The sequence below is a fragment of the Plasmodium berghei genome (assembly GCF_900002375.2).
Source record: "Plasmodium berghei ANKA genome assembly, chromosome: 5".
Taxonomy (NCBI): domain Eukaryota; phylum Apicomplexa; class Aconoidasida; order Haemosporida; family Plasmodiidae; genus Plasmodium; species Plasmodium berghei.
In genome coordinates, this window is record NC_036163.2 from 1 (window position 1) to 576,716 (window position 576,716).

A 576,716-nucleotide genomic window follows, 5' to 3' on the forward strand; every position below is an offset into this window, starting at 1 on the left:
CTGAACCCTGAACCCTGAAACCCTAAACCCTGAACCCTAAACCCTAAACCCTGAACCCTAAACCCTGAACCCTAAAACCCTGAACCCTGAACCCTAAACCCTAAACCCTGAACCCTGAATTAAATTGCAAACATTTTATTTAGTAAATTTGAAATTAAAAATAATAAAAAATATCACATAAAACAGGATTTATTATAAATTTTATGATGAATTTGTAATATTATTATTGTAGTTGTGCAATTGCAACCATAATAAGCAATTTAACCTCAAATTAGTCTCTTTTAATGCTTAAAATGTAAAGACATGCTTTATACCAAAACTAATGAAAAAAACACCAAAACTATTACTTTTATATAATCTTATTATAATGTATTTCTCCCATAATCGCTTATTCATTGGCATATGTATCCACAAATATCATCATATTCAAATCATATATATCAAATTTTATATTAAAGTTAATATATTTTTTATAATCATTCCTATTTGCATTTTAAATGGTAGTTTTGCTATCAGTTACACACAATTGGTAGTGTATAATATTGCTTTTGTTCGATGTCTTGCAAATATAAGGTATATTAACCCCATATGTATGAATATCTTACAAATTTTAGTTTTTATTTTAGCTTAACGAACCATGATAAAAAGTTTGTGTATTCATAATGCAATATATATAATATTTATATTATTTATTTTTTGATATTCAGTATTGGGGAGACCATTGGTTTTTATTGTTTTCTTATAAAGAACAATTTAAATAAAAAATATATTGAATTTATAAATTCAATTAAGTATGCGCATTAATAATTAAATAGTCGTATTAATCTTTATTTTTTTAAATAAATATTAATTTTTAACGTTTTATTTATCATGTCCAAAATGAATAAAGGATATATTAAAATTTGGGTTTCTCTTTTAACCGTATTCATATATATGAGCCGTAAAACCCTTGCAGCTGAACTTTCTCTAGAAAAAGTTACTCTAGGCAAATTTGTGTAATCAAATAGGACAATATATGTGTTTCATATAAGAGAATATTATATACATATTTATGTAAATACACACCTGTATAACTTTGGATAGTTAGTATACCATTTTACAAATTATTTTTTTTACAAATTATTTTTTTACAAATTATTTTTTTTACAATTAAAAATGTAAATATTAATTAAAAATATATCCATTTTGGCCAATGATGAATCGGATAAAGGACATGAACAAAACACCCCACTATTATGCACAGATCCTGAAGAAATTGAACAAGCAACAAAACGTATGAATATACCTGAGTCACTTTTACAACACCATGGTACAAATACAGATAATTACGATTTAATTACTGATATTGATTTTGATACAAATATATATTTTAAGAAACATGAAAATGCATACATTGAAAAACTTAATTTTAAAATTCGAACCCCCGATAAAATATGAATTAAAGAGAAAAATATTACAATCTATAAAGTTAACCCCAAATAAAAAAATTATTATATATTTTTTCCCATTAGTATAATGATATAGTAAACAAACTATGGAATCCACATGGTGATCAATGTTATGATGAAAACTTTATTAATGGTATACAAAAAAAATAATCATTCTATTTAATGCATGGTTGTTACTCCTTATGTGTCGTTTCTTGCCTTATTATTTCCAATTTTATATGATCCAAAATTGGGGTTTTTATTGTGCTAATTCCATAGTATTTTATTTTTATGTATCCAATTTTATAATTTTTTTAGGAATAATTACTCATGTATATAATCCAAATTTAATAATCATACAACAACGTTACCGAAATCCTACGCAATCATCTCCAAAATATCCTTATCCTTTAGCCACAAAAGTTGAAGTAAAAATTATTTCTGTTCATATTAAATGATTGCACCATAATTTATACAAATGATGTATTTTTATATCCATTTTGTAGATATCAAAAGACACAACTATAATGGTCTGTGGTTCAACAAATATAAATGACCACAACAATGCCAATCAAAAAACATATATAAACACAATCTCCGAATTTTCAAATTCATTAAAAATTGATATTGATTCGGAAGAGGATATTAAAAAGGAAAAATTAGAAAAATATATTTTAACTTATCTGGATTTATAATTAAAAAAAAGACGAATTAATTGATATTACCTATGTTACCTCTGTAAAGCAATATAAACAATTTAATAGCATAATAATCTTATTTCATCATTTATTTTACATTTTTATTGCGTTATTCTCATTTTAACATTTATCAAAAAATATACTCTGAATAAATACACATATTTATAATATATGATATCCATCTTCCAAAAAATTGAAACATTTCTTATATACATTTATCCATTTTTTTCGTAGATGAATGTGAATGCCCCTTTTGTCCCAATGTTTATTAATATACTAAATAAAGCATCAAAATTGATAGTTATTATGCACTTAAAAAATATTTTTTATAATGTATAAACATATATTTCCCATTGTATCTTTTAAACAATTTAATATTCTGATACATATATTAAAAAATTCATTTGTTTTCATGGATGACACCTATTTTAAATTACCATCACAAAACCTCTTTTTTCCGTTTTATGAATTCTTACTTTGTATATAATTTGCTCATATATTCTTTATATAAAGATTCATATGCAGGTATTTAATTTTGTCAACAGACAAATATAAGTGTTATAATTTGTGCAAATATTTTATTTACGCCCATTCTTTCATTTAATGTTCATCATACCTTTTTCTAATATAATGCAAATTTTGGTCAAATCATAGTATTTGAAAATTAAATTACATTGTCCTATTTTCTAAGTGTATATGCATAACTTTTAAATTATTATTAATATATATAATTTTTTTTTTAATTCTCTTCAATAACTTTATTTACATCCAAAATTTTCTCTACACATAAATTTTATTTATATATTTATTTTTTAACTGTTTTAAAATATAATTTATTTATAACTCAAAATTATAATGTTTAAAAATTAATAATGATCAATCTAATATTATACCTTCATAATAAATAATATAAAACTATTTCTATAATTTTAATTTAAAACCTTACCATAAAATTATACTATATATAATCGAAAGTTAAAAGGATACTATCCCTATATCTATAATGTAATTTTTTATTAATATGTATATTTTTATTGTATTATTTAAAATGATTGATGCATAAAACATCTTTTATAGACATCGTTGTGTTGCCAAACCTCGATTGATGTTTTATGAATCTATATTTTATGACTACCTATTCTATATTGGTAATATGTTTAATTAATCTTAAAAACACATTTTAACCTGAATGTATTTATAATGTAGATGAATACTCAAAATGAATTTTATTATAATTAATACCCAACTTCATACATAATAATAATATTGTACTGTTCGATTATCAAAATACAATTTAAATTAAAACAAATAATAAGTTTTACTAAATAAAATGTTTTATTAAATAAAGAAACATATTCTGTTATGCACATTTCAATATAGTTATGATTAACAAGCTCTATATAATAAATAATTATCATGTATCATAATATGAATTAATATAGACATTTTATTTTAATCTTATTAAATCCATATGAACACTCAATTATATATAACTTATGAAAAAAATGGAATGTGGCCCTTTTCATATTAATGGTTATATCCACTTATGGGTTCCATATTTGGTCTTTTGAACTTCTCGAAATTAAACATACGCGTATAGTACATATATTAAATTAGTGTTCAAATTATAAAAAATAAATAAGGATATAAGATTTAACCCTAACCCAATTATGGGGTCCACGACCTGAACCCTGACCCACAATATAAAAACTATATAAAAATTATGCAAAAATTATGACCAAAAATTACTTCTTAATAGACAGTTTCCTAAAATATATAAATAATTATTATTATTCTTAAATTGTCACTCTCTTCGAATCATATACTAATTATCCATTTTCTTCTTAATGATTTTAGCTTTTTTCTTAAATTTTTTTGAACTTTTCTCCGAAATCCAAATAACGAATGCTAATATAAAATGTTAAGAAGCGTACGGTTGTTTGTTAATGTTTACATATATATAGTATTTTTTTTTAATTCCTTATTATTTACCTTATATCCAATTCCTAAAAATAATGCTATTGCACCAAATACCGATAAAACTGTAAATAAGTTGTTTCCTATCGACGACCTTGATGATGCAACTTCAGATGTTTGTGCAGAAGTTTGTTCAGAACTTTTTACAGAAATTTGTGTTGTTTTTATCTCTGGAAGGAGTGGAAACTTGCTATTTTGAACATTTTTACATTTATTTTTTAAATTATTATAATCAGTTGATAAAGTAGACAACATTTTATTATAGGAACTGCTATTAGTGTTATTATAATCTTTGTTAAGGTCTTTATATTTTTCAACAAATTCTTTAGCTTTTCCCGAACAGTTTGTGCAATTTTTATTGTCGTCATCAAATTCAGTATACATTTCACATAATTTTTTAAATGCATCATAAAATTTAGATATATCTTTAATATTCATATTCATCAATTTTATTTTATTTTCTATAACACTCTTATTAATATTAAAATCATTAGTTATATGCTCATTATATTTACTATTTGTGTTTATATGTTCAGTATAAAAATCGTATAATTTGGTGTTTCCATTTTGTGTTTTTTGATTTAGTTTATAACTTAACCATAAAATAGCATATTCAGCAATTTTATCACTCTCTAATTTTTCATTATGATTAATACCATTAAATAAAGTTACTAATGCTATAAAAGTAGAAATAACTTTTTTGACATCAGTATCACAGTTATTATCAGGGCAATAATACTTAAAATAACCAATAGAATTATGTCCTCCCTGGTTTTTCGGATCATTAGCAAAATTATCAATCTCACTAATTATATAACACTACGAATATATTTTACGAATTAAACAAAAAATGTATTAATATAAATGTTACTAAAATTAAAATTAATATAATTTGTAGGAATGCAACATACGAATAATATAAGAAAAAATGTATATACCACTCTAAAAGACATTATAATGAAATTCTGTTATAATTTGGAGATTATGCGGGGTGATGTTGTTTATATATATTGCATAGAATATATGGTATATTTACTCAAGATCTTTACATATAAATTATCTTTCGTTAGACATATTATTCTTAATTTTAACTTCATGTAAAATAATAATACATTAGTATTACTAAAATTATATTATACTTATTTTATGGCAGTTAGCTAAATTACCTTAAATAGAAGGTTGCTTATACACTTTTGCCATATGTATATATGATGAATTTTATACAAAAAATACTATTCTTACTAACACTTGGTATAACTTTATTATAAAAATAGATATACTTTTATAATGAATTTAACAAATATATACTTATACATATGCTTTAATATAGAACACAAACAACGTCATAAAACTCAAATACTACACAAATACAAAAAATTAAGAAAGTTATTATTATTAGAATTCTTAAAATATATAAATAGTGATTTTTTAAATATATTAAATTTGTGTATACTTGTTTCTTATAATATATATTATAGTTTTTTCTAAAATAATAGCATTTTCAAATTTAGTTACATGCCTCATTTTCTATACAAATTATTTAAATTTATATTATTTGTATTTAATATAGATAAATTAAAAAATAATTTTAATGCGTTAAATAACTTTATTTTTATTCCTGCATATCCCAATTTAGAAGTATTCTCTGTTGGATAATTTTATTATATATTTTCCCATCTTTTACATTATTTAAAATAACAATTAGCACTGGACCAGTATTTATAAGCTTAAACAAGTATTTGAATGCATATTATTTTTAAAAAAATGCTTAGTAAATATTAACACATAAATAAGTATTGATGCAAATTTTAAAGTATAATATAAAGTTATGTTTAATTAGGTTGTTATATTGCATTTTAAGAGAAGAGAGATAAGATATATTTTCTCTTTTACTATATAAATTTAGATAAATATTCGCTAAATGTTTTGCACAGTTCATTTTTATTTTATATATTCTATTGTTATAGTTATTAATGCATATACGTTAAACTAATTTATTAAAAATTCTATATGTTATTAATTCTATGGTAAAATAATGTTGTTTTAGATTAAAAAATTATTATTCAATAAAAACTAATAATATAATACAAGTTAATATGGAATAATAAAATGGCAATTAACATGAATTGAGTCTTCATCATTTTCTCCATGGATCCAAATTTTTATAATATAAAACCACATATCTCCAAATTGAATCTTTAACAAAAATATATAACATTGATACCTTTATAATGCATTATTATGTGTTTTTTCGATAATATTAATGTTTAATTATATGAAGGTTTCACAATAAAATAATATTTCAATATTAGTTATTGGTAGAGTATTTTATTAGTTTATATGTATAAGCATATAATAATAACGCATTTTGTCTATCATATTATTTATAATTACTAGAACTATAACATTAAATTTTATTAATATACTTATATTTTTTCAATTTACTATTTATAATATATTTCCAATTTATATATACATCATATCATTAAAACTTACAAATTAATAGTGATTAACATGTTAGTATACCTTATGATAAATAAATTATGGCGTATAAATCAATTTCTATTAATACAAATATAAAGGAATCATAAAAAAGGAATAGTGCACAATTAAAACTTATAAAAATATTGTATATGTAGTGCGATTTTTATTGTATTATTAAACATGTTAGATGCATAAAACATATTTTATAGATATCGTTGTACTGCCGAATCCCAATCGATATTTGATGATTATCTATATTTGATGATTATCTATTATATATTGGTAATATGTTTAATTAATATTAAAAACACACATATTAATATGAATATATATTGTAGTATAGACAATTGTTCCAAATGAATCTAATTATAATTTATACCCTCATATATAAAACTATTATACTATTCGGTTATCAAAATAAGACTTAAATTAAAACAAATGATACAAATAAGTTTTACTAAATAAAATGTTTTTTCAAATAAAGAAGCATATTATGATATCCATAATTCAATATAGCTCTGGGTTATCAAGGATTATATAATAGGCAATTATCATATAGAATAATATGAATTCATATATAGTCAACATCTATATTAATATATTCAATATGCTATTTTAATCATATTAAATCAATATTACACTTTATGGAAAAAATGTTATGCAACCCCTTTCGTATTAATGACTATGCTCCTTTGGGGGTGTATACTTGGACTTAATTTCGAGATTAAACATACGAGTATAGTATATATATATTTAATCATCATTTATAGACAAATAAATATGATCAAATTATAAACAAATTAATAAAAATATAACCCTAACTCAAAGAATAGATTCCGTAGAGCAAAACTATAACCCACAGTACAGGACCATGACCCAAAATACAAGTTTTCCAAAACGCAACTCTAAACATAAATCTGAACCATAAACATTTAACAAATGCCAAATAAATATAAATTTATTATATATTAAATTAAAATTTACATAATAATAAAATTAATAATAAAATATGCAATTAAATAAAATTCCATTATTATATAAAATGTAAAAGTATAACTTTTATACCATAAAATATTAAATATGTTATTTTTAATCATTTAAACAAATATAATAAAACATAATAATAAAAATTGGTTATTTAAATTTAAATTTAATGATTTTCTTCAGTTTAGTAGCTATGTCAGCTGAAATTAGTGTAACTATAACCAAAAATGGTATTGATAACGTCCCTGACAATATTCCCATCATAGAAATTCCAATCAACAACAGTCCTCTCTTCAATATTTTTTTGGCCGCTTTATCTGCCCTTCGATGATTTTCTAATTCATTATTACTACTTAAATCGATCTTATTATTTTCTGTCCCCAAGACATGTTCACAATTTTCCAATTGTCTAAAATTTTCATGCTCTGATACAGAATTATTTTCATCTTTTTTTGTTATTTTTTTATTCTCTATTGATTGTATTGCTAATTCATCATTTCTTTTATTATCAAACTCTTTTTTTACTTCTTCTAATTCTTTTCGAAACTCATTAATTATTTTTTTTGTCTTATTATCTACATTTTTGAAATCAAGTAATGTGTTATTTTCTTTATGCTTCTTTATATGTGAATCTATAAGATTTCGAAGTTGTACTATTTCTTCGTCATCGCCATTGCAGTCATTAACTTGATTTGCAAGATTCAAAGTTGATTGATAAAAATCATACAAATCAAATTCGTTATCTGCATATGCTAATATCCTATTATTTCTAAAGTTTATTACATTCCTTTCAAGGCATATCCCTCTATCGTTTACAAAGTATAGTTCCTGAAAAAAAAATGAGATATTTATTAACATATATATAACTAGTTTTAACTGTTTCTTTAACTAAGTGTTTTACCAATACATGAAACAATAATATAAAATTAATGTAAAACAAATGATACAAAAACTATAATGAAATATTATTAATAATAAAATAATGTGTAACTTACATTTTTGCCATATTCAAAAGAACAAATAACAATTGAAAAAAGAACATATTTTAAAATACTGACTCTCATTTTTAGATTTATTTATGTATTAAATAAATGAAATAATGTTGATAACTTGATATTTATTCCCAAAATATTAATGTTTACTATAGTTTTTTGTTCTAAAATTTATAAATAAATTATATATCTATAAATAACAAATTTTATTTCATTTATTAATTTTTTCTATTTTCTTAGAATTCATTAATTCAATGTTGTAATAAATTTCGTTATATTCATTAAAATTGTTTATGGATATAAATACTATATTTTTTTCAAATCAATATTAACTTTTATCTAAAAAATACACCGTTTTTAATATAATTTATAATACATTGGTGCTTTTAGTGGTACGGTTTTAATATTTTATAAACTTATATTTTTCTATTAATGTTTAATACGAAAAAATTAATAAATATCAATTAAAATAATAAAATATTAGATACATATCTTTTTTTTATATGAATAAATACAAACATATAATGAAAACATTAACAAATCACCATTGATATTTACATTTAAATCGTTTCTAATTTATTATAATATTTCTCCAATTTTAAATATTAATAATTTTCTCCACTTTACCGATTTTGTGGAAAAACATATTTTTTTATTATTTTCTTACTTTTATATTTTTATTTTAAATGATTGATCTTCTATTAGGTAATAACAACATTGTTTTTTTCTATTATATATATGTAATTCCATAGATAATGAAATGCTTTATAAATTTTAGATTTAATTTAGTTAATTATAAAAATATAAAACTTGTGCATTAATAATGCTATATATTAAAAATGTTACTTATATAATTAAAGTTATTTATTTTTATCACAACATTTGATGAACCAAAACCCATAATAGTATGTACATTCGTTATTTATGAAATTTTTGGTTATCCGCTGCTTGCAATCAAACTAATTAAATATAAAATATCTTGAATTTATAAATATAATAAAGTTATACAAAATTGAAATTTAAATATATGTTTTTTAAATAAATCTTATTTTTATTGTTTTTTCGAATATTTGTTGCTTCGATTCCAATTTTATTTATATAGTTTTTCTAATTCCTAATTTATAGTTTTTAATCTAAAAAAAATATAATTAAATTTATTAATATTTTGTTTATTAAAATCGAAAATGAGTAAAGGATATATTAAAATCATTTTTTCTCTTTTAATTTCATCCGTATATATGAGCAATAAAACTTTTGCAGCTGAGGCTAATTCAGATATTGAAGCTTTACGAAAATTTGCTCGACCACCTAACATGTAAGAAAATATGACAGTATATATATTCACATCGAATATAATTCGTATTTATGGAAATGTATATCTACATAAGATTGAATAGTAAAAACATCAGTCTATAAATTCATTTATATTTTTTCTTTGCAAATTAAAAGAAGATCGATTTTTCCCAATGATTATTCAGAAGGAGCGATTGAAGAACAATCCTTTAACTCATGTGTATACCCTCAAGAAATTGAAATAGCAGAAAAGGTTATGAATGAAGCTGAACGGTTATTACAATACCATGCTGAAAGTACGGATGATTACAAATTATATCATAAATTCAGTAAGGATTCAATTGCATATTATAAGAAACATGGAAATACATTAATTTTTAAATTTAATCATAAAATCAAATACCCAGACAAGGCATGAATTAACAAGGAAGCATTTTTAAGCCATAATATTAAGTTAAAATTAAAAAATAATTATTACATATATATATGCGTTTTCCCTGTTCATTAGTATAATTATATAATAAGCATTTTATGGAATTCAAATGCCAAATATGTTGGTGGTCAAATTGTTAAAGGTATTAACCAAATAATCAATCAATTTAATATACGATTCCCAATATCCAATATTTCATCTTTTATTATTTCCAATATTCTATAATACTGTTTTTTGTCTCTTACTCGTTAATTTTCGTAATATCCTAATTTATATTTATGTAAACATATAATTTTTTTTAGAAAAAGTTGCACGTGCATACTCTCCAAATTTAATGATGATCCAACAGCGTTACAAAAATGATGCTATATCGTTCCATGGATATTACTATGCTTTAGCAAAAAAAGTTCAAGTAAGGAAACATTTGTTTTCGTTCATCCCTCTAAAAATGAAAATTTACACATTATATAGTGTAATTTATGCAAAACATATATATATTTTTGATTCATTTTTAGGTATCAGACGACACAACTATAATTGTCTATGCATCATCTGATGTAAATGACTATAACAGTGTCAATAAAAAAAAATATACAAACACTATTTTAGAAAGTGCAAACTCATTCAAACCAAAAATTTATTCAGAAAAGGATATTAGAAATGGAGAATTGACAAGAATGTTTGTTAACTTATCTGGATTTATAATTCAAAAAAAAGGAATTGCGTTGATATTACCTATCTCAACTCTGTAAGCAATCTAAAAATTTTAATAACTTAATAATTTTATTCCACGATTTATTTTGTTATTTCGTTATCCTATTTTATCACTTATAAAAAATACATACCATTTATATAAATGTAAATATTTATAATATATGATGTTCATCCGCATAAAACTATAATATTTGCTTTTATATATTTATCCGTTTTTGTTTTTTGTTTGCAGATTAATATTAATACCCCTATTTTTGAAGATTTATTAATTATAATAGTTAATTCATCACAAATACTAAATATTATGAGATCAACCACCACAACTTCCAAGAAATTGTGTGCATTCCTCATAATATTTTTGATCATTTTAATGTTGTAATACATTATTAATAAAATAAATATGCTTTCATATATGATGCCTATTTTAATTTATTTCCATAACTACATTTTTTAATACAGTTTGCTTTCTATATAATTTCTTTACATCGTTTTAACATAAAGCTGTATATATTTATTTTGGTGGACATCGTAAATATAACCATTATAATTTGGGAAAAATATTTCTTTATTCTCCCTTTTCATATTAATATTGATAATCCTTTTATATGTAGAAATATATAAATTAGTATTTTTCTGGTACTATTCCCCTTATTTTCATTATGCATATACAACTCCCCATTGTTATTATCAAGCTTAGAAACCATTAAATATATCAATAATCATCCTCTAAATCACCTATTAATGATTTATTTTCTCTTTATTTTTTTCTCATTGGAACTGTTTTCGAAATCCAAATAACGAATACTAATATAAAATGTTAAGAAGCGTATTATTTTTTGTTAACGTTTACATATATATAATTAAAATAATTTTTAAATGTAATATTTTTTAATTCCTTATTATTCACCTTATAAGAAACTCACAAAAAAATGATATTGCACCAAATATCGATACTGGAATTAATTTGTTATCGACGAACTTGATGATGTAACTTCAAAATTTTTTGCAGAATTAGTTGCAGAATCTTGTTCAGAACTTTTTACAGAAATTTGTGTTGTTTATATAGGTGGAAAAAATTGAATATTGCTACATTTATTTTTTAAATTATTATAATCAGTTGATAATGTAGACAATATTTTATTATATGAACTGCCTTTATTATTAAGTTCTTTATATTTATCCGAACATTTTTTGCAATCTTGTTTGTTTGCATTAAATTCATAATACATTTCACATAATGATATAAACGCACCATAAAATTTAGATGTATTTTCAATATTAATATTCAACAAATCCTTTTTTTTATCTATGATTTCCTTATAATTTGCACATCCTGCTTTATTTTTTAATGAATTACTACAATCTTTGTCAGATTTATTACAATTAGTATAATGAATGTTATTCTTTATATGCGCTTCATAAAATCGGTTTAAGTTATTGATGTTATTAACATTCTTTAAGTTTAACATATAACTTAACCATATCATAATGTATTCAACAATATTGATATTACTTTTTTTATATACCACAAAAATGCAGCATTTATTTTATCTAAATCCGTCTTACATTCTTTAGTGTTTTCTGAATCTCCATTAGGGCAATAATTCCTAATACTTCCATTATTATGAAAATCATAATTTGGAGATTTGTCTAATTCATCAGGTAAATACAATCTCAAATGACGAAACCTTCCACACTAACAAAGCATTTAAAAAAGTATAATAAAAATATATGTTAATGAAACTCTTGTAAAATAAAATTTAATGATATTTATAGGTAATATAATATCAACAAATATAAAGAAAAGCAAATTTTCTTAAAAAAATTATATACCAGGCGATAATCCATTGTAATTTTATTTTGTTTATAATATGTAGATTATGTAGCATCATATTATTTTATATATTTTACGCTTAATAAATGATAAAGTTATTGAAATTTAATATAAAATTGTCTGTGGTTAAGCATGTTATTATTTTTAATATTAATTTAAAGATAATATGGAACAAGATAATACTTTTGTGGTAGTTAGATAAATTGCCTTATTTTGAGTGTTGTTTAACACCTTTTTTATCATATGCATATATAATACAATTTTACATAAATAGTTATCCTTAATAACATTCATATGAAAATTATTATAAAAATTAAAGTGACATTAAAATTAATTTAGAATATATCTTCTTATATATGCTTTAATATAGAAAATAAAAAACGTCATATCTTTTGTTTTAATAAATAGTACCCCAAAACTAATATACTGCAAAAATCGAAACAGTTAAGAAATCCATTATTACTATAATCTTAAAAGTATATAAATATATTTAAATATTTATATACTTGTTTCTTATAATATATAATATAGACTTTTCTAAAATTATAACATTTATAAAATAAGTTGCATTGTTCCCTTTTTTAATTGATATACATAATTTTAATATTATTTTTATTCCTATATAATTCAATTTATAAATATATCTTATTATATAATTTTATAATATATTTGCACATCTTTTCTATTCTTTAAAACAATTAGCATTGAGTCCGTATTTATTAAGCTATTTATAAGTTTAAATAACCCTTTAAATGTATATTGTTTTAAAAATAATATATAGTAAATATTAACACATGAATAACTATTGATGTAAATTTTAAAGTATAATAGAAAATTATGTTTGATTAGATTGTTATGCTGCACTTTAAGAGGAGATAGATCAGATATCTTTGCTCTTTTAATATATAAATTTAGATAAATATTCATTAAATGCTCTGAATTGTTCAGTTTTATCTTATATATTCTACTTCTATAGTTATCAATATATATACAATCAAATAATTTATTAAAAATTATATATTTTATTAACTCAGGGTAAAACAATGATAATATAATACGCGTTAATATGGAATAATAAAATGGCATTTAACATTAATTGAGTCTTTAGCCTTTTCTCTATTTATCCAGTTTTTTAGAATATAAAACCACATATCCCAAATTGGATATTTAACAAATATATAAAAATGATACCTTTATAATGTATTATTATGTGTCTTTTCGAAAAAAACATATTTAATTATATGAAATTTTCCCAATAAAACAATATTTCAATATTAATTATTGATAGAATATTTTACTAGTTTATATGTATAGGTATATAATAATAATACATTGTACCTACCATATTATTTATAATTGTTAGAACAAAATATAATATTAAATATTAATATTCTTATATTTTAACTATTTTAAAATATAATTTATTTATACCTCAAAACTATCAAATTTATAAATGAATATCGATTAATCTATTATTATACCTTATGATAAATTAAGGCATATAAAGCAACTTCTATTAATACTAATTAATTTTAATACATATGTAAAATACAAAAAGAGAATAGTAACCACAATTAAAACTTAAAAAAATGTTAGAAGCATAATAATAATTTACAGACTATGTTATATTGTCGATTCTTGATCAATATCTATGAATCTATATTTTATGAATATCTATTATTACAGTTCAGTTGGATAACACGATTTAAATCAAAATAAATATGATATAAATAATGTGTTTTATTAAATAAAATTTTCATCAAATAAAGAAACATATTATGATATCCATAATTCAATATAACTCTGGGTTATCAGGGCTTATATAATAGGCAATTATCATATAGAATAATATGGATTCATATATAATCAATATATATATTAATATATTCAATATGCTATTTTAATCATATTAAATCAATATTACACTTTATGGAAAAAATGTTATGCAACCCCTTTCGTATTAATAGATATGCTCCTTTGGGTGGTACATATTTGGACTTAATTTCAAGATAAAACATATGGGTATAGTATATATATATTTAATCACAATTTATAAACAAATAAATATGATCAAATTATAAACAAATTAATAAAAATATAACCCTAACCCAAAACATAGATTCCATAGACCAAAACTATAACCCACAGTACAGGACCATGACCCAAAATACAAGTTCTCCAAAACGCAACTCTAAACCTAAATCTGAATCATTAATATAGCTTATAATTTTATTAATAGTGTGCTTAAATTTGTTTATTTAAAATAATTATAAATACTGGCTAAAAATTAGTACATTCAAAATCCATTAATATATAACATATGTGCATGGAAATAGACAAATGAGTTTTTAACAAATTGTAATCACAGATAAATTAATTATATAACGTGATTATATATCAAATTAAAATATATAATAATATAACAAACAATTAAATTATATTCAATTATTATATAAAATGTAAAAAGCATAAATTTTATGACATAAAATATTAAGTATATTATTTCTAGTCATTTAAACATGCATAATAAAGCATAATAATAAAAAGTGGTTATTTTTATATTTTTCTTAATTTAATGGAATATTTAATAAGTCTCCAAAGGAAATAGCATATGAAAAATCCAGGCAATATGGGTATTATAATTAAGCACGCAAACAATATTAGTGGTATCGAAGAAACAACTGCTAAAAATGCCAACGCCGACAGGATGAATTTTGTTGCTACTTTTTTAATTGTTTTATTCAATTTTGATTTCATATAACAATTACTTGATACAATTTTATTATTTTCATTTTTTTCCAATTGTTTAAAGTCTTCATGTTCTGATACAGAACTATTTTCATCTTTTTTTATTATTATTTTATCATCTATCGGTTGTATTGCTAATTCACCATTCGTTTTATCAGAAATCTGTTTTTTTAATTCTTCTAATTTTTTTCGAAGTTCATTAATTATTTTTTTTGTCTTACTATCTACATTTTTTAAATCAAGTGATGTGTTACTTCCTTTATGCTCCTTTATATGTGAATCTATAATATTTCGAAGGTGTTCTATTTCTTTTTTACCTTCAACACAATCACCAAGTTGATTTGCAAGATTCAAAGTTGATTGATAAAATCCATTTAAATCAAATTCGTTATCTGCATATGATAATATCCTATTATTTCTAAAGTTTATTACATTCCTTTCAAGCCATATCCCTCTATCGTTTACAAAGTATAATTCCTGCAAAGAAATCAAATATTTATTAACATATATGTAATTAATTTTAATTGTTGGTTTAATTTAACATAAGTGTTTTGCCAATACATGAAACAATAATATAAGGTTAATGTAAAACGATAGATACAAAAACTATAATGAAATATTATTAATAATAAAATAATATGTAACTTACATTTTTGGAATATTCAAAAGAACAAATAACAATTGAAAAAAGAACATATTTTAAAATACTGACTCTCATTTTTAGATTTATTTATGTATTAAATAAATGAAATAATGTTGATAACTTGATATTTATTCCCAAAATATTAATGTTTACTATAGTTTTTTGTTCTAAAATTTATAAATAAATTATATATCTATAAATAACAAATTTTATTTCATTTATTAATTTTTTCTATTTTCTTAGAATTCATTAATTCAATGTTGTAATAAATTTCGTTATATTCATTAAAATTGTTTATGGATATATATATTATGTTTTTTTTCAAAGAAATATTAACTTTTATCTAAAAAATACATAATTTTTAATATTTTAATTATAACAAAATATATGTATATAATAATTTTCCCTAAAATTTATTTTTAGAAAATTTGTTATAAAATAAACTTTTAATTAATTTTTAATACTTTGGTATATTTAGTGATGGGGTTTTAATATTTTGTAAATTTATATATTTTCTATTATCATTTACACACGACCAAATAATAAATATCAATTAAATAATATGATATTAGGTGCATATATATATGTTCTATATGAATAAATACAACCATATAATGAGCACTTTAGTAAAATATCTTTGTTATTTACATTTAAATGATTTTTAATTTATTATATTTTATTGTTATATTTCTCCAATTTTAAATATTAATTAATAATATTTCACATTTTATTTACCATTTTTTTGTAAAAATATTTTTTTCATAGATTGATGTGCACTAATTTTATTTATAAATATATCTATGAATATAAACATCAATTGTACTATTCCTATTAAAGTCATATAAAATATTCAAATTTTCAAGTATACCTTGTATAAATCACAACGAATAATACATGTGAAACCAGAAAATGAAATACAGTTAATAAGAAATGCTTTATTTCTCGATTCATTAAACATATAGTACATTTACTCATATAGAAAATGCATTATTGTATAAGCTTTATATATATAAACATATATTTTATATATATTTTTCAGACCGTAATATTAGAAAATTTATTTTCATGAATGGGATTTATTTATTGTTTTCATTTTTCTTATAAACCAAATAATGTTCATTAAAAATTAATTATCTCCAAATAGGACATATCTTAATTATATCAATTCATGTCATCTGAATAATTTATTAATGATTTATTTCCTCTTTTATTTTTTTTCGATAATAAATAATTTTATAAACTAATATATTTTTAGAGTTATAGAAAAGGAAGTTATAATTGAAATCACATGAATCGATCATAAGACACTGTTTTATATAGATTAATAAAATACACATATTATAATATTACACAAAATGCACTTTTTAATTGTTTATATAAGCCAAATTACTTATATTAATATGCAGTTATTATTTTTAATACTTATATTGAATTTTTAAGTCAGATCCAAAGAATCTGAACACAAAACAAAAACTATTAATTATATTTATTATTCTAAAGAATCTCATTTTCTTCTATAAACATAAAAAATAAACACCAAATACAAAATAATAAATGGTACAGGATCGGTCTCCATAAGTTTATACATATTTAATAATGGATATTTTCCCCAGTAAATGGAATTTATAAACTGTTTAGTTTGTTTTTTTTGAGTAGATGAACTTGTAACCTTTTCATCCTGCTTTTTTTGAGTAGATGGATTTGTAAGCTTTTTATCCTGTTTTTTTTTAGATAAATTTATAATTATTTGTACTTGTTTTTTTCGATCAGTTGGGTTTATAACTCTTTTTGTCTTTTCATTTGCACCAAACATATTTATAACCTTTTTCATGTTTTTTTTTTTCTTCAATTCCTTTCTCCATCCAAATGAAAAATACTAACATAAAATTATGAAAAATATATAGTTATTTGTTTTTTATGCATGCACAAAATATGTAGTAATATGTATTTTTTAATTTTCTATTTAATAATTTTCTTTCTATTTACCTTATACATAAGTGCTAAAATAATGGGTATGCCAATAATTATAACTAAATATACAAATAATTTGTATCCTTTAAATACATCTCCTGGAAATCCTATTTCAAATATTCCTTTTTCTACCTTGATTTCAGGAGGAAGTTGTTTAATTCCTTGATCATGTATTTTATTGATAGAATCCTTTGATGGCTCTTCAGGAGCTGGTGTTGGTATTGGTACTTCATCTTTACTTCCAGTTTCACTTATTTGGTCTTTACCTTCAGTTTTATTTTCTTGGTTTCCAACTTCAGGTTCACTTATTGTATCTTCACTTCCACCTCCATCTTTAGCATTTTCTTGGCTTTTACCTTCAGATTCTTTTTTTGGACTCCCATCTTCAGCTTTTTTGTCACTAGATTGTGTCGGTGAAGGCGAGGGTATTTCTGATGAACTATCAGATGGAGGTAAATTACTTCCTGAATCTTTTGGTTGAATTTTATTATCAGCTGACGATAAATTATCATTTGCTTTATTTGGTTGAGTAATTATATCATTAGCAAAATTATTAAATGCAGAATAACCTTTTGTTAAGCTAGTTGATACACTTTCATATAAACGATGCCCATAATCTGTAAGGTTTTTATAAAAAGATGAAAGATACAGTTTATAGAAATCGTGTAAAAATCCCTTTTCTGTGATTTTTTTTATAGTTTCATGGTTCGTTGATGATTTTTCTTGTGTAGATGCAGGTTGTGTCTCATGTTTTTCATCTTGTGCTTCTGGCGATGGTGGTGTTGGTGATGTTGTTGGTTCTGGCTGTGGTTCTGACTGTAATTCTGGATGTGATTCTGCCTGTGATTCTATCTTTTGTTGTTCTTGTCGTGGTTGCGGTTGTGGTTGTGGTTGCGGCTGTGGTTGTGATTCTGGTTGTGGTTTTGAATCTGTAACAGATTGTTCTTGAACTACTGTTTGATTGTTCGGTTCCGTTGGTAAATTGGTATTTTTTTGTTCTTCAGAGTCTTCTTTTGGGATTTCACTTTTTTCTAGTTCATTTCCTGAAGGTGATGATGCACCTTCTGAATCTGATGGGTTATCACATTGGTTTGATGCTTGATCCATTGTATTTTGTTGTTCGTTGTTTTGATCATTATTCTTCGGTTCGGTTTGTTCACTATCTTCTTCTTCACCTTCTAAATCTGCTTCATCTTCTGAATCTGCTTCATCTTCTGAATCTGCTTCATCTTCTGAATCTGCTTCATCTTCTGAAATTTGTGATGGTTCTTCTGTAACTGGTTGTTTTCCTCCTTGGATTGATCTTTGATGGTTGTTACTCTGTTTTTTATTCTTCGGCGCTTTGACAATTACTTTTTTTATTTTCTTTTTTTTCACTATTCCTCTCTTCTTCATCGCCATTTTTTTTATAATTTTCACAAATTTCTTCAGTATCTGATATTTCTTTTTATTTTTAGAGGAATGTGTTTTTACAATTTCACTAAATTTTCGATCTATTTCATTCGGTAAATTTTGGGAACTCACATCTATAATTCTCCACGAGGTAGTTGCTTTTTTACATGATTGAGCACAATAATTTATTTCATCATTAATTTCTTGAAGATTATCTTTGTTTTTATTACCATTTTTAAATTTCTCATAAGCTTTTTTTAAAGTCAACAACACGTCACAATAATACTTATCTTCAATATACTTAGTTGTTTTATCATCAAATTTATTGTATAGATTATTCCATTTAATAGCAAATTTTGTAAAATAGGAGCATTCTGAAGAATCTTCGGAACAATTAGTAATTACATTACAAAGATCTTTAAGTAACTCATAAAGTTCATACATTTCTTCAATTTTAATTTCCATTATTTCTTTTTTTTCAGCGATTTTATCAAGATATTCATAATAATTGTCATCATCAACATCAGCATCAACATCACCATTTTTTATAAACGTAATATAAAAATCTGACACGCTTCCGTAAGTTCCATCTGTAATTAGTTTCATTTTATTACTTAACCATAGCATAATATACGTGATATATTCGTTATTTTTATTATCAGATTCTATATTATCATCTCCGCTGAATAAATTATTAAATAATAATACATTACCAGCATTAACTCTTTGACTGACAGTTTTACATTCTCTTTTCCCCGTTTCATTGTTAATAGGACAATAAATAGTGTGTATTTCATTAGTGATATCAATGCCCTCAAGAGAAAAATTATTATCCCAGTAATCATCAATTTCTTTAAATGCTTTACACTAAGAACATATTATAAAAATTAATAAAAAATATATTAATGAAATCTTGTTGAAATTTAAGTTAATTTATAAACAATGCAAAACAATAAAATAAAATTCATTTTATTAAAAAATGTGTATACCACATTGAGAGTCATTATTCTGGATTTTATTTTTAATCTGTAAATAATTTGTCATATTTCTATTTTGTACATAAGGAATGTATTGAGACAAAGTAAGTTATTAATTAATTGAGATTTCTATATAATTAATATATGTAGTTAAAGACATTCTTATTAGTTTAATGCTTGAATTAGCATGGAATAATAATAGTATTGAACAGGTATTCGATTTTTGTTTATAACAATTGCTAAATTGTCTTAAGTGGTTATTTGTTTAATATTTTTATCATATCTATATATAATATATTTTATGCATAATACAATTTTTTAAAATAATATTTTAAATAAACCGATTACACAAATTCATGGAATGCCATAACAAAAATAGATGGAATTTATTTTATATAATAATACATTTATGTTATAGGCTTACACATGAAAATAAAATTATATTCACTACTTTTTTAATAAATGAGCTTCAAAACTTATGTTACTATAAATACATAAAGAATAAGAAATATGTTATTACTATGGTTGTTAAAAATGGATTTGGATCTCACTATGTAATCCCATATATTGATATACGCTATTATTCAATAAGGAATATTACACCTTTTTATATTATTTCCAATAAATGAAAGAAAAATTGTTTAAATTATAACATTTAATAAATGAATTAATATTATTTTTTCGAATTAAGTTATATATTGTGTGCATTTACATTTAATCAATATGTAAATTAATGATCCATTTTAAAATGTTTAATAACTTTGTTTATATATTAACACTTCTTTATATATAAATGAAATTAATGAATAGTTTTGAGTGAATATCTCATTTTATTTTTAAAATTAAAAAACATAATGTGCAAATTAGGTTAATTGATCTATTACAATTAAAATAGCTCATGAGCATAAATTAGTTTTGGGGTAATAGTTAGTGTATTTTCTTTTCATTCTTATTATTTAGTATATAAATGATTAAATAATATATTTTAACCATTAAATCATATAAATATGTTAACTTTAATTTTAATATTTTATTTATACTTTGGTTGGAATAATGAATTAATCTGAGAACCAATAGAACATGAATTACCATTTTAACCACATATTTATACTTATAACCTAAACATATTTATGTATTGTATATTTTATAATAAAACGTATTTATTTTTAGATATAAAAACAATATTTTTAAGGGGATTTGTATAATTATTAATAAAATTTATATTCTCTTGCTTGATAATGTTAATACTAATATCACATTAAAAGTGTAATTACCTAGATACCATAATATCCATTTTTCATTTTATCCATTGTCAGTATTATTACAAGTTTAATAATATATATAACTATCGTATATCCATATAATCCAATTAAATAAGCCTAATATATTTATTACTATTTAGTACCATATCAATATTATTCTTACTCCTAAGCATTGTATGTTACAAAAAACTTATTATTGCACTCAATAGAAATACTTTAAATATATGTAAAAAGTTTCCTTATTTCATCGTTTTAGAATAAAATATTTTAAAACATATATATTCTCCTTAGTAAAACGAAATATTTATAATACATATTTATTAATTTATATATGTATAATAGCAAAAAATACTATTAGAGCATATAAGCTCAATAAATATACTTTTATATAATATCTATATTATGTTGACATCATCTAAAAATATTTCAGTGCCTAGTTATTAATACATCGTTTTGTTCATTTATATCTATATCTTTTGTAATAATAACATAATTATATATATAACTTTTGGGAGTTACTAGGAAATTTGCTAACGAAATATATTATAAAACGTATCTATATATATATGTTCATTTTAACTATTATAAAATGTATTATGTCTTATATAAATTATATATTTCGTAATTTATATATATATATATATATATATATATATATATCAATTATGAAAGAATTATTTATTATATGAAGAATATAAAATTAAACCCAAATCGAAACAAAACATTAACTAATAAAATATAAGTTAATATTAAATGTTTAACTTCGAAAAAAAAAGTTAACTAAATTTATAATTATAAATAATTGTTCTTTTTTATAAAAAAAAAAAAATAAATAAATGGCACAGGATCGACTTGCATAACTTTCTATATCTTTAATAATCCCATTTTCTCATCAACTCAATTTACGACTTTACAATTTCTTCAATTTATAACCCTTTTCACGTGTTCCTATCTCTCTTCATTCTCCCCCAGTTTCTCATATTATGCATTGTAATTATTTAAATTAGCTTTCTCTTATATAACCAAATCTATACTGGGGAGTCATCTTTCTATATCGATCCCAATATTCGATCAATTTCACCATAAACCATTAACCAAAAATTAGCAATAAAGTAAAAAAAATGCATATTTCAACACATTTAACATTAAATTATATTAACACGAAATGAAATTCTTATAATTTATAAAAATATATTTCTTTATTGCTCCTTTTCAGAGTAATATTCATCCTAACTTTTTCTTACATATTTACACTTAATATAAATATTAAAAACTACAACTTATCCTTTACATATTTTAATAATTTATTTCCTATATATATTTAAAACAATTCTTTAAACTAATAAATGTTATCAAATTATAAAAAATTATAAAAAATTAAATGCATTATAATACTTAACCCTAACTTGGGTCCATAACATAAAAACTATATAAAAATTATGGTAAAAAATTACTTCAAAATAGACAATTTCTTAACATATATAAATCATTATTACTATTCCTGAAATAGTCATTACTCTTCGAATCACATATTAATGATCCATTTTCTTCTTTATTTTTTTTAATTTTTTTCGAAATCCAAATAACGAATACTAATATAAAATGTTAAGAAACGTACGATTTGTTTGTTAATGTTTGCATATATATAATGAAAAAAAATTTTTAATTCCTTATTATTCACATTATAAGAAATTCCAAAAATAAATTTATTGCACCAAATATCGATAAAACTGGAATTAATTTGCTTACTATCGACGAAATTGGTGATGTAACTTTAGAACTCGATTCAGAACTTTGTGCAGAATTTTGTGATGTGCTTGTCTCTAGAATGGATGAAATATTGCTACAATTAATTTTTAAATTTTGATAATCAGTAAATAAAGTAGAAAATACTTTACTATATGAACTATTTTTAGTAATACTATAATCTTACTTATGTTCATTACATTTATCAACAAATTTTTGATCTTTTTCTGAAAAAATTGTGCAATCATTCTTGTTTTTATCATATGCAGAATACGTTTCACATAATAATTTTAATACATCATATAATTTAGATATAATATTACTATCTATATCCATATTCAACAAATCCTTTTTTTTATCTATGATTTCCTTATAACTACTATACTCCGTAACACCTTTTATAGAATTTGTATTCTTTTCATTACTATTTATATATGTTTTATTAAAATATTCTAGATTCGTCGTCGATCTTAATTGTTCCTTTAGGTTTAACATATAACTTAACCATATAATAATTTATTCAACAATATCGATGTTATTTTTTGCAACAGACTCAAACAAAGAAGAATTCTTAAAGAACGCATCAAACAAATATAAACATCCAGCACTAATTTTTTCGAAATCACTCCCACAATTTTCGTTATCACAATGCTTTTTCAAATGATCTTCATTAATAATTTGATAGTTTTTATTACTCGAATCATATTTTAAATCCATCGTTAGATAAAGGAAGTTACTACACTAAATAAACATTTTAAAAAAATTATTATAAATATGCATTGTTGAAAATTTTATTAAAATAAAGTTTAATGATATATATAATACAATATCAAAAAATGTAAAGGAAATTATTATTATTAAAAAATTCATATATCACATAGTCATCCATTGTAATTGAATTTTATTTGCGATTTGTAAATTGAGTAAGATCATACTGTTTTTATATACAGTGCACCAAATATGTGACGCAAACACTTCGACCCTATATATAACAACTGTTTGTAGTTAAATATATTATAAATTTTTAATAATTAAATTATTATACTTAATAAAACAATATTATTACTAAAAAGACGTTATATTCCTCTTTATGATAATTATCTAAATTACCTTAAATAAAGGGTTTTTTAATAAAATTGTGATTAAATATAGGTTTGATGCATTTTATACAAAAAATACTATTATTAATAAAATATGGTATAACTTTATTATAAAAATTAATATACTTTTATAAAGAATTTAATGTATATTTCCTTATATTTATGCTTGAACATAGAAAAGGAATATATTTATATATTATTTTTTAATGATTGCCTTTCTAAAACTTAAATACTGTATAAATTTAAAAAATATAAAATACTATTATTATTATAATCCTTAAAAGTATATAAATAATCGTTTTTGAAATATATTAAATATTTATATAGTTGTTTCTAATACTATATACCAATATTTTATTAAAACTATAGCATTTACAAAATAAGCTCCATTGTTACCTTTTTTAATTACATATACATAATTTTAATATTATTTTTATTTAATATATATCCATTTCAATAACTTTATTTTTATTCATACGTACTTCAATTTAAAAATATACCTTATTTGGTAATTTTATAATATATTTTGCACATCTTTTCCACGGTTTAAAACGACAATTAGCACTGAACCGCATTTATTAAGCTATAAGTTTAAATAAGCCTTTGAATGGAACTAGTTTTTAAAATAATATATAGTAAATATTAACACATGAATAACTATTGATGTAAATTTTAAAGTATAATAGAAAACACTCTTTAATTAGGTTGTTATATTACCATTTAGTAGGAGAGAGATAATATGTATTTTCATTTTTAATATATAAATTTAGATAAATATTTGTTAAATGCTATGCATTGTTCATTTTTACCTTATATATTCTATTGTTATAGTTATCAATGTATATACATTCAAATCATTTAATAAAAATTTTATATTTTATTAATTCTATGGTAATATAATAGTGTTTTATATTAAAAAAATGATTATTCATTAAGCACTGATAATATAATGCGTATTAATATGGAATAATAAAAAGAAATTTAACGTTGAGTCTTTAACATTTCTTTATTTATCCAGTTTTTTATAATATTAAACCACATATCCCAAAATGGATATTTAACAAAATAAATAAATTGATACCTTTATAATGGGTCATTATGTGTCTTTTCGATAAAATTAATATTTAATTATATGAAGGTTTCACAATATAACAATATTTCAATATTAATTATTAGTAGAGTATTTTATTAGATTATATGTATAGTCATATAATAATAACGCATTTTATCTATCATATTATTTATAATTATTAGAACAAAATATGATATGATCTTTTATTAATATACTTATATTTTATTTTTTAAATCTTTTAAAATATAATTTATTTATTCTTCAAAATATAAAGTTTAAAAATTAATAGTGATTAATATAATGTTACACCTTTATGATAAATTAAACCTTATAAAGAAACTCTATTAATACTAATTAATTATAATACAAATGTAAAATACAAAATAGAATAGTAACTACAATTAAAACTTAAAAAAATATTGTATATATAGTTCAATTTTATGTATTGCTAAAAATGTTAGAAGAATAATAATATTTTATAGATTATGTTACATTTTCGATTCTCGATCGATATACCATGCATCTATATTTTATGAATATCCATTATTACAGTTCAGTTGGATAACATAATTTAAATTAAAATAAATATGATACAAATATTAAGTTTTACTAAATAAAATTTTTATCAAATAAAGAAACATATTATGACATGCGTAAATCAATATAGCTCTGAGCTATCAAGGCTTATATAATAGGCAATTATTATATTCCATAATACGGATTCATATATAGTTAATATCTATATTCATATATACAATATAGACATTTTATTTTAATCATATAAAATCGACATTAGCACTCAATTATATATAATTTATAAAATATGTTACGAAATTCATTGCATATTAGCTTATGCCCCTTTTTGGTTGCATATTTGGGCTTTCGAACTTTATCTCGTGATAAGCATATGGAATTATATATATATTAAATTAGTGGTCAAATTATAAAAAATTAAATAAAGATATAATATTTAACCATAACTCGAATATGGGCTCCACAACATAAAAACTATATAAAAATTATGAAAAAATTACATATTTCCAAATAGACAGTTTCTTAAAATATATAAATCATTATTACGATTCCTGAACTAGTCGCTAATTTTCGAATCAATTAATGATTTATTTTCCTCTTTATTTTTTTGATTCTTAGATTGAGTTTTTGAAGCATTTTCCGAAAGTCAAATGATAAACGCTAATATAAAAATAGTAAAAAATAAACGTTATTTTTGTAGTATGATATAAATTTTAAATATTATATTTTCATTTGATATGTTATTTACCTTATACACAATTCCTAAATATACAAGTAATGCAAAAAAAATAAATGTCATTGGGATTAATGAAATTTTTATTGATGAATTTCGTAAAAATGATTTTGTTGCTCTTCCTGTTGGAAGATTTGGTAATTCTTTAGAATTATTAATTTTGCTAGAATGTTGAGCTTTAAAATTATTGTAATCAGTTAATAAAGTAAACAATATTTGACTATGTGTGGTACCTTCAACATTATAATAATCGTTGATATCTGTATACTTGTTAACAAAATGAATAGCATTATCTACAATTTTGTCATATTCATTTCTTTCAACATTATCATACATACTACATAAAAATTTGAATGCATCATAAAATTTAGCCATATCTTCAATATTAATTTCCAAAAAATCCTTTCTTTTATCTATGATTTCCTTAAGTTTTGTACAAGTATTGTCATTTGTTATAAGACTAGTATACTTTTGATTATCATTTACATGTTTAGTATAAAAATCGTTTATTGTGGTGAAATTGTACTCTGATTTTTGATTTAATTTGTAACTTAACCATGAAATAATATATAGAAAAAATGGTTTAATAACATTTACATTATTGTCATTATTTGGGTATTTAGTAAAATATTGTTCAAACAACCATAAAAATCCAGCCGTAATTTTATCAAGATCGGTATTGCAGTATTTATTAGGGCAGTACTTATTGGCATTATTAAAATCATTAAAAAATTTTGGTGCTTCTCCCAAATTATCAAGTAAATAATTCCTCAAAACAACAAAATTTGAACACTAAGAAATCATTTAAAAAAAATTGATAAAAATATGTATTAAGAACATTTTATTAAAACAAAAATTAATGAAGTTTATAGGAAATATAATATAAAAAAGTGTATATACTATATCATCATCCATTATGATGAATATAATTTATAATCTCTAGGTTAAGGGGGTATCATGTTATATATATACTAAAATAGGTAACACAATTATTTAACTCTATATACAACAATTATTTGTAGATAAAAATATTTTTATTATTCTTAATTTCAATTTAAAATTAATATGGAATAATAATATAATATTATTACTATAAGAATATTATATTTTTGGTTATGGTAATTAGGTAAACTACCTTATTTTGGGGGATGTTTAAACATTTATTATCATATGTATATATAATACAATTATGCATAAATTGTTATCCTTAATAAATTCATATGAGAATTATTATAAAACTTAAAGTAACATTGTAATGGAATTAAGATATATCTTCTTATACATATGCTTTAATATAGAAAATATACGTTATATCTTTTGTTTTAATAAATGATGCTCCAAAACTAATATATTGAAGAAATCGAAACAATTAAGAAATATATTATTACTATAATCCTTAAAAGTATATAAATGGTTATTTTTTAAAATATATTAAATACTTATATACTTGTTTCTAATACTATATACCACTTTTTTATTAAAATTATAGTATTTTCAAATTAAGTTGCATTGCTTCCTTTTCTAATTGCATATACATAATTCTAATATTGTTTTTAATGAATATAGATAAATTATTATCCATTTTAATGCGCTAAATAAATTTATATTTATTCCAATATACTTCAATTTAGAAATATACCTTATTGAGTGATTTTATAATATATTTTGCACATCTTTTCCACGGTTTAAAACGCCAATTAGCACTGAACCGCATTTATTATGCCATTTATAAGCTTAAATAAGTCTTTGAATGTAAATAGTTTTTAAAATAATATATAGTAAATATTAACATATAAATAAGTATTGATGCAAATTTTAAAGTATAATAGAAAACTATGTGTATTAGATTGGTATATTGCACTTTGAGAGGAGAGATAAGGGAAGTATGTTTTTTAAGACAATGATGTAGTCATATAAGATTTACCTATTCTACATAGTTTAATTATACCTTATATTTTTTACCATTCAAACTTTCAATTAATGTATACATTAAAAATAACTTAGAATTATTACTTTCCTAAATATATAGTTTGCTTTAATATTTTATAATAAACTATATTTAGTTTTATGATGAAAAACAATATTTTTAAGAAGACTATAGAATTATTAATATTATTTTGCTTGGCAGTGTTAACTCTAATATTGTCGCATTAAAGCTTGCTTAAATAAATATTATAATATTTCATTTGATCTTGCATGTATACAATTTTAGTCTTATTACAAGTTTAATAATGTGTATAATGAATTTATACCCATACAATGTACCAAATGAACATAACATATTAATCTAATATTACTATTGTTGTTTTGGTTATATCACTGTATAGTACAATGCGATAATTAATGCACTCAAGAGGGATGCTTTAAACCAATTAGTAATTTCTTTGTTTCATTGTTTTAAAGTATAACATTTTAGAACATATTATTTCGTAATAACAATATATTTAAATTATAAATTTAGAGTTTTTATATATTAATAACCTAATAAAAATATTATTAGTTCAAATTAAATTAATTATTACATATTTTTTCTATAAACTTTGCATTAATATATAATCTATATGTTTCCCAAATTTAACATATTCCAGTTTTAATCATTGATACAATATTATATATATTAGAACAATAACGCTATTCAATCTACCATATTATTTATAATTATCAGATCAAATTATAACATTAAATTTTATTATATACTTATATTTTATTTTTTAACTATTTTAAAATATAATTTATTTATACCTCAAAATTATAAAATTTAAAAATTAATAGTGATTAATATAATATTAGATCTTTATAATAAATAAATTAATGTGTATAGAACAATTTCTATCAATATAAATTAGGACTTTAACATAAATGCAAAGTATTGAAATGGAAAAAGTGGATATTATATATATTTTTAATTTATAAATTTATTATACATATATCTATAGTCTATTTTTATTGTATTACTAAAAATGTTAGATGCATAAAACATCTTTTATAGATAATGTTGTATTGTCGAGTCTCGATCGATATTTCACGCATCTATATTTTATGAATATCTATTATTACAGTTCAGTTGGCGTAATATAATTTAAATAAAAACAAATGTGATACAAATCATAAGTTTTACTAAATAAAATGTTTCATCAAATAAAGAAACATATGGTGTTATGTATAATTCGATGTAACCACATATTAACAAATTTTATATAATAGGTAATTATGATATAACATAATATGAATTCATATATATTATAATTTATGAAAAAATGTTATGCGACCCCTTTCAAATTAATAGCAGAACTCCTTTTTTAGTTGCATATTTGGGTTTTATATCAAGATAAAACATACGAGGATAGCACATATATTTAATAAACATTTATAGACCAATAAATATTATCAAATTATAAAAAATTAAATAAAGATACGATTAATAGTCATAATCCAAAACTATAACTCATGGTGCAGAGTCCTGAAACCTTATATATAATAATAAAACACATGTTTAAAAATACCATACAAAATATATAATGTTGCATTTAATTAATCATTTAATTGAGCTTATAATTTTAGGAAAATTGTCGCTAAACTATTAATGTCACATTTTTATAATAAAAAAATATATTATTTCATATTATATAATTATAAAAATAGCATTGAAAAAGGTTGTCCCAAAAATATTAACTTGTTTATTTACTTGGTCTCCCTTTATTATTACTTTACTACTATCTTTTTTTCAATTGCACGAATATAAAAAATTTCAAAACAAAAAGGGATATTTAACTTATTAATTTGTTTAAATTCTTAGAATGATTCATATTAAAACATTTTTACCAAGTAAACTAAATTTAAATAGTAAGAAGTAGACATTACATATTTTCATATAATATGTTGCGTCAATTGTAAACTTTAGTTTCTCTAGGAAATTAAAAAATATAGCTATACTAGCTTCTAAGATTGTTCGACATTGCTAATATTACCTTTCTATTAATAATACCAAATATTGTTTATACTAATTTATTGAATTCTTATTCTAATTATTCAATTTTTTATATTCTTTAATTACTAGTTATAATATTTTTGTTGCGTGTATTTTCATATCGTTTTCTCTTTTTTCCTTTTTATTATTCTCTTTCAGTGGAATTAAAACTTTTAATTAGTGTACCTTTATATATTATAAAAGTTTCATCGCCACTCGTTCTTATACTATTATTTTTCATACTTCCTAAGCAGTGTTTTTTATATTACAATTTCACTATTTAGATCATGATTTCCCAACAATATAATCCTTAAAGAACCAAAATAAAACATTCTACAATATATCTTTCATTTTTAAACTTTATTTGAAGAATTCAAAAAATTAATACTCGTATCGAATTTATGCTAATTCAATCAATTTAAAATGGTTCAACCTAATGTTATTTGGGGTATTAAATTAAAAAAGTAAAATCCTAAAGAAAATACATTTATGATATTTGTATATTTTTGTAATATGCTGAAATATTATTTTAGTTATAAAAACTGTTTTAAAATATAACTTAATTATTTAGGCTGATACTTTGAAGTAACAGGAACATACAGAAAGAGGTAATATAACAGTAATATCGAAAACAACCGCAATATATTTATTGCTTGATATGTGTAATGTGCATAAAAATTTGATAACTTAATATTAATTTTAAATTATATTTTATCTTTATTAATTACATTCTACATTCTTTTTACAATATGACTTTCTAAATATTTTCATAATAAAAATCAAATAAATATAAAACTAATAAAATCCTAAGCAGAAATAATCACAAATTACTAATGAAATAATATCAAACGAAGGTGTGTATTTTTCAAACATTATCCACTTTTAAATTCGTGTGTATTCGAATGTCTTTAACACAAAAATAAATACATATATAAAATATTATACACAACGATCATATATTGATTTACGCATAAGTTATCCTTACATGAGAAATATGATTATTTATTATTATTACTACTATTATTTTCCTTGTTGCTTCATTGTATACCGCAATGACATAATTAATGCACTCAATATAATTTTTAAAAATTATCTATAACATTTACTTTTTTAAGTGCTTAAAATGCGCTATTTATAGTAATATGCATTTCTCCTTATAGAAATGCCATGTTTAAAATATAGATTTATGAGTTTGCATATCTATAATAACAATAAATTATAATTTAAAAAAATTAATTATTATATAATTTCCCTACAAAATTTACATCACACATAAATATGGTATTCAATGAATTAAACATATTCCAGTATTTAACCATTAATATAAATGTTAAACAAAATATAAAGAATATATGACGTCTATTTTATGTCCCTATTTTTTATTAATCATTATAAAATAGTTGCAACCAAAATATATTATTAATTTTTTTTTTCATTTTAGAAATTTTAAAATGCATTTATTTTATATATATTAAACTCCCCAATTAATACATATAAAAACTATTATTAAAGCAAATTAATGTTGATAATATGATGTTATACCTTATGGAAATAAATTAAATTGTGTAAAATATTCCTATTTCATGAATTTCAATTTTAACAGAAATTTAAAGTAATGAAATTCCAAAATTGAATTAATATAATTAGCATTTACCTTATTTATTATGTAGATATTTATATTGTAATTTTTTTATTAATATATATAGTTGAATGTAATTTCAAATATAATGATTACAACTTATGATATAATTTATATTAAATCGTTAAAAGTAAGTTTAAATCTATAAAAATTTTTTTATTTACGGTTTTCTTTTAAATTAGTGTTTGTAATTTTTTTGTGTGTTCCAAGTTTAGATTTAATCTAAAAATTAACAAATTTTCGTTATTGCGCATTTTTTTTTTATCATTTTTACTTATATATTTAAGCAGTTAGTTATTTTTGTGTAATGATTGATAAACATGATTCGAGGAATATTATAAAAATTAAATTAAAACAAAACTCTATACGCGGGCCATGTACATTATCTTAAATTATATTTACATACACAACACTAATTATTTATTACAAACGAAGCATTTATTATTATTATTATTATTTAAAATATGAATCTTATTTTAAATTTAAAACGGCATAGCATTTACTCATGCATAAAAAAAAATAAAAAAATGCTGTTAGAAATTTCCATCTTCCTTAATTTATCTAGCTATCATTATATTTTGTGTAAATTAATTATGTGTCCACTAAAGAGAGTATTATCTTATTATTTATTTCCCTTTTTCTTAATTAATTCTTATAATTTTTTTTTATTATTTGAGTTGCAGTATAATTTAATTTTAAACAAATTAGTTGTAATTATAACTTTTTTTATTTGTAGAAGTTTCTTCAAGATGTATGAAATAATAATTAATTTATATTCTTTATTTACACACCATCAATTAATAATTTGTGCATTAGAAATTATCTATTATGGCTATAATTTTTTTACTTAATAATTATTAATTATTAATTATTTGGTCTCTATACACACATTTTTTTAGTTTTACAAAACAAAACGATGTAACTATATATAAGAAATAATATTAAAAGAGGTAATTATAAATAAAAAAAATTAAAATAAAAAACATTGTCATTAAATAGAGAAATAAACATATCTAATACAAATCATTTTATATTCTAAAATATATATTATATTTTAAAGATGAAAAAAATTATTTATATTACAACTACTTATACTGCTCTGTTTGCTTCATTGGGTAATAATAGAGATATTTAACTAATAGTTACAATTCTTATAATACACAAACTTATTTAATATATATTCATATAAATTTGTGCACTTATATATTAACATACTTAATCTTTTTCAACTTTTATATCTAGGGGTAATTTATGGGAAAAAAATTGGGACTGAAAAAAAGAACCATGACGCTCAGTTAAACAATTTTTATTTATACAATAATTTAAAAGGAATAAATTTTAATAATTCAAACTCTTCAAATGAAGAACAATATAATAATAAAAGTAGTGTCATTAATGATAAATTTATACAACCACATTCAATTACCTACTTTGAAAAACAAAAAGACACTGCGAATGATAAAGTCATATTATACAATGACTACACAAATAAAAACGACTTAGATACTTTTAAAAGTTTTAATAATGACAATGAAAAAACAAATAGAAAAGCAACTTTAGTTAAAAATTCTTTTATCCAAAACCCCAATCCAACAACATTCGATGCCTCTGTGTATAATACAATAGACATTATGTATACTGCATCAGGTACCAACGAAAATTTAAAAAATTTTTATGTGAAACTATATTTTTATCAAGAACTTCGAACCTTCCTCAATAATATTTATTCTAATTCAAAAAAGGCAATAAATATCCGACGGAGTACCCCCCTTAAAATAGATAATGATATAAATCGAATAATAAAAGAATGTGAACCTCACAAAACCAAAATAATAAATGAAATGTCAAAATTATATAATCCTTTTTATGAATTTTATAAGAAGTCCACGAAAGATGATTATAATTCATATTCAAATTTCCGAAAAAGCTATGTAAATTGCATGCTTCCAAGATTCAAAAAACTAGAGTCCAACATAGATTCTGCTATTTCATCGATGAAATCTGAATATGATTATTTATGTTATTATGAATATTGGAATGTAGATGCTCTTTATAAAAAGTATGCTGCTAATACAAAAGAATATATATGCCCTAAATTGAACATTATAAACAAATATCCAGTGGCCATTGATGTAGGAATTCGTTCACATGGAAAACCACTAAGTCAAATTTTAGAGTCTGAGGGGGAACAAGGAAGTCTTATAAGTAAACTAAAATTTTTATCAAATCAAATTGAATATAATAAAGACAAATATGATAATTACTACAACGAGGGTGCGAACCTTTGTCAATTCATGCTCAATTATGTATTAAATGATACATATACGCAATATTACTACAATTACTTGAGGGAAATTAAAAAAATAGCACAAAAAAAAGCTAATTTCGTTTATAATTTAAATAAAATAAAACATTTGGATTTATTATATATACATCAAACAAAAATATTAACAAATTTTTATAAAGCGATAGAAAAAATATTATTAGAGAAACTTGATCCAGATAAAAATAAAGAATCTAAAGATTATATTGGTATTTTTGATTATTCGATACCACAATCGAAATTAACAGCATTAGAAACAAAATTTTTTGAAATATTTAAAGAGAAATGGGATTCTTATGATAATAAAAAAACTATTGACGAAAATAGTAACGAATATAATATTGTGAAATTAATTTTACAACACATGAAGGAATTAAAAGACATAATTGATTTTATGGTAGATTACAAAAAAAAGGACATTAATACAAGATTCGAAATTGGTCATAATATCAAATGGTATATAAAACAAGTAAATTATTCAGACATAGAAGATGGAGTGAAGAAATCTTATAAATCAGTAAAAGATTGGAGAAAATTAAGACTCGAAGAAAAAAAAAAATTAGAGGAAGAAAATGAAAATGTTATTAAATTGGAAACAAAAATTAACGATTTATTTGAAAAATATATGAAAATAAATGCTGAAAACATATATCTAAACACGTTAAGATTAGAATTAAAAGAAAAAATTAAAAATATATCTGACAAAAATGAATATGTTAAAAAAGCAGTTGACTTAAAGAAGGAAATAGACAATAACAATATATACATTGATGAATTAGCTAAAACCTCACCATATCAAGTTACGGAATATGTAAAGAACAAAGATGCAATATATAGTACAATAAAATCAGAGTTATCCAAAATTTATGTAGGTAATATTGACCAACTTTATAATGAATTGTATTATGTAGTTCAAGAAAATGACATTGATAATGCAAAAGACAAAACGAAACTTGAAGATTTAAAATCGAAAATAAATAATGAATATAATAAAATCCAAAACATGGAAATTGGAACAGTTGAATCACATCTAACGAATATAGAAGCTAACAAAAATAAACTATCAGAAACAATTTTGGAGATAAAAAAATATATATATGGAGAGATTAGCAAAGATCTAAATAAAACGTTAGAAGACTTTAAAAATAAAGAACAAGAACTATCAAATAAAATAAATGACTACGCTAAGGAAAATGACCAATTAAATGCATATAAATCTAAAATATTAGAAATCAGAAATCATTATAATGATCAAATTAATATCGAAAATACAAAGGAAGAAGAAGCAAAACAAAACTATGATAAATCCAAAGAATATATCAAGACAATATCTATCAAAGAAGACGAAACATCAAAAGCCATCAATGAAGTAAAAAATTTGAAAGACGAATTCTTAAGTAACGTAGATAAATATATTAATTTTGACAATATTTATAATGGAAATGTTGATTCAGAACACAATAAATTTACTGATTTAACAAATAAAATAAAAGCAGAACTTTCGGATGAAAAATTAACCATATATGAAAAAAAATTTAATGATAGTAAATCTTTAATTAATGAAACAAAAAAATCCATTGAAGAAGAATACCAAAACATTAATACCCTTAAAAAGGTAGATGGGTATATAAAAGTATGTGAAAGGACTAACAAGTCAATAACAAATTTTCGTAGTAAACAAACTACATTAAAAGATAAATTAAATCAAAATATTAATACAATAAAAGAAACTGATTCAATAGAAAAATCTTATAAAGATAAGTTTGAAAATACGTTGATCAATAAAATTAATGAGTTAGATAAAACGTTTAAAGATGCCTCTTTAAATGATCACGAATCAAATAACAATGGATTAATGGAATATTTCAATAATTTAAAGGCAAATTTAGGAAAAAATAAAGAAAACATGTTATATCATGAGTTTGATGAAAAAGAAAACGCCATTAATAATATTATACAAAAAATCGAAGACATAAATAAAAATATTTCAAATATCGAAGCAGCAATTTATACATCCATTTATAATATTAGTGAAGAAATAGAAGATGAAATTGGAAAAAATATAGAATTGCTAAATACTCAAGTACTTAAAAAGGTAAATGAAAACGTAACAAATTTGAATGAAATAAAGGGAAAATTAAAACATTATAATTTTCGAGATTTTGGTGAAGAAGAAAATATAAAATATACTAATGAAATTAACAAAATTAAAGATGATATTAAGACTGTAAACCAACAAATCGATAACCACATAAATAAATTAGAGGATATAAAAAAAAAATCAGAAAGTTATGTTGGTGAAATGAAATCACAAATAAATACATTAGAAAAAGTAAAAGGCACTGCAATATCTAACGATAATGTAGAAGGAATAGAAAATAAACAAAAAATCATAGTAACCAAAATAGACAAAAAAAAAAATATATATAAGGAAATAAATAAATTGTTAAATGAAATATCAGAAATAGAAAAAGATAAAACTTCATTAGAAGAATTAAAAAGTATAAATTTATCATATGGAAGAAGTTTAGGCAATATATTTTTGGAACAAATTGATGAAGAAAAGAAAAAAGCTGACCATACGATAAAAGCAATGGAAGCATATATGGAAGACCTTGATAATATAAAAAAAAAATCAGAAGAAATAGAAAAGGACATGAAGATAAAAATGGACATAAATAAGGAAATGGAAGTGCTTAAAATGACACATGATGACGACAAAAATTATCACACTATTAGTAAGAATCATGAAAAAAGTATTTCTGATATCCGTGATAAGTCTTCAAAAATAATACAAGATTTTTCTAAGGAATCAGATATAAATAATATTAAAAACGAGTTACAGAAAAATATTTCAGAATCTCAAAAGCATAATAGTGATATTAATCAATATTTAAGCAAAATTGAGAACATATATAATATCTTAAAATTAAATAAAATCCAAAAGATTATTGATAAAGTAAAAGAATATAATGATGAAATTGAAAAGAATAATAAAAAAATAAATGATGAATTAAGTAATTCAAAAACACTAATTAAAAAACTCGAAGAAGATTTAAATTTAAAAGAATGTCAATCAAAAATAAAATCAACTATAGATGATAATTATGTTGGTGAATGTATAAAGAATATTACAGGTTTAAAAACTTATATTTTAAACGAAGAAAATAACATCAACACTTATTTTAAAAATGCCGAAGAGTATAATAAAATTGTATTATTAAACTTTAATAATATAGAAATGGCGGATACTAAATCGCAATACATATTAAACATTAAAACAAATAATGGCACAAATAGCCATGATTATAATATCAATGAATTGAAAGGACACAAACATAAGTCTAATGGTTATAAAGATGAGGCTGATAAAAATACAAAAGCAATCAAAAAAAATAAGGAATTATTTGAAAAATATAAACAAGATGTAACTGTACTTTTAAATAAATATTTTGCATTAGCATTAAAAAATAAATTTGATAAAACAAAAACAGATTCAGAACAAATCATAAAGGAAATAAAAGAGACACACAAAAATTGTATATCGCAATCAGACAAATCTGAACAAAAAATGAATGAAATAAAAAATGAACAAATTCATATTGAAGATGAAATCGCTAACAATGATAAATCTAATAAAGCAATACTAAATATTCAACTATCCGTAGAGCCATTCGAAACAAAATTTTTAAAAATAAAGGATATAAGAAAAAAATCAGATGGTTGTTTAAAAGAGACCGAAAATATAGAGAAACAAATATCAAATTTATCTATAGATAGTCAAGAAACAAAACTAAAAGAGAACGGGGATAAATTAAATACCCTTGAGAAACTTTTCGAATCTCTCAAAAACCAAAAAAAAAATATTGAAGACCAAAAAAAAGAATTAGATGAAGTTAATTCCAAAATTGAAAAAATAGAAAGCGATGTAAACCAGCATAAAAAAAATTACGAGATTGGAATTGTAGAAAAAATAAATGAAATCACCAAAGAAAATAAAAACCAAATTGAATCAACAAAAGAATTAATAAAACCAACAATAGAGAATCTAATATCTTCTTTTAACACTAATGATTTAGAAGGTATTGACACTAATGAAAACTTGGAAAAATATAATAAAGAAATGAATAATATATATGAAGAATTTATTAAATCATACAATCTAATAACAAATTATTTAGAAACGGTATCAAAAGAACCCATAACATATGATCAAATTAAAAATACGCGAATCACCGCGCAAAGTGAACTCTTAAAAAATATAGAAAATGTAAATGAAGCCAAATCCTATTTAGATGATATAAAATCAAATGAATTTGATAGAATAGTCACACATTTTAAAAACAAATTAAATACTGTGAACGATAAGTTTAAAAACGAATATTCAAAAGTTAACGAAGGATTTGATAATATTTCAAACTCTATTAATAATGTTAAAAATTCAACGGATGAAAATTTATTATTAAATATACTAAACCAAACAAAAGAAATATATGATAATATTGTCAGTAAAAAATATTATAGTTATAAATATGAGGCAGAAAACATATTTAAAAATATTTCTAAATTAGCAAGTTCTTTAAATATTCAAATACAAAACAGCTCAGGGATAGATTTACATAAAAACATTAATATAGCTATATTATCTTATTTGGACTCACAGACAGAAGATATGTTAACCTTTATTCCATCTCCACAAAAAACATCAGAAACATATACAAAAATAAGCGATTCTTACAATACTCTTCTTGATATATTTAAAAAAAGTCAAGAATTGCAGAAAAAAGAACAACGAACATTAAATCTTATACTCGAAAATCGACGTTTATATGAAAAAATCCAGGCAACCAATGAATTAAAAGGCACATTAAGTGATTTAAAATATAAAAAAGAAAAAATACTAAATGAAGTTAAACTACTTTTGCATAAATCTAACGAATTAAACAAATTATCATGTAACTCTCAAAATTATGATACCATTTTAGAATCGTCAAAGTACAATCAAATCAAAGAAAAAAGCAACAATTATGAACAAGAAAAAAAAAAACTTGGGATCGATTTTGATGTAATAGCTATGGAAAAAAAAATTGATAATGATATTAAAGTTATAGAAGAATTAGAAAATAATTACAATTCTTTAGAGGAAAATAATAATATTTTACAATCTAAAAAAAAACTAAAAGAACTAACTAACGCATTTGATACTGAAATAAAAAAAATTGAGGATAAAATAACAGAAAAAAATGATTTAATTAATAAATTAATAGAAATTAGAAAGAAATGTCTACTTTTTACATATACATCGTTAGTCGAGGCTTTTAAAAGCAAAGTAACTAGTTACTCGGAATTCATAACGGCTGCGACTAAATTTTCAAAAGAATTTTTAAAATACATTGATGATACTTCCAATTCTTTAAATGATGATATCGACACATTGCAAATAAAATATAATTTAAATAAAACAAACAAACATGTACCAAGTATATTTGCAGATGCAACTAATGATAATAATAATTTAATAGAAACAGAAAAGAATGCTACTCAGGCAATTAGTAATTTGACCAAGCTATTTTCAATAGATTTACAAAATGTTGATGCCAATACATTATATAATAATAAGCTACAAATGATTTATTTCGATTCTGAACTTCATAAATCAATCGAATCCATAAAACAACTTTATAAAAAAATGCATGTCTTTAAATTATTAAATATAGGCCACATTAATGAAAAATATTTTGATATATCCAAACAATTTGATAATATTTTACAGTTGCAGAAACATAAATTAACAGAAAATTTAAATAATTTAAAGCAAATTGATCAATATATTTCTGATAAAAAAAATAAATTCCTTCACGCACTAAGTGAAACTCCAATTACCAACTTAAATTCGCTTAAAGAGATATATAATGATATTATTAATCTTGAAACACAGATACATGAAATAGAAAATATTAATAACAATGAAAACGACAATATAACCTTATATATGGATACAATTACTAAATTAATGGAAAAAATAAAAAACATCTTAAATTATGTTACAACTCATGAAAATGATCATAATATAATCAAACAACATATCCAAGACAATGATGAAAATAATGTATCAAAAATTAAAGAAACTTTAAAAACCACAATTCAATCATTTCAGGAAATTCTAAATAAAATAGATGAAATCAAAGCTCAATTTTATGGTAATAACAATATAAATAATATTATAACTACCATATTACAAAATGTAAATGATGTTAAAAAACATTTTTCTAGGGATTTAACTATAGAAAATGAGCTCATCCAAATACATAAAAGTTTAGAAGATATTCAAAATTATACTTATGAAATAAGAAGCGAACAAATAACAAAATATGTCAATACTATACACAATTATGTTGAACAGAAAACTAAACAAATTCAAAATAATTCAGATCAAGATGAAATAGACGATATAATACAAAAAATCATCAATTATAATAAAGAATTAGAAATAAAATTACACGCCATTAAAGATAATCAAAATCACGTTATACCAATAATAGCTCGTATTAAACAACTCATTAATTTAATCGAATCAGAATATAGTAACAATAATAATGTATCATATAATGTTGCCATAAAACATGCAGAAAATGCCAATAACATAATTCTTGATTTAAATGCGAGTCAAAATATGCTTAATCAATTAATACACAAAAATTTAAACATTATAAACGATTTAAAAAATAGAAAACAGCAGATACAAAGTCGTAATAATTTACATACTATTAATAGTCAACAAGAAATATCGAAAATAAAATATCCTAGTAATACAAATTATAAGAATCAACACTCAAATTCAGGTAAAAAAGGTTCCTCCAAACCAAAAAATGCAGGAGATTCTATTAAATATGCGGGAGCAATTGTATTTGGTTTAGTAGCGTGCTATGCAATTTCAATTTCCAAAAAACAAGATGATACAAATGAAATGCATTTAGATAATTATGAAAAAAATTATGATGAATCGGAAAATATATATTTTGAAAGAGAAGATGAAATTATAGAAATAGATATAAATGAAGATTTATGATTTAATTAAAAACCATTTGTTTGTAAAATTTAATATTATAGAGAATTTACAACTATAAATAACAAAAAGTATTTTATATGGATATATACCATATTAATGTAACAATTTGTATATTAAAAGTAATTTTTTTATTTACATATATAAATGCTAGTTGTCGAATTTTATATGTGGACACACATTTATAAATTGTAATTTTATAATGATAAATTAACACTTTAATAGCCATTATATACATACAAAATAAAAACATTAAAAAGAATTGTCTCATGTTTATTAAAATATTTGCAATTGTTTTTTTTAATTTTTATAGCTTTTTAGATGTTTTTATTATTATTATTTTTATATATAACTTGGTATATATAAAAAACAACTTTATAGATTGCATTAATATGCAAAAAAATGTTTATCAATATTACTAACGATATACACTTTCTATCATCTTATGATTTATACAAATTTCGATTAAAAATACTAAAAAAATCAAACAAGAAATTTACCATAATCCAAAATTCTTATTTTATATAAATTTGATCATGCTATTGTTATTATGAGTAGAATTATTATAGTTATAGCTTCAACCATGTATAAACATAATATAATTCTTAGCTTAAATTATTTTTTTTAATATTAAAAAATATAAAAACATGCTTTATACTCAAAGTAAAAGAAAATCTAAAAAACAACAAAAATAAATGGAAATAAATATGAAAACTATTATTTTTATATAATTATTAATATATTATCCAATCGACCATAACGGTTATTAATTGATATATTTTTACCTATAATTATATTAAAATTGTATATGCAACTTGTATCAATTTAAAAACCGTTGTATTTTTTATAATATTTCTCTAACTTTATATTATATAAAATATTGGGAAAATATGGTAAAACATATATAGTTTTTTTCATGCTTATTCAAATATAATATGACATATACATTTAATTCCATACATTATATATTTTATTTTTAGTTTAATAATATAAAAACAACAAACTTATATATCCATAATAGAAAAAATAATTAAAGTTGTATATTTTTAGATACTATAATATTCGAAAATTTATAAATCATTATTCTTTTATATATTCATTATTTATAAAGATTTTATTATTGGCGTTTCTTTGTATTCAAATTGTTTAAATAAAAAGTATATTAAATTTATAAATCTAATAAAAATACACAATTTTATCGTTTAAATAATTATTTTATGTCTATTTAAATATATACTAGTTTTATAAGTTTCAAAAATTTTTTTTTCTTTGATTATAATTACATTTAAACAACATTTTTGGGATTTTATTATTGTTTTTTAAAATAATACTCATATTTTATTTATCAAACCCAAAATGAATACAGGTTACATCCAGGTTGTCCTTTTTCTTTTAAGCTTCTTCGTATATATGAATAACAATGCCATTGCAAGCGAGCTTTCTCTAAAAAAATCTAAGAATATTTCTTCATCCAAAGATTCTCTGCTTAGTTATATGTAAGAAAATTGTAAAACATATGTATATATGCATTATTTGTTTCATTATGAAAATAATATATACATTCTCATGCAATATGCATATATATAAGTATATGATAATAAAAATACAGTTTTTACAATTAAAAACATAAATACAATTTATTGACTTCATTTCGGTCGATAACAGCCCGGATAAAATTTTTAAACCATCCAACTCCTTAATATGTACCAATCCTGATGAAATTGAAAAAGCAGAAAAAATTATGGGTGAGGCTATAGAACGATTGAAAGAACATGCTATACATTCAAATGATTACAGGTTGTACCACCATTATGATGAAGATGTAAATGTATATCGTAAGAGACATAAATATCTAATCGTTGATAAAATTGATGTTAAAATCCACAATACCGATAAGGTATGTATTAACAAATAAAAATTTTTAAGCCATAAAATTAAGCCCAAATAAAAATTAATATTTATTAATTATGTGCATATATTTTTTTTGTTATATTAGTATGAAGAAATAATAGATACACTATTCAACTTTAATAATGATATATATAGTGGTGGTATCGTGGTTGAAGGTATGTAAAAATATTTAATTAATCAATTTAACATATGATTATCAAATTTATCCATATTTCTTGCTTTATTATTATCTATGTACTTTCTACTATTATATATATAATTATGTTAATTTTCATAATATTTTAATTTATATTTATGCAAAATTATAATTTTCTTTAGGAAAAGTTGTCCGTGAATACAATCCAAATTTAGTAATGATACAAAAACGCTACATAGATGTCCCTAATAAACCTTTTGAAGGATATTTTTATTCTATAGCTACAAAACATCAAGTAAGGAAATATTTTTTCTCTATTTATCTAAAAATCGTATTCTTCATATTATTACTCCATAATTCATCCCAATACATACAATTTTTTATTCATTTTGTAGGTATCTGAAGATACTACTGTAATTGCTTTAACATCGGCAAATATAAATGATTACAACCATATAGACAAAAATTTATTTAGAAACATTATTGTAGAAAGTGCAAATTCATTCGAAACCGACATATGTTCTGAAAATTATATTAGAAGAAGATACTTAAACAAAATGTTTGTTCACTTATCCGGATATATCATTAAAAAAAAAAGTAAATATATTCAAATTACCTGTATTAACGCTGTAAGCAATATAAAAATTTTAATAACATAATACTTTTATTCCACCATTTATTTTATTGTTGCCTTATACTCATTTGCCCATTTATCAAAAATAGGCCCTCTCTCTATAAATCCCATATTTATAATATATGATATTCATTCATCCAATATTTTGAATATTTTATTTTATATATTTATTCATTTCGTTTTTTCGTAGCTTGAAGTAGATAATCGCAATGCTCCAAAATTCGTTGAAGAAAGATTTAAATCAGACAAATTAACGATTCTAGTTAGTACAAGAAACAAATATTCTATGAAATAAGAAAATATTTTGTATGCTAATCTTTTAAAAATTTAATATTTTGGTAAATATATTAATAAATCAATTTATTTAATACATATGTCTATTTTTAATTATCATCATTAAGCGTATTTTTCATTTTATGAAAGTTTGATATGCATATAGTCTGTTCATGAATTTTTAGTGTAATGATGCATATATTTAATTTTGTGAATACTACAAATATAACTGTTATAACTTATGAAGATCTTTTATTTATGATATTCATTTCATATTAATGGCAGTGCCTCCTTTTTCGGTTGCATATTTATATTTCATTTCGAGATTAAACATATGGGCATATTATATATATTTAATCACCATTTATAAACAAATAACTATGATCAAACTATTAACAAATTATTAAAAACATATTCCTAACCCAAAACATCGATTTCATAGAACAAAACTATAACACATAGTATAGAACCATGACCCAAAATACGGGTTCCCCAAAACGCAATTATAAACATATCCTATATATTATCATTGCTTTTTCGTTTCACACCAATCAACATTATAGTTTTTTGCAAACTAAATAAGGTGTATGCAAAACAATATATCGTTAAAAATAATTTTATTGTCTAATAAATTACAAGCAATTATTCACTATTTTCAAATATTCATTATTTAATGTGAAAACTTAATAATACCATATTTATAAAAATAAAAATAATTTATGGGTGCGCAGCGAAAATAATAATTATATTGCCAGCAGCTTTTATATTTTTGATGTAAGTAATCAATATTTATCGATATTAAATGAGTTTGTAAAAAAAAAAAACAGCCCTTTATAATTATTTTATTACTATGTATATAATAATATTGCATATATAATCAAATTATTAAATACTAAAAAATTAGCCAAAACAAAATCAGGGTGCATACTCAAACAAAAAACCCTGAATCATAAACCCAAAATTACAAATATGCGCATAGCTTATAATTCATTCATATTTATTTAATCTAGTAATGGCAATAAATTGCTAAAAATATTGTATTTATTTATATATTAATTGTGTATGTGTTTACTTATTTGTTCGTTTACTAGTATTTTTTTTTTATATTATTTATGCAGGATTAACGTATTTTTACATATTATTATAAAATATTTCCCCATATTAATCTTATAAAACTATTACATATACAATATATACGTATATATACAAACGATAATAATTAGTATTATTTAAAAAGAACCACAAACTTTTAATTATTATAATTCATTTATTTTATTTTATTTGTTTAATGCCTTATACACACAATATCATTATAATAATGTTATGTTATTATATTAGTCATTTATTATCACTATAAATTCTATTAGAGACATTTATGAATTAAATGTTTTCAAAAAAAATGATAATAAATTGAAATGTTTACAAAATTCTTAATATTATGTATATTAATTATATGTACATATATATAAATATTTAGTTAGCTAGATATTAATTAATTTTTCAATAACAAGTGTAAATGTAGTATTTTAAAAAAGTGCCTTATTAAATTTATATTTTCTTATAGTGCAGGAAATTTTCTAATAACAAAAATTTATATAGAATATTTAATTATTACTATTATATTAATAAAATATATTATATGCTTTTTTTATATACATTATTTTTCTTAATTATTTCTATTTTTAAATTTTTATATTGTTATCAAAAAAACCCAATATTCGCTATTATAATTTTGGTACTTTATTAGCTTTAAAATAGTATAAAATTGTCTTGATAAAAATTATTAAAAAAAACGTATAAAAGTTAGCAAATAATATACACTATAATATCATTTAGCGTGTAATTCAAAGAATGCGTGAAAATACCAATAATATGCAATCAAATTCAATCAATATAATAAAATACAAAGCAATTAAGAAAACAAATAATAAAAAAGCTAAAAAACTAACAAATGTTATATTATAGATGTATTTTGATATCACAGCTTCACAAAAAAAAATATTAGATTTTTATTTAAGTTTATAATTAAAAAAATTGATTAGTATAAATACCATAATTTTTTATTATCCTTTAAAAAGCATTTTTTAATTACTAAAAACGCTAATATTCATATCTTAATATTATTTATTGTATTTTATTTTTTATCCTATTGTTATAATAAGCTCTTATAATTACATTAATTCGCTTTATATCTTTATTATATTTTTTTGCTATTATTAATATTATCATATTATAATTTTTTTACTTAATTATACGAAAATGAAATTAGCAAAAGCATTATATTTTGCTGCCTTTTTATTGGCCATAAATGTGTTAACCCCAGGATCTAATAATTATGTTGAAGCTAAACCCGCAAATTCAAAAAAAGTAACCAAAGGTGGTGATAATGCATTTATTAGAAAAATTAAAAATAACAAAGTTGCATTTATATCTACATTAGCCGCAACAATAGCATTAGCAGTTGGTACTACGCTTGGTGTAATGCATTTTCAAAAGGAAGAAAGTGATAACAATCCATCATCTGCGAATAAAATACCTTCAATTGTTGCACGAAAAAACACAAACTTAATATCGAATAACAAACATACACCATTAAATATAAAAACTAGTACAAAACCATCAATAATAGAAACTAATACAAAATCAACAATAAAAACTAATACAAAAACATCAACAATAGATAATGCTCCAAGCACATATCGCTATCAATTACGTTATTTGTAGATTCTGGTGGATATTATCTATTTTCATATCATATTATGATAGCAGGCCAAACATTCAAGTATATTTCATACGTTGTAAAAATTAATTAATATAATTAAACAAATCAATAATATGGCAATAGGTCGAGGAATTTAAATATCTCAATGTTATAAACTTGCCTTTTTTATAACATTTTATTTTAATTTGTATATGCCATATATATAAAGTAATATATTGAGTATATTAAAAAGTGTCAATATTTGATATTGCAATTCCAGAGTTTATATATATTTGCATTTTTCCTTTAGAATGATTTAATTCCGATACTACTTTGAAACAGCTTTTTGTTTTCCGATTTTTTCCCATTTATTAGTAAATTTTTTTTTTTTTTTAATTTTATGAGTAATTTCATATTATTAATATTAAAAAATATATTGTGCATATAATACATATATATGATATTGCTCGTGTCCTTTGTAGTAAAAATAAACCGTGATTTATTGTTTATTGCAAATAGTACCGTGATACACATTTTTATCGGTAAATTATATTTTATCGTAATACCATTTATAGCAATGAAATTAATAAGATGATTAAAATGATTCAATACAAATGCTACATTATATATAATAATTTTTTTATATTGTTATTTAAAGCAGCTAATGTCAATATATTTTATGCACATATATATGTAACTTTATAATAAACTATCTAAAACTATATAACTATAAAAAAAAATTTTGCATTAATAGAAAAATTACATAAAATACAACATAAATATAAATGATATAGAAATAGTAATTTATTTAATATATTTTGCTATTAATACTGTTTGATTATGGTAAATTGAATAATTATACTTTAAAAATATTTGAAATATCAATAAAAACCTTTGTTAAATAAATTATTCATTAAATAAGCTAAACATAAATGTATTGTGATATATATATAACTTTGAATCATTACCATTTATTATACAATAAACACGTATACTATAACATATTAAGAGTTCATATATACGGTTAGACAATATTTAACATTAAAATATAAAACATCGACATTATATTTTAACCATATTTAATTTATATTTACACTAAAATTATATGCATATCATTTATGAAAAATATTTATAAATATCTTTCGCTTTAATGCTTGTCATCATTTTTGTGTTTTTCATATTTAAGGTTAATGCAGAATCTATAAAGCCATGAATTATGATACATATAATTTATTATTTTAATAAGTTACTACTTATATATACTTAATGGTCCAAAGTAAAACAATAAATATTATAAAGTTATAAAAAATTCAATTAGGACAAACTTTTGAACTCTAAGACAATATAACAACTTGATATATTGACTTTTAAAAATAATATATCTGGAACACCAACAATTTTTATGAAAAAGTCTTTAGGAAATAAATATAAAATTTATACAATACTATATCCATTACAATAAAAACAAATTATATAAAGTTATATTTTAAAGGGAATTATGTATACTTCGTAAAAAATAAAAACGCATGTTATGCATACAACATATGTAAAAAAGTTTGCATATACGGCTGCTTCCATTCATATTTATATTTCACTGTTTAAAAAAAATATTTTTTAATCGTTCAAATAATACGTTATGAAGTATAATTCTCTCTACATTGACAAAACTTACAAATTATTAAAAAAAAACAAATAAAACACTAAAAATCACTCTCAAAAACCCATAAAATTATCTTTCAAACAAAAATAATACACACTCTCACAAATATAATTTTCAAATATATTATATATAATTTTTGCCTTATATTTCTTTTCGAAGCCAGACTTGTTTATTTGCTAGAATCCATTTTCATTTCTTTTCGAGACAATATATTTATATTTAAAAAAATTATTTTTATAAATTATTTGCACACTACAAATTAAAGGAAATATTTTTATATACGTTCAAAATAAAAAAATATATTGTAAAAGTTTTATACACACATAAAGTAAAATAATAATAGTTAAGATGCTATTTTTTTATAACGTTTTCCCTTTTTTTCTCTATAACATTATTTTTCCTTTTCTCTTACTTTTTATTTTATAAATATATTTATCATAAAACAATTTGTTCTCTTTCTGAATTACACTACTCATAATGAATTATATTATATGTATGGGCCGAATGATTTATTTTCCATGTTATAAACGTTATTTCCTTCACCCACTAAATCGCTTAATTCATCGTGATAAACTATATTATCATTTATTTCGTCCTTATGTTCATCTGTAAATAGTTTGCCATAATCTTCATGAGTATCTGATGCCATATAATGTGTGTTATATGCTTCTTCAGTGGGGCTATAACTGTATGTATGATCGCTTGGTTTGGGCTCTGTATATTGTTCTAGAAACCGTTTTGTGTAGTGCTTATGAGATTCTTCTATATATTTTTCTGGTGAATTTTCTGGTGAATTTTCTGGTGAATTTTCTGGGTATGGATTTTCGACTGGATTTATTAATGATATATCTTGAGGGGTGTTTACATCATCAAATTCTTTAATACGCTTTCCAATTCTAAATTTTTCTCGAACTTCAGGGTTCATACAAGCAAGCGTTAACGCAAGGGCGATTGCTGATCCTGCAATAGAAGCAGCTATAGCTGCTATCTTTGTGTTTCGTTTATTCTTAAATAAGCTATTTATTTTTTCTATTAATTTAACCTTATTAGGTTTTGAATCGTTTGTCTCATCAATGGGTGATGCCTTATATTCAAAACCCCCGAAAATTAGTAATATGATAAAAAATAGAGAAACGTATGTGGTTTTCATTTTATTCAGACGTAATAATTATGTGCTGAAAGGTATATATGTATGCTAATATCGATCTATAATATTTATTATTTTTTGTCTAAGTATTTTATTTTTTTTATGTATAAATATGTAATAATAATAAAATTTTAAGGTTGCTGTCGTTTTATTTTTTGTTCTTTTCTTTTTTATATATTTATTTAATTTCTTCAGTTAAAATTAAAATAACTGGTTTTCCTTATAATTATTTATGGTGGTGTATGTAGTGTATATCTCTATATATATAACTAATTATATATATTGGACTCTAAAAAAAAATTTCTGTGTAAAGATAAAAATTATATATAATATAACATTATTTAAAAATTATATTTATTTTATTATAAAAATAGTTTAATATATTTCAAAATTCAATTGCCTTTTTTTATTGGATTGTATATAGCTCAATAAAATTTTTATGAAACACCATAAAAGGAAAGGATCAACCATAAAATATAGCTATAAAAAAATAAAACATCCTATTTTTTGAGGACTATAAAATATGAATATTTATAATTTAAAAATAACAAAAAATAAATCATCTGACAATGATAATATCCGCATGTATCCAAAATAATATTAAGAACCACTAATTTGTTCAGTGTCTATTTATGGCATATTTCGTGGATTATTCACAACAAAACTTATTTTATAAGATTTATAATACATTTTATTTATTTATTATTATTTTTTAACATATTATATATGTATATATCCATATAATTTAAATTTTTTCATTACTTTCATGATATAATAATTAATCTGCTGTTCCCATTTTTATTCACCCTATAATGAGCCATATGTGGATATATGCATTTTGTATATGTTTTTTTTGATACCCTCGAATAAATTACAAATTATTTAATGTGGTTTATATAATAATACTGGTATTATAAATCCAATATAATAAGGAAAATAAATAAATGAGTAAAGTTTTTCAAAATTGTCACACTAATTAATACATTAAAAGAAAAAATTGCATGCATCAAAAAATGAATCCATTATATTTAATAGTAAATATAAGAAAAATCGCAGAATATTATTAAATTTAGTGGGATCCATATGCTTATTTCCCAAACATTTGGTACATGCAAAATATATGTTTAATACGAATTACTAGTACCATAATTGTATTAATAAAATGGAAAGGACATAAATTAAACAAAATGCAATAAATTCGCTTCCTTTTTATTGTAATTTTGTACCATTAATTCATTTATTTTATTTACGACAAAAATGTATCAGCCAATTCAATGCTTTTGTATAACAGCTGTTAAAGATATTTTTATGGACAAAAAATTATTTTATTACGTACATATACATCCACGGATGCATAGAAGCATTCCTTATTGTTCAGTATTTGCTCAAAGAAGCTATATTGAAAAAATATTATGATATTTAAAAAAATATATATAACATAATAAAATCGATGAATAAAAGACAATGATGCAATGGTCAAACAAAAAAATCTACACTATCACAAAAACTATTTTTTCATTTAAATTTTTATCAAAAATTTAAATGATTAACAACCAAACAAAAAGGTTAAATCTTTCAAAAAACATAAAGGCGATTTTATGAACTTTTAATTAAACAAATCATCATAAATATTCGTTAAATTTTAAATTATCAATAAATTCCATTCTACACTTAAATATTACATACACAATTATTTGTATGAGCCATTTTTTAATGTTTTTATTTCTTTTTTGTGTAATATAAAAATCGAATGAATTGTTACTTTTAGGAAAATAAACAAGGAGCCAAATGTACTGATTTTTTGTGTATATTATAAAATCCCTTTAAAATTATTTTTTATAAAATTAATTTGTATTCACTTTTAGCTTTGTATAATACTATATAAATGTGTGTATTATTATTTCAATATATTTACAATTTACATTCATAAAAAAATATAATATAGGTCTCAAAATTATATATTCCTTTTAGTGTGATGTATCTATTATTAAGGCCTTATACATTGACAGTTATATATATAATAGCAATAATAATAGTAATCATAAATTGCATGTTAATAATAGTTTATTATGCTATTTTGAGAATTTAATTAAATTACATAAAAAGGAAAAAACTCAAAATATATTTATGTCTCGCAATTTTAATATCGTGTATTTTATTTATTTTTTTTATATGGGATTTTATTATCTGTGAATAAACTTGTGAGAAAACACAAACATTTTTTATATATTCCTTTTCCTCTTTTTTGGCATATAAAGAAAAACAAAACTTGTAAGAACTGTTCATAAATTTATAAAATATTTACATATGAGGAGAGAAAAAAAGAAACATATATTATTTATTTATATATATGCCCGGTGCTCTCTCGAATTTACACATAACATAGTTAAAACAACAATAGCGCCTTATTCATTCCTTTCTTTTATTTAATTGAATAAATTCATTAAAACCTTCAAATGTAAGATATGCATTTACAAATAAAATTATAAAAGATAAAAATAAAAAAATAGTAAAAAATATATTTAAACATTTTGCGCCATTTTCCTCACATTATTTTTTCACATTCCCCTTTTTTACTAATTCGAAAACAATGCGCTTCACTTTTTCCAATTAATAAAAGACGAATTTTAAGTAATTTTTTAAGGAATAACAAAATGACGCATTTTATTACATATATAGCGTATTTATTATATGAACTATTTTTTTTCGAATTTTTTTTTTCCACATATATTAATCTTGCTCTCCAAATTAGTTAATGAATGAATAAAAAAAACTACACATTCATTGAATAGCATTATAAATAAGCAATTTTTCTAATTCAATTTTTTAGCGTCCCTTCTTATTTCATGCTATATCATCACTTATTTGTTTATTATTATTTTTTTTTCGCTTTTTTTTGGTTAGCTATTGCCATTGCTAGCATATATTTTATAATAAAAATTATATTTTAAATATTTTAAAATGTTTTGTAAAATAATTTGTCCTGGCAATTAAATTATACATATTTCTCATATGAATGACGCATATCTATTACACATAAATAATACATGTGCATATTGCATGTGTACACAGAATACACATTTTTTATAGCTTAATAAAGTAGCGAATTTTTTTTATATTTGTTTCTCATACACATTGATACATTCCATATATTAATGAACTAATTAGGACCACAAAAAATGGAAAAAAATATATTCTCGGCCACAAATGTAATTCCTTACGGCCCTCTTTACGATAAAGCAAAAAATGTGAAAAATAATGATCAAGATGAAAATTATCACATTGTAGAAGAATACGAAAAGTTGCTAAAAATATATGAGAGACCAAATCCGTATGATTCAAATGGCTCTTTAAAATTCAGCAGCAATGATGATTTGCTGTTATTTCAGATCGATTTAGATTACACCGTGGAAAATATATTTCGAAACGTGATTTATAGTAATGAAGGTTCTACAAATAATAGAGATTCTAAATGTGATAGTATCTATGAGTCATATAAAATAATCCTAGGCAAAGAAAAAAATTTCATATCAGTTCCAATTATTCGAATATATAGTATCACAAATTGCGGATATAGTGTTGTAGTGAATGTTCACAATTTTTTCCCATATTTTTATGTAGAGAAACCAAACGGTTTTAATAATGATGATATGATAAAACTCGAATCCATGCTAAATGAAACCCTGAGTCTAAATAATCAATTTAAGATGTATGAAAATAAAATATTAAAAATTGAAGCTGTTAAAACAGAAAGTATTATGTATTTTAAAAAATCAGGAAAAACAGACTTTTTAAAAATAACTGTCTTATTACCTAAGATGGTTCCATCATTAAAAAAATATTTTGAAAGTGGTATAAATGTTAACAGTAAGCATTTCGGTGGTATCGTATATGAAGCCAATTTACCATTTATTTTAAGATATATTATTGATAAAAAAATAACAGGGTCATCGTGGATTAAATGTGAAAAGAATAGTTATATTATACGAAGTAAAAATAAACAATCGTCTAATTGCACATTTGAAATAGATATACATTATGAAAATATAGAACCTATGGCGTTAGAAAATGAATACCAAAAAATTCCCAAATTAAGAATCCTTTCCTTTGATATTGAGTGTATAAAATTAGATGGAAAAGGTTTTCCAGAAGCAAAAACAGATCCTATTATACAAATATCGTCAATTTTATATTTACAAGGTGACCCAATTGAAAATTGTGCAAAATTTATTTTTACACTTTTAGAATGTGCTAGTATACCAGGCTCAAATGTTATATGGTTTAATGATGAAAAGACAATGTTAGAAGCATGGAATGAATTTGTTATAAGAATAGACCCAGATTTTTTAACAGGTTATAATATCATAAATTTTGATATACCATATATATTAAACAGAGGTACTGCTTTAAACTTAAAAAAATTAAAATATATAGGTAGAATAAAAAATATTCCAAGTCTTGTTAAAGACGCTAATTTTTCTTCAAAACAATTTGGGTCACATGAAACAAAAGAAATTAATATTAATGGAAGAATACAATTCGATGTTTACGATCTAATTAAAAGAGATTATAGATTAAAATCGTATACCTTAAACTATGTGTCATTTGAATTCTTAAAAGAACAAAAAGAAGATGTCCATTATAGCATAATGAACGATTTGCAAAATGAAAATTCGGAATCGCGTAAACGAATTGCCACTTATTGCATTAAGGATGGTTTATTACCCTTACGATTAATTGATAAACTATTATTTATTTATAATTATGTAGAAATGGCTAGAGTTACTGGTACACCATTTGTTTATCTATTAACTAGAGGCCAACAAATTAAAGTTACTTCACAATTATATAGAAAATGTAAAGAATTAAATTATATTATTCCTAGCACATATATTAAAGTTAGTAATAATGATAAATTTGAAGGTGCTACGGTTTTAGAGCCAATAAAAGGTTATTATATAGAGCCTATTTCTACTCTCGACTTTGCATCTTTATATCCATCTATTATGATCGCCCACAATTTATGTTATTCTACACTCATAAAAAATAATGATGAAATTTCTGATCTAAATAAAAATGATATAACAACTGTACCAGGAAAAAATAATTTTAAATTTGTTAAAGGTAATGTAAAACGTGGTGTATTACCATTAATTGTCGAAGAATTAATAAGAGCTCGAAAAAACGTAAAAGCTATGATGAAAAATGAGCAAAATCCAATTACAAAAATGGTACTTAATGGCAGACAATTAGCGCTTAAAATATCAGCAAATTCAGTTTATGGATATACTGGTGCAGCGGCTGGAGGTCAGTTGCCTTGCTTAGAAATAGCTACCTCAATTACTACATTCGGTAGATCTATGATAGAAAAAACAAAAGAAACAGTTGAAGCATATTATTGTAAAAATAATGGGTTTGAACACAATGCAACTGTTGTATATGGTGATACAGATTCTGTAATGGTTAAATTTGGTACAAATGATGTTGGAGAAGCAATGCGATTAGGTAAAGATGCAGCAGAAAGAATAAGTAAAGAATTTTTACATCCTATTAAATTAGAATTTGAAAAAGTATATTGTCCATATTTATTACTTAATAAAAAAAGATATGCAGGCTTATTATACACTAATCCAAATAAACATGATAAAATGGATTGTAAAGGTATCGAAACTGTTAGAAGAGATTTTTGCATACTTATACAACAAATGATGGAAACTGTTTTAAATAAATTATTAATAGAAAAAGATTTAAATAGTGCCATCGAGTATACCAAAAGTAAAATTAAAGATTTATTAACAAATAATATAGATATGAGCCTGCTAGTTGTAACTAAATCATTAGGAAAAGCTGAATATGAAACTAGATTGCCACATGTAGAATTAGCAAAAAAATTGAAACAACGAGATAGTGCTACGGCTCCCAATGTTGGCGATAGAGTTAGTTATATTATTATAAAAGGCACAAAAGGACAAGCACAATATGAAAGAGCCGAAGATCCATTATATGTATTAGATAATAATTTGTCAATAGATCATAATCATTATCTAGATGCTATCAAAAACCCACTATCTAGAATATTTGAGGTTATTATGCAAAATTCAGACTCTTTATTTTGTGGAGAGCATACAAGGCATAAAACTATTTTAACGTCAAGTCAAACAGCTTTATCAAAATTTCTTAAAAAAACAATTAGATGCATAGGTTGTAACAGTTCAATTAAAAAGCCACCATTATGTAACCATTGTAAAGCGAACAAAGAATTCTCTATTTATATGCAAAAAATTAAAGATTTAAAACTCAAACAAAACGAGTTCTTTCAGCTATGGACTGAATGCCAAAGATGTCAGGGGAATTTACACATAGACGTCATTTGCATGAATAGGGATTGTCCCATATTTTACAGGAGAGCAAAAATTAAGAAGGATGTAGCAAACCTTCAAGAACAAGTTACATCCCTCAAAATTGAATGGTAAAAAAAATAAAAATAACAAGAGGGAAGAAAAGCAAAAAAATAAATTATTTTTTAAATATTTATTTTATCCACCGTTCCAATATTTATGTAAATTATGCAACAAACTTTTGATGTGACCCAGAAAAATTAATAAAAACATCGAATATTTTGTGTTTTTATTTTTTTTTCCTAAAATGTAAAAGAATTATAATATAATTGAATATAATTATTCGTACCTAATTAGAACGATCATCTAACCTCACATGCTACTAACGTCGCCCCCATTAAAAAATATGCATAAAACGACTACTTTATGTCCTATACAAATTTTTAATCGTTTGCATAGTTTTATCAATTTAAAAAAGGGGAATATATACCTCATATAATAAATGCATTGTCTCTTTTTTATTTTTAAGCTTTTAGAGGGGCATAGGCATAAATTATTTTTTCTAATTTTTTTCTATATAATGCGTTAAAAAAATCTTCGTGATAATGCTTTTTTAAATCTCTTACAATAATATATTTATTTCTTTTAATATATGGATAATTTACCGCAGAAAGAAAATATATTTTTTTTTCCTTTTATTGCTCAATGCAACTATTGTATTAAATGTATCAACATATTCCTTTTCTTTTAAGACAACGTATATCTATACATATGATTTATTCCAATTTTTTGTAAAATTAATTTTTAATTTATATTTGTAACTCTTTAAGGTTTTATGTTTATTTCCCAATTTTAAAACAAAATCACAATATGCGCTTAAATATACATATTATCACATAAATTAACATACACAGATACACCCCTAAAAACGATGTAACTAACAGCAATCCAAATAAACAAAAGGAAATAACACATGAAAAAAACTACGTATTGATATTCGATTTTTTTAACATGCATTATTTGTATTTTATTTAAAATCTAAAAATTATAAAAAAAAAGAAAAAACAAATTATAATATCAAAAATAAATCGAAAAAAATGAAATGAGAAAACATGCATTACTATTTATTATTCCTCTGTGTCAAAACGCCCTATAATTTCTCAAAGGAAATTCATTTTCTTTACACAGTTTCATTATTTCAACAATTTTCTTAAATATTCCTTATTAGCAATTAGGTACTTTATTCGGTCAAATCTGAGACATTTTCTACAAATGTATTTTTCGAATCTTCTGAATTAATTAAATCATTTTCTATATTAATATCATTTAATTCTTTGTCATTTATTTCGTTACCATATTGATTGATATCAAAAACATTATCTACTTTTAATATATTAGCACAAGCTAATGGAATACCACCAACGCATAATTTTTCAAACATATATAATATGGAAATTTTAGGATTATGAGCATCATTTTCAATAACAATTTTTTTATCTCCATCACTTTTTAAAACTTTGGATTCAGATATTTCTCCATTTTCATATGAAATATTTGTAACATCGTCATATAATTTACTGCTTGTATTTTTTAATTTTAGTATATCTTTGTATAAATGTGTCATTGCACAAAAGCTTTTAAAGTAATTATTTTTCATAACAACAAATTCACAAACTTCCTTAGAACTATCAAGAGTGCTTTCGGATATCAATATGTTGTTTAAAATGCCTTTTTCATTGTTTCCATTCTTCAAATCTGGTAAATTATTTTCATTAATTGGGGATTGTTCCTTACCTATATTTTCATGTTTTAATTCATTATTACATATATTGTCACCATTATTACATGTATTTTTATTTAAATTATAATTTGCTTTGTTAATATTTTTATTTTCATGCTCCTTAACAGTATATTCAACTGTCTTATGCATTCTCAAACTTTCTACATATTTATATACAACCAATATGCATACCAAAACCAAAAAGGAATATCTATTAAAATTTGCCATTTTTACTTGAGTATAATTTTTTATTTAGATATACAAAACATCGATTTTTTCAAAGAATCTATATGTATGTATATTATGCATATACATATAATTATTTGTATTCACATGAATATAAAACTCAGATACATAAAAAATAACTTTGTATATTTCCCTATCCTAAACAAAGTACTATTCAAAACGTTTTAATCTCGATTAAAAAATTGCAATGATATAAAAAAAATAATTTTTAGAAAAAAAACAAATGATGAAGATAAACTTAGAATTTTAAAAATTAAACGCTAAAATTTAGCATAAATTCGAAAGACAATGTTTACATATTTTTTAACTTGCCACCATAAGAAAATCATACACAAAAAATAAACAAAAGGCGTATATAAAGGTATGCATATTGGTGCTTCGTATTTTTTGTGGCCTTACATAATCATACTAATTTGTATTTTTTTAAAAATAACATATACATGCATATATATTTATTTCGAACCATTTTCACAAATTAAAAAAAAATTATATATATAATGCATACCATGTGCTGCACATTTCTACTGATTGTATATACTGACCAAATAGTTGGTAACACGACTTCACAAAAATGTGTGCTTTTCGTTAATCTATAAATATAACCAAATGCATTTCAAAAATTATTAAAATGTATTTATAATATTCTTAAAAAATATTATTTAATAAGAAAATGAAAGAATTATAAAAATAATAGACAGTTCCTTTATCATATATACAAACCAACACTCTATGAAGGCTCATAAAATTGGGGTATTAAATGGAAAGGGATAATAATTAATAATATAAAAATTAATAAAATAATTAAAAAGCAGTAATTAACAAAATTGTAATTGTAAAATAATAATGATATTAATACATGTGAATATAAAAAACGAACCAATGTCTAGGCAATGCGATTAATAAATAAATAGATATATATACATAAAATACGCAACTCAATTATCCAAACAACACTTTAATGCGCATCTTTACTAAATCAATTTCTCACTAATATTATGGTGCCCCACATATGTTTATCCATATCATTTCTTATAAAAATTTTATTACGCCCTTAAAATTTATATTAAAACCACAGCAAAATGTTAACCCTGAATTTTACAATATTCCTCGATCTTAACAATATACATATACTATAGTTCCTCTAAAATATATAGTTTCACAATGTTTGGTCACACAATTTTTATAATTTCTACAGATGCTAATATACATATTTCCAGTAAAAAAACAAAAAAAAATCCCAATATAAAAGTATATCTGCTCCTAAATTTTTATAAGAATAAAAAAATTGTAATTCATTTGGCTTATACAAAATTGCACTGTGCAATATTGTTTTTTTTTAATTTCCTAAGGAATACTGAAACCACGATATGCATTTATATACATCCATTAAATGTAAATATACCAATAATAACTGAAATATAACTTGAGAATGTAAACAAAATTTTAATTTAAAATTTATACATAAATGAAAAATATTGGAGGTACACAAAAAAATACATAAATGCGTAAAATTTTAAAAACATACTTATAATCCATCATGATATACCTATTCCACATTTGCCAAAAATGAATTAGCATAAAAAAATAAATAAGCTTCAAATTAAGTAATAAGAAAAAATAAATAGGGGCGAAGAGGAAGCATTTAAACGGTGTAGTAAAAAAACCGCAATATATACTATCATCTAAGAAATATCTTTAAAATTATGCTTAATAATTTGAATTATATTATAAGAAAGAAAAAAATAAGCAGCGTACTGTTGCTACCCAAAAAGTTTCACTTTATTCACAAAAATTATATCAAAACTAGTATATTTAAAGATGATGACATATATATAGATCCCCTTGAAATACACAATGAGCAAACAAACAAAACAAATTATCTTAACTGTGGAAATTCAGACGAGTGTGTATACAACAGAAGTAATGTAGGAATGAGTGCAATTATAATAAATAATAAATATATTAATATAGAACTTATAAATAAATTATATAAAATCCTTAGAAATAGTGAAGTTAATTATACTAAGAGGTTCGTATTCTTAACTTCGTTATATAATGATACATTTAATTATAGTTATAATTTATATGATATATTAAAAATATTAGAAATATATCAAAAAACGAAAAATAACCATTATTTAAACATTTTAAAAAAAATATTAATAAATATTAATGAATTAGCATATTTAATATTTTCATATAAAAAGCCATTTATATCTTATTGTAATGGAAAAATACAAGGCTCTGGTGGATTTTTAACATTTCTTGCTAATAATAGTTCATCTTATTTTCATTCTTCTTATTCATATAATAATTTAAGTTACTCATTCTTACCATATGGTGGCATTTCTTATATACTAACACAATTAAGAGGATCGTTAGGTTTATATTTAGCATTAACTGGTCTAGAAATAGAATCGTCTGATTTAATTTGGTCTGGTTTATGTAAAAGATGGATATCAGATGATAGTTTAGAATTAATGGAAATAACATCAGAAAGCCAATTAGAAGTATCTGAACAAAATGCAAATATATTATTAGAAGAACATTTTTTAACAGTCCCAGAAATATATACATTAAAAAATTATGAAGAAATTATACATGACCACTTTAAATATAACAATTTATTATATATATTAAAGAAATTAAATATTTCGAGAAAAAGTGAAAATAAAAAAATTAAAAATTGGGCTGATCAAACATATCAAAAAATTACTTCTTTACCTCCATTAGCAACTCATATCACATTTGAAATATTAAATATATTAAGAAATTATAAAATAGAATTATTAAAAAGGGCACAAATAACAAATAAATTATGGAATGATCTTATAAAAAACAGTTATAAAATAGCATATATAACAAAAGAGGAAATAAGCATGGCTGAATTAAAAAAAACAATAGACAATGAACTTTTTATTAAAGCTTTAAATCTAGAAACAAATGCTCTTTTAAATTTTGTTTCTTGTCCCGATATATTAAATGGTATAACATCATACTTAGTTAAAAATACCGATCGTTCATTTAATTCAAATTATATTAATAACAATATATTCGAAGTCAAAAAAGATATTATTCAATATTTTATTTTTTACAAAAATAATTATGAATATTCCTCATATGATAGACCTGATATAAGCTTATCCAGCTTGAGTGTTCTTGATAAATATAATCAAAACTATAATAGTAAGCACGGAAATTCCCATGATAAGATGTTTTACCAAAATGAGGTAATTCCATTATTATTATTTATTTTATTTTTTTTTGTTTGATAAAATAATTTATACAACATTTATGCATGAATATGTGCATTATTTTTTCCTATTTCTATTATTATGCTATATATAGCTATTTATTCTCTCTATTACATAATCTTGAATAACTTCACATAATTATATAGTTAGCTAATATTACTCTTTCGAACGAATAGAATATATATTATTACATTTTTTCACACTTTATCAGACCATAAAGTGGAGCGACGATTATTTAAAAGACGAATTAAACAAGATTAACGACCAACTTTTATAGTTATTCTCTATTTAATTGTAATTTAGTATAAAAAACATATATATATATATATATATATATATATCCATTTTTCCTCTTCACAAAAGTAATTACCAGTACCTATAATCTTTACTATATATACATACATCGATGGTTAGTTTACTCATAAATTGAAAATACTTCATTATTCATATTATGTTGTTTTATATATAATTTTTATATTTTTTTTTCAGATTCCTCATAAACAAAGGATGCAAATTACACGGAATAATGTTATTAAAAAAAAAAAAAGTTACAATACATACAATGAATTTTATTATTAATTGAAAATGTACACATGTATTTTTAAAACTTTTAATATAATATTTAAATTCATAGCGTTTAGACAAATCAATAAATGCTCCAATATATTGTTACTATTTTTTTGTGTTTTTTTCTATATTTCATTATATACTAAATTTTTTTTTTCGATAATTTACTGTTATATTCTCCATTGTGTACCATAAAAATAATAAATTAAAAAAAAACAAAATAAAATACACAATAAAAATATAATTTAAAATAATATTTTAATATCCATTAAACGCTATTTTTAATACTATAATCTTTTTATTTTTTTGCTGAATACACAAAAATACACCTTTTTTGTATATATAAATTTGGTTGTATTTGCAACTATTTGAATTGTTTTCCATTTAATGTAGATATCACTTTTCATTCCTTATTCTGTTCATACCCTTATTGTTAGTATTATTGGAAAAAGTATTGTTCAAGGTGTTATTGAATGTATAAATTATTTCATTAACATTTTAAGGTATTATATTTTTACTATTACTTATATATGCATACCAGGTTTTATTGTTTAGCTTGTAAAAACATATATAATTAGTATCTTAAAAAACAATATGTTACATAATATACTTCACTTTTATTTTACGTAGTTTTATTTATCCCCAATCAATTCATTATAGCCATCTAAAGAAGTTTCCATTTTTTTCATTTGTTTTATATTATTGAGTATTTCATTATTTCTTCTCATACTTTCATATATTTCCGTCATTTCATCAGTATATATTTTCATGTTTTTGACATATTCTGAATAAGTATTCTTTCGTTTGTCGCTACACTCGCTACTATCACTGGTATTATTAAAATCTTCTTCACTATTCACAATTCCACACTTTTTAATTTCATCTTTTTCAATATCAATCGTTGAATTTTCGTCATAGCTGTTATTATTATCATTTTTTACATTCACATGGATGTTAATTTGTTGATTTGTATAGCACAAGTTATCTAATTCGCTAACTCCATTCGTATTTTGTGGGAGCAAACTATTCTTTGTATTATTATCTTTACTACATACATACTCATTATTCATTTTTTCGGGTTTATTGAAATTTATAATGCAATTATCATTATTATATTCTGAATTTATTGAGACCGCAGACACATTCTCACTACTGAAATAATTTAGTTGGTCTTCCTTTTTGTTTTTCAACATTCCTTCATCATATTCTGCCGAGCATTCATCATTAACATGCTCATGTTTCTCTAATTCAATTTTCTGAGGAAAATATATTTCTTTGAAATTATTTTCTTCCGTTATATTATTTAAATTTTCTTTATTACAAATAGGAATTGCTTGTAAATGCTTTGATTTAACGTTACCCTCCAAAAATTCTATATTTTTCCATATTTCATGAAGATTTATTCTAATTTTCCGTACCCTTTCAGTGTTACTATTATATATATACATATGTGATTTACATAAATCGTCTTTTCTTTTTATATTTATAGTATGATCAAGATACTCTGTTAATTCTTTTTTATTTCTAATTATATTATTATCGTGGCCTATTATATAATCACTATGCTCCATTAAATTGCATTCGAAATCTGAAGAGTTATTAAACGGCTTTAAAATTCGAACCCCTTCATATAATGCATTAAAACGTTCATAGTTTATATTTATTCCTAATAATCCATTCCCACTCCATTTCATTGGTACAATTTTTATTTCCTTCATTTTTGCATATCGACAATTATAAACATATAAAATTAATTCCATATTTTCATAATTTTTAACCTTTTCTATAAAATTCTTATATGTATTAATAGACTCATCTAGTAATATTACATCATCTACTTTAACTATGTAATCAAAAAATATTTCCAAATTGCATTTACTCGCTGGCCCTTTTTCGCTTATTTTTATTATTCTATATCCTTAAAAGGAAAATAAATATACGGTGTTATGTTTCTAAATGCATCAAATCTTAAAAAAAATACGCAAATATTATGACGAATATTATTATTATTCAGTTATGTAACACATAAAAACTCATTAATAGAATCAGTTAATATATGCATATATATGAAGAGTAAGACAATATGTTGTTTTATATTAAAATACTCATTCTTTAGTATTTCCTCTTAATGTTGTCCGATTTTTTCTTTTCATAAAACTTACCCCCATTGTTTTCCTTCGTTTGTCCTGCTCCCATTATATTTATTTTATTGCTTCTTTATATTGCTGCTTTATTTGATTTTTTATTTATTTTAATTTTTTTGCAAACAAAGATGACCAAACATTTTCTCGACATTCAGCAATTTTTAAAACAAATACAAATTGCTAAATGAATATTACAACACTATTATGTAATATAATAGAACAAGCAAAATACGTAAATTAAAAATATATAATCGTTAAAACTTTATATAATTATTCAAATGCACACAAATAAAGAAACAATTTTAAAACTTATATATTTTTTTTAACAACAAATCCCTTATAATTTCGATTTTAAGTTAATTCATATAATTTAATGCACAATAATAATAAATCTATGTATTTAATTATTTATTTTTTTGGCTTATGTTATTTCTTTTTATATTTTTAATTTGTCCCCATAACATCACAATCAATATCCCCAGACATATTTTTATTTTTTTTTTTCTATATATGCATATATGTGGCTATTTTCTTTCTTTTTTTATATCTTTATTTCCACAAATTAAAAAAATATATTATAACACCTGTAAATTATTTAACATTCTTTTTATATTTTTTTATTCTGTTTTTTTTGATGTGTTGTAAAACCGTGAAACTGTTGGCACATATCCTAATGTTCTAATAGGGTTAAATATAATTTATAAATATAAAAAAAAAAAATTTAAACGATTAAAAAATAAATATATGGCTTAAATAAATTTATATAATTTTCAAACAAAATAATCATCATATTAATTTTAATCGGTAAAAAAGAAAATAGTATTATAAAAAAATATAATTTTATTTTTATATCACTAATTTTAATTGGAATAAATCCATATACACACATGTAATATACCATGTTGAATTATACATATTTTATATCCTTATTGTTTTGTTAAATTTTACAAATTTAACTTTATAGCAACAATATAAGGTTATATATATTCCCAGATATGTAAATGTAAAATTTACCATATAAACACTTATAAAATAAATTAAAAAAAATAAAATAACACCATGAAGTTATTAAACTCCAGTTACTAAAAAAATATAACTTTCCCTTTTTTCTATCATTTTTTTTAATTGTCTAAAAACGTCCTTAGAACTTTAACAGTCTCATTTGGGCATGTAACTGAATAACCACGCACTCTTTTGTCATGAAATATTTCATAATCATTTCCCCCCTAATTAAAAATGCAAGGTGGAAAGAGGTTACAATATATGTATATAAATAATATATGATAATTATAAGGAAATGTATATATTCATCGATTTTGTACTCTTACTATATCTGTTTTATCTCCAAAAAAATATATTTCACTGGATATCCCTTCTATGTGCTTCAAACAAAATGTTTTATCCCATCCCTGAAAACGACAATTTATTTTATAAGTCAACGCATCGAAATTATATAAATATATACAATATAAAATGATATGCATTCATTTTTATTGGCTAATACACATTAAACATAACGAAACATAATAAGTAAGAATATATATGGGCATGCACATATATATTCCTTATATTCATAAATTGTGAATTTATTTGCTTCTTTTCTTAGTACTATTGGAAAGCAATCTATTGATATTTGCCCTCCTATTGAAAATGCGAGGTTATATTTCTCGAACCTTTCAATATAAAAGATAAAAACCGATATAATGAAATCAGGAAAAACATAGCGAATCAAAATATAAAAATTGAATATTTTAAAAAAGAGACAACACAATTTCACCACAGATTAAGATTACTCGTTAATTAAATTCGATCGAAACGTTTTAAGAATGTCATGCTTGGAATTATATGCACAAAACTCCTCTCTATCTATATATGAACAGTTTCGTCCAATGGGACTAATGTTTATTATTCCATTTCGTAGTTCAATGAATGTTCCTCTAAAATGTTAAAGTTTAAAAAACGAAAAAACAATAAAAAATTATGATAATTAGACATTTTGTAATCACTTTCGATTATCTATTATATTTTATTTTTTTATTTATAATTTTACCTCTTTTTTGGAATATCTAAATTGGCAATATACAAAAGACAATAATTTATGAGATCTTTTAATTTGTTTTCTCCCAAAAAATTTATAATATTCTGTCAAAAGAAACATAATAAAACAAAATTAAATAAGATTAAATGAAATAACATCTTAATATATTATTGCTGTGTATTTTGATGTGTACCTCTGAAAAATATTGTTCATTATTTTTATGCGCTATTACTCCATTTTCTGAAAATATATAATCAAACATTTCAGGATCTAGGTTAAAAAATAAAAAAAATTAGAACAAATCGTAAATTTATACAAATAGAGGATTACATATTTATTAATATTTTATTTAAACACAAAAACTGCAAGTAATTATATAAATGATAAGAAATAATAACCATAATTTATTTTTATTACTTACATTGTATTTGCTCTACAATTTTTTTATAATCAGATCCTCCAACTAATGCCAATAAACATTCTTCTTTAGATTTTAGTTCCAATAATGTATCAACCATATCTGTTTCGATCGTCTAATTTGTATAAAAGTTAAAAATATGGATTCATACAAATATATTTACATATATTCAGTCTTTATTATCATTTTTTTGAAATATATAAATTACTATATTTATATGTATTAAAAAAACATAGATTTGCGAAACAAATATATACAAATTGAATATTGCTTTCTAATGTATTCAAAAATAATGCACACACTTTTCGAGATTTTGTTAAGGTCCCATCTACATCGAACAGAAAAATTTTGCTCTTTTTTGCCATATTCATCATATAAATTAAATCCAAAAAAAACAAGTATTCAGACTAATTTTGTATTAGGCTTAATATACATTATTTCTAATCAAACAAAGCAAATTTGTGTAAAAATTCGAAGCCCATATACTTTAAATAGAAAACCGAAAGACATAAAAATTAAATAAAATGGCAATTACAGTTTAAAATAAAAAATGTAGTCAATAATTGTAATGTGATATATTAAAGCTTATGTTTATATTTCTTGTAATTTGTACGTATATAAATATGATATTTTCACATTAACTTTTTTTTTGTTTTCTTGTTATCCAAATCCAAGGATATTTTTTAGTAACAATTTTTATGAAAAACATGTTTATCAAACATTTTAAAAAAATTAACATATATTCATTTATAAAAATATGTCAAAAAAAGATAAATATTTATTTCCTTAATAGTAAACATAATAAAATTATATTAATATATATCTGCACATGAAAATAAACCTTATTATTTTTTTCATTACACACTTTTTGTGTATAACCTATTAAAAATTATTTTCACGATTCCCCAATTATAAATCTACAAAAATGATAATTAATGGATTGACCAAATGCACTTAAAGAACAACACCATAATATATAAAAAAATTTGTGTGTAAACATTTTATTTTTTGGTGTACATTTTTGACTACGCAGTTTTATACATATAACTATTAACAGGTGTGTTTATGATATATACATTTACTTGCATGCTAAGGTAAACTATATCACACAAAAAAAATTATCAGGAAATAATAACATATATATATTACTAGAAATGTTGCATTTCAAGAAATACAATACTTTCATAAATAATATGTTTAATGAAATATTATTTCTTTGGCTATGCTTACATAATGAAACATGTGTGTGGGGGTTTTAATTAATTCGTGAATTTTCTCATTATATACAATAGACCATACATAATTATACAAGTATAGAAATACATTAATATTCTGACAATTTCATTCTACAATGCCTTAAAAATATCGAAAATTCCAAAAGTTATTTTATATTTAGGAAGAGACAATGATAATATGGGAATAATATTGATTTATATCCGTTTTTTTTCACAACTCAATTTTCTTTCTTTATATGGTTATTCATTTTGAAAAATTAAATATAATAATAAAAAATATATATACATGTTATATAATATAAATTGTTTAAATAGTTAATACGTAATTAATTATATACTATTTTTCTCCTTTATAAAAATAATATATACACAAAAAAAATAAAAAGGATTGTACTGACGTCAAAATATATGCTTAAGTGTACGTGCAGATATGTACGCCCTTTAGAAATATAAAAATTAGCATATTATTTAATAATAAAAAATAGGGGAAAAGAAAATTTATAATAAGCCATAAAAATACTATCTCTAAGGGTAAAATCAAAAAAACAACCAAACAAATTAAAATTTAAGTCGAATTTGTTCTGTTAAAATTTATGCATAACATAATAAGCTTCATACCCATATTGTTAAAACAATATAAGCATCTATATATTAAAATAATTAAGAAAAAAAAACACCTTTTTAATTGCACACGATTATATGACCTTCTAGCTATTAATATTTTTTTTGCAACTGTTATACGCAACTTATATAGAATAAAAATTTAAAACAACACCAACAAAAAAAGAAAATTATAAGAAAATTAAATAAATTAATTAAAATAAAAAATAAAAACAAAATATAAAAAAACATTAAATAAAGAATAAATCTTGAACAAAAAAATATATTTATATCTATTTTTTTTTTAATTTATACAACCACCTCACGAAAAAAATAATTTTTTGTTTCCATTTACCTTTATTATATCTTTTACTTTTTTTATTTTATCATTTTTTTTATTTTTCCTTTCACAAAAATTACCATATTATTTCCAATTTAGTGCAAAAATGGAAGATAAATTTAGAGAAGCTTTTATCCTTTTCAGTTCATGTAATGATACTCTTGAATTATACCAATTTTACGAGTTGGCACATTCTTTTGGAATAGTACTAACAGAAGAAGAGAAACACGAATTACCAATCGTAAGAAAAAAACATAAAAATTATATGTTTTATTATCTATACAGACACACTTGTAAATGATTTTATATTTTCTTCGCTTACTTATTTTTATTTATACTATGTTGCATTTTATATTAAAATGTTCTGTTATTTATGTCATTTCTATCGAATAACATGAAATATATATTTTTTTTTTTTGAAGACCGTTGACCTGAATTATTGGCTAGATTTTGCAAACAAACACTACAACATAGATGATCCACTTAAGCATATTAAAAGTGTAAATGAAAAAAACTCTAACGTCAAAATAAAAATCGATAACTTTGTTGGAGTAAGTTATATTACATTATTTTTTGTATTCTTCATACAGTTCTGCGTTTATTACATCTTCCACATTATTATACAAATATTCTATAAAGAAATTAACGACTATTTCGCATTTATTTCTTTCATATAATTTTTTAATTACTTCATGCAACATTTTTACACATATTTTTATTCATTTATTATTTTATCCATTCAATAATAAAGGTTATGAGTGCATTGGATACAAGATTGACTGATAAAGACATCGATTTATTATTAAAAATTACTAATCCAAATAATGAAGATAGCATAGACCTTAATTCCATTTCACAAAGATTGGAAGAAGTTATGTAAATTACCTCATTATTATTACTTTTTTTATTTTCTCGAGGCCTCAAAAATATCATTTTTTGTACAAAATTCACACAATATATTATGTGTGTATAATATTTTTATTTTTTGGATACCGAAATATATTTATTATATTCAAATTAAAATATAATTTTACTGAACTTTTCATGTTTTAATTTCTTAGTGCTTTTTTCCGTAACCGAGTTATTGCAAAACATGCATACATAAGTGTGTATAATAATATTTATACATGCTTATTAATTCTACAAAACTAATTTTATTTTCCTTACGTCTAATATGCACATGGTTTTATTAAAAATGTAATTTATTTTGTAGGAATTTTTTTAAACAAAATATATTGCCCTGTTTCTTTAAAACTTTCCGTTTATTGCGTAATATGTAATATTAGTAGAATGATTGAAATAGTTGTCAGTAACTAAATAACATGCATATTATAAATATATGACGTGTAATTATAAATTGAAACTAGCAAATTTCTCCCTTAAAATCCAGTAGTTGTTAATTCATATAAATATATATATAATACCTATATTTTTGAAATCTTGCTCTTTATAACCGTAATGGACGGAAATATATATATATATATATATATATATATATATATATATATGCAATTCACCATTTCATCTTTCCATGCATATAAAAAATTTATTGTAAAGAAGTAAGTTTGTCTGAGTTATTTCAATATATATATGTATATTTGTAAACAAATATAGCAAACACTTCAATTTCCCAACATACAAATTATTATATTTTCTTAAAAATTGGAGATAAAATAAAAATAAGTGTAAATATAAATAAATAAGTATAATAAAAAAATATAACTTGTAAAAATACAATAGACCTGTATATTTATGTATACATTTTTTCCTCTTTAAAATTAATATTATGGAAAATATTTCTCGTTTTTAATTATTGTTCCTCTCCCATTTTATTTATTTTTTTATTCATTAATTTTTAAACATATATTAACAAATATAAATATGAATAAATGTATATTACCGTTAACTCTCTTAACTTTCGGTATCATATATATGACCTTATTTTTTACGTAATTTATTATGGATATATACAAATTAATTTTATTATCAAAAGCTTGAATTTGTAAAAACCAAAGAAAGGTTAATACATATATCAATCACAAAGCATATTATTGTCATAAAATTATATACGTAAAAGCGCATATTTGATATAATACATACATAACAATATATGCAATAAAATGAATATTCACTACTAATTTCATTGGAGCAAGTGTATTTCCCCTTAATCACAATTACAGCATATAATTACCAAAACTAATATGGCTTTTCTTACCTTCATAAATTCGTAATATATATATATATATATATATATATATATAAATTAATGTAATAAGCATGTGAATTATAAAATTTTGGGATTTTTTGACCAAAGGAACATTATATATATATAATATTTTTTCCAGTTCCTTTATCCCCCCCTTGTTTATGTAAATTAATCATTTAGAACAAACATAGGGTTGATTTTATTTATGATTATGTATTTATTCATTCGTTACATATTTGGATGGAGATTTAATTTTCATTTTTTTTACTGATGCCAAGATTCTGTGCTTCCCAGTAATTTTATTCCATTCAAAAAGTTGCAGCAACGTCTTTTATTTTTGATGCAAAAGGTTTATCATTTCTGTTCCTTTTTTTGTCAAACAGAAAAAAACGATGATATAGGAATACCACTCGTATGCCCATAATCAAACACATATTAACAAAAAAAACGAAAAAAAAAAGAAAAAGAGAAGATATAGGTCGAAAAATATTAAGTACATAATATTGGATGGAATATATATAGTGGAGTATATGCAAATGTTATGTTCTTCCATAGTATAATAATTCAATCATGCTTTTGCAGCAATTTACATATTCCCATAAAATAAAAATTTTAAAAGGTGTGAAAATTTAATGCAGTATATATATGTATGCATATGTTTAGAGAGATTGAAAGAAAAATGAAATATTAATACTTTCATGTAAAAAATTGTGATTATTTTCTTGCACATACATGTGTATATCGAGATGATAAATCTCAATCAGTGTATTATTAATATACTTTTTGTGTTTAAGTTATTTTTCTTCACTGTTTTATGTTTCTAGAGGAAGGAAAGAAAACATAGTTACCGGTATTATTGGCGTCATATTAAAAATAATTTCAATTCAGAATAATATGCAAAAATATATAATGAAAATAAAGTAAAGGAATCAAATTAAATATATAGAATAAATAAAAAAAGCAAATAAAAATGCCAGATTCCGCACATGTATTTATGGAAAATGTTTTTCATTTAACGGGATATTTGCATCGATTACTTTTTCTTATGAAAGAACTTGATATAAAAGAACATGAAATTAGCAAAACTATTGAAGAAAAAGAAGAAATTTATTTAGAAAATTTAAATTATATTCATAAACAAAATATAAAAAATCAGTCTACATATAACCAAAATTATGCCTCCAATGAACATTTAAATAAAAATTATTATTCAATCAATCAGCAATTAGCAAACGAAAATAATCACGAAACTCATAATAATAATAAAAACTCTCTAAATTCTAATATCATAGATTCTGAAAAAAATAATGAATATAAAAGTGATAATAAGAACATCCATACAGATAAACTTTCGAAGAGAGAAGAGAATCTGAAATTAGAAATTCAACATGATTATAATAAAATAAATGACGATTTTGAAACAGAATATATGGATAATGAAATTTTAAAAAAAAATATAAAAACAGAAAAGCATGCAAAGCATATCAAAGAAACTGGAGAAACATCCTTTAGTAGTGAACAATTAAAAGAAAAAAATATTCTATCACAATCAGATAACCCTAATCATGAAATAAAAAATATAAAAAAAATATTCACCAATGATCAAACGGAAACGAATGTAACGATACACAATATTGATGATAATTTGGATAAATATGATTATATAAAAAATGAAAATGCTAAAGAAGAAGATGAATGCAGTGATGATAAAAAACCTGAACTCTTATTTAACGAAGACGAATTAAATGAATATTTAAATATAATAACGAGTGATAGAGAAAATTGTATGGCTCTATTAAGGGAAAAGATATGTATAAATAACCAAATATCTTATATGATAAAAAATTATTATGAAAAATTAAAAAAACAATATGATAAACTATATATTGAAATGGAAATGAATGGAGAAACACCTCCTAGTATATATAATACAAATAAAAATAAAAACTATTATCCTGATTTTGATGATAATTTAAACATAAATAGCAATATAATCATTATGAATAATAACACAAGTAGTGGAAGAAACAAAGGTAATTATACCAACTCGGCCGTAGGTACATCATCTGTTGTTAACTATACAAATGAAAATTATCAATATGATGCTTACGACTTTGAATGTACTAAAGAAGAAGATGATAATGAAATTATTTTTAATAAAATGAATAGCCGAAAACATGGTGTTAAATATGATGAGGATTATAACCCATATAATAGTGAGAAAAATAAAAAAAGTAAAAAAGCAAAAAGAAACAAAACCGATAATGCACAATCAAATAAATTGACAAAAAATAATAGTACAAAATGTAATCAAAATATTGGGCCAAATAAAAATTTCAATCCCACAGAAAATAAAACTAATAAAATGAGAATAACAATTGGATCTTTGGCAGATTATCATTTGAAAAATAATGAAACTCTAAAAATAAATAAAGAAAATAAAACTGACAAAACTGAAAACAACGATTCAGAAGACTTGCTATTTAATGCTGGAATTACTGCTGATGATCATATTTCCGAACAGGGCGATAAAAATGATGAAAATAAAAATGAAGAAAATGCCTATAAAAAGACGAAAAAGTAGCGAATAACAAACATATCGTTTATCTTTAATTTTTTTCCTGCTTTTTGTACCTTGTTGAAAATATTATCTCTGAATTTAATTTTCCAAAAGTGATATATACAAATTAATATGAGAATATTAGATATATGGTATATATGTATATCATCCCGTTTTTTTTCAAATTCATTGTATTGTACATATATGTATGTGCAAAATTTTGCAAAAAATACATTAGTGGATAATTGTGAGCTTTCTAAAACACACCTAGAAAATAGGACAGTAAATATTTTTGTGTTATTTATTCTTTGCCAAAGTCATTTGTAACATTTTTAAGGAAAATATGTATATAGATGGATATATACGATATTATTCTAACACATATGAGAATATACCCAGAGCACAGAAATAGTTGGAAATTGCTTCCCGATAATGAAATTCTCAATAATAAAACCTACCATATGAAATATGGCAATTTGTGGGAACCTTTAAAAATTTACAAAAATTATTTTTTCTTTTTTAAACGAGAAAAAGCATAAAAAATGACAATAAAATGAATGAGCAAATGGAATAATGAGCACACATATTAAAGATATTTTTTGTAAAGCTTATAATAATTTTTTTTTTCTTTTTTTTACACATTTTTTAATTAATTTTTTGGTTAATTTTGTAATTAAAAAAGTTTATTTTTTTTTTAATTCCCCTTCATATGAAGATTGATATATAATAGTGTTTTATTCTAATATGAGAGGTAATTCTATATATGTATATACGTGCATATGTGCATAAAAAATGTATACACTGTGTAAACCATTTTGAAACTATGTCTTTTTTATTTTCTTTCTACATTATTTACCCTTTTTTTTAATAAATTTCTACAACTATGTAAATATAATTAATACTTTTTAATTTCAAAAAATATTTTTTACCTTTTCCATGCATTTATGGAATAACTATTTAAATTGTAGCCTTTAATGCAATTCTTGTAATTTTTAATGCTCGTTTTATCCTATTTATATAACATATTTTTTTGAAAAAAACTTTGTTTAATTCACACATATTAATACTTCGTACTAAATGTGTGCCCAAACATAAAAAATTGTTCTCAAATATATACACCAAAAATTCATTTATTTTATTTACATAATAACTAAATTTGTGATATACAATTTGTATAGATTGTCATAAAAAATACGCAATAGTTTTTTAAAATATATCTACTGTTTTATATAAATTTTGTGAGCTTCTCTTACTGTCACTATTTATTATATATATGTATGACCTCAATGCAATTTTAATACAAAGTCCATATATATACATTAAAAAAACGAATAAATAAATTTGTATACACAAATACATATACTCACATTCCCCGGGAACCACAAATCATGAACTTCCACATTTATCCCAACGAAAAATACTTTAAATTAATAGACTTAGCAAAACAATATGACCAATGTCAGAATGATTTACTGTATTATAATAAGATAGACAAAAAAGGAATCGGAAATAATATATCCTCTTACCCCCAAAATGAGGAAAAGACAAGGAATATAAATATAGATCCAATCGAATTAGTTCAAGGGGAAACAACTTTTAGATCATTTAATATTCATCATGAAGAAAAAAATGAAGAGGATAATAAAAGAGTTTCTATATCCACTAATCATACAAAACATAACTTTAAAATGCCGAGAAAACGTCAAAAAATGCCAACGTGTGTTAGTTCTCTCATAGATGAAAAAAAAAACAAAAATAAATATAATCCTATAAAATCATTTAAATATGATTCAACTCATCCATTTAAAAAAATAAAAAGGGAAAAAAAATATAATATTTCAAAAATACATGAAAAGCGTTTATTAAAGCGTCATTTGCAATTTCCCCATTATTGTAGAATGCCAAAAAATGGAGGCCTTAAATTAAAATTTTCAAAACAAATGCATGATGGAAAAAATAATAGACAAAAAAAACAATGTACAAATATTAAAAAAAAAAAGAAAAAAAATAGTGTAAACAACTATCAACAAATTGATGGTAATGATGATAAGGTAAATAAAGAAGATACACATTTACAAAAAAAAAAATTTACTCAAAATGGTATATTTAAAAGTAAAAAAAATGAATATATGGATGAAAAAATAAAGAATAGTAATGATAACAGAACTGATCAAGTTAATGAAAAATCGAATGTAACTTCACATATAAAATTAAATCACTCTTTTAAAAAATATACAAAAAACAAAACCAATAAAAATAGCGATTCTTCTATTCCACGTATATATTATGATCCAAAAAGAAAGTCTGCTAAATTAAATACTAAAAATATTCTTGAAAAATGCGAAGATAAGTTGGATGGACCTGACAATAGTCAAATAAATGGCTCAGATAAATCACCCGAAAATGATAACATAACAAAAAATGATATTATTTCATATAACGAATTAAATCTGAATCCTGATATTTTAGGATCTACTAATAAAAAAAAAAAATATATAAATATAAGAAAAAGTATGAATGAAAAATGTACGATTTATAAGAAAGAAAACCTTCAATTAATGCCTTCCAAACACATTGTTAAAAAAAAAAAATGTTTGTCTAAAAGTTTGAAATACATAAAGAACAATTATGCGGCTTCTCAAAAGGTTCATGCACTCATTAACAGCAATAAAAAAAAAAAAAAAAATAGCACCCAAGATAAATGTTATAAAAAGGGAAATAAAAAAATAAATCATATAATTGCTGGGAAGTTCAATGTAGATAAATATAACAAAACAGCTAAATCTAAAAAAAAAAATTTAATAAAAGAAAATGTAAACAAAGAATTAAAAAATGCAAATGCTAATACTTATAGAGGGCTTTTAAAGGCTCTAAATAGAATAAGTGTTATTGTTTCTACTAAATGTCGAAAAAAAAAGTCAAGGAAAAAAATAAAAAATGGAATGTGTAATAATATAAATTGACCTTTTTATAAAAGTATAAATTACACCACTATAATGTCATTATATCAAGGATGAATATAATATTCTCAATACAACATCATCAATTTTATTAGATTAATTTTATTGCTTTATTTTTATCTAGTTTTGTATACAAACTATGTGGCCACTCGTTTTTGTTATAAATAATATATACATGCTGAATTACAAAATTGAAAACATAAATTATTATTTTTTTATCTCTTTTGTTGAATTCTTCAAATGAATTTTCAATATTATAATAAATAAAAAATACAACTATATATTATTATATCGTAATATGTTTATATAAATATGATAATCAAACAAATAAAAATATAATTCTTAATTAAAAAAATAATATTTTTTGCACATACAATTGCGCATTTAAAAACATTTAATTTAATATATTTTTAAAATCGTCATGCAAATATACAGGTATGTACATATAGATGAGTGTAAACATTTCACCTATCAAATAAAAAAAAATACAAAAATATAGAATCAAGTTCTAAAAAAGGAAAACTGAATCTCCCATTTATTCTAAAATACAATCCTGAAAAGGTTAAAAATAAAATAATATATATATATAAGAACATATGAAAATGAAAAAAATTATATTATATTATATTTATCCTGAGTTTTTTTTCTTTTTTCATCTTTCTAACTAAGACAAATGGCCCCACTACAATCTCATTCCTTTGCTTTATCTTTTTATCGCGTTTCTCATTCATATTACTGATGAATATCCGTAAAAAATTCGATATGTCATTGTGCATTTCTATAGAAAAATTATTTAAAAAACAAATTCAAATAAAATATGAATATATAAGCCAGTATAAGTAGGCAAATACTCAATGATATAGTTATAAAAAAACAAATTTACAACATACTTGAAGTTATGGATATTTCATTTTGTTGATAATTCTTTTCCATTGCTTTATCCAAAAATAGGGCAATTTTTTTAAGAATATTTAATGAAATAAAATGAAAAATTGTGAAATTAGGCATTTTATTTGTGTTCATTAAAATGCTATTTATATTTTTCTTATAAAAATTTAAATATTTCAAATCGCTTTTGCATTCCTCTTGTAAAATTACATTACCAAGTAATAACAAATATTTTTTTTTGTCATTTTTTAATTTTATTTTTGCTAAATCCCACATATTAATTATGTTCAAATATAAGCATAAAATGCATGTATATATTTGTCTAAGTGCAACTTCACTTACTGTCTCACATTTCATTTCGTTTAAAACGTGAAACAACATTCTTGAACTAAAGGATCTACACAAACGCGATACTTCGAAGTATGATACATTCGCCTTGTAAAAATGATTCATTTTGACATTTTTGTTTATATAATAATTAGAATCTTTTTTTTTTTGAGTATTTTCACTTTCATAAAACAAAATATGGTCATTTAATTTTTTTTCATCACCTTCGTAATTTACCAGATAAAAATAATCTGAAATATTTATTGAAAAATAGGAAATTAAACATTTATACTCAAATGGAAAATTGTCCAAATGCTGAAAAAGAGAAAGACACAATGTTCTAAATGTTAGCCTTTTAACTGCCTCATATTTTTTATCAAAGTTGTTAAGTAAGGGAATAGATGAATTGCTTGTTGATTCTAACTCTCTCCAAAAATATTCCCCTTTATTATTTCTAGTATTATCACCATCATTCATATTAAATTTTTTTTCAATGAAAGCCGACCCTTTTAATTGTCTTTCTTTTTCCTTATTTTTATATAACATAAACACATATTCAAGACAGTATAAATAATCATAGAAACTTTTGAAATACTGATTATTCAATAAACTATTTTTTGTATCACCTTTGGAAAAAGATTGAAATATTCTAACTATTAGTAAGGAATCTCTAGCATTTAATATTTTTATTTTTTTATTATTTTTTTGAAAAAAATATATACCTTCTTTACTTTGTTTTATACTATTAATATGATTGTCATGTTTGGAATATATTTTTTCAAACTCTTCCATATATTTATGAAAAATTATTTGAACAAATTTATAAAATAATAAAAAAAGAACATAATCATTACTCAAATTTATTTCATAGTTTGAATATAAATAATCAGCAATGCATCTTAAAGAAAATTCTTTCCACATTTCAATAACTTTATAATTAAAACTATGAAAAATATTTAACGAATTTATTTTTAATTTTATAAGTGATAATGCTATTGATGATATTTGGATACAGCTAAATTTATTCAAGACTTTTTCTTTTTGTATATGTTTTAATATTTTTGTCAAAAGTGAAGAATAATATATTTCTCCTTTTTCATATATCTTGTTAATAGAACATAATGAATTTCCAATATCTATCTTTTCATTATTGAAATATAATTTTTCAATATGACATAAATTTCCACTCCCATCTTTTTTATTACTATTATAAAACTGTTCATATTCTTTAATACCTTCTACAACATTTCTAATATATGATACATATTGTTTATCGGTTATTCGTTTAAAAAAAATATATTTTCGATATTTTTTTCTTAACAACCAATCACTATTTTTCCCAAAGCTATATAATATATTGCATATATCAATATTATTTAAATATTCAAAATTTTTATTAAAATAATAACAACAAATATATAGAAATTCTACATGTGTAACATGAGAATTAACCAACGAATGTAAAATAATTATTAACTTTGATATATCATATTTTTCTACAAAACATATATTTGGGTTTTTTTCTACATCTTTTCGATTTATTTCACCATAACATAAGTTGGTATATTTTTCAAAATTTACCTTATTTTTTAAAAAAGTCATAACAAAATAATCCGAAAAATAATATGATAACAAATTATATTCACTCAAATTTAATTTGGAAAATAAATTCAAGATACAACTTATTTCATCTATATTCATTCGTTTTACATCGTATAAAAATCGTATTGATATTTCTTCATATATTTTATGATACTTCTTTATATTACTATTACTTTTTTTATCCAAATTTGTTATGTCTTCCCTCCTATTTAATTTCACTGTTCCGTCGAAGTTTATGCGACAAAATTTTGGGTTTTCAATTATATTCTTTATTTTTCTTTCCTTTTTCACTTTTACATTTTCAATTTCTTCAAATTTACTGACATCATCCCCAATACTCATATCATTATCATATAACACAGTTCCTTTACTTAATGCGTTAGAAATAATATAATAGCTTTGTGTATTTATTCTATGTATCATGAATCCTTTAGTTAATCTGTTTGCACACTTTATCCAAAAAATGTGCTCTTTAAAATAGTTTATTTTTGATAATATATTCATACAATAAGATAAATCCCTACCCATCATTTTACTAAAATTTATTTTTTTTATTACACTTTCATATTGTTTGTATATATCTTTTATATCATTTATGACAACCTTATCGCATTTTTCATATTCAATCGATTTATTATTTTTTTTTTTTAATTTATCATTTATGTTATTAAATATACGACTAACATTTGATGAATATTCTCCTGTGTTATAATATCGGCACCATTTTTGATATTTTATTTCTGATTTGACACCCAAACATTTCTTAAAATATATATTAAGAGAAAACATACTTATTCTATCATTTTCTGCTGAATTTTTTTTTATTCATATTATTTTTACAGTGTTTCGAAAAAGAGTTTATCAGTAAAACTATGTCTTTTATGAATAAACTGTAAAAATAAAAAATACACATTAATACTAAATATTAATATATATATATATATATATATATATATATATATATATATATATATATTATTGAATAAATGAAAATATAGGCTTATATTTCATATATACTGATATATATATAATATCACATATCTTATCCTAAGCTTAACCCCCATTTCAAATAAACATAAAATTGGAAATATGTTATCTTCTACTCTTTTACCATTTTTGAATATTATCATTTAATAAAATATATATTTTCTATATGTATATATACCTTAAGGGTAAACTCCTAATGATTCCTACATATATTCCCATAAGAAAGTATAATATTTATATAATTCATGTTGTAAACTCATATTGTATTATTTTATATATTTTTTATTTTTATACATATATCAATTATCACATAACTATTCTACATATATACTTTACATTATTAATTATGTACCTTCTAACAACATATTTTTAATTTGTAGTGCATTTTATATTTATACCAAAAAATTGTATACGTCAAACTATGTATACATGTATAAAATGCAACATTATAAATATTTTTTTATATAATATTTTATATAAAAAAACATTCCTAAATTGAAATAGGGAAACACAAACCTTTTATATTTATATGTGAAATATCCTATTATTTATTTTTTTTTATTACTCCATAAATAAAGGATAATAACAAATCGCATATATATATATATATATACCAGCAATCTTCATATTTTATTATGCATACATAATATGTGTATACATTCCTTTATCGATTTGAAGTGCTAATTGAGATATTTTATAAGCAATTTTTAAAACACTGCTTGCTGAAAAAACTTCATATTCTTATTTTTTCTTTTTTCAAACTTTTTTTATATGGTAAAAGTTATAGTAATATTTATTTTTTTTTTTTTATATTTTTTTTGAAGCTTCACAAAATTTACATAGTATTATTCCCATTTTCATATGTGTACCGATATTCTTTATATACCCAGTTATAATTCTTTATATATCCAGTTACAATACTTTAGATACCTTAACAATTTTGCAGTTATTTTTTTAATTTGCTTACTTACTCCCAATAATCCTCATTGTTACATGATTATGGAATATCATGTATATATGTTCTGTATGAATATAGATATTATCAAGATAGAAAAAATAAAAAAAGAAATAACAAAATATTCAAGTATAAAAATATAAAAAAATAAATAAAAGGGGCTAGCCAAAAAACGCGAAAAAAATACACAGTTTGTACAGAATGGAAGATACAGCAGCTAAAATTATCGGATCCCACGATAGTCTCTTAACTGACCCAAGAATAGCTCAGGACTTCAGCGCAGAAACAGATGAACTATTAGCTAAGGCGGAAAATTATTTCAAGGTATAAAACTAAATAAACAAATATTTTATAACAACTAAAGTAATATATATGCATGAGTTGTGGTGGTATATATACAACTTTTAACATCAATGACATTCCTTCATCTCATTTTCGTTTTTTTCACACAAAATAATACACTTAAAATACACACTTGTATACATATTCGATTTTGTGATCCCATTTTATAGGTAGGAGATTTCGAACTAATTATAGAAGAACTCATATTACTCGAAAAAAAATGTAGGCAATCATACGATGGAATATCAACAAGTAAAATTTGCTGCTTTATTTTAAACAAATACAAATTAATGGAAAACTACAAAAAAGTAAATGAATATTTAATATTTTTTAATAAAAAAAGAGGACAATTAAAAAGGACTATAATTGATATAATAAATTTATGTAAATCGTGGATTGTTGATATACAAAATAAGGAAGAAAAACTAAATTTAATAAACACTTTATGTACAATTAGCGAAGGAAAAATATTTGTTGAAGTAGAAAGATCAGAAATTATAAGAATTTTATCAAAAATAAAAGAAGATGATGGTAATATTGAAGAAGCTGCAAATATATTACAAGATGTTCATGTTGAAACGTTTATATCTATGGACAAAAGAGATAAAACAGAATACATTTTAGAACAAATGAGGTTAGTACTTTTACGCAAAGATTTTATTAGATGCCATGTAATTAGCAGAAAAATTAATCCTACATTGTTAAATACAGATGAATTTGCTGATCTTAAATTGAAATATTTTCTTTATATGATTCAGTACTACATTAATGAAGAATCTTATTCAGATGTTGCTAACTGTTATGAACAAAGATTTAATACAGATTCTGTTCAAAATGATCCTAATTTGTGGATTGATGAATTAAAATGTTATATTATTTTTTTAATACTATCTCCTTTTCAAGAACAACAAACCAAATTTTTAAATTTAATAAAATTACAAAAAAAAAAATTAAAAGAAATACCAACATATGAACAAATGGTTAACGATTTTATTAAACAAGATTTAATAGAATGGCCATTATTATATGAACAGGAATTACAATCTTTTTACATTTTTAACGACTCTGTTTTTGTCGGAGGGGAAAATAGATGGCATCTTTTTAAAAAAAAGGTTATGCATCATAATATACATGTTATTTCAACATGCTATAGTAAAATATCATTACAAAGATTAGCTCAATTAATAAATTCAACAAATGAAGAATCAGAAAATTTATTATTAGAGTTGGTTTCAAATAAAATGTTAGATGCAAAAATTGATCGTTTATATGGGGTAATCAAATTTGGACAAAAAAATAATCCACAAACTTTGTTAAACAACTGGTCATCTCAAATACATCAAATCGTTGATATACTTGAGGAATCATCACATTTAATACAAAAAGAAAGAATGGTACATGAAGCAAAACTTAAACGAATGCAATTGGAAAATAAAAAAATGGCTCTCTAGTTTTTGTATTAACCAACTACAAATTATTCCCACCTCATTATCGTTCTATATTAATTTAATAAATAAAAAGCTGCTCATATGATGAAGTGACAAAAATTAAATTATTTATTATTTGTATGGGACTATCCCTTTTCTTTTCATTTTTTTTTTAAATTCTGTATACTATGAAATAAATAATATATTATTTCCATCAATATATTTTAGTCAAATATATGACACGGATATTGCACACGAATGTGTATATATTCATAGTATCTCAATATTAATTTTCTATGGATAGTGAAAAAATTATATTCCTTTTTTTTTCTCTGTGTTGTTTTGTAAATCATATTTTACATTACTTTTGTACCGAACCAAAGGGTGTACGGAATATATCGTGGGAACATCCTACTTGCAATAAACTGATCATTTACATAATTCTAAAAATAATATAATAAATATTGTAAAAATTATAAAAAATTCCTAAATAAATAAACATTTTGTAATCATATTTTTTCTCAATACATAAAAAATAACTATTCGTCATTTTTTTTTTAAATTACTTCACCATAATACCATGTTTGGTGAATAAACAAAATAACCGGAATAAACCAACAAATGACCCATACAATTTCCAGGTATCCATTTTTATATCCCTTTCTATCACCATACATAATATATGCAATTAAAAGTCACCATTTTATATATTTTCCTTCGAATAAATTATTTTAAAATATTTTATATATCACAAAATATATAAGTGGCATTTTTTAAAGGCAAATGTAAATTATGATATAAATTTTGCTGTAAAAAAGAAGCAAGCTGAAATCACAAAAGAGCAATAATACAATGACTACAAAGGAAAAATTATAAAAAAAAGAACAAAAAGGAATAAAAGAAGAGGCATAAATAGCTATTTTACAAACGCACAGACTTATAATAATACAAAGATGCCTGAAACATGCAAAAGCAGAAATTTAAAACATTACGAAAATATCCCATACTATTGTTCATACTCCACATGTTAGTCAATATATGTATGTGTAATAATAAAAAAAATAAAAACATATTTTATCTAAACCCAAATAAAAATCATAAAAAATCTATAAATAACATAAATAAATATTCAAAAAGCCACATTGACAAGCATGATCACATATTGAGGTATTATTTTCCATATCCACATTATGATGGGCATTGTAATAACAAAAGAAATATTAAATGTGATAATTTGTTTAACTCAAAAAAAATAAAAAATGGTTGTATTGGCGATTGTAGAAATAGTAAAATATATTACGACTGGCGTATTACAAAAATAAAGGATATCTCTAAAAATAAAAAAATTAAAAATGTAAACCCCCATCTTGATTCTTTCAAAGACAAAGATAAAAACGTTACTGAAAAAATAGAGAAAAATAATCTCAAACACAAACAAATTCTAGAAAACATACAAAATAACTTAAATACAAATGTAGAAAAACAAAAAACAGAAAATATCAAATCCAACAAATTGGATGTAGATTTAAAAAGTGAAACAAATACTTCCAATAATAATATCTCGAAAAATGAAGTAGATATATATATAACAAAATATGAAAAAAAAATTTTAAATAACAACAGTAGAATAATGAACTTAACGCCAAGTGTTGTACAAAATAATACAAAAAAGGAAGCAACAATTGATGATATATTATATGGAGGTTTTTTAAATATTTATAAACCTGTCAAATTATATTCTATGAAAGTATGTGAAAAAATTAAAAAAATCTTAAAAAACTATTTTATTAATATAAATAAAAATAACATTAAAATAAAAGTAGGACATGGAGGAACATTGGATCCATTTGCAGAAGGGGTTTTAATGATAGGAATACAAAGGGGTACAAATGAATTGTCAAACTTTTTAAAATGTTATAAACAATATTTAGCAGTTTCTGTATTAGGGATAGAAACCGATACGTTGGATAGAGAGGGAAGAATAATTAAAATGAAAGACATGAAAGGAATCAAAAAAGGAGATGATAGTATAACTGAATTGTTACAAAGTGATAAGGAATATGCAGAAAATTTAAAAAGCGAACTATCTAAGAGTATAAACAAATTCATTGGCTGGATTGATCAAATACCACCTATTTATTCGTCCAAAAGAGTTAAAGGATTAAGATTATATGAATATGCACGAAAAAATATACCTGTTAAAATCAAATCGAATAAAGTTCATTTAAAAAATATAAAATATTTAAAAGAATTAGAACTTCCATTTTTTGATTTGCACATACATTGTTCAGGCGGAACATATATAAGAAGTCTAATACGAGACATTGCACATTCCATAAATCAATATGCTACTCTAATTAAATTAATTAGGATAAAACAAAAGGAGCATTCCTACAAAAATTCTTTGCATTATGATGACATAAATATCGAAAATATTAAGAAATATTTTATTAAGTTATAAAGCTCTTTATTATGTATTTTCCGCATTTTTTTACCTTTAAAATTTTTACACAAAAATTTACACAATTTTCACCAGATAAGCGATTTTTCGCGAATCCCTTCTCCTCATGTATACTTCGAAAGCATCATTTTATTTATTCTATTCATAATATTAATAAAAATAATAATTATTAATATTATTATTTTATTTTGACATATTACCTATACAAATAGTGATGCACATTTCCCAGCCTTAATTATTAATTTTTTTTTTAACCTTTAAAATTATTTAAATAATTGATGGACCTTTTCGTCGCAAAAAAAAATTTCTATGATTCCAATATCAAGATATACCTAATAGTTATATGTGTATAAATATAATTTTACATATACATATATGTATATAGATATATACTTTACTAACTGTGTAAACGGTATAGTTTGGATGGTTCGCTACCCCTAATATATTCTATATGCAAAATTTGCATGTGATAATACAATAGAAAGGAGAAAAACATGGTGAAAATCCAGAAAAAGTTGAAAGGGTTTACAGATGGAATAAAAATATTGGGGACTTTTCAAAATGATAAATATGTAAATGATGGAAATGAAAATGATGATATAATAAATAATCCTTTATATAAAAACATTAACGATCAAAGACAAACAAATATTAATCTCGATTTTAATATTAAAGAAGAAGTTATACAAAAAAAAATAAATTACAAAGATCTTAATTTGTACTTAGATCAAAATGATACGTCCATTCTTTTAGTTATACTTTTATACAAAATTTTAATGAAAAAACCGCAAAATATTGTTGAGTATATTATTAACGAATTAAATGTTATACTTAAACAACATATATTGGTAAAGGATGAAAATATAAATTCTCAAATTAGTGATAATAATACTTATATGAAATTACCAAATTGTGACGATATTAATAAAAATGAAAAAGATTCCTTAGACAAACAATACACAATTATAAATCCAAAACCAATGGAATTAATAAATAATAAAACATTTTTAGGAGATGATACATTGAGCTTAGAAAATTTATTAAATATTGTAAATTTTACTAAAATTCAAAATTCTGATCAAATTTACTTTAATAATTTATTAAAAATATTAAAACAATTTAAAAATTTTAAAAATGATTGTATACTTTTAAATGAAAAAATTAATCCTAGTGATACTATACCCATGGATAAAGCTTTTCACTTAACTACTCTTTTTTACACTAATCATTTTTCGAACTCTTTCATTAACTAGTTATCTTTGCACACATATATAAATCAACATCATTTTATAATTTATTTTTGTTTATTTCAAAATGTAGGAAACATAAAACTAGTTTTATTAACTTCCCAAATCCGTGTTTTAGTATAACTTTTCTAAATGTCTATATCTCGAAATATCATTCTTATCTCATTATTTTATTATATGTTTACATTATATATATATATTTTTTTTTCCTGTAATTAATTAAATATCGCTATTTGACCTGACCGGCAAGGTTTGTAAAACAATTTATAAAAATAATACAGTTAAATATTTATAAATAAACGATAAATGAAAAAAAATGAAAAATTGACAAAATAACAATAAAACACAAAAAGTTATAAAAAATAAAAATAACAATGTACTTAAAAACAGTTTTCGAAAAATGCACACATTCTAAAATGGCACATTTATACAAATTTTGCGAATAACAAAAAAAAATAAACCCCAAATCATGAATGAGGATAAAGTTAAAAAAATAAATTAATCAATTGAATTATTCAGGATTAGGAGTCGTGTAAATCATCTAACTTTTTTGAAATTATACTTTTGTTTGTGGTTGAGGGTCTGGAGGCAAATGTTGCATTTCAAGCCTAAAAAATTAAAATAAAATACTCAAATCATAATTACATAAAATTATAAAACTGAGAAAATACACAACGAAGCTATTCTGATGAATATAAAAAATTAATAACTTGTTCGTAACTTACTTATTTAGAGAATCCACAGTGTTGCTTTCACTTCTTATGTTTCTCATTGTTGTTGAATTATGTTTTCTAGCGTAACTTCCTTTCTTCATTTGGGTTTTGTTTGTTAGGGTCAAATTTGGAGGCATCATGTAATTTATTCTTTTATACATCAATTCATCGTCAATTTCATACATGGAATTTATACCTCCAATGTTATAGCATTTTCCAATATTTTCATATGATAATGAACTTATTTTTGAACAATTTCCATTTTTTAAATTGTCTTCATGCTCCTTTGAGTTATTAACTTGATCATAATTAAGAAATATATTTGAGCAATTTTTTTCGATTGTTTTTTCATTTTTGAAAAAATTATTTATAATAGAATTGGTATTATTTCTGCTGTTATTATTGTTTCTACTTTTGTATAATTCATTATTTTTTTCATCAAAATTTTCTTCAATTATTCCATTTGCATATTTAATTAACTCAATTTTATAATCGCATTCTTGTAACATTTCTTCTTTCATCATTTCTATATTTTCCAAGCATTTTTTTTCGTCTAAAAATATATCGTTATGCTCATTTTTTTCTATTCCCAAATCATCTAACCTTATTAGATCTTTATTTATATCATCCATACTTTTACCATTACAACAATTTTCAAGATCATTAAAAATTTCATTTTCTTTACTATTACAAAATTTGTTATGTTTATAATTTTCTACAGAATCATTTTTTTCATTATTGTCGTCTTTAGCTTTATATCCGTCCCCATTCTCATCATGTATCATAGTTTCTTTACTTTCATCCTTTTCCTCATTTTTTTCTTTTTTTTCTTTTTTTTCTTTATCAGCATTTTCTTCGTTTTCTATGTGTTCGTTGCAAGGGTTTTCGAAAAGGAGGTTGTCACTATTTTTGTCTGTATTAGATTTCAATAAATTAACTTGCTCCATATCATTTTGTAATACATTATTATTTTCATCTTCTTCATCCTTGTTATCATTACAATTATCTAAATTTTTTTCGTAACTCAAATTTTTTAACATTTCATTCATTACTTCACTATTATCTAAATCATCAATTTTTTTTTCACATACATCTGTATCATATAAATTATTTTTATCAGATGAATCATCTCCCAATATATTTTCAATATTATCATCATTGCTCATTTTTATAGAATCTTTATTAACATAAAATTGCGGTGTTTTTAAATTTATTAAATCATTATTATTTTCAATTTCTTTATATTTATTTCCATATTTTTTAGAAGGTTTATCTTTATGTTTGACATGATCAAAATAGAATCCGATTTTAGTTTCATTTTTAACATTTTCCAATTTATCTGATTTATTTAGTTTGTTTTCTTCACCATTTGTACATACTATATTAGCTTTTTCTTTGTTTTTACTTTCATTAAGTTTCATATTTTCACATTCTGATTTCAAAATTTGATTAAATATTGTAATATTTTTATTTTTTTTAATAATTAGTGCACTTGATGCATTGTTTTTATATTTATTACAATAATTTGTAGCTGAAAATAGAGTCAATATCTTTTTGTTAAAATCATATTTATATCCTTCAGGGACACACTCATTTCCTCTTATTATCATTTTTATTTTATTATTTTTTATAAATTTAGTTAATCTATGTTTACCAAATTTTACTGTTATTTTTCCTCGACTTGATGGAATTATATCATATTTTGTACAACTTTTCAATAGTAGCATATCATTACCATCTAAATAGTTTATAGGATCAGACCATAATGTATCTATGATTATTTTTTTTAATATTTCACTTTTATTATTACTATTTCTATCAACATATTCTGGTATTATAATTGGCTTTTCAATGTTTAAATAATCTTTTACATTCTGAATACTATCTCCAATACCACTATGTATACATAAAATTTCATTGTCTAATAAAACAGATAAAGGCAAAAATTCTAAAACATCATTAATTCTATTAAATATTTCATAGGAATATGCACATATAACATCATCTTTATAATTTATTTTTCCTAAACAATTAAAATTACTTTTTATTTTTCTTTCAATATCTTTATAAAAACCATATACATAATTAAATACTCGATTTTCATGATTTCCTCTTATTAAATATATATGTTTAGGAAATAATATTTTCAAACTGAATAAGAAACATATAACTTCTAAAGACAATTCCCCTCGATTTAAATAATTACCCAAAAACACAAATTTCAAATCCCTGTGATTGGTTACACATTTATTATTCATATTATTTTCAATGTTTTCGAAATCTTTCTCAATTTTTAATAAAGAAATTATTCTATTATTATTATCATGCATTGGCCAATTGTACATGTTAAAAAAATCAACAATATCAAATAAATTTCCATGTATGTCTCCAAATATTTTACATGGCAAATTAGCAACTTCTAGTGAATTTTCTAATTTAAATAATTTTACAACTTCATCACATAAAAGAAGAACATCATTATAATTACACACTCTAAATATATCAAAATAATTTTTATAATCTTCTCTTTTCTTTTTATAACAAATATTATAAAAAGTAGTAAACACTTTAAAAGCAATATCCTGATTTAATGTTAATAATTTATGATCTGTTATATATTTTTCTCTATATTCTTTTACAACTTCCTTAATACTATTCTCCATTTTTTCTTTATCGTTACCAATCAAATCATAACCACTTATTTCTTTTATTCTTAAATTTGATTCACAATTTTCTTCTTTTCCAAAACGGGGTAAAACTTCGCTATTTTTTGTTTTTTCACTATTTACTAACAATGTATTATCATCTTTATTTATATTATTACAACATTCCACTAATACATTACCATTCATTATTTCATACTCCACATAATCTTTATCGATTATACTTTTCTCTGTTTTCATATTCTCATCATTTGAATAAAGTAATCGTTCTTTATCCAATTGCCCACTTGCTTTTTTTAGATTATCATGACACTTCGTATTATTTTCGTTTTTATTTTCTAAAATATGATCACATTTTTCATCAAAACCAGAAATGTTTAAACGTATTGGATTCAAATTTATACTATCAGAATAGTTTATATCATTCTTATCATTTACCCCCAATTTTTCATTAACACATGAATCATCATTTTCCATTTTTTTAGAAATATTATCATTTATTTTTGTTTCTTCATTTGATTTTTCAAAAACATTTGACTTATTGTTTATATTTACAATGTTTGATTCTGTTTTTAAATCATAATACATTGCATCTAACTCGTTTATCTTACCAATAGATTCTTCCATTACATATTCCAGTGAACCCAAATTACTATTTTTAATATTAGCTTTATTTTTTATTATTTCATTTTTATCCTTCTCATCAACATATATATTATTATAACCAGTTTCACAACTAGATGTTTGATAACTTTTGATGTTCATATTATGCTTTTGAAAATTCACTGATTGATTATCCATAAAAGTATTTCTTCCTTTGTCAATAAAATTAATATCATTTATTTTTGATTTTTTAAAATTCTGACCAATATTAACTAAAAATTCATCTTTATTCATTTTTCTTGCATTATTATAAGTTTCAATTGAACAATTTTCCATTGATGTTTCTGTTTCTTTTAATTCATCGAATATATTTCCAGTCCAAACTTTTGAAAATGTATCTCTATCAACTAGCTCTGATGATATATTTTCTGTTACATCTGTATATATTCCTGAACCCTCATATGCATTCATTCTTCTAAGCATATAAGAATTGCTATAATCATCATCTAAAATATTATTCGAAGATGTGTTAAAAGGAATAGTATCATGGGAATATTCAGAGACATTTTTCAATTTTTTATTTATTTCTTTATTTATTTCTTTATTTGTTTCATTATTTTTTTTATTATTTTTTTTATTTTTAGAATATATAAAAAAGAAATCATCCCCATCTATATAATTTTCTGGTATTAAATTTTTAGCATATGTATAAAGAAAATATTTTTTTACAACATTAGCAACATCGCAATTAGATCGCAACAAATTTGTTGTTCCTTCAATTTGTTTGTTTACTATTAAATTGTAAAAATAATCATAACTAATTTTTTCATGATTTTTCATAAGTTTATTCCTTTCATTAATAACAAAATTTTTTAATTTATTTTTATCTGTTTTTAATTCTAAATGTTTTAAATTATTTGATAATTCATATATATGATACAAAAATACTAACATTTCCTTACCATTTAAATATCCATCTCTATCTAAATCGTAAGCTCTAAAAATTAACTGATGTCGTAATTTTCCTGAATCATCAAATATATCATTACCCATTTGTGGACTACATGCTAACATCCCTATAATAAAATCACTTTCCGTTATATAACATTTTCTTCCTCTGTCTAAACAATTAAATATAAATAATACAATTTTTTTTGATGAGAAAATGTTTTTATAATTTCGAAAAATTTGTTTAAAATTTTTTAATGATATTAAATTTGGATATTCTGTATGCCCGTATTCATTAAATAAATATTTTAAAAATATGAATTTTTCTAAAATTTTATTATTTTTTTTTTCAAATAATTCATATATTATATCTTTCATAACATGTTTTATCTCATTTTCATCGTTATTTGATAAATAATTTTTAAAAATTGTTTTATTATATCCATATATATCAAAAAGCAAATTAAATAAACCATGTTTTTTTATATTCGTATTTTCATTATAAGATGCTATAATATTTTTCAACAATCTATTGTGAGATTTCCATTCTAAAAATTCACTTTTATTTTTTTTATTTATTTTTATACTTTCATTACTCATTGAAATGTTATTATCCTCATTTATATTCTCATTTTTTACAATATCTTTTTCATTTGCATCAATTCTTTTCATATTATTATAATCATTAATATATTCTAACGATCCATATTCTTTTAAAAAATTGTTAATATTATTATATGAAAGAATTTCACTGCTTAATTCTATAGGATCATGAAGTATTCTTCTTTTTGGGGATTCAATTCTATTTACATTGCATATGTCATGAATGTTTTCTTCTTTTTCGTTATAAATATTCTTATATTTATTTCCCGATATTCCTCTATATAAAATAGGTAATTTTTTATTCTTAACTATTATTCCTTTGTTATCATTACATTCTAAACAATTAGTTTTCAAAATTGAAGCATACTGATTATTCATAGAATTAATCTGAGTTTCATGATTTTCATTATCATATATTTTATAACCATTTAAATTTTTATTATTCGTTATGAAATCATATTTTTCCGAATTATTTTTATATTGAATATGTTTTGAATCTTTTTTATTATCTAAATGGTAAATATTACAAATATTATTAATGCCAATTGAGCTATCATTTTTATTTGGGGTGTTGTAATGATATTCTGATGTTTTATACAAACGAGTATTCCTCAAATTCATATTTTTATCTGGATTTATATTTAAATTGTTTATATTATTTTTGTAATCTGTATATGTATTATTTATTTTATCCTTATAAGAAAAAAATATATCATTCTTATATTCTACTACATTTGGAAGGTTATAATTTCCCGTAATATTTATTCTATTTATATTACTTGTTATATTTGTACTTGGCTTTAAATCCATACACATCTCTTTATTCATATTCAAATTTAAAGGATTTTCATAAATATTTTTTTCCATATTAATAGCATGACCTTGTTCATAAATATTATCATGATTCTTATTATTACTATTCAAAATGTATGTATTATTTTTATCATTTATTCCTTGTTTGAACAAAGAAATTTCATTATTATTTTTTATATTAATATGAGGATAATATCTTTTAATATGTGTGCCTGAACTTCTACTTCTATAATAATTAGGATACACAGAATTTTTATTAATTTCATCGTTTATTTTTACAAATCTTTTATTTACACTCATATTGTTTATTGTATAATTTTTATCTATTATATTATTATATCCTGAATTATTTATATTATAAGGTATATCCAAATTATTATATTTTACATTTATCATGTTTCTATCACTATAATTAATATTGTTATTCATATTATTCATTCCATATTTCCCTAAGCTCCCTAATTCAACTGTGTTATATGTGTATATATTTTCTGATATTCCATTTTTTTTAATTATCTCATTATTCTTCAAAACTAAATCACTATTTAAGTTATTCTGATAGTGTGCATATCCATTCCCATATATATTATTTCCCTTCATTTCAATATCACTGTTCATTTTTTTTTTTATTTAATCTCTTTATGAATGCACATATATACATATACATATCAAACGTTGGTATTTCTGTTCAGATATTAAAATTTATATTTATTACAAAAAGTTAAAATAATAATTTGTAAAAAAAATATATGATTTATTAAAGTAATAAGCGATACAAGCTCGAAAATTTTGACAGACAGGAAAATGCGCCAAATGAACGCAAAAACAAAAACTAAAAAAAGTAAAAATAAAACATATAATTAATAAAATACAACGAAACAAAATACGTGAAAATATCTATGCCGTCTAGCGGTTACAAATATTTCATTTGCTCGTTAAAGTAACAAAATAATCTTCTCGTATTCTCCTTTTTTTTATATATTTTTTTTTTTCACACACAAATATCGTTAAATTTTTCGCTTCACTACAAAATTTAAAAATTTATATAATTCCCTCCATAATAATAAAGTGAATAAATATTCGGATCGTGGAAACGCAATAAAAGAAATTAAATGCTTTTATTCGAACAAACATATTTTTTCCTACAAAACATGCATGGAAAAAATTATACATGGAATGGAAAACTATTCATACACTATGTTTACATAATACATTTTATGCAATTATACAATGGTCTTATTTATACAACCATATGCACATATTGTCTAGCCGCGTATACGTATATAAATTAATGAAAAAACTATAAAGCAAAATAAACAAATAATAAATGAAAATTAATAAAATTGTTATATTTATCTATTATTCGTTTTTTATTGTTCCCATATATAATGTATTTACATATAGTTTTTTTCATTACACTTTACAAAATTGCTTATTATTTTTCAAAATGCATTAATGTGCACTTGCCATTTTTTCATATACTTAATTTTTTTTTATTTTTTTTTTTTACTTGTATTTATATTTATATTTTCATTTTTATTGAGGCATATTCTAGCTTATTATTATTTTTTATCACACCCATTTCCTACATGTATTCATATTAATTCGTTATTGCTTAATAAGATATATCAATTAAAATAAATATTATTATACTTTCAGTTTATACAACACCCACTAATATTATCAACATTTGTTTCATTCAAATAGTATCCAAATTTCGAATATTATTCATATCAAAAGTGTGCAATACATAAAAAAACATTCGTAATTATTTTTTTAGCTTTTATTATTTTGTATACCCCCCCTCATTCTCATTTTAGATGATTTATGCATAAAATACAAAATAATTTCACAGAATATTCAATTTATTCATTTTGCTTATTATTTTTTCCCCTTAAATGAAAAATCTCCCTTTTCAGGAGCTCTCTTATTTTAAAGCCAAAAAAGTTGAGCTATATATATATTAAAAAAAAAAACTATAATAAAAATATTTATAAAATAATATACATGACAGAAATGGATATATAGGGTCATATAAAAATTTACATTTAATTTGGCATGAAAATAATAAAATAAGACATAGGTTGAACATAATTATGTTATTTTAAAAATTGCATAAAACTGAAGAATTTATATGATTATTTATGCCAAAATATAAAAACATCAAAAAAAATAATAAAATATATAGACATATGAAATAATATTATATGTATATTTTTTTATAAAATATTAAAGACCTTACGCTTTTAAATATTGAAAAATTATAAACATTAAATTCAAGAAAATATATAACATTTTCTATTTAATACAATATATTCATTTTATGTTTCTCAAAAAATTCACACATTTACAACAAAGATATATGTAACTAACAAATCGGAAACTTTATTTCATTTTTTTTAAACATATTATTGGGGCATATCATATCTTTTAAAATCCACACAAAATATAATACATTTTTAAAAAAAATATCATGCCTTAAAAATCCTACTTTATTTTTTTTTTATACCCAAAAATAAATTAGCGAGATGATATTTTTGCAGTACGAACAGATCTTCTGTATAAATAATAAGATTGTATATCCAGTATTAGTAAAATAATAAGTATTATTATAAAAATGTAAAATCGTGATGAAACTGATTCACATGTTTTTGTCTCAGGGTTTAATGTATAAAAATACCATATAGAACAATCTGGATCAATACAAATATTCAATGCAGGTTCATATATTTGATCACCTATGCATTCTACTTTTTGTGTACATTTATCATTGGAATAATAAAAACTTTTTTTATTTGAAAATCCAACTCTATAATTTTCTTGATCCACTACAACATAAAAATTATTTAATACATAGGTCCCCAATTTTATTAACGGTTTAGTTGTTCTCCCACTGTTTCCATTAGATGTACCTTCCCTTACATCTGGAATTATACATAAATAATTATTATTTGGACCATTTTCTTTTATTATTAAATTGTCTAAAGGAATATGAATTTTTTTTTTTTCTCCATGCTCATGATCACTATTATTTATATTATTATTAGATACTATATCGTTATCTGAAAATGAAAATTTCAAAACAGGTAATGGTCTATATTTATCATCAATTGAACACATCCTAGGTATTGTATCCTCATTAAATTCGATTTCTTTATTGGTTGGTATACATCTTTCATCATTTTTATTAACAGGTAAATATTGCATTAAACTTAGCCAAAACATTTTAGGAAGAACTAAACATTTACTACTTAAATCTATAACACCTTGCCAGTTACTACTATTTTTACCAAATATATTATTATCACATACTTCTAAATTATATATTGTAAATTGTATAAAAGAATCTGAAAATATTCCACCTCTTTCTCGTGGCTCAGACCATAATATAGGTTCATATTCTTTTTTATAATCACCAATATGTATTTCTGATGATAACATTTCTTTGTTTAACATAATTGGATTAACATTCTTTTGATTCCCTTCTGTAGTTATATTTCTTCTTTTTGATGAAAATAGCTTAACTACTGATTCTTGTAAATTTGTCACATACCCTGTATTATTTAGTTTGTTATTCATATCATTATTTTCAAACATTACATTATAAAAATTTATATTTCTTTTATTCTTCTCTGATAAATTATTAACATATTTTTTTGTTGAATTTTCAGATAAATTAATATCAATTCCAAACAAAAAATTATTTTTTTCAAGTATTTTATTCCAAATACTTGTATTTCTACAACTTAATGCATTACCTGCAAGCCCCATAATACCATCTGTGTCTTTAAATAAATCCCAATTATTATAAATAGATAAATCGACTATAAGTTTAATATCTGCATTTTCAAATACGTTTAAATTATTTGATTTATTTTCACCATTATTATTTTCATCATTTTTTGCTCCCTCTTTCTTATTTACATATTTTAAGTCCATAAGTTCAATTGTGTCGAATCCCTCTAAATGACTTTCGCTATATTTTAATGCATCATAATATATGTTTGGATATACAACTTTATTATTTATGTTTAATTTTTTATCAGCATAGCATTCATAAGGTATTGACAATATAGCAGGTAAGCATATCATATTATTGTTGCACCATGATGCAGTCTCTGAAAAACTGGGATCATAACATTTTCTTTTATTATTCTCATCTTTTTGATAACATGAAATTGAATCATTCATGAAAACATACATTCCTTCTAATCTGCTATTCAATGAAAGTTTTAAAATTTGATTTCCAATCTTAACATTAGTATATATATTGTTATTTTCAGTAAAATATATATCTAATGTTAATCCTTCAAATCCATCTCCATTTTTATAATTATTTTTATTTTCTGTAAGCTTTTCTTTGATATATATTTCTTCATTTTTTTCTTCAACATTTTCAATATTATTTTCCATTGGCTTAACATCTCCATCAAATTCGTGATTAGAATCTGTAACATTTAAATCGTCATTTTCTTGTATTTCATTTTGAATTGGAACTAAAGATCCATGGAGGGTACTCGCCCCTATATCATTATTTAAAATTCTGAAACTAATATATTCATTTTTATATACTATAACATCATGTTTAAATCCAAATGTACATATTAGCACCACAATTAATATAAGAAAGAATTTAAAACGATTGCATATTGTGTTTTTTATATCCATGAATACAATACACATATATTATATACTAGGATTGTTGGCCTTATCCTGTTTATAAAATATTTGTCTCTATTCTTAAGCTTTTGGTATACTTACTTATATAATATATATTATGTATATATTTTTATTCTTTTTTCTTATTCAATTAATTTATAAATTGAAATACAATGGCAAAAATCCACATTACAAGTATATAGTAGTAGCCCCAAAATGAAAAACAAATAAAAATATTTTTTATAATCTTTAATAAATAAATATATTTATGAATATGTTATATGTATTTTATTTATAATTCCTTCTCTTTGTTTCTTTTAATATATTCTTTTTAATTTTTTATTGAACTTTGATATTTTTTTTTCCAGTATAATTAATTTCCCTTATTTTGTTTTTCGATCTTTATTCACCATTATTATGCATTATTCTTATGCACATATTTATATATCACTCAAGCCATATAAACATATGATGTGTTTTATTTTTTTGGAATTTTTCAATTATATACGATTACGCTAATTAACAATTTTTCCTTTTAATATTTATCGTTACATTTTTATATTTTTTTTCACCTTTGTATAGTATGGAGATTTATGCTTACATTTATATTATACATACATATATACACGAGAAAATAAAAATTATTATTTTTTTCACAATATTTTGTTATGTTAAAAAAAACAAAAAAATACAGTAATCAAATCCCATAACATTTTCATCAATTTCTTTTATTTTCCATTACACTATTTGTATTATTAACATATGTATATAGGTATACTTATTTATATATTTTTTTACCACTTGGTTAAAAGGAAAAATACAAGACATAAAAATAATTATTTTTTTTGATAAATTTAACTTATTCTGTATATAAATACAAATTAAACATTTTCTTGTTTGCACTCCAAATAAGTATTTAATATCCTTCTCATGTGTATGTAATTAATATATACACCCTTTTAGGTATTTAATTTAGAAAATGTTTTATAGATCTTTGGGTAATGCTATTTCACATGTACATACATGTAAAAATATGTCTATCATATATTCACACGAATCATCTCCACTCTAAATATATATATTATGCATATTCTATAATACAGGATATTATATTCTACCCCTATTTTACAATCAATAAAAAAAGTAACATTACATAGTAATTATTTTGTATCATTAAAATATTTAAAAATATTTTTTAGTCAACAAAAAATAAATGGTTTTAGCTATTTTAATTTTTTTAACTTAAATTATTTTAATAAAAGTTTCATTTTGTAATTATCCATTTTGTCTCTGTTCTTTCATTTTATTGATATTATATTTCGAATTTTTTGTTTATCCTCCATTTTCATGTTGTGAATTTTATTGTGTCGTTTATTTTCATTGTAATTCCATCTCTATATTTTTGTGTTTTTTTTGCTTAATATAATTTTCATTTCTTATAAAACATAACTATTATAAACATAATGAATATAAATATGAATTTGATGGCAACAAATATCAAGAAAAACTATAATTGGAGATTAATAAAATGTAAAACTATGTAAATACAGTTTAACACTATATATTTGAAAATCTTAAGACAATCATATATCATTTTTTTTTCAATTCTTCTTACATATATTTTTCCATTTATCATTTATTGGAAGCCATTCGGAAAAACATGATTATCGAATCTATTTTATTTAAAAAAAACGGGTTATACAACTATATATGTACATTTGTTTTTTTTATTCATTATTAAAAATTATAAAAAAAATGTCTTAAAATATTTCTGCACAACAGCATTATACATGTTTTTCTATGTATTCAATTTTTTCTGCAATAAATTTATTTGCAGATTTAAGGATAAGCTTAAAGAAATAGAATTAGAATTAATTGTTATAAAAATACAAAAAATGAAATTTTACCCTCCAAAACAAATATATAAATAAATACATATATACATGCATATATATCCTATTTTTCCTTTTTAGTGCAAACTGATAATGGTTAAATGTCCCAGTATAATGTACCCCACATTAAATCGTTATAAATTGCTCAAAAAAAATAATTTACATCATACAAAATGTTTTAATTCCAAAAATACTGTGTTACCCATATTATTAAAGTCAGTAAACCCGATTTTATATAAAGATATCCTCAATTGTTTACAACATGAAAACTGTAACAATCAAATCGAAAGCGAATGCAAAGAAGATGTTGTTGCATATAGTGATGAAGATATTTTGAAAATCTATAAGAAATTCGTAAAGTCTATTTTAACCCCAATTGGGACAAAACATATAGAGCTAGTATTTACAGAAATCTACAATTTTACAGATTTATCCTCCTACTTTTCATATATGAATAAGTATCCCCCTCAATCTATTATTTCAAATGACTATATTGAATTATTCAATTAATAATAATAATAATAAAATGAGGCATTGAAAATCGTATATGCATTATACACCCATTTGTGTATACTAAGTCAAAATGTAAAAAAAATGTAAAAATATAAAAAAAGGAATGCAAGAATTTTCACAAAGTTATGTACCAATAAAAATAATGTTATTCAAAATTTATTAATATGTATTCTTTTCGCTATGTCATTTTATTAATTTTTGGAAAATTATAAAATTGTCATGTATATTTTTTTTATTTTCAATTGTCCTCCATATTACAAAAAATAAAGCATATTTACTGTTTTTTAAATTCATATTTTTTGTTTTCATAAAACAGATCTGTCTTTGCGCTACCTAAGTTAACAATTTTTGGACATCCATCTCTCTGCGAAAAAATATAATATAACGTAGTGATTTATATTTTACATAAAGCATGCGTATATAAGTATCTATATGTGCTAATATTATAATTTCCTTACATCCTTTTCACAAAGGCAGCATTCCTTGCAATAGTAGGCATCCGATATACCTATTTCTCCACAAATGATGCATCTTCCCTTTAAAAAAAAATAATAATATGATTTTAATTTGTTATATTTAAGCTTAGACACATATATGACATTGTAACTATAATATATTCAATAAAATATTGAAAAAAAAAATGAAAAATTTTTATCTATATTGTTGTTTGAATAATATCCTACTTGATAACTTCCATAATTACATTCGTCACATATTCGTACCAAAGTGTATGGCCTTACATATGAATCACAAATTGGACATTTTCCATCACATTTTTCACACAACCTTCCAATAGCTTTATAAAATAGGTAAATATATAAACACATGTTAAAAGCATATGCATTTTTATGAATGTAATATTATATTTTTTATTCACAAACATAATTTTATTGCCTTTTTATTGGCTTTATTTAATTTTTTTTTCTTATTATATTAATATAGTATTCAATTTTCGAAACCATATATAAACTATAAATGTATTTTATATTTATATAAACATTTTTCCAATGCTACCTATTCCTGGTTGTTTTCTACACATGATCAGATCCGGATCTAAAGAAATATAATACATTCAAATATATTAAGATATTGAGTTAACATGCTCACATTTATTTTCTAATACGAAGAATATAAAATGCCACCATATTATATTCACATTCCAATACCATCCATAAACAATGCGTGCTAACATTTGAAATATATCAAATTAACTAAATGAAGTTTAGTATCATTTTTTTCACTTACGATGTTTTGCCGCCATCTTCACTGTATATTATATGATTAATATCTTTATTACTCGATTAAATTTTTGTTATATTTTATTTTTTATTTATAATAATAGTTATTATTTTTTTTTTTTCTATCTTTTGTTGTTTTTATAATTCTATATTTCCCCTTAAATCAAATATCAGCATAATAATACCCTATTTTTGTGGGTACATAATCATTCTTACAAATATTCCAAGGTTATATATTTTAAAGAACTATTTTTTTATATTCAAGTAATTTTTATATTTTTAGAGCAACGGAAATATAATCTCAAATTATGAATAAAGTTTTTTTTTTTTTTTTTTCTGCGACGAAATTAAAACTCCAATTTCATACGAAAAACAAATTTTAAATGTTTAAAAAAATATATATTGCAAGTTTAGCAAATTATATTTAAAAAGTTCGAATATGTATACATTCCTTTTTGAAAAATTGTCATTTTATTATTAATAATGACGCTATACAAAAATGGGGAAAAATCCACTATTACAATAAAAAAGCTAAAGGACTGCATTATATAAAAATATAGCAAATAAATAAACTAGAAAAAATTGTTAAAAATAAATAACTATACCCAATTCACTGTATATGATCAAATATTATAAACAAAAGATAAAGAAAAATATATCTACAACACAAAAACAACAATTAAAAAAAATAACATAATTAAAATGGGACAAGGTTTATTTATATATAATATATATGCAACATAAATAAAATATGTCCAATTTCTAAACATATTGTAGAACAAACAAGCAAATTAATGGAAACATATTAATCTATATTTATATACTTCATAAAAAAATATTCAAAATTTTTTAAATATTTTATTTTAATTGAGGAATGCATTCAATATCAACTACATAGTGATAAATATAAGGAGCATATGATTTAACTTTTTCAACATGTGAAATACTAACTTCCCAATGTGTTTTATATATTTTATAGTCTTCCATAGCTATTTTAAAAATTTCTATCAAAACATATTGAGCAAAATTTAATCGAGGTGATATATTACTTCCTGAATATTTATGATTAATTTCTTTATTTATTACTTCATGTTTGTTAACATTGTTATCTTTTTCATCACGATTCCGTTTACCAATTTTCAAAAATTCTAACACATTTGTTTCCTTTGTATTATCAATTCCCATTGTTTTATTATATCTTTCATATTCATAAGTATTTAATATTTCAAAAAATAAATTATCCTTATAACATTCTTCTGCAACTCCATGTATATGCAATGTACCTCCTATTTTATCATCTATTAAATTAAAACCCTTTTTCCATGCATTTTTACTATTTGGTAATAACCCCAATAAAATTCGATGGCACTTTTTAATTATGTTATCATTTTTTGACATATGAAAAGAATTTTCTTTTAATATATATAAGTTTTTTTTTTTTATATTATTTAATTTTATTGATTTTTTTAAAAAACTCAATGAATGGTGGTTAATATCAAATGCATAATAATTATTTATTTTTCTATCTCCTATAAATTTTAACAAAGGAAGTGTAAAATATCCTGCCCCACAAAATAAATCCACAACATTTTCTCGAAAGTCTTCAGCCATATAATGGTTATTATTATCATATATATTTATTTTTTTTTTTAAAAAAATATTTTTCATTCGTTCTTTTTCGGTACCATTACCAGAACAAAACATACATTTGCTTAAATCTAATTTGTACATAACATTATTTTCTGTATGTATTGTTTTTAAATTTTGCCCATTCATTAAATATATTTTGTTTTTTCTTAATTTTCCAGTTATTTTTTCATATATAGCAATAGATTTTATCTTTTCTCTACAAATTTCATCATGCTTAAACATTCTAATTTTTACATTCCCGTATTTATGAATCTTTAAAAATTTATTTCTGCATATTATTCCTTCTTCTATGTACATTCTAAAACTTTTAATAACTTTCTTTCGTTTATTTTGTTTGGCTGCTAAATATTTGAAAAGACTTTTGTTGTATCTTCTTATTCCTCCAAATAAATTAGTTTTTAAATTATTTCTGCTTTTTTTGTGTGTATAATAATTAAAATTTTTTTTTATAGATACAAAAAAAATGTAGATAAGTTTCATAAGATTGTTATATTTATACTTCATTTTCATCATAGTATAAATATCAATATATTTCTTTTTTTTTTCATATTTTTCTTTTTTTTTCCATTTTTCTTTTCTTCTTCGCAACAGCAATAAGCCTATACCTTCTTTATTTTGTTCACTTTCCTTCAAATATGGAATGCACAAATCTATCAACGGTTTTAAATGCATATAATGAAATATTAGGATATTTCCTATTATTTCATATTTATTACAAGCTCGTAAAATTAAGCTTTTACCCGACTCATTTAAATAATTTTTTATTTTATTATTTACAAAATTTTCAAATAATTCTTTTAATTTTTTTTTTAAATTTGTTTTTTCATTTTTTACCTTGCCGTTCATATAAAATATTCCCTTATTGTCACACAAAAATATTTTTTCTAAAAAATTTGTTGACATATCCATTTTTCTCTTAATTGGTACATAAAACCCTTCTTTTTTAATATTGTTTATACTAAATTGAGAGAAAACAATTTTTCTGCTTTTATCAAAATTGTTTACATTTTCTAAATAATTTTTTATTTCCTTAACAAATATTTTATCCTTTGCTATAATATATAGATCTGAGTTATATGAGGTGTCTCCATTTTTTTTGCACTTTTCTATTTTTTTAATTTTGATATCTTTTACATATAGAGATGATTTTTTATTTTCTTCTATATCATTGTTCTTATATATATTTGTTTTTTTTTCATATATATATTTTTTTATTCCCTTGTTCATATCATTTGAATTACACTTTTTTATATCCACAATAGCTTCCCTAAAACTTGCATGTACAGGTAAATCGAAAAAACTTCCAAATGTGAAAATAATACAGCCACCACCAATAATATATATATTATAATTTTCGCACACAACTTTTGATCTTACATACATACTATTGAAATCAAATTTATCTAAATAATACCATTTATTTTGTTTCATATTAAATATCCATATATCGTTTAATGTTCTATGATAATTTAACCCTCCTATTAATACAAAATAATTCGTGTCAATTAAACAACATGTATGAGAAAATCGACATAAAGGAAAATTGTATTTATCATCGCCTTCACATTTTATAAAATGAAATAAATTTGTTTTAATACTATATATATATATATAATTTATATTTTCAATATTGTATAATATTTGTTTATTATTATTTTCCTCTATTTCTTCAAATGCTGAGCTGTTGATAATACAATTTTCTTTATCCATTTCCCAAACTTTTCCATAATTACCTCCAATAATATAAATTATATTTTTTTTATTATTATAAATCATAGAGTGATTTTTAATTGGAATTATATTTTTTTGAATATTATAATTCCCTTTTTTATTCCATACAATATAGGCTTCATCATTTTTTTCATTTATCGTTATTTTTCCTTTCCAAATATCATTTAAAATTAAGCTTGAATTATTCACACCTCCATATGTATAAAATATATAAACACTTGAATTATTTCCTTTTTTTTTATATCTTTTTACAACTACACATGCATGCCTGTATCTTGGAGCTGGTACTTCATTATATTGACAATTTTCACATTTTTCAGAATCTTTGCTATTTTTTTCAATATGCTCACTACTCATATTATATCTAATTTTTGCCAAATTCCAAGTATTTTTTCTAATATTATAAATCCATACATTGTTAGAACATATTTGGGGATTTTTTCTTCCCCCAAATATAAATGCATAATTGTCATCTAATTTTAAAAAAACGTGAAATGCCAAAGATGGTAATTCAGTTTCATTTATTATGATTTCTTTATTTAATATGTCATAAATTTTTAATTTATTATTTCTAACTCCTTTCGTAAACCCTCCAAATAAATAAATTTTATTTTTATCCATAAACATATCATGCCCCCAAACAAAAAAATTATGAACATCATTTTTCTTTGGAAAAACCGACCAATTTACTGCATTACTTTCGGTATTTATATTTATGATTTCCCCTTTTTCTAATATTTCTACATTATATTTTTTTAAGTTTATTTGTTTTATATTTGTATCCCTTTTTTTCATATTTATTGTTTTTTTATTTTTTGTATTCTCCATTTTTCTAAAACACCTATTTTCCATCTCACCAATTTCGATCGGTTTATTATTATTTGTTTTTTTTTCTCCAATATTATTTGCATGGTCATTTATCTGGTTTTTATCGCACACAAATTTGTAATTAATATCAAAAAATTCATTATTGGTTGTATACATTTGTTCTTTATAACATTTATAAAAGTGTATAAGTTGCATAATATTTTTAGACATTTTATTATTGCATATATCAATTAATTCTGTCATTTTATTTATATCTATATCTAACAGATTTCCCAAATAATGCTCTAATCTCATTGACCCTCTAATTGCAACAGTTACATGTTTATTAAAATTAAGAATACCACTTTGTTTCAATCCAGCAATTTGAGTTATTTTTAGTAACTTTAATGCAGTAAATAAATCAATACATTTTACATGAATAATAAAAGGTTCGAATTTTATGTATACATTTTTTTTTTTTTTTATTTCAATTTTTTTTTTATTTAATCCGAAATAATTATCTATATTTTCATTATCACTAAAACTATGAATCAAATTTTTATTTTTAATATCTCGAAATTCTTCCTTATTAGGTGTATCCAAATTTTCATCATTTTTAGATAAATATTTTTTTTGATTTAATATATAACAAAAGTCTTGTTTCCAATTTTCTAACAATTTTTTTTTTATATTTTTTGTATCGATTTCCAAGTTGTGATGCGAATGACTACAATAAAATAATTTAACGTTTTTTCTGTGAATGGGTTCCTTTTCTGAGATCGAAAAATATTTATAATTATTTATATCGATATATTTTTTTTTTTCATCTTCATTTTCATTAGTTAACATAAACTTTTTTAATATATATTTTTTTTTTAAATACGAAAGAAATTGTTTATCTTTACAATTAACCTCTAATCCATTAACACTATTGGGTGTGTCTAAATTATTATTGGAAATCGTTTTTTTTTTATTTTCTTTTTTCGATTTATCAGCTTCACAAAATATGATTGTTCTACCTGAACAACACGAACTTGTAAAATAATTTTCGTTCATATTAATTTCGTATATACATGGATAAATTAATAAATCGATACTTTTTTTTATTGATTTATCATTTTCTTTTTCAATTATTTCTTTTTTCTCTATTATTTCTTTAACTTTTTTTTCAATAAATTTATTATTATCATGAGGTATTTCCTTACAGCATTGCGAATATTTAAAGGTATTATTTATTTCATCATTTCCGATCCCATTCTTTTGTGCTTTATATATATTCAAATATATATTATATACATCATTTTCACAATTTTTATAAATATCTACATACCTAAATAAACTGCTTTCATTATTTATTATTTTTAAAACGTTTTTTTTCTGTTCCAAGAAATGATACATGGTAAACACTTTTTTCTATTTTAAATTTAGTACTTGACTTTTCATCTATTGGGTAGATTATATATAAGTTTGTGCATGTGAATATATTAATTATTTCCGTTATTTTTATACAATCATTATTATTTATTTCTTATTTTTGTAAATGTTAAATTGTTGTTATATACTATACTATATTATATAGTTACTTTGTACAACCCGTTAAGTTTCTTTAAGGTTTTTTTATATTTAAATTTATTTATAATTTAAAATACACAACTAAGCAATAAATTTTTTATTAACTTAAAATTGACATTATTTAAAAAATATATATATATATCCATACTGATATTGCATGATATATAGTTTAAAGAAATTGCAAATTAGCTAGCTATTATTTTTTTTTTTTCTTTAATTTTCCATTTATTCAATATTAATATTTTTTTAATTTACAGAATAGTAAGCATATACAAACTTAAGTATAAACCCAAAAGACTATTTTATATTTAGTCAAATATTTATAGATTTATAAATTTTAATGTATATAAATGTATAAATATATGTATATATAATATATACGCGAGCAATTTTATATGGAAATCTTTAAATTCAAATTAAATACAACAATAATTTCCTACAAATGAAGCATAACTAATATTATTATTATTTTGATTTGTTTTATCATCTTATTTTCAATTATTTATAAGAAACATCCTGAATATATTTTGTTAAGAAAAATATTCGTTACATTTTATACACAACTATTTTATTTATAATATGCTACGTGTCATTATATTTATCCTATTAAAACCGGAAACATTTTGTATATTAATTGTTTAAAAAAATATATGTTAATAATAATATTTAACAAAATAACATTTTAAATAATTATTTGTTCATTTAAATAAATATTTCATTTTAAATAATTATTTGTTCATTTAAATAAATATTTCATTTTAAATAATTATTTGTTCATTTAAATAAATATTTCATTTTAAATAATTATTTATTCGTTTTAATAAAAATAAAGTAATATGTCATAATTTTAATCGTATGTCGCACGCGAATGAGTATTAATAATTTAACAAAATACTAACATATAAATATGTATTACTAATTTTATATTTTGAATTGCATAAATACAGTTTCGTCAAAATTGTATGTTTAAAAAATTTCCAAACATTATTATTAAATGCATACTTTATGTATTTATAACTATAATATAAACATTTATTTCAAATAAATATCATAATCATGGATAAAATGAATATAAGCATAGAATATTAACAATATTTTTATATTGAGGAAAATTACAAACTCCCCTCATATTTATTCGTTTAATATTACACGAATAAATGCAACAATGTTAAATTTTATTGATTTATTTTTTGATATCATTATTTAATGCAAACAAATATACAAAAATGAAAGGAAAATTTCTTGAAATATAAAACACTATTGCATTTTTTTTTATCCTTTAAAACATATATCCTTGTGTTTATACGTAGCCCCCATTTATTTTTAATAAGTTTTCCATTTATTTTTATATAAGTTTTTCATTTATTTTATGTTTTGTGGACATAAATTATCATTAAACAGTTTAAAACAATAAAAATGGAAAGGCTTCCATGAATAATGCATATTTGCATATAATTTTTTTTACTATTATATATACATTTATATGTATTCATATTTAACTTTTTTGTATATCGCTATTTTAGCATATAATTTCATGAATCTATTGAGAGCTTATATTTTCACATTTTATATTCTAGACATGTATATAACTTCATTTAAACAATTCTACTATTTTTCTGCACAACACAATATTCTAGACATTTAATATGCATATATATATATATGATTATAATCCGCTTATTTTTGTCTTTCTTATTGTCTTATAATAAGTATATATGAAAATCATATTTTCAATTTATGTACTTTTTTTGATATATTATACAAGTAAAAATTTAGTAAAAAATTTATATTGTATTTTTTTATTTTTTTTATTTTTTAAAAAAGAGACAAGATGAGGCATGAGCAAGAGCAAATCTAAGAGTGCAAAGCGGGTGTTTGATAATAATTTTTTATTACGAGTTGATAAGTTTATTCGTTTAGTTATTTTATATTTATTTATATTTATTTTTATTCATTTTTATTCATTTTTATTTATTTCCTTAATTGTGGCACTTGTATATGCAATAATACTCTACACACCATTTAAAAAAAAAAAATATATAAAATAAGAACACATATTTTATACATATATTTATGTGCCATATAATCACATTTGTGTGCCATGTGTTAAAAGCATAAGTATACATTTTTTTAAACACGATAATGATGAATATATGCATATTTTTATTTTATGTATTTTAATTTTGAAAAAATAGACCAAATACTTTGCATGCTCTTAAATATATAGTCTATCAAATTTTTTAATATTTGCACACACATTTATTGATCTTTTTTTCAATACATTTTATTATTATACATCTGTGTTTTTTTTTAATATTCGAAAAATAGCACGTTAGTATCGTCATTATTCACATTAATAATAGTGAATATGGAATTATTTTCCTAAATGTTCAACTACGTGCTTAGTATTTATTTATTTTATTTATTTGTTAACATTTGCTCGCAATATATGGAAGAAAAGAATATTAACCAAAATAAGGAAATTATTGTTGGAAAAAACATAATCCACAACAATTTTGAAAGCACAAATTTTATGAGCAATTTCCGAGAACTTTTAAAAAATGTAAAAAATGAAAATGATTCCGGTGATTATCCCAATTATTATATATTAAATAATGAAGCCGGAGTGAAGGAATCTATAGACAGTTTTAATTTTATAAACAATAATAAAGAAGATATAAATAAAGATAAACAAACAAAAGCCGATAAAAAATATATTATTCATTTAGTACCATCTAAAAACTCAAATTTTTATAATTTTATTAAAAAAAAAAAAAAAGAAGTTTTAAATATGTATGGAGCGGATGATACATATAAATATGATACACACATAAGTTTGACTGGATTTTTTTTTTGTGATAATATAAATACTTTTATAAAAACACTTTATATATATTTTTTTTATTATGCAAAATTATATTATATATATAGAAAATTATTATTAATTAATTTATTCTTTCATATACACCTTAAAAAAAATAATGACACAAGCCATACTATCTATACTCCCAATAAATATAATGATAATAATTATATAAATAATACTATTATTTATGAAAGTGAAAATGCGAAGAAAAAAAAACAAAAATATTGTGAAACCAAAAATGAAGAAATAAAACACACAAAATATTGTACATACTTACAAAAATATGAAATAAAAAATTCAGTTTTATTATATAAAAATTCAAATATGTGCAATAATGATAAAAAACAAATATGTGAAACACATGTTCTCAAAACTAATGATGGATATGTTATTATTCCTATATTATGTGATTGGATAAAAAAATTAATCGAAAATTTCCAATTTTTATTGAAAAATAATAGTTTTAAATCTGTTAATAAAAGAAAATTAAATAATCGAGACGATGATATATTTCGTAACAATCTTTTTAAAAATGAATTTTTTTATAAATTATCAAAAAAAAATAATATTTATAATTTCAACAATTTACAAATTAGATCTAAAACCACATTAACAAAACAATTTTCTCAAAATAATAAAAAATACAACAACGTATCATCTTCCCCTAAATCCATAATAAAAAAAAATAATTATACGCTAGCTTATCCTTCCCCACACATATTTCTAGACAATAATTGTAAGTTCACAACAAATGAATATCAAACTAAGAGGGTACACAGTTCATATACAACTGTTTTATTAATTGAAAAAAATATCAATAGTTCTGAAAATGAAAATGGTCATAATTTTAATAAAAATCATCAAAATAAATCAAAGATAACTTTACTAAAATCTGAAAATGATAATAATGAAAAACACAACAAAATTGTAAAAAAACTACCACAAGAAACAAATATAATAAAATATAAATATAGTAATACTAATGTGAATTTAACAAATTTTCGAATAAAACGATGTAGTCATATATCTTTAGCATCCAATCGAGATGATAAAGAAATAAAAAATAATATTGCAAATATGTATAATGATATTAAATATCATTTTCGTAATTGTCCATGGGATTTAGTTATGTTTGAATGTGATGAAAATAATGTTAATCAAGATAAAAATATAAATAATTTTTTAAAAGAAATATTTCGATTTAAAAATTTTGCAATTTCATAGTTTTTCAAAATACTACATTAATATTGAATTGGCTCAAATTTGTATAACACACAAATAATATATATATATATATATATATATATATTGTATACCATTTAATCCATCTTAATATTCATGTATACATAAATGTAAATAAGTATGCATGTGCGTATATATTCATGTGTGAGTTGGCAAAGTAATTCAATCCTTTTTCAAACACTTTTATCAATGTTGAGCATTAATCGAGAAGAAATATATAACTTTCTTTATTACATAAAAATAATATATTTTTTTTTTCCTTTTTAATTTTGAAATTTTTTTATTCATTTGTAGAAAATGTAATTATGAATTTAATATATTTTTTTATAAATAAAAGTGCCAATATTGTTGTTATATGCTTAACGGCTACGAACTTGGCATTGCGTATATAATAATGTATCAATGCTTATATTTATATATCTTTTTATAATATATCATATTTTAGATTTATATTTTTATTTATGCTAATTCATTATTATAATTAATTTATTTTATTAATTGTATATTAATTCATATATCTATATTTATGTTTATTCCTTTCGTTCTTTTTTTCTGTTCGTACCATTTTGATAATATTTTTAAAACACTATATCATACCCCTTTATGTTTTTATTCCTTTAATTAAAATTTTTTTTTATTTTTCTTTTCACGTTTTTTTATTTTTTACTAGTTTGTCCTACCCTCATATCTGCGCACTAAACACATTCAAACTATAATACCTTATTAATTCACAAAGATCGTTTCCTTAAATTTATTTGCAATATCTTTAAGTCGAATGTTCGCTATTATATGTATATTGAATAAATTGTGTGCATATATTTTATGGAGATGTTTCATATATATTTCCAAATTGAGTATTGTCCTTGAAAAATAAAAGAAAAGTTATTTTCCATTCTGATCGTCTTTACATTTCTACCCATCATTTATATTAAAAATAAAAAAATAAATTATAGTCAAATAAATGCAGAAATGTAACCACAATTGTTTTATATTTAGTCATATTCATGTTGTACATTACCTTAATAAAAAAAAAAATTACATTATATAATAAGCAACATCATATTTATTTTTATCCATAGAATATGTTTCTTTTTGCTTTTCATTACATGCCCTTTTTTTTTTTTTTAACAAATATTTATTTTTCTATAAAATATTATTTAAAATTTTATTTCCTTCCAAATAAGGAAAAAATATTTAAAGAAAAAATTACATAAATCTAACGATTAACGAAAAGTACATCATTTTCCAATATTATACCAATGAGCTGTATATAAAAATGTATCATAAACAAAATCGAAAAATATTATAATAAGTACAAAATATTCGTATAATAACAGCTAGCCAAATGGCTATGTTATAGAAATCACTTAGATGGTTTACACACACAATATATATAAATACATGTATAGACATATTTGTTAAAAAAAATATAAAAAGAAATATGAAACGATCAATGTCTTAGGATTATGTTGATATGCATATAAAAAGGAATGTATCCCCTTTGTACTTAAAAAATATATTTTTTTTTCAAAATACAATAAAATTTGCAAAAATTGTAATGAAATAAAACAAAATACAAAGAAAAAAAACTTTGTAATAAATTTATTAATTCACATTCAGACGATAAGTTAAATGAAAATGTGAATAAACCATTTTTAAAAGGATACGAACAAATACATAAGCAGAAACTAAAAAAATATATATCAAATTGGAGAAAACGATTCGAAAAAAAATGAAAAAAATAAATAAATCGAACAAAAATGATAACCATGTAGAAAACGAACAAATTAATGATTATAACATTTATTTCGAAAGAAAAAATCCATTTTCCAAAAATAAATATGACGAACATAATTCATACAACATGTTACACACAAATAAAAATACCCTTAAAAAAAAGAAAATAATAAAAATAGAAAAAAATAAAACAAAATACAAAACTCAAGATCATCACATTTCACCAAATACACACAACAACATGAAACCATTACAAGTAAAATTTTTATGTCATGTCAAAAGTTACGATTTAAAAAAATTAAGTATTATTCTTTTTTATAAAAAACTAAAATATTGTTTTTTTGATAATAATAATATTTTATGTGTATTTTTAACTCCAGATAAGGTTACAAAAAGTTTCTATAGTATTGAAAAAATATATAATATTGACAACCTCTCATTTAAAAACAATGTTACTGAGAAAAATGCTCAATACATAATTTTTATATTCAAAAATGGCTCAATAGTTATATGGGAAAATTTTTATAATTCGGAAAAATATGATTATTTTATAAATAATCTTATTTTATTTTTTAACCTATATTCTAATGAGCCTTTACTCACATTTGCTATTCAGAATGATAAAATATATTATTCTCTAAAACAGCAAAAACAAACTAGTAAAATTACAAAACGCCCATATATCGAATTAAACGCATATAATATAGAAAGTGAAGATAATAATGGGAATAAAATAAATGAGCATATCAATCAAGGCCTTACTACAAATCCATTAGAATCAGACATTTTCAATTATGATAATAGCGAAAATTATAATTTTTTTTTTCAGGACATAAATAAAGAGGAAAATCATGAAAAAAAAAAAAAAATTGCAAGTACCAGAGTAATACACTTAACAAATAATTCTATAGAACAAAAACTAACAATATCATTCGCCTTGTCTCAGTCTATTAGATTAGATGTACATGAATTTCTTATGGACAATGCTATCAACATATTATTTACCATATCAAAAGAAATTGCTTCAAATGGGAAATGCTCTGTTTCTAAAAAACAGTTATCAAATATGATAGACGTTTATTCTAGCATTATCAATGTTAATGCTGTACAAGATTTTTTAGACATTCCTGAATATTTTTGGAACAAAGTTCAGTATGAGCACATGTGGTTTGAGGTATAATTTTTTTTTTTTTTATGTATAGAATTAAAGCTACCCAAAAAATGTGTTAGCTAATTTTAGCTCGAAATTCGATAAGTTCCTGAACAAGCAAGAAAGATTATGAACGTTCAGAATTTTTTGGAGTTTTATTACCATTAATAATTTTTTTTTATTTTATATACCATATTCATTTACATATTTATAAATCTTTTATCCCACAGATGCACAAATACATGGAAATTCCCGAACGGATAAAGATACTAAACAAAAGATATACATATTATAAAGACTTTTTAAATGTCATAAAATCTGAGGTATACAACAAGAAAACTTTTAACACATATCGAATTGTTGTTTTGTTATTATTCATACACGTGTTAGCTTTAATTTTCAATGATATGTTTTTTGAAAATTGAGCAAATAAAACAGGAAAATATAAAGCACCAAAAAAAATTAGCATAAAGCAGTATAATTAAATGTACAAATAGACACGAAAAATGCGAAAAAAATGAACAAATGTGACAAAATTTAAAAAATTGAAACAGTTTCGTTTATACTTCTCTGTGTATACACACCTAAAGTATAACAATCTATTTTTTTTCATTTATTAAGTTAAAATATAAATATTGTGATATATTTTTACTGATATCATTCTTATTTTTTGGAGAGTTATCGTCAGAAGGATTGTTGGTGGAAATTTCCTTTTCTTGGCTCACTAATGATTTAGTATGATCAACAATATTTACTGTATTTTCATTAAAACGTTTTTCAATTTTATTATATTTATATGTTATTACTTTTTGTATTTCATTGTTTATTGGCAAGGATGGTATATTTGAATTTATATTATTTTCTTCTTCAATTTTATTTGTATTTTTTTTTTCTTCAACTATCGAGTTTAAAAATTTAATCATTTCTTCCCATTCTTGGTAATTTTTATTATAAAATTGCAAAAATAATTGTAGGTCATTTAAATTAGTATAATTTTCAAATTTTTTTTTATTTTTAAATACTAACAAATCTATCTTTGACAATATGTTATCACTATGGATTTGTAAATGTTTACAACACACCAATAGACGGCATAAATAAAAATAATCAAATACAAGAATATTTTCAATGTTGTCAATAACTAAATTTATAATTTCTTCCATATTATTATCGACATATGGAAGAACAATAAAAAATTCCAAAATTAATATACGTTCTTTTAAATTTATTTTACTTGTTTTTACTTTTGATAATAAAAAATGCAACAATCTTTTATAAATATATAAATAATTAAAATAATTTAATTCTTTATATGCACATAATAATTTTATTAATTGATTTAATGATAAAAAGGCTAAACAACTATTTACTTTATAAAATAAAAGAGGAACAACGTTATTTAATATTTTTTTATTATAATCTTCACAATTATTATTTTTTTTTTCTTCTTCCCCTTTTTTTGTTTCAGTGTTTATATAACAAAAATCATCAATTTTTTCTTCCTTTTTTTTTTTATTATCTTCTTTGGATAAAACATTATTCGAATATTCAATATCGTTTGTGTGTGTATCGATTTTATTATTCAACTTTTCCAACTCTGATATGTCTCCTTTTATTTCTATGTCTTTTATTCTATCTATTTTTGAAGGAATATTTTTATCAAAATCATATACATAATTATCATTAACGAAATATGACTGATAAATTTTATCACGTTTTAAAACAGCCAAAATGTTTTTTATTTGTATCAATGTATTATATATAGAAATAGAGTCCATCAATTTTATATTTTCATAAACATGTTTTATTAACTTATAATATAATTCTGAATATGCTATACTTGTTTTTTTTGAATAAGCAGAAAATATATGATTAATATAATTATATTTCATTTCATCAAAATGTTCTAAAATATAAAAATTACATAAATCTAATAATTCATCATCGATTATTTTTAATTTTACTAATGCATGTAATATATTACTAATTTTTTTCATACCAAATATATTTAAATTATTTTTTATTATTTTTAAAAATATTGTCATTAGTTCATAATCTGTATAATTTAAATTATTACTAGCCAAAATGTATCTATAAATATTATCATAAGTTAATTTATTATATTCTATTTTATTTTCTTTAAATATATATAATGTTCTATTTGACAAAATAGAATATACTTGGAAATTTCTTTCCTTACATAAAGCATAAGCTTGTAAAATGAGGACAACATCTTGGAATTCAAAATTGTTTGAATGTTTTTTTACTAAATCTGTGTATATATTAAACATTTTTTTATTAATAAAACAATTTTTTACACATTTTTTAATCCCATAACTTATATTTTTACTATCCATGTTAACTAGTTTTTTTATTATATTATTTTCTATATCTGTCGTTATTTTTGTTGAATATCTTTTGTTTGTTATGCATCCTATTAGTTTAATCTTTCCAATTCCAAAACCCATCACCTCTTTTCTTATTTGTCCTATAAAACCTATCATTTTCCTAAAAATTGTCCGTTGCTCATATATACATGCATTTGATGTTGTTCTTTTTTTGAAAAATTGAATTTTACAATACTATTTATTTTACCATGTTACTATGATTGATATTTTTTTATTTTTTTTCTAAAGAATATACACAAAAAAATAACTTAAGTCTTAACCTTTATTATTGCCAGGAAATATTTTTAAAGTTAATTTTAAAATATAATTTTACCAGTTAATATTTTGTTTATTTTCCTTTTTTTTTTGTCACAATTATATACGTACATTATGTTAGTAATATAAAATGTAAAAAAAAAAACACATAAAATATATGCATAAACAAACTATATATTAATGTACAATTTTTTTAAATAATATATTTTTTCAAATAATGTAGGGGAAAAAAATTATAATTATTTTTTCACAACACAGCCTACAAATTGATACATTATATTTTTTTGAATTTCTTTTTTATTAAATGGTATATATAAATTTATAAATATCAAAAAAATAAAATTAACTATTAGGAAATTATTACACAAAACTTAAGAAAAATCAATTGCATGTTTTTATTTTAACTATATGCATAATAATTGGTCTACAAAAAATATATAATAATATTTGTTTCTATAAAAGTAGTTAAGCCATTTTTTCTTTCTAGGGTTATGTTTAATGTAAATTTCAATATAAAAATAGAGAAAATAAAGAAAGTAAAGAAAAATTTACCACTATTATTTTGTTATGTTACATTGTTATTCCTCTTTTTATACCACAATATTTAATTCAAATGAAAGCGAATATATAAAAATATATTTTATATGTTCCTATTAAAATGCATATATGTCTATTCCATTTGGTTATTTTTCCCTTATCATTTAAAATAACTAATATAAACCTTTGTTTTGTATGCTTTAAAATCTAAAGCATACAAAATAATATATTTAATAGTACAAACATTCATATATCCATAAAATCGATACACTTATTTATGGTAAAATATATACATTCAAGCATCCTCCACTTTTTTTAAAAAACATTTCCTATCTCGTTATATATACACAACTATATGTATATTAATACAAATAATATATTACAATTATTTATAGATCGTAATAAAACCGTGTATATAAACTAAATTCACTATAATTAAAAAAAATAAAAATAACATATTAATGTAACGTATATAAAAAAAAACATATTCTTTATCTTTAAAAACAACTAATAAAAAAAATGTATAGTTATCATGTGTAGGAATAATATACAATAAAAATAAAAAATTAAACCAAAAAATACAAGCCTTGTTATTTTATTTGCGCTGATTTTTAATAAAATAATTGGAAAATAGTATTAATTTTAACATATGGATGATTATTTATTGTTTACATTTTTATTTATATTTATGCAAAACATATTATATACAAGCTTACATAGTAAAATAAACGCAAGTTCTTTTATGTGTTTCATAGGCGATTAAATTCGGAAAATTATTTTTACAAAACAAAACATATGTTTTTCTTACTTTTTTCTTGCTTTTTTTATTGCTTATTTTTATTTTGTGTGAATTGGAATGAAATTTTTAATTATCAATACATCCCCATTTTGAAATGTATAAATAAATACAACAAAATACGCTTAAATATTTGTACATATATCACACGTAGGCAAGTATATTATATATAGTATTTTCTTTGGCTAAAAAAATATTATATTAAAAACAATTTAGTGAAATATAAATAAAAAAATAAAAATAATGATAAATGGATTTATTTCCTCATATAACTACATATATTTATACATGTTCATTTTATACACTGCAAATATAGTTAGCAAAATATGAATTATACAATATACTCGCATAAAATTACATAAAAAAAAACGACTAATGTAAGAATGCATAAATAAGTAATAAAATATATAAATTACATTTTTTATTTATTTGCTTAATCCAGTTATTACTTTCTTAAAAAATTTTATTCATATTTTTTTTTTTTAAAGTGTATAATTTTTATATACAATATTGTATTCCCTTTTTATATAATGATTTACAAAAAAGCAGAAATGCTTAACTTATTCATTCGTTCTTATCTTATATTTTCAGTTTCATGTTCCTAATAAATTTTATACTTTTTATCAAGTATTATTACTTTTTATACTTTTTATTAATATTTATTATTTTATACTTTTTATTAATATTTACTATTTTTATTATTTTCCCTTTTATTAAAAGTTATATTTTTTTAGTATTTTTTTCATCCTATTTAATACATAAAAAAAAAATATATATATATATATATTTAGTGTAAAAAAAAAAAAATAGCAAGATATTACCAATAAGAAAAGAAAACTTATCAAAAAAATTATAAAAAAAGTACACACATTTCAGTAAAAGTTAGTGAACAAAATATTATGTTTAAATCTTTATTAAAATTTACAAAAGTTGCAAATAAAGAATTCTATATACATATATATGCGTGTATATGTATGATTCGAATATATTGCCAATTTTAAGGAAAAAAAAAAATGAGCGAATTGCTTATTAGATATAAAAGTGGAATAAAGTTATATAAGTTTGAAAAAAATGAAAATAAATATGACAGTGAAATAATATTTGAATATGATGGATATATACATGATGTTATTTGGTCAGAGGATGGCAAAACTTTCTTAATTTTTCATTCCACAGATGGTGTATTATTAGTATTAAATTGCTCTACTAATATTCAAATAAATCAAATAAAATGCCAAAATAAATACAAAAATTTGTTTACAAAAGATAATTTAACATTAATTAAACATGTACAATGGTCGCCAAATAATAAATATATAGTAATGTTTTACCCTTATGACGAAAATAAACACAAAGAAATTGGTAATCTGTTATTGTGGAATATAGAAAAAAATAAAGTTATATCATCTTTTAAAATAAAAAAAAATATATGTACTAATTGGCCAATAATCCATTTTTCTAGTGATGATAGATATTTTTTTTTACAAAAAAAATCAGACATATATATATATGACACATTAATATTAGAGCGTGATGAAAATACAAATTCAAATGATGTTTCAAATAAAGATATTCCAAATAATTATATTTATTCATGGAATCATCTTAATGTTATTGCTATTTATTTTTCGAAATATATTGATGGTCATGATTCTAGATATTTTATATTACATACTAAACATAATTTTTTAGGTGACATATATGTATATAAAATAGAAGGGTTAAATAATGATCAAACATCTTCTTTATCAATTTTAAATCGAAATACCGATGAAAATAATAACAAAATTAATATAATTTTATTAACAAAACGAAGCTTTCAACATCTAGATAATTTATTGTGCTTATATTCCATTTCTGGAAAATATATCATATTTCTTGTATCAACAAATGATACAACAAATAGATCTTATGGATATGTGAGTAATTGTTATTATTGTTCATTAGTATCAACACCTGTAAATATAAAAAAAATCAATACCCAAGTTGCCCAAGATGCAAAATGGAGTAATCTATATGATGAATTTTTAATTATTGAAGGAAAATCAGATAATATAGTTTATTTATATGATTCTAATTTAAATGTTAAATCAAAAATATCTGCTCAATATAAAAATACAATAAAATGGTGTTTATTTGGGAATATGATAGCATTAGGGGGATTTGGAAACCTTGCCGGGGATATAGATTTTTATTATAAAGAAAAAAATTATAATGTTACATTAATTAAACAATATAGAGAACCATGTACTGTCTTATGTGATTGGTCTGCAGATGGAACATTATTTATGACTGCATCTACTTTTCCTAGAATGAAAGTTGAAAATACTTTTAAAATATATACATATGAAGGTGATTTAGTTAATAATTATAGTTTTAATGAATTATATGATGTTAAATGGAAAAATTGCACCCCAGGTATTTTAAATGAGCCGCCTAAGCCCAATCCCAAACTTATAGATAATAAAAAAAATGTTTATAAAATTAAATATATAAATCATGATAATTTATCTACAACTACTAATACTATATCATCTATACGAAATACATCTATTGCTTTTCCCGCTACTAGAACAAATCGAAACATTTCAAACAATAATAATAGTAACACTATTATGGATATTCCGGATTATCATCAAATTTCTAATGACACACATATTCCCAAATCCGCTGATTTAACAAATGGAAATAATATTTCTCCAAATTTTGATACTAATAATACCGAATCAATTGATAAAGAAAAAGTTGCATTATCTGCATCTAACCAAAACAATACAAATAAATTCGCACATCTACCAAGGAATCAAATACAGAACCCACAAAATAATACATCTAATAATAATACAAATAATATTATTAAACAACCAAAAAAAAAAGAAAAAGGAACCGGAGGAAATCTTTATGATTGGGACATTGATTGGAGAAAAAAAAATTCGGATTTAAATTTACATTCAAAAAATAAACCTTCTATTTCAACACCCACTGGGCCCACAAACACAAATCAAAATATTCCCGATTCTAATTCTATTCAAAATGGAATTAATAATATAAATAATTATAAAAAACCTTCTGAATTTGTAATTCAAAACGATATATATAATAACTCTGATCAAATAGAAAAGTCAGAATTATTATCTTCTTTACAAAAACAATATTATAATTTACTTAATTCTGTTAAAAATCATAACAATATTGATAAAAATATAATTGACAATGTTATGGAAAAAGAAGTTAGAAACAATTACGAAAATAAAGAAATAACAACTACTGCATTAATAACCAATATATCGGAAACAGATCGACCAGAACGAAACAGTTATTTAAAATCAGAAGATTCAAAAAAAATAAAAAATGAAAACAACATAGATGATAAAAAAAAGAAAAAGAAAAAAGATAAAGACAATTCTAATGTTTCTATCCTTAATAATCATGGAGATTCTATTCAAACACCAGAAAATGATTCAGTTACATCTATCAAAGGTCTTAGTACCGTTATAGATACCCAAGGGTGCAATAACAAACTTCTTATGCATTTAAAAAATGATGGAAATAAAAAAAAAAAAGGAAATGAAAAAATTGGTGAAACAGAAAATATTCCTGAAAGTACCGAAAAGGATCAAAAAAAAAAAAAAGAAAAAAATAAAAATAAAAAATCAAAAAAAAAAAAAAACGAAGTATTAGGTGAAGCAAATGATAATTCTCCAAACAATGACACAGATCAATTAGGAAAACGCCTTATTAATTCTGAGGATTTGAATTTTCAAAATCAAAATAGCCAAACTACCAATGATAATAATATGTATTCAACCATTTTCCAAGAAATAATAAAAAACAACACAACAGAAAGTAATAATATAAATGAAATCCAAATTATAAACGAAAGTTCACATAATAAAAATATACATCATGAATTAAATCGATTTGGAAAATTAAAACCAACTGTTATGAATGATATATATAATAATGGAACAATAAATCGAAAAAATATAATTAATGATTACCAAATGAATTTAAACAATTCTAATTTACCTCAGGATAAAAATAACAAAGAAAGCAATTTTAATGAATATTCAAATAAAGAAAAATTTATAAAACATATTTTATTTTTAAAAAAACACAGAGAAAATAATATTACTGAAGATAAAAATTTAATAAATTTTCAACAAAATGATATTCCTTATAATGATAAAATGGATATACATAATTACATAGATCATAATGAATATCTTAAAATAAATAAAAATATTCAAGATTCTAAAACAATAGAACAAGAAATACAAACAAATTATTTAACTAATATTCATAACAATTCGAAATTTTTACAAAATATAAATGAATTAAAATCAGGGCGTCCAAATTCTTTTTTTTATAATTTCAATAATAAACAAAAATTATCAGAAAATGATTATCAAATATTTCAATCGCAGACAGCATATAATGATCCTCCTAATTTTGATTCAAATCAACCCAAACAGACTAATTCTAATTCTCAAAATATCGAAAACATATGGATTAATGAAATAAATAATCAAACATTTAATAATAAAAATATACAAAATAATGATGATCTTTTAAAATTGTTTAAAACTGTTCTTCCCTATGCAAAAGTTAATATTTTAGGAAAAAAAAAAGATGAACACGATTTTGATATTACTCGACAAAACAGAGATAAAATGAATATGCAATATTATCATGAAAAAAATAATATATATGACACATCACCAGATAGTAATAAAAGGGAAGATTTTGAATATGATATTCAATCAGAAGTAAAAAATAATTATATAAAACAAAATTATACTAATATTCATCAAATGTCTAAAAATCCTTTGAAAGAAAATATTATTAACAGAAATAAAAATGAAAATTCTAATATTCCACATTTTAATATTTCTGGAAATATGAAATTACAAATAAATAATTTAGATTTTTGTGAACTTTTAAAATTATATCACTCATTAAATGTTCAACAAATTCAATTAAAATTATATTGGATATTTTTCAAAATAAAAAATTATGATAATAATACTCCAGAAACTTTAGGAAAAGAAAATATTATATTATTAAAGCTTAAAGAAACAAAGGATATTTCAACTTATGCTAATTATATAATTAAAATAAATTATGAAAAAAATGCAAAAAAGTATCAATCCTTGTTACATCAATTTATAATTATATTGAAACATCATGATAATTTATATCAACAAAAAAAAGATAAAATTAAATTAGAACATTATGATAATAATTTTATTATTAATTTTATTAACAACATTGATCAAATTGTAGAAAAAACATCACCTTTATCTTCATCTCAATTTCCTCAAGATTTTAATAACACATATAATTATCAAAATCAATTTTCGCATCAAAAAAATAAATTAAATTTACAAATTTACGCACCTGGTTCAGTTTCTAATTCAATGCATTTCAATAAGTTATCTTCACCAACTCCCTATGAAAACAATTCTCATAAAAATCAGACATTAACATCTCATAATATGAATAATTACAATTCTGGAATAAAATCTGGAAATAATAATTTGAATGAATCTGAACAAACTATAGATAATAACAAAAATATGTTAATTCAAAAAATGATTGAATATTTTAAACAAATAAATGCCACAACTGAGCAAAAAATAAATCTTTTAAACAGAATCAATTTAACAGATGCACAAAAAAAATATATTATAAATAAAATTCATTTTAATAATAATGAGCAAAATAATAATTACAATAACAATTTTAATATCAACTCAGAAAACGATAATCATAAATTATTTAACATGCCTATCAACCCAAATAATAAAAATACAATAAGAATAACACCTAACCATTTTAACATCTCAGAACAAGGTATGCACACTAATGATTTACCTGTTTCTACTAATGATTCTATGATGTATTCACAATTTGATGATAATAGTAATAATAATGATGGAAACATAAATGTAACCTCTCCTATTTTGAACATTATTCATAAATATATTGCTAATAAAAATAATCAAAAAGAGTTTAAAAACAATCAGAGCGAGTTTAAAAATAATGCAGATGCAGAAAATAATCAAAATTTATTACAAAAATATCAAATTCTTAATATGCTAAAACAAAAAAAAAAAATGGAAATGGAAATGGAAAATGTAAATGCATATAAAGATATCAATAATTCCACATCATTAAAAATAGATGAACTAAATAATTATAAATATGAAGATATTTCACATTCATTCAAACAGCCAATATCTCAGAATCATTTGCATCGCCAAGATGTTAACACTTTTCCTGATCAAATAAATTTCAGAACTTCAAACAATACTTCATCAGAGCGCATTGATTATCCAATTCAAGAAAATTCTGATCCTAAAACAACAAATTTTTTGCAATATAATTCTAAAGCTCATACTAATAATACAATTATGAAAAATAAATTAAATACCTTAGATAACCAAAAACAAGATAATACACACAACTCAGTGAATAGAATTTATTTCAATTTTCCTCATCAAAAAGATCATAATAATATTACTGGTTTAACATCTCCATATGATTCTACTTCCAAAATATCGATGAATAATAGAAACAATAAAAATGAATATGGTAAAACTGAAGGGGATCAAACGGTTAGAATCACAAATGATATGACTAATACTGAACTTGATTCAAATGAACATTATATAAAAATAAATAAAAATTGTGAAGAAGTAACAAATAACAGAGATAATAATAAAGAAGAAAGAAATCCAGATAATAATAATTCAAAAAATAGAAATGTTAGTAAAAATGGAAATAAAATTGATCGTAATCCTGAAAGAAAGGAACATGAACAGATTACAACTAATGATGGAAAAAATGAAAAAAATAAAAAAAAACAAAAAAATCAAAAAAACACCACAAATCAAAACTCATTAAATGTAAAAAATGTGACTGGATCGAGAAATGGAACAGAAACTCAAGTTCCTAAAACATTATCTGAAATAAATTTACCAGAATCGAATTTGAATGAAGAAAATAAAACCGATAATAAAACAATAAATCTTTTACAAGAACAAACAAATACAACTAATCAAAATAATATTTATGATATTGAAGATACTAAACGTCCAGATGCATTAAGAGATAAATGCTGGCAATATATTGATCCAAAAGGTGTTGTTCAGGTAAATCAAACTATTATTTATTAACATTTTTCTCAATACCAATTATAAATTTATATATATCCACGTATTTATCATCATATTTTTCTCATTTCTTTTTTATCACTATTTTTTCTTCTTTTTTTATATAGGGACCCTTTTTTCTGGAAGAAATGAGAATGTGGAGCGAATTAGGGTATTTCGAACCCATGCTTCCAGTTAGATGTTGCGATTCTGATCGTTTTATTGCTTTAAACAAACTGTTTCCCCCTCCACATAAGCCATTTACTATTGTTCCAAAACCACAACCAATATTACAATGGGAAGAAGAACTACTATGACCCTTTATTTATTTTATATATTTTTAAACTTTATTTGGCTATATGCATTTATATTATTCTCATTTCTGTCTAAATAAACTCTCGTCATTTATTTTTTCTCCCTTCCCGTGCATATATACATGTACACTTATATACGTATAATATGTGTATAAACTTGTTAATTGTATTTTTATTATTTATCACTGCTTTTGCCAGTGTTTTTTTTTGTCATTGTTTTTTGTGTACATAATTAAATAAAATGAAGAAAAAAAATTGCATACATATAATTTTGTATGTTCATATTTTTAACATAAACATAATATTGTCATTTTTATTATTGTTATCCTATTTTTAGTGAAACCTGTTATATATCTACATATGCTTGTTTATGCATGGTTATAAAAACATATTATCACTACCTCGCCGAGGATTTTAAATTAGCCAAATTGGAGTTTTAGCTCAATTATTTTTTTTAATACTCGTATGTAAGTACACATATTGACAATATTAAATTTAATACATTTTCAATGTGGTATATGTTTTTTCAAATATGTGTGCATGTCTCCGCACGGTGAGTTAATAAAGCTTTTTGAAATTTCTCCCAAATAAAACAAAAAAAACATTAACATGTCAGAAAAAAAATAAACAACATTAACGTGCAGGAAAAAATATATTATTATTCTCACAATTTTAGGCGAAGCGTAACTCCTTTTTGCTTACTCATTTGCATCGCAATTTTTCATACTTATTTACAAGCGCAGACGTTCTTAAAAGTGTAGTTTTTTTTAAGGAAATCCCTGATTTTTTTGTTAAATAAACTTTAGAAGGTTTATTCAAATTTTTCCCTTCACAAATTATTTCAGGTGATGAAAATTTATAAATTTCATTTTCTCTTTTTATTATATTGTTATTAATAGTATTGTTTAGAATTTTGACATTTGTTCGATTATTATTTATATGTTCATTATCAACACTAAAATAAGGTTGTGCGTTACTACCTTTCGGCACTGTTTCTCCCATATTCAAATCATAATTGTTAATATTTTTTTTATCGTTTATATAACCATTGGTGTAGTCACCATCAATTTTATAGCTATCCTTTAAATGTTTTTTTTTTATACAATTTGTTAAATTATTTTCTCTTTTTTCTTGTGTGCAAAAATATTTGGTACCATTCCCTTTCGTAATTTCCTTTACATTTACATCATGTTCAATGTGTGCATTAATTGGGGATTTCTTGTATTCGAATTTTTTTACAATAGATAAAACAGTTTGATCCATATTGCTGTCATTTCCCCTTATATTAGCACTCATATTTTGTACATAATTTTTAAATAAATTATTATCTTCACAAAATAATTTAGCTAGTTTAAAATATTCAATGTTATATTTTAAGAAATATTTTTTACATTTTTCATTTGTTTGGTTTTCTTTGTCTTTTTTTTTTTTATCCTTTAAGTATGCTTTCATAAGTAAACTTTTATCTTCTTTACTTATTGGCTCCTCAGAATTTGGATATACATCATTGTTATTAACATTTTTTAAATGACAATAAAAAGATTCGTTAAAATATACTACACCAATTTTATTACTATTTATTTCGCTACCTAAATTATCACTAGAAATTATTTTTTCTTCACTATTATTTCTACACATACTAATATTATTCTTTTTATAATTATTTATCCATTTAATAGGAACATTTTCGGCATATATATTACTACTTTTTTTTTCATTACAACAATTATCTAGATTTTGTTTACAGTATATATCACAGTTGTTTGAATTTGGAAATTCTTTCCTGTCATTATTTCCATCTTTTCCCTTTTCATTTATTATTCGACTTTCTAAACTTTGTTTATTATCATCACTTAAATGTGCACTAAAGGAAACATTTCTCGATTTAATTGAACAAGCCTGTCCATCATCAACTTTTTCTTCTACACTATTTAATAGTGTTGGTTCTTTTTTTATAAAATCCTTTTTCATAGCTTCGATTTTCATTTTTAAAATTTTTTTCAAAACAGCACTTTTTATGCTAGAATTATTATTTTTTGTTTTTTTATCAACCAGTATATTATTATTTATGCCTAAATTTTTCATTTTAAATGATTGTTCTACTTTTTCTTCTGGAAAAATGTTATCTTTATCTAAATCAAACAAATTCGAATTTTTTTTATTTCCTAAATTTGGTTCCTTTTCATTTTTTTCTAATACCCCCCAAAATTCTTCATTTCTATTACTTTCATTATAATATGAACTATTATAATTTTTATGATTTTTTTTATCAAAATAATTATTTTCTTGTTTTAAAACATCTTTACATTCATTAATATGCCGAGATAAAATTTTTATATCTTTTAATTTATCACTAACTATACTAGTAGCTTGTTTAAATTCTTTTCTTTTATTTGATAATTCTTTTAGCATTTTTCTCGGAGTTAGTTTATTTTTATCATTATAAAACCAGGGACTTATATTTTCTTTGTTTGGATATTTATATGAACATACATTCACACTATCATTTCCTTTATCTATAACATCAAGTATACATATATCTTTACTAAAACATCTATTGTCTTCATTTTTTATTTTGAACACACAAGGTTCATCTTGTACATATTCATTCCCACTTATATTATTCAATTCGTTTTCTTTTTTTTCATTTTTTATATCAATTATTTTGTGATAATTTAATGGATATTCCATTTTTTTATAGTCTGGGTAAGAGCGTGAATACTGTTCGTTCATGCATATATTTTTTTTATCTGAAAATATCTCAGAATTATAAATATTCATATTACAATTTTTGAATAAACTTTCTTCTTTCTTTCTATGAATATTAATCGGAGGCATATATTCCTCATTTTTTTCTTCATTTTTTTCCTCATTTTCTTTTTCGTCACTAAAATGGGCATTAGAAATGTTTTGTGTATCATTTTTATCATTTAGATTTTTTATATTATTGCCCAATATATTTTCTGCAGACATCTTTTTCCATTTATTTTGATTCACAGATTCTATCATTCCATGCATTTCTTTGTTCATATTATATTTATCGTGATTATTTTCAAAGGTACTTCTATTTTCATTTTCTGCAATATAATAGTATTTTTTTATTTTATCAAATGTTTTATGTGGATAACTAGTTAACAATTTAAAGTTTTTGTTATAATTTTGGGGGCATATATATTCAGAAGAGGTTAAATTAGAGGATTCAAGTTCATTTTTTTTTGATATAAATAATAAATTATTATTTATTTTATCATAATCTTTATGAATATTGAATTCTGATCCTTTATTATTTTCATCTTTGGGATTTTTTTTATGAGTTACATCATGCCTTACTTTATTTTTATTGCAATATAAACAATCATATTTATTAATGCATTCATATTCTACATCTTTATGAACACTATCATTGGAAATATATCTCTTATTTTTTTTCTGACTAAAACAGTTATTACATATTTCACAAGGATATATCACATTATTATATTCATTGGATCTGTTATGTTCATAAAAATTTATTTTATTCAATTTTTGAAGCATTCCACTGCTACTATTGCTACTGTTAGCGGTTCGATCAGTCCTTACACTTCGCAATCTTAATTTAGTTTCAGTTTGTAAAGTTCTTAATTTGTTTGATAATATGTTTTCATCTTGTCCATATATTTCATCATTTATTTTGTTCATTTTTATCGTTTGTTTTTTTCTTTTATCTATAAAATTATTTTTTTGGGAATTATTATAAATATAAACATTTTTTTGTGTAGTAAATAATTCTATACTTCTTGATCCCAAGGATTTTTCATAATCTAAAAAACTTTCTTTGTTTGAATATTCATATTCTGAAATGTAGTCAGGATTGCAACCAGAGCAACATAAAGATTCAGTAAAATTAGATGTATTTGTTGAAAAAACAGTTTGTATAGACACTCTTTTTAATAATTCTTTATTATGTGAAATCGATTTTTCAGAATTTACAGACATACTTTTTATAGATGTGCAATTTGAAAAAATCGAAGAACATTTTTCATTTGACATTCTTCTAAATTCTTTTCTTTTTTTTTCAAAACTTTTTATTTTTTTTTTCATTTTTTTTTCAATTTCCATTAATTTTATAAAATCACTTCCATATGTTCTTTTATTAATCATGTATCTATTCATATTTTTAAGTTTTTCAAATTTATCATTTTTTTCAAACTTTTCACCTTTTTCAAATTTATCACCTTTTTCAAACTTATCACTTTTTTCAAATTCTGCATTATGATTTACTGTATTCATTTCACTGATATTATATTGACACGTTCCATATAAATTAACCATTGAAATATTACACTTTTCCGAATCTTGATGTTTGTCTATGGATTCTACAAAACTACAATTTCCATACCATTCATTTTGTGGATCATTTTGGAAATCACCATTATCGGGTTCTTCTTTATGGGGTTTATTTTTTTCACCATTTATCACATATAAATTATTAATTTTACAATTAACAAAGTTTCGAAATAAATCACTTAAATTATCTTGAGTTTCTTTTGATATATATCGAAAGTTTTCCCCATCCCCACATCCATACAAATTAATCTTATTCTTTTCTTTTAATGCATAACCGTTAAATATATCATCATTATTTTTATTTATAATTACTTCATTTTTTATTTCGTCGCTTTTAGAATCGAATGTATATCTTTTTTCCTTTATATTACAATTACCAAGTTTTGAAATTGTTTTATTTTGATATTCTTTCACATTTTTTAATTTGTTTATTGTATCTTTCCCTTTCAAAGGATTGATATTTTCAATTAATTTTTTTTTTTGTTTTATTTCGTTATATATTATTTCATTATGTAATTGCTTTTCTTTTCTATTTTTTAATATAATCATTTTACGATTTTTTAAATTATCAATTAATTTATTTTCAGAAATACTTTTCTTTCTATTTAAGTTTGTATCATCATTAATATTTATACTTTTATTAATATTTATATTTTTATTATTATTTCCATTTTTTATTTCATTCCATTTTTTTACATTTCCACTTCTTGTTTTTAATAACCTAATTCTATGTTTTTCTAAAGATTCTTTTAATCTAAATTTTATTCTTTCCAAACTTACCATTGTTATTATTATATTTTTTTAAATAAAAAAATTGAACAAATTGAACAAATCGAAATATATATTTCCTAATTAATTATAAATTTTAATCATATTCTTTATTTTGTCTATTTTTTTCCGCTTTGACTTATCATCAAAAAAATATAAAATAATTTTTAAAAAAATGTATAATTATTAATATATACAAATTTATTCATTGTATCTTTTCTATATTACAAAAAAAATTGCATATTATTATGAAACACGTGTATATCTATACACAATCGTGAATGGCAAACAAAGAATGAACAAATACAAACACAAAGTGAACAAATACAAAATGGAAATAAACAAATAACGATAAAACGCCTCGAATAAGACACAAGAATAATGACAAAATAGCTCCTAAATTTTTGTTACTATTTTTCAACTATTGCATTAAGATATTTGTAATTTTATATAAACAAATTCTACAAAATTTATCATATATAATATACATATAAAATGTATGACAATCTTATATTTCTGTCCTTATATATATTAATTACAAACGTAAATATAACAATTTTTTAAAAAAATTATATAGTTCAATATATTTACATAAAAACACAATACATAGAAAACCATACTTACAAAATTGTATTATTTCCAATATGTTAAAAACGAAATAATTAGACAATATATTTTATTTTTAATTATGAAAAAAATATATAAATAAAAATACACATAACAATTTATAAAAATATTGTGTAGAGTTAAATGTTTATTCCATTTATTTTATTATCCCACATTTTTATTTTTTATTTCACATTTAATTATTTATTCGCTAAAAACGCTACTTATTTATTATGTTTATTTTGTTTATTTTATTTATTTTGTTTATTCTGTTTATTTTTTCCCACATATTGTAAGGCGTATACATATATATGTCTATATATGAAAAAGTGGAATATAAAATAAAATCAAATCACATTGTTTTCCTACTCTATATGTTTATACACATAACAAATAAGGAGTAAAATATCTCAAATAATTCAAAATTTATATTTTATTAAACTATGCACAAATATATGTGGTATTATATTTTCTTTGAATTTCATAATTATTTATAAACAACTTATATATACACTTTATCTTTTTCTTTATTTAGGTTCCTTTTGTATATCTCTATTTTTCTTTTTTAAAAAATGTGTTTTATTTTATTTATTTGCACCTAATTGCATTTACATGTTTTACAGTTTATTTCATTCCTTTATCATAAATATAATTAATTTTAAACAACTAAAGAAAACTTACACAAATTTTTAGTCGAAATTTCTCAAATATTTTCAATAAATTCATGAAAAAATAGGCACCCCCTTGTTAAATACAAAGAAAAAGATAAGCCTGCTTAAATGAACCTCTAAATGATATTTCAATTAATTGGAAAAATGTAATTCTTTATTTTTTCCTAACAATTTCATCAATTCTTCATGGGTACATAACGATATTTATATTTGTATTAAGTCTTTTAAATTTTATATACTTTTAATAAAAATAAATTTAATTTTCCATACACATTTGTATAATTATAAAATCAAACATATACTATATTATGACAATATCTATATTCTAACAATATTCTTATTTTTTTTTACAGAAAATGAAATATTACATTAAATTGTTCAAAAACAAATTGTGGCCCAAAGGGAAAAAAAGACAAACTCACACGATAGTATCTACAAATAACAAAATAAAAAATGAAAAAAGTGCAAACCAAAAAAGTACGAACATTTCTAATGCCAGTATAGTTACTCAAGAAAATGAAAATAGAAAAAAAAATTTTAAAAAAATTCAATTAGGAAATAAAAGTAATTTAGACCATTTTAGTAACATTAAATTCGAAATGAATAATATAAAATATAATGAAATAAGAAGATACTACCTAAACAATTCTAACAATTTTATTAATCCAGATGGATTAAAATGTAATATATTATCCGCCATCAATTGTGACGATAATATCTTATTTTATTTATTTGTTTTTTCTTTTACAAATATAAAAAATTATTTGTTAGAACTTATACAAATACATATTAAAAATTCGAAAACAAATGAAACAGTATCTAAAAATGTTCCATTTTTTATCATAAATCCCAACAATTCTATAAGCCCTGATGCAAATTTTGATCAATCTAACTTTCAATATACTTCAAATAATTACAAGCTTTTTAGTAATGTTAAAATAGCAATAAAAATACAAGAAAATATTAAAATAAGTAAATATGCAAATGAAAATACATATATTCAAGATATATCTATGGATAATATATTTTATGTTATAGAATACAGAATGTGGAATAATTATTATGAACTAGTTCAAATTTAACATTTCAATTTTGTCCTATTTTCTAAATTAAATTTATTTTACCAAATTAGTTACCAAAAATACAAATTTAATAAGAAATCTGTAGATCCATATGCCTAAGGCATATCTACTTCTTCAACTTAGATGCACAAATCGCATCTTCAATTTTTTACAAATATTTTTCAATTCTAAATAATATACAACATCATAACCTATTCCTTCAAATATATTTATATAAATTTTTTTTTCATTTAAAAATTTTTTTATGAATAAAAATGGGAATATACATATTATTATAAAACTAATAAATATTATATTTTACCTAAAATACGCAAATAATGTTACACATATTAACATATATCTAGATGCATGTTTCGTGCATTTTTAGAAGGAAATAAAAAAAAATAATAAATAAATAAATAAATAAATAAATAAATAAAATAAAATATATAAAGATAAAATCCAAATTTGAGCCATTCTTTATTTTAATTAGTTATCACATTTTCTATTCGGCATTCTTTGCAAAATTAAAAACCATGTCTCCACAAAAATTTATGGGATATTCCTCATTATCCAAAGGAAAATCATTATTTTCAAAAAAAAAATTATTATCAAAATGAATGTCTTTGGTATTATTCGTTTCATTTATGTTTCCATCATTTGTATTTCCATAATTAAAAAGATGCGACTGTTCCCAGAAATCGCTACCATTATGAATATTATTCTGATAAGCATTACTCAAATTATTCAAACAATTTGTATTTATCATTATATTTTCAACATCATTGTCATTTTCTAATAACATATTATATTCCTGATTCATATAACCATAAAATATTTCATCATTTTTATTAACATTATCCCTAAAACTACTATTATTTTCTTGTTTATTTGTCTTATTTTTGTAATTATACTGTTTATAATCCATGTAAAGGTCATATTTACTATTACTATTGTGAATATCATTATCGTGAGTAATCATATTTTCTATTTCGTTTTGTTTATAAATACATGGCAAATCAAAATATCTTTGCGCTTCGAAAAGACAATTAGTCGAAAATATTTCATTATCATATATCCCTTCTCCAGAATTATAAATAAAATCAGAACATTCATTATCTTTTTCATATATATTTGGAGTTAAAGTTGTGGAAATATTTTTTATTTCTATATTATTTAATTGGTTTACATTTTTATTTTTATTATCTATGAATATGTCTTTTCCTGAATTTAAAACCTCATTACCGGTTCCCTTGAAATTTGATAAAATCCCTTTTATAATACTTCCATTCATTTTTTCTTTTCTATTATTTACAATTTCGAATTTTTTATCCAATTTATTATATTCTTCATTTTGAATTAGAAAACAACCTGTTTTTATTCCAAGCGATTTCGATCCAATATTATTATTGTTATTATTACTATTATTATCATTATTATTATCATAAAAACTGTTATAATCATTTGTTGTCATTACACCTTTATTTATTTCATTTTGCTTATTTTCAAAATTTACATTTTCTCTAAAATAATTAAATGTTGAAACATAATTTGGATTTTCCAAGGAATATTTTTTGATATTTTTATTAAATGCCAAATAATCAAAATTTTGGACTTTACTATTTGTTGTTAATTTTTTAATATTATTCAAATTATTATTTTCATCATAATTCAAATCAAATATATTATTTTCAATTTCATTATTTATTTTATCTATAGAACAATTCTCATATTTATCTGAATGTTCATATATATTTTCTTTTTTTAAATATGAATATTCATTTTCATATATTTCTTCATTTTTTTTTTTTTTTTTTTTGTCTTCTCTATAATTATCAGAAAAATTATGTATCATATAATCCCAATTATTTTCATTTTCTTTTCCTATTTTTTTCTCAAAATTGTTCAATTTATTGGTTGATTTGACTGGATTAGTTGCATCCCTAAAACAACTCATAATATTTCTATTATTATTATTATCATTATTATTATTATCATTATTGTTATCATTATTGTTATCATTATTATTATCATTATTGTTATTATTATTATTATTATTATCATTATTGTTATTATTATTATTATTATCATTATTGTTATCATTATTATTATCATTATTATTATTATTATTATTATTATTATCATTATTATTATTATCATTATTGTTATTATCATTATTATCATTATTGTTATTATTATTATTATCATTATTGTTAAATGTTTTCATCTTATTCTTATTATATGGGATAATATGTGGGCTCATTGATGTCTTAACTAATTTAGAGACAATTGTGTTATTGTTTTTTGTTTTAGGAATTTTGTTCATATAATTTGTATTCATATATATTTCAAAACCATCATAATAATTCATATTATTATTTTCATTTATTATTTTTCTTTCTTCATATTTCAATCTATATTTTTTTAAAGTGTCTTTTTGTTCCACTTTTAAATACATATCATTTTCAAAATATTCTTTTCCATTATTTTCAGGATTTATATTATTAATCATTTTATCTTTTTCAAAATAATAATTTCTATTATTTCTATTTTCTTTATCATCTTCTCTATAAATCAAATTGTTTTTAATTTTATTTATTCCCAAATTATTTTTTCCTATTATAATTTCGTCTATTCCAATCATTTTAATATTATCTAAATATTCATTTGTATTTTCCCCAAATTTATAAATCACATTTTCTTTAAAACATTCATTGCTTATCATTCCTTTTTCTATCTTATTTATTTTATCTATTTTCAAATATGATATATTTCCAATATTTTCTATTCCATTGTTTTCCTCTTGTTCAGGCTTGACAAAACCATCAACTCCTGTTAACTTAAAACTTGAATTAATATTATTTTCTGAAATATTACTGTTGGAATTTTCTAATTCTGTGTTATTTATCTGCTCATCTTTTGCATATTCAAATCGGCCTTTAACAAAATTAGATGTTGAAACTCCCGATACATTTTGTATAGCCCTGTTTAAATATTTATCATTACTATTTAAAAATTCATTTCCATTTATTTTATCACTCATATTCCCATCACCAAAAAATTCATTTGTTTTATTCACTTCATTATCTTTAGATATTTTTTCTGTTTTTTCATTTTGATATTCTTTATACATTATAAAATCTATTTCCATTTTACTATTTTTATTATCCTTGTTTGGGTCCACATTTTTATATTTATTTTCAAATTCATATTGTTCTTTTTCTTTATCAATATCTTCATAATTCGCATTTTTTAGATGTACTTCGAACTCATTTCCTATGCTCATTGAACCCACTACTGCATCTATACAATTTGTATTGCTACCTTCATTGTTACTCCCCAAATTAAATTCACACATTTCTCTAAATCCTGAATAAAATAAATTATTATTTTTTAAATCTTTTTTTTCAAAATAATTTATATTTCTATTATTTGATAAATATGTTTTTTTATTTTTTGAATCTAAACATATACTATTCTCATATTTATTATCTATGCTACTACTAGACATATATCCATCAAGATCATATATAACATTTTCTCGGTTATTTAACAAATAATCATTTCTACAAGATTTGTTTAATTTGTAATTATATGTTTTATCTTTTTTCTTATTCGCAAATTGAAAGTACGATGCCTCATCTTTAGTTAAATTTCTTTTTTCTTTTCTAAAAAAATTGGTATTTATTTTATGATCATTTTTTATTTCATCAAATTCAATAGGATTTGTTTCTACAAACATATCTGGGCCACGATTATAACATATATTCATATAATTCAAATTATTTTTTTTACCATAATCATTCCCATCTATCAAATTATTCACATTCTTCACATGTTCATAGCTTTCTAATATATTACCATTTGATATATTTTGCATATTATTATATTTAAATCCAACATTATCATTTATTATATTTTCTTCCCCATAATTAAATTGTAATTTTTTGGGAAAATTGAGAGATGGTCTTAAAACAGAAATATTATTTGCTAATTTTGAATCACTCTCATCATTTAATAGATTTTTTTCATTTCTATTATTCATAAAATTTATATTTTCAGTTTTATCGACACAAATAGGAACTAAATTATTTTTTCGTCGATTATTTTTCCCGTTATGATTACTATTTTCACAATTACTTTGCAAAACACATTTTAAATTCTCTGCAAAACATCCATTTTTTACATTATCATTAATATTTATTATTGATAGTTTTGTATCTTTTATTATTCCATTTCGATTGTTAAAATCGTTTTTTTTCTCATTTATATATATATCAGATCCTAAATTATTTGATCCTGTTTTTATTAAATTTGTTCGATATACGTTATGTCCATTATTCTGTCCATTTTTTGTCACAATGTTTCTAATAACAAGATTGTTTGATAAAACTGATGAATTAGAATTGTTTTCCATTAGCATAACATCCAATAATTCATTTTTTTTATTAATTATATTACATTCTATTTCAAAGTTTGAATTACTATTTCTCATATTTGTATATCCTTTCATATTATTAACCATTATTTGCTTTTCTTTACTTATATTATTTAAAGAGTTATCACAATTTGATATACTATTCATTTCACTAACTATATTATTTTCACAATCATAAAATTGAACAAGTTTTGTGTTTATATCATTTATCGAATGTGCAAACCTACATTGGTTTCCCTTTATACATCTCCCTGAAAAAAATGAAAAAAACGAAAAAAATGAAAAAAATGAAAAAAACGAAAAAAATGAGAAAAATAAAAAAAACAAAAAAAACGAACAGAGTGGAAAATCCTTGCGCGAGCTTACCTTCTCGATGGAGCTGACAAATTGCTGGTTTTCCTACTTCCCTCAATTCGTTCACAGAATGAGCATATATACAACTATGATCTGTACATTTTCCTATTAAAATGAAATAAAAATATATATTATATCAAATGTTAATAGTTTGTATAAATTGTAGATATCTATAACATCAACTATAATGACTTTTAAATATACCTAAAATATAACTTTTGCATAATTTTGTTTTTCTCATATCTGGTTTTATTCTCAATTCATTTATATCATGAGCAAATGTACAGTTTTCGCCTCTATCGCATTTATTTATTAGTGCATATTTGCACATTTGAATTTTGTATATTCTGAAAAAAAAAAAAAAATAAAAAAAAAAATAAAAAATATTCATAGATACTCTATTTAAATATACACACAAAAATGAAGGAAAATATCAATGTCTATATAATTGTTGTTATTTATAATTTTATACTTAAATCGATGCATCTTTACTCCCTGGAAGTTTTACTTTATTTAAATAGAAAAACTGTTGCCCACAAACAACGACAAAGAATAATAATCAAATAACAAATAAAACAAACTAATAAAATATAAAGACAATTACAATATTATGGATATATACACATACAACTATTCCACTCTATTATTTCGAAAATTATTAAATATGTTATGTTAAAAGGTGGAAAAAATATAAAAAAAAATTAAACATAATTATGTAAAAAGATAGCAATTATTATATATTATTCTTTTATTATTGTTCATATTTTTTTTAAAATACAACAAAACAAAAAAGAAACAAACGATTATAATAATACACAAATAATAGAAAAAAAATTGTCTATTTTATGACGAACAAAATAAACATAAATAAAATGAAAGCAAATGAAATCAAAATGTTATAAAAAAACAAAAAAAATATATTTTGTAAAAATAGAAAATCTAATAATAAATATAGCTTATGGTGTGTTAATAATATTACAAAAATAAAAGACAAGAAATATAAATCTATATGAAAATTACAATAGAAATCTATAAGAAAAAACTGATTATATAGACTCAAAGAATATATAATTTAAATATATGAAAATACAACATTCTATATTATAAATAACTATATGTTATCCATGCATATATATATGAATAAATGTAAGCATGTACACACACATATATATAAGCAATCGTAAAGCCAAAAAATATTTTATTTTTTGTATTATATATATATATATTTTTTATGCCTAATTAATTTAGCACTTAACATTTGTGTGTTCTCTTTACATTTGTTTTTTATTGTCATTTTTTTGTATTATTTATCATTTAATATATATTGTAAACAAAATATAATTAGTGCATATGCATATCTATGTGCATATAGCATACAAATATTATTTATTTACGATCAATTTTATTTTATTTTCACTACATATATACAAAAGGGCATGTCAATAAATCAAGCAAATTATGAAACGCAAAATGTACAATATAATTTTTAATACATATTATATATTCTTTATTTTGTTCTTATATATTTGAGCTATTCATTTTGGAAATATTTTCTGCATATTCATAACAACTATGTGTAGATAATAACGTGCAATAAAACATAAAAATGAACAAGCATAATATTTTTCGAATTAATATTATTCATATAACAAATCAATAAGGGTTATGAAAAAAAAAAAAAAAAAACAATGATAAAATATAAGCTCATACATATATATATATATATGTAGACATGGATATACAAAAAAATACAAATTTATTAAGCACAAATTGTATCAATTATTATATGATACCATAACTAAATATACACAAAAGCGCAAAAAACGAAATCAAATAAAATATGTAATAATATGAAAAATTAATTATTATATTAATTTATAATAAACATATAAGACTACTGAAATATGCATAATGTAAATGCACATTGTAAAAAAATAAAAATAGCAAATTAGCTAAATAATATCGTATATAGAAATTAATTTTCAACAAACTATAATAAGTATAAGTATGAAAAACAAATGAGCATAAGAGTCAATGAAAAGTATCGAAGTAAATATGCAAAAATAAAATCGAGTTACAAACTGGATGCATAAAGCCTTATAGTTTACCGAAAAAATATATAACAGAAAAAAATTTTTTTTTTAATATTTTCTATTTTATTAATTTTTAACCAATTGACTTACTCAGATTCTATGCGTAAATGTATGCACACATATATATTAATAAATCAGAAATGAAAATATAAAGTATTATTTTATTCTTAATTAAACAATGTAATGTAAAACAAATGTATTTTTTTTTGAGCTCTAATGGGTGAATTGATGTATCAATATAGAATTCTACATATAAATATTATGTACAAAGTAAAAGGGACTCATATATTTATTTATTTATTTATTTATTTATTTATTTAATTTGTTTATTTCATTTACTAATTAACATATTATTTACACACACAATCTGTCTATATTATATATGTTCATACAAGATGCTTCAAATATTTCATATATAAGCATGTATAGATATAGAAAAAATTACATATAAATATATCCATATAATAAAAATGTAAAAATCATTATAAAAATACACACATATGTTTAACAAATTAAAAATAAATATAATGAATCTGATTTAAAGAAAAAATCATTCATGTTCATATATTCAGCATGTAAAACCATAAAAAAATATATATAGATATATGTGTAAATGTATATTTATATATTTGAAATTTAATGTCTCTATTTGTTCTATATCCATATACAATTTTTTAGTTGTTTTTTTCTTTTTACATTAAATAAAATATATAACTTCATAAAAACATATGTAATTTTTTGTTCTTTTTTTATATACTTTACTACTGATACGCAATATATGTTGTAAATGAAAAATATGAATTAAAAAATATAAACAGAATCATAATATCTTCATAAATAATATATATTTTTTTCCTTTTGTTATTTATAAAACATAGAACATGTTTTTATTTAAATATAACCAATTTAACAAATAACCATACTATTTTTTTAAAATATAAAATGTACATAAATTTATGAACAGTTAATAATTATATATATACTTATTCTTATAGAGAATATATACATACACCAACTATATATGTTTATATATTATTGTTTGGCGCTATAAAAATATATATAATAAAATAAATCCAACACACACACATATATATATGCCCATGATGGCTTCACAAGTTTAAGATGAAATAAATTTTTTTAATTTATTTTTGAAACTCTACGATATATATTGTTCATCCATACAATTTTAAATTCAATTGAAAAATTTCTTAAATTGTTTATAGACGCATTAATAATATGTGTATATGCAATATGCCTTCAATGTTTGTATATGCTCAATGTATATCTCTATATATGAATATACGATATTTTCTATGCAGATATACTCAATGTGTATACAACATGTTATATATATATATATATCGATTATTAACATGCATGTAGATATGTATATAACATATATACGCAATTATATATTTTTCTTTTTTTTAATTTAAAGAAATGTATCAATACACTAAAATCAAAGTTTCATAAAAAAAATAAATTAAATAATAAAATAAATAGTAATAAAATATTTAACTTCTTATAACCAGTAAAAGAAAATTATAATAAAATAACTTAAAATGTTACCATAATTAAAAAATACACACATACACATATTGATATATATATATATATAACATAGATATAAGAAAAGATTCCAATTGTTTTATAGGTTTACAAAGAAATGTTTCTATTTATAGATTTATGTAATTAAAAATATTATATCATATTATTAAAAAGTTGTAAAAATTTTCCAGGATACATATATTATTAAATAAGGTAATAAAAACTGTTAAATAATAAAAAATAGGGTAAAAAAATTAAATATATAAATAGCTTTAAATTTATGAATGTATCGCTATTCATTTTTTTGTATAAATAAAATATATGGGTATGTATGCAAAATATAAATTTATAAAACGCGCTACATTAAAAGGTTGTTAAAATAATAACAATGTCTATATTTTTTATTAATAACAATAATAATCTATTCTATTCAGAAATAAATTCATTAAATTCTTTTATTTTTAAGGAATGCATTATTTCATGTCTCCAAAAAAAAGGAAAATATTTGTTTAATAAGAACAACTATGATTAATACAACATATAATATGTAGAATGATACAATGTGTATAAAAATATTAAACATGTAAAATTTTATATAAAATAAAAATTAAAACATATATACACACACACAAAAAGGTATTTCTCTTTAATTATGAAACACATAGCAGGCATATCGCGTAATAAATGTGAAAACATATTTATTCTAAGCATCAAGTCATGTATATAGTATGCATATATATATATATATATACACATATATCTATTTGGGTCTTATGTGTATTTGTATGTCATTAAAAATAATATTCCATATAGTATGTATTTGTACGAAATGTATCACTATACTTTTTACAAAAATAAAAAATTTATAATGAAGGACACCAAAATTAATTTATCATTAAATGTAAAAAATTTAATGTGTGCAATCAGTTTATCTATACATTCCTATTTAAGATATCATTCCTTAATTAAAATAAAAAATTAGGAAGAGAATCATGTAACAAACAAAATGCTTAAATAAAAGAGAATAAAAAACACATAAGCAATAAATAAAAAAGAGAAATTTTTAAATGTAAAGATTTCTTCTTAAAATAAGTTTATCACTCTTATGATGAAAATTTTTTATTACTTATTTTTATTTTTTTCATTATATGCATATATATAATATATATAGTAAATGTTAAATAGAAACTCTTTATAATGGACAAAGGACATATAAAAATAAATATCTCGATAATATGCAAATCAACTGTGAAATACAAAATAATATATTTTTTTTTTTATATAGCATTATTTATTTTTTTTTTTAACGAAATATTATTAACTGTTCATACAATAAACAACTTTAGGTACTTATACACAATGGTACACAATCTTTATATTTAAGTTTGGGGGCTTATTTTATATGTTCTCAATTTTATTAACGTTACAAATAATTATGTGTTATGCATAACATAAAAAACGTATTTTAAAACTTTATAACAAATAAACTATTAATATCTTGAAAAAAAATTGTATTATTAATTATATACATGAGCATACATGTGGAAAATAAAAAAAAGGTGATAGTGCATTATATGTACATATCTAACAATCGTAATATTCTTAATGCAACTTACTGTTGTAACTTAAAAATATACACATAGACCTTAATATTTTTTTTTAATAGCACATAATAATTCTAGTATTTTTAATATAATATTTTTATATAAAAATGGTAATTTTGCAAAATACATTTTTTTTTCTTTTTTTTGTGAGATTTGTTCATTACTTAACTGTATCCCTATATTACATATTTTTTTCTTGGGTTTATAAAAAAAACGCATGCACACTAATAATTATATTTTTCAATATAAACTTAAAATATGCTTTAATTTTTAATAAAAAAAATTCCGTATTTTAACTAAAATTAATATGCTATTTACCCATATACGTTCTTTAAGTCACATTATTAGCAAATAATTTATAACACAACGTTTTTACATGTTACATGTACAAAAAAAAAATATATGTACATGTCATAAAAAATATTAAATTTTTAAGAATAAATATTTATTTTAATAGCTATTTTCACATTTTTGACATGCACCTATGCTAATAAATATAAATTACTAAAGTTTAAATATACAATAGTTAGGTATATATATATATGTGCCTTTCCTTTGTTTTAGGTGTAAACTTTTAAGTTTTCCTTTTATAAATCATACACCAATAAATAAAAAGAATATTATTTCTACAAAAAAAAATATATCTTAACTTTCTCCTTTAATTACACCAATAATAAAATAAATGCGTATATGAATAATAACTATTAAGTTATGCATCCTACAATGGGTTATTTGTAAATTTTGAATAGTAACTTTCGATTTTTTATTTTATAATATTTTATAAATTAATTGTCCATTATAATAAAAAGTATAATGTAACTCATTCCAAAAAAATTATCCAATAGAATATGTATCATAATAAGCAACCATACAATTTTTATAAAATTTCTAAAAAATGTCCAGGAAATTAACTCCAAAATAACCAAAGCAAATATATTTATATATAGATACTATTTTACTTCCACAACTTCGTTTCCTCTACAAAATATTATACATAAAATGCTCATATATGCACTTCTCATTTTTGTAATATTCTAAAATCATTTAACAAATTTCAAAACATAGTAAATAAATATTTGAAAAAAAAATATATGCAACACCTTTATCAAACTTAAAGACTTTATAAAATAATACTATTTCAAAAACAATATTATTTCGAATGTTTTAACTGTTAAAAATACAGGGAATATTATATAGTATGTTTAAAATACTTTGTTGAAAAATATGCTTAAAAATGTTTTATTATCTTATGGTTTTTTTATAAAATTAAAAATGCATATCCCCATATACACATATATACCAATAGTTGCAGAACAAATATTCCTTACTTTATATACATAATATTAATCATAATATATACAAACATTTTATTTATTATATTATTTTATATATTTTATATTATTTTGTATTATTTTATATTATTATTATTATTATTATTATATTATCATCATTATTAATAGTAACAGTAGTGATATTATAAAAAAAAATTATTATAGTTATTTTTATAAATTAAAAACTAACATATTTTCCATTTTAAAAGTTATTAATACGAATTATTATTTACAGAACAAAATATATAAATATACTATAACAACTTATTTTTTATGGGATATTTTATGCGAGTATTTAATTTGGCCTTAAAAAAAAAGGAAAAACCCAAAGAGCCTTATAAGGGGTGAATACAAATTATGACGTTATTTTATATTCATTAGTAGTACTACCCCTTTAAAGTTTGATATTTTACGTTCATATTTTTAAATATTATTATAAAAATTTAAGTTTTTTTTAATTAAATATAAATTAAGAAAAATATTCATAGTTTATTTCCCATATAAAGCATTTTTTAGAGGAATATTTTTTAATTTAATCAAATTAATATTCAAACCAAATAAAAGCTCTTGTACTAAGAGCAGTCAGCATATTCCATATAATATTAAATAAGGTTGGGATGAAAAAATATAAAATAAAATAAAAAGGTGTTAATTATATATAATAAGTATATATATGATAAGCCATTGCAAGGTATATTTTTATATAAAATATGCGCATTCCTTTAAATAAAAAAACAATTAAAAGTGTATTTTAATACATATATATTATATGTATACACGACACAAATGCTATAATTTTTATCATATACAAAAAATTACCTTTTTTTTAATTAATTTTTTTTTTCTACGTAATGTTATTATTACATAAAATACAGTAATATTATATATAAATATGTATGTATAGGATAAATGCTTATTTCCTTTTTTCTTATCCATATTTCGAACTCTTATTTTTTTTTAAATATCTTAATTTTTTTTTTATTGGATTATAAAAAAAAAAAATTATATTTTAGGAAAAACATTTTTTCATACTAAGAAAAAAAAATATACTGTATGCTTGAAAGCACAATTTTTGTATATATAAAGTTTTATGAATAAAGCATTTTATTAATAATTTAATTCTTTTAAATTTATTGTTATACTAATAATTATCCAAAAATGGCAAAAAAAGCAAAGAAAAGTGTAGGAGATAATATCAACTCAAAACTTCAACTTGTTATGAAATCAGGAAAATACCAATTTGGAAGAAAATCATGTTTAAAAGCTTTAAGAACAGGAAAAGGTACATTCATTATTTTTTTAACCTCTCTAATTTGTTATATATATATGTACATAAAATACTATATGTATTTCTCAAAAAAGAAATTATTTTATATTAAAAAAATAATAACCTTAATTATTATAAAAAACTCAATATTTCCTATATCCATTTTATTTCCCCTTTAAAATTATTACTATAATGACAATATATATATTATTTTTTTTACTACGATTTTTAGGAAAACTAGTAATTGTTAGCAGCAACTGCCCACCTATCCAAAGAAGTGTAATCGAATATTATGCAATGCTTTCAAAGTGCGGCGTTCATGATTATCATGGCGATAATAATGATTTAGGAACAGCATGTGGTAAATTATTTCGAATAAGTTGTTTAGTCATAACTGATGTTGGAGATTCTGATATAATTAAAACAAACGAATAAATATAAAAACGTTTTAGAATAAATATAAAAACATTTTAGAATAGATATAAAATCATTTTAGAATAAATACAAAAATTGACAATAGAAATAATAACAAGACCATATGATATAATTAACGAAAATATATATATATATATTATATGTAAATGTGAAATATATTTTTGAAACTTTTTTTCTTCGTTTTTTTTTTTAATATGCATGCGTACATATATATGCCTTCATTTTAATTGTAAACACATATATTTCAATAATAATAATTGTAACGAAAATATGAGATAATATAAATTTTTGAAAAATATAATGTTATATACGTTAAAAAAAATTATATAACACGAAACGGGAAACTATATACCCATTCGCTTTATTGGCCTCGAAATATGCACAAATGCTTAGGAAAGAATATTCATTAAAATTGACAAAAATATCGTAAATTTAAATAAATGTTGTTTATATGTGCAAAGTTTAGTACCCATACTAACTTCCCATATCAATAGTCAGTTTTATTTGTGTTTGCGTAATGTATATAATAAAAAATGAATTAAAAAATTAACGTATACATACATAATAAAAAATTCCTAGTTGTTATATATATTAACTAGTAAATAGCTAGCTTCCATGTTTTGCGATATTTTTTTCGCGTAAACACTCTCTTATTTTGGACTCCACATTCCTAAACGCGTTCCAAATAAAACCTTCAAATATTTTTGCCTATTTATTTTTATTTTTTCTTCTATTCGCTTTAACGTTTCGTTAATTACTAATAAACTTATGCTAAATATTACCAGTAATAGAATTAGGGTTGTATCCGGATACTGTAAAAAGGGAAACATAAAAAAGAATGATATTAAACAAATTGAAAAATAAAACAATATACACATTTCTATATTTACCTGTTTTATATAATAAATTGGAAGCATATATATGCGAAAAGCCACATATAGAAAACTTAAAATAAGATAGACAATCAAACATGAAAAGTAGGATTTTGAGTTTTGAATGCAACTTAATTTAAACAATGCTTCATACCTAAGAAAAAGTAAAAATGAACAAAATTTCCTAACACCTTTCTTCTATTATTTTTTTATTTTATTTCATATTAATCGATTTATAATTTTCCCCATATTTTTTATAACTTACTTGTCGCTATATGATAAAGAAGATACAAAAAAAAATAGCGAAAATGAAAAAAAAAAAAATATTTGATATTGTTTTATCATTGAAACCCCAATATTATCTGTGTTCATATTTTGATTTTGGGAAAATCGGTGCATAAATATGTGACATTTATACAACGATTCTGTAAAAAAAAAAAAAACAGAAAACATGTTTCCATATATATATAGAGGGACTATTGGCTAACCATATAAATATTGCGAATATATAAACAACATTTCCAAACGTTTGCAAACTTTTGCCTACTTATGTTAATATTTTTTGAGCAATAATATATAACATCCTTAACAAAATTCTGACCCAAACTTGCCAATTTATCGGATTTTAATGTTCCATTTACAACATATTTATCCACAAACGTATCATTTAATATGTGTATATAATATACGGATACAGTTATTGAAAATGTTAAAAAGGAAATCCAACGAATTAAGAAAAAAAACTGTCCAAAAAAAAAAACGAGGAAATATAAAAACCCAACTATTTTATACACATACGTTTACAAAAATGTAAAAAAAAATAAAACATTACATATAAATAATAATGGGTCCATCATTAAACCTACCAGTTTCTTTACCAAAAAATCGATACTTATTACTTTATCAGGAATATCGTTCATAATTGTTGAGTTGTTATTATTATTTAAAAGTGATATCGAAAGTATAGGAATTATGAACAAAATGAGTAATAGGTAATCCACTAGCTGTATTTGGAAAATAAATAAATGAAAAAATATGATAAAGTATTTATATTTACATACATATAAACATTTTATGGAGAAAAACACTTATTCAAACATATCAACACGATCATATAAAGCAACAAAAATCCCTTTATGCAATTTTTCATTTTTTTCGCTTTTTTTTTTTTACCGATATAAGTGGGGGAAGAAAAAATATATTAATAACAAATACTAAAAAAGACAGATAACAATAATAAAAATAAAAATAAAACATCGATATCGACAAATTTTTTTTGTAAATCCTCGAGCTTTTCAACAACTTGTAAACTAATTCCATTATATTTTCGGACAAATCTACAAAATGGTGAAGGGAATAAAATAAAAAAAATAAACATAATAAATATGAATGTACCAAATGATTGACATACACACATTCTAATTTTTCCTTTTTCATATTACCCAATATATTTTTTTCAATTGTTAAATTACAGGGAAAACTATTTACAAAGGATGAGTATGCTATTAGTGGGTTTTTATTTATAGCAGGTTTTCCAAAAGGATTACTTCTTTCCTTTTTCCCATAACAATCGGTACATATGTTATTGTAAGGTAATAATACAGATATAGAATAATTACATAATTTGTATAATTCAAAATTGCAACAATTCAAGCTATTACCAACGCATGCTATTATTTCATTATTTTCCTGTTAAAATCACAATTAAAAATGTACAAAAAAAAAATTAATATGCATGTACAGTACATATAAAAAGGGCGATGGGCTAGCCATTTATATCAATAATACCTTGCATGTAATGTAAAAATGTACATTTAAGAAATAAAAGGTACTATACCTCGTTAAAACTACACACATACATAAATATTAAAAAAGTACTATAATATACTTATATATATACCAGTAAAATTTTTATCATTTCAGCTGTGTTAAATTGGTTACATCCTGAATATGATGAAACTCGAAGGGGAATATCATCAATCTGGATATCAAAAAAATTAAAATAAATAAATAAATATATGCATACTATACCAACTCCTCAAGGGAAAATATGCATATATAGCTATGTAATTTTTTCTCTTTTTTTTACTTCTTGTATATGTGTTTTAATATTATTTATTCCACTTGGAATAACCACTTTCCCATCCCTGTTTCTAAAACTCGATCTAAAATGTTGAAAAAATTATAAACCATAATGACCAGCTTAATTCGTTAAAATTATTGTCCATCATTAATATTTGTAAATGAAAAAAATAAACGTTAATGATGTTTATTAATTAATTAATTAATTTATTTTTATTACTAACTTGTCAATAAGACTTAACGAAATGGAGGTATTCCAGTTTGTTTCCATTCCCAATGTGTTGGAAATATTTCTTGTGTTTATTTGATCTTTGTTACTGAAATATACAAATCGTATTCCGGCCTAAACAAAACACCATCGAAATTTTTATTCCTTTTTATATTTCTATAACATTTCCATATACAATTAAGCAGGCTTATTTACATAGTTTGTATTCACATGTATAGTATATGTTTCCATTATTTTATAAAATTACATCATAAAAGTCATTTATTCGGGCTTGAATATCATTGCTAGTTAATATTTTCACTGCCGAATTTCCTGAAAATGAAGAAAAACAAATACATATTTTTGACAAGTTTTCTTATTTTTTCATTTCTTTGATGATTATATCGATTTGGAAAAAGCCAGATACATGTACATAGACTTTAGACATAAATAAATTTTATTACCAATAAAAATGCTCGTAGAAATCAAATGAGAAAGAAATCTTTCATTTTCTTTGCAAGGGAAATTTGGCTCATTATAAAAATTCTTGATGTTGTAAACTTTCCGCTTGTTTATCGTTAATATATATATATTTTTTGTAAAATTTGTTTTTAAATAATTTATTTCATCGGTACTTAGAGGCCTATATGCAAAGCAAATGCTTTCTAGTCCTGCAAAAAAAAATTAACAAATATGCACATATACGTACGAACTTGAATTTAATCAAAATTTTATTTTTTTATCACAAAATACGAAATGGAGAAATTGCAACACCAACCTGACGAAATCCATTGCATATTTAAAATTTTTAAAACTTTTTTTTTTCGTCTTTTCAACTTCTTTATCATTTTCCCATCGTAATAAAACATACATTTGCTAACAAGGGCATCCAATTGCCCCTATGAATAAAATAAAACCAAAAGAAATCCATAAACAAAAATAAAAATATTCCCATAAATGTAAAAAAATAATTCACTCATATATTATGTGCGCATATTCTACTTATAAATTAGACAATGATAAATGTGTGTAGATATAGAGTAAAATATTATTACCTTAAAAAACATATGATATTTATTTTTCTTCTTTTCATATAAAATAAAAATAAAAACAAAATTATCTCTCGTTATTAAATTGTCATATATATTTATTCCTAGTTCATTTCCTTTTTCGTTCTTGTCAACATAATAAGGTATTTCCCCATCTATTTTTCCCTTCTTATTTCTTTTTAATTCTAAATTTTTTTTTTTGTATAATTCATAGTCACTTTTGTTTTCAATACAAAAAAATAACCTACACAGATAAAAAATATTGCATGATATTTCTAAAATCAAAGAACATACAAATTAAAACTTTTCTTTAAACATGGAGTATATATATATATTTTCAATATTTCTTACATTCGAAACGAAAATTTGTTGTATGGATATGATATATTTCCAATGTCACACATACAAGTATATAAATGATTATAATCCTGATGGTTCATATAATTTAATATATTATTTTGAAAATCATCAAAATTTCTGTTAAAAGGAAAAAAAAAATAATCCTAATTAAACTGAAAACACAAAAATGAGGAGAGAAAAAAGACAAAAATACTTTTATCCATTTTATATACATATACGATTAGACATACATTATAATGAAGTAACCTACTTTATATATTTAAGTAATTGTGTAAAATAAGATATTAAAAATAAAGAATGTAAAATTTTGATATTCTGTATTCGTTGATAGGCATACATACTTTTATTATCCATAAATATATCAATTATTGTAAGTATGTTATTATAATAGTTATGAATTTTTTTCATATTATTATTCTCATTTACATTTTTCTTATTATTTAACTGATTATATATACATATTTCTTTAACATTATGATTGATATTTACTAAAATTCCATTACTGTCAAGAAAACATAATACTGAACAGTCACTTAAAATATTCAAATAACACTTATTTATTTTTATTCCCTACAAAAAAAAAAAATGTGTTTATATATTTTATAGGACATATTACACACATTGCAATTGTATCTCCATTATTATAAGCATTTAAAATATTTCCAGAAAAAAAAAAAAAGACATACCTTGAAAATTAAAAGAAAAATACTTTTGAGGGTATAAAATAATGCTAGTTTTTTTTCTATAACAAAGGAACTATTTTCAGTTGCGGATGATAAATCAAACGAGGAAGTAAAACTCTTCTTTTCATAATTTATTATATCTTTAAAATAGTTTTCATATGACATGCTCAATGATGAACAGTATCCATAAATCAATTCTGAGAATATTCTATAAAAGTTGTGAACGAAATAAAAATGCAAATATTTTTTTACATAAATATGACGAAAGGGGCACAAAAGAATAACAATCAAACATATGCATATTATTTATTTATCTATCATTTCCCCGTGGATAATTTTGTTTGATAGCAAGTCACAACCCAAAGAATAATTTCTCTTTACCTGTGAATAAATGGGAGTATAGACATGGACATTAAAACGGTGTAAGCCAGCCAATAAATTAAAAGATATTGAGGAATATCATGAATTTTTCGAAGGTTAGAAATGCTATTCAAAGATAAAAAAAATTATAATGATCAGTATGCTTCGAATTATTAGAATTTATACGTGTTTATATATCTCGAAAAAACATAAAGGATGCTTTTTTAATTTTATTATTTTATATTTTTTTATTTTTATTTTTTTTTATTATTTTATTTTGGCTAGTTACTATATAAACATCAAGGTTGTGGATATCGAAAAAATAAACATCCATATATAAATAAATATTGCATGGACTTTTTCCTCTAATACAACATTCCTTAAATTTTCTTTACTTTTTGAATTCTTATTTTTATCGAATTTCTCATTAATACATTTTCTAATTATATAGATTGATGCGTTATCATAAGATACGAAAGCATAAAGGTGAAATGATGGAAGGTACTCTCTTTTTTCATCTTTTGAATATTTTGTCATTATATTAATACTTTCTCGATATTTGTCCATAGCCATAAATACCTCATTATGTTGGTATTCTTTTCCATAAACTGCAAAGAAAACATAAAAATAGGAATAGATAAATAGGTAGTTATAAGTTTACATAAGCCATAGTCAGTTCTGTGCAACTGTAGTTCATCATAAGCATTTTAAAAAAAACCTAAAAAATAATTGAATTAGTATTAATCATACCATTTTCATATATGTTATATTCTACACATCGGCATGGTATTAAATCTCCATCATGTAATAAAAAAACGTCATTTTTTATTAGCTAATAGTAAAGGTGAAAAAAAATATGAATATACAGGTAAGGGGATTAATAATTTGATATGATCAAATGGTAATATACATTAACATACATTTTATATTCCAATTTATTGGTACAAATATATGAAAATTTTATTTCCTACCAAATTTTTCGGTAAAAGTTCCCACTTATTGTTTCTCAAAATAAATATAAAATTAGACGTTGTTAAATAATTAAAATGAGATTCATCTTTTTTGTTTTTTAAAATATTTCGAACTGACAAAATGTTTTGTGCTTTCTCTATTTTTTTCACAAATTCTCTGTTCTGAACATAATAAAAAATAAAATCTATATGTTACGGAATAAACAAAATCTACACCCACACAAGGGAACCAAACATATCCATTTTTTTAAAGGAATTAATTAGATAAATAATAATTTATATTGACATATAAACAAATATATGTAAATATACGCCCATATTTATTTAATACATACACAATAATGCCAATTTTTTGAAATTTATTAAAAATAATATGATTATTTCCATTCTACTATTATTATATTTTTTTATTACCTGGGATTCATTTATTTCGAAATATAATAGCAAAAAAATAACCAACAAAAACGCTATTAATAAAAACAGGGCAGTTAAGAAATGTGGACTTATGATGTTGTTATCTGGTAAAAAATAATATGATTTAAAAAAATTTTAATTTAAAAATAAATACCAATGACAATGACTTAGGACTAAATCTGCATCAAACATATATCATCCATAAGGGTATTCAAACTATCGGCATTTAAACGCAAATATTATTATCTAGTCATTTTCTTTTCATTTTAAAATACCTTGTAAAACTATCATTCCAGCTACTAGGGGAATGAAAAAAAATGATATACAAAAAACTTCGGTCTTAAATATATAATCAGATAGGAAATTATTTTTGACCTTTTTCAGGTATTCATCTGCTAATTTCTATAAAAAAGAACAAGGATGTGTAAATGTGAACATATATGTCTACATAAAAAATATTGCGCATATTTTCATCGAATTCTTTCCAATTTTTGGAAGTGTAAAAAAACAAAATTTATTTTGTTATTGTTTTCATGAAAATATATAATTAACATGATGGTAATCATGATTAATGAGTATCAATATATAAAGCAAATAAATTAATATATATACATGGGTAATGCGTGCTTTTATACTTTTAATTCCGTTTTAATGGTTTTGCAAAAATATGCGTCATTTATCATTCCTACAGGTCTGTTTATCCCATTTTTCTCCATTTTTCACAAAAATATTATTAAAAATTTTCGGAAACACAAAAGCCAAATATTTCTTAGGGAATGCACAATCTACAGTACCTACGTCTGAATTCCCTTTCTGTTTGAAACATTAAATTGATTTTTTCATAAAGCATATAATACTTTGAAAATATTAAGAATGTTTTCTCTTTTTTCTCATTCCTTAAGTTTGAAATGGTTTTTCATATTCTAAAATATGCATTGACATAAATTATGTATGAAAGTAAAAAGTACATGCACATGTTATTAAGAATATAAATTGTAAATGCAACGAACATATCATCACATTTTAATTTATACAAATGTGTAAACATTCAAATAACATTTAATTGTGCCATTTTTTTCATAGATTCAAATTTATCTATAAAAAATGTAATCATTTTATAAACCCATTAGTATTATTAGAAATTATTTGATTTTAAATTATATCTTCACTTCAAATATTTGTATCAATATCTTCTAATTTTTATTATGTGCCTTTATCGCATATATTATCTTTTACTACGAACCTAAAAGGTGTTTATTTTCTGGTTATTTATTTACTTATTTTTTTACTCGTTTATTTAATTTTTTCCCTTTCTCTTTTTTTATAGCACACAATATTATATATTGTGGCATTTACCAAAATATACATAGGTTCCTTGGCGCATTATGAATATACTTTAATTTTTATATTCTTCCACCATTTTTTCCCATTTATATAATTGTTAAAATAAGCACAAAAATTGGAATATATTTTTATGACACCGAAATTCAGTAACCCAATGCATGCTCTCATAGGCCATTATTTTTTTTACATTAGTTCTTCATTTCTTTTTTCACACTTTTTTTTTTATTATTTATTTTTTCTTTCTTTCATTCTCATCTTTTCGTTTTTTATTCTATATTTATTTCTCTTTTTTGTTTGATGATTTATATTTTAAAATCATCCTTTCTTTAGATATTCTTTTTTATTTCTTTAATTCCGTCGTTGTCTTTATCATTTAAATATATTTTTTTTAATGGCAAAAAAAAGTAATTTCTCCAACATTCTAACATTTTTATACATAAAACATTTGTTAATATTTTTTAAAAAATAATTAATATACGCTTTTTGATACCTTTAAATAATTTGCACATTTTTTACCTGATTTGTACATATTTTTTTAATCCCTTTTCCCTTTTTTTTCGTGTTTTTAATTCTACTTCATCCATTCCTTAACACCCATAAATGTGTAAATAAACAATAGGAATGCATACTTTGTGTGTGTGTTTTTTTTTACTTGTAAATATTTATTCGAAAATATGTAACTATTAAAACAATGTCAACTTAAAATAGCCTTAATTGTACAGGAAATAAATGCGTTTGTTTTTTTTTCTCAACAATTTCTGTTTTTAGCTAGATTTGTAAGCAATTTGTTATGCCATAAATACATTACTCATATGTTAAATATCCCTATATATATTATTTATTTACACACATTTAATTAAATTATTCCATCGTTTCGAAAATAATATTTTGTTTTATTTTCGTTTGTCAATTTATAGAAAAGGCACAACTTTGCGTCTTATGCCTAATATGCAATGTTTTTCATTATTTTTTGGTATGTTTAATATAATTTTTTTTCACGATTTTTCTTATTCCTTTTTTTTTGTCTGTTAACAACCCCATTTTAAAAAATGGATGAAAAACACCAGTGTAAAAATAGAAAAATACAAATTCATAACTTTTATGATAAAATAAACAATAATAATGAAAGTGATTTAAATTTGTCTTCTATAAAATTTCCAGATTTTGAAAAAGAATTTGAAACATTTTATAAAAACACATCGAATGAAACGTTGACAAGACCTAAAGCCGAAGAAAGCGAAAATATCCAGCATTTAAAAAAAATAAATAAAATGGAGCACCAACAAATAAATAACTTACAAAATTTTAAGCAATCGAAAAAGGGTTATAAAAATAAATTAAAAGAAGTTGAAGGAATTACTAAACCTTTTAGTGTAAATACAAGAAATATTCAAAATGAAAATAATTTAGGACGAAATAAATCTATAGAACAAATTTTAATGGACATTCAAGATGGACCCAATTTAAGAAATACCAATGATCACCAACAATTTATTAGTGAGAAAGAATATTATCTTTTTAACACTTCAAACAAAATATATTTAAATAATGTAATAAATTCAAGTGATTTCAACACAATATATGAACAGAATGTGCAATATCGAGAATCAGAATCATCTAACATCATTCATATTTGGTATGAAGATAACAAATTAACTTATACTTGGAATAGTACAATGAAACAAGAATATATAAAAAAAGGTATATACGATCTTTGCATGAATATTATTAATGACGATTTCTATTTAGTTCGAATAAAAAGACTGATAAAAGAAAATATAACTAATGCAAAAGAAAGTGAAAACATAAATGGCGTTTACTACAAATTATTTGAGGAATATTATTACAAAGATTTTGGAAATATACGAAATTGTGAAGAATATCTAATAAAAAAAATAAATTTTAATAAATCAATCAAATTCAAAGAAATGGAAGCAATAGAAGAAGTAGAAAACTTGGACATGGACAATGAAAAAGCATATGAAGATAATTTCGAAGAACTTATTAATCCTCTTAATTTTCCAGAAGTTTTAAGAGCTATTGAATATGCAAAAGAAGGAAGCAATTTATTAAAGCATACATTTTTTAATATTCCTCATTTAAGATATTTTATTTTAAGTAAAAATTTAAAATACATAAGATGGTTTTCATCGAGAAAATATGAAGAAGACTGTAAAATATATTTTAAAAATATCAACAGTTTAGAAATAAATAATATGAATGATAATATTTTTTCAAATTATCAAATCAATTTATTAAAAAATTTTACTTTTTGTATAATATATAATAACCAAAAAAAAAAAATAACTTTAACATGTAAATGCCTTTACGAGTTTAATACTTGGGTTACTGTTATTCGTTCCCTTATGTTTAAATCAAAAAATTTAAAAACAACAAAAAGAATACTATTGTCTCACATTTATCAAAATAAGTATGAAAATAAAACTGATGGGGATACTAGCCATTTGCTCCAAACAAATATTCATAGTAAAAGTAGAAGCGAAAATGACGAGGAAAATAAACTAAAGACATTTCACTTGTTCAATCTGATAAAATTCCCGAATTATAACATCTACCAAGCTAAAATAAAATTTTTACTACTAAAAGAAAAATTCTATAAATATAAAATTTGGATAGAAGAAGAAATAAATGAATATAATTCGAGCAAAGAAAATGAGATCGATAAAGTTAATCTAACATCATTTCAGAACGAAAAAAATAATTCAAAAAATTTACAAATTAATGTAAATAGTAGAATAAATATGGAGACATATGATTGTAATATTTTTGAAATAAGTGAAAATGGATCCAATGTTATTGAAGAAAAATATGATTTGTCTAATCCTGACTTAATCATAGACGCATACTCATATATGGATGAAGATTCGAATGAATTCAAACTTCGATTGATGATAAAATTTTATAACCAAATAGATGAAAAAATCAAAATTATTCAAAAAAATATTTTAGATGTTGGAAGGTTACTAAAACGAAACGAATCATTATATATTCATCAAAATCAGCAAAATGGATTTAACATAGAACATATATTTAAACATGCATTTGAATTATACAAAACTGTAGAAAATAAATTGTTTAAAAATAAATTATCCAATCCTAATACAAAAAATTATAACAATTATGATATAAAAGAAAATACAAAAGTTGAAAAATTGGGAAATGGCCAAAATCCTTTTAAAATAGAAAATATTATACCTGATTATCAATATTATAAAAATATTTTTAATAACTCTTTTCTTAATATTAATACAAATAAAACTAAAATAAAAACTGAAATATACAACATAAATGCGCCTGATAAATGCTATGAATATGAGCATCTCACAAATATAGACAACTATCCTTATTCGGATGAACAATATCAAATTAGAGAAAATATGAAAACACCAAATAATCTCGAAAATCCGATTGAAGAAATAAATAACATAATACAAAAAATAATGTTCAACTTGTGGATGAGTGAAATCAAACTAGCAAATGTAGAAGATATATATAATATATATGTTTATAATTTAAAAACAAAAAATCGAAAACAATCTTCACATATGGCTGATATTGATACACAAAATATTTGGAAATATATTTCTAACTTATTCTCAGAAACTATTTTGAAGTCCAACTGTGTATGATAAAATCCTGCACATATATATATACGTACCTATTATAATTACATTACTTATTTATTTTTTTTTTTAACGAATTTTGTATATTGAAAAACTTATCCCCTAAAAGAGTATATTTATACATTTGTGGTGAATCCATTCAATTGGACAAATAATAAAATAAAAAAAATATATTTTTTATGGTATTTTAATATTATAAATTTATTCAATGTGAAATAATATACAAGTAGTGAAATAACTTTCATTTTCCCCATATTCACATATCACTGTGTATCTATATACACACATACAGAACTGCTATAAAATGTAAAACATACAAAAATGGACGTAAAAATAAAACTTAAAACATCAAATTACGGCATTTTGGTGATGCTTATTGTTAATACATAAACATTTGATGAATTTAGTTCTCCAAATGAATTGAATATGCATGTAAAATGAACATAAACATAAAACAAAAAAAATAAGATATGCACATTTTTAACAATTCACAAGCATGCAATTATATACATGTGTTTCACAAAAATGAGCATGCGGAAATGTTTGACCTTTTTAATAAGGCGCTTTTAACTGGGTATATATAATTTATATGTTTTATCAAATTCTAAAATACAAGAATTTATTTCTTTATGTAAATAATTTATTATATTTCCTTTATGATTAAATATAAAAAAAAATAGCGAATTTAATTTCTCCAATTTTTTCAAAATATATTCTCTTTTATTTACCATCCTTTTAAGTTTGTTATGTATCTTGGATTTATTTAGGATACTATCTTTAATTATAATATTTTCGATTCCAATTTGATCGATATTATCACTGTCTTTATAACTTGACATAGTTGTAGACTTTGAATTAATACTCGAAAATATTTTTAAATCATTACATTTGTTTTTTTCCAATTTATCTATTTTTTCAACACTATTGTTAATTATTTGATTCTTTCTATCTCTATTCTCTTTACTTAAAATAGAGATTCCATCAATATTTTCGAAACTTAATTCATTTTTTACATCAGAATTATGTTTATCTTCACTTGTATGTTCTAACTTATTTGTATCCATCATAAAATCACTAAAACTATTTTCATTTTTTAAGATATTTGGATTCAATGTCTTATTCTCAATATTAATACAATTATCTATAAATGAATTAATTGATGGATTAGTAATATCTGAACTATACATTGTTGAATTAAATATATTAATTTGTTGATATTCATTTTTTATTTTTTTATTTACATGGTTAATATCTATTTCTTTAATTTTTTTATCATTTAAAATTTCCAATACTTTTGAGTTTCTTTTTTTATATAATGCTTCATATATGTTGTTTTCTATATTTTTATAATTCTTATATAACACATTTATTTTATTAACTGTTAAGGTTAAACTCGAATCACATTTTATTATTATGTTATAATAAGATTTCATAAGTATATTTAAATCCTGTACAATCTCGATCATCTTTATTTTATTTATATCATTACTTTTATCGATTGTCATAATTTTTTCTAACGTTTCAGAAATGCCAAATATAATAATAGGAAGTGAAGAACTGTTAGAGCAAACGTGGTTATCATTTTTAATTATGTTCACACAATTTTCTTTCATATTATTTATTTTTACACAATTTTTTAATCCATTAACACTTAATTTAATGGTATTTTTTTTATTAAGAGTTACATTATCTGTTCCTATATATTTTTCACTATTTTTCAAAATATTTTCCACATTTTTTATTACTTTTTCTTTCCTTGTATAACTACAATTTTCATTTTCTTTATCATCAATATTATTTATACATTTTCTTATTTTTTTTTCAGGTTTAACTATATCATATTTATTTGTATTATTTAAAATATTTTCGGGAATTTCACAATCTTTATTTTTTTCACTTTCATCATTTTTATTATGTTTATTTATATTACCTTTTTTATCTGTCTTATTTATAGTTATATCGTTAAAAATGATGTTTCCTCCTTTTTCTATTTCTCCTTGCCAATTTTCATAAACACTTTCATTTTCAATATGTTTTTTGTCTGTTTCGGTATTTTGGCTAGTAAAATATTCATGGCTATATTCTTCATCCTCAATATTTCCATAACTTTCTAAATGTTTTAATTCATTTGTTGAATTTGTTTCTATTTCATCATTTATTTCTTTTGAAGTTAATTTTTGTAACCCCTTTTTTTCACATTGATTAAGAAAATCATTATCCATTATGTTTTTTTCTCTGTACCTTTTATTTCGTATTTTATTCATATTATTTCCCCTTTATTTTTCCCACTATAATAGTTTATTCATACTATATACATTCACACCTTATATAATGCTATTTTGCTATTTTTTTGTTTTTATTTTTTTTTATTTTTTGATATATCCACACACTTATTTGTAACAGCTCATATCAACAAGTAGTTCCTATTTTAGTATTATTTCTTAATAGTTATTTTTTTGAAAATTTTCCAATAAATTAATTTATTTACATAATAGTTGAAAACTATTTTTTAAGAAAATTAACACATATTTTTATATCATATATCAATACACTCTTAAATAACATATGCAACGTATCCTTTGTCAAATACACAGTAAAATATATGATATAAATTGGATTAATTTCCAAGAAAATTTATATTATTTTTTATAATTTTTTTTTAATCAGGTTTTCACAATTTATCAACAAAATATTAAAAAAATCGAAAAAAAACATAAACATTCAAAGGCAAATAATTATATAATATCCAAACACAACGAAATATAATTATATAAGCTTAAAATAAGTACAACCCTATTTGCCCATATTTGCACAGATTTATTATATACTTTTAAATATTTTCATAATAGTAAACAAAAAAAATTAAAAATAAAACCTTTATTGAATATGCATGAAAATTAAAATAACAAACCAGTTTATTCCCCATTAAATGTGCACATAAAAAGGAAGAAAAAAATACATGAAAAATAAAAAATCCTAAAGAGGGGGGGAGGTCTAATTCCATATATTGAAAATTATCTTTAACGAATTCATATGTTACACATATTTTTTTTCAATTAAGTTTAAAAGGATGTGAGATTATTTTTTTTATGAATTTCCATTATCCTTTTATATATCCCAATGTTAAGATATTGATTTGTTATTTTTGCATTTCCAATACAATGATAATATATAGGAAATTGTAAATACTTATCAATGTTATAAATATATTGAGTTTGACTTTTTTTTTTTACAATAAATGGCAAATAAAAAGTAATAATTTGGCCTGGAGATAAGCCTATGTCTGTATTTTCTAATTCTAAATACCCTTCATTATTATTTTTATTAAATATCAAGTTTGCTTTTTTTATTTTTTCATTGTTTCGTATTTTCACAAATATTATTACACTATTTTTTATCTTTCCATCTTTATTTTTTTTTTTTTTTAAATAAATTGGAATATCATCATTATCACATTTTTCAATCCATTTTATGTTTTTTAATTTACATTTTTTTTTTAAAATAGCAAATTTATTGTCAGAATAATTTTTTGTAACATAAATAAAATTCTCTATAATTTTTTTTTCTCCATTTTTATGTGCCTCTTTTGGCAATATTTTTTTATAAACTACTGTCCATTGACATGAAGAAAATATGTTTTTTTCATTTTTTTTATTTTGAAACCTCTTTATATATAGATCATGTATATATGTTGTTATATGTTTGTTTTGCCCTATAGTGTACAAATGAATATCTGAGTTTTTTTCCATAACTATTTCATCGTCTATATCTATAATATAATTTACATAATTTAAATTAAAATTTTTTATATCATTTTTTTTAAATCTATATAAATCCACACTCAAAACTTCCATATTCAATTTCCCACTTCCCTTCTTTGCTCCATTTCCATGATCCACCCGTTTGCTGTTTGATAAGTTCCCCAAATTATTATATACATTTTTTTCATCACTTTTTTTTCCATCATTTTGGGGCGCTTCATTTTTCTCGATCCCATCTATTTCAGCACCATCATACTCTTTAGTTTTAAAATATAATTTCAACAAAGAATGCATATCTACATTTCCATACAAACATAATCCTTTAGTTTCATTAGGATTGTAATTGGTAATATTATTTTTTTTCATGAACATTCTAATATAATTTTTATTATATAAACTTAGCGGAAATAAAAATTTTGATAATTGTTTTTCTGAAAAAGACGATAAAAAAAATGTTTGATCTTTTTTCAAATCACTACTAACAATTAATTTACATCTCTCTTTTTTTTTTTTATCTTTATTTTCCATTTTTCCTTTAATATACGGAAAATTATTATTAAAAATGTTATTGCAATTTTGTGGATTATTTGTAGATATCATTGCGTAATGCCCAGTTGAAATGTACGAATAATTATATTTTTTTCCTTTTAATTTAGACATTGATTTAATTGTTTTTAAAAAAAAATTATATTTTATTTTTTTATTACAAACAATATCTGGGTTTGGAACTTGCCCTTTTGAATAACTTCGAAGCATTGGCAAAAAAACATTTTCATAATATTCCTTATTTATATTAATAATATGCAAATTATTTCGATTTTTGCATATATTTTTTACATATTTTAAATCATTTTTACTACAATTATAATATGTGAAATTAAAATAAAAATTATCAATATAAAACTTTTTTTTTTCTAACAAAATTAGAGCCATTAATGAATCTATTCCCCCACTAAGCATATGTGCTACTTTTGGATAACAATATATTTTCATATCTTTATTAAAATATAATTTTTTTTTATATTTATTTATATCAAAATTTGATGGTATATTTTTTTTTTTTAATTTGTTCATAGTATGACTATATCTAGTAGTTTGGTTAATATTTGTATTTTCTTCTTTTTTCAAATTTTCTGTCTTATTTATTTTTAAAAAAAATTTACAAATCCGTTTGTAAATATGATTTACAATATGCTCTGTATTGAAATGTATTTCAAACATATTTTTAAAATCATTAGCTATTTTTTTAAAATCTATATTCAAAAAAAAATGCAAATCTAATTTATTTATTCCTTTTAATAATATATAAATAAAACTATTCAATACTATATTATCACTACACCCATCAATTGTAATATAATATTTTATTTTTTCATCTTTTACCAAACTTTCTTTTTTCATAATTTTTTTTATTCCACTAATATCGTTCATTTTTAATAATTCTAAAATTTTTGTTTTTTCATTTATTTCTTCACTATTAGACAATAATATTTCCGAACATTTCAGTTTGCATATTTTGTTTGGTATGCCTTGACATATTGATTCTATTTCTTCATTTTTAAAACAACACCGCTCTATATTTACACCCAAATAAACATTCGAATTACATTTATTTATATACACATATTTAGAATTGTCTCCAAGTTCATTAATATAAAATTTTTGTTTTTTTGTATAATTGAATATATTTTTACTAGTAAATTTTGTTTTATCTATGGGTATATAATAATCTTTACAATTTTTATTTCCTACATTAATAATATAATTAATTATATCATTTTTTGTATCCAAATTATTTAAATCGTTATATATCTTTTCTATATAACCTTTATAATATTCATTTCTACATACATTACTATTATTATGGGAATTAGGATGTGTATCATAAATTTTATTCTCAAATTCTTTTTCCCTATTATGTTTTAATATTTTTTTTCTAATTTTATTTTTATCATCAAACCCATTTTTCCATATATAATTTTTTATATAATACTGACAATTTATTTTTTTTGCATTTTGGTAAAATGTTATTTTTTTATTTATAACAAATGATATCCACCAAATGGCGTATAATAGTGTTAAGGAGAAAAACATTAACTGAAATAAGTTTTTATATATCTACATTTTTTTTATATTTATTTCTTATTTTTTCATTATTTTATACTTTCAATCTTTCCTCAAGGTTTTTTATTCATCATATATATTATTTGTGTTAATTTATTCTATACTTCGATTAACGAAGCATTTTCAACAAATATCATTCCCTTTCTTTTATTCCCTTTATATTTACATGACGGTTCTTAAATTTCTATTTATAATAAAAAATTTTTGATAACTATACAGCTTCAGTTCGGAATATGCATAAGGGTCGCTACAAATTTTACTTAAATATATAACGGTGAAATAAAGCTACGAAAAACAGCCAAACAGCCAAACAGCCAAATAGCCAAACAGCGAAAATAACTAAAGAGATAAAATATATAAAACAACAATATAATAAAACAATAAAATAACAAAATTAAAATAATGTTGTAACATATTTATATTAGCGGATTAAACATAAATAAAATTTCACAGTTTGTATTTCCATTTATGTTTTCCTCATTCTTTATATCCTTTGCAATATGATGAATATATTAATTTACCATATGTTTTCTGTAAACCTTTAAAATGTTAATAATAATTTTTATTTTTATAAAAATAAATAATTTAAAAAAAAAAATAATAATATTAGTAGTAGTAATCCCAGACCATTGTATAATACTATGATTTGGTATTTATAGGAAAGGGAATTTACAAGTATCTGTGTTTTTATGAAACAAAATATAGACATATTAAATGCATAAAAGCATATCAATGGTGATTTAAATGAAATTCACTATCCCCAAATTGCTAAAAATTGAACATTCCAAATCATTCACTTCCTTAACATGTTTTCACAAACTTTAGTTTTTCTTTCAATATTATTAACGAGTCATAAAAAATATTAAATGAGAATAAACAAAATGGTATTAATATTTTGGGAAATTATCAAAATACCATTTTTTCCCAACTTGATAAAAAAAGCAACATTTTCGTTGCTTTAGTTTTATAGTAAAATAACAATTTTAAAAGTTAATTCAAACTTCAAAAAAAAACAAAAAATATAAAACATATATTCACACACAAACATACATATATATATGTGCATATGTGTATATATTTACAATGCGGTGAAGACAAAAAATAAACATAAGCGATCATGAAAATATCCACATAAAAGAAAATACAATAAAAATTTTGCATATTCATAAAAAGAAAGGAATAGAAATATGCGATATAATTCACGCATCACATATATAGACATAATATTAAATAAGTTTTAATAAAAATAAAATATAAGCATTATTAAAAAGTATAAGCATATGCATGCGCATATATATACGCCAAAATATAAGTTAATTCACTCTCGATTCTTTAATAATAAATAACTATATATGTGCGTGAAAAGAGTCACACCTTTTACACATCAAAAAGTATATAAGTATTGTTTGTAACTAAAAGTTTAAAAATAAATAAAATACATATACACATATATTTGTGTGCATACATAAAATGGAAAATAATAAAACCTACAAATGTCCTATAATTCTATATATTCATTTTCTATCCCTTAATGATATAAAAATATAGTATGAATAATAATTCCTTGATTAAATATATATTCTAGTCAAACCCATAGCACTATGAATCAAATATATGACTGTTTTATTATATCGGTATACAAAATTTTATCTACAATAAATATAATTTAACTTAATATATTTACAATTTTTTTTTTGAATATCTCTCTTTATATAGCATATACTTGTATTTAATTTTATTCTATCATCTACATATAGAGTTATATAAAAATGTTTATTAAACAAAATTTTTTAAATGGTATTAATATTTGTATACAATTTTTTATCTGTATAAAAAAAGTTACCACTTTTTATTTTTATCCAAAACAACTTTCACAACTGTACTCAAGATACAAATATCCATCCTCATCTTTATACATTTCATATAATTCTTGCATTAATAATCCTGTTTTTGGAATAATATTATTGACAAATAAATATATAGTTTTTTCTCTAAATAATTTCATATTGTTTCCATATGCACTTTGATTTATATGTTGATGCAAAACAAATTTAAATTCACCCACTAACATATTCATAGGGACAAGAAATTTTTTTTTTTCAATTTCGGGTAAATTTGATCTATGCGCTTTTTCACACACCACTGGAATTCTATTTGGATATTTTGCTCGAATTTTATGAGTTTCTGCAACTCTACTTTCAAAGGGGATTTCTTCTTTTAATGATGGCATTTTCAAAAAAAAAATAAATTAGCAAAAAAATAAATAGTAAACAAATTAACAAGACAAATGCAAATAATTAAAAGATTGTTTAAGATTAGCTATGCACAAGCATTAGGATAAATGCGTGTGTGTGCAAATATGCAAGTAAATAATTGGAAGAAAATTGAAAATATTTCAAAAAATTGAGGTATATAATATAGCCATAAAATTACAAAGAATAAATCATTTTTTTCGAAATTTTCCAAACAATATCAAGTTAATTATCAAAAATATGGATAATATTTTTCTATACGCACACATACTATCCTTTAAGAAAATAAAACATATTAATTGTAATATACTCTTTGAAATTTTATTTGATTCTTCACTTTATGTCTCATTTATTTGCTCATATTTGTTCATATTTTATGTCTTAATAAAAATGGCTATATAGCTAACTTATTATGAAAAAAAAAAAAAATAATTTTGAATCTTCTATGACTTTTCTATATGATATTTAACTGTATTAATAAATTAAGTCAATGATATTTTTTGCGATTCTTAAGATTTATGTGTGTAATAGTTGCATAAAAATATATATGCCCACTTTTGCGTATTCAAATTTTTTATTTTTCTAAAATTTTGTCGATTTTATTCTTGTTCTATTTTGTTCATACGACTTATTATACACTTTCAAATATTTAGTATTCTTCTGAAAATAGCAATTTAAATAAATACGGCACCATACTATTATAGCACCTTTTTTATATAGAATTATAATTTATGTGCCAAATAATGTTACACTAAATGATATTAATACAGTAATTAAATTTATGGTTTTATTTTTACTGTTATTTGTTTAATTCTTATTACACGTATGCATATATGCACATCCACCCAGTTATCGCTTAAAACATACAAAAAATTAATATAAAATTTTAAATACAAATAAGTTAAGAAAAGAAAACAATAGTTTTCATTATGAATAAAATACTATAATACAACAAAAAAAATAATAAAATAAAAAATAAAATCTACATATATTTATATAATCCCCCTATATACATTTATATATACAAATCCTGGGTCAAGTACTGGGAAAAATATTGTTTATATATTTTTTTTACAAATATGTGTATTTAAATAATACATATAAAAATGCAGGTATTTCATTCATAAAATATGCAATATATTAATTTATGAAATATTCAATTTATAAAATATACACATTATATTATATTTGGCATGTGCTAATAAAATATCAACATTATTTAAAAAATAAAATAAAAAATTCGCATGCTATATATTTGCAACATGTTTTTTTACTTATAAATCAGGGTAAATCTGTAAATATTGAAGAAAAAAAAAAATTTAATTAAAAAGAAAATATAATACACTATTAATAAATATAATTAACAATATAATAATGCATATTTCCGATGTGTTTATATTATTACCCATATATTTCATAGGGGGTACGGAAGTTGTTTCTTTTTAGTGTAAATAAATGGTATACTAATATATATTTTTTTTATTTTAGAATTATTTATTAAATTTATATATTCGAATAACTTAATATATTTTTGAAACATTAGGTTTTATTTATATGTAAATATTCTTTGGAAAAATAGTAATGATAGTATTATTACTATTTCAAAGTTTTTTTATGATTGTCTGCATATATTATATATATATGCAATATGCATATATTTATGCTTTATCATATATTTAATTCGAATATGTTTTGGGAACAAATTAAAAAAGAAAATTTTAACTTTAAAAAAAAAATTTAATTATGTTTATTCCTTCCAATATATTATGTAAATAAGCGATAAGAAGATATAAATTAAAAATTTTTAAAATAAAAAAATTAAACAACAACAAGTTTGAATAAAGTGTGTAACTATATAAAATGAAAACATAAGAATAGAAAAAAATAATTTTAATATTTCCTCTTCACATTATATGCAATTTTAACACTTCCATTATTTTGGGGGCTGTTTAAAACGGTTTTGATTTTTTTGTTTAAAATTTTTAAAATTTTTTGCCTCGCTTTTTTTAAAATCATTCTTTGATTTGTCTAAAATAAGTCAAAAATTAATAAAAAGAAAAAGAAATGAAATATGAATATACTTTATATATGTGCATATTTTTACAAACATGTACCATCACACTCATTGGCTAATTCAATGAAGAAAAATATGCATGTATATTTTAATTTTTTTTTTTTACTAACAATTTTTATCATTTTCTTTTTCCTTTAATAGTTTTTCAACAGTAATAACTCTATCCTAAGAAAAAAAAAAAAAAGTTAAACTTGTGAAATATGCATAATAAGATAAAATGAACTTTATATACAATTTACATAATTGTATTTTAAATAAAGCAGACACTTACTTTTATTTCTTTTCCATTAAACATTTTTATAGCCGTTTTAACAGAAGCTCTGTTCTTAAATAATATGAAAGCAACACCCTATAAATAGTGAATAATCAAAATATAAAAATGAGTTTGTTTTTCTATATCTTGTATAGCTATTTTTTTAAGAAAAATTCAAACATAAAAATTATTTTATATTTCACTTTTTTTCATTCTTACCCTTGATTGACTATTTTCTACATCTCTTAATATACGAACACCTAAATGAGTAACCGAAAAATGTTAGAAGCACTTCTTATCAGTGTACATGATATATGAAATATGTAAAAATGCACAAAGCGAGCTTTCGTACGCATGCTTCGCATATCTACCTTTTATTTCATCAATGTCCTTAAATAATTCATACAAATCCTTTTCGCTTAAACTCCTATCTAAATTTTTAAGACATACTGATTTTTTTCTACTAAAATAGTTTTGATCACCACATTTATTTATTCGTAAAACATGTCCATTATATACAGTTCCCTAAAAAAAAAAAAAATAAATAAATAGTATGAATTTGGTGCAATTAATATATAACAAACTTTTCATTACCCTTTTTGTTTTAAATTAAAAAATTACATTTTTATCCAAAAGTAAGGAAATATCCTCTTTCCTTTTCATTCGTATTAATGCATTTTTGTTGTCCTTTACATCCTAATTTGTAAAAAATATATAAATTATTATTTAGTCAAATATATTCTATATATAAATATGTAAATCCATTTTTCTTATTATTATACCGTAAATTTTTTTAACATTATTCCAAGTTTCTTTTTATTTGCATATTTTTCTTCCAAAGGCAATGATCTAAATCTTATCTAAAATAAAAAATAAAAAAAAAAAATTAGACATTTATATACTTATGAAAGGAAATATTCACAAAACAAAAAGATTGAAAATTAATATGTGTAAAATATATTATACCGATTCAACTAATGATTTGTTAATTCCTAATATTTTTAGCAACTTCAAATTGCTTACATCATTTAAAGGTATGTTGCCCACGAATACTGTTCGATCATTTTGCTCTAAAAAAATATATGTATAATATTGTTTTGCCATATTTATAAGAAAAAATGTAAAAATAAAATAAACAATTTTTTACCTTCAATGTCTGTATTATCATTCTTTTTTGCTTTCGCTTTTTCTTTTTTTTGTGGATTAGTTTCCAAAGATGAATTTTTTTTTTTTTCCCCCACTTCTTTAATGTCTACATGTTTATAAAAATAAAAGTATGAATATTTAACACTTTATTGTGTTATTCATTTTCCAAGTTATATATATTTTTTTTTAATACCCTCTTTTTGAACACGCTCTGCTTCGTTTTTTTTCAAAAAATTAACTATGGAATTAATTTGTTCGCCTTTTCCATTTCCCTTGTTTTTTCCTACATTTTTGCTTTCATGATTTTTACTTTCATTATTTTTACTTTCATTATTTTTACTTTCATTATTTTTACTTTTCTTATTTTTATTTTTCTTATTTTTCCTTTTTTTGATACGTTTTAAATCGTTTATTTTTTTTCCATGAATTTCAATGGCATCCTTTAAATTGTCCTGTTTTATAACATCCTCGCCATTATTACTGTCTTTATTTTTATCACAGTTTTCATCTTTTTTCGGATTCTCATAAATTATATTTTTCTCCATATCTATATTTATATGTTGTTTATGTTTCTATTGTTGATATTGCGTCTACTTTTCTATATGTTTTTATCCACTTTCTCGTTTTTTACATTAATCGGTTTAAATAATAAAGATGGATAAATAGTTTTAATAAATTCTATACTTTGATAAATTTAAATTCACTATTAATTAACCATATATTCATTTTATACATGCATACATACTATTTTGATACCAATAAAAAATGTCAGGTCATATATTTTCGTTCTGTTTTATAAATTATTATTTTTATATTTATATTTACTATTTTTGGGAGTATTATATGTATATAAAATATAGAGATATTTGTTTTATATTCTATATTTTTATTTATGTAGTAAATAGTTTTTTTTTAATTTCCCTTTGATCATTTCATATATAGTTCATATCAAATTGTAATTTTTTTTTTTTCACATTAACAGAATAAATATTTTTGAAACGAAATAAATTATTTGATTTTTTTTTATATGTACATAACAATTTTATCACAAAGTTAGAAATATATTAAAAATAAAAAATAAAGAAAGAAAATATATATAAATAAATAAATAAATAAATAAAGAAAGAAAGAAAGAAAGAAAGAAAGAAAAGATAAATAAAGAACGAAAAGATAAATAAGCAAGGAAATAAAATAATTGGGGCATATTGGGGCATAGCAGTTGTTATCTTTTTCTTATTTTTATTTTAAAGTCTGTAATTGAAAATAATGAATAAATATAACTATCCAATTATAAGTATAGCATTAAAATATAAAACTTGTGGATAATCAAACATATTAAATAATTTTTTTTATTTATTATTTTCTGTACAATATAGTAAATAGTAAACTTTCTATCATCTTCATTATTTATGAATCCTAAGTCTGTCTATGTTTATAGATTCATTTATTTTAAAACTTTATATTTTGTTTTTACAAACATTCCAATACATTTCCCCAATATTGTCTACAACTCAAGTATTCTACATAAAAAATATAATAAATTTTAAAAGGTGAATATGTATGAAGGAAATATACAAATACATATATGTACATGTTTAAAAACCTATTGAGTTCAGCAAACAAATATAAAACCATTTTAAAAAAAATATAGTTGTAAATAAATTCAAATTTATGAATACTCGTATTTAATTTTTATCCCTATCAGCATATGGATTCTGAACAACAATTAAGGTGTAATCCTTGTCTGGTGCTATCATTATTTCATGCTTCTTTGATCGAAGCCTCAAAAAGCTTATATCGTTCTGAATAAATACAAAAATGAAACGAAATAAAATAAGGGACATATATATCTATTTTCCATTTAAATACTTTAATTTTTTTTTTTTTTTTGAGGGGGGGAAGTCAAACCTGAGGGTCGAGTTCCCTTATAATATCTTTTGCTTTTGTTGATAACTGAGTAAGTAAAGATGCATGTAAATCAGATTGTTGCTGATCAAAAGTGCTTTTTATTATTAATCCTTCATTATTAACTACTAGAACTCCTAAAACCCCTCTATAGCTTTTAATTCTATTTAATATTTCTTCAGATTCACTCTAAAATAAAATAAATGAATGTATATATGAAAAAAACATGTACATGGATATTCCTTATTTTATAGAATATAAAACTCATTTTGTATAAAACAGTTATTATTGTTACATAAAAAAAAAACTAGAAATATGCATATATTTAAATAAGCTATATCGTATTTACTTTCCCATTAATTTTAACTTGAAAACTCAATTTTCGTTTTCCTAATTTTAAAAAAATGCAATTTTTCGCATATTAATGGAAAATATCATGACCTTTTATTATTATTATTTTTTTTTTTACCATTTTGTTTTTGTCTTATCAATTAATTGTGCCAATTCTCCTTTTTTACGAAAATTTTAAATATTTCCTTTTCTTATTTATTCAACTTGCAAAATTATACAAAACATAACAAGCTCTAATTTTAACTAAACTTATGTAACGCCGAAAAAGGTAAAACAAAATACCTTCCTATACGTACCATATATATAATATATACACGTACAGAGGTAATTATTTTTATACAAAATTATACATTTTTTATGTATTCATTTTATCCATTTCCTAAAGTATCATTAAACGAAGTTCTTCCCTATATAATATGGCTTGTGTGTGCAAAAAAAAAAAAAAATATTTCTATTTTTTCAATTTTTTATGAACAAGCAATAGTTTTTTATGCATTTTTTTGTAGGTAATTTATACGCAAAAATGGCATAATAAAAATAAATAGAGTATTGACATAATATATTCTACGTAAAGGTGAAAATGCACGCGATGCGTCTTTTCATGTTTTATAATACTAGAACATTTGTATTGTTTCAAAACTCGAAATTTACTTTTCTAGCCATGCTTTATTGCAAGATTTCGTATCCATCTTGTAATTATTTTCAACTTATCATTTATTTAATTAAATCGCGCTATGCGTATTATTGATGTAGAATTGAAATTTATTTGTTATGTAAAGTACATGAATATATAAAAATATACATAGTATACGAAAATATATGTACTTATAATATGCATATACATGCTAGGGGAAAATAATTAATCCAAAATGCGCATTTAGTATACATATTTTTATACTTAGTCGCATATTAACAAAAAAAAAGACATAAATTGGAATAAAAAATTAAATAATATCAAAATATTGAATAGAAAATATAGATAGACACGAAAGGCTAACAAAATTGTACACATACTAAAAAATATAATAATTGAAAATATTTTTATTTTTTACAGATTTGGATTTATCCATTTAATCGAATTTTACATAAATATTCAGTTATTACAAATGTTGAAACAAATCAAACGAGTTACTATTACTATTTCTATTTCCACTGCTCGCTCTATTACGCCCATTAGTATTTCCATTCCTTTGAACTTCCAAATTCGAAATGTTTGTATTGTTGCTTACTTTTTTATTGTTCGAATTTCCAATACTACTTCTACTTCTTCTATATGCATTACTAGTGACCTGATTAATCGGAGCTTTTTTCGTTCCAACTAGCGTTTGACATTCTTTTCGACTTTTTATTTTTTCTAATAATCTAGCTATATGAGGGGATTTTACTGAACGGGTAGGAAGTTTCATACTTTTTCTGACAACATTAGGTGATGTTGCATCAAAATAACCAAATTTATATTGATCAGGCATATTGTACAATTTATACTTATTTATATAAGCATCATTTTTTTGATGCATATTTCTATTATCTATTATTTTAGAATTATTACCATGTTTTGTCATTATATTATTTACACCATCACTTCCTTTTATTTGGTCATATTTTTCAATTTCAATACTAGTATTTTCTAAAGCTTTATATTCTTGTTTTTCTAACAATTCTTTATAATAATTTAATAAATTTTCCTCTTTTTTTAATTCAATATCCAATTCTTTATATTGATCAGCATATTTTATTCTTTCATTTTTTTCAAATTCTACTTTTTTTAATTCATATTCAGATATTATATTTTTTGAATACATGTCTACATCTTCTTTCATTTTTTTTTTTTCAGTAGAATTAATATCAATTTGATTATTTTTAGAATTATATAAATTTTTTGTTTTTTCATCATATTCTTTATTCAATTCCGCAATCTTTATTTCCATGTTTTTTTCTTTTTCTTTTAATTTATTTTTTATATTAATTGTATTATTATATTGTTTATTATAATTTTCTTCTAATTCTTTAGTTCCTTTGCTTATAACTAATAAATTGTGTTCATATTCCTTTTTTTTATCTTGAATACTTATTAATTCATTATTTTTTAATTGAATTATATTATCCATTTCATCTTTCTCCTTTTCTTTGTCATTTATTTTCCCTTGTAATTCGTTTATTTGCATAGTTGTATGTTGAACTGTTCGTTCTATTTTCCATATAGATTCTTGTTCATTTATAATATTTTTTCTTAAATTTTCAAGAATCAATCCTAATTTATTTACAATAATTTCATTCGTATCATAAACTCCGTTTATTTTAATTGAACATTTTTCTTGATCGTCAATTTTAGAGATGTCTACATCATCTATACAATGTATTTCGTTTAATATATTTCCTTTCATTTTTCTTTTTTCATTTAATACTAATTTATTAATTTCATTTTTATAATTATTTATTTCTTCATCTAGGAAATCTTTTTCCTTTATAAAATCGTTCACAATATTTTGATTAATTTTTTTTTTTTCATCTTCTATTTTACCCTTTAAAATATTTTCTTCACTTATGGTCTTTAGAACCTCTTCTTCTTTTAATAAATATTTTTTTTCTAATTCTATTAAATTATTTTCTAAATCTATTAATTTTTTTTCTTCTTCTTCTTTATCATCTTTTGTTTTTTCTATTATTTGTGTTACATTTTCGATTTTTTTTTTTGAATCAACTAATGAATCCTCTAGTTCTGTTCTTCTCTTTATTGTCCCCTGTAATCCAAAATTTATCACATTTAAATAATATTCCTGTGAAGATATTTGATTTTCTAAAAATTTATTTTGAGATTCCAATCTGAAATTTTCTGAAAACATATCATTTTTCTTGACCATCAAATTCTCCAATTGACACTTCAATTCCTTTTCGGTTCGTAAAAGTCCCTTTTTATTACTTTCCTAAAGAAAAAGTATAAAATTGGAAAAAATATGTCAGAAATCAGACAGAAATTAAACAGCGGCAACTTGTTTGCCCTGTATGCATATGCGCATTGTATAAATAGACAACGTCATATAAATATCACACAAGCAACGACACACAAACTAACCATCTCGTTTGTTTGATTGGATAAATTTTCCCGAGAAGCGGAAATGCTCAATGTAGCTTCGCTTATCTCATTTATTATTCTTTCCTTTTCATTACACAACATTTTGTAATCGTTTTGTAAAATTATAATTTTTTCAGAATTTAAATGGGTCAAAATCTGAAATGATTCCAATGCTTCTTTATGCTGATTAATTTGATAATCTATTTCTTTTATTTTATTAGATATGCTAACAGATTCATTGTTCATAAAATGGATATTATTTTCGATTGTTTTCAATTCTCCTTTTAGTTCTACATTTTTTTCTTCATTTTCCTTCATTTCTGAATATTCTTTTTCTTCTATGCTTTTTAAAACCTTCCCAATTTCATCTGCTTCCTCATTTTTATTTTTTATATTTACTAGAGAATTATGAAATAATTTAAAAAGAACATTAAAATTTTCACATGACTCATGAAAATTCACATTTGTATCAAAATAATAGTCACAACTCTTTTTACAAACATCTCCCACTTTTTTTAAAAAAAGGTACTCGTTTTCGACTTCCTTATTTTTTGTCTTGTTCTGCGATTGTATAAAGCAAACTTATGAAAAAAAAAATATATATATATATGTGCAACGTTTCTATGTGTGTATGCATAAATATAAAAAATTTAATGGTACTTGTATTTTTTGCGTTATCGGCAAATTCTATGAGGGTATCCATTTTGCAATTAAACTCTTTGTTCACGTCAATATTACATTTTTCATAAGATTTGCTAATAATATTCATTTTATTTGGATTCTCCAAATTTAAATCATTGACCAAATAACTATCTTTTAATGACATTTTAAAAAATTATATATGTATAACCACTTGGTGTTCATATAAATTATGACAATGCAAGGTAAAAACAAGTAAAATGTAACAAAAAAAAAGTTAGCTAGCTAATTTTTTTTTTCTAAACAAAAGATAAAAGCTGTAGATATCTCGATTAACACACACAAAAATAAACAGATATAAAAAATATATAGAATATATAAAATAAATAATGACAAACCTACAAATAATACATCGAAAATATCAAAAAGACAAATGACTATAATATACACTAATGCATACGTGATAAAATTATTAAGAAAATCCCTAAAAGAAGATTAAATATTTTTAACGAAATACCTGAACAATAAATTGTTGGTATATATATGTTTCTAACAATTTAAGTGTATGTACATGTCAGGATAAATAACATAATGCTGTATTCTTTATTTTTGTTCATAAAAGTTTATAAAAAATGTAGCACCCCTTGTAGAAATTTTATCAATTAGACTATCATCATATTTAAAAAAGAGAATAAATAGCACATTGACATGTATAAGCATGCTATTATAAATATTATTTTGAAAAATGAACAAAAATTATTTAAAAAACTTCATTATAATTACCAAATGTTTTGAAAAATAATTTACACACTTCATAAATTGTATATCCATCTAATAGTCTTACAGTTTGTAATAAACATAAAAATAAACTCTCCTAAATACACAATTTTAAAGAAATAAAAATTCTTTGATTAAAAAAATAAAATGATATATTTCAACTAGTTCATATATTTCTATATTTACAGGAAAAATATTTGTGAATTTTCCTAATTATTCTCGTATACAGCTATTTTTAATTTTTTACATATATAGTAAATTACTTTTTCATTTAAAAAATTTATTATTTTTATTAAAAATATCCCTCAAAAAATAAAAAGACTATTATTATTTTTTAAGGGAAGATAAATATATATTTTTTGTTTTTTTTATTGTAGCATTAGACTTATGTAAAATTTTCACGAATAATTCTACACATTCAAATCTGAGAACAAAATGTTATTTTTCATGGATAATGAAAAAAAAAATTTTTAAAACAAATAAACATACCAAAATAGATAAAATAAATAGAATAAATGGATGGATAAACCTAGGATGTACGAAAACATTTTTTTTGTTTCCTTTTAAACATAAATGTGTACATGTATGTATCTATGTATATATGTATACATGTATATACAACTTTCCCTTGTGTGCAATTAACTACATTTACAAAAAGTAGCTTCAATTTATGAGAATAACTGTACACATAGAAAAAAATCAAAAAAATTAACCTTAAATATATTTGCATAGAAAAAATCAGAAAAGGAGCTCATGTCTCTCTATATGTTCATTATTACATGTTATATAATTGAAAGAATAAAATAATAAGGAGTTAAAAAAACGAAAATATCTGCTGAAATATATTCCAAATATACATACATATAAATAGACAATTAGTGCATCCAATTTAGACAAAATCAAAATGGATAGTGATGTGGAGTATGATATACTGAAACCAATTGATGAAGAAGAAAGAATAAGATTACAAAACAAGCTAAATGAGCAAAGGATAGAATTAGAAAAAAAAAAAATATATTTAGAAGAATTAAAAAAGTTTAATGAAAATGGAATATTAAATGATAATAAAATGACAAATGTTGAAGAAATTCCAGACCCTGATGAAATGGTAAAAAAATTTATTGATGAATTAGAAAAAGAACAAGATGACGATGAAATAAATTTGAAGGATCAAATAAAAGATAATAGTAACATTAAATATATCGAAACTCATAGAATTAATCGAAATGCCAAATCAGATATGTTTCATGTAAAACCAAGGTCTATTGAAGAATATGTAGATAAATCTTTTCTTTTTAAAAAAAAAGCATCTGTAAAAAATTTTAATTTTAAAATTAATAAAATGAACGAAGAAAAATGTATACACATTGAAAAAAAAATGATAAAAAATTTTGATAAATCAGTTCAAGTCGATATAATATTTGAGAAAGATGAAAATAATTTAGATACAAAAAATAATATGAAAAGAAATATAAAAAGTTTATATGAAAAAACAAGAGGATGTCAAATTAAACTAACAGAAAAAGAAAAAATAAGTGATAATAAAATTGAAAATGAAAAAAATAAAGAAGAAAAAAAAAGTAAAAAAATAGAACAAAACATACAAAATAATATAATAAAAAGTAAAAGTTTTAATCAATTTATTGAAAAGTGTTCAAAAATAATAGAAAGATATATAGGTGAACAAGAAATGTTTAATGCTACACTTAATTTTGATACAAATAAATTTAAAAATCAATCTAAAGATTCAGAAAATTGGGAAAAATTAAAACTTATAAATAATTATTATTGTAAAACATATACTAATAATAGACCAATAACAGATATAAAAACATGTAATATATACAGTGAATTATTTTTAGCTTCTTATGGTGCATCTGAAACAAGTACATATAACGATCCTGATGGATATGTATTAGTCTGGAATAGTTTAATGACTAATCGACCAGAATATACACTTATATCTCAATCCCCTGTATGTACATGCTTATTTAATAAGTTTAATCCATATATAGTTATTGGTGGTACATATACAGGTAATATATTATTATGGGATATAAGAATAAATCAAAAAAAATCTATACATAAAACAATTTTATCTTCACAAGGGCATTTGCATCCTATATATTGTGCAGAAATTATAGGAACACAAAATTCTCATAATTTAATAAGTGTTGATACAGATGGAAGGTTGTGTAATTGGTCATTGAATATGCTTACATATCCATCCGATATAGTTGATTTAAAAAAAATAAATAAAGAAATATCATGTTCATGTTTTTCATTTCAAGAAGGAGAAATAAATACATTATATGGTGGAACAGAAGATGGTTCGATATTTCAAGCACAAATACATGGAAATAAAACTGGAATTACAGAATCATATAATATACATAATGGACCATTAACTTCAATCCAATTTCATCCATTTATTGAAGGTATGGAAGACAATAATGATCTTATATTAACTTCATCAGTTGATTGGAGTTGTAAATTGCTCAGTATAAAAAATCCAGAAAATATTTTATTTACATTTGATGGATTTGATGATTACATAATGGATGTTAAATGGAATCCTGCCCATCCAGGTATATTTGCAACATGTACTAGTAATTCTAAAATACAATTATGGAATATTTCGAACGATATTGAAAATTATTATTTTGAAACAATTCTTAATGTAAATGCAGTTAATAAAATTGCGTGGTCACATGATGGGAAAAAACTAATTGCTGCAGATTCAAATGGGTACTTAACATTATGGAATGCATCTAATGATATATATCAACCAAGATCTGATGAAATTGCAAAATTTGATAAACAAATTGAAAAACTCAAATCGAACTATACTGAATTTGATATTCCCGAATTGGAACCCATCTAACCACTAATAATTTTTTTTTTTTTTTTTCATAATTATATTTCGCTTTTATATTATTTATTTCAACTTGCTACCTATAAAATATTTATATACACCAAAATAGTAACAAAAAATTGAATGATATATTGTATTTATTAGTTTGTCATTTTATTTGACATTATTCACCTCCATCGATATATACAATCTTTTCATATATATATTTAAAACAGTGAAAAATTTTAAAAAGTTGACAAAAATAAGTGAAATTTTTTATTCCTCTTTTCTACATAATTTACATATGAATATGCCACGACATTTATCTCGATTAGGGAATGTTCTGACACATTTATCAGAAAATTCATATTTACCGTTTTTAAAAAGAAATTTATCTATTCCAGCATTTTCTACATAAAACCCCATATTTTTTTCGAGCACACTTTTTATGACTTGTTCATTTTCTTCTTCAAAAAAAGAGCAAGTAGAATAAACAAATGTTTTAGCTGTCTTTATAGTTATCAATGCATGATTTAATATATCTTTTTGAAAGTTTGATAAATTATTTATTTTATCTATAAGTGTGTTTGGAACTTTTGGAATTCTTTCCTCTGATATATCAGAATAGATATCATAATTACTATATGTTTCATCATCTCCATTTTTTTTATTTTTATCATCTATACTTGTCTCCTTTTTATTATTTTCAATCTCTTTAGTTTGCAAAAATACATTGCGCATATTTTCCTTGTGAACAAAATCGGGCATTCCACTCGATGAACATGAAGGATCTATGAACACAACATCTACAATGCCAATTTCTTGAAAATTTTTATAAGTTAATTTTAAAAAATCACAATTATATATTTTTATAATTAATTCATTGTTTTTATGTTTAATATAATATATATTATATTCACTATTTATAAATAAATCCTTTTTATCGATATTTATTTTATCTGTCTCGTTCATATTTTCATTAGTATAGTAACCAGTATATTCATTATTTTTTAGGATTTCTTTAATTAATGTATAACATCGTGTTTTACTTTTTTCTATACATATTAAATATCCTTTTTTTTTTAAATTGAATAAACTAAGAATTGCTTTACTTCCAGGAGATGAACATATATCAACAACTGTCATTCCCTTTTTTATATTCCCCGATTTAACAACTAAACCTGATGATTTATCTAATATTCTTATTTTATTATTTTTATAATATGTACTATCTATTAATTTTTTTACCTTGCTTGTACATATTTTATACAAATTTTCAATATCCTCATCATTTTCTATAGGTAGCAATGTTTTTATTTCATTTACTATATTTGGATTATCATTCAAGTATATTATAAAATATTTTGTCAATATATTTATTTTAACATTATTATCATTATTTTTTAAGTTATTATAAAGTTGGAATATATCTTTTTCTTTTTTTAAAATCTCTCTTTTTAATTCCCCTCCTCCGTCGATTTTTTTTCTTTGTATTAACACACATAATAGAATAATTCCAAGATATTTGTTTTTGCAGATTTTTGACAAATGAGTATTGTAAATTTTGTTAAATATATCCAAATCTTCTAGCGATTTATGCACAATAAAATATATCTGAAAACGCATAAAGGTGATATGTATATATAAACATATAAGAATATTGTAAAATAGATTGATATATTTGGATACATGTTCATATAATGTAGTATAAAAATAACTTAGTAATACACATAATCATCAATATTTACTTTTTTTATGGATTTATCTTCTTTCTTAAACAGAACATCCTTTATTCCATCTCCTTTTGAGCATTGCATCAACATTTGTGCAGCTTTCCTATAAATAAACGACATTGTGCTTTAGCTAATCCTTCTCTTTTTTCTTTTTTTTTATTATTTTAGTTACCTTTTGTAACCTTTAATTTGTTTCTTTTATTTTTTCTGATTTATTTTATTCCCTTTCCCCAACCTTAAAAGTACATAATATTTATGACTTAAAAAATATCCCTTGTTAATATAGTATGCGCTACTTACAAACAGCTAGCTGTATGGCGCAAGTTAGTTCGTTTAATACGAACATAAATATATAATATATTTTAGGGCTAAGCAAAGTTGCGCATTTTTCGTTTAAATGGCAAATGGCGAAATAAACGAACACCACAAAAAATATACAAATAATTAAATGAATAATGAATGGGATAGTAAAACAACAATTAGTATGCACAAAATAACACAAATAAAAATTATTGCCCAGTAAGGTATTTAAAAAAAAAAAAAAAAAATATGGCTAGCACGAAACTGTGTCGGGAGCCTCTGTATAATTTTTTTTCAATCATATTTTTATTAGGTTTTCCCATTTCATTCCTTCTTATATTCGATTTATATCCTATTTTTTTTCTCCACTTTCTCAATTTCATCTTCTATGAATGCATTGTACCGTCCCAATGTAATCTGGAGGAAAGCCACCCTCCATTTTCTTACGAAAAGATACATGAACAGCAATAAAATTTTTGACACACTAAAAAAAAAAAATGAGCAAAACAATGATAATAGGAATGGAGAAGAGTTAAATGAAAATACAGGAGAAAAAATAGAGATAATAAATATCGATGAAAAGGTTTTTGAACAAACAAATGTTTTAAAAACAAATATAATACAAGAACAAGATGATGAGCATGCTGAAATTAAAGAAGAAATGATGTATGAAAATATAAAATCATTTAAAAATATAGATATTAAAACATTTATTCAGCAAACTTTAGATTATTATAGTTCAAATCAACTTAAAAAAAATGACAATTTTTTAGAACAAAATGAATATAATAATATAAATAACAAAGGTGATGATATCGCTAATGAAGTAAATAATTGTTACACAAATGAAATAGAAAATATATATTGCTCTGACTTTTATAAAAATAACAAACAAAACTATTATAAGGATGAAACATATAATAATACATTTAGAGAAATGACACCCGCACAAAGGTTTTATGAAGAAAACAAAGAAAAACTAATGAAAGAATGTATGAAATATTATAACGAAAGAAATGAAAAAATAAATCAAAATAAAAATGATGAAAATAAAGAAAATTCAAATATTTATTATGATGATACATATGAAAATGATTATTATAATTCTATAAATGATCCTATAGTAAGGCCAAGAGATAATTATTTATTTGATTATGAAAATGAAGAAGAAAATGAAGAAGAAAATCAAGATTTAGAATTGGAAAAAGGAATAATGCCAACAATAGAACAAGTTGTGTGTATTTTAAAACATGAAAAAGTTAAAAATATTAAAGTTATAGATTTAAATAAATGTGGAAGAAGGGATATAGGTATGTTTTTAATTTTATGTACAGGAAATACACCCAAACATAATAAAAAAGTAGGCAAATTAATTAGTAAAATTTTTATAGATTTAGAAATACCATATATTTCAAATATAATATATTGTTACTGTAATAAATCAGATGATTGGATTATTTCACATTGTGGCCCTTTAAAAATACATGTAGTAACAAAAGAATTAAGAGAAAAATATGATATTGAAAATTTATTTCTTTATCCTCATGAACATTTTGACAATAAAAACTTTCCATCCTTTTTCGATTATACTCCTGGAATTCCCCCTCCATATATTATCAGAAGTAACAGTACATTAGATTCTTATCATAATGACAATCTTTATCAAAAATTCATTTCTGATGTTTGAAAAAATGGTGCAAAAAATAAAAAATTGCTAATTTAAATCTTTCAAATAAATTGAAAAAAATATTTATCTATATTTTATCAGGAAATAAACATCTGCATATAAGAATAATTTTATACATGATAGGTATTTAATTATACTCCATTTTTGCAAATATATATAAGACACACACAAAGATAAAAAAAAAAAATAAATAAAAAAAACGATGTTGAAAATAACGGGATTATTAGAAAATTTTCATTTTTTTACTAAAATAAATACAGATAAAATTATGAAAATAGATTTGAATCCGAATTAAAAATAATCGCAAACAAGGAATCGGCCCCATCTTGAAACATAAAGAAAGTAAAATAAAGAAAATAAAAATAAAATATATGTCTTATGCTAATGGGAAAACAATCTATTTATTTATATTAACTTGAAAAAAGAATGAATAATAGAATGTCAAAAAAAAAAAATAACATATCTGAAAGTGTAAAAGAGACAAAGGAGGAGAGGGTAAACAAAAAAAAGAAAAAAAAGAAAAAAAAGAAAAAAAAGTTTATGTAGCCCTTATCAACATTGCGACTTTTGAATCAATCAGGTTTTAAAAAGGTTTGAAGAAAATAAAATAAAATGGGAAAATAATAGCAAAATACTTATGAAAAAAACGAACAAAAAAGATACTTTAGCAGATCAGGGGGAAAAATACAGAGAAAAAAATGAGGTAATTTTACAAAAAAAAATACTAATATGTATTACATGAATTTTTTTATTTGTCTATATATATTTATATTTTTCCCATTCGATTTGTTCATTATACTTTTATGATTCCTTAACCAATATAGCTAAATACATTATTGGAATATTTAAAAAAAGAAGATGAAACAAAAGTTCAATGGATAAAGAATTTAAGAATGGAACCTAAAAAAATAAAATTCAAAAAAACAACGAAAAAGCTAAATATATACAATAATACATCAAAAGAAAACAAACAAAATATATTTGATAAAATTCTTGAAAAAAAACATCAATGTGAAGGTAAAGAAACAAATAATGAAAATTATGTTTATGTAACAAATAGAGATGTAAAGAAAGAAGAATATCAAAACATTGTTGTTAATAAAATAAAAAATAATTTAGAATTTTTTTTATCAAATTTTGCTATTCCATTATTTGATAATTTATATGTCCAAGGAAAACCAATTGAACATGAAAATGAATCAAATTGTGAAGATTTTGAAACAAATAAACTTTCAAGCAAAGAAATAAAATGTTTAAATGTATTAGAAAAAGAAACGAGCCCATTGGATCAAGATAAATCACAACAAGCTTATTCAATAAAACACGAAAATATAAATAAAACAACATCGCATGATGAAATAATAAAAGTAAATTGCTCATATATAAATATAGAAAATAACGGAAAAGATATAGTAAACAAATTTATATTTCTACAAAATATAACATCATCAATAATTATATATATAATATATTTAAAAAATAAAATGAAAATAAAAAATGATGTATTATATTTTGATAAAAAAAAAAATTATAATCTTTTTATTTATCCAAAAACTGGATATATAAAACCTGGAGAAACAATAAAAATTAATTTGAATTTTATTTTTGATTATTTTGCTTATTCTTTTGGTTTTATTCAAATTAAATATTTTTATAAAAATAAAATCTTTAAAAAAAAAATTTTTATATCTATAAATCCATTATTTGATATATTAGACACCTTTACAAAAAATGGAAAAATAACAGATAATGATAAAATAAAAACAAAAAAATTAATAAAAAAATATAATAATTTTAAAATATCAAATATAGATTCTGTTACACAAAATAAGACATATTTTCCAAATAAGCAGAAATTAGAAAATATGATAAAGTGTATATATTCTGATTATAATATAAATATAAACAATTTTGAAAATCTTTTGAAAAAAAAAAATGAAGGCTTAAAGCATATATTCAAAATAATAACAAAAACTCAAGTTCATACAAATAAATCAAATATTATACATGATAAAATAATTAGCAGCAATATTTGTCAATCAGATTTAAAAAATATTATGAATGTTTTTTTTTATTATATAAAAAATAAAATATTACAATATACCAAAGAATCGTGTAGTAATAATCAGATTCCATTTCTTAATTTTAATACAAATGATTATGTTAATTTAGAATCAAAAATATTTAATTATAAGTTAGAAACAATTTTAAAAGAAGTAAATGAAATGGAAAAAGTTGAAATACCATTTAATTTGTATAAAAATGGTATTTACAAAAATAGTGAAATATTTTATGAAACCCTTTATAATTATATTTATCATCTAATTTATTTTCACCAAACTGAAGAATGTATAAATAAAAATACAGATTTTGGCATTCTTTTTACAAATAAATATGACAAAGCAAATTTGGAGTATTTTACTAAAACATCAAAACTTCAAGATGTACACTTCCCAAGCAATGTCAATGCACGTGTTTTCAAAAAATGGGGAAAGGAAATAAAGGAAAGCGAAAAGAACGCGATTAATAAGACATTTGAATCCATGTTATTACATGCTCGTATAGAAAACTATTTTAAATGTTTTATGAATCATATATATTTTCAAAACAAGTTAAACAATTCACACATTTATTATTTTTACAATTATTTTAAAATAATTAAACTTATTAATCAGTATTTTATACTAGATAAAAATTCATTTTATTCTAAATCGCCAAAACAAAATGTTTTTATATATATGAATCCAAGCTTATATAATATAATTTTTTTATATGTTTTAGAAAAATTGGGTTCAGATTTTTTCTCTGAAAATGATTCTAATATTTTAAATAATTTTAATTTGTTTTATGAATCTAAAATAAAAGATATTATAAACAAATTGACAGAATTATTTTGGGAATATTTTTTATCGATTATATTAAGTATAAAAGATGGAGCCGAAAACATCTACGCATATTTTGGAGAAGTAAAAAAAATTGAAGGAAAAAATAATTTTTTCAATTTGTTTCTAATATTATATTTAAAAGGATTTATTTCTAAAATATCAAAAAAACAATATAATATTCAAATTTTAGAAAATAAAAATGATGTTATCGAATATGTTAATAATAAGTTTAGAGAAACAGATACATGTCAATATAAATTTAAAAACAGAGAAGAAGATGTTTCAAAAAAAGATGATCAAACTGGGGTAGACAAAAATGAAAATGATAAAAAATTGAATAATGAAATTGCTTATAAAAATTTGGATTTATTATTTGAATACAATGAAATATATAATGAAATTTGTAATTCTATTTGTGAATATAAAAATAATGTTAATTCAAACGATTTAGAAAATAACCAAAGTATTATGTTTAAAGGAAGCATACTTTTTCTAAAAGATAAAATAATGTTTTCACAAATTGTTTATGAAACTAATAGAAATAAAATACAAATAAGTATAGAAAATAATTTAGAAAAATTGAAAGAAGTTAAAGAAAATGAGCAAACTAAAATTGATATAAATAATAATTTTAATGATAAAAAAAGTGAGCATGATAAAACAAAAAAAAGTAAAAAAAATAAAAGTCCTGAAAAAAAAAAAACACATATCCAACCTAATGAAAACAAACCAAACCATATTGAGTTCAATTTTACAAATTTCCATTTTTTTAAAATGTTTGAAATTTTGAATATTGACACGTGCATAATAGATGATAAAAAAATATTAAAAAAATCAGAAATGCAATGTAACCACTTTTATTCAAATGTCTTTACATGGTTAAAAAAACAAATTCCCAAAAATGTCGAAATAAATTTGGGATCGATAATGAAAAAAGAAATGTATATTCTTCTTTATATATTAAATATAATATCTATTGACCACATAAATTTTTTATTTAACCATTTTAAAAATTCAAACATACTATTGTACATTGAATATTTAAAAAGCAATGCAAATTATTTCTTAGACATATTTAGAAATATTTTACAATTTTTTTCTATGAAAAATTATTTATCCAAATTTATTTTTGAAAAAAATATTCCATTATCTATACATTATGATCATTTTTTAATAAATAACATGGAATTAGAAACAGACAAAAAAAATGAGACTTTAAATTTTTCAAAAGAAATTTATAAAAAAATAAGAGAAAATTGGGAAATAAACAGAATCAAAAATAAAACAAATATAGATGCAAAATATATATGTATTATATCACCGAATATTAAAAATAAAATTTTAAATTTTACAAATATAAATGAAATATTAGAATGGATAAAACTGTTAAACATAATTATTTTCTTAAACATTTCAGATGTGTATATTTCTGGAGATTTATTTCTACTTTTTTTATTTTTTATATATGATTCAGATATTTTAAAGGGATACATTCCCAAACCTAATGATGAAACTTCAACTCTTTTTATATATCCAAACAAAGTTATTCAAACAAACACAAATAAAAATGAAGAAATAGAAAATGTTTATTTCAAAATAATTGATACATATAATATTCCTGAAAATATTTTATTTTTATTCAAATTTTGTATATTTAACATAATAAAACAATATGAAAAATATAAGATAAATATACATTTTCCTTATGATATTTATGTAAATTTTAATTTTGATATTTTTCAAAATAAAAAATCTACACTTTATTGTCTACTTCCATATACTAACTATAGTATAATGATAAAATATGCAAAAAAAAATTTTATAAAAAAATATAGTGAAGACATTAACAAAACGATGCAAAACATACTAAAAGACAATTTGAAAAATACTTTAATTAATTCTAATTCTAATACTAATAAAAATTTATTAAATGGCATTTTTAATGATCCAAACATATTAAAATATCAAAAATTTTTAAATCAACAAAATTGTCAAAATTCTAAAGGCACTAAAAATGATAAACCAGAAAAATTAGCTACATCTATTTTAAACATAGGTATCATTTCAATTAATAATATTTTAAAAAATATAAATAAACAAAATAAAATATTATGGTTATGTGGATCATTTGAAAAATACATAAATGATGATAATAAAAATAGTATGCAAATATTTAACCATATCTTAAACATATCAAAAGATGAGCAAAATAACTTTATCAATATTCATAAAGGCATTCCTTTTGAGTTGTATGCTAATAATTTATTAATTTTAAACAAACAAATATACTACTTATATATATATCATGCCCCAAAGGAATTGCGTCTAAATTTCGTTTTTAATAATTATCATATTTTAACAAATATTTTTGATCATTATTGTTATTTCACTTTTCAAAAATGTGAATAAAATAGTATGAGCTTTATAAAAAAAAGAGAGAAATGGAATTACAAATTTTAGTAAGTGGCTTATATCGATATATTTAACAGATTATGCAATCCTGAATTGGTAATAAAATATAGGAGGTGATATTCTTTATAAACATACAAACTTGATATTTCTTATATGCACATTCAAAATAAAGAAAATTGTGAAATCATATTTTTTTTTTTAATTTGCCAACACAAGAGGTATACATAAAATATGTTCATTTTGATATTTATGTTGAAGTTAATGTTTTGTCGTTTTATGCATTTTTTACATTTTCTACATTTTCATTTTGTTTCGTAATAGTAATTATAAAACTTGGTCATAAATTCAGTTACCAAACTGGTTAAAATACTTTTTTTTTTTTTTATCAAATTGGGGAAAAATAAACTTTAATGAATTATCCTATATAATACAACAATACTACATGTGGTATTACAATATTATCATGCATAAAAAATTGCATTTTTCCATATTTTACTATTTCATTTTTCCATATAAGCTATCCATTTTTTCATATAAGTTATCTATTTTTTATTTTTTCAAGTTTTGCCAATATGGGTTTTATTTTTATTCGCAATGTTGGTTCTACTTGACGTTATTTTTATAATTTTTTTTTAATTTATTTGTTCATATTTTTTAAATAAAAAAATACGTTAATTTTATTTTAAAAAAAATAAACTAATTTATTTAAAAAAAAAAAAAAAATTTATAAACATGAATATTATCCATTTTTAATTTTATTTACTTCTGGTAATCCTAGAAGTTTTAACGAGAAAATGTAATGGCTTCATATAAAAAAAAATTAAAAAATTGTATTTTATCTATGCAATATTAAATATGCAACTGTTTGTTTAAAACTCTACACTTTATATTGCCACCTTTATAGTATACTTACAAATTCAAAGGTTATACATAAAGTTTATTTATTAGTAAGAAAAAAAAGAGTTAAAAGTAAATTTCGATTCTGTTTATTTTGTTTATTGTATCCTATATACACAAATTGATTAATTTAAATTTTATACAGAATTTTCAAAAGCTAAATTAGTTTATATAGCATATAATATCCAACTTTATATGCATTTCTAAACATATATTTTAAGAAAAATAACCATATTTTTATATACTTACAAATAATGAAGAAAAAGGTAGATAATCGAATAAAAACGCTTGTTGAAAATAATATTGCCATAGGGCAACGAAGTATGTTTATAGTTATAGGGGATGAAGGAAAAAATGTTGTTATGAATTTTTATTTTTTATTAAATCGATTAATTACAAATAATAGATCACTTAATATTTTATGGTGTTATAGAAAAAAACTCGATTTCTGTACAAGCAAAAAAAAAAGATTTCGTGAAATGAAAAAGAAAATAAAAAAAGGAACATTCGACACACAAATAGATAACAACTTTGATTCCTTTTTAAATAATGCAAATATACGATATTGTTTTTATAAAGAAACACAAAATATTTTAGGAAAAACATATTCTATGTGTATACTTCAAGACTTTTCATATATAACTCCAAATATATTATGTAGATGTATTGAAACTGTGATTGGTGGTGGAATTATAATATTTTTAATAAATAAATTAGAAGAATTAAAAGATATATATAATTTAACATTAAACTATCATAAAAAATATAATATGAATGGAAAATGTAATGTTTATAATAATTATATTTATCGTTTTTTTCGATCTTTAAATACTTGTAAAAATGCTATGTTCATTGATGATGAAATGAATATATTACCACTTAATGATAACCATTTAAATATTACAAAAATATTAAATGAAAATTCTCAAAATATGGGAATATATTCTGGAAAAAAAAATAATAATGAAACTCTATTTGAAAAATCAGCAACCCTAGGGGGGTTTTTATCCCCTGACAAAAAAATGCTTGCAAAAAAATTAGAATTTTTAGAGGAAAAATGTGAAGTACTTGAAAAAAAAAGAGAAGAAAAAAAAATATCTTTATATTCATCAAAATTTTATAATAATAAAGTAAATATAACAAATGAAAAAGTCGAAATAAATGAAACACAAAATATGCAAAATAATTTAAATGAAATAGACAATGATGCGCAATATGCATTTCTTGACAAAAATATAATAAAACTTTTTAAAATATGCTTAAGTATCGATCAACTCGAAATTTTGATAAATATATGTAAAATATTACGAAATGACAATGAAAAAAAAAAAAATATAAAAGAAATATTATTTAATTTATTAGCAAATAGAGGTCGAGGAAAATCTGCTACTTTAGGATTAATTTTATCTTTAAGTATATATTTTAATTACAGTAATATTATTACTTGTTCAGGTAATAATGATAGTGTTCATACGATTTTTGAATTTTTAGATAAAGGGTTAAATATATTAGGATATAACGAATTTAAAGATTATGAAAAAATATATGTTAATGGAAAAATAAAAGAAATAATTATATTTAAAAATATAAAATATTTAAAACAAAAAATCAGATACTTAGATATAATTGAAAATGATAATATTCCAAATTGTGAACTTATGATTATAGACGAAGCTGCATGTATACCTATAGATATTTTAAAAAATAAAATAAAAGGTGAAATTACTATTTTGTCTACTACATTAAATGGATATGAAGGAACAGGAAAAACGTTTACTTTTAAATTGTTAAAACAATTAAAAAAAAAATTCGTAACACAATTAACATATGATGATTTTAAACAAATCAAATATTTATATTTTGATAAAGCTTTTATAGATATAACTTTAAAAAGTCCAATTAGATATAGTTATGATGATCAAGTTGAAAATTGGTTAAATAATTTTTTATGTTTAAATTGTAATGAAACATTTAGTATTAAAAATAATTTATTATCCTCTCCATCCAAATGTCAGTTATTTTTTGTTAATAAAAATGTATTTAAAAATTATAACCAAACTAGCGAAAATCTTTTAAAAAAAATTATGACCCTGTTCATAACTTCTCATTATAAAAATACACCAAACGATTTAATTATGATATTAGATTCACAACAACATCATTTATTTGTCCTCATAAGTTCATCAATCGATACAAATACAATATCTGTTAATAATATTGATCAAATAGATATTTATGGTGTTATTCATTGCTCTATTGATGGAATAATAGATCAATCAAAAATAAAAAAGATAGTTAAAGTTGAAGATATTTCTCAAATTGTGAAAGAAAAAAAAAATATGACTGTTCAGGATGGCAATAACGAAAATGCCAAACAAAATGATGGTGATGATGAACAGGAGGTAACGGGAAATGATGAAAATAGCAATGTAATAAGTAATCATATGCTAAAAAATGAAATTGAAGGAAATTTAATACCATATATAATTAGCGATTATTTTAATTACTATTTTTACAACTATATAGGAATCAGAATAGTTAGAATATCTATTCATCCATCCATGCAAAACTTAAATTACGGTTCAGAACTTTTAAAGAAAGTTTATGAATATTATAGTTTGTACAACGACCCAAAGCGAAATATTATTAACAGTACAGAAAACGAAAAAGAAAATGTCATATTTTGTCAATGTTCAGGCGAAACAATATATTTTGATAATAAATTAAAAAGAATAGATTATATTGGTACATGCTTTGGCCTAACTAAAAATCTTTTAATTTTTTGGAAAAAAAATAATTATATTCCTGTATATTTAAAACAACAAAAAAATGAAATAACTGGAGAATTTAGTGCATTAATGTTAAGACATATAAATCCTAAACTCAAAAATATATTTATAACTTTTTATTATGACTTTGTCAGAACTTTTTGTAATTTATTACCTTATTCCTTTAAAAGATTAGAATCTTTCATAATATATAATTTGTTAAATGATAATTACAATTTATTATCTAACCCCCCTCGTGTTAGTCGAATAAATGATTTGAAACAAGTTATTCAAAAAGAAGATGAAAATATTAGCATAAATGAAAAAACTCAGAAAACGAGAGATGATGATTCTGAAGAAAATATAGACCTCGAAAATAATGACATAATAACTTCATTTTATAACAAAAAAGAAAAATTAAATGAAGAAAATATTTTTTATTTTTTCCATGCAAATGATATATGTAGGTTAAAAAGATATGTATTAGAAAGTAGAAGTTCACAAGAATTGTTATATTTGATGGATACAATAGCTAAACTTATATTATTTAAAAAAGTGAAAATTGATTTAAGCATATTAGAGTATACGATTCTATATGCTGTTTCTTTTCAAAAAAAAACATTTGCTGAAATATCGGACGAAATCCAAATTAATATCAATCAAACAAATGCTATTTTTAGGAAAATAATTCATCGTTTCTACAATTACATAAATGTAGGTCTTCGCCATTTTTCTCGTTTTTTCTACATTTTTATTCATTTTTTCTCCTTTTTCTTCATTTTTTCTTTCATTTTTTACCGCGCTCCCCTTTTAGGCCATAATGGAAAAGCAAATCGAAAAAGAGGTCAATGAAGAATTTGAGCAAAAATTAAAAAAAAAAAAAAAACGGCTCGCAAATTCTGAACTCCCATCAAATGAATATGCAGAAGAATTAGAACAAAATTCTAATAATATAAAAAAGAAACAAAAAAAAGAAAAAATGGCACTCATTCAACAATTTAACTTATCAGGTATTAACTAAATTTACTAAAATTATATCTACAATGTTTTACTTCATTTTCTATTTCTTTCTCTATATATAAAATTTTTTTTTCTTAAACTTTTTCAGGGAGTATTAAAAGAAAGCACATAAATTTAAAAGACAATGCATAATATAAAAATAGGATTAATAAATATTCCTTTAAAACATTTATCATTTATTACATTCCCTTTTTTCCTTATTTCTGTTTATAATATTTACATGTTTATTTTTTTTGCTTATTTCTTCACACTTATTTATTATATTAATTTATTTTTTTTGTGCCATTCTAAAAATAAATAAAAACAATACAAATAAAACTCACTATTATATTTCATAGAAATATTTAACAAACGATCTTTTTATCTCTATATCCCCGATTCTTATTCCTCTTTTTTTTTTTCATCACGACACATTTTTTCCACGATTGTTTATTTTCTCTTTTAAAGAATTGTTCTTGTATATTTTTAATTCTCATATTAATTAGCTATTCAAAAAAAAAAAAAAAAAAAAAAAAAAAAAGCTTGTTGGTTTTTCTTTTTATTATATATAAGAATATGTATTAACATTTTTATGTAGAGAAAATAAAAGAATACTCAAACAAATTAATGTTGTTTTATATATTTACAACATAATAAAAATATATACATACATAGTGCATTTAAGATATAATAATAATTGAAGTTTGTGTGTAAAATTTTTTATAGTACACACAAAAAAAAAGTATTTAAGTTGTATATAGAAATATTTAAAAATATATAACTATATATATAACATTATAAAAAAAATGATGCGATATTTTATTTTTTTTCTTACATTTTGGTTAAATATTTATAAATGTATTAACATTAAAATTAGAAATAATTATGGATTTATAAACTTAAATAATAATTTGAGAATACTTCACAAAAATAAACATGTCCTTTATTCGAAAGTTGAAATAAAAATGCCTGCCCTATCTAGTACTATGACGAGTGGCAAAATTGTTCGCTGGAATAAAACTGTTGGAGAATTTATCAATGTAAAAAATGAAAAATATAAAATATAAAATGAAAAATATAAAATATAAAATGAAAAACATAAAATAATAACCAAGCAAACACGCAAACAAGATGGCATACGGATTATCCACGTTTTCTTTTTTAATTTTTTTTTTTTTCAATTTTAAGGTTGGAGATATAATTATGACAGTAGAAAGTGATAAAGCAGACATGGATGTTGAATCGTTTGATGAAGGTTTGCATCTGTGCATACAAGTTTCTATTCTAAGTTCTATTCATACATTTTTGCAATATAAAGAAAATGTAGACAATTTACCGTTTTGTACATATTTTTTTTTCTCAGGATATTTAAGAAGGAAAATAATCGAAGAAGGGTCTGAGGCAAATGTTGGAGATGTACTAGGAATTCTAACGACTGAAGAAAATGAAGAAGTGGAAAATGTAGATTCGGTAAAAGAAGGAACAATAAATGACGAAACTATAAAAGAAGGAACAATAAATGAAAAAGCTACACAAGAAGGAACAATAGATGAAGAAGCGATAAAAGAAGAAGGCGTGGAAAAAGATATATACATTCCATCAGTGCAAAGTAAAAGAAATAAAGTAAGAATTTCCAAATGGTTATGTAAAGAAAACGAGTTTGTGAATAAATATGATGTTATATTTCACATTGAGGACGACAAAAGTACAGTTGAAGTGGATAGCCCTTATACAGGTTAAAAATTTTGGATAATGACAAAAATATTGTTTGTTTTTGTAATGTATATAATATAATTGCATATAAATATATGTAACTTGGTAATAAAAATATAAAATTAAAATTTCTTAAATTATTATTCCTTGTACAGGTACAATAAAAACAATTTTAGTGAAAGAAGGAGAACTTGCAGATTTGGAAAAAGAAGTTGCCATAATTTTAGTTAAAAAGGTGAAATAATTTCTAGATCTTTATATTTTTCAGAATATTATTTTTATTGATTTTATATTATCTATGCATATAAAAAATTAAAATTATTTCATCCTTTTTTTTATTAGGAACCAAATGAACTGGACACCCCCCCTATAAATTTGTATATATAAAAAGTGAAATATATTTTTTATTTTTCAAAATAAATATAGAAATATATTTATAATTAATTTTGTCTTTTTCTTTTATTTAGAAATAGCAAAATAAAAGAGCGTGATGTAATAACACATTTTAAAAAAAAAATAAAAGACACTAAAGAAGGGAAACAATTTTTAAAAACATTAAAGTAAGTTAAAAAAGAAATAGGAAATTAAAATAAACCACATTTCAATTACTAAGTTAATAATAATATTTTATTATTTTTTTTTTTATAAAAGTTATGATACTGAAAAGATACTTGAGGAGAGGCTCAAATTAAATAGCGATAAATATTATCAAGATATTCACAACAATTTTAGGTACCGAAAAAATGAGCGGAATAAAAACAAATGCACCCATTTGAGATAACAATATTAAATATATATTTTATTTATTTACTTAATAGATCTTCTGAATTGGACCCAAAAAGCATCAAGGGGGGTATACAGAACAACCAAGAACATGGACAAGTAAAATACCCACATCTGCTTTGTTATTCTTTACATATAAAATTGTATCATATATATTTTTTTTTTTTTTTTTTTACAAAGTTGCATGAAAAAATAGTATTGCCATCTGCCATTGAACTTATGAAGAAGCATAAACTAACTCCCGAAGATATCACGTAATAAAAATTGAAAGCGTGTGTTCTATATTTACTTTGTTCACTTTATTTACTTTATTTTTTTTTCACCTGTTGCCTTGAAATTCTCGCGTGCAGATACACGAGCATACCGAACAGAATCACTTACGAAGATGTCGACATATTTCTCGAAAAAAAAAAAAAAATTCCAAAAATAGAAACTGGTCCAACAGTAGAAACCGATACAAGAGTGGTAAAACTAACGAATATACAAAAGTCTATAAAAAATAATATGATGCTAACATTAAACGTTCCAGTATTTCGAATAACACATTTAATGAAAACTTCTCAATTAATAAAAATATATGAACAAGTAAAAGATAAAATAAGTATGTCAGTCATATTAAATAAATGTGTATCTTTGGCTTTACTTAAAAATCCATTAATATATTCAACATATATAGATAATGAAAATGGAGAAATTCGATATAATAAAAGTGTAAATATAGGAAACGCATTAGGGCTCATTGACTGTTTATTAACGCCTGTTTTAAAAAATGTCGATCAAAAAGATATATATACATTGTCAACAGAATGGAAAGTAATAATAACTTATTGTTTCATTGATATATGATTTCTATTATTTCATTTTTTTTTTCAACTTTTTAATTTAATTTAATTTAATTCAATTTAATTTCTTAGGATCTGATAAAAAAAGGAAAAAGTGGAACCCTTTCAGCAAATGAAATGTCTGGAGGTAATTTTTTTATTTCGAATTTAGGAATGTTTAACACATATCAGTTTGATGCTATTTTGCCAAAAAACGTATCATGTATTTTATCAATTGGTACAAATATAGTTAGTATAAATCAGTTTGACGATTTAAAAATAAATAAAGGAATAATGATGACTTTAACATGTGATCATAGACATATATATGGTTCCCATGCTGCTACATTTATGAATGATTTAGCAAATATCATTGAAAATAATATCATGGATATATTTTTATAAAGCATGTTTTTATAGAGATACTTTTGAAAAGTACAAATTTAATACCTTTTTCAAAAAAAATTATTTATCAAAATATTCAACTTGTAAAAAAAAGGAAATAACAATAAATATTTCTATATTTCTTCAAAACGAAAAAAATATATAAGTACCTATTTTTAAAAGAGAGTTGTGCCAAGTTTTACACTTGTATACACATAAAATATAGTATAGCCCCGAAGCGTTTTTTAAAAGAAATAATGTAATCCAGAAAAATGAAAAACAAATATATGAAGGATGTATAATTGCTTTGAAAACTAAAATGGGGAAATCTATATCATTTTGTTTCTTATAAACTTTTATAATTTATATATTTGTGTTATATTAATAAAAAAAAACACACACATACAAAAAAAATATATAGATAAATATATATACACACATACATATATATGCATGGTTCTACACTTGTCAACTCAAGTTTAATATATGTATAGGGAATCATTACAAGCATGTAGAATTCAATAAAAATAAATATGCATATATATAATATATATATATATATATATATATATAACAGTGTATAACATATTTATATAAATACTCAATAACAAAGTAATAAAATTTTAAGAATATGTATATATAAAAAAATATGCAGAAATATTTACATAGTATATATATATATATATATATATTTTTTCTGCATTTTTCAATGCGTAATAGTTTTATCCATATTTTCTCATTACGTATTGTTTCATTGCAAAAATAAAATTATGAATTTTTTATAAAAAGTTAAAAATTCCAATGTAAAAAATTTCTATAATATTCCTGTACTTGACAAGTATATTGTAGCAAACTCGTCATATATTTATTTATTTCGCTGTATATTTTTCTGGTACTTTTTGAGTATTTTCTTTGATATTAATTTTTACACACTTTATTCAGTCAAAATAACTTTTTAATTTAAAATAAATAGGATAATAAATATTTGTTTAACACCAAAAATAATGAAGCAATCTCTAATCACTACTCTGTGCATTCATATAATATATATATATATATATATATCCATGCAAATTATAAGCTCATATAAACTTTATTTCTTCGTCTTTTAGTGTTATTCTGAAACAATGTATAGTCATAATATTTTTATTTGGCATTATTTAAATGAGTGGTTAGCCAATCGAATCCTTCATATAACCCATCTCCTCTTGTAGCACAGGTTGATTGAATGAACCTACAAAAAAAAAATAACAATAATAAAATATATAAAAAAAAATTAATGGCTAGCTGTGTAGATTGATATTCCTTTTTCCTATTTTTCAAAAATATGGATAACTCACCAATTTCGTTCCCTAATCGTGTTAAGGTGTAATTTTTCAGTAACTTCAGCCGCAGACATAGCATTGGGCAAGTCTTGTTTGTTTGCAAATACTAAAATTATTGCATCCTTTAATTCTTCTTCATTTATCATTCTATGAAGCTCTTCACGTGCTGTAATATAAGGGAAAGCATAAATTTAGTAAATTAGCAAAAAATAAAAAAAAAAATAAAAAAAAAATAAAATTAATAGCTAGCTGAATAGCCAAATTTTACTATTTGATTTATTTTACTAACCATCGTCAATTCTTTCTCTATCATTACTATCTACAACAAATATTAGCCCATCGGTGTTAGAGTAGTAGTGCCTCCATAATGGTCGTATCTGGGAGAAAAAGCATGTACATATGTTTTTCAAAGTATTGGAAAAATTCAACATACAAATTAACAAGTTAACAAATATATGAAATGCACACACACGTATGTAAGCATATGTACCTTGTCTTGTCCTCCAACATCCCATACAGTAAAAGAAATATTTCTGAATTCAACTGTTTCAACATTGAAACCTGAAGAATAAGGAATTCCGTGTTATAAATGTGCCACATTGTTAGTACATGGGTGTGCAACATTGTAATGAATATGAAAAGTAATTTATTATATCGTGTTAATATACATATATGCATGCCAATATGTTTTTATCTGTTTTATCAGTTTTTATCTGATGTTTTTTTAATTTTATTTAGTAACGCACCTATAGTAGGAATTGTTGTAACAACTTCTCCTAATTTAACTTTGTATAATATTGTTGTTTTTCCAGCAGCATCTAAGCCCACCATTAAAATTCTAACATCTTTTTTTTGAAACAATCGATTGAATAATCTACTTACTAATAACCCCATTTTAACTAAAAAGTGAAGAAATGAAAAAATAGAAATAAATTAATATATATTGGAAGGAAAAGAAATATCGAGATAGAGTTCACACATTCTTGTATATGATAATATTATAAAATACACAATTTACATGTACAATATAATGGATATATATATAACACACATATATACAGAAGCTTTTAATATACACATAATATGGATGGATATAAATGAAAAGTATAAAGAATTTATTTTACCTTATTTATATATATAATAAATATCTTAAGAAAAATTATTATTTATTTTTCTTTAAATAAAATAGTAAAACAAAATTATATACTACTTAAAATTTTGGTAATGTATATACTTTTTAAATGAAAATGTATGTGCAATGTTATTACAAAAAATAACACAAATTATTTATTATTTTGTTTTGTTTTTTATTCACTTAGTATGGATATTAAATAGTTGTATATTATATTAAGCATATAATGTATTTATTAACATTTAAACTATATTTATTATATGCATACATAAAACGTATATGATTACACGTTAGTTTCATGTTATTTGACTTTCATATTTTTTTTAAGAAAAATAATTCATATATATATATTTTATATTAAGAGTAAAAATATACTTTTCCTTTTTTATTCGTTTTCTTTTTCTCTTTTTCTCATTTAATGACTAATAATGTATATTATTGTATATTTTTATTATTATATTTTTTACAATATATTTTTTTTATTTTATTAGTTTTTCAAAACAATCTAAATTCCACAAATTCTTTGTAAACATATGCAAAACTAAAATTTAGCAAATATGTAATAATAACATATCATAAAGGGAAATTTTAAAGAAAAACGATAAAATACATTTTTTTTTATATATACAATAATAATTATTATGTATATGGAATTTTATTATGTATAAATATATTTATAATTATACGCATATTTTTTCTATAAGTTTAACACTATATTTTTTATTTATTTTGTTTATTGCCTTATATATTTTATTTATATATATGCTTTTAATTATTTAGAGAAAAAGAGAATATTGATTGCAAAAGGGTAATAATAATAATAAAACGAAAATAAAATAATGATAAAATAAAAAAATATATAGTGAAATAATACTATCAAATATTGTAAAATACTAATATGAAAATAAATTGAAAGAATATCATTTTTAAAACTCGCAAAATTATGAATGGGGAAAAAACATAAGTTGTAAAATTAGGAAGTTTTTTTATATTAAAAACGCTTTCAGTGCACAACTAAACTCTTTTTTATATAATAATACAAATAAAACAAAATTGTGTATATATATTAACTATTAAAAAAATGTATAAACAAACGAGTTCATTTTCTTAACGATTTATTTACATAAAATAATCTTTGCATAATATTAAGGAAGCAGCATATATATGCTTATACCTTTTATATGAATGTATAACGATATACATATATCTATATATTTATATACTAATGCAAGGCTGTTTTACTATTTTTGTTTTTCAAGCAAAATTCTTAAAAATAACCAAACTTCGAAATACTCTATAAAAACATGCTAAATAAAAATATATAAAAAAATAATAATAATAATAAATTAAAAATACATTAAGTACACAAATGCAATACCAGTTTATTAGGTTTTTACTGGGAATAAAAATTGTACATACATTATACACATAAATGTGTATCAAAATGTGTGCGTATTATAAACACACAAATTAATGAGCTCTTAATATCATCTATATATAATTATATTGTTTAAGTGCACATTTTTTTCTTTTTTTTTAACTTTTCTATACTTATAAAATAATACAACAATCTTATTGGTAGGGATTAAAGCAATTTATCATTTTTTAAATTCTTAAAAATAATAAATAATCAAATTCATATCTTTAAAATGAAAAATACACATTCTTTTTTTGTTTTAAAAAGTTGTAAAAAATAAGCACAACCCTTTCTTTAATTTTTATTCCCTTTTAATTATGTACAATTCATATTTTATTCATTAATAATTATGAATAGTCAGGTATAATCACATTATTTTGGCTGTTTATATTTTAATTAAAATAAAATCATATTTTATTACATAATATTTGTGCAAATTCCAGTGTCTCTATATTGTATACTTTATTTAAACATTATGCTTACACACAACGATCAATAAGCATATGCATATTTTTTTTTCAAAAAATATGTAAATTAAAAAAAAATAAAAACAAAAAAAAATACTATAAAATATATGCATTTATCGTTCCTTTTGCATTAATTTAGGTTGAAGGAAAAAGAAATAAACTATGATACATTATCTGTATATACTTCTATATTGTATACTTACAAAACAGCATCGGCAATTAACAAAGTATCGAATGTGCTCATGTCTTTATTTTAAAGTCTTTTTTGGGGAATATACAACTTCCCCATGTACACGAATTATATATAAGCGTTTCTAAAATTTATATCTTTTATTTTCTTTTAATTTCCTTTGTTCGCGAAGCATAATGAGGTATTCTTCTTTAATGACTTCTCTAAAGTCTTCTATCCCTATAGACGGTAAGGGCCAGAAAAATAAAGCAAAGAATGAAGCAAAGAATAAAGGAATACGCATAACCGATATACATAAAACGCATGTGCATATGAAAGCATGCCATATTTCTCACCTTCTTCGAAAGCCTTAATAACAGCTAGCCGAGTAGGTACATGCACATTTTGGTGAACAAGTTTTCGAAATTCTTTATTTTCAGGTGTTAAGGCACATAAATTTTCCCATTCTAAATTAACATCATACACATAATAATTATACTTATCATTGTATACACATTCTGTCATTATCTGCATCATTTGATATTCATCATATCGGGGAAATAGACCGGGAGCACATTCACCTCCATATTTTTCTTGTAATATTTTATTTTCTTTTAATATTTTACACTTTGTCCAAAATGGGGGTGGTAATCTATATTGTAAGGTTCGACCTCTTGCATAAAAAATTTTTATTTGAGTATGTATATTTGCTTGCAAAAATATTTCAAATAATGGCATTTTAACATCCAGTTTTAAATTTACTATTTTAACTTTTCTTCCAAATTTTTCCTTCACCTTGTTAATCAAACTTTCCATTTTTTCTTTATCATTTTCCATGAGTTTACAATATGCACCTAAATTGGATTTAGGAAAATAAAGAAATTTTTTACATGTTATATCTTCGCATATATATATATATATGAAATGAAATATATGATACACATACAAACATTCAAAAGTACGCAATCACTCAATCATATCTAACCCATTTTGGGGGTAACGAAATATAAAATATTTTTTTGCTTATTTTTTTGAATTTCATAGTTGCAATGATTTATTAAACGAGTTTGTCGCATTATATCCAATACTTTTTCTCGACTTTCATGAGTCAGTTTATAATCATCAATATCCCTTTTTTCATCTTCGTTTTTATTTCGTATTTCTTCTTTTATAATTAAATCTTCCCAAGTTTCAACTGGTGGAAGAGGGGGAATATATCTAAGAAAGTTTAAAAAATATATATAATAAATAAATATATAAAAAAAAAAAAATACCCATATATAAATAATGTGAGCTCGAAAGTACTTAAACACAACTTCATATGAGAAGGTCTTATTGTTTCTCTGGTTGGTGTCACTTATTCCGTTTCATATACCTTTCATTTTATTATTTTTATTTTATTGTTTTTATTTTATTATTTTTATTTTATTATTTTTATTTTATTATTTTTATTTTATTGTTTTTATCTGATGTTTTGCCTACTCGTCATCCGTGAAATATTTGTAGTCATCCAACTCCTCTGCTGCTTTTAGAAAAAACGAAAACTTTTTAAAATTATTGATAGGGTGATTAAGACTGTGTATTTTCCTAATGATGGGCTTGAACGGATATTTCACATTCTTATATGAGATAAATTTTTTAACATAATTTTCACAGAATGGCGTAAAACATATAAATACCAGTAACAACTTTTTTATATATACATATTTCGAATAATTTAGCATTATAAATATGTATATATATGTGTATGTGCATACAAATGGCATATAACCCCTGTTTATAAATATAATTTCATTATAATTCTATTATTATAGAAAAATTAAAGGCTAAAGGTTTATTTTTTCATTTTAATATGGGCCCAATATTTATTATGTAAATGGAAAGTTAATTTCCTCCAAGTGCTCAAGCATACATATGCATAATACTTGTTAGCTACTTCAACAAATTTGATAAAAAATATATATACCAAAACAAGGAGAAAAAAAATGATATTCATCAATTTGTGGTAAAATATGTATCAATTAATTTTTCTTATTCCTTTAATTATATCGTTTTAAAATTATATATTATTCTTATTAGTTCGTTTATATAATTGAAATATTTACATCCATGGCTAGAAAAAAAAAACAGCCAAAATGCACTATTAACATGAACAGTTCATATTTTTTTTAATCATTAACTGCATAAAATCACAAGTATTGTGTAGATATAAAAGTATTTGTATATATAGTAATACAGATATATATGAACACAAAACTATATGCCACCTGATAGCAAAAGTTAAATGAGTTTTTGAAAGAAGTAATATAAATAAGAATAAATTATTCTTAGAAAAATAAAAAAAGTCACCAATAACTAATAAAATGTGTGCAAAAACTAGCCAAAAATATAAATAAATACAAATTATTTCACACAAAAGAATAAATATGAAAAAAGAAAAAAAAAGTATTATAATTTCTGTGTTCTATGCAATCTCAAATTGATCAACAAGTTTTTAAAATAGTCCGAGGAATTTTGCTTGATTAAATCTGAAACAATAGTTTGAAAATCGAACATGTTTGAGTTATCCTGATTTTGTAATAACAATATAAACTGTTTAATTGACTCGATATTTACTAGCTCATTAAAACTCGTATTTTCGTTTATATTATTAAAAATATTTTTTTGTAAAAGGAAATAATTTTTGCATATTTTAATAAATGTGGATGTAAAAATATTTAAAAAGGAATTAACTTCTTGTGGATCATTTTTAGTAAATATACTCATTTCTCCAATATAAACATCTATATTATTTTCGTCATATTGGCTAAATAAAATATTGTTCATATTTTTTTTTTCATTCATATTTTGTTGTAATGTTAGCATTGGAGGGTTATATAATAAAAATCCATGTAAAATTATTTTCATGATTTGTAATAAAATAAAAAAGCTAGTTGAAGAATTAAATGTTGGTAATACACATATTGAATCGGATAAATCAATAAGGCATGATAAACATTGTTTGGTAATATTGCAATCATAGCTATTTAAAAGGAATTCAAATGTTGGTAATAAATAATTGAATAAACCTATTTTATCACTATTAAATAAATAATAATAAAAATAAATTTTATTTTTATCTCCAGAATATTCTCCAATTATATTGGAATTATGACTAGAATTTGTAGACACAATTAACTCATTAGGTATTATAAATAAATTTTTGCATATTTTGAAAAAATTAAAAATGTATTTTTTATTTCTATATAGCATATCACAATACATCGAATAATCTTCTTCCCTAATATCCGTTTCATTACTCAAATGTGAATTAACTTTTTTAATAAATTCATTTTCTTGTTTAAAATAATTAAATTTTTTTTCAAAAAAAACAGAAAATATTTTAGTAAACCAATCAATTATTAACTCATTCATATTTTTATTCATAATTAAATGTTTTATTTTTTGACTCAAAAATAAATAAATTGATAATATATTATGATTAACATATGTATATGGATTATGTTGTAAACCCAAAGATAAGACATCATTAAATATATTCAATATATTATTATTAATAAATATAAATTCTTCCTCTATATATATTTTTATTACATTACATGCATTTTCATGTAACGATACAAAATTTATTTTTCCAAATTTTTTCAAACTATCATAATTATTATTAGTTGGTCTATTCTTTATTTGTATATTTTCAATATTTGAAAACGATTCCGTTTTTTTTAAGTTTTTATATTTTCTATTATACATAATGGCTATTCCTCTTTCTTTTTTTCCCAAATAAAAATAATTAATATCTGAATATAATATAGGGCATGCTTCAAAAATTAAACTATTTATATCGTTATGTATAAAACCATTATATATAGATAGTATAGATATTGAGTTAGCAAATAAGTTCATAGAAATTTGTAAAAATTGATTTTCATTTATTAGTAATATATTATTATTTGCTAATTTATAAATGATATCACTACTTAGTTCTAGATTTCCATAATTTGGAAAATTTGATAATTTTATCATATTTTGTTTGTTAATTATTCTTTTAATTTTATTATATGAAAATTTGGAAAAAAAATTTTGTACTATTTTATATGTGTCAAATAAATAGTTTGCTGTAATTAGTGAATTATCATTTGTATATAAAAAATTATAGAGATTTTGAAAGTTTGTAACTTGTTTATTAAAATTGTTTAGAAATTCTATTGGTTCATTCATTATAATTTGAATATATTCGATGTTGTCATTTATATTGTCAACATTAAGTGAAGATATTAAAACAAGAATAAAAAGAGAAAATTCTTTGTTATGTTTAAATGACGAAGTAGAAAAAACAGATTCATTTCCTGATCCCATAGATGTAGATTTCTTATACTCAAGAAATGTTTTCAAAATGTTATGAATCATATCATTTGTTAAATGGTTTTTTAAATTTTCAACAATTGATGAAAATATAGAAAAATAATTTTTTTTTAATTCTAAACTAAAATTATGATTATTTTGTAAAATATTTTTAAATAAATTTTCCATCATAAAAAACGCATATTCTTTTTTATAATTTAATATATATGAATTTTCTGAAATAAATTCTAATCTTTTTATTTCAAATAAAATCAAATTTTTTGATATATTTATAAAATTAATAAAATCGTTTTCGGATATTTGTTTATAACATGTTAATAAATTATTTATACAATTATTGTCTATTTCATAATATGGAGAAGATTTATATTTATTTATACATTTAATAATATGCAATACTAAATTAATACGATTCTTTTCTTCTCTCAAAATTTTTACATTTTCATTTTCATCAAAATTCATTTTATTTCCATTTTGTTTTCCACACATCTGAATCGATTCCATTTTTTCTTTTTCTTTCTCAAAAGCTAACAATTTATCGATTTCTTGATCAATACAAATTAACATGTTTTTTTTGTTTTGAATAAACTGATCCTTTGACCAACTTTCGTTATTAGAATCTGTTGTACATGTAGAAAGTTGATATGAAATTATATCTTCATTTATTTTATGGTTTTTTTCCATTATTATATTTTTACAATCTTTTAATACATTAATTAAAAATGTTAACATTTCATAATACATTTCCAACAAAGAATAAACAAAACAATCCTTATATTTAATCATTTCGTTGAATAAGTTATCAACATTTATACTATTATAAAATTTAAAGAAATCACAAAACACATTAACTGCTATATTATATACCTCATGATTCATACCCATTATCGTTTTTATAAGTAAACATATCCGTTGCCTCATTATATTATTATTAATTGAAGCATTGTCTTTTGTTATCATATTCGTATACATTTCAAATTGGAAATTGTTATCATTATTATCTATTTCGTGAATAGTGTATTTATTATATGCGTCAAACCATTTTTCGTTATATTCATTTATATAACTTGTAAAAAATTGTAACATAAATTTTTTATTTAAAGAATTTGAATCCTTATATATTGGTATTCTTATATACCGTATAAATATGAGAGTAAATAATTTCTTTAAATCGTCAATAGTTATTATAAATAAATCTTGATTATATTTCTTTGCATTATCATCATTTAATAATGCATTTTTTTCTAACTTGTAAATATTATTTTGTTCATTTTGAATTTGATCAAGTTGGTGATTTTTTATAAAAATTAAGTCTCGATTTTTTTCAAAAATATTTTTACAAATAGTTAAAATATAAATTAAGATATTAACATTTGGATGATGTATATTTTTAAATATATTAATTATATACATATTTATACATTTTATTTTATTTTCTTTTTTGTGTAAATAGTTTGATACTGGAATAGCTGATATGTTCATAATCATTTTAATATACACATTTTCAAAATCGTAATGTTTTATATCATAATAATTTAAATCTATGTTAAAAAATTTTTCTAAAAAATTCATAAGTTCATTTTCATTAATTTGTAAAAAAGTTTTACTATTTATTTTAGATACACCTTCTATTATGTTTGAAAATATTGTTAATATTATTTCTTGTATGTTTGAATTATTAACAAAATTATTAATGCATTCATTAAAATGTGGAAATTCTATTAGTTCCATATTCTGACTTTTACTATATATATAACGTGTATATAAATAATTAAATTCTTCGGGAGTTATGATAATCAAAGGTTCATTGTTTTGTGTATTTGATAAACTATTGTTAAATGATTTTTGATATATATTTTCATTTTTTTTCATATTATTACGAAGCGGCAAAACTAAAACATTTAGTAAAAAATTAATAGGTGACATATATGAGCTACTAAAAAATAAATGGATTGGAGAAAAAAAAGATAGCTCCTTAATACATTGCATTAATAAAATAAATTCATTTTTTTTTTTTAATAAAATAAAATAATAAAAACATGTATAAATAAAATTAAAAAGCTCATTTATGTCATTTATTATGATTGTTCTAAACATGTTAAACTGTTGTCTTGTTAGTATATTTGTAAAACTATCATTAGTTATTGTATAAAATATTTCTTTTAAAAAATTTATACTAATGTGTAATAATGCGCTAAAATATTCATTTTTTTTTTCTTCTTCAATTCCTTCATTTCCTTGTTTAAAAAATATTTCATGAATTTTTCGTTTCAATTGTATTGGATCTTGAGTTCCCCCTGGCAATGCAATATATTCCATTTTTTTTTTCAAAAACACAACCATAAAATATAAAATAAAATTATATAAATATCGAAAATATGTATAATCATTATACATGCATATTATGCTTAATATTTGTGAATATTTATTTTTTGCCGAATTTGAATATGAACGAATAAAATAACAATCTGAACAGTTCATAAAATTTGACATCAAATAATTATTATTTTCATTTATAAATACTTCCATTAAATTTTTTTTAAATAAGTCTAAAGATTTCTCTTTTATATTTAGCATATCCATATTTATAGAATGATTAAACTCTAGTGACAATCCAAATAAAACATTAATGAAATTATTTCGAATATTTATTTTGTCAGCATAATTGTAATTATTGTAATATTTTTCTATTAACTTGTTCATATAACAAAATGATAAAAATGTTATATTTTCAAAAAAATCTGATTCTGGACGTTTATCTCCACCCCTATTCCAAATTGAGTCCGAATGAACAAGATAAAAACATCCATAAAGTTCTAAAGATTCACCATTTTTACAATCATTTATATATTTAATACTTAAAGCATCATTATTAAAATAATTCATAAATATTTCACCCAACTCCTTACTTTTATTCATAACATGAAGCATATCACTAGCCATCTTTTCTCCATATATACATATATATGTAATGTCACAGAAAAATCTGCAACACTTTAAAACTGAAACTAAAAAACTTGGTCCCAAATTCGACTAATTATAAATGTTTTCCTAAAAAATTATGTGAAATATTATGAACAGTTCATAAAAAAAAAAAAAAAAACGCTATCTGTGTGGTACTTACAATATCTTAAATAAAACAGTAAAAAATAATAAAATAGAAAGCTTGAAAAAAAAAAATAATATTTGTATAAATTATTACATTCAACCATCCAGATTAATTAAATACTATTACTATTATTATTTTAACGGTTCCCCCAAAAAAATCATAAATATATAAAATGAAGCATAAATTTCCCTTAATTATAGTGTGGCAATATATGGCAAGCTAAAAATAATACGTTTTATTTCACGTTAATGCAACTAATTTAAAAAATTAATTAAAAAAGCTTTTTGAAATGACACAAAAGGTGGGGAATAAAACGCGTATTTATAACATGTACAAATATGAATAATTTATTTTGAAAAGCTGGCTATACCCATGCATATTGTGTAAATGTTATATACATATGTAAATATTGCCTGTGCATATTGTTGGCAATATTACATGTACAAGCAAGGTATTTTTGGCTACAAAATTACATAAATGTGAATACAGTTTATTATATTATACACGTTGTTATATACTATTTGTGTGCCCACGCATTATGCATATTGTGCCAATATATGTGGGACTAATTCAACACTTTTCGCATACTCTCAAAAATATAATTGACATTATTATTATTTTTTTAAATTTTTTATTCAAGTTTTTTAATTAAAAAAAATAAATGTACATAAAATATATATGTTTTACATGCATCGTGCATACAATATATTATATGTCCAATGGATGCATTAACTGTTCATTTTTAAAACTTGCATATAAACCATATATCAATTTTTATAGCTTTGATAAAAATAGACGAACATAAGAAATGTATTTTAACGAAAAGTACACAAATATATACACACAATGCAAGCAAAATGATTTCATATTTCTCCTGTTTATTCTTTTTTTTTTTTTTTTAGCATTTCATAGGACTAGCGAATAAAAAAACGTTGTGCTAAAATGTTGCATTGTTTTGTGATTAAAATAAAAATTATAAATAATAATTGATAATGTTGAATTATAATCGGATATAATGATAAATGTAAAGGAACACATATTATGCAAGTTTTACATAAACAAAAAAAAAAAAAAAAAATTTACACAAATATAGTATGTCGAGTTTCCGATTACTACCTAGTTACGGGATTAAAAAATAAAAAAAATTATTTGAATAAGGAAAATGTGGTAATAACTGCATTTATTTTCCTAAATCAGCTAGCTACACTTCTTATATTATTTTAGCTTTATTCTCCATTAATTTTTTTTTTTTTTCCCTAGCTATTCTTTTAGCACGTTCTAAAGGAGTTTCTTCAATTATTGTTGGTACATCTGTATTGTCAGGTTTATTTTGTGCATCTTGTTTATCTGAAATAAATCTATTTGCATTATGATTAATTTCATTATTTTTATCACAAGCTTCCCAATTATCTGTTTTAATATCATTAGTCTTATCAGCAATATTATCACTTTCTTTATTTTGTGTATCTATATTGAAAAAATCTTCTTCATAAACATCCTGATAAAATATATTTTCTTCGGAATGTTTTTTATTCTTGTTCATATTATTATTTGCATCAACATTTATTTTATTCTCTGACATTGAGTTTTCTGTTTTGTTAAAATATTCATGGCCTAAATCATTTTCATCTTGTATTAATGAAAAATTATTTATAAATTTAGTATTATAAACTTTTTTAAAATTAAAAATATTAATATTTTCTTCCATTTTATGATTTTTAAAAGTGCTATTACATATAGGATATGTTGACTTATATTTATAAATAAGATATGAACGATAATGTTCATAAACTTCTTTTTTTTGTGTTAAATTTTGTATTTTATTTAAAACATCATGTATATTATATTTTCTTCTAATTGTTTTATAAATGTCAGCTAAATTATTTGCTCCATCATTTATTAACAAAACGTTATGTATAGAAAAATACAATTTTGATGTTACTTCATTTATTAAATTCATAAACAAATTAAAATTTGTTCTTAAATGTTTTCTTTTATATTGTTTAACGGTTTGTATTAGTTTGATATATTTATGTTCTAACCTGCTTATTTTCAGATTTAATTTTTCACGTTCAATTATAAAATTTGTATCCATTTCACCTATTTTGTTATTATCGTTAAACATATATTCATTTTTATCATCATTTGTTGATTCATTATTATCAAATCCATACTCATCCTCTTCTGATCCATTCAATCTAGACATATTATCTACACTAACTTCTTTTAAATAATTAAAACAATTACCCTTGTTATAGATGTTAACTAGCTTTTTTTTTATATCCAATAAGCTGTTTTTTTTATTAATTACTGGTATAGTTGTATTTTTATGTACATTTTCAAGATTATTATTTTTGAAAAATATGTCTATATCAGGCACAATTAGACATTTTTCAAATTTTTTATTTTTAAATAAATTTTCAATAATCAAATTTTTATATTCACTACAAAAAGAATCTAAAACTTTTTTAATAGCATTAGTGTAACGTTCTTCAGTATAGTCTATTTTTCTTTTCTTTTTTTTTAAATTCAAATAAATATAAATATCCCATAATTCATCTTTTTCATCTACAAGTTGTTTAATTTTATTTTTTTCATCTTGTACATATTTTTTTAGTTCGCCATCATCATCATCGCTATATTTTTCTTCGAATTCATCTTGGCCCATCATATTAGAATTATCATCATTATAACTATTTCTTTTTTCACTTTTTCTTTTTTTATTAATATCGTTATTAATTTGTTTTAGTGCGGCTTCATTGAATATATTTTTTAATTGGAAAGTTATTGTTTTTTTTTTTTTTTTTTCATTTTGTTCATTTTTTTCAAGCTCATCCGCATATTCATCTCCATAATTTTCTTCGTTAAAGTTCACTTCATTGTTTCCAATATCTTCATTTAAATTATTCTCATATGGAATTTCTTCACCTTTATTTTCATATATATCATCATCACTAAAATTTAAACTCATTCTATTATTCTGATATGTTTTTTTTTTTTTTTTTTAGCTAGCTATTACTACTATTATTGTTACTGTTTGGCTTGTCGTGCTTTTCTCTCTTTTATTTTTTCACAAAAATTCAAACTTTTTTTAATAAAATAATGTGTAGATAAAATAGAGTCATAAAGAGGAAGAATGCCGCAATTAAATCAAAGGGAAACATAATATAAGAAAAAAGATAAAATACAGGAGCAATAAATGAATGAAATATTTTTTCCAAAATAAAATATTTATATGCAATGAAAATTAGTGTGCATTCAATATAAAAATGGGCGGAAAAAATACAAATTAAAAATACTATTTTAAAAATTAAAAAAAAATGTAAACCTATAAATATATACATGAGACGTGGAAAAACTTCAAAAAAATATATATTATATATCCATATTCTTTTACAAAAGGTTTTGGAAAAAAAAATATATTACATGTATGCATACACACATATGTCATAACTCTCGTAATTTTCCCGCCATATAAAATTTTTGTTAACACAAAGAAATATCACATAATACCGAACATAATAATAATTAAGATCAATTTTACTAATATGAAATTTATAAAATGCAAAAAAATGCAATATTCTTTAAATGCTTAAATTAAATCATATCGCCTTTATTTTTTTCATCTTTTTTTTTATAATTTTTTCTAAAAAATATTCACATATTTATACGGATGTTATGCCATTGGTTTGTATGCTGAACAGACATAAAGAAAAAATAAAAAATAAAAATAAAAATAGAAGAAAGCCAAGTATTTGGTAATACTCATCGTTTAACTTTTCTCACTATCCTAAACAAATATAGGGTAACACAAATAGCGACTTGCTCATAAGCATTTAAGATTTTTTTTAACGTTAAAAGGTTTTGTTGACAAAAAAATGCAATATTAAAAAACAAAAAGAAATATAACAAAAAACGTACATGTATTATTCAATGCACACACCAGTTTTCACGTATATGCGCTTAAAACTTGTAGAAAAAAAAATAAAACATATATATGGATTAAAAAAAAAATTATTCATGTATATATTATTTACAAATTTTAAAAAAATATGCATATACCTTTTGAAAAGGCATATCTTTATGTTAAATAAAAAATTTGGAAACAAATTAAAAATATATATATCGCTCTGTGTGCATGGAAATGCGAGCATTTTCAAAATGTGGAAATAAATAGTGAATATATAAATGAATAGATAAATGAATAAATAATTGAATAAATAAATGAATAGACGCTCCTTGTATCTCCTAAAATAGCTACTACTCATAAAAATTTGCAATTGTCATGCAATGCGAACTCGATCCAATTTTAGAATTTTCTCAAAAAGTACAAATCAATTTTATTGGACACAATTTTTAGCATTAAAAGAGCAAATGAAAAGGAAGATACATATATGCCAGCAAATGATAGATTGTTTAAATAAAAATAAATTGAATGAACTATATATATATAAAACAATGAATTAATTGGTGAAATAATATCCAATAAATATTTATATCTATGTAAGTATAATGCAACTTCATATATTTTATTATTTCCCAAATATAATTTTTTCAAAAAACTATATTGATTTAATAAGTTGACATAAAAATCCATCTTTTTCCTTTCCTTTATTTCTTTAAGTATTTCATCTTTATTAAAAAATTGTTCATCTGTCCATTTTTTCAGAAAAGATAAATTGCTTTGAAAAATCAATCGGGTATAAATAAAAAATAGCTGAGTAAGGGCAGCCCAACCGAGGATTTTACCTGAACAATTAAGGTAAAAAATGATAAAATAAGAAAAATGCATGACCATGTTAAGGTGAAAACTATATGATAACTGAAAAAAAAAAAAAAAACCAAACACTAAGCTACAAAAATTGAAATATTTTTTTATTACTTTTTTTTGATCCAAGCAAATGGAAACTACCCCAATTAGCTTGCACAAGGAGATAAGGGAAAAGAGAAATATAAGAGAAAAAAAGAACATGAACTAAATTATTTACAAGGTAAAATTTTTTTGAAAAGAAATCATATGAATTAAGAATAAATATAAGTCTAAGAATACAAAATTTGTAGAAAAAAAAAAATAGGGTAGATAAAGTGTGTATTTTAACGAGTTTTTCTGTTTTCGTATTTTGAAATTCTCCAATAAATGCGTATCTTTTTTTAAAAAAGGCATATAAATAATTGGCTTTAAAACAAAATAAAGTAAAAAATAAAAATAATATATTAACTGAATTATAGCTTATCATTTTAGAAAAATGTGTTGGCTTGTTAAAAAAGGGAATTTTATTAATATACTCTTGTATATAGCTATTAGAATATTTATATTTTAAATAATTAAATGATATATTATAATAATTTTTAAATTGATTATAGTAAACTACTGAATCGTCTTTTAATTTGTTAGATAATATTGTGTAATATTTTTTTGCATCATTATATTTATATAAAAGTAATTCTTTTGTTTTGGCTTTAACCCGTTCAATATCTTCTTTATTTATATTTAATTTATATTTACTGATAAGATTTTTTATTTTTTTTAGCTTACTTAAATCATATTTATTTGAATCATTTTCATTCATATATTTATTTCTTAGCATATCATTGCTCATATTATTTTCAAAGTTATGCATATTTATATGCATATACATCTTCTTCCTCATATGTTTATTACCATCATTATAATATATTGGTAAATCAGAAACAATTTCAAAATTTCTATTTTTTATAACATTTAAACATATTACATTTTTAATTAATCCTACAATAATTAAATACCTCACCAATTTTATTTTCTTCATATTTTTTTTTCTATATATTCAAAAAAATTATTATTAACCTTGAATAAATTTTTTAAAAAATCTTCAAAATATTTCCACCACGTTGTTAAACAAATTTCCCCGTTTTCCACACTTCGATATGTAAAAAAAAAAAGACACATTAATGTGAATATATAATTGTAGCTAGCTAATTTAATATCCTATCATACAAACTTTGTTAATAAAAAATAATAGCATATCAATTCGATCTGAGTTTTATAGTTCAATGGAACTTCTTTTCTTTATTTTGTCACAGCATTTCATAAACAATATTTCGTTTATTATGTTTTCTCAAAAGAAACTAATACGCATAATTAAGCGAAATAACGAAAAACTATTTCATCATAAAAAAAAAAAAAATTAATAAATTTTATGAACATGTTAATAAAAGTTTTCTTACGCTTTTGTATGTACTTTTTTATATTTATTCGTATATTTGTCTATCATTAGTAGCATTCTTTTTCTTGTTTTTTTATTATATTATTTTATAGAATGTGTGAGATTGCTTGTTTATTCTTGTCATCCTAATATATTTATATGTATTTTTATTTTAGATAGCCAATTATATATTGTGCATATATATTTTACTAATTTATATAATTATATCTTTGTGTGTGTTATATATCAAATAAAGGCAATTGGCTTCATTCTTATATTCTTTTTTTAACTATTCGTTGTAAGGTTGCATATTTTTAATAAACAGAGAGTTTAAATTGTAAAATAGCCAGAAATAAAAAATAAAATAATAAATAACAAAATATTATAATTCTAAAAAACTTTGAATAAATCAAAGAAATGTGTAAACCTTTGAATATATGCTTGTTATTCATTTGTGCTAATTCCTTTCCCTTTGGGGTTTTCCAATTAGTATAATATACATAACAATGCATATATTAATTGGAAATAAAATATATTTATAACATTCAAATTGATAAACAATCTAAATAGTTAATATTATATATAAATAGGAAAGGCTTAAAAAATGAAAAAGTATTTGGCAAGGGAAAAAGGGGGAAATTAAAATAAAAAGAATAACCAAATAAAAAATGTATACATAAACTTAAATAAATAAGTAAATGGATAAATGAATATTATATAAATATACATATGAGAATGCTTAAAAAAACACGAACAAATAATGAAATTCATAATTAAAATATATAAATAAAAATATATATATTTAACTATGTATATTAACCTTATGGTAATAGTTTTTTTTTTTTACTGGAAATGTATATATTATTTATTGCCCATATAATATCCCTAATATTTTTGCTTATTATTATTTATTATTATTATTTTTCTATAATTTTTATATATTATATTTAGTTTATTTTTCATAATTACCATTGTCACTTTTTTATAATTGGAATTTTATTCAAATAAATTGTATATATTTATTGTTTTTTCATTCATTTTACTTATTTACGATTATTTTATTTATCATACCTTTCCCTACTTGTTTATATATAACTACCTTTACTATGTGTTTGTATTCCTTTTATTTTGGTTACACCGCAAATTGATGTAAAATTTTATAATACTGAACTTGTGCATAAATAAATAATATTATATGTACACATAGTATGTGTACATGTTAAAATAAACAGAGGTTGTACTTTTACAAATTTTTCCAACAATAATGTTCTTATTTATTCCTCTATTCCTATAAAATGCTGTATCGATTTTTTTGGATCCAAACATTTTTTTGGCTTTCAACTTATTTTGTGAAAAATGTCAACTCCTATCTTCCTGGAATGAGCCCTACTGTAAGCAAAAGCTAAAGATACTATCTATATATGTTGAAAATAAATTAAAAAAAAAAAAAACTAACAAAAAAAACTAGCAAAATGAAATGCATATCAGTAGAATGATAAATGCATGCTTATGTGAATAATATGTAAGGTATAAATAAGCAAGCCGTATATACATAACTTGTTTACTTACCTGATTTAACAGGCCTATAAAGAAGGTGACAAAGTTGTTATTAATATAAAAAACTTATATAGTAGACGAGCAGTTACGAGCTTAAACTATTTTTCATTCCATTTATGTTCCTCAAATGATAATAACAAAAAAGAGGAAAGAGCGCCAAATATTTTTAAAATAATATCAGGAGACATATTATATAATTCATTTATCGAAACTAATTTTAAACAAAATAAAACATGTGCAAATTATTGTGAAATATTAATAAACGATGATGTTTATAATAAATATAAATATCTAATTCTATATAATTACAATATTATATATACTACTGATAATATGGATATATTTCGAGAGGATCCAAAACGGAAGGGTTTATACTACTCTGGAATACCCATTGGTTTCATAAAAGATGTACGAAAAATGAAAAAATGAAAAAATGAAAAATGAAAAAATGAAAAATGAAAAAATGAAAAAATGAAAAAATGAAAAATGAAAAAATGAAAAAATGAAAAATGAAAAAAACAACCTTTATATTTCATGCCGATATATACACCTTCTTTAATTTCATTTACAGGGACAATACCATCTCTACAATTATTACAAAATAAAAATTTTATATAATAGTGCAAAACCAAACTCGGATTTGCATTATATAGTTGGGTTTGAAGTAAACCCAGAAAGGTAAGGAAAAAAATGCCAAAAATAACAAGAAAAATTACAAAGTTTACAAAATGCCAAATACAACTCTAAAAATTTATGCCCATTTCACTTTTCTTCGCACAGCCATGACTTCACAAATGATAATGCATGTAGTAATAACGAAAAAAGTTTTATAATGGAAAAAAATAAAAAAGTTATATTTAAATATGATATAATATATGAAAAAAGTGATAACTCTTATCAGCACAGATCTGAACATTATTATCGAAATTTAAACGACCAAAGTATTATACATTGGTTTTCAATTATCAATAGTATAATTTTAATTATATTATTGTCAGGATTTATAAGTACAATTTTAATAAAAACATTACATAAAGATATAAATAAATATAATAGAATTAATACAAACATATTTGAAACAGATGATTTAGATGATCGAGGTTGGAAATTAGTTCATGGCGATGTTTTTAGAAAACCACGAAATTCAACATTTTTTTCAGCTTTTATTGGGGTTGGTATACAATTAATATTTATGATTATTGTTTGTGCTATTATATCATTTATAGGGATATATAAATATAAACAAAGATATAGATATATTCAGATCATGTTTTTTATATGGGTATTTATTAGTAGTATATCTGGATATGCATCATCAAGATTGTATAAATTATTCAAAAGTAAACATGTTAAACTAACTGTTTTAAGAACATCAATGATATATCCATTTATATTATTTCTTATTTTTTTCCTTATCAATATTGTGTTAAAATATGAAAATTCAAATACTGCAATATCTTTTAGTTCTTTGATATTTGTTTGCATATTATGGTTTGGTATATCTATTCCTTTAATATGTCTTGGCTCATATATTGGGAATAAAAAAAAACCGACTGAATTGCCTGTTCGTGTTAATAATATTCCAAGGCATATTCCAAAGCAGCCCTTTTTTAATTCATTTTTTGTTTCGTCAATTCTCGTTGGACTCGTTCTATTCGCGTAAGCCACAAGAAAATCAAAGGAAAATGAAAAAAGAAAAAAAAAACGAGCCAAATACATTCACATTTATTCCACTTTTTCAGGGCGATGTACACCGAGTTATTCTTTCTGTTTACTTCCTTGTGGAAAAGAAATATGTATTATTTAGTTGGTATGAAATAAAAATGAAAAAAAAAAAAAATAAATAAATAAATAATAGCAAAATTATGAAATGCTGCAACTTTTTATCTTTTATAGGCTTCTTATTTTTAGTAATATTTCTGTTGGGGTTATTAAGCGCACAATTGTCAATAGCAATAACATACTATACATTATCATGGTAAGTTAGCATAGTTACTTTTCGTATATTAAAATTTTATACCCTCAGTTTTACATAATATATATATATATGCATATTATATATATATTTTTTTTTTTCAATTCAGTGAGGATTACAATTGGTGGTGGAAATCGTTTTTTGCTCCAGGTTTTTCCGGAATATTTTTATTTTTATATTCAATTTATTATTTTTTTTCGAAATTAAGTATATACACTTTTTCAGAAACCTTTATTTATTTTGCATATTCATTTATTATGTCTTATACTTGTTTTATATATACTGGCACAGCAGGATTTTTAGCTTCTTTTATTTTTCTAAAAAAAATATATTCATCTATTAAAATTGATTAATATTGTTCATATAATGTTTATGTTTCACAAAAAAAAAAAATTACAATATTCTTTATTTTCCATTTATCAAAAACAACCATTCATTCCATATGCATATAACTACTAGTATATATATTTTGTTGTATATATATAATATTATTTTTTATTTTTTCGACATATTTGATATAAATTTTCTCAAATTATAAATCACATTTTTATAAAACATTATGGAAAATTCAGGATATTTCCAATACCTATGAATATATACATTTGCATTTCGTATATATTTATGTTTATATTTCACATAACATTTCTTTAATTTTTTCAACTCCATATTATAATTTTTACTTTTTAATTTCTTTGGTTCTAACTTTCATTTTTACAAACTCGTTTTAATATTGTTGACAAAGATTTAATTGAGTAACAAAAGGTTTAGGCATTTAAAAAAAGAAGAAATATAAGTTATGAAAAGTGTGCAAACAAATGTGAAAAAAATGGGAACTAGTTCGATACACAAACCTTTCAAACTAGGCTTTCAGTTTCGACTATTACAGTGAAGAAATTTTTCAACTATTGTGTTTTTTTTTTTTCTTTCTTTTTTTTGCTTATTTTTCTGCTTATTTTTTTTTTTTTTTTGTCAAGCTTTTCTTTATTTTTGCCTTTTCCTTTCTGGTGAGCCATAGCAAAGTTATTAAATTTCGGTGTTGGGGCAAATCTAAAATTTTCTAAATATTCTGGAATTTGGGTTCCACTATTTTTAACAAATCGTATAATATCATTCATATATTTAATATTATTTTTAGTAAAAAATGTAATTGCTTTACCTTCTTTTTTATTATCTGATCTACAAACTCTGCCAATTCTATGAATATAATTATATTTATCATAACATACATCATAATTTATAACTGTTTCAATCCCATTTATATCTATACCTCTACTCATAACATCAGTACAAATGAGATACCATATATTTCCAGATTTAAGTTTCTGAAATATTTTATTTCTTTCCTCTTTTGATTTATCAGAAGTTAATGTTTCAATATAAGAAGTATAATTTATATTATTTGTATTAATACTTGTCATAGATTTTATCAAATTTTTATAAACATATTTACATTTTTCTATACTATCTGTAAAAATTAAAACTGGTATATGTATTTCTTTATTTTTTATCAAATTATTTAAAACAATAAATTTATCATCTTCACTATTTATATATATTAACTCCTGTTTAATATTATTATTTATTGTATTTATATTTTTACCAAAATAAACAATAGTATAATTTACACATAATGTATTTATAAATGATTTGACTTTTCCTGGCAATGTAGCTGTTGTGAATATTTTTTGAATTTTTATATTTTTTATTTTATTTAGCAAACAGTTAACATGCTCTAAAAATTTTATTTCAAAAAGTTTATCTACTTCATCAAAAACGATATAAAAACATTTTTGTAAACTTATTTTTTTTTCTTTTTCCAATAACTGTAAAAGTACTAAGGGTGTACAAATACATACATCAACGTTTTTGTTAATTTCAATTTCTTTATTTTGAAGATTAATTATATTAAATTTTCTGAACGACTCAAATAAAATTATTGCATGTTCATAAATTTGGATAGCCAATTCGACAGTTGGGACTATTACAAGGCTTCGAAAGTAAACCAAATCGTGGCTTTTGTCATTATTATCATCATTATTGTTTACATTGTCATAACTAATTAATTTTAGAAGAAGTGGAATCAAAAAGGCACATGTTTTACCACTTCCAGTTTGCGAAATACAAATTGTATTAAATCCATTTAAAATTGAAGGTATACATATTTTTTGAATAGATGTTGGATATTCAAAATATAATGTATTTTTTATTGTATTCATAAGTTTTTTTATTTCTTCACTTTTTATTTTTTTATTTCTTATTTCTATATTTTCATTAATATTATTCATCTCAACTTTTAAAAGGCTTTCATCATTTTCTGAAATAATATTATCACAAATGTTTTCTTTATTCACTTTTGGACAAGAACTATTGTCAGATTTATCCACATTTTGAAAAAGTTTGTTATTATCATAATTTGTACTTTCAATACAATCAGCTATGTCATTAAAAAAACGAATAGGAATCACAACTCTGTTCAAATTAAAATACTCGATGTTTATGTCATTTTCCTTCATATATTTATTCACTAACTTTTCATTTTTTTTAAATTTTGAAAAATTTATAGATTCGCAATCTTTTATTATCCCTTTTTTTTTACTATTATTTATATTTAATACTGAAGCAGTATTTATATTTATTATATTTTTTAATGGCTTTAAATTTTCTTCTTTTAAACTCATCAAATCGTTATTTTTTAAATTCAGCCCATACGTCAATTTCTTTATTACATCCATTTTGTTTTTTTCATACCTATATAATGCTTAAGTTTGAAAAAAGGCATTTCAGATTTTCGCTAATTCACTCATTTGTTTGCAATGATCAAGTACAAAAAAAAAATAGCATACCAAATTTGCAAAAGGTGAATTAATAAATAAAAAATTATGACTAATAAATAAAAATATTTTTTATTTTATTTTTGTCGCCCCTGATTAATTCTCTACATATATATTCCATTTATCATTTTCAAAAAAATTTTCATCCAATAAATATACATTAATTAAAGAGGAATTATTATTATCATATGCATATAACATATTATTCTAATTATGTTAAATTTGATAATATTATAATGTTTAATTCAAAAAAAATATAACATCCAATACAATCAAGCATACAAATATTTACATATGTTATCGTATGTACATGTTAATATTTATTTAACTATTTGATTGTTATCAATTCGCACATTAATTCATTTATTCTATTTTGAATGTACGTACATTACCCAATAAATTTCAATTGAATCATTTCATATAATAAACTATCACACAATTATACAATCTCCGTTTTCTTACCAACAGCTATAGTGAAAATATTATAAACTATTCAATTTTATTATTTTTTTTATTGCAACAATTCCGCATATTTTATAACTAGCTAAAATATTTAAAATAAAAATACCTGAACTGTTAATAATATTTTTTTTGTTTTTTCTTAATATATTTTTTTTTTTTTCACAAAAAATGGCTAACTATACAGAAAAATTCGCAGCGTGGTCAATTATTTGCTTAACTGATCATACATTTTTGGACGAAAATGGTACTGAAGATGATATAAGAGAATTGTGTAAAGAGTCAGTTAGGACATGCCCATTCGCAGCAGCAGTTTGTGTATATCCTAAATTTGTAAAATTTATTAATGAAAAAATAAAACAAGAAATAAATCCATTCAAACCTAAAATCGCATGTGTAATAAATTTCCCACATGGAACAGATAGTATAGAAAAAATTCTGAACGACACAAAAAAAGCTGTGGATGATGGAGTTGATGAAATTGACTTGGTCATAAATTATAAAAAAATTATAGAAAATATTGATGAGGGATTAAAAGAAGCTACTAATCTAACACAAAGTGTTAAAAATTTATTAAAAAATAAAATTTTAAAAGTTATTATTGAAGTTGGTGAGCTTAAAAATGAAGATTTAATTATAAAAACAACTTTAGCAGTACTTGAGGGGAATGCAGATTTTATAAAAACCTCAACGGGAAAAGTTCAAGTCCATGCAACCCCTTCTTCAGTTGAATATATTATAAAAGCAATAAAAGAATATATAAAAAATAATCCTGACAAGAATAATAAAGTTGGATTAAAAGTATCAGGGGGGATATCCGATTTAAATACAGCTAGCCATTATATTTTATTAGCAAGAAAATTTTTAAGTAGTTTTGCATGCCATCCAGACAATTTTAGGATTGGATCATCATCATTAGTGTTAAAATTGAGAAAAGTTATTGCCCAGTGTCCAATGTAATATATTTAAATAAAATTACAATTTTATCTTTTACAATCATATCAAATGAATTAAAAAATGGCACTATTATTTGCAAAGTTTGTAAGTGTGTTATAGTTTGAGTTTATTTTCCGCATCTACACTTTTTTTTTAACACTTTGGAATTTACTCTTATTTTTATGTATTTTTTTATCATTTATTAACTAACGAAATACTAGCATAGATTTAGTGTTATTATTTTATTTTTATATTAGTATTCATGTAATGTAACAACATTAAAAATATAAATAATAATAAAGCTTAAAAAAAATGAACATGCTTGCGGATAATAACCTTCGTTTTTTTCAAAAATAAAATTAGTAAATAAGTTTATCATACTCATTAAAGTGTTCGTTTCATATGTTTAATTATTTTAAACATTGAAATAAATCATGTACAAATGAGAAAATTGAATCAAAGAATTACAAAAAAAATAGAAAAAATCAAAAAGAAAAAAGCAAAATAACAAATTTAAAATAAGTTATAGAAAATAAAAAAGCGGGAAATTGCTTAAAAGGGTAAACAAAAAACAATGAATATTTAAAAATTATTTTCCACTACATATAGCAAAAATAAAAATTGTGATTCTCCTTAATTTTAATAAACCTTTGTAAAATGAACTAATCGTTATTAACAAATCTGCATAAACATTCGAAAATGTTCAAACATGATTGGAAATCCTCAAAATTTAATTTAAAGACAATATATTTTGGTACATTTTTTTTAAAATTTTTTTTTTTTCCTTTTTTAAGTTCATCATTTATTCCTTTATATTCTTCTTCATTCGATTTAGATTTATATTTTAGGGCTTCATTTTGGTTTGTTTTATTTCTTTTGAATAATAAATAAATAGGATAGAACACAATCGTGCTGTGTAATAAAAAATAAAATAAACATTTAATATGTGCAATATGTTTAATACAAACAAATTATATGCAAACACGTTCTATATATATGCTTACCATTTTAAAAGAAAAATAATAAAGGTGATAAAACCGTGACTTTTCGATCCAGTATATCGATTTTCTATGTTAGTTTTATTTTTATTATATTTTTCTTTATTATTTTTTCCATCATTACTTGGGCTTTTAAATAATGGAGAATAAATATTATTATAATTTTTTTCAATTTTAAAAAGGGATTTAAAAAACTTATTCGGATTATAATATACACTTTCCATTATATTCATATTATTTCTAACAGTAATATTAATTGTTATAATATAATTTTGGTCATTATTATTTAAATTTATTATTTCATTTTTTTTTGTAAGCGCTAATTCGGAATTTAAAAAATAAATTATATTTTTATTTTCCTTTAAATCATTTGAAGTTAAACTTTTATTGTAAAAAGAGGAAGTGACACTGTTGTTTTCTTCACATATTGTATTCCCAACTGCAAAAATATTATCAAAAATAAATGAAAGTATATAAGTGGGAAATAAATGAAAGTATATAAGCGGAAAATAAATGAGAGTAGCAAAACAAACTTACCTATATCGGGTACATTTCTAGAAATGTTCTTTCGGAATAAGACGCTTTCTTTTCGATTATAAAAACGATTAATAGTAAAACTATTTGTAACGGTGTGTATAATTACATCAATTTTTTTTAAATCATTTTTTCTGAACAGGAATAATACATTGTTTTCTTGTATATAAAAAAATAGTTCTTTAGTATAAACAAAATAGTTAATTTTATTTTGAGTTTTGATGTCAATGAAATCTTGATAAGTTAAAAAAAATTTAAAAGGCTCATTTAAAGGTATATATTTATTTAAGATTTGATTTATTTTAATGTAACTAATGGTACATATATGATTAATATTATTTGTATTTAAAAAATCAAAACAATTTTTGCTGCTTTGGTAATATACTAACTTAATACATGATCGAAGTATTGTTTGTAAAATATTATTAACAGCTAATAGACATAATAATGAAAATACAATATGCCCAAGCATAAAAATTTTGAATATAGTAAATATAATTAAAAAGAAATTAAATAAAAATGCAAATTTCCGTTTTTTTTTTGTATTTAATTTTAAACTAGCTTTTATCATATTAGTTTCCCTTAATATATCTTTTTTATTTTTTTTTATTTTATATAATATATTATGATAAATCAATCTGAATATATTTATATATAAACTTATATAATAATAAAATAGTTTTGTCAAATTAAAATTATGATATTCTTCAATATTACTAAATACTAGTGGTTTATTTTTTTCATACTTTTTATTTCTTAAAAATATTTTATTTGAATTATTTGTATTTATTTTATCAATTATATTAATTAATGATTGTAATATTAGTGTTACTGAAAATAAAAGTGATAAAATTAGTTTTATAATTAATACATATATTCCTAAACAAAGACGTCGCATTTTTCGAATTAAATAAATAATTTGTTTCCAAAATCCTATTATAAATGATATAAATATTATAAATACATTTTCTTTTTTCTTAGTTTCTGTCTCTTTTTTTTCTTTACTTTTTTTTTTCATTTGGCTAGCTGGAACTTTATTATCAAGTATATATATATTTTTTTTTTTTTTTTCAAAATTTAAATAACTTAAAGATATACTATCACTTTCCATTATTAAATTTTCCAATTCTTTTTTATTCCATTCATTTTTTCTAATATCATTTACTGCAGATTCGATTGAATCATCATCATAATCAGAATATATCATTTTTTTAGTTTCATTTTCTTGTTCAATTTCTAAACTAATACTATTTTTAATACTATTCAAATGTGTATCTTCATATATTGTGTTATTTTCACAAGACTGATTATAATCATTTAGTAAATGCATAATATATTTTTCATTCACCATTATATCTTCATTTTCATCTATTAATGAGCTTTCGTTTGATTTATCAAATATATTAAATATATTTTCATTATTTTGTATTTTTGAAAATAAATTTATATTTCCAGAATTATTACCATAATTGTAATCAGGAAATGAAATATTTCCAATCTCTCCATGAATTTTATAAGACAAAGTATTTCTTTGTGTTAAATTTGATGTTCTTGTTTTTGTTTTTATTTCATTTTGATCAATTTCATATTCTTTATCGTCAATGGAATAACTATCTTTTAATATTGTAAAAAATTCAATAAAAGATTTCTTAACATGTGCAATAAAAGATGTTGGGCTCCCAATTATATTAAAAGAAATTAACAAATTTGATAAATTTACAATAGTTTGATTATAATAAAAATTTAATAAAAAATTAAATAAATTATTTGAACTTGTAAATATATGAATATTTGATAAACTTTTTAAAATAATATTACAATTTGATATATCCCCTAATTTATTATATGCACTTATATATTCTTCATAAAATATATCATTAATATTACTATTATTAAATTCTTTTTTATATTCTGATTTAAAATTTAATAATATATTTATTTTATCTATATATACATATTGTAAATAAACATGTTTGTTTGCTTTTCCTTTTTCACAAGTATAAGATGTGACATTGTTATTTTTTCCAGATTCTTCGTTTTTAATATATGTATTACTATTTCTATATATTTTGTCTTTTATTAATTTATCTTTTCCTTTTTCATTATTTAAATCATTTTTTTTTTTATTATCATCATCTAAAATTAAACAATTCTTTACTTCCCTACATGTTAAATGCATATTATTTATACCATCTTTTTTACCGTCATTTCCATTTATCAAATTAGATGAATAATAATTATCTCGATTTTCATTATTTTTTTTTTTTCCAATATTAACATCATTTTTATCATCATTTAATGTATATGTATACATAGTTGATTCTTCAATTTCATCTTTTTGTATTTTATTTATATTTTTTCCATCATTTTCAAAATTTTTATCATTATAAAAAGTTTTATAAAAATAAAATAAAACTGTAATTGAATTTATATCTGCATTAATTACAACTGGTTTTATGCTTAATAAAAAATATTTAAAGAAAAGTGTTTCAAATTTTTTTATATATTGAAAATTACAAATTATAAATCCTGAATTATCATTAAAATTGTTTGTATTATCAAATCTATAATCATGAAATATAGAATCTTTATCTTTTAAATTTATAATCGAATCTAAAGAAGATGTAATTGAATCTTTGGCTTCATTTTTTCTATATTTGTTTTTTTTTAAAAATAAATTTCTTTTTTTTTCTAATTTGTTCATAAAAATACGAATATTATTTTTTTTTAAATTAATTTCATCATTTGTATATAGTAATGCATAAATGTTAAGATATTTATAAATAGCATAAGATATAATATTTTTTATTTTAACATCAACATTATAATATCCTATATTTTCTATATATTCTTTTTTTACAAATAAATTATTAAGCTCAAAAGATATTAAATAATTTGACGATTCTTGTAATAAGTTTACTCTTATTCCTTTAAATAATAATTGAATATTTGTAAAAAAATTTATTTGAAAATTATTTTTTTTTTTTAAAACATTTCCAACATTGTTATTATCATAATGTGTACGCGAATAAGTTGCATTTTTATTTTGACTTTTTATATTACTATTATGGATATTTTCATATTTATTTAATTCATTTTTTTCGTTGTAATTACTTGTAAATATATTTTCATTTATATTTTGTTCATTATTAATAACATTTTCTTCTTTATCTGAAAAGCATTTTTGCATTATTTCATTAAATTCTATACTTTTACTATTTCTTAAAAATGATGGATAAATTTTTTTTAATCCTTTTAATTTTTTTTCATTATTTTTTAATTTTTTAAATATATAATCACTTAATTTTCTTTTTATTTCCACATTTTTATTTATTACATAATAGCTATTTGGTTCATAACCTTCTACCTGTTCACTAACTTTATCATTATTTTCTATATCTTTATTATTTATAGAATTATATTTCTTAGAATCCTCTAAAGCATCTGTATATATTAAGTTTGCGAATGTTTGATGTGAATTTTTTTTTTTATCACTATAATTATCATATAAAAATTTGTTAATATTTTTTTTTTTTTTTTTCTTTCCTTTTATTGTTTTTTTCATAAATAATGCTTTGAATTTTTTTTCATCAAACTTTTTTGTTTGAATAGAATTGCCATTTTTATTTGTATCATATTCTATAATTGATGTATTAGACATGATTTTTGTATTTTTCATTTTCCTTTCAGTTTGTTTTATTTTTTGCTTCTTCTTTTTGGCTTTCATATAAATAGCATTAAATGGGTTTTTATTAATAATATTAAACTCTTTTAAAAAGTTTTTTTTTTTTTTTTTTAATTTTCTATACCTCACAAATTTTTGTTTAGTTCTTATATCATCATCTCTATTTTTTTTTAATTTAAATTTTCTATAAAAATTTATTTTTACAATTTTTTTATTTTTTTTTTTATTTGATGTGTTAAGTTTTTTTTCCTCGTTTAATTTAATAAAACTTTTATTATTTGAAAAATAATTCAATTGTTTTGTTTCTTTAGTATTTATTTCTTCAAGGCAGAAAACTCTTTTTCCATTTTCAATTTTGGTGAACACATTGATTTTTCTATTATTATTTAAGAAAATACAATTATGTTCTTTAACAATATCTACATTACAGTAAAAAACATAAACACCAGCTTTTTTCAAAATTAAAAAGAATTTAACAACTTTAGGTTTAGATAGGTCGGTCCATCCAAAGATATCTTTATTATGTGGTTTTAACAAATTTATTATTTTTTTTTTTGTTTTTTTTTGATAATATACTAAGCAGTAGTTTGTATTATTATGAATTATTGTATCTGGATTATTATCAATGGAAATATTTATTTCTATACTTGTGTTACTATTTAATGTAATGTTAACTTCTGATATAATATTTTCTTCTTTATAATAATATTTTGTTTTTTTTTCCATATTTTCCATGTATTTCATGACAGATTCATTTGTATTTTGAACAAGTTCATCATTCATATTTATAATAAAATTCTTAACAGATTCAATACTATTTTTTACTGATAATGCAACATCTTTTGTTTCATTTTCTTCATCTACTAAAAGTATTGTTTCATTTTGAGTTTTTATATTTTCAGAATATGGTATTTCATCTACAAGTTTAGTTCTATTATATAAGTCAAATTGTTTAGTATCTACATTTTCAGTTTCATTAATTTCGGAAATTTCATATGAATTACATACTTTTATAAGGGCTTTATGAAATATTTTGGCATTTCCAATTTTCTCTATATCTATAAGACTTGTATAAAACTGATTAAATGATTCTTCTTTTTTTTTAATTGTTTTATCATTTTTATCTATATTTACTAAATATGTTGGATTTTTTGTTTTTTTTGCAATTTTTTTTTTTAAATAATATGCTAAATTTGTAGTATCAGTATATTTATCCATAAATTCATAACTTTCATTTTTAGACAATATATTATATTTATTATTAATATAATCATTTATGTTTGTATATGAAAATTTAAGATAATATTTATTAGCATGTAATGGATGGTAATAATAAGATTCATGTGGTTTTATTTCAAATACATTAAATATTTTATTTGTTATTGAAATGTTTGATTTTTCTGTTATGTCTGTGTCAATTTTAGTTTGTTTTATTTCTTTGGCATTATTTTTTTCAATTTTAGATAAAGTTTTATTATCTTTTTTTATAATTTTAAATTCTTTACATATTTCATGAACATATAATGTGTGATTTGTATTATTTATAATGGTATATCTATTATTTATTGTAATTATTTTTGTATTATATATATTACCATATATAGTAATATTTAAAGATAAAAATAAATATTCTTTTTTTTTATTATTTTTACATGCTAATATAATTTTTTTATTTAAACAAACTTCGTTTATTTTTAACTTTTTCGAAACAAACAATTTATTATTATGCAATATTTTTAAAACAACTTTTGTAGTTTCTAATTCTCCAAATAGCATACATGAATTATTTTTTACTTTTTGAAAATTACTATTTGATTGTATAATAATATCATTATCTAAATTATTTTGAAAATAAAAATAGGAATATAATAATAATTGTAAAACATTGCTGTCTATTATTTTTTTAAAACTATTTACATTATTTGTGCAAATAAAATCTGTTTTTTTACGAAGTATAATATTAAGAAAAAAGAAACGAGGTATATTCATACATAATTTTTCATAATTTTTTGGCGACAAATATACACATTTTTTTGAACAACTTGAATAATATGCTGGTATAGTGTTACTTATAGTTGTTTTTCTTCGAAATAAATTAAATTTAAATTTTTTTTTTTTATATATTATATCATTTTTTTTATCATAAATACATCCTATATGCATTTTAATTTGAATATATTTACTGTTTGTATTATTTAATTGATGAATTGATATTTTTTTTGAAAAAAAATGAAAAATATAATTTATTTCGTTATTTTCTACATTACTAGTTGAATTTCCATTTATTTGATAAAAAAATTTAATATAATTTGGTATATTATCTAAATATTTTATACTTTTTGATAAAATTGTTTCTTTTTTTATTTTTTTTATTTTTTTCTGTATATTATTTACACTATATTTTTGATAATATCCAATTGAAATATCATTAAACATAAGATTGTGAATTTCAAAAATGTAATCAATTAATATTCCAAATGTGTAAATTTTATTTATTTCTAAATTTTTTTGTTCACAAATTAATGTATTACTAAAATGACTTTGTTTTTTGGCAGAAAATTTTATTTTTTTTAAATTATCATTTTGTTTATTTCCACTTTCGTATAATACATCTTTGTTATTTGAAATTTTCTTTTCTTTTTTTTCTTCTATAATATTGTTTTGAATTTCAACAAAACTACTGCTTTCGTTACTTTCAACATTTATTATATGATCACTTTGTGGATTATCTACAACTGTACTATTTTTATTTCCATTGCTTTGTTCATTTATTTTGTCATTATCATTGTCATTATCGTTATCGTTATAATCTTTAGATGAACTTTCATAGTAATATTTAATCATTCGGTGCAAATTTGATCCTTTTCTATTTCTATGAATATTACCTAAATATCGTTCATTTGTTTTTATAGTATCTATATTTAGCAATATATTATTTTTTGCACTATTAAACTGATTTTTATTTTTTTTTTCATATAATGTCATAAATTTCATTAAATAATTTGAATCTTGAATTTGTTTTAATTCACTACTATGTTTTTTTTCATAGCAATCTATTTGTTTATTATAATTTACACATTCTTCACGATTTTCATTATTAATAATAGGACTATTGTTTATAGAATTATTTAATATGCTTTTATGTTTATATTTAAAAATATCACTTTCATTTTTATATTTTCCATTGCCATATTTGGTATCTGGATCATAACAAATAACTTTTATTGTCTTTAATTTTAATGTTTGTGAAAATAAATTATATTTTTGAAAATCATAAGAATGTCTATATATGATTTCCCTTATACTTGAATTGCTAAATAATTTTTTTGCTCCATTTTTTTTTAAAAAATTAAAGATATCTAAATAGCATTTGCTGTTACTATAATATTTATTTATATAATAATTATAAACATCTTTTTTTACAATATATATATTATTTATATTTTTTATACTATTATTAATATTTTTGTCATTAATATATATTTTAAGTTTTTTCAAAATTTTATTTAATTTATATTTACAAGATTCTTTAATTTGATGTAAATTTATTTTATCCTCTATTTCGAGCACTTGTGTATTTTTTAATAAACTATTCTTTTTTTTATTTTGATAAAATATTTCTGTATTTAGAAAATTATAATTAGAATTTATAGGAATAATATTATGTACATGCTCTCCTGAAAAGTTATCAACAAATAGACAACTATTATATGTTTCGCTATTATTTAAGCTGTTTTTTTTATTATTTTTCAAATTATCATATCCCTTTTCATAACATATAAAACTGTTAGTATACCCATCATTATCTATTTCATTTTGTTTGAATAAACCATGTTCACAATCGATATAATGGTTTTTATTATACTTACTTAAAGTAGCGTTAATATCTGAATAGGTTCCATTATATTTTTTTGAATAATTTGTCTTAATTAAATTAGTATTTATAAAATCTGCATCTACTTTTTCTATAAAATCGTTTTTTTTTTTCATATAATCATATATTACTAAAAGTGGTATAAAAGATATAATTGGGAAATAATATTTTTCGTTTGATTTCAAAACAGTTTTTGCACCTTTTAAAGAATGCTTTTTTTTGTTTAAATTATTATTTGAGTTATATATAAATATTTCATTGAAAAGTAAAAAATAATAAATAATAGGATGGTATAATATAACAAAATTTGTATTTGTAATATTGTGAATAAATAAATTTGAAGAAAAATAAATAGTAACAACTCCTTTATCATCAATATTAGTTTGAATATATAATTTTATAAATGTTTTAAAAACTTTATTTTTAACACTATATTCATTATACATATCATAATTGTTATCATATTTTTTTATAATAATTTTTTCTTTTTCATCATTTTTTTTTAAATCATATATAATTGGCAAAAATCGAATATCACATGCATTTTTATTTCTTTCAATATCTACTATTTCATATATATAATTAAATAATTTAATAATAATAGCAAGTTCACAAACTTTTCCATTTTCATCTTTTAATAACCCCCCATGACCATTATTAGGTAATTCATAAAAAATAAATTTATTTTTATTTCCATAATTTTTTGTATTATCATTTCCATTTTTTTTTTCATTACGATTTTGAACTTTACTTCTAAGGGATTGTTTAAATCTTAAATTTATTGTTAATCCAGTAAAATTATAAATTTTGGAAATTATATTATTATCATATAGGATATCTTTAAATTCGATAACACTTTTAGGATTATTTTGATTTTTTATAATAAAAAAATTATTATAAAAATTTAATAATTTCGAATTCATTTGTTGTTCTTTTCTTCTTATTTCTGCATCTATATCATCATATCCTGCTTCAATATAAGTTTTATATTTTTCTAATAATAATGTAGTATAATTTATAATTAAATCTTTTATTTTGTTTGTATATAATATATTAATATATGATGTTTCGATGTTAAAATTAAGCATATTCATTTTATTTTTACTGTTTTCAAAAGATAAAAGTATTTCAAACTTTTCTATTAAATTGTCATATAAAATTTTATAGTTATCATATGCATCTATGTTAAGATGAAAATTTATAAAACCCCTTATATTGTGTTTTTTTTGAAAAAATATTTTAATATCAAACATGTTAATATTTATAAGCGCCATGTTTAAGTTGCTATTTCCTTCATATAAGCTTAAATGAAAATCATCTAAAAAATATTCGAACAATATATCATTTGCTTCATTATATAAATAGTTAAGTATATCTTTAATTACATTGCTATTTTCACAATGTTCTTTCAAATTGTTATAATTATTTTGACAATATTTTTCATCTTTGGAACAGTTATTAATATTATTTTGTATTTTATTTATGCAATTTATAAAATAATTAAAATTATTGTAGCAAATTATCAAATTTTTTATTATTTCAATTGAAAATTTTATTATTATAGGATCATTATAAAATCGGACTATTCTTTTTATAGAATTTTTTATATTAGAATCTTTTTCTTCATCAAATATATTACTAGACATTGCACTTAAGTATGTATTTAACGAATTCATTTTTTGACAATTATTAGTATCCATATTTATATCTCCATAGTTACTACTGTCTTCATCGATTTCTAAACTTTCAATGTTTTCTTTTCTTTTTGCATTCAATTGAAATCTAAAATCGTTTAAAATTGTTTCACTGTTTTTATCTTTACAATTAAAATTCAGTATACAAATTTTCCACCTTCGACTTTTTTTATGTTTGTACATTTGAATTGATGGCATAACTAGCTTGCTCCCGAAATTTCGAACCTGTGCATTCTTGAGGTTTTCGTCGTTTTCTGTGTTGAAACGCACAAAAAAATAAAAATAAAATAAACAAACATGCGAAAAGATAAAAAACATGAACAAGACATGTGAAAAGATAAAAAAACATGAAAAAAACATGCGAACAAGGTGAGAAAAACCTGCACAGGTAGCGTGTGCGTGCAGATAAATAGGCGAAAACTTACCATTGATAGATTTGTATGAACAGGAGAAATGAAATTGCATAATAGGTAAAAAAGAGGTGTATAAATTATTTTTTGCATTTTCATAATAAGTGTATTCATATATAGATAGTTTGTAAATTGGAATATATATTTTATTATTTTGTAAAAAGAGTGTGTAATTATATTTAGGAGTGTTTGTATCTGATTTTTCATTAATACTATTGTGTGAATATGCAGCAAAATCTGAAATTTTTTTTATTTTTTCATATTTTAAATTTAATTTAGTAAACCATTTATATAAATTTATAAAATAAGTATAATCAATAATAACTTCAAAATTAACTAAATGAAATGCTATATTTTTTATATCATCATTTTCTTTATGTTTTATTATTTCTATTTCTTCATATTCTTCATCTCTATACTCATATTCCAAACTTTCTCCATTTTTTAGTTCTATTTCATTTGAATAGGCATGTAGGCTTATTGATTCATCTATAGAAAGAACACGCATTTCTAAATTTATCCTGTTATTTTCTGCACCGTTTTCGATATCTTCAGGTGCATTATCTCTATTTTTTTCAACTTGATCAATTTTATCATTTTCTTTAATTTCTAACGAACTATATTTATTAAAATCACCTTTATTATTATCTAAATATTTTCCTTTTTTTAAATTTCGAACAGTAGATACATCCAATTCGGATTTCCTTTTTTTCTCTAAAAGCATTGAGTTTTCCTTTTTCTGAGATTCATATTCTTTCTTACATTCCTTCTGAATATCCTTTTCTTTATTTTTGCTTGCATCTATTTCTTTATTTTCGCCTCCATTCTGATGATTCAGAATTTCGTCAGATCGTTCATTTACTTCGCCAGTTAGTTCACTCGAATTTTTTGTATTTTGTATTGATAAAAATTTATCAGTTTCATCCGTAAAATAACTAACTTCATTGCTATTTTCAACCAAGTTTATATCTTCTACAGATTCATTAGAGCATCTTTCATTCTTAACATTGATATCATTGTTTGTGTTAACATTTTTAACAGAATTTGTAAGGTTATCTATATTAATTTTTCCATTTTCAATGGTTTGTGAACTTTTTTCAATAATACTATTGCTTATTTCAGTACTTATATTTGGAATATTTATACTATTGTTTATGGGTTCAATGCTTATATTTGGAGTATCTACAGGAATTATTCCAATTTCTACACTGCTAATTCCTACATCTATACTACTTGGACATATTTCGAGAGTATCATCAGAATTAACTTTTTTTTTCTCATAGCCATTGAAAGTAAAGTAATCCACATTTAAGGTATTATAATAATTTGTATGAATAAAATCTATACTTTTTTTATTAAATCTTTTGTTTATATTGTCAAAATGAATTTTTTTAGGATTGCCAGAAATATTTATAGAAGTACTATTATATAATTCTTGATAACCATTCATTTTTTTATTATGTTCTTCATTTTCTATTTCATTATCTGATATAACATTTTTATAATTAGCACTATAAGTATCAATATTTGTTAATCTTTTATTAAATTTATCAATTTTTGGATTTTTACAATCATATGAAAATATGAAATCACCATTTTTAGCTAATTTTAATATACTATTATATAAATATATTCCATTATAACTACTATTTTTTTTATCATATAATTTAGAATCGATTTTATTTGTTTTATTGTGTTGATATTTATTTTCAAAACCAGTGATCGAATTAATACTATAATATTTTTCATTATTAAAACAACGATTAGTATTAAAATTATGCTCATTCTGAATATCAAAATTATTTTCACAAATACTAGCATCATTTCTGTTAATATTTGAATTATCTATGTATGATAAACAATTAAGAACATTGAATTTTTTTAAATTTAAAACGAACTTTGAAATATGATCATCATTAAACATATATATTAAAACATCATAAATGTGTATAGATACCATACGTTTATTTTTTTTATAATTATTAAAATATATTTTTATTTTACTTAAAAATGTGATAAATTCATGTTTATTACTATTTGATATTTCATTATTCATATTTCTATCATTTTTACTATTATATGATTTTCCATAATTATTTTTTTTTTTTTTTTCTTTTTTCTTTATATTTTTTTGAGTTTTTTGAATCTTTATAGAATCTTTTTTTACGCTTATATCATTTTCTGTATTAATACAAACAGTAGTATTATTTTCATCATATTTTTCAATATCAATTATGTCAGTATTTTCTACATCTGAATCATTTATATTTAATTCTGTATTGTTATTTGAATTTTCTTGAATATTATCAGGGTTTTCTATAGTTGAAATATAAATTTTATTTATATTATTTGCTTCTTCATTTTTATTTCCACAAACTTTTGAACATTCATTCGTTTCAATTTCTTTATCTATGATGTTTGAATCAATTACTTCGGTAATATTATTTTCTCCATTTTCAATTGATGATTCTTTATTACTAGTTTTTTTATGAACATATTTATTTTCAATTTCACTTTTATTATTAATCAAAGCATTGTCTAATAATATCTGCAATGTTTTATAACTTCTAAAATCAATTGTATTTAAATTTAAATAATCTGAGTTGTTTCTATTATATAACTGTTCATATATTTTGTCAACATAAAATTTATAGTGATAATAAAAAAAAATTAATTTAAAAATATGTTTATCATCAAAGTTAAAATATAAGTATTGTTTATAATTTGTATGAATAAAAGTCATTCTTTTTTCATTTCCATCTTTAAAATTATATATGATTGTATCTAAAGATATTTTCAATGGTTTTAAAATATATTTTTTATTTTTTGAATTTTCTTCTAATAATACTTTTTGAATTTTTTCATTACTTTTATTTTTCATAAAAAAAATGGATAAATTAAAACATGATCTTTTTTGTTGAACTGCTGTAATCATAGTTTCCGTTTCTTCTTTTTCTGAACAAGTAACATTAGTATTATCATCACTATTAATATTATTTCCATCTTTATTAACAACATATATTTTTTTTTTTTTTTGATAATTATATGAATTTGTAGACTCACTTTCACTATTTATATATACTTTTCTTTTCGTTTTTTTACATCTATTTTTTTTTTTTTTTTCATTAATTTCTTCACTATCATAATCGTATATATAACCATTAATGTGACTACTACTATTTGGAATATAATTATTATCATTATAATTTATACTATATATTTTAGATTTATATGAGGAACTACTTAAACATTCATATTTATTTTTCTCTATATTATTAGATGTAGTAATATATGTATTTTTAATTTCATTTGATGAACCTATATTATTTAATTCAGGGTTTTTGTTTTTATTTCGATTATATTTGTGTTCAAATATTTTAGATTTTTCTATATTTTTTAAATCATTAACTCTTAAAAAGTCTTGATAATATTTTTTGTATTTCATCTTTATTTTCTGATTATCATCACATATATCATTATATGAACTTAACATTTTATGATAATATGAATTAGATACAGATGTATTTTCCCTTTTGGAATCATTATAATATATATTTGAATATGAATTATTCAATAATAATTTTGATTCATTTTCATTTATTACTTTGGTTATACTTTTCTTATCATCATTGATATTATTTGTCAATTTGTTACGATTGTTTATGTAGCTAGTTTCTGAATTAGAACCATTTATTATTGAATCGTTAGAACCCGATAAAATATTATTATTTGGTGTAGAACCCGTAATGATCGAGTTGCTTGCATCTAATCCAGATGCATTTTCTTGATTTTCATTTTCAAGCTTGTTATTATTAGTATTATTATCATTTATCATAGTTAATTTCTCTAAATAAGCTTGAATATTGGTTTTTGTAAAAAAAAATGAATTTAAAGATATGTTTTGTATCCTTGCTAATAATGAATATTTTTTATTTATAATTAAATTTATATAAATATTGTTCATAAATTGAATATTAATATCTGCAAAATCTTTTTCAGATGATATATATAATTCTCTACAATATTTTTTTCCTAATAAATAATAATAATATAAACTTTGATATGTTTTTATTTTTTTTTCAAAATCAAGACATTTAAAATCGTAATTTATATTCATGATATTATATATTTCTTTAACACTTAATGTAATTAATATATTTCGATTGCATCTAAAGTAAATTTTATTTTGAGATGTATCAAACTTGTTATAAATAAAAAATGATATAGCATGTTCATTTTCTTTATTTGAATTCTTAATTTCATTAGAATTCATTTTGTTATCATCTTTTGATTTGTTATTTATTTTATTATCATTAAATTTGTTTTTTTCAATTTCCTTATTTTTATCTTGGCGATTTTTCATATTATTTTTATTATAAATACTTTTTTCACTTTTGGAATCAATAATAGATGTAGAACCACCACCATCTTTATTTAACCCTCTTTCGTTACTACTGTTACTAACATTTGTGATTGTATCATTTCGATTTATCACCCCTTGTGAAATACTATTACACACATATGGGTTGAATAAATAATTTATGCTTTTTCTTCGACCTTTTTTATTAAATGATTCTCTTTTTTTTACTTTTCGATTAACAGCTTCAATTGAATTTGTTTTAAAAAGGCTCAAAAGAGGATATTTTTTGTTTTTGTATAAAAATAAAATGTTAATATCATTTAATAATATAAAATAAGCAAAATCATTATTAATATAATTTTTTAATATTAGTTCAAAGTTACTCATATTTGTTTGTATTATTTTATTTGTTTTTTCATGACTATAAAGATTAAGATTTGCTTTTTTTAATAGTAATTTAAAATTAAGTACAACAGGCATTTTTTCAGATGATTTTGATTGCATATTTCGTACATTATGTAAATTTTCATCATTTTTTTCTTTTTGAATAATCGTGTTTTTTTCTTGTTCATTTTCGTTTTTTTTTATTTTATCATTGGAATCTAATTCATTACTTACATCTAAATTAGATGCACTATTTTTTGAAGAAAATGTATCATTCTTCATATTATTATCATCATTTTGAGGGGTAATAGTAGTTTTATTATTTATGGAATTATTACTTTCTTTTAAAATATTATTAACATGCTTCCTTAGACTATATATAATATGAAAACTATGAGTGTATTCAAAATTTTCAATAAAATCTTTATCATATTTTTCTTTTTTCCTTTTTTTTAATAATTCTTTTTTATACATTAAAATTTCTTTTACTTCAGGTATATTCAACCATTCCTCTAAATATAATCCATTAACAAAACAACTATAGATTAAATAAAAATTTACAATATCAAATATATAACATAATTGATTAAATGATAGATTTACATTAAAGTTTTCAATATGTACAATAAATGTAATATATTCATTTTCTTTAAAATTTATATTTTCTTCTAATATATTAAATTTTTCTATATTCGACAATTTATTTTCCTTAGAATTGAAATATAAACTGGTTTCATTTCCATATAAATTTTTATAATTGCTCATTTTTTTTTTACAACTTTCACAAATATTATTATTTTTATTATTATCTATTTGATTTTCGTCTTTTTTTATAGGAATATTATTGTTAGTGTTTGAATTCATCAGTTCTTTTACAGATTCATCATGTTTTGATTTTTCTAAATCAATTTTTTTCTCATTTATGCATATTGCACATTCTTCATTGTTTAATTTATTATTATTATCGTCATTAAAATTAATATTTTTATTTAAAATTTTTTCAAATATTCCTTTTTCTTTTTTTATTTCTTTACATTGATATAGATATTTATCACAATGTGAACATACTAAATCGAAATTATTTTTTTTTTTAAAAATATATTTTGAATTATGATGCATATATTGTGAAGAATTTTCTAGAGACAATATTGTAGACAATACAATAATTGGTATTTCTGAAATAATATATTTTTTTTTATGTAAATTATTTGTAATATCTTTTATTTTATTATATATTTCATCTACGTTTTTATTTTTTTTATTATTTTTTTTTCGTTTTTCTTCCTTTTTTATTATTTTATTTATCAAATATTTCGATTTTTCATCATCCATATAAATTATAATATCAGTAAATGAAAAATCTTTGTATATTTTAAATGAATGATTCTGATTTTTAAAGCTAGTTATTCTTTTTATAAAAAATCCTAAAATATAATTTTTTTTTTCAGATCCCTCTAATATTATTTCTACATTTTCTATATCAATAGATATATTATTATACAATTCATATAATAATGAATTTATTCCTTTATTTATTTTCTGATTTAAATTAGATCCGCTACTATTGTTTTCTTCGATTTTTAAATTATTTTTTTTCGCAATTTTTATTCCATTTATTTCTTCTACTATGTTAAAATCATTGAAGTTTTTTTCTTTTACAACAATGATTACATCTTTGATAGTTATCGTCGCTTTTTGAAACAAGTACAGGAGAGGAATCTGAGCCAAAAGAAGCAGATGTAAAGAAACGGGTATAAACAGATGTAAAGAAGCAGATGTGTGGTTCCATGTTACATTTTGTGTTTTCCAGTTTGTCTATTTTTTATAAATACCTGAAGATCGAGAGAGCGGATATATCCATATTTGATAGTATAGGGGAGGTAAAGAATGTCAAAAAACTTTTTGTTGATTTTAACATTTTGTAGATGTACCTTTCCTCTAATTAGTGATGTCTGTAATTGTTTTTCTTCGATATTTTCAAAAAAAGACGACAATAAAAAATTAACAATATTCTTGGATAACCCCTTTATCATTATTCACAAATCTCGTTACATATTATATTGAGTAAGAAATCAAACTAAAAATAATAATTTATTATTTTTTTACATTTATACATGCATATATATATATATATATATATATATATATATATACTAACTTCAAAAAAGGAAAAATGGACAAATTGTTTACGGCACATTTATCTTTTTATCATTATTATTTTCGACAAAAAAAAAGAAAGAGGGAACAAGGGTATGCAAAATAAAACAATAAGTAGAAATAGATGAAATATTAAAAGAATCAAAATATATTAAAAAAATTAAAATACATAATTAAAAAAAAAATTAACATAAAAAGTTAAAATAAAATACAATATACAATAATACATTATAAATAATTTATGACTATGCATATATACACATAATACAAAAAACGAATGGAAATAAAAATTGAAGTTGAGCATTATATGCTTTTTCTTCATGAATAATGATTAAACGCAATATACACTATATAAATGTTTTTATTATATATATAAGGAAATATCTATATATAGAAGTATAGAGAATTCCTTTAAAGCAAATATGTAAACAAACAGTTTTTATAGTCAAAATTATTAAATCATAAAACTTATATTAAAAATATATTAAAACAAAATTGTTCTAAATGTTGTTGAAAAATCAGCATAATAAAATATAAATTTTATATCAATACAAATATAAATAGGGGATATATATGTTAGTATATATTAAATATAGAACATATAGTAATATGCATATAAATGATATATCATATATATAGCGCACATATATTATTCACATTTGTATGTTATTAGGAATATCTACAAAATTATTCCTTTTATTTAAAATTTTTTAATATATTTATTTTCTATAAAATCTATATGAAAAATTCTAAATAAAAAAAAAAAAATTTTTCCATTTTTACATTAAAAAAAAATTAAATAATATATATTATTATAAATAATTGCATGTGTTAAAACAATAGAATACCGAAATAATTTTGTATATTACTAAAAAGTTATTCCATTATTAATCATATATATATATATATATAAAATCAATGGTAAATTACCGACGGCAAAATAATCGACGTAATATAATGCTATATGAGAAATTTAGAAAAATTCATTATTATTATTGTGTTTTTAAACCTATAAATGTAAAATATATTCAATAAAAATAGATGCCCACTATGAAATAAAAAAAAATTATAATTTACAATATATGTATCCTGACAAAGAAAACAAAAAAATAACTGTATAATATTTTCTACGTGTTTTGCATAATATATTTACACATTTTTACAATTTTCTACAAAATAATATGCATATGTAGATGCCCCATATTTTTTCATATTATTTTTCATATTATTTTTCATATTATTTTTTATATTATTTTTGTTATTTTTTATATTTTTGCTATACTTTCCAATTGCTGAGATTTTTATAAAGAAAAAAATATTTACAATTTAAATATTATAATTAAATTTCAATGCACATTTTTTATATGTGCACAATTTTCCAGTTTAAAATAAAGTTTTAATATTTATAGTTGACAAAAAAAATGGTAAAGTATGTATTAGAATTATCTTAATTTTATAAATTGTGTAAAAAAATAAAATAAAAATATTCAAATTAAATATCACATATATTTCGAAAAAATCAAATACATCATGTATTATTTTTTTGCATTTTTTAGAAATGTTAAAAAAATAGTATTTTTAATTTTAATCTATAATATATATATTTTTTCAATTAAATAGAAAACTTCAACCATAATCTTTAGAATAATAAAAATAGAAAACCACACATTCTAAATATCTAAAAAACATAATGCACATGTTATACATATTTTCTTTTCCATTATGTGCATAATAATATTCATGTTATTTATAATTATTTATTTATTTATTTATTGGATAAACATATAAAATACAATTGTCCCTATAAAAAAAAGTAAAAGTGATGGGAAAATAAATATATTAACAAATTATATAAGAAATAAATCATTTAGAAAATGTAAAATATTTATTTTGTTTTTCTTTTAAAATAATATACAACCTTTGAACTTGCATAAATATGTCTATATATACACATTAATATAGTTGACTATTTTTTACTAATAAAAATATACCTGCTTATGTTGACAATTTTGAAAGGAGAGTATTTGGGTATGTAAAAAAACTCATCCTTTTCAAAATATCTTTCTTGGTTCTTAAAATAAATCTTTACCTTTTTTCCCTGATATATATACCCAATCTGTATAGAAAAAATAAAATGTATAAAAGAAAAAAAATTGAAACGAAACATATATTTCCCTCTTATTTTAGAGATACTAAATAGAAAAAGGTGCATGCACACATATCATACAGTTTTGTATTTCTATATTCTTCATTTTTTTTATTACCAAAATTTTATCATAACTATTCGAGCTATGTGCTTTGTTTGGGAAAATTTGAACACAAAATAAATTTATGTCTACCTTGAAGTTGCTTAAGTTCTGAAAAAAATAAAATTATTTTATCGTCGTATATTATATAACCATTGTTTTTATTCATGTAATGTACTATATATCATTATTATTTTCTATTTATTAAACCTTTTGTATAAGTGGAAATTGTCCATTTCTTGTTTGGTTGCATCTATTTTCAACTGTGAAAAGAAAAAAAATTAGTAAAATAAAGAAATAAGAATTGTGATATATTATAAACATATTAGACGGATATAAATTATACACGAACTAATAATGAAATACTAGTATAAATAATGCAAATAAAATCAATATCTTTTAAATGTGTACAATTGGACATGTATATATATGCCAAACAATTTAGTAACAATAGTAATCATATTAATAATGGTTATATAAATAATCAATTATAATTTATTATTTATAATAATACCTGATAATTCTACACTAGAAGGATAGGAAAGAGAAATACGTATAGGATTATTATTTATTATTTGTTTATTTTCAAAAGTATTTAATATTACATTATTTGTTTTTTGTTTTTTGACATTTATTAACTCTTTTATATTGAAATACGATTTTAATTTATCTATAATAAAACTTTGACTATTCGTATTATTTTTTTTATTGTGAGTTACCAAACATAATGTACTATTTTTTTCATTTGCATCTATTTCTTCTAATAAATTTATATTTCTCATATTATTAGAACCATCTGTATTTGTCTCTTTTTTTTTTTCATCTTTTTTTATATTTTTAATTTGATCATTATCTTCAAAATCCTTATTTAATTCATCAATATTATTTCCATTTGATCCCATAATTGTATCCTTGTCAACTTTCTTTATATATTTACCTTCTTTGTCATTTATTTTTTTATCAGCATCTACATTTTTTATCTCATCATTTTCATTAATAGAAATTAATTCCCCTGAATTATTTCCATCTGTTTTTCTTCGCTTTTTATTCAATTCATTTGTATCATGAATTAAACTTTCACTTTTTTTTTTCTTTTTTCGACGTGTAGAAGTTTGTAGCTTTTCCACTTCTTCGTCTTCATTTTTGTGGAGTTCAAAATTTTCACTTTTCGAATTTGTTATATCATTTGTATTCGTTATGTGCTCATATTGCTCATTAGTATATGAATTTAAAATGGGCAACTCTCCAATTTTTTCTGTTTTTTCTTCTTCAGTTTTTATTGATGCTTCTAAATCGACTCCCATATTGTATTCATTCTCTATTCTATCATTTGGATTGTTGTAGAACTTTTCGATTTCATTATTTGTATATTCATAATAATTTTTCATTTCTTTATTCTGCATATTTCTCTTTTTATTTTTCTTCATATTCTTGGCTTTCTTTTTTTTTGTAATTAATTCTTTGGCTTCCTTTCCCGAATTTTTATTATGTTTATCATTTTCCTCATCTACCTTTTCTTTATCAATTTTACTCCCTTTTTTTTTGGTACTTGTTTTTTTCAAAATTTCTATTTTTGATTTATCTTCATTTCCTTTAGAATAAAACGAATTAAAATTCAAAAATGATAATTGCTTGTACATTTCGTCTATTTCCTTTTCTTTTCCCTTGTTTTTCTTTTTTTTTTTCTTTTTCTTTTTATCTAATAATTTCTTTTTCACATGTACATCTTTATTCTTTTCTAAATTGATTTCCTTTTCTAAATTGATTTCCTTTTCTAAATTGATTTCCTTTTCGTTTCCATTAACTTTAGTCGTTTCAATTGCATCTACTCCTGGTGCTTCAATAATTTCTTCGCTTTTTTCTGGAATATCATTTATGTGAGCATTATCGCCAAGACTAATCGCATCGAAAAAAATATTGTCATCATTTTCAATAAAATCATTACTAATTGCAATAAAATTTTGATCCAAATTATTTTGAGAATTGTGATTGACATTTGTTATGTCATTAATTATATTATCATTATTTGAAAAAGTGTTACGATTATCTACATTTTCATTTTCCTGCTCTACTTCTTTATCTATAACTTTGACTAATTTTTTTTTTGTTTTTTTTTTAATATAATTAACAACATTAATAAACTTTTTTCTTTTCTTTTTCCCATTTCTAGTTATTGCATCATTATCACTTCTATTATGAATGCTACCATTTATACTTTTTTTCAATATGTTACTAACATTATCATTTTTATTCACAGAATTCTCTTTATTCTGAATTTTATTATACACTTCATTTTCATACATTCCATTATTGATTTCTATCGTTATTTCATTTTCTTCATCAGTATTATCATTTCTATCTATATTGTTGTTAGCATCTTCGTTTCCTTTTCCATGTAAATTATTCACATCTCGTAAATACATTTTTTTATAATAAACTGGACCAATAATATGAGGAGATAATTCTTCTAAATTTTTGCATTCACTAAAACCTACAACATCTATTTCGCCTGTTTCAGGATTTCTTCTAGTAAGTTCCCTTTCACCTATCCAGTATCGCAACGTTTTTATTCTATTTCTTTTAGGATATCTTCTTTTCGAATTGATGCTACTAGTAGCAGTAGTTGTACCAACAGTATAATCATCATGTGTTGTATTTTCAAATGATATATTTGATTCTTTTTCTTTTCTTTTTTTTAATTTTTTCTTTACTAATATTACTTCTACACTTTTTTTCCTAGGAGTTCTATTACTTCTAGAAAATATAAGTGGTGAATTTGTTTGGCATTCTGAATCTCTCTTTAGTTCAGAAGATTTTATAGGAGTATTAAAAGAGGAGTTGACATCTGGAAATAAATTCTTTTCGTCATTTAAATCAGACAATTTCAGACGTGATCCCTTTCTCGAAATATCATCACCATTATTGTTATTATATATATCATCCATATATGTACCACAATCGTTATAATCATGATTTATATCATTTTCGTGTTCGAACTCTTTATTATTGTCTATGTCTGATTTATTTTGAGCTATGTTATCATTTGTATCATCAAAGTTGCCAACAAAATCGTCAAAGTTATTGTTTATATCAAACGAATTAAGCAAATCAAAAGCCTGTTCATCTTCCCCGTTATTTAGATTGAGTTGATTAGTTACATCAGCTTTTAATTCTGCTAAAAAGTTTTGAATTTCGTTTTCTTCTTCATTAAATTTGTCACGTTTGTTTTTCATAATATTGTAATTGTTCATTAGTGAATCAATCTTTTCATTTATGTCATTATCATTTAAATTTATTTCATCACTTTTTATATTATCACCACAAAAAAAAATCTCGTTTTTTAATAAATTTTTTGAAAATTCAAAATCATATGATTTTAAGTTATTTAAATCATGCATCTTAATATTATATAAATCGTACATGTCATTTTTTAATAATTTCTCATATCCATCACTATCTTTTAAGTCTACTTTTTCATTTTTGTTTCCAATATTCCCTCTTTCCCCCTCTGTTTTGTCATTATTATATACACTTCCTAATTTTACTATATTATCATTTTCCTTTTCTATGTCATTTTTTTCGATAGAAAAACCATTACTAAAACATTCCCCTTCATTAATAATTTCCTTGTTATTTTTTAAATCTATTAAGTTTTCATTCAAACATTCAATTTTATTATTTACATCATTCTTTGTGTTAGATGCGATTTTTAACATTTCGTGAGCATTTAAAGAAGGTTCTTTTGTTCCTTCTTTTGATAAATAAATACTTTCACTAAGTGAGGCTGTACTAGATTCATTAATTGACATTCTAGTTTGTTCATATTTTTTTATTAGTAAATCAAAATAATCTTTATCATCTTTACTGGTTATTGATGGAGCTTTTTGCTCATTGTCTTCTTCCCCATATTTTGTATGATTTGAATTTGAAACATGTTCACAATTATTTATATTATCCAAATCTTCATTCTTATTTGAATTTACAAAATTATCATTATTATTAAATGGAATATTATTACCTATTCCATCATCTACCTCTACCTCTAATTCTAATTCGTTGTTATATGTTTCATAATCATCATTTTCTTCGATTTTGATATCAAATGCTTCGTTATTATCTATTTCATCACCATCATAAATGTTAAAATTTTCTTTGTTATTATTATTATCGTCCTCTTCAACTTTGTTAAACATATTATAATTTTCATCGAGTTTATCAATTTCATTAACATATTCGTTAAAACTGTTTGTATTTTTATCTTCACAATAATGATTTGATTGTATTTCATTTTCTGCTTCTACATAATGTGAATTTTTTCCCTTATTTTGAGAATGATAATAAACCATATCCTCTTCGTGAATTTCGTTTTCATTATTCCATGTACTGTTCCGTGGGGTTATTACATTTCTATCGACACATATATTATGTGGTATTGAATTTTTCTTATTTTGAATTTCACATGAATAAATAAAATCATTGCTGGGTAGATTACCTTGTCTATTACTCAAGTTTTTATTATAATTATATATATCATCATTATATAAATTTTCACTATGATTATCATCACAATAATAATCATCATTATGGATATGTTCTTGTTGCTTAAAATTTTTTTTTATATAAAATTTTTTTAAAAATGTTCTATTCTTTAAAATATATTCATTTTGTCCAATTATTTGAGAATTGTATAAAGAACTATTATTCATTGATTTTCTCTTTTTTGGTAAAAAATGTAGAGACATATTTTCTTGCTTGCATATATCTTTTTCATTCCCATTAGTCATGTAACTATCTAAATTATTACGATAATAATCAAATACTTTTCTATTGGCCATAAAATATTTATCTCCATTTAAACTATTGACGCATTTCTTTTTCAATTTCCTCCTTATAAACTCCTTTTCATGCTCTTTATAGTTTTCATATTTTATAAAATTTTCATGATTTTTTATTTCCCTCCAATTACTAATAACACTATCAGCCATGTCACTATATAAATGATTATTATTATTATCATTATTATTATTATTATTTAGCATGTTATTCGTTTTTTCTTCACGCCCTCTTAGACGATGACGAATGGTTAAAAATATATCACCATAATCTATATGCTCAATATTCAATGTCCCTTTTTTATCTTTTACAATATTTTTAGTTTTATTTAAATTGTGGGTGTTCACATCAGCAATACTTTTACAACATAGTTGATAAAATCTATCATTTAACTTGTTTTCTAAATTTTCACTGCTTGCATTATTCATGGATAAAATATCTTCAAAGCTATTCATTTCACCTTTATTCTGAATAAATATAATATTTATTTTTTCCTTTGGCATTTTGTCTTTTTCACATTTGTCTATATAATGTTTTTCATCATTTTTAGAAATAATCGAACATGTTCCATCATCGAAATAACTAGATACAGAATTTCTATCGGAATGTTCTTTAGTATTATTATTATTATTATTATCGACATTTTCCAAAAGAAATGGAATTTCATATTCACATATTCCGCTATTTTCATCATAATTTGTTAACTTATCATTTTCTTCTAAATTTCCCAATATATCATTGACACTGTATCTATTTATGTAATATATCAGATCTTCTTTATTTTGATCCTCGTTGTCTGTCATTATTTTATATTGTTTTTAAAAAAATATATATAATAAATCATCATAAAAAGAGAAAAAAAAAATATATAAATCAAACAATAAAAATAAATTAAAAAAATATATGATGAACCAACTCTTCAATGATAATCGTCTGGGGCAATTATATTTCACTTCGAATGTTCAAGGAACTAAATTAGTGTTACAAACATGAAGACACAAAATGAAATTTAAAAAATATATATGAGTAGGAAAAAGGAAAAAAAAATTTAATAGTGAACAAAAAAGAATATATAACTAAAATGTATAAAAGATTAAAATGTTCATCATACATACAATATATATAAAGAACGAAATTAATAAAAGTAAATTCATAAAATAAATACTGAAAAAAATACACATTATTTTTTACTTTATATTTGTTATATTTTTACTTTATTTATTTTATTATTATATTTTTTTAATAGCTAATTATTTGTGGGAACAATCATAATACCCATGTAACGAACATTTTAAAAAAATTTACTTTTACAAAAATAATACTCTAGATTTGTATCGTAATATTGTGTATATAATATTAAAATATTCAAAACATATATATATTTTTTCCGTATATATATATATAATACATTATATGCAAGTGTATAAAAATGTGCATTACTTTTGTTCAGTGCGAGTAATTGTCACATTTTGTTTAAACAATAAAAGAAAAAATATTACTTAAGAAATAAATTTTTTTAAATATATTTTTTCTATTCACGTTATAAATTCCATATTTTCTTTATTTTACCCAATTTATTCTTGTATTTTATTTTTATTTTAACTCGTTGCTATTATATTATTTTTTTTTTTTTTACAACTTTGTAACTGTATTTTTTTTATTATGCAGATAACTATTTGCACAATGTATTAGTAGAACTGTTAAAAAAAAAAAATAATGTAAAAAAAATATGAACATGGAATATATTTTTTCTCCTTTTAGACATTATTAAAATTCCATAAAATAATATATTGTGACCATACCTTAAATAACTTACCCATTTCAACAAAAATACACATATTAAATGAATAATCACATTGCTACACTTTTTTTTCTTGTGTGTTTGCCTTTTAAATACAGTTTAAATCACAAATAAATGTATAAAAACCAAATAAAATATAACTCACTATTATATAATAACAAAAATATTTTATTTCAAACTAATGACTTTCTCGGGAAATACAGATCAAATCGAATCCTCATAATGAGAACTGTCTACTATATACTATAATTTTAATAAATTTATTGTGAAAGATGAAAAAAATTATATTTCTCTAAATTCTTTAAATAAATTAAAAACATTTTTTTTTTAAAAAAACCTTAATTGCTCAGGAAAAAATGTCCATATACCTTTTATGCATAGTTGATGCAATTTTATCACTAAAAAAAATATAATAGAAAAAACCAACAACCATTAAAAGGACGCAGTAACATTAGTTTGATGTATAAACTCATTAAAATATCTACATATGTAAATGAAATAACATCGAATAAACATTCATGCGAAATAATAAATATCTTTTTGAGAATAACTGTAGCCTATTATTGAGGGATATTATTTTTCATCACCCCTTAAAGTCGTCCATCTCAACATCTATTTCTCTCTATTATAAATGTATATCCATTCACTCATGTATAATGATAGAATAATATTAAATTTTATTATTTAAAATTAGTTAAATAGGGTATATTAGAAAGTTTAAAAAATAATTCATCAAAAGAAAAAATATATATATATTTGTTTATGGGCATGCCATTTTGCATTTTATAATCGATAAATATGTAGACGCTACATAAATTAAAATTTAAAAATTTACAATAACACTAAAACATATACGCATATTATACATGTATATAAGAATAAATATTAATGGGTATTGCATGTGCACACACACAAAAATTATATTTATGGATAGCCATTATAATAATGATAATCCATTTCGTTTAGCATAATTTTAGGATTATTATTTCCATAAAGTTTGTATGGGGTGTTCATTAAATGCATATTTTGATTGTTTAAATAATTATTATAGTTATATTTTTCGTTTCCCATATAATCATATACAGCATTTTGCAAATTTGATAAATAAGAAATTAAATTGTTCTGATAATGCATAACATCCTTGTTAAAATTATTTGTTTTTTTAATATTTTTGCCATTGATAAAATTGTTATTATGGTTAAAGTTATAGTTTTTATTTCCAGTATTATTTATGTGATAAAATTTTTTTGATGCATTTTGCATTCCATGAAAGTCTCTAAAATTGTAATATGAATTTTGAACAAAATGTCCATAATGGGGTTTCATATGTCCTTTTGCAGCATCATTGGTATTATTGTTTATGCTATTGTTATTTAAATTCATGGCTTGTTGGTTCATTTTATTTTTCTTATTATTGTTTTTATTTTTGTTTTTACTGTTTTTCTTTTTCTTTTTATACTCGTTTCCGCTAATAGGCGTGTCATTTAAAACAAACACATTTTTGTTATTTGATACCTCTGATTCATTTTGTTCATTATTTTCAACAAATTCATTTAATTTGTTTTTATTATTATGCAACGTAGTTTTTGATTCTTTGTTTTGTTTTAATGTGTAATTATAATTGCTTAAGTTAAATTTGCCATTGTTACTATCATTATTGTTATTATTATCAACGGTAGTAGTAATTAATGTGACCCTGGGTTTTGATTCCAATTTATTATTATCATTATGAGTTTGTACGTTATTTTTTTTTTCTTCGACGTTTTTATCATTTTTTTCAGCCAATTCTTTAAGCTTGGAATAATTTTTATTAGTATTTTCTTGGCCCTGATTTGAATTGTTCTTCAAAATACCTTTTTTTTTTCCATTTTGTGCAAAGTTGTTTTTCTTGTTTTGTTTTTTTTTCATGCTTGTAGATATATTTTCATTATTTTTGTTATATTCTTTTCGATCTTTCTTAACATTAAGATTATTATGTTCGGAAATATTTACATTTGTTTTTCTATTTTCTTTCACATTTTCCTCTTCTTGTAATATTTTCTTCTTTATTTTTCTGTACGTTTTTTTTTTCTCCTTTTCCTCCTCAACAATATAATCGTATTTAAACTTGGATATAATATCATTTTTGTACATGTATTTTATTAAATAAAAAAATATGCCGCCTGTTGTCCTTTTCCCTTGTTTATTAGCTAATTCGATGCCTCCATAATTTTGTATCAAAATGGTTTTTTCTAATAAACTTAATGAAATATAAACACCTAACGCATCAACAACTCTCTTAATTTGATCTTTATTTCGTTCTTTCAAAATAGTACTAATAGTTGTTGTTAAAATGTCTTTTATCATTTTATTATCATTATATAATTCTTTAGGATCCATTTTATTTTCATCAACTATTTCTAATGAATTTATTGCATCACTATGAGCATTTTTTGTTCCTTCCTCGATATCCTTTTTATCAATATCTTCATTTTTTTTTGATTCTATAGATGTGTTTTGTTCATTCTTATTATTTTCAGATTCACTTATTTTTACATACTCTTTTTTTTCATCAACATTATCAGCTTTAATTGGGCCCATTTTCTCATTTAGAAAACCATTTGGGTCATTTGGATTAAAATTTTCATTTACATATTTTGTTAAGAATTTTTTAATATCTTTAAATTTTTTGATTCGTGCTATATCTAAAGGACTCATATTATATATATCTTTTTTTTGAATAAAACTTTTATTTTTAGCTAAAATTTTAACATTTTCTAAAACTCCTCCTAAACAGGCTGAATGTATTGGTAATCTGTTATGTACATCAAATATATTTATATCTGCTTTTTCATCATAAATTAAAAATTTTAAATAATCTGAATTATTTCTATATGCAGCATAATGCAAAGCTGTTCTATTTGATAAATCTGTGTCATTTATCTTTGCTCCATATTTAAGCAAAAGTTTTGTAATATCTTTATTTCCTTTGATAGCGGCAAAATGTATGCACATACTAGCTGTTGTGTTCCCTCTATTTGGTGACAATGAATGAGGTAATAAAGCATTTATATTTGCATTATTTTTTAATAATAATTCGGTGATATCTTTATGCATTTTTGTTACTGCGATATGTAATGGAGTCCAATTTTTATAATCAGATACATTTACTTTAGCTCCATTTTTTATTAACAGTTCACAAATATCATAATATCCACCTGCACATGCATAATGTAAGGCTCTCCTACCAATTTTATCATAATAATTAATGTCAGCAACTTTTTCTAAACATTTTCTCACAACAGTTATATTATCTAAATATGCACCATGAAGTAAAGCTCTGTTTATATCTGGTAAACCTAAACCAGGGGGTATAGTAATATTCATTTTATTGTTTTCTACAAACATGTTATTTCCACACGATGTATCTACTTTAGTTTCGTTTTCGATTTTTTCTGTATCCATTTGTTTACTAATTTCTTTATCCTGCTTGGTATCCTCTACATTTCTATTGTTTTGGTTTTCCTCTTTGGATTTATCGTTTTTATTTTCATTCAGCAATTTGTTTAACTTATCATAATCTTCTATAATATTTTTGTTTGATTCATCGAAAATTTCTTCAATATTTTTTTCGACATTTTTATCCATATTATTATCATTACTTAAAAATGAAAATTTTTCTTTCTCATCATTTTCTATAGATGCAATAGCATTTAAATTTTCAGAGTTAATATTAATTTTAAAAATTTTACTCAATTCTTCAGTATTATCGTTTATATGATTTGATGAAAATTCATTTAAAACATTCATCAAATATTTATTGCCATAATTTTTTACACAATAATCTATAAATTTATGTATTTCTTTATTAACTTCTAAATTTGGAATCTTTCCTTTCTCAGTAGATGTATCTTGTTGGCCATTTTTCTCCTTTTCATTAAGTGTCGCATTATTTTGTTTATTCATAACATATTTTTCACCTATGTTACGATTTGCTGCAGTGTTTTTGTTTTTATTTTCGTTTTTTGTCTTAAGTATTTGATGGGTATTATACTTTCTATAAATGTTGGTTCCCATATTTGCAATATCATGATATGGATTATTTGGGTATACAATGTTTTGGTAAGGGAGCATATAATTTAAATCGTTTCGATTCATTTTCATGTTCCATAGCCCATTTAAATTATTTAATTGCATTTCTGTTCCATTATTATTTCTATAATCAGGATTATTCGTATGATAAGATGATTTCATGGAAGCATTATTTTTTGTATATTTTTTCTTAATCTTAATACAAGTATTTTTATTTAAATCATTTTGCTCTTTCTCTTTATTTAATGTAACACTTTTTTGTTCTTTTTCAATATTTCCTTGATCTATGCATATATTATTATTCAATTTTTCTTTTTTATTTTGTGGTAAATCTGAATTGTCTTTATTCATTTTTTTCCCACTATCATAGGATATATGCTTATTTAATCGATAATTTAAAAAATTTTGTTTATATGTATTTTTATTATTTTTCCCTACAGTATTATATCCATTATTATTGTTTCCATTGTAATTGCTAGCTTGGCTAATGTTATTTATATAATTATTGTAATGCATACCATTCATATTGTATGCTCCTTGTAGTTTCATCATATTCCCCATTAAAATGTTCTTTTGGGAATCATTTCCATAGTATCCACAATTATTCATATTGTTAAATGTTGCATCTGGGTATTGAAAATAATAGCATTTATTTAAATTATAAACATCTAAAGGATTATACATATAATTTAAATATGCATGCTTGTTTTTATCATTACATTTATTATCTTCTCCATTTGACATTTGCACAAAGTTGTTTTCCATCGAATTGTTCATTATATCCATATAATAACTATTAATTATTTGATTATTTGTATTAAAATTATTAGCTAAAATGCTTGAAGATGCATAATTAAAACTATCTTTATTTAAATTGCCATTTTTCATATTATAAACTTTGTGATTAGTGTTATTATTAAAATTGGTATTCTTATTTTTCTGAAAATTTATTTTTTTGTCTTTTGTTTTTTCATTCATATTTAATCCTTTTTTTTTCTTTCCATCTGACATTTGTTGTGTCCATACATTAAGATCACTAGTTGAAATATTCTTGCTAGCTTGTGCTTTATTATTATATTTTTTTAAACTTTTTTTCCCAATATTTTTTCCTTCAATGCCGTTACTTTCAATACTAATTGCCGTTGTAATCGTTTCATTTTCATTGCTATTAATATTGTCATTGTTATTATCTGTCACCTTAGTAATATTATTTACACTACCTTTAGCTGCATCAATGTCTTTCTTTAATTGCTCATTATTTGTATTATTGTGTTTTTCCTTTTTTTTATTTATTTTTTTATTTTTCTTCGTATTATCTTCGTTAATTTTGTCTCCTAAAATATCATCCTTTTTCTCTTCATTTAATAAACTGTTTTTATTATTACTTTCGGAATTCTTTTTCTTCAAAGTGTTTTTACTTGGTTCTTTATTGTTTTTTTTATAAAATCCATTATTCTTATTATTAGTGTTGTTATTTCTAACACTATTATTATTAACATTTTTGTTCGTATAAAGATTTCCTTGGGTATTATTACCTTTTTTGCTTCCAGTATTTAGAATCATAGTATTTTTATTTTGTTCTTTCTTTATTTTTCCTTCTATTGCTATTTTATTAGTGTTATTACCTGTTTCGTCAATTGTAATTTTATGTGAATTTTGATCACCCTTTACTACGTCTTTACCTTCAACCTTTTGATAATTTTTAGTTACGCAATTGGTGGTATTATTATTCGATTTTTCATTATTACTGCATACTTTGGGATTTTTAAGCTTTTCGTGAGAACCATTCACATCTTTTTTTTTACCATTATCATTTGCAACTACAGTATTATCATTTATACTCGTATTTTTTTCTTCAATGTTTTTTACGATTTCCTCTTTTACTTTGTTTTCTATGCTCATCGTTACTTTTTGTCGTACTTTCTCTTTTTTTTTATTTTAAATAAAAAAGCATATTCCTTTGGGTATACACACCTATTTGGCTACGCGCACCTCTTATACCTGTATATAATAATATGCATATCTACGTGCATAAATGCATGCGCATATAATTATGCGTAGTTATAATTTCCATTCAAATTGTGGTATTTTAAATACCTTCCCTATTTAATTAAAGAGTTCGGAATGTTTACTTTTGAACAGTTCTATGTATTTTGCCAATTAGCCATGCATGCATATATATAAATGCATTTTTTCTAGAATTTCAACGTAAAGAAATTATTAAAACACAATATGCATAAAAATATACTATTTTGGCATATATGTGTACATATATTTTTTATATTTCTTAAAAATGTGTAAAAATGTTATATAATAATAGTTATGAAGTTTTGGATTATCATATAATCTTAACTACAAAAATATACTCATTCACATTCAAGTTGCAAAAAAATTAAAAGTAGTAATATGTATTTCATACAAAAAAATATCCTTAATCTTATGTTCAAATATTCTCAGAAATATGCTATATATATAAATATATCTTTAAATTATATTACAAATGATCATTATAAAAAAAATATTTTTATTCTTATATCAGCTTAACGTTATCAAAACATACATTTTTTTAAGATGTGTTTTTGCTATTTAAAACTTAAATATGTTAATATTATGATTGTTTTGTTTTGATATAAAGATTTTTAGTATGATTATTGCTTTTTTTTCATGCAATAATTGTGTATACATAATAGTGTATTTAACATTTTTTGTTTTTTTGTGTATGTGCGCCAAAAAACATTTTTCACATATGTTGATTATATAAGTCCATATTTAACTGATTAAAATAAAATATATATTATTATGAATAATGTGCTTATCCGCCTAATAATTGTGCAATACACCTTTTTTTTTATTATGTATATTTTTTTTCCTATTCCAAAGCTACTTAAGAAGAACAAAGCTATTTTTATTAACAAATCATAATTTAATGGCTATACCTAACTTATATATTATTAATGTTCATATTTATAATAATATTTTTAAAAATATTTCATATTATATTATTTATAATTTTTCACGCCTTAATAATATGAAAGATTATTGAATATACATGAGCAAATATTTTATGCCACAAGCATATTTTGGTTTTTCGGTCATCGGTATATATTTAAAAATATATATACACTATACAATAATGCTAAAATAAAAAAACACGCATAATGAAAGTAATGCGGAAAGCTAACAAGAAAAATGGCTAAATAGCTAATTTTATAGTTTTTTTTGTTCATGTAATTTTTACATAAATTCTTAAAATAAAAAAATATAAAACCATTAATGTTATGCTATAGTATATAAATTAATGATAAATTACACACAAATTTGGTATTTCATAGTTTTTAATAATAAAATATTCATAATGTTTATAAGGACGAATATATCAATCAAAACGCATAATATATTCCGTTTCATCATTGAATATTAATATAAAATTGAGAACAATTTTGTTGTAAAACACTTTGCAATATATATCTAGCCATATATTTCAATATAAAACAAAAGGTGTGAATTATATAATTCATTAATATACCCATTATAAATGTGCGATTTATATATTCATACACATATTGTGAGTTAATGCAAATATGTTTTTTTCATTATGAATATAAATTATATTATTTTGTAAAACTCACAACTCATATTTTGGGAAATTTAATACACTTCATAAATAACAAAACATGCATTTTGGCGGTTCAATATGCATACTTCATATCCTAATACATACAATACAGTTGAATAGTAAATGTGAATATTTATAAAAAGCCCTGAAAATTATTAAAATATTAACAATGAATATACATATATTAATACTCTTGTTTTAGAAGGTAAACTTATAGTATTAATTTTAATGGTAGCTTATAAAATAATTAAGATGATCTTTTTCATTTTTAACTAAAAAAAGACGAGAATAACATTGTAAATATAAACAAAATTACAATAACAATTTTTGAAAATAAATTTTCATAAAGTCGTCTAAAAACTTATAATTTATATTTTTAAAACGATATGAATATACAATTCATATTTTTGAGCTTTTGCAAACAAATATCGTACAATCTTCAATTATTTAAATAAATCTCCTATACAGTTTAATACAATTGTTATGTTACATGTATATATAATAAAAGCAGGATTCTATAAATATTTTTTCTTCTAATTATTTATACACATTATTACATACAATCATAAGTACATAACATAGTATATGAACTATTAAGGTTTTTTTTTAAACCCATATTAAAAAATTACAACCATTAATAATTTGTGTGTATTAAAAAACCGGCAACAGAGTGATACCAATCAGCATATGTAGTATATATATATATATATACGAAATAATAATATGAATTAAATTATGGGCTTTGACGCTTCGATTATATATTATATGGTGTTTTGTGGCGTCAGGGGATATTTTTTTCTAATATATGTATATAATATTATATATGTACATGGTTATATATATACAATGGTATTAACAATTTAACCCTCTTCTATATAATATTTAAATAGTTCTTTTATTTGCTTTTGAGAACCACATTATATATAAAATTTTATAGAAACTTATTTATAGCCTATATTACAAATATTAATTAAAAATTATGCATAAGAAAGGAAACATAATAATAATAATAATTGTACCAAAGTAAAATTGTAAATGAATAAAATATTGAAATTTTATTATAATAAATTTCATTGCTATAAATTCTTTTTATATATATATATTTTAATAAATAAAATGGTGATGTATGCAACTATAAATAAGTTTCAATTAAACATGCAAACAAAATATTTGTTTATTAAATTAAGCATTTTTAAAAGTACAAAAAATAATTCTTTAATATAGTGATTATTATTTAACCAGAAGAATAAATATGACATATACAAATTTTTGATGTTATAAATATCAACTTAGAATATTTTATTACTTTTTTCGTATTAACATGCAGGATATAAAAAAAAAGAAAGATTGTTCATATTTTTTCAAAGGAATAAAAAAATATGTTTTTTGAGGGATAAATTGTAATTTTTTGCCATTAAGTTTTTATAAAAAAATCATTTGTTAAAAATTAATAAATATATTTTATGTAGGAGATATTAATGGAAAAAGAAAAAATGGTACTTATTAGATATACAAATAAACCCGAAATAAAAATGTTCCATTCCATTTGAAGCTGCATGTTATCGTAGAATAATTTTTATTTATTAAAATTTTTTGTTTCAAAAGAACGGTACAAATTTTTTTCATCCACATCGTGTCTCTTTTGTATGCATTAAATATATGCAGTATTATTATGACCAAAAAAAAACGATATTATCATAAATAATTCCATTTAAATATGGGGCATTTGTATGAATATAAAATGTGTCTTAATGTTATATTTTAATGAACTATTCTTTGTATCAATGTTTTTTATATTTTTTTAATAATGATTAATTTTTTTTTTTTTGAAATAAATATTATATTTTAAGGAAATTTTGAAAAAAGCATTTCTTAAAAAAAAAAAAAAAAAAAAAAAATTTATGTAAATAAAGCCATTTATTTCGTTTATCCTTTTTTTATTTAATAATAATAGTTACTCGATATAATTATTATTAAACAATTTGTTTTATCATAAAAAATTATATTTTTTAAGAACCAAATATTTGTAAATAACGTTATATATGTGTATTGGCGTATGCGCATAAAAAATTATGCCCCATTAATTTTATCTAAAACAACTATTTGTAAGTTGTATATGTATACAGTATTTTATAGTATATTGAAAAAATATAAATTTTTTTTAAACTTGAATAATAATGAATTTATATGTCCCAATTGATATTATATTAATTTTTTATACTTAATATGCAATTTATAATGTATTTTTTTTTTCTCAATTCATGCATCTGAGCTCAAAATAAGGGCACATATATATATTTATAATATGCATATATTATGTGGATTATTATGCAATCATAAAATAAGAACGATGTTTTTGTAAACTTAAGCATAAATAATATTTTGTTTTATTTCTGCATTTTTTGTATTTTCTATTATACAAATTTTTTATTTTGTTGTATTTACATATATATATATATATATATAAATAATAAATAAAAATAAAATTATATGTATCTCAAACAAAACCATTAAGACTCTTCAAAAATGTAATATATATATATTAGTATAAATAAATGGAATGATTATATAATATATATTATTTTTTTTATAATATATTCATTTATTGAAGTTTATGTTAGTGCATATGTTATGCTTTTTGATACAATTTAATACATATTAATATATGTTCCAACATAATATGTTATTATATATGGGTGTATTAAATTGGTTTATTATGCGTAAATACATGTTATTATTTGTTTGTATGCGTTTTTTGATTATTTTATTTCACCAGAAGTAATATTTTTAGTTACCAAATACATGCATTGTAAACATTTTTTTTTATATTTATACGCAATATTGAATGTGAATGATCTATGTTTAATTTTTTTATTTCTTTAGCTTGTTTCCACTATATAATACTATATATGAAAGCGAAGCGATTTATTTAGTGGTTCATTAAATATATTGAAACTTATGAGTTACAGATAAAAAGAAATATAAAATAAATTTTATGTCAAAATTTTATGTCAAATTTTTATAATTTTTTTTTTCAAAGTTGCATTCTATATATTTGAGTTGTTCTATGAAAATACATATATGAATATTTGTAAATTAATATGAAAATACATGTACATACGAACATAAATATATCCATATTTAATAATATAAATTTATAATACTATTTGATATAATATATTTTTATTATATATTAGCAGAATAACCTTTATTGAATATTTGGGTTTATAATTAGGTTAACACTTATATAGTTCACATACTTAGTAGCATTTATTTCGTCTTTCTATTAAACCATATTCATAATTATTCAAATTTATTAATAATCATTGGCTTTTTATATGTGTATGTATATACGTATGTATACATGTATATATTCATAGTATTTCATATTTGGTTAGTAATCTACAATCTTTTTATACATTTGTGTGTGCAACACAAAATTTTTGTATTAAGCATAAAATATAGATATGATATTTGTACATTTGCATGTTTGCATATTTTTAATATATTTGAGCCCTATTTAATCTGTATATATATAATACGTTCTATATATATTTGAAATGTGTATTTTGTGCATATTATTAAATAATTGTACATCCTTACATCTATTGCATACCATCTTGTGTGTTTCAATCATTAATGCCTAGTAAAGCGTTAATTGTAGCGTTTTATTATTGTATTAATACGTCTGTGTATGTATATATACATATCTATCTATTAATTTTCGCTTTATACTATATTAATAAAAAGAATTTGCAAAGAATTAATTATTAATTTTATTAACCCAATACTTGAACAATATCAAAATATATTGTCTAACGAATATATATACAATGTTTATATGCGTTTATATATTTTTATAAATTTAAAAAAATTCAAAAATATATGAATCCCTGTTTCTATTATTTATACGTTATTATATTTATAAGAAATTGAACATTTTTCTTTTAATATATATTTTTAATTTAATTATTTTCGTTTAGTTTTTTCCTTTTTTTCTTTTTTACCTTCTGAATTCTATTCCTTTTTTAAAAACAAATTTTATTATACCAATGAGCACAGAACATAACAACACATATTTAAACAAGTTGTATTATAAAAATAATACATCGTCTGATGTTTCATATAATATAAGTATAAATAGTCTTATATTAGTAGCACCATAGTACCTGCATAGCGGCATGTGATATACTCTTAAAAAATAATGACAAAATATAGTTAACAAAAGGTATTTCAAAAATATTTTGGAAACTTTAAATACAATATCTCAAAAGCTATAGTTGAAACCCAAACAAAAATAATTTTGCATCTCATGAATTTAGTTTTATAACTAACTAATAAAACGTATCAATTATAAAGAATTTGATATATATATATAAAGATTTCAATGGATAACACTTCAGAGAATAATGATTTATTTCTTACCGACGAAAATACTCACGCCCCCAATATGGTGAGTAATAATACAAATTATAATAAAAACGGTGATAAAATGAAGATTTTTAAAGGTTCTAATAAATTCAGTAGCACTTCATCTTCAGCTACGAATACTAGTAAATACAGCGAACACCTATTAAATAATATTATTAAAAATATGAACACAAAAAACGGAAAAAATAAGTTAAATTTCCCTCAGGATTTAAAAAATTATGACAAAATTGTTAAAGAGGATAATACAGACTTGGGAAATAACAATCTTAATACTATACAAAATGTTCCAAATTGTGAAGAAACACATACAAATCGAAATTATGAAAAAAAAAAGAAAAAAAAAAAAAATTTACATGCAAATGGTTCAAAAAATGAGCAGTATATATATAACAATAATGGTAATTCTAATAATAGTACCACTATTAATGAGGCTAATAATATCAACAATGCTAAGACTTCAATTTGTGCAGATGCAATTAAAAAGGGTTATAATTTATTAGACGAAAGCAATTTTCACCATATGATAGATTACAAAATAAATGATGAAATCAAACTTAATGATATAAATAATCAATTCACCAAGGAAGTCAATAAAGATATTAAGTTGGTTGATAAAAATAAAGAAGTTAAAGAATCGCAAGTTGGTATTTCTAATGATATTAAAAAAAATAAATCAAATTGCAATTTAAAAAATGTTATAATAACAAATGTATTCCTTGGTAATATTCCACCAAATATAACTGAAGAGAGGCTGAAAAATGTATTAGAAATATTTGGATATATAATTCATATAGAATATAAGTGGTCATTGGATAAATGGTCTTATGCATTTATTTATTTTATAGAAGAAAAGTGTGCTATAAATGCAGTCAATATTCTTAACCAGAAAAAATTTTTCGATAATTCACCGAATCATAAGTTAATATGTTTTATTGTTTCGAAGCAAATTCCTAATCAAAACACTCTGCATTATAGCAAGGCAAATTTTTCTCTTTTAAAGGACGGGCCACCAGGTATGCATCTGAAAAAGCTGAAAAAACTGAAAAAACGGATACTACTTTGTACCGTTTGATAAAACAATTTTTTAACATGCACTAACTTTTGATTCATTATTTTTACTTTCTTAACATTTTTTGCCTTTCTTTTGTAGGGGCTAATTTGTTTTTATATGGAATTCCTCTAAAATGGACAGAATTAAATTTGATACAACTTGTTAACAAATACGGACATGTAGTTGGACTAAGGATACCATACATAAACAATGATAATGATAAGAAGCAAGGAAATAGAGGTTTTGGTTTCGTATCTTATGATAATAAAAAGTCAGCTGTTGAAGCATTTGAAGAGTTATCAAAAATGTACATACATGGGAAGCTTTTAAAAGTTCAACTAAAAAATGGAGAAGAACATTTATTACCTGCAAAATTAAAAAATATATGTAACAATAATAAAAGTAAAGCAAAAGATAGTAGTAATACAAAAACTGCCCAAAGCTTAGTAAGTACAACAGATACATTGAAAACCATCAATTCAGTAAATTCAACAGATGAAAAAACTAAATCAAAAATTAAATCATCCTCTACTAATAATACTAAACCTATAAATTTTATAACAAATAAAAATAAGGAAAATAAAACCGATGTTCATACATTTAGTAGTATTAGTACTGTTTGTGATAATACTAGCAGTAATACATTCACTCCCGATGCGAACAAACATATGATATACCCCTCCACATATGATAGCACTTGCCCAATAGAAATGTATGGAAATTCTATAAAAAACAATGATGATAAAACTGTTGAAAATAATGGAAATAGTAGTAATAACAGTGCTCCGTGTAATAATTCAAATTACGTTGATTCATCTATTAATTATATAAATACAAACAATTTTAAAAATATTTCAGATAAATATCCCCAAATCCATAAAATAAATGAAAATATTAACAATCGCATGTTAAATAATAATTCAAACAATTTAATAACACCACCTCATTTATCTAATGAGTTTAAAAGAGAAGATATAGATTTATATAACAACACTGATGATACTTTTCGCACTCAAGAAAATTATAATAAAAATAATAATCTTTTAAATTTTATAAATATGAACAATAATACAAGTATGAGAGCACAGATGAATTCAGAAAATGATGTAATAAAAAATGGAAATAAATATATTAATATCAAAGATAACAATAACAATGGAAACACTAAGATGAAAAAAAATGGGGTTAATAAAAATGAACTATTATCAATATATAATAATGTAGAAAATAAATTTGAATGTATTAATACATGCATTGATAACAATGATTTAGCAGAAAAGGGGAAAAATAATTTTTTGAAAAAACGAAGGAATTTCCAACTGAATGATCAGAAGGAAAAAAATATAATTAAATCTTTTAATTATCCGAATAAAACAGATATGAAATATCATAAAAATTTAAACAATATGATATGTTCATGTACCACCAATTTTTTAGAAAATCCAAATATTAACAGAAATGAAATCTGTAAATTAAATAATTTAAAAAATAAAGGAATATATAATCCGCAAAAAAATCATACCATAATTAATTCAAATGAATCCAACATTAATATATGTAATAAATTTTTTATAAATGATGTAAATAATGTTTCATCTATTAATGAACAAACCCAAATTCCAAAAAATAAGTCTTATAAAAATAAAAGTGCAGAAGACAGCGAATTGTTTAAGGCAGTAAATAATAAAACAATACCGAATGATGAGGGAAAAAGTGTAAGTTCGTTTTTAAACCAAATTTGGTATAACAAAAATGGCGAAAATAATATCGGTAATGATAACTACAATTCCGATGTTGAAAACCGTATGTATGAACAGAAAGTATCTTTTCATAATACCGATATAAATTGTGAACCCGAATATAATATGCATAACCCGTATAGCATATGTAACAATTTAAAATACAACTATGAAACGATAAGGGATAGTTGTATTATAAATAATACCCAATCTAATGAAATAAGCAAAAAAAATTATATTAATAGAAATGTAAATAATTGGGAATATACAGGAAAAGAATATAATAATAAAAACTATCCTGAAAATGGCATTAATAATAAAAACTTTGGTACTAAATATGAATCTTTATATTTTCAAAAAACAAATATCGGTAATACCCAAAATAATACTAGTGATAATAACGATCGTATATATGATGATAAAACACAATGTTTACAAAACTTTAAACATATACATCAATTTTTTACACTCTTAAATACATATGCAACTGAAAACTCATTAAATGTATACGATTATATCAATAAAGAAAATATACAATTATATGAATTAATATGTTCGAAATATGATAATCAATCGGACAAAAAAAGTTTAGAAAACATATTTATAGCTTTTATGTTAAAAAATAAAGAAAATCAAAATTCTTGTAATATAGGCACAAAATATGAAAAGCAAAATGGAAGGAAAATTGGAATTCAAATGGAAAGCGTGTTGGAAAAACGGGAAGAAAATAAACAAAACGAAAATATCACATCCTGTTTAAAAAAAACAAGTAACGATTCAAATTTGGAAAATGATGATTTCTTTTATAACAGCTATTTTAATTCAAATTTTTTCACTTATCCTTACTTTTTTAACGATAATAATAGCAGTGTAAATAACAATATTCACATTGGAAATATTAACAATAATAATATCATTAATGTTGGTAGTAATAATACTATTAATCGTATTAGTGATAATAATATAAATGGAAATTGTCAAAATATTGTTGGAAATGCAAAAGAAACATATTTTGAGCATGATGATATATTTGATAATGAATTAAATGAAATTTATACTTCTAATGATTATATGGGCTTCCATAATTATGATAATTCATTTTTCAATTTGAATATAAAAAATTCCAGAAATAACGACGAAAATAAAATGAATGATAGTACCATACCTATTTTCCAGGATGATGATATTAACAAATTTATGTTATATTATGATGATCATAATGAAAATTTAAATTAAACTACTATTTTCAATAATATAAAAAAAAATATATCCAGTAATTCAAGTCTTTTATAAATTTGAAAAAAAAAAAAAAAAATCCCCATTATCCCCAATATCGTATATGCCTTATTTACATATGCGTATATTAGTGTGTTTATTTACCTTATATTTTATCTTTATCTTTCTTATTCACTTGTATCCCCATATGGCATACTAAAAATGTTATGCCGTTTTTTTACATTTTTAAATATTTCCATATACATATTATATTTTATTAATATAAATAGTTTATGTATGTATGTATGTATGTATTATATATATAACAAATTAAAGAACATTTTATTAGTATTTGTCTAATGTGAATTTATTTTATAGAGATAAATATATAATTTTCATTTGCTCATAAAAATATGTACAACTATTTTCTCATTTTACAGAGTACATATTTTCTTCCCAATTTTTGGCAATACCTTAGTATGTTGTACGTTAGTGTATATATTATGTTACTTTTGTGTTTATTTTTCAAAATAATTATAAAAATAAATATCGTATTTACATAACATCATTTTACGTTAAAATGCAAAAATACCAATATATTATTATGTGTGTATGCATATCCTACAAATATATTTATTTAAGTATTTTTAATAATATACATATAATATTGTTTATATTGTTAATTTTTATAATGTTTGTAAATATTTTATGAAAGTTGCCTTTTTACTTTTTCATTTTCCTAATATACCTCCGGAAATGGAAAATGCCCAATTCCCAAATGAGGCATTTTTACATTTACATATTTTTTTATTTTTCAAAAAAATTAAACTTTTTTAATGTTTTAAAAATTACATAAATATTATTAAACAAATGAAAACGAATATATTTTAAATTATAATTAAAAAAAAATGGTCTTTTATTCTTTATTCAAAAAAGATATTTCTATAACGTCCTTAGAATAAATAGATTTACCTGTACTTGTATGAACTATTTTGGCAACAAGATTTAAATCTTTATTATTATTTATATAGTCCAAAAAACTGATTGACCCAGCTCCATCTTCAAAGCCAAAATAATAAGACTTTGCTCCAAAGTATGCTTTCCCGTTCGGCTTTAGATTTAATTTTATAATTTTTACAATACTATAATAATTTTCTTTTCTGTATAATATTTCATTCCCTATAATATAATCAAATGGTTTTAATTCTTTAGTTCTTAATTTCTTGTTTAATTTATTCCATGGTTTATTAATAACAAAGCATTTTATGTCTTTTTCGTTTATTTTCATATATTTTTTTTTAAGTTTGTTTTTTTTTAATTTTATATCTAAATTTTTGCTTATATTTGGTAATAATACATCATCAATTACCCTTTTGTTTAATTCTTGAAAAACAACACTCGCTTTATTTTGAAGAGCGTTTATTCCAACGAGCCCATGTGCACATCCTTGAAAAAAAAAGTTAATATTATATAACATATTAAATGATGTTGTGAATGTTAATTAAATTTAATATATGAATAACAAATATTCATATTTCAATAGTTATATATTGATACATACATTATATAATCCAAAATAACATACAAAATTAAACACATACCTAACTCTAAAATGTTCATATTTTTGAAATCTATTTCTTCTTTATAAAAGAACCTTAGCATTTCCCATGTACATTCCCATATGGTATATCCTCCCTCATAAATGTTTTTCTTAACTACTTTTTTTTTTTTTTTTAATGAAACTTGACAATTTTTAAGAATTAATGGGCTTTCAATGTTTTCATGTTCTGTTGTTTTTTGAAATTCCTCATTTTTATCCAAATAGTATACTTCATACATTTTTAGGAAGCTGTATTTTGAAAAAAATAAAAAAAAATAAAACTTAAAAATGGCTATAAAACGAAATTGATTGAAAAATCAGAAAAGAAACAACTCAAATATGTTTTACATGATTCAATATTTTAAATAAAAAGTCATAATTTTTATATTTTAATTTTCGTTTATACTATATTTTTAAAAAATAAAAGCTTAAAAAAAATTATATTTAAAATAAATGAGAAAATATTATATATAAAAAAAAATAAACTAATAACGATTATAATAATAATAAAATAAATTAAACTAAATAAAAATAAACACATAAAACTAACAATAAAAGTTATTTGTAAAAATATTACAATTTACATTTGGCATATCATCTACAATTTATATGCAACTCATAATGAAATTAGTTATCATTTGTTCTAACATCACAATAAAAAGTAAATTTATTTTAAAAAAAAAATATATGCATAACGTCTTTTTTCATAAAAACGACGGATTATTATCTGTATATTTCCTCCGCATTTCACCCTACCAAAAAAAATAGATAAGTAACATGTTTTTCAATTTTAATATAAAAAATAAAATGAAATTTAAAACTCTGAAAAATATAAGTAATAAAAAAAATTAATATAAGTACTTCATAGATATGATATATTTTAGCCCTTTTGTTTATTTAAACAATATTATACTTTTGCTAATACGCATTTTTAAATATAAAAAATAAATTATGTAGCATTGGGATTTATATATACACACATATGAGGTGTTACAGCATCATGTTGATGTTACCTTTAAATTATCAATTATCAACCATTGGTCGCTATCTGAATTTGAATTTGATGATATTTGAAATGAACTATTTTTTTTTTTCATTTCTTCATCTTTGCTTTTATGTGTCTTTATATTTTCATCCTTAAAACGAACAGTCTTTTTAAGAATATGTTTTTTTTCCCCTTTATTAAATAAATTGATATTAAAATAATTTTTCTTTTGTGGCTTATTATATTTCAAATAAATATTATCTTTATCTTCTAAATTTAATGATGAGGATATATACATATTATTTAGTATATCTAAGGAAATGTTAAAATAATAAAACAAGCTCGTACATGTAGTAAAAAAAGAAAGAAGCAAAACAATAAAAACATTTTTTGGCATCTGTAATATGATATCCCACATGAAATATCTTTTACTAATTAAGTTTGATAAATTAAAAGAAAATATATATATATTAATTAAAGTTGACTCTAAATTTAGGGGTGCTTTTTGTATACATAATAGTAATATTGGAAGTGCTAATACTTTTATAGATATATTTTGAACTATAATATTAAGTAAAATTAATATTGGACTCACATATGTGTTTTTATTATAATAAAAATATATAAAACTTGCTATTTTAAGTAATATGTTAATTAATATAGTTATCATAGCATAACTTTCGTATCGCTTTTTATTTGTATATAATTGAAATATGGATATTCCTATTAATTTTGATGATCTGTATATAAAATAAATAAATTTTAAATTAAAAAGGTTTATAAAACATATATAGAAGTTAATGAATAGAGAAAATATATAATTGTTGTATATCAAAAAAAACAGTAACAAATATATAAATATATCCGTGAAAATAATACACACTATTTTTTCTTACTGTGATACGAGAGGAATATAATTAATCAACGAATTTGGCCAACTATAATTCTTAATTCCATGATTTAAAATTGTGAATTTTGTATCTATCGATGAATTGAATAGGATTAAAAGAAAAAGTATTTTAAGTAAATTTTCATTTAATAATATTTTTTTTAAAACAACGAATTGAGATAATAAGTCTACTGTATTTTTAACACTAATACGTTTATTCCCCTCTTTTAATATCAGATTATTCTGTACATTACAATCATCATTTAATAAAAGTGTTTCTTCACTCGATAAACATGAAATGACAAAAATAATAAAACTTTTTAAGATTAATATAAAAATACTAACTTTTAATATATATATATAATATAGCATAAGAGATGAAAATATTTTTATGCACATTACATAAGATATATAAAAAATTTGTTCAAAGTGCATTTTTCTTCGACATTTTTCAACTACAACACCTTCAAAAACACATGATGATAATAACATTTGGCTTGAAATAATAAAAATTGTAAATAAATACCAATTGTATTTTATCTTATTATTAAATATATATATAAATAATAATAGTATTGTTGTTATGAGTTCAGTTATAATTACATAATACTTTCTATTTAAAGGGAAATATAAAAAATTATTAACATAAGGATTATTACTATGTATTGTACATTTTTTAAAATATTTTTGTCCTGATGATAATCCATCTTTCAAATATTTTCTAAAAAATATTCTTAAAACCATATGTTTCCCATTATATAATACTCTAGCGCAATAATATAATCCATCTTTAATCCAATTACATAATTCATGTGCTTTTTGTAATAAAAATAAAAATATATTATTTATATTAAAATATACATTATCCGTCAAAAAAGCAAAAAGTGGTTTTAAGAAATATAAAAGTATCAAAATGTTATATATGTTATTTCTAGTATCTGCATTAACTTCTGATTTATATCTGGTACTTAACACATAATCATTATATCTCAAAAACAATATATATATAAATTCACTCATAAAAAAAAGTGGGGATATGTTTCTCACCCATTTTAATGCTTTTGAATTATCAACTCCGCTTTTAAAAATATTTTTACTGGACCTTAAAGATTTCCTCATTTTTTCTGTTTCATTTTCATCTATATAATACTTTTATATATATAACATTTCAAAGTAATACATACTTCTTTAAGTTTATCTTTCAACTAATATATATTTACTTTATCCTTAAATGTTATTAAGGGAAAATGGTACTTATAAAAATATACTATATATAAAATATTATATTGGCAGCCTTATAAACATATATTTAAATATATATATGTATGCTTGATTTTAGCCAAAAACGCTGTTATAAATCCTTACAAATAACATATTAAAAGTATGGTATGTGCTGGTTTGTTTCTTTATAATACATAAACTAGATGTATTGTGTCACTTTAAGCGATAAGCACATACATAACATATAGTTTATCATTATTATTTTAAGTTGTTTTTGTGGGTAATAAAGAAGTAAACGAAATGTAAAAAATTATATTTTTTTTCGTATATTAAAAATGTTTTCACATTTGTTTTTATTTTTTTATTTTTTATTTTTTTATTTTTTATTTTTTTTTTTCTGAAATACAAAAGGGTAAATCATTGATATATGTATGTGCTTTATTATAAATATATATGCATAGTTACAACTGGAAAATACGCTTCTTTTTTTTAATTAAAAAAAACTAAATAAATTCATTTATTCTCTCAAATATATAATAATGATTCTTTATGTTTATATAATTAAAGAAATTAATATTTTAAAGTGTAACATAATATACCCATAAATTCCCTTTATATATTATATACGCATAAGAACCCCTTAAAAGTAAAGCCAACAAAAAGCATATATTAAGGTTACAAAGTAGTTACCATTTTACTTAGAAAATAGTTATAAGCTACCAAATAAGAAAGAAAAGTAATAAAAATGTGGTGAAAAAAAGAGAAAAATATAATGAAGCTGTTTCTCAGACCTATTAACAATAATAATTTAATCCCGATAAATTATAAAATTAAACAACTCTTAATATATAATTTATTTGGAATAAAAAGTAGCAATATATTAATATGGTCAGCATTGTCACTCCAATACACTCCTAAATATAGACTTTTTAATTTAGTTAGTAAAAACTAATTTCATCATATATATCCTCATTTCTAACTTAATAAATAAAAAAAATACTATTTGATTCGGAAAAAAATACATTTATATGTATTCACAAAATACATGTCGAAGGTATGTGTTCCATGTACAAATAGAATAACTTCATAGCGATACCTCATGGATAATTGTATGATTTTATTATTAAATAATCTACATAAATTAAGAGAAACCCTTATTTTGTATCAAATATATGTATATTGAGTTTTGTAACACATCCATAAATATACATATATACATTAAAAAACAAAAAAACGTCTTACACAAATAATACATTTTAATTATTCTACTTGCATATTAATAACTTTTATATCTATGTTGAGTTTTAAGTTTCCTAATACAAGTCTATAGAGAAAATATGATGATATGCTCAATCACTATATATCTTCACCATTTTTTATTTTCCTATAACATTTCTGTCTTTATATTTGAGGTTATTTTTTAATATTTATCACGTAATGAATCTTTTGTTTTAAAAAAATTTTTCAATTATTATTACATTATTTACTCAGGACATATCCATATTATATTGTATGACTCACAAATTATTATTTTTCTATTTTTATGTGCTCCGTAACAATGAAATATAATTTTATATTCATATTGACGCACAAATTCGTAAAAACATGTAAACAAAATTACTTTTTTTTCTGTAACTATAAAAATAATACAAAAAATAAAAGTATATTAATTATATCCACAATATAAACATTCTTTAAGTGACTTAAAATATGATTCCCCTTATCTTAATATATATTGAGTTAATGCATAAATTTTATTTAAGATAATAAAAATACCGTAAAGCGATTTTTTTTTTCGTTTACAATTGGCCCTCCTACATTATTTTCATATATTCTTATATAAACACTTTTGTGTCAATACTATAGTAATTATACGAATGTAGGCATTTAAAAAACTCTCAAGTTGTTATATTTCAGTATAAAAATCGTTTTATGATATAAAATATCAAAAAATAAATATAAATGATATTACATAAGATATATATATGATTAACAATACATTAAGATAATGAGAACATCGTATTTTCCCACAATGCATGTGTAAAAACAAAAATTAATATATATACTGTATATGTAGTGTTTTTTGTAATTGATTCTTTAAAAACGATCATATATAAAAATAACTCTCATAGAATTATGCATATTTATATATAATATATAGATAAATGTGTTTTTTGGAATGTTGCAGGACTTCAAATTTATTACACATCTTAAATCTATCATTATTTAATTTAAAAGACATGAAAAAACATCTTAGTAATTATAAAGTGAATAATAAATTTACTTAACATGTGTATAGTACATTTTAAATGAATTTGATATAATATATATTTTATTTTCGCACTCAAAACAAAAAATGAGCTAAAAAAATTCATTTTGATTTGTTTTGATTAATAAATATAATTATGGTTTAACATTTTAATTTTGTTAAAATTTCTTAAAATATTTAATTATTTTTCTTAATATAAGTTTCATAAATTCGATTTTAATTTACAATTATTTTATATAAACAGCTTTTCGAAGTGTTATAATATATTTAATAGTTTTTTAATATTTGTGGATTGTTTTTTATTTTTATTAAAACTGATGAATTGTATTATATTAAGTGTTGCTGACGAAATGCATCATATAAAAAATTAGCATAAGCAATATGGTCATAATGCTTAAAATATATATTAATAGTTGCATGCCTTTATTTGTATTTTCTATGGACTATTTTTATATCACAAACAATTTTAATTTTCTTTATTATTAAAATATCAAAAAAAATAAGAATAATAAAATATCAATTTATATAATGTAATTTATAAAATATTTATTTATTTGTTATATAGACTCCAATATGGCACATCGTTTATCATTTACTATATACTACATGTGGTTATTTTCATCATAACTTATTTTTATATTTAACATATTGTATTTGATGAATATTTTTGCATTATATAAAATACTATAAACAACATTTTTATCAACAACGGACTTGTTTGTTTTTTCACTGAAAAGAGGTGTGTTGCATGACTACATTAACGAATTATCTGTAATTAAAAATTATATAGTTTTACATATATCTAATTGTATGTATAGAGAATATGTTTTAGTATAGTAAAATAATGTAATATATATAAAGCATGCTACTAATACATTAAGTTATTTTAATTTATGATATATATTTTTTGTTATTATAATTTTGAATATTATATATTTTATTAAAATGTGGCTAAAACTGATTCTGGCTATAGTCATCCTTATTGAATGCATTGTAGTCATTTATTTACCGTCCCATATAGAGAGTAGGATTATGAATAAAAAGAAGCATAAGATTTTTAATATGGAAAATTTTGAAAATGTTGCAAGTGGTAAGTACATAAATATTAGCATTATGCATTATATTTTATAAATAAATGTTAAACATATTTTTTATATACTTCCTTATAATTAGGCGCAATTTTAGCTTTAGCTTTTATACACATGCTTCCAGAAGTTATAGGTTTATTAAACAAAAACAATCTGACCATTTATTGCTGTTTTGGTTTAATACTTATATCAGTAACATTTTTGAATATAACAGATATATTATATGACCACCATACTGAAAATTGTTCTGATATTGACAATGCAGAAAAAAACACAAATAAATTTACTATTAATAGTGCATCTGATAAAAATATCCGTGACCATATAGATATAGAAATGGAATCATTAAGCATTAAAGAAAATACGAACCTTTCAAATAATTTTATTTTTGACACATTTAAATCAAATGCTTTTTTTATAGTTTTAAGCCTTTTTATTCATTCGTTTGTAGAAGGTACCGCGCTTAAAATGTATTTCATTTTATACTTTTAAAAGTTTAATGATGAATTGATATATGCATTAACTATTAAATTTTTTTTGTAAAGCATTATGTATATATACTTTTTACAGAATAAATATTTTTTTTTTTACTTATATAATTTATTTTATTATTTTTAAAGGTTTACTTATTGGAAGTTTAAAAGATAAAAATCCTATTATAATAGTTGGCCTCTCGATGATAGCACATAAATGGGCAGAGTGTTTAATGATCTATAAAAATGCTGTCAAGAAGACAAAAGTAAGATCAGGAGAATATTAATATATATTTGTTTCTAGAATCTATATTAAGTTTGTATATTTTATAAGTTGCAAAGATATAGAAACCTTTTTATATTCACCTTTTTTAGGATCCAATTTTATCCTCTATATACGCATGGTCCTTTATATTATCCTTACCATTAGGAATTCTTGTTGCAGTGCTATCGTTTTCATCAAGTAAAAACTCAATCCCCCCAAAAAATTATTATATTAAATTAAGATAAATAAATTATTACTTTTTAATTTGCAGATGAATTTGTGGAAATCATTTTTAGTTCAATTGCTTGTGGATTTTTTTTGTATCTCTCCTTTAATGTAATTACTAATAAAATTTAAACATAAAATAAATAAAAATAAGTAAAACTAATATAAAGTGATATAAATTCGTTATATTATATATGAATATATTTATAGATGACTAAAGACATAACGGTGACGAAAGCTAACAAATTCTATATCTCATTTAGTTATTTTTTTGGAGTGTGTGGGATGTCAACATTAATGATAGTATTTAATTATTTAGAAAAATCCAATGTAGTTTAAAATAGTCATCCCCATTTCATTCAAATGAAATTTTCTATAATCAAATTTTTTATAATTTTATAAAATTTACACTATCAAATTTGTATATTATATATTTGTTTCTTTCCATTTTTTTAATTAAATTGCTAATAAATGATTTTTTATAGTTTCATTATTGATGAAATATGTATATGTTTTCATTATTTGTTCTATCATCCGTGCGAAATATAATACTTATACATACATTGTTAATAAATATTACAATATTCATTTTGTTTAAAAAATATAAAATAAATCACTATATGTTTATGTATACATTTTTTTAATGTTCATATATAATTTTTTTTTATTTCTATTAACATCGTGTGATATTTACAACTGTCACATTGATAAATATATTTTATAAATTCAAAATAAATGGATTAAGTTTATACTTTTTATTGTATATTGATAGATAATAATATTTTTGCTTACAATTTTGTATTTTTCAAAAGGTTTAAAATATTTAAAAAAATATAAAAAGGGATGTTCAAACATAAAACGTAATTATATAAGTGTTATTTGTTATAACTATTTGTCTAATGATAAAATGCTAATTTTAACTTAATACATTTGTATTAATGTTATTTTATAAAGTGTATCTTAAGAAGAATTGCAATTTCTTTTAAACAGTATAATTATATTTTGATATTTTTACGTATATAACAATTTTTATTAATCCTTTTAAATTGTTATATGTATTAAATCAAAATTAAAAACATATTTATATGTTAATTTATTGAATTCTACAATATTACTATTTTGTATAATATTTTGAACATATATATTAATCCGTATCAATTTTAATTTCGGATTTCCTATAAAAACTGTTTTTTCTTGATGATTTACTCTTCAATATAAACACATTATATTTAAAATGTTAACATTGTATTCGCATAAACTTAAGCAATAGTTTTGTACATATTAAAAATACTTTTTATTGAGGATATATTTTGAATGATTAAGGCAATGCTATATATTTTATGATTATTACCATTATTTTAAAGTAATTCTAGACATATTCACAAGGAACTGTGCATTTTTTCAAAAAGATACTTGTGACCTAATAAATGTTCCTTTATATTTCCACGTTATTTATATATATTGGGTTTATTCAAAGTAGATAGAAACTGTTAAAATATAATTCAGTTCAATAAATACGTAAAATTTCTTTTATAATACATCTCTTTATATACTTTGGGAAATACTTATTAGAATAAACAAATTAAATATATATTCATAAAACATCATAATGAATATATGTTAAGTTGTTAAAGATTCAAAATAGTAAATATTTCAATAAATCAAAACATAAACGACCAAATGTATAGAATGGGAAAGTGTTTAAGAAATGAATATAATTCAAGTATAACTTAATAAAGATAAGGTTAACAAAAAAAACATTATATAGTAAAAATTGCATTTATAAAATAAGATATTGTAGTTAAGAAATTTACTATAAGACATAAAATACTATTATAACAAAAAAATGTAGAATAGTATGCACATTTTCAAAATAATGATTGACAGAAATAAATAATAGGTTATAACATTAAAATAGAAAGACTATTTACGAAAGTTCATGAACTAAGCGCATTATGCTATATATAATACGCATTATAATTCGAACTTGTATATAATTAAAACATACTTCTCATAATTTAATATCAAATATATTCATAAAAATTATGTATATGTTAATAATTTAATATAAAGACAAACAAAATGATTATGATACAAATACCTTAAAATAATTTTGATATATTAATTATAAATATATGTAAAAACTCACATATAATTTTAATTAAAAAATAACAATTATCAAAACATAATAGATATGGTCAATTAAATGTTAATAATACATTTTTAAATACTATAAAATTAATATAAATAATATTTATGTAGTGAATAACATTTAAATATTTAAAATAATAAATTAAAATAAATAATAAAATTATTGTTGTAATTAATAAATATTTAAATATATTATATAATAAATATTATAATTATTATTAAAATAATAAATGGAAAATTAACAATTTATTAATATATATATTTTTATTAATATATATTTTTTTATTAAAATAAATATTAAAGTTTTAAAATAATAATAAAATATTAATATTAAAAAATTAAATAATATTTTAAAACATAAATTAATTAATATAAATAATTAAGTTAAAATAAGATTAATTTATTTATTAAATGTAATATAATTAAAATATTTAATATAATAATTATCGTTAATTATTTAAAATAATTTTAAATTTTATAATTAAATGTAATTTATATTTTATTATTTTTAAATAGTATATAATTAATATATATTAAATTAATATAAATTACACACACAATATAATAAATTTAATATATTATTTTATTATTTATAATAATTAAAATAAATAATTAATTATTTAAAAATATTAATGTTAAAATATAATATTTACATTATTTAAAAAATAAATATTATTTAGTATACTAATTATTATTTTATTTTTAATATATTAATATCAATAAGAAATTATTCATAATTCATGTTTTAAATATGAAAATTATTATATATTATTTATTAATTTATATTAAAATATTAATATTAATTAATATATTATTTTATATTTAATATTATATTTTATATTTAATTAATTAAACGATAATAATAATTATTAATTGATATATAAGCTATATATTATTATTTAATTAATATATTAATTATTATATTAGTTTATATTTAAAATATTATATTATTAATTATTATTTAATTATTAATTTTAATATATAAATTATTTATATTAAATATTATTATTTAATTAATATATTAATTATTATATTAGTTTATATTTAAAATATTATATTATTAATTATTATTTAATTATTAATTTTAATATATAAATTATTTATATTAAATATTATTATTTAATTAATATATTAATTATTATATTAGTTTATATTTAAAATATTATATTATATTAAATAATTATATATATAATATTTTTTATAATTATATTTTATATGTCTTATTGTTATAAAATAAATTCTACAGTAATATATTAAAATACTAAACATATTTTCTTATTTCTTACAAAATGTAACCCATCATTTTTTATATATACCTTTTGTGTTAAATATGACAAATATTATTTATATATTATTTACTGTCTCTTTTCATTTTAATTATATAAACTTACATTTTATATTCACCTTATTATTTATAAAATTATTTGAACATTGTAAGCTCGATTTTACTATTATTTATTATGATTGATTTTTACACAATGAATTAATGTTATCTTATATGGAAATATCATTTCCATGTTATGACTTAAACAAATACCATTTTAGTAATCTTGTTACTCCTTTGTCTTTCCATATGAATTATACCAATTTTGAAATAATTTATCTTAATTAATAAGCAATAAATATTGAATCATTCATTTAATTTGTCGTTTCATAGAAATGTATAAATTAGTAACCACATTTTATGTTCTTTATACATTATATTATCTACATTTATATATAGCTTAGATATAATCATATTTATTAATCTTTCGAATATCATATATGTTTAGATGTAATGTAGAGAATATGTTTATATCACAAATAACTCTAAAGGAACAATATTTAAAAACACTAATTTACACAACCATATGTTTGTGCTTAAAATATATTATTAATACAGTTTTTCATGACAGTATTTCAAAATGGAACTATAGCTATGTATCTACACCATTAATCATATTACTATCATTGTTAAATCATACAAAACAAATTAATGCAAAAATACAAAAATAAAATTAATTATGTTTAGTAATACAAATATTTAAAAGAAGAAATGCCTTTTATTAACTATATGTTTATATAAATATACTAATTTTTGAACTTTTAAAAGTAACTATTTAATAAAAAAGACGTAATCAGTTGAACCTTAGTTAATTTATAGATAACAATACATTTTAATCGAATAGCATATATAGTATTTCAATTTCCAAATCTATATGTATTGGTATCATTAAACATCCATTTAACAATGATACGTTTTTTATAATTTGTAGTAATAAATCTATGTAAAGACCAAATATGTTACGTTTTAATATTTTATAAATAAAAAGCCTTTTGGCAATTACATTTTTTTAATAAACATTCATAAACATTACTTGAAAATGTATTATACAATGCATAATGAAATATATTTTCAAAAACAATTTTTGATCGATTCACCTAAATGTATAAAAAATACTATTATATAATTCTTAATATTATAAACCTAAAATACCCCTATTTAATTTAATATATTAACCCTTTAATAACAAAATATTTTGCATAAACACAATGGGAACATTAATAATTCTATTAAGTATTATAAATTACAATGTTTTAAAAAACACATCCTTTAACTTTCTGAATCACCTTATTTCAATTAAAAAAATCTCCCTATATATGTTTTTTGAAATAGAACTATGTCTTTTCAACATTAATACAAATATCTTATTAAATTTCAACCTGATATAATTTAAGATGTGAAATATTATTTACAATCTAATAAAATGTTCCTAAAATATATATTTTTACATGGAAATTTAAATTTTCTCATATTATTGTTGTATTCAATGAGAAAATAATGTTATACATACAGTATTAAACTAAATTCATATTATTTTATGATTTTTAATGCAATGCACTTTCAAATTATCATAAAAATATAGTATAAACTTTTTATTGAAATAATAATTGTCATTCTACAGAAAAATCACAATTTTTTTATCAAATATAGTGGCATACATTTTACTATTGTTTTTATATTATATACATTTCTAACAAAAATATAAATATACATATTGGGCAGTTATAATTTTCTTTATATTTCCCATTTATAAACAAAAATGTAAAAATATACTTAATTTTTTAGGTATGCACATAAATATATACAGTTTTTTAAATTATATGATAATATCGTAGTATGTTTTCCCTATTTTATTTTAATAAAATGAAATAATACATTTAATGCATTTTGTATAGAGCATCGAGTGTGAAATATGCGTATGGAATATCATATAAGATTTAATATATTTTTATATATTAATTTATTTTTGTGTTTGTGATGTAGAGATTAAAATAATTGCTTTTATAGTTTATATATAAAAAAAGGGAAAAATACATATATATTTTAAAATATGTATTAAGTCTATAAAATATTTACAATATTAAAAATAAACATTTCAAAATACAATATAAAAAAATACAAATATATATTATAAAAGTATAATGCATTTATAATACTAATAATGATATTAATATTTTCTTAATTTAAAATATAATTTTATTAATAAATCCTATATACTATATAATTTCATTTAAAATAGGAATTATTGCAACGTTCTTAACACATTCCTAATATTTACTAATACATTTTATTTGTTTTATTCCAATTTAATATTTAAAAATATTATGAATACGATTAAAATGGTTAACTTGTTCTGTTTAATTTAGCCAGAGTTTTAATTTCCTTCAGGGTTTGCTTTCTTTTTAGTTCTACCTCTTTTGGGTTTTGTTTCTTCAGTTTGATTAACTGAGGTATCGTTATTATTTTCCTTATCTGATTTATTTGCATCACTTTTATTACCATCATTTGAAACACTTTTCAAATCTTCATTTTCACTTTTATTTTCATTTTTTCTTTTTTTTATCTTTTCAGCTTTTGGCTTCCTTTTAGTAGCCCCTTTCCTTCCTTTCGGAATAACTGGAAACTTCTCATTATTCACTTCATCATTTTTATCCTCGTTATCATCTTTCTTTACTTCCGAAGCTGCGCTATTATATCCTGACTTTTCAGACCCACTACGCCCTTGTCTTTCTTCTTTTTCTTCTTTTTCAGCGCTTAAAATATTTTCCCTTTTCACGTTTTTTCCTGCATTTTGTTTTTCATTATTGCTTATATCTCCACTAATGCTTCTACTTTTTTCTTCGCTCCTACTGTTTTCTCCACTTACACTTTTACTATGACTCTTACTTTGTCTACTTTCCTTTTCTGAATGATATTTGGAGTCTTTGCTTGATCTATCCCTTGAAGTACTGTAATTATTTTTTTTCTTTTTATAAGTTCTATCATCACTTAATGAATTACTCGATTCACTTCTACTATATTTATTATCTCTTTTCTCGTCAGAAGAATAGCTTCTTTTGTTTTTATTTCCATCTCTTGTTTTTTCCTTTTTATCATATGAAGTATCACTATCTGTCTCATATTTATTATGTCCTTTACTTGACGAGGTACTATATTTACTGCGTCGTCGCGATATATTTGATTCAGATTCATCACTATATATTCGCTTTTTTTTATGTCGTGGACTATAATAATCACTTCTATGCTTTTTTATGTAAGATAAACTCCTTTTATCTCTTCTAACTTTAATATTTGTAACCTGATCATGGACTTTAAATTCTGCACGATCAAATTTTTCAATTGCATATAGCATTCCATCGCGGTCAACAAATTCCACGATACCTTTACCATGTTCAATATTGGCATATCCCACATCACCACATTGCCTCATTATGTCTTTTAAATGTTGCCATTTACAATTATCTGGTAAATTGCTAACAATAATTCGATGCTCTGTTCTTAAAGGTGGGCCAATCCCGTCTTCTTTTCTTCGATATTTTCCAAAGCTAACAAAATTAATAAAACACAAAAATATTATTTATTTCACGTATTATTGTCATATATATTTTTTAAATGATAAATAAATATATATATTGAAACCTTTTATTTTCTCCAGAAAATTCAACACGTAGGCGTTCCCCATCAAATTTATATCCATCTCTTCTTTCTATTGCATATTCTGCATCTCTGAAACGAAAAATATATGAAATAATAATTTCTTGTTTTCCAAAAATATGCAAACAAAAATGTTCAATATGTAAATATCTATTATGAAATTAATAATACGCTATTTAAATTTTGATTATACATATATTCAATGTAGTAAATTGTGCATTTTATTCTATATCATTGAGGTTTTATAGTTATATATTTTTTGGAGAATAATATATATTTTCTCATTTACACATTTTTTAAGTATTTTCTTACTTTATGTCATAATAATGAACAAACGCATATGCTGTAGAAGTTGATCCTCTTGTTAATTTTATATCAATGTATTTTATACGCCCAAACTAAAGAGGAAACCAAAGATACATGTATAAAGAAATTAAATATTATACATAACATATTAGGCCATATATTGTACAAGCATCGAAATTTATATAAGCTGGGTATTTAAATAGTATATATAAACGAAAAAATGATAATAAATTAACACTATACATGTTTATAAGGAACACATATGCACACATAGTTTTATACCTTTCCAAATAAATCATAGACTTCGTCTTCCACAACATTTCCTGGTAAATTTCCAACATATATACACGATGTTCTATTATACCTTGAAGATCTATAACCCATTTTATTAATTCGTGTTATAATACATTAAAATGTGTGCATTAATATAAAGTAATATATTCTAATAAATTATCAAAAAACACACATGTAAATATAATGTAAATTCGCTTTAGGGAAAATAAGATAAAATTAAAAAATGCAGAAATTGGGTAGTAAAACAAGGAATGTATTCTTAATACACATATAACAAAACAAAAACCCAATTTAAACTATAAAGTTAGCCTTTAAAATGTTAAAAAAATATTCAACATATTTTGTATGCATTTTTTAGTAAGGAATATATATATATTCATATATATAATTGTTTTTATTAGCCAAATACATCATGTAAAATAAAAAAGTCTATCAATTTAATAGTTAATTTTTCTTAGAGAAAAATTATATAGCAAACAAAAATTATGTGAAATATATGCTTAACATATAAATATTTTCTTTTTCTTTAAACCACATTTCATACGTATCAATAAATTGAAATATATAATATATTATAAAAATGTGCTTTCCAAATAATGCTTATAAATGTATAATATTAAAAAAATAAATAAAGGCATTACATATATGTACATAAATATCATCATTTTATGGATATTTATTCATGAATAACTTATTAGGTTAAAAAAATATATTGCATATTGGCGTTGACTTGGGATATAAATGTTTCCTTAAAAACAAATGTATTAAATGCATTAGTAAATACATAATTCATTCTCAAACCTTTTTGTCATTTGTAAAAAATATCATAAATATTAATTGAAATGAATGAGTTAAAAGGATAAAGAAAAATTCCTTTGAACAAATATAATATTACATATTTTGTATTAAGCATGTGTATATATATATATATATATATATAAATTAGTGTGAATTGTTACGTTAAAACTCAAACAATATTTTCCTTTATTTTGGTATTTAATATGAGCATTTTACAAATGAGACAAAATTAAAGTAATAAAAAATTAATAAAGGTAATTGCGTTGTATATATTATAACACACCTAATTGCTAAGAAAATCATAAATCACAAAATATTAAAATATTGTATATGTATCATAAAATATTTACATATTAAGTATATATATTATCATAAGGAATATTACTTTCATAAATTTTACATTTATAAAAAAAGCCATCTTAAATATAGAAAATGTATAAAATGAAATACCTTTTGAGTATTATATTAGATCAATTATTGTATGTTATTTATTACATAGATTAATAACTAATCTATTAGATATCTGTTAAGTTTCCTACATAAACGCTTTCACTAAATAAATAGGTCATGTTAAATTAATATTCGTTTTATTTTTTGATATAATTTAAATTGTAAAATATTGCAAAAATAAAAAGGTTTGTGTTCTAAAAGGTATTCAGATTTATTTGAATTATGTATTGAAATACAAACATTAAATATATTTGTTCGCAATGTATATATGATGTGCAATGTTTATACACATTTGTGTACAGACTTACATAGGTACAACACAGAACAAATATGCTTACTTTTTGTATATGTGGCTTAAATATTATAGCATCATAGTTTACACATGATCAAAGTGTATTTCCTCAAATAAACTTTTGGAAATTACAAAAAAATATATTAGATAAAAAAATGAATATAAAAATATTTCACATAGAGGTTATAATTATAACCACTATTCTAATATATATATATAACATCCTTTAAAATGCCTAGCAATATATCACGGTATAACGACCCTTTCCTTCTCATTTAAAATTTATTTGTAACTCGCTATATTATTATTTTGACGCATTTTGCGTATATTTTCTATATTTATCGTTATATTGGATTAAAGAAACACATAAATTAAACTACCACCTTAAAGAGGGTCAAATATAGGTTTGGATGCATTGAAGAAAAATGTTCACAAAAATTCCTTCTCGTTTTTCCAACTATGCATATATACATCAAAAATTGTTTTTTTTTCTCCCATTAGTTCTGATATAATTACTCGAATTCCTCTATTTTAACATAATTTTTTTCACAAATTTTTCTTAAATTGTGTATATCGACTGATTTGGGGCGTTCTAATGGATACATTAAACCTCGGGATAAAACTAATTGTGACATTACACCTATCGCTCTAGAAATAGCAAACAATACTGTATAATATTCGGGGTACTTAATTCCATAATGATATAATAATGAGCCACTATAACAATCTACATTTGGGTAAGGGTTTTTAACTTTCCCAGCTGCTGAAAGAATTCCAGGTATTACTTTGTAGCACATTTCAAGTATTTCCACTAATGGATCATCTGGAAAGTTAGCTAAAGCAAAATTTCTAAAAGCTAAAAATCGAGGATCAGGAACTCTTAAAACTGCATGACCATATCCAGGTATGACTCTTCCAGAATTTAAATAATTTTTTGCGTATTTTTCAATAAATTCATATGATGCTTTATTATCACCTAATTTGTTTTTTATATCTAGCAAAAATTTTAGACATTCTTGATTAGCTAAGCCATGCAAAGGCCCATATAATGCAATAGCACATCCGGAAAAGGACAAATATGGATTTCCTAATGTACTTCCTATTAAATGAGATACATGTGCACTTGCATTTCCACCTTCATGGTCACTATGCAATAAAAAGTACAATCTTAACAAATCTTTTACTTGATTATTATCGTAGCCGATCAATTTAGAAAAATTAGCTGACCAATCAAGATCTATGTCTAAATTAATTCCTTCTCCTTTTTTAATAGAATTGTCAATAAACGTTCTTTTAAAAATATATGCCCCCACAACTTGAATTTGAGCAATTAAAGAAACAGCGTCTTCTAAAATATATTTCCAATAATCTTTTTTTAATATTCCTTCAGAATATTTTATTTTAAATAAGGATAATGATTCTAAAAAAGAAACAGTACTTATTAACTGACTCATAGGGTGTGTAAATGGTGGTATGCTATCTATAAATTCAAAAACAAATTGTGGAATTTTGTTTGCTCGGCAATATAGCTCTCGTGAAAAAAGTTTTAAATTTTCTACTCCTGGTATTTCTTTTGTTAATAAATACCATAGCATTGCTTCGGCCATGGGATATTTACATGTTTCGTCCCATTTTGGAAAATCTTTTAAAATTCTATCTACAGACCTACCTCTAAATAATATTCCCTTTTTCTTCTCTAAAATCGATGTATCAGTAATTAAAGCTATAGTATTTCTTAAACCACCAATCACATTATTAGGTGTACATATAGATATAGGCGTATTGGGGTATGTATAAATAATTGTTTTTAATTGTTCTCTTGTTTTCTTTATGCAGTCATGTGTTTTTTCCTTCAAAATGTTCATAATTATAGATTCTTCACCATCTATGGTATTAATATGTTGTTTTATCTTAGAATAGTTTTCAATATATAAGTTTGGTTCATTTATATTATTAGTAGAAAAATAACGAGCATGATTTTTGTTTAAAATATTCTCTTTTTTTATTGGAAACATACAAGAATAAACGGAAGGAATATACGTTTTATTCTCATTTACAAATTTGTCATTGCAGATATTTAGTTGTTTTTCACATATTTTTTTTTTTTGTGCACTATGAAAAAATACTTTTTTATATTGGGATTTAAATATATCAAAATCTCTTTTATTTTTTGTAAATGCAGCATTACGTGATATGTTTCTTATTTTCTTCATTTTTGCAAAAAAATTATGTGTTACACTTTCGTTTTTTTTTGCGCGCGGATTAATATATCTACACTGCTAATATATAATTTCCCTTTAAATTGCAAATATTATAAAATACAACCTCTTATGAATTTTGTGAAATACAAAGAACATGATGAAACAGTATAAAACAAATAAAAAAAATGTTTTTTAATTATTTATTATTATTACTATGATTTATTGTTTTGTTTGCCTTCTTTCTTTTTGTTCTTTTAATCGATTGAAACCGCATAGAGAAATTAAACTCAGCTTAAAATTATATTTTTGCACACTTTATTTTATTCTTTGTAAATGCATGTGTAAAAAATATTTTTAAATTTTTCTTAAAAATGTAATAAATATTGTTAATTTCATATGTATATATTATATTATTATATAACTCAATGATTTTTAAAAAAATATTATATTTGCAGAAAATTATTAGTAGTATATATATTACCCATATTTTATATTAAAATGGTAATTTTTCATTTTTCCGGCATTTATTTTATTTTTTTATTTGCATATAACAATGTATTTATACATTTGTGCATGTCTATATCAATTAGCTGTATAGCTCATAATAATATATGACGTAAAGTAATATATATCTAAATGCAAACAAGTTGCTTCTTCATTAACTTTAGTGTATTTATTTTAACTTATTTATTTTTTAATTAATGTCATTGAAAAGATAATGGTACACAATTTTCTACATTCTCGTTTAAAACGAAAGATGTGATTATTACATGGGCATGCGCAATTAATATCAAATGTGGATTTATTAAAATGGTTTATCTCTGTGTTTCTGTATACAATGAAAATGATGGATTAAGCATAAATAAAAAGGGAATAGCTCAAATGAATATTTTATACAGTTTTATTCATACACGTAAATAGTGCAATTTCACAAAAAAAATACTAACTGTTGTAGATCTTTAAAATTGCATAATTGTTCTTTAATAATATATTAACATTATTTTTCGTCTATTTAAAGCAAAATTATATATCACAAAAAAAATTATATATTCATAATATTATTCGTGAAAATGCATCAAAATATATAAGAATAAATTAACATCGCCTTAATACAGAAAATCAATGTTTCTTATTTTTTCCACGAAAACATAAAGGAAACCTTGAAATAAAAAATGGGGTTATAAACAAAAGCACAAAATTTTCTAAATACACAAAATTTATGTGTATATTACAATTTGTTATTTTATATTCATACAAGTTCATATAATTATTTTCACATTTTCATTTTTATAAAATATATGAAAAATGCACAAAATATATAAAATCGAATATTTTTATATAATATATGCATTTTAAATAATAAAAATAAAATAACCGAAAATAGCGGTGATAAGAATAGCCTAGTGCTATAGGTACAAAAAAAAATAATACCAATTGCTATAATACGTGATTACAATGTAAGGTTGTATAATAAATGGCAATAATAGAAATTTCTATTTTTTGGGGGGTCTGGAATTAAGTACAAAACTAAAAGGTATCATTTAATTGGGTATCCTTGAATAAATTAAAAAATATTAAAGAAAATATCATTTAGCAGTTAGTATATATATATATGGGGTAAAAATAAAAACATGTTAGGTATGCGTTAAAAATGCTAATTAAAAATAATATTTAATAAAATCGATAAAATATAGATTGATTTGGATACAAAAATTTTAAATAGTTTAATCTGAAAAATAATTACAAATGGGAAAAAAAGATAAAAAAAGTAAAGAAAAAAAGGAAAAGGCAAAATTGAAAAAAGAAAAACAGAAACTTAAGTCATTAAAATCAAAAAAAAAAAAAACAAATAGTTTAAATGATGAGGATTTTGAAACAATATGTTTATACTATGAAAATTTAAATAAAAAGAATAAATATGGTCATATAAATATAAACACGACATCAAACAACAGTTTTGTAGAATGTGAAAAACCAAGCCCAAGGTCTAATTGCTCTATTACATTTATTAACGAAGAAGAATTTCTTTTATTTGGGGGTGAATATAATAATAATAATGAACTAATAGCATACAATGATTTATTTAAATATAACGTAGTAAAAGATAAATGGAAATATTATTTTACAACATGTAAAAAACCAAAACCGCGATGTTCCCATCAAGCAGTTTATTTTAATAAAAAATTGTACATTTTTGGTGGGGAATTATGTACGAATACTCAATTTTTTCATTATAATGATTTTTGGGCATTTGATATAAAAAATAATGTCTTTGAAGAATTGGAAACAAAAAATAACAAAGACGATAAACCATCGCCACGAAGTGGGCATAGAATGATACTATGGAAAAGTTCAATAGTTATGTTTGGTGGTTTTTTTGATAACGGGAAATCAGTAGAATATTTTAATGATATATATATGTATATAATAAATAGCAATAAATGGATTAACTTGACAAACATATACACAAATTCATTATTTAAAAAGTTAGCAGAAAGTAGTAATAGAACCACTCCTGGTAAAGATAGTCAAAATAATGATATTAATAATGTATCAGAAACCGTAACAAATGAAAAAAAAAAAAATAGAAGTAATGACTCTCAAATTTTGAAGAGCAAATTTTTTAAAAATTTTGATCTCGATTCATATATGCCATCAAAAAGATCAAGTGTGAGTTTATTCACAGATATAAAATTTAAAAATATTTATATTTATGGAGGATATTCCCAAGTAAAATGTACTTCAAGAAACGCAATTGGAGTTTACTACAACGATTTATGGGTTTTAAATATAAACTTTGTGTGTGAAAATAATATTTCAGTTAATTTTAAAAAATTAAAAAAAAGCACATTTCAACCATCGAAAAGGGTGGGATTTAGTACATGTGTTTATAAAAATTCGCTATTTTTATTTGGTGGTGTTTTTGATCAAATTGACCAAAGTTCTTCGAAAAAAAATACCAACAAAGGAAATAATTCAAATTCAAAAAATAACAACCAAATAGAAGAATCCTTAAATATGAATTCCATATTTTTCAACGATTTATATGTATTCGATATGAATAAAGAGCATTGGTCTTATTTAAGTTTAAAAAATATAGAAGCACCAAATTTAAAAAAAAATACTAAGGAATTAGAAGAAAAGGGATCAAACAAATTAAAACTGAAAGAAAATAATGAAAATAACAGTAATAATGGTGATATTTTAGTAGTAAATGAAGAAAAAATAGAAACAGAGGATGAGATAAAATCGTCGAGAAAAAAGAAAAAAAATAAGCTCAAGGATACTGACTTTTTAGATAGTTACGATTCAACCAATTTATATAATGATGACAATGATGATGAATATTATTCTAATATTTTTGTATATTTTGATGAAAATGGAAACAAAAAAATTATACAAATAGATAAAGACGAAGGTGAAAAATCAGAAACATCGAATGATAAAAAAGAATGTAATAGCGATATTACAAAAAACGAAGAATCATATATATTATCAAATAAGGAGGAAAAGTATAATATTGTAGATCAAAATATTGATAATAATTATTCAGTCGCTAAAAATTGCTCATATTTGAAGGAAAATAATAATAATAATACTGAATTAAATAATGGTAATATAAATAATTCGAAAGAGGAAAAAAATAATTGTTGTATAAATGGAGATATAAGTAATTTTATTATAAAAGCAGAAGTAAAAGAAGAAATACATGAAGAAATAAATGAGATAAATAATTTAGCAAACTCAGACATAGAAAGCAATAATGAAGAGCATAAAAAAATGAAATTCATAATAAATGATATCGAACCTATAGGAAGAATAAATAGTCATATATTTGTAATAAATAAAGACTTATATTTATTTGGGGGGATGTATGAATATAAAAATAATGAAATTATGCTTAACGATTATTGGAAAATTAATATTTTTAAAAGAGAAAAATGGAATTTATTAGATAAAGGTAATTTAGATGAAATATATGTAGAAGAATCTGATTCGAGCTCTATTATATCAATTGATGATTCCAACAAAGACGAAAAGGAAATTGAAGATTTAATACTTCATAATAAAATTAAAAAAATCGAAAATAAAATAAAAATGGAAACATTTGGATTAAATTTTGATCCTAACGAAAGTTTAAATGAATTTTTTGCAAGAACAAAACAACATTGGTTGAAAGAACTTAACATTCCAAATGAAAATAAGCAAAGTAGAAAAGATGCTTTTATTTTGTGTGAAAAAAAATACGTAGAGCTTAAAGTATATTACAAAAAAATTGATAAATACAGGGAATTGCTCCTAGATGAAGAATATGACGGAAGTGTAGATGACGACGATTCAAATGAAAATGAAGAAAATTCCTCTTCCATCAATGATTGATCGAATTGATAAGTTACATATATGTATATCCTTTGTATACCTATTTATAATTTTTTTTTTTGTTTTACAATATTTTTAATTTTAATAAGACTGTTATTCCTTAAATATATTATTATTTTTTAAGGTATGCTTAACTAAAAATATGCAAATACGCTTATATATTATAAAAAGTAGTAGTAATAATAATGATAAACTTTTAAATAAACATATTAATTATATATTTTGGAAACATGAATTAATCTTTACATTAAACAAATAAATATACAAATAGGTGCTACTAAAATAAATATTATATTAACGCAAATAAAAATATAAAAAGCTATGAGCCTTTCTCTTAGAAAATTGCTATATATTTCTACAACTCCATTATATGTGTTTTCTGACTGTTTTTTATTCAGTGTTTTCACAAATTACATTATCAAATATATTATATATCATTTGGCATCATAATATATATAATCTAAAAATAACGAAAATGCCAAAAGCATCATTTTCCATTCTGGGTTTTGAACATCCTCAAAATTTAAAGTGTAATTATCAATATCTCGTTTTACAAATTTTAAGAAAGGAACTTCTTTTCGTAAATGTGCTATTCGTTCATGTGTTTTAGCATCACGTAAATAATAGTTGCTAAATTTAAATGGTCCAAATGGGCATGGACATAAAATACTCATTTGGCAACATGTATCATCCATATAAATAATCTTTTTATTTGATGCATCGAACAAATCAAATTTGAAAGAGCAACAACTAAATGGAGGTCTTATTGTACCAATTAATTTTTTATTATTATTATTTGAAAAATCATACATTTTAATAATTGGTCTATTTAAGCAGCATATTGTAAATGAACAATCTTTTTCAACCATAATATCCGGTTTAACTAATTCTTTTCCATAACTTAATATTTTCATATTAATTGGGATACACATTTTCGGCAAACAATTTCTACTAAAAAATTCAGAATTTTCAATGGCAGTAAATTTTAAAAGCTCATTTCCTGCATCTAAAATTAAATATTTATTATTGAAATCGAATTTCATACCCATGACATAATCAGCTAAAAACTCTCTATCATCAAATTGTTGTTTTATTCTACAACCTTTTAAGGGGGCTAAGACAGTTCTCCAATCATTAAAAAACATAGCCATTTGTTGTTGTGGTGGGGGAATTATATACGGGTATTGTTGAAAATTCATATTTGGGTAATTCATATTTGGATTATTCATATTTGGGTAATTCACATTTGGATTATTCATATTTGGGTAATTCATATTTGGAATATTCATATTTGGGTAATTCACATTTGGATTATTCATATTTGGATTATTCATATTTGGATTGTTCATATTTGGATTGTTCACATTTGGATTATTCACATTTGGATTGTTCATATTTGGATTGTTCACATTTGGATTATTCACATTTGGATTGTTCACATTTGGATTATTCACATTTGGATTATTCACATTTGGATTATTCACATTTGGATTGTTCACATTTGGATTGTTCACATTTGGATTGTTCATATTTGAATTGTTCATATTTTGATTATTCATATTTGGATTATTCACATTTGGGTAATTCATATTTGGATTATTCACATTTGGATTGTTCATATTTGGGTGTCTCATATTTTGTTGGTTGGTGTTCTGATTTTGATCCTTGTTTATCATATTTGATGCATATATTGTTTTTTTTAAGGACGCATTTACAAGTTGATTGCGCATTTTTTATAAAGTTTGTATATTTTTTGTAACTTAATAACACAGAAAAATATATACAGTATATTTTTGTGAAAACTATATGTTATAATGACAGTGGTATGAATAATATTATATAGGCAATTTAATATATTATTTAAAATTATGGGCCTTTAAATTCAATTGAATAAATATATAAATCATTACACTTAAAATAATATGCTTATATTTTTTTTGAACTCAGTCTATATAAATATTAAATAGGCACCTTTGTGCACACTACACACAAAAATATATTCATAAAATTATAAGAAATTTCATGTATATACACAATTTTGCTACCGATTTTCGCGAATAATTAATGCAGAATATATGAATAACATTTTACAGAATACATTTTACAAAATGATAAATTTTGTGCTGCTGAAAAACTTTTTGAAAATGCTTATGCATATACAAATATCAATTATACATTAATTTTCTTGTTTTTTAATAAAATTTGCGTATTATGATAAATGTATATAATTTAATGAAAAGTGATCATTTCATTAATGTCTTTTTTGAAATTAATACATTTTTAATATTTCTTAGCAAAGATTTTTCATGATAAATACATTTTTTTGCATATTTTTGTTTTTTTATGAGTTCTGAAGGATATTTTTTTTATTTTTGTGGTGAATATATATATTATAGACTATATTAATTTTTTTTACATAAATATTTTTACTTATTGTGGGAAATAATATTCTCATATAATTTTTATAAAATAAAATAAAGTTTATAATGATCAGAATGATATATAGGCATTAATATACTTTAAACAAAATGGTGCTAAAGAATCTATTGATTTATATAGTTTTATAAATTTATTAGTGTATAATAAAAGTAAATAATTATATTAAATAAGGCTTAACGACATATCAAAAGTTGAATTTACTTTAAAAACAGAAAGTGTGCAGCAGTATTTATCATTCGCAAGACGGTTATTATCATTATTGTTTATTTCTCCAAAAAAATCTATAATGAAATAAAAATATATAACAAATAAAAAATTATAATTATACCTCTTTTACTATATAAACATTGAGCATGCTACATGAAATCTACAATAAGGGGTTATTTATTTATAAAATATTAAAAATAATATTCCTAAAGTATAATATAATAGATTTGACCTTTAAAACATAAAACAAAAGTTTGTGTGAAAAAAAAACTTAGTAAAATGGGGATTCATCCTTTAGTAAATTGTCTGTTACTAGGAAATCAACATGTCCCCCATATGAATTGACACATGTATATATCATGTCTGAAATTATATACTTAACACACATATATATAAGTTCATTGCATATAATTTTTAATATTATAAAATTTTAGTGAAAATATCCATGATATAAAATGAGATATTCATAATAAACATCGCTTTTAAGATTAATATTTATTTAGACTGTGTCCAATAATATAATTATTTAAACATCGTTCCAAATTTTATTGCAATAATTAGTCATAATTTCATCTTTTTAAAGGAATATTCATAATACATATTAAAAAATGCTAATTAATTTATACATTCTTGTAATAGTTAACCCCCCAAAATGCCCATAAAATTGTATGTTTCCAACCTATATTAACACTTATTTGCCTATATGAAAAATCTATGGTATATTTAAATATTTGTATTTTTACTTATATAAAAATGGGAATTTTTTTCTTTATTGTTAAAATAGTTAAGGAAATAAAACGCCGAATACAAATTATGATATAAACACAAAACACACCAATTAGAAAAAAATACAAGCTTTATAAACATATTTGCATATATATATAATACTCGACACTATCTGTAAACATATTCCAAATCTAAAACGCCCTAAAAGCCTCATTTGAACTTCAAAAGAAAATATTAAAAAAAGCTTTATTTTAATATTAATTAAAAAATATACTAAAAAAAAAGTACGTGTTTTTTTGAAAAAAGAAATTAAAGTTTAGTCACAGATTTAGAGAATATGTAAAATAAAAAGCCGTAATATACAATAAAACTGACAATGATCTTTCAAATGTAAGATAAGCGATAAAATTGCCACTAAATAATGGAAATGAATAATAATTGGATAAATTTTATAAGAGAGAAAAAGAACAAACAAGAGATATCATAATCCATAAAAAGGGGCACAATCAATGGAGAGAAATATGTTGTATAAGAAATGGAGATAACCAGTATGTATATTTACAGCTGTTTCTTTATATTCCACAATTTGCTATCTTTCTCTTCCTATATATACAAAATGTACACATATTCCCAAATGGTTTTCTATATATGCATAAATGAATAATGTATTAGATCCTTTACTTTGTTATCATCGTTATATCATTTCTATACAATTTTTTTTATCGTTTGTTTTCTTTTATTATTATTTTTTATTATTTCTCACTTTCAATAATGCTTTAAATACGAAAATGGGTTACGTAAAACGATTAATATTGTTTATAATATGGTTTTATTGCTATATAGAAATGAAAACAAATATCCTTAATCACCATTCTGGTATTTCTACCATATTTGTAAGAGCAAAAAATAATGATAAAAAAAATATGTACCAGTTTTTAATAAGCGATAAAAGTAGAAGTAATAATAATGTGTGGGAAAAAGGAAATTGTTTTGGAAAAATAAAAAAAAAAATGAATTTTAATTCACTTAGCAGTGATGAAAATAATGATTATGAAAGCATTAAAAAAATAGAAACAGATGAAGACAAATATAATTTAATAAAAAATATAAAAAAATATTGTGAATGCACTAAACGTTATAAAAGATTGCCAACACGCGAAGTAAAAATTGGAAATATAAAGATCGGGGGAAATAATAAAATTTCTATTCAAACAATGACAAGTTGTGATACTCGAAATGTCGAAGAATGTGTTAATCAAATAAAAAGATGCAAAGGTTTAGGTGCTGATTTAGTAAGATTGACGGTTCAAGGTGTGCAAGAAGTTGAAGCAAGTTATCGTATTAAAGATATGTTATTATCACAAAATATTACTATTCCTTTAGTAGCAGATATACATTTTAATCCTAAAATTGCTTTAATGGCAGCAGAGGTATTTGACAAAATACGAGTTAATCCTGGAAATTATGTTGATGGAAGAAAAAAATGGGTAGATAAAGTTTATAAAAAAAAAGAGTTTGAAGATGGTAAATTGTTTATAAAAGAAAAATTTGTACCATTAATAGAAAAATGTAAGCAATTAAATAGAGCTATAAGAATTGGTACTAATCATGGCTCTTTATCGTCAAGAATGTTATCATATTATGGTGATACACCATTAGGTATGGTTGAATCGGCCTTTGAATTTTCAGATTTATGTATAGAAAATAATTTTTTTAATATAGTTTATTCTATGAAAGCATCAAACGCTTATGTTATGATACAATCATATAGATTATTAGTGGCTAAACAATATGAAAAGGGAAATGATGTATTATTCCCAATACATTTAGGTGTTACTGAAGCTGGGTTTGGCGATAATGGACGAATAAAATCTTATTTAGGTATCGGATCATTATTGTATGATGGAATAGGTGATACTATCCGCATTTCTTTGACTGAAGATCCATGGGAGGAATTACATCCTTGCAAAAAATTGATCGAAAATTTAAAGAAAAGAATATTTTATACGGATCAACAAGATTCGAGTTATTTTACGGACCAGAACAAGGGAAAAAATAATCCCATTACTAAAAGAAACAATCGTTACACCACGTTGGATTTTCATAATTTCAATGAAACATTTAGAAATTTTAATAATATAGTAAAGAGAAAAGTTGTCAAAAAAAAAAATGTGATGCATGAGGAATGTACAATAGGTAATGCAGTTACTGTAAAAGAATTAGAAGATTCTTTACAAATATTTAAAGATTTAAATTTAGAATTGGATAAAAATGGAAATTTAAAAAAAGGTGCCAAAACTACTGATATAATTATTATAAATGATTTTGAAAATTTAACAAATGCAGCAAAAAAATCTGTTGAGAAATTAATGGAAGCAGGCTTACATGTATTGATAGAATATGGACCCAAATCTGTGGAGTTACTTAAAAATTTAAAAGTAAATGAACCTAATAAACAAAATATATTATATTATTCAACATTAACATATATATTAGATTTATTAGAAAAAAATAACAAAGATGGAATTGAACATAATAATGTAAAAGGATATATAATAATTTTAAATGGAAAAGAAGATATTAAAGCTATTGAAAAAATTAAAGATTTAAATCCACAGCCTTTATTTTTTATATTAAAACCAGATAATATATATGAGCATGTATTAGTTACAAGAAGATTAAATGAAATACTACACACTTTAAATATAGATATACCTTATATACATTATGCTAATATTGATTCAAATAATTATGATGATATATTAGTAAATTCAGCAGTATATGTAGGAACTTGTTTAATCGATTTAATGGGAGATGGATTAATTGTTAACGTAACTGATAATAATATTACTGCAAAAAAAGAACAAAATGAACAAATAAAAACTAGAGTTGCATTAAATTCATTTTTAACACTAAATATATTACAAGATACTCGTATCCGGCTATTTAAAACAGATTATATATCATGCCCTTCATGTGGTAGAACATTATTTAATATACAAGAAACTACTAAAAAAATAATGAAATTAACAGGCCATTTAAAAGGGGTTAAAATTGCTGTTATGGGATGTATAGTTAATGGAATAGGAGAAATGGCAGATGCCCATTTTGGTTATGTTGGAAGTGCGCCAAAAAAAATAGACTTGTATTATGGAAAAGAATTAGTTCATAGAAATATTCCCGAAGAAGAAGCATGTGATCGATTGATAGAATTAATTAAGAAACATAATAAATGGGAAGATCCATAAGGATTTGATATGAACTTGGGAGGATGTTATGTACATAAGAACTATTTATATTTCCGTATATCTCTATATATGTATATCACATGTATGCCTATGTACTAGCTTATTTATTAAATAAATTTATTGTAAAGGTATTATATAAATTATAATTTTTACAAAAAGAGAAATTCTATAAGTTTGTTTTTTATCCGTATTATTGCTAAGCATTTACATATGTATGCATACATATATATAGCAATTAAAAGAGGGGAAAGGAAATATAAAAAATAAAATGTTAAAACAGGCTAGAAAAAAATAATATATTTATTTTATTATCACATATTTTATATTTATGGATGAAATAACCAAGTTGTCATAATACCAAAGGAAAAACATGCAACATATGTAAATAGGGCAGCCTTCGGGATATTCTTATTTGCTCGAACCTAAAAATATTTCAAGAGAAAAATAACATGTTCACATATTTTTTGTGTTTTAAAACTTTTTATTTTTTTTTAATTTTTTTAATTATTATTTTACTCATTTATATGTTTAATTATTTATAACAAAACTTAATATTATTTTCGTGTATTATCTTTACCCATAAATCGGAAAAATCATAATGCGGCAAATGTGTACTTTGCCTGCAGCCACTCAAAAGTCTATACCCGCTTGATTGCGGTATATACATCAAAGGCTTAATTCCTTTGTAAAAAAAAATGATGAAATATATTAAATAATATAATTCTTCATGTGATAAAGGATATATATATTGCACACATAATTTTTGGTAAAAAAATAAAATACATTCATTCAAATATATGCAACAGCTTTCTCCATTTACACCACTTTAATATTAATGTTTACCTATTCCTTTATGTCCCCCATCACACCATGGTTGAGTTTTACTCGACCCGCACGCGCAATACCAATAAACCTATATTTACATTGTGTTAAAAAGAATTTAACATTTTTATTGCAATTTATTGCATGCTTGTTATAGAAATAATTCTCTTTTTAACGTTCAAGCAAATATGTGAATGAATAATGCAAACACACACACATCCATGTTATGAAATGTGCAAGCACATACGTATTAATTATATATATGCTCATTTCATTTCTTTTTCGTACAATATAATATTTAATACCTTATTTTTTTCTACTTTAACAAGATAAGGATCAACTGAGTCTGTTTTTACGACTGGATCATGAGGCCACCATTGTCCCCAACTCATTTTTTCAAAATATATTTACTTCCCTTTAAAAAAATCGTTAAAATTGTTGTATACACACCGCTGTGTTTATAGTTTATTTTTGCAATTATAATTATATATATACCCTTGTATTTATTTAAAATTGTTTGTCAATGTATAAATTTTTTTGTTTCTTTACTCAATTTTTGATTTTCTTACATTTCTAAAATAAATATTCTACATATTTTTTATTTTAATCCTTTATTATTATTGAAAGAGCAATTCCATGGGTGAACTTTGGCCTTCACGTGTGTTTAGTAAAATAAAAAACTATGCATACATATATAAATAATGGAAAAAATATTTTTAAACTTTTCATTATCTTCCCAAAATATAATATAAATAAAAGAGTATTGTAATTTTTAAGGAGGAAAATTATATGCAAATTTTGTTTTTCGTAAATTTTAATTTTCGTATGCGATACATTACATAAAAACAGTACCTGGACGTACGAATAATAAATAATTATACACATATGCAGCTTTTTTTTCTTTATTTTTTTTCTTCATTTTTTTCTTTTCCATTTTTTTAAAGGAACAATATTGTTCTCAAAACATTTCATATCATATATCATATTATATACAATTTATTATCCTTATATTTCTAACGATTATGTTTCATAATTTTTTTAATTATATGATATGTACTTTTCAAAGGTTGATACAATATATAAAAAGAATTTTAATCACTAGATGCTAGCATAAACTATATCGTTCAAATAAAGTCAAAAATAATAATAAAAAATAAATAAAATTAATCATGTTTTTATTATATATGTACATGTATGCTTTACTACTATATAAATTATATATTATAAATATTTTGGTAATATATTAATAAATTAAAAATGGTACACAATGATTCCACTAATTTGAGTGATTACTCAAATTGTGGTAGACACTAGTATACTTTTCCTTGCTTCTTTTTCAAATTTTCAACACATTATCAATAATAGCAAGCAAGGAAGGGAAAACAGTAAATATGATTACCTTACCAAATTGTAAGTAACATAAAATCGATAATCAATAGAAGAAGACTAAAAATAAAGCTTCAAACAAATGCCCATTAAAAACAAAAATGTTATATAAGAAAAAGTAAAAACAAACAAACTGTGCAAAGTAAAACCATGTATGGGAGGATATCAATTATGAACTTGTTGATATGCTAAAATAGAACTTAATGTAAAGAAAAATGAAAAGGTAGTTACAGCGGACAATATTAGTATTCCCATAAAGAGAAGGCTTTTGTAATTATAATATACATTAAAGTATGTTTCTGCTATTTTTTTTAAATATAGATCATGCTTTATGTTATTTTGGATATTTTCATCACATATGCATGTTATGTCATTTAAAAAATAGTAATTATCCCAAAAACAATATTTATCATTTTTTCTATTAGTATACATAACGTCAATTAAATAATTTATTATTCCATATATCAAAACAAATAATGTTCCCGATAAAACCCCACATGCAAAATCAAATGCATTAATATAATAAGAGGAATAATAAAAAAAATGATAATTAATTTTTCTCTTAATTAAATTATACAAAGGGTAAGAAATCATCAATAAAAAGCAACTGATATACTTTAATATAAAGATCATATTATACTTCTTAATTAAAAGTAACTTCCCACATAAAAAAAAAAAATATATTTCATTTTTTTTATATTTTGGTGTATTATAAGAGAAAATTAGACTCTTTAAAAGCAATTCGCTTTCAGAACATTTTTCTTTCGTATTATCTGTACTATTAATAATATCATAAAGGTTTTTTTTAGTTTTGATAAATTCCACTTTATTTTCACTTAAAATATTTTCGTCATTTTGATTACCCAAATTGTCCCCAACACGATTCTCAACCTGCGTATTATTTATTTTTATCATAAATTCAAATTTGTGTGAGTATACTTTTGTTATTTCACCTTTGGGTTTTTCTATATCAATTTCTTTTCTATCGGTTTCATCATTATTTTTTTCAATTTTATTATTCTTGTAAATGTTTTTATTTTCTAATTTATCAACTAAAAATTTGGTAATTTGCTGTGTAAATTTAAATGGGACCAACAAAACAACAAATGTTATTCCTTGGGTAAAATGCCCTATACTTTTTTTGGTTCTAAACAATGTTTTAGGAATATGGTCTAATTGCTTATCTTTCACATATTTAAATATAACTATCAGAGATACTAAAATGTTAACAAGTAATAGAACTAATTCCCATTTTATATAATTATTGATATATTTTCTGTATCCTACATTACATATTTTACAATCCGTGTTTGTTGGACTACTCTTATCATTAAGTAATGTTGATGCTATATCACGATCGTCCATTATTTAATGTTTATATAAAAGAGGCATTATATATAAATGTTTGTTTATCCCTTTTAATAAAAAATTGTATTGGGGGCTTTGGAGAATTAAATGCTGAATATACACTTCTATATAATACTATATATGCATAAATATAAATAAATAAATAAATAAATAAATAAATAAATAAATATATATATATATATACATACGCATATATATTTGTTTTTCTACTTATTCCTATTTATATTTTTTACACTTATTCATTCATTTTTCGAATATTTGTCTTTCCATTTTATACCCAACAGTATGAATAAAAATATTTTTAACTCAAAAAACAGAATAATTCCAAAGTATAAAACCCATAAATACCAAAAAAAAATTATATATATTTTCGTGCATGCATAATAAATATTTTTTTTTAAGTACAAAATGGAAAAATATATAGCTAGCTGATAGTTGAGACAAAAAATTTATATTTTTCATTTATTTAATGAAATGTCCTTTAAAATAAAAAAAACATCGCCAATATTTTAACCTTAAAAAATATATTATATATATGCATTTTCGTATTCTTTGAGTTTTAACACACGGAAAAGCTGTAGGGGGAAAATTAAAAAAAGATGTTCCCCAAATGGTTGCACCTTTATATGCTTTAGCTTAAAAATTTGAATATTTTTTAATTCGTGCATAAAAATGAAAAATGTAATATATTTTTTCATAATTCATGTATATATTAATTACAAATAAAATATGTAAAAAATACAATAAATAAAATATAAATTATAATTTAGCCATATAAAATAAATATGGTTAATTGGATAAAATAAAATACAATTTAATTGCAAAAAAAAATAAAGGGATTGCACATATATGCATATCGTTATTCTATAAAAAAATTGCAATATGCACGTTTTCAATTAAATTACTCGTCAGCAATATCAAGAATTAAAGCTACACCCGCGAGAATCCATTTTTCCGAACTTTCTTTCGTTTTTAAATTTATATTCGTTACATAAGTGTTACCTCTTGACAAAGTTTTATATACAGGACACTCATATACGTCCTTATCAATTTTACCCATACTAACAACTGGCTTGCAATGTATAACTGGCATTAAAAAATATTTATGCTTTGATGAGGCATCACATAAAGTATTTTTCTCTATGTCATAATTAGCCCCATCTAAATATAATCCATATATATACGCACCTTCTTTTGGATATGAGTGAATATCGTTTAAGGATTTGTTTGTTACTTCAACTTGCATAATAATTTTGTCTAATTCGCATTTTTCATTTCGAGATAATATTTGTTTAATTGCACTAAAAAAACTGTTAGGATTAAATAATAAAGAAATGTTAAAAACTTTAGGTGTTAATAAAGGATCGTTAAACCAATCCGATAAAAATGCTATTCTTTCTTTTAAATTATTTATCCAAGAAGATAAATTTCTGTTACTAGAATAAGAATTATTCTTCCATGATTCTGGTAATTTGTCTTTATATAGAAAATTCATTAAGTTTTCGATTTTACTATTCATATTAATTTCTCCTTTAATAGCTAAATTTAATTCTTTTAACGAACTCTTCATATTGTTTGTTAAAGAATTCATTAAAGTACATTCTTGAAATAAGAAATATTGTAATGGAGTTATTTGATCATCTGGTATTGATTTCATTAATTCGTCCACGTTAAAAAAAACATTATCTATTTCGCTTATAATTTCGGATAAAATATTTGAAGTTTTATTTTCTATAGTTTCACCTATTGTTAATTCTTCTACAAATGTAGATGTTTCTTTATTTTTTAGTTTTAAAATATTTTTTAATAGTTTTGTACTCTCATTTATTCTAAAGTTCATTTCTGCATGTTGATTTAATCCATATAGTACAGATGATTCTCCAATAATTTGTGTGTCAATATATTTTAAAATTTTATCATATGAATAATTATTAGGACTAAATAATTGTGTATTCTTAGAAAATGGTATTAATTGCATTTTTTCTAATGATTGTTCTTTCATAAAATAATTTAAGTATGTTTTGCATATTAGCATGTCTTTATCATTAACTATATGACCACCATACATAATTTCCCCAAAAATATATTTCAAATCATTCCATGGAACTTTAATAGAATTTTGATTATCTAAATAATTGAATAAAACCTTTGCACTATCTCTCAAATCACTAAGACTAAATGGGTATTTTATGTTAAATCCCTTTGTTCCAAATTTTGCTCTTTCGACTATTATTGAATGAAAATAACATAAAGAAAATAATATATTTTTTGTTCTTAAGTCTTTTTCTTCATAATCATCTGGTGAAAAGAAAGTAAAAGCTCTTTTTAAATTTTCTTTAAAACCAGTTGGCGCTTCATTTGTTAATTTTATTGATCTTTCCAATATACTTATTGGGATATTTGTTGTTATTTCTGATGTTAAGAAACAACGGAAATTTGGGTGTGAGCCTTCTGCTGAATATTTATCAATTATATTTTCTAAAATTAAATTAAATTTTGCCATTAAATGAATATTTTCTAAAACTATCCAATGTCCTTCTTTATGAGATAACTCAAGTTTTGATAATGCAATAGATTCTTGTCCTTGTCCTAATGATACAACATGCAAATTATTATTTAAATAAAATTTATATTTCTTCCCTAATAATTCTACATATTTTATAAAATCAGAACCCGGTGTTAAAATAAATAATATTGGCGTAGAATTAATCATAAAGTTATATGAAGATTCTAATGTATCTATAAATGAATTTTTTTTTTCCATTATTTCCTCACTTTTTGGTAATATATTTTTAATATATTTTTCTAATGTTACTGTTACTCTATCAGGTCTTAATGATCTAATAATTAATAATTTTTTAAAAGAATAATCATTTAGTTTTTTCCATTCTAATGGCAATTTACATAATTCTGGTTGTATTTCAAAACACCATTGTTTAAATTTATGCTGCGCATCTATATGTATATTATTTGCAATGTTTTCAAATTCTTTAAATTTGGATAAAAGTAAAATATTTTCCCAGCATTCGTCACTTAACCATTCTTTTAATGGATTTTCAATAACACCTTTTATATTATTTCGCGGAGGCTTTAAAAAAAAGTTTAGATAATCCATATTAAAATCTTTGTCATATATTTTCTTCGTTTCTAATAATTTAAATACAAATATACAATTAAATAACAATTTATCTTTTTCTAATAAACCTCGACTAATCCATGAATATATCGTTTTTCTAAATGATATAATTAATTTATTTATATGCTCATCATATATTACATTTCCATCTTCATTCATAATATTATTGTCATTTCTTTTCTGCTCATTATATTCGCTAAAATTCATATTAGATTCATAATAGTCAGTTTCATCTTTCTCTCCATTACTAAAACCTTTACTAAATATACTATCATGTTTTGTATTTATTTTGGCGCCAAGTTGGTTGTTTCCGTTTTCCAATTCAGCAGTATTCACAGATTCAATCGATTTAAGTAATAAATTTATGAAAGAATCCAGAGAATATTGATACATGTAATTAATATTATGCATAAGGATCAGAATGAAGTAAACAATAGATGCTTCATTTGCCAACGTTCTATATAGTTCTCTTGTTTTATTTATTTTTGTTTCAGTAATAATTGAGTCTGCAACTTGTTTTTGTATATTAATAGATGTGTCTTTTGTTGTTCTCAAACTATTAATTAGAGAAATGTTGTCTATAATAGTTGATGAATCAGCTGTAGATAATTGATGTAAAATTTCATCTTCTAAATTGTTTAAAATTATTTTATACTCATTTCGATTTTTTACTAATAATTGTTTCTGTTTTTCCAATTCAGGTTTTTCTATATTCACAATAATAGCTAGTATTTGCTCTTCTAGTCCTTCACATGTAACACTAAAATTTATTAAAGTGCATTGACTGTTCATTTCTGGTTTGAAGTGAGGGTTACTTAATTTTGTTTGTAATATTAAATTAAAGAAATTTGTTTTTAAAAAGCTCCCATTAGACATTGATTTATTCACATTCTGGTTGTACTGTTTCTCATTGGCGTCCATTTGGATGCTTAAATTATCTGCACTATCTTCATTATTTTCAGCATGCTCAGCATTTTCAGAATTTCCCATATTCCTGCTCTTATCACTATTAAAAGTATTACTAGAAGTGGTATTCGAATTTAATGTGTTTTCGAAAAAATATTTAATCTTAGAAATTCGGCTAATTGCATTAGGATAATTAAATTGTATTTCTTCGTTTTCAATTTTGATATAAGTGTCGTTTCCTTTTTTGATAAATTCTCTGTTCAATAAACCATCAATAACGTTATCAATTTCCTCATTTATATTTTCAATGATTAGATATCCTCCTTTTAAAATAACATTTTTTACTTTTTGAATAAAATTTTTGCAGTTAAATTGTAGGCAAGTAATATTATTACCCCCTTTTACTTTTAACCATTTTAATCCTTGTAATTGTGGGTCGATTAATAAAGGCCATCTATAACACGTGCTAACTATTAATGCATTTTCTATACTTATAATATCTTCTGGTAATTTTTCATTTTTCCAAGTAGCTATTTGTATATCTTGAACCATAATATCAATAGGAGAAGAAATATTACTAATTAAAATATTACTTTTTTTAATATGCTCTAACCATAAATTCTTCCATAATTTAATTCTAAAAGAACTCGAAAAAACACCGAGATAAGTAATAAAAGATGATAATAATAAACAGTCACCATATATATATTTTTTATTCGAAATAATAATAGCAATTTCATCTGACCATCTAGAATATTCATCAGATAACATATTCACTAAATTTTCAGCTCTATTTAATTTGTCTTTTGATTCATTATATATTCTTATAACATTATTTTTTTCTTCATTAACTTCATTCATTTTTCTTCTTAAATTTTCAACACTTTGTGTTAGCTCTTTTACTTTATTTTCAAGTTGATCTAATTTTTCTTGTGCATTATTTTTATTGTTTGTTGCTTCTTGAAGTTTGTCCATAAGTGGTTTTACTTTTTTATATACCTCATTATATTTTACTATATTAATTAACCATAAAGCTAAATAAGCACATGCAGACGATTTTGTTTTCATCATTTCATAATTAAAAAATTTCTTTTGTATAAATGGTGCTAATAAATTTACAGTTTCGTCATCCATATTTTCTGCATCAAAATTTTGTAATTTACTTAAAAATTGTGTTGGATTATTCATAATTTTTTGAGCAAATTTCCATGAATAATTTTTTATTTCTTTTAATGCAATGAGAACAGCATGTGTAACATCTAGACATTCCTTTGGGGGGTTTTGCAACGACTTCAATTCTTGTATAGCCGATTTTGTTATACAATTTACTGCCTCTTTAGCTTTATTCATTATAGGTAACGCTTCACTCAATTCTTTATCGGCTCTTATTTGTATTTCTATGGCTTCTTTTGTAAATATTTCATTTTTTTTTTTCTCTTCATTAACAACTTCTTGTTCTTTATTTGTTACTTCAGTTGCCTCTTTTACTTTATTTAGTATTTCATTTACTTCTATTTTTTTCTCTTCTATATTTTTTATTTTTATTTCGATCTCTTTTTTTAAGACTTGCACATTTTCTTTAGTACTTGTTAACGCCAATAAACCTTTATTCAATCTTTCTACCGATTTTTCAATTTCAAAAGTTTTAACACTTAATAAATTTTTATAAAAATATATATACTCCAAAAAGGTTTTAGGAATAACATAATTATATCTGTTTTTTTGTTCAAGATATTTTTTGTTCATATCATTTGTACTGGTGTGGACATAAGCCATATGCTCGCAAATATTTTTTTTTAATTCTTCATTTATTTCAACATCATCTAAAAATTTATTAGATACATTTATTAAAGCTTCATATGGCCATGGTAAAAAATATATAAATGAAAAATTAGAAAGTAATGATGGAAATTTTATTAATCTGTTTCTGTATAAATTACTAATGGGTGAATGTGTAATAGCTATTTTGAAATTTTTTCGAATTTTACTAATATAATAATTAAATACGTCTTCATTACTTTCACCAATATTTAAATACTTTATTTGGTTACGAATTGATGAAAATATTCCTAAATATTCATCTTTTGTAAATAAATCGTTGCATAAACCAGTGGAAGTAAGATCATTTATGTAAGGCAAGAATGAATCTAACATTTCCTTTTCCTTTAATAGTAAAACGTGAACAGTACCTGGTTTTATTGCACATTTTAGATGAAATTCTTGTAAATCCGATTTGAAACAATTTACATCATATTTATTATTTGTAGATATATTTAATAAATTTAAAGAATTAATAAAAATACTTAATTTTATTAATGATTGCTTTCCTGAACCACCAAAACCAACTAGCATCAAATGAGAAATGTTGAAATCTAAAACTCGACATATTTTACAAATTTGAATTATAGCATAATCAAATAATACTAATGGAAGTTCTACATGACTGCTATTATATTCGTTTAATTTTTCTGCCAACACATCTTTTAGTACATAGAATCGTTTCACATTTAAATACATCTTGTCCATTCCATTTCGTACAGATATAAAAGAAGTAAATATATTTTTACTGAAATCATATATTAGGTTTTTAGTCAAATTAAAATCAGAATTATTAATATCGCTATTATTAACATTGCCATTTGGCAATCGTCCCCATTCTTTATTACAAGATTCATGTTCATCTGAAGAATTTATTTTAACTTCATCGTTATTTTCATAATTTGGTTTTCCACTATCTTTATCATAATCAGAAACTGTTGTATTTTTTTGAGACAATTTATTAGCCCCCTTCATTTCTGCATTTACAGTGTCGAAAACTTCCTTATGTTTTTCAAAATCATCATTAAAAAATGGGAAATATTGTTGAATTAATTTATTAAATATTTGTGTAAATATATTAATATGGTCATAAGAAATTAATTTGTTTATATATCCATATTGTATTTCATGGAAAAATATCATCAAAAATTTAAATTGGTTATTATATATATCGGGATTAGTATATTTAATTATGTTATAAAATACTGTGTGTATATCATTTAGATTGAATAAATAATGAGGTGCAAAGTTAGACAAATTAAATGCAACATTTCCATTGATACTACTATATAAATCATAAGAAAATAAAATTATATTATTTAATAGTCCTTTTATTGAATCATCAAATTTAAGTAAATGCTGTTTTAATATTATTTTATATATATTTTCAAATGTTTTTATACTTATGTCATCTATATTTAATATATTAAACTTATTTTGAATCCTTTTATCAATAAATTTATTAGTGTTATTATTAATTGTACCAATAAAAGATATATCATGAATGTATTTTTTCTCATCTAAATTTTCTCGATCATATATTAATTTATATGTTAATAATTGTCTTAAAAATTCTAGCATTTGTTGTGTATCACAATTATCTTTAGCTGTTATGTTTAAATCCTCTAAAAGAAAAATATGTTTTTTTTGATTTGGTGGACCATATGTCCTTGTATTTCTTTTTTCGACATTATTTTCAATTATTTTTTGTAAAACAAATGAATTTGTATAATAATTTATACTTATTATTGTATGTGTAAATTTTTCGATATTCATATTTATATTGTTTTTTATACATTTTGTTTTTCCTGTACCATTATTTCCATATACTAAAATTGGTTTATTTCTTTCTAGTGAATATTTTATCATCTTTTCTATTCTTATTAGTTCAATTGTATTTATATATATTTCGTCATAATTGTGTGGAAGCATGCTTTCAATGTAGTTACTTGCAACTTTTTTCTTTTTATTATTTTTTTTTTTTTCTTTTTTTCCAACAATCATTTCCCCTTGTATACTTGCTGAATTATTCTCTATTTGTTCAGATTCTCCATGCTCCACTTCTTCATCCAAATCCTCACCTTCCTCTTCATTCAGCTCGACCATTTCTTCTATCTCATCATTTTCGTCAATTTCCTCTTGGATACTTTCTCCATATTCTCTTTCCTTATTTTCTGGATCGTCAAAATTCCATTTGATTCGTTGCAAAATCAAAATGTCCTCGTCCAAGTATGTAGACAAATGCTTCCAACTATTTTCATAAACATTGTAAATGTAGTTACAACAATAATCATTTCCCATTTTTACCTTCAAATTACCTTTTATACTGTTATTAAAAAGATTTCGAGAATTCATTATCTTATCATCAACTATTAAATTGTTCAAAACCCACATATAGGAGTTCATAAAAAAACTATTATAATAATCTTTCAATATATCATAGTTATAATTCATTTTGTTCACTGTATTTTTTTCTTCTTCAGCTAACTTCCCTTCTTTCTTATTATTTTCACAATCTTCTATTTTGTAATTACTATTGTTACTTTGGTTGGTAATACCACCATTAAACACTTTTTCTTCCACATGTTTTTCATTCTTTTTTATTCCTCGAGTATTTTCATTCTGAATTTGTTTGTTTGGGCTCATTGCTTTTCTTTGGTTTTCATTCCCTGTATGAAAGACAGCATTTTCACCAACTTGCTGATCTCCATTTTGATTATTTAAAAATATATTTTCTTCATTTTGTATATTTTCAATTTTTTTAATTACATCATTAATGTATTTTTCATATTTTGCTAAAAAATAATCTATATAACTACAAATAGATTTTGCAATATCTAAATTGGATAAATTGTACAAAAATTTACATTGTTTTCTTAGCATTTCAATATTTTGTGCATAAAATATATTAAAAAGGTAATAAAATTCTGTTTTGGCAATATTATTATTTAACAAATTAATCCATGAACTTATAAACAACTTATAACTTATATCACCTTTATTAATATAAAGAACACCACCTCTACTAACTGTTGCTGGAGATGCATATTTCATATTCGTAATTTCAAAAAATAAATGCATTTCTTTAGTAAAAGGAATTCTTTCATTACTTACTAGTGTTAATACTTTATTATCATCCATAACAGTATTCATACTTTCTATCCACTCTGCATCTATATTTCCATCTAATAAAATTATTTTATGTTTTATATATTCATTATAAGGTGATATATTTCTAGACATTTTTCTCATAATTGAAGATAATGCACCATCTATCCATTCATTATTTTTTGTTAAATATCCATAAAGTTCATACGATTCAATAGATTTCGGATTTATAATTTCGTGTAAACAATTTTCTTTTATTTTATTTAAACTTTTTATTAAAATCTCGATTACACTTGATTTACCACATCCATCTTCTCCTAATATAAAAACACAATGTCTTACATCCATTAAATCTTTTAATTGTTTAACTTTAAGTATAAAATTATCATCCATTTGAAGGTTCGATTCTTTTAAGCATATTTTTATTGCATCTTCAAAATTCCATATTTTATTTGGGCAATGATTTTCTCCCCCTTTTGAATTTTTTTTTGAAACATTTTTTTTGCTTTTTCCATCTGAATAATCTACCAAATATTCATTATTCTCTATTCCACATTGTTCATCATTATTTTCTTTTGTATTAAATATATTACAATTTAAATTTGGAAACAAATCATTGATTAGCCCTAAAAATATTGGTATATCTTCATGAGTAATTTTGGGAATATTAAAATCTTTTAATGCTTTCATTAAAATTACCTCTTCGTCAAAATTGCTATATTTCCTTTTTAAATTTCCAGCTTGAATTAGAACCACTTTAACTGCTCTTAATCCCCAATCATAATGAATATTTTTTTGTAGCAACTCTTTACATAATTGATAAAGCTCAACAAATTTATACGACAATTTATTTGCTTTTATAAAACCAAAGGACATTAACATGTTCTCACAAATAAATTTTATATCTGGAACTATCATAGAACAAGATCGAAATAAATTTTTTAAGTTTTCTGGTAACTCTGTTCTTCCAGCATATCCTGGGTTCATCGTTATAAAAAATCCACATGTTTTTTTTAATACTATTTCATCATCAATAAAATGAAACATTACTTTTTTTTCTTTAATAGCATCAAATATACATTTAATTTGTGTACTAACAACAGATAACACTTCTATACTTATTCTGTTAAATTCATCAAAACATCCCCATGCTCCAGTTTGAGACAATCCTATGCATATCTGTGACATATTAAAATAGTTCATTTGGTTACTACAGTTAAATATAAATATAGCAATTCCAATGGCCTTTGACAAATCTTTTGTTGTTTCTGTTTTACCAGTTCCAGCTGGACCTGCAGGTGCACCTCCTAAAATTAAGTTTAAAGCTTGTGTTAGCGTTATATAACATTTATCAGTTAATGGTGTTATAACTAATTTTCCTGAATTTCCAATATATTCATATAAATATTTCGTTTTAAAGTCACATATCTTTATTTCACATGTATAGTTATTTATTTTTTTATCATAAATCCAATAATATTTTAATTGAGCTTGCCAATCGAATGATGTATTATCTGATATTTTTTTTTGGATAAAAGACACTATTACATCTCTTGTATGCACATCTAATATTATTAAAGATAGCAACTTAGTCCTAATATTATAATCATCTGTTTTTTCAACCAGTTTTATTAATTTATTTATTCTTTCAATTAGCATCTTTTTATAATCTATAAATGCTGATTCATTACCATTTTCTAATTCATCAAAACATTTATTTATTTCTTCTGTTACACTTATTTGGTTACATGTACAAACTATTTGACTTACATAATTTGATATCATCGTTTCATCTCTTGTATTTTCATCTAAATTTTCAGAACATATTTTTGCGTTTTCTAAAATACTCCTCAGAGTAATTTTTAAATGATTTTCTAAATCTTTTAAATAATTTTCTACATTTCCTTTTAATGTTAATTCTTCAATAAAATTTAGGTATTCATTTTCAATACTATATACCCCTTTTGCTGTATATTCTTTTACTCCATATTGACTATTCCTCTTTTCATTTGTTTTAATTACACTGTTATATCCTTTGGATGTTTTATTCATTTTACAACTACTTCCATTTATGTCTACTTGTCCTTCAATTTCGTTATCTGTTCCAGCATCTGTTGAGGAACCTGAAGATGATTTATTTTTGTCCACATCACCATTTGAATCGCTATTTTCAACATCTATGTGAATATTCATATTTTTGATGCTGTTTTGGGGTTCTGCATCCTTTTCATCACATTTATCAGAAAAATCCTCTTCACATTCGTTTTCAAATTTTATAGTTTTTATTGCATTAAAGACATCATTTATGTAAGGTAAAATTTTTAGTGGGTTCTTTCCATTACTTAGAATGTCTAATAGAGCTATATTTGAAAGAAAATAAAATCGAGGAAAAGTTTTTTTTTTTTGATCTAAATAATCGTTCAATGCCTTTTCACACAGTTCAATGTTTTTAAAAAATTTACTCAACAAATAAAATAATTCTTCATTTAAACAAACTTGTAAAACATTTTTTTGTTCAAAAGCACTTTGTATTATTTCTTTATATTCACTTTCGATGTTAAAAAACATTTTACTTTCTTGAGGTAATTGCGAATGGATATCTTCGGAGTTTAAATAAATTGGCTGCAACCTTTCAAATTTACTTAAAAATTTTCTCCATATATTAATTAATTCATCAATTTTTTTAAGGTTTTCTTGAGTATTTAATATTGTATCTTGTATAAATAATATGTATTTTTTTTGGTTAATGAAAAATAATATCTCAGATGTATGCATATCAGCCATTTCTAATATTGCATCCATATTTATTATCTGTATATATGTATTTTTCTTAACAAATTCAAAAGTCATATTTTTCCATATTACATTTATTTCTTTTATTTTATTTTCAATCTTCTTTTCTTTCTTTGCTTGTTCTATTACATCATGAACTGCATCTACGTGTTTATATAATTTTAAATCAAAAAATTCTTGCAACGTCAATTCTTTGTATTTTATTTTCAAATTTTTTCTTAGAGCCGAACTTTTGTTTTTCTCTACTCCCCAGTTAAATTTACCACTATTACCCATCATACCACTCAAGTTATTGTTGCTCCTATTAATAGTATTCAAAACTTTTGGCGTATTCATATAATTTTCATCTTTATTCGGATGTATTTGCATGTTTTCGCCATTTTTCACTTCATCATATACTTTTGCATTGTTATATGTATTGCTTATCTTAGTTCGAAATTCAGAATCTAAATCCACATCTTCAAAATGATTGCTATTATGTGTCATTCCTCTTATGTTTGAATGTAAATTGCTTATTTTTCCTGATATGTTAATAATAATATTCCAATGTCTATCAAATATACAATCGTTATTCAAATCTACTAAAAGAGGCAAAACGTGTGACAATTTTTTTAATTCTTTAGTTATATATTCATAAATTGGTAAGTGTTTTAAATCAACAAAATTTTTTCTAATATATAGTAATATAAAATCAATTATATATATATTATTATTTACATCGATATCTCTCCACATTTTCTTTTTTTCTTCTTCTATAAAAAATATAATGTTATTTACTACATCCCATAAATGTTTTAAGCATTTTAATTTTACATCTATTTCATGCAATTCATCAAATACTGTTATATCTATTTCAAATAAGGTTTCTAATTCATTATGATATTTTTGTTTATCTTTATATATTTGAAATTTGTTTCTAAAATCATTAATTTTTTCATAAGGAGAATTATATATATCTTTTGGATGGCTTGGAATGTTTTTAAATATTTCGTTTTTTAAATTTATTAATTCTTCCTTAAAGTTTTTTATTTCTATCTTTATGTTTTTAATTTCTTTATTTTTATATTTTAATATCTTTTCTTTAATTTCATTATATTGAATTTCTACCTTTTCCTTGTTTTTTTCGACATTTTCTAAAACATCATTATATTTTATAATTATGTCTAGCTCTTTTAATTTGTCTATTATTTCTTTTATTTTCTGTAAAAGTAATGGTATTATCTTCTTACTTAATTTTACACTTCTAATACTTCTCATTAGGTTATAAAATGTGTCTTTTTTATTCATTTCATCATTATTAACAGTATCATTTCCGCTGTCATTTTTATTTTGTACCACATCTATCACTTTTGTTGAATCGGTTAATATTAATTGTTCATCTTCATTGTAACTGATTTCGTTCATTTTATTTTCGTCATTATTATTACAATTTATAGAAGTTTTTTTTTTGTCCTTAGATACAATCATATTGTCCTTATCCAGATTTTCATCATTTCCATTTTTATAAAAAAAATCGATAATATTATTCTCGTTTAAATGTGTAATAATATTTTCGTAAAAAGTGTTAATAGCATATATAACATCTTTTATAAAATTTTGCAAAAATTCTGTATATAAAGAAATATTTTTTTTTGTAAACTTAATTAAACATTGAATAACTTCTTCAGAGTAAAAAGATATAAAATTAATAGACTCATGTGTTTTCAAATTGTAGTAATTATTTAATTCATCTTTTAGTAATAAAATAAATTTTTTATAAGAGGATATATTTGGAAATCGATGTGGTATATTTATTTTAATAATTTTTAATGAATCTTTAAAATTGTAATTATATTCAAAATAGTTTGGATATAAAGCAATTTCATTCTTTTCCTTAAAAGCTACAAATTCTTTTTTTATATCTTTTTTCCATATATTCTCATATTTTTTAAAAGTTTGCAAATATTTATATGCCTTTTCAATTGTATTTTCAAAATAATTTTCAATTCTATTCTTATTATAATTTACACTTAAGCTTAAAACAATTTCGTTTATATAATCCCCATTTTTTATATCTATTCTTTTAATGTCCGATGAAATATTTATAAAATCATGAACCCATTTATAAAATATGCTAGTAATAGAAAACGATTTTTTACTTCTTAATTTTAAATCTAAATTTAACTTGCTATCAATAAAACTTATTTTAATCAAAAATAATTGTTCATCTTTTTTTCCATTTTGCATAACTTCATATAAGTTATTAAATAGCAAATTAGTAAGTTCAATCAATTTACCCATAACAATGTTATTTAAAAATTTTAAATAATTTTTCCACATTATATTATTCTTTTTTATTTTTAATACATCATAAGATTGTTTTATTTTTATATTGATATTTTTTAAATCTTCATTTAATCGATTTTTTAATATAGACATATTGTTCTTATACATATTTAAATAGTTATATATGTCTTCTGTTTTTTTGCGTTTTTCTATTATTGGCTTTTTCATCCAACCTTTTGTTAAATTTAAGATAAATGAAATATTGCTATGCAGAGAATATATACTACTATACACATCCGACATATCTTTATCGACACTCTCAATATATGTGCGTATTTCACTATCTGTCCATTTTAATTCCTCTACCCCTTTTAATAATATTCCCTTTAGCAATATTAATTTGTCTTCAAATAAATCTCTTTCTACAGTTAACATTTTTGTCATTACACGATTATATTTTTTTGTTATATTATTTAATATATTAATAAAATTTTTAAACGAGCTAGCTCTATTATATATTTTTAAGCATTCCTCATTAATAGGTAAATTATTTAAAAAAAAATTCTTTACATTATTTATAAACATAAATATATATGGATGAAAATTTACATAAAATATTCCAGATTTTATTTTAAAGATATTTTCATTTAAAAAGTTATTTACAACACTTATTGTATCTTTAAACCATACTTTGCTAATATCACATATGTATTTACTTATTTTTTCACTTATATTCTTATATAACATATTTATTTCTTCAGTTTTATCATTTTTTAAGTTTAAGATGTCTATTATTTTGTTCAATGGAAAATATTGCTGTTCTATCCTTTTTAAAAGAGCCATAAATAAATTTATCACTTCGCAAAACAATGCAGAGTTATTGTTGATATTTAGTTTCTTTAGACAGCTACCTAAATCTACATTGGTTTGTACAATTTCAACATTTGTGATTTCCTCATTTTCTTTCCAATCTTTAAGTTCATTACTTTTCTTACATGCTTGAAATGAATTTACCATGAATATACTTTTGTTGTTCTCTATGATAGTAGTATTCTTTATAAATAAATTGTCGACCAATATAAACTCATTTTTAAGATTCTGACAAAGCATAGAAGTGTGTCTAATTAATTCCAATTCTATAGAATGAATATCTCTTAATATCAGAAACGAATTCAATAATTTTATATTTTTGTTTAAGTCATTATCAAATGAATGCACAAAAATAGAAATTAATCTTTTGTTTAATTCTTTTATTTTATTATCAAATGTGTTATATTTATTTATAAAAATATTTTCTTGATTATTTAATATTTCATGGTTTATATCTAAAAATGTAGTATTAACAGTATTAAAGCTTTTTAAAACATTATGTATTTCTTCTGTTAATTTTTTCCCCTTTTCACCTGGTATTTCAATTTTTTCAAGTTTCATATATGTTTGATAGGTCCTAACATATTTAACTAGCAATTTTAATTTATATATATATAAGCTAATAAGTGGGAAATATTTACACTCTTCTTCTACTTTTGAATCATTAAGGATATTCATTTTATCTTCATTTTTGTCGCTTTCATTTTCAGTTGTTTTCAGTGTTACTACCAAATCGTGTATTCGCTTTCCACTCAATTCATTTAACGATTGAAGTTTTACATTTGTTTCTTTTTCTTTATACATTTTAAATAAATATAAAAAGGTGAGTAAAAAATTCAAGGTATTATATAATTTACTTTTTAATACATCTATACAGTTATATATAGAGTTTATTATATCTGGAGTGTTTATATTCTTATTACAGATATTTATTAATACTCTAGATAAAAAATTAAAAATAAATTTGCAATTCTTAATTAAATAATCCGATTTTTCAATTGATAAAGATAAAGAGTGTACAATTGGCATTAAATATACATTTTTTTCTTCGATATTTTCTTCCTTTGAATTTTCTAATTTTTGTAAAAAATGCACTACTGGCTTTAAATGAGTATATAAATCGAAAACTTCAGACTTATGGCTTACTATCTCAGTTTTTATATTTTCAATTATGTTTTTATAACTAGAATTTTTCTTTTTTTCTAATATTATATTAATTATTTCTGTAAAACTTTTTTTATTTATCTCATCGTATAAAAAATTTATGTCCGTATTTTTATTTTTTAGACATTTTAAAAATTCATTACAATTTTCATAATTATTTTTTTTATATGCCATGAAACTTCTTAATATTATATGATAGCATTTAATAAAATGTGTTAAATATTCTTCTAAGTTACTTACGTTTCCTTCCTTTACTTCTGAAGGTAAATTTGGCAATGTCAACTTCTCTTCCATCTCACCATATACTATTTTTAAATTTAATAAAAAATTATTAAATTTTTTTTTCATTTCCATAAGAAGAGAAGAATTATTTATGTCTTCATTCTTGTTCATAAAGTTAGAAAAAAATATTTCTAAAAATCGTCTAATAATATTTTCAGCATCATTATTCATTTCTAAGTATAATACTTTATTTTCAGGGGTTTTATAAATTATTATAAATTTTTCTTTCTTTCTTCTTTTATATAAATCTATTATAGAGTCATATATTTTTAAACAATCTTTATCATTAAATATAAATAAGCATCCATCTGTACTATCATAAAACAATTGTATCATTTTAATTATATCTTCATCACTCTTTACACTATTTATAGACTCCTCCCTAAGACATCCTTGTATATTAAAATAATCCAACCCAATATTCATAATTTCTTCAACCCTTTCATCGTACCCACAATTATCATTATCTACACCATCTTCCCCATTCATTATATATATCGTCTATAAGACCAAAGGGAGGCCCTTAATTTTATATGTTTATGTACAAGTATATTATATGGCCTTACGCCAAGGCTTAGAAGCGTCTAGCCAATATTAAAATGTTCAACTGAATATACCACGTTTAGGTATAGTTTTTAGACACATTTAGAATATATGAATATATATACATGTATATACGTATATGCTCTTGCGTATCTTAAAGCATTCGTACGTGCATAACTATATACAGATATTTTATGTACGTTTACATATTCACTTAGAAAAAAATTAATATTCCACAAATATAGAGATACAAATTTAAAAAATTCGAACCTTTTCATATATAGGTAACTCTACGTGTACCCATAAACATATACCACATATACCATATATATAATATAATAATATATTTCTCCTTTTTTCCCCAATCCTCAAAATTATATCTATAAATTATTAAAAAAAATAATATGTCTATTTTTTCATTATCTATAAATATTCCATAAAATATATTCGCCATTCATATTTATATGTGCACATGTAAAACATACGTTTATATATAGTAATATAGAGAGTGCCTCCTTTTGCGCAAACTTGTGTGTGCATTTTATTAATAATAATATTATTATTATATTTTTTATTACGAGTATATGCAGAAATCATATATACTCAATCTTATTCCTATGATTCCAATTCATATGAGCATTTGTTTTTTACAAGTACAGTGCTTTACGTGTGTACATTTATACACACAAAAATACGCATAAATAAATTGTCCCATATTTATTAAATTAATAATCTTAAAATAATGTACATGATATTCATTATTTCCTCTAATTAAACCGAAAAAAATAAAAGTAAATGAAAATAAGGTGATGATAACCATTTTTTGCACCCATATTTATATCAACATTTCTATCAGCCTGTAATTATATTTATTTAACTTCATTGGTATATACAAAATGAGTGAATAATAAATATATATTTTTAAAACTAATTTATTTGTCAAAATATCAGATCTATGAATAAATTTAAAAATTTTCTTTTTTTATGATGCTCTCTCGTATATCCGTTTAAATTACGCGACATTTATAAAAATACTATTACTCTATTATAATGGATACATATGCTTACTTTTTTTAATCACGAATAAGCATATCTAAATATTTTCCATCTATATAATACATAACTATATGTATGGGGAAGCCAAATAAATGCGCTATAAGAGGAAATGTATATATATATATATATATATATATAGTGTTTAGTTCCAAAGTTTTCCATCCCAATACAAAGTCTGGATTTAAAATGAGAAATAATCATATTAAATAATTATTATTGCTATTATTTTTATTAGAATAATTCCGTTCCTTATCCCACAAATGCTATGACATAAGCATATGCTCACACATAATTCATGTATTTTGAGAATATTTTTTCAAAATAAATTTCATTGTATTCACCAATACTTATAATTGTATACGCTCCCATTGTAGTATATATCTACATACATTCACATGCTTGTCTAGGAAATTATACTCGTAAAGTTCAGCATAGTTAAATTTTTCTCATTTTGATGAAATATATTTTTTTTGCCATTCATCAGCTAGCTAATAAAGTTTAAAATGCTTTAATCGTTTTTTTTTTCTTATAAATATTCTACCATATTGGACTGCTAAATTTTTAAGTATCCATTGTTTTGGGCCTTTCATACAATGGCGCATTAATTAATATGTGCAATTTTATATCGTGAATAATGTATAAATGCAAATTGCAGGAATGTAGTAAAAAAGGGAAATGCATGATAAAAAAATAAATAAAATAATAAAAAAAACTTTAAAATAATTTCATATGTTAAAATTTACATTTTGAATGCATTAGATCAATATATTTCGGTGTTCCATTTGGGGAAATATTTTAGCATTGGTGCCAATACACAATTCTACAATTTTGCAAGAAAAAAAAAAAAAAGTGAAACAAATAAAAAATCTATCAACTAAAATTCATAGCTAGCTATTTTTTTTTAACAATAAAAAAAAGAAATAAAAAATAAAGGCATACATATATATATAAATTTAATAAAAATGCATTTTAAAACTAAATTAAAAAATCGAAGAAATGAAGTAAATACCTGTTTGTGTATTGGGTTGGATCCTGATGAAGATGATATAAAAAACTTTATGAGGAATGAAGAAAAAAATGGATATAAAAATGTCAAAAACAACATGAACAGTAATAATAATAGAATAGAAAATGTCATCAAAATAGGAAAGGAAATACTACTAACAGATGAAGAAAATATAGAAAATTTAAGTGAAGAAGATAAGTTTTTTTATTTCTTTAACCACTTTTGTTTTTATATAATTAATAACACAAAAGAATATGCTTTGATATATAAAATGAATTTTGCATTTTACATTCCATATGGCTCAGTTGGAATAAATGCTTTAAAAAATGTGTTTGATTATTTAAATAGTATGAATATACCAACTATGCTTGATATGAAAATAAATGATATCGGGAATACAGTTAAAAATTATAGAAAATTTATATTTGAATACTTAAAAAGCGATTCATGTACTATTAATGTATATATGGGAACAAGTATGTTAAAGGATATTTGTTTTGATTATGAAAAAAATAAGTATTATAGTGCTTACGTACTTATTAAAACGACGAATAAAGATTCATTTATTTTTCAAAATGAACTTTCGATAAATGATAAGCAAGCATATATAGTTATGGCAGAAGAAACACAAAAAATGGCAACAGATTTAAAAATCGATCAAAATAATGAATTTATCGGTTTTGTAGTTGGTTCGAATGCTTTCGAAGAAATGAAAATAATCCGAAATAAATTCCCAGACTCTTATATTTTATCACCAGGAATAGGAGCACAAAATGGAGATTTGTATAAAACCCTTAAAAATGGATATAATAAAGATTATGAAAAATTACTAATAAATGTTGGAAGGGCTATAACAAAAAGTCCAAACCCCAAAAAATCTTCTGAATCTTACTATAATCAAATTATTCAAATTTTTAAAGACATAGAAAATGGTGGTAATATTGAACAAGTGTACTTATAAATATGAATACATTGAGTTTAACGGAACTCAATTTAATAGCCAAAGAAATGGCGGTGAGTGTGGTGACGTAATATATTTTCCACATTTTCATTTTCTACAATTTGTTGGATTCTTAAACATTACTCATATTGGTTACTCTAAAAAAAATCATTAATTCGAATTCTCAATTTTACAGTTTTGAGTCCTCAGCTTAACTTTTTTTTGTCAAAAATTGAGATCCGAAATAATAAAATAAAAGATATCATCATTTTGTGTTATGAATATTATTATATGCTACTATTATTAATGCACATATTTTTTTTATAAATGTTTATATAAACATGTACATTTGAGCTGTTTTGTTTATGGCTGAAAAAAATTATTATCTGCTAATAGCAAAATTGTCCATGATACAAAATAATGTAAGCATCAAAAAATATTCGAAAAATGGAAAATTGTGTGTACACAAAAATATTGTCTTAAATATAACTAATAATATATATATATATATAACAACACAATTAATTTCTTCATTTTGTGAATAAATTTTAGTATGTGCACACTATCTAGAAAGGCCAAGTAAATACTTCACAGGGGAATATATCCTAACTTAAACACTTGTAAAATGAGATCATATTTTGGGATATAGTATATACTCCTATAAGTGTGCAAAAGGTTATGGTAATTTAATTTCATATATAAAAAAATTAATCATAAACACATGTGAAGATTCACACGCGAATACAGGGTACACACATTGATTTTCTCATTTATCTTTCACAATAATAAAGAAATTAGTTAATAATTTAAAGACTATAATAGCCCAGTTTAAGAAAATTGTTATATTATATTTTTCCCAAAATAAGCGCTTTGCCCATATTTATAGGCTAAATAATTGCTTAACGAAAAATATACTACCCTATAAAAGCAATAACAACAAGAAATACTGCACCAAAAAATTGTGTACAATAGGCCACCTAAGCAATAACATATAGGATTTATCATATTTAAAAAAAATATATTATAACAAACTAAAATAAAATTTGGATATAAAAAGATAAAATAACATACTAAAATATTAATTCGTTTTCATGTATTGCCAATATTGCATGCTTAATTTATTTTTCTGATATTTGTGTAGTTTCTACAAAATAGTAAACGAAAAAAAGTTAAAAAATGAAATATCTTAATTTATACAAATGAAATAAATTTATTACACTCATATACATGTTTTTATTTTAAATATTAAGAATGAAATGCAGAAAAATATTTTACTAATTACACATATTGTAAATCCATAAAATAAATCGTTTTCACATATATAAAAAACATTGTACATATATCGATATGTAAAATTGTGCAAGAATATTGTTTTTTTTTTTTACTTTCTTTAATTTTCTGTCTAAGTTGATATCTTTTCATAAGGTCAGATATGTCGTCATCTGATTTTTTTTCACTTTCACCTTGGGATAAAAATAGAATAAAATATAAAAAAAAGTTACATAAAAGTTATGTGTAAATTGGCAACAATAAATATATGAAAAAAATTATATAATTAATAAATATATATAGAAAAAGAAACAGGTCTAATATACATGGAAATTAAAAATTTTCATTGTATACTCAAATTGAAGCAACATGCAATGTATGCAAAAAAATAATAACATGAATTATAATAAAAAATGTTTTTCGTTGCACTATAGGAAGTATATGTGTAATATATAATAAATTCATGAAAATAAAAAAAATAAACAAAATAAAACAAAACTAAACTATATTATTATCATTCATACCTATGTTATAAATTTGATAAAAATTTGTGGAGCAAAAAACCACTTCAAGCAAACCTCCAATGAAAAACATCCCAATGTATAAATATGGGAGACGCTTATAAACATTTACTTTTTTCAAACTTCGTTGACCCTAAAAAGTTAATTTAAATAAATTTTTTTTTTCGTATATTTATGGGTTAAACACATGGAAGCTTAAATATTTACTTATGTAAAATACAATTACATATTTAAAAGTATACAATATTGAAAGATAAACATAAGAATGATATAATTACACACATATACATTATTGTACTTTCACAATTATCAGAATTTATATTGACGTTTTCTATCTCTATATTTATTTATCATACCTCCATGTTTCCAAAAAAATATCCAAAGAAAAAATGGAAACTTATTTATATGAGTTTATTGAAGCTTTCACTCATTTAATGCTTTATATAATGAGCATATATTCTTCTGGTTTGTAAGAAAAAAAATATATAATCAAAATAAAATGGAAAATTATAAAAATATTAAAACAAGTCCATATTGATATATGTATAATTTTTTTCGTTCTTATTTTTCAGAATATTTTGAAAAAAAGAGAAAGTTCAATACTTTAGTTTGGTAATAATTAAGAAAAAATGAAAATAAAAAAAATATATATATATAAGTGCATGTATAATGTTAAAAATAATTTAAAGGCATAGCAGTTTAAAGCAAATATCTTGAAAATGTACTTGGTTTTAAGTATGTTTAGAAACATATAATATGTAGAATTATAATATAAGCGAAAAAAACTAAAATAATTTCCCCTATACACAAAAAAATAAAATAATAGTATAATAACAATATGCAGAAAGTAGCATAATCCTAATTCCATACCGAAAAAATGAACTCGTTTATATATTGCATTTTTGTATTCTCATTATCAGCATGCTTGTTAATAAATGTATCCCCATCTAAATCACAGATCATAATATAATAATGTGATCATTATTTTATTTTTTATTTATAATGATAGGCATTGTGTGAATAATCAGATCGAGATATATATACAACAGGTTAGATGACGCTATTAATAGAACCCCGTTTTGCGTCTATACATGCATATATTATTTATGTCCATATACTTATATATCATGATTAAATTTGGAAAATAAAACTCCATCTTTTGTTTTTAACTACAAGGCACTAAACCCTATAAAAAAATTTATTTTAGATAAAAGCTTACACAAATATAGATTAATTTTTAAAAATCTAAAAGACCAAGTATTAAAAATATATACGATCGAATTTGAACAATTTTATAAAACTCATAGTACAGAAATTAGTTATTCTTCCATCGAAAATTTTGTTTGGGATTTCTTTACGTATGCTGAAATGTGCCTAAGTGAACAAAATAATATAGGTAATGAAAATATATCAGTATTTCATGTTTTCTTCCCATGCATATATATGTGGATTTGTCAAGGTTATTCAAATTTTTTCGTCGAAATAAAATACATTTTTTTAATTTATTTTTTGACTTTTTTTAAATAATAGAGAAAACATTTGAAATTGCTTTCGATTTGTTGAAAGTCGGTGAAGATAATTCCGAAATAAATGAGAGCTTAAAGGATGACTGGGAATTAATAACTCACGAAAGTATTAAATTATACACGCATACACATGGATACATAATAAAGTATTAAATTTTTTATTATAATAAAAATATACAATATATCCTGACGTTTATATTATTCAATTTTTAGGTCAAAATATATACAAAAAACAAATTTTAAAAAGTATGCATGTTTCTGATAATAGTGACCCTAGAGTTATATGTCAAGTAAGAAATTAGAAATAGTTTTCGATCGAATATTATGCTTTATGTTTATATATCTTTTTATATATACATTATTGCACGGTTTTGTGTGTATGAAGGATTTGTCAATCTTTAGTTTTTTGGTGTATCAATTTATACTACATATACAATACTTAACATTTATTTATTTACGGGTTTATTCATTATTATTCTAGATATATATGGAAAGTTGTCTAGACTAATTTTAACAGATAAAAAAAATGCAAAGTGTAGATATATACATATTATAACTTCTCAAGAATATTTAAAAAGTTGTAAAAATATCCACATGAAGTATTTATATAAAATATACATCGGAATTAAGCCAACAGTTACATTATAATAATATAAAGCATATGGATGCATATTAAAAAAAAAAAAAACTGAGGAAAATATAACTGTTATCGTTGATAAAATTATTAAACATATTCCATAAAATATATTTATTGAATTATCTTTATATTTTTCGTCTCTATTAGATAAATTTATTTTTTTTTCAAATATGTTTTTAAATTCTTCTTTGTAACTGCTTTTTATTGCCATTATTGCATTCCTATATATAGTTTTACTATTATTATTTTTTTTTATAAAATACTCTTTTCAAAATTTTTTTTTTATTTTAACAGCCCTATATAATCGCTAGTTATTTAAATATGTCCTTTTCAAATAATGTATAAATATTTTCACGCTTTTCTTTTTTCTGTTTAGAAAAATTAAAAAAAAAATTATATGACGAAATAATTCAAAATGGAAAATATATGTAACTCCATAAAATCGAATATGCATGTAACTTTACGTTTTTTGGGGAACTAACCTCTTTAAGGTTGCCGTTGATATTTTTATTATTCGATTTTTTAGTATTTTGATTTTGCTTATCGCTTTTTCTATCCAAATTAATTTCAAATCTCATTTGCTTTCTTCGTTCTTTTTCCCTTTCCCTTTGATACTCGTATATAAGATGCTTGTTTTCCTCTTTACAAAAAATAAAAATAACAAATAAATAAAACCCCGAGTAGCCAAAATAGCAAAAAATAAAAAAGATAAATTTTCACATGTATTAAGCCCCATGAAAAAAAAAAAAACACACACACGTATATTTTGGCGGTTTCCTTACCAGTATATTTATTAAGAGTAGTAATATATGAATAAATTTTGTTTTCCAATATTTGAAACTTTTTCATAATTTCATTAGTGTTAACATCGTAAGAAAGCTGAGTACAAATATAATCAATTTTATTATTTATATTTGTAAATGTTATATTATATTTCGAATGTTTTGTAACATTATCATAATATGATATTTTATCAATATACTCTTTAATATAATTATTAATTTCTGTAATTTTATTATCCATTTCTTTATTCTTAATTTCATATTTATTTTTTTTATCTTGTAACTTTTTTTCATATTCTTGTAAAGCATATTCTGCATTTTGTGTATCATCAATTAGTTGTAAATGTTCTTCTTCCAATAAATTAAAATGATCAATTAGTAGTTGGGAATTATTAATATATTTTTCCATATTTTTAGAAAATTTTTTTTCTTTTTCGTCTGTTTTTATTATTATTTCATCATTTGATGGATTATCATCATTCTTATTACTACTGGATAGTTTGTTAAGAAATTCTTTATATTTATCTAGCTCTTTTAGTTTGTCTTCTTTTTTTTCTAACTCTACATTTAATTTGCTCATCTCAATGTTAAGCAATTGAACCATTTCTTTTTTTTTCTTTTTCCTTGCGTTTATTTCTTCGAATTTCTGTATAATTATATATTTTTCAAAAGAAATAAATATGAAAAAAAAAAATATTCGAATATGTCTCTATTTTAGTAATTATATTGATATCATCACTTAGATAACTACTATTAATTACTCTTATTTAACAGTGAAGGTGTTTAATTGCCTCTATACATAAATTCAATATCTTATTGCCAATGAATATTTATATGAAAAAATGGAATGTACACACATTTCCACAAACACTAATTTTATAACTTAAATATTATATTTTCATCCATCTTTATATGCATATTTTATTGCCTTTTTCATTATTTTTTTATTAAAAATTTGGAATTTCATATATTCATCCATTGGTATCATAAGGTTTATTTAAAAATTGCATACCTGTATTAAGTTCTCTGTCTTTTTAAAATTTTCTACTAATAGTTCTTGGTATTTTTCAGATTCTTTAATCATATTTTTGTTAAGGTTCTTTATTATTTTTTCTTTTTTATTTATATATTTGTAAATATTATCAATATTTTCCTTCTTTTTACGCATTAATGTTTTTGTAATTATTATCTCTTTTTCTAAACTAATGAATTTTCTTATATTTTCTTTATTTTTTTTAGACGTCTTTTTATTTTGCACAAAACTATTTTTATTTCTCAGTTTATTTGTGTGGGGTCCTTTTCTGGCAATATTGGGTTCTTCATTTTTTTTTCTGTTCTTTATTCCTTTTTGTATTTCTAAAACTTTTCTGATTTTTTCCATTTCTTTATCATCATCTATGCTAATTATATCTTTTATGTTTTTACTATGAATTTTAGTTTTATTTTGTTTAAAACCAGTATATAATTATTGTAAATCATTTAGTTTAATTTATCATGTTTAAGAATGTAGATGTTTTACACATTTATCACCTCGGTGGATAAATATACCACCACAAATTTATACATGATAAACGTGAATGAAGTTTATAATTTTATTATTATATTTTACTATTTTTAACGTACCAATTTTCATATTCATTTTCCGAATCATTGTCCGTTAGAATCACTAAACCTTTATAATCATAAAAATCAAAATTTGTTTTTTTTTTATCTAATGTTTGTATTTCTTCATCTGTATTTATAAAATACGAACAAATTATAAATTATTGATGACCCATCAAAATTATTTTCAAGATGCATATATGTATACACATGCATATGCCTTATTTTTTATTTGTCACCGTTTTCAGATGTTATTAATCTTTCTTTATTTACAATCTTGCGAAAAAAAATATAGGTTAAAGAAAACAATATAGTATCAAATAAAATTTATTCAATCGTTACTTTTTATTTTTAAAACTATTATTGTGTTGTACTCTCTTTTTCGATTCCTCAATGTACTGTTCTAAGTTCTGAACAAGAAATAAAATAAAATAAAAATGAGCTAATATATGAACAAATTTTCAATTAATAAAACAAATACTATACATTAATAGGATAAAATATATTTAAACAATATAATCAATCCCTCAATTTTTTAATATATTATTTGTATCTAACAAGATAAAATTCGTCTTCATTCATTTTATTCATTAAATTTATAGAGTTTTCGGACACACATTAAAATAAAAGCATTTAAACAAAATTAGGTAATTATCCCCAACACAACCATAGAATATATGCATATAGATATATTTTAATTGAAAAATCGCTTTATTATTTATAAAATTTGTTATTATTGTCATATATTCATCCACCACTTTCCTTATTTTAAAGAATATAAAATTGTACTTTTTAATTTTCATACTTTTCTGCGCACGAAAAGTCTCAACACAATATACAATATATAAATTTAAAAAAACTAAAAAATAAAGACAAAAAGGAAAACATATATTTACATATTAAGGATGTGGGGAAATTTAAATGAAAATAATTAGTTTATAATATATATTTAAAAGCAGGGAGAAAAAAGACAGACGATAAATTATTATATATAGAAAAGATGAGAGAAAAAATATTTCGTCTTTCTCAAAAAATTAACACTAAGAATAAATGCGCAAGAAACGCTTATTCTTGTATGGAAGAAAATGTTTTTTCAGCATTTCCAGCATTAGGGATATTGTAGAGAATACTAAAATAATTAAAATGACTTTTATAAAAAGATAGAATCCTAAATACTTTAAAAGTTATATATATTCTTGTGTATACATGTGCACATGCTTATGTATAGAATACACGCATCGTGCAATTTGTAAAAAGGGAATAAATGACAAAATATGGATATTTATTTTTGATGAAATAAGGAAAAAAAAACACGACGGAAAAATTTTTAAGTTAGGAATAGCCAATAAATAGTAATAATAGTCAGAAGAAGACGGCACAAAATTATACTGCATGAGCAAAATCTAAAAAAAAATATTAAACAAAATAAGTAAAGCACAAAAACCCTAAACCCAGAAGGGATATCGTCATATATCAAAGAAAGAAAAATAAATATTATATTAACGCCGTGAAAGATAATTAAAAAATAGGTAGAAATACAGAATGTTCAAAAGCAGTAACTTCAAGGAGGAACTTGTAAAATGTGGGGAGGATGAAGAATGTGATTATAAATCAAGAATAAAAATAAAAATAGGAAACAATCAAAGAATATTATTTTTGTTAAAACATTATAAAGATGAATATTATTTAATCGTACATCACCGAAAACTTATAGTAGCATATCCAATGCGTTACCATAAAATTGCCCCATACAAATCCGATTTTGCATATTCGGAATTTTCTGGAAAAGGGTATGGTAATTTTGATTTTCAAAATCAACTGGGGAATAGAGATTGCTTACGTTCTAAAACTCCTATTGATGAAAGTACAAATGTACCAATATTTAAAGGTTTTAATGAAAGACCATATACAACCTGTTGTTCATGTCTTGATTACCCTTATGATGATCCTGACGCAATGCCAATATTTCGAGGTATACCAAAGTATTTGGATTTAGATTGCAGAGATATTCCACCCGCCGACGATGGAACAACGATTGAAAGGATAGTTTCTGTAAGAAAGACGTTACGACATTTTCTACCTCTTTATGCTTTATTTTATTTTAGTAAGACTGTAAAATATTTTACATTTTTAAATATTACAATTATAAAAAAAGAGAATAATTTTATAGATTATTATAAATTATATAAAGAAAATACACTCCTAGAAAATATACACTATAAACATATATTAGATGAATCCACAAAAACTTTAGATATATATGATAATAAAAGAATTAGTATATCCCATTCTTCAATTGCTTTTGATAATATTAACATACCATATTTATATGATCAATATTTATTATATCCATTTTATCCTGAACAGTTATATAATATAAAATATGATACATTAGAATATGGATGTACATATAATAACCCATCAGAACATTTTGAATGCATAGAAAGCGATACAAGTAAATGTGTATATACTGAATCTACGTGTTTGAATAATTCAATTTTAATACCTAAAGCATATATTGCAAAAAGAGAAGATGATTGTAGTTTAATAGGATACAATAATGAATTAATTCATCAAAAAGAAACATGCCTAAAAAAGGGTAGATGCTTTGAAAATACAATAGATAGTTATTTAACTGATTCCCAAATAGATGATCCAGAAGCTCATGCAATTAAAACAAAATTACCAATTATAAATGGGAAATATCCTCATTATATTTATAAAAAAGGTAAAAATTGGAAAGAACATAGCGATAAAAGGAGTCTCGATTTCTTCAAAGACAATAATATAGAACATTTTATTGCCTATGAATATCTTAAGGAAGATAGAACTGAATTTGTAATAAGTATATCTAATAAGTCTCCAACAAAAAAAGTTGATATTCCAAAAAATACCACAAATAATGGATTTTTCAAATTGCTGAGCTGGATTAATCCTAGTAATTTTAATAAATCGCTTTGGAATAAACCTAAAGGAATAAATTCTGAACAAGACGATGAGGAAAAAAAGATTGAATATGATACAACCATTTTTTATATAGAAACATTAAAAGAATTAAAAATTATAAATATATTGTTATCTGATGAGTGTGATGTAGCACGCCCAGAAGAATGCGGAATTATTATTCACGTATGGAATCCATCAAAAGAAAGCATAACAGGAAGATTAAAATTACATTGCTCAATAAATATATATACAAAATATGTTGATGAACAAAATATTGTTTATGATGAAGGAGTATATCAATTTTTATTTTTTTTTAAAGTACCTTATGAAAAACTTAAATTATTTCAAAATTGTACTATTAGCGCTTATGGAGCTTTTAAATTATATGATACAAAAAGTTATGCTAAAAACAATGATGGATATATTAGTAGATTATTTTATCATAAAAAAAAAGAAAGTCCTGGAATGTATTTATATGCAGATGGAATTAAAAAATTTACATGTTGCCGTGATGATGATAATACTTGTAAAATTCGAAATATTAAAAAATGTAAAATATCTGAAGATTTAAACTATTTTAATGTATTTATTTTTATTTTAATAAATATATTCATTATTGTCTTTTTAATATATTATTATAATAAAAGAAGGAAAAGAAATTCAGAAAATAGCCCTATAGACGCTCGAATATAAAATTATTAGAACAAGAACTTTCAAGGAATAATACTAGCTTACTATGCAACATAAAGAATATGGAAAAAAAATAAAATATACCAAACAATTTTTTAAATTAAATTAATCCCAAATCTTCATATTAATAATGCAAAACCAAAATAAATAACACCTATCAATTTTATAAAATTTTTAAAAATCATATGAATGCTCTAAAATTTAAATAGGAAAATAAATTGGCTATTTGGTTTTAGCCAGTATAACATATAATATGAATAAACCAAAAAAATGTGTTTTTATTTTTTTCCAAATGTTGTAACACATAAAAAAATGGAAAACTAAATTGTACAAAATTGCATATATTATTTCTTTATTAAAAGTAACTTATAAGCACATCTACAAATTGCATGTCTATTTTTGTGTATTTGTTTTTTTTATAGCTTTTTTTTTCGTTCACATAAACAAATATTTATGTGTAACTATCTTAAAGAAACAAAAAAAAATTAATAAAAAACATATAATAATTATGTACAAAAAAAAAAAAATTTAAATACAATGCTGTTTTGTCTTTTATTTATTTTTTTTGTAAAATAATTACTCGTTGTGGTAGAATTACACGCCTTCATATTTTCATTTGGTGGCGCAATTGTAGGTAGGAAGTTTATATTAACAAAATAAAATAAAATAAAATACATGTATACATATTCTATATAACACATGATAACCTAAATAAATTTTTTTGTCTTTTCTGAAGGTGTTGCTGGTTATCGACACGTCAATTTTTCCAACGTATATTTCTTGCACAAATTTATTTAGATATGCTTATTTAACTTATTATATATATATTGTTCGTAAAAAATATGCATGCACATATTTTTACCATGAAATAAATCGTATATATATATAATTGAGAGTACACCCTAACATATTTATTTATTTCTCTAATTGTGAAAATTAGCATGACATATATTCTAATATATTCGCACATACTTATCAGCATTTTAATATTAGTCTAATTTACAACATCTATGCAATTCAACTATTTTCGACGGTTTTGAAATAACTATACAATTATCTCCGATGAGCCATGTATATTATTTTGTGAATATATACAATAATAAAATAAAATTTGATATAAATTGTGAATTTTTTTTTTTTTTTTCATGTTTTTATTCTTTTATACCTTTCTTTATTTTTCAAGCCTGTAACTGGTTCAAATTAAAAAAAAAACATAAAAAAATAAAAATAATAAAAACATATATCACGAAAGAAATGCTAACCCCCTTTTCAGAAACGAGTGATACACAAAAGGAGGAATATTCTTCTCTCTCTCAAAATTATAATAAATATGATTTTGCAAATGTTCCTAAAAATAGTACAAGTGGTACTAGTCAATCAGAGTTCGAGCATAGTGATGTAAAAAAATGGTTTGTACTTGAAAATATAAGGCTCAGAAATAAAATACAAAAAATGAAATCAAAGCATGAGAAACGCCAGAAAATTGCGAACATTAAGTAAGTTTTAATCTAAAAAAATAAAAGCAAGAAAATCAATAAAACAAAAATAGACAATTTTTATTCCTTGTTAATATGCATAAATACACACATTTAGTTTTATTTAAGCTTGTCCATTACCTTTATATATTTATATAGATATCAGCTCTTGAAAAATAAACAAAAGGAATTTCCAAACGATAATATTTATCAAAAGATTGATAAAGTATTAAGTAAAAAATTAAATGAAAAGAAATTAAAAAATTCTTACATACAAACTAACATAACATTTCTCAATCCATTTTTTGTAAGTTGGGATACATATTTTGAAAGTTGTGATGCTATCAAATTTTCAAGTGATGGGGAAATTGATATTTTAAAAAAAAAAAGGATTAAGCAAAATATAAGAGGAACTAATCTAAACAGAAGGTACAATATATACTCCCAAAAAATGCGGGGGAAATTATTATAACAACCAACTTTATTAGTGCAATATATATAAGTTTATGCATATATATATAGTTTTTTTTTTCTTTACATTTCTACTTTTGTTCTCTATTTTTTAGTATAAGTATTAACCCATTCAGAGTTCCCATACACAATATAGATAAAAATAATATTATATATAATTTATACACTGATGATAACATTATATTTATAAAAGAAACGACAGAATATTTCAATAGAAAAGAAAAATATAATAATAAAAATATTCATAAAAACGAAAACAATATAAAGAACCCCAAACAAATAATAAAAAAAAAAAATTTTAAATCACAAAGTATTGCCCCTTCAACTATTAATCCTTATGATAATAAAAAGGAAGAGAGTTCAGTAAACAGCAACAGCAGTGAAGATATATGGTTTGAATGTAGAACCCCCCCCTTAACTGAATTTAAGTGGTTCGACGATAATTCTATTTATCTACACCCACCAAATAATGGGCAGAATAATGACCAAAATAATGTGATAATAATACAAGATAATAACTATATGGATCAAGACAGGTATATTTTTTGCAACAAAAAAAATAAATTAAATAACAATTGTAATGAAAGTAGTATTAGTACCTGCATGCTATATAAAAATGAAGATAAATTTATTGCAAAGTCAAATGAATATTCCGTAAAGTTTGGGGGGTATACAAATGTAGACGTGGATATAAATGGAGAGAAAAATAAAAAATATGAATCCTCCCAAATTAAGGATGTATATACTACTTTAAATGATAATAATTGGAAAATATATGAAAAATATAAATATTTTGATATTCAAAACTATACTAATATGTTTAATAATACTCATACTAGTAATAATTATCCATATGAACAAAAAAAAAAAATTAAAAATATACATTATCAAATGATAACAGACAGTTTTAATTATTTAGAAAATAATTTTTTTAATGCCATGAATAAAATTTTTGTTAAGGATAAATTTTTTCAAGAATTGAAAATTGACTGTTGTGATAAAAAAGATAATGTATATTGTAGAGAAAAAAATGATATTGAAAAGTTAAATAAAAATAAAAGAAAAATGGATAAAAATCAAAATTTTAAAGGCAATAAATTGAGAGAGAACATAAACCTGACTAAGACAAGTAAAACTTGCTATATGATTGATACTGATATGTTAGAAAAGGAGCAAATAAATAATAAATAAGATTGGGGTTTAACCAATGTGGCACTAAATTGTGTAAAAGCTAACGCACCCAAAACTTCGGAAATAGAAAATGACACAAACATAAATTCATATAAGACACAATTTACAAAAAAAAAAAAAAATTAATAATCAAAAAGCTCATCACAAAATCATCGAAATATTAACCTAAAAAAAAAATAAAAATATGGATGAAATAAAAGTAATAGCACAATTGAAAAATATTTATAATTTAACAAAACCTTGAGAAATTAAGAAATGGAGAAATGAAGATAGACTGAATAAATATGCCACTTCAGAGGATATTCAAAATATTCATCATCTGGGTCTTAGCAATTGTTATTAAAAAAAAACACTGGTAAGACCTAAAATTAAATTATATTATTTTTTCAAATAAGGCCAAAAAAAAAGAAAGAATAAATCCCATACTATAGCTAAATCCATGAACCGATAAATTAAATAACTCAATGATGAAAAAATTATAATGAATACTTGGAGGAAATCCAATATACAAGGATGCTATTATTTATTTTTCATACACATTATATATATATATAAGATAGAGATAGAAACGCTTGGGAAAAGAAACTGCGGAAGGAAATATAATGTTACATATCAATGTTTCATAAGCTGAAGATATAGTTTTTTCCCTATTATAGCCACCTTTTTAAATCCATAATTTTCGAGCTGCATAATAAATCAAATAATCCAAAATATACCCAGACATATATGTGTAAATTTTTGTGAACATTCCTCACATGCCATATATTTATAATATTATTCATAGAAGCATGCGAAGCTTGATTTATTTACATATACAAACTATATAAAATAAAAAATTATTACAAATTTATGTGTAAATAAAGTTTTTACAAAAATTCCCTCATGGGATATTATGCATTTTTGCATGTGTAATACATACATATAAACATAAGAAAAAAATATATACAGAATATAAAACGTTTTATATGCTCAAAAATAAAAATATTACAATAATAAAAAAAGAAACGATAAAATCGAAAAAAATATATATATATTATATTAAAATAATTCCAATCAACAGAGTATTTATTTGATAACATTCGAAGTATTTTAGAGGAACACAATCTCTCTTTTTACTTTATTCATCCATTCCATCGTCTAGATCACCTTCAGGATAAAGTAAGCCCGAACATTTTTTGGAATAAAAAAATGAGATAATATTTTCCTCTGTTATATCAGCATTATCACTATCTTTTAAGTTTGAGGATTTAAATTTCTCATATTTTGCCCTTAAATCTTCACTTGTTTCGTTCATAAAATTAGATATATATTCCCAACCAGAATTATTTAATATATCTTTACATTCACTATCTGCACAGTGATCACAAAATTTACCAAAATAATCCCCAATATAGAAAATAAGTTCATCCGTTTTTTTGCGAATATCATCAGATACTTCTTCCTCAACTTGTCCCAATTCATTTGTTTTTGAAGATAATACTTTTTTTACTATTTTTAATAATTTTTTATATTTTTTCAAAGGCTTTTTTGTTAATTTATTTATACTATGTTGATCCATTTCTCTTAAATTGCTATTTTTAATTATTTCTATAATTTCTTCATCTGTTAACTTTTTTTTTTTATCTTTTTTTTTTTTTTTTTTTTTTAATTTTTTTCGATCATTATGATATTCATCATCTCCATCAGGATCAATTGAGTTTATACATTCACTTCCCACAATGGAACCATTACCTCCTCCTCTCCGAGTTCTAGTACTTCTACGTCTTGTTAATTTATAGTTTTCATATGAATTCATTCTACTACTTCTGTTACTTCCACTACGACAAGATCTTTTTACAATATTAGTATTGATCTCATCATCTTCATCTTCATCACTTCCATTACTTTTATGTTCGTTTGAAGATGAACATTCAGATGATTCAATAATACATTTACTATTTGTTTTTTCATTTCTTAATGTTACATTTGAATATTTTGATGAAATACCTCTTCTTCTTTTATCAAGTGTTGATGATGACAATAATGTGCCTTTTCCTCCTTTATTATTAATATCATATATATTCTCTAATTTAGAAGTTGTTCCATTACTTCCGAGATGATTGCTATTTTTATTATCTCTTTCTCCCTTTCTAGAAGATACTACTCTTTTCTTTAATATCCCTCCAGTTTCTTTATCTTCTTGTGAATAAATAGCTTTAACTCGTTCACTACTCCTTCGCCCATAATTATTAATAGTAGTATGTCGAGCGTTTATATTATTGCTCTTATTTACTCCACCAGTTCCCTCTGATTTAATTGATGTATTATTATTACCACCATTATCATATTCTTCTTTTATTTCATCAGGGTTTTTATTTTTTCCTCTAGCTCGTCTTCGTTTTTTACCAGGTGTACCTTCCTTATTATTAGATGTGTACTCCTCTATCATTTTCAATATTTTTATACATCTCATTTTTATTTTATCCCATTTTATATTTTTCATATGCTCTAAATTTAAATTAACATCTACACATATTTCATTGAATGAACCAAAACCATATATATAAATACCCTTTATTAAATTCTCATCATCTTCTTTAGTCCATGCTTTTACATCTTTTGTAGATAAATCTCTCAAATGGTCAAATATATAATTTGGTAATTTTAATTTTAAATAATCATCAGAAGGATTACCATCTGCAAGCATAGATGATTCTGTAGCTTCATATCCATTAAAAGTTTTTCCTTCTTGTTTTGTTCCTGATGTAATTGTTGAATTCATTGCTGTTTCTCCTTCCCCTTCTACATCTGCAGTAGTAGTAACAGCTGCTTCGACGTCATCTTTTTTATTTTTTGTTTTATCATTCTTTACAACGCTTTTATTATTGACTCCCACTTTTTCTACCACACCATCATTATTTACAACTTCATTATTCGCACTATTTTGAGGAGGTTTTAATGGTAACCTAAAACTATATTCATTATCATTATTTTGTTCCTTTATAAAATCGTGTAAACTTTTAAATAACTGTAATCTATGACATAAATCTAAAGCATTAGCTTTATTAGTACCAATATAAAATGTATATGCATCTATTTTTCTTCCTCTTTCACCTTTTGTTTTATTATTATTATCACTTTCATCATTTAATTCATCTTTTACTATATCATCATCTAACTCATCTTTAACTGTATCATCTTCTGCCTTAGTTTTTATTCCCTTTCCTTCTATTCCATCTTCTCTCTTAGCTCCAGTGCTACCTTTTGTAAATTTCATAAATTTTGAAAAAAATCCATCACCACCACCACTATTATTATTATCTTCCTCCTTCTTAGAATCTTCAGTCGCTTCTACATTTTCACCAGTAGATGAAATTGTAGTGGCTCGAACACTCCTTTTTACTCTTTTATTTTTATCATTTTCATCATTAATATCTTCAGTTTGTTGATCGTTCTCTCCCTTTGCCTCCACGCTCATATCATTACTCTTTACATTTAACGAATTTGTATCATTCTTATTACATTCTTCATTATTATATTCATTTTGATCGTCATTATCAGTTTTTATATTCTGGGTAGCTAAACCTGGTTGACCATTATTATTACCTTCTTTTGTTACTCTTTCTACTATTTCTTTACATGTATCTACAATAATATTTAACTCAGTTAAAATCACATTTCTATCGACTTTCATTAATTTGGAATCAAATTGTATATCATCTAAACGCAATGTTGGATTACCAAATTTTAATAAAGATCTATACAAACGAAATTTATCTTTTTCTGTAATATGTGTAGAGGTTCTTCTTTTTCGTTTTTTTTTATTTAAATTTTTGTTATATTTGTCAGTATATTTAATAGTAAATTCATCACTATCATCTCCATCACTATTATTATTATTTGCCCCACCATCATAATATAACCCTTGATTATATCTAGCATCTCGGGTTCTAGTTTTTCTAGGACCATGCACTAACAATTCTTCTTCTTTCATTTTTTTTAATTTCAATCGTTCTTCTAAAGGTATTGTTTTATCCCAAAAATCTTTATCATTCTCCTCTACATCTAATTCACCTTGCTTTGTAGAATCATTATATAATATATTGCTTTTTAAATTTTCAGGAGGCTCATATTTAAACTCAGTAATATTATTATATGAACTTAATAAATCATCAGCAATTCCTCCACCACCAATATTATTTACGACATTACCACCAACTCCATTACCAAACAAATTGCTATTACTATTAAAAAAACTACTACCAGCACCATTTTGCAAACTATTTAATTCAGAATTTATATCTTTATTCGCATTATTAGTGTTCTCATTAGCTTCTGCTTCTTCCAAAATCTTATCTAAATCGACATCGACACCTTTTATAATATGTTTTCCATCTTCCCCATCTTGTGGTGAATATTTTGAGCTATTTTTTTCCCATAATTTTTGAGAACCAAATTTAAGAATTTTTGATAATTCTTCTCTTGTAAAACCATTAGAAGAATTACTACCTTCTCCTCCAATAAAATTGACATTATCATTTTGTTTTTTATTTAATCCTTGAACAACTAATGTATCTAAAACCATTTTCACTTTTGCTCTTTCTAAAATGGTTTGCTCTATAGAATCTTTTGTTACTAAACGATATATTTGCACCGTTTTTGTTTGCCCTATACGATGTGCTCTAGCGCCTGCTTGTAAATCATTTTGGGGATTCCAATCAGAATCATATATAATAACTGTATCAGCAGATGTTAAATTAATTCCTAATCCTCCAGCTTTTGTAGATAATAAAAATACAAAATCATCAGAATTTTTACTGTTAAAATGATTCATAGCTTTTTTTCTCATTTCTTTTGTCATTGTACCATCTAATCTTTGATGTTTAAAACCTCTTAAAGTTAAATATTCACTTAATATATTTAACATTTTCACCATTTGAGAAAAGATTAAAACACGATTCCCTCGTTCTTTTAATCTTATTAATAATTTTTCCAATAAACATATTTTTCCGCTTGAATATACTAATCGCTCCCTGTATTCATCTTTATCAATTGGCTCACAACATAAAAATGGATGATTACACACCTTTTTTAATTCCATACATATATTTTGTAACGAATTCTTTGCACCACCCGATGCTTTAGCTAGTTGCTCATAATTTTTTGTTAAAATGTTTTTGTAATATTCTATCTGTATAGGTGATAATTCAACTCGTAAAATTCTTTCAACTTTATTTGGAAGAGATTTTTCAACATCTTTTTTTACTCTTCTTAAAATTACTTCATGTAATTCATGCTGTAATTGCATCAATTGCTTTTGTTTAGCTTCACCAATTAAACTAGTATTCTCAATTTCATTATATTTTTTTTGAAATGCCTCATAATATGTATATTGTTGTGGATTTAAGAAATGTAGTAAAGTCCATAGTTCTTCCAAATTATTATGTAATGGTGTACCACTAAGTAATAATTTAGATTCAGCCATAAATTGTTTCAATTCTATAAATCTTTTCGATTGACGATTTTTTAATTGATGTGCTTCATCAACGACCATTAACTGCCATGGTATCCTTTTCAATAGTTCAACATCACTTACACTATTAAGTATCGATGGAGTTGTTATACACACATCAAATTTATATCGATACCCTCTATTTGGTACATATACTTTTTTTAATTCATACGTTCTTATCAATTCTCTACTTACTGCATTACCATGATAACATACCACATTAGCTTGAGGCAACCAATTTTTAAATTCATTTAACCAATTATCTACAGTTGATTGGGGTACTAATACTAAATAAGGTCCTATTAATTTTTCTTTATATAGCATATGACCAACTACTGCAATTGTTTGAACCGTTTTACCTAATCCCATTTCATCTGCTAATAAAACACTTAAATTTCTTTTCATTCTACTAACCATCCAATTTAAACCTGTCAATTGATAAGCTCTTAGTTTTTTTCCATGTAAATAACTTGGCGTCTCATTATATGGATCAAATTTTGTTGCAGTTAATGGGCCTCTATTCCATATACTTGACAATGCTTTAGCACCATATATTTTACTTTCTCTATCAAAATATTCTTCTATTAATTTCCCAAAATTATGATCTAATAATGTTTGTTTTGTTTCCTCTGTACATTGATCATATGCACAACTTGTCCACTTTACTAAAAATAATTGTTCATTTGTAATTTCACATGTCCTATGAGTTATTATCCTTTCGGCATGTATCGAATCCATTTCTATTTGTTTTTTTATTTCAGAATATATTTTTTCTTGCTCAATCTCATCTGCTGTCATATATTTTCTTTTTTGAAATGATAATCGAATCTTTTTAATATAATTATCAACTTTCTTTACACCATTAAAATATCTTAAATATTCATAAGTACAAAAAAAATTATGAATATGAGATTTGCCTATCCATTTTACTAAAAACTCAACTTCATTTATATCTACAATATCCTCTTCTTCATAAAAATCATCCAATGCTGGATCCTCAATATTTTCAACACCTCCTAATATTTTATGACAACTAACATCAAGAGCACCATCTGTTCCAGCTGTTTCTGTAGCATTTAATGAATCAGATGATATTTCAGTTGATCCTATTAAATTTTCATTTTTTTTATTATCATCATCATCACCATTTTCACCTTCTTCAGGCTTCTTTCTATTTATAAACAAAAATGGATTATTTTTAATACTATTAATAATATCCCAATCTTTTATTTTTCTATGATGAATAACACGATCAATACCTCCCATACTTTGTTTTTCTTGCCTAAGTAAATTTTTTTCTTCATCAACTTTTTTATCTTCTTCGTCTGTTTCGTAATAATTATCTATTTGTGCATAATTATAAACTCTTTTCCTTTCTCTTAAATTGGTTCTACCCCCTACTGCGCCAATATTTGGTGAAATAAAAATATCATTTTTTTCATGGCGTTTCATTTTTTCAGTATATTTATCTTCAACACTATCATATTGTAACCAACTTTTACTACCATTACTACTTTTAGGTGCTGATTTTTTAACATAAGAATTGATATATAAATCGTTATCTTCTTCATCATCTGATTCAGCTAAATTATTTTCATTTTTCTTTTTTCTTTTTTTCTTCTTATCTTTTTGTGTTTCACTTTTCTTCTTCATAGAACCAGAAACAACATTATTACTCGCATATTGTTTTCCAATAGCAGTTTTTCTAACATATTTATTACCATTGTTTAAACTTCCATCATTCATAGTTATATTGTTATTTAAATCATGATTAACAATTCGATTACCCATTCCATCTGTCATGTAATTTGTGCTTAAATCACCATTATTCATATTGTTCGGAGTATTTCGACCATTTAATAATCTCATATTCATATAATTCATATTATTATAATTGTTCATATTCATAATATTATTATTAACACCAACATTCATGTTAGTGTTATTGCTGTTATATCGATTATCACCATATATATTCATCATATTATAATTATTCACATTTGGCAATTTGCTCATATTATTGTATGCATTATTCAAATCGCTCATATTATTAATTAAATTAAAATTTTGATAATTTCCACCCATATTACTACCTTCTACATTCATGTTAGACACACTTCCAATATTATTTATACCACTCTTATTGTTCATATTAAAATTATTCATATTATTAAACATATTCATATTCATTGGATATTTTAAGTTATAATTTGGAAACATTGCATATGAATTATTAGCATTACTATTAACAGAATCATTTAATTTGGGATCTTTTATCATACCATCTGCCCCATCTTTCATTTTATTATGATTTGTATCTACCTCATTTTTATATTTTTTATAAGTATCAGAATCATTGCTTATCAATCCATTGGGATTACCATTATTACTATTATTATCTGATATCACACCATCTTTATTATTCCCCTTTCTAATTTTAGAAATAGAGGGATTTGTTTTATTTTCACCTAATAAATTTGAGTTATTACTATTACTTGATTTATCTATATTAGCTTTATCCTTATCTAATATATTTTCGTCTTTAAAATTATCATAACCATATTCCATCCTATTATACATATTCATAGGATGAGATCGTGTATTATTATTATTATTATTATTATTCATATCATCTATAGAATTGTGTTGTTTATCTAATTGTGGATCACTGTTTAATCGGTATGGAGGAATATTGTTACATATACTTCCTATGCCTTTAAAATTATTATTTGTCATTTTGCTCATATTATCTTTAACATTGGAATTAATTCCGTTATTATTACTGTTGTTATTTGTACCGCTCGTAACAGCAGTATTGTTAACATAATGTGACATATTTAAATTATTAGCATTCATGTTATTTGATAAAGATTTTATTTGAGATGATTTATCCAAATTCTCAGAGTCTTTATTTGGTATATTATTCATTGAATTACAATTTATATTATCACCATAGTTTACTGGGTTTAATGTATTCAGAAAATTTGGATTATTATTATTACTGTTACTAGAAATAGTATTGTTAATGCCACCAGAAGTTGTACTGGGGCCAACACCACTTCTTATTGTATTATCATATGGAAAAGATCCATTTATTTGATTAAAATTATTCATAGATGGATTATTTGTATTATTGTTATTATTTGTTATATTGGTAGAATTTGGCTTAAAGCAGTTTGCTGATGACATTCCATAAAATCCATTATTCATGTATGGATAAAAATTTCCATGCATATTATTAAAATTATTTGAATTATTCCTTTGATAATACATATAATTTTGATCTTTATTATTTTGTTTTAATAACAAATCATTACTTTGCATAGAATTTTGTTTCATGCTATTATTGGTCATTTGCATATTTGGATTCATTTCTTGTAATGAATAATTCATAGGGTTATATCTATTCATTACATTATTATTAGCATGATAATTAATTGATGGCATTGGAACATTGCTCATATTATATGAAGATAACATTGACTTCTGATAAGATTCATGCAATCCACCACCAACATTGCCATTTTTATTTATTCCCAATTTAGATTTTATATTCATATTTTTATCATTGTTACTTAATAAACTGCTTGTTATACTTATAGTCCCATTGTCATTATTAACAATATTATTATTATTCATCATGGTCATATTATTTTAGTTATTTAAATATAAATTAGTACTTTTATAATGTTCCATATATTTATGACCTTTTTTTTTATCACTATTTTAAATTTTATTCATATAATATTGAAAATTACTTTTCAGATTGTAATTTTAAAAATTCGTCATACGATATTGTTATATCGATAATAGAATTGCCTTTTAATATATAATCTTAAGACTTCAATACAACATATATGTATATATACTATTTTTAATGGTTTAAAATATTGCTGAATTAGGAGCATTCACGCATGTGTGTGTTTTTTACTAATATATTAATTTAGTGAACTTTAGAATTTCCTGGTGATAAAATTGAAATATTATTATTACAATTTTTATTATCATTCAGTTAATTCTCATTTTGAAAATAAATTTTGGATTATTCATCCATTCTTTTGTTGCGCTATATATATAAACTATACTCATCAATATGCTCGTTATATATATATATATATACGGATAAAGCGCACGTACGATTTTTTAATTTCTGTATTTTCGTTTCGTTTTTAATAACAAATTTTATAATTATATATAATGCATAATATTTCTACAAAACAATTATATAAGAATATTTATGCATTTATTATCACCGTTATTTATGCCCTTTGTATAGAATAAAAATTTGCGCATTCGATCATTCAAAATTGCTATATCGTCGCGTATAATATATACAAGTACGTATAGTGTGTTTTGAAACTCCTATTGAACAATCAAATATACTTTTATGTTTTCTAATTTTTTTTTTTTTAATTTATGTATCTTCGATTAATTATTCATAAATTTTATTTATAATTCTCTTACAAATGATTCATATTAATTTAGCATGGATATATATTGTTTTTTGTTAATATAAATAATGTCCATATCAGTTTTTGATATTGGCTAAAAAGACAAAAACTAAAAAAAAATATATATATGTGCATAAAATAAATCATATATGGTATAGAATAACAGGAACGTATTTTATGTTTCTCTCTATATATGTACATATGCAAACACATGCAAATATATGAAGGCATAAAATACAAGTTCCGCTTATATGCTTAAAGTAAAAAATTCGAGTTTTAATAAACTTCATAAAAACGAATTTCATACATATGTATACTCTAAATGATACAATATGCGTGTATATATATATGTTTTAAATGTGCATATAATCTAATTTCAAAAAAATTCATATATTATATAAATTGGTATATATTATATAGTGTGCTTGTACAATAACTTTATATTATGTGTAACACAATATTATATATAGCGAAAAATAGTTAAAATACCATTTGACAAAAAATCTTTATTAATTGTAATAACTATTATAGCATTTAAAACAATAAAAATTAGTTATTTTCGAAGCATGTATCAATTACATTGTATATTGAACATAAATATAGTTTTTATATTTATCATTCATAATAATAACAAAATAAATGCGTCACTCAAAAGCATAAATCAATAAAATATATTGCGTATTTGTCTAATAAACTATAACTCACATGTATTTTCTTTGTAATTATAAAATCATGCAAAGGAGAAATGCATAAAATTAAGCACATAAACATTTATTCAATATATACGCAATTCATTGAAATGGTGAAATTGTCACTATAAGAATGAGTATATAATACATACATATTCACATACTCAAAGCATATGCACTATTTTTATTATTTTTTTTCTATACCTTAAAACATTCCTTGAGGCTATATATATATATATATATCAGATTAATATATATATACAGTAATAATCGTTGGTTTCAAGAAATTGTGAAACGTTTTATGCACCAAGTCGTATTAAAAATTTATGTTCATTTTTTTGGTGATGCATAATAAATGCTTTCTTTTTTTCTCTTTGCACTTTTAACTGTTTTTTTAATATATATACATAAGAAATATGCGCATGATATTAAATTAAATTTTTATATATGCATAAATAAATATATATTGGAAACAATATTGCTTTTTGTAAATATTTTATTTTATTTTTTTTTTGTCTACAATTTCATTAAATATATATATATATATATTTGTTTCCCTCTTGAGAATGCATAAATAATTGCAATTGAATGCGTGCAGTTTATAATATTTATTGTGTGCAAGAAACAGCTCCTCAATTTTTTTTTAATTGTTAAGTATTCACCAAAAAACAAAAAATAAATAAATAATATAAGAAATAATACAAAATTATGTAATAAAATGAATATATCAAAATAAACTCTGTATTATGTAATTATATATTAAAAATTAATTATATATAAAAAGATAAAACTGAAAAATATATTGAAAGTTTAAAATAGCGTGTGCACGCATAATATATATAAAACACAATATATTTTTTTTTATTAACGTACATAAATAAATACAGATTATTTTCTAGGTTTAATACTATAAGTACATAACTTTTTTTTACGTCTTTTTTTTTATTTTTTTTATATTATATTACTGAAAAGCTTATATACACAAAATAGTAAATACTTCATGCCAAGACATACATATACTTGAATATGAAAAAAATATATATATGTTAACTGTTAAAAAATGTATAAAATATATATTATGTAATAAGCGAAAAAATGTGAATATAAAAAAATATAAGCATATACTTTAAAGGCTTTAAATACACTTCTCATACAATGTATTTTAAAATATAAAATTAAAAAATTAATTAAAATTTGAAAGTTTTGTATTACCAAAATACAAATACTCTGAAAATACATAAGAGTATATAAAATATGGTACTTGTCCTATAAAGTAATAATATATATGTTAATAAATGAATAAATAAAGTATATATGTACATAATAAATGCCTATTATATGTCTTATTCAATAAATGATAATATGTAAATTTCCTTTTAGAAAATATTATTCAAAAAATGTTGTGGTTATATATTATTAGTGTTAATGCTACGTGTTATAGCATATTGCATTACATAAAATCGAAACAAACGAAAAAAGCATGCAACATAAATTTATCACATAATTATGTATATAAAATAAATAAATAATAAAAAAAATATCATATATATATATATATATATAATACTCATAATATTATACATAAAATATATTCATTTTTTAATTTATTTCTTTTTTTTAAATAAAACATTTCCTTTTTCCTTACAAATTATATACATATAAATATAATAAGTATAAGTATATAAATATTAAATAAACGACCTCATAATAATATAAAAAAATGCAAACTATTATTGAATTAAAATTTTTTAAGTATCACATGAATAATTTTAATACCAATTTGAATAGAGAAGGGAAAAACCTATGCAATAATAATATTATATATGTAAATTGATTATTACGTATATATCAAATATAAAAGAAATATAAAATAATTTAAGTACGTACATAAAATGGCACAAAACATAAGTATATAAAAAATAAATATTATAGAAAGGTTGTTATAAAAAATAATAATTATATGTACAAAAATAATAAAAAGCACGGCATATATTATATTTCATTGCGGGCTTATAAAAATTTATATTATATTATATTATATTATATTATATTAAAGAGGCAGGGCTATTCGCTATTTATATTTATAATTATATGTAATAAATTACTTGAGGTATTTTATTGGGTATTATTTTTTTCGGAGCATGCGCATTACATGAATTTTAAAAATTAATAATGGTATCGAAATATTTATACTTATAAAAGTACGGCATCATATTTTATTATAATAAAGTCCATTTTTTTTTCTCTCTACGTTTGAACATATAATATATAATATTTATTACTATATATGACAATCGCAATTGTAGAATTGTTCCCTATGCGTGCGTACCTCTATAGCACATGTTTGCCCTGTATATATATACATATATATTCTTTAAAGGTTTTTTTTTAATAATTGATCTACTAATTTTTTCTATATATGCAAATATAGTATATATAATATGTGTTTTATTTATTTTTTTTAATTGCTACTGCTGGCAAAATAAATATTTTTAAAAATTCCTTATAAATAAAAAAACTCCAAAATATTTTTTTTGTTTTCTACTCGTTTTTATCCAATATTATAAAATATTTATATTTTTGTATAATTTCAATTGACGAAATACATAGTATTTTTTAATATGTTATATTTGCAGGTACATTTATATAACATATAAATAATAGTATACATATTATATATATTATTATAAAATGTTTGAAATGCAATATTTTTTTCATTATAGAAAAAGGAATTCAATTCAAAAAAAATATACGCATTTATTTATATCGAACAAAAAGTACTTGGTAATTTTATTTTATCTTATATATGATTGATTATACTATTTTTTAATCATATTATCATTTTTATAAGTTTATTTTATTATTTCCTTCTTTTTGCCATATATATAATTTTTACGAATTTGTTATTTATTGCTTCATCTCAAATTAATTGTTTTCAATTGAGTAATTAGGTTGGTTATATATTTTTTGTTATTAACGAATCTCTATATATAATAGAAATTTATATCTATTATGCTTCGTTATTATATCGAAATCGGTAATATAATAAACAAAAAAGGAAAGTTTATATGTATAAAGTTAGGGCGTATACAAAATAAATTGTAATTTTAACAACATATAAATAAATTTATATATAGGACCATCCTGTTTGTTCTTTTAAAAAAAATACACGCTTAAGGTTTCATATCTTTGAATTATTTATCATCTTAAAGTGTGACATAGTCAAATGATTATGTTGAATAAAAAAATGCATATAATAGCAAAAGAAAACCATTTTAGTGTATTTTATGAAAAATTTATGTGATTTGTATAAGCCTTATATCATTTTTTTTACACAAATATATTGTTTTTGAATAATTAAAAATCTATAAACATTTAGTTATACATTAATCTTCCGTTTTTAAATGTATAGTAATAATATGGATGAATATTGTTTTAATTAAACATATAAAAGGCCCATAAAAAAAGTACAAAATAGTTAAATAAAGCATTGCAAGGATATATTTTTTATGGTATAAATAGCAATTTTATTAATATATATTCCTACATTATTCATTCCCATTTATTTTTAAATAAATCATATTAAATAGAATAACATATAAGTATGAAATTGCTTGGAAAGAAAACAGTTCCATTTGTTGTAATGGTAGTGATGAGTATTTCATCATTATATGCGAGTGTTCGCTAAAAATTTGCACGCATATATTTATATAAGCACGTTCTTATTTAATTGGAAGCTTAAATTTTCATGACACTTTAAATTGCTAAGAAAAACAATTCTTTATTATAGTTCAAATGGTAATAATATTTCTCAAAGTTATTCAATTTTTCGATTTTTTTTATTTTTTCATTATATTGTAAACTATCATTGGCCTTTTATTTCACATTTTTACACACCCTTAAAAAATTGTAATCTGATAATTTTTAAAAGATTTTCCATTTTTACTAATAAAAAAATGCAAGCACATAACAATATAATGAAAATGAATATTATATTACATTATATCATATTATATATAATTTTCTAAAACCAGGCTATATTCTTATTTTTGTTCTACTCAAAATTATTACGTTGAAGTTGTATATATATGCACGATTTTATGTGAATAAAATATTCACATTGATAAATATATTATATGAACGGTTAATATTTTTTTTTCCTTTTTTTAAGAAATACTTATCCTTTGGCTAGTTTCATAAATAAAAAAAAAACGAAAAAGTATACGTATTATTTATTTCCATATATTTGATAATTTTTTATCTGTTTATATCGAGTTCCTAACAATTTCTCTCTAATTTTCTTAAGCAATATTGATAAAAATGTAGTGTTTAAAAATAAAGCATTTTTTTGTCTGTATGCTAAAAAAATGAAAATAAAACTTCTTATAATTGTTTTGTATTTCATATTTATGAGAATCAAATATGAATGTTTAAGAATAAGAAGAAAACAGTATTTTAGTATATTAAATAAAAAAAATACAAATGTAGCCAAGAACAAATTTATTAATAATGATGGAAAAGATACCAAAAATATAATTAATCAAAATGATAATAAAAAGGAAAGTAAGTTTATTCATTATGAAAATAATAAAAAAATATCAATCGACCCTTTATTCGATTCAGTTTGTAAGAATGTAAGTGTTAGTGAAGCCTGCTTATATAACATGCAAGGGTTTTTTAATAAAATAAATTTTAATAATGAAAATAATAAATTATTTTGTGGAATATTATATGGAAAATATGAAAATGATAATTCTGTAAAAATTGAAAATGTATTTTTTTCCACAAACAGCTCTCAGCATGATTATAATGTAGATTATCTTCTAAATAGTAATGATCGAGAAAAAATGGACAAATTAGCAAAACTATTAAATTTACAAGTTGTTGGATTCTTTTACGCTTATCCAGATATTGGTATAGACTTAAATGAAGCCAATCAAAAAAAAAAAAATTTTATAAAATTAAATAAAAAAATTAAAACATTAAACCATGATGAAAATGAAATATTTATACCAATGGGAGGAAAAGAAGTTTTTTTAGCATTGAAAGTTATGAAACAAGTTCTGACCGAATTTATCAGAAAAAATAAACACGAAAAAATAACAAATAGAGAAGGAAAAAAAAATAATGAACAATATACAAATCATGATAATGATAATCTTTCACATAAAATAAATCATAAAGACAGCAAAAAAAGTCTTGAACAAATTAATATGGAAAATAAAGGGAAAAAAAAAAAAAAAAAATATAATGAAAACTTAAAACCATTTATTATTTTGTCTGTTGGAATGAATAAAAAATCAAAAGGGATTATTGTTGAAGCATATGAAATGAATAATGATTTAATCAAATTAATAAACAATGATATGGTTAAAGATATTGAAAAACAAAATAGTATATTGCAATTTGAAAATAAACAAAATGCAAAGGAAACAAAAATAAAAAACTTTGATAGTGAAATAGATCTTATGAACGAACTATATTTAAAATGTAAAAATAATATTTTTATTAAAAAAATCGAAATAAAAAAAGTGGACATTTTATTTTGTGTAAATAATGTTCCTATATTTTCTCATAAAAGTAGTTATAACTATTTTTTCCCTTATCCAAATAATTCGAATTATTATATAATTCTTCAAAAGTTTAATAACATAATAAAATCATTAAAAAATAAAACCGACATTGTAAATCTTTTTAAAGATTTTAATTTTCTTTTTTTCTTAACAAATATTTTTTCAATCCAAGATGATTTACCTTATATTTGCAAAGCCATAAATAATGCAAATAATTCATTAGGTATACCAGATCAGTATATACAAATTTTAAAAAACTTGTCCAAAAATACAAACTTCCTTATTTAAAAATTTTAAATTGTAATAAACGAATAAATTAATATATTATTATGCGAAAATAATTGGTTATAGTGACTTATGCAAATTGTTTAACTTTTCATTGCTCATATAAATTGTAGAGAGCAAAAAAAACGACCAAATTATTTCCATATAATAATATATCTGTGTCTTATTCTATTTGTTTTTTACTAAAACTGGCAAACTATTTTTATTCATATTTGTTTTTAAGTTTATATTTGAAATGTATATCTATTTATTTTTTTTATACACACAAACAAATTATTTATCCTATATATAAATTTTTGAAATTCATTTTTTTTATATTTTTATTTATTCTATACGTAAAAGAAATGCATATATTACTATGATAATTAGTCAAATCCATTCATTTATTTTGCCAAAAATATTATCCTTTTTTTTATAGTTTTAACTTTATTTTAAAATTGCACAACTTTTGAATATTATAAAATTCATGACCAATTTTATTATTTATAAAATATAATGTATACAAAGAAGTATATCAAATAAATCAAAAAATTGAATATATGAAATAAGCTCAGGAAAATTATATTAACATAATAAATTAAGAACTAATAAAAATTGCCACATTATTCCATCATAGAATAACAAAATGTAATGTGATAACTATTTGTAAACAAATATCTAAAGAAACTTCTCATGAATATATTCTACACATATATCCATAGTATAAATAAAAAAAAAAAATAAAAAAAACGAAATAAACATTCCCATCAAATATAGTCCCGTTTTAAATATTTACATTGCATATATAAAAATTAGCACTATTAAAATAACATTTAATTCATAATATAATATGTTTTAAAAAAAAACGTGAAAAAAAGTAATTGAATAAAACGGAAAATAATATCCCATAGAAAAGTCGATATATTTCTGATTTGGTTGTCTCTCTTTTCATTTAAAATGGGAAATTCACTATCACAAAAAGAAATATCCATACTTATCCAAAAGACAAAAAAAAAAATATAAAAAAAATAAACACAGGAAATATTAACTGGATGCTAAAATTTGAACCGCTTTTGTTATTTTCATTGGTAGAATACGCTCAGAATTTAAATTCATATTATCTAAATGTATTTGTGTATTTGTATAAAACGTGTTTTGTGAAGGAAGCGGGAAATCACAATAGCTCGCATCATTATCATTCTTTTTACAATCATATAAACAACATATACTAAACAAACTGTCAATAAAACCATATTTTAATGATTTAATATATTTTGCTATAGGATCATTCATGTTTTGTTTTCTTTTTTTAATTTGTTCTAATTTATCTCTTAACATAGCTAATTTATATTCATCATTCCACTGTTGTAATATTAAAAAAGAATGAGATCCCATTATATATTCACCCTGGGATGAATTAAAAATTATATTATACAATTTATTTCTATTACAACCAAATAAATTATTTTGATGATGCAAAGGGTTTTGATTAAATAAATTATTCTCGGATATGCTATACTCATTATTAGAATCATATTTTTTTTTGTTGTACATATATTTATCATAATTGCCATTTTTGTATTTCATTATTTTAGATGCAATTACATGCTCTTCTTCATCATATATTTTTACTATAGATTCTGTTTTTAATTCCTTTTTTAACTTGTCTATAATTTTATCAAAAATTTGAAGTATTAGTTCCATATTATTCATTTCGATGTATTCACATTTGAATAGCTTTTTCATTAACTTTATTGTATTTTTACCAGTATTGCTTTTTTTTAATTCTTTTTCATATGTATCAAAAAAAAAATATATATCACTATAACATACTTGTCCTATAGTGTGTGGGAAAAAATTTATAGTATCTATTTTAAATTTTTTTTCACTAATATCTAAAATATCCATAAATTTTTTTGTATTCATATATTTTCTTTTTAAATTTTCTTCCTTTTTTGAAATTATATATTTTTCCAATATTTTGTTCACTTTATTATTTTTAACAATATTACTCATATTCTGAACATTCGATAATTTGTCCTTTTGCTCAATTGAATCATTGGGTTCCATTTTGGTGTTTGCTTTATTTTTTTCTTCATTCTCTTTCTTTTCCCTTTTTGCATCATAACCCTTTTCTACAACCCCTTTTCCTTCCCTGTTTCTTTGCTTTCCTTTATTTTTTTTTTTTTTTTTTAAAACAGGCTTTTCCTCTTTTCCTGCCATTTGTGTTTCTAATATATCCCTTTCCTCTGATTTCGAGTCTTTTTCATTGTTTTTAGATTTATCTTCTTCTTCATCCTTTCTTAATTCAGCATCTTCAATTATTATAACATCTGCTTCAAGTTTTGCTTCATTTTTCATATTTTCGGCCTCTACAAAAACTGAATTTTCTTCATCAATCGCGATTTTGCATCCTTCTCCATTTTCTATTTTGCATTTTTCTTTAGTTTTTACTTTGGGGTTTTCGTCAGTTTCCACTTTTATCTCTTCTTCTGTTCCCGTTTCATTTTTTTTCACAATGATAATTTCTATTTTTTCTTTCTCTTCATCTTGGCCTATTGTTTTTCTTTTTTTCTCATCATCATCTCTGTCAACCCCTTTCACATTTTCTTTCACAATATCTTTAGTGAAACTTATATCATCTATATCCTTTTTCTTATACTTTTTTTTGTCTTTTATTACATCTTTTAGTTTATCACTGTATATTTCTTTTTCTTTATACTCCTTTTTTTGGTCTATCCTTTTTCCACTTAACTTCTTCTTCATCTTCTTGAATCCCAAAATTAAACCTGAAGATTTCCTTTCGTTGTTATTTTCTTTTATGTATATTTTTTTTTTACCAATTGTGGTATCATTAATATTATTTTGTCTTTTCTTTTTCTGTTTAATTTTTGTTTTCATTTTTTTTTCAGATATTTTCTTTTTTCTCATACCATCTAATGAACCCTTTCGTATATTTTTTTGGGGACTATTCAATTCAAAACTTTCATTATTTTTAAAACTTTTTCCTAAATTAGTTAAATCATCTTTCTTATCGAAGCTATTATCTTCATTATTCGATTTGCCGTTTTCAAGAATATGTTCATCTTCATTTTTTTTTCTTTCTTCTTCTTCGGCTTCTTTCTCTTCTTTAAGCCGAATATTTATATTCCTATTGCAGGTTTGTTCGATTCCATCATTTTCTATAGCTTCTGTAAGCTCACAAAATAAATTCTTATTGTAATCGTTACTATTGGCGCTCTTATCATTATTACTGTTCTTATTAGTGTTACCGTTTTTGATAAAATTTGTTATATTCATATCGTTGTTATAAGCTTGCTCATTTTGTTCATTCTTATCAATGATATAATGGCGGTTTTTTATCACACTTTGCATATTTTCTTTATCATTAGTTATATAATTTTCATAAATGTTGTCAATTCCGTGAAATAGACCGCGGTCTTTTATTTTTTCATTATTGTCCAAATTATTAATAGGGTCATTGAAATTTTGTGTGGAAGGAGTTTTGTTTATTTCTAAACCATGTTTATCTATATCATTGGTTTTATTTATTTCTATTTCCAAGGGTGATAGATTAACTTGCTTTGGCTCAAGTTCAGGTGTGTTTTCATTTTGTGTGGAAGGGAAAGATTCGTGACTTTTATGCTTTAAAATGCTAATTTTGTTTATTGATTTTTTTTTAGTTCCCTTCTTAATTTTTTTTTTTTTCTTTAACTTTTGAAATTTTGAAGATTCTCCTGAGTGTGTGCTTGTGTTATTCTCATTGTGGTGAAGAAATATAATTTTTGAATTTTTTTTTTTTACAACTTGGGGTTTTAAATATTTACTATTATCATTGTTATTATAAATATTTAATTTTTTTTTTTTTTTTTTTTTTTTCTTATATTTTGAAGAAACCACTGATTCGTTATCAGTGTACAAATTGAGATTATTCGGAATGTTTATGTTTTCTATATTTACAGAGACATCCCCTATTTTTTTTATATTTGTTTGTTTTTTTTTTGATTTTTTTTTGGTGGAATTTGTTACATAACTTAATTCTTTCTCTATTCTTTTACTTTTTTTTACTTCATTTATTGAGGACTTCATATTAATTCCTTCGTGGATTTTGTGATTATTTGGCATATGTGTTCTATTCATCCTCTTTGCATTTTTGATTTTAACCTTTACATTACATACTATGTGTTTCTTATGAATGCTCTACAATATGAATGTATTTTTATAATGTCTATATGTTAATGGCATATAAAAATAACAATTTTTCATAAAAAATGTGTAATGTTTAAATATATATATTGTTTTATTGTCTTTAAGGATATTAACATATGCAACATGGATTTATAAATTATTAATTTACAAAATACCCAAATATAATGCGATTATTTTAATTATATATATATTTCAAGATTATTATTATAACTATTCTTAATAATAATAATAATTAATATAGCTAGATCTCCCTTTTCTGAACAATTTTCTTTCTTTTTGATAATTTTTTTATGAATGTTCATAAAAAAAATATATATAAATAAGTACATAAAAAATATAACAGGTAAAATATGTAAAAAAAAATAAAATAATTTTACATGACAAATTAATAAAATATTGAATGAAGTTGCAGCACAAATTGAAAACAACTAAATATAAATAAAAAGTAAAAAAAATATATGTACAAAATAGCTTTTTTATTTGTATCTTAAGAAAACCAAAAATATATAAATTTTAATTCTCTATTTTATTTTTTCCTTTGTCTATTTTTATGTGTGGTTGTTTATTTCCTTCTCTTTTCAGTATATATATATAGCTATATTTTTGTATTTATATGAGTTTTTTTTTTCATAAATATATATATTTAAGGATTTTATATGTAAAAATTAACGAATGCAAAATTGAGTTTGTTTTATATAATGTATAATAAGTGTAACATAAAAAGGGGCCACATTTTTATATAACTATACAAATTTCTCTGCATATATACAAAAAATATGTAAAAAAATTATGAGAATAATATTTTGGACAAAACAAATTTAGGCTTTTATGTTATTTTCATAAGAGAGAAAAAATATATATATGTTCCAAACAAAATAAAAAAAAAATCAGGAAAGGAGTAAACTGATATATATATGATACAAAAATCGAAGAAGACAAATTTATGAAATTTGGGGATTAATTTTTTTTAACGAATATCGATTTACGGTTTACTGCAATGTGCAGGATATTTAAAAAAAGTGCACATACAATATTTGGAATTGTTCATTGGTTGTCTTTTTTGTATCTGTCCCTCATCAATGTAGTTACATGCTCCTTAACTGGCGCTAAATTATGATTGTATATATAATCTATGTATATTTCAATATATCTATTTCTCAAAAATTTTCTATTTAAATTTTGGCAAGCATTCCTTGCTTCTTCAGCATCATCAAAATAAACATATGCGTGACCCGTGGGTTTATCTTTTATTCCTTTAATTATATGAATTGGATTTTTCTGGTTTGATAATTTAAAAGCACTAAAAAATTTTTTTATTTCATCTTCGGAAACATCAAATGGTAGTCCTCGCAGCTTTATTCTTGGCAAATTAACTTTATCTTCTTCTATTTTACCATATTCACTAAACCCTCGTATGTTTTTTAAAAAAGGTATATTATCCTTAAGTGAATAAGTAACACACATTTTGTTTGTGTTATGCAATTTTTTTAAAGCATTTACATATTTCCTGTTTTCAAATATTTTTAAAAACATTTTTACCCATTTAATTTATTTTCCTATCAAATAGCATTTAAAATTTGTTTATTTCATCTGTTTTAGTTGGTGATCTTGGAAAAAATAAGTGACCAAAAAAACTGCATATGCATATATATATTTGTATTCTACCATTTATGCTTAATTCTCTATGAAATGGACTTATATTTGTGAATGTATATTTTATTTAGCATATACAAAACACAATATTTAAACAAAAGTGATTGTAATTCAATTTAATGTGCTTCATATGTATAAATATTTCAAAAAAAAAATTTATGTAATAATGAAAATTGCATTTTCCATTTAAAAAAAGGTATACAATATATTTAGTGTATATATGCATATATAAATTTATATATAACATACGCATATAATAATGTGAATTAAAAAAATGAAAATAATTGTTCTTGACTTATTAATCGACTTGGAAGGATGAAAAATAAATAAAAAGTAATAATAACAATAATAATATCGAAAGTATTAAGAAAAAAATACATTTTTTTTTATTTTAGAAGGAAATAACTTGTAATCAATTGTGTGCCAATACTATCTTTTATGTGTTTTAAAATATGTTATGTTTCTGAATAAATATAGGCGTTTTAGGGATTAACACATATATATTCATACATTTTCCAGTAACAAATAAACAAAAAAAAAAAAATTATATTCTACACAGAGATAATAAAATATTTTAGTTATAAAAGAATGGAAAATATTAACATGGAAAAAAGCAATAATGAATTAAAAAAAATAGAAGACGAAAAAAAAATTGTAACAGGACAAAATTTAAACTTATTATTAGGGGATTTGAAAATGATGACAGCGTATGAAATGTCATCAGAATGGAAAGATACAAATATGATGAATGAATGTTTTAATAATTTTTCATGGTTTGATTCGAGAATACTTAAAAATATACAAAACTATTTAAATGCCGATGAAGTAGAAAGATCAAAAATTGACTATGCATATAATTCTTTATTTCCTAAACCAATTGATATAAAAGATACAAAATTAAATATGATGTCACTATGGATAAAATCAAGGATACATTACAACAATACTTTTTTCCCTTTACATTTATCTGAATATGACTCATAAAATCTGAGCATTCACATACCGCCCCCTTTTTCCAAAACTTTTTTTTTTATAATTTAATATATGGGCATGTATATTTTTACCTACATTTTTTATTGTACCTTTTTTGCTTATTTATTTTCACGTTTTTTACAATTTTTTTGTTGCAACTTTTTATAGTTGTCTTAGTCAAAAGTAGAGACAAGTGAAAACGATTAAATAAAAATCTCATAAAAAAATCCCCAAATAAAATTTATATAAATATGTAAGTCAAGTATGTACCCATAAAATGAAACCCCCCAAAAAAAGGACATATATAAAGAGTACTACTCAAATTATTGTTTGATTAATTTTATTTTGTAATTCTTTAACATGGTCATAAAATTTATCAAGTACAAATAATGGAACATCAAGTGCTTCCTTAATGTATGAGTTTGCAGCAAATTCATTTTCTTCTGTCTGTTCTTTGCCTATTAAAATGAATAAGGTATATTATTTTTTATTTTTTTCTCATTTTTTTTAAGCCAATACTACACATATTCACTAATTGTAAAATAATAAAATGTCAATACTCGCACATAATGAATAAATATGCACAAATAAATATATAACCTGATTCATGTTTTATTTCATTATGTGTCGAAAAATTGTGAGGTGGAGATATATTTGCAAATGTACTACAAAAAGATAAATTTACAGAAAGGGCAGGGAATAAAAATAAATATTCCAATATATTATATATTGAGAAAATTTCTTCAAACATATATTTTATTATATATTTAGCTTCATAATGTTGAAAAAGAATAATATGTTTTTTTATATTTATAGTATCAGAAGAGCTTAAATTGTTGTCAGCGATATTTTTATTATCCTTGTGCATCTCATTTTGAATCGAATTATTTTCATCTTCAAGGATTTGTGTTTTTATATTATCATCATATGGTTCCTTTTTATTTTTTAAATTATTATTATTTTCTATATTATTCATTTCTTTTTCCATTTTTTTTTTTTCTTTTTTTTCTCTTTTACTATTTTTTCTATGTTTTTCATCGTTGATGGTGTTGCTATTATTGGATAGGTCAATCTTTTCATTCTGTTCGATTTTTCCAATTTTTGAATTATCTCCATTTTCTAATGCACTATTTCGATTGTCTTCACTTAGCTGAATATGATCAATATAACTTGTGTTTTTTTCTAACAAATTTACGAAATAATTTATTGTTATTTCTTTTCTTTTTTTTTGTCTTTTTATATTTTCTTGTAAATTTTCCATAACTTTGTATATAACCATAATTATAATAGATAAAAATAAATTCAGTTTATAAATATCTAGATTAATTTTATTTGCATATATAATAGCTTGAATTATTATTTCGATTAACAATTTATATTTTTTTGTAAATTTTGCATTTTTTGTATTCTTATATAAACAATTAAATATTTCTTCGCTAATTAATTCATGGTGATCATATGCATTTTTTTCATTAAATAAAAATTTTTTTGTTTTGTTTTTTAATTCAGATGATTTTAATGCTATACTTTCTTTTTCATCTTCACTTATTTTTTTATTACCTTGCTTGTTCATATTTTTTTCTTCAAATATTTTATCCTTTTCATTGCTTAATAAACCTAATGAGAATATTTTTTTAACTTCCTTTTTTTCTGTCTTTTCCTCAATTACAGAATAACAATTTGAGTCGAACAATAATTCATAAGAATTGCAAAAACTAAAAAGTTTATGAGTATCTTTTTTTACTTGTTTAGCATTATTAAAAATGTTTAGTATTTCTTCTAAATCTTTTATGGAAAAAAAAAGGGAAATATCTTCACAGTAATTATTTTCCATAATTATTTCCTCTTTTGCACATACTATTATTTATTCGTTATTTTAATATTTATTATTATATTTAGGTAAAGTTAAAAACGTGTGTTATTTTATAAAAAGACTTTATGCTAACTCAAGGGAATGCATAAAAATGAATTATTAACAAACCCAATTGCTTTTCTCCATCCCGTTATTCTGACCGCTGTTCCGTCTATTATGGCTATTTATTTTATTGCTATTTTTAGGATATCAACAAACAATTAATAATGCATTTTCAACTATTTTGCGTTTTACGCACATCATTATTTGTTCATTGATTCAAGAAACAATTTTGAATTATTACACATATGTTGTTTGTAATAAAAAAAGAAAAAAATAATCTTAACAGTTTAAAAAAATGCACTTTTATTATATTGCTAGTCATAATAATATGCACAATTTTCATAATAAATTTTATGAACACGCAAGATGATTTTGCATTTTAACATGATTTAGTAATATATTTTTCGAAAGGGGAAAAAATGCAATATATATATAAAATGGAATATCCTTATTTATAGAAAATATTAATTATAACACAAAAAACGTATGCTTTAAAAAAGACGAAAGTTTATAATTTTTTTTATGTATAATTTCTATAGCACAAAAATTATAATTATTAATCTAAAAGTAATATCTCTAAGAGAGAAAAAAAATGAAATATGATGTTTTCATAAGCAAAAAATAAAAATAATAAAATTATTAAATTCGAAAGGATCTTTATTTATCATTTTTACAATATTTTTCACATAAATACATATGTATTTTAATCAAGAACAATTTTTTAAGAGTATTTGTTTTATTTCCCTATGTCAACATTTATTACATTTCCTCTACTGATTGAATATCAAATTGTGACATGAAATTATTTATGTATCATGGTTTAAGATTATTATTTTTTCCCTTTTTTGTTAGAGGGAAATATTAAAAAAAGTAATCAAATAAGCTAGTAATAATATCACGAACCAGTTTTATCAATTCTCATATTTTTATTTGTATAGGGTATTAAATTGGCTAGCCATATGCATACACACACATATATAATATATCATAATTGTTAATATCCACCTGAAAATGAAAAATTATAGAATATACCTTTTGAACGTTTTTAAAAAGTCATTCCCTTTAAGAATGATCAGAGAAAAACACACAAATTCAAGTGAGGGCACAGGAAAATCAGAAATGGAAGAAAAATTAATGCAGGCAAGGAAAAGTAAAGAAAATACATTTATAAATAAAAATAAACAAAAAATATTTAATAATGAAAATAATAATATAAAAAAATTTTTAACAAAATATAATATATATATAACATATTATAGTGGTTTTATATTTATGTTTTCTGTATTTTCATATTGTGTTGTTAACTTGGTGTGGATGTTTTTTGAACAACCACCCCCCTTAATAATCGTAAAGGAAAATGTTTTAAAAGATAAAAAATTAATAGATGAATATGAAGAAATAATATTTTCCAAGTATTGGGCTGGATATATTAATGAAGACAGTGCTCGAATTATAATTAATATCAAAAGTAAAAATAAGCGCGATAAAAAAGGGAAAATTATTAGTAATTTAATTAAAAAAAATAATGAATGGATTATAAAAACATTAACATATTATAATGTAAAAAAAAATGACAATTTACAAACAGATGATTTGAAAACATTAAAACAAAGCATGACAAATAGTAGTTTATGCCCAATAAACAATGACAGTTTTGGGTGCAAAAAAAGTAACAAATAATAATATTATAAAAACTTGTATTCAAATGTATACTACAAATATTTTTTTTGTGGTAAAAGTGTTACATAAATATTATGCTAAAAATTAGAAATAACACAATTTGTCTATTTTATTTTTTCCAATATATTTGTCTCTATATATTTTATTTTATCCTAAAAAAAAATAAATAAAATAAGTAGGATATAGTAAAAATTATTACTGTGGATATTTAACAGCTTTTTGGTAAAGCAAAACTTTCAAGCAATTAATATGTTTCTATTTATTCATTTAGTTGTTTTTCATTTTTTTTTTTTTTTAAATTAACATCTTTTGATTTGTTTTTCCAATCCATATACTCAATAGTAATAATCTGTGTGTAAAATAAAATTATAAAATAACTTTGTGTACATATCTCAAAAAAACTTCACCCTCTTTTAAATATTTTTTTTATGAAAAAAAGTGGAAAATATTACCTTCCATTTAAGCTTATTTAATATGAAATACTTAAGATTTGTTTTGTTATTTATCTTTCCATCAAATGTGTAATAATGTGTAAATCCATTAACTTCAATATAAATCTACAAAATACCATACAAATTGCGTTAATAATAATAAAGTGAATATTTAAGCTGCTGATAAAAAGAATATATAACTATACACATGCATACAATGATATATCAACTTTTTATGATACCTTTTTTTTTTTTAATGCAAAATCCAACATGTATGGGCCTACAGGAAATTCTTTATCCACATTTAATCCTATTTCTGTGAAAATTTTTTCAACTTGTTGTTGCATTTTCGACACAGTTATTGTGTTTTTAATATTTTTTTTTTCAAGTTTTTTTATAGCGTCTTTATAATTTTCTTCAGTTGCCCTTAAAAAATATAGTACTATGTGAAGCTAAGAAATTTATTCATTCGTAAAAAAAATAATAAGATGAAATAATAAGATAAACAAAACAAAACCAATATACAATGGGGATACTTAATTCCACAATAGTTAGTCTCTCTTTTTTTATTTTATTTAAGTACCTGTTTCAATTCGTCATTTTTGAGCTTATGCATATTATTTATTAACAAAAACACGATACTTTTTAATAACTCACATAAAAACTTGTCTTTTACGGAACCACGAGCTAGCCAAAGTACGATGGAATATGAAATATTACACAAATATTTTATTTCAAACCTTTCATAATTTGTATATACGTGTAATTTTAGAAAACTGGAATAAATTTCATAATTCAAGTTAAGTACAGATAGACTTAACAAAATAGTGGTTAGAACACCTTTGTCCTGAAAAGGTGAAGAAATAAACAAATACAATAACGTTATATTCTATTTTTCCCTTTTAATTATAGATCTTAAACTTTAATCTTTGCATTTAGATAGCCATGTAAGGAAATTCAAAATTAACCAAGTGTACAAAAAATGCATATATATTCGCTACCTCATCAATTATAGGAATAAAATGCTCTGAAATCGTCTGGCATATTTTATTGACAGTTATAAAATCGTTGTAATTATATTTGTTAAATATATACAATATCATAGAAAGATCAAACAAAGAAAAGCTTTTAACTAAGTTATTTATATAATATTGTGTAAAAAAGGTTAAAGCGTTGAGATCTAAAGACGATGTTTTATGAAAATCAATTAATATTTGTGTTAATATTCTTGTATTTATCACCGGTTTTTTTGTCATAATAATTTTTACAAAATTATTATATAAGGAATATTTTGTAAAATTTAATTTACTAAAAGAATGTATAATTAAATATATTTCATCTATGTTAAATTGGTTTATATGGCTTTTTAATAAATTGCTAATATTATTTAGTATACCTTTTTCTTTCAAATCAATCATTTGTATGTTCTTCACTAAATATATTAACTTGTCCTTATCAATTTCTTCATCTGGGATATCATCAAATAAATCGTTTCGAATATTACTTACATTTCTGCTTATAATATATTTATTATAATTTATAATTTTATATTGTTTTTGTCTTGAGGCAAAACATAAAAAATTTTTTGAAACTAGTTTTTTTATTGCTTTGTTAATCATCCTTTGGAAATGTAGATAGTCATATATGTTTTTCCATAATTTATTGCATGAACCAAAAAAAAAAATTTAACACAAATGAAAAGCACCGCAAATAATTTATCAAAAAAGAAAAAAAAATATGAACAATAGCTCGAAAAGTCAGAAAAAAAAAAAAAGTATAGAAAAGTCCAAAATGTAAGGTGAAAAAAACAGTATACTAAATAAAATAAAGGGGAAAATTCAACAATGCGAAGATGGTAAATGATAGAATTATAAAGAAATGTTTACCATATAAGTAAAAAAGAAAACAAAAATAAATAAACAAATGCAATACATATTTGTATGAATGAGGGTAATAAATATAAAGTTGATTTCTTAATTTCATAGTTTGTGCAATACCCAAGTGTATACAACTTTCTCAAATGATTATATTTTTTTTCCAGAATTTCCTCTTTCATTTTTTTAACAATATTAATGGGCATACATAAATACAACTAACCATATGCATACTATGTGTATTAAAAATTATGCATATGTTTTTCGCTTTTTTTGTTATTTCTTTAAAATCTCTAAACCAAAAATAAAAATAAATGCTCTCAAATTATATAATAATATATGGATAATATTATATGAATATATAAAAAGTAAAGAAGATATAGGACTTGAAAAAAATAGTGAATAAGGCGATGTATTTCTGTGTATTGAAAAGTAAAATTAAAAAAAACAATTTGAAAATATGTGGATATGTCCATAAAAATATTCACACAAAAATTGAACAAAACGAAAAGAAAGTTGATATTATTGAAAAGCTATTGGAAAGATATAAGCATATTCGAAATGAAGATAGAGTGAAATTAATAAATAGCCATTTAGAAAATGTTAAAGAAAAAAATGTTAATATAATATACGAATTTACAAAAAAAAAGGAAGAAAAAGAAATAAAAGAAGAATATGAAAATAAAAGAAAAGCCAAATTATTAAAATTAAGAAAACCTGCTTATTTACAACCGAAAAATGTCAAAAAAAAAATTAATAACGAATTTACGATAGATAATAAATATGAAGAATTAGCATGCTCAGAAAAAGAAAAAGAATTAAAACCTATTGAAAAATATACACTTATTGAGGATGTCTATAAAGTATATATTTATAGTAAAGCATTTTCACTATTAAATAATAAATATAAAATTAAACATAAAATAAGTAATGACTTTAGTTATGTTATGATTAATTCAATAAAAAAATATCTTTTAGAAAAAATAAAACCAGCATTAATAAATGAATTTAGTGTATATACAAATCCATATATGCTTCTAAAAAATTCTTTACATAACCTCATATTACATCAACATGTCAAAAATAGTTATGACGAAAGTTTAATAAATGATTATATAAATAAAAAAACAAGTATAAATATTTTAAAAATAAATAGTGCAGATGTACCTGCCGAAGTATATGAGCCTCTAGTTTCATTCCATGGCAATATACATTACAACTATAATTCCCAAGAAAAATTTAAAGCAAGCATAAATACATTTATCAATATTTTAGATATTATTAAAAGAGGGTATGTAAATTCAGAAAATAAAATTGAGCAAAATGAATCGATTAATAAAATGAAATATAAAGATATGTCTATCTTAATAAATGATATACTAAAAAAATTACCAGAAAATATAAAATACCCATTTGAAAATTACCCTTTTGAAAATTTAAAATCATTTAAAACAAATATAAAAAAAAAATATGTTGGGGGTATTAAAAATAATAAACCTCAAAATATAGAAGATGAAGAAATAAATATTATAAGATATCCAAATTTACAATCTGTTTCTCATTCGTTGCCCAAAGATAAAAAATATAGAAATAATGTTATACATGCAATTAAGGTTTTAGAACGATCGAAATATTGGGATTATAATAGCAAAATAAAAGCAATTAATACTTTAATTGAAGTATGGAATAATATGAATAATAGTGACCATTATGAACAAGTTTTAGATAAAGCATTACCTCCTATTTATTCAAAAGATATGTTACGAAAAACAAAAACACGAAAGGATACATACAATAAGGGATTATCATATATACAATCTTTAACTACACAAAAGCCACTTCATATTCGTTCAAAAAAAAATTAGCTATCTTTAATGCTCTATATCATAAAAATAAAATTCTTGTTTCCCCTTTTATTTTGTTTTTTTATTCCTAACAAACCATGTTCATATAAATTAGTTATAAAAATTTTAGGAGTTATTCCTGCATTATTATTTCTCACAAAAAATTTGAAAACTTTAAAAAATAATATGATAGAATATAAATATGCTACATCTCCCTGTGCGCAGTTTTAACACATATAACCCTCTTCTTAAAAAATATAAAAGTCATATGTTTTACAAAACATTGTTTTTTGTGCCCACAAAAATAAAATATTAAAGCGAAAATTATTGTTATTATTATTGCTTTTACTATTTTTTTATATAAATAAGCACAATTAATTAGAATAATAATATAGAACATTTTTTGCGCTAAATAAATATTTTGAAATAAAAAAAAAGGAAACTAGTCTTATAATAGTAGTACTATAAATGTGGTGAAAAAAACATGCGATTTTTTGGGTATTTTTTCCGATTTAGAATTTATAAGCACATTATTTATATTAATCCCGTATTATAGCAGTATATATTAATTTTTTTTTTTTAATGTTATATATATTATTTTTAATAGTTCTTTCTATTTGAATATCTATTATTTTTTATTTGCTTTCTTAATTTATATATTATGTATATGCGTATGCGCACATTGCTATAATATGCTAAAAACTTATAATGGGGGGAATTATACAAGTACACTATTTATTACAATGTAACGATAACTTATTTATTTAAATAAAAAAAATAATTTAAAAATATGTGATGCACATAGTTAATATATATATTCTAAATTACCTATTATTTTTATGTATTCCGTTACTTTGTAATTATGATAAATATATATGTTTAGAGATTTTATTATATTGCATACATACACTTAATGCTAATAATAAAAAGTTTACTAATTACATAAAAAAATGTAATTGTTTTTCCGGCTTTTTTTATATAAAGCAATTTTAATTTATATATAATTAATTAAAAAAAATATATCGTTCTTTATATGCATATAATAACATTTTTTTTTCTAATTTTATAAATTTATTTTACAAAAAAAAAAAAAAAAAAAAATAATAATAATAATAATAGTAACAATAATAATAGTAATAATAATCAGAGGAATGCTTAAAACTTTCCCATATTATTATAAAATATGCATATACGCGATTTTTTGTGATTTTTTTTTAATCTAACAAAAATAAATACTAAATATTTATATATATGTATATAATACGGACATTTAATAATTTTGTATCCCGTCATAGCTTTCAAAAAGCTCTATATAAAATATATCATATGATTCTTTTATTTATATTATATATTTAAAAAAAAAACTGATAAAATGATATTGAAGAAAAAACTCTTATTGATTGTTAATTTATTTATCATATGCGTATATTTAGATTTTCACCACGTCGATTCAAAAATAAACAAAATCAATTATAACAATGATGATCTTATAAACAATTATGTTGACATTCCAATGTCCTATTCGAATTATAATGACGAAAACAAGAATGAACTTGGCAAATATTCTGATGGGAACATAAGCGAAGTAAATAGTGAAAATAGTAAAAATGCGAAAAATTGTGACAAAACTCAGGGATCAAATGGTGAAGAATTAAAAAACGAATTGAATGATAACAAAGATGTTGTTTTGGAAAATGAAAAAGAAAATATAAATAAAAATTATGACACATTCTATTTATTTAAAAATCCATTAAATATTAATAAAATGTTTAAAAAACAAATGAGTATGAACAGATGGAATAACATTTTTAATTTTTTCAAAAACAATAAATCCCAAGAATTTAAAGGAACTAAAAATATTTTTTTAAATGAAATACAAAATAGTTATGCATATAGAAATGGGTTATATTTTAGCGCAACTAGCGTTGGAGAATATAATAAAAAAGTTGATAAAAATAAATTTGCTAATATAAATTTTCCAGATAATACTATGATTTTAGTTGTAACGGGAAATAAATTATTTTTACAAAATTTAATATATTCTGCTAATAAAGAAAATGCAATTAAACAAAAATTCACATATACCATGAATAAAATAATAAACAATTTAAAAAAAAAATTATATTTCAAAAATTTTAATTATCAATATTTATATAGAAATGATTCATTTGCTAATGATACTTTAAAAAAAAAACTTGATATGGATTTATTAGGTGAATTATCTAACATAACTCAAACAATATATGTTGATGATAATAAAGTAAATATGCATAAAATATATGGTGGATGGTTTCATTTCTTGGGTATATTAGTAATTAATGGATATGATTATCAAATTCAAAATAATATAAAATATAATGATATTTTTGGAGAAAAATGTAATGATCCAGTACCGAAACATTTATTATCTGAATTTATAAATTTATTTTCTAAAAAAAATACAGGAAAATATCAAAACGGATATTTATTAGGCTTATGGAAAGATTTTCCAAATAATAAATTTGTAAATTGGAGATATTCTTTAGAATTATTTTTATGGGATTTGTTGGGAATATTACCTCATGAATTGCCACATCCATCTGATTTAATTGCTAGTTATAATAAATATGACGATAACACAGAATTAGAATTAGATCAAGAAATAGAATATAACAATGGTGAATTAAAACAAATAAATAATGAACATAAGGATGGTGATTTACATCATTTTGATATTGAAAATACTTGGCATAAAATGATTATGAATAAAATATCATCTCACAAAGGATTTGATGCTACTATTGTTTCTGCACAAGATTATATGAATGCTAATGGATATGATAATGAAATATTATCTAAATATTATAATTTAAAAAATGAAAAAGAATATATATTTCTTATCCTTTTAAATAAAGATTTTTTTGTTGATGAATTTGTTAAAAGTCAAAATTATAGCATAAGTAAACAAAACTATTTTGATAAAATATTAAAAGAAATAATAGATGATGTAGTCAAAATATTAGAGGAAGTTAAAAATAAATTATTTCCAGATAATGATGATATCAAACCAATTATATCAGTATATAATTACCTAGAAGAATTTGAAAATAATTCTGCAAAAATTAATCCACATATTTTAGGAGAAATTGCAGGAATAACAAAACATCTAAAATGTGAAAACTTATTAAAATCATCTAATAAATGTACTAAAGATATATCTATTCATTATAAATATGGTGGATGGTTTGAATTTGGAGGTGCTATATATGTTAAAAATGTAAATAATGTTGATATTTCTTATGAACATAGAAATGATAAAGAACCTATAATTAAAAAACAATATGAACAAGCAATATTATCACAAGCTAATTCTAATTATTCAAGTGCTGGATTATGGAGGGATATACCAGAAAAAAATATGATCCCATATAGATACCCATTAGAAGTTTTTGCTTTAGAAAATCCTGAATTAAATATTTTAAATTTGAGAGATATACATCCATTTATTGCAATGAACATTTTAAAAAAAGGATTAAATTCTATGCAACCCCTTGAGCAAGCAGCATTACACGATCCCAATCAAATTATGATTACATCATTTCCTTCTGGTAATAATAATTCAATTACATCTCCTAATATTGAAACTTATAATGATGGATTTATTATTAATGAAAATGTTAATGTACATGATAATACTGATGAATATAATGATTATGCAGATCCATCTAATATACAAGATGATGGAATATATATAGAGATTGATCATGGATTAAATACAAAATCAAATCCAATTAATAAAAAAAATGAAAATACACAAACCTTAGATTTAATAACTAATAGAAATTTATTCAATACAAGTACAAGTAATATGGTCACAGGAAATCCATTCTTTTCTAATAATAAACATCAAAGTTTTATCGATAATTTTAATTATATAACAAAAACAATTAGTAATAATAAAGAACTTCCAAATGATGAAGATGAAGATGATGATGATGATGAATATTTTGAAGAAGAAGAAGAAGATGCAGATTCTAGATCTATTATACATAATAATAAATACTTAAAAAATATTAATGATTATAATAAAAATGATACAAAATTGAATTCTTTTACTAATTACTTAAATAAATACTCTAAAAATGATAATAAAAAAGAACCTACCATTAGTACTCAAATTTATATATTCATGATAGTTTGCATTATATTCCTATTTATAGCTCTTTTGGCTTTAATAGGATTCAGAATATACAATTTGTTAAAAAAAAGAAAATTAACAAATAGTAACCAAGGAATTGTTTTGTCTTTAAAAGAAAAAGGTATTATCCCTGTTGCTCAAGGATTATCTGCACCTTGGTTAAATGCTTAAATAGATTTTGATGGATATCAAACATAAAAAAATAAAATATAAATTAAAATAATTATATATTTCTATTTATTTGTGATTATATTTAAATAAACCGAAAAATACAGTAATAAACATAAAGGAACTTCATTACCAGTTTATTACAATTTTATTACATTATAATTTATACTAAACAAATTAATTTTATTTAATATACTCCGAAATTCCGCATCTTGTAGCATGTTTATATTTCCATTTTTTACTTAATATAATGATATATATATATATAATACCCATGATTGGTTGATTATATTATGTATATATGTGTATATATAGAGGCATACATGTAATTTTTAATTCGCTAATCTGTGAAATATCATTTCATTTATTTTCTTAATTTAATATTTTTAATTTCATTGATAATACATATATAATTAGGTACGATTTAGTTTTTTTTATTAATAATAATAAAAATTAACATTTTTGAGTGCTTATTGATTTATAGTTTTATTTTTAAATTAAATGAAGTTTCTATATATATAAAGGTTTGTTTATACATAATATGTATATATACTATTCTTATGAATAAATTGCCTATAAATAATAAAGCGCTTTATGCTTAAAAAAATATATAGGCAAATATTAGCAACCCCCCATAGTAGTTATGCAAAATATATACAAATCAGGCATGTTATTTATACATTTTTTTCCAATCATCAATTGATACATACAAAACGGAAAAACCACTACTATTTAAAAACCATTCTCTCAAAAAATAATATGGCTTTAAACAAGTAGTTGTACAATTTTCATAAACAAGTTTTTTTTCGCTCGCATTTTCAGAATGACAATTTTCGAAAAACTCAGTTATTTGTACATTTTTTAAGTATAAGTTTTCGAGGTTATCAATTACAAATAAAGCTTTTTTTTTATGTGTGAGAAAATCCTCATTTGTGTTTTCTTCTATTACAATGTCAATCATGTAGGGATAATAAAAATATTTTACAAAATGAGCTATTTTTTTATTTCTGAACAAGTCAGATAAAAAAAGAGTAAATTGTTGGCTAGCTCGATCTTTTTCGCTTGTTATGTCTTCATTTATTTCAAAATATTCTTTTTTAATATGTTTGCAAAAGTCAAACAATTCATTAGGCATCCTTCGTTCCATTATCATATATAACATTTGCAACATTTTCGATATAATATTTAGCAATTCATAGGTTATTTTTTTTTGCTCATTTGGTTCATATTTTTCGATAAATATTTGTAATCCTCCTCTCATTTTGTTACACAACATTGCCATTAATATTTCAAGCAAATCAATATTATTTGGACATACTTTTTTTTTTAAAACGATTTCTACAAAATAAAATGATATAACTGAAAAGGCACACTGTGGTAAATGATGATCATGTATATGCAAAATATTTTTTCTTAAAACTTCATTTAAATAACTGTATAATATTCGAATTTGAGATTCTTGGATGGAAGAAAAAAAATTTATGTACTGTTCAGAAAAAAACTGAAATAAAATTATGACATCATGTTCATTAAAAAAATTTAAATGACTATGTACATAATTTATACAATAATTCAAAATATTTATATTTGTTATTTTTAAATCTGTACAAACTTTTAAGAAATATATGAATGTGTTAATATCGAAGGAAAATTGTGAGCACTTTTCAGGAAATTCTTCTAGTTTTTTAGCATAAAGTCCAGCTGTATTTTTTTCATCAATATCAATGTGGTGTATTTTTATATTTTCATTGACCTTATTGTCTTTAAATTCGAAACTTGATATTTCATCTTTATCATCTATAGATAGTATCGTATTTTCTTTCACATTTTTTGTTTTTTCAAATTTCTCATTATTTGTGGATATAAACTTATCATATATTATTTTACTTTCCTTTTTTTCAAAAGGTAATTGATTATTGCTTTCATTATAATGGAAAAACAAATTTGTTACATATTTTTTTATTCCTATTTCCCATTTTAATTTCCCCTTTTCTACATGAACACAAATATTTTCATTTGTTTTCAATTTTTTGAGATTGAAAAAGTTTTCTCGATTTAATATAAGATAAAATACATATTCTATATAAAAATTTGCTATTGAATTTTTTATGTAGATTTTATTAATAAAATTTTTTTTTTTTTTTTTCAAATAATCAATATTTTTATGTATAAGGTAAAATAAATTAATTAATGACTCATTTGATAAATCTTTAATTTGTTTAAAAACATTATTTTGTGACAATAAAAAATAGAAAAATTCTGAATCGATATATTTTAATTTAGACATATATTTTAGCATGTATATAGTATAATTTATATTTATTTTAGTATTGTTGTTTTTTGTGATATCGTATTTTATATAATTCATAATTTGGTGGAAAATAGTAAAGTTAATTTTATTTATGATAGACATTGATTTTAATAAATTAATTATAATGATTTGATGAACAGATTTTTTAATATTATTTTTTAAATATAAAAATAATTGTTTATATGTTTTATCTTTACATTGAAAATATGAACATGCAATAATAGTTTCAATTACAAATTCAATAGGCCAATAAAAATTTAACATATGTGGTATTCTTCTTATTAATTTTCTAACCGTTTTTTCATTTTCTTCTTTTAAATATTTTTTATTTAAGCTAAATAAAATTAATGCTTTGGCATGATATCCATATTTCATTATATTTATATATTTATCAATTTCATTCATAAACCTTTTAAACATTCCTTTTTTTTTTATTTCAAATATTGTATAAAATTCGAATAAATCAATTAAGTTATAATATTTATATTCATGTACACATTTTTTGAGTTCACAATTTATTGTATGAACAAACGAACTGTTTTTTACTAAATCTTTAAAACTATTATATGTTTTTATTTGTTCAGATATTGCAATATTTTTTTCTTTACAACTTTCTTTTTCCAAAAGTTCTACATTTGTTTTATTTGAAAAAATGAGACTTTTGCACACATATCTTTTTATAAGTCTATGAATTTTTTGATCATAGTTAATATTATTTATTCCTATTGAAATAGAAAATAAAATTTTGTTTAAATGTTTGCATATAAATGTTATATCATGTTCATCAAAATTTTCAAAACGCATAGATATCGTACTATCTAAATAATTAAATAAATTTTTATTAAAGTATAAATATCTGTCCCCTAACAATAATAATTTTATAATATCATTATTCTCTAAAATATAATTATTTGTTAAATTTTTTAATAATAATGTATACAAATTTTCCAATTTAGAAAAAGACCACATATGGTAGTTAACCATATCATGCGCTTCTATAACAATTCTTTCTTTTTTTACATTGTTTAATCCAATATGATGAAGAAATTCAAAAACATAGAAAATATTAATTTTGCTAAAATAAAATATATGATTTTCTGTTTGTTCCATTTCATTTTTTCCATCTTTTTTCTTTTCATTATTTTGTAAACCTTCTTTACATAGTCGCTTTAAAAATTCTTTCTCAATAAAATAATTTCTAATATTTTTTGTGTTCATAAAAATGGATAATTTTAACAAGTTTGTATTATTTATATATTTAACAACATCATGGTTATTTTTTTTTGTAATAAAAAAATAAAAACTTTTCAAATGTGTGTAGTTTACTAACTCTTGATTTAGTTTTGTTATTCGATTTATATTTTCATTTTTATTCATCAAAATATTGTTCTCCTTTTTATTTTGTTTTTCAAATAAACATATTTCATTTATAATAGTGAGGAAACTATTTGAACTGATGTCTAAATTGTTATTACATTTTTCAACATCATTATTATCAAATATATTATACTTGGGTTTATATAAAATTTGAAAATTATTCTTAGAAAATATATTTCTAAATTTATTTTTATTGACAATAATATTAGATATCACATTATTATTAAGATATAAATTTCTTATTTTTATTTTTTTTAATAATTTTAGTTTTTTAAATTTTTCTCGACTTTTCCTTTCATATAGCGGTATTACATTTTCCTTTTGCGATTTTCCAAAATAACATCTGCTAATTCGAAAAACACCAACTATGGCCATATCTTATCTCATATTTATTATCATATACAAATATGTATATAAATAAAAACAATATAAACAATTAAAATAAAACAAAATATATTCTATGATATATATATATATATGCGGCCTGCATCACTTCACAGGCATAAAGATATGGTAAAACTTTTTTTTTGCTACATATTTATTTGTATAAATATATATTTTTTCCAACATTTATTTTTTTTATCAATAATAAAAATAACAACATTATTTCGAATATTACTAAATTGCTACATTTTCCTATTTTTTTTGTGCATATTTCTTATAAACACAAATAAAATATATTATGCGAATATATTTTTAAATATTAAAAAATTAGTTAAGGTGTAGTGAGCGGTAACTTTGTGTGGATGTTGTTAAAAGGGAAACAAACAAAATAAAAAAGTGTTGAAAAAATAAAGAAGTGTTGAAAAAATAAAGAAGTGTTGAAAAAATAAAGAAGTGCTGAAAAAATAAAGAGATGTTGAAAAAAATGATGCAAATTTTGAAAAAATAAAAAACATTTGCGCGGCTATGGACTGTTTTCGTCACTCTTAAGATCCCCATCCTTCAATGACAATTTACTAGAGCTCCCATTCTAATACATAAAAAATAGTAAAATATATGAATAAATAATAACGAATAAATAATAACGAATAAATGTAGCGAATGAACTGAACATCAAGGTGTAGTGATTTTGTCACAAATTTTGGAGAACCTCTTCTTCTGGGATGTCCTCAAAAGAGTCCATTTCATCAAGGCTGGAAAAAATATCTACACTGTCCCCATTTTTAATGTTTTCAAAATTTTTGATGTTTTTTTTTGTGGATTTAATTTCACGATTCTGAAAAAAAGCGAAAAAAAATGAGAAAAAACGAATAAAAAAACGAAAAAAATAGAAAAAAAAATGACGAAGTGGCATGTGCTTACCAATTCATTGGGGATTCCCTTTTTGTCTACAAAATATTTTCGTTGGAAAGATTGAGGTGGATTATCATGGGCTTGAAATGTGAAATCGGATTGACTTTCGAGAGTTTTTTTTAATTGTGGATATTTATTTTTTAAATCAAGTAGTATAGATTGGTTGGATAAAGAATTAAATAAAACAATCTGCTGATTTTTTACTTTTTCTAAATCCAAACGCTTATTAATAATATTATTTAAATTATTTTGTTGGTGAAAAACATTCTTAACTAATAATTGATAATCCGTATTCGTAACATCATATCTGCCTTTTAAATCATTTTGTAATTTAAGAGCTTGTGATTTTTGTTTTCTTAAATATAAAATCATATTCTTTAGCATAATTAAATTTTTTTCATCTTTTTTTAAATATTTTTTTTCTTTATTTATAACTTGTTCTAAATCTTTTCTTTTTTGATCCGCTGTTCTAACATCTTTTTCTTTCTTAATATAACTTTTGTTAATATTTAAATTTTCTATATTTATTTTATTTATATCATTTATAAGCTCTTTAATTTCTTTTTTTATATTTTTTATATTTTCTTTTTTATATTTTATATCTTTATATAAACATATATTTAAAAATTCGAGATTCCTTCTCTCATCTTTAAGACATTGATATCTTTTTAATTCATGTTCATATATATAAGAAAGTCGATTTAATTGGTTTTTTTGTTTTTCAATGTTTATTTTTCTTTCAATATTTTCACCTTCAAGCTTTTTATTTAATTCTTCAATTTTATATATATCTTTACTTTCAATATTTGGATTTTTTATATTTCTATAATTTAATTTAACTAATTTTGATTCGTTCATAAATTTTTTCCACATTTTATTTCGAGATTCACTATTTTCAATATCTTTATTCTTTTCAGTAGTTCTGTTAGAAGAAATATTTTCTAATATCATGTCATTAATTTTTTCACTATTCTGCTCGCTAATATTTTCATCAATTTTTTCATTAATTTTTTCTTTCCATTTTTCTTTCCAACCTTCTCCCTGATCCCTTTGTTTTGTCTTTTTCTTCATTTTTTCTTTTTCGTTTTTTTTTTCATTTTTATTTTTTATATCTTTTTGTTTTTGCTTTTGTCTTTCTGGATCCATTTCCTCATTTTCAAATCCTTCCTCATTATATGTCAATGCTTTTTCTTCGATTTTTTTTTTTCTTTTTTTTTTTTTTTTATTCTTTTTATTTACTATTAAAATTTCATTATTATGATTTTTATTATTCGAAACTTCTTGGCTAATATCGTCTTGTTCTTCTTCCTCTTTCCTAAAACCCGAGAATTCTTCACATTTATCCTTAAAGATCATACTCGATTTTGTTATATTTTTTTTTTTTTTTTTTTTTTTTTCATACTGACTATTATATGATTCTTCATTTTTAAATTCAAAGAAATCAAATTCCATATTAAGTTTTTCGTTATCTGTATTTTCGTTATTTGCATTTTCGTAATTTGGGACATTTTCATAATTATTTACATTATCTTCATCTTTAAGATGTTCATATTTATTACCTTCTTTATCATTATTTTCAGTTTTTAACAAATTTAAACAAGACAATTTATCAGATCCATGAGTTTCAATTCCTTTCTTCATATGTTTGAATGAAGCATTATCATAATCTACAAAACAATGAATAATATGTTTCAAATTAGTTATTTTGAAAAAAAAAAAATATAAACAAAAAAGAAAAGAATCATAATTTTCCTATTTCATTACCATTAGTAACAAGATTGCGATCTGGATTTATTGAATTAAATAATTTTTTTGGAATAGATAATGGAATATTTATTTCTTTTACTTTTCGTATTTCAACAATTTTATTCATAACACAAAATTGATCAAAGTCTAAATATCCATCATTATCATAATCAGAAATATTCCATATTTGCATAAGTTCACATATTGATATATTTGAAGTATTTAAATAATATTCTCTAATCATATTTCCTTCTATTTTTTCTTCATTATTTATATCTAATTTTTTGAAAATCCTTTTATATTCTTCTTTTTCTGTTATTTCAATTCCCCAATCAATAGTTCCTTCTAGATTGGAAATATTTGAAAAGGATTTATGCCTTATTATATCAAAGCTTGGAAGGCAAGGAGGTTCTAAAAATCATGAAAAATATATCATTATATATTTATTTGTTTCTATATATTAGATGTACATCTATTTTCATTTATTGCAATTCACTTACGTCTATTAATCATGTCAGAACTCAAGGGATTTCCATTTTGTGCATGAGCAACGAGCCTACAACAAATGAAAAAGTCCTCAAGAGTTAAATACCCCTTGTTTTGAATATCACTATATTCCCATATCTAAAAAAATCGAAAATGCATAAAAAATTGTTTTATATGTTTTTTTCATTTTTTTTCATTTTTTTCAACTTTCTAAAGCTCACTGAATGCAAAACCGCAATAGATAAACCAGAGTTTTGTAAAAAAGATGACGCTGTTTTATTATCAATATAATTATGTTCGTATTTATCGTTTAAGCTGTAAACAAATATAAAAAGGTTGAGCGAAAAATATGGAAATATATAACCATGGAATATATTTTTTACTATTTCTACTTTTTTTTCATTACTTAAATAAATTTACATAATATACATATTCTTCTGAGGAAAGAGATATTCTATTAGTTGACCATGTTGGGGGTTCTGAAATATTTAAAACATTATTTTGAGGATTTTTTTTATCGTTAAATGTGTTATTCATTTTACTTTCAATTTTGTACTTATAAATAATTATATTTCTTATATCAGTGAAAAAAAAATTATTAATTTGTAGGTTAATACTTAATTTGACATAATAAAATATATTACATATTTTTATATTGTTTAATTGTCAACATATATTATACACTAAAACGGACTAAATACAAACTTTCTGATAATATACATTAATTTCTCAAACTTTTTATTTGTTTTGAATCTTAAAAATGTGCTTGAAAAATGCTGTAAAAGAAATCGGTCTTATTCATTTAAGTATATATATGTTTAAAAAATGAAAAATATTATAATATGCTTAATTACAAAATAATAATAGGATCAAACAGGCATTGGATGTGATAATAAACAAAATGCTGAAACTGTAAATGGTAAAATGCAAACTTTGAATCTTTTCCATAAATGCAAAAACTAAGAAAACGTGTATATACTGTCTTAAAATAAATTACTAGTAAAATACATGCATATATATACATTTGTATCCACAAAATGAACACAATTAAATATCAAATGTTACACAAATTAATAAGCTAATAAATAAAACAATAAGCATTTCAGAACAAACTAAAATATATGTAGGATGTATATATTATGACATTTGATGCTTATGTATATTATCAATATATTTCATAAAATTTTAAATTATATATTTTAAAACAAGCATATAATATGATTGTATTCTAGAATAAGGTAATGGCATATACATACCCACGCAAATAACTTGCGAGGTTGATATAATTAAAAGTAATAATATAAATATTTTTATTTTTTTAAGATTAAAATTATTATAAAATTCACAAAAACTATTTATATTAAAAAAAAATAAATATACTCTAAAAAAATTATTAAATAAAACTATAGTAAATAGAAAATATGAAAAGAATAATTAAAATAATAAAAATTACAATTTATTTCACATTTATTATATATCTTTTTTTTCTTTAGTTTGAAATTTATTATATAGGCATATATTATTTATTATATTTTGTTTGCTCATATTTTTTATAGTTTTTTTTTTTTTACTACAAAAATAATATACTATCATTGCCCCATAGCGATAAATGATATCCACATATTTTTAAAATAATTCCAATCAAATAAAAAAAAATGATATATTGATTAAACAAAATATTTAAAAGAATTATTTATATTATAAATCGAATAAAAATATAATTAGTGTAATATTTTCAAAAAGTTCTATTATATACCCGTATACTAGTAGGACAGCAAAACAAACAATTATGTATATATACTACCCTCAAATAAATATATAATATATATATAAATATATATATAAATAAATATATAAATAAATATATAAATATATAAATAAATAAATATATATATGTACATGGTTATCTACCATTTCTTAATATATAATGTTAAAAGCATTGGATGGAACACAAAATTAGTTTTTCCATTCAAATAGTTATATTATGTATTGTCTTTTTTTATTTTTTACATATAATAATATGAACGTTCAGAATAAGTTACATTTTCGATTATAAAAAAAATATGCCGCCATTGTTTGATTGTTTACATAATTACTAAAATAGGAATAGTTTGGAAATAAAACTAGAAACAACTAAAAAATATATACCAATTTTAAAAATGTACATATATATAATTACAATTGAATGGTAATTATGGTTAAGACACCATCATGGATATATAAGAATAAAAATTATTTTAAACAATTATTAAAATCATGTTAAAATGAATATATATTTGCATATACAACAACAGGATAACCTAATATGGGTTGAGTACAAATACATTGTTTTTTTATATTAAAGACTGTTTGTTTTTTCCCATTTTGTAATAATTTTTTAAAAAAGTTAAAAAAAAAAAAATTAACTGATTAAATATGTGTGTATTTTCTTATTAAATCAATAGCCATTTTATTGGCATAAACTTATAATTTATTTTAAGCCTATTCATATGTTTATATAAAAGTCTGATATTACTAAATATTTCTATAACATAAATAGCTAATTCACTTTCTGTTTTATTATCAAAATAATTTAAATATATCATAAGGATGGAAAAGGTATTATATACATATTTAAGTGTATATATATTCCATATAAAAAAAAAAACTATATAGAAAATGTGTGTTTGTTTTATGTTTGAGGTATATTATTTTGCCAATTTTACAAAATCATAATATATTTTCCTCCAATTTAGCTATTTATATAATTATAAAGTCTTATTTTATTTATATAAATAAGTAATTATTTTAATGTATTTTTTGACAATTTTTTCATAAAATTTATTTTAACAATTTTTGCATTTTTATGCTTAGCAGTTTGATAAATAAAATATATTACACAATGCACAAATACAAATAAATATGCATGTATATAGAAAAAAATACAAAATAGGAATAATGTTTTTCCAACAAAAAATAAATAAAATGTGTACAATTAAGTTATAACGAAAAAATTTAAAGAAAATTGGGAATAAAATCATGATTACATAAAACACCCTTTTAACGAAAAAGGGAATAAAAAGGAAGGTATGTGAAAGGCTTTAATAAAAAAAGAAATCCTGAAAAAAATACTTATATGGTGATTATATTGTTTTATATCATTGGTATTATTAATTATTTGTATTTTTTATTATTTATTCCCATTTTACTTTATTTACAACATACAATAGTTAAGAAAAGACTTATTTTATTGGGAACCTTTTTGGGAAACGAAGAAAAATAAAACGGGAAAGATAAATATAAAATTTATATTTAAATACACGAAAAGGGATCCAATTAAATGCTAAAATGATAAAAAAATATAATAAATTTTAGAAAATTCATTATACACGCGCATATATATATAAATTTTTAATAAAGAAAATAGAAAGTGAACTAAAAAAAGAGAAGAAAAAAAGAAAGACGGGCAAGTATGCCTTGTCGTATTTTTAGTTACATTTTTATATTTCCAAACCTGTGAATGGGCAAAAGACTTGTAAAGAAATTGAAAAGAAATAATATCCTGTACAATTGTACCAACCAATTTAGTATTAATTGAATAAGGGGGTAAAATGAAGTCTAAATTAAATGCCTTTCTGAAGCGACTTCTAAATAAGTTCGAAAATGAATTTGGGTCAAACAAAAAAAAATATGTCACTTATTTTAGGAAAAGTATATACAACGACTATAACATTAAAAATCCAAGATATAATAAATTGTGGATGCGATGTATGTTTTCGTCAAAATTAGGTAATAATTTTTCTAGCCAAGATATGGATAATATTATTGAAGGCAGTGTAAGGAAGAAAAACAGCAACGGATATAGTAGTAAACACTTATCACTGTATTTCCAAACATATCAAGTATCGAGCAAAAGTTTTTTTTTAGCCATGCTAGCTATTTTTGGGATGTACGAAATTATGAACAGCAAGGAAGAAAAGGGTAAAAAAAAAAAAAAAAATTTTTTTGATTTGTTATTTCCAAAGAATAAAGCTAGCTGTTGTGGTATTATGGCATATTTAGGTGATGGAGATGCCTCAAAAATATTAATAGATGGGATTGAAATATTACAAAACAGAGGATATGATTCATGTGGTATGTCAACAATTGATAAAAGCAATTCATTAAAAACAACAAAATATGCAAGTAGTTCAGCATCCAATGCTATTGAAAAATTACGTGGAAATTACATGACCAGCCATAAAAATGATAATATTGGTATTGCACACACAAGATGGGCAACACATGGGAGTAAAACTGATGAAAATGCACACCCTCATGCAGATTATAAAGAAAGAATTAGTCTTGTACATAATGGAATGATTGAAAATTATAGAGAGTTAAAAAAATTTTTAGTACAAAAAAACATTCCATTCAAATCAAATACTGATACAGAAGTTGTTGCAAATTTAATTGGATATTTTTTAGATCAAAAACAAAGTTTTCAAGATGCTGTTGTATCTTCTATAAAACAGTTAGAAGGAACTTGGAGTTTTTGCATTATTCATAAAGATTTTCCTGACGAAATGATATTAGCAGCAAATGGTTCGCCCTTGCATATAGGTATAAAAGATAATGAAATGTTTGTAGCTTCTGAACATTCTGCATTATTTGCATTTACTAATGAATATATATCGTTGAAAAATGGAGAAATAATGTTAATAAATAAAAATAATATTAACAATTTAAAAATGATAAAAAAATTTGATAATATACCAGAAATAGTTATACAAAAAACACCAGATCCATATCCACATTGGACAATTAAAGAAATACATGAGCAATCTATAAGTTTATCAAAATCTTTAAATAATGGTGGACGATTTAATCTTAAAAATAATATTGTTAAATTAGGTGGTTTAGACCCATACGTCGATGAGTTAAAAAATATAGAAAATATAATTTTAATCGGTTGTGGTACATCATATTATGCTGCATTATTTTGTAAATATATTATGAATTATTTACATTGTTTTAACACTGTACAAGTTATGGATCCTAGCGATTTTAATATATCTTCTATTCCGAAAGAAAAAGAAGGAATTATATTTATATCACAAAGTGGCGAAACTCGTGATATTATTAAAGCTTGTAAATTAGCAGAATATTTTAATTTAAAAAAATTATCGGTAATTAATTCAGTGGGATCAACTATTGCTAATATGACTGGTCGAGGTGTATATCTAAATGCAGGTCGAGAAGTTGGTGTCGCATCAACAAAATGTTTTACATCTGAAGTTTCTGTATTAACATTAATAGCTTTATGGTTTTTTCAAAATAAACAAAATTTAAGCTCAAATAATAAAGTTAGTTCTTTAATAAATTCATTATATAGATTACCACGATATGCGGATACAACTATTAAATCATGTGAAGATACATGCAAAGCATTATCACATAAATTGTCCAATGCAAAGTCAATGTTTATCATAGGAAATGGAATAAGCTATCCAATAGCTTTAGAGGGTGCATTAAAAATTAAAGAAATTGCATATATACATTGTGAGGGGTCGACAGGAAATGCTCTTAAACATGGCCCTTATGCCTTATTGGGAGGAAATGACAACATACCTGTAATTATGCTTATTTTTAATGATGGCACAAAAAATTCAATGATTAGTATTGGCGAACAAATAAAATCAAGGGGTGCACATATTATATGCTTAACTGATGATGTAAATCTTTGTAATCATTTTGCTGATGACATTATATTGATACCAAACAACGGTTTGCTTACATCGCTACTTGCAGTTATACCATTGCAAATGTTGGCTTATTATATGAGTGTTAATTTGGGTCACAATCCGGATAAACCTCGATCACTAGCAAAAACGGTTACAGTATAATACGAAAACCGCTGTTCTATTTATCCGCAAACAGTTTCATATATGTAGTTTATTTCGATTGCATTCACCTTTTTCCAGTTTATTACAGTTTTATTTTTTTTATTTTTTATTGATTTTTTTGTTGTTAACCCTCTAGTGAATACAAACAGGGTGAATCTTTTTGGGTTACCCAAGATATCATGTTTTTCGCTAATCTAATTATCACCTTGAGGGGAAAACTGTTAATTTTTTTTGATATTTTATTCACAAGAAGTGAAATATTTGTATATATATATATATATATGTATAATACATACGTATTGCTACTTGTTTTCCCATGAGTGTGTGCGCAAACTAGGTTTCGCCTAACTTATTAATATACTTTCATGTTTCTGTATTCATTGCTCTCGTAATTAACATTAAAGATGATAATGTTAGCAACGAACTTGAGTCCTTTACAATATTAATATCGTATACATATCCCCATTTTGAAAACTGGTATATATATTCCAGGTTGCAATAACGATAGACATCTTTGTAATTTATGTAACCTTTTAAAAATAAATAACTAAATATAAATGAATTTAAAATTTGTGTGCATTTATAAAAAATAAAAATTTCTGAATTGTTCATATTTTTAATCAAATTTTGAATTGTTTTATGAACATGTTCATCTTGTTCAGGGGTTTCAAAATTTTTAGCGCTATTTAATTTTATTTTATGAATATCTTCAAACATATTCATAAATTTATTATAAATATTATTTTCTTCTTCACGTAAGTTTTTAATTTTATAATTTTCCAAATAATTAACACTATTTGGTAGATTTATAGGATTCTCTAAATCCATAATTTTTTTTTTCTCGGTTCCAAAAGAATTTATTTCATCACTCCTATAAAAAATTAAATCAGTTTTGAAATGATCATAAATATTTTTTTCTATCAAAGCTCGTTGCATATCGAAGTGTGACATTCCATTAATGTTGCAATTTGAAAAATTTGTTAAAAAATTTCCTGTTTCATTTCTGCAATTATCTAAGTCTTTGTCCATATTATTAACATGATTGTGAGTATTGTTCTTTTCTTCTTTTTCCAGATGATTAATTTTATAATTATTATTATTTTCAGTCTGAATTATATTAATATTGTTTGTCTTTACACCTATTCCCTCTTTGGGATTTATAAAATCGATTAAGTTATTCATGAATAATGTTAAAGGCATTTTTAAAATATTCATTTCTTTACTATTTCGTAGTAACTCTAATTTTACAAGAAAAGCTAGATCCATATTTTGAACTGCAAAAACATTTCTATTGTTTGTTAATAATTTTTTTCCATCAATAAATATTTCTATCTTGTTAATACTTGCATTTTTTTTCAAATCGATTTTTTTTAAATTCTCAAATTTCTTTAAATTATATTTTCCTTCACCAAAACAAATAAAAGAACTATTATTCTTTTTAAAAATATGAAATATATTATTTTGTATATTTTTCCTCTTCATATTGTAGAAAATTGAGAATGTATATAAATTTAATGTATCTTTTGGTTAGGGTAAAAACAAGATCATTCATTGTTTTCAATTTTTTGAATATTACAGATTGATTGGCTTATTCATATTATTTTTATTGTTGTTATTTTTTATAAACAGATACAAACCATGTAATCAAAAAAACAAATAAGCGAAAAAGGGATGAGATCCCCACTTGATGTTTAAAAACGCAACAAGCTACACCCTTAAAGAAAATATTGCTAATACATGTAAAATAGTATATTGGATAGCTAATATAAGAAAAAATAAAAAAAAACATTAAATATCAAAACGGAAAAATATATTCTAAAATTGTTGAAAAAATAATATCAAAATGGCGCACACGCCGACAGGGTCCTCTTAGTCATTATAATGAGGATACATTTTTAAGAAAAATATAATAACGCAAATATTTCATTTATTTTTTTTTTTCTTTTATCGTGTTTATTTTTTAATTTTTTTTAATTTTTCCTTAATCTACATTATTTTAAAAAATTCAAAAAGGAAAGCGATGGGGCTACTATTAAAAAGTGTAAAAATAATATAATAAAATAAGTTAAAAATTAACATAAAAATTTATTATTACAAGATAAGGCATAGCATATAATTTTGAACAAAATAAAAAAATGTAGGAATAAAAGATAAAGTATAAAAACCAATATATGCTGCAAAAACATAATACAGGCACGTGATACACACACTAAGAGGTTAACGTCATATTATAACGTTGTTTTTGACAAAGAAGAAATAAATTAAATATAAATCTATAGATTTAAAATACTATTTAAATCGTCTGCTTATTCAAAAAATTCCTGATTGTTTCAGCATTTGAAGTAGGTACATACTCTTATTGTCGTTTTGTTTCTTACATTTGTCATATATATTTTGATAACCATTTTTAACTGCGTCGATAAGCATATTTCGTATAGTATCATTTTTTAAGGATTGGAGTATAAAATTTTTTAAATTGTCATCATTTAATTTTTGTACTTTATTTAAAAGAAATATAATATCTACATCTTTTTCATTTTTAATTGCTTGTTCTATTGAATCTGTTTTTTCTTCTTTATTATTATTGTTTTGTGGTGTATTGGTTTTAAATCCAATTACACTTTTTTTTTTTTTTTTTTTTTTTAAAAAATTATTATCCATATTTGCACCTAATCCAAAAAAGTTATTTAATTCAGATAAAAGATCATGTTGATTATCATCATTTTCATTATCTATTTCTTCACTATCATTGTTATTATTTCCAAAAAAATTTTTAAATATTCCTGAAAACAATGAATTAGGAAATAAATCATTTAAATTATTATTCATTCCGTTATATGAATATCCTTCTCCATCCTCTTTATTACCATTAAAAAAATTATCTAAATTATTATTGTCATCATAATTATCTGAATCTAATCCACTTCTCCGTATTATTATTTGTGTATGCACATTATTATCATCATTTGTAAATTTTCTAACAATTACATTTCTTCGATTTTTATTTTTATTATCATGCCCCCCATTTTTCCCGTTAAGAAATACTCTCATTTCAGCTACCTTTTTTATTAAGTCTGTTTCATCTTTACAATCTTTAAAATTGATCTTTTGCTTTGTCAATTCTTTTTTAAAATCGTTCAGAATTTCAAAAGAATATTCAGGATGGGATGTGTATACATTATATAAAAAATTATATTCTTCAATTAGAGCATTTTCATTTTTTTTATTTACATTATTAGATTTAAACAAATGTAAAGAATATGAATTATTATTTATTTCATAATTTACAAACTGCTCAATAAGTTTTGAAACTTTTTCTTCTCCCAAATGTTCATAACCAATAAAATTGCTATTAGTATTCCTCTTCATAATATTTACAATATCATTTAACATATTTTGTTTTTGTTCATTATTTAACTTTTTAAAAAATTCTGTAATTTCATTATATCTAATATCAAATTCTTTTTTAATAGTTTCTCTGTCATTAGTTTTTAACACACTTGGACCATAAACCAATTTAATTGCATATTTTTTTATTACATCATCAGTATTTTTACAATCTTTTATGTATATATTTTCACTTTCTAATTCATTTGTTATTTTTAAAAAATTTATTTCTTTTTTTCTTAACTGTTCATAAATTTCTTTACATTTACGACTTATTTCAACATCGTCCAAATTTTGGCTGTTTTCGGAAATATCAATTGATGTACTCTCTTTTGATGATATATGCATAGATTTTCCTTCCAAATATAAAATTCCATTTTTTAAATCAAAAATTAATTTTTTATCTTTTAAAAAGTCCAACCCTAATAATATAACATTTTTATCTAAATATTCCATATTCCCTTTGTAAACATTATTTAATTCTGCATTAACTATTTTATTATTTTTTGTGATAATGTTAAAATTTTTTATGTCAACCTTTTCCACACTAAATTTTTTATTTAATATATTTTCAACAGTTTCGACAGATTTTGCATCATTATACTTATCTGGAAATATATCACTGTTTACAATAATTGTTCTAGAATTTCCTGTGTCTATAAAACATTTATGAGGTTCAGATTCATTAATGTTTGCAATAAAGTATTTTAAATTATTTGAATAATTTCTTAATGATATTGCATACATGTTTTCTTTTTCTTTATGAATGTTATCTCGTAATTCATTACAATTTTCGTCATCAATTAAATTAATTTTCATATTTATTGTATCAAATATAACCATGTTGAACTGTTTTAATATATCAAATCCAATAATTCCATCAAAACTTTTACTAATATCATTATTTTTTATAACATAAAAATCGAATTTTTTTTTAATATGATCGCTAATAGTTGTGATGATTTTCGTTGCTTCAAGTTTTGTATTGTTTAAATATATTTCGTCTTTTATTTCCTGAACATCACTTGAATGAAAGTTCATGTATAACAACTTGGGATTAATATAATTATTTGATAATGTGTTATCAATATTTTCTTTCATATCAAAAATTCCTTCCTTCTCATCTTTTTGAAATATAAAACTGTTATCGCTACATAGGTCTATTATAAATGTTCTTTCTTTATTATTTATAAAAAATTTACTATAAAAAAAATCATTATTATTATCATTACTTTTAAATTTTTCAATAATCAACTCTTTTGGATTAATATTATTTTCTGCATTTAAAAATATATTATTTTTTTCTTTATTAAATTTTGTGGGCATGTGTGGCTGTATTTTATTCCCATTTTTTTTTTCAAACACACTATTGTTAATAAAAAAATGTCTTTTATATTTATTTTTATTTAAGCTACTTGGGAATGTAGCTAATTTGTTACTTCCATTCAGTTGTATTATCTCATTTTCATTCCATCGTAATTTAACAGAATTGTAAAAAGCGCATGATAAAAATGACCATGTTGCAAAAAGGAGTAGAACAAGCATTTTTTTTTAAAATTTAGCTAGCCATATGAAAACTTTTCAAAGGAAAAAAAATAAATCTTTGAAACATGGTTTTTGTTTTTGAGAAATCTTATAGTAAAATGTAGCATAAATATAAAAATAAGCCAACTATACATACAAGAAAAAGTAAACAAATACACTTGTGACACACAAATTACGAAACAATATCTTATTTACAAAACCTTCATTATACAATCATTTCATAGCTATCCATATGCCATAAAATGCCTGTACATGTCAGCACAATTTTATAAGTTTTTATTATGGCTATCACATATATTCATATATCCATATATATATATATATATGTATGTATGTATGACTTACCCTCTTAATAGCTAAGTTCAAGTTATAAATATTTACTTAAGAAATAAATTATCGTATTCCTTTTTATAAAATTAATGGGAACGAAAGAATAAAATTTTAAAAATAAATATTATAATTAAGCAAATTAACAAAATATATCTTTATTCCTATATAAAAAAATTGTATATCATAATGTTTCCAATCCCACAAAAAAAAATATATATAAACAAAAAAAAAATAATCGAAATCAGAAAAATAATAATTCATAATTTAATACCATAGAATAATGAGAAAAAAATGTAATTTATAAATATATGTTGTACCCCTCTTCAATTTAAAGATAATGTAAAAAAAAAAATATGTTATGCCACGCATATATATCACTATATATATTTCACGTGATATATATAGACTTATACTAATTGCACTTTTGAATTCATGATAAATAGGTTTTATGTGTTCTTATATTAATTCGAGGTTAAAAAAATGATAAAAAAGTAAAAAATTAAAATAATCAATATAGTGGAGCATTTCGTTAGTGTTCATATAGAAATTATAAAAAGCCATGATATTTTTTCGCACTTAAGGATATATTTAATTGTTTAATGAATCTTATATGTATACACAATTTATGTTTTTATATTTTTATAAAAATTTTAAAGATAGTAAAATAAAAGAATAGCTCCATTTTTTGGTGAAATAATAAATATATTGCATATACTAACTAATTGTGTATTGTTCGATTAAATTTTTTTTTCCCACAATCATAGCCGTATAATGATATGCACAGATTTGTCATTTTTCTTCATAGATGTCCTTTTTATAGACTAAAAAATAAAAAGGGTCATGAAATAAGTAAATACACAAAATATACAATAGACATATTTATTAACTTTGAAAATATGTAATTAGAAATAATTAAAATATATTTATTACAGCATTCGTCCTCTATGATTTGAACTAAAGCTCCCTCCAAATTTTTCTGTATACAAATATTTTCTTTTAATATTTTCATTTCATCATTTAGTATTTTTTTAAAATTAACTAAATGCTTTTGATATATGAATTTATTTTCATACTCTTTTTTAAGCTTTATTTTATTAGAATTCAAATTTTGTATTCTATTAATTAATATATGTTTTTTTATTTTTAAAAATACTATATATGTATACGTGGTTTTAATATTTTCAATATGTTCTAAATCATTTAACAAATTTACTATCATATTTTCTAGTACGTTTTTTTTTGTTTCTTTTTTTCCTAAATTTTTTTCATTCCTAGTTTTACAATTTTCTATACACCCTGATAAAAAATTGAAATCATACTTTGTATTTAATATTTTTGTAAAAAATAAATTCATATTTTCAATTTGTTTGACAATTTCTATATGCTCATTTTTTTCAAAATGATCTTGTATGTTTTTTATACTGTTATTTTCAGGTTTTATTTTGTCACTTATATCAGAAATAAAAGGTGCATGTGTATTATTATTATAATCTTTGGGGTTGTTTTGAATATTGATATATACATCGAGTGATTTACCCTCTGATGCTTTTTTATCAATTATTTGATTTTCTTTAAAAACATGTTCTTGAACAGTTTCATCAACTATTTTGTTATTGTTTGTTTGTATATCTGAACCATAATAATATGAAATATAATTTTGTTTTTTTAAAAATTCATTTTTTTGACAAATATTGTTATGAAATTGTATATACTGATTTAGTGTTTGACATATATAATTATTTTCTTTTATTATTCTTAATTTTTCAAATATTTTATCTATTTTATATATTATTGCTTTGAAGTATATTTGTATATCATGATTTTCAATAATTAAATTGTCTATATGTAACGAATATTCATTTTTTTTTTGAAATTTTAATTTTATAATATTTTCATTTTTTTTTAAAAATATGTATATATAGATCGAAGTCATGTAAAACGAAAAAAAATAAAATAAACTATCATTTAAAAAATTATAAACTGAAAACCTAGGGTTCAATTTAATATGATAAAACGTCATTATCCGTTCTAAAAAATTTTTAGACAAATAAGTAATTCTGTTGGGCCCTAAAAAGATGAATATGATAAAAATGAGGTAGCGAAATGTAGAGTTTTATTTTATTATTATTTTTTTTTTTTTCTGTAAACTTACCCAGTGTGGATGCAAAAAAAACCAAGGAAAATATAGGGAGTGTTGTAAAAAGAAAGTAATATTTGTATTTTAAAAAAGAGAAAAAATAATAAGTAAAAAAGAGAAAACATATTTTTAATATAGATATAATAATAATAAAACAAGAAAATAAATTTCGATAATGTGTGTAAAAATTTTTATTTATTAAATCTTGAATCATTGATCTGAATTTTGTTAATTGTTCCATATTAAATATTATAGAAATGTTTTTATTTTTTATTTTTTCAATATAATCATTATAATGGCTCATAGATTTATATGATATGATATTCAATAAAAAAAATAAAAATGATATAAGAAAAAAAGAAAATAATAAACAATTCATATAAATATTATTTATTTTATGGTAATATGACAAATATATTGTTAAAATAAAATAAACAACTATTATAACTATTAAACTTCCTAAAATTATCATTTCAATTATAGCCATACTTGTTTTTTCACTATTTATTTTATACACAATTATTTCTTTTTTTTGTTTCCCTTGCCCATTATAATGCGTATTTAACGAGGTCTGAACAAAAAAAAAAAAAATATATAAGACAGTAAAGTTGGGAATGCCAAGAAATTTAACCAAGTTCAAAAAATTATTATTTATGAATATGTATTCACATTTTGTTATATATGGATGTATAACCTTTATAAGTACTAGCAAATCGTTTTCAAAATTGTATAGAATAGAATGTGTTTCATAATTTTTTGAGATTTCTTCGGAATCATCAAAAAGATCCTTATACTGGTTTAGTTTGGTTTGAGCTTGTTTTAAAAAGGAAAAGAAACATAATGATGTTAGAAATGTCAGAGCAATGGTGCATTAAAATTAAGAAAAATGCGAATGAACGTTTAAAAGAGTAGAATCACAAAATTTTCTGCGTTTTCATAATGTTCTTTACCAGTTTCAGAGTTATAGAAAAATAAAGAATTTTCAAGAGTTACATTATCTGGAAATAATGAAAACATAAAAAAAATTAAGAAATATAAAATTATAAAAATAAGAAAAAATAGTTAATGTAATTATTCTCAAATAATCATATTCCTATATTGTCATAATATCCAATAATTTTTTCATTTTATTTGTTTATTTCGAAAATATAGACAAATAAAAATGGTGTACCTTTTTGATCGTCTCCAAATTTAATATAAATATCATAAGGAAAAATAGGGAAATAATTTTCATACAAAAATATATCACTATTAGTTATATCGGATTCAAATTCATATAATTTTTTATTATCAATACATTTTTTATTTTTCATTATATTATTTAATATTACAGAATTTAAAAAATTATAATATTCCTCTTTTGAAGTTAACGTATCGAAATATATTCCCTGCATCGAAGCAAAAAAATCCATAAAAATGTTTTTCGTAATATATAAAGTTGTAATATTTATCATTTATTCGTATTTGTCATTTTTTTGACGTTCTTTTTTACCTGCCTCGATTCAGATGCAAACAGTTCATTCAATAAAGCCGAAAAATGTTCATTAACATGAGGATAATAATTTTTACCAAGTATTATATTAAAAATAAATAAAGTAAAAAAAATGAAAAATAGTGACAAATTTACTTTTTTCACGATCTTTACTTTTTCTTCGTCTTTTTCAATTTCCACATTTTCAATGTTATTAAAATTTTGTTCTATTTCTTCTGGTATCTGTAAATGAGGAGGAAAATAATAATTTTATGAAAGGAAATGATAAAGCATCTCCCTTCAAGTTTTGTCTACTTTTTTATTCGTTTTTTTCCTACTATTTTTTTTTTTTCTGAAAACAAAAAAATATATTTTTTGATACTCTTTAAAATCGGAAAATTTATAGGGCGCTTTTCTACAAAGTAAAATAAAAAATAAAGAATAAATAGAAATTGAATTTCAAGTACATGAATATAAATATTTCTCAAAACAATTAAGCAATAGTGATGTGTTGTATAAAAAAAATGAACAAAAAATAAGTCTTTTCTTCACTAAGATATTTTTTTTCCTTTTTTTTTATTTCCGATTACTACTGAAATAGTGTTTATGTTTGTGAATAAGTAGAAATGTTGTCGTTGTTGACAATATTATTATCATAGGAATTATAAAAAATTGATAAATAATTGTAAAAAAGAAATTATAAATATATTTTGTTTTCATTATTTCGTTGTCAGACATATCGTATATTAAGCTAAAGGTGCTGTTGTATTGTCCATCTCCTAAAAGAGTGTAAATAAAAAAAAAACAAAATTATATTTTTATTTTTTTCAAAATGACAAATATTCATAAATGGAAATGTACAAAGTTGAAAATTTTCTCAAAATATTCCTTTATATATTCTAATATTTTATTACCACTTGAAAAATAATTAAAAATTTTTAAAATGAAAAAACCAAGAAGCAATATCAAAAATGAGTGGTTATGTTTTATACTATTTTGTATAATTTTTATTGGAATATCAAATATTTTATATTTTTTTGAAATTTCATTAAATGTATTTAAAATTATAAAAACATTGTATATATATATCACTCCTTCAAAAATTTGGAATTGAATCGATTCATAATATATTAACCCTATGAAAAAATAAATAAGTTGAGGTATGGAAATATGCTTATTTCTGGCAATGTAACAATAATAATAATAATAATAGTAATAATAATAAAACATACACATTTTATATTACCTATTATTTGCTCATAAAGAATATTCAGATTAATTAAAATTATTATTACTATATGGACTACATTTTCCAGAATTCTAATTATAAAAGAAAAATGAAAAGTTTGAAAATAATAATGATATATTTTTAAATGTCTTATACATTTATTTTTTTTTAATATATTTGTTCGTTCTTTAAATGTCTAACTTATTAATACTCCATGCCCTAAATATTCGAAATGTTGTAACCACGTTAAATAATATATATATAATCCATTCAGTTAATGTGTATTTATGAGAAATGGCTATATTCCTTTCCTCTTTAAATATTTCAGATTTAAATATTCTATTAAATGAAATAATATAATCTAGAAAAATAAAAAAGGAGAAAATTATGTAAATAATGCACACATTGAAAAAGAAAGATAGAAATAAAATTTATAATACACAACAATATAAACATATTTAAATTGAAATATTATAAAAAAAACAACCATGTATAGAAAAGTATTATATATCTTTTTTTGTTTTTATGAACCTATATATGTGTTAACATGTTTGTTATACAGATTTAGGGAAAATTTTAAATTATTATCATCTGCATTTTTTAAATAATTAATTTTTTTATAATTGCATATAGTTTTTATTGTTTCTAAGTTCTTGTCAAATGTTTCTATTTCATTTACATTGAAATAACTATTTTGTATAATATGGGATACTGAGTTGTTAAAGCATGCTTTAAAAGTTCTATTGTTGTATGTGTAATAAATGCCAATAATATTTATGTACAAAAATAAATGAAAAAATATTAAAAAAATATTTATTAAAAATTCATAATTGTATTTTTTCCTATTATTTAATATATTGTTTTGAATTTCTTCTAACTCTAAGATTTTATTGCATTCTTTCATTTTAATCTCCAAAAAAAAATACACTAAAATGCTCGAAATTAAATTTAATTATAAAAAACACAAAATATGCATACATATATATATGCCTATGTGTTTATTCTAATATTCCATCATAAGGTGTTTAGGATTTTTCATTCCTTTAGAAGTTTTTAAAAGTAAAGGCATTGCATATAAATAAAGCTATATAGCTAAAAATAATCAGCTATCAAGTATATGGTATATGCACATACATTTAATCATTTTATTAGTTAAGAAATAATCATACATTTAATTATAAATTAATTATTCATATACACATATGTAGATATAAAGCCAAAAAGACAATGCAAATTATGAACATGCATCAATTTACAGCTGTAATTATTTACTTTTTAGCGGAAATAATAAAAGTAAACTTCAATTATGTTATGCACTTAATTGCATGGCCAAAAAAAAAAATACATGCACAAATATGGAAAAAATTATGAACAGACAGGTTAAAAAATTAAATGAAAAATTATAGCAGCATATGAACTTTAAATTTTTTGCAAATTATTTTGCTATGGATGCATGGCAAAGGAAGGAAAAATTGGAGACTAGGATCTGAAGGAGGAATACAAATAATAATATAAATATAAATAATGCAGTTGAATAAATGAACACCCAATTATAAAAATAAAGCGAAATGCTAAATTATTTTACAAAAATACAAGCACATACTGATATACAACTAAATCTGCCTAACGATAATATACTATTCGAAACTAAATTAAATGCTTTAAACAACTATATGTATTTTTCATACAAAGATAAAAATAGTTAATATATATTCATACATCCTTTGGGTGCATATTTTTTCTTTTAAAAAAAAAAATAGCGTTCATAAAAAAGTAGACGTATTTTTTTTTCTTTACCTTTTTGTATGTGTGAATTAAATTTCATAATAGGACAGTAATAAATAAATTCATTATCATCAAATTTGTCTTTATTTTCAAATAAATCAAAAAATTGATTCGAAATATTTTCCATGTTAATTACATCTATAATGTTTTTATTCGAATTTGATTCATCGTCTTTAATTGCTTCGGTATCCTCATAATTTTCATATTCTTCTCTAATTTTATCATGCTCGCTATTTTTTTTATTTTCCATATTCTCTTTTTTCTTTTTAATTTTTATTACTATATATGGTGAGTCATAATAAAAATCTTTATCCTTTTTCCTTGCATATGCCATGTAGCTATTTGAATACCGCATATTTATTGTGCTTTCACTAAATGGTTTTTCATTTAAATTTTCTATATTTGTGTTGTTATCCTTTTGGACAGAATTTTCATCTTTTTCTTCTGATTTACTTAAATTGTTGTTTGAATTATATTTTTCTATACTAAACGGTTTTGTATCCACCCATTTATTTTCTTCATTTTGAACTTTAAAATAAATATCATTTTTATTGTGGATTTTTTGGTTCACAAACTTCTCGGATCCTTTTACAAATAAGCTTTTGTATATTTTAATCGGTGCTATCCAAATACCTTGTTCATTGCTAAATAGAATTAAGACAAAAACAAATAATTAAAATAGAGGATCAATGGAAATTAATTAAAAAAAAAATGTCTATCTTTTTATTGTTTTCCTTACTCGTTAACTTTCTCAGAAAACTTAAGGGAAATATTTAGCTCACGAATATTAGTTCCCATATTTATTGCATGTGTAAAATAAACTGAATAAAAAAACATCATTGGGTTACTGAAAAATGATATATTGTAAACATTTTTTTCACCTTTTTGTTCTTTCCTTATAAGTTCTTTAATATAATTTAATTTTTTTTTTAATTCTTCAAAAAATTTATATAGACATTTTTCTCTGTCTGAAAAATGGCGCCATTTCCATGGTATCTGAAAATAGATATAATAAAAAAAAAAAAATTTTAAGTTGCGAAATATTAATATCATTTAAAATTTATTACATATTAAATATATGCATTATTTGTTTCAGAAAAAAATATTCTTACTTTGTATCGTAATAAGCTTCGTTCCATTTGTTCTGAATATTTATTTGATATTTTAGACAATTGTGATGTATTCAAATAATATTGAATTTCTTTTTTCATTTCATAAACACGATATAGAATCATGTTATATTCTTGGATTAGATAATTAACTATAAAAAAGAGATGGACAAAAATATGTGCAAATACGTCTAAATTTTAGCAGGCTCAATACATCTAAGCTTTAACAACTCCAATAAATTATATAATAAACTATTTTTCAACTCACGTTGTGGTGTACTATTCAAGGGCTGATTTATAAAATGAAAAGAAGAAAAATTATCAAAGGATAATAGTATATGATTAAAAATTGTTTTTTTTTCATATGTATTAGTAATACAACATTTTGAAATAAATATTTTTTCCATAAATTTTATATTATAAGCCATTTTATAGATATTATAAAGTTTGTTTTTCTGAATAATATTTTCAAATATTTCGAAATTTTCTAAAACATATTTTATCAATTCTTTTAGTGTTATAATATTATTAGGAATATTTTTAAAAATATTATCATTATTACATAAAATATTCTTGTTTGATAAGTTAAAAAAATTGTACAAAAATGATTCTATCATATTCTTTATTAATATATATTTTTCTGGAAATAAACGATCAAGAAAACTTTTAAAATAGTTCAAAAAAAAGGTTCTACATCTATCTGATTCATCCCTTTCACTTTTTTTTTCAGATGCAGCCCAAATTAAATTTTCTCCATATAATACATTGGGTTCCATTTTCTCGGTTTCATCATTTTTAAACTCACATTTTAAATTACAAAATAATTTCACTAATAAAATAATCTCATTTGTAATATCAAAGTTTATATTCATATTTTCTAAATATGCATATTCATTAATTAAAATAAAAAATAAAATAGATAAAAATATATGCTTTGAATATATCTGATTGGAGCATACAGATAATTTATGAATTTCAGTAAAGTCGAATACAAAATTAACGTAACTAAGAAAATCAAATAAATCAAAACTAAAATCTAGATTAATATTAAAGGAAATATTAATCAAATTGTCTGTTAATATATTTATGTTATTATAAAATATTATAAAAATTTTTTGGTCTATATTCTGCTCTACATTTTGCTCTTTTACAATGTTCATATCGTTTTTTATACTTTTAAGAATATTTTCTATAAAACTTTCACAATTTAAAACGTCCGATACAGTATATATATTTGACACAATGATGTTGCTTATTTTTTTAGACATTTTGTCTATATTTTTAAAATCTAAAAACAATACATTACTACATTTTAACAATGTATTTAGTATAATATTACTGTAAATGTTTTTTTCCAAAAGAAAAATAATGTAATTTTGCTTTTTTAAAATATCAAAAAAATAGAGATTATCATTTATATTTATGTTCGAACTTTCTAACATGTTATTTGTATTATCACTTTTATATTCAGTTTTACTAATAATATTATGTCTAAAAAAATTATAAAAATTATCATATACCATCCTTTTGTCTTTATATACAATACCTGATAATTTAATAAATATATATTCTTGAATAAAACTACTTAATGAATTTTTGTTAATAATTTTGTCAATAGCTATTTTATAAAAATACATGCATGGTTCATTTAATTCTTTAATTGGAAATTCTCTTTTTTTTTTTAAATTTTTTGAATATATATTTTCATAACTATTTATATATTCATTCCAATTTTCTGGATATTCATATATGTTATGCAAAACATTTTTATATATTTTTTTTTTAGAATTAACTAGCTCTTTTAATTCTTTAATATAATAAATTATACTCATTTTATTGTCACTTTCTTTTTCCAAAATTTTGTAACCACATTCATCATTATATGATGAAGGTATCCACATTGCTTTATTTTCATTATTTATTTCATTTTCTTTATCATCAAAATATTTATGATATAACATTCCTTTTAGTTTCCTTTTTTTTATGTATAAAAGTGTATATGATTTGTTTAAATTTTTTGATAAACTTTGTATTCTATTAAAATACTTTAATTCCTTTTCAACATCGTCAATTTCCTCATTTTTGTAACTTTTTTCACATTTTTTTTCTTCTTCACCCATATGATCTAATTTGTTGTCAATTATTTGATAATATTCATCAAAATTGTTGTTTAAATCTATAAAATTATTATAAAATGTTTCAAAATTATTAGCTTTTATTTTTCTGTAAAAATTATCATTTGTTTCATTAGTTTCTAATATATTTGTAAATAAATATTTATCGTCTTTTTTAAATTCTTCAAAATTTTTTTCATCATTTTTGTAAATATCTTGAATGTTTCTTTCACTATTTTTATTTCTGTAATTTCTAAAAAAAAGGAATAAATCTCTCCATTTAATAGATTTATGAACAAATATGTCTAAATATATACTTAATAAAAAATTGAAAACAAATAAATCTCTTTTTTTTAAAATTGGTATAATATGAAAATACATATAATTCAAAATATCATTATAATTATTTTTATTGTCTATATTTATTTCTTCAAAACATGATTTAATTATTTTTATAAATTTACGGTGACTTATAAAATTCATATTTTTATTCACTATTTTGAGCGTTTCTATTAAAACATAAAATGTGTAAATTAGTAAAAAGTTTGTCTTTTCAAATTTGTTAACTTTTTCAAACTTGTTAACTTCTTCAAATTTTTTGATTTCTTCATTTAGTTTGCTTTTCAATTCCGCTTCACTAATTTCCTTGTTTAATAAAAATGCCGCTAATTGAGTTACCTACAAAAAAAAACATGTTTATTAATTTCGAAAATTTTATATTTATTTAGATGCAGGTATGAATCAAGAATATCAACTTTATGAAAACATATATACCTTATTAAAATGATTCTCCTTTTCGATGGGTAAACTTTTTAAGTCATTATAATTCCCTCTACATTTTTGATAATAATATGAAAAAAGATTTAGAACATTATTTTTTTTATAATCACAATATACATAAAGAATATTTTTTTCATTTTCTAAAAACTTTTTAATATATTCTACTTGTTCAATCATGTTAACAAAAATATAGATATTTTCTACAAAAGATTTATTATATTTTTTGCATAATATTTGTAAAAGATCTTTATCCAATCCTTTAAATATAATAACATAATTATTTTCTATATAATGATTTATTCTTTCCATCAAACCTTGATTAGACATTTCTTTTTCGTTAAAACTGTTCTCAAAATTTTTATTTTTATTTTCATCTTTATCTTCATTATACAATTGAAATGTCATTTTATTTATGGCATGGTATTTTATATATACACATTTTTTTTCACTTTCTTTTATTTTTTTTAAAAAATATTTTTTTATATGGCAAAATGGATCTATACAAATATTTATTTTTTTTTTTATTATTTCTAACATATGACAAGTATATATGATCATGTTATCATTACATAAATTCATTTTTTTATATTTTTTTAAGAATGAAATATTAATAAAATTTTTGTGATTTATCAAAAATTCTAATTTGTCTTTTGTTTTATTTATAGTATTGTTCATTCCATCTAATAACTCATTGTCACTTTCATTCCTTTCATATATATCTATTTGATCAATAAGAAGCTTTAAAAATGTTTTTTTTTCTTTATTATTCATTCCAGGACAATAACCAAAGTGTATCGATTTCATGATTAATTCTTTTTTTGTCTGTTTTATTTGCAATTTTATTTCAGAATATAGAGACAGAAGATGTGTCTGAAAATTAAAATAAATAAAAAGATGTTATTAAATGTGTGTAGGCAATATAGATATACAATTTTTCGACTTTTTTTTATTTTTTTTATTTTTACCAATAAATCTATTTCGATTTTAGAATACAAACGTTCTAAACGAATTTTCACGATTTTGTCATTCAATAAAGATATTTTAGAATCTAAAGTTTTTATAGATTCATATTTTAATTTTAGAGAATCACGTTTTTTAACATAATCATTCATAGATATAATAAAAAGATGAATAATATAAACAAATTTATAATTTAAAAAATTTTGAACATTTGAAATGTTTTCATATTTCAAGATTAAACTTTTATTAATATTATTTTCATCTATTTTTTTAATATGCTTTATAATATAGTGATAATAAAATGTACTTTGAATATAATTTTTATCATTTTTTTTATTTATATATAAATATAATATTTTTAAATATCCCATATAATTATTTTTATTTTTATGTTTAAAATATTCAAAATCTTCTTTCTTTATATCATTTAATTTATTTTTAGCTTGCAAAATATTTTCTTGATATATTATTAACATTTTTTTAATATATTTTTTTATATTTTTAATTTCTTTTTGATATGTTGTTATTTCATTTTTTATATTTTTTATTTTGTCTTTTACTTGTTTTATTTCATCGATTTCCGATTTATAACCATTAAATTGTATCGATTCGATCATATTTTTTATTTTATTTTTTTTGTCTATTAATATATTTAGTTCCTTTTCATTCAAATATTCATATATTTTATACACATCTTCTACAGCATGTTTTCTATAATAGTTAATATTAGAACTATTCTGCTTATTATTTTGAATTTTCAACATTTTATTTATAGAATTGGAAAATTGAGAAATAAAACGAAACTGTTTATTCTCAAAATCTTTAGAACTCAAAACAATAGATTGAATTATCTTTTTATTCACATAATTATATATAGGGAAAGATAAATTAAAAGAAAATATAATTTTTTTGGAAAATTTATAAAAATCTAAATATACTATATAACATTTTTTAAATAAATTTCTATATTTATAGAAATATCTATTTTTAAAAAAATCAAAATCATTAACATAAAACAAATAATGATTTAAGTTTAATAATTTCGCTATTACAAAATTTTCTAAATTTCCTTCAATATATTTTTCTTTATGTTTTAACATATTTATTATATATAAATAATGTTCATTTACAAAATTGTCATATAAATTATCTAAATTACAATTATATAATATTAAATCGAAAAAATTTAAACACATTTCATCAAATTCGATTTTTCCAAAGAATATTGTTTTCAATTCAAGAATATTATTCTCATTAAATGTATCAGAATTTATTTCATTTATTTTTGAAAGGTTTTCAATTGTTTTGTCATAACTTTCACGAATTTTATTTTTCATTTCATTATCACTCCATTTTAAAAACACATAATTATTATTTTTGTAATAGGAATAAATAGAAACTATTTTTTCTAACAATTTATTTTGATGATTTAAAAAAATTATATTACTTTGTCTAAATATAAGATAAGTGTTTATTATTTTTATAAATCGTATTATATCGTTATAGAATATTTCAAAGTGCTCATATTTTGAAACTGGGAAATATTTTCTTAAATAATTTAAATCGAACTTTTTATCCATATTATTTTCTTCTTTTTCAACACAAATTTTGTTATTTCGAATATTCAATTGTAATGGATATTTATCATTTGTTACATATTTTTGAAAATATTTCTCGAAATTTTTTTTTACTATATTTTCAAATTCTATACTTTTATCATAAAAAATTGTATCATTGCAAAATATACGAATCATATCATTTAAAAAGAAATAGCAAATTTCATTCATATTTGTACAGTTTTGTTTATCATATATTAGCAAGTAGTTTATTATGTTATTTATCATGTTTGTGTGCAAACTTAAATCTGTCTTTTCCTTTTTTAATGTAATCATCTCAAATGTTTCTAAAATGCACGAAATGAAATTTTGGCATTCGTTTATCATGTCCTCGCAAAAGTTCTGAAAAAGGAAAAAATGGAAAAAAACGATTTAGACATGGCCAGAAAACCACTACAGATTCTATGGAAAGAAAATGCGAATAACAGTTTTTCAAATGTCTTACATATTTCAGGAAAATATATTCTATCATATTAAAATAGAGTGATCGTATATTCTTTGGGGAAAGTGATGAGATATTTAAAATAAAAAAATGTTTGTATATTTTTGATAAAATAAAATTTTTTTTTATAGAGGGTTCTGAATATTCATGATTTAATGTCCCGAGTATTTTACAATTTGAAAAAGATACATTTTTATTTTCTTCAGCATCAAAATACTCCTAAAAAATAAAAAAAACATTATTTTATTATATGCCTTTAAGAAGGGTGGATAAAATTGGGAAAGCTATGATGCTATTTCCACCCACTTTCAGTTTTTTTTTCTCATTTTATTCTAAATTTTCTTCAAAGTCATACCTGATAATTGATCAATTGGTGAAAAAATTCGAATGAGGAACGTACAGAATTACCACTTAAACAATTAATATCGTCGATAAATATTGTAACAGATTCATTAATATGATTCGTAAATGAATTAAAAGTTTTTCTAAATTTCTGAATAATATTTTTATAGTTAAATGAATGATTAAATCTAAATATAAAGTTGTAAATATTTTGTTGACGATTCTTGTTTTTTTTAACATATGAATTTAAAAAATTATAAATGCATAAAGATTTTCCTGTACTTGAACCACCAACAATAATAAAAGGAATAGACATATTTGTTGATATTTTAATAAAATTTTTTATAGATAATATATTTAAGTCTTCAAATAAAAAAAAATGATTTTCATTTGCAATAATATTACTCATAAGTGTATTTTTATTTAAGCATATTTTTTCATTTTTATAAATTTTTTCTTTTTTTAAAATTTTGTTATTTTCAATATTATAATATATATGTGTAAAGGATGAATTTTTAGGTATTATTGATATATTGTTTATATATTTTATTATGTAATTTTCATATTGTTTTCTTTCTTCTTTTTCCATAAATGTAGTAAATGTATAAATAAAACTGATAGTTATTATATTATTTAAATGTGTTTCTATAAGTTTTTTATTTCCTACATTTTTTTTTTTTTCAATTAATAATTTTAAAAAATAATCTATAAATTTTATAAATGTACATATTAATGTATTTATATGTATAGAAATATAGCCTTCATTGAAATTTGAGAATTCGAATATTTCTTCTTCAGAATCGAATACATATTCTTCTTCTAAATTTGTTGTTTTATTTATTTTTTCATCTTTTATTTTAGATTCTATGTTATTATCACTTAAACTTTCCGTTACGTCTATTTGTCTATGTGTGACACCTTTAAAACTATTTTTTCTTTCTCTTAAATTTTCATCAATAAAAGAATCATCATATTTATTATTTTCTCTTTTTTCTTTATTTCTATATTTTATTTCAAAACGATTTTTATTTATTTCCTTTTCTTGTTTAAAAAATTTGACCGTTTCAATTACAAGATCGTCAAAATGCCGAATAATTTTGTTTTGTGCTGATTTATATATTTTTAATTTTTCAACACAAAAAGTAAGAAAAGAAATATAAGGTACAGTATTTTTAATATGAATATAATAAAATGTTTTAAAAAAATAAGGAGTTATTTTACTAATATTTTCAGATTTATAAATAAAACAAATATTATTAAATTCACAATTTTCTTTATTTATTTCAATACTCATTTTATTACTTTCTAAACATGTATAATTTACTATATTTTCAATATATTTCGTTTCTTCAACTTTTATATATTTTATAAACATTTTATTATTTGTTTCTTTATCAACTTTAATGTCTTTGTTATTTTTTATGTCTAATTCGATTTCATCTTTGATATTATTTCTATTTTCACATTTTGAATATAACAAATTATATTTTTGTGGTAAATTCATTTCATTTATTATATCAGTTTTTTTTTCCAACAATAATGAGTTCATACTTCTTAATGATAGTTTTAAGACATCATTTTCTGAACAATATTTTAAATTAATTTTTTCTACTAAGCATTCTTCACATTTTATATTAACTAATAAATTGTGTAAAATATATATTATTATACTAATTCCTGAATATTCTTTTCCATTTATTATAATGTTTGTTATTTTATTTTCAGTTTCTACTTCTATATCATTTAATTTTTTTTTTTCTTCATTTTCCTTTAGATTTAATTTCATATTCCGACTTAAAATATCAAAAAGTTCAATAGCTTTAACAACTTGGTATTTTAAAAATATCAATTTTTTTTCTTTAGTTAAATTTTTAATAATTTCATTAATTTTATTTTCTTTTGATTCTTGTAAATCTGAAACAGATAAAATAGAAAATGAATTTTTTTTGTCTATAATTTCTGTTTCTTCATTTTTATCATCCATTACTATTTTAGATGCATAGTTGTATAATTGTTTCTGTTTTATCATTGGCATATTAAATATAAGACATATATTCGAGATAAATTCCTTTAATTTGTTTGCATCTAAAAAGTTGGAAACATAATTTATTACATGAATTAAAAAACTATATTCTGTTTTTTCAGATGTTTCTAAACCTTCTTTTAATAAGTTCACAATATTTCCTTCGAAAATCCATTTTTTTATTTCATCCTAAAAACAAACAAAGTTCACATTTATATTGTTCATGCATTTTTTATTGCCTACAATTTTGAGTGCCATAGATAAAACATTAACTCAAAATGAAAAGATACATACGTGGTGTTGTAGATAATTGAATAGTCTATATGTGGTTGCTGCCAAATAATAAGACTTTTTATACCCATAAGAAAAAAATATAAAAAATAAAAAAGGAATAGATATTTTTTTAAAAGAATTATGAAAAGAAAACTGATAAGATAAATCTGTAAACTCATTATTTGGACTTTTTATATTTAAAGAGGAACTAGACAATGGGAATACATTTTTTTGAAGTGAAATATATATAAGTGGTTTTTTATTTAATGTATATTCATGATTATTTATATTTATAAATTTTTTTCCACTTTTTAAATAATCGTTAATTTTAGAAAATTGGTCTTTAATAATTTTAACAATATCTTCTTTAAATATATTTGCATCAAAAAAATAAAAAGAAATATTTGAGCAAATGCTGCAAGCTATATAGTTATATATATTCTCTTTTTTTAAATATATATTATTTATAAAAACATAATTATATCCTAATAAAACAGAAAAATTCTTATTAGTATTTATAAATTTATTATTATTATTTTGTGATAATATAATTAGAGTATTATTTACATAATTTTGAAAAAAAAATCCATAGCTTTCCCATTCATATATTAAATCCAAAGAATAATTAAAATTATTTAAATATTCATATGTATATTTTATATTATTATTAAATTGATTTATATAATAATTTGAATCTTTGATATAATGCTTAACTATGTTTAAGTATTCAAAAGAATGACATGCTATACTTCCATTTTCTTTACAACTTCGATTTGTTATATTATTTTCATTATTTAGAAATAAATTAAATTTATCTTTTATATGTATAAAAAAACAAAGTAAAAATAAAATATTTTTAGGATATTTATTTATACAACTTTTTGAAATATTAGAACCACGATGTTGTATAGACAGGGTTCCAATTCTATTTATATTCTTTGATAATAAATAAATTATGTTTTTTTTTTTATCATAAAAACTTTGAATAAAATTGTCAAAAACAAATGTAAAATATACAGATAATAAGATATATAATAATTGTAAATTATTTATATTTATAAAATATAAATATGTGTCATCTGATAAATGTGTAAAAAACTTTTTATTATTAACATGTGTTAAAATATTTTGTAAAACATAGTTTTTTATTTCTGTTTCAATTTCATTTAATAAAAAATCTAGTTTTTTAAATTTTATATTTTCTTTAAATATAATCTGTTCATTATCTACACTTATTATGCCACATATGGATTCATTTTGAATTATAATTTTTTTAAATTGTGGAAATAATTTTTTTATATATATATTTATTTTTTTTAAATTAGTAACATTTAAATAAACATTTAAAAAATCATTGTCATGTAATAAATAAAAAATAGGAAATTGTCTTTTCTTTTCTAATATATATTTTTCAACATCTTTTTTTATTTTTTCAACATTTTGAAAAACAGATTTAAAATAATTAATATCATAATCCTTTTTTATATGCTTACTAACATGGGGATATATAAAAAATTCTTCGCAAATATTTTTATAGTTACTAATTATGTTTGTAAACAGATCTAAATTTGTAACATTTTTTATTTCATTTTGTTTATATTTATCTATATGCTTATAACATTTTTGAATTTTTTTTACAAAAATCAGAATATTTGTAAAATTTAAAATATTTTCAGAAATATCATATACAACTGTATATATATGTTTACTCGAGTTATCATTTACAAGTAATATCAATTTATTTAAAATTTTTCTTAATTCTATTAATATATAATCAATATTATTTATATAATAAACCTTTTTATTCATTAAACTTACATCTAGTTTATGCTTTTTTAATTCGATTTTAATTTTTTCCATTTCTTCATTGATTTTTTCTTCTTTTTCGTATTCTATAAAAATATTTTCAACTTTTGATATATTTTTAGAATAATCAAAAGACAATAAATTTTTTAAAATTATATCATTATAATTATATGATATAACTTGTTTTGTTTCTTTATTATCATCATATTCATCATTTATTTTATTATTTAATTCTTCAAAAGAATCAGAACTATTAATTATATCAATTACTTTGTTAAAATATTTTGTATTTTTATAAATTAAATTTAACATTTTTAAAATTTTAAATACATTTTCATATTTTGTATAAAATTTGTTACATTTATTATATATTTTTATATCTATAAAATTTTTATTCATTTTTTTAAAATGCACATTTATGCTGTTTATTTCCTTTTCTAAATCCTCTACATCTAATTTTACAATTTTTGTTAATTTATATTTTTCATCAAAACATATATACATAAAATATGTATATATTGTTAAACTCGTATTTATAAATATATTTTTCAATAAACTGAAATTTACAAATTCATTTTTTTTAGTTTTTAAAATCTTTTGATAATATATATATTTATCAACATCTTTTTTTATGTCTAATATATTTATTCTTAAAAATTCTAATAATGCAAAAATATAAATTTTTTTTTTGGTTTTTTCTTCTATAACTATTTCATTATTTTCAGTAATCCAAAACACCTCATTATCATTTTCTATTTGTTTTATTTCTTCATTGTTTGATTTTTCATTTTTGAAATAAAATTGATCTATTTGCTCAATTGGTGTTACACACTTAAGTGTAGATTCCATCATATTTATAGAATATTTTATAGAAAATATAAATATATCATTTTTTATAATATTTATAAAATTTTGTATTTTTTTTTCAACAATATTTATTTCATTTACTAAATCCTTAAACTGAAAATTAAATTGGATTTCATAATTTATATCTGAATGTATTATCGTTTTTAAAGAATTTATTTTTTGTTTTATATGAAATAATTTAGTAGTATAACTTCCATTAATATTTATATAATTTTTTTTAAATAACAAAAATAAAGATGAAATAGACTCAACAGCTTCTTCAATATTTAATAAATCATTATTAAAATTGTTTATGAAATTTATATATTTCACTAATTCAGATAAAGTTGTTGGAACTTTATTTATATGATTATATGCTTCATCTAATTTTAAAACCAAACTACTTATTGTTTTTTTATTTAAAGATGGTAAATAGTTTATTAATTCGGTCCATTTTGTATTTATACCTTTTAATAAATATTCTATCAATATATTATTGTTTACTTTAAATATATGAACATTTATTTCTTTGTTAATTTTTTTTATTTTGTTTTCCAATTCTTTAAGATTTTCAAACAATCCAGATATGTAACTAACATCCATGATATCTATATTTTCAACTTTTATATTTTTATATTTATTGTGTAAACAAATTATATCATTTAATCCATTACACGATTCTACCATAGAATTGTAGACACTTTTTAATTTTTCTTTTAATTCGATTTTCATATTTTGTATTATTTCATCATTTTCAACTTGAAATATTTTTTTTTTTTCATTTTCACAAATATCAAATTTTCTATTCTTAAATATTATATCATCAACATATATTTCACTTTTAAACATATTTTTTATTTTAAAATGCTCAAAAAAATTTTCTCGTTTATTTATTATTTCGATACTTGCATTTAAATAATTTTCAATTATTGTAATAAGCAAATCACATTCTGGAAATATTTTCAATTTCCCTTCTTCTATTGTTAAGACAACATTAAAAAGATGTATATCATTTTTTGATTTAAATGCATTAGTGTTTATTATACATATATTGTCATCTTTTTCCTTATTTATCACATCTTTTTTTATTTTATCAAAAATTTGTAAACCACTTCCCATAGATTTTTCGCCAGAATTGTTCACATCTACTTTGTCAGGTATTAAAACAAAATAGTTGTTCAAAATATCGAGGAAATATTCATATGTTTGTATAATAATATTTCTTAATATATTGTCACATAAATATTGACATACTTGTATATATTTTTTAATATAAATTGAATAACAATGACTTAAAGCAACCTTATTATAATATATATATATATTTTTACAATTATTATTTTTATTATATTCTAATTTATTTGTTTCATTTTTTTTATTAAAGTCTTTTTTTCTTTTCAAAATAACTTGACCTTTCCCATATCTTTTAGATTCGTTTACATTATTAACAACAATCGAATCATTTTCATCTATTTGGTTTTCTTTTAAAAATTTGTTAAGAGCTTTATGGCAATATTCACATATAATAGAAATAATTTGCTTTAGTTTATCATTAACCAAAATATATAATTTAAAAATATAATCATTTTGTAATTCTTCAAATTGCTCTATACTCATGTTATTTATGTTTATGTCTAATAACTTATATTCGTTAAGTTCATTTAATATTGAATTTATTTCTATAAGTCCTTTAAGCATTTGATCGTTCAAAAAAATTAAATTTTCTTTTATATATTCTTTTCTTTTTTTAAACTTATTATATTTTATTTGATTTTTTAATAAAAAATAGTATTTATATAATTTAAACTTTTTTATAAAATTTAATCTCATTGCGTTATTTAACATAGTTACATAATTTTTCCATTCATTCAATTCATAAAATGATGTTTCATTCTTTTCATTTATCAATACTCCATTTAATGATATTGAAATTACGTTTATTTCTTTTTTATTTTGGCAACTTACTTTTTCATATTGCCCATCTTGACTGCTCAGGGTTGGGAAAGGTGAAAACGCCAAATTAGAAAAATCACAAAATGACAAATTAATGAATTAACGAATTAACAAATTAGCAAAACGAACTAGGCAATGCGATATAGTGATTACACTTATTGCAACTAGATGGGAAGCTTACCTTTTGACATACATGAATTCATTATTCTTTAAATTGTTTTTCACAAATTCAATTAAATCAGTGTGATTTCGCCACTTGTTTACAGAACTAAAACTTGACTCTACAAGGTTTAAGCTTTCTTTAAATATTACTTTTTCATTATTATTATTATCATTATTTTTTTTTTTTTTTTCTATTAATTTATTATTATTAACAAAATGAACATTAGGAATAATTTGAGATAAAGCTACTTCAAATTTTTTATTTTTTGGAGAAGTTGCATATTTATCAAAATTGTTTATGTCTACATTATTTTTAGCATTCTTTACTATTGTATTTGTTGATTCTTTTTCAGAATTATTCAAATTCAGGATATCATTTATTTCGTTTAAAACATCCAAACTATTTTTTTTATTTTTTTTTTTCATATTTTCATTGTTACTCTTATTTATTTTTTCCCACTCTGAAGTTTTATTTAAGTCCCTTTCAATAAACAAAGATAAATTGTTTTTTTTTTTTTTTTCAAACTCATAATTACATAATTTATCATTTTCGTCATTAAAGTTTTCTATTAATTTTTTTTTCAACAAACTATAATTCATCATTTATGCAAAAACCTTTATATTCAAGTTCGATTATTATTTTATTAGTTTAACTTTTTCTTATTTCTTAAGATTAAGAAAAAAAATGCAAACACTTTCAAAATCTGTTTTATATCATTTGTTCATTATATATATATAATATGTATTCTATTTATATATAAAATATTTTTTTTTAATTTTTTTTTTATTTTTTTTTTTATATACACACATAAAAAAATATGTTTTTTTCTCTATATAATATCACCCCTTGTTCAAAAATAGACAAGATGCACATATAATTAAAATTTTTTTAATTAAATATTTATTAATTTATTTTAAATAAGGAAAAAAAAGGGAAAATTGCGAAGGAAAAATAATTTATAAACATTTTATAAATAACTAATTGGAATAATCAATTATTATGACATTTTTCATTATCCTTAAATTAGTAGCTATTTTCCCAAAAAGGAGGCTTATATAATTTTTGAAAGTATATTCAAATTTAATAGACAAAACTTCGAATAATATAAACCATAAAAGAAATGGTAAATTTATATAAATAAATGGATCATGAAAATAGTAAATTAAAAATTTAGAGAATATAAGTTTGATATTTCAAAGTACCGACTTTCTCTATTTTAGTGGATATAAGAAAATTAATAGGTATATTTCAAAATTGCTAAAAATGATATTCATATTATTAATAAAAAAAATGAAAAATATAAATAACCAAATAATAAAAATTATTAGTCGTTATTATAAATAAATTATAACCACAGAAAATAAATATATAAAAAATGTCAATTGTATTATGAGAATTTAGCAAATTCATACTCTTATTTTGTATGTGCACATTCCTCTATATTTTTTTTTCTTTCCTTTTATCATTAAAAGTCATTTAAATTAACTTAAAGTAATTTAAATAAATTTTGCATTTTATGGAAAAAGAAAATTACTATAATAAATGACGTGGCAGTTTGCATAAAAACTTGTTTTCTGGATATATAGAAAATTTTAATATATATAAGTTATATTTATTAAGCTTAGTTATTTAAAAAAAAAACGTGAAAGTAAAAAATAAAATAACACATTTTTTGCGAGTTATATATATTTTATGTTTATATTGTAAAATATTTAAACTTTTTATAAAAACATGAAATAAAAAAAGTATATCAGTAACTAAAAATTGTTAAATAATCAAACGGAAAGCAATTAAGTATAAACACTATACATTCATATATACATATACGTACATGTGTTATATTTAAGAAAAAACAAAATGGGATTATCTTTAACTAAGCCATTAAATACAACTGAGGAAAATAAAACGTGTGCAAAAAAAAAGAAAATATGTTGTGTATGCTTAGATACAAAAAAATTAAGAGATGAATGTATTGTTAATTTAGGAGAAGAAAAATGCAAAAAATATATTGATGAACATAATCAATGCCTACGAAATGAAGGGTTTGACATCAAATAATATATACTATACAATTTGTTTTTCATATTTCTACGCCTATAATAATAATTCCTTTTATATAAAAATATTCATATATAAGTTATATACCTTTTTATTCTTGTTTAAACGAAAACTATATTTTATGCTTCTTAATTTTGTTTTTTTATAAACACCTATATATGTGTAAATTTTATATCCCCTATAAAAATGCTATTAATTATTTATTTTATTCTGTATGTTTAAAAAAAAAAATAAAAAATAACTAGCTGTCTGACGAATTCATCTTTAAAATATCCATACTTAAGCGTCAGAATAGTATTGTATTTCAATACCCATATAGTAATATAAAATATTTCAAACGAAATTGTAAAAATAAATATAAAAATAAATAGGAATAGAAATATAATATCATGGAATGGCTAGGGAGCAAAATAATAAAAGGTTTGAATGCTAAATCCGTGTTGACAAATTATTATAAAATATATAGACAGTATTATAGTGAGCATAGCGGAATAAACAAAATAGCTATTATGAACTCATTTCGGAATAGTCAAACGCAATGTAATAAATCAATTATGCTTCAAAATATTATAAATAAAGTTCCATCTATACAATATAATATAAATCATATCAATAAACGGTTTTATAATCCTAGGGAAAATATTAATTGGATACTTATAAGATTTCGTCATAGAGTATCACAATTAAGAAAAAAAAAATTAAAATACAAAAATCATTCAAAAGTTGCTTTAAGATTTCGTTTAACGAAATTTGGATGGGAAAGATTGCAATCAGGTAGAAATGCAAGTAAAAGAAATTTATCAGTAAAAAAATATAATGAAAAAATGAAAATAAAATATGTATCACGCGATGATATTAAAAAGTTTAAATTTCAAATGCCAAGTTATGTACTAAGAATAAGAGATTCACCTGTAAATTACAATCCTAATATAATGAGATCTCGAAAATTTTTACCATCTCATTTTGGTTAGTTTTTTTTTATTTTTTTATTTTTACATTTTAATTATTCATATTAAATATGTAAACTTGTGGTTTATTTTCAAAAACAAAATAACAGTTTTAATTCATACAATAGTTATTAAAAATATTTTAGAACTAAAGCTTGCAAAAAAAAAGAAAAATTATAATTGTGCTTGTCGAAAGTTTATAAATATAAAAAAATCCTCACAAAAAAAAATTAATTGTATATATAAATATTTTATAAAAAAATTATTAGATAGTAAATATATATACACACAATTCTTCTAATGATTATTTCAATGGGTTAGAAATTTCTAACACATTAAGAATGCTGACTGTCTTTGTCATTCAAAATAGCGTTTTCGTCACCTAATCTGAAAAATATAAATACATTAAAACATGGAATATAAAATTCGTGTTGCAATATTTATAAGACATATGTAAGCATAACAAGTTTCATGTGCAGAATTATTTTCAAGGGAAATAATATGACCATTCATCATATACATACATAATTTTTGCATTTCATTGATTTTCATTTTTATAACCTTTTTGCGTTAACTTTCTCTAACCACCATGGCCACATAGTTAAGTTTGGATTTCGTATTTCTGGAATGTCATATTGGCTAAAAAAAAAAAAATAATAATATAGCGATAAAATAGTCATAAGAAATAATAAATTAGTAATATTTTATTCCTTGTTCATGTAATTTTCTTTTTCTTACTATCTGGCTAGTTGATCTATAATGACAAAAAAACCAACGGTTCCAAAAATACTTTTGGCAAACCAATTTTTTTTAAATATTAAATTGTATTTTCCCATTTCTATTAAATACTTATTTGGCTAGTTAAACATTTGCCACTATATGTGTGTACAAAAGGAGGTATACTTATTTTTATTTTTAAGCATATAAACGGGCTACTAAATTACCAAATATAAGGAAAGAAAGAATGTATGAAAAATTCTACGTTTGTCGCCGTGTTATTTAAAAGAAATAATTTACGATTAAGTCTGTATATTTATACATATATATATGATTAAATATTTATTCGTACATATTTATACAATCGAAAGTATAATATATGTTTTTTAATACTATATATCACTAAAAAAAAATAAAAAAAAATATATAAATAAATAAAAAACAAATACTTTAAATATGTGAGATTACCTACGTATTTCATTTAAAAAATTGTAAAAAATAAAAATAGTCAAATATATTCGCTATAAATAGCATAAATTTGTTCGCACCTCATGAAAAAAAATATAAAACTAAAATATGTAAATAAAGTATGTATAAAATATGTATCATTATATATTCACGGATTGCATACAATCCCTAAACGAATAAAAAATATCGCATGAAAAGGCAAATAATTAAAATGTACACAAAATAATTAGCTTCATAAATCATATAATAAATACGGAAAAAATAATACACACATTCTAATAGTTTATACATTTGCATATACTTATTTATATTTTTGCCATTTTTTATATTTTTAATTTTTCAATAAAATGAAATAATTTAATGCCGAAAGGAGATCACAACATTTATATTTTGATGTTAATTTTTAAAGCCTCATTACTATGATGTGTTTATGAGGTTATTGTATTCTTCAAATTGTCAATACACTATAATCGAAAAAAAAAAATGAATATCCAAAAGTGTATAATTGTGTACAATATTTATTTCACATGGACGAATTTGCATAAATGCGCACATTGCACATAATATTATATATGTATTTATTTATTTACATTTCCAAAAATTTTTATTTCAGCAGCTTGGGATTCAATCTAATAAAAGAAAAAAAACGTAAATTATATATACATATATAATATATCTATGTATGTGCACTTTGTCTATTGCCCGTTCATAATATTATGAACAAATCATATTTTTTTATTTAGAAAAAACATTTTTTATTATAGTACCAATGCCAAAATATTATTTTCTGTATCATCATCAGTATTTTTAATAGTATTTTTTATGGCCTTCAAATTGTTATATATGTTTTGTATGTTATATTCATTTTCTGATTTCTGAAAGGGAGATTAAAGAAATAAGTTAATGTATGGATATTGTATAATTTTGTAAATTAACAAATTGAAATACTATTACAATAATTAAATTGTCTACTAAATATATCAAACAAAAAAACCTCTAATTGCATGCTCACATGTTTTCCAAATGACTTGACATAATTTTCTGTATTTTCAACGAGATCTTCATTATGTTTTCCTTTCAAGAGCTAAACAATGAATATATAAAAGTAAATATAAAAATAAATATAAAATATATATTAAAAAAAATAATTAATATGGGTATATGCCAATTATTAGTAAGCCAAATGAAAGACATAATTAATTAGCTTAGTTACTAAACAAAATATATCATAGAAAATACACACGCAAACACCTATCGTATTTTTTATTTCACAAAACAACTTTATAATTTTTAAAAACTGGAATGAAACATGTATGCTCATGTATTATTTTTAAATATTACAGCTAGTAGTTCAATCATTTTGTTTTTGCTTTTTTCCACCTAAAAAAATATAAACATATATGCATTTATATGGGCAAATTTATTGAAATTTTATATAGTATATATTTTGGTGCTTTATACTAACTTCTTCGTCACTCATCCATTGCTTTTTATTATATAAGATATTTTCTGTTTCGCTACCTTCAGAGTTTGACAAATCCGATAAACTATCTGTATCCTGAGAATTTTCTTTAGATTTCTCATAAAAATCGTTATCACTTTGTTTTTCATATTCTTTTTGAAAATATTTATAATTTATTTTTTTCTTTTTATTATTAATGCTTGTATCATGAAATTTGTTCAAATATGCGGGGCCCTTTTTAATATTCTTTGTTAATTTCTCTATTGATTTTTTTTTCTATAAGGATATAAAGTATATATATGATTATGCACCTTAAGTATAAACATGATCATGCAATATACATAAATGTAGATCATCATTTTAAATTATTCTTAAAAAATATTTATTTAGCGAACATTTTTCAGAAAGTTTTCCTCTTCTTCACTCTCATTCTCATTTTCATCATAAGAGTTGTAATTTATGTGCTAAAATATGGGAAAAAAACAAATGTCTAATCAGTCTTATGCATATGTATATGTATATATATATGTGTGTGCATGATATATGCATTTGACATATTTTTATTCAATTTAATATTAGTGGAATACATTGCTTAGGCTATTTAATTGGTCCTCAATTTTTTTTATCTAAAAAGGAAAGAAAATATATGTACATATATTTCATGAAATATTTATGTATTAAATTTATATTAACTTCCTTTCTTTTTCTTAATTTTACCTTCTCCTGTAATCCTGAATTATCTTCTTCATTTTTTTTATTAGATGGTTTTTTATTGGCTACTTGACAAACATTATTTATTTCTTTCTTATGCACATAATATGGGAAATTCTGCTCGTCATCTATATTGGCTTCTGTATAAGTCGTATATACATGCACATATACATATATATAATAATATGCAAATGTTCAATTTAATAAAATTAATTAACTTTGAAAATATAACATTGTATTTTTATTAACTTTTATTTGTTTCATATATTATTAAATTACCATCATTGAGGCTTTCGACTTGTTCTACCTAAACAAAAAAAACAAAATAGAAATATGAATATACATAATCAAGAAAATACTTACATATTACACACAACATAAAATAAATTAAGGAATATTTTATTAAAAAAAATATAGAAATTTTTACCTGATTAAATTGCGAATGTAGATCATTCAGGCATAAAAATAAATTTTTTTTTCTCAAATTTTTTATTATCAATGAATGTTTATGCAATTCTTTCTCCAAATGATTAATATCATCTTCTAAAATATCTCGTGTTGGTTTGCATAAACTGAAAATATTAAAAGATCAATTACATATATGTGCATGTACATACATATTATATTTTCTGCAAAGACAAAATTGGCTAGCATATAAAGGAAAAATAAAATAAAATAAAAAAAGCTAACCATAAAGGATTTTTTCGATTTGTATCTAAAACGTGCGCCTTAACATCTTTCATTCGCTTTCTGAGTTCGTTTACTTTTACAACAATTCCATTGATCTATACATTTAAAAACCGTAAATACAAAGGCATATATATATGAAATGTGCTCACACAATTTCTGAAAATCATGTCAATTGTATTGTTTTTAATTGCATAAAACAAAAATGTTGCTAACATATATATATGCATATGTAATTATATAAAACAAATAAAAATCGTTAAATTAATCACCTCGGTTAAATTCTCATTGATTATTTCTTCCAGACTTGTGACATAAAGAAGCTTTTCTTTTTTCGTCTGAACATGTGCAGAAAAAAATTAACAAAGAATAAATGTGTTAATAATAAAAATAAAATCCTGTGCACACAAAAAAAAATAATAGTCTTTATCTTTTCTGCTTACATATTCATCCTCTACAATGAGAAATTTTATTTTCTCAAAAAATTCGTCTATCAGATTTCTCAAATTCAAATAAAATACATTTATTGATTGGTGTACCTATGAAAAACAAAAATAATGTAAAAATGTGCTATTACTTTTTTTTTTTTTTTTTTTTCGTGAAAATACTTACCTCGATAATAACATTTTTGGTTTGTAGAAAAATACTATCAACTGCATCAACGGAAACTTCTGATTTATTAATATTAAACATTACTTGATTATTTATGTTTTCTTTTTTTTTCAATTCTTTAATTTCCTTTTTAAATTTTTCGTTTTCGTCATTTAAATTAATTATTTGTTTAGCCAATATTTTTTTAACTCCAGCTATATCATGAGTTGACAAAATAGCTTTACCTAATACTTTTATTTGTTCTCTTAATTTTTCATTTTCTTTTTCAAGTTTTAAATTCTCCTTTTCATAATTTATTATTTTTTTCGGTGAAATATAATTTTTGTCTATGCCGTGTATTCCAAGCGTTTCACGTATCCTGTTGCATTCGTTCTACATCCAAAAAAAAGTAAAACATTTTTACAAAATAATATCCATATTATTTAATTAAATTTCATTAAGTTTTTATGCTATAACAATACAATTTTAGCTATTTAAAATTTTTTTTTTCTTACCTTGTACATTTGAGAAAGCTCGTTAAGGTTTTTGTTTGTTTTGGTGAGTTCAGAAATTTTGTTCTGTAAATTTTTTATTTTTTGATTTAAGCTTTTTATTTGTTTATCTGATTTTTCATAACCAATAGATTCTATACTAGAAGCTTCTGTAGAACATATATTTAAGTCACTTTTATTATCACAAGATTCTACTAATTTATTAATAGGAATACTATCATTTTTTTTTTCAAAATGTGTACTATTTTGTATAGGACATGTATAAGTTACTTCGTGTGTGCAAATAGGATTAGTGTGCATAATTTTGGGTTTTATATTTTTTGGACCATTTTTTTGGATATTTATGTTTTTCAAAGGCGAAACATTTTTTATATTTTTAGAATAATATGTATGAGGTGTTAAGGATCGAGTTCGAATAAATACATTGTTTTTTATTGGAATATTATATGTACCATTTTTTATATTTTTGGGGGGATTTGATAATGTATTTTTATATATTAATATTTCTGCCTTTAATTCAGGGTTCACATTTTTTTTATCATTTTTTTCGGAACTATTACATAATAGACTTTTTTTTTTTGGTTCTTTTTTTGCAAAATTATAAAATTCGTTTTTTTCATTTATTATCATTCTATTCATTTTTTTAGAATTATTTTTTAAATTATTACTTTCATATTCTACTCTATGTACTATTCCTGGGTTAATTACAGGATTTGTATATAAACAAGTTGGGTTTTCATTCCCAATATTAATTTCATTCCTTGTTTGAAATATACGCTCATTTTGTGCATCATAATTCATATTATTATTAGAAACTAAAAAAGTTGGTTGTGTATTTTGTTGGGAAACTACTAAATGTGTTGATGGTTTTATGTCTGAAGGAATTACTGCATGTGTAGCGAATTGCATATTATTATAAGGGTTATTTATATTTGTAGATATATGAGCAATATTATTATATAGATCTATTGGCACATTATGTGTTCCAGAAGTGCCAGATCCATTTATATATATACCAGTTTGATTTGGTGTATATTTCAAATTATTTTGCATATTGTATACATTATCATCATTATATGCATTATTAATAAAAATTAAATTTTCTTCACATTGTGGATTATAACAATTCTTGTCAAATATCACAGAATTTTGTTGTTTCATTTTTACATATTTTTCATCATTTATTATAGATTCTTGAATTGGTGAATTTATTAAATACGCATCTGTTTCATATGTGTTATATTTTTCAGATATATTATTATTACTAAATGTATTGCCGCCATCCTTTAAAATTGTTTTTTTTCGTTCCATATTTTCTTTAAATACATTTTCAGAACTTTCATCAATCGCCTTTTCGTTTTTTTTCATTTCTGTTAATCTTTTAGTGATTGCACTAAATATAGACGTCGATATATCTAGAAGCCCATTTGTTGTGTCTAAATTTGAAGAATTTTTTTTTTCTTCTATTTCTTTACTATTTTTAAAATTTTTTATTTTATTTTCTGATTCATTATGTAAACTGTTTTCTTTATAATAATATGTTTTTTCAGATATCTCAGAACTTTTCCTATTTTCATTCAATGTGTTAGTTCCATTATCAAGTTTAGTAATGCGTCTATGCTGCGAATCACTATCATTATATTCTTTAAAATTTGAATCTAAATTTTTGCTATACTTTTTTCTATTTCTTTTTCCATTCTGATCATCAGTTTGTTCATTCATTTTTTTAAACGAAATAGGGGATGAATTCATTGTATTGACATTATTTTTTGTATGCATAGAATTTGAATGCACTAATAAATTTATATTTTCAATATTTCCAACCATTTTTTTTTACAATTCTTTTATTAGAATTATATAAAATTACGCGATTTATTATCTTTATAAATTATTGCAAATGTGTGAAAAAATTGTTTGTTTTACTCAAAAGACATTTTATTACTCTTTATATATCAAATATATAATTCTCATTTATGTATTCTTAAAAAAATGTAATATTATATTTAAGATAAAATTTGCTACTATTTTTATTATGAACAAATATATAAGATATAATAATAATACAAACACTGCGCAAAAAAAAAAAAATTTAAATTAAAATTTTAATTAAAAAATATATATTAAGCGTATAAAATGGGTAAAACACAACTCTAGAATAAATAGAAGAAAATGCAAAAAAGAAGAAAATACAAAAAAAAAGAAAATACAAATAAAAAGCAAAAAACGACAATTTTGTATTTTTAATTCCTTTTTATTATAAACCTTGATAAACAGCATTTTATTTTTTTGCACTATTATCACCTTTTAATGTTTCTAAAATAATAGACAATTATGTGTATATGAAATGTGTGTATTATTAATTTTGTGGCAAAAATGAGGAGAGGAATGTGTAAGTTAAAGGTTGGTTATAACATTTGTTCGCTATTATTTCATATTTTTTTTCACGTATTTATTCACATTTTTTCACATATTTTGGAGTATTTAAAATTTGAATATTATATTTTCGCCCATGTTTCAAATTTTACTTGCAATATATACATGAAAACGAATAAAAAATATGTAAAAAATAGTTGTGTAAAAATATAAATTAATTAAACAGTCAAATGGCTAATATATAAATAAATACCACAACAAACTGTCTAAATATACAAAAATATATGAATTATATCATTATCTTCAAATAGGAAAAAAAAAATAATAAAATAATTTAAGGACAATTATAACAAAAAAAAGTTATTCATAAATATATATTCATATATTTACATTGATATAATATAAAAATACAACATATATGTCTGTACACACATATTTTTACATAGTATATATGTATATGATTAAAATGGAAAATACATGAAAATCATTATATATATTAACAAAATGCTTATTAAAAATAGACTTTTGCTGCAATATTTAAGCATATATATATATATATATATATATATATATATATATCATATTCTACTAAAAGATTTGGAAGGATATTCTTAAAATTGCTTAGACATTTCCGTTTTATATTGAACATTGAGCCAGGCATTTTGGATCATAATAATTTCAAAATGCATATTCAAATAACGACGTGTGTGCATTTTACGCATATATATATGCATGGTAAAGGAAAAGAATTCCAATTTTTTAACGAAATTATCATTTTGTTTATTCAAATATTTATAATAGTGAAAGGTTTGTTCATTTTATTGCATCGATTTTTGTAATAATTTTAACTTTTGTTTTTCTTTTTGTTTTAATTTGTCCTGTTGTTTTTTTTTTAAATTTTCTTCCTTTTCAACAATAGCTATAATATCATCAACTTTACCTCTTTTTTTTTTTTTACTTTGAACTTTATTCATTAATAATTTTATTTTTTCATTAACTCCGATATCCTATAAAATATTAACAATAATGAGGCAAATTATCAGGACATATATATAATGTGTATAAACATGCAAATATAACTATTTATCTAATTTATTATTTTTTTTTATAAATTACCTTTACATCATATTCATTCTTATGATTTATATCACAAGAATTAACTTGTTTATTTTGGGACTCATTTTGATTATTTGTATTTCCGTTGTCCTTTTTATTTTCATCTTTATCTTTTTATTTTTTTTTTTTTTTTTTTTTAATTTATTAACATTTTCATTATCATCAAATTTCTGATCATTGATATACTCATTTCTGTCTTTACCCATTGGGGAATTTGTAGGTTCAGTTTCATTTGGTTTGTCGTTTTCTTTTGTGTTTTCATTGTTTATATTTATGTTATTACTTTTTGCGAATTCTAATAATATATTATCAAATTTTTCTTTTTCTTTCTTTTTCTTTTTCTTTTTTTCTGGTAAATTCGGCTTATTTTTATTAGGAGTATTATTAATATTTTTTCCATTTATATTCATTTTATTTGAATTTAAATTATTTTCTTCATTTTCGATGTCATCTGATTTATCTGAATCACTACTATACTCATCACTTTCTTCAATAGGTTTTTTTTTTTTTTTTTTTTTTTTTTTTTCCTGATTTTTATTTATTCCATTTTCACCTTGCTCCTTTAATTTGTCAATTTCATAAAAAAACTCATCATATTCATCAACCATATCTGCCCAAGAGGAATATTTACTTATCTATAATGGGGAAAGGTTAAGCATTTAGAAATGTTCTACATTAACACTACATGTGTACATGGATATATTAACATTACATGTGTACATTTTTGTGTGCTACTTTGCGCAAGCAACTCAAAATTATTTCTCCTTTTTTTATCATTTGTTTTATCTGTTTTCACTTACGTCAAAAGAAAAGTTAGCTACCTCCTTCTTTTCATTTTCTTTACCTTTTTCTTTTTTTTCTTGATCTTCTTTAATTTGTTTGCTTTTTTTTTTTATTTTATCCTCTTTCCTTAATATCTGGAACATGTTACTTCTCGAATTCATTCTGAAAATAACTTATTACAAAAAAAACTTAATCTTATTTATGTGTGTGCGAAATATAAAATAGCTTAAATATGTGTGCATAAATAACTACCTATTATCAAACTTTACTTTTTTTTAATTTTTTTATTCACTATAAAAATATATAAAAGAAAAAAATAATTCTTAATCCCACAAATATTATTAAAACTCACTAACCCTATATATCATATTCATAAACTTTAAAATTAATATATTGCTTTCTTATGCATATATATATATATATACATAGTATATGATTTATTTTGGGAATATTTGTTTTTTTTACTATGAATTTGGCAAACAAATTATCAAAATCAATAGTATTTATACATGCCAATTAAAAAGGCATAAATATATTATACATGAAAAAATATATACACCAAGCTTTAAATGTAAAATAAACATATACATGTATTGGTTATATATGTGTGTATTTTCTATGATTTAAAAGGTAAATTAAAACAAAAAAAGAATTATTTTGTTGTGATATTTTCAAAACTCACCAATGTTAATATAAAATAAATTTATAAACATTATAACAATTGTATAGGCTATATGTACATTCAACATAAATGTGGATTAAAAAATTAGCTAAATTAAGCTACTATTTTATTTAAAAACAAAATAATGTAAAAAATTATAATATTATTAGAATTATATAATAATATTTCGAAGAATTACAAATATTATATATTACCATAACATTATTCAATATTCACAATATTATAATGCAGTGCTATAAAATCGATAAGCATATTTCATGTCGTTATTATAATAACATCCTAAACTATTTATAAAGATTTTTATTTCAGTGAAAAGGGTATATACTTATTTCCTTTTCGGCTTATCATATATACAATATGTATAACATTACAATATATTAATATAATATTATAATTATATATGTAGAATCATGACGTATGCATTTATATATTTTTTTTTATGTTATTCACAAAGTGCGGATTAAATGGGGCAACAACAAATTATATAAAAAATATAAATAAATTTTCCAATTATAAAAAATATAAATAAATAATTGTGGATATATAGAATAAATAAATTATTATTTTTACAAAATTGCTCTTCGAAAAATGTACATATACAAGCATTGCAATATATTATATAAAATTTTTTTAATATTATATATAAAAGTCATAAAACATTAATAAATATAAAATAGAGTTGATATTCCGTAAAATTTTAAGGGTCGCTTTGGATTAATATGTAAATATTTCAATTTAATATTTTTATTCTTAAAAAAAAAATAAGTATATATAATATATATGTGGTATGCTTTTATAATCGTCTTTTTCCAAACTATTATTATAATTATTTTCTTATTTCTATATTTTGTCATAATCTGTAATTTTGTTTTATTTGTTACATTTCGTTCCAATTTTATAAAAATGCAGTCTGAAATACTTAAAGAAAATGATATGAATAAAATTATTCTAAATCTTATGGAAACAAAAAAAAAGGAAGTTTTACCTTCTCAAAAAAATAATAAAAAACAAAATTTAAATAAAAATGATATTAAAAGGTTAAATAAATCTTATCAAAATATTCATATTTTAAACAACAAAAAAAAACACAATAACTCATTCAAAAGTGTTACTATGCATATATAACTCCATATATATATATGAATGTTTATATGTGTGTATATCTATATACATTTTAATCTGCTCTAATTTTTTTATATTTCATATAATAGTACTATTGAAGTTTTTTTCAAAGAACAAGAACAAATATATAAGGCAGAAGAAAGTCATACAATGAAATATTTAGAGACTGAAATAAGAGATAAAGAAAAGGAAGTAAAAAATAAAAATAAATAATATTTACATCTATATTTCTTCATTTCCACACATTTATATACACTGGCTTTAAACTCTCATATTTTATTTTTGATAGCTAAATGAATATTACACTTATTGCCAAAATTATAAAAAAGTATATAAAAATAATTTCAATAATATTGTTAAACAAACAGAGGTTAGTATACTTTTATTTTCATGCTTGTCAATTTTTGGATTAAATTTGACTTCCTACAATTTTTACGAAAATAACATGCCCTCTGCAAACTATATATGCATTCTTTTATTCAGGAAATAAAAAAAGAACTTAAAGACATGCATATTGAATATATAGATAGTAAAATACTTTTAGGTATAAAAAAAAGCCAATCATATATTTTTATTAACACAAAATATATTTATATCAACATATATACATTCTATATACTTATAATTTTTCATAGAAAATAAAAGAAAAATTGAATTAGAGGGTATGCTAAATTTTTATAAAGACAAGTTATTAAACATTAAAAATCAATGGGAAAATAAAACATTTTGTGATGAAAATATAAAAAATATTGTTTATGATATATTGGGAGTAATAGATTAATCACTCCTCAATTTTTTCATCTTCAAAATTGCAAATCACTGTTTTATTTAAATTGAAATTATTGTTTCATTTAAATTGAAATTATTGTTTTATTTAAATTGAAATTATTGTTTTATTTTTATTTTTTTTTGTATTTGCACACCTAAAATGGTGTATTTTTGAAAAAAATATTTCAGTTACCAAAAAAATGTACCTTTAAACATTGCGAAGTTTTTACAACGCCATGACCCCAATTAAATGTAGACAACAAAACGTAAAATATAAGGCATAAATATAAAACGTAAAATATAAGGCATAAAATATACGGTATAAAACATAAAACATAAAATACAATTTCAATATTCTTCATACTAGTAATCGCTCAAATCGTCCATGTCGTCATATATGTTTTTTCGTAGTTTATTAAAAAGTTGGAGAAAAATTATATTTTTTCCATTCGAAATAAATCGGAGAATAATTTTAAATTTTAATTGTGTTTTTTCTTTATATTGTTCAGGAGCAAAAACATAGGCATTTAAAACGTCAGAACGCAAAAGCAGTTTTTCAAATTTCATAATTTTTTTTTTTTCTTGATTTAATATGTTTGTAATTAAAATGCAATTTTCAGTTATGCTATTTATTTTTTGAAAATTTAAAAAGCAAAATTTTATATTTTTCATTAAAAATGTATTATGAACATTCTTATTATTATCTTCATCATAATCATCGTTATGAAAAATTTTGTCCAATTCTTGAGCATTAATTAGACTTATATTAATTGGAGAAAATATTGCTCCTTTTTTAAAACCATTTTGATTTGATTTATCCATTATTTTATTGTCTTCACTTTCTTTTCCCTCACACAGTTCCCATTTAATAAATGATAATGCGCTATGTTTGCTATTTTTTTCTTCGTTAATATTAATTGGCATTGTTTCAATCATTTTTTTCATATTTTCATTTGCTTGTCTTATGGAATTTTTATTTTCATCTATTCCTAAAAAATATACTTTATTTAAATTATCATTTCTGTTCATATTTATTTCATTTAGCACACTATAAAAACAAGATGGGGAATGTATTGGGAATGTTAAAATAGGATAACTAATACTTGGCGACCCATTAGGTATTGATAATAATATACTGATAAGTTCAATAACTAATGTACCATCATTACAAAATGGGTCGATAATATATAGCTTTTTTATCGGATTTATATATTTGGCAATATTTATTTTAAATGCAGCCGACGCCACTATTGTACCTTTTAATGAATGTTTACTTTTATATACTTCGTATATTCTTTTATTTAAATCGTTACTTAAATTTATATATATACTCAATTCATTATATTTAAATAACACATTTATTTTTAATGGGGGTAACTTATAAGGATTTATTTTCTTTTTTTTTAAAAATATATTTTGGTCACCATTTTTTTCTATATATATCTGTTGTTGTCTTTTAATAACATTCAATATAATATTTTTTAACATACATGTATGATATAACCTAGATTTAATGCTTGTTATAGATATCTGTGGCTCGATATAAATATTACTAAAGGGAATGTACAACGACCAATTTATATTTTTCACATCATTTATAAAATTTTTCTCATATGCACAAAAGGAGTTATGTATTTGTAATCGAATTTGTTCGATACTTCGACTATTTATTAATAATTTATATAAATATACTAAATTCGATTCAATCTCTACATTATTCTCACTAAAAACATGACTATATTTATCCTCATATATATTATCCTCGAATGCCAAAATATTATCATTTTTATAAGGTACTAAACACGAATATTTATATACTTCTATTTCTTTGTGGTTTACTAAGCTTGTGACATTACTGCTATAAGCTTGCCGCCAAATTCTCCCAAATTTGCATTTCACAAAGGTTTTCCTAAAAGTATGCTGTAAGGTCATTTTATATTTCCATGTTTAATCCATCTACTTATTCGATGCTATACATTTATGTAATTTATTTGTTATTTCATATTCCTTTATTGGGTATTTCTTTTATATTTTTTGTTTTTAAATTTTATTTATTTATTTTTTTTTTTTTACAGCTTTTTTATACCTTTTAGCTATATTATTATTTTTACATGACTTGTTAATAAAATTACGGAGGAAAAAAATATGCATAGCAAATATTATGAACATGAAAGAAAAAATAACATATTTATAGAATGAAAAAAAAAGTTGTTTATGCACTATTTTTAAATACTGATATATTAAAGGATTTTATTATGTGTGTGTTTTGGTATTTTATTATTTTTTTTAATGTGTATTCCTATTTTGTAAATAAACAAAAAAAATAATATTAGTATACAACTTTTTATTTTATTTTATTAATTTTTTTTGTATCCCACAAAAACACAAATACAGAAAAACATTGTTCTACATAAAGCCAAGTCACATTAAAAATAGCTATTTGTTAAAACAAAACACACAGCAAAGCGGAATACATATTTATTTATTATGCATTATGAATAAATGGAGGCAAATACGAGGAGTTGGACCATGATACGCAGTAATATATTCCGAAAGTTTTCTTTTTTATATTTTTTCGTATATTAAAAAACGAAAAGAAAACCGCAATATTTTGTATACAAAACACATATATGCGTATGCATAAATATCCACATATATAATATAATGCTATATTGCTCGGGATGGAATTAGTAATAAAGACACCCTATATAGAAATATTTGAAAAAATATTAAAGTTATTTGCATCCATTTCTGAAAATTTAAATTTTCGATTGACGATAAATAAACTAGAATTGAGTGGAACGAATAACATAAGTAACCATTTAATAATAACTATTGATAAACAATTCTTTAAATTAAGTAATGTAAATTATGATGGTCAAATGGTAGTAACTGGGACTGTAAACTCAAAAGATTTCTATAATTGTATATTTAGTAATCAGATAGTTAAGGCATTAAAAAGTCAAGGAAGTTATGCACATAATCAGAACAAGACTAGTAATAATAATAATGAAACAATTTCTAGAAATTATAAAAATTCTCAAAAAAATATCTCAAGTAATAGTAACGAAAGCACAAGTTTAAATGTCTCTAAATTAATTTTAAAATTTAACAAAGAAAATAATAGTTTAGAAATAGGAATAAAATTTAAAAGATATAATACATATTGTAATGCAATAATCAAAACACGAGCTTACAATAGTCCGTTAAAAAACTATATGTATAAAAATGAATCCATTATACAAATAGAGCCAACACTTTTTCTTCTTAATCTAAAAGATTTATCAAATGAAAGAAATATATTTTTAAAAAGCACCGATAACTCATTTATTATAAGTGCATTAGAAACATCAGATTTCAGCTTAAACAAAGATAAAGTTAAAAAAGAACAATTTTTTTATAACAATAAAAAAATTAGTATACCATTAAATAAAACAATATACTTTTTCAAAAACAAAAAATTTGAAGATCATAGTATGTCTTTACCACTTAATGAATTAAAAAATATAATTAAGTTTTGTTCTGATTTAAATTTATTATGTTTATTTTCCACAAAAAATTTTAAGGAAAATGTTATTATATATTTTGGAGATATAATCACAAATATCTTAAAAAGAAACAAAAAAAAAATATATAACATCAAGAAAGAAATGAATCAAATAAACCCCCGTCCAAATACTTATAAAAAAAAAGAGACTTTATGTAATGATAAAAATCGTTACGAAACTGAAAGCTTTGCAGAACTTTCTTATGAACAACAATCAGAATATTCAAACAATAATGAAATAACATCATGTATATATTATATATCAGATAATAGCAATTCTAGTGATGACTATAATTCTAGCTTTGGTGAAATGGAAGAAGACACTAGTTTTTCATCTGAAGATGAAATAAAAAATAGTATTTACAGATCAAATATTAATACAACGTCTCATTATAATAATAGATATGATACTGATTATAATGATATAATAACAGGCTATATTCATTTTACTTCCTTTTTTAATATATCATGCAATTTTAATGAAAATACATATTACAAAAATTATTTTTCGCAAAATAACAATGTGGATGTCTATTCTAAAGAAAAGTTAACTGCACATATAGCGAATGAAGAAAGGAAAGTTGCAGATGATAATGCTCATATAGAAAAACAAAAAAAAGAAAAACGAGAAATCTCCTTTGATAATTCCAACATAAATATGGTTATAAAAAATTCCGAACATTCTAGTAACCACACTGAAAGGAAAAATGGGGGCCAACACAATAATCATAGTAATGATAAAAAAAAATATGAACAAGAATATGGGCAAAAATATGGGCAAAACTATGAACAAAAAGATAAAGATATATACAATATATCGAACGATTTTCTACACAAAAAAATCAATACATTAAATCTAAAAATAAATAAAAGTAATGATAATACAAAAAATCAGAATGAGGAAGAAAATAAAAGTAATAAACAAATGCAATCAAAAAATAATAATATAAATGAGCTTAATATACCTTTTGAATATTCTAAAAAAAAGTTAAAAAATTGTTTTTTTTATAAAAATGATTTTAAAACAGATCAAAATGAAGATAGTATGAATAAACATGGAAAAGACATCACACTGAATGTAAATAAAGAAGAAAATATATTTAAGGAAAAATATGAAAAAGAAAACGATAATATTAAACAAATAAACGAATCTGAATATTTTAATTATGATAAATTTATGAGTAAAGACAACATTTCCGAGGTTTATGTAAATATGGATTCACAAATAAAAAAACTTAATAAAACATTAAAAAATATAAATAAATATAAAAAAAAAAAAACATTAATGAGCACAAAATGGAATAATGATGTTTTTTTTTCTAACAACCATAATAATTTTAAAATGAAAAGGAAGAGACCATGTGATTTTATTCCAAATTTAAACCATATTAATAAAAATGTTAAAAATAGACAAATAAATAATAATAGATATACAAATAGTATATGTAGTAGTGGAACTGAAAAATATATTAGTAATAAAAATAGAGAAATACAAAGTGATACTTACTATTCATTTAGTGATGATAGTTTAGTAGAAAAATCACAAAATGAAAATGGTGGTAATATAAATTATATAAAATATTTTAATAATGTATATTCGAAATATGACTTATGTAATAATTTTATAAAATTGAAAAATAACATAAATCACAATTCTTATAAAGAATATGATCCTTATATGGATAATTATCATAAAAATATAAACATTTCACCATTAAATTATAATAAAAATTCAAAATATAGACGAATAAACACTGATATTGATGATGAAATAATAAAAGGTAATACTCCAAATTATATCAATTATAAAAATAATCATAAAATATTTTATAACAATAATCTTATATATAAAAAAACATGCTAGTCTTAAACACTTATCCTCATATTTACACATATAATATAAGGGGAAAATACTACAAAATATTATGGTTAATTGAATATATCATTGATAATCCCAATTCCATATAAACTGATCATCTTTTATTCATTAACCATTTGTTATTACTTCTTTAATTATTAATAATTTTTTAAAGCTCATTTACTGAACATCATTTCAATTTCATTTCACTTTGTAATAATGTGTACATATATGTATACACAATTCCATCCATATTTATCATCCGAAATCTTCCCCCCATTTTGAGGTAGTTATATATAGAAGCATGCTAATTAGCTTCACATCCGTTGAATGAACAATTTTCATCACATTAAAGGTTTTAAAGTACAATATATGCATTACAGCCATTTTATATGATTAGGTGTTATACATATAAATATTAATTTTTACAAAATATATATATTTATAAAAATTTAAAGAATTTTTCCTCTTATAAAAAATATAATAATCCTATAATATGTCTAAGTTTTTGGATGCTTCGATAATTTATGATTAGAATAATATATTTTTATTCTTCATATTAAACATCCTGGAATATATCATGAAATATTTTATTTTCTCTCACATATTTATTTTGTGCATAATAATATGAACAAACTAGCCCCAATTTTTTTTTGCATGAACTGTTCAGGCATATATCATAAAAATGTATATTTATGTATAATTTGTGGATTGAACACTTTTACTAAAGAAAAATTACCTGATTATTTCATAATAATTTTCAAAGGGAAAAAGCAAAGGTAAATTATTATCATTGTTTTTTGGAAAAACATTCCATAATCTTATTGTTTCATCTGGAGATCCAGAAACAAGAGAAGTTCCATCAGGACTTAATGCTGCATATAATACTCTTAATTTATGATCGGTTAAGGCTGAAATTTTATTTAAGTCAGGATAATTCCATATAATAATTTGGCTATGTGTGTAACTATGTGTTGATATAAATTCTTTCGTATTTTTAGACCATAAAATATTTGAAACTTGAGAATTGGTATTTATACTATTTATACATTCTCCGTTATTAATATTCCAAAAATATATTTTTTTATCAGTTGACCCCCCCCCAGTTGTTAATAAATTATGATCATGTGGACACCAGGAAATAGCTTTAACAGCAGCTTTATGTTTTGTAAAATGAAAAATCGAATTATTTTTATTATTATCCCATAAATATATAGAATTATCATTACTTCCTGATGCTAACAATTTACCATTGTAATTCCATTGCAATCCACAAACTTCTGATGTGTGTTTTTCATATTTTATATAACTACTATCTTTAGTTCGTAAATCGCAATTTATTATTGTTTTGTCTCGACTTCCTGTTGTTAATATATTATAATACCAACATAATGCACCAACTCTTAATTTATGATTTTTATATTTTCTTATTTTAGTACCCTTTTCAATATCCCATATTTCTACTGCACCATTTGATAATCCAACCGCCAAATAGTTACCAAACATATTCCATTTTAATGATGTTATATTTTTTTGAATATCATTTTTTTTTTTTTTTTCATGTTTTCTTTTTTTGTTTAATATGCTTAAATCAAATAATTCATATTTTTTACATGTATAACTATTCCACATATATAATTTCTCATTTAACCCAACTGCAATAATATTTCTTTTTGACCAATCTAATAAATTCAAATAAAAATTGTCTGCTAATTTTGGGGCGCTTAAAACTTTATATGGTTTACTACATATTTTTCTTTTTTTATTTTTATCATTATAAAAAATATGTGATGGATATATAAAAGAATAAGTTGTTATTGGGTTATCTATACACATATTTTTATTCTTTTCATGGTTATATATATATTTACATTCATTTTCAATAAACACATTTTCCTCACAATTTGAATTATCATTAAGATAGTTACTATTTAAAATATTTTTCGGAGAATTCATAATTACACTTTTTTTCAAACCTATTTTTTTATGGCCCCTTCCCTTTTTAATATAATTTAAATTGTTTAAATTTCTAAAAAAATGACTATTCCAATTATTATCATTTTTATCATTATTCTGGATCATAGCTCTCTTTAATGTATATTCATCTATTTTTATATTTTCTTCATTTTCTCGGCTATATCTTGTTTTATAAATATAGTTGAAATGTAAATTATTATCTTCTATATCTGATTCATATTCGTCTATTATGTTATGTTTGAAAATATTTCTATATAAATCTAAATTAGATATTGAAAAACTTCCTAATTTTTTATTTGGAATATATGTTTCTTTATTTTCTTTGAATAGACCCCCAAACAAATTATTACCCGCCTCTCCATTTGTTATAAACTCACAAAACATTTTTTATTCATTACTGTTATATGTATTATATATGATCATCTATTTAATAACAAATTCACATGCACATATAATATAAATATTGCTATATTCGTTAATTTTAGCTCGCTGTATTGGCTTTACCAGAGCAGTAGACAGCTCATAGTTGACAAAATAAAAATCATTTTATTTGTTTACTTATTTTATCTGTTTACTTATTTTATTTGGTTATTCACATTATTTATCCTTATATGCTTTTTCTAAAAATGTAAAAATATATTCATCCCTAAATTATCATTTTATGGAATACTAGCTAAATTCCCAAATTGCACACAAAAAAATAAATCAAAAAATTATAAAAATATTAACATAAGCTTATCAAATAAGGATATAAAATAAAACGGAAATGACCAGAGTAAAAAGTTCCCTATAATTCTCTAAATCGATAGGACCAACTATGAATATTAACTATATTTTCTCCTAAAAAATATCTACTATATTTTTATTTATCCGCTTAAATAAGTAATATCGCATAAAACAAAAAAAGACACATTGAATAAAAAAAAATACATAATTTTTTAAAAAATTTTCTCTATTTTTTATTCATTTTAAAATGTATTAATTTATATTTCTTTTTATCAAATATAAAATAGGCTAATATTTTTTATACATAATTTCCAACTATCTAAAAGGCGCTACAATTTTTTGGTGATATTTCAAATATATCGATATATATAATGAAGTTATAACTTTATGTATTTACTTTTTTTAATTATAGAAAATGAAAAATATATAGACATATTATTAATATCCTTATAATCGTTTTCATAAATAAGGAACAATTTCATTTTATATTTTCTTAAAAAAATATATGAATTTAAAATATTCGCATTAGTTTTAAATTTATAAAAAAAATAAGATTTCAACAAATTTTATAATACTAGTTTGGAATGTAAAAAAAAAAAATGATAAAAAGACGAATGAACTAATAATGCAGCAATGGTTATTTACAATCAAATGAGGACATAAAAAAAGAAGAGTCAAAAAAAAAATAAGTTGGAAATTTATCTTAAAAAAAATTATTAACATTTTTTTTTGTCTAAATGGAAATTCTGAAAGTTTAAATCATTCCTTTTTTTGTTAATTTGGCGTTTTTAATTCTAATTTATGATGGTTCTTTTATTCACTTATTCTTCAAAATCCTTGGAATGTATACAAATTATTAATTTGTTTATTTTCCCATTTCGTTTCTTATAATTTTCAAAATATTAACACAGTTAAGTTATTATCTTCCCTCACAACTTTTTATTAACAAATCAGCTGAACATAAAAAAATTGAAGCAATTGATGTTATTGTAAGCGTTACACAATCACATAATGCTTCCGTTAAATTACAACATGGGTCTTTTGGACGTGAGGTTTCATATAATACATATCCTGGATAATATATTGGGGTATACATCGTATCATATGTATAATACTGTTTGTAATACATCGTAATAAACTTAAAAAAAATAATATAATATAAATTAATATGGTACACTATAATATGTAATAGCTTTTGATACGTATATAAAAATATGTGGCTTTAAATATTTTCAAATTTTATTTTTTTCCCTTTTCGTAATTGCAAAAATGTGTTTTAAATATAACTCTCTACAATTGTCCTTAAAAAATAAAATTAAATAACTACGTTTCCTTAAATTTTTTACACAAAATAAACAGAAGTATAAACGTTGTAATTTAAATTTTTCATTGACAAACAAAATTTACAATTCCAGTGGTAAATCAAAATGAAATTATAAAAATGTTAATATTATATATTAAAATGGTATAAAAAAAAGCTATTTGCTCAGAAACTTCTATGGTCAGAAAAATGCTTCCAAGTAAGAAAAATACCTTGCATGTTCAGAAAAGATTCATCTTTTTATTTTTTTTGCATGCATAATATACCAACTTTTTTTTTTAAATTTGGCTTAAAAAAACAATAAATATAATATTCATAATATTGCTATCGAAATAAGCAAACGGATTTAGCTGACTATGTTGTATAAAAATGGATTCCATAAAATGCTCATATTTACGTACTTTTTGGGGGGTTAATTTATCATAAATCGTATAATTATTTTTAGTAAATTGTCTTGAAACGTACAAAAATGGAATTAAATCATTTGGAGATTATGAAGAAATTTTTACATTGAATTTTTCTCCAATGTGTGATTTGTTATGTAGCCAAATCAACAAGTAAATTAATATATTTGTATGAAAAATTTAGTAAAATCAAAAAGCTACAACTTATTCATTTTGGCGTTATCAATGAAAACGTATCGAAACTCAAAGACAATATATCCTTAAATTATAGAATTTTACAAATCGGCTAAAAATTTAGTTAATTTAAGAAAGAATAATTACAAAAACAAGCACCAAAACAAATGCATTAAGGCAAAATTAAGCGCACATAAATAGCGTTATACACACAAATTTATAATATTCTTAAAAAAGTCAAATATAATATAATAAAATAAAAAGAACGAAATGTATTTATATTACAAATATATAGTTTTTCCTGAAATAATGCATATTATTATATACATGTTTATATATACTATTTTAGTATATATCAAAGGATCGGATGCATATACCCCCCTTTAATATAATACTGTTTTCGTTATTTAAAAAATAATAAAAATATCGTGATTTTCAATTGATCTTAATTATATTCCTTATCGTTTAAATGATAAATTATTCCATCATTATATGTTAAGCAGCTTTGGGTTTATATTTGCTCAACATTGGTGGTTTTGTCTTTGCTATTTTTTTTAAAGAATCAACATCTTTAGTTAAGTTTATTTTAATAGGGATACTTACTACATTTTTAGGAAATTTGGGAACTATTTTGATAATTGGTTTTGATGGTACGTGGTTTATATTTTCGTTTATTTTTTTATCTTCATTGTTTGATTCATTTTTTATTTGCTCTTCGTGTGTGTTTACTGAATTAACGGGTTTTGTCGAATTGTTAATAAGACAAACTGCGGTGTCTAAGTTTCCAGATGATGTTAAGACAGATGTATTGTCAGTTTCAATAGAGTCTGGATCTAATTGTATATCACCATTTTTATTTTCATCAGTTTTTATATTTTCGTTCATATTTTTTGTATCAACATTATTTCCATTTTTAATCGGTAATTCTTTTAATGGTAATATGTTTTTTATGGTATTCAGTTTTTTAATGAAATTGTTTTTTTTTATAAGGGCCTTTTCAACATTCCTTTTAGAAAGGCACGCCATTTTAGCTTTTAAATGATCCTTCAGTATATTCGATTTTTTAGTTACACAATTATCTTTCTTTTTATGTTCAGCATAGTTGGTTTCGTTTTTTTCCTCAATTTTTTCTACTGCCTCAACCTTTTTTTCAACCTGTTCTATTTCCTCAACATTTTTTTCAACTTTTTCTACTGCCTCTACATTCCCTTTAAATATGCAATTTTTGTTGGATTTTAATGAAAATTTAGATGTCAACTTTTTTGAAATCACAATTTTTGATGGTACCTTAGAAGTATTTTGCTCCTGATCATTCGAAGATGTATTAGCACCTTTATCTATATGTGGCTCTCTAGTTTCTTTTTCTTTCTCAGAATTTGCAATCGACATTTTTTCAATGGACTTGAACGTAAATGATCTTTTAATAGCGTCATTTCGATTTTCTTGATTTAAAGGATTACAATTATTTTGACTATTTTTTACTATCTCAGATTTATTGTTTTCTTGAACTGAAGAAAATAATTTTAGATTCATTATTTTAGAAATTGTCTCAGATCTGTTAAATAAAGATAAATCAGTTGGATCCAATGTTTTTCCAGATTCTTCATCTTTCTCGATTTCCTCTTTTTCTAACATTTTTTCAATGTTTTTTTTTACAGCCTTTTCTATAAATTTCCTTTCATTTATATTATTAATATTATTATCTGTCTTAATTAAGATGTTTTTATCTTTTTCTTTTTTTAAATCCTTCAAAGATGGTATATTTTTTGCATTTTTCTTTAAGCATATTTCTTTATGAATTTTTACTTTTTGTTTATCATCACATTTCTCTGTTTCTAATTTTGTTTTGTTCAACACCATTTCATTTATTTCTGATTTCGTCTTTTCTTCACATTCAACATTTTTAACATTTTTATTGGAATTAGATTCTGGATCATTTTCTTCAATTTTTTTAGAATCTTTATCGACTTTTTCAGTATCATATGTTTCTTTTTTTCCCGTTTTTAAAATCACATTTTTTTTTACCATAGATTTATTAATACTTGGTATTTTCGGCATCATTTTTTTCACTAACATTTTATTTATATTATTTTTTGCTACTATATTTTCGTCACTTTTTTCATTGTCATTATCTTTCAAGCTAATTTCTATTGTTTGTTGAATATCGACTTGCTTGCTTTTCTTTGATTTTGAATTTATTTTTTTAAAGCAGTTTTCAAATTTGTCGTTATTTTTATCATTTTCATTATGTTCAGATTTCTCTTTTTCATCAATTGTAGCATCGTTATCATTTACATCTTTTTCTTTTTTTTTCGATTCATTGACATTTTGTTTTACAACATTTTTAGATTCGTATTTTTTCACCAAATTTTTAACTACAACACCTTTAGAAGCTGATTTGCAAACTTTAGGCACAACTTTTATTATCATTTTATTATTTTCAGAAAATTCTATATTATTATTTTGTTTGTTATAGTTGTGTTCCTTTTTCTCAGCACTTTCTTTTATTTCGTCATTTTTTATTTCGTCATTTTTTATTTCGTCATTTTTTATTTCGTCATTTTTTATTTCGTCATTTTTTATTTCGTCATTTTTTATTTCGTCATTTTTTATTTCGTCATTTTTTACCTCACCATTTTTGTTATTCAAATTAGGCTTATTATTTATGTTTAAGTTTTTAAAAGAGGGGTTGTTATTATCCATGTTTCCATTTATACTTTTGATTTCGGTAATATTATCACCAATTAACATCTGTTCGTTTTCATTCATTTTATTTTTGCCAAATTTAATGTCATTATATTTATTTTTTATGCTAACATTCCTCTTAGATATTGTTGGACCACTTCGGTTTCTACTCCCTAAAAAGTTATTTGAAAATTTTGAATTAATAAAATCGATTTCTTTTGTTTTGTCTATTATATTAGACATATTTAAAGTTAATAACTTTTTATCAGAATTTAAAGAATTATGTTTTATTTTATTTTTTTCTATAAATATTTTATTTTCTGGTTTATTTTTATCTAATATATTTACAACTGATAAACTTTTTGTTTTTTTTTCAATTTTATAATTTTCTATTTTATTTGGATTATTTTTAAAGATGGTATTAGTATATGATTTATTCATAAAAGATAATTTTTTTTTTTTTTCAAAATTATAATTAGAATAATATTTAGAATCATCATCAATTTCATTTATACTTTTATTTCGAGAAAATTCACTATGAATAGATATTAAACTTTCACGTTTTATATTATATTTTAAAAACTCTATATTATTAATATCTATATCTTGGTTTGTATTATAACATAAAATATTATTTGTATTTATTTGTTCTTTATTTATTAAAGGATAAAATTTTAAAAATATAGACATGTTTTGATTTTCATCTTTTACCATTTTTTTCATTAATTTTTTTTGTTTTTCAAAATCATTATTATCTAAATATAAACTTGTTTTGTTTGAAAGTTTTTTGGAATTTCTTTTTATTTCAAATTTATTTGTATTATTCAATAATGAACTTCTTTTTCTATTTCCATATGTACGTATAACATTAATATATTTTATGTATTTTTTTTCATTTTCTTCAATATTTTGTAATGGATATACAAAATTTATATCCTTATCTATACTTTCATTTTCAAACATAATATTATTTTCACTATTTTCACTATTTTCACTTAAACTCATAAACGTTTCTTCATATTTATGACATGAATTTCTTTTATTTTGATAATTATTATTTTTTCGAGAATAAATACTGTTATTACAACTATACACATTCGAGTCTTTTTTCTTATTATATATATTTTTAATATTTTTTTTCATAACATATTTATTATTTTTAACAAATTCTTCTATTTCACAAACTGATTTACTTCCTATTATTTTCTTATCTAACATGCTTATATCATTTAAAACTTCTTTTTTATCCTTATTTTTAATATTTTTAAATAAACAATTAAAATATAACTTATTTTTTTCATAATTTAAACGTATGCTTAATGGGGATTGATTTATTTTGCTTAATTTTTCTGTTTGTTTTTTATTTTTTATTGATTTTCCTTCCTTTAAACTATAAACACTACTTTCTTTTCTTTCATATACTTTTTTTTTATTATTCCATTTTTTCCTCATTATTTTGTCTTTTTTAATTTTTCTGAGATTAGTTATTAATTTATTTTTTTTACATTTTTTAATATTTTTTTTTTTTTGAATAGTTTTTTTTTTTATGCGAATAAAAGATGATAAATTATTAATTTGGTTTCCTACTTTTGAGCATATATTATTTATTTTCCTTAAAAATATTTTGTTACATTCCTCAGTTAATTTATAATTTGTCTGTTTTCTTAAATAAGGACTTTCTTGTATTATATAATTTTGAGAATGTTTTAAAAAATGTTTTGTTCGATCGTTGACTTTTTTTATTTTTCCATAAAATTTGACACCTTTAAAATTTTTTAAATTTCTTGAAATACATTTTTTAAATTCAGGGTTAATATTTATATCTTGTTCAAATGGCTTATTATTTAATATATCATCCTTTTCATAATATTCTTTTAAAAAATTATTATTAATTCTTTTTTTTACTTTGCCTTTTATTTTTAAACGAAAGTTTTTATTTTTTGAAAGTTCATCCAATAATTCATTGTCTGTTTTTAAAATCGAACATAAATTGTTTGTAAAATCAAGATTATCATTTAATTCTTTTTTTTTTGATGCCATTTTTTTTACAATTTCATCATCATTTAAATTTACAACTGCTACAATATCATGCAATTCATTATTTTGCAATTTTATTGAACTTTTTATTTTTATTTCATTCATGGTTACTAAAAATAGTAATGCAATTATATATATTTGTTTTCGTAAATATTCCGTTAATTTTTCTTTATTCTAATTATTAATCTACAACTTACAGTTTAAATCTTAAGTATATCACTATATAAAAGACAAATATAATCATTTAGTTTATTTTTTCTGAAGTATATACACACTATATCTTACTCATATATTCTGCCATTATTATTTTTTTTTTATTTTTTCAAATATAAATTCTGTGTGTAAATTTTTCACAATGTTTTATAGTTTCTACGTTAGTTTCCTAAAATATTTAAGTGAAATCAGATTTTCGTTTTATATTTTTTTTTTTTTGAGAGGCATGGAAGCATTTTTTCTAAAAAAAAATGAGCGGAATAAAAATAAATATAAAAAAAATAAATTGTATTAAATTTATTGAAAAATCTTAAATCCAAACGAACAAATAATATATATAGAAAATAATAATTACATTGAAAATATTCTATGTATTTTTATTAAAAAATTATATACTTGTATAATATTTAGATTTTATTTTTTCATCTAGTAAAACAATATTGACTAAATACCTTAGGGTCTACAATTAAAAGAAAAATAAAATAGCAAGCCAAATATAAATATATATAAAATTATGTGTGTGTTTTTTTTTTTTTTTTTGAAAAAATAGAATAAAAACTAAATCGGTTACATAAAGGTAATTATATAAATTCCAAAGTTGAAAACTTAAATAAATGAATAAAAATAAAATTGTATAGAACACGTTGTCGCTAGAAAATGTTTATAAAATTTTTAAGCCTTTTTCTATTGTGTATATATGTACATATATATAATATACTCTTTACAAAATGAAACAGATCATATATAAATATTATAACAATTACTTTTTAAAACAGTGTTTAATCAAATTTATAAACAAAAAAATAATTTTCGAATATCTATATAAAGTGTAGCAACACATAAAGTACAACTTTTATTTAGAACAAAATTAAATAGTTGTAATAGAAAAAAACTGGCATTTTACATTTCAGGGAAAAATATGTAATGCCATAACTTAACAACATTAACAAAATAAAATCATGATTTTGCAAAAAAAAATTTTAAATAAATTATTGAATAATAAAGAAAATTCAGGAAAAACAAAAATGTAGAATAAATAACAACTGGATTAAAAGGAAATGTGCATATTTATTATGCACACTTTCTTTGGTAATAACATCCTTGTTTTGCATTATATACCTTTCTAAGGAAACTTTTCGAATAAATGTACTTCATTTTTTGTTGTTTTGATAAATAATGAGGCATCTTAAGTATTTTATAAATAAGAATAAATCTTTGATTTACTTAATCTTTTCTTTTTGTAAAGAATATTTTATTATATGTCAAAACATAAAATTTGAGAAAAATTAAATTGTTAACTTATTCAAAAAATGGAGGAAAAACGAAAGCCATATGTTAGTATTTAAATGAAACTTTCAAATTTATTTTTTTGTTAAAAGTTTAATAAAAAAAAGTAAAGGAATTATATAATTATTTTCTTATATTTCGAACAGTTTGGCATTTAAAGAAAAAAAATATATATATTATATACATACATGTATGTGTCTGAAAGTTGGGAAGCTAAATTTTATAATAATTTTTTTAATTAGTTGGAAAACTTTTACCCTTTTAACAATATTAATCAAACAGTATTAAAAATATCATCAAGTACAATATACTGCATGTATTTCAGATAATAATTTTATTATTGGCATCCAAAAAAGTAATAAAAAATTAAATAGTAAAGTGGTAAATCAAATAAAAAGGAAAATAAATATAGTTTTCCTTAAAATAATTTGAATATTAAGTGTATAAAAACACAAATATCTATTATATATATAACCTTATTGAATTTTATAAGATTTAACGATATATTTTTTTAGCATGCATTATTACAGTTTTCACATAATATATAATAACACCATTGTTGTATATCTGTTTATTGCTTAGAAAATATATTTTTAATTGGCTTTATACTTAAATAACTAATATATTTAACCCATTTTATTTAAAAAAACATAATTATGATTATAAAATTTATTAGCAAAAATATTTCCAATATGATTGCATGAAAAAAAATAAAGAAAAAAAGAGACAAGTATTTTTTTGTCCATAATTAAAATTATAACTTCAGTAATTAAAAGCGTATAATATACATATACACATATTATATATAATTTTTTAATATACAAAAAATTACCATTTAGCAAAAAAATATTTTTAAAGGTTAAAGCTATTATGCATAAAAGGCTTTTAATAACTTCCAAATTTATATTATAAAAATATATCTTAAAAAAATTAAGTGTTATGAAAATGAGATAACTAATAAAGAATAACGGGTTTTATAAAAAAATATGATATATCTTATTTTAATTGGAAAAAATATTATATATAAACCATGAATAATTTTGAAATATTTTAAAAGTATGAACAGCAATAATATTAATGATAAAAATTATGAACAGTAATAATATTAATGATAAAAATTATGAATAGTCAGAAAAAAATGGTTAAATCAAAAACAATACAATTTTTTCAGTATATAAAATATAATATTAGGTAAGGGACCCCTCAATTCACCCCTGCCATTGAAAAATATAATAAGCCTTATAAATATTTAAATGGGAAAATGTAAGCATAACGGAAAAATTCATATAACATCATGCATATTATATATACATTATTATTATATATGTATATATACCCACTATTATAATTTTTTTTCTTAATCTGTTTTTTTATAATATTTCTTAAATATTTATAAGAGCTATATATGTAAAATGGGGTACGGGTTTTCTTAATTTTTTTTTATTTATGCCATTATATTATTAATAATACATTAAAATATATTTTAACACTACTTTTATCGTGCCCCCCAAGGTAATCCGTTTTTTATGAATTTTCTATACAAAAATAATATGATATACATATATCATATATATACCTATAATATGTATACACTTAAACATATATTATAACGCTTTATATTTCTTTTTCCCTCATTTTTTTTTTATCGTATTATATAATATAATAATTAAAAAAATATATGTACATTATATTATTATTGTATTTTTTCACTGTTCTTTTTTTAATAAAATCTATAATTAAATATTTGTAATAAATAATATATATGCAAGTGCCTATGTAACAATAAATTTTTGATTTACAATTTTTGTATGATTTAAAAAAATAAACACAAAAAATATATGTTTTAGATAAACGAAAATAATTATATATATATAATATATTTATGATCATGTATAAAAATTAATTATCATTATATAGAAAGATACAAGCTAATTTATAATAGTATTGTGCTAATCGTTTTAATATAATAATAGATATAAATAAATAATATATATAATAGGTATTGTTCATACACTATTTGAATAGCCAAAATATATATTTAATAATTAATTTCCATTATTAATAATAATATAAATACTTTTAAAAAAATATATTCAAAATGAGTAATAAGAAGGTACAATCCCCTAAGGAAGAAAGCATTGCTAAAATGCTTATTTGTAAAGTAAGTTTATAAACTTCAAAGTAAACAAAAGAATGCCAACATATAAAGCAATCGTGATTTATAGAGATATATAACTATGTTATTTTTATTTTTTATTTTTTTTGGTGCACCACAAAATCATTTCTATGCGTAAAAATAAACGAAAAAAATAAAAAAATGCATATGCAAGCACGACAAAGATTTGTTATATCTATTATACGCACATATGGATATGCATATGTTATATGATAGTATTGGTATATATAAGCATCCACACATGAGTTTGGGTTTTTCCATCCATTTCACTTTGTTAGGTTCACATTGGAACTAAGAATTTAGAAAATAAAATGAAAAGATATGTATATACAAGAGCAAAAGATGGTGTACATATAATAAATTTAGCAAAAACATACGAAAAACTTCAATTAGCAGCAAGGGTTATAGTAGCAGTAAGCAATCCCGCTGATGTTGTTGTCGTATCAGCAAGACCATTTGGTAGTAGAGCTGTTTTGAAATTTGCTCAATATACAGGTGCTCAAGCAATTGCCGGAAGATGGACCCCTGGTATGTTAACTAACCAAATTATACAAAAATTCATAGAGCCAAGATTATTAATTGTAACAGACCCAAGAACTGATGCTCAATCAGTAAAAGAATCTGCATATGCAAACATTCCAGTTATAGCATTATGTGATTCAGATTCCCCACTAGAACATGTAGATATAGCAATTCCTTGTAATAATAAAGGAAAAGAATCAATTGCATTGATGTATTGGTTATTAGCACAAGAAGTTTTATATTTAAAAGGATCCATACCAAGATCCCAAGCATGGGATGTTATGGTTGATATGTTTTTATGGAGAGATCCAGAACAATTTGAATTAAAAAATTTAGCAAATGAAGAAGCTGCACCTACTGCTCCCCATTTAGCTGATAATCAATATGCCACTGAAGCACCATATGATGATTGGAATAAAAAAGATGATTGGAATGACAATGCAAATGAAGAATGGAAAAATCCAATTACTGTTGATGAATGGTAATAAAAATTGCCATTTTTTCTTATTTAACCATTGAAATATTATGAGCATGTGTATATTATCTTATATCTTTCAAACAATTTTTTATTATATCAATTTTTGCGAAACAAATCATATGAATTATTACATAAAAGCAATCAAGAAAAAAAATGATAATAAAACAAAAAATAAATATAGGAGTACATATTACACGTTTAGACATACATTGTTATAAAAACACACATTTGTAACAAATACTCAGGTCTTAAAAATTACAAAAAAATGCGTATTTTATATATTTTTAAGTCCCTTTTTATATACCCTATAATTTACACTAACTTTTTATTGACGTTTTTTATTTCATATCATTAAACTTTTTTTTTTAATTAATCATAAAACTAAAATTATAGTAAATATTTATTTATAAAAGATATAAAAAAACAAACAAATATGAAAGGGAAAAAGTTATGGATATTTTATTATAAAAATGTATAGTTTTTTACTATATGTATCTTAAACACGTCGTGTTCAATAATTGTGTGTATGTGATGTATGGCTAGTTAAAAAAAAATAAATATATTGCAAAGTAAGGTAAAATTTATTATTTATAGCGAACCATTATGTTTTTTTTTGTGCATTCGATAAATTTACCTGACTTGTTAATGTTATCAAGTACTTTTTTTTAACTAAGTTTGATTTCAGAGTTTTTTTATTTGAATTGAATGTGCAACACTAATATTAAAATTGTTAATTTTTATAAATTGCGTGAATTTGTTTATGTTTACAAATTCACGATAAAAAGAAATGGTGAAATATACGAAATTTGCATGTGTATTAAAGAATGATGTTGCTTTATAAAGGGATGCTTCGTTTTTTGCGCCCATAAATACCCTCTTGATATATGCGAAAATGGTGACCACATATACATACAGAACTAACCTATCAAATAAAGAAAAAAGTGACTAACAAAGTGGCAAATTTTAAAGCTTAAAAAATGTATGTATATTTAAAAAAAAAAAATAAAACATATTTATATAGTTTTAATTGCATCAATTTATGTATATTTTTTTTATCTTTCTGTATCTTCAAAAAAATAAAATTTGTAATACTTTTTTTTTTTAATTTATAAGAATAACACAAATGGAGAAAGAAAATGCAATACAATATGATCGATTTTATGAAAAATTTAATGCACGGCACTTGCATTTCGATGAATTGGATTCTACACAATTATATTGCAAAAGAAATATGAAGATGTTTATAGAAAATGGTGAATTAAAAAATGACAAAAACATGATAATAGTTAGTTGTAACTCTCAAACAAATGGTATTGGAACAAGAGATACAAAAAACAAAATGGATAGAGTTTGGGTATCTGAAAATGGAAATGTATTTGTTTCAATTATAAATTTATGGAAAATTGAACATATAGAAAAAATAAATTGCCTATCCCAAGCATGTACTGTTGCCATAAGCAAAACTTTAGAAGATTTTCATTTATTAACACAAATTAAATGGATAAATGATGTTTTAGTTGATTATAAAAAAATATCAGGATGTCTTGTAAATTTATGTTATTTAAATGGATTTCCTGATTTAGAAAAAAATTATGTTTGTGTAATTGTTGGGATTGGTATTAATGTAAATTTAACAGGTAATAATAATATTTTATCAAATAACTATACATCAATAAAAAAACAATTAGAACAAGATTTTAATGCTTCTAGCTTAGTACCTTCAGTAGAGCAAGTTATTCAAAAACTAATAAATCATTTTTTTATATCTATTAATAAATTGAGAGATGAAAATTTTTCATATTTCTTAGAATATATAACTATTAGACTTTTATATAAGGGAGAAAAAGTTATAATAGATCAAGACAATCACCAAATTGTTGGATACTTAAAAGGCATATTACATGATGGTTCAATCATATTACTAAATGATCATAATCAAATAATTTATGCAAATACTGGACATTTGAGTTTGTATAAAGAATCCTAATTTATATTTTGCATTATATTTGTGTTAATTGTTTGTTTCAACATTAGAAATATTATGTACCTTTTTTTTGCATACTCTATATCACAATTTTATATACATTTATATATTCTTCATCTTAAGATCATTTTACTAAATATAAGGATAATAATTTATTCATTTTTATAAAAAAAAATGTATATAAACATACTAAACCTTTTTTAAAAAGTAAAATATTCATACATTCGTTTTGGACTTTCATATGATTCCATATTTAAAAATAAATTTATTTAATAACATTCATTTGCATGTACATTTCACATAGCATTGAAAAAATGAAAAAAAAAAATATAGCGAATTGGGAGATAGCCAAATAAAATGAACTATAAATTATAATAAATATTTTTGGTTACAATTTCCATGGTGTAATAATAAAACTTCATATATATTATTTTTTTCAAAATTATTATTTCTACAATTTAATAATCTGATAATGGTAAAAAAGGAGAATTTTTTTTCTCCATATTCGCTAGTTTGTTATTTGTACATGCGTTTTTTTTATTACTTGGCTGAATATATTTGCTACATAAACTGTTATAATAATTAGTAGTGTCACAAGATGGGTTTAATATTATTTTGTTATTTAAAGTAGATATATGTGAATTTACTTCAGAATCTAATTTATTTTCTTTATGAGTTTGATCAAAAATATTTAATTTTTTATCGATATTTTTGTTAATTATATGTTTTCCTGTTTCATTAAAATTAGTTTTAAAATAGACAGGATTTTCTTTCCCTTTAAATGAAGAAATAATATTATTTATATATATATCTTTAACATTATTATTTTTTTTTATAATTTCATGAATGTCAATTTTAATAGAAATAGAATCATTATTTATACAATTTTTTAATACCCCCCAATTATTATATCCAAACCAAGGAAATGTAGAATAGTTGTAAAAACAATATTTTTTTTTGTAAATACCGCATGTCACTGAATATATTATATCACAAAATCCAGTATAAGAAAATAATAAATCAATATAATTATTATAAGAAAAATTTAATTTATTATTTATATTTAATAATATAAAAAAATCATTAATAATTGTTTCAGTTTTAAATTCTGGAGATACGACATAATTATTTTCGCTTGAACACAGCAATGATATTTTTTTTACATTCCATTGTATAGTTAGTAAAATTTTTTCAGAATTTTCTTTAATATTATAATTTTTTGAATTATTTTCATTAATTAAAAAATTATTATTATTTTTTTCACACAAATTTGGCTTTAATTTATCTTTTGTACTTTTACATTGTTCCTCTTTATTATTTATATAACTGCTTTCAGTTTTTTCCTTTATCTCTTTATATATGTTTACATCATTATTTTTTGGACTTTTATTTATATTCAGATATTCTATGCTTTGTATAACCTTCTTTTCCCCACTTCCGCTATTATCATTAGTTTCTGCACGTATCATTTTATCTTTATTTCCTTGTTTGTCAATTCTTGAATTATCATTTAATGTCTTATCCTTCTTAAATAGTTCATAATTAAAATGTGTATTTTTATATGTTTCTTTATATGGTGAATTTGAATTATTTCTAAAATTGTGGAAAAAAGTTCCAACTGATTCGAGCAAGTTACTTTTCATATTATTATTACTACTACTACTACTACTATTATTATTATTATGATTATTATTATTTCCGTTTCTATTATCTTCTGTTTGCTCTCCACTTTTAGAATACACTCTTTTTTTAATAATAAATTCTTGTTGCTTATCATTATTTACAACATTAATATTATTCCCAATGTGCAAGCACTTTCCTTTTTCAAAATTTATTTTAAAACATTTTAATAGGTTTATTCCACTATATTTAGATTCATCTTTAGATGAATATGCATAACTTCTACTAGTTTTATTTGTATGCACAATTTTACTAATTTTCCCTTTTAATCGACTACTAAAATAATTATCTGTATTCTCGGCTTTAATCATATTTATACTTTCCGTTTTATCATTTATGCTTTTGGTTTTTTTTATCGAATTATTTTTTATTTTATAATAAGACATATTGTTAGCTTTAAATAATGCAACATCATTGGTAGGTATAAAATGAAAATTATTTTGAATTCCTACACAAGTTTTTGATGATGGGGATATAACAGAATTTGATTCTTTTTTGAACCGCACTATATTATGCACAGGAATTTTATTTTCTTGTTTTTCTCCAATATATTTTCCTAAATATATTTTTTGCATACTATATAGATTGTTTTCATTTATTAAATTATTTGTTCCTAAATTTTGTTCAGTATCTAGATTCTTAGGATATTTTATTGATGATATAATTCCAAATTTATAATTTTTTGAATTTCGAATTTCCTTTTCATAAAATTTATCTATTTTATCTTTCATAATATAACTATTATTACAATTTATGTAATTTTCATTCTTTCCTTTATTTCCTGTATTATTTTGAGGATTCATAAAATTAGAACAACCATAATAGCTATCATAATTTTTAAAACATTTTATTCCATTTTTTGTTTCTTCAGTATATTTATTAGAGTTATAAATAATATTATTATTTTCTGACTTGTTCATAATATTTTGCATTTTTTTAGAATCCTCATTCATATTAAGTCTGATTTTGGATATTTCATTAAATGTATGTACATCATGTAAATATAATGGTATGCCTTTGTATTTTATTATGTTAGAATCATTATTATTTATATTTGCAATTTCTTTTTTCTCGTTCTTTATATCATAATGTTCATTATATAATTCATCAACACGTATTGTTTTATTATCTATATGATTCCTCAACTTATCCTTGCATCTGTTATGTGGTTCTATAATTTTTTGCTTATTATTATATTGTTCATATTTCATTTTATCAGATGCATATATATAAAGTGTATTATTTTGATCAGAAAAATCATCCATATTTGTATATGTACATGTGTGTTCCTTTGTATTTTGTAAAGAATTGGAAATATCCTGGAAAGTTTTATTATTCATATTTAGAGATAATTCTGTAATGGAATCATTTTTTACATCTGTTAGACTTTCAAGATTAGACAAAGTATTCATGTGTTTTATTTTGTCAACTTTATCAATTTTACCAATTTTTGAGGTATTTCTTAATTCAAGATCCCAATCTGTATAATAACTTGTGAATAAATTTCTGTTATCCAATAAATCGCCATAATTATTTTCAGATGTAACGTTATACATTTCTGGATGTTTAAAATGTGAAATATATATTTCATGAACTTTTTGTCTAATATTGTCTGTTTTTATAATTGTATTATCTATTTGGTCTACTAGTTTATTCGAAAAGTAAATTCGATTGGTATCATTAAATTTGTTATTATTTATCTTATTTTTATTTTCATTTTCATTATTTTTTAAATTATTTATTTCATAAATTTTTTGTGTAACTATATTAAATTCTTCACAACAGTAATTATTTTCTCCATTCAAACTATTACGATATTCATCATTTTTTATAAAAAATAAAGTATCTTTATCTATTTCTTTTATTTTATTTCTACTTTTATTATGAACACTATTACAATTTCTATTTCTATTTCTGTCTACTGAAAAAAAGTATCTGTTTTCAATATTATTATTATTATTTTGTTCAGATATGTTATTACATAATTTTATCGTTTCTTTTAGAGAATTATCATTATCAATTTCTTTGGTCAAATATATTTTAGTATTTATTTCATTTTGCGATATTTTCAAGTTAGTATTGTTAAAATCATTTGAATTGTATTCTTTACATGCATTAATATAAGTTTTACAATAATCAGGCCCTAAATATTTTTCTTTAATATTTGTTTTTGTTATTTTATCACTGTCTTCATTAATTTTATTGCTCATTTTTTGAATCTCCATTTTTACAATACCATCACAAGTTTTCCCGTTTTTTCTCTTTTTTTTTTATTTTTTTTTTCGATTTTTAGTTAGTATTTGCTACTTTCGATTTTTGCTTACACTTTGTGTTTGCACAATTTTTTGTGTTTCTATTTTTTTTCTTTTATATATTTAAAAAAAAAAAAAATCACTTTATTTATACCCCCAATGTAGTTTGCAAGTGAGTCTAAAATTGACATTAAAATCTGTATTTTATTTGTACGATTTACAATATTGTTAAAATTAAAACAGTATGTATTTCTTTGTAAATTTTGTGAAAAATATTGCCTTACTTTACAACATATGCATATATAGACTTGAAAAAAAAAAAAATGAACAAATAACTAAATAGTCAGGTAAAAATCATAGAATAGCACGAATAGTAATCAATCATATATGTAGTTGTATGCATATTTGTTTTATTATTATACATTTTTTTTTCTCGTATTCCTTATATTACAAAATTTTTTTTTTTAATTTTCTTCTTTTTAAGTACAAAAATGTGTGTCAAAAAATATTCGTAGGTTTTATATATTTGCCTTCCTACAATAAATATGTTTAATTAAATTTATTATTAAAAAATATATATATAATAAAATAAAAAACAAAAAAGTAAAATAATATAATATGAATGAAAAAAGAATTAAACGATATTTTATAAATTGAAAAAAGGGTTGCATAAGCAAAATGGCAACAGATGGCTGTTCTATCACAAAAATTGTTAAGTATTTATTTTTTTTTAATTTTATATAAATATTGTTTTATTTATGTAATGATCAGATATAGCCTTATAACCAATACTGAAAAAAAATCTAAAAGAAAAGAACAAAGAATATACACACGTGCAAAATATTCATAAATATTGATTAAATATATATGTGTGTAAATATAGGAGATATGTATTATAATTTTACAAGGGCATATTAGTTATAAGTGGTAGCGATACAATAATAATATTTAAAAGGAAATTTAAAAAAAAAATAATAATAAAAATAAAATAATGATATTTGTGAATAACATTTAATTTAGCTATGTAAGAACAAATCGTTAAAGATAAAATATATATAAGTATATGCCACTATTTTTTTGCCTTCATACTATTAATATATGCTAAATAAAAAATATATGTAATATAGCATAAAGCAATTTTATCGTTGATATCGCGTGCAATACAACTGCAAACGGACTGAGAAAATATTAAAAAATATAAAAAGAATAAAAAATATATTAAAAATAATAAAAAATATAAATAATCGAATATATAGCCATTGTGTGTTGTAAAAAAAAAAATAAAAGAATGAAATGATTACACAGTTTTAAGATTTATAAAAATTAATTCGATTGCATATTATTGAAGATCATATTTGTTTTTTTTGAAAAATATGAAAATATATGAAAAGGGTATATACTGGATATGTAATGGAAGAAATACAGACATAATTTTAATTTGAAGAAAGAAAACACATCAAAAGAGCTATATACATATGAGCAATACGGATGTGTTAATAATTTACACACATTTTTCCCCATACATATTAAATTACTATTATGTTATAGGCCTTATTCTGAATGTGAAGATAAGTGAAACCTTGTTTTTATGATGTCGTAAAAAATGAAATTTAAATTTGACAAAATTTGAATTGTGTTGATAAAAAACAAATTAGTAAAAAAATGACCGTGCCAACATGAATAGCACGAGATCATGTTGTCTCTTTTGAAGATAAATAGAAGGATAAAATAAAAAATGTATAAAAAAGCAAAAAAATATGAACAAGATATAAAAAAAGCAAAAAAATATGAACAATATATAAAAAACGCTAAAAATTATTAACGAAATGCTAACCAAAATCTTCTACGCCACAACAATATTAGCGTGCATTGGTACATCGTTATGCGTATATACGTAAAAAAAAGTATAAAGATAAGCATACTTATACATATGTAAAAAATTTCACTTTTTTTTTTCAGCGTCATAAGCCATGGCATTATTTATACCCTGGTTGTAATCATATTTATTTTTGACTTTCTTTTGTAATAATTGATCTTTTGATGATACACCATATTTAGCTCTATTTATTTTTTCTTCTTTACTTTTTTTATTTTTATCCATGAGATAATTATTTCTTTTTTGAAGTTCAGCAATTCCACCAGTACTACTACCTTGGGTTTGCTTGAATTGGCTTAATATTTTTTTTTTTCTTTTCATTTTTTTTAATTTTCTCAAAGATTTTCTTTCTTGCTTGGACATTTCATTAGACATTTTTACATGACCAGGTGCATAATTTTCTTCTGGTGCTTTTTTATTTTTTTCTGATAAAATAATTGGAGTATTTTCCTCAATATGTAAAGTAGCTATTTTGTCATTAGCCCCATTTAATAAAACAGGTTTTGGTATAAAATAAGAATTGGATAAAGAATCTAATGAATGCATAATTTTTTTAAATAAATTCATTAATTCTATTTTTTGTAAATTAATTTCTTTATTTTTTGATGAACCGTTCATATTATTATTTATTTCGTTTTCATATTTTTTTGTATATTCATCAACTAAACTTAGTTTACTTTTGGAAAAATTTAAATTATTAAAATTTACTTCATTATCATTATTGTTATTTTCATTATCGAATATTTCTAAATCTTCTATTTTTTTTTTTTCAACATCATCAAAAAGAAAATTTTTAATTCTTTGTTTTACTACTAGCTCAATTTCTTCATTTAAAATATTTTTTTTATCTATTAAATTTCGATCTTTATTATTTAATTCATCATTATCATCATCACTTTCAAAATGTTTACCTACTGTTTTATTCAAAAATGTATCATTTTTATGTGTATTTACTTTAGGAATGTCTACATTTAATGCAAGTATACTGTTTTTTGGACGATCTTGTCCTGTTACTTCTCCTGTCAACGACCAATGTTTTTTCGCAACTAATTCTTTTTCTATTTCTTCTTTTTCTATTTTTTCTTTCTCAAATTCATTTGTCTCTGTATCAAAATATTTATTAGTGTATTCGTTCATTTCTTCGAGATTTCTTTCCAGTCGTTTATCTGCATCTTCCCTCAATTTCTTTGACTTCTCACTTTTATTCTGTGCCTTCGCATGCATTTCCATATCCATATCGACACTCCCTTCTTCATCTTCTTCATCTTCTTCTTCTTCTTCATCTTCTTCATCTTCTTCTTCTTCATCTTCTTCATCTTCTTCATCTTCTTCTTCTTCATCTTCTTCTTCATCTTCTTCTTCTTCTTCATCTTCTTCTTCTTCTTCTTCATCTTCTTCTTCTTCATCTTCTTCTTCTTCCCCCTTGTAAAAATCAGAGTACTTTATTGCACCTACTTGATTGTGGTCCAGTTCGAATTGATTTAAATCCAAATCATCAGAGAAGTTTTCGCTTTCTACATCATCTGAGTTTTCTATAATTTGATCATTTTGCATATCAGCAAATTTTTGCATTTCTTCATAATTAAAAAATTTGTCTTTTTCTTCTGACTTTTCACCATCCTCTTCTTCTTCACTTTCTTTTGCCATTTTTGATTTGGTAACTTTTCGTCGTTTTGTATTTTTGGCTTGATCAATTTGATTTTCTTGGTCTATTTGGTGATCTAAAAATGTAACTTTTTTTTTTTTTTTGTGATTTTTTTTTTTTCCATTTTTTCCCCTTGTATCTTCAATTTCTTTATCTATTTTTTTTTCAAAATTATTAAAAAAAGTTGACAAATTTTCTAGATTTTTTTCCTTTATCAAACATTCAATAAAATACCATAATTGTTCATAATCCAAATCAGAATTGGAAATTAAAATGTCATCCATTTCTTTTTCATTATAAAAATATTTGACTAAGGTATTTGAAAAATATTCTATCATTTCTAATAAATTTGTTTTATCTTCTGTATTGCCTTTTTTCGAATTTAATTCAAGTTTACTTTTCTTTTCAAACGAACTTATTAAGTCCGTATATTTTTTAATTCGTACTTCATCCATTTTAAGACAATATGTTTACATTCCTTTTGTTTCTATGATATTACATGATCAACCACTTAATTAAATATATACCCCCCTTTATTTATTCGATTATTTATATATTTCCTTGCTTATATGACCAAGTTAATATATTTTGTCAGTTTCAACACTTTTCTATAGTATTTATTTATTTCTTCAGTAATATAATTAAATCGTACTAATTGCAAAATGGGTTTAAATAAATAATACAGTTTTATAAACATTTATCACGTATTTATATTTTGCATACTCATATATTTTTTTTATTTCATTTTTTTTTTAATAAATATATATTAAGCAAATTAAACAAATATAAAAAATTATATCATATTGTATGCAAATATGTATGAATTAATTGTTTCGATAATAAAAAATATATATATTTCCTTTTTTTTTTTTTTTACAATTATAATAATAAAATATATAGGCAATTATATTTTAGTATTTTTTGCAACGCCCATATAGTAGTAGTTATGTTGCTATAAGATTTACATATATAAATAAAATGAAAAAAATGCATATTTTTATTTGGGAATAAGCTTAATAAAAATAACATTATTATATTTTCGAACTTTTAAAAATAAAAGTAATACTTTTTCTTCTATATGTTATTCAAATATACATATATAAGCATAATAAAAATTGTAATTGTTTACATGAGCAGTTGGTGAGTTATACAAAAGTAACTATTATGTTTAATATTCATCAAATATAAAAAAATTAATTGGAAAAAAATTATATCATTAATAATAGTCAAAATAAACTACTATATTCATATTGTTTTAATTTTGTCTCTTTTTTTTATTTTCCTTTTTTTAATATATACAACAATATAAATATTATAAATTAAGAACACTTCTACCACATTTAGACCCATTCAAGATACACCATTTCAATAATATTCATACATACTTCCCATAAAAACTGTGGATACATATACAATATAAAAACGTAAAGAAAATGTACATATTTGTAAACATAATTCCTTAATATATATATATACATACATGTATATATATTAGAATGTCTTTAAAACAATCATTTATCATATTATAGATCATACCCCAAAAAATTAATAGCAAATCCACAAAAGAAAAATTGATTCCTTGTATTATTTCACACATATGCTATTTCATATTGAGTATCAAAAAACATATAATACGTTCATATATAGTTCGCATACAAATTGTATATATATTTGGATAATATAGTATTATTACTTATCCAAATGAGTAAAGATTAGATAAATTATTCCATTTTTACATTAAATTTAAAACAGTATCCTATATATAATAAGGTCGTTTTTTTGTATATTTTTAAGCATTCTGGTATTTTTTTTTTTTTAATTTTTAAATAAAAAAAATGACACTTCAAATTAAAAAGAGAGAACATAATAAATGAAATACTTTGCAAAATAAAACTAAACAAAATATGTAAGTCAATATAATTTCAACCATTTTTCTATATTCTTAAACACTCATTTAAGCAACCTTTTTATATATATACATGTAATCCTTTTTTTATTTTATTATAATAGAAAAATGTAAAAAAAAATTTTAATCTATATTTTAACAAATTGCAATTTTAGTAATTAATCAAGTTTAGCTAGCTGAAACATGAAATATTTATATTTTTTGTTTTTTTGTCATGTAGAATTGTAAAAAAACTCTATAATCTTATCATATATAAAAATATACATACTATATATGTGTTGGTTACTAAGACAAAGATTTGTGTGTTATATGGAATTTACTCGAATAATGAAAAAATCAATAATGGGAAAGTTTCAATTTTTTATTCCAAATAATGTATAGACTTGAGGAAAAAAAATAAAATAAATTTTTATAATAAAAAAATAAAATGAAAATAAATGGATTTATAAAATTAATTAAATTAGGTATTCCTAGAATTGAGGGGAAAAGAGGAATTTCAGGGAGAGGATTCAAATTTGATAAAATTGCAGAAAGTCAAAGTTTAAGTGCCGAAGAAATTGAAGAATTTGATAAAGTAAGTATGATAAGTCTTAAGACCTTAAAAATACCTGACCATGCAAGGAAAAAATTACATAATCTAGCCAAACAATTTGTAAAAAAAAAAGATTTAGAAAAATTAGGAAGATATATGGCAAAACAATTAACAAGTCGAAATTGTGTAGAATTGCCAAGAGTACTTCCATCAAAATTATTATGTGAAACAAAAGAAGAAAAAAATAAAATCGAAAAAATGCTTGATAAAAAATCTTATAAATGTTTAAAAGAATTTATATCACAATATAAAAATAAATCAAAAGAAATTGAACAAATAGCATTAACACATGCAGAAGATTCAAGACATAAAATAAATATCACTTTTTTTCCAGAAGTTTCAATATCATATACATTACATAATTTTAATGGAAATTATGGAATAATGTATAGAATATTTCATGAAATCAAAATAAGAGTTCCCGATTTTATACCAAAAAATATTCTAAATTATAGTGCAGTTCCAGCTGCTGGTATTATTGCATTTTCCGAAGTTTTTAATTCCTCTCATGAAAATATATTAACAATTGAATCATCACAACATTTAACATCCATAGCAAAATATATTCTTGACAATATACCAAACATTAAATATCAAATGAATTTATATGAAAATTTTGATTTATTTGATTTAATATTTATATCACATAAATTATTATCATTATATGATTATAATTCAAGAAATATATTTATACAAAATCTTTGGAATAAATTAAATAAAAATGGAATTATTATTATAGTTGAAAATGGAACCCCTACTGGTTTTCGTATGCTGCACTCAATAAGGGAAATGTTTATTACTGAATTAAAATATAATAAGTTTCATATAATTTCACCATGCCCTCATGAAAATATATGCCCACTAGCTTTAACAGGAAAAGATTGGTGTCATTTTTCCCAGCGAATTCTTAGATTATCCCATCATATTTATTGTAAAGGAACACAAACAAAAAATATAGATGAAGAAAAGTTTTCATATTTAGTAATAAGAAAATGTGAAGGCCCTCGAACTAAATATAATTCAGAAAATGAAGCTTTAACAGTTCATGAAAAATCTTTTTTTTGGCCTAGAGTTGTTATGCCCACAATTAAAGCTGGAAAACATGTATTACTTGATGTTTGTTCATTTCCTTATAATTTTGAAAGGCTTGTTGTTTCAAAAAGTTCATCTTTAATTTCAAATTTAAAAACCAAAACAGGAACTATCTTAAAAGGATATGGTTATAAAAAGGCAAGAAAAATATTATGGGGCGATTTGTGGAGATTTACAAAAAGAGTTAGTAGACCTGATGCTCGGTTATATACCCCTGATTCCACAAAAAATATTTTATATCGATTATATTTAAGACAAAAAAGAAGATCAAACATTAAATCAGTAGTGGATTCAAAATCTCAAACTTATTATAATTCCCGATCAATTCAGTATTACGGCTCATAGGGTTGTCTTATTTGTGTTATTTTTTTTTTTTTTTTCAACTTTATTTCTCCCTTGTTTTACTTTATATATTCGTTAAATCAGCATATCCAAGTTTTAAAAACACAAAGATAAAATTTTATAATATACCTTAAAAAAATTATATTTATTAACTGCTTAAGAAAATACATATATGCCCATATGCGTATATACTAGATGGGAAAAAATAAAAATAAAACAAAAACATAAAAAAAACACACACACATTATTAAATAGGAGGGTTTCAAATATTTATAATATATAGTTATAAAGCATACGTGAAAATATATATAACTGTGGAAGTGTAGATACCACCTCCATAAAGGTAACTACAAACTTATATATGAATAAAAATAAAATAATCACAACTTATGCATATACAAAATATATGCAAACTCATAACACATAAAATATACGAATTGTTCAATCAATGTTCGTTTAAAACATTTCAAATAAAGAAAAAAACGGTAAAGGCCAATAAAAATTCGGTAATAACAAACTCTTTTTCAATATACTGGCTTTCTATATTAAAAATATTTTATAAAAAAAAATTCGAAAAAAAAAAAGAGGTATATATACAAAGTCGAATAATAACATCACGTTTTGCGTTGCTTTACTTTTTTTTTAATTTTTTTTTCATGGTATTCTTAGCATTATTTTTGCTAACGTTTTTTTTGTTAATATTTTTTTTGTTAATATTTTTTTTGCTAATATTTTTTTTGTTAATATTTTTTTTGCTAATATTTTTTTTGCTAATATTTTTTTTATCAATTTTTTTATTTTGAACTTTCTTTGTGTTTTTTGATGAGGAAGCGTGTTTATTTCCTTTGCTCATTTTCATTTGTTTTTTTTGTGGCACATTTTTATTTTTGCTATTTTTTGAGTTGTTTTTTTTATTTTTATTTTTTTTTTCATCCTTAACATTAGCTTTTTTTTTTGAATCTTTTTTAGTAACATTTTTTCCTTTTATATTTTTATTTTTGGATTTTTTATTGTCAATTTTCTTTTGTGACTTGCTGATTAATTTCTTTTTAACTTCTTTCTTTACTTTACCAAACTTTTTAACTATTTTATTATTTTTGTTTTTTCCATTTTTTGTACTTTTACTGCTAATTTTATTGCTACTCTTCTTAACAACTTTTTTCTTTTTCTGTACATTTCCGTTACCTTCAGAAGATTTTGCTACTTTTCCCTTATCTTGGTTATTTGTCTTTTCTTCGCTACTTTTTTTGTCTTCTTCTTTAACTTCTTTTTCTTTAATTTCTTCTTCTTTACCTTCTTCTTCTTTAGTTTCGTCGCCATTAGCTTCTTCTTTTTCTTCACCATTGATGATAAAGTTTAAGACATCCTCACAAGATGTAGCTGGCTTTACTCCTTTTTTTACATAAAACACTATAAACTCGTTGGATATAACAACATGTGATCTTAAAATTTTGTCATCTTCTTTTAAGCATTCAATTTCTTTTAAAAGTTTTTTTTCTGTGTCACATAAAAGAGTGAATGGTAATTCAAGATCGTTTTTCCATTTTAGCTGCAAAAAAAAAAGACATAAATTGGAGAGCCAAATGGAATGAGCACATATCCAAACATTTTTCAATAAAGACATTTTTAAATACGTGTCTTTTACATTGTACCTGATTATCAGCGCTGTCTGCAGACAAACCATAAACTGCATATTTGTTTTGTACAAATTCTTGATGCTTTTCTTTAAATAACTTTGCTTGCTCGTTACAACCAGGTGTGTTTGCCTTTGGGTAAATGAAAAGAGCTATTCCTTTTAATTCAGTATTTTTTTCAATTTCTGCTTTTAAAGTTGTATTTTCATTCTGATCATTTTGTAATTCAATAGCTAGAATTTCGTCGGATATTTTGTTATCTAAAAAAGATAAAAAAAATATATATTATGGTTGTATCCAAACAATGGTTATATACAGACTCAATAAATTAATAAAAATATTTATGAAATATATTATTTGCCCAGTCTATATATTAAACATTTTCCAGACATTAATAAAGATATACATATACACATGGTTTTTGGTGTTTTAGTAAAATTATATGAAATTAAAAATAATTTCATACATTACTATTTATGATATTTGTTTTTTAATAATTTACATATACAATTTAAATTCACATATATTTAGGACAAAATATTTTTTTCTATTTTTATAAATCTTACTTTGTATCATTTTATCCAAAGTCTTAAAAATGTATTAATAAAAAATATATATATTTATTGCCAATTAAAATCAGAATATTTTATAGATATCAAATAAAATACATTTTACAATATTGATTTCTTTTAGAATTTGTAACAAAAAATATTTAAAAAATGTTTATTTGGTTATTTTATTTATTATTATACTATTTTGTTTTCATATATAACTTTTATATTTTTTATCTATGCTTTTCAAAAAAAAAAAAATTCAAGTACAAATTTTTGTTATAAAATCGTGAAAAAAAAAACAATTGAAAATAAAATGAATATATTTTAATTTTATAATTCTTTTATATTTTGTGCGTATACTATTTTTAAATATATTATCTCATTTTTTTATTTATATTTTTTTTGTTACATTATATTATTAGCACTAAATATTTTTAATGAAAGTAGAAAATTTAAATAATCGTAATATAAAAAATTATATAACTTTTTACTATAAAATAATATAATGCATACATACATATGTACATATAATTTTATAATTATAAAAAATATTGTGTTTATAGATAGATATATATGCTAAATAAATAAAATTAATGCACGTATCCTTGTTAATAATATTGTAATATACAATGTTTTAAAAAAAAAATGCAAACTCGGGTTATCAATTACAATAGTTTTCAAAATATATCAGATTTTTTCTGATATGTATATAAATATTTTATGCAATTTTTTAACTTTTTTATTTTATCGTTTTTTATTTATCTATCTTTCTTTTCTTTGCATTTTTAGAATAGATTTTTATTTCGTCTTTTTTGTACACATACTTGTATATCACATTAATTTCGTTCAAAATAAAATATAATATGTTATTTATATACAATACTTTTTTTATTTAAAAAAACATTTCTCTCTTTTTGTGTTGTATACAAGATTTGTAAATATTTTCAAAAACAATTAATAGCTGGCATGCATATATAATATATTCGTTGGACATTTATATATTTAATACTGTTTACTATTTTTACATTTTTTTTTTCAAAAATCTTAATATAATTCGTTTCTTATAATCTTTGGGGAATAATCCAAATAAAAAAATAAAAAAAAAACCACTAACATTTTTTATAGTACAATTATTTCTTTGATTATCAAATATAAAAATTTATTTTCCACAAAATACCAAAATAAATCATTATGATAATATAAATATATACATTTATATTCACATCACTTTTTTTAATTTCACATTTTTTCAATATAGTTTAACACTTTTCGTTACTTTATTTACTAAATTTTTCATATATACACTAATTAAAAAAAATAAAAAACACAACGTTTTCTTTTTCAGTTAAAAAAAATATTGTGCATGTAAAAAATGCCCACTTAATAATAATTGTAAATTACATATTTTTTGCTAATAATATAATTATAGTAAATAATATTGAATTCAGACAATATAATATAAAATTAATAAAATAAAAACATATTTTTAACAAAAAAGACACAAATAAAATAATCGTTTATTTCCCATTTGTTGTTCCTCTATTTAATCAAAATTGGCTTTCGAAGTATTATAACCCAAATTTTGTCCATTAGATATTTTTTACTTAACTAGCGAATCGAACATTTGTGCAAATATTATCACATTAATCTAATTCCTTTCCCTTCTTGTTTTTTTCATTTTTTTATTTATTTTTCCTTACGACCCTCCGAACAGTGCGTGCATAATATATATTCCATTTTACCAAACTTTTAATAATGGACAGAGGAAAAAAACATATGTATACAATTTGAAGTGTATTTGGACATTGTTATTTTTATTTTAATTTTAAAACTTTGGTGAAATACTTTTTAAAAATTACATTTTTTCAGTTTTTAAAAAAAAAAAATTTTATATTTAACGCATTTTATCTTTTCATTCGTACAGTAATGTCCTGAAAAAATAGACTTAACGATGCTCAAAAAAAAAATTAATAAAAGTTAAAAACAATAATATATAATGAATAAATGATAATATTTATGTACACCCATATCTATAAATATATGTGCAATCATATATGGTAAAAAAAGGAGAAATATATTTTATCTGTATATATAGACAAGTGTAGATATATCAATATAGCTACATAACTTGTAACGTATTTGATTCTATACATCCAAGATATTCATTATTGATAGTAGCAATTGCAAACATATTTGATAAGTCATATCGTATACCTTGTAATTTTAATCTAACAGTTGTTTGTGGCTTTATATTATGGCTTCCTGATGAAAAACAAGGATAATGTGCATCTTCAGTATATTCAAAATATTTGGGAATGGCAGTTCTTGATATAAATATTTTTAATGGCCCTGCTTGCGCAAAAAATCCCAATTTATTTACATCCGTAACGATTGCATCAAGAACCTATAATTTACAAAAAAACACATGAAAATAGTGAAAAAAATAAGCATACGTTTTTACATGAACAGTGCATAAAATTATGTACATATTGTATAGCTACATTAAAAAAAAAAAAAAGACAAAAAAGTGTGCAACTATCCTATAATTATGTAATATAATTTTCTCGAAAAAATATGCATATCATAATAAATAAGTCAAATCAAAATATTTTATTTATTTTAAACAATACCTCATCCTTAAATGGCTTAAAAACTATTGCTTGATATTTAACTTTAACAACAATCATCCCTGTACCATCTTGAACTCGGCCTGGTTCGCTATGCATAATTCTAATAACACATATAATGTATCCATATTTTTCAGTACATTGTCCTTCAATACTATTTCTTAGCATATCTTCAATATACTGCTGATATTTAGGGCCTAATTGACTAGGCTTTATAATTACATTTTTCCATTCTTCAATAACAAAATACATTTTATTGTTTTTTTTTTATACAATTTATACATGCTAGTATTTAAATAATATTCATCATCTGGTACACAACAATTAGGGTTTACTATATATATCGCATCCTTATCTATTTATATATATGCATGTAATATATTCTCCTCTTTTTTTTCACAAAATAGAAATTATAAGGATATTATGAAATATATAACTTTACGACATTACAATTATTTTATATATATTCAATATGCCTTAAAAAAAAATAATAAAATAAGTTAATGTTCAATAACTATGCTTAAACTGAATCCTTTTATTTTTATATTTTTTTTTTTTTTTTTTTTCATCCTACGAATTTCCTATTTTTCGGAACCTTATGAAAGGTTATAGAACAAAAATATTTGCGCATATATCTTTTGGGGAATTAAAATAAATTTATGAAAATTTTTATATAACATATAACACAAGAAATATATTTATATGATACATGTTTAAGGGGTATATGTCATTTAACTGTTTTGCCCTTTATCACTCATGTATTAATATATTACATGTTTACATACTTCCTTACTTTTAAGTATATTATATAATGACTTATCAAAGTTTGGAACTATTACATCCCCATTATATACATGTCACATCCCCTTTTCTTGACACGATATATAACTAGTATATATAATTATGGAAATACACTAACGTACATATGCATACATATTTAAAATATACTTTTGAAGAACAATTATAAGATGGGGTTTACTGCAGGAAAATGCTGCAAATATATCAGGAAATATTTTACGAATGGGCAAAGAAAAAATATACTACCATATTTTATGTATTGTAAAAATAAACCATTTATCATGAATCCTAAATTTATACAAAAATATTCGCTAGAAGATATACCGCCAAAAATAATAAATAGGTTAGCTCAAAAGATTAAAATCATATTAGTAAAATACTTCAAAGAAATATAAATAAACATGAAAAAATTCAAAACAAGCTTATATAATATATACTCATATTTGTCACCCTTTCCCCATAGCTTATAATTACACATATCATTTCTTTCTTTTAAATTGGCATATATATATATCCATAGAAAATAATTTTTTAACTTTTTTTATGCACTTAACAAGTTGTTAACTTGTTTTATCCAAATTTTATAAGACGTGGAACATTATTTTGTATTAAGGCATTTACTCTCTTCATTTTTTTTTAATTAATTTTTCAGATATATACAAGATAATAGAAGATTAAAGGATGATTGTTTTTAAAAAAATAAAAAAATATATTTATTACTAATCCATTTATTACTTAACGTATTGGGGATTGGAACGACAGCAAAATTGTTAATGTTATACAGATAAATAGATATATACAAAAGTGTTAAAATGAAAAAATATAAATAATATAATTAAGTGACAAAAATAATTTGTAGTGAAACATCCTTTTACTGTAACCATTGCTTTCTTAAAATTTTTCTTATCAAATAATTTTTAACAAAGAATTCCATCCCTACATATTCAAAAGCTTCAATTTCAAACTTTATATTCTTTTCATTCATTTCAGAAATTTCTGCTCTTAATTTTGAGCTATAATATAAATTTTTATTATTTAGTAAATTTTCTATAACATGTTTATCTTTCATACTTAATGATAATAACGATTCTTTTGGAAAAAAATTAACATCCTCTGAGCACATCCCAATCCATTTTATCTCTTTACATGCATAGACAGAATTTTGGTTATTTTTACACCCTTCTTTATAACTTAAATATATTCGAATTCCATATGGATCATAATCCCCTACATATACACACTGAGTGTTTAAATTTGCAAAAGAAATTCATAAAATTATATGTACAGTTTGAAGTTATACAAAAATAAATCTTTCTTTTAAAAAATAAAATAATAATGATAATAATAATTATTATTATGCCCTAACCTCAAAATTAAACAAACTAATAAGTTCATATATTATTTTCCTTGTGGCATAATCTGGGAATCCTTTTCCAGTTATTAAAATCAATGGAAGAATCTATAAATAGTTTATGCATGAAATATAATTTATCTTTTTTTGTTTTAAAAATATGCACATCCGCAGGCATGTGTGCATTATAATACACTATGTTATTTTTATACTATTTTTTTAGTACATTCCATATTTTTTTTTCACACAATTTTTGATAAAGAGAATATTTTTCCACAACAAGTATATAGTGAGCTAAACTTTCTACTTTATCCACATTTAAAAGATTATCATTTATCATTAAACCATATTCTGTTAATAAAAAATAAAAGTAATTCAAAGTATCTTTTCGTTATGGTATACTTCATTTTTTTCAAACAAGTATATGAAAATATATATAGTTGTATTATTTTATATCTATGCATTATGTTTCTCATTTTATTAGTTATTATATACCAATATTGCTTATATTTAAAATTTCTCCTCTTTTTTTAAGTGTAAGAAGCCCAGCTATACAACCTGTACGTTCATAATTTTTTTTTTATAAAATTGTAATTCGTTAAAACTGCCTGCTTTTACACACACTGTAGCATCACGCCTTATAACGAAAGTTATTAATATGGACATATACTTATATAGATAAAAAAAGAGATAGTCTATAACCTTTTTCAGAGGCGTAAATATTTAAGGATGATCTTGGGAATCCTAAAATAGCACAAACATCCTATAAAACCACAAATTTTATTTCATAAATATTTCATTTAATAAAATGTGAACAATATTATTATTGCCATTTCTACAATTTTTTTTCGAAAATTTTATTGATATAATGATATTATTAGCTTACTTTTATATGCCTATTGGTTTGATATTGCTCGTTAAAAATGTTATATAACTTGTAATAAATTTCTCGTTGTGTGCAGCTTTTATTCTTTTTATAAAAAATTTCAATTATAAAAAGAAAAAAAAGTTAATGTCTTATTTTGTGGTTAATATAATACGAACATTGAACTTTAGCTGTTCATTAATGTATATATTTTATATACTGTGTTGTTATTTTTTATTTTAACCTGAATGATCATATTATTTATAAGCTCGACAACGGACACAACTAAAAAAATTCACACACAATTAAAATTTTATTAATAATGGAAAATACGAGTTTTCACAAAAATAGACAAGAGATAGATAAATAAATAAATAAATAAATAAATAAATAAATAAATAAATAAATAAATAAATAAATAAATAAATAAATAAATAAATAAATAAATAAATAAATAAATAAATAAATAAATAAATAAATAAATAAATAAATAAATAAAAATGATATAACTTCGGCTCAGTTTTATCAGTTTTTTATCCAAAATGCTACTCGAATATTTTTTATTTGCATCATTCTTAAATATATCAACATTAATGTTTAGTAGCCACGAAATTATGTATAGAACAAAATCTTCTATTGCTAAAAAAATAAATATCACACATAAATTTTTAATTGTTTTTTTTTTGAAATAGTTATATTGTAATAATGTGCAAATTACATGTGTTAAAAACACAATTAAATTAACTCAAAAATATAATAGACAGAAAGAACAAAATAAATAACCTTCAAAAATTTTCTCCTTGTCAGCAGAATTATATTTCATCATTTTTGATGAGAATAATAATAAATCAGTTTAAATTTAAATAAATAAAAAAGTTTATTAACAAAAACAATTTTCATCGAATGAGATTATTCAGCATGCACTGTACATGTAAATATATATATATATATATATATATATATATATATATTTTAGGGAAAAAAGAAAGAAGAAATAATATATTCAATGATATATTTTATATGTATATACATATAATGCTTTATAAAAAATTAATAGACATATAAATAATATTATAAGCCAAATATATATATATGCATACATATAAAATAATTATTTATTCGAATATTGAAAAAAAATAATCATCCATACATATATATAATAGCTACTTAGTTTGGAAGCGTTGTAAATAGGTATAGTAATTATTCATGCTAAATTTGGATAAAAATATAAAAAAAGAAATAGCCTATCCCTCTAACGATTATATGAAAACTATTACGCACACTTACATTATAAATATTTCCATATAAACGAAAAATATATTTATTAATAAAGACTAGTTTGTTTCATTATACTTAAAAATTCTTCTTGGCTAATTTCGCCATCCATATCTTTATCAAACTCATCAATCATGGCTTGTAACTCGTCATCTGATAAATTTTCACCCTGTGTGCAAATGAGAAAAAAAATAATTGCATCCATCATATATTTTCTACATATATATATATATGTGTATGCTTTTCGTGTAGTTAATTTTCAACTATTATATCTTACCAATTCTCTGGAAACTCTTCTTAGATTTTTTAATGAAATTTTTCCTGTAAAAAATGAATAAAAATTTCGAAATAAAATCAGCTAGCTATTTTGTTCATAATTTTGTACATATTTTGTGCATAATTTTATGCGTAATTTTTTATATGTCACCAATTTAAACAAACAAAAAATATGAAATAATCTGATAATTAGCTTTATTTACAATTATTATTACCTGTATCATCATCATCAAATAATTTAAAAGCTTTTATTATTTCTTCGGTTGGATCTCTATCACTAATTTTTTGTGTCACTTAAAAAAAATATATATGTAGAAAAATATATGAAGCTGTTAAATGTATATTTTGTGGATGTATTACTTGTATATAAAATGGTATATCTCCTAACATAGTACAATTAATGTAGTTAGACACTTAAGGATAATCATATAATGGTAATAACGTGTATTATTATTTTTATTTTACTTATATCTAAAAAATCATTGTAGTCTATATATCCAGAATTTGTTTTATCATATTCCCTCATCAATTCTAAGACATCAGCCTTTTTTATATCAAAACCAAGTGCCCGAATAGCTACCTAAAAAACCGAAGGGATATAGTAGCAAGTTGCCATTATAGGTAAAAGAAAATATTAACAAAAAAATCGAACGAGTATATTCAAATACCCCAAATCAAAATATAGCCATATGCACACATAAAAATAAATATATATATACCGATTGAGATATAAAAAAATATTTATACCTTCAATTCGTGATAATCAATTTTTCCAGTTTTTTCTGTATCAAATAAATCAAAGGCTTCCTTTATTTCATTTTTTTGCTCATCGGTTATTTCATTTCGCCCACGCCTTCTATTGCTATTTATGGGTCTATTAGTAATTGGTCTTGGTGTAAAACTTACGATATCGCTTTTTCTGGTAATCATTAGCTAGTTTATTAAAAGTAAAAAAAAAAAAAAGTGAAAATAAATATAGCTATCTATCAAATTTTAATATGTTAATAACTACATATACTAAAATGTTTTAGCGCAAATTGAGTAAACTTAAGTTTATATTTTTTAGTATAAAATTGTGGTGAAATAAAAACTAATCATATTTGAAATTTAACAAAGAGATAAAAAATAATAATAATGTTAAGATGATGATAATATTAATGATAATAACAATTATGGAGGGAATGGAAAAATGAAAATGCTTATTTTAAAAACATTAATAAAGGAGGATAATTTATTTTACATTTTATATGTACCTTAAATATATGCATAAAATGTGTGCACACGTTATGGCAAAAATACACTGAATAAATGTTTAAACAAAATTATTTTTTCCAATTCTCTGTTTCAAAAATTAATTATGATTTTTAAACTTTATAATATTCTAGCAAAGAGCAAAATCAATTTATTATTAAGAGTGTTATTTATTTTTATGGAATGAAAGAAAACGAAATTAAAGATACTAATTCGAAAATGTTAAATACACCTTAACTAAATTATCAAATTATTTGTATAAAAAAAATTGTAACTTTGTATTACCCATATGGATAATATATACATAAAACATATTATTTATTTTGCTATTTTTTCCATTTTTACCATCTTGTTTGAAAATTTGCAATATTTAATTCACATTTCTCTTTTAAACGCAAAAAATTATATCATTGTTATTTAAATATTTTCCAACTCTCTTTTTAAAAATGAAAATCACACTTCAAAAATTTCCATTTAAAAATCCCCCCTTTTAATGTGCTAATTTTTGTAACGGTCAATACAAATAAGAAAATGTGCATTTGTTTTATTTTCCTATTATTTTTCGAATAAATTTACGAAAAAAAAATAATTAAAATACGCATATGCGCATACCATAGAAATAAACACAATCAAATTATTATAAATGAAATAATTAAAAAAAAGTAATTAATATTTATTTCTTTATCTTTGCAACTATACCATTTTATTAACCATAACACATAGGAACAAAGAGTGTGCCATAAACCGAGGTATAATCTGTTGTACATATAGTATGTGTATAAATGGATTTATATACATATTGTATTACTTTTTTAAAAATATAAATTTATAAATACATTATTATTATAAATATTTTTGTAAAATTGGTTCTTAATAAATTTTGAAAAATAAAAGATGAATATATAAAGAAGGGAATAAAATAATATATAAAATATGCTTGTATAAATTTTCAACACTTTACATAATTGAAAAAACGCATGAATTTACAGCACGTGTAAAGATATATGTGTATATACGTACATATGCATGTATACACAATACAAAAACGTGTTTTATTTTATACATAATCCGATTAGCGTTTTCAGTTTGCGAATTATTTAATTTATCATTTATTAACTAATCCTATCTCCCTCCTTAGGCTTTTAAATCTTTCTTAAGAGGTCCGTAATATTTAATCTTTTCTTCACTAGTTTGAAATCGTCCATGACCTAATTTAGATGATGTATCTATAAATTTAAGAGAAACTTGTGATAATGCATCTCTAGAAACTTGTGGTACTAATGTTTTTCGTAATGTAATTGGTCTTTTTTTTGTTCCAGATATACAACCTTTTAATAAAATGAAATCTTCATTTACAACACCATAATGTGGGAAGCCACCCATTGGTGTTATTTTTTTTTCAGTAATATCAGCATCTGTAGATGCATTATTTTTATCTTTTTTCAAACCAATTCTATATATTTTTTTATTTCTTTCTGTTCTATGAAAATAACCTTTTTGCCCATGCCTTGGCACTTGGAACTGTACCCTAGCTGGATGCCATGCACCAATACAAGCAACTTTACGTAATCCCCTGTGTGTTTTTCTTGGCAATCTTTTAACACCATATCTGCTAACAACACCTTTTGTTCCATGTCCTTTTGTTACACTTATAACATCAATCATTTCATTAGTATTAAATACATTGGTTACTGGTATATTTTTTTCTAATAATTCTTTTACAAAATTTATTTTATCTTTCATATGGCCTCCATTTATTTGAATTTCCATAATATGTGCTTTCTTTAAACGTAATGGTGTTTTTGAAGGTTGAGTATGACAAATAGCTCTTAAAATTGTACAATATTTTTCAATTCTATTATATAATTTTTCTTTAGTAGTATCAGGAATATTTAAACATTTTGTAAATGCCTTTTTATCAGATTTATACCAATTTTTATAATATCTTCTTCTAAACTCATCTGATACGTGATTTGCCCATACAGCTGTTAAAACTTTTAATCCTTTTGGCGTTTCTCTATACCCAACCATACCGACTACAACCATTGGGGCACATTCAACAATTGTACATGCTTCTACAATTTCTTTTTTATGTAACTTTGATCCTGGTTTATCGACTTCTCGAACTATATGTGACATTCCTGATTTATACCCCATAAAAGCAGTAAAATGTGGAGCGAGTTCTTTATTATCTTTAGGAAATGATCGTATTTTTCCTCTTAATCTTTTGCATCGTTTTCTTGGCAAAAAACCCAACGAACCATGACGAGGCCTTTCAAATTTTCTATGCGACATTGTATATGTTTAGCTATAAGTATGTATGTATGCAATATTTTTGTGAAAACTAACTATTTATATAGTAATCATAAAATGGGAATACTAATGTATGTATATGTTGCCACAATATGGAAAATAAATATTTTTTTTTTTTTAATGTCGAATGATTACATACATGGAAATTTATGTATTGTAAAAAATTGTTTTAATGAAATTATATATGAAAAATAAAAAAATGTGAAAAAATGAAAAAATTATTTTCTTTTTTGCAATTTTAAGAATTGTCACCATTTGTATTTATTCACTGACATTATATTCTATACTTATTTTTTTTTTAATTTAAAAAAATAAATTAAATTACCATTTAAAAAACATAAATATAAAATGTATATTTTCTCATAAAATATTGTATTTATCCTAGAGCGTATATTTTTAAATAAACCAAATAAAATGCATATATTATTCTATGTATATATATATATTTAATTTGCATATATGTAAATAATTATTACCCACAATTTATATAGGATATAAATTTATGTTTATATAATTTTTTATTTTTTTAAGCGAATTTAAGATATATATGTAATGGCATGAATAATAATATGCTATACTTTTTTTTTAAATAATACAAGGAAAATATATAATAACTTCATTATTACAAAGCCAACAGTCCCGATAGATAAAGCATATATAAATAAAAATTGCGCAATTTGGAATTAATAAAACCAAAGGGGAGTTTATAATTACCAAGTAAAAACATAACTTATATGTATATAAATATTATATATTATTACATGCGATTAATTAGTATAAATTATTATATAGTTACTATATAATACCCTTTAATGCTTAGTTTGATCTTATACCGACACAAGATTGCCCAAGCTTTTTCCTTCAATATATTTTTTATATGCAAAAATATTTTTTTTGACTGTATACACCTTAGAGTCTAAAGTGCATTAATTTTTTTGATGGGAAAAATGAGGGAAAACATAAAATAAAACAATACTATAATAATAATAACATTATATGAGAAAAAAAAAAAAATGTTACATATGTTTGTTCTAATAATACTGAATTATTTATAAATTTTTTTAAATTAAAAAAATATTACTAAAATATATTATATAAAATAGTTAAAAAATAAGCAAACAAATTGATATTTTTAATAATGGTACTTATATTCCTAATTATTAAAAGTATCAATTTGTTTGCTTACTTTTTTGACTGAAAAATTGAAATAACAATTTATATAGGTATATATATTTTGGCTTTTCCAAAAATAATATTTTATTTTTGAAAAAAAATTATGTAGAAATACATATATTATAACTCTAAAACTTAAACATAAAATCGTTATGTAGGATGCTCAATATATATATTAAAAAATATTAAAATGGAAAAATAAAGAAAAAAACGAATTTGACTTGCATTCATTTAGTCTATATTATTGTTTGCCTTGAAACAGTAATGGTGGTTATTTTTTCTCCAAATTTTTGTATATAATATATTTATTAATTCAAAAAAGTTTTAAAAAATAAATCTTTTGAATATTTAAAAAGACGAAAAAATAAAGCAAAATAAATGAGATAAGGATAAGAGGTGTACCTACAAATAATGCTTACAATTTGTTCGTTGTATTTTTTTTTTTATAATTTAGAGGAAAATTATAATTCTCTTTTTTTTGTGTGCGTTTTTTTGTCATCATAATTTGAATTAAAAATAATAATTTCAAATCGCATTAATTTTGTTTTATTTCACTATCGAACTTTTATAATTATATATAGTTTTTCTGTATTTATTAAAAATAAAAAAAGCATACTTGTCTATTCCTTTTTTATTATTTTTTTGTCATAATATATTGCACATTTATTCTTTGGTTATATATATATCCATATCGTTGTCTATTATAATTCTATTGCCATAAATTACAACAAAGTAACAACAGGAATACAACTATATATACTAGTTTAGTTTGTATATAGTTCTAGCTATTATTATATATTAACGTTTTTTAAAATGAACGATAGCAAAAATAATGTACAAGGAATACGGCATTTGTTGCCAGTAATGGTAATGGATTATAAAAATATATAAAATAAAATATGTAAAATAAAATAAATAATTTAACATGATATATTGTAGCTATCTATTTAACTAATCTAGAAATATTCAAGTTTATAATATTTTTTCATGTCCTTTTTCCATACAACATGCATTTATAGCTAATCTGCTTTGTAACCCTAGTCATGTACACAATATTTGTTACAGTAATACAATTGATAAAAAAAATAATGATAAAATGAAATTCAATTTTAAAACTGCCTGCATATACTTTAATCATTTAAAAAAAGGGAAATATTTCACCATATCTATACGTATAGAGTATTTGAATTGAAATATATATAAATATGTGTTATTATTTTTTTTTTACAATTTTTTCAAGTTTTACTGTTTTTTGTTGTTGCAAATAAATGTCGAAAGACAATACGTAGACGAAGCATTACTAAAAGACGGATATATAACATTGATTACTTGTATAAAAAAATATTATTATTTTTTATACACAAGTTTAAACATGTGATAATATGCATATAAATATTTACACAGCCATACTTTATATAACTCCTTAATATGCGGCTTTATTTTATTAACAGTTCATGTAATATTATTCTTAATGATTTGGTCCTTTTACAAAACATATAATATAAGTCCTGGATATGTTCCAAGTATTAATACAAAAAAAATATATTTATATATTATATTATAGTGTCTATTTATTATTTTAATTTTTTTTTTTAAGATACCCATGAATGGAGAGTAGAACCAGATGTTAAAAGGATAAAGGAAAGAGAAAAAACAGGTTAAATATAAACTATGAAAAAATATGTTTTTTTTTTTTTTGTGATATGTTAGTTAGTGTAAGGTATCATAATTATTCTGTTCCCCTTTATTTTCTGTTTTTCAAGGTGAACTACGATATTGTGCCTACTCGAAAATATACAAACCAGACAGATCTCATTATTGCCGGTTATATTTTTTTTACAAATATATTTTATAAACTTAGCTTACATTTAGATATAATCAGCAAATTATGCATGTGCCTATTTACAACCATAATTTCAATTTTTATTTTATTTTTGGGGGTTTTCAGAGCGATTGATAAAACTGTTTTAAAGATGGATCACTATTGTCCATGGGTAATAAAATTATGCATACTTATAATTATTTAAAAGATACTTTTTTTTTATTTATTTGAACTAGCCACTTTTATAAAAAATGTGATATAATACCTGCACCGTACATGCGAATAAATTATTATGCTACTATTTGTTTTTTACAAGAAAAAAAAAAAAAAAATTATGATATTCATAGAAATATGAGCTATACCAAGTATTTTATATATAGATACGTATACACACATATTATATTTATAATTTCTTTTGTTTCCTTTTTTGAATAAAAAATAAATATCAGGTTGCAAATTGCATTGGGTTTTACAATTACAAGTTTTTTTTATTAAGTCTCCTTTATGCAAACATATGTTGTTTTTATATCGGAATAAATTGCTATTCATCTTTCCCCTATTTTTACACTAATCCCAACATACTGTTTAATGAGGTTTTTTACTTATTCCTGGAAATTGTTTTATCGGCTGTTATTATATTGTAATTAAGGAGAAATAATAATAAAAATTCACATATATCATTGTATGTTCATATAATATTTCGTTATTTATTTTTTATATGCATATATTCGTTGTATGCCCATTTAATAGCTAGCTAACTATTTTTTTTTTTTGCAGAATAATTTTCCCCTTTTTTCTTTTTCATCTATATCTAACATCGCAAAATTATACAACTTTGGAATTTTGTGTGGTAGGAATATTTCCTTATATTTCTATTTATTTCATCATGTGATTCAAAATAGACATATATACACACGCATTTATTTCTTCATTTATATATTTTTTTATTTATTCATGTGTGCATGCGGGGTTATAAATTTACAAAATTTTCCAAATTCTTTAGCTTGGTGACAAGGCTAAGCAAAACATATATAACTTGGGTATCGAGGAAAACTTTAAGCAAGTTTTGGTAAACAAATTAAAAAAAAAAAAAAAAAACATATTATAGACAAATAGCATGACTATTATTATTTATCCCAAAACTTATCTCTACGTTTATATTAACATTTTATATTCACAGGGTGACAATATATTAATTTGGTTATTACCCATAGGAAAGCCCAAAGGGAATGGGCTATTTTATAAAACATTATAAAAACATTAATTAATTTTTTTTTTTTTTTAATTGAAATATTTATTCTATTTGTATATATATAATATATATAAAATAAAAAAAAAATTCACACTTGTGTTGAAAACAAAAAATTGAAAGTACTTTTGTCTCTAAAAAAATATATACATAGTGCACATATACATATATGAAAGCGTTTTAAAAAATGTTGCTTAATATAATTAAGTATTTATTATATCGAATCTGTTTGCTTCTACATATCAATTGGCGCCTCGTAATTTTTTGAGATATATTTTTTAAATCTTATTGTTATTATTTTTTTTTATTTCCTAAACTTGTAACAAATTTGTAATAATAAATTAATATTTTTATTTATTATTTATGTCATTTTTTTTATTTTTTTTTCTTGTATTTGTTTTTAATTTAGTAAAATAAATTATTTAAAAAAAGATTGGGGAATTTCTATATATTAAATTGCCAATTAAATCATTGTAATGCAAATTCATTCAAGTATATGCAACTTCTTTGAATAACAATTAAAAAAAATTTCAAATTAAATATAAAAAATAAAAAAGGAAATGCATATAGATTAAGCATATATATATCCAAGTCAATATTTTTCGGAGGTTTGTTAAATTAACAATGAATTTTATAAAGACATGTATGAGTTCATACCCCGTCAAGTAAAAAATTAACAAAAACTAGTTCTAATTATGTTTTATATTTTATTTCTATTCTTTAATTATTTATATTTTTTGTGCATAAATTAGTTTAAATGGTATGTTGTCTATATAATTAAAATTGCTATGCATATGTGATATGTTCATTTTTTGGGTTATAGATATTATGGAAAAACATACAAAGTTACGAATACTCTTAAATTGAATGGAATTGGATTAAAAAATTCAAGCGAAGAGGAAATAAAAATTTTTTTAAGCAAGTTCGACTTAAATTGTATGGTTTATCTAATTGATAATGAAGATATAATTTATATTGAATTTCATAGGAAAAAGGAATGTTCATATTTATTTAACCTTTTAAACAATGTAATGATATATAATGAAATACACAAAACCATGTTATTCCCTGTATATATATATACTTTTGTTGAAATATAATGTGCTTTTTAATTTTTAATTTTTTTTTTCAGAACCCTCGAAATTGTGCAATTCCATATAAATTTGATATAAAGGCAGAATATTCAAATATAAAATATGACATAAAAAAAGATTCTTCTAATATATATTCAACAACAACTGAAAAGCTACTACAAAATAATGATAACATATTTATATATAATGATGTTTTAGATCCAAATACATCTAATGATATTATTCAAAATTATGAAAATGAAAAATGGTCTAAATATACGAAAAATGATGGTAAACAACCATACACAAATTAAAAAAAAAAAATTATTAAAAATAGCTTAAATTCTTGTAATAATTTATATTGATATATTTGGATAATATCAGTTTCAAATTTCGATATTTTGTATTATTATATGTAAGTATATACATAGACTTTTCAATGGTACCTAACTATATTTGTTGAGATTTTTCTTTTTTTTAGAAATAAATATTAGTCATTATTTTTATAGAGGAACACCAAACAAGATATATAAAACATACTGTATTCAGGATCCATCCTCTTTCTTTTCATCCGCTTTTTTAACTAAAATAAAAAAATTATTAGGGGATAAAGAACCAGATCAATACACCATTCTAAAATGCCACATTAAAAAGTCGATTGAATATATTGTAGAATCGAGTTATCTTTTTCAAGTAATATATTTTTTATGAATAGTAGCTAAATAAAATGAAACTTGAAACGATACACATTTGGTTATTCATTATAACACCATATCTTTTGTCCAATTATAATACCAAATCTTTGTTTATCTAAATCTTATTCACAAATGGCTATACTTTCACATTTTTTTTTTTTTTTTTACAGGACGAAATTGCATTTTTGATCCTCGAAAATGATCTTCCTATGTCTTTTCTTGATATAAAAAATGGTAAAAATTTTTTTTTTTTTTTCTTTCATTGTTTTAAAATATAATACATACAATAATTTATATTTTTTGAATTACAGAATCTAAAACAAATTTGTTGGTAAAAAAAAATACTTTCATAAAAATTAAGGGAAGATTAAGATATGAACTAGTTTATGGCATTTCTAAGAAAAAAACTATACAACTTGGGAATCAGGTAAGTTAAATAAATGAATAAATAAATGAATGTATTTGATGTCAAACTCAGGATCCATCACATTACCATGCATATGTAATGTACATGCATATGTAATGTACATGCATATGCTATACATTTTTTTTCTAAGGTTGTGGAAAGAAAAACTAGTTATTTAATAATTTTCCGATTTATAAATAAAAATAATATAGAAGGAATTTTAGCACATAAAACAAGAAAGGAAGTTATTAAAGATCCAAAACAAGAAAATAGTTGTATATCCGTTAATGTAAATGAATATTCTCCAGAATATTTGGAAAAGGAATATGTCCGTGATGTTTATAATCAGATAGCTCAGCACTTTTGCTACACTAGGTATTATCGAAAATAAAATAAAAAACATAAAAATTGGAAAATATATAAAGTTATGAATAAAATAAAATGTGGATTACAAACTGTGAATCCATGGTTGAACTTTTTTGATAGATACAAACCATGGAATAATGTAGAAAATATTATTAATCGAGAAAAAGAAGGAAATATAATTGTGGATGTTGGATGTGGAAATGGAAAAAATCTTAAAGCATCTTCAAAATATTGTTTTATTGGATTAGATTTTAGTTTATATTTATTAAAAACAGCTAAAAAAAAACCAAATACAGATATGTTTTTAGCAAACTGCATAAATATACCAATGAAATCAAGTAAATTATATTTTTAATTTATTTTAATAATATTTTTAGTTAATTAAAATATGACTATTCATATTGTTAATTTCATTTGTTTATTTATTTTAACAGATATAGCAGATTTATGCATTTCTATAGCGGTTATACATCACCTAGGAACACATGAAAGCAGGTAATTATTATTTCATATATTGTTAAAAAATAAAATGTATGAACAAATATAGAAAATAACCATTTTTTTTTTAATTTTCACAAATTTAACAGGAGAAAAGCTGTTTCAGAGATGGTACGATGTACAAAAATAGGAGGAAAAATTTTAATATATGTCTGGTATATTCATCAAAAAAAAAAAAAATATATATATAAATTAACATAAATATAATATTAATTGTGACTATTGTAAATATTCATACAAATTAAATTTAACACAAGTCCATATATTTAAATCATAATTTATCATAAAAAAAAATAAATATTATTTTTGTTATATTTTTATTTTTTCAAACATGTTTATTTAGGGCATATGAGCAAAAAGAAAATGTCATAGGAAATAGGAAATTCGACTCACAAGATAGTAATAATTTGTTTTATATATTTGACATATTTTTTTAAAATATCTTAATTATATATATTAAAATAAATATAATGATCATAAATAAAATTTATTTAATTATCCTCTTTGATATTTACAGTATTTGTTCCCTGGTATTTACAACAACAACATTTATCAGAAACTAATGCAGAAGATGATTTGGATGGTAAAATCGCCTACAACCCTGCCCCCAAAAGTAAAATATAAAATTGAAAAAAAAAATAAAAAAAAAATAATAAAAAAATATTAAAAAATAAAATTGGCAAATTTTCAAAGTTAAAAATATTTCTCAATGCTCTATTTAATTGGAACCTTTTTTTCGCCGTTGTGCATTTTCCTCCATTTAATTTTAATTTCCCCTTTTCAATTTCTTTTTATATTTTATTTATAGATTTATTAAAATTTCAAAGATATTACCATGTATTTAGGAAAGAAGAATTATACGATTTATGTACCAGTATTGATGGAATACAAATTGATGATTTTTTTTTTGATAACAACAATTGGGCAATTCTGTTAAAAAAAAAATATTAATATTAATATATATATATTTGTTATTTCAAATATTTTATTGTTTTTACAATTTGACAATTTTTTCTTTTATTATTTTTATTTTTATATTTTTTCCGAACTATTTAACATTATTTATTTTTTTCATGTTTTTTGTGACCTTATTTGACATCACATTTATATATAATACATTTTGTTCATTTTTTATTTTAATAGCAACATGCTGAAATTTTGTAAATTTTAAATATTCTTCATAATTTGTGATAAGCATACAGCATATACATATGTACATAATACATATTTATCTTAAAACATAATAAAAATTATATCCAATGTGGATGTTATTTACCATACCTTCGTTTGTGGGCGTACAAATATGATAAAAGCAAAAAAAATAAATAAAAATAAAAACAATAAAAATACACTAATAGAATAATACGATAGAGATATATTTATATGGATGTTTATTTTTCCAAATTTGTTTAACTCCTAAATTTTTTGTGCCAACGAATTTGTATGCATTCAATAAATATTTCATTTTGCTTATTTTGTTCATTTTTTTTAGCTAAGTCCAAATTGAAAAACATTTGTTCACATTTCAAATACATTCATGATACATTAATGAAATATAACAAAACGTCTATTAGTTCTATTGTATTATTTTAAAATAAATTATATGATATAATGTTGGAAAAAAATATCTACTTATACAAATATAATAAATGAAGGGAAAAGTACCAAAAAATGGAGGCAAACAATAAGATTTATGATTTTATTATAGTTGGGGGTGGTATATATAGTTGTTGTGTATATTACTATTTAAAGAAACATAATCCAGAAACCCAAATTTTAATTATCGAAAAAGATAATAAGTTAGGGGGGTGTATAAAAACAGAAAGATGTAATAATAATGTTATTTATGAATTAGGAGCAAATGTATTTAAACTATGTAACAATAGTTATAAATTAATCAAAGAATTAAATTTAACTGATCAAATTGCAATAGTAAATAAAGGATTAGTACGATATATATCATATGAAAATAATATATATCCATTATATTTAAGTTTTTTAGGATATATATGTTTTCCTTTGATATCCCTTAAAAATAAAATTAAATTAATATATAAAATATTATTTAAGAAATATAAGCATGTTAACTCATATCATTATGACATATCTATAAAAAATTATATGAAAGAAAATTTCGATTCCGAACATTATCAATTTTTATTATTACCATTAATATATGGTTCTAGTGGTGGCCATGGTGATATGTCTGCACTTTCCTTTTTGTCTAGAAATTTGAAACTTGTTCATAATATAAAAAATTCATTAAGAATATGGAATGATAAAATAAATGAAATCGATGATAATACTAATAAATATACCTTTATGGATTTTAACAAAAATAATTTAAGTAATATAAAAAAATATTATCAGTCAAGTTGTGCAGAAACTGAATATGATGATAGTATAATATTAAATAACCCTGATTTAAATGAACATGAACATTTTCAAAATAGAAAAAGTACATATATTCCCGAAAATACAGAAACGAATATTACAAATTTAAATGCTGATATAATTGAATTTATTCCAACTTCAACATACACACCTACACAAACTGTATATAAACGTTTGAATCAAAATATTGATAAAGAAAACAAAATACAATCCTTTGAAAATGAAGAATTAAATGAAAGTAATAAACTAAAGATGAACTATAAAAAAAATGGGGAATACATTGAAATAGCAAACTATAACACGCAAAGTGCATTCCGTGATATATGCAGTAATATAAATAGAAACAAAAATGGAAAACAAATCCAAAATAAACAAAATTTCATTTTCTATATTTTTAATTACTCATTAAAATTTATTAAAAATATATATTTTTCTATAAATTACACATTATTTAAATATTTTCCTATGATATATAATAATATAGATAATAATTTTTTACAACGCATTGAAGAAGAAGAAAAAAAAAAATATATTGGAAAAACAGTGTCACTAAATTGTGGATTATATGAATTTATTTGTCAACTAAAAAAATATATTCATGAAAAAGATATATCAACAAATACCGAATTAAATTTTATAGAAAAAAATATTAAAAATAATATATGGAGATGCAACATAAAAAAAAATAATACTGAAACAAATATATGTAGTAAAAATGTTATATTAACTGTTAATTCTAAAATGTGTGCAAATATATTAAGAAAAATATTGCCTATCGAAATAAAAAATAATCTTGAAAAAATTTCATATTCATCTTTAATAACAGCAAATATATATTTTAATAAAGAAGATATAAAAATACCTAAAAATTTATTTGGCTTATTGTCAGCTGATAAAAATGCATATATACTTGGCTGCTTTTATGCAAGTAATATGTTTACAAATAGGTGTGAAAATAATAAAAGTTTATTAACTTTATATATAAGAGATAATAATATAACTTTCAATAACAATGAGGAATTAAATAAAACTATATTAAACAATTTAAAAAAAATATTTCCATTTAGTGATAATGCAAAACCAACTATATTAAATGTAACAAAGTGGAAACATATTTTACCTGCCTATTCAGAAAATTATGAAAATAAATTAAAAGAATTTCTAAATGAATTAACAAATTCACAATATGAAAATTTATTTGTTGATGCAGGTTGGATTACTGGAACTTCTATATCAGACCGAATAACATCAGCAATGGAGTTGTCTGATTATATTATAAAAAAAAATATTATCTAGCCATAACCATTATTTTTAAAATATGATAAATGGCTTGTTTATATATCCGATTTGTTTTGATTGTCTATAAGACAATTTATATTTCTTATCCAAACAAATAGTAAATAATAATTTTGACTCAAATGAAAGTATGCGTACATATGCATGTGTATATATATTTGTCAACTTTTATCGCATATTTTTAAAGTACGAATATATGCTCATAATTTTGTATACCCTTTTGCCTTTCATTTTTTACATTCTTATCCTTTACGAATTCTTAAATTATTTGAACAAATACAATTTTTATACGAAAAAAAATATTAAAAAACTATGTAAAAAAAATAAAGTAAAATAATAACGACAAACAAAATAACTTCAATTGACACACACAAATATGTGTTCATGTTATTTACATATGAATGTATTATTTTTTTTTTTTACAGCTAGCCATTTTATAAAAAAAAAAAAATCGGACATAATTACACACACCGATGTCTACAAGACATACATACGTGTGCGTTATTTTGATAAAATAGTTACTATCTCTTAATATGTATTAATTCATTTGGGTGTAATTTTTTAGTAATTTTTGGTAATTTTTGTTCTCCCGATTTTCATACAGGGGAAAATACCCCCTGAGACGCAATGGGCGATTTGCAATTTGGACAAGTAGCACTCCTGATCAGCCACAAGTCAATGCAAGCTTTATGAAATGTATGATTGCATAATAATAATGTTCTGGCGCATTCATTAAGTTGAAGGTCATTTAAACATATAGAACATTTCAAATCCTCGGGAAGACTATTTATATAATAATATGGCAAACTATTAATTTGTTTTGAGTTAAGTCCATTTCTATATATATATATACCATAATCTTGCATTAAATCTATATTATAGCCCCATCTCGAAAAAAAATCATTGGGATGGATATTTGTTAATCTTCTTTCATATAATCTAGCTTGATATTCGAAATATAATGATAAGGAAATAAAAAATAAATATAAAAAAATCCAAATATAACAAAGTACAATCCATAATACAATAAACCATGGATGATTATTTTTAGGCAAGCATTTTGGTGTGTATTTAATAATTTGATATATCCATATTGTTCCAATAATGTTCCATATAAAAAAAAATGGAAATAAAATAAATATTAGTATAGCGTTAATAATATATGGTGGACCATTCCTTCTATATATTATAAAATTTTCATTATTATTACTTAAATGCTGAGATAAAATATGTGCCAATCTATATAAAACAATAGATATAAATGATATAACTAGCCATAATTGTATTGGCTTATGACATTTAGAAAATTCTCCCCATTGCATAAATATATCACATATTGAATAGAACACTGAAATTATTAAAATAAAATCATTAAAGCTTAAATGTACCCCCGCATTATAACTTTCATCCTCCATTTTTATTTTTACACTTTCTTTTTCTCAATATTACTGTAAATCCCATTGCAAAGCAAAACCATTAATCCAAAAAATTAACAGATATTAAAAAAAAAAAAATTAATTATACTCCATAAACTATTAATGTAAAATCCCAAATTTTACATATACTACGCATACACATATTTTTATCATTTAAAAATACTCTTAGTATTTTTTAATACCTCTTTTTCGTCCTCAATTTTATTATTATTTTTTTATTTTTTTTTATATTTATTTTATGATATTTTTTTGTTGAGGATAGCGAAACAGGTGTAAGCTTACGCTTAGATAGATCATTTTGAAATTTTTTTGTGACAAATATAATTTTTCTAAATTAATATTCCCATGCAATATAAAGTTATAATTCATATGATATGTTATTTTTATATTTTTTAATATGATAAACTACATTGAGTATACAGAATATCAAAATTTTTCTTTTTTTTTGTAACTCATAAAAGTATATATTTTATTAATTTAAAAAAAAATGATTACCATATACTAATTTTATAGTTTAAAATTATTATATATATGTATGTATAAAAAACAAAATAAATAAGACAAAAAATATATTGATTTATTCATAACAAATAAAAAATTCATAAATTTTTAAGTAGAAAATGCATTTATTTTTAATTCAAAAAAAAAGGGATAAAACACCAAAAGGAAAACAAAGAGGCCAAAGTCAAATGGAAACAATGGTGCTACATTAATATCTGGTCCTATGTGTGATGTAAATTCATTGATAATCTTGACTTATTGTAGCATGTTTTATTTTGATAAACATTTTTAAAAGTTATATGTGTGCGTTTTTTGTTTTGTTTTATTCCAATAAGAAGCACCATCATATTTACTTCAATAGTATTTCTGGATAGTGTTCATACATAGTATCGAATATAAAATTACAGTAGCATGAAATGATCGATAGTTAACAAACAAAAAACACAGTTAACATTATTTCATGTTTTTTATTTTTTATTTTATTTTCTTACATTTTTAGCGTCTCTTAAATTTCTTCTTTTTTCGATTTTTTCCTCCCTTCTTTCCCTTTGACGAAAATTTATGCTTAATTTTATTTGATCTACTTATTGATTTTTGATGGCTATTTTTTGTATCTTTATCAAAGTTATTTTTTGATTTGCTCATAGTTTTGCCTTTATTTTTACTATTGTGCTTTTCAATGTGTTTATTTTTTGTTTTTTTATTTTTCACATTATTTTGATCAGCATCTTTTGAATGCTTTTGGAAAAAGTCGTGAACATTTAAACTTTCTAGATTATTCTTAAGTTCGTCAATTTTTGCAAGATTTTTTTTTTTTTCAATAGCTTTTTTTTGATCTAATACTTTCATTGATCCACCATTTTTATTAAATTTTTTATTAAGTCTTTTTAATTTATTTTTTTCCTTAATTTCAGACATTTCATGACTTTTTAAAATATGCGCTCTTACCTTTTCCATATGTATATCACTTTTTAACATTTCTGCTAAAAAGTCATATGGTCTATTAAATGGAATATTTAAATTTTGTAATTTTTGTAAGCATTTTAAGACATTTGTGTGTGCAAAATTTATTAATTCATTTTCTCTTATATCACATTTTCCAAAAAGATTTATTTTTTTTAAATAAAAATTTTCTGAACATGTCAGGTCTAATTTTTCCAACCATTCATTATTTTCATTATCTACATTTATTTTTATTTCTTTTAATTTTTTTTTTAAAAGTTTTTTATTTTGACTAAACTTTGGTGATACCTCCTTTTCATCAATGTAAATATTATCATCTAGACTTAAATTTTTCAACATTTTTTTTTTTAAAATATTTTTTATATTCATAACATTACTGTCGTTGTATGATAATATTTTCTTTAGTTTATTTATTGCATTTGGTTTGCTTATTTTATCAACTTTTTGAGATTTGCTTTGTTTTTTTACTTTTTTATTTACAATTACCCCATCTTTTGATTTCTTACTTTTCAGTAACTTTATTTGTTTCATGGCTTGTTTGATAAACTGATTATCATCGTTGTTACTTAGGATTGAATTTTTTATTTTTTTATTTTTTAAGATGTTTATTTTATTATCCTTTAGGACATTCTTTTTTTTTTTTAATTTTTTTTTCTTTTTCTCTATGTCCATTATGTTGTCATCTTTCATAATGGAAAAATTTGTCATATATTTTTCTCAGTTTTTAAATAGCAGCTATTAGCAATTTTTTATTATTTTTTATTATTATGTTTTTTATTTTTTTTACAAAATAAATGTTAATATTTTTTATTTTACAAAGCATGTAGAATTATATAATGTAGTAGCATCAAAATGTATTGTTGCTTTGTTTGGCTAAACTTTGTTTATTCTTTATCCTTGTTAACAATTTCGTATATCTGTGAATTTTTTCTTTAAGAATTGCTACGGTAAAGCAACACTCTCTCTGTTTTGCTTAGTTTTTTCTTGGATATTTAAATATTTTATATTTTTTTTAAATGAATTTTTTATATTTATACAGTTTACCTGCTATTGTTTTATTAGTTAACAAATTTGTCATTATATAATACATACATATATATATAATATAATATATACAAACATTTTTTTACCACTTTTAAAGTGAGCACAGGAAAAAAACACTAACATATCTATACAATATGCATACATATAATATATTCATTTTCACATTTCAACGCATATATAAATATATATGCATACATACGAAATATGAATTAAAATAATATATTTTAAAAACAATTTTTAAATAATTTGGCAATCTAAAAAATATATATATTTTTTTATTTATATTGGCATATATTCGATCTGCTAAATATTTGGTCATAGTTATAAATTTATATTAATACTTTATATATTTTAATAAATAAAAAAATCGACTAAATATGTATGTATATATACAATCGTAAATAGCTACAACTACGTTTATTCATTTTATTAAATTTTAAGAAATCATATATTACTTAGGATATATATATATATATTCCAAAACAAGCTATAATGCAATATATATGCATATGTTTGTAACGCTTTCGATAGTTACAATGACCATATAAAAGTATGTTGTATTTATAAAATATATCCAATTGTGCATATAACTCCATTAATTAAGAATAATAAATTTGTAACATTATATCGAAAAAGAGGGAAACATATTTAGTTAGAACGGGATTTATTTGGGCATAAGCATTTATAAACTACATGCACTGTTCATACATAAACAACATTCACGCATAAATAAAATTCACAGATAAATAGCTATTAATAAAATTAATATATTGTCAATATGTCGAACGAATTTGATAATACAAATGTTGAAGAAGTTGCTGATAGAATTAAAGGGGAAAAGGCAAAAACAAGAAAAGGAAATTTAATTTTAAAAAAAAGAGAGGGAGAATATCAAGAAAGATCAAAAAATTGTTTATTTATATGTAGTAATAAAAGAACAGAAATATTAAAAAATTTAATGCATGATGTATATATAATTCAAAAACCATATACATGCTATATGCCTAAATTACATCCACAATTAGTAAATATAACTGATAAAATTGATAAACTTGTAGAAATATGTATTCATAACGCTTGTTCATTTTTCTTTTCAATTTTTTCAACAAAAAAAAATCCATCAAGATTTATATTAGGTCGTTTATATAATAATAAAATTTTAGATTATTATACATTTTGTCTTCTTTCTTTTATACCAATGAATATATTTCCATTTTCAAAAGAAATTTTATTTAGCACCAAGCCAATTGTAATAATACAAGGTTCATATTTTAATATGAATGAAAATACAAAATATTTAAAAAATATCCTTTTCGATTTTTTTAAACATAAAAATGTAGATTCTTTTGCCAAAAATAGTTTACAGAGATTAATCGTTATAACTGCTTATGAATATGCCGGTCAATCTTTGTCTCGAAAATTCGTCAAAACATCTGATCCAAACCAAGAAATTGAACAAAACAAAGAAATTGAACAAAACAAAGAAATTGAACAAAACAAAGAAATTGAACAAAACAAAGAAATTGAACAAAACAAAGAAATTGAACAAAACAAAGAAATTGAACAAAACAAAGAAATTGAACAAAACAAAGAAATTAAACAAAGCAAAGAAATTAAACAAAAAAGACACAAAAGTAAATACGTTATGTCATTTAGGCAATATATTTTTAAAAAAGAAATTTATCAAAACGAAACAGAAAATGATAATCCAAAATTGGAAGAAGTCGGACCACGATTTGAGTTTACATTAGAATCATCACAAATACCAAATTATAATTTATTCCAAGAAGCAATAAAAAAACATGATATACATCCAAAGAAAAAAGAAAAAAAAATTAAAACTGATGAGTTGGGTCATGATATTAAAAGAGTCTATGTTCAGAAACAAGACTTTAATAAGCTACATACAAAACATTCGAATTTTTTTAAAAAATCAAAAAAAATTGGGAAAAAAAATAAAGAGACTGCCCAATGAATCGGAAAGAACCTCCTTTACATGGATCCACATCCATTCATACACGTTCATATTTAGTTATATTATTATTTTCTTGTTTGTTTGTTTTTTTTTTTTATTTCATTTTATTTATATTTGTTCTTATTTGTTATCCATATTTAGTTACTTTTGCAATCGAAGAAAGTTTATTTTCTTAATTGATTTCATTTAATTTTAAAACTCGATTTTTTCAGTTTGTTTTTTAATATATTTTTTATTATGCAAAAACAAAAAAATTAAATACACTATAAAAATGCAAAGCGCATTATTTAGGTAATTATACAAAAAATATCTAAAAATATGCACATACCTTTCACAAACAAAAAACAAATGAATCTACGCATTTTTATTTTTTACAAAATTATGTAGAAACTATAAATAAACAACCAAATTATATTTCTATATAGGCCCAGTAATTGTATATCCCTTTTTTTTAAGAGATTTCCTGAGAGATAATACCCGTAATGCTTGCTCATTATTCCATTTTAGCATGTCTGAATATTTACTAGCTAATATATTTTGAAGAATATCTTTTTGATTTATAACTTCTTTTACTAATTGTTCTTCTGCTTCTGGAATTGCATTAATTGTAAGGTTTATTTTTTCTAATACTTTTTTAAGACTTGTATTTACTTTATTTTCAAATTTTTTTTTTTTAGGTTTATCTTTTTTATTTATTTCTTCTTGAATATTATATACATTTTTTATTTTAATTACATTTTCTTCAATATTATCTCCGCTATTTGTTCTATTAATTAGTTTGATTCCTCTTCGTTGGTTATTTGATATATTAATTCTTTTTATTAAATTTTTTCCAAAATCAAAACCTTTAACTTGTGAATGATTTTGATTTGAGTTAATATTAGATGCATCTTCATCATATCCATTAGTTTTATTTTCTTTTTCATTATTTTCTATATTATTATAATATGTTTGATCAATATTTAGATTATTTTTCACTTTTTTATTTTTATTGCTGGATGAATATAATCCTTTTCCATATAACCCCGATTTATTTGTATCATTTTTATTATATTGTATTTTATTTTCTATGTAATTATAGTCTTTATATTCGTTTATATTTGTTTTGTTAGATGCGCTACTAATAAATGAATATAGAACATTTCCATAACTATTAGGAATTAATTCATTTCCTTCATTATTTTTATTTGAATCTATTTCATAATAATAATTTTCATATTCTTGATTATTATTTAATTCATTTGTTTTGTTTTTTATCTTTTTTTTATCATTTAAATATAATCCATATTCATTTTGTTCTTTATAATTATCATTTCTTTTCTTTTTTATAATATTGTATAAAGAATTAGGACAATTTTCTTCATTCCAATTATCTAATTTATTTTGTATGTTACTATTTTCATTTATTTTACTCTCAGATATCATATTTTCTTCAAAGGTGTTATTTATTCCATTGTTTTCTTTTTTATTTAAAAATAAATATTGTAATCGATTTTTAATTTTATAAAATTTTGATAATGTTAGTTCTTCATCATTTAATTTATTAGCATCAATGTTTAAAATACCCAAAAGAAAAAGTGCATGAACAAATGAATAATATATTTTTTTATTTTCATTTAACATATTAATAGCTGTTTGTGGAGATGCACGAATTAACTCTTGTAATTTATTTATTATTAATATAATATCATACATATTCATATTTTCAATTATTGATTGTCCATATTTTGTTATATCTCCATTTTTGTTTATTATTTCCATTTTTTTTTTATCAAATTGTACATTTTTCCAAATTTCTGGATTAACATTGTCATTTTCCTGACTTTTTCCATCATTGCTATTTTCATCATCCTTTTCAATATCCTCTTGTTCACACACTCCACCCTGAAATATATCAATCCATATTTTGTGGTTTTGATATATATTATTTTCAATAAATGAAATTACATCTTCTTTTTTATTTCTGAAATGCAAATAGCCATAACTGCTTTTTACTCCATACTTTGTCCTTTTCAAGCTAGCGAAAAAAAAAAAAAAAAAAAAAAAATAGTCTAATATTATTATGTTAAATCAAAGTATTATGTAAAAAAAATAAATTGTTATATTACTTAGTGAATGCAAGATTAAGGTGTGGAGAAAAAAATTCTTTTAAACTATTTTCTGTAACGTCATAAGGTAAATTGGATGCTGTATAATAAGAGGAAATATATAAATATATATGTATGAACATTAAGATATTATTTCTTCGCTTTTTTTTTTTTTGAAAAATTCTTACCAAAAAAAATGTTTATATCTTGATTGTCTACCATTTATAATGTTGGAAATGTAGTAATTTCTTTTTAATATTAAAAGGTGAAAAAAAACAAAACATAAAAGAAAAAAATAATACAAACAAAATCGTTTGTATTTCAATTATTAATAGAAAATCTCCTTTTAATTTTCATTTTCTCTGCAAAGTATAATATGAATAAATACAATGCAATTATATTTTTTTTCCATTTATTTTTGCTCCTTTAGAGAAACAAAACTCTTTTAGAAATTATCTAAAAAATAATTAATAATAATAATATTAAATAAAATATGTACGCATATATATAATAATATTTTTTTTTTTTTTATTAACAAATTTTGTTACTCATTTTTTATGTTATACATTGTTAATGGTTGATTAAAGAAACGATGTAAAAGGGAAATTTAAAAAAAAGAAAGAAAAAAAAAACATATGAGGAATATTCATGAACAAAATAAAGTTAAATAGGTAAAATTATGTTGAATTGTGAAGGTTGCAAAATAAAAAATTTGTGAAAGGTAATACATAAATGGATACATGCTTGGCGCCATATTTTTATACAGTAATTATGATTTGATAAGGAAATTATTTTTTCAACGTTAAAAGTTTTAACATTTAGTACAGATATATAAATAACGCATCTTTATACAACTTAATATGTTTATTGTAACAAACAATAAAAAACAAAATAAATTTATTATATGACATAACTATATGAGATATATTATTTCATAACGATAAAATTTCCATACGATATTGTAATGCCTTTTAATTTGCATATTCCAGATATAAATTATTTATAAGAATAATAGAACTTGTTTAATTAAAGTTAGGATTATAATGAAATGTGTACATTATATAAATATTCAAAAGCGTTGTTTTCCATTGTAAAAGACATACACATAGAATTTGTATCAATATATATATATACATACATATGATTTGTATGTATGTTGATATTTTATGATAAGTTAATATATTCGTTATTATTACTTCAGCATTTTAAGCATCTTATGCTTTCAATTTAATAAAAATTGTTAAATATTTATAGCTTAGTAAGCAATGCAAAAATTAACACAATGATCATATTTCTTTTTTGAAAATAGCATAACTCGTTATAAATTAAGTCTTCGGATAAAATATAAATAGTTAAAAAAAAAAAATAAATAAAAAAGCGAACGAAATGCAACAAAAGATAATGGAATAAATGTATAGTTAAAAAAATTCGCACAACTATTATCCATTGCTATTTCATTTTATTTTATTTCAACATATAAATGGGTAGCAATAATTGCGAGAAAGAAAAATATATGTTAATACATGAAAGTCGTAAAACTGGAAAATTAGAAAGTTCCTTTGCATTATCAAAAGCATTCATAAAATAGGAATAATATTAGCACTGCGTTATGCAATGGCAAATAGTCATGTTATTTTCTTATTTTTTTATAGAAATTATTTTGTATTGCTAAAACACATTTACACATCAATATAGTGAATAGATAGCTGAAAAAAATATATACATGTCTAAGATAAAAAAATCATAAAATATGTATATTATGCCGATTTATCAATTATAGTGTTATATATCTATAAAAATTAAACTTTTCTGTTTTTTAATTTTTCCAATAATTCCTGATTATCCCCTGGTAAAACTGCCTTTGCTCCTAGCAAGCTAAATATAAAAAAATAAATAAATAAAAATGCTTAAAAATTATGAACGTAATAAATCATTAAGTTGTGTATGTACAAGTCATGTGCGAAGACGTTATCGCTTAGTTATATATATATTTTTTAATTATAATAATTATTATTTTTTACAACTTCTTTTGCAATGGAATTGTATTAAGGCTGAGTGTATGCTTGTCTTCATTAACTGTTGTTTTATAATTCAAATTGTTATTTTTTTCAGAGGCAGGTTCATTGTTATTTTTTTCAGAGGCAGGTTCATTGTTATTTAATCCAACGCCACTATATTCTTTTTGAATTCTTTCATTGTCAGCGATAAATCTGTAATAATCAGGACAATGTATAATATTCCTCATATACACACACATATATTTATGAAAGCAAAATTATGTATAAGTCATATTTTTATTCGAACAAAACTAATAACAACATTAACAATAATATAATATATCTATAATGATATTTTTTCAATTGTTATTTACTTGGATGCCTTCTTCATGGCCTCCATAACCAAATTTCCCGAAAACCCACTATTATATTTCTTTATTTTAAGTATAATATGTTTTTTTCTAAAAATTAAGAAAAGGAATTGATAAAAAAAGCATGCATATATGTACACATATTCAACTCCTTGGGTATTAATCCATTTCCCTCATTTAGGGTATTTTTTTTAAAGCATTATAAATAACTAAATGCAATATTTTAATTTATGTATTCACACAATATAGACATATTAAACAACATAATGAAGCCCCAAAGCACATAGTTATGCATAATGATTGTTCATTTATATGATAATTATAATTTATAATTATATTTACTTCTATTTTAGCATATAACTTAACACAATAAAATTATAGTCATATTATACTATACTGTTAATGAATTTAACGCATTTATTTACCCGGTAGGTATATTTTCCTTATTTTCATCATTTTTACTTTGTTCATTTAAATTAAGATCGGGATTACTATTATTATCCTCTTTTGTTATTGTATTATCACACATTTTTATATTTTTATTTTCACATTCAAAGCATTAAAAAAAATTATATCTTTAAAAAATTTACACAATGGTATATTATTTATAAGCGCGTGCACATATAAATTAGTGAAAGAAAAAAGCAAAAAATGTAATATGTCAAATATAAAAATCAATAAAACTGAAAATTTTGTAAAGTCAATAAATACTTTAAAATGGTTGCTTATAATAATAATGTACTAATTTTTATATTATTAATTTAAAGATGATTGTTCAAAAAATATGAAAGGGGGTTAAAATAAATCATAATTTCCTTTGATAGATTATTTTGGTATTTTTTTTATTGCTTTATTTCACTGTTTTAATTTTTTTATGTTTAATGTCAAATTTAATGTATAGACAAAAGGCAAAGGAATGTGAAAAAATCGGAGAATTGCCATACTTTGATAAAATCTAAAAAAAGTGGAAAATTTGTTATTTTTACTTTTTGAGTTAATTTTTCATTCAATTTTTTTTCCTCATTTATATAATATATAGTAAGCACAATAAAAAAAAAATTATTTAAGATTACATTATTTTTTTTAACTTAAATTTGACAATATTATAAATTTTTTGTTTTTTATAATATCAATATCAAGTTATTACTTATTAATCCTTTTTTAACATTTTTAACGATTTTATTACTTTGGAAACAACATTTCCTTGCTAACTTATAACTTCAAACGGTTGTATATAATTTTACAATTTATTTTATGTGTATATTTATGCCAAATAAATGAACTGGGAACTATATTTAATTTGTTGGATCTTTTTAAATTTGTTTTAATTTATTGCTATGAAATATATCCCCTAATACTAAACCATAGAAAATTTCCATTATTATTTTTTTTTCCCCATCTTAATGTTTTAATTGTAACATAAAATTTGTTTTGGAGAAAATTCATAGCTTTTATCATTTGTTTCGATTTTTCTTTCACTTTTTTGTTTTTTTTAAATTGATGAAATATTTTTATACGAATAATATTTATCAAATGGTGTAAAAACAAAAGAGGATTTTTCAAAATTAAAAAAAAAAAAAAAAAATCTGTTATAATTGTTGTTACACTTCTTATAATGTAAGGGAAAAGGTTCGTGCACAGGTTTTTTAATTTTTAATAATATATGTAATGTATTATATTCAGATAAAATTGAAAAAAAAATTTCAAGAACTGTTTGGATGACCTCATGTTTAATAAGAAGTCATAAAACAATGGCACATGATATAATAGCTATTCAATGGTGAAAATGAAAAAATGATGCTCAATAATTTTATATTAATATATATATATGTTATTATAGCTTTCTTTAAATTTCGTTGATTTAATATTGAAAAATATATTTCCCCGTGCAACGCCTTTACACTAATTAATTCAACATTTTATGAGATAATTAAAGATTTCACACATATGTATAAACTAAATGAGATTAAAAAATTATATTTTCCACTTTAAATAAAAATAGAAAAATTTATTTTAATTTATATATTTTATATTTGTTTATTGTGTTTATACATATTGTAAAAAAACAAATGTTACAATTTTTTTTTTTTTTTTGAAAAAATGGCTAGCTACCATAATTTATTATATATATTTTTTAAGATAAAAATTTGATGCATCTGTGTAACTATATAATTTAATTTCTTAAATATTTGATAATCTATTTTTATAACTCTTTTTTGAATGCTCATTTTTATTGATTCTATTTTTTGTTTGTTTGTTTGTTTTTTGGGTGTTATAAAAATTTAACTCGCCAACACATTATTATATTTTATTTATATATTTTTTATGAACCTACTCTAATTGAATTTATGGGAAATATAGAATTTCACTAAAAAAACCTAATAAAAAATCTTCATAAAATATAATAAAGCAATCAAAAACATATGGTGAAAATAAAAAATGCTTATAGGCAATTTTTATTATATATCGACAGTTTGATTGATGAACACAATTTTAAAGATTCATAAACATCTTACAATTAAAACGAATCAAAATATTTGTACATAACTATATATATAACACATACACAATATTGCATTATTTCCTACATAATGTTAAATTTGTAAACTGATTATTATTTCACACACATTTATTTCTCATGATATATTTTTGACTAAAATAAAAAAATACCATTCCCTATATCCACGTACATGTATCTACGATTTCGCAAAACTCAAGCATTTTATTGATTACACTTTATTTGATCACATTTTTAATTAATTATAAGCTTATGTATTATAAGCATTTTTAGTGTTTAATATTTTTGAAAAAACTTATTTATTCGTACATTTTCCCGCTGTTATGTAAATGTTAATAATATTTATTTTTCACACATTACATACATATATATATTAGTGCATAGTACTAGTGCAAAGTATAAATATATGTATATAACTTTCATAATCGTTTTATATTTTCAAGCATATAAATATATATATATATACACACGCACACACACACCTATTCTTAGATATTGCATAATTGTTAAAATGTTATTATTGTTTATTTAATATACTTACTAGTGCATTGGGGAATGTTAGTATTATTATTCCGCTTTAATTATTCTATTTGTACTTTTTTTTTTGTGTATCGTTATCTATATATATGTAGGAATATATTTAATTTTTTAGTCCAATCGCGATATTTTGAAAAGTTAAAAAAAAATATAGAGGAATATACATATTTTTTTTTTTTTTGTGTTGATTAATTAAATGAAAAATGAAAACACATATTACTACTTATTTATATATATATATAATCTTTCTCATTCTTAAAATAAAATATAACTCAGCAAATGAGACATGTGATAATTGGGGGCCATGGGGCCCATGTAGTAATCAAATTACTACTAGAACCTGTTTGACTAATACATCTTTAATAGAAAAAGAAAACTGTTCACAATGTAAGGAATGGAGTGAATGGTTAGAATGTAAAGATGGAAAAAGAAGTAGACATATTATTAATTGCCCTTTTATTATTGAAACTCAAGATTGTATAACAGATATAAATGGAGAAATCGTATATAAAAATAAACGAGTTATTTTTGATAATCCTGATTCTGAAAATAAACAAGGAAAATATAATAGTAACGAAAGTACTATAAAACCTCATTTTTTACAATCTCAAGATAATTCACAACCAGTCTTGATCCAAGCATCCGAACAAAAGGCCCCAAATAACCAGGAAGGAGGAACAGTTAGTGTTTCTACACCTTCTTCTCCAGATACTAGCACTGATACCAGTACAGGTTCTTCTAATGTTGCAGCTTCTTCTCAAAGTGTAGGTTCTTCTCAATCTGTAGCTTCTTCTCAAGCTGTAGACTCTTCTCAAGGTGTAAGTCAAGTCGGCAAAGGCGTAGATAATTCCCAAAACCCCAAGCAAGAAGGTGAGGGGTCAGAAAAAGCGAACACAGAATCTCAAGAGAAAAGTCCAATTGCCCCTGCTGAAGGACAAAAAGTTGAAGGACAAAAAGCTGAAGGAAAAATTGAAGAAACAGTTGAAGGAAAAGTTGAAGAAGCTAGCCCCAAATCCGCTACTGACAAAGGAGTTTCTGGGGATGGTGTAAATGAAACAGATGCTAGTAGGGCCGATGCTAGTGGAGCAAATGCTAGTGGGACAGTTGCTAGTGAGGCAGTTGCTAGTGAGACAGTTGCTAGTGGGACAGTTGCTAGTGGGGAAGTTGTTGCGAAAGAAGGTACATCAGATGACAATGCAGCGGGTGTAAGTAAGGAAAAAGATTCGAAAGTAGAAAATGGAGGGTCAGAAGAACCTTCAAAACAAAATTTACCAGAAGGAGTTTTACAAGTTAATCCACCCGTAAAACAACCACCAGAAGCTTCAAGAAATGGTGAGGCAGCCAATAATTTGGTAGATACTGGAAATGATGATAGCACAATGAGATCTAGTATAAATCAGATAGCATCAAAAATTAATAACAACGAAATGCCTTCTCCTAATTTAGCAATGGGCAATACAGGAATAAATAATATGGATGATAGAAATAGTAATTTAAATTCAATGGGTATATATAATTGTCATAACTCTAGTATGAATCCACATCGTGGTGAATCGTTGAGTAGAAGTTCTAAATTTAGTGGACTTAGAAGTGGTAATATAAATAAAAATATTTCTATTTATTGTAATGATAAGAAAATATTAATTTTTATATAAGTTTACAAGTATCTAAATAATATAAATTATAATGATAAATATTTTTTTTTTTCAGCCACTCCATCAAATTGTTATGGGCCTGAAGGATCATATAAAGATGTAAATCATATGAATAATCCAAATAACATATATGGGAACTCTCATAGATCAAATTTAAGAAATGATTCAAGTGATGAAAACCCTTTTGAATATAATAACGAAAACAATAGATATGATAGTTATAGCACAAATGAACCACCTGAATCACACGAATCATTTGAGTCGAATGGGTACGAAGAAGAAGATTATCATAATAGAGGTAGCAGATCACAATATAATAATTCCAGAGGATATGATCATTTTAATAAATTATATGTAGCTAGTGGTATGGGATTAGTTATTATTTTAAGTGGTGCAATAGCTAGCTATGCTTTATACAATGAAAAAAATAAACAAAGTGGCGAATCTATATTTAACAGTGGATTTGCTGATATTCCAGCAAGTAAAATGATCCATGAAGATGAATTTTGGGGCACTGAGTAAGTGTATACAATTTAAGAGAGGTAGCAGACCTTCTTAAATAAAATTAATATTTTGAAATATAAAGATATTGAATTAAAAAATCGTCATTATTATATACTAATCAAATATCAGAGATATATTTTTTTACACGTTTATGCATGTATTTATATCCTTAATTAAAACATTCTCTATTTTTAATCAAATTTTATTTCCATTTGTTATGTATTTTACTTACAATATTTTTTTTTAATGATTGATTTGGACAAATGAAGAAAATTTACTTACGTAAATGTTAATTTACATAGTTTAATATAATTTTTATTTCTTGTCCAAATCAAACTAATTCAAATTAATTATATATATTTATATTTATTTAATATTCATCGTTTTTTCGTAAAAATAAAATAAGTTGTTGAATGGAAAAGAAAACAAAAAAATACATCACCATGAATCTTCACACAATTGTGAATTCCCTTGAACTTTTGGTAACGGTTTACCAGTAAAATAATAATTTGAATGAAGCAAAGTACCAAAAACAATAGCCCCCTATAAAATTATAAATTAAAAAATTAGTGTCTATAAAAAATAGTATACAACTCGCCAAAAAATGCAAATCACTATTATTTTTTTTTATTTTTTTTTTTATTTATGAAAAAGTTACTTGTAAAAAAAGCCAGCTCCACCAAACATATTCAGACATAGGGGAAACCATGTTTGTTGCAATTTCTGAGCAAGTGTAATAATCCTCTAGATAATGAGTTAAATGGGGTTTGCTGAAACATATATTTCTTTTTATTGCATAGTTAAGAGGCTTCATTCCATGTTTTGCATATATATTAGCAACCATACTACTAAAGGACGGATTGCATACCATTTTTGCAGTGTGAACACTCAATTTTTTTGTAATCATTTTTTTATTAAAATATTCTGCATATATATATGCATATTATTTGGTTAAATTGGGGAAAGTATTAAGCATAATCACCCAATTTATATGTGCTTTTAGAAATATACTTAGGAAAGTTTGGTAATTTACTTTGGCGCAATTATGGGCATAATAATAATTGTAAAATACAGATTCTACGAAAAAGTATTTATATTTGCATATACATTGAGTGTATATTATCGAAAAATAATAAATACAATAAAATAAAGAAATATATAATGTTAAACTAAATATAATATGTAACTACTATGCTATATTAATTTATAGCATAACGTACGAAATAATTACATGTATATATGGCTATACTATTATTTATTTACCTTATACAATTTTTACATAAATCACACTTTTCAGATATTAAAAAAATATTAAAAATGTAACACATTAAGCTATAATTAATAACAAATAACGAACAGCAAATAAATACGGAAAGGAAATATCCAATTCCAAATATATTAGTGCATATAAAAAATGCACAAAAATTATATACGCTTTACAGAGTCATATTTTTTTTTTTTTTAATGGAAAAAAATATTTAATGGCTGCACATAAATATTGCCATATTTAAACAACATAATTTTTATATAGTTAAAAAAATGTGTATATTTATTTATATTTCCAAACAATACTATGCTAATTTTTATCAGAAAAGGAATAAAAGTTTTAGCCTAAGTAATATATTTATGCTATTGCATGAAACTCCATATTTATACAGAATGTAAAGTCGTGCCTTCATTGTCAATTTATTGTCATTTCAGCATGCGCATTTCACTTAAAAAAGCACAAATACAGCATCGTATAAATCGTTGAATATTTTACAAAAGCACAAAAACGCAAGTCTTTTTTATTCACGCCTGGCCGCAATTCGTTTGGTATAAACTAATATATTGTTACGTGACCTCATAAATGAATTTTCAATTTTAAACGTCCAACTTTGTACTTATCTTAAATACGAAACAAAAAAAGCTAATAAAACCTTTACTATATATATATAGTTATATGTGCCTAAGCAAGCACATGGCCAAAATTTGGCAGATATTTATTCAACTTTTATATCATAAAACTATTAAAGAAAAAAATATAAAAGAGTTTACAATAAAGTGAATAAAATAAAAAAACATGTATATTAATTTTTAATTGAAAAAAAATATATATCACACCATATATATATTTATCAACGTTGAAACCTAATTAAAAAGGGATCTTAACTATATAAATGCTCTTATTATTTTGGTTAAGTTCAATATCGTGTAACCACATTTACTCTCATTTATTTATGATTATCATTAATGTACCATTTAATTATCTTGAAAAAGTACAAAATAAAGAACCCGAATTAGCTACAAACATGGCTATATATGCATGCATATATATATATATATATTAGTGCGTTGTTTACATGATTCAAATTCGTGAAGAATTTTCGAGCTATGCTTCCTCTCATTTAAATTATATTTTTTCGCCTGCCTTGTTAAGGTGACTCCCATTTGTCTTGTCCATTTCTGTATCTCCCTTTTTTGAATCATTATGCCTATGTTTAATGTGCGGCCAATCTTTTATTTCTTTTATAGAATCTTTATTATTATGTAATAGTAGAGAAATTCCATATATACCCAATTTACCTGCTAATATAATAGCAACTCCTGTTGCTGCTAATATACTTGATGCAGCCTCAATTATTCTTTTGTAAAAATAGTTCTGATCACGTGTTTTAATTATTGGATAATTATATCCATATATTTCATATGGTGGGTAATCATGCAAACTGTCATTTTCATCAGAATAACAAAAAGTATTACTACGTCCATAATAATTATTGTTATAGATATATGGTGTAGGTTCTGAAAATAATAGCGGATCTAAATTTTCATATGTCACCGAATCAATATTATTATTACAAAGACAACTTAAAAAGCCATTATTATTTCTTCTTCTATCATTTGATGCATTATAAAATGGGTTCATCATATTTAAAAAATTATCATTATAGCCTTCAAAAAGTGGCAATTCTCTTGTATATGCACTATCAGATGTATTTTGTGGTTCTATAAAAGTATGGTCATATTGACGTATATATCTAGGCATAGGAATCTCACTATATATTTCTCTTCTAGGTCTAAATGGTACTTGTACTTCTTTAGGTATATACTTAAATCTTTTATATTTTTTTTTTACAGCTTTTTCTACATATTTATATTGGGGAACATTTACAACATTATAAACAGGTTTTATTCTAACCTGTTTTTGTGGAACTTCAACATTTTTATATATATATCGATCTTGATATACAGGTGTCTCTACATCTTTTACTACAGGATATGTACGATACTCAACTCTGGGAATTTCAACAACTTTTTCTTTGTATTGAATTTTTGGAACATTTATTGTAGTTTCCTGTACAATGTTTTTTATACTGGGGTTTCCCAAAACCTTTAAAAAAAAAAAAAAAAGTATGCATGTGTAAGGGATATATAATAATCATTTCCAACGCACATAAGCGAGGATTTTTTTTCATATATATGCACATATCTATTAATTTCCATTTTTATGTTACCTCGAATTTTCGAAAATCTTCCATGGTGGTGCACTGGGAATTATACATTTTCCCAGGCATATACATAGGTAAAGCCCCTATTCTGTGGTCTTTCTCATTATTGCAAATGTTAGCATACATTATTATATTGTTTGTTTAATAGAAATTTAAAATGCATATACACTGTACATATACGTATACGTGCAATTCTGAGTAAATGCATTACTAATGCAACATGCGATTTGATATAGAGAAAAACAAAAACGCATACAGGGCCAGATCTAAACAAACATGCACATATGTATATCTACACTATTTGCCTTTAACTCGTTTATAAAAAATATAATTTTTTTTTAAATATAAAAAAGTGAGAAATATAACCGTTTATTTAGTGGGTTGTATAATTATAATAAATGGATAAATAAATAAAAATAATGAAAAAAAATGGAAGCTAGAATAAAACTCATATTTGGACTTTTACAACATTCCTCACACTCAAAAAATTATATTATATATATAACTCAATGAAATGAATTGTATACCAATTTAAAGCAAAAAATAAAATAAAAAACACATTTTATAATTTAAAGTGAATATATATTTATATGCATATTGTACATATGAAGAATTTACAAATTAAAAGAAAAATATACATATAGACAAAATATATATATTTTTATGTTTTATGACAAAATTATAAATTTGTGGTGCTATAAAAAAGACAATAATTGATCGTGCGTGTAATAGTTGAAAATATTATGAATAAATATAAAATGGACTTTCTCCATCCAATCATATATATATTAAGGGTGTAAATGTATATAATTATATGTTATGTACATATATATATATTTATTTATTTCTAGGTGTACATAATATATTCATTATTTTTATGAACTGTTCAGAAAAAAAATGGACAGCACTGGATTTTTTTTTTAACTATATATTTATTATTACAATTATGCAATAAAAAATTAATAGATAGATAGCTATTTTTTTTATTTCAAGATATTTTTATTTAAATTTTTTTTTATATATTTAAAAAAAATATTTTATGAGCAATTTTAAAAAAAATAAACCCCAAATTTTTATATCCAATTCAAATGCTCAACAGTTATATTTTTCGATAGGCACACTTTTGTATTTTAATCAAATATATTGTTAATGAAACAATTGAATAAAATAAATAAATTGGTAAAAATTGAAGGATGCTATAAATATTTAAAATTTAACAATTCAGCATATATATATATATATACAATTTTTTTGTGTATTTAAGCATGTCTATAGAATTGTGCTAATTTATGTAGGTAAATATATATGATCATATATATTTGCAAATATTAATTCAAAAAAGCAGCTAAAACAAATGGCAAAAAATTAATATAATAAAAACTGGGTACATAAAAAAAAAGAAACAAACTGTATATAATATTCAAAATAACTGTGTCGATAAAAATAAAAATATAAATTTTCATGAATTAAAAATAATTTTTATTCCTTTTTTCACTATAATATTATATTTGCTCAATAAATTTGAAATTGATATATCTAAAGTGATTTATATTCTAATAAGTTGTAAATCCAAACAATTAATACATTTGAACCTACAAAGTGAATGTACTTTTTTTGGGGAGGGAGAGGGCAAAGATAGATATTATTTTACACTTGGATAAATTAGGAAATTGCATTTTTTTTTTCTCATGAAATAATAAACTTTAAATTACATTAACACTAAACTAGCCAAGATCGTTTATTAAATTTTTAACATGAAGATCATCTCAAAAAAAAAAAAGTGAAAAAATCTACTAATAAATATTAATATATTGTCTTTCCAAAGCAGACATATACATCACACAATTGAACATTCATTTAAATGGTCAATTTTCATTTACAAGTAAACAATAAAGAGATTTTTGTATTTGTCCTTTTCTTGAAATTCATAGTTTGTTGATAGATCATCAATATATTGTGAACCCTTGTGATTATAAATGTTTTGAAATGTAATATGAAGAAAATTTCTTTATTTTTATGAATAGTTATAAGAATGTAATATGTTAAATATAATTTTTTAAATATATTTTTTTTTATATGAATATTATTTATGTAAAAAAAAAACATTTAATGTTGATAAATAAGGTCAGTTTAAAATATGCGCATTATTATTTCTGGTAACGTTAAATATATTATTACAATAAACAACTATTTTGAGTTTTAAAAATTTTAATTTATTATTTTTTTATTGTATTACATATTTCACAAAAGTTGATACATGGCGGTCTTGGCATTTGTGTGTGTGGAAAATTTTCTACATATTTATCGTTAATTTGTTGAATATTTTTTGACTATTTTACAAGTTTTTTTACATTTGCCCTGCTTTTATTTCGCACAAATTTGAATTTTATATGTGTAAACAAAAATTAACAATAAAAATTTTAAGTAAATAAATAATACAAAATAATTATCATCTAAATTTATTTCATTCGAACAACCAAAAAAATAGTTTTTTTTGTGAAAACATTTACACAAATGGAAAACAAGCCAGCATAATTGGCTTTTCCATTTTTTCGACATTGTTCTACTATTTTTTTTTTTTATCTCAAGTTTGGTGTTAAGAAAAAAGGGGGGAAATAAAACATATTAACATGCATATATCACACGCAAATTATATATATATATTTTTTTTTTTTTGAAGTAGAATACACGTGTCGATGTTGCTAATATTGAATTAGAAAATAAGGAAATACTTTTAATATAAAAAAAATTAATTTATTAATAGTTTTGTTTTCATATAGTTTTTTATAACTATATTTTTTAATTTTAAAAAAATTATAATTTTTATTTATATCAAATTGTGTCATTTCCACAAAATATATAAATAACATTATCTTTGCAGCTTTTTCAATTGTATATTTCTTTATTTTTTAATGTTTTGATAATTAAAAAAAAACATTCCAAATAATATAAAAATTATAATTATATTTATGAAAATTAAGTCATATTTTATCTTTTAAATAATTATATTTATATATTTTTTTTTCCGAATTTCATCCATCCTTGTAGTTGTATATAACATGGAGAATAAAAAATAATATCAAATTTAATCTTATTTTTTTAATGATTCAATAAAAAAAAAAAAAAATAAACAATATCAATCCATATATTAACACCATCTTTTTGTCTTTATTATTTTTCTCATTTTCTCAAATCCCCCTTGATTTGTTTGTTCATTTCATAGAAAAATATCCATTAAGTTATTAAAACACATGAGTGCAAATAAAAGATAAACAAGAATTGCCATCATATATTCATGTAGTTGTGGATGTATATGCTCATTGTGCATATTCAGATTAAGAACAGAATAAACAACTAGATATGTTGTACAAATAAATGTAAATTTAAATTATACAGTTTTAATAACATTAGATTTAATAATTTTATACAATGTTAATAAATTTTATTTATCATTATCCTACATGTTCGAATATAAAAATATACACGTATGTGTCATAATAAAACAATGTAAATTATTTATTAACATTTTGGACTATTTTCAAAGAAAATGATTCAAAGCAAAAGTGGAGAAATACGAATGTTTATTAGAAAAATAGCAGAAAATTTTTCATCTAATTCCAGCCAAAATAATAAATATATGAAAAGTAGATTTTCAACAAAAAAAAAAATATTAATTTACGAATATGTGAATGAAAAAAATTGTTTTTTATCAAAAAAAAGTAATTCAATTAAATCTATTATGAATTATAATTATGTTAATAAAAAAATTAATGAAATAAATTATATTTTAAAAAATTATAACAAAATTAACACATTAAATAAAGACAAAATAATAGATAACTTATATATATTATGTGTCAAAGGAAATATTGATTTATGTGATGATAGAATACTATATTATGTTAACCATGTATTGGCATATATTAATAAATATATAAATAATAATGATGATATAATTGCTTCTACAAACCCTGACATTTCAGAAAAAAATATTTCACCAAATTATTTAAATGGTGAAAATAAAAATGTCCATAAACAAGAAAATATTATTGATATAGAACATTACATAAAATTTTTAAAAGTTTTAAGAGCATTAAATATAGAAAATAGTTTTAATAATTTATTAAAATATATTAGTAAAAATATTCATTTTTTTCATATTGACATAGTTAGAAAAATATCAATAAATCATAAATTTAATGATGATCAAAATTTTTTTTTTAAAGATGTATTAAATTATATATATACTATCATACAATGTAATAATAATATATATTATAAAGAAATAAAAAATATAAACATATGTTTAAATGTTTGTACAAACTTTTTTTTTGCAAAAAAATTATCAAAAAAAAAAGCTACTTATCATTTTGTAGAAAATTATGACATTGTCTATATGTACAATTTAAACTATATATATATGAATCACATAATTGTGATAGGTACTATTTTAGATGGAAATAAAATAAATAATGAAGAGTATGGAGAAGAAATAAATATACCAAATTTGAACGTGGTTGTACATAATGAAAAAGGAGAAAAAAATATATGTACACAAATATCCAACATTAATAATATTACCTGTACTCCCAACATAAGCAATGAGACAAAGACATATATGAATAACAAACTTTGTAAAGATAGTTATACATGTGATGAAAATATTTCAACAGAAATGAAAGTGCAAAATAATATAAAAAAAATAGAAATTGATACAAAATATATCGATGATTTCGATTTTAATTACAATTTGATTGACACAATTTATGTGGCATATAAATATTACACATATTTAGGAATGAAAAAAAAAAAAAAAAAAAAAGAAACTAGCCATAATGATAATAATGAATATGGTCAGAATTTTTTTTTTTGCTTACCAGACATAAAAAAGTATATCACAAATATTGTTTGTAATTTTATTAACATAATAAATAGAGATATAACAAGGGGTAAATTAAAAAATAATAAAAAAATAATCTCATCATTAGAAAGAATAAATGCATTAGTTACCTCATTTGATGTCCCTTTTAAATTATATCATTTTTTAGTTTATCATTGTAATATTTTGTTGGCTAGTAAAATAGATCTAACAGTTTTAGACAACATAAAAATATTGGGACTTTTAAGAAATGTAATCAAAAGAGAAACTAAAAATTTGGAAAAGAAAAAAAGTAGTAATGATGTGTGCAACGATCGCATAACAAACTTAAGCGATAGTTTAGAAAACAAAATTAAAAATGCTGACAATAATGATAATAATAAACATGTCGATAATAATAATAATATTATAAAATCATCTTCATATTTGACACTTTTGAGTTATGAAAACGAAATAAACAAAAGGATCGACTGGTCTCTTTTTGATAACATGATTAAATTAATTTTTAACAATTTAAAAAATTGTTTGCATAATTGTCAAAGTAATGATTTATGCCTTTTAATACCAATGGTTTATGAATTTCATAAATATATGGATGAAGAAATAAAAAATATATTAACTGTTCAGGTAATATTTAATAAGGATAATATAAATCAAAATAATACAATAAATATATTGAGAGTATTTTCAAAAATTAAATATAAAAATGAAGCTATTGATAAATTCTTGTATAACCGTTTGAAAATATTCAATAGTAGTTACAATGATGATAATAGCTCTTTTTCTCATATGCCAGAGGAGGATATGAGAAATAATGGATTTTCTTGCCCTAAAAATTTTTACTTATTTTTTTATTATAAAAGTAAAAATAAATTATTTAGTTATAAAGACATTTATTATATTGAAAATTATATCCAAAAAAATTTTTTTGAGATGAATATAAAAGATTTTCTTTATGTTTTATTAATTTATTATAAAAATGGAATATTTTTATTACCACAATTGTTGCTTAAAATTGCTGTTATTTTTAATAATGCAAAGAAAAATATATCCCATGATGATTTTTTGTTTTGTTTATTTTTACTTTCAAAAAATTATTACTTATTATCAGTGGACAGTAATAATAGTAACATATTTACACACATGGACGAAGAAGAGAATAATGTTTATTTAAATAAAATGAACATGTTCAGGAAAAATAAATACAATCAGCATCATATCGATAATTTTATAAATATAATTAACGATATTTTGTCATACCTTTATGATGATAAAATGATTAATTACAAACCATATCAATTAGAATATAAGAATAATGTAGAAGACAAAACAGTAAGTAATTTATATGAGATTAAGGAAAATCAAAAAGTAGATGATACATACTCAAAAGAAATAAGTCAAGGGGAAATAAAAAAAGGAGATATACTACTGACACCAAATGATATGTTCAGTAGAAACGAACAAATTAACGAGTTTAAGTGGGTATTCCAAAAATTAAAATATAACTTTATAATGATGAAAATATTTTATAATTTTTATTATTCTATTTTTAAAAATAATAAAAAAAATGAAAAAAAAATTCTGAACAGTCAGCACGAAAATTTTTTATTATATTTATTTTCCTGTTTTAATCATAATTTTTCAAAAGACATTAACGAAATAAAATATGTCTCATCTTTATTATATTATTTTAGCTATTTCAATATTTATTCAGCATCTTACTTCGATAAGCAAATGTTGTATATATTACAAAACTGCGAATTTGACGACCATAAAATGATAACAAATATGTTGTTAAGTTATGTTTTTATCAATAAAGAAATACAAAGTGATATTAAAAAACATATTAAGGAATATATTATAAAAAATTTTGAGCATTTCAATAAAAATGATGCAATTTTATGTTTTAAGTATAGCAATTATTTTTTAAATTTACAACAAACACAAGATATAGACAAATCAAATGATTATATTTTATTCATTAAACTTTTAAATTTTTTAGTCGCAAATCTTGAAAAATACAAACCCCAACATTACTTATATATATATACAACTATTTGCAATAATTTTGTGAGGGAAAAAAGAATTTATATTAAATTATTTTATTATATGAACAAATTTGCCATACACTATAATTTCGACCAATTATTCCTAATACTGTTTTACATGTACAAGACAGGTTATAGCAAGCCAAAAATTAGAAAAAAAATTAGAAATTTAATCCTATATTACCATAAAAAAAGAATGATTAATTTAAGCACCTATGTCAAGTATATATTACCTCTCGATGAATTCGGTATATACCATTTGCTTCCAATTAAGTTCCAGAACATCATATATAATCAGGTGCATTCACGATTTCTTTCTCTTTCTCTACATATGTGAAAAATTATGAACGCTCATATAAAAAAAAACAAAATGCATGCACACTGATATATATTATGCAACAATTAATGTTGCACTTTTAACGTATTTATTTTATTTTTTTGTAGCTTGGGGAAGATATAAAAACGTATGTAAGAAAGCCACTTATGGATAGTGAGGTAAAGGAAAATAAAAATACAAAAATAATAATTTTACAATAACACAAAAACTGTATATCATATCATTTAGTAAATATATCATACAATCTCATTCCTTCCCCTCTTTTTGCATATTATTATAGAACATTGCTAAAACGAATTTGAAAAATATTACACAAAAAGAGCAAGTAAGCTTAATATATATAGTACTGACATTATTATAGTGTTATGATAATATATCTGTACATTTTTTTACATTAATTTTATTTTTTATTTATTAATGTCAGGAAAATATTGTACAAAACGACAAAAAGAAAGATAATGGAGATGCCCCAATTTATGTTTTTGAACAAATGGTTAAAAATTATTGAAAATATAAAGAGAAAATATTTATTTTTTCGTATATAAATGTGTATAACTATTTGTTTTTCTCATTTGTTTTGTTATTTTTTTAATTAATATATATTTGGATAAATATATTTATATTTCTTTTAATATTAAAAAATTTTGAAATGCAAAAGTTTAATTTATTATAGTGCATATTACTATACATATATTTCATATATCTTTTTTTCTCTCATTTTAAAAATAATAATTAAATCAAATATATTATATTCATATATAGAATATTATTTATGTATGTTGTTTTAAATTAATTTTGAAAATATCAAATGAAAAAAGAAAACTTATCATTTTGTTTTCAATTCTACATATTTATATATATTTTTTAATAAACGTTATTTTAATAATTTAGTATTTGTATGACCATTAAAAATGTAAAAAAGGAAAAAAAATATATATATTTTTTTTATTTAAAAAATAATAAAATAAAACAAATCCGATCTTTATATGAATAATTATATATTTTTGAAACAAAAGTGAAAGAGGAAAATATATATATGCCTAATAAATCATATTGTACATAAAAAAAAGTTAATATATAACATAGTGCTAATAAGAACTATATATATTATGCCTATTTTCAAATGCTTATATTTTATGAACAGTATTATATATTAGTAAGTTACAACCTTTGAAAAATAATATTATTTTAATCAAAAAAGGTATATATATATATATATATATATATATATATATATATATATATATAACAAAAAATGTACAATATGGACAAGGAAATTAATGAATATTTAGGAGAAGATGTATTATATGATGATATTGAAAATAAATATGACATTGTTGATATAAGTTCCAGTGAAGAAAATGAGGATGAAAATAGTATTGAAAATAATAAAGATCCTGATCAAATAGAACTTGTAAAATATAAAGAAAACATAATTTCATACTATAAAAAATTTTATGGAAATAAAAGCTTATATTGTGTTAATAATTACAAAAAATGGATTTATTTTGGAAGTATAAATAACAAATGTTATTTATACAATTGTTTTGACGCTGATTTGAAATGCTTTGCTAATAGCATTGGATTTAGTGATAAAAAAAATGTAAATATTTTTGATAAAAATGGAATAAAAGGTAATTCGATAAATTTGGAAAGTTTAAAAAACCAAAAATATAGAGATACAGTGACAAATATAAAATTTTCAAAAGATTGTAAATATGTTGCTTTTTCTATATATAATGGTGATATATATGTATATGAAAATAATAATACGAACAGTTCAGAATTATTGAATTATAATTTAAGTAATATAAAGAAAAATATAAATAATAGTAATTCATTGGTAAATATATATAATTGGAATATTGATAAAAATGTTACAAAAGAGGAACTAATAAATGAAGATATGAAATTTATAAATATTTTAAGTATAAATAATTCAGATGATAAAAAAGATATAGAATATTTTATGTTTTGTCCATTTAATGAAAATGTTATTATAAGCATTTATTTAAATTCACCAAATATATATATTTGGGATATATTAGAAAATACACCTATAAATATTGCGCATACTATTGATGTACCAACATTTATAAATGTATGTAACTATGGAAATAATTTTTATCTTATATCTGGATTTGATAATGGAACAACAGTTGTATATGATTATAATATATATAACTTAAAAAAAAAAGATAATACAAATAAAAAGTTTGAAAAAAGAGAAAAAAAATGTTATCATAGTATGGGCTTTAGCCAACCTCGTCTAGCCAAAGAAATTTTTGATGAAAATAACGACACTACTAATGAAGGTACATTAAGAATAAATTCTAGAAATATAAACAATAAATATTTATATAATGAAACAGTGCAAAATCCACACAATATACTTAACAATGATTTCAATGAAAATTGTAGTAATGATATATTATGTATTGATAATTGTATTACAAATGAAATATATTTAGCGACACACAAAAATATAATTAAACTATATAACATAAATAGTAACAATGTTGTTAGTATTTATGATAATATGCATAGCGATTTAGTGGATTACTGTTTATTTAATAACAAAAAAAATAATATATTTGCATCATCCTCGCTCGATAATAATATTATAATATATGATTTTCAAAATAATAAATGTATTAACACATTTTGTGCTAACTATGATTTTAATATAACTGATACAAATAATAAAATGGAAAAGGGAATAAATTTTTTAAAATGGATAAATAGTAACTTACTTTTATTTTCAAGTTTAAATGGCAATATATATATTTATGATATAAGAACAAGAAAATGTGTACATCAATTTTATTGTCATACTGATACTATATTTAATATTAATTTATCTCTTCATTTATATCAGAATAAAAATATATTGTCAATTTTAACAGCTAGTGATGATAACTCTTCGACTTTGCACTTTGTTGATATGTCTTCGTTCATATGATTAAAAAAAAATTTACACATATATAGCTAGCTGGCTAGCCATACAAAATTTGTTCATAAATTTATGAATAATTTATTTATTCCTTATGTACACACACTTTTTTTTTTTTGATTTTTATATGTTTTCGTATTTTTATAAAATGCACTACCCTTTTTTATTCTACGTTTAATTGTTAATATACGTAGCTATAAGTGTTACTTTTCTTTCGTTTTCATTATATTTTTTAATTTTTTTCCATATACCATGTAATAAAAATAAAATTAATAAAAAACTATATATTATTCGAAATGGATCACAATATCCGCGTTAGTCTATTGCATGCACACATAACTCGATTGAGGAACGTGCTTGAAAAAGTTTGTTTTTAAAATATACATAAAAATTGTATATGCTGGAACAAGTTCTAATGGTTTATCCACATTATTATTATTTAACAGATTAATATAATAAATATTGTCAAAAATATTATCATCATTATTTTCAGGGGCATTATTATAAGAATTTTCTTTGAAAGGTTCCCCATTTATTTCACTCTCTTCAAAATAACTCCTAGAAATGTTAATACCTGTTTTACTAACTGATGATGTATACATTTTTTCTATATTATTACAATTATCCATTATGAGAAAAACGCCTTTTGCTTTACTTATTAAATTTAAAAAAGTTATGTCTTGTTCAGAATTTTTTTTTTTATAATTAATATATAAGTTACTTTGGCTATTATATTTTAATAGCAATATTTTTCTTTGTTTAGCATACTGATGTATTTCATATAAACTTGTATTTTTATATGGTATATCTAATAAATAGCCTGATGAAGCACGTATAGTAAAAGGATGAAAAAAATCAATATTATAAATATTGTACATATTTGAATATTTATCAGAAATACATTTTTTTATTTCATTGCCTGTTATTTCACCCATTTTTTCGTTTTCGATTTGTTTTTTTTTTTTTTTACTGTTAACTATTTTTATATCGTTAATATTAAATATACATTGCCATTTTAATAAAAAACAACTTCTTATAATCGTTCCTATATCACCATTGCATAAATATTCAATATCTTCATAATATGAATTTTTGTCTAAATATAAATGAGAATCCTTTGAATGTTTATCATTTATTAAATTGTTTATTTTACTTTGATAAGATTGTACATGTGTATCATTGTCTATTTTAATTTTATTTTCTTTCTGTAAAAAATTGTCGTCATAAATTTTGTTATTTTGTTCAGATTCACAAAAACTTGAATTTCCTTCCTGTTTTATTTCAACATTTGAAAACATATGTTTGTGTGTGTTTTTTTTTTCATTGCCTGTACAATTAATGTTGTAAAAACAAAAAGCCAAGTAAGGTAAACCCACATCATCATAATAAAATTTATGCATGATTTCTGCTAATATACCATTTTTAAATGAATATAAAAAAGCTAGTTTTTTTAAAAGTTTATTTGATAATAATATAAAATTATCATAAGAAATAAAATCTTTTAAATTATCAATACTATTTGTATATATTCTTGTAATATGATTTTGTTGTCTTTCCATTATAATTTTTTTATTTGTTAACAAAATTTTTTCTTGTTTTTCTCTATATCTTTGATTTGTAGCTAGCTTATATAAATGTATAAAAATTGGATGGTTTTGCGATTTAATTATTTTTACTTTTTTGGATGAAAAAAATATTTTAAAAAAATGATCTTTTTTTTTTTCATGTATAGTTAAATTGTTTTTTTTTTTGCTATACAATAAGATGTTGTTTATATTTTTATCTTTTGTATATTCAACAATGTCTATATTCTTATTGCTGTTATTATATTTGTGTTCGTTTTTGTTACTATTTGAAGAAGACGCTTTCCCCCCTAGTATTAATAAGCTCGTGTTTTTTTTTGCGTGTATTTTTTTTTCAAGAATATTTTCATTATTATTACATCCAAATTGAGGCAAACTATTATTATGTTCTACATCCTTATATTCTTGTTCTATTGGTATTTCATCATTTTCAATATTTTTCTCAAAATCATTTCGACTTTCAAAGCAGACATTTTGTTCACTTATTATTTCATTTTCTTTCCTTTCCTTTGATTTTTTATAAGAATAAAAATTATTTTTTATTTCTGTTTTTTTGTCATTATCCTTATTTTTTTTATATAATTTATGTTCCTGAACAATTTTTTTATAAATTTCACTAGTTAAAATATCATTTCCACAATCTTGATTTTTTAGAATATCATGTTTTTCTATATTAATTTTTATATTTTTTATTATTTTATCGATTTTATTTTTATCACTTTTAGATATAGGATCTAAAATGTTACAACTTTTACCAAAATCAGGAAAAATATGTTCCCTCTTTTTCTGTTTTATATCATTTGCTTCACTTTCTATTTTATCCACTTTTGTTTTATCATTTATATTTTGAACTGTTGAACAAAATTGTTTGTAAATAATTTTATGATCCCCATTTTTTGATTTCTTAAAAATGTAATTAAATGAAATAGTCCATTGTGTGTTTTGGTTTATTCGGAAGTATAACATTGCAGAAGGCAGATTGGGGATTTATTTATTTATTTATTTATTTATTTATTTATTTATTTATTTATTTATTTATTTATTATTATTTTTTTCTATACCCATCAAATTCTAAATTCCACTTTTTTTTCTATTTCTTTCATATTTTTATGGATCTATATAGTATCAAATATGCATATTTAGGAAACTAAAACTTAAAGAATTTAAATCTCTCAACAAAATAAAAATATAAAGCATAATAATTGTCAAATTCGATGTTGAAAAAATTATGTTATTAACAAAATTTATTTCCACAATTTTTTTTACTATGCTTATATAGTATATAAATATAATATGTACATAATTGCCAAAAAATTTTTTTTTTTTTTTCGTAATATTCTACAATATGTCAGTGAAGATGTATTTTTTTTTTGCGATTTAAAATTGTTTTCATATTAAAAGGTATAAGAAAATTTTAAAAATATATAAAATTGTTAAAATTTATCAAAAAAATTAATCGAAAAAAAAAATCAAACTTTCGTAAATAAAATGACGAAAATGTATAACCATACAAATATGTCTATGTAATCTATTGCCATAAAAAACATAATAAGAATAAAAATAAGAATAAAAATAAGAATAAAAATAAGAATAAAAATAAGAATAATAATAAAAATAATAAAATAAAAATAATAAAATAAAAATAATAATAATAAAAATAATAATGTGGGGTATTATAAAGAATTAAAATTAAAACGGCATGCGGAGAGAAATAACAAAATATAATAAAACAAAAGTCAGGTTTAAAATGAAAAATACATGAATGGAAACAATAGTAGATTAAAAATTAATCAAAGAAATATGTAGATTATCAAAATGCTTGTATGTGTGTATATTGCTTTTCTTAATGTAATGGACAAATACATACGTTTTTATGAATATTTTTATGATTAATACAATTTTCAGAACTATCTATCTTAGTTAATAACTTATCGTTTCGTAAAGAATAACTATTTTTAATAGAGTAAAATTTTTTTTTGGAATATGCTATCTGATATTTTGGATGTAATTTACTTTCTTTATTGTTAATTATCATTTTACAATAATCAAAAGTTTTACCTAATTTACAGAAATTCAATTTCGCTAATATAAATATTACTATAAGAATAATAAAATAAATAAAAGATAATAAAAAGAATGCATAAGCAAGTTCAAATGTTGCATTCCCAATGGGCCTTAAAGTAGTTAATTGAAAATATTTTTTTGATTTCCATGCTTGCTCTGGCCATGTATTTTGAGTAAATATAATTTTATAATCATTTCCTGGTTTTAAATCTTCTTTAATAATTCCATAAGGTTTAATAAAAGATGATGTCATTGGGGGGGCAAACCAGTTTTTATATTCATGGGAAAAGGTATTTAACCACATTTGATATTTCTCTGAATTTTTTTTATGTTTTTTTAAATAAAAAAATAAATCATAATAATTAATAATAGGGAATTTATTAATTTCCAAATTTTTATTTTTAACTGATAAACTTATTTTATCATTAAATATAGATGCAGATACTAATCCACATGGAAATATGTTTTGTTTTTTTTCTTTTTCTGTTAATATATTTATATCACATTTTTCTTCATCCAAAATTTGAGAATCATCATTTTCATTGCCTACAATACTATTTTTTATTTTCGATTTATTTTTTATTTTTAAATTTTGAGTTAGTTCTGGAAGTGTTTGTTTTCCATTTATACATCTAAACTTGTAAAGGTCTTCTAAAGTTTTAATATGTTTACATCGTTTTCCATCATAAGTTGAATGTGATTCATCTATTAAAAAGTGTTTGTAATTATAATAAAAATTTGATATTTTATAATGTATATAAATTGGTTGTTTCATTTCTTTTTTTATTTCAAATATTTTATATTTAGTTTCAGAATCATATTCAATTGTTACTTCTACAACTTGTTCAGATTCATAATAGATATATATCCCAATTAAAAAAAAAGTTATAGATAAAAAGAATAATATAATTATTGAAATTTGCCATTTATAAATATAGTGAAATGATTTGATTCTTTTAAGTTCCTGTTGTTTAAACTCATTCATTAATTTATTATATTTATCATTGTTATAAAAATAAGTTTTCCTCCTTTTAATTATATTATCTGTTTTTTGATATTTTAAAGTTGGTATTTTTATTACAGTATTATTTTTTTCATTTTGACTTAAATATTCATTTTTTTTTGTAATTTGATCATTATGAAAAGAAACTAGTTTTTTCACATTTTTTTTTTGATTTTTTCCGTTATCATTTTCGTTACCCACTTCATCATTTATTGCTTTTCCATGCACTGCTACATTAACACATTTCCTCTGCTTCATATAGGTTTTATAAACTTCTTCACATACAGTATAGTTAACAAATATCAAAGAATCGTTATTTTCGTCAATATTTCCCATTTAACTTTTTTTTTTTTTTATCAAAATTTTTTTGTAAATTATACTTCACACACATTTAGAGGAACAAAACTTGAGGATGTTGGAAATTAAGGATTGATATTGACGTTTTAGAAAATTAATAGAAAAAAAAAACAAAATCATAAATATGAAAATAAAATGATGAGTCAGGCTATATTGCAAAAAGAAAAGAATAGGAAAAATACAAATTTTCAAAAATGTTCAAAAATTAACAAAATTAACATAGTAAAATAAATGCATATCTATATCATAGTATTATGGATATATATACAAACGATAAAATAAAATATTATCATCCATTTTTCCATTTAAAAAATTTTAATTTTTTTTGTAATAAAAAATATATTTAAAATGTTTACTATATACAATTAAATTTTACTTTTTGTATATACTTTTTATTTAATTTTAATTTATTTTAAACAAATATAAAATAGATTTTTGTATATTAAATCAGATATGCATATATCTTATTTTATAAATATTATATTAGGAATAAAAAAAAATAAAGAAAAATAATCTTAAAAAAAATATATTATTATATTTTGTTTTTTTTATCTCTATGGATACAGAAATCAAAAGTTCTTAAGTTCATTTTTTATTTTTTGCCCCTTTTGCAGTTGGCCATATTCAAACTGTTTATCGTCTGAACGTGAAATAAGCAAAAAATAAACAAAAAAGCACTAGAATGGTAGTATTCCTCAATGTAGGAAATCCGCGTTATAACGGTTAGTTTATTTTTTATAAAAAATTTAGGAAAATTAAAAAAAAAAATATAATGACACCAAATATATACATATACGATAGCAGTTAATTTATTGCTTAATCAACACAAACTGTATTTCCGATTTGTTATTTTATAATTTACTTATCAAACATTGTGTGAAAAAGTAACTTTTGAAAAATTAAATTATTCGATAAAACTGTTATGAAATATATAGAAATAAAAGTTAATCATGTATTATATGATTATACTGTCCTAAATAAACATTATCCAACAATCATATATACTTATAAATGATTTATATTTTTTATATAAATAAATAAGGTTTTAATTTTGATTTTTTTTTTTATAAAAAGAAACAGCATTATATGCACTTTCACTGTGAAAAGCCTTTTTAGGTGATATATTAAACATTTCATAATCTTCTAAATAATTCTTTTTAAATGTATTATGTATAGTTTGTATTTGTTTAAAACAAGTCACATTAGTTTCATCTTTTTCTTTCTTTTTCTTTTTTTCTTTTTTACCTAAACATTTTATTTGAACTCCTGATAAAAGTGAAATGCATGTGTTAAATACTGTGTAGTTAATTATTTCATTTTTTAATTCATCATTTATTTTGTTCGTTATATAGAGATTATTTTTAGTTTTGTCTTTATAATCTTTCATTTTAAATAAAAAAAAACAATATATTGCAAAATTTTAGCTCTTTTACTATTCTTAAATTAAAAAAAAAAAATATATTTTATGATGTGTATGTGGGAATGCATATACAGTTCATATTAGAATTGTCTAACTTTAATTTTAAGCTTTATACGTTTTAAGATTTATACGTTGCATCACTTTTATTTCTTTATTGCTCATGCCAAAACTGTCTAACTCAGAAAATATTTTATTCCAAAATAAAGAAGCAAATAAATTGTGATTATATTTTTATATGCACATTATAGAATAAAATTTGTATTTATATTTTATATATGCATTATGAGAAATGATAATATAATCGTTTTAAAAATAAAAACTAAAAGTGTATATAAAGGCGTTGGAAAAAATTTTATAAGTAAAAAAGAAGGCACTTACAAAATAACACATGCCATATAATAAGCTATACACAAAAATAATATAAATTATAAATATAAAAAAATTGTAAAAAAAATGGAATAAAAAATAAAAGCACATTTAAGTTTTGAAAAAATAACGGCCATTTTTATATTTTGGTAAAAAAAATATTATGCACATATAGTTTTTTTGTAGGCTGAAATATTTTTGATGTTATTTTTTTATAAAGTTTTATTATATTTAAGCACAAAAAATATAAAAAAATAATAATAATAATGGTGCAATATATGTATGTAATGAAGAAATAGGATTAATTTGTATATTATTAATTGATTTATCTATATCTGATTCAGCAATATTTTATAATAATATAAAACGATCCTTTCTTAGTTTTATACCGTTTTGCAAAATGTTATTTTCCTTTAATATTATAATTATTAGTAGTGCTCTATAAATGTAAACAGTTATTTATAAAATAATGTGGTTATAATATTATGCATAGCATTTTTTTGGGAAATATTTAAATAATTTGTTTATAACTTTTAAATGTATATATTTATTATTTCCTAATTTTAATTATTATATAATTGCTTATTAAATTAGTTTTTCAAATATTTTAATATTACACAACTTTGAAATATTTTATCAAAAAAAAATTGTTAAGAAGTTTATGTATCTAAAGTTTATTATATACACAGTATTCTATTTTAAATTTTAAACAAATTAAAATATTTTTGTTTTATTTTAATTTACATTATTCATAATGGAAATCCCAAATGAAGAAATAAAATTCCTTAAAAAGGAAGATATCAAAAATATAAATTTAAATGGAATGAATAAAAAAGAAAGATATGAAATATGGAAAAAAATTCCAAAAGTTGAATTACATTGTCATTTAGATTTAACTTTTTCTGGAAAATTTTTTCTAAAATGGGTTCGAAAATATAATTTACAACCTAATATGACAGATGATCAAGTACTTGATCATTATTTATTTACAAAAGAAGGAAAATCGTTAGCAGAATTTATTAGAAAAGCAATAAGTGTGTCTGATATTTATAGAGATTATGATATTTTAGAGGATTTAGCTAAATGGGCAGTTATTGAAAAATATAAAGAAGGTGTTGTTTTGATGGAATTTCGATATTCACCAACATTCGTTTCATCATCACATGGATTAGATATAGAATTAATTCATAAAGCATTTGTAAAAGGTATAAAAAATGCTACAGAAATGTTAAATAATAAAATATATGTTGCATTAATATGTATTAGTGATACAGGGCATTCGGCTGCAAGTATTAAACATTCTGGAGATTTTGCAATTAAACATAAACATGATTTTGTTGGATTTGATCATGGTGGACGTGAAATAGATTTAAAGGATCATAAAGATGTATATCATTCAGTTAGGAATCATGGTTTACATCTAACTGTACATGCAGGTGAAGATGCAACTTTACCAAATTTAAATACTTTATATACTGCTATAAATATTTTAAATGTTGAAAGAATTGGCCATGGTATAAGGGTTTCAGAATCAGAAGAATTAATTGAATTAGTTAAAAAAAATAATATTTTATTAGAAGTATGTCCTATATCAAATCTTTTATTAAATAATGTTAAATCTATGGATACACATCCAATTAGAAAACTATTTGATGCTGGTGTTAAAGTGTCTGTTAATTCAGATGACCCTGGAATGTTTTTAACAGATATAAATGATAATTATGAGAAGTTATATATTCATCTAAATTTTACATTAGAAGAATTCATGACTATGAATAATTGGGCTCTTGAAAAATCTTTTGTTAATGATGATATTAAAAGCAAACTTAAAACTATGTACTTTTAAGTTGCTAAAAAAAAAAAAAAAAAAATGATAAAACATATGTTTTATATTGTTAGGCTTGCTATCAATTGAATTGATAATTTGCAATTTTAGTTCCTAAAAATTATATGTAATTATGTATAACTTCAAGTTATTCATTTTTATATATAATGTGTGAAATAAAAGGAGATATAATTGTGCACTATTTAAAACCACAATTTCGATTAAAGCATGTCAAACGATTATTTTTATCTCAAATTTGTTTTGAGTTTGTTATTAAATAATACTAAATTTAGTTCCATTTAAACGTTCCATGCTTTGTTATGTATTCACTATTTGTTCCAAAAAAAAAAAAAATAAATAAATAAATAAATAAAAAAAAAAAACACATATAATTGCCCGTGTTGTAAATTTCGAATATTGTGGATTTTTTTATTCGAATTTCACACATATTTATAAAACTTATGTTTTTTAAAATAGCCAAATGTACACAAATTCGTATGTACGAATTAGTTTATCTTTGTTTCGACACTTTTTTATTTTAAGAAAAATGCTTAAGGTCAATCAGAAATTTTAAACTTGGTAACTTGTTTGAATTTCTTCACGAAAAAAATTTTTACTGGAATTGTCTTCATTTTTGTCTAAATGTTGTTTGGTCTTTTGTGCCTCTCTGTCTTTATAGTTGTAATAGGAACTATGTTTTTTTCTGTTTTTTCTTATCAATTGTCTTAGTTCTTTTCTGTCAATACTTCTACTATCCCTCATTCTTTTATTCAAACCAAGTTTCGAATAATTGTACTTATAATAGGAATTGTAATTAATATAAGAATATTTTTTTAGTTTTTTTTTTTTTTTGTTTGTTTTCCAGTTTTTCATAATTTGGGCCAAATTAAATTTATCATTTAACACATATCGATATAATATAAAAGATAATAAAATAATTAATAAAATAATAATAATACAACATGTAACTAGCCAATTATTACACCCTTCCTCTGGATATGAATAAACATTATATTTTTTTTCTATAATATTTTGTGATTCAATTTTTTTAATAAATAATATTTTAGCATCCCAATTATTAAGATAATGTAATCTATTTTGAAATAAGGAAAACATTTGACTACCAGAATATATATTTTTTCTATCATTTATTGAAATAAAATTATAACTTTTAAAAGCTATTTGTATTAATTTATATCCAATTGGAGTTATTTTTTCCAATTCTTCTATATCTTTTTTATTTATTTTTGATCCAAAACCAAAAGTCCTTCTTTTGAAATAATTATTTGAATTGCTATAAGATTCTCCTAAAATATCGACTAATTCATTTTGTATTAATTTATGTTCTTTATATTCAAATCCATCTAGCGATTTTGAATAGACAGGTTTTATTAACAGGCTAATAATTTTTTCTTTTATTACCGTAATTTTTGTTTCTGTTAATATTTTTACCATTAAAATTAATATAATAGTTTTATCATCAAAAGGGTTGAGTTTAATATTATCTGCATATTTTTCTTCAAATGAATTTAGGATATCCAAGTTGTGAATATTGTTTGAATTATTTTTTTGAAAATCATCATCCTCTTTACTTCCTATTATTTCATCTTCAAAAAATAGCAAATTATCCACATTATATTTGTCTTTATTAAATTCATTATATATATATATGTTATTATCTTTCTCATTAAAAGTAACATTTTGATTGTTCATATAAATAAACTTTTTTAATATGATTGATGTGCTGGAATAATAACCATTTCCTAAATGGAAATACGAGTTTAATATTAATTCTAATTCAATAAAATTAAATAAATTTTTTATTTGAGCAAAATTATGAACATGGTTAATTCCAAATTCTATTTGTACAAATAAATTATGACTTGTTAATAAATTTATGCATTTTTTAAAATAAAATTTTGGAAAGAATAACCCAAAATCCTGAACATGTAATAATTTATTGCTTTTTTTGTCTAAATATAAATATCCGTTAATGGTTACAGTAACTGCTTTTTCTAATTCTATATTTATATCATTATTTTCATTTATTGTATAAAGATGATTATTATTTAAATATTTTATATATCTATTTATTCCATTTTTTATAATTTCGGACATAGATTCATTTATTATATTTCTAAATGTTACATTTATTTTATTATTTTCTTCCATATTATTTGTTAATAAATTAATTAAACGACTAGAGTTTTTTATATTCAAAATTATTATTTCGCTTTGTATATTTTTTAAAAGTTCATTTTTATTTAAAAAATTTAAATAAATTCGATATTCTCTTATTAAGCCAATGTCATTACTTAAGCTTAATAATTTTAAATTGTCTGCCTTATTACAAACTACAATACTAGAAAATACTTTAAACAAATATTCAGAATGTAGAGCATAATTCATTGCATATATCATACAACTTATACATGTTATTGGGAGTTTGCTTGAAGGTAATGTTTTAAAAACAGCTAACGAGCATTTTTCTGATGTTAACATATGGCAATAATTTTCATCATTCCAACATTCTTTATAAATTAAGTTCATCCAATTGAAGTATTTAGTATCTCCATTTTTTATATCTGCTCGTATGTTCTGCAACTGTAAAGGGTTTGAAATGAGAAGGGAATGTGTAATGAAGCTAAATGAGCTCATATATATTTCCTTTCTTCATGTTTTTACACAAAGAATGACAAAAAATATGAACATGCATATATAAATTACCCCTTGCACAACATTTTTTATATCTTGAATAGAATAGCTGTTTTGTTTTTTTACAACATCAGGTTTGGCTAGCTCTTCGTTATATAAATAAATAATAGCATCAATAACTTTTTCATATTTTATACTTTGTGTAAATTTTTCCAACAAATATGGAACTTTTAATTGTATTAATAAAAAAAAAGCTAGTCGACTATTCTCATTTAGGTTGTCTATTTTGCTTTGATTATTTTCTTCACTTCCCACATAAATCTGATATAAAAAAAATCAAAGTATATGATTATATTATATATATACATTATATACATAATATATATTTATTTTTCCCATACCAATATTGGAAAAATAAGAAAATAAAACAAAATGGCATATTTAAGTAAAAAATATTTCTTCATTCTTTTATTGTTTCAATCATGAGATCCCCAATTATTTAATGACATTAACCCAAGTAACACATTCATGCTTTTTGTCTTTTTATAAATAAATATAAACATGAATACATATTTACTTATCAATATAAATAATTACATTATCATGAAAAAAATAAAAGAATTTTTAATGTCTTATTTTTTTAATTAAAACATGATTGATAACTTTTTTTAATTTATTTTTCTCTGTATGTTGTATATTATGAAACAAAAATAATTCAGTGTTTTTTTTATTGAAATGCATGCAGAACAAGTCTATACATAATAAAGAATTTCTTGTATAGACACATAAATAGGTACAATTATAAAATTGAATCCATATATTAAAAAATTCGAGATTTACATTTTTTGCTTATTTTCAACTTAATGTGGTTGATTCACATGTTATTTTGGGAATTTTTTTAATTTTTTTTTTTTTAATTGTATTGGTGTTATTATTTTAAATTATATTAAAATTATAAATGAATAAAACGAATGGTAATAAACATAAATTAACAAATAAAATAGATGATTTGGCAGAACATGTGGAAATGTGTCATGCTTATATAATTCTCTATTTTAAAAAAAGTTAAGTGAAAAATGAAATGGTTGATAAACAATTCCCTTATAAAATAATATTTAAAAATTACAAAAAAAAAGAAAAAAGTCAGACTGAAATTAAGATGAGTTAAAAAAATGTAAATTTTATAAAAACATTGAAACATGTTTGAAAAAAAAAAAAATCACAAAAGAGTTTATAGAGCAACTTAAAAAATAAAGTTATTTTTCGTGTTTCTCTATATATTTGAAATTATTAAAATATAATTTTTATGTTCAATTGAGAAAATTACATATTCAGTTCTATTCTTTCTTTGTTTTTATATTTTTCCATTTCTTTATTGCTTTTATACAATTTTAATTCCTTCAATTTTGAGGCAATTTCATCGGGATGTATAACTGGAGTGTGTATTAAATTTTTTCCTAATGGTTCATTATTTCTTTTCTTTTTTATAAATTCGATTTTTTGACAAATATCATTTCCCATGTTTAGCCAATCAATCCAAACGATTCTTCTAATATTCCATCCTAAATCATATAAAATTCGATGTTGTAATTTGACAGATTCTGTATATTGATTTGTTGCTGTGTAAAAAGATGAAGGGCCATCAACAAACCAACAATTTCTTTTTTCATTTGTTTCTCCAATATCGATAAAATAACAACCCCATAAAAATGTATTTCTATGCCCAATCCCGAGTTTTGCTAAACAATCAGATACTTCCCATTGAAATGCTGATGGTGTTCTAGGAATTTCAGGAATCCTTCTCATACTTAATCTAACATAAAAACTTTTTACTTTATTTGTTAACGAATCCCATACATGTGGATATAATACTCTTATAGATACTGCAGATTTATATGCACTTTTATAATGCTGTGGCCTTGCACATATAAACATATTACTAAATCGTGTTAATATATATTTTTTTACTTCATCATCATATAAATTAATTAATGTAACATCATTTATAACATTTCTAAAATCTTGTGCAAAAATCGTTTCTAATTTATTGATTATATTTTTGTTTATAAAAGTTTTATAATTTTTATCATCAATTCCTAGTTTAGCTATTGAAGTATTTATTTTAATTAAATCTTTTATTCGAATTTCATCAAATTTATTTATAACACATTTACACAACTTTTTTAAAAATTCTTCTTTTCTTATTTGCAATCTATTTAATGCCCATGCTACACACATTAATGGATGGCTATAAAAATTTTCTAAACAATTTTCTACATTATTTAAAAATATATTATAAAAAGGCATATTTAAAAATCCACTTTTACCCATTCCATAAAATATATAACCTATTTGTTGTGGTGTTAATGTATTACAAATTTCTAATATGCGTTCACTATATCCTTTCCACAATGCATAATCATGCTTTCTTAGCGTTGCTGCTTTTTGCACACAAGCTGAGATATATTGCCCATCCATTAAATTTACCTGACTTGTTAAGCAAACATTCATAGGTAGCCAATATTCTCTAACTCTTTGTTGTGCCCATGAACGAAAGCGCTTATGCATACGTTTCGCTTTATATTTTATTCTACTTTCCCTCCTTATAGCATTTACAATAACACGTTCTCTTGGTCTCAGAAGCCCCATTTTGTGTGACAGTATTCTTATTCTCAGTCAAAGGAATATATATTTTTTTTTTTTCACTTTTCAATGTTATATAATTTTTTTTTAAATGCTTGTCATTGTGGCTAGCTATGGTTTATTTAATTTCGCAGCATTACGCAAATAGATTGGCTGTTTCGATCAGTTTGACCTAATTTACCCGTTAAATCAAGAAATTATAAAAAAAAAAAGAGGTAAACAAAAATTCTGTATTTTTACTTTTTTTCTTAATATGCCATAATTAAACATATAATTTTTCAAATATTTTAAAGCCTGTAAAAACATTACATATGTGAATTTTTTTTCTACTTTACATGTAAATATTATGAACACGTACATAATTTTTACGCGATTTTTTAAAACTTCCCGTTGTTATATTATTATTTATTTATTATATTTTTAAATATTTTTAGTGAAAATTCGTGTAACAAAAAATAACCACTTATAATTTAATAGATAAATATTTATAAATATACTAAAACAATAATTTATTTTATTCCATTAACATGTATGTTATACTTAAAATATAGCTCACCCCAACTACATTAGTATTTTCATATTATGTATATAACCCATATTAATATACCTATTATATATAATTACATATTTGTGTTTCCGCTTTAATTATTAAAATTTCATTACTTTTTAAATACAAGAATATTCATATTATGAGCATGTTATTATTCAATCTTTTAACTTATCAACTTTCAAGATGATACCAATTAACTAGGTTAACAATGCTGGTTGCTATATTCGATTTTTTTTTTATGAAACGTTAGCAAATATATGTACAATATCCATGAATACAAATTAAGATTTAATAGTTATACTTTTTCAGAATAGGGACGAAAAACAATTTTTAAAACATGAAATTAATTGCATATGATATTTATTATTACCACTTATTTAACTATTTTATTACTATGAATTTAAAATGACCAGATAAATTTTATTAATAATGAATAAACTCATTTATTATTTGATTATTGTATATTTTGAACTGTTTAAAAGACCAAATCTTAAGTAATAAATCTTTACACTTATGTGTGCAATATTATATGTATTTTGTTTTTTTGAAATTTCATAAATAAAAAAAAACCTTTTTAATTGGGCAAACAACTTTTATTAGTTAATCAATATGTCTAAATGCACCCATAAAATATGTGTGTGAATTAAGTACATTAATTACATAATATTGGCAATATATGGCTCTGTATTTTTGTTTATACTTCGTTTATATTTTTGTATCACATATCCGACTAACCTTTATACAATACGCTTTAATATATTTATAAAAAGTGTGAAAAATATGAGCATATATATTACCATATATATAATATAATTTTTTTAAGGTGTAGTAAATTATCAAAAATGAGAAGAATTAACGTTTGAAGTGATAATATTGATATAAAACATATTAAATAATATGATGATGATAATAATATAAAATACATAATTATAGAAAATAATTAGTGAACAAAAATTAAAAATAAATACTTTTTCCTGTTTTCCCAATATTATTTATTAATATGGTTGTGAAAAAATACATAAAATAAGAGATTTGTTACCGCATGCAAAATTATAAATAATTTTAATGCGTACTATATAAAATGCTACATTATCGATACAATGTAGTTTATTATTATTGCTGTATATTATTACCATATATTATTTTTAATTAGAAAAAAAAGAAACCCGATATAATATATTATAGTATGCTTTAACAACAATATACACACACAATAATGCATATATAATATGCTTGTAGCAATATTTATTTTATTCGAATATATATATTACTGGAATATTTGGTATGCCTTTTTTGTAAATATGCATTATTTTTTATATATTATTTGCTTTATTGCCTATTTTTTATAAGTTTATTATTTATATTTGTTTATAGTTGTAATAGTTTATTTGGTTTTTATTAGACAATTTGTTTAGTAATTATTTGGTTATTTTGTTTGTTTATTTTATTTGATTATTTTGTTTGTTTATTTTATTTGGTTATTTTGTTTGTTTATTTTATTTGGTTATTTTGTTTGTTTATTTTATTTGGTTATTTTGTTTGTTTATTTTATTTGGTTATTTTGTTTGTTTATTTTATTTGGTTATTTTATTTGTTTAGTAATTATTTGGCTATTTTGTTTGTTTATTTTATTTGGCTATTTTTATTTGTATTTCTTTTTGAATATGTGTTTGTTTGAATTTGTCGCTGTTTTGGCTATTTGTTATTTGTTTCCCCCGAACCATTTGGCAATTTGATTTGTTTGGTGTTTGAGTACATTAATCTTTGCTTTTGTACGTTGTGTTTGTTTTATATAGGTATACACATATTTTTTTTATCTTTTAAATAGCATCCTTTGAATATAGCTATAAACTACATTATGCAAAATTTGTGCGGAGAAAATTTGAGGTTAATGTGTTTGTTTGTTTTTGTCTATTTGTTATTATCTTTTATATGTTTTTGAAAAAACTGGATAATTATATTTTTTTCTTATTTTTATATTTTTCGTAATATATATGCATATTTGCTTGCTTTCATATATATGCGTGTGTTATGAAAAACCTGTTTGTTAAGGCAAAAAAAGCAAACAAAAAATACATATATATTTTACTTTTCTCTTAGCATGTTCACTATTATATATTTCCATTTATGTATACTATTATAGATATATAGTGTTAATACATGTGAGTATTATTTTATGTCTTTTTTTTATTAAAAAAATAATATGACAAATTTTATAAAAAAATCGTGATAAAATTTATAAAAATAAACAAGCATGAAATACTTTATATGATAGAAACATATATACCTAACTTATATATCACCATTTTATATTTTTTTTTCTACAAATTATTAATTATTTCATTTTATAACATTGAAGACATGCATATATTTTCTCACATTTTGATATGGCTTAGTGTCTTAAATTATTTTTATTTTTATATTAATAAAATTTATATATCGTGCACATAGTTGATTGTATTCAAAATAAATATTTACACACATGCTTATATGAATATATACAAAGTGCTCGATTCATAATTAAAAAAAAATTACCATAAAATTAGGCATATAATAATGAGAAAAATCGAAAACGTTAGTAATTAAAGACTATCTACAAAATTAATGTTTTATTTCCCTATTGTATTATTTTTTATTACTAATATTTATAAAATAATAGATTAGAAAAATTAGTAAACAAATACGTTAACAAAACGAATAGCCTCATTTTAGCATAATAGTACATTTACAAGTATTCTTATAACTCCGACATATATTAAATATTGTAAAATTGTGAATAAAAAAAAGAAAGTGAAATCACAATGACTGAAATAAGCCCCAAATCCATTTATATGGGAAAAGGGTTTATCTTGAAATCCGTTAATAATGAATATTTAGAGAACAATAAAAATAATACAGGTAATGTAAAAAAACGAGCAAAATGTATATATTTAAGTAAAAAAAAAAATATATTTAAAAGATATAATCCCGTAGTTATTCCAATATTGAATAGGAATATAAAACATTTTACAAAAAAAACTGAAAAAAAAAAAAGTAGCGATATCGACATTTTTGAAGAAAGTGAATTGAATAGTTTTTTATTAAGAAATCGAGCCTTTCGTTTAACATGGATAAAAATTATTAAATTGATAAAAAAAGAAATAGATATACAAATATCAAAAAATTTAACTGATGTATTTGAAGACATATATTTATATTCGATATCTTCTAGTGAATACCTTCCATTGGTATTAATGACTGCTGGTACAAATGTTTCTGATCATGAAATTGTTATAGATACTTTATCATATAAGTTAAAGGAATGGGTTCATAAAAAAGGAAGACATAGAAAAAAACGGATTAAAAAAAATGATGCATCCAAAGCTTTAGTTAAAAATGTTAGATCAGATAATTACTTCGGTTTATGTAATTCATTTTATGATGATTCAGATAAATCAAATTGCTTGTCTTCTAAATTGGAAAAAGATGGGAATTGCTCAAAAATAAAAAAACAAAATAATAATGGAAATGTAGACAATGATTTAGTAAGTAATTCTAGTGATATCATTAATGAAAGTTATGATAGCTCATATCATGAACAGACAGATAGTGAAGATAATGCAAATTGTGGCAATGACAACGATTGTGATGTGTATGTGTGCTCTTTAAATTCAAGCACTTCTAATAATGTGAATTCAGCAATATGTAATATATATAATCAATTATATAGAGAATATAAAATAAGAAAATTATCAAAAAATATGAATAAAAAAAATATGAAATATAAACAAAAATACAGCAATAATATAAATAAAATTGAAGAAGATAATAGAATAAATGTGGATTCATTTTATTCTGAACATAATGGAGAACCATCTTCTAATTCGAATTATGTTGAAAATGAATTTGATAACGATTATACATTGAATAGAAAATTAATAAATGTTGATAAACTTGTTGAGTTGTATAACAATATGACTGAAATAAATAGAAAATGTGAAGGTAAAGTAAAAGAAAATGATTTCAAAAAAAAACGTAAAAAAAATAAATCGGATTTATCATGGCTAAATGGCGAAGCAAATGAGTTTAGTGATGAAAATTTTTTAAAAAATTACAATAATTTAGAATTATATAATATTGAAAATTATTATTTTAATGACGGAAGAAAAAAAGTTCGAGTAATAGTATTGATTCATGATTGTGAATATTTTAACATAAATATATTTAATGGAATTTTAAATATATTGATAAATTTAAGAATAAATAATAAGATATGTTTAAGTGTTATATTGGGTGTGTCATCTCCTTTTTTTTTTAATAACATAACAACACCAAGCACACAAAGTAAATTACGAATAAAAAACGTGGATATTTTAAACAATAAGTTGGTTTGTGAAAATATATGTAATAATATATTATTTAAAAATATTATTCCTTTTGTAATTAATTTTAGAACAATACATACTATTAAATTATTATTATATAAAAATAATCAGTCAATTAGCCATTTAATTCATATCCTTTATATATTAACAAAAGATTTTTATGATAATAATTTGTTTTCTTTTTTATCAATTCCTATAAATTATTATTTTAATAATTGTTGTGATACTGATATTGAAAATGATACTGATAATGAATCAGTTACTGAATATTCACCATATACATTTGTTAGATCAAAAAACAAAACATTTAACACATTTATACAATATAATATAAGAAATTTGCATAAAAAAATAATTTCTTTATGTTATTCATCTAATTTATATTATTTTCATTTATCGTATTTAAAAAAAAAATATTCTAATATTTTAATCAAAAATTATTATCTAATACATGATGAAAATTCTGATGTCCACACCCCAACATCTTCGAGTATTGACACAGATGTATTTACTTTAAAAAAAAATAAAAAATTAAATTATGACAAAAATGAGAATGATCAATTCGATGTAGTCGATAATTGTAATGTTCCACCAAAGGTAAACAATATTAACAAGCTTGATAAAGACAGGAATGGATTATTTGATAGAAAGTTATATGCATGGAAATTTAAAGCTAATACCATAAACTGGTGGTTAGATCACCCTTTCAGAGATTTAGTGTATTGTTATGAAAATAGTAATTCGATAAAAGAAAAAAAAAAAAAAAAAACAGTTTTTAATATTGAAGATAAATTATTATTAGAACCAGGAGAAGATAATGAAATAAAAAATTTACAAAATCTTGAAAACATAAAAGAGATAAATAAACATTTATGTGAACATTTTATTCCTGAAACTGTTTTAAAACTATTAGAAAGAAAATATGCATTTAATATAGCTATAAATTTTATTAATATTATAATTAAACATAAACCTGAATATAGCAATTCGTTAAAAAGAATCGAATATTTTCGAAAATTATTTGATAATTTAGAAAAAGCAAAATGGAATAACAATACAAATATATTATATATAGAAGAATTATATAAAATTGCAGAAAACGATGTAAAAAAATGTGTACATTTTTTGATTGATATTGTTAATCCTTATTATTTTAAAAATCAAGAAACTCTTTTAAATATATTAAAAGAATTTAAAAAATATTATATTAAAATTTATTCTTTAGTATATAATTTAGAGGATTATTTATATTTGTTAAAAGAGAAAGTATATGAAAAAGACAAAGAATATTTAATTAATGATGATTTTTCAAAAAGTTTTTCATATTCTGATTCGTTTTCCATTTATTACTCTCTTCTTTACAAATTAGATGATTTAATAGAAATGTTTAGAAAATTTTTGAAACAAAAAGATATTGATACTAACGTATGCAAAGGTGAATTTTTTCAGAAAAATGTTGATAACACTGACATGTCTAATAATCAAAATGAAAATTGTGATGAAAAAAAAACATACAAGCGATATTTGACAATACATAATACGACGTTAAAGGTAAACGATACGGAATATGATAATGATCGAACAATTACAATTCAAGATATTTCAGATTCTTTAAATATGTTCATACATGATTATTTATATCTATTATTACTTCCCCCACTACATTATAATCCCCTTGCATTTGATATAACTATTCATAAACCAGATAAAGATTTTACAGATATAATAACAAGAAATATAAAAGGAGAATTGTTACAAACCCTTTGTTATAATAATCCATATAAAACTGGGAATTTAATGTGTTCATGCTGTTTTTGCACAGAAAATCCTCAAAATGAAAATGTGAATAGTAATATTATTTGTGATAATAAAATTTATTTAAATCCATATTATGATAATATATCAAGTTTAGAAGATTTAGTCAACCTTTATAGAATTTACGAAAGATGTAATAAAACCATAGACTTATATAATTTATTTATTTTGTTTATAAATATAAAAGTAGAGAAATATGAAAATACAATTGAAGAAAATAGTATCGATGAAAAAATAAAAAAAATACCAAAGACAGGTCAAAATTCATTTCTAGATATTGGAATTTTACAAGAATATTATTTAAAATTTATAATTGTAGTTACAACTTTTTGTTATATTTTTAAAATATTAAAACAGCCTAATGTATCAGCTCTTTTAAATTACACTGAAAAATATGATTATTTATCAAATAATTATAATGAAGATATGATAGAAAATGACGAAAATGAAGAGAACGCTAAGGAACAAGTTAAAAAATTCTTAATAGATATTAAGAAATCATTACAAGGATGTACTAGTAAAAAATTACTATTTGGGAAATTGTATTACAATAATACTATTATGTCTAGAGAATTATGTTTACAAAAAATGATGGAATATAATTTTGAATACAAGAGAGAAACTATATGTGTAAATGACAGTTTTAAACGCCAAAAAAATTGAAAAATTAATTTGAACATCTTTATTTTATCTTCGAAGGATTTATAATCCAGTTTGTGTCTTTATATATTTTTATTACAAATGGAAAAAATGGTATATATCTATGTCTATATTATCCCTTCATAATCTTTATTATTTTTTTTTTTATAACTGGAAAAAAAGATAGCTAGCTATTATGTATTGATCAAATTGCTATCTAGCGATTTTTTTTTTTTTTGATATATTGTTAATGTAATATTCGAAAACTAAAACGAACAAATTTACTGTTCAAGTTAGAAAGTTTTGATCAAATATTGACCAACTGTATTTTTCAGTGATTGTCTTAATTTCTCATATTTTGTGGAATATTTATTTCAGTACAAAATAGGGTATTGTATGGGTTTCACTATATGCGAAAATCACAGACATTGCATTGTTCTTTTTAATGTATATAGTGAATATGTGTACATATATATATATGTGATATGAGATAATCACACTTTCATGGGTTGCCTAGATAAGTATATAAAATATATAACTTTATTTTTCTCAAAAAATTTTAAATAGAAAATGAGAAATGGTATTACCTATTTTTTTTCCAAATAATGTTAAAAAAAGAGATACTTGCATTATATTATTATTTTTTGGTATATTCCCAATTTTATATAACAATTATGTCACAATAAATATAGCATGGAAATATTCATATTATTATGATAAAGAATATATAATAATTTAATTCTACATTTTTATATTAGTATAATGATTAATTTTGTTCAGATAGGGGAGGGAATACCTAAAATAATTTATAAGCAAATATATTTATAAAAAATATATGGGTATTACATATATATATATATAATGGTATATATTCATATATATAATTTTTTTAAAAAGAAAAATGAAAATTGGGTGTTCAAAGAGTTACATATTATTCATTGAAATTGAAATACTTTGTTACTTTAACATAATTTTCTTACATATATAGATTGTATTTTTTTTTTCGAACAAATTATAATATATAAAATAAAATTGATAGAATAATGTAAGAAAAAATTCATAATGAAATATTAATAAAAATAACATAATAAAAAAACGAATAAAGCAATGTTTGATTAATTTTTCAGGAAAATTATGTAATAATATTAATTTTTTTTAAAAAAATTGTAAATATATCATATATTTATGTATATGCATATAGAGAAGATGCATTAATATTAATACATTTTATTATTATTATTTTATTTGGTCCCACAACTTTTTTTTATTTCATTAAAATAAAGAAAAAGTGGAAAAAACAATTATGGCAACTCCAAAAGGTTAATTATTAGTTTTAAAAAAACATAAAAAATAACAATAGTATTATCATTTTGTTGCATTTTTCCTAAGTTGTAAGTATATTATGAATGAAATTTCATAATTCATTTTTTATTATAGGAAGGAAAAAAACAGACATGAAAAAAATTGATGAGCCATTCGTAGAACATGGGTAACATATATATAGTTTGAGAAAAGAGCAAAATAGCTATTTGCACACAACTATACATATCTATATATCTGTTTTAACTTTATAGAGATTCAGTTAAAAAATCGAGGAATCCTGGACAAGATGATAAGGCTTTAAAGCTGCGGGCATGTTTATCTTGTCGTTTATTACGAACTGAAGCCGAAGTAATTACACACAAATCATAAAAAAAAATAATATATCCACTACTATTTATATATTCCTTCATTACATTACATTACATTAAAAAATATTTGTCAATTTTATTGCCATGCATATATTATGGCATGGTATATTTCTCTATAATTATTTAGCAAAAGATTATAGATATATTGCAATATGTTTCATATTGGTTTATATAATTTTTTTATAGTTTTACCAAAACGGATGTAGTAATTGTAAATTTTTGCAAATGACTGGGGACAGACATAGAATACAAGATTGCACAACAGAAAATTTTAGTGGATTTATAGCAATAACTACTCCTACTAAATCTTGGATAGCTCAATATAATGACCTTAGCAAATATAATCCAGGCTTTTATGCTTTACAGGTTGTAGGAGAATTACCTGAATCGATAAGAGACTTAAAATCAAGCTATTAATTTGATAAAAAAAAAAAAAAAAATAGCTAGCTAGCTAATCTACATATCATTATAATTTTTTATAACCATTTAATTATTTTTTAGTAAATTTGTAAATGTTTTTAGTTATTATTTTTTACTTCATTATTTATGTGTGCATTATTAAGATGACTGTTTGATGATTCTCTTTTAAACACATTTTTCGATTAATACTTAAAAAAATTACAATTTTTTAACTATATGTTTAAAATATTATCAAAAAGAGTTTATATGCGTATTAATAAGACAATATTTTTTTTCATATTACCAAAAAAAAAAAGATAACACAGAAATTAAAAATAAATGAATAGCATTAATAAATGGCTAAAAAGTGTGTACATAAAATAAATGATAAAACTGAGAAACGTGAGCCAACTAGGAATCCAACAAAATATATTCCCCAATAAAATTGCAAACAATATATTGTAAATAAAATTATAAACATATTTTTGGCCATATAAAGAAAGTCTATCCTTTTCTTCGAGATAATCGCCAAGCATTAGGTTCCTCATAATAATTATGTAAAGGTTCGATCTTTTCTCGAAGTTTAATCTTTGATATTTTTTTTTCATCAGCGGGTATAAATAAGTTAGGTGCTAATTGTATTAACCATTGGGGTTGAATTATCGTACAATCTCTTATGTATTCTTTATTGGTTAAAACAAGTTCATGATATACAACAAATAATGGATTTTTGCTAAAAAGAGTTGAAGATGGATGTATAAAAACTTGCTGATTTGTTAATAAGGTTGTATATCCTTGTTGGCTATCTCTTTTACATACATGATTAAAATATCCTGAACATATACTTTTACATATATTAACATAATTCGTAGAATTGCTAATATCATATCCTCTTTTTTTAACTTGATAATTATATTTTTCAAAAATCGATAATAATTGTTTTCTAACATCTTGAGCCCGTTTTAATGCTCTTGATTGAATAAAATTTTCATGGCACCAATAATTTGAAAAACTGTTTTCTTTCCATTTATTATATATATTTAAATATGTTATTAAATCTCCTTGTGGCATTATAAATTTATTTTTTTTTTTATCAGCTAACAAAATTTTATTTTGAGGTCTATAAAAAATATTCTGAACACTGATCATACTAACAATAGTACATATATCATCAGTACAATTAAAATTAATAGATGTTAATAAAATTTTAGATAAGTTAGGCTCCATTGGGAAATTTGACATTTTTTTTCCTAATTTAGTTAAATATCCATTATCATCTAATGCGCCTAAATAATATAAGTTTTCTAAAGAATATATAAGAGTTTCGATAGATGGTGAATCCATGAAATCAAAATGCAAAAAATCGTTAACTCCTAATGCTTTTAATAATAATACTATACTTCCTAAATTGATTCTTTGTATTTCTGGAACGCTAGTTTCTGCCATTTCATTTTTATAAGCCTCTTCAGTATAGAGTCTATAACATTTCCCAGGCCCAGTTCTACCTGCTCTACCTGCTCTTTGTTTAGCATTTGCTTTAGATATAGGGGCTATTATTAATGAATCCATATCTCTTTTAGAATCATATTTTTTTATTTTACAAAACCCAGGATCTATTACAAAAAATATACCATCTATTGTTAAACTAGCTTCTGCTATATTTGTTGCTAATATACATTTTCTACATCCTGGTGGGGCAGGTTCAAATATGATACTTTGCATTTCTGATGGAAGTGATGAATATATGGGTAATATAATTAAAGGTGGCGGAGACATACTTTCTAACTTTTTCATACGTTCATGTAATATTTCACAAGCTGTATTAATTTCTTCTTGTCCTGTCAAAAATACTAAAATATCTCCAGGGTGCTCATTTAAGTGTATATTTAAAACTGTAATAAGACATGCTTCTACATAATCGCTTTCAGGCTCCTTTGAATGCAGAATCTAAGTAAGTTTAAAGCGTAAAATAAAACAAGGCATGAAAAAAACATGAACAAAGCGTAAAATAAAGCTAATGTGTGCTCAGCTTCTTTCATTTTGTTTCCGAAATTTTTCAATTTATTTGAGTTCCTTACCTCCACCGGAAATATTTTTCCTGGAATTGTGAAAATTGGAGAATTGAAAAAATAAGCCGAGAATTTTTCTGCATCCAAAGTAGCAGACGTGACGATCAGTTTGAAATCAGATCTCTTCTTAACAACATCCTAATAATTTAAAAAAATAAAAAGTACGAAATGTATGGATTGTGACAATAAATATGTCTATACCAAATAAAAAAATATTTGGCAATTTACAGTCATGTTATTCCCTGTAATGCATATTTTGCTCCGACACGTTAATGCACCAATAAGGTGGCTATATATCTTCGCTTTAAAGGGAAGTAATTATTTTTAGCCAAATACCTGTCGACAATTCTTATTTTATTTTTAAACGAAATGTCGTCAATAGAAGAGGCTATATATAGTACAAACAGGAGAGAACATATATGCATTTATCTACTTTATTTAAATCTCAAATTATATTATTTTTTTTTTTTTTTAAATATACCTTTAGGAGACAAAACAGAATATCCGTTGAGATTGTTCTTTCATGAGCTTCATCAAGCTAAAAAATAAAAATGGAATAAAAAAAAAAAACGAAAATATAAATATTTTTAAGTAAAATTATAAACAAGTAGAATAGCGAAAAGCATAACACAGCCTTACTATTATAAAAGAATATCTGGATAGCATAGTGTCACTTAGGGCCTCTCTTAAAAGCATACCGTCTGTTAAATATTTAATTATTGTGTCGTTAGAAGTGCAATCATCAAAACGTATAGAATATCCAACTTCTTGCCCTAATATGCAACCAAATTCTTCACTAACTCTTTTTGCAATTGACATTGCAGCAACTCTTCTTGGTTGTGTGCACCCTACAATTCCATGATCTGTATATTTAGCCTCATGTAAATATTGAGGTATTTGTGTTGTTTTCCCACTTCCTGTTTCACCAATAACTATAAGAACATTGTTTTTTTTTATAGCTTTCATTAAATCTAGTTTTAGATTATAAATAGGTAACTTTTTTCTTTGTTCAGTTAAAGGTAATGAATTTTTTATACCAATTGATATATTATTATTTATATAATTTTTTTTCCAATCTGGTAAATCATAATTTTTTCCAACATTTTTTAATGCTTCTGCTATTGTTCTTTCTCCTAAGTTTGGATTAGGATCTTCCCAAGGTCTGCTAATATCTTTAGGTATAGAATCAAAAAGTGCATTTTGTTCATTTTTTTTTTGTTCTTTTCTTTCTTTAGTTAATGCTGATGTTGTTGTTATAGCTTTAGCTAACGTTCCTTCAGCATTTACAATAATTTGTATAGGCGATAAATTTGCACCTGCTTTTGTCGTTTGACCTTTTAAAAAACTTGGTTCTTTTTCATTAACTTCTATTTCAATCATTTCTTCTTCATCATCTATTTTTTCTTCATATTTTAAATTCTTATATTCATTTTTTATATTTTCATCATAAATTATTCCACTTTTTATTAATTGTTGTATTTCCCATTTCGAATAGTCACTTTTCATTTTTATAACACTTTCATATTTTATCGCTTCTTTTGGGTCGTTAAAATATTCAGAATATTTATCAATACGATTTTTATTTCTTTTATGCTTAAATTCATCATCAATATTATCAAAAAAATATGTTTTATTTTCATCAATGTTTTTTTCCTTATTATTACTAACTAAATTTTGTCCAGTTTTTTGATCAACCTCAGACATATTTAGACTAATTTTTTCACCAAATATACCTTTTATTTTAACTTTAACAATCATATTTCTTTTAAATTTTTCATTTAAATTAATTCTTTTATTATTTTGGTCAATATCTGTTATATGTACTAGTCCTTCTTTATATCCATCTCTCGTTTTAAAGGAAATGAACATCCCAAAATCTGTAATTTTTTTAATTTTTCCGCTAAATATATTATTAACTTTTAATGCCCTATAATCATCTTCATTATCACCTTCGTATTTTGCTTTCTTTATATTTTTTACATCATCTAAGGAATATTTCAATTGCCTATTTTTTTTCAATTTAACATTTTCATCAATTCTTTCTTTTTTATTAAGCGAGTTGTCCTTTCCTTTATCTTCATCTTTGGGTTTTCCTTCTTCGTTACTTTGATCAGTAAGGGGAGCCAAATTAGTGCTGTTTTTAATTGATAAGCATCCAAACTTTTTCATTTTTTCATTTTTTTTTTCAATTTCTTGAATTTCTTTTGAAATATGATTATAATCGTCGTCGTTTCCATTCTCTGCAGCCTGCTTATTAACATTTTCATCATCATTTATTTCGCTTTTCGATTTTTTTATTAAATTGTAAATATTTTTAAGCACTGATTGTTCGATCTCTCCGCCATTTTCAAACACTTCTTTACAAAATTCTTCTAAACATGTAGACTTTTCACACAAAAAAATTATGAATTCTGTTAAATTATCATCTTCTATTCCTAAATGGTCATATAATTTTTCATTTATTTTTTGAATTAAGTTTATTTTTTTTAACCCATCCATTAATTTTTCTATGAAAATAATTCAAAATGTTCATAACTTTTTATAAACAGATTTATTATATGCGTAAATACTATTATATATCATATTATCAAAATTGTTGGATGTACCCTATTTTGTTGTTTCTTTATTATTGTTATTTTTATAAATACAAAAAAATATAATATATGCACATATATTTTAACTATAGCTATTTAAATAAATTATTAATATTTAATTGTTTTTATATTTTAGGAAAATTGTCAATTATTTGGATTTAAAAAAATAAATAAAATCATTTATATATGTATGCTATAATCTTTTAGCTATTGCCATAAAATGGCTAAATTTTATTATAAAAAAAATATGCAATATATATATATATAAAAATTAATAAAGTATTTTCTGTTTATCATTGTTACAAATAAAATAATTTATAACATATTTATAAAACAAATGAATTGCTTATTTTCAAAAATATAGGAAAAGAAAAAAAACGATGTATAGTTGGTCTACAATTTATATATCTATTTTAAGAAAATGAAAAAAAAAAAAATAATATACCTTGGATAAATTAAAGATTATTTAATTTGAAAATATTTTGTTAATTCATTGTTCAAAAATGAAAAAAAAATTATACAAGAGTAAAACAAACATAAAAATAAATAATATGCAGATATTAATTGCCATTTTTTTTAAATATTCAACACTTACAATTTAAGATAAAATATTTATAACTTTTTAATTTGTGAGGTTTATTTTTATCACTATTCTCTCACTTTTTATGGCCTAAACTCGTATCTGCATACACTCGTATATGCATATGTCCATGTACATGAACCTAGCATGGGAATGTGCATGTTGCCAAACATAATCTTATTTATTTTGGCTAGTTTAAGAAAAGAATTGAGTACTAGTTTTTCCTGCGCAATCTAAAGATTTCCTATATGAAGATAATATATTTTTTTGAAAATTTCCAAAAAATTTGATAACAAAAATATGAGATTATTTTTATAGTTATGATAAATAGAACAACCCTACTATTATTATTTGACTGTTTTAGATTAAAACATGTGTTGTTTTTGAGAACCATATGGATTATTTACATCAAAACTCATACGTGAATAACCTCTTTGATCAGGCATAGCTCGCATATCTTGAATATTTCTATTTTGGAAATTTATCATTCCAAAATTACCCATTGAATGCGATCCTGAATATGAAAATTGTCTTGACATTTGTGGTGAAAACATTGGATTCATGTTTTGATGAGGCATCATCATATTTCCATTTCCAATTCCTGATGGCATATTTCTAAATCCTGGATAACCTCCGACATTATTCCCCATCATATTTAATGAATTATTAATTCCCATAGGGTTGTTCATATTCATTTTACTATTGTTATATGGAATAAAACTAGAAGGATAATTATCCATTCCCTTTCCAAAATGCATCATATTTGAATAACTGGCACTCCTTGGCATCATCATACTATTTTGATGGTCATATAATGGTTGATAAGCCATATTCTTTCCTTCCTCAAATATCATATTTCTGGTATTTCCATGATTAATATATGATTTTTTTTGTGAATTTTTATTTGATAAATCTAACAATAATAAACCAATAAAACATAAACCATATATACAGGTTGTTATCATAAAAATATAAAAACTATATGAACATTTTGGAAATGGATATTGTTGAGATTTTGTTACTAAATTCCATGATAAATCTGTTTCATAATACCAATATGTTCCTATTCCACCATTAATTATAAAAGATAACATAAAACACCCCATTGATATTAAAATGTTTTTTGTAAATAATATATTCCACCCTACACACATAACAACAAGAGAGCATGCTAAAACAATACCACATAACAAAACTAATGAAATAAATGAAACTCGTTCATATGCTTCTATACGTTTTATTATTGAATCCCTACATGGTTCTTGACATGCAGATGTCCATAAAGATAACGATCCACTCGATTCGCTATTTCTTCCTACTTGTATTCCTTCACTACCTTTATTTCTCATATTTTGAACTCGTTGTGTCCATGTTTCAACATGTCTATCATCATATATTACTTTGTATAATCCATAATATGTGTAATCAACATATAAAGAATGTTCACTTCCTCTAAACATATATTTATATTCAATAGGTTCCCCTTCTCTCCAACTTGTCATAACGGTTGTTAAAATTTGAGGTATTGCGCATATAAACCCTATAGCCATTATTAAATTCAAAACCCGTGTAGCATTTTTTGACATAGGGGGGGTAATTGCCTTTCCTTTTTTGACTTTTGGCATTGTGCCTATTTATCTATGTCAAAATAAATTTTTTATAAACTATTTCCATAAAATACAGGCAAATATAAAAATGTGTAAAACATTTATGCGACACTATCCATATGTTTTATTGCGCAATAATATTTTAGTTAGGAAAAATATTCGAAAATTAATTTTTTCTCCCTAAATATACAAATATAAAAAAAATATATATATTGATACTTTTAATTCAGTATTTAAAAAAGCAACATTTTCTACATTTCCCATTCCTGTCTTTTTAAAGTAATATATATTTAGATCGCTTTTTGGTTGTTTTATTTTCCATTATTTTTTTTGTTATTTTTTTCCTTAAAAAAATGGATAAATAAATATACACATATATATATATATATATATATGTATTGAATTCGCACCTTTTACAAGAATATATAGATATATTGGGGAGGGGGCATTGTAAAGTTTTTTTTATTTTTTTTATTTATAAATAAAATTATTTAAATAAATATGAAAAAAAAATTATTTTATAATGAGTTAATTTATTTTAAACACAAATATGTACATGCACACAACCCCCAAAATTAAATATAGGAAGTAATACATAATATCTATGTTTCCTTATGTAGTTGTTTGTCTGAAAATAGCAAAAAACAAAACAAAATTATACCAAAATATTTTTTAACGATGTTTGTATATATTTTGTTATAATGTCAATTGTTGAAATCGGAAAAAATTATTATAATAACAAAATAAGTCATTAAAAATATTATATTTAAAAAATGAAAGAAAAGTGAATTGATGGTATAAAAATAATGAACCAACTATATATGAATAAATAGTATATATTTTCTATGTCCTCTCTTTCCTTTCCCGAGCTATTTTTTTTTAATTATATATGCATGCAATATGATGCAACATATATTTTTATATCCTTATATATATATATATCTGCTAAACAATGTGTATCCTTAAAAAATATACATACAATCATAAATATGTATATATCTTCCTATAAACATATTATCTTATATGAATTATCCATAATTCTTATCCCAATTTTCATAAAAGTTTGAAAAAATGAAACACCGTTTTTTTATCTTTTTACATTTAAGATGTGTACTATTTTTATTTCAGTTTATGCGTGCCAAAAAAAATTTTATTTTTTTTGTTTTTGCTTGAATTATGCCAAATAATTTGGCAATGGTCATACAAAAAACGAAAAAATTAAATAAAAAGAAAAAAAGCAAAAAAAGAAAAAAAAAAGTAAAAAAAAGCAAAAAAAAGCAAAAAAAAGCAAAAAAAAGCAAAAAAAAAAGAAAAAAAAATATGCACATTTTTATAGATGCAGAAATGTGCAAAATCAATATTTAACACCCCTTTTACTGGCTAATATGGATTGAACTCGTTCTCTTGCGCTTTTAAAAGTAGATTTATATTCATATGAGACATTCCATTTTTTTTTTTTTTTTCGCCTTCTTATATCATCATCCATTTCATAAAACAAATCAAATTTAGTATTATTATAATAATAATTTTTATAATTCTGATTCTGATCATCATACATATAATCTTTATTATTATTTGAATTCTTCATATTCACATTACTATTTTGTAAATCATTTTTATTTATATTATTATCTCCTATTTTATTAACAATATTTTCGTGCCCTTTATTATTATTCACAATAGTATTGTAGTAACTGGTATTATTTGTATATTCTTGATTTGTTTCTTTTGTATAATTATTATTCATATCATTTATATGGGGTAAGGATTTTGTAACTATCGAAGAATATGTCATATGTGTTTCCTTCGAGTTATCTTTACAATTATTTGAGAAAATATTCGAGCGCAAATTACTAGCATTATTATTATCATTATAATTTATGAGATTGCCAATTCCATGCGTTTCGCTATTATTGGAAATGGTAATATCTTCAACATTATATTCATTTTTTTTATTATTTGTTTGGGAATAATAAACCCTGTTATTTATTCCAACATCGTCAATTGCTGTATGCAATAGTGCATTGCTTGACTGATTGTTTTGAGCGGGGTATTCGACAATGTTAGCTTCGCTATAATTTGAAATATTATTTAATTTTAAATGATGTAATTCTAAATTATAATTCATATTATTATTTTTTTTACATGTTGGAATGTTATTATTATTGTATATATTTTTTTCATAATTTTTATTTTGGTTAACATTATTATTAATAGCACTTGGGAATGTATTTTCTGAACAGTTAATGTGATTATTTTCAATAGGAGTATTGCAGTTGGGCTCACTATAACTTACTGCAGAATTTAGCGCACTATTCATATAATCACTTAGCATGTTTATTTTATTTTCGCCTCTATGATAATAATAGTCATTAATGTTATCATCGTTATTATGATCATTACTGTTAATACAGTTGTCTTTAAATTTGGTATCGTTTATATGGGTATTGTTAATATTCTGACTGTTCAGGTCACCATTAACACCATTGTTAGCAAGCTCCAATGATTTTGACATTGTATCAGACGTGCATGGATTACAATTTTCAGAAAAGGCACCAATTTTATTATCAGGCAATTTGATTCTAATACTAGTATTTATTGTTTTATTTTCATAATAATTATTTTTGATGTTTTTTGATAATTCAAATTGGGATTTATGACCATAATTACAGCCATTATTATTAACAATATTATTTTTACCTGACCATGTAATATTATTTTTATTTTTTATATCATTTTTGGCTAGCTGATGATAGTTGTGATTTGGTATATTTTTTTTTTGCACTTTGTCATTTTGACCATTACTTAGATTATTTTTATTGTAAAAAATTTTAAAATTGGGAGCATTATTATTGTTGTCATTATTATAACCATTACCGTTACTATTATATGGAATATTATTTTTTGAATTTGAAAACATATTTTTTTTATTATATTTATTATTCCCATCAATGTGCATAGTAGCTATTGTATTACCAGAAATACTACTGGTATCACTATTTGCAATTGTGTAATAATTATCTCCCCATTTATCATATTTTCCTTTTTTTTTATTAATATAATATTTTTTAATATTTTTAGTTTTTGATGATAATTTTTTTTTCTTTTTTTGTTTTTTATTATCCCTATTTTTCACACTATCGATAAAAACATTTTTTCCATTTTTATCCTTTAATCCATACCACATATCACAAGGATTATCACACATATTTATACTAACTTTATTTTTTTTGTTAATAAAAACTCTAGTTGATTCGTCACTAAATGCTGAAATGTTATCATTGTTAATAGTTTTGTATGTATCAATATTATGAATATATTCATTATAATTTACATCATCACTACTAGCTTCTTTGGTGTATTTATAGCTGTTGTCTATATTATTACAATCGTTATTTTGTTTATCTAATAAAATATAATTATCATTTATATTATTACCAAAATTATTTTCTTTATAATTTTCATTTTTATCCCAATTATGTTTTCTTCTTTTTGTAACATTTTCTTTTTTTTCCTCAATTTTTTTTTTAACATAAATTAAAAAATCGTTGGTATTATTATTACTATTATTACATGATTCATTATTTTCTTCATCCATATCTTTATTTCGTTTATCTAAATCTTCAAGTAATTCTTTTGTTAGTCTGAAATTATCATCACTATTTGTTGGAGAGCTTAGAGAATTGATATTTCCATTATTATCATAATATGCTCTTTTTTCATTTTTAATAAATGCAGCTATATTACGATTATATTTACTAAAATTATTCGAATTGTTTTTATTACGCGAATAATGATTATGCTTATTATTAACTTCAGAATTATTTACTTTAGGTATATTATTTGTGACTTGACAATTTTCATTATTATTATCAAAAAATATATTATTTTTTATATTTTTAAGATTTAGTTTTTTTTGTTTATTATCACGTATAGTATAATAATTATTTTTTTCATTATCTGTAAACTGATTTTTTTCTTTTTTATAAATTTCACGTTTTTTATTTTGATTATAACCTGAATTTGCTTGGTAATTTTTTTTTCGTGATCTTTTCCCATTACTATTTTTTTCATTTTTCCATTCATAATTTTTGGATTTTTCATTTTTATTTTGGGAAATATCTTCATAAAAAAATGTATAATTAGTATTTGTTATTGTTGTCTTGTAGTAACTTATATGGTTATCGTTGTTCTCCATTTTATCATCTCTAATCTATCATAGAAATCTGAACAATTCAGAAAATACACAACAAAATGTGTAAAAGTACATAATATGCGTTAGCGCATGTGTACATATAATAAGGCTTATGTATATGCAAACCATCTTTATATACCCCTTAAAAAATAATTATAAAGTAAACAAAAAAACATCAATCCATATGCATATACACACATATGTATATATATATGTAGCAATACAAAAAACAATAAGCAGGTATTATTAATAAAAGTTTTATTTATGAAATTAACATATTAATTTATGAATAATAAACTAAAAAATGGTCCAAAAAAATGACACATTCATAAAACTAAAAAAATTATTATGCATAATGGCATATTTTAAAGGTAAATAAACAAATAGTTATATACATAAGATGTAAAAAAATAATTGATTCATTTAAAATTATTTTTTCAAAATTAATATAGCAAATAATAATTTCTATATAAAAAATATTCGTTTATATTTATATATTACCAAATTATTCGTCAACGTCTCAGATATATGATAAGTTAACAGTTTATAGTAATAATAACCCCCAAATTAATACTATTTAAAGAATCGTAATCATCTATTTTTTTTTGATTCAAACCACAATAGTCTTAACAGTTTACGTTGTTCTTCCTTTTTTGTGATAATATTTTATTACCTTATTATTATTATTATATATTTTTTTACATAATATAAATTGATACCATAAAAAATAAATAAAGAAAGAATGTTATGCATATGAGGCATATTATTCAATCTGTTTTATTTATGATAAGCACATTTTTTTACCCCTTTTTCGTATTTGTTATATCCACAAACTTCCGATATATAATAAATACCTAAGTATTTATCAATATATTTATTCAAAAGTGCTTATTTTCTTGTTATTTTTATTATTATTTTTTTAAGCATCTTTTTTTTACTATACTGATGCTTTCAACTTGTTCATTAAAATCTTGATCATTTTTGTACTAAAAAAATGACGAATTTAAAAGTATTGTTAAAATAATTTGTTTTGCTTGCTATTTTAATCAAATATATATTCTAACAGAGTTGCACACACTGCGCTCACGTATACATACATATATATATATATATATATGTGTGTGTGCAACTTCAATATTGAGAACTTATATTTTGCTCTACCTTTGTTCTGCTGTGTTTTACACTTTCGCAAATATAAATTGGATAATACTATACGCACATAATATATATATATATATATATATATATATCAATGGGTTACGGTTTTATTCGTAGCCTTATTTATAGTTTAGTTATAAGTTCTAGAAATATATATATGCTCTTTTATTTGCACAAATTCAATTTCAACATATATTCCTTAAAGGGAACAAATCCAATAATTTAATAAATATTTTTTTTGGAATCTCTATACAAATTTTTATGTTTATTCACAGCAATTCCCTTGAAAATATTTAGGAAGTGTAACAAAAACAATAAGTCTCGTTTCTTTATTTCGTCACGCAAGCAATCATTAACCAGAACAAGCCTATTTGCAGTTATAAAACAAGGGATGGGGGTATGGTATTAGTGTATACGTATATACATACAAATGAATATGCCTATATTTGTTTAATTTAAAAAATATAAATACATATGTATTATTTGTGATATGTATATATCAATATAATGTGAATTAAATTAAATTATTTTTTTTATCAAAATTGTGAGCACAAATCCTTAAAAATACAAGTAATTTTTTTAAACATTAATCATTTTTTTTTCTCACTTATAGAATTTTTTTGAAATATATGAACTTAAAATTTTAGCGCCTTTTCCTTTTTTTCCTCTTTTCGTTTTATCTGTGTTTTGCTCACGTCTTGTAAGCGTTCTAACGTTTGATTTAATCGAAAAATGTATACAATTATTGTGTGATAATATATATATTTATGAATATTCAAGAATGTCGTTTAACAGCATTTATTATATGTAACATATATAAATATATATGGCATATTTAAATCTGATTAAACAGCATTTTATCATAAATTTTTTAAACTTTGACAATTAAAAAATTAAGTACTTGTTTCTTATTTTTCTTTTTTTTTCAAAATTATTACTCTATAGACAACTTTATTGGATGATTATGTGAAATCAATTTCTTTTCCAATTTCTAATATTTGATATAACGAAATTATAATGAGGAATAAAGGGGGAAAAAATAGTTAGCCAAAAAAAAATTTTGAAATTAAAATAGAAATAATTAAAAAAAAAATACATAAAGAAATATATATATATGCATATATTTCTTTGTGTGTGCATATTTATATATTGGAATATGCTATTTTAATAAAATACATATATATCAATGAATTTATATGTATAGTATTCATTAACTTTCTTTGGACAAAATAGTTTTCATAAATTGTATAAATAAAAATATAGTATATATATATGTATCATGTAAAGTATATCTTCGCATTAAAGCGCGTAGTACACTATTTAACAAATAATAATAAATAAAAACAAACAACAATAATCATATTATATAGTAGTTACTACCATTAACTACATAATATGCATAATCAATATTTTAATTAATTGGATTTTTTATTATATATATATATATATATATATATATTTTTTTTTTTTAATTAATTACTTAAGTTCACATAAAGATTATTGAAAACAACATTAACATACAAAACTTATCTTTCTCTCTCTATATATATATGAGGGTATGTATATATATGAATATAAATAACTATTTTTTAGTGTTAACGCACACAATACATGTTTGTTATCTACAATTTTAAAATGGTTGCAATTTGTTCGCAATGAAAATCAACAATATATATATATATATATATATATATATATATATACATGCAGCATATACACGATTATATTATGCCTTTCCACTATTTTATTATAAAAATATGTTAAATAATATAAAACAGTAAAAAAAATATAAAATACTTTTCTATAATAAAATGTACATAATATATATAGTAAAAGTAAAACAACGAAAAATATAAGGAATCATACTTTTATATATTTATCGTACATTATATACATGCATATATATCACTATGTTTTATATTTTTATTTGTATATTTTATTTATTTAGCTAAAAATTGTAATAAAAATGGGAATGACGAATATGTATACATATATGTAACTTTTTGTGAATATTAATATAAACGCATATCTATATATTTGTTATTTATATATTCATTGTTAGTTTGCATATGTATTAAAAAAACAGTATATACATCATTATGCTTATTAATCACATAACAAACAAATACTACTATGTAAATAAATCACAAAATCTTATTTTAACATAAATATTATAAAAATTATACTTAAAGAATATATATATATTATATTTTTAACATTAAAATATTTAAACTGCAATGCTAATGAAATATTTAAATAAAAAAATATAATAGCAATATAAAATATCATAATAAATAAATACATAATAAATAAATGTATAATAAATATATATATAATAAATAAATATATAAATTATATAATTAATAAATTAAACAAAATATTTGAAATAAAAATTATATATATTTTTACATGTATAAAAAAATAATTAATATGCATGGGAACAAATTTAATATGACGATTTAGCAATTAAATGAAATGATAATTAGCTCAAATATTTTATTACAATAAAGGGCAAACGGAAAGAAAAAATATTAACAGTAAAAATATGTTATATATAACAATATAAATTACATTTACCGATATTAATTATGCAATATATATTTAGCGATATTATTATGGATATATAGTATATATACAAACTATATGTACCATATTTATACTTAAAAATTTTACGTAAAAATATTTTAATATATAGAAATGCATAAAATACGATTATGGCATGCATGTACATATGTTTTCCCCTTTAGTGCCATGAATTACCAGGCTAATATTTTATGATATTCCCTTTTGATATGACTGCTTACTGTAATTAATAAAAACGTATTATTAATACCCTGTTATACGATATTAATAGGAATAAAAAAATTAAAATAATAAAAAAAGTCATCCCATATAAATAAATGAATCATAATTAAGAATAAATAATTAAAAAAATATGCATATATAATATATATATAATAAAACATACAAATCAAATATGTAAAAAAAATATTTCACAAGCGTGTGGCATATTATCTCCATTATGCGACAGACAAACGTTATATATATTTTGAAATATATAGCTATATTTTATAAAACAACAATAATAATAAATGAAATAAAAAATGTACATATAGTTGTGTATTTTTTTTTCTTTTTGAATGTAAAGCTTGTAGTAATTGGATAAGAAAAGGAAAATATAAATTTTTTAAATGATAGAATATATGTATTTTTTGTATGTTACGACATTTTTATCACAAAAAAGATTAAACAATTATTTCTTGTACAAAAAAATGGACTATGCTCTATTTTATATGCCGATAATGTTGTGTAGACTTGTATGCATAACAAAAAAAAATTATGAAGCAGTAAATTTTATTTACAACTTTTTTAATTATAAAAATATGATTTTGCCAGAATTTTGGGGTATTTTTTGGTTTTCATATTAACAAAAATTGGCTAGTCTATGCATGTGCATATATTTTGGTGAGTTTAATAAAATATTAAAAGTGCATATTATGCATATGCATATATTGCACTATTTGTAAAAAATAAATAAACAAATGAGTGAAAAAAAGGAATGCATTAAAAATAACACAACTATATAAAACTATGCATCATTCAATTTGTACATATTAAATAGCGAATATATACATGAATAAATAATAATATAGACAATTGTAGTTATTCCATAAAGTTTTGTAAAAATATAGTAAAAATATTAACCAAATAAAAATATATATGATAATAGTGAATATGGGGGCATTGGTATATAGAATTGATTAACATATTTATTTAGAGTATTGTGACTGATGTCATTTCATATTTGCTAATAAAAACTATAGATATAAATCATTTGAACCATTTATGTGTGATAATTTTACGCATAATTTGTTTTTACATTTCATGTACATAGGTATAATTTTATTAATGAAATTGTGGTTATTTAAAAAGTCCTCTATTTTTAAATAATTTGTTTTTTGAAATAAAAAATACACAATCCTATTTGCATAAGTATAATACTCATGAGAAACAAAAGGCGAACATATTTTTGTTGCCGCATATCCATTTGCTTCATTAATAAAACCTAGCCATTCTACACAAGTATTTTTTTTTTCTTTTTCTCTTATATTACAAAAAGGTGTATTGGATTTATTACTTTCCTTGTTTTCATTTAATGTTATATCATCAATCATCGTTTGATTACTCCAACTATTTGTATCCGAATTTATGAATTCCAAACATATTTCTGAATTATAATTTTTAATATTTTTTTCAGTGTTTAATATATCCTTATCATTAGGTATGAATTTACACAAATTGAAAAGAGTTTGATGTAGTAAATTATCAGTGAAAAAAAAATATTCTGCTCTATTTTTTAATTCCTCATACTCTATAAAAATTGGAAGCATAAAATAATAGCCATATATTCGTTTTTCTACTTTACATTTATTTATTCAACCAAAAATATTATCTTAAAAAAAATAAATTACGGATACAAAATAATTATTAATAATAAATATGCATATGTATTAATATACTTTTCCTGCTCTTTGGTAGATTTTATTCAATCGTGTATGTGTGTCGATAAGCTTACCATGTATATTTCTTTTTAAAGAATATACTAGGGCTTCAATTTGCTTTTTGTCCCTTTTAAGAGACATTTGATCTGGTACGTTGCTTTCTTCAGGATGTGATGCTTTTTCTTTTTTCATATTATAAGGATAATTTTATCGAATGTACGTATATTTATAAAAACAAAAATATATGTGTAATCCCAATTTATTTTTTATATTAAACAATATTATTATATGTAGACATAAGACATACATGTGCATCCGCGTGACTTATTTGTTTTATGCTAAGTTATATTTTTTCGATATATTTTGCAAAATACGAATTATTTTATTCTGAATAGTGCAGATTAAATAAAAAATTTTACTTTGAAAATATGACTTAACTCACAGAAAAGGGGAGAAAAAATTATAATACAGCATTTTAAGTGTTATAGTTTGTTATAATTATATATACACACAACTGTGAATTATCCAAACAAATGTTTTATATTTTTATTAAATAATATAAATAGTATAACCAGGCTAAAATATGTTGCATGTTCATAGATAGTTGTATAGAGAGCTAAACTATAAAAAAGACATATATCTAATATTATAATAAAAATAAAGAATTTACATATATTAAATGGTAGGAAATAAAACTAAAAAAAAAGTAATAGATAATAATTTATGCTTTGAAATGATTTCTTATATTTATAATTTTCTCATTATGCATATATACACTTTTCCCATATTAGTATCCGCTATTAAATGCTTAGTTATATATCGAATATATGTGTGTGTGCATATTTTTTTTTTTAATATAACACTGGCCTTTTAAATTTACTATTATATGATAAAATATATTTTTTAGTTATTATATAACATGCTCTTTATTTTTAATAGCCCCATTTAATTGTTAATGTATTTTTCTGAGAAGATGGATAACATTGGCCACGCATTCAATTCACTATATATAAATAAATCTACATATATATAATATTAGCTTGGAATATAATAACTTATTTTGAGATAAAAGAATTATATGGTTTTACAATGTTTTTATTATGATACAGAATAAGAGGAAGAAAGGAATTAAGAAACAAAAATATAATTGTTATGTTTTAAAATAAAAAGTATAAGAATATGTATATTTAAGTCCATGATATATATCAATTATTTCGAGAGTTTGATAAATCAGGAGTTTTAAAAAATATAAGTATTTAATATAAAAATATATTTATATATATTATTCCTTTTTTTCCAAGTCGTAAATTTGTTTCAAATTGTATATCAATTATATATTTTTTATAGGATACATTTAATGGAATAAAATTTTTTTATATATTATTTATGTATTTATTTTTACTTATAATAATACACGATAGTTTTAATATTATTAAAAAAAATAGTTCCAAAAAATTATGTTTTTTGGATTATTTTAAAAATGTTATATTCACTTATTTTTAATGCATTTTCCCAAAATATATAAGCACTAAAAAAGTCGTGTAAAAATAATAATTAGCTAACAAATAAAAAAAATAACAAATTAATCTGGTAATATTCTTATAACGCTTAAAAATATAAATGTGATTGAGTTACAAAAATAAGAAATAAAACTAAAAAAAAGTATAATATATATGCAAGGTCAAAACACATTTATCGTATGGATAAAGTAGAATATATATAAAATATTATAAACATGTAAAAGGTTAAAGATATATATATTTATATGTATAAAGAGTAAATGAAAAAGGCGAGTTTAGGGATGTACCTAAAAATATTAAGCATAACTTTTGAACTTAGCAATTTTATAGTTTATATATTTCTTTTTATTGTTATCCGTTATAATTGTAGCGAATTTATAAGCCTTTTATTGTAAACACAAAAAAGAGGAATATAACTCAAATATATAATAAAATAAAGAAGATTACATTATATCTATGAATTGAGGTATATATATATATATATTAAGAAAACAAAACTTCTAGAAAATAACACAAATGCTTATAAAATAGAAAACTTCAAATATTGTTGTGTGTGATAATTTTCACTTAAGAGTTTGAGAATATATAATTATGTAAATATTTACTTATTAATAACCAATTATAATTTCCACTCTTATTTTTAATCCCTAATAATTAATCTATACACATTTCCCCCCAAAAAATAAAAAAAAAATAAAAATAAAATAAAATAAAAAATAAGCAAGCAAAATGAGTTTGACTGAGGAAATGAATAAAATGCTAAACGAAAATGAAAGCGATTTATTAAATGAGCTCGAAAAAAAATACAATTTTATCGAATTAAATGAAATAAAAAAATACAAAGAAAAAAAACATTATCATGAATTAACATTGGAAATTCAGAAATTTGTAAATACAAAGAATATAGAAGATAGAGATAAATTTCGTTTATTTTATACTTATTTATCACCAATAATAAAAAAACTAAAAAAAACAATATATGCTGAACTATTATATATAGTTACAAATAATTTTGATGCAGAATGGACAATAAATTATGTAAAAGAATCTGAAAAAAAATTAGAAAATGATAAAGATGCTATTATAATATATAGATGTATATTAATATTAAAATACATAAAATTAAATGATTTCAAATCATGTGAAAATGAAATAGAATTTACAAAAAATATGTTACAAGGGGTTATAGGTTTAAATATTATTGCCCACAAATTTTATAATTTTGCATTAATGAATTATTATAAAGCTTTAAATAAATCAGAATTATTTGTAAAATATGCATTACTATATTTGGCTTATACACCATTAAACAATTTAGATGAATCTGAAAAAATAGAAATAGCAACCCATATATGTATTTATTCTATTATTAGCGAAGATGTATATAATATTGGTGAAATAATACAATTGCCTTTAATTAGTGTGTGTATAAAAAATGATGAACAAAGTAATTGGTTATATAAATTAATTTATGCTTATAACGAAGGCAGTATTGATATGTTTAACGATGTAGTTAAAAAGTATGAAAACAATATAAAAAACTCTCTTTTAAAAAATTATGAACAAAGTATGCTTAAAAAAATTACATTATTAGCTTTAATGGATTTAGCTTTTAAAAAAAAAAAACAGAGATCAGATATTTATTTTTCAGAAATTTCACAACATTGTAAAGTTGATATAAACCAAGTTGAAAAAATGCTTATAACTGCCAAAAGTAAAAATATATTATCATGTCAAATTGATGAAATACAAAAATCAGTTAAAATTACATGGGTAAAGCCAAGAGTTCTTAATAATGAAAAAATATTCCTTATGAAAGAAAGCATAGATAAATGGATAATTCATTCAAAAAATCTTTTAGCTTATGTAGAAGATTTATCGGTTGAATTATTGGTATCTTGAAGTGATGGGACATAAAAATAGAAACGATAAACGCGCAGTTTTGTGCATCTACATTTAGCTAGATGGCTATTTGTATCCACGCATTACGCGAGCTTATCCGTCGCTGCTTTCGTTACTGTTTATTTATTTTTATTTATTTTTACTTTTATTTTTTGACTCAGTTTAAGCACAAATTCAATGCCAATGAAAACGCATATATGCAAATAGAATCTATTTATCTAACTTCACATCATTTATACTTAATGTAATAATAAACACACATTGATTATACATGCATATATTCGTTTTCTAGAATTTATATTTTCTCCATTAATACAAAAACAAGTTTTTTTCACGTATTCTAAATTAAAAAAAATAATAAATGATATAATAAATTGGTTAAATAAATAGCAAAAAATTATATATCACAAATTGTGATTTCATTAAATGGTTATCCTTATGGGAATAGTAACTAAAATAATGCCGTATCTTTTTTTTAAAGACATTATCGCCACGTAACAAAAACGTCATCTGTTCGATATCGCTGATGAATAGATATATTTTCGAAATTAAAATCATTTTTATTTTTTGAATTTAAATATTCTAAATATCCAGTATAAGCAATCATAGCACCATTGTCTACACAATAACTATGATCCATAAATCCGATTTTTATATTTTTTTGTTTTGCCATTTTTTTCATCATGTTTTGAAGAAATATATTACATCCCACCCCCCCTACAATAATTACTTCTTTACTATTTGTAAATGAAATAGCTCTTTCGGTTATTTCAATTAGCATACTAAATATATGATGTTGTAAACTATAGCATATTTGAATTTTTCTTTTTTCTTCTTCAGTTAATTTGATAGCTTCAGCCTCTTCATATATAAGTTCTTGTAAATCCTTTTCATAAAAATCTGAACTCGTTTCTATTGAGCAATTGTCATCATAATATTCATTATTCTGACCATAATTTTGTTTGTTTTCATTTTTGTATATAATATTATCTTCATAATAAGAACTTCCTTTCATTCCATGCAAAAAACTATAATTGGGTAATATATGATTTGTATTTATTTTTGTTTGTTTATTATTATTTTTTTCATTGTTTTGAATAAGTTTATTAAAATCATTTTTGGAGTCTTGATACAAATCTTCTTCTAAGGTTAGATTATCATCATTTATAATATTTGAATTTTGATCATTATAATTTTTTGGAGAAATATTTTCATTTATTTTTTGTTTTTTTTTATTATCTTCATCTTTATTAATTTTGTTGGTTCCTTTTTTCTTGTTATGCTTATATTGTGGATTACCCTTTTTGCTATTTTTATTTATATATTTTGAAAAATATTTATTAATATAAAAATCATAACCACTAAAAGATATATCCATACCTTTAATAGTATATGGAAATTGTAATAGTTCATTATAATATGACGATTGTAAATAATTTTCTTTTTTATTAAATTTTAATGATGAATCATCTTTTGTGTTAGAAACTAAAACATCATCATTATTATTGTAAATATGATTTTGATAATTTTCATTGCAGTGTTCATTGTCATGCTTAATAAAAGTTTGTTTTTCTTTTTCTGTATAGATTTCCAATTGTTCTTTTTCCTCAATCTTTTGTAATAATCTTAATAGTTTTTTTTTTCGAGCCCATAATTCTACATTATACCCAGGAGATGGCGAATTAGAAATTTTTAAAATTCGAGCAGATCTATCAATAACATTTCCAATAGCAATATCTAAAGTTTCCCCTATTATTTCATATTTTTTTTTATAATTATTATAATATATAATTTGTGTGTTGCTCCCACTAACATATAAAATAATTGGATGGTATAATTTTGTAATAAATATTCCCATTTCTATATGAGCTATACAATGATTCACCCCTATAACCGATATATTAAAAAGCAAAGAAAATAATTTTGATATATTATATGCTACATATAATGCTGAACCTATACCTGGTCCTTTAGTATAACATATTAATCCTATATCTGTTATTTTTATTTTTAATTTATTTAAGCAATCTTTTATCATATCAATTATATAATATTTATGATGAGCATTTATTTCTCTGGGAATAAAACCACACCCTATTTCTGATACATATGTTCTTCTCATATTTACAAGTATATTCATTTCTTCATCTATTATGCTTATTCCTAACTTATTAGCGCTTCCTTCCATTCCTAAAATATACATTTTTTTTTTTGAGATGCTCTCCATTTTTGGAAACTAGCATATGTGTATGTGTTTAGGCTTGTGTATAGGACCTTATATATCTATTATTCCGCTTTTATTTTGAAACGTATACTTCTAGCTCAATTAACTTATTTCAATACACTAACCATATAGTATATTGTCAAATCCTGTTAATATATATAATGCAAAGAAAAAATGCTTTCCCCTTTTTATTTGCTCAATTATTTTATAAATATAATTTTCTCCAAAAAACAAAACCCTTTTGCAAATAAAGGGGAAATATCCGAAATAAAAATTATCAAATAGATGGTGCGGCTTTTAAAAGATACCCATAAAACTGACTTATTACAATTGCTCCTATTTTTATAATTTATTCATTTGTTGGCTTTTTGATTTTTTTTGGTGAGTATATTTATTAAATATTTATTTTCTTTATGGCGAATATATATGGCTTGATTAGGATGCCGAAATATATATAACTGGGTATTGAGTGTATATAAAAAATTATACAAAAAATAATCGAATATAATTATATTTTAAATAATAAAATGGGTTTACAGAACATCTTTCTCGTTAAATTTTATCATGTATTATATTTATTATATAAAAATTAGTATAAATCCATAAAAAAAAATATATATATATAAATATGTATATTTCGATACAATGAAGAATGGAAATAATTTTGAAGTTGATAAAGAGAAAGATGACAAAAGTGTAGAAAAAGGAAATGAAAAAAATAAAAATAAAAATAAAATGTATGTAGTTATATATAATATAGGAAAAAAAAAAAACATTGGAAATATTGTACGAAGTTGTGTTGCATTTAATGTTAGTGAAATATTTGTAGTTGGGCAGAATAAAAAAAAAACAAGTTTTTTTGGTAGTATGGGAACACATGGATATATAAAAATAAGATATTTTACAAATATGATAGAATTAAAAGAATATTTAAATAATAATAATATATTATTATATGGATGTGAAATAACAAATCAATCTATTCCTATTACTAAACACCCATTTGTAAAAAATAAAGATACAGCATTTTTATTTGGAAATGAAGGTACAGGAATTAGTGAACAAATAATAAAAATGTGTGATCAAATTATTTATATACCACAATATGGAAATGGCATTGCTTCTTTAAATGTCTCAGTTTCTTGTGCAATCATTTTACAAAGTTTTGCTGTATGGTCTGATTATATAGAAGTAGACATTAAAGGAAATAAATTTATTATTCAAGAGCGTGAAAATAAATTAAATACTTATTTAAACCCTTCTGAAGAGTTAATAAAAGAGATTAATGATAAAAGGACAACCCGAGAGATAAAAAAAAAAGAAATCCAACTAGCCAATTTGGATAATTTAGAATTTTTATTTTGACAACAAATTACTGTTACAATTACAATGATGTATAAGTGTTATTCTTCTTCTCCTTTTTATTATTTTCTACCTTTGATTTTTCCTTTTTATTTATCATATACATTCTCTTATATTCGTACAATAATGAATATATGCATTTCATTTATGCAATTCATAATAATTTGGGGTGCATATATATATAGGCTGGTATTTATACTAACTATTCTGTTTGATATATTATTAAAAGATAATTTGTTTACTACAAAAATGTACAAAATTTATGATATTCCATAAATATAGTAATTATTTTTCTTTAAATTTTTAAATGACACTATAATTATTAAATAGTTTGTATATTTTTCGTCCCGGAAATTTACACTATTTTTTTCAAATTTGTTACTAATTATTACTTTTTACATATTTTTATTGTAATAATTTTGTTAAAATTTTGTAAAAAAATAAATACATGTTTGTTATGTTATTATTTTTACAATATATGCATTATTTGTACATTGTATATATATTTTTATCCATTCATCAAAATACATAAAATTTCATAATTAAAATATAAATAAATATAAATATATGCAAACACATATACATATATAGTAGGAAAAAGGAGATTGGACAAACTCCAAAGCGGTACAATGAAAACCCAAATAAATTTCCCCATTGATAAAATAAAATTAATTGAAAAAAATTTCAACTTGATTGATGGAAATGGAGATAAAAAAATTAACACTGAAGAATTTAAAATACTGATAAGATTATTTGGGCAAACTAAAACAGATAAAGAAATATATGACATCATTAATCATCATTTTGAAGATGAAGCTGAAAAGGCAGAAGATAATAAACATATTGAAAATAATAGTGGGAAAATAGTAAAAGCAAATGGAGGTGAAACAAGTAAAAATAATATTGTTAAAAAAAATGGTGGAAAAACGCCCCCAAATCATGATCGAATAAAAAATTTAATTAACAAATTAAATAATTTTAATGACGATTATAATATACGAAATAACGGAATAAAAACAAACGAAAAGAATTTAAAAACAGCTAATGTAATTGAAAAAGGTGAAACTAAACCAAAAAAAGATATTAATTTTGAAACATTTATGAAAATATTTATAAACACATATACAGAACCTATATCATTAAGTGAATTGATCAAATCTTTTGAAACTTTAGACAGTAAAAAAACTGGTTATGTCGATGAAAGCACATTGAAACATATTATGATCAGTTCTGATGAACAAATTAATAATGATGATATTAATTTATTTATGAACTCTTTAAATTTTAAGGATACAAAAAAAATCGACTATATTCTTTTATCGAAAAAATTAAAAAATATAATTTCTTAACAGCAACCGGCATAATCCTATTTTTAAGGAAATAAATATTTTATTTCCAAACAGCATCTGTGTAAATATACATAGAAAACTGTTTAACAACTATTCGTATAAACACATTTCTTTTGAGGTACAATGTTTATACTTTTTGCTCTTTTTTTGTTTTTAATACGTATATACATACATAAACATATGCACACATACGTGATCGAGTATTTTTTTGTTCACTAACCCTAACTTATACTGAGTTTTCTCACAAAAAAAAATTTTAATTAAAATCTATGAATGTAACTATAACTACATTCTATATCGGAAAAAGAAATATAAATCTAGTTATACTTTATACATTTTTTTTAATTTTTCAATATAGTTAAATTTAAGTCATTAATCTTAAAAGGAAGAACGAAAAAAACAAAACAAAAAAAAAAACAAAAAAACAAAAATATCGAAAACAACAAATGAAATACAAGTTGGAAGAGAAAAAATATTATAATAAAAACATGGGAAAATAAATGTATATTTTTATTTATTTTATTATTTTCCCTCTTGTTCTCCTTATTGTATATCATATTAATGCCATTTTTATGTATTCCTTTTCCCTTTAAACGGAAAAAAATATTTACATATTTTTAACATATTTAAATAGACAAAATAAAAAATAAAAAATAAAAAAATAGTTATTTCATTTTTGTAAACTTAGCCAAGGCAAATATAAATTATTTAAAAGTCAAATTTGCTTCAATTTTTTTTTTGTGTCTCTATATATAAATATGTATAAATATTCCTACAATATGCGATAACAATTGAATATATTACATTACTATCACGTAAATAACAAGTAATGCAATAATACTGATTATTGACATTCCGTTCATAAAACTGCTATTTGATGGCGTTTCGCTACCAGTACCTGGTGCTTGGGGTTTGGAAACACACTCATAATGTTTTCCAGTCAATTTGCATTCTTCTGCAGCTTTACATTTCAATAAACATTTAGTTTCTCCTGTACCTGTGCATTTACCATTCTGTAAAATTTTTCCTATATCACATGAGCATACTGGATTGTTAGGGTTAATAGAATCAAGTATACATTTTCCAGCGTTACATTCATAGTTATAACATCTTGTTGGCTTACATATATTTTGTGATAACATATATCCATTTGTACACATACATACAAAAGCTTTTTCTAAGCCAAAATTTCCCTGGTTTATACATATAGAATATTCACCACATACTTTATTTATATTTTCGAGTTTATCACACTTAACAATTGGCTCGCAAGTGTTTTCAGTTTTTAATGCATATCCAGAAGGACATTTACATTCGTAATGATTACTCATTTGAATTAGTTTTCCACCTTTACATATCGTGTCTACAGTGATCTTTGCATTATTATATCGTATTGCAAGTTGGATAAAAAATAAAAAAATAAAACTGTATTTAAAATTCATTTTCGTGAAAATTTAATATAAAATAATTGTTAAAATAACTGTTATGATATAATTTTATGAAATTGTTTTGTTTTTTTACGTAAATTATGAGAATATAAATAATGTTAAACTTAAAAAAATGTATAAAATGGAATAAAAATAAAATATATATTATAAAATAATATATTATAGAATTGATATTTATTTTAATTTGCTCACTTTTGTTAAATATATTTTTATATACTCAGTTTAAAATAGTTAGCTCAATTGTTTTATTTATTGTATCTATATGTATCATTGTATTTTTTTTTTTTGTAATATAGCTTTTTAGCTACCTAAAAATCGAGCTAAAAAATACAATAGCTAGCTGTGTATATTACATATAGCACCATAGAATTTATATAAATAAAAATTATTTTCAAAAATAGCTATTTGATCATGTTGAATATATTTAATGATTTTACAAAAAACACATGTACACACATTTTTCTACATTTTTTATTGAGCATTCAATTGTTCGATAGTTTTACTTATAAAAAATAATCAAGGTAATTTGGATGGATAATATGTGCTATTTCCATTATAATTTTATGGAAAATTAAAAGGATACAATTTTTTAAATCCATGTAGACAGGCTAAAAAAAAAATTATAAGCAAATGTTTTTTTTCGATTATATCGTAGTATAAAAAATTGTAATTCGTAAGATTGTGTGGGCTTTTTATAAATATATTTTCCGTATAATTTTCCAATAGTGTCATCTTTTGTAATATATAAAATGAAATATAAGATGAAATAAAATTTATATGAACTGGAATTTATATATAGGAAGTAGTAAAATATGGCATTTTCTTTCCTTATGCGCAGTAAATATGCAAGCATACGAGAATTGTCTTTGGTATTTTCATGAATGTGCATATAAGGTATATCGTTTCAGTGTCAATGAAAGATATATATAATGTATTACATTTTTTTTTTTATAAATACATTTATTCCACCAAAATTATGCATATGCACGACTAGCTCATTTTATAGCGCATAATGTATATATAACTAAATGGATCGAAAGAAAATAATTGGGAATACCAAATGTTAAATTAGTTTTCCATTTGTGCATGCTTCATTATTTACTTTTTCCATAATTATAGCATGAATATTTTTTATCGAAAACTTTTTATGCAGTGATTTGATAAATTAATATTTCATACGAATTTTATTGGAATTTATAAAATAAAAATACTATTATTTCAATGGTAGTTCGGTTGTAATGGTTCTATAATTCATATTAAACAAAATTATATAACTCAAAAAATGAATATATGCATAATTTAAAAAAAATCAATACATGTATATATATTTTTTATTGCCCACAAAAATATAACTATAAAGCGTTTAAACTTAAAAGTTAAGGTTGAATTAGTGAAAATTATCCAGGTATATTTGTTTATTTAAATGATATTTGAAAATATTAGTAAAATGACAAATATAATGCTTAGGTTGAACATGCTATATATTGAATGTGATATACATTTGTTTTCTTCAATGCTAAGTTTAAAACCATCTTCACAGTTACACCTATAGTAGTCATCTACCTTTTTGCATATTTGGTGTTCTTCACCGCAAACTAATGAACATGGGGTATCTCCTTCTTTTGTACATTTGTTTCCATCATCAATATTTACAACATATCCTATATTACAAGAGCATATTGGGGGATCATTCACGGAATCCTCATTTATTATACATTTACCATAACCACAATCAATATTTTGGCAAGTTTCTGGAACACATACATCATCTTTCAGGATATATGATTTTGCACAGTCACATGTGTATGTCTGTTCTTTACCGACTTCATGCATAGTACATTTTGCAAATTCACCACATGCCTTATCAACTGTATCCTTAGAGCATTCAACTTTACTTTTACATGTATTATTAGACACGTGTGTAAATTTTTCATTACATCGGCATTCTAAATGGTTACTCATTTGAGCCAAAAATCCATTTTTACATTGAGTATTTGGTGAAATTGCTGCGTTATAGTAATTTATTCCAAGGAAAGCGTATATGAAAAGAAAAACACTGTAATAAGTATTCATTTTTAAATAAATTTAAACGAATAACAAAAATAAAATTTTTATTAATAAAGTGTATATATTTTTTTTATGGGCTTTTATGTATTGTATAAAATGGAAATATTCAAACAAAATTGTTAAATACAAATAAAAAATTGGAATAATAATATAAATAAGAAATATATAGGAAGAGCCAAATGAACAATAGTATAATTGAAGTCAAAAAACAAAAAGAGAAAACAATATTATAAAAAATAAAATAAATAATAAAATAATAATATTATAAAAACATAAAATTATTCTTTTGTATATTTATATTTTATAATTTTTTTTTTTATAAATGCCATATATGGCTAGTTCCCAAAAATGTCAGAATAACATACAAAAAATTTGATGATAAAAAAAAAAAAAAACTCAAAAGCAATATAGATATATACAAGAAAAAAGTACATGTACAGCAAATGTAATATTATATATGTATATAATGTATTATTGTGTGTGCATACATAGCATTTTAAAACATAAAATATCTTTGCAACTATGTAAGTACATACCACGGTATATGTTGTCTATATGGTTATATACACAAATTTGAATAAAAGTATGCTCAAAAAATTGAAGAAAAAATAAACTGTTTGTTAAAATGAATAATTCTTACAATGCTTATGTAACTAAGGATATGCATATAAAATATTTTTCTATATAAAAGTAATCATGAAAAAAAAAATTTGTATAAAAAGCTGTTATTAGCTAGCTAAACATATTTATACATACTAAAAAATAAAAAATATGATGACCAGCAGACTTTTGGTGTTTTTGCATTCATATGTTGAAATATTTATGCATACGCATAATCATGTGTACTTACAATTGTTAAATTTTTTTTTGAGGAGTATGTAAATATCCCTATGAATATAATATATTACATATATAAAAGGAATGAAATGCGTTTTATAATAATATATTAGTACTGAATAAATGAAAAAATATGTTAGTATTAGTATCCATAGTTTGTTAAAAGGATTTCCAATTTTCCTCAATTATCAAGCGTATCCATGAATTTAATTATTTATTAATTTTTTTTATAGAAAATAATTAATTATTGAGCTTTTAAAAATCTGTCAAATGTTATCGTTATATTTTATTTCCTCTTAAAAATGACAATGACGTAAATTTGCACTAACATCATAGAAATAAAAAAAATGGGGGAATAATATTTTATATATGTTTATATCCAACGTATCATTTTGCACATACATATTGTTTACATTCCGTGATTAATTTGTTAACATTGTACTTTTCTAATATGAGGTATAAAAAAGGTGTTTCTTTCCACATTAATTGCAGTCTATTAACCTCATTTTCGCATGTACTATCAACATGAATAAAGGATTGATGCAATCTTTGCTTTAATTTATAATCTTGTTTAAAATATTTGAATGCTTTGCTTAAAAAACGATTTAAGGAAAATAATATTGGAGATTTAATTGATGATTTATTCATTTTAATATCTTCGATTAATTTTTTCTGTTTTTTTAAATTTTTAGTACATTCTTTGATTTCAACCAGTATGCATTTTAAAGACTCGAATTTTTTTATAAAATCATATTTTAATTCATTTTTTATAAATATGTCCAATTTTCCATTTTCGTCAAGGTCTTCCAATGGAGACACACTATAATGAAAAAAAAAAATATATATAAAATAATAGTAAAAGGTTGTGAGAATGGAAAAACATAGAACATATGGAATTGTATAGCATTATAATAGTGAAAAAAAACCTACTTTTTGTTTAAGATAATTTTTATAAGTTCATTTATTTCTATAACGGTTAAATCATGTAAGTCAAAATATTTTTTAACATAAATAATACAATCGTTTATTATTTTTTTTTCATTGTTCTGTTCTTCATTCATTATAAGTAGCCAATTAATAGGTTAATTTTTTGGATTTAATAACATAATAAAATTAAGAAATGGCAAAAAGAAAGAGAAAATACATCAACTTATATTAGTCAATGGCTTATTTATAGTATATTCGAAATTACATATCAGTATTATACATTAATAGTATTATATCTGCTTATTTTCCTTTTTTTTTATTTTTCACATATAGTTTAGTTGTATATAGAAAATGGGATACATAAAAATTATTAAAAATTGAAAATATTGTAAATATACAAACTTGTATAAATATGCTTTAATTTGAACGTATTTATCATATGAAATGTTAAGATTGGATTGTTTGGAATTTGGAATAATAATAAAAATGAAAAAAAATTATAATATTGTATTACATATATTCTTTACTCACATTGTGAATGCGTTTTACAATAAAAAAACTTAAAACAAATTAATACAAGCATAATTTCTTATTCACATAGTAAACTAGTAGAGCGAAAATGAAATAAATTATTTTTTTTATGAATAATTCATTGGTTGCATTTCTTAAAACTGTATTATCATTTAGTTAATATCAAATGGTTACTATGTAATTTGTTTATAAACATTATAACAATTTTCCTTGTAACAAAAATATTATATGCACATTGTACTATGGTTTTTCAAGAAAAAAAAAACGGCGAAAAAAATAATATATATAACTACACATTTATAATATATTTCTATTGTTTATATAACTTTGTGTTGGTTTTAAAATTCATTGTATGCGATTTGTAGAGATATAGAACAGTTTGCTCTATTATGTTTGCTAACTTGCAATTTTTTTAAAATTAATGGATATTGCTTGCTCATAGTAATATTTAAAAAAGTGTGAACATTCAGAAAAAATAAAAAATAGGTTAAACATATACAATATATGCATGTGTAAATATTCTTTTAATAATCTAAACATATTTATATGTACTATTTTTAATTCCTGAAAATGTAATTTTTTATCTGTATAAAAAAATTGAAGGGAAAAAATGGAAAAAAAATAATGCTGTATTTTCAGATAACTATATTATTATATATTTAGAAATATAAAATTATAACGATTTCTCCTATTTTTGAAAGATTAATGTTGAATAGTTTATGCTACTTTATCATCTTGGCCATCATAAATATTTTATGTGAATATTGAATAAATATAGTAACATTATTATTGTAAAACTGTAATAGTAATAATAATTGGTATTATATATAGACATAATAATGTAGAAATTAACTAAATAGTTTCCACATTTTACAAAATGATAATTCAATATTTAAATGAAAAAACAATTTACACTAAATATTATAAAAATATATATGCTATAAAAAGACAATTTTGAAAAAAAAAAATTAATTGTATTACTGCTTTCTTTTTCCTACTAATTTTTCATTTTCTGTTACTATTAGATAGGTACTTTTGTTTCAAAAATACATATGTATATATATTTATAGAGGGGTTTTCATGTTTAAATTTCTATTAAAATTATCCTGTAATTTTATTTGGCAAAATATATTTATAGCAGGTGCTGTTATATGGAGAAAAAAAAATAATAAATATTCACATAACGTTGTTATATGCGCAATTTTTTTTGACAATTTTTTGTTTATTGAAAAAATAAATATTTGTGTATAATTATGTCTATATAATATATATTTATATCTATTAATTATTCATGTATTTAAAATTTATAAAAATATACATAACTCTATAGCACTTTCCTTTTATTAAAAAAAATTACACACACACACATATATATATATATATATATATATACATCCATATATTTACACAACATTATCTACATTGTGGCAATATTTAGTTAGAACAAAATGTCTGAAGAAATGCACTGTTACAACGGGAACATTAAGGATGGTCTGTTCCATGGATATGGTATTTTAATATACTCAAAAAATGAAAAGTATGAAGGTGATTTTGCATATGGAAGAAGAGAAGGAAAAGGGAAATTTACATATGCTGATGGTGCAACATATGAAGGAGAATGGATGGATGATAAGATACATGGGAAAGGAATGGCGCATTTTGTAAGTGGAAATATATATGAAGGAGAATGGGAAAATGGAAAGATAAGTGGGTTTGGTATATTAAATTATAATAATGGTGATAAATATGAAGGTGAATGGTCAGAAGGTAAAATGCACGGAAGAGGCACATATATATATGCTGATGGGGATATATATGTAGGAGAATGGAAAAATGATAAAAGACATGGAAAAGGATGTGTTAAATATAAAGGAAGTAAAGATAAAATAGCAGAAACATATGAAGGTGATTGGTATGAAGGAAAAATGCAAGGGAAAGGTGTTTATTCCTTTGCTGATGGCGGAATATATGAAGGCGATTGGGTTGATGGGAAAATGGAAGGAAAAGGTATATACAAATATTTAAATGGTAATAAATATGATGGTGATTGGTCAAATGATATGAAAAATGGATATGGTATATTAACATATGCTAATGGAGAAATGTACGAAGGATATTGGAAAGATGATAAAGTACATGGAAAAGGGACATTAACTTATAGTAAAGGAGATAAATATATAGGTGATTGGGAATTTGCTAAAAAATCTGGAGAAGGAGAATTAATATATTCATCAGGCGATAAATTTAAAGGAAAATGGAAAAATGATAAAGCAAATGGATTTGGAGTTCTTAATTATTCTAATGGAAATAAATACAAGGGTGAGTGGGTTAATGATCAAAGACATGGATTTGGTGTTTTTACATGTAAAGAAGATGGAACCATTTATTCAGGTCAATTTTCATATAATAGAAAAGAAGGACAAGGAACATTGACTTTTTCTAATGGAACCATTGTTGAAGGTATATGGAATTCAGGTGTTTTGATCAAAGTAACAAAATTTCAGTTATATCCATCTTCTCCCTGGAATGACCCTGATTTATAATTGCGTGTTGTTAAAATCGAAACAAAGGAGGAAGAACGATATAATATAATTTTTTTCATTGATAATTAGGCACAAACATAATGTTTATATTTGCGAAAAATTATTTTATTATTATTTTGTTTATGTGTATTTTTATGTTTGTTCTTTGGTGTTTATTTTTTTTTTATTATAATTCGTATTATTATACCTTTGTTAGTATATACATATTGCGTATATAAATATTTTTTATTCTTATAATTTTTTATTAATTTTTATTGTTTAATGAGGTTTACTTTTTACAATGTAAACGTTTCATATAATATACACACTTTATATTAATTTTTTATTATATATTTTTTTTGAATAATTTAATATATGCATACTTGAACGAAAAAAACATAAACAAACAAAAAAATAAAAATAAAAAATTAAAATAAATGAAATAAAATATAACAAAATAAACTTGTTAGCAATAGCAATGATAACACTTTTTTTTGAGGTATTAAAATAAAGAGTAATCACAATGGAAGAATATGAATTGCTAGACCGAATATGTTGTCATATTTTATTTATTATATATAATATTACTTTGAACAAATAGCTAGCCATTTTATGCCGTATTATTACATCACATTGTTATATGAACTGTTCATGCATATTTTTTTGTAATTTTCGTTTTTCTTAATTTGGTCATGTATTTTATTGCATGGTCATACAAATTTGTATTTTTTTCCGTGATTTGGTATTATTATTTTTTTTTCTTTCATACTATTGTAGCTATATTTTGTTCCCTTAAATATTTTTTTTCGTTCTTCTTCACATTTATACACATTACATGCATGTCACATTTAAAAGCGTACTAAAATGGAAACGCTGAAAAAGCTACAAAAAAATTCTCTTAATAAAAAAGAACACAATGATCTTGAAAATGTACTTGGAATAATATTTGATGAGTTAATGCTAGACTTTAAAATAAAATTTATAGAAAAAATATCGATATTAATCAATGAAGTGAAACATAGTGACTCAATTTTCGAAATTGATAAGGGTGAGCATAATGCGAAGCGGGGTAAACATAACAATAGTAACAAAAATGAAGATGAAAAAAAAAAATATAATAAATGCTTATATAATGAGGACAATACTCTTAGTATATATTTAGAAAGTTATATGGATAGAAAAAATCATAGTTTGTTAAAAAAAATGAAAAAGGGGAATAGAGAACGAGACATATATGGATTTTATAAAAATATCGATTCTGAAAATGATGATAACAAAGTGGAGAAAGAAGATGATGATAAAAAAAAACATTCTCTCAATTTATTTGAAGGAGGGAAAAGGAATTTTAATTTTCCAAGTAAAATAGAAAATGATATATATAAAATAAAAGACAAATCATCTTTTATATTAAATAAAGACAAAAAAATTAAGTCAGATAATGATAATAATGAAATAAATTTATTAAATTTAAAAAAAGCATATGAATATAATTATTTAAAAAAAAAAAATATATCTGAAAATATAAAAGAGTTAGAAATTTCCAATGAATTAAATAAGGATATATCTGATTTGCAAACACAAGTAGATACGTCTCAAAAAAAAGATTTAGATATATATTCGAATGTAATAAGTAGATATACAGTAAAGAGACTTTTATCGAATAGGGGAGTAGATAAATATGGTAGCAATAACAACCAAAATACTTGTACAAATAAAGAATTGATTAGTAGTTCATATATAGATAAATTAATGGTAGGAAAGATGGAACGTTTGGGTTATAATAGTGATTCGAATGATGAAAATATGATAAAAAATGTTAGCGGGGGTATAGAAGATGATGATAATAAGGAAAAGGGAACAAGATTGCGTGAAAAATACCTTGGGAAATTACGTGGAAAATATGAAGAATTGATAAGTAAGTCATTAGAGGAATTACCAGAGAAAGAGAAAGGTGAACCAAATGATTGGAAATTTAAATTCGTCGATACTATGAAAACTGATAGTGCTATTTATAAGCCACGTTATTGTGACTTAAAAGATAAGTTAAGCATAGAAAATTTAAACTATAAAAATATTGAAAAAGAATATGATGCGATTTGCAAAAAAAGAGAAAAGCATAAAGTTGAATCATTAGCTTCAGAAAAAGATCCTATAAATTATTTGATAGAAGCAGAATTACGTGAAAGGATAAATATTGATAGCAATGATGACGATAATGATAAATGTGTGAAAAATAACTGCAAAAAAACAAAAGGGATACATTGCGAAAATAAAAAAAAGAAACAATTATTTTTTGAAGTTATAAGAGGTAAAAGACGAAAAAATTTAAAAGGATTTGAATGTGATGATTGTAAATCTTTTTATAATGAAATATTTTCTGACCATTCAGAAAACGAAAATTTCAAACAAATAGAAGAAAATGTGAATCGCTTCGAAAGCAAAAAAAAAAATATAGATGAGGATAATAAATCAGATGAACATAGAAACCCAGTTCATGATATATTAAAAAAAAAGATGAATCAAGATATAAATATCAAACCAGGGGATATATTATTATATAAAAATAATAAATATAATTATGACAAGGAAAATAATACAACTATAAGTGATACATTAAAAAAAATATATCAAAAAAATCATATTATTTACTCAAAGAATAGAAAAAATGATTCTAATTCTATATATGACAGTGATTTAGATAAATCTACAAATGATGGTAGATTATCTAATAAATATGAACAAAATGGAAAAGAACACATTAACAAATCTAAACAAGATGATGAAAATGAGGAAACATATTATGAGATATGTGATGATAATCAAAACAAAAAAAAAGAAATAAATAAAAAAAAAGCTATACAGACTTATTCTCGGCATAGGTTTCATAATAAGGTTAATGATTCTCCTCAAAATTTTTGGGGTTTCGATTTTTTTAAATAAAAGAAAAAAAAAGAAAAAAAGGGTGTCCATATTATCAAAGGCATATGTGCGTATGAAAACTGGAAGGACACATTTTTTCCTTTTTTGTGTATTCCCCAATTATTTGTTTCTTCGATATACATATATAGATAATTATGCATGATCTTGTGGCAATCATATTATATAGATAATACATGTGTATTTTATACTTTTAAAGTTATTAATGTTTGACATATATATAATTTATCATTTTATCATTCATTTTTTTGTTAGTTGTTTTTGGTGTTGTATGTGTATATGAATTACTAATTAGGTAACTGGCTTTTGCTAGTTTTAAGTTTTTATCAGTATTACAGTTTCTCATGTTTTCAAAAATAATCGCATACTATACATTATTATGATATTTCTTTTCCCTTGCGTTTTTTGTTAATATCTTTAGCATACAAACGGTGGAATGCGATATAGATTTTATATAATTTGTAACAAACGATTTGTTTATCCTACTAATAAGCATATTATATATAATATGATAAATAGTCATTACTTTTGTATTAAGGCTAATTAATACTATATATATATAAATATGAATATTAGGAATGTGAAAAGGTAAATAAGATTCCTCTTAAATATGGACAACTATTTTTTTATCATATATTTTTTAGGACTTAAAAAGGTATATTCACTCATTCGTTGTAATTTAAAGTAATTATAATTAAATGCAGTATAAAAAATGCTTGTTATTTTTTATTATATTATTATGCAATATAACGAATACATTTCATATTTTTATTTTTTAATAAAAAAATTGTAATATTATACCTCTTTGCCATTTTGTTTGAATATATTGTCTACTACTCAGTTTATTATCATATTATTTTGTAATTATATATATTTCATGGTTACAAATATTTATGATTTACGATAAAAATAAACATGTATTATTTTAAGGAAAAATATATACAATCAGTTGTTTTACTATTTTATATTATTATACTATACTTATTTTAGTATTTATATTTTTTTATATATTAATGCAACGTATTGATAAATTAATATGCATACATATTTTAATTTTGTAGTTGCCAATTTGTGTATTATGAGTTTAACAAATAAAAATAAACGAAATAAATAGAAAGGATATGATAAAAAAAAATATATTATGTTTTATTTAAGACACATACATATATGTGAATGCCCTAGGTGCCGTTTTTTGGAGGATTTATTTAATTTTGATGATGTTGTAATTTTTTAAAAAGTTTAAGCAACATTTGTATGAACATATATATTTGTATATACATACGTATGTATAATATGCAAACTTTGGGGAATATTGTCAAAATATATTTAAGGAAAGTAAGGAATATAAGATTTGAATAAAATTCTTTTATATATTTTCATGTCTAGTTTGAATAATATTTTTAGTTAAGAAAAAATATGAATAAACAAAAGAGAGACAATATTCAGCATACGGAAAAAGTCAAGCAAAATATGGGCATGGTAATGAGAAAATATAAAATGGTATAACATATGCCTATATATATACTTATATATATTTTTATCTTTTTATGCAATATATAAATAGGAATATACATATACAATCATTTTTTGGAATTTATAGAATTGTGAAGAATATGAAAGAGACAATATGGAAAGTAATTGTTCATTGGTTAGCTGAAAAAAAAAAAAAACACACACATGCACTTATGTACTTATATTAAATTTATTTTTTGGCGAAAACTCAGATTACCGACTATCATGATAGTAATTTTAGAAAAAAATTTTATATAAAAAGTATAAGAGCAGATGGAAATTGTCTTTTCAGAGTAGTTTCAGATCAATTATATAATACTGAGGAAAATTATAAAGAAATCAGAAAGAAAGTGGTAAGTTTTTATGTGTGTGCTACATTTTCTGAATTGGCAGCTTCAAAACGTTCAAAAAGTTCAAAAAGGTTTTTTAGCCTGTTTGGCTATATTTGATGGAACTTAAATACACACGTAAATTATTGGCTAATGAAAAAAATAATGAATATAAACGTATTTATGTTTCTCCAATTTTATTCCCTTTTTTTATTTTATTTTTAGGTAGAACATTTGGAAAAAAATGAGGATAAATATATGAACTTCATTGAATATGATGAAAGCTATAAATCATATATAGAAAGGTAAGCAAAAAGTTGTATAATAAATAAAATGGTTATAAATATATTATTTTTTGAATATATGTGTATATATATTTTTTAAAACTTTTTATTATTTTTATTTTTTCGTTTTTATAGAATAAGCACAGATGGTGCATGGGGCGGTCAACTAGAGCTTCAAGCAATTGGTGAAATTTTCAATGTAAAAAAAAAAAAAAAAAAAAAAATATATTATCCTGTAATTACCGTTATCAGTTCATGTGTGGTTTACTGAAATATTTTTATTTTTTTATAATAGATAAATATTTTAATATATCAAGAAAACGGATACATGCTTGAGATAAAAATAAATTCCAATGATAGCAATTGCATACAATTACATTATACTTCAAATGTAAGAAAAAAAAAAAGAGGAAAATATAATATACTTATATTTGTATATTTAATGTTTGTTTTTTGATGATATTTTTTACTATATACCTTTTCGTAGGAACACTACAACAGCGTTCGATTCATAAACCAAGCCTTAGAAAATCAACTAATGTCGATTCAAGATTTAAAAGAAATGGTAAGCGCTAATGAAAATATATAAAACTAAATGGATATATGTATATTAATTTTAAAATTCTAGACATATTCAAACTATATTTTTTTAAAGACTTCCTATTTAACATTGTCTTTTTGTTATTATATTGACAGATATACACTAAGGAAGAAAAAGATTCAATAAAAATTTTATATGAAACAACATAAAACGAATTAAGTGATGAAATAGAAGGGAACAATTTTAGAAAAGAAAATAAAATTTATGAAAATTTATATAAAAAGGGTGATTTTTTTAAGATAAGTAATGAAAATGAAGATATATATGAAGCCAATTTTAATATGGCTGAGAATAATAGATTTTCAAGAAACAATAATAAACATAAATTAAACTGTATTAATATGTTACAAAATAATTGTAATAAAATAAAGCTTAAAAAAATGCGAAGTAGAAGTATGCCAAATGTTAATGATAAATTTTTATATTTTTTTGATAAAAATGGGCTTGACGAACATATTGAAAGTGATAGTACTATTGATCTAGTAAATGAAGAAAAAAAAATTATAAAAAAAAATTATAAAAAAAAAAAAAAAATAATATTTTGTAAAATGCACATATACTGATTTCAAATTTTAGCAATTAATAATTCCCTATTTAACAAGTAAGAAAAATATTTCTATTTGTGATGAAAATATTTACAATATATCTTTAACCATTCTAATAATAGACAAATCATTTGTATGTATTACAAAAAAGATACGCGCAAAAAGTTTCATTTATGGGATACAAAACAATTTGAAAAAAAATATGTACAATATTATACATATTTAAAAAATATATCATTGAGAAGAAGTTGTAATAATTTATTTCTAAGTCCAACTTTGAATAAGTTTTATGAAAATTATCGATATAATTGTGATAATAAAAAAATTTATGGATATATTTCGAATAAGGAAATCGAAATAGATTTAACAAAATGAAAAATGATAAAAAAAAATTTATTGAAAAATATGATGAACAGGATAAGTAATATCACCTAAATAAAAATTACGAGAAAGCAATTCATAAGATTAAGGAATTAAATAATATGGAAAAAGGAAATGTTTTTATTCAAAAGTCTAATCATATATGTATATATATATAATGATGAATCGTTATTATTAATAGAATATGTGAACATTTTCGACGAATCGTACATCAGTTAATGTTTTTAATATAGTTGTATATGATTATATTGTTAGTATAGATACAATTTCATTTTGTTCTTATCTTTATAAATCGGATTTAGGAATAAATATATTAAACACTTAGATATGAAATGCTCAAAAGACAATTTAGGGAAAACCAATACACCAAACGCAATTCCTATAAGTATAGGTTGTCCCGATGAAATAATTTTAGACAATGTTAGTGATAAAAATAGAGAAAATAATAACAATATAAAAATAGAAAATAAAAATAAAGATATAAAAAATATACTAATAAAAATAAAAAATTTATAAATTTTTGTTCAAAAAAATATGTATATAAAAGTTTATTTCAGTTTATTAATATTGATCTAATATTTAATGAGAAAAATATAAATTATATTATTCCTTTTTTTTTTTTTTATGTGAATAAAGAATTAAATGTATTTAAAAAAAATAATATTTTTGATACTAATAATATAAATTTTGATAAATTTGTAACTTTTTCTTTTAATTTAAATAAAAATAATATTTTAACAAAATTAAAATCCTCGAAAAAAACTATGAAGAATTTTTGATTAAGGAAAAACATAAATATAATAAATTCCTCAAAAATAATAATTCAATTAACTTTTCTCCTCAAATCGACTTTAACAACATAATATACTATCTGTGTAGAAGCATACTATTATTATATATGTATATATGTGCATATTCATGGAATCGACACGATAATTTTGCATTTTTTTTTAATTTTTTCCCTTTTTTTTATTCTTATTTTTTTTTTGCGAATTGATTCGCATATATAGTATGAATATTTATGTAAAAAATAAAAAAATAGCAAAAAATATTATATGTGTGTAATTGTACATGTATTTAGGTATTAATATTACTGTTCTTAAATCATTTGAATTGAAATATTTATCGCTATTTATGTGTGCACACACAAAATGTGCCATTACAATTGTTTATAAAGCTATGAAAAGAGAAAAATAACAATTGTTATTTTTGAGAATTGGAAATATATGTATAACCTAGAATGGGGAAATGGGCGCCAAAATAAAATTTTTTAAATAGGTAGATGATATGTATATTGACGAGTATGTAGTTTTCGTTTTTTTTAGCTGTTTTTTTTAGCTTTTTTTTGGATAACTTGTTAAATATGCTAGAAAGAACTACAAATTTGTTGAGCTTATAACGACTTCATAAATTTCATGGGGAAACTACATTGATGACTGGATTATATGTGTATGTGTATTTACTGACTTTAATTTGAAGTCAAATGATCTATGGAATAAAGGTTTTTGAAAATAAAAAAAATTATAAATATGAACAGTTCATATGTAAAAGGTGAAATAAGCTATACAATTAATATTTAATTAAAATTTGATGATCATATGTATAGATTTAGTCGAATGAAGGAAACATAGAAAAAATAATGCTAGTAAAAAGTCTTAATAAAAGGCAAATAAAAATAAAATTAATAATAACAAATTTTCTAAAATTTAGCCAAAATATATCTAGCTTTTTACTTAATTGTGATATAAAATAAGAAAAGGAACTGAATAACTAACATTTTTATATTCATATATTTGTGTGTATATGTTTATATATATGGACAATGAACTATATTTATGGCTTTCCAACATTAGAGTTTAAGTTTGTAACAAACTTATGCATACAAGGGTTTTTGTATTCTTTTCTCCCCATTTTAAGAGTTAAGCTATTATTATAATTTGGGTATTACATTTATTTTAATAAAATATATTTTCATTCTATTTTATTTCATTTAAAAATTGTTAGCTACAATGCACAATATGGCATTTTTATATATTTGCTAAACGACTATACTAATTGTATGTATTGCGTAGGTACATATTTGTATGTATATAAATTTTATGTGTAGTTTATTTGCAATACAAGTACATCCAGTAAGCAAAGCGAACGTTACTACGGATGTATACGCATAAAATAATGTTTTAGCATATTTATGCAATTTATTAGATTGATATTTTTAATATATTTTTTTTAATATGCATACATATATACATAGGGATGTACTACAAAACATATAATAAGCAGTATTCACAAATTACATATTGGCATTATTATGTGTGTAATTTCTCTCGTAATTTAGTGATAAAATAAAATTGTGCATAATATACACTTTTTTGTGCCTTAAAAAAATATGTAAATAACAACAAAAAATATAAATATTATTTTATATTTTTAAAGTTAAATTTTCGAAAAAGTAAAATTAAAGAAAACACAAAATTAACATTCTTAAATTTCCCTTTTCCAATTTTTATTGCTTAAAAAGGAGCTTGGAAAAAAGGAGCTTATTAATATGCACGCTTAAAATATGTGCTTATAACACCTTTGAAAAATATAATGTTCTCCATATATTTTTTTGTAGCGAATTACAATAAATGAAAAGGAAGAAACGAGAGAAGTTTTTTTGCTTTTGAATATATGTTTAATTATTTATTTATATATAATTATTTATATTTTTGTATATTTTGTATATTTTGTATATATTTTATATTTGTTTATATTTTCAGTATACGCTGTTGTTAAAGCAATTCAACCTTTGGGTTATTCAATTGTATATAATATATATAACATGCATATATAATATATATATATGTTTTTTTGTCCTTTTTTTAAGATTTAGTTTTGGACATTAATTTTATTTATACATTTTTTCGTTCATTTTTATATCTTTTTTTTTAAGCCGATTAAACCATATTATTATACATATATAAATACAATTAAAAAGGAAATAAAAATAGAATAAATAATGATGAATAAAAATAAATGAAATATACCAAAATAAATAACAAATACATGTGAATTCTTAGGAATATACAAAAATAAAGCATAAAAAATATAGCAAAAATGCAAAATGACAAATAAAAAAACTTGTTCTGCATATTCATTAAGAGAAATATATATATACATTTTTTTTTCTTT

At 21.8% G+C, this 576,716-nt stretch overlaps 152 protein-coding genes and 4 pseudogenes across 152 annotated transcripts, besides 4 other annotated features; 65 read left to right on the forward strand and 91 right to left on the reverse strand.

Moving 5' to 3' along the window:
* Positions 1-879: 879 nt before the first annotated feature.
* On the forward strand, positions 880-2,464 carry PBANKA_0500100 (annotated as a pseudogene).
* Positions 880-2,464: a sequence feature (fam-a protein, pseudogene).
* Positions 2,465-3,943: 1,479 nt separating this feature from the next.
* On the reverse strand, positions 3,944-5,055 carry PBANKA_0500200 (BIR protein; the record flags this gene model as incomplete). Its single annotated transcript, XM_034568233.1, has 3 exons — positions 3,944-4,033; positions 4,118-4,921; positions 5,041-5,055. The coding sequence occupies 3 exons, from the start codon at positions 5,053-5,055 to the stop codon at positions 3,944-3,946; spliced, it is 909 nt and encodes a 302-aa protein (XP_034420243.1).
* Positions 5,056-7,720: 2,665 nt separating this feature from the next.
* Positions 7,721-8,634, reverse strand: PBANKA_0500600 (fam-b protein; the record flags this gene model as incomplete). The annotated part of the gene is made up of 2 exons (XM_034568234.1): positions 7,721-8,398; positions 8,566-8,634. The coding sequence occupies 2 exons, from the start codon at positions 8,632-8,634 to the stop codon at positions 7,721-7,723; spliced, it is 747 nt and encodes a 248-aa protein (XP_034420244.1).
* A 1,112-nt stretch (positions 8,635-9,746) lies between these two features.
* On the forward strand, positions 9,747-11,271 carry PBANKA_0500700 (fam-a protein; the record flags this gene model as incomplete). The annotated part of the gene is made up of 6 exons (XM_034568235.1): positions 9,747-9,877; positions 10,012-10,267; positions 10,364-10,430; positions 10,591-10,700; positions 10,804-11,036; positions 11,235-11,271. 6 exons carry the CDS (start codon positions 9,747-9,749, stop codon positions 11,269-11,271), a joined length of 834 nt encoding a protein of 277 aa, XP_034420245.1.
* Positions 11,272-11,770: 499 nt separating this feature from the next.
* PBANKA_0500721 lies at positions 11,771-12,850 on the reverse strand (annotated as a pseudogene).
* Positions 11,771-12,850: a sequence feature (BIR protein, pseudogene;~PIR protein, pseudogene).
* Positions 12,851-15,392: 2,542 nt separating this feature from the next.
* PBANKA_0500741 (fam-b protein) lies at positions 15,393-16,302 on the reverse strand (the record flags this gene model as incomplete). Its single annotated transcript, XM_034568236.1, has 2 exons — positions 15,393-16,061; positions 16,234-16,302. 2 exons carry the CDS (start codon positions 16,300-16,302, stop codon positions 15,393-15,395), a joined length of 738 nt encoding a protein of 245 aa, XP_034420246.1.
* A 1,429-nt stretch (positions 16,303-17,731) lies between these two features.
* Positions 17,732-20,594, reverse strand: PBANKA_0500781 (BIR protein; the record flags this gene model as incomplete). Its single annotated transcript, XM_034568237.1, has 3 exons — positions 17,732-18,103; positions 18,214-20,457; positions 20,580-20,594. The coding sequence occupies 3 exons, from the start codon at positions 20,592-20,594 to the stop codon at positions 17,732-17,734; spliced, it is 2,631 nt and encodes an 876-aa protein (XP_034420247.1).
* A 2,767-nt stretch (positions 20,595-23,361) lies between these two features.
* On the reverse strand, positions 23,362-24,464 carry PBANKA_0500950 (annotated as a pseudogene).
* Positions 23,362-24,464: a sequence feature (BIR protein, pseudogene;~PIR protein, pseudogene).
* A 2,396-nt stretch (positions 24,465-26,860) lies between these two features.
* PBANKA_0500971 (BIR protein) lies at positions 26,861-27,929 on the reverse strand (the record flags this gene model as incomplete). The annotated part of the gene is made up of 3 exons (XM_034568239.1): positions 26,861-26,941; positions 27,030-27,806; positions 27,915-27,929. The coding sequence occupies 3 exons, from the start codon at positions 27,927-27,929 to the stop codon at positions 26,861-26,863; spliced, it is 873 nt and encodes a 290-aa protein (XP_034420248.1).
* A 5,751-nt stretch (positions 27,930-33,680) lies between these two features.
* PBANKA_0501000 (reticulocyte binding protein, putative) lies at positions 33,681-42,012 on the forward strand (the record flags this gene model as incomplete). Its single annotated transcript, XM_034568240.1, has 2 exons — positions 33,681-33,735; positions 33,863-42,012. The coding sequence occupies 2 exons, from the start codon at positions 33,681-33,683 to the stop codon at positions 42,010-42,012; spliced, it is 8,205 nt and encodes a 2,734-aa protein (XP_034420249.1).
* A 1,353-nt stretch (positions 42,013-43,365) lies between these two features.
* On the forward strand, positions 43,366-44,985 carry PBANKA_0501051 (fam-a protein; the record flags this gene model as incomplete). The annotated part of the gene is made up of 6 exons (XM_034568241.1): positions 43,366-43,505; positions 43,675-43,906; positions 44,006-44,075; positions 44,239-44,351; positions 44,452-44,685; positions 44,881-44,985. 6 exons carry the CDS (start codon positions 43,366-43,368, stop codon positions 44,983-44,985), a joined length of 894 nt encoding a protein of 297 aa, XP_034420250.1.
* A 2,237-nt stretch (positions 44,986-47,222) lies between these two features.
* On the forward strand, positions 47,223-47,687 carry PBANKA_0501100 (early transcribed membrane protein; the record flags this gene model as incomplete). The annotated part of the gene is made up of 1 exon (XM_034568242.1): positions 47,223-47,687. One exon carries the CDS (start codon positions 47,223-47,225, stop codon positions 47,685-47,687), a length of 465 nt encoding a protein of 154 aa, XP_034420251.1.
* A 2,124-nt stretch (positions 47,688-49,811) lies between these two features.
* Positions 49,812-50,474, reverse strand: PBANKA_0501200 (early transcribed membrane protein; the record flags this gene model as incomplete). The annotated part of the gene is made up of 1 exon (XM_034568243.1): positions 49,812-50,474. The coding sequence occupies one exon, from the start codon at positions 50,472-50,474 to the stop codon at positions 49,812-49,814; it is 663 nt and encodes a 220-aa protein (XP_034420252.1).
* Positions 50,475-53,650: 3,176 nt separating this feature from the next.
* On the forward strand, positions 53,651-56,944 carry PBANKA_0501300 (DNA polymerase delta catalytic subunit, putative; the record flags this gene model as incomplete). Its single annotated transcript, XM_034568244.1, has 1 exon — positions 53,651-56,944. The coding sequence occupies one exon, from the start codon at positions 53,651-53,653 to the stop codon at positions 56,942-56,944; it is 3,294 nt and encodes a 1,097-aa protein (XP_034420253.1).
* A 1,105-nt stretch (positions 56,945-58,049) lies between these two features.
* PBANKA_0501400 (rhoptry neck protein 12) lies at positions 58,050-58,817 on the reverse strand (the record flags this gene model as incomplete). The annotated part of the gene is made up of 1 exon (XM_034568245.1): positions 58,050-58,817. The coding sequence occupies one exon, from the start codon at positions 58,815-58,817 to the stop codon at positions 58,050-58,052; it is 768 nt and encodes a 255-aa protein (XP_034420254.1).
* A 1,721-nt stretch (positions 58,818-60,538) lies between these two features.
* PBANKA_0501500 (enoyl-CoA hydratase-related protein, putative) lies at positions 60,539-62,366 on the forward strand (the record flags this gene model as incomplete). Its single annotated transcript, XM_034568246.1, has 2 exons — positions 60,539-62,065; positions 62,301-62,366. 2 exons carry the CDS (start codon positions 60,539-60,541, stop codon positions 62,364-62,366), a joined length of 1,593 nt encoding a protein of 530 aa, XP_034420255.1.
* Positions 62,367-63,288: 922 nt separating this feature from the next.
* On the reverse strand, positions 63,289-64,852 carry PBANKA_0501600 (golgi re-assembly stacking protein, putative; the record flags this gene model as incomplete). The annotated part of the gene is made up of 2 exons (XM_034568247.1): positions 63,289-64,574; positions 64,819-64,852. The coding sequence occupies 2 exons, from the start codon at positions 64,850-64,852 to the stop codon at positions 63,289-63,291; spliced, it is 1,320 nt and encodes a 439-aa protein (XP_034420256.1).
* A 1,069-nt stretch (positions 64,853-65,921) lies between these two features.
* Positions 65,922-67,621, reverse strand: PBANKA_0501700 (phosphomannomutase, putative; the record flags this gene model as incomplete). The annotated part of the gene is made up of 8 exons (XM_034568248.1): positions 65,922-66,026; positions 66,129-66,209; positions 66,410-66,473; positions 66,594-66,737; positions 66,851-66,942; positions 67,032-67,108; positions 67,260-67,371; positions 67,559-67,621. The coding sequence occupies 8 exons, from the start codon at positions 67,619-67,621 to the stop codon at positions 65,922-65,924; spliced, it is 738 nt and encodes a 245-aa protein (XP_034420257.1).
* A 1,916-nt stretch (positions 67,622-69,537) lies between these two features.
* On the forward strand, positions 69,538-70,311 carry PBANKA_0501800 (myosin essential light chain ELC, putative; the record flags this gene model as incomplete). Its single annotated transcript, XM_034568250.1, has 3 exons — positions 69,538-69,672; positions 69,854-69,982; positions 70,183-70,311. 3 exons carry the CDS (start codon positions 69,538-69,540, stop codon positions 70,309-70,311), a joined length of 393 nt encoding a protein of 130 aa, XP_034420258.1.
* Positions 70,312-72,607: 2,296 nt separating this feature from the next.
* On the forward strand, positions 72,608-74,221 carry PBANKA_0501900 (conserved Plasmodium protein, unknown function; the record flags this gene model as incomplete). The annotated part of the gene is made up of 1 exon (XM_034568251.1): positions 72,608-74,221. The coding sequence occupies one exon, from the start codon at positions 72,608-72,610 to the stop codon at positions 74,219-74,221; it is 1,614 nt and encodes a 537-aa protein (XP_034420259.1).
* Positions 74,222-75,585: 1,364 nt separating this feature from the next.
* Positions 75,586-77,160, forward strand: PBANKA_0502000 (conserved Plasmodium protein, unknown function; the record flags this gene model as incomplete). The annotated part of the gene is made up of 1 exon (XM_034568252.1): positions 75,586-77,160. One exon carries the CDS (start codon positions 75,586-75,588, stop codon positions 77,158-77,160), a length of 1,575 nt encoding a protein of 524 aa, XP_034420260.1.
* Positions 77,161-77,692: 532 nt separating this feature from the next.
* On the reverse strand, positions 77,693-80,763 carry PBANKA_0502100 (conserved Plasmodium protein, unknown function; the record flags this gene model as incomplete). Its single annotated transcript, XM_034568253.1, has 3 exons — positions 77,693-77,710; positions 77,823-77,935; positions 78,048-80,763. 3 exons carry the CDS (start codon positions 80,761-80,763, stop codon positions 77,693-77,695), a joined length of 2,847 nt encoding a protein of 948 aa, XP_034420261.1.
* Positions 80,764-82,117: 1,354 nt separating this feature from the next.
* PBANKA_0502200 (26S proteasome regulatory subunit p55, putative) lies at positions 82,118-83,709 on the forward strand (the record flags this gene model as incomplete). The annotated part of the gene is made up of 2 exons (XM_034568254.1): positions 82,118-82,240; positions 82,429-83,709. 2 exons carry the CDS (start codon positions 82,118-82,120, stop codon positions 83,707-83,709), a joined length of 1,404 nt encoding a protein of 467 aa, XP_034420262.1.
* Positions 83,710-84,709: 1,000 nt separating this feature from the next.
* Positions 84,710-86,146, forward strand: PBANKA_0502300 (tRNA pseudouridine synthase, putative; the record flags this gene model as incomplete). The annotated part of the gene is made up of 1 exon (XM_034568255.1): positions 84,710-86,146. One exon carries the CDS (start codon positions 84,710-84,712, stop codon positions 86,144-86,146), a length of 1,437 nt encoding a protein of 478 aa, XP_034420263.1.
* A 494-nt stretch (positions 86,147-86,640) lies between these two features.
* PBANKA_0502400 (conserved Plasmodium protein, unknown function) lies at positions 86,641-87,399 on the forward strand (the record flags this gene model as incomplete). Its single annotated transcript, XM_034568256.1, has 1 exon — positions 86,641-87,399. One exon carries the CDS (start codon positions 86,641-86,643, stop codon positions 87,397-87,399), a length of 759 nt encoding a protein of 252 aa, XP_034420264.1.
* Positions 87,400-87,949: 550 nt separating this feature from the next.
* Positions 87,950-94,354, reverse strand: PBANKA_0502500 (serine/threonine protein phosphatase 8; the record flags this gene model as incomplete). Its single annotated transcript, XM_034568257.1, has 2 exons — positions 87,950-88,001; positions 88,119-94,354. 2 exons carry the CDS (start codon positions 94,352-94,354, stop codon positions 87,950-87,952), a joined length of 6,288 nt encoding a protein of 2,095 aa, XP_034420265.1.
* Positions 94,355-96,256: 1,902 nt separating this feature from the next.
* Positions 96,257-98,404, reverse strand: PBANKA_0502600 (peptidase, putative; the record flags this gene model as incomplete). The annotated part of the gene is made up of 1 exon (XM_034568258.1): positions 96,257-98,404. The coding sequence occupies one exon, from the start codon at positions 98,402-98,404 to the stop codon at positions 96,257-96,259; it is 2,148 nt and encodes a 715-aa protein (XP_034420266.1).
* Positions 98,405-99,858: 1,454 nt separating this feature from the next.
* PBANKA_0502650 (conserved Plasmodium protein, unknown function) lies at positions 99,859-100,797 on the forward strand (the record flags this gene model as incomplete). Its single annotated transcript, XM_034568259.1, has 4 exons — positions 99,859-99,925; positions 100,042-100,090; positions 100,233-100,272; positions 100,369-100,797. The coding sequence occupies 4 exons, from the start codon at positions 99,859-99,861 to the stop codon at positions 100,795-100,797; spliced, it is 585 nt and encodes a 194-aa protein (XP_034420267.1).
* A 277-nt stretch (positions 100,798-101,074) lies between these two features.
* On the reverse strand, positions 101,075-102,061 carry PBANKA_0502700 (pre-mRNA-splicing factor RDS3, putative; the record flags this gene model as incomplete). Its single annotated transcript, XM_034568261.1, has 5 exons — positions 101,075-101,164; positions 101,259-101,336; positions 101,484-101,596; positions 101,815-101,853; positions 102,046-102,061. 5 exons carry the CDS (start codon positions 102,059-102,061, stop codon positions 101,075-101,077), a joined length of 336 nt encoding a protein of 111 aa, XP_034420268.1.
* Positions 102,062-102,896: 835 nt separating this feature from the next.
* Positions 102,897-107,624, reverse strand: PBANKA_0502800 (tRNA wybutosine-synthesizing protein, putative; the record flags this gene model as incomplete). Its single annotated transcript, XM_034568262.1, has 1 exon — positions 102,897-107,624. One exon carries the CDS (start codon positions 107,622-107,624, stop codon positions 102,897-102,899), a length of 4,728 nt encoding a protein of 1,575 aa, XP_034420269.1.
* Positions 107,625-110,247: 2,623 nt separating this feature from the next.
* On the forward strand, positions 110,248-111,888 carry PBANKA_0502900 (conserved Plasmodium protein, unknown function; the record flags this gene model as incomplete). Its single annotated transcript, XM_034568263.1, has 1 exon — positions 110,248-111,888. The coding sequence occupies one exon, from the start codon at positions 110,248-110,250 to the stop codon at positions 111,886-111,888; it is 1,641 nt and encodes a 546-aa protein (XP_034420270.1).
* Positions 111,889-113,638: 1,750 nt separating this feature from the next.
* Positions 113,639-115,218, forward strand: PBANKA_0503000 (conserved protein, unknown function; the record flags this gene model as incomplete). The annotated part of the gene is made up of 2 exons (XM_034568264.1): positions 113,639-114,817; positions 115,024-115,218. The coding sequence occupies 2 exons, from the start codon at positions 113,639-113,641 to the stop codon at positions 115,216-115,218; spliced, it is 1,374 nt and encodes a 457-aa protein (XP_034420271.1).
* Positions 115,219-115,392: 174 nt separating this feature from the next.
* PBANKA_0503100 (conserved Plasmodium protein, unknown function) lies at positions 115,393-117,297 on the reverse strand (the record flags this gene model as incomplete). The annotated part of the gene is made up of 1 exon (XM_034568265.1): positions 115,393-117,297. The coding sequence occupies one exon, from the start codon at positions 117,295-117,297 to the stop codon at positions 115,393-115,395; it is 1,905 nt and encodes a 634-aa protein (XP_034420272.1).
* A 2,505-nt stretch (positions 117,298-119,802) lies between these two features.
* PBANKA_0503200 (eukaryotic translation initiation factor subunit eIF2A, putative) lies at positions 119,803-126,263 on the forward strand (the record flags this gene model as incomplete). Its single annotated transcript, XM_034568266.1, has 2 exons — positions 119,803-125,946; positions 126,075-126,263. 2 exons carry the CDS (start codon positions 119,803-119,805, stop codon positions 126,261-126,263), a joined length of 6,333 nt encoding a protein of 2,110 aa, XP_034420273.1.
* Positions 126,264-126,962: 699 nt separating this feature from the next.
* On the reverse strand, positions 126,963-131,369 carry PBANKA_0503300 (conserved Plasmodium protein, unknown function; the record flags this gene model as incomplete). Its single annotated transcript, XM_034568267.1, has 1 exon — positions 126,963-131,369. One exon carries the CDS (start codon positions 131,367-131,369, stop codon positions 126,963-126,965), a length of 4,407 nt encoding a protein of 1,468 aa, XP_034420274.1.
* A 1,618-nt stretch (positions 131,370-132,987) lies between these two features.
* On the forward strand, positions 132,988-133,713 carry PBANKA_0503400 (conserved Plasmodium protein, unknown function; the record flags this gene model as incomplete). The annotated part of the gene is made up of 1 exon (XM_034568268.1): positions 132,988-133,713. The coding sequence occupies one exon, from the start codon at positions 132,988-132,990 to the stop codon at positions 133,711-133,713; it is 726 nt and encodes a 241-aa protein (XP_034420275.1).
* A 484-nt stretch (positions 133,714-134,197) lies between these two features.
* On the reverse strand, positions 134,198-138,970 carry PBANKA_0503500 (zinc finger protein, putative; the record flags this gene model as incomplete). The annotated part of the gene is made up of 4 exons (XM_034568269.1): positions 134,198-138,381; positions 138,497-138,589; positions 138,689-138,831; positions 138,957-138,970. 4 exons carry the CDS (start codon positions 138,968-138,970, stop codon positions 134,198-134,200), a joined length of 4,434 nt encoding a protein of 1,477 aa, XP_034420276.1.
* Positions 138,971-146,218: 7,248 nt separating this feature from the next.
* Positions 146,219-146,762, forward strand: PBANKA_0503600 (60S ribosomal protein L30e, putative; the record flags this gene model as incomplete). The annotated part of the gene is made up of 2 exons (XM_034568270.1): positions 146,219-146,342; positions 146,560-146,762. The coding sequence occupies 2 exons, from the start codon at positions 146,219-146,221 to the stop codon at positions 146,760-146,762; spliced, it is 327 nt and encodes a 108-aa protein (XP_034420277.1).
* Positions 146,763-147,412: 650 nt separating this feature from the next.
* Positions 147,413-154,477, reverse strand: PBANKA_0503700 (conserved Plasmodium protein, unknown function; the record flags this gene model as incomplete). Its single annotated transcript, XM_034568272.1, has 24 exons — positions 147,413-147,574; positions 147,653-147,788; positions 147,900-148,059; positions 148,182-148,377; positions 148,501-148,638; positions 148,808-148,971; positions 149,077-149,323; positions 149,535-149,615; positions 149,724-149,799; positions 149,941-150,059; positions 150,193-150,257; positions 150,389-150,595; positions 150,703-150,823; positions 150,980-151,217; positions 151,325-151,450; positions 151,584-151,903; positions 152,020-152,224; positions 152,398-152,502; positions 152,666-152,984; positions 153,127-153,208; positions 153,348-153,509; positions 153,762-153,865; positions 154,037-154,163; positions 154,397-154,477. The coding sequence occupies 24 exons, from the start codon at positions 154,475-154,477 to the stop codon at positions 147,413-147,415; spliced, it is 3,741 nt and encodes a 1,246-aa protein (XP_034420278.1).
* A 1,677-nt stretch (positions 154,478-156,154) lies between these two features.
* PBANKA_0503800 (conserved Plasmodium protein, unknown function) lies at positions 156,155-158,755 on the forward strand (the record flags this gene model as incomplete). The annotated part of the gene is made up of 1 exon (XM_034568273.1): positions 156,155-158,755. One exon carries the CDS (start codon positions 156,155-156,157, stop codon positions 158,753-158,755), a length of 2,601 nt encoding a protein of 866 aa, XP_034420279.1.
* A 560-nt stretch (positions 158,756-159,315) lies between these two features.
* On the reverse strand, positions 159,316-161,013 carry PBANKA_0503900 (conserved Plasmodium protein, unknown function; the record flags this gene model as incomplete). Its single annotated transcript, XM_034568274.1, has 1 exon — positions 159,316-161,013. The coding sequence occupies one exon, from the start codon at positions 161,011-161,013 to the stop codon at positions 159,316-159,318; it is 1,698 nt and encodes a 565-aa protein (XP_034420280.1).
* Positions 161,014-161,811: 798 nt separating this feature from the next.
* Positions 161,812-164,604, reverse strand: PBANKA_0504000 (tRNA methyltransferase, putative; the record flags this gene model as incomplete). Its single annotated transcript, XM_034568275.1, has 1 exon — positions 161,812-164,604. The coding sequence occupies one exon, from the start codon at positions 164,602-164,604 to the stop codon at positions 161,812-161,814; it is 2,793 nt and encodes a 930-aa protein (XP_034420281.1).
* A 1,885-nt stretch (positions 164,605-166,489) lies between these two features.
* Positions 166,490-166,864, reverse strand: PBANKA_0504100 (autophagy-related protein 8; the record flags this gene model as incomplete). The annotated part of the gene is made up of 1 exon (XM_034568276.1): positions 166,490-166,864. The coding sequence occupies one exon, from the start codon at positions 166,862-166,864 to the stop codon at positions 166,490-166,492; it is 375 nt and encodes a 124-aa protein (XP_034420282.1).
* Positions 166,865-168,819: 1,955 nt separating this feature from the next.
* PBANKA_0504200 (RNA-binding protein 34, putative) lies at positions 168,820-170,904 on the reverse strand (the record flags this gene model as incomplete). The annotated part of the gene is made up of 10 exons (XM_034568277.1): positions 168,820-168,914; positions 169,071-169,125; positions 169,232-169,309; positions 169,433-169,473; positions 169,585-169,738; positions 169,835-169,909; positions 169,996-170,073; positions 170,180-170,283; positions 170,361-170,465; positions 170,553-170,904. 10 exons carry the CDS (start codon positions 170,902-170,904, stop codon positions 168,820-168,822), a joined length of 1,137 nt encoding a protein of 378 aa, XP_034420283.1.
* Positions 170,905-172,044: 1,140 nt separating this feature from the next.
* On the reverse strand, positions 172,045-172,736 carry PBANKA_0504300 (flagellar outer arm dynein-associated protein, putative; the record flags this gene model as incomplete). Its single annotated transcript, XM_034568278.1, has 3 exons — positions 172,045-172,161; positions 172,268-172,453; positions 172,734-172,736. 3 exons carry the CDS (start codon positions 172,734-172,736, stop codon positions 172,045-172,047), a joined length of 306 nt encoding a protein of 101 aa, XP_034420284.1.
* Positions 172,737-173,715: 979 nt separating this feature from the next.
* On the reverse strand, positions 173,716-176,514 carry PBANKA_0504400 (conserved Plasmodium protein, unknown function; the record flags this gene model as incomplete). The annotated part of the gene is made up of 3 exons (XM_034568279.1): positions 173,716-175,539; positions 175,689-176,269; positions 176,349-176,514. 3 exons carry the CDS (start codon positions 176,512-176,514, stop codon positions 173,716-173,718), a joined length of 2,571 nt encoding a protein of 856 aa, XP_034420285.1.
* A 1,494-nt stretch (positions 176,515-178,008) lies between these two features.
* Positions 178,009-179,988, forward strand: PBANKA_0504500 (cytoplasmic dynein intermediate chain, putative; the record flags this gene model as incomplete). The annotated part of the gene is made up of 1 exon (XM_034568280.1): positions 178,009-179,988. The coding sequence occupies one exon, from the start codon at positions 178,009-178,011 to the stop codon at positions 179,986-179,988; it is 1,980 nt and encodes a 659-aa protein (XP_034420286.1).
* A 246-nt stretch (positions 179,989-180,234) lies between these two features.
* Positions 180,235-181,811, reverse strand: PBANKA_0504600 (rRNA (cytosine-C(5))-methyltransferase, putative; the record flags this gene model as incomplete). Its single annotated transcript, XM_034568281.1, has 2 exons — positions 180,235-181,572; positions 181,707-181,811. The coding sequence occupies 2 exons, from the start codon at positions 181,809-181,811 to the stop codon at positions 180,235-180,237; spliced, it is 1,443 nt and encodes a 480-aa protein (XP_034420287.1).
* A 568-nt stretch (positions 181,812-182,379) lies between these two features.
* PBANKA_0504700 (ribosomal silencing factor RsfS, putative) lies at positions 182,380-183,678 on the forward strand (the record flags this gene model as incomplete). Its single annotated transcript, XM_034568283.1, has 1 exon — positions 182,380-183,678. The coding sequence occupies one exon, from the start codon at positions 182,380-182,382 to the stop codon at positions 183,676-183,678; it is 1,299 nt and encodes a 432-aa protein (XP_034420288.1).
* A 426-nt stretch (positions 183,679-184,104) lies between these two features.
* Positions 184,105-188,972, forward strand: PBANKA_0504800 (conserved Plasmodium protein, unknown function; the record flags this gene model as incomplete). The annotated part of the gene is made up of 3 exons (XM_034568284.1): positions 184,105-184,173; positions 184,259-184,381; positions 184,503-188,972. 3 exons carry the CDS (start codon positions 184,105-184,107, stop codon positions 188,970-188,972), a joined length of 4,662 nt encoding a protein of 1,553 aa, XP_034420289.1.
* A 1,154-nt stretch (positions 188,973-190,126) lies between these two features.
* On the forward strand, positions 190,127-193,792 carry PBANKA_0504900 (N-acetyltransferase, GNAT family, putative; the record flags this gene model as incomplete). Its single annotated transcript, XM_034568285.1, has 3 exons — positions 190,127-193,354; positions 193,455-193,650; positions 193,749-193,792. 3 exons carry the CDS (start codon positions 190,127-190,129, stop codon positions 193,790-193,792), a joined length of 3,468 nt encoding a protein of 1,155 aa, XP_034420290.1.
* Positions 193,793-194,445: 653 nt separating this feature from the next.
* On the forward strand, positions 194,446-197,361 carry PBANKA_0505000 (dihydrolipoamide acyltransferase, putative; the record flags this gene model as incomplete). The annotated part of the gene is made up of 11 exons (XM_034568286.1): positions 194,446-194,679; positions 194,828-194,894; positions 195,003-195,374; positions 195,508-195,587; positions 195,695-195,729; positions 195,820-195,912; positions 196,004-196,084; positions 196,171-196,234; positions 196,316-196,389; positions 196,486-196,948; positions 197,050-197,361. The coding sequence occupies 11 exons, from the start codon at positions 194,446-194,448 to the stop codon at positions 197,359-197,361; spliced, it is 1,875 nt and encodes a 624-aa protein (XP_034420291.1).
* A 1,125-nt stretch (positions 197,362-198,486) lies between these two features.
* PBANKA_0505100 (ADP-ribosylation factor, putative) lies at positions 198,487-199,559 on the reverse strand (the record flags this gene model as incomplete). Its single annotated transcript, XM_034568287.1, has 5 exons — positions 198,487-198,574; positions 198,681-198,831; positions 198,955-199,042; positions 199,156-199,226; positions 199,412-199,559. 5 exons carry the CDS (start codon positions 199,557-199,559, stop codon positions 198,487-198,489), a joined length of 546 nt encoding a protein of 181 aa, XP_034420292.1.
* Positions 199,560-201,995: 2,436 nt separating this feature from the next.
* PBANKA_0505200 (conserved protein, unknown function) lies at positions 201,996-203,574 on the reverse strand (the record flags this gene model as incomplete). The annotated part of the gene is made up of 4 exons (XM_034568288.1): positions 201,996-202,090; positions 202,207-202,704; positions 202,836-203,068; positions 203,333-203,574. 4 exons carry the CDS (start codon positions 203,572-203,574, stop codon positions 201,996-201,998), a joined length of 1,068 nt encoding a protein of 355 aa, XP_034420293.1.
* Positions 203,575-204,298: 724 nt separating this feature from the next.
* PBANKA_0505300 (conserved Plasmodium protein, unknown function) lies at positions 204,299-209,155 on the reverse strand (the record flags this gene model as incomplete). Its single annotated transcript, XM_034568289.1, has 1 exon — positions 204,299-209,155. One exon carries the CDS (start codon positions 209,153-209,155, stop codon positions 204,299-204,301), a length of 4,857 nt encoding a protein of 1,618 aa, XP_034420294.1.
* A 1,376-nt stretch (positions 209,156-210,531) lies between these two features.
* Positions 210,532-212,292, reverse strand: PBANKA_0505400 (conserved Plasmodium protein, unknown function; the record flags this gene model as incomplete). Its single annotated transcript, XM_034568290.1, has 1 exon — positions 210,532-212,292. One exon carries the CDS (start codon positions 212,290-212,292, stop codon positions 210,532-210,534), a length of 1,761 nt encoding a protein of 586 aa, XP_034420295.1.
* A 1,338-nt stretch (positions 212,293-213,630) lies between these two features.
* PBANKA_0505500 (apicoplast integral membrane protein, putative) lies at positions 213,631-215,110 on the reverse strand (the record flags this gene model as incomplete). The annotated part of the gene is made up of 2 exons (XM_034568291.1): positions 213,631-214,070; positions 214,204-215,110. 2 exons carry the CDS (start codon positions 215,108-215,110, stop codon positions 213,631-213,633), a joined length of 1,347 nt encoding a protein of 448 aa, XP_034420296.1.
* Positions 215,111-216,801: 1,691 nt separating this feature from the next.
* Positions 216,802-219,391, forward strand: PBANKA_0505600 (endomembrane protein 70, putative; the record flags this gene model as incomplete). The annotated part of the gene is made up of 7 exons (XM_034568292.1): positions 216,802-216,897; positions 217,088-217,471; positions 217,635-217,741; positions 217,844-218,722; positions 218,806-218,873; positions 218,960-219,041; positions 219,148-219,391. The coding sequence occupies 7 exons, from the start codon at positions 216,802-216,804 to the stop codon at positions 219,389-219,391; spliced, it is 1,860 nt and encodes a 619-aa protein (XP_034420297.1).
* Positions 219,392-219,940: 549 nt separating this feature from the next.
* PBANKA_0505700 (ATP-dependent RNA helicase ROK1, putative) lies at positions 219,941-221,770 on the reverse strand (the record flags this gene model as incomplete). The annotated part of the gene is made up of 1 exon (XM_034568295.1): positions 219,941-221,770. One exon carries the CDS (start codon positions 221,768-221,770, stop codon positions 219,941-219,943), a length of 1,830 nt encoding a protein of 609 aa, XP_034420298.1.
* Positions 221,771-222,499: 729 nt separating this feature from the next.
* PBANKA_0505800 (deoxyribose-phosphate aldolase, putative) lies at positions 222,500-223,288 on the forward strand (the record flags this gene model as incomplete). Its single annotated transcript, XM_034568296.1, has 1 exon — positions 222,500-223,288. The coding sequence occupies one exon, from the start codon at positions 222,500-222,502 to the stop codon at positions 223,286-223,288; it is 789 nt and encodes a 262-aa protein (XP_034420299.1).
* Positions 223,289-223,926: 638 nt separating this feature from the next.
* PBANKA_0505900 (conserved Plasmodium protein, unknown function) lies at positions 223,927-241,236 on the reverse strand (the record flags this gene model as incomplete). Its single annotated transcript, XM_034568297.1, has 5 exons — positions 223,927-224,176; positions 224,269-224,701; positions 224,800-234,303; positions 234,475-240,922; positions 241,036-241,236. 5 exons carry the CDS (start codon positions 241,234-241,236, stop codon positions 223,927-223,929), a joined length of 16,836 nt encoding a protein of 5,611 aa, XP_034420300.1.
* Positions 241,237-243,121: 1,885 nt separating this feature from the next.
* Positions 243,122-249,242, reverse strand: PBANKA_0506000 (schizont egress antigen-1; the record flags this gene model as incomplete). The annotated part of the gene is made up of 5 exons (XM_034568298.1): positions 243,122-243,161; positions 243,352-243,476; positions 243,625-243,717; positions 243,817-243,869; positions 244,121-249,242. 5 exons carry the CDS (start codon positions 249,240-249,242, stop codon positions 243,122-243,124), a joined length of 5,433 nt encoding a protein of 1,810 aa, XP_034420301.1.
* A 1,922-nt stretch (positions 249,243-251,164) lies between these two features.
* Positions 251,165-256,213, reverse strand: PBANKA_0506100 (PHAX domain-containing protein, putative; the record flags this gene model as incomplete). The annotated part of the gene is made up of 1 exon (XM_034568299.1): positions 251,165-256,213. One exon carries the CDS (start codon positions 256,211-256,213, stop codon positions 251,165-251,167), a length of 5,049 nt encoding a protein of 1,682 aa, XP_034420302.1.
* Positions 256,214-262,314: 6,101 nt separating this feature from the next.
* On the forward strand, positions 262,315-266,384 carry PBANKA_0506200 (RNA-binding protein, putative; the record flags this gene model as incomplete). The annotated part of the gene is made up of 2 exons (XM_034568300.1): positions 262,315-263,371; positions 263,509-266,384. The coding sequence occupies 2 exons, from the start codon at positions 262,315-262,317 to the stop codon at positions 266,382-266,384; spliced, it is 3,933 nt and encodes a 1,310-aa protein (XP_034420303.1).
* An 895-nt stretch (positions 266,385-267,279) lies between these two features.
* On the reverse strand, positions 267,280-268,202 carry PBANKA_0506300 (methyltransferase, putative; the record flags this gene model as incomplete). Its single annotated transcript, XM_034568301.1, has 2 exons — positions 267,280-267,809; positions 267,965-268,202. 2 exons carry the CDS (start codon positions 268,200-268,202, stop codon positions 267,280-267,282), a joined length of 768 nt encoding a protein of 255 aa, XP_034420304.1.
* A 465-nt stretch (positions 268,203-268,667) lies between these two features.
* PBANKA_0506400 (conserved Plasmodium protein, unknown function) lies at positions 268,668-270,956 on the reverse strand (the record flags this gene model as incomplete). The annotated part of the gene is made up of 3 exons (XM_034568302.1): positions 268,668-268,715; positions 268,977-269,688; positions 269,845-270,956. 3 exons carry the CDS (start codon positions 270,954-270,956, stop codon positions 268,668-268,670), a joined length of 1,872 nt encoding a protein of 623 aa, XP_034420305.1.
* A 3,316-nt stretch (positions 270,957-274,272) lies between these two features.
* PBANKA_0506500 (ZIP domain-containing protein) lies at positions 274,273-275,717 on the forward strand (the record flags this gene model as incomplete). The annotated part of the gene is made up of 6 exons (XM_034568303.1): positions 274,273-274,417; positions 274,501-274,869; positions 275,036-275,154; positions 275,264-275,351; positions 275,425-275,489; positions 275,589-275,717. 6 exons carry the CDS (start codon positions 274,273-274,275, stop codon positions 275,715-275,717), a joined length of 915 nt encoding a protein of 304 aa, XP_034420306.1.
* Positions 275,718-281,227: 5,510 nt separating this feature from the next.
* PBANKA_0506600 (serine/arginine-rich splicing factor 4, putative) lies at positions 281,228-283,197 on the reverse strand (the record flags this gene model as incomplete). The annotated part of the gene is made up of 4 exons (XM_034568304.1): positions 281,228-282,398; positions 282,493-282,579; positions 282,820-282,905; positions 283,096-283,197. The coding sequence occupies 4 exons, from the start codon at positions 283,195-283,197 to the stop codon at positions 281,228-281,230; spliced, it is 1,446 nt and encodes a 481-aa protein (XP_034420307.1).
* Positions 283,198-285,159: 1,962 nt separating this feature from the next.
* On the reverse strand, positions 285,160-286,860 carry PBANKA_0506700 (citrate synthase, mitochondrial, putative; the record flags this gene model as incomplete). The annotated part of the gene is made up of 1 exon (XM_034568306.1): positions 285,160-286,860. One exon carries the CDS (start codon positions 286,858-286,860, stop codon positions 285,160-285,162), a length of 1,701 nt encoding a protein of 566 aa, XP_034420308.1.
* Positions 286,861-288,594: 1,734 nt separating this feature from the next.
* On the forward strand, positions 288,595-291,228 carry PBANKA_0506800 (kelch protein K10, putative; the record flags this gene model as incomplete). Its single annotated transcript, XM_034568307.1, has 1 exon — positions 288,595-291,228. One exon carries the CDS (start codon positions 288,595-288,597, stop codon positions 291,226-291,228), a length of 2,634 nt encoding a protein of 877 aa, XP_034420309.1.
* Positions 291,229-291,662: 434 nt separating this feature from the next.
* PBANKA_0506900 (phospholipid scramblase, putative) lies at positions 291,663-292,958 on the reverse strand (the record flags this gene model as incomplete). Its single annotated transcript, XM_034568308.1, has 1 exon — positions 291,663-292,958. One exon carries the CDS (start codon positions 292,956-292,958, stop codon positions 291,663-291,665), a length of 1,296 nt encoding a protein of 431 aa, XP_034420310.1.
* Positions 292,959-295,388: 2,430 nt separating this feature from the next.
* On the forward strand, positions 295,389-297,848 carry PBANKA_0507000 (4-hydroxy-3-methylbut-2-en-1-yl diphosphate synthase (ferredoxin), putative; the record flags this gene model as incomplete). Its single annotated transcript, XM_034568309.1, has 1 exon — positions 295,389-297,848. One exon carries the CDS (start codon positions 295,389-295,391, stop codon positions 297,846-297,848), a length of 2,460 nt encoding a protein of 819 aa, XP_034420311.1.
* Positions 297,849-298,174: 326 nt separating this feature from the next.
* Positions 298,175-299,062, reverse strand: PBANKA_0507100 (CDGSH iron-sulfur domain-containing protein, putative; the record flags this gene model as incomplete). Its single annotated transcript, XM_034568310.1, has 4 exons — positions 298,175-298,270; positions 298,426-298,529; positions 298,692-298,761; positions 298,976-299,062. The coding sequence occupies 4 exons, from the start codon at positions 299,060-299,062 to the stop codon at positions 298,175-298,177; spliced, it is 357 nt and encodes a 118-aa protein (XP_034420312.1).
* Positions 299,063-300,221: 1,159 nt separating this feature from the next.
* PBANKA_0507200 (conserved Plasmodium protein, unknown function) lies at positions 300,222-301,421 on the reverse strand (the record flags this gene model as incomplete). The annotated part of the gene is made up of 1 exon (XM_034568311.1): positions 300,222-301,421. One exon carries the CDS (start codon positions 301,419-301,421, stop codon positions 300,222-300,224), a length of 1,200 nt encoding a protein of 399 aa, XP_034420313.1.
* A 904-nt stretch (positions 301,422-302,325) lies between these two features.
* Positions 302,326-318,255, reverse strand: PBANKA_0507300 (dynein heavy chain, putative; the record flags this gene model as incomplete). The annotated part of the gene is made up of 1 exon (XM_034568312.1): positions 302,326-318,255. The coding sequence occupies one exon, from the start codon at positions 318,253-318,255 to the stop codon at positions 302,326-302,328; it is 15,930 nt and encodes a 5,309-aa protein (XP_034420314.1).
* Positions 318,256-320,327: 2,072 nt separating this feature from the next.
* PBANKA_0507400 (orotidine 5'-phosphate decarboxylase, putative) lies at positions 320,328-321,332 on the forward strand (the record flags this gene model as incomplete). The annotated part of the gene is made up of 1 exon (XM_034568313.1): positions 320,328-321,332. One exon carries the CDS (start codon positions 320,328-320,330, stop codon positions 321,330-321,332), a length of 1,005 nt encoding a protein of 334 aa, XP_034420315.1.
* A 1,097-nt stretch (positions 321,333-322,429) lies between these two features.
* PBANKA_0507500 (conserved protein, unknown function) lies at positions 322,430-323,463 on the reverse strand (the record flags this gene model as incomplete). The annotated part of the gene is made up of 4 exons (XM_034568314.1): positions 322,430-322,455; positions 322,697-322,774; positions 323,105-323,234; positions 323,458-323,463. 4 exons carry the CDS (start codon positions 323,461-323,463, stop codon positions 322,430-322,432), a joined length of 240 nt encoding a protein of 79 aa, XP_034420316.1.
* A 27-nt stretch (positions 323,464-323,490) lies between these two features.
* PBANKA_0507600 (HORMA domain protein, putative) lies at positions 323,491-325,135 on the forward strand (the record flags this gene model as incomplete). The annotated part of the gene is made up of 7 exons (XM_034568315.1): positions 323,491-323,566; positions 323,674-323,713; positions 324,111-324,150; positions 324,278-324,497; positions 324,632-324,733; positions 324,841-324,917; positions 325,109-325,135. The coding sequence occupies 7 exons, from the start codon at positions 323,491-323,493 to the stop codon at positions 325,133-325,135; spliced, it is 582 nt and encodes a 193-aa protein (XP_034420317.1).
* Positions 325,136-325,187: 52 nt separating this feature from the next.
* Positions 325,188-325,475, reverse strand: PBANKA_0507700 (conserved Plasmodium protein, unknown function; the record flags this gene model as incomplete). Its single annotated transcript, XM_034568317.1, has 1 exon — positions 325,188-325,475. The coding sequence occupies one exon, from the start codon at positions 325,473-325,475 to the stop codon at positions 325,188-325,190; it is 288 nt and encodes a 95-aa protein (XP_034420318.1).
* A 100-nt stretch (positions 325,476-325,575) lies between these two features.
* PBANKA_0507800 (conserved protein, unknown function) lies at positions 325,576-328,230 on the reverse strand (the record flags this gene model as incomplete). The annotated part of the gene is made up of 8 exons (XM_034568318.1): positions 325,576-325,632; positions 325,747-325,904; positions 326,047-326,692; positions 327,059-327,470; positions 327,670-327,778; positions 327,888-327,924; positions 328,023-328,058; positions 328,207-328,230. 8 exons carry the CDS (start codon positions 328,228-328,230, stop codon positions 325,576-325,578), a joined length of 1,479 nt encoding a protein of 492 aa, XP_034420319.1.
* A 960-nt stretch (positions 328,231-329,190) lies between these two features.
* Positions 329,191-331,287, forward strand: PBANKA_0507900 (conserved Plasmodium protein, unknown function; the record flags this gene model as incomplete). Its single annotated transcript, XM_034568319.1, has 1 exon — positions 329,191-331,287. The coding sequence occupies one exon, from the start codon at positions 329,191-329,193 to the stop codon at positions 331,285-331,287; it is 2,097 nt and encodes a 698-aa protein (XP_034420320.1).
* Positions 331,288-332,538: 1,251 nt separating this feature from the next.
* On the forward strand, positions 332,539-334,421 carry PBANKA_0508000 (conserved Plasmodium protein, unknown function; the record flags this gene model as incomplete). Its single annotated transcript, XM_034568320.1, has 3 exons — positions 332,539-332,780; positions 332,919-333,188; positions 333,326-334,421. The coding sequence occupies 3 exons, from the start codon at positions 332,539-332,541 to the stop codon at positions 334,419-334,421; spliced, it is 1,608 nt and encodes a 535-aa protein (XP_034420321.1).
* Positions 334,422-335,538: 1,117 nt separating this feature from the next.
* PBANKA_0508100 (SNF2 helicase, putative) lies at positions 335,539-343,560 on the reverse strand (the record flags this gene model as incomplete). The annotated part of the gene is made up of 1 exon (XM_034568321.1): positions 335,539-343,560. One exon carries the CDS (start codon positions 343,558-343,560, stop codon positions 335,539-335,541), a length of 8,022 nt encoding a protein of 2,673 aa, XP_034420322.1.
* Positions 343,561-349,419: 5,859 nt separating this feature from the next.
* On the forward strand, positions 349,420-350,913 carry PBANKA_0508200 (conserved Plasmodium protein, unknown function; the record flags this gene model as incomplete). Its single annotated transcript, XM_034568322.1, has 1 exon — positions 349,420-350,913. The coding sequence occupies one exon, from the start codon at positions 349,420-349,422 to the stop codon at positions 350,911-350,913; it is 1,494 nt and encodes a 497-aa protein (XP_034420323.1).
* Positions 350,914-351,933: 1,020 nt separating this feature from the next.
* On the reverse strand, positions 351,934-355,029 carry PBANKA_0508300 (conserved Plasmodium protein, unknown function; the record flags this gene model as incomplete). The annotated part of the gene is made up of 1 exon (XM_034568323.1): positions 351,934-355,029. One exon carries the CDS (start codon positions 355,027-355,029, stop codon positions 351,934-351,936), a length of 3,096 nt encoding a protein of 1,031 aa, XP_034420324.1.
* A 1,113-nt stretch (positions 355,030-356,142) lies between these two features.
* PBANKA_0508400 (RNA-binding protein, putative) lies at positions 356,143-356,631 on the reverse strand (the record flags this gene model as incomplete). The annotated part of the gene is made up of 1 exon (XM_034568324.1): positions 356,143-356,631. The coding sequence occupies one exon, from the start codon at positions 356,629-356,631 to the stop codon at positions 356,143-356,145; it is 489 nt and encodes a 162-aa protein (XP_034420325.1).
* Positions 356,632-357,339: 708 nt separating this feature from the next.
* On the forward strand, positions 357,340-357,735 carry PBANKA_0508500 (ATP synthase-associated protein, putative; the record flags this gene model as incomplete). Its single annotated transcript, XM_034568325.1, has 1 exon — positions 357,340-357,735. The coding sequence occupies one exon, from the start codon at positions 357,340-357,342 to the stop codon at positions 357,733-357,735; it is 396 nt and encodes a 131-aa protein (XP_034420326.1).
* A 306-nt stretch (positions 357,736-358,041) lies between these two features.
* Positions 358,042-359,557, reverse strand: PBANKA_0508600 (conserved Plasmodium protein, unknown function; the record flags this gene model as incomplete). Its single annotated transcript, XM_034568326.1, has 2 exons — positions 358,042-358,181; positions 358,324-359,557. The coding sequence occupies 2 exons, from the start codon at positions 359,555-359,557 to the stop codon at positions 358,042-358,044; spliced, it is 1,374 nt and encodes a 457-aa protein (XP_034420327.1).
* Positions 359,558-360,649: 1,092 nt separating this feature from the next.
* On the forward strand, positions 360,650-361,318 carry PBANKA_0508700 (conserved Plasmodium protein, unknown function; the record flags this gene model as incomplete). The annotated part of the gene is made up of 1 exon (XM_034568328.1): positions 360,650-361,318. The coding sequence occupies one exon, from the start codon at positions 360,650-360,652 to the stop codon at positions 361,316-361,318; it is 669 nt and encodes a 222-aa protein (XP_034420328.1).
* Positions 361,319-361,422: 104 nt separating this feature from the next.
* Positions 361,423-363,368, reverse strand: PBANKA_0508800 (RAP protein, putative; the record flags this gene model as incomplete). Its single annotated transcript, XM_034568329.1, has 6 exons — positions 361,423-361,470; positions 361,623-361,667; positions 361,771-361,875; positions 361,992-362,201; positions 362,333-362,596; positions 362,751-363,368. 6 exons carry the CDS (start codon positions 363,366-363,368, stop codon positions 361,423-361,425), a joined length of 1,290 nt encoding a protein of 429 aa, XP_034420329.1.
* Positions 363,369-364,033: 665 nt separating this feature from the next.
* Positions 364,034-365,488, forward strand: PBANKA_0508900 (conserved protein, unknown function; the record flags this gene model as incomplete). Its single annotated transcript, XM_034568330.1, has 1 exon — positions 364,034-365,488. One exon carries the CDS (start codon positions 364,034-364,036, stop codon positions 365,486-365,488), a length of 1,455 nt encoding a protein of 484 aa, XP_034420330.1.
* A 1,351-nt stretch (positions 365,489-366,839) lies between these two features.
* Positions 366,840-369,815, forward strand: PBANKA_0509000 (exported protein 3, putative; the record flags this gene model as incomplete). The annotated part of the gene is made up of 1 exon (XM_034568331.1): positions 366,840-369,815. The coding sequence occupies one exon, from the start codon at positions 366,840-366,842 to the stop codon at positions 369,813-369,815; it is 2,976 nt and encodes a 991-aa protein (XP_034420331.1).
* A 667-nt stretch (positions 369,816-370,482) lies between these two features.
* PBANKA_0509100 (conserved Plasmodium protein, unknown function) lies at positions 370,483-373,875 on the reverse strand (the record flags this gene model as incomplete). The annotated part of the gene is made up of 1 exon (XM_034568332.1): positions 370,483-373,875. The coding sequence occupies one exon, from the start codon at positions 373,873-373,875 to the stop codon at positions 370,483-370,485; it is 3,393 nt and encodes a 1,130-aa protein (XP_034420332.1).
* Positions 373,876-374,407: 532 nt separating this feature from the next.
* On the reverse strand, positions 374,408-377,565 carry PBANKA_0509200 (EF-hand calcium-binding domain-containing protein, putative; the record flags this gene model as incomplete). The annotated part of the gene is made up of 7 exons (XM_034568333.1): positions 374,408-374,473; positions 374,594-374,719; positions 374,806-376,463; positions 376,561-376,953; positions 377,043-377,166; positions 377,250-377,343; positions 377,435-377,565. The coding sequence occupies 7 exons, from the start codon at positions 377,563-377,565 to the stop codon at positions 374,408-374,410; spliced, it is 2,592 nt and encodes an 863-aa protein (XP_034420333.1).
* A 3,053-nt stretch (positions 377,566-380,618) lies between these two features.
* Positions 380,619-382,892, forward strand: PBANKA_0509300 (glutamine--fructose-6-phosphate aminotransferase [isomerizing], putative; the record flags this gene model as incomplete). Its single annotated transcript, XM_034568334.1, has 1 exon — positions 380,619-382,892. One exon carries the CDS (start codon positions 380,619-380,621, stop codon positions 382,890-382,892), a length of 2,274 nt encoding a protein of 757 aa, XP_034420334.1.
* A 363-nt stretch (positions 382,893-383,255) lies between these two features.
* PBANKA_0509400 (ATP synthase mitochondrial F1 complex assembly factor 2, putative) lies at positions 383,256-384,374 on the reverse strand (the record flags this gene model as incomplete). The annotated part of the gene is made up of 1 exon (XM_034568335.1): positions 383,256-384,374. The coding sequence occupies one exon, from the start codon at positions 384,372-384,374 to the stop codon at positions 383,256-383,258; it is 1,119 nt and encodes a 372-aa protein (XP_034420335.1).
* An 828-nt stretch (positions 384,375-385,202) lies between these two features.
* PBANKA_0509500 (conserved protein, unknown function) lies at positions 385,203-387,824 on the reverse strand (the record flags this gene model as incomplete). Its single annotated transcript, XM_034568336.1, has 1 exon — positions 385,203-387,824. The coding sequence occupies one exon, from the start codon at positions 387,822-387,824 to the stop codon at positions 385,203-385,205; it is 2,622 nt and encodes an 873-aa protein (XP_034420336.1).
* Positions 387,825-388,943: 1,119 nt separating this feature from the next.
* Positions 388,944-393,894, reverse strand: PBANKA_0509600 (conserved Plasmodium protein, unknown function; the record flags this gene model as incomplete). Its single annotated transcript, XM_034568337.1, has 13 exons — positions 388,944-388,975; positions 389,085-390,221; positions 390,307-390,862; positions 390,986-391,104; positions 391,242-391,289; positions 391,463-391,679; positions 391,784-392,005; positions 392,101-392,177; positions 392,356-392,541; positions 392,677-392,898; positions 393,009-393,082; positions 393,192-393,351; positions 393,522-393,894. 13 exons carry the CDS (start codon positions 393,892-393,894, stop codon positions 388,944-388,946), a joined length of 3,423 nt encoding a protein of 1,140 aa, XP_034420337.1.
* A 496-nt stretch (positions 393,895-394,390) lies between these two features.
* PBANKA_0509700 (conserved Plasmodium protein, unknown function) lies at positions 394,391-409,801 on the reverse strand (the record flags this gene model as incomplete). The annotated part of the gene is made up of 11 exons (XM_034568339.1): positions 394,391-394,476; positions 394,788-395,419; positions 395,515-395,771; positions 395,888-396,036; positions 396,153-398,676; positions 398,773-399,648; positions 399,744-401,696; positions 401,800-402,015; positions 402,152-404,350; positions 404,456-409,073; positions 409,221-409,801. 11 exons carry the CDS (start codon positions 409,799-409,801, stop codon positions 394,391-394,393), a joined length of 14,091 nt encoding a protein of 4,696 aa, XP_034420338.1.
* A 1,258-nt stretch (positions 409,802-411,059) lies between these two features.
* On the forward strand, positions 411,060-411,260 carry PBANKA_0509800 (cytochrome c oxidase copper chaperone, putative; the record flags this gene model as incomplete). The annotated part of the gene is made up of 1 exon (XM_034568340.1): positions 411,060-411,260. One exon carries the CDS (start codon positions 411,060-411,062, stop codon positions 411,258-411,260), a length of 201 nt encoding a protein of 66 aa, XP_034420339.1.
* A 389-nt stretch (positions 411,261-411,649) lies between these two features.
* Positions 411,650-412,231, forward strand: PBANKA_0509900 (conserved protein, unknown function; the record flags this gene model as incomplete). The annotated part of the gene is made up of 1 exon (XM_034568341.1): positions 411,650-412,231. One exon carries the CDS (start codon positions 411,650-411,652, stop codon positions 412,229-412,231), a length of 582 nt encoding a protein of 193 aa, XP_034420340.1.
* A 311-nt stretch (positions 412,232-412,542) lies between these two features.
* Positions 412,543-413,043, reverse strand: PBANKA_0510000 (conserved protein, unknown function; the record flags this gene model as incomplete). The annotated part of the gene is made up of 3 exons (XM_034568342.1): positions 412,543-412,594; positions 412,769-412,846; positions 412,946-413,043. 3 exons carry the CDS (start codon positions 413,041-413,043, stop codon positions 412,543-412,545), a joined length of 228 nt encoding a protein of 75 aa, XP_034420341.1.
* Positions 413,044-413,820: 777 nt separating this feature from the next.
* Positions 413,821-419,182, reverse strand: PBANKA_0510100 (conserved protein, unknown function; the record flags this gene model as incomplete). The annotated part of the gene is made up of 16 exons (XM_034568343.1): positions 413,821-413,856; positions 413,983-414,021; positions 414,160-414,267; positions 414,405-414,476; positions 414,734-414,772; positions 414,858-415,130; positions 415,250-415,318; positions 415,442-415,480; positions 415,572-415,705; positions 415,845-415,872; positions 415,993-416,137; positions 416,256-416,350; positions 416,525-416,590; positions 416,696-416,791; positions 416,865-417,236; positions 417,359-419,182. The coding sequence occupies 16 exons, from the start codon at positions 419,180-419,182 to the stop codon at positions 413,821-413,823; spliced, it is 3,435 nt and encodes a 1,144-aa protein (XP_034420342.1).
* Positions 419,183-420,546: 1,364 nt separating this feature from the next.
* PBANKA_0510200 (conserved Plasmodium protein, unknown function) lies at positions 420,547-421,788 on the reverse strand (the record flags this gene model as incomplete). The annotated part of the gene is made up of 3 exons (XM_034568344.1): positions 420,547-420,735; positions 420,880-421,479; positions 421,645-421,788. The coding sequence occupies 3 exons, from the start codon at positions 421,786-421,788 to the stop codon at positions 420,547-420,549; spliced, it is 933 nt and encodes a 310-aa protein (XP_034420343.1).
* A 1,424-nt stretch (positions 421,789-423,212) lies between these two features.
* Positions 423,213-424,212, forward strand: PBANKA_0510300 (conserved Plasmodium protein, unknown function; the record flags this gene model as incomplete). Its single annotated transcript, XM_034568345.1, has 5 exons — positions 423,213-423,346; positions 423,521-423,623; positions 423,721-423,801; positions 423,915-423,975; positions 424,067-424,212. 5 exons carry the CDS (start codon positions 423,213-423,215, stop codon positions 424,210-424,212), a joined length of 525 nt encoding a protein of 174 aa, XP_034420344.1.
* Positions 424,213-424,562: 350 nt separating this feature from the next.
* PBANKA_0510400 (conserved protein, unknown function) lies at positions 424,563-426,131 on the reverse strand (the record flags this gene model as incomplete). Its single annotated transcript, XM_034568346.1, has 1 exon — positions 424,563-426,131. The coding sequence occupies one exon, from the start codon at positions 426,129-426,131 to the stop codon at positions 424,563-424,565; it is 1,569 nt and encodes a 522-aa protein (XP_034420345.1).
* Positions 426,132-426,880: 749 nt separating this feature from the next.
* On the forward strand, positions 426,881-429,610 carry PBANKA_0510500 (conserved Plasmodium protein, unknown function; the record flags this gene model as incomplete). The annotated part of the gene is made up of 1 exon (XM_034568347.1): positions 426,881-429,610. The coding sequence occupies one exon, from the start codon at positions 426,881-426,883 to the stop codon at positions 429,608-429,610; it is 2,730 nt and encodes a 909-aa protein (XP_034420346.1).
* Positions 429,611-430,339: 729 nt separating this feature from the next.
* On the reverse strand, positions 430,340-431,965 carry PBANKA_0510600 (cell division cycle protein 20 homolog; the record flags this gene model as incomplete). Its single annotated transcript, XM_034568348.1, has 1 exon — positions 430,340-431,965. One exon carries the CDS (start codon positions 431,963-431,965, stop codon positions 430,340-430,342), a length of 1,626 nt encoding a protein of 541 aa, XP_034420347.1.
* A 1,261-nt stretch (positions 431,966-433,226) lies between these two features.
* PBANKA_0510700 (conserved Plasmodium protein, unknown function) lies at positions 433,227-433,436 on the reverse strand (the record flags this gene model as incomplete). The annotated part of the gene is made up of 1 exon (XM_034568350.1): positions 433,227-433,436. One exon carries the CDS (start codon positions 433,434-433,436, stop codon positions 433,227-433,229), a length of 210 nt encoding a protein of 69 aa, XP_034420348.1.
* Positions 433,437-434,701: 1,265 nt separating this feature from the next.
* PBANKA_0510800 (conserved Plasmodium protein, unknown function) lies at positions 434,702-439,033 on the reverse strand (the record flags this gene model as incomplete). The annotated part of the gene is made up of 1 exon (XM_034568351.1): positions 434,702-439,033. The coding sequence occupies one exon, from the start codon at positions 439,031-439,033 to the stop codon at positions 434,702-434,704; it is 4,332 nt and encodes a 1,443-aa protein (XP_034420349.1).
* Positions 439,034-442,526: 3,493 nt separating this feature from the next.
* PBANKA_0510900 (40S ribosomal protein S2, putative) lies at positions 442,527-443,611 on the forward strand (the record flags this gene model as incomplete). The annotated part of the gene is made up of 2 exons (XM_034568352.1): positions 442,527-442,589; positions 442,883-443,611. The coding sequence occupies 2 exons, from the start codon at positions 442,527-442,529 to the stop codon at positions 443,609-443,611; spliced, it is 792 nt and encodes a 263-aa protein (XP_034420350.1).
* Positions 443,612-444,727: 1,116 nt separating this feature from the next.
* PBANKA_0511000 (biotin--protein ligase 1) lies at positions 444,728-445,591 on the forward strand (the record flags this gene model as incomplete). Its single annotated transcript, XM_034568353.1, has 1 exon — positions 444,728-445,591. The coding sequence occupies one exon, from the start codon at positions 444,728-444,730 to the stop codon at positions 445,589-445,591; it is 864 nt and encodes a 287-aa protein (XP_034420351.1).
* Positions 445,592-446,046: 455 nt separating this feature from the next.
* Positions 446,047-449,493, reverse strand: PBANKA_0511100 (conserved Plasmodium protein, unknown function; the record flags this gene model as incomplete). Its single annotated transcript, XM_034568354.1, has 1 exon — positions 446,047-449,493. The coding sequence occupies one exon, from the start codon at positions 449,491-449,493 to the stop codon at positions 446,047-446,049; it is 3,447 nt and encodes a 1,148-aa protein (XP_034420352.1).
* Positions 449,494-451,462: 1,969 nt separating this feature from the next.
* Positions 451,463-453,496, reverse strand: PBANKA_0511200 (U3 small nucleolar ribonucleoprotein protein MPP10, putative; the record flags this gene model as incomplete). The annotated part of the gene is made up of 1 exon (XM_034568355.1): positions 451,463-453,496. One exon carries the CDS (start codon positions 453,494-453,496, stop codon positions 451,463-451,465), a length of 2,034 nt encoding a protein of 677 aa, XP_034420353.1.
* Positions 453,497-455,374: 1,878 nt separating this feature from the next.
* Positions 455,375-456,976, forward strand: PBANKA_0511300 (mitochondrial ribosomal protein S22 precursor, putative; the record flags this gene model as incomplete). The annotated part of the gene is made up of 1 exon (XM_034568356.1): positions 455,375-456,976. The coding sequence occupies one exon, from the start codon at positions 455,375-455,377 to the stop codon at positions 456,974-456,976; it is 1,602 nt and encodes a 533-aa protein (XP_034420354.1).
* Positions 456,977-457,604: 628 nt separating this feature from the next.
* On the reverse strand, positions 457,605-459,183 carry PBANKA_0511400 (merozoite capping protein 1, putative; the record flags this gene model as incomplete). The annotated part of the gene is made up of 3 exons (XM_034568357.1): positions 457,605-458,522; positions 458,626-458,867; positions 459,174-459,183. The coding sequence occupies 3 exons, from the start codon at positions 459,181-459,183 to the stop codon at positions 457,605-457,607; spliced, it is 1,170 nt and encodes a 389-aa protein (XP_034420355.1).
* Positions 459,184-461,280: 2,097 nt separating this feature from the next.
* Positions 461,281-462,040, reverse strand: PBANKA_0511500 (DNA-directed RNA polymerase II subunit RPB7, putative; the record flags this gene model as incomplete). The annotated part of the gene is made up of 2 exons (XM_034568358.1): positions 461,281-461,565; positions 461,792-462,040. 2 exons carry the CDS (start codon positions 462,038-462,040, stop codon positions 461,281-461,283), a joined length of 534 nt encoding a protein of 177 aa, XP_034420356.1.
* Positions 462,041-462,756: 716 nt separating this feature from the next.
* On the forward strand, positions 462,757-463,281 carry PBANKA_0511600 (conserved Plasmodium protein, unknown function; the record flags this gene model as incomplete). The annotated part of the gene is made up of 2 exons (XM_034568359.1): positions 462,757-462,929; positions 463,239-463,281. 2 exons carry the CDS (start codon positions 462,757-462,759, stop codon positions 463,279-463,281), a joined length of 216 nt encoding a protein of 71 aa, XP_034420357.1.
* A 176-nt stretch (positions 463,282-463,457) lies between these two features.
* Positions 463,458-465,628, reverse strand: PBANKA_0511700 (meiotic recombination protein SPO11-2, putative; the record flags this gene model as incomplete). The annotated part of the gene is made up of 9 exons (XM_034568361.1): positions 463,458-463,826; positions 463,953-464,045; positions 464,164-464,288; positions 464,433-464,495; positions 464,640-464,700; positions 464,824-464,907; positions 465,047-465,087; positions 465,313-465,441; positions 465,586-465,628. 9 exons carry the CDS (start codon positions 465,626-465,628, stop codon positions 463,458-463,460), a joined length of 1,008 nt encoding a protein of 335 aa, XP_034420358.1.
* A 498-nt stretch (positions 465,629-466,126) lies between these two features.
* Positions 466,127-467,283, reverse strand: PBANKA_0511800 (centrin-3, putative; the record flags this gene model as incomplete). Its single annotated transcript, XM_034568362.1, has 5 exons — positions 466,127-466,246; positions 466,355-466,398; positions 466,569-466,646; positions 466,819-466,933; positions 467,101-467,283. 5 exons carry the CDS (start codon positions 467,281-467,283, stop codon positions 466,127-466,129), a joined length of 540 nt encoding a protein of 179 aa, XP_034420359.1.
* A 1,455-nt stretch (positions 467,284-468,738) lies between these two features.
* PBANKA_0511900 (60S ribosomal protein L3, putative) lies at positions 468,739-469,899 on the reverse strand (the record flags this gene model as incomplete). The annotated part of the gene is made up of 1 exon (XM_034568363.1): positions 468,739-469,899. One exon carries the CDS (start codon positions 469,897-469,899, stop codon positions 468,739-468,741), a length of 1,161 nt encoding a protein of 386 aa, XP_034420360.1.
* A 2,004-nt stretch (positions 469,900-471,903) lies between these two features.
* Positions 471,904-474,167, forward strand: PBANKA_0512000 (palmitoyltransferase DHHC10; the record flags this gene model as incomplete). Its single annotated transcript, XM_034568364.1, has 11 exons — positions 471,904-471,957; positions 472,110-472,154; positions 472,331-472,421; positions 472,542-472,613; positions 472,688-472,747; positions 472,854-472,914; positions 473,039-473,084; positions 473,362-473,552; positions 473,690-473,762; positions 473,916-473,981; positions 474,093-474,167. 11 exons carry the CDS (start codon positions 471,904-471,906, stop codon positions 474,165-474,167), a joined length of 834 nt encoding a protein of 277 aa, XP_034420361.1.
* Positions 474,168-474,785: 618 nt separating this feature from the next.
* Positions 474,786-478,150, forward strand: PBANKA_0512100 (methyltransferase, putative; the record flags this gene model as incomplete). The annotated part of the gene is made up of 13 exons (XM_034568365.1): positions 474,786-474,826; positions 474,985-475,189; positions 475,294-475,525; positions 475,716-475,927; positions 476,100-476,163; positions 476,241-476,356; positions 476,487-476,710; positions 476,822-477,039; positions 477,136-477,196; positions 477,289-477,354; positions 477,543-477,598; positions 477,717-477,812; positions 478,008-478,150. 13 exons carry the CDS (start codon positions 474,786-474,788, stop codon positions 478,148-478,150), a joined length of 1,734 nt encoding a protein of 577 aa, XP_034420362.1.
* A 720-nt stretch (positions 478,151-478,870) lies between these two features.
* PBANKA_0512200 (protoporphyrinogen oxidase, putative) lies at positions 478,871-480,889 on the forward strand (the record flags this gene model as incomplete). Its single annotated transcript, XM_034568366.1, has 1 exon — positions 478,871-480,889. The coding sequence occupies one exon, from the start codon at positions 478,871-478,873 to the stop codon at positions 480,887-480,889; it is 2,019 nt and encodes a 672-aa protein (XP_034420363.1).
* Positions 480,890-481,485: 596 nt separating this feature from the next.
* On the reverse strand, positions 481,486-482,304 carry PBANKA_0512300 (RING zinc finger protein, putative; the record flags this gene model as incomplete). The annotated part of the gene is made up of 1 exon (XM_034568367.1): positions 481,486-482,304. One exon carries the CDS (start codon positions 482,302-482,304, stop codon positions 481,486-481,488), a length of 819 nt encoding a protein of 272 aa, XP_034420364.1.
* Positions 482,305-483,321: 1,017 nt separating this feature from the next.
* PBANKA_0512400 (rRNA-processing protein EBP2, putative) lies at positions 483,322-484,479 on the reverse strand (the record flags this gene model as incomplete). Its single annotated transcript, XM_034568368.1, has 1 exon — positions 483,322-484,479. One exon carries the CDS (start codon positions 484,477-484,479, stop codon positions 483,322-483,324), a length of 1,158 nt encoding a protein of 385 aa, XP_034420365.1.
* A 1,132-nt stretch (positions 484,480-485,611) lies between these two features.
* PBANKA_0512500 (nucleolar preribosomal assembly protein, putative) lies at positions 485,612-486,808 on the forward strand (the record flags this gene model as incomplete). The annotated part of the gene is made up of 1 exon (XM_034568369.1): positions 485,612-486,808. The coding sequence occupies one exon, from the start codon at positions 485,612-485,614 to the stop codon at positions 486,806-486,808; it is 1,197 nt and encodes a 398-aa protein (XP_034420366.1).
* Positions 486,809-487,225: 417 nt separating this feature from the next.
* Positions 487,226-489,117, reverse strand: PBANKA_0512600 (partial CSTF domain-containing protein, putative; the record flags this gene model as incomplete). Its single annotated transcript, XM_034568370.1, has 3 exons — positions 487,226-488,825; positions 488,917-488,995; positions 489,084-489,117. 3 exons carry the CDS (start codon positions 489,115-489,117, stop codon positions 487,226-487,228), a joined length of 1,713 nt encoding a protein of 570 aa, XP_034420367.1.
* A 1,577-nt stretch (positions 489,118-490,694) lies between these two features.
* On the reverse strand, positions 490,695-491,792 carry PBANKA_0512700 (conserved Plasmodium protein, unknown function; the record flags this gene model as incomplete). The annotated part of the gene is made up of 4 exons (XM_034568372.1): positions 490,695-490,770; positions 490,917-491,105; positions 491,267-491,353; positions 491,689-491,792. The coding sequence occupies 4 exons, from the start codon at positions 491,790-491,792 to the stop codon at positions 490,695-490,697; spliced, it is 456 nt and encodes a 151-aa protein (XP_034420368.1).
* Positions 491,793-494,521: 2,729 nt separating this feature from the next.
* On the forward strand, positions 494,522-496,495 carry PBANKA_0512800 (merozoite TRAP-like protein; the record flags this gene model as incomplete). The annotated part of the gene is made up of 2 exons (XM_034568373.1): positions 494,522-495,911; positions 496,029-496,495. The coding sequence occupies 2 exons, from the start codon at positions 494,522-494,524 to the stop codon at positions 496,493-496,495; spliced, it is 1,857 nt and encodes a 618-aa protein (XP_034420369.1).
* Positions 496,496-496,915: 420 nt separating this feature from the next.
* On the reverse strand, positions 496,916-497,384 carry PBANKA_0512900 (conserved protein, unknown function; the record flags this gene model as incomplete). The annotated part of the gene is made up of 2 exons (XM_034568374.1): positions 496,916-497,020; positions 497,136-497,384. The coding sequence occupies 2 exons, from the start codon at positions 497,382-497,384 to the stop codon at positions 496,916-496,918; spliced, it is 354 nt and encodes a 117-aa protein (XP_034420370.1).
* Positions 497,385-498,869: 1,485 nt separating this feature from the next.
* Positions 498,870-500,094, reverse strand: PBANKA_0513000 (inner membrane complex protein 1m, putative; the record flags this gene model as incomplete). The annotated part of the gene is made up of 2 exons (XM_034568375.1): positions 498,870-499,850; positions 499,975-500,094. 2 exons carry the CDS (start codon positions 500,092-500,094, stop codon positions 498,870-498,872), a joined length of 1,101 nt encoding a protein of 366 aa, XP_034420371.1.
* Positions 500,095-503,515: 3,421 nt separating this feature from the next.
* On the forward strand, positions 503,516-507,740 carry PBANKA_0513100 (conserved Plasmodium protein, unknown function; the record flags this gene model as incomplete). Its single annotated transcript, XM_034568376.1, has 4 exons — positions 503,516-507,193; positions 507,340-507,390; positions 507,513-507,557; positions 507,657-507,740. 4 exons carry the CDS (start codon positions 503,516-503,518, stop codon positions 507,738-507,740), a joined length of 3,858 nt encoding a protein of 1,285 aa, XP_034420372.1.
* Positions 507,741-508,496: 756 nt separating this feature from the next.
* On the forward strand, positions 508,497-510,194 carry PBANKA_0513200 (WD repeat-containing protein, putative; the record flags this gene model as incomplete). The annotated part of the gene is made up of 1 exon (XM_034568377.1): positions 508,497-510,194. The coding sequence occupies one exon, from the start codon at positions 508,497-508,499 to the stop codon at positions 510,192-510,194; it is 1,698 nt and encodes a 565-aa protein (XP_034420373.1).
* Positions 510,195-510,505: 311 nt separating this feature from the next.
* On the reverse strand, positions 510,506-512,734 carry PBANKA_0513300 (conserved protein, unknown function; the record flags this gene model as incomplete). Its single annotated transcript, XM_034568378.1, has 1 exon — positions 510,506-512,734. The coding sequence occupies one exon, from the start codon at positions 512,732-512,734 to the stop codon at positions 510,506-510,508; it is 2,229 nt and encodes a 742-aa protein (XP_034420374.1).
* An 877-nt stretch (positions 512,735-513,611) lies between these two features.
* On the reverse strand, positions 513,612-515,171 carry PBANKA_0513400 (LEM3/CDC50 family protein, putative; the record flags this gene model as incomplete). Its single annotated transcript, XM_034568379.1, has 1 exon — positions 513,612-515,171. The coding sequence occupies one exon, from the start codon at positions 515,169-515,171 to the stop codon at positions 513,612-513,614; it is 1,560 nt and encodes a 519-aa protein (XP_034420375.1).
* A 1,066-nt stretch (positions 515,172-516,237) lies between these two features.
* PBANKA_0513500 (conserved Plasmodium protein, unknown function) lies at positions 516,238-516,579 on the reverse strand (the record flags this gene model as incomplete). The annotated part of the gene is made up of 1 exon (XM_034568380.1): positions 516,238-516,579. One exon carries the CDS (start codon positions 516,577-516,579, stop codon positions 516,238-516,240), a length of 342 nt encoding a protein of 113 aa, XP_034420376.1.
* A 1,153-nt stretch (positions 516,580-517,732) lies between these two features.
* On the forward strand, positions 517,733-518,824 carry PBANKA_0513600 (adenosine deaminase, putative; the record flags this gene model as incomplete). Its single annotated transcript, XM_034568381.1, has 1 exon — positions 517,733-518,824. One exon carries the CDS (start codon positions 517,733-517,735, stop codon positions 518,822-518,824), a length of 1,092 nt encoding a protein of 363 aa, XP_034420377.1.
* Positions 518,825-519,373: 549 nt separating this feature from the next.
* PBANKA_0513700 (conserved Plasmodium protein, unknown function) lies at positions 519,374-521,922 on the reverse strand (the record flags this gene model as incomplete). The annotated part of the gene is made up of 3 exons (XM_034568383.1): positions 519,374-521,407; positions 521,531-521,779; positions 521,860-521,922. The coding sequence occupies 3 exons, from the start codon at positions 521,920-521,922 to the stop codon at positions 519,374-519,376; spliced, it is 2,346 nt and encodes a 781-aa protein (XP_034420378.1).
* An 859-nt stretch (positions 521,923-522,781) lies between these two features.
* Positions 522,782-524,107, reverse strand: PBANKA_0513800 (heptatricopeptide repeat and RAP domain-containing protein, putative; the record flags this gene model as incomplete). Its single annotated transcript, XM_034568384.1, has 1 exon — positions 522,782-524,107. One exon carries the CDS (start codon positions 524,105-524,107, stop codon positions 522,782-522,784), a length of 1,326 nt encoding a protein of 441 aa, XP_034420379.1.
* A 3,345-nt stretch (positions 524,108-527,452) lies between these two features.
* PBANKA_0513900 (conserved Plasmodium protein, unknown function) lies at positions 527,453-531,493 on the forward strand (the record flags this gene model as incomplete). Its single annotated transcript, XM_034568385.1, has 1 exon — positions 527,453-531,493. The coding sequence occupies one exon, from the start codon at positions 527,453-527,455 to the stop codon at positions 531,491-531,493; it is 4,041 nt and encodes a 1,346-aa protein (XP_034420380.1).
* A 1,279-nt stretch (positions 531,494-532,772) lies between these two features.
* PBANKA_0514000 (transcription elongation factor SPT4, putative) lies at positions 532,773-533,577 on the forward strand (the record flags this gene model as incomplete). Its single annotated transcript, XM_034568386.1, has 4 exons — positions 532,773-532,788; positions 532,907-532,958; positions 533,044-533,140; positions 533,347-533,577. The coding sequence occupies 4 exons, from the start codon at positions 532,773-532,775 to the stop codon at positions 533,575-533,577; spliced, it is 396 nt and encodes a 131-aa protein (XP_034420381.1).
* A 486-nt stretch (positions 533,578-534,063) lies between these two features.
* PBANKA_0514100 (pre-mRNA-splicing factor ATP-dependent RNA helicase PRP22, putative) lies at positions 534,064-538,127 on the reverse strand (the record flags this gene model as incomplete). Its single annotated transcript, XM_034568387.1, has 4 exons — positions 534,064-535,506; positions 535,638-535,766; positions 536,110-536,166; positions 536,268-538,127. The coding sequence occupies 4 exons, from the start codon at positions 538,125-538,127 to the stop codon at positions 534,064-534,066; spliced, it is 3,489 nt and encodes a 1,162-aa protein (XP_034420382.1).
* A 1,040-nt stretch (positions 538,128-539,167) lies between these two features.
* PBANKA_0514200 (claudin-like apicomplexan microneme protein, putative) lies at positions 539,168-540,427 on the reverse strand (the record flags this gene model as incomplete). The annotated part of the gene is made up of 1 exon (XM_034568388.1): positions 539,168-540,427. The coding sequence occupies one exon, from the start codon at positions 540,425-540,427 to the stop codon at positions 539,168-539,170; it is 1,260 nt and encodes a 419-aa protein (XP_034420383.1).
* A 1,336-nt stretch (positions 540,428-541,763) lies between these two features.
* On the reverse strand, positions 541,764-544,607 carry PBANKA_0514300 (conserved Plasmodium protein, unknown function; the record flags this gene model as incomplete). The annotated part of the gene is made up of 1 exon (XM_034568389.1): positions 541,764-544,607. The coding sequence occupies one exon, from the start codon at positions 544,605-544,607 to the stop codon at positions 541,764-541,766; it is 2,844 nt and encodes a 947-aa protein (XP_034420384.1).
* Positions 544,608-549,580: 4,973 nt separating this feature from the next.
* Positions 549,581-550,456, reverse strand: PBANKA_0514400 (conserved protein, unknown function; the record flags this gene model as incomplete). The annotated part of the gene is made up of 2 exons (XM_034568390.1): positions 549,581-550,134; positions 550,339-550,456. 2 exons carry the CDS (start codon positions 550,454-550,456, stop codon positions 549,581-549,583), a joined length of 672 nt encoding a protein of 223 aa, XP_034420385.1.
* Positions 550,457-552,513: 2,057 nt separating this feature from the next.
* Positions 552,514-553,686, forward strand: PBANKA_0514500 (26S proteasome regulatory subunit RPN9, putative; the record flags this gene model as incomplete). The annotated part of the gene is made up of 1 exon (XM_034568391.1): positions 552,514-553,686. The coding sequence occupies one exon, from the start codon at positions 552,514-552,516 to the stop codon at positions 553,684-553,686; it is 1,173 nt and encodes a 390-aa protein (XP_034420386.1).
* A 484-nt stretch (positions 553,687-554,170) lies between these two features.
* Positions 554,171-555,913, reverse strand: PBANKA_0514600 (tRNA N6-adenosine threonylcarbamoyltransferase, putative; the record flags this gene model as incomplete). The annotated part of the gene is made up of 1 exon (XM_034568392.1): positions 554,171-555,913. The coding sequence occupies one exon, from the start codon at positions 555,911-555,913 to the stop codon at positions 554,171-554,173; it is 1,743 nt and encodes a 580-aa protein (XP_034420387.1).
* Positions 555,914-556,555: 642 nt separating this feature from the next.
* On the forward strand, positions 556,556-557,275 carry PBANKA_0514700 (RNA methyltransferase, putative; the record flags this gene model as incomplete). The annotated part of the gene is made up of 1 exon (XM_034568394.1): positions 556,556-557,275. The coding sequence occupies one exon, from the start codon at positions 556,556-556,558 to the stop codon at positions 557,273-557,275; it is 720 nt and encodes a 239-aa protein (XP_034420388.1).
* Positions 557,276-557,901: 626 nt separating this feature from the next.
* On the forward strand, positions 557,902-558,621 carry PBANKA_0514800 (calmodulin, putative; the record flags this gene model as incomplete). The annotated part of the gene is made up of 1 exon (XM_034568395.1): positions 557,902-558,621. The coding sequence occupies one exon, from the start codon at positions 557,902-557,904 to the stop codon at positions 558,619-558,621; it is 720 nt and encodes a 239-aa protein (XP_034420389.1).
* An 800-nt stretch (positions 558,622-559,421) lies between these two features.
* On the reverse strand, positions 559,422-560,063 carry PBANKA_0514900 (ookinete surface protein P28; the record flags this gene model as incomplete). The annotated part of the gene is made up of 1 exon (XM_034568396.1): positions 559,422-560,063. One exon carries the CDS (start codon positions 560,061-560,063, stop codon positions 559,422-559,424), a length of 642 nt encoding a protein of 213 aa, XP_034420390.1.
* Positions 560,064-561,488: 1,425 nt separating this feature from the next.
* On the reverse strand, positions 561,489-562,142 carry PBANKA_0515000 (ookinete surface protein P25; the record flags this gene model as incomplete). The annotated part of the gene is made up of 1 exon (XM_034568397.1): positions 561,489-562,142. One exon carries the CDS (start codon positions 562,140-562,142, stop codon positions 561,489-561,491), a length of 654 nt encoding a protein of 217 aa, XP_034420391.1.
* Positions 562,143-563,360: 1,218 nt separating this feature from the next.
* On the reverse strand, positions 563,361-564,034 carry PBANKA_0515100 (conserved Plasmodium protein, unknown function; the record flags this gene model as incomplete). Its single annotated transcript, XM_034568398.1, has 2 exons — positions 563,361-563,793; positions 563,904-564,034. The coding sequence occupies 2 exons, from the start codon at positions 564,032-564,034 to the stop codon at positions 563,361-563,363; spliced, it is 564 nt and encodes a 187-aa protein (XP_034420392.1).
* A 1,845-nt stretch (positions 564,035-565,879) lies between these two features.
* On the forward strand, positions 565,880-566,974 carry PBANKA_0515200 (MORN repeat-containing protein 1, putative; the record flags this gene model as incomplete). The annotated part of the gene is made up of 1 exon (XM_034568399.1): positions 565,880-566,974. One exon carries the CDS (start codon positions 565,880-565,882, stop codon positions 566,972-566,974), a length of 1,095 nt encoding a protein of 364 aa, XP_034420393.1.
* An 843-nt stretch (positions 566,975-567,817) lies between these two features.
* PBANKA_0515300 (conserved Plasmodium protein, unknown function) lies at positions 567,818-569,893 on the forward strand (the record flags this gene model as incomplete). Its single annotated transcript, XM_034568400.1, has 1 exon — positions 567,818-569,893. One exon carries the CDS (start codon positions 567,818-567,820, stop codon positions 569,891-569,893), a length of 2,076 nt encoding a protein of 691 aa, XP_034420394.1.
* A 1,413-nt stretch (positions 569,894-571,306) lies between these two features.
* Positions 571,307-573,179, forward strand: PBANKA_0515350 (annotated as a pseudogene).
* Positions 571,307-573,179: a sequence feature.
* Positions 573,180-576,716: the final 3,537 nt, after the last annotated feature.